Here is a 576716-nt window from a genome sequence, read left to right as displayed (position 1 = left end):
AAATTACTTATAATAAAATTCCCTAAATTAAACTAATATTGTATTTATTTGAATTATAATACAGGATATAGTATCAAAGACGTGTTCTATTTTTAAATATTAGAAATAAATTTTAATGTTTATGTAAAAGTCATATTTTATTGATAAAATTAATAAAATGTTTTACAAATATTATTCACACAATAACAACATTCTTTTATGATTTTTAATCAAATAGTAAGATTATTGACTACTGACAATAATCTTACTCATTCAACGATATAAAAAGGCGGAGCTCGAATGTAAGGAGATTATTGTGTTTTGAATTTTGAAGTGAAATAAACGTCTATTGTGAGCGTCTTTATTCTCTTTTTTTCCTTACCATCTAATACATAGGCCAGTTTTTATCCGAAGAACGGTTTACGCGGGGCTTATGATCGCGGCAACAGCGTGTAAATAAATGAAAATGTCCGATGAAAATTAAAATTACACGTTTACTCCGGAAACGCTTAACCCATATATCCAATGTACCTATTACGAAGATCATGTGTGTATCAACGTGTTGTATCATGAATAATACACGTGTTACCATTTTATTCGTGTCACTTTCAATTTGGATTGTCGTGAGAGCAGAAAACAAGATTTAAATATATTTCTAGTCACAAGACGCTTCGTCAATGTCTTGTGATAAATAAACTTTCTCTGAACAAACCATTTTTTTGAAGTTATACTTCTTGACAAATTATGAGTAAATTTTTACGATGCGCGCGCACATCGTCACAAAAAACCGACACCCTGCAGTTAGGTATAGTCAAAGTAAAAGTAAGGCCATCTACGTATGTTTGCGTGAGAACTGTTATGTATTTATTTGTGATATTTGAATACCGTTATTAAACTAGTAATGCGTTATTAAATATTTTTTCTATTGTTATTGTCGTTTTTTCTACAAATGTAGAATAAAGTGAAAGATCAAATTTTTGAAAATATTTTTATCTTGTTACGCCAAAGAAGTGTAACTTCTAACGCGTGTTGTAACGAATCTACCCTACTCGCTAAATAAACAATATTTTAAAGAACGTAACCAGTCCGATCAAACTTGGCTCAGTAATTATGTTTAGTATTATAACCTGGCATTATAAAATAAAATCATTTTAACAGTTTTGTTTTTCATATATGCATTACGCCCGCCTCACCCTGCACCTTCTAAAAGGGGCGATGCGTTCGGACGCTCAGCACTCCGAAGCCGGTGTGCTAGTGTGTCTATATGAAATGTAGTGCGGATAATATGTAAAGACATTGCGGAGGCAAACGTTTCAGGGATAAAATACGTACTACTGATAATTTGAACTTTTAAAGAAGTGGTACCATAAAGACTTTTTCCTGTACTAAGAGGAAATAGTGATACATAGTAAATCCACTATGCCGTTTAGATATGAATGCCTGGAGTAGGGAGATGAAGTCGAATATGCTATGAAGTATTGAATGATGAGGATATGGAGACATGATGTTGATAATGGGATCTAGTGGTTATCTAGATCCCATTTTTATGTCTTTTAAGGAAATATGGTATTGTGAACTCGTTATTTCTGACGCTCTAAAAGTCTTGAGTTATTATGGGACAACAAGGTTGGGGTCTTAGCCTCTGGATGATAACGTGCCAGTATTATTTGACAAATTATGATACCTTACGGAGAGATCTTTAATAGGACCCAGTTGGTTTAGTTACAGTGTACATAACTACACACACACGTTTTTTATTCATACTAACAATTGGCGGACCAAGCGGTTTGCTAACAGGTTAGTAGGAGGAAAACCATCGTCTATAAACAGAGCAACACTTCACAGGGCATGCAAGGAACACGTCCTGCAGCATGTCGCCCAGTGTCCACCATAGGCGTAAGTGTTAAGCCTCATGTGCAAAAAATTCAAAATTCAAAATTCAAAATTCAAAATTCATTTATTTCAAGCAGGCCTAATACAAGCACTTTTGAAACGTCAAGTCTGTCCGTGTGTAGTGACTACCACCGGTTCGGAAGGCAGATTCTACCGAGAAGAAGCCGGCAAGAAACTCAGCAGTTTCTCTTTTCCAATGATTTCCAATGAAGACATATTCTTGGAAGTGTTAGAAGTTATATAGGATACTTTTTATCCAGACATTAAGCTCCGTTCCTTTGGGAGAGGGGCAGAAAGTGTTTGACGATTTTACACCATAACTCCGACAAATTATAACCGATTTAAATAATTATTTTTGTACTATTGAGGTTATAATATGTATTTAATTTTGCCCAAACTTTGTGTAGATGAATGTGGTTGAAGATAGAGGACAGAACTCCTCAGCGGACAGCATCAAACCATTAAGGCTTAGCTATACTAAATACTTTAATTTGTTTTAGAACTACAACTAAATTGAAAACCACATCAAAAAACAAAATCAAACGCAGACGACGCAACACGGTATGGGTATATAACTGCCATAACTTGTAGCGGTATATTAAAAAAACTAATTAATATATTTTTTCATATTTTTACCTTCACTACCAAAAAAAAAGAACTTAGGCCGCGCTCTGGTTCCGAAAATCGTATACTTACTTACATATTATATTATGTATTTCATTTTGTATAAATTATTTCCGTCTGCAACATTGGTAATAGAAGAATATTAATCCTTGCTCTAGTTTCTATAATAACGACAATGTGTGTTTGTTTGTTTTATATGATCCAAAACTAACTTCTAGTTATGCGTCCGTAAGCACGTGCGTGCGTAACTCATATTTAAACGCATTACGCAACTGTTGCGAAGTCGGACTGTTTCCAGAATGTTGATATAGGTTTTTGTTTGTTTGTTTGAAGACTGTCACATACGGCTTTTATATCATAAAAATGATCTATTTATTTACTCTTTAATCGTACACAACAACACGGTAAGGATAATAAAAAGTAAATAGACAAAAACACAAAGACTGAACAAGAAGTCAATAGGCGGATTTCTCGCTTAGAACGGATCATAAAAACAATAAGTAGTTAAGGATATATTTTGTCCTTGCATGCATGCATGTATGCATTAATAATTCTGATATAGTATGATAGTTAATCAGAAATTTAAATATCTATCAGCCTCGTATTTGTAGATATATTATAGTTATAGGAAAAATTACGAAAAATAAACGTCATTAAAGCAGTGAAATTTAATTCTAAATACGCACATAACCTAGAAAAGTTAGAGGTGCCGGGGTTCGAATAAAGCCTCTCGAAAGTAAAGCCGAACTCCCAATCACTAGGCTAGTCATGCTGTATTTATGATTTTACCTAGTCATAAAGAATTCTTCTCCTTTGTGACGGTAATTTACGAGGATCTGATGATCGGGTTCTCATATGTCGGATCAAAATTCATTTATTTCATGTAGGCCTAAGATATGCGCATTTAAAACGTCAAAGAAGTATATATATATCTCTTAGAAGGAACTCCACCATCGGTTCGGATGGTGGAGTTCCTTATCCAGAACAGAAGTACTAATTACAAAAATTTGTACTTCAAACAATCAATCAATATACTTTTATTGCATACCACAAAAAGTACATAAAAAAATAAAAGTATAACAAATGATATATCTAATATACTTATTCTAAATAAGGTTTTAAGTTGTATACGGGAGGACGACAGTCTAGACAAACCATACGGCACGCATTCTTTTGAAATCATCAAAATTCGCTTATTGCGTGGTTTCAGAGTAATTGCCAGGTACAATAATAATTGTTACTGATTCGAAAATTAGAAGCTTAGCAGATTGTTTTCGCAGCTTAGCTCGAAAGCGCACGAGGTCGTCGCCCACCAGTTCATTAGCCTACTGCACACTAGCGACAACACCGCACCGGCGACATGTCGCAAGACAATATGTTTCAGTAATAGTAGGGCTTATTGTGGCAGAGCTCGTCCGGGGTAGTACTTACCATTCTTATTTCTTTGCATGCCCTGCGCAACACTTGTCCTGTTTTTACACGCTTTATATTAGCTTCACCTGTATGTATGTAACCGACCCCTTTGAGCTCGATTTTGTCCCACTTTGAACGGTCAGATTTCTTTCAAACTTTGTAGACATATCGAGGACCGATGACAATACACTAATCTGAGAAGATTATTCCAATTTTCACTATAAAAAATAAGATTTTTTACTAATTACTACAGCGCCATCTAGACCCAAATGTAAAAAACCTATGGCGTTCGCGTACCTAACAAATTCCACAGAAAACATTAAGCTACTAGATGGTAGAGGGCGTTAGCTGTTACTTTTTTAATTTGTAAAATAAGATTTTTGTTAATTTATATAATTTTCAGCTATAGACACTAAGGCAGGTATGATGTTTATTTTAATTTCCAAAGCTCATCTTTAACTTCTCTCTTTGATCTCTATTTATCTCTTCGATGGTGAATGGGTTACGGATTAATTTTGCTCTAATAAAAATAATAGGTCAAGAAAAACGAAAAAAAATCGCTGTAATAAATAAACTAAACTAAAAGGTAGAAATTAGTTTAGTTTTTTTATACCAAGCGTGTTTTTTAGTTTGTTTGAACTATTTAATTTATTATTAAACGACGGTTTTCGGATCACCATCAGGATAGTGATCGGCTTTTACACCAATTAGTACCATTTAAAAATACTATGTTGCTTCAAGTAGGTACCAGTTATGTTTGCCACACAAGTGTTTTAGTATTATCAAATAACGAAAATGCGTGGACTAACATTTTTGTGTAGGTATACCTAGTTGATGTGTGTTCCTTGTACAGTCACCTAATGTTTAGTCTACGTGTTGACCGATATGATTATTATTTCCGTATGCTATTATTATTATATTGTTAATTACACCGTCTGCTGGTCAAAAGATCAGCATTAGTACACATTTTTAATTAACGAATTATAGTATCATATCATTATTGGTCAAAATTTATCTTCTGATAAGTATCGGAAGTCTAATAAAGAAGTCTAATATGTTTGACAAAAAATTTTATCCTTATTTTGACACTGGAACCAACAGTTTTGGTGTAATTTATAAAATTCGATAAAATTTTTTAAAAAATTAAATTTTGACCTTGAATAACTTTTCAACTCGTGGACAAATCAAAAAATGTTATGAGACCTTTTTTGTAGAGCGTTCAATTCTCTATAAAGATTGAAATAGCGATTTATAACTCAATCAGTCGCTTGAACGGTACAAAAATCAGAAGAAGCAAAAAAAATTTATCCTACATGTTATTCATATAAAAAAATGCGATGAAGACAATCTTAATACTAATACTAAGGGCTCATCTTTTCACAGAATGTTTTTTACACCCAAATGATACTTTTGAGCCTGTTTGGAAAAAAAATTTTTTTTTTTTTCATTATTGTTCACATTAGGTAACGTATATAGAAGGGCGACAAAAAGTTGGAAAATTAAAACTCGATGGTGTGTTCTGTCATTAAGCACTATTAACGCTAGACTTTCAACTTTTTCAGCTTTTTATAGAACGATCAAAGTCGGGCTGAAACTCAGCATCTGGGTCTTAAATCCATTAGCACAATTCGTTTTACGCACGTCCGTGTGTTTACCTACACTCATATACTTTCCAATCAATGGGGTTAGGACAACTTAGTCTGTGTACACTGACGTAATGTGTACTTAAATACATATTTTATTCAGTATTTTATAAATTGCTTATACGTTCCTGTATGATTCCGCGTGGAAACCGATTAGGGGTATGATACGGGTTAGCCCGTTACCATCTTATGAAAATTAAGCTTAATTTGGCTATACTCCGCGAAAAGTAGGATAATCTGTATGGTGTAATTTCGCACCCTCAGGAGATGTTGACTTTACAATGAATTCACTTGAATTCATTGTAAAGTCAACGAGCGAAACGTGTGTAGAGGGTAAATTGCCGAACATCTGTTTGGTGATAACGAAATAAATTAAAAATTACACCATACAGATTCTCCTGCTTTTTGCGGAGTATAGCTAATAAGGCTTCATTTTCATGATACATCATGGAATTCCGCAAAGTAACGCCTGCTTCTATTCCCAACGTTACCATTACCGTTACCGTAACCAGAGGTTACATAAGGCCTCATAAGAAGGCTCAGAGTCACTCAGCGGGCGATGGAGAGAGCTGTGCTCGTAGTATCTCTACGCGATCGAATCAGAAATGTGGAGATTCGTAGAAGAACCAGAGTTACCGACATAGCTCAACGAGTCACGAAGCTGAAGTGGCAATGGTCCGGGCACATAGTTCGGAGAAAGGATGGACGTTGGGGTCCCAATGTGCTGGAATGGCAGCCCCGAACTGGTAAGTGCAGCGTTGGTCGGCCCCCAACGAGGTGGACAGACGACATTAAGCGCGTCGCAGGTAGCCGCTGGATCCAAGCGCCTCAGAACCGTGGAACTTGGAACTCCCTACAAAAGACCTATGTCCAGCAGTGGACGTCTATCGGCTGATGTGATGATGATGAACCAGAGTTGCAGGCAGGTTAACTTATAGTGAAACAAAAATTAAAAAAAAAATAATAGCTTTGTAATCAGTATGTCTCGTTACTTGCAGATGGCTGGTACGAGTGGTGGAAGACATGCGGGAGGGAGAGCTGTGCACGCGGCAGGGCTACGTGCCAGCACACGTGCTGAGGGAGAAGGTGCCGGAACGGGACCAAACGGCGCTGGCAGCCAGGAGACAGTAAGTGTTGATGCTAGGAGACACTATGTGAACTGTACCCAAATAGGACGGGTTCGCCACAAAATAGTCTATTATATAAAAATAATGGAAAATTAAAATGACAATTTAATCTCAAATTTGAAATCTGTTACTATAATTATTTTTACCTTGATTTATTTTTATTTTTTTTATTTCGAATGAGTTTGGATCTTATTCCGTACAATCAGAAAAGATTTGCACACCGTCGTTGACAGTAAATTTTTAACCGACTTCAATATATAAAATGTATGTCACCCGACTACTCAAAGACTCCTGAAACGATTTGGGCAGGGCATACTTTGACGGTGTTCTCATTTAAAATTTATCGAAATCGCTAGAGCTGTTATTAAAAAAGTATAGAGGATACATAAAAATTTGTACATGAATAAAGTACCTACTCAGTATTTTTGCTTTTTAGTTCCTGGACGTATGTCAAAGTCAAAGTCAAAGTCAAAAATATCTTTATTCAAGTAGGCTCACAGGTGGCACTTTTGATGCGTACATAAGAATTACACGGTAGTGAGATGATGGCGATAACCACATTCGTAAACTTAAAACTAAAGCTACGAGGGTTCCAAACGCGTCCTGGTCTAAGAAGAAGCCCACAACAAACTTAGCCGGGTGTTTTTTTTTTTTGTTATCACCATCTCACAATATACAATATGTTGAAGTCGAAGTTAAATTAAAAACTGTCTCTATGTAGGAGTGTATAGTTAACCATTGTAATATAACTTATAGTGACCTACAATTTTAGCAAAACTACTACCAAAAGAGCCCCTCTGAGGGGGAAACTGTAGCCTTACCCACTAAGCTATCACCCACTTTGCTATCACCGCTCTTACAAACTTCTTACTGGGGCTTAATTAAACAAAGCAATTCTCCACGATTATTTTTATTTAGTCCATCGCCCTTAATGCACTCTCGGCTGAACAGTTTACAGTGACGACATCTTGGAGTTATATAAAGGGCTCGAGTTGACGACGCGCACAAAGACGCGGGGAAATAAAATTGCAATTTACGCGCGTACGTGTCGGCGTGACAAACGATGGACGGATTGCTTCCGCGAACATGTCGACGACCGAAATTTATAAGGGCCGTATTATTTGATGCACCTAAATTTCATTACGGCCGGTTCACATTATTCTAGCTCCTTAATACAATATAATCCAACGCTTCTCTGCTACGCGGGCAAAGTGGTAGCATGCTCCGCTACGATGCACGGTGTCGTAGTGCGACATGATTATAGGAAATTGCAATTTACCCGCGTTTAAGAACAAGTGACAATCTATGGATGAAGTACTGATGCCCTCACAAAATCCCTATCCCTACTAATATTATAAATATCAATGTACGAGTAAGTTTGTTTGTTACGCTTTCACGCAAAAACTACTTAACCGATCCTCATGAAACTTTGTACACATATTCTTGGAAGTGTTAGAAGAGAGTCATTGAGAAATAAATTTAAAGATTTTAAAATAATGACAGTGTATAGTCAGTACATGTTTGAAAATTTAATGTACGTTCATAAAAACATTTCTTATTTTAAGAAAAAATGTGACTGCAATAATTTAAACATTAGAAGTAAGAATAAAATTACAGTGCAATATACTAGGTTACATAAAATTCATAATTCGTTTAAAGGAAATTGCATACAATTCTACAATAAACTGACATCTTGTCTCTTAATAAATTCAAAGTTTGTATTAAACGTAAGCTTATAGAAAAGTCATATTATAGTATGAAGGACTACGTAATCGATAAAAAAGCTGGGGTGTAAATTATAGCCCGGCTAAGTTTTTTGTTGGCTTCTTCTTAGACCAGGACGCGTTTGGAACCCTCGTAGCTTTAGTTTTAAGATTACGAATGTGGTTATCGCCATCATCTCACTACCGTGTAATTCTTATGTACGCAGCAAAAGTGCCACCTATGGGCCTACTTGAATAAAGATATTTTTGACTTTGACTTTGACTTTGTAATATAGGATACTTTTTATCCCGACATTAAGCTCGGTTCTTTTGGGAGAGGGGATAAAAGTGTTTGGCAATTTCACACCATAACTCCGACAAATTATAACCGATTTAAATAATTATTATTGTACTATGCGTTTAATTTTGCCCAAACTTTGTATAAATCTGATCAATGTGTTTGGAGATAGAGCACAGAACTCCTCAGCGGACAGCAGCAAACCCGTCATTTAAGGCTTAGCGATACTGAATACTTTAAATTTTTTTTAGAACTATAACTAAATTGAATGCCACATCAAAAAACAAAATCAAATGTAGACGAAGTCGCGGGCAACACCGCTTTATCGACTCTCAGGGCACTGGCGCACAAGTGGAAATAATATCCATATAACATATGTGTAATAATAAACGGTGGTAAACTTCTCCTATTCCATGTTCCAGTGATTTAGCAGGTGGGCACATGCCCACCTGCTAAATCACTGGATAGCTAGCCCTGCTGGACTGGAATGCTACTAGCTACCGGAGTCATGTGAACCTGACTTATGGGCCATATGATGTGATGTACCTAAAAGCCATTAATTAAAAGACGCAGTAACTTTTTTGTCTGATACATCGTTGTGAGCAGTGCCCTAATTCAAAATAAATTTTACGCCTTGTTACTTTATGATGTTTCTTAATCTCTTCGTGTAATTAAAATCAATTTTGTTTGGTATACATTACATGTTTGTGCAAACAGCACAAAGATAAAATACCTACTTGGTAATATTAATGATACCTTTCTTTTATCCGGTATCCTTTAAAGTGTAGAAGTCTTAGCGGGTAAGGTATTTCCAGTAAAGTAGACGCTGCTCCCGGTTTGATAATACTAATTGACGTAAATTGCTTTTCGCCATTCTCACTAGAAATATTCATGTTACATTTTATACACCTTTATCCGAAAAGTAAGTAAATTTTTTCTCGGACATGCTTGAAAATTTTCAAGATGAATTGAAATTGCTCGAATCGAAAGCGGCGTTTTGATGAAAACCCATATCCGTTGCGGTTTAGAGGCCAAATAAATTACATGGTAAACTCATATCTGTCTTGTAATTAAAAAACAAGTTGACATAAAAGAACCGACTTTGTTATACCGCTAAAAAGCAAGAAATAAATATTTTCTACAACATTTTTAAGTATATTTCGTATTCATTTTTTTATAGTGTAAAGGAAAGTACCAGTAATTTTCTGTATTTTAGTTGTAGTCGCATAACAAAGTCGATTCTTTTTAGTGAAAAATTTTTTTAGTAAATAAGTCTGTACGTGGCAACCAAGGAAATAACGTATCAAAGGTTTTATTTAAATTTCGAACTGGCTTGCAACTAGCAAGCTTATTAACTACTAACTACTAAGTTTATTGGAAAAAAAAACAAATGAACACTTTAATGCGTGAAATTTATTGTTGTTCGTTGTTGGTCATTGATTCTAAGTAAGGACAATGAGTGCAATGAACTTACTTTAAAACCACCTGAAATTCAAGAAGCGGCAAAAGTCGTTATAAAAACATATTCCCCGGAAGTCCACTTTAAATTTCAAAAATGGTACATTCAAAACTGTGTTTTTAAATACAAAATTCTACCTAGGTATTACTTAGTTGTAGTTTCCGCGCATCGATGGACTGAAGTATGTGTGCGTCATCTTTGCCACATTTACGCGTTCGTCCAACGATGCTTCTTTTTCTGGCCGCTTCAATAATGTATATTTTGACGACCCATTGGTGCAGTGGGCAGCGGCTTGCTTTACGAGTCCAAGGCTGTAGGTTCGCTTCCCACAACTGAAAAATGTTTGTGCCATCATGATCAGTTATCTTTAAACCAGCTGTGCTTATTTTGGGGCTAGTTCGCGATGAGTGCATTATTGTAGTATACTTTATTTATTATTTTAAATTAAGCAATTATTGGAACTAACTAAAATTGACAATAATTTTGTTATATTATAGCTTTTTTAACATTTAATTCGACAGAACTACGATCTTTACAAGCTCTGTGTATAAAGATTTTTAATTCATCGATTACATTTTCCAGAAAACTTTTCTGACTCTGAATTGCCATCTTAAACATGTCTGAAGCTTACGTTTCCGGCGTAAAAATGTCGAACGAAATTAAATTATAACACTGCAAGCGAAAATAATTTTATGCGGAGATGGCAGAAAACGCTAAAGGAAATGTTCACAAAAACAAACATGTTTCCAATTTACGCTCCAACATATTAGGTCAAAGTAATTTTTGGCAGCGAAATGTTGCCTGGATATTCCAATAATTACATAGCAAGTGATGACGGCAGAAGTACTCTTCCGCGGCTGTTTTGGTTGGTCACAAATTCAGGAGATTTCCTTATAAAAGCTGATACAGTTTGTACGTGAAATCTTTATTTCAGTTGTTATTGGGTCATTGGTGACTGCTTTTTGTGAATTTAAATATACAAATAAAGCGATTCTAACCTATTGGCTTTAGGCACTTTCACGCACCTCTCAACTTCTCTTGCTTTTATGGTGAAAAAGAGAGAGAGAGTGAGAGTTCGCAATAAAGTTCTGGGAGGAGACCCATGTCTCGTAGAGGCCGCTAATGGATTGATATGACGATGATGATGATTTGGAAATTTATCGGTCGAGAGGTACGGATTAATGGACATGATGTATCCACTGATAGTTTAATGCAATATGACTTTATTCTATTCAAATTCCAGGCTAAATAACCACTTTTCTATATATAATATAAAATGTCTTTCTTTCTTCTTATATGGAACTTTTCTATTTTCTATGCAATATTTTATGCAGTACATACAGGATACAATTTTGGGTTAAATATTTATTAATTAGCAATTAACAAAATGTGCCAAGGAAGAAACCTGTAGCCTTCAGCAAAACTTATTATGAAAATAAAGCTTAACTTGCTTTACATCGCGAAAAGCAGGAGAATCTGTATGGTGTAATTTATATACTATACTGATAATAATTGTTAATATTTTGACTTTACACTTATTCATCGTAAAGTCAACATCTCCTCAGGATGCGCCGGTGTCGTAGCGAAACGTGCGTAGGTACTCTTTACGCATGATTGCCGAAGATCTGTGTGGTGTGGAGTGTAAGGAATGAGAAAATTATAAATGACACCATACACATTCTCCTGCATTTTGCGGAGTTAAGCTTTATTCTCATAATATATCATGGAATTCCGCAAAGTAACGCCTGCTTATATCCAATATTCACCAAAACTATTTAGTAAGAAATTTGTCTTACCGGAAAACGTTCGTATTATTTTTAAAGAATTCAGACTAGCTTACTTTTAATTACATCTTCCTCGGACACTTTGGACAGTAACATTTTGTTTTTTTTTGCTTGAAATAGTAACGACAATGGTCTTATAATAATACCCATCGTGAATGTCATGAGCGTACATTTCTCAATATCCAGTACATGCCAATTAGTCAAGTTCACCACCTCAAAGTCAAATCGGTACCGCAAATGTTGCCAGCTTCGGACATTTAATATATCAAAAGTGACAAACGATACAAAACTTCATTAATATTTCCGGTGCTATTGGAAAATAACCTGATGTAAAGCTAGTCGCACATTTACAAACACCGAACGACATCGTCGTCATTCCACAAGCGTCAACGGCTGGACTGCCCTTACGAGAGCGCGACACATTACATGGCCCTCTGCCTTTCTCATCCAACCAACCTGCATGCCTGAAAGATCCATAATGTTCTCAAGGCCGTGTAAAGTCTACCTATACGCTCTTGGCCAGCGTGGTGGACTGCGGCCTTAACCCGTTTCCTTCTGAGAAGAGACGTAGGTAAGGTATTGGCTTGATAATGATGGTCTTTTTCTATTTATATCCACAGTTTTCGGCCGATCGACATACTAGTTTATCAGGAATTTCTATGCATTTGGCTTTGGCTAAAAGACTTAAGAATGATCTAAGACAAATAAACATAGCCCAGACTTCATCCATCTGTAGCCTATATCAGTACACTGCTAAATTTAGAGCCTCTACTATAAGCAGGGTTTGCCTATAATTAAAAATAATGTGCCATCTAGGGACGTCTTTGCTCCAAATGTTCCTAATCAACTTTGTCCACAAAAAAAGAACCAAATGGTTCGTGGTCTCTTTTTGTAACACTGTTGCACGAAGCATCGCACCTATACCGCGTTCATTGTTGTCATTCAACGCGCTCTTGGACAGCATTGCTCAATGGGATTTATTCCATAACGGTTGGACAGCATTGCTCCGTGAATTGTTGAGATACTCTGAGAAATTGAACCTAATGATGAAAATTAAGCCTAATTTGCTATACTCTTCGAAAAGCACGAGAATCTGCATGGTGTATGTATAATGTATAATTTTTTTATCCCTATACTCCATACCAAATGATCTTCGGCAATGTACCCTCTACGCACGTTTCTATTTTACTAGAAGCAAAGAGGACGCTGCTACCATTTCTCCGTTATATTCCCTTAGAACTTCATCCGGTTCTGACAAATATAAGTTCTCCTTTGTGTACACCTGAGGTGTGAACCATAAACATGGACTATAAATTATATCGCTTTCAGACAAGCCAAAGACTCTAAGTGCAAATAACTGTTCACGTGTCAAATAGTCATCTAAATCTGGTTTACAGCTCATTGGTTTGGCATGCGGGTGAAATGTTGGAATATGTTTTATATTTAGACCAGTATTAATACAGTGACACCTTGCCCTGTGAATGGCGCTTCTTTTATTGTAATAATATGTTGCATAATCTCTCGATTCTCTGATCTCGCCATTAAGCTAATCTTATTGCCAGCAACTATGTATTGGATTAGTTTTAAGTGGTTATATGTTATGTGCAGTTAACTCATTTGCCTGTAATTACACTGGCCACCACGCCTTTCAGTCTGAAACACAACATTACAACAATGCTTGGCTATTGAAATAATTGCATGGATTTAGTCATCATCGTTATTCACTAGCTTGCATTCTTCGTTTTTTTTTACACATTTGTTTTCCTGGGATGCGCACATAACTCTGAAATCCCTTGCGGCTGTTGAGAAAAGTCGAGGACCGTGTGCGGTGGCGTGCTCTCAGAAAGGCCTATGTGCAACTTTTGACCCTTCCAGGCTGATGACGATGATAACTCCGAAAATTTAGATTCTCCAAAAATCTCTGCTACTAATCAAATCAAATCATTAACGGATTCTTTTATTTTTTTTTTATTTATCAAATGAAACAATCACACCAAAATGCATAGTATAAAAGCACCAAAAAAACCGCAGAGGTTTGTCCTCGGTGCCAATCTGCAACGATTACTTTAGGTGTTTAATAAGAAGAATAAAAAACCAGCTGTGGAAAAAATACATACTGCATATAATAAACAGGTTCAAGAAAATCTTGATATTTGCATGTGCATGATATATTAACTTTTCTGGCAAATCTTGGCGTTGGTAATGAGGCGGACGGTGAATAATTGGGTACGAAATTGATTTATTGTCCAAAACGGTTGATTTTGTGAAGAGTTATTATGACTGAGTCCTTTAGCCTTAGTACAAGATTTGTTTGCTCGCAATCGAGTAGCTTATAAAACTTTGTATCTTCAAAGTAAAATGCACCTAATGTCACTCGTTTCAGAGTCGCAAATCCTGTATTCCGCATGTTTGTCCGACCTATAGAATTGAAGGCATATTTAATCTTTAAAACAATGCTAAAAAGATATATTTAACTCCATTCCCATACTCGAAAACGACTTCTCGATTGCGAGCGAGCAAAACCTTGTACTAAGGCTTCTATAGGTTTGTGTACATTATTTGGCTGCGGTTATGATGAAAATTGGGGCAATGTTACCCGAAGCTTAATATTTACGTATGAATTCGTAAATACATGGCTCGCAACCGTATTTTAGTAACAGAGTAAAATAGAACCTTACTACCTTGTGTTGCTGTTCAAATTCGTCCATTATTTATACAGCCCGCTAAGCAAAGCGCGCAGGTCTAGCACCTACTACTTGTATTACCTACACTTCTTCGACTTAGGGCCTAATCACTGATTTCCAATTATAGTTATCAAAAGTTTAATTATTTACCCACTTTATAAAATTCACACACAATTCCGTCACAATGCTATGTCGAGGAGAAAGAGATTCAAAATTAAAATGCCTTTCGTTTTACAGGGCAGTTGTCCGGGAGCTGATTGAGACTGAGGAGGAGTTCGGGCGAGACATCCAGCAGGTGGTGCAGCAGTACATGCGACCCATGGACAAGGCCACCACCCCGAAACCCGTGTTCGACAACCGGGAACTGCTGTTCTCCAACTTCAAACAGATCTGCGAGTTTCATAACACGTGAGTTGAATGACTCTAGCACTTGAATTTCCTATGCCCGTTCGAAATTTAAAAAAAAAGAATCTGTGCTAAAACCGCACGGCAGAAGCCGAAACAATAACTGTGTATTTTATCATCTTTAATGTTTATAATGTTTTTTTCAATTTACAACGTGTAAATGAAAACGGAAATAATACTTCAAAGGCACGGAGTTGCATTATGTACTGTCTCTGAGACTTATCTGTGTAACCGAAACCTAATAGTTTTTGATTAAACCACTGCCATATTTTATACTGATAGAAATCAGATACAGACCGAACATCACATGCAAAATTGAAATCATGTGACTCCTGTCACTTTATTAGGTACGCGTCGCATAACGTAGGTACTATGCGCGTGTCGGTCTTTTATCTTCAATGAGGTTTGTACGGAAAAATAAATATGCTTCTTTTGATTTAATTTTTTAACAGGGTGATTCCTTATGAAATATACTTATGGATCTTTCAACATTATTTCGTACTTGTAAATAATTATCTAGTAGGTATTATTACGTTTGTTGGTATTTACCTACACCTTACGTTATCATGCGCGATTATGAACCTTTACTACGTAGTAATAGGGTTGATTGTAATAATATTCTTTCTTCTACAGTGGGCTTCTAGAGGGCATCAAGTACTACGCTGAGGAGCCGCGTATGCTTGGGAGGGCACTGCTTCGTATGGAGAGAGAGTTTGACAAACACGTCGCCTACTGCCGAGACGAGCCTCGCGCCCAGAACTTACTCAAGAACGACCCTGTCGTGTCCAAATACTTCAAGGTTAGTACTCGAGTTTAATACTTAATTTAAAATCATATAAATTAAAAAAAACTTTACCTATCGCGGGACATCTTGCAAAAGTGAAATATCTTAATTATTTTGTAAATAAAATATGCATGAAAGGATGGTAAATAGTGGTAATTATTATTAAGACATTCAGATTTTTTAAGGAAAATGTTTTTTTATGAAAATGAATGGTCTGATTATAAAAATCCTATAAAAGGGAAGCTCGATTCTACGTCCACTGTGCTGCATTAGATATTTCCCACTAAAACCCAGTGCGAAATCTACACCTCGAAGAACTCTGGCAATCTGTACGCTATGCTGAATTCAAAAACACAAATTTCTTTATGTTTCAATTAGTCGAATAGTCCACATGCTGTGCTAGACCCCGTTTGTACCCTCGGTAAATAATGATAATAATTTTTTTTTATTAAAAATACATTATTTCTATATAACTGAAATTATTAAAAAAAATTAATAAACAAAAATTAATACATTATATTTCAATCTGCGAATCACTGCAGTTCCAATCTATTTGAACCTCACACACCTGCAGTCCAACCTGCCAGCAATCATCTTCAGGATACTATTGGCGCTCCCCCGCAACCTTCGCACCAGCGAGCCACACATCTTTTGCGCATTTTTATGTAATGCAAAAATAATATTGTTTTTCTGGGAAAATGAATAGGATGATAATCGAGACAGTGTTCTAGAAATAGGCACTAGATTGATATTTATTAATAGGCATCTACTATGCTACAAGTTGCCAAGGTTGTTTTTAGTTACAATTTAAACAATAAGACAAAACAATTATAAGATCTTACTAACGCCATCTTTCGCAAACCGATCGCTAGATTTCGCGTGTCAATGTTGCGCCATCTAGCGGTAACACTATTTACTAAGAGGAAGATAAACTTCTTACTGAAACTTTCAGATGCTTTCAGTGCGGCGTGTTTGTTTGGGAGTTTATTTTAGGACAGCGCTGTAATAGCATGCATCGCCGATAGGTGGCGCTGTATAACTTCACATAGCCGCACAGATTCATACCATAAAAACCGATAGTAGGTATTATTATGTTTTCAAAATAATATTATTATCAATCTTTTGGCGCCTAATCGACACAACGCTTATTGGTGCCAATAATTCCGCTGTATACAAAGTTTGGTCAATCTATTAAATCAATGGCAGAATACAGATACTATCATATTAAAATGACAAGTCTAAAAGTATTGCTTTCTTTTTCGAGAAGTTTCACAATGTAAGGGATAGTACTGTTTTAGGACTTGTCAATTTAGTTTAGTTCGAGATTTGTGCACAAGAGAATTGGCACCACATGGTACCTACTGCTACTCTGTGATTGAATAATTAAATTAAAGAAACAAAATACTTAGTATAAATGAATGCAATTTACATAAGTTATTAAATTTTTTCCTTTGTTGTAGCCCAGTTTTAGTTTTACCTTTTTTGTACTCCAGTTTTAATTTATTAACATTTATTAGTCGCAGGATAATGTTTTTATAGCAGTATAATATGACATAGCTTTTGTTTATATTAAGAAACCGCACATGTGGTTAGTCTTTACAAAAATCCAATCAGAAATATTGGGGCCACGTCAATCACCGGTTCTGCGAACTTTTCGCGGCTATGTGTACAATGGGCGAATGCCCCCTCAATGAGAGATGGACAGCGGTATCAAACCCGGTACGCACATGGTGACCAGGTTAGAAAAGTTTCTTTTGGGATGAAAATATAATAATGGGATATCATCCAGGTCGTTATATCGTGTTCCGCCAATCTTTATTAGTGACATTAATAGCACTAATAATATACGATAGAAGCGGACGTTACTTAGCAAAAGTTCGTGATATATTAATAATGAACCCCCAGTTCAACTGCTGCTGTTTTGTGACGGCAGATCATAACGTCGTTTGGCCTATTAAGCACTAAACTCATAATTGAAGAAGTAGGCTGAATATCTGAATCGATATAAAAGACCCACGATGGTGTTTTACAATAAACTCCTCGTTGAAGAAGTAACCTGAATATCTGAAGCTATATAAAAGACCCACGATTAATTTCGTGAAGAATTTCGGGATGATCCCGAGAAAGTCATAAAAGCTGGTGCCGGCTCTTAGGAACGCGAACTATTCGAGTATCTGGCGGGGTGCCGACCGTCGCGTCGCCGCCACGCTCCCGGCGCCCGCACTCTCAACATCTGAATTACATCGCAGACAACAGAAACATCGGTGATGATTGAATGACCCTTACAAGGGTTCACTACAGCAGCATCTTTCACTTAGGTATTAACATATCAAGTTTAGGTTAGGGAGGTGAGCATAAGCGTGCCGAGGATAGTATGAAATAAAGGCAAGAAAAAGAATATTTTTGTTCATGGTATCATAGGCCAGACCGAAAGTATCCAACCGCGTTTGAAATTCACTGGAAACTGTACACCTTAGGGCTCTGGACCAGAGATACTGTACCATAGCTCAAAGAGTCGCGAAGTTATGCGAGGCACATAGCTCCGAGAACCGATTGATTTTGGGGTCCCAAGGTGCTGGCCGACGCACCGGTAAACCGGTGGATAGATGACATCAAGCGAGTCGCAAGGAACCGCTGGAATAAGCGTCTCAGGACCGTGGATTCTGGAACTTCCAACAGGGGACCTATGTCCAGCAGAGGACGTCAATCGGTTGAAGTATAGGTAGATGTTTGTTAATAACGCTACTTGGATCTGGATGAAATTTAACACAGAGATAGATTATAGTCTAACAATATTAAAGAAATATGTGCGGTTCTCGTGGGATGAGTTCCTTTTTGCTTCTCATAAAGCAAGAGATCGCAATTGTTATACATCTTTCGGGGTTCAGAGAACAATTAACATTCCCATACACATACCCACGCGAACGAAGTCGCACGCAACAACTAGTATACGTAATATAACTGAATATATTTTTCTCGCCGATAAGAACAGATGTATTGTATGTCTTGTATATATTGCATTCAATTCTGTAGAATATTTATAGTTGTCGAGGCGATCACCTTTATCATCATTTCAGTCGATGATTGTCAACTGCTCTTTGGACTGGACTCTATTGTAGGGATTTTTGCAATTCATGATCTAGCGAGTAGTCTACCAACGCAGCTTTTTCTTGTTCACCACTGCAATATTTTAAGACTCTGCCGTCCAGTGTTCCTGTGTATTTGACGTAGCGACACCTGGAAAAAACTTCTAAGTCGTGAACGTTGTCGCAATGCTGTATCATGGTCAGGTGCGACTTTAGTTTTGCTGACTTGTTTTTAATACGCTACGCAAAGGTCTCAAGCTTTTCTGACTTCTTATTTCTTCTCTATCTATAAAATAAATATCTTAAATTCAAGAGATGATCTGAAAAGCCCTTCCAACTTTCATTTTCTCTGCTACCTTAAAAAAAGTATCTTTAACTCAACAGTGAATAGACATTTTCTAGCCAAGCGCGCTTTAGTTATGCTTCTTTATCATTTACCATCAGATTATAGAAAATTGTTACTCCATTTAAACAAAAGAGAATTTAGGACAATGAGTTTTTTTGTGGAGTTATGCCAATAAAAGCAGTACAAAAACTATACAACGCAATTTGTTTTACCTAATTACTAATAGGTATTAACGAATACATAAATCATGTCGTTCTTTTAGTTCTTACAAGTTTTTATAGTACATTGAGCGTGATAGACGTGGGATCTTTTGTTAAAGTGCTCCCGCAGTTTCATAAACGTGGAGTGTGATGCATGAGCCAGAAATGTAGTGTTTTTAAGGTAGATGATTGGGCATATCCATAATACGGCCTTCCGTCTTTCTGCAATCTCTACTTGGATTCGTAAAATACAACGTAAAGCGACAATCGGCGGAAATAACGCTATGATCCTATGAGAATCTAAAGTCTCTAAAACGCAGATTATAATTTAATCGCAATATCTTGCACTTTTAAATCGTCCAATTACCGACTTGGGTCAGTGCATAACTAGAATATTGATTGCAACAAGTCCACAGCAGAAATGCATGTGTTAAACTTGGTATCAAAAATAAACTTTCTTAAATCGCAGTTTGGTTCTACAGATATTTATTTTTTCCTCCCACTCATTTCATAATCATAATCTACATTTAAATCAGTCGTTAGATCCCCACAAATATTCGAAACATCCTAAGAATATTCTTGGACGTCACTCTCAATGAATATTTTGACGGTTATTCGAACATCACAAAAATAATACGGAATCCTACGCAAGCCTCGTGTCCGGTCCACCTGAGTCAATCCTAATAATAATTTAACTGATCTACGAGTATGTTCTGTTTCCTACAGATATATATCCCAAGTGAGCATTGCAACATTTCTGCCGGAAAGCAGCATTGTTATGATGCTGCGTTTCGGTATTAAATGCGTGATTGCTGGTGTACTTTAAGGCACATGAGGCTTAACACCTACGCCTTGATGGACACAGGCCGGCACGTTGCAGGACGAGTTCCTTGCATGCCTTGTTATAGGCGATGGTTTTTCACTTAGCATCATTTGGGCAATCGGCTTTGTCCGCCAATAGATACTATGTAAAAAAAAGTGAAGTGGTCTCGCCGTAATTGTTGGATCTTTTCTTCTGAATATCTCTCTTGTATGAGTTATTGTGTCCAGCTCTTTGTGTCCTTTTTCCCATCTACTAGGGCATACTTGAGCTGCAACTTCTAGATTTCAAGATTATTTTATTAGATTATATATATTATTAATTGGTACTTGTAAAACTGTTGCCCGGAGGAAAAATTTGCAGAGCATGCAAGGAACACGTCGTATAAAGTGTCACTCCATGGGTAGGAATAGGTGTCAAGTCCAATGTGCCCGTAATTACACCGAGAACCAAGTACTTCAGACCGGAGCAATGCTGTTTGGCGGCAGAAATAACCAAGGCGGTAGTACTTCCTCGGAAGAGCTCGGTCAGAAAAGCTCTACGACTGCTAATTGGTTAGTTTATCTTTGCTACAGATTTCTGATTCGACTTTCGACGATTGATTTCTCATGTTCGTCGTATTCAAGTTGAGGTTACTAGGCCACTAAGTTGTTATCTCCAAGTATTTCTTTTAAAAAATAGTACCTACTACTAGTTTTTGGTATGCATTCATCACGGTTTTTACATATCCTATGGGAATCGTTTGTTTTCTTAGGATAAAAGTAGCCAAGTGACTCCCCGCCTTTTTAAGTAATTATGTGCCAAAAATCAAGTTGATTGGTTGCCTTGTTAGGGCGTAAAGGAAGGACAAACAAACATATGCACTATCGCATTTATAACATTAGAAAGGACTAGAGGACCCTCGCGACTTTTTGCGCGTATGAGTCAATCGAGAAGCTAGAATAGATCGCATTTATAATATTAAGTAGTATGGTACGCATGCATTCGACCGTTGTCGCATATGCCTTGCTACTTGCTGTTATTTGTGAAGAGTTATTTTTTTATCTCCGACAATATTTATCAGATCATCATTATATTAGACACTAAAATTTTTTATACTATACACTTAAAAATAAAAATAAAAAACTATTAAAATCGATTCATATTTAACGAAGTAAAATTGATAAAATTTTCATCCCGATTCCCGGAGGAAATTTATTGTTTATCGGGATAAAAGGTATCCTATATGTTGACCCGGAATATTAGCTAACACTATACCAAATCTTACTTAAATCCGTTCAGTAGTTTTCGCGTGATGCCCGGACAGACAGACGGACAGACAAAAATTAAATAAAATTTTCAAAATATACAGAAATCTTCCAGTAACAGTTTTATTGTAAGTATAGATGTGACAACTGTAACTGTAATTTATAAAAGTTTGGTAAGTTCTTCAACTCTGTCATGTAAATGTGTGTTTGGATATCATGTCTGAATTTAAGATTTGACATAATACAAGCTTTCGTCTGAAATAATTTTATTAATTTTCGTGTCAGAAAGGTCGATATTTCTTGTCATGAATCGTAATCGTGGTACTTTTGTCTCGTTAACAAAACTAGATGTAATCATCTTTCTTTTTTTACTTTTCTAATTTATTTATCAAATAAAACAATCTCATCAAAATGGTTAGTTAAAAGCACCGTAAAAACCGCAGAGGTTTGTCCTCTGTGCCTATCTGCAATGATTACCTTAGGTGTTTTAATTAGAAGAATAACAAAACCATCTGTGGGTAAAACATACTGCTACATTGTAGGTAGGAACTCAGTGAGCGTGAAAATTTTAATCTTTAATAGTAGTAAATGAATATAAACTATATTAGATACAAAGAGTCAGCCAACTAACTTCGCTATAAAATCTACATCGCGCTATCCAAGTTTTCACAAATGAGGGCAATAAATTATATATGTTTTAAATATGATTGGTTTCACCCCGGTCCCATAGCACAATACCAACTCTGAGATCTTCCTGTTGGTGAGGCCGAGCACGTCACCATATCTCCGGTACACTTTCATCGCTTCATGAGCTTTTCAATCACTCTAAGACACAAAGGTTTTTTCAAGACCCTAACTTCATCACTTCGATATCATTGCGTTATCTTCGTTGCTGGCTTTTACAGATTTTATCATACGTCTTATGTTACCCTACCTTTATGTCAACAAAAGCCTATTTCAGAATATTGACAGACATAACTTAATGAATAAATTAAATCCATTCCTGACAAATCACTCCACCCATCGATGAAAACCTGTTTGGGGGTTTTGCAGTTTATCCCTTATAAACACAGACGACTCTTCCCTTAACGAGAGAAAATTGATAGTTTGTCAAATCTTATACCTTTTCCTTAACATTGTCATCTACTTCACGTATAAAAATCGTTGGTGAAAGAGTGAATGTTAATTTAAGAAATAAACGGCTGCGACCGCGACGCAAGGATACTTCAAGGTTTGTTTGGCGACCTTGCAAAGTGACCGTGGAAATGATAACAACTGTAACACGTCACCGGAGAAATTTCGTTTAGCTTTATCCTCCAAAAAACATCGTTCTATGTTTAGCGACGGTCCGAGCAGGGCATGTAGTGGACCAGTCGCTTGGAAGCCGCGGCCGCGAACACCTCGCAAGCTCCAGCGTTGCCGACCTTCGACCACTCGATCGAGTGAAGTGTGTGTCTGTGATTGTGTTCTCAAACCTCCTGTTCCGACTGCCGACTGTCTTCCCTCTCAGGTAGGAGTTCAAACTACTCACGATTCAAGGGTTTTATATATTTAGACGGGCTGTTGCGAAATCGTGATTTTTTTCCCAACATTCACGCTACGGGTGTAATGTTTCAGGCAACACGTCTGGTTTATTTTGAGGCGTAAGGCGTGGGAGGATGGTCGCTATAGCTGTCTAAAGCTCTAGTCACAGATTCGTATTCGATGGAGTACCTACTCTTAGCGATCTATTCGATGACCTTGACCCATTTTTTCGAGTTTAATGATTGAAAAGTCTATTTTAAGTTAAGGTTTGACATAAATAATAACAAAATTGATTTTGCTTGCTTAAACTGAATTTTTTATCTTCTTAAAATAATGACAGAATCTTAAAAAATCGATGGAATCGATGATACAGGATCATATTATAAAGAAAGATCGGGCGAAGTTCAGAGGATCATAACCTCTACCTTGACCGCGCAAGAAAGGATTCTTAACCTTTAAATAGTAAATACAACATTTATAGAAATGTATAAAACGGGTAATTCAAAAAAATCATCAATCAATAGCTTATAACAGTTTACTGCAGGACTAAAGGTTTGTCTCAACGAAAGGGTTAGCGATGGGAGGCGATAGCAGTAGCACAGAAAAACCTACTGCCCTTACTCTTGTTTTAATCCTGTCGCTAAAAAGATATCTTCTATAAAATAACCAAATCTTAGCGTTGAAGAAAAACAAACAAAACGGAGCTTTGGTTAGCAATGTTTTGATCAAATAAAGAACATGTTTTATGATCAATAAAAATAATGAATTGCGGTTAATGGGAGCGAAAATAAATATGAGCATCTGCTAGACAGCTTACTTATTATTCGTGGAAATGGACAAATATCAAGATCAAGTATTAAGGGACTTAAATACTGATGATTTTTTTTTGTTTGAAATAATGTTAGCTTGATCTTAATATGAAAATCTGAGATTAAGAAAACGTCTGAATGGACAGTAAATTACAAGTAGTAAATACAGTACAGTGTAATATATGTTGTAAACATACACTTTAAAGTAGTTTTTTTTAATCCACTTTTTATTACAAACATTAACAATTCGTAATAATTTGTATGAATGTAAGGCAGTTACGCAATTTAAAATTGGGTATTGGGTATTGTATTCACATTTACTTTAAAGAGTTATATATTACTGTAACTTTCAATCATGATTGACTCGGTTATCTTGAATAGAAAGATTAACCACGTAATGTTATGGACCATAATTATTTATCCATCAAAGGATACAGAAAGTTTAAGATCTAACTGCAATCAAGTAATAATCCGATAGTAAATAAAAAAAAAGTAAATATAAAAAAAGTTCATTCCAAAAAGGCCTGTTTTTTCATTTGATATGAAATTTCTTATCTCTATCTGTTTATAGTGACTCTACCATTGATTTTGAAGAAAACACTTTTAAATTGGATTCTAAAATTGTTCTTTTCAAAATCATTATAATGTGTAACCCATTTCTTATGATTGATATTTCCGTTGATTTACGTTTTTCTCATAATATTTGGCGACAGTCAACGGTCCAAAACTAATACAACGTAATATGTCAAGGTGCTCTATAAATAACTGGACTTACTCTACGGAATCTATGTTGTGTTATCCATGCCCGATGCTTCTGATTTACTCGTATAATAAATAGCTTTACTGTCACTCCGCATTTATTTAAACGAGAGAGGATTTTATTTATACTTGTCGACGACTATTCTGATTTTATCGTTTATATATTCAAAGTTAATTATGAAATGTATTAATAACTTTTCACGTGTTTTAACATATTAATATTATAATTTGTATTGTAATCATCCAAAACTTGTTAGCTTGTAGAATATTAATCAATTTCCAGAGCATGTCGAAACTTAAAAAGAAATTTATAGCTTTATTCACTTTCACCTTTTTCATATTTCTCATCGTAGCTTTTGAGTCAAAATCAAATAAGATATACAAAATTTTATCCCCCAAAGCTTGATTTGCTAGTGTCCGTTTTAGAGTTCCGTCATTCCAAAGACATTCCAGATTTACCAAATATCTTCATTAGTTCCCTTAGCTGCATAAACCTTTTCAATTGATTAGAAAAATATTATAACTACTCGTAGTTTAGGTTTGACGGATGTCTTGTCGACAAGGTGGCTTTAATTTTCTGTTCAAAGGAATTTTTCGTTTTACTTTGCAAATCAATAATTAAAACAATTGATGTTCAATAATAAATACAGGAAGACATTTAATTGTGTCATAGATGTCATTGTAATTATCTGGACATTGGCCAAGTTGTGTCGAACATAACTTTTGCTATCATTTTATTCACCATCATTATTAATTGTTCAGGAACGCCAGTCAGTTAATTGAACGCGTCTCATTAAATATTTTCCTTTTAATTACTTATTGTATTATGCCTAATACTTTTATTTTTCACTATATATGCAAGCAATTCTTGAGAGTATTGTAGGACATTGTTAGGATTTAAATTGAATTAGAATTGTAATTTCCACTTGTTTGTTATTTTTTTATAATTTAATCTCATTTTCGAACGAGACGATCGGTTGTCATTCTCCGATTGCTTAACGCCGGTAGACGCATAATGGCGAGAATCAATAAAATTAATTGGATCCTACCTGGACGGCCGTGAGTTTTGGCGGCACATTGGGGTTTTCTTCTTGGCGGGTTGGATCGTTCTCTGGAGGGTCAGGGAGTGAAATGCGAGGTTGTCAACAATAAGTTTATATTTTCATAGTTTAAAAAGTAAATTAATAAAGTTATATTTGTATGGTATGTTTATTTGCATCTTTTCGTGGCCTCATCGCTATCCTAGTTCTAATACGATACTAACCCCTTGGATTTTCACTAAATCAGAGATTAATGTTCATTCAATGCCAAAAATTTAAACACTTAATCCTAATTGGGGCACAAGATGTCGAAGATTTGAAAGCAGTAAAAAAAGATCAGATATCATTCAGAGTGTATAGCTTATATACATAATAAAGGAAATGTACGCGTTTAGTTTGTACTGCTAACTGGATTCAGCACAAATAAAATAATTCAATACTATGAAATTGTACAGATATATGTATTTTTCCAGGCTTTGGCTGAAAAACTTGGTGACGACAAAGGCCTTCCCGAGCACCTAAAGTTACCCATCCAGAGGATAAACGATTATCAACTTCTCTTAAAGGTATTATATTTAATTGTTTTGCTGACTGTCTTTCACTGAGAAGCTTCTATTTAAAGACTGTTTTTCTTGCACTGAATTATTTAGATGACTTTACATGCCTAAGTAAGAAGATTAAGTTTCTGTGTTGGGGGCCAGCGTGGTGGCCTACGGCCTAAACTATCATCATTGTGGGATGAGACCCGTGCCCTGTAGTGGACCGCTAATGGTTAATATGTTGATGACAAACAAATCAAAAGGCAATATTCAAGACCAAATAACTGAACTCGCACATAGTCTGAATGTAACGATTCGAACGAACAAATCGATGATTTTCAATGGTCTACATGATCCAGAACCAAATACCCTATCAACGGAGTTGTTTACGACCGTTACCGAACAACGCTCCCGAAATAATTCAGCTTCACTGCGTAATACCCTTCGGAGCTGCGTGCTAAGCGGTGACGCTAACAATCCAGCATATACAAACAATAAAAGCGAAATAATTGCTTTCAATTCGTGGATTGGTAATATTATTGGGTATTAGCGACCTTTCTATTCATTCAAGTCTTAACGTCAATGACTGCTTATGAATTGTACCAAGCGAAAGTTTGTATGGAAATAATAAAAAAGAAAATTTTATAAAATGTTTAAATCTGCTGAAATGAGCCTAATCATACATTCGTCACTGTCAGACCTTGTCACAAAGTACCATAGCGCAACTTTTTATTGAAAGTAGAGCGTAAATTATTTTTAATATAAGGAAATTTACAACAAAGATCATGTTGAAAAATGATTATTTTTAAACATAATGTCATTGTATTTCACACATAATTAACTCAAAATATGAATTTCCCTAACTTTCATAATAAAACTAACTTAACTCCAGTATAACTATTCATGATGTATATTTATTTATGGAGATCGGGTATAGAAGTTTTTCATTGGAGAACATTAGATTTTGAAATAAATAAAATGTATTGGTTCACTAGAGAAATCTCTCCTGGTTTTATCTTCCAGGAGTTGGTGAAATACTCAAAGCGACTCGGTGACGACTGCACCGACCTACAAAAGGCCCTTGAACTATTCCTCGGCGTCCCCAACCGTGCTACCAACAACCTCTTCATCGATAGCATCGAAGGTTACCGCGGTAACATCTACAAGCTTGGCCGGTTACTTACCCACGACTGGTTTACTGTTGACTTCGGTGACCAGGCTGAGAATAAATACCTTTTTCTTTTCAAAGCGAGAATCTTGATCTGCAAAGTTGAAAGCATTGGAGACGGTCGATCGGTTTTCGTTCTTAAACACATTGTCAAGGTAAACAGCTTTTCTACTTCCACATTTTATACACTAGTTATAAAACTTTTTTTGTTCAACCAGCAACCTTCTTTTGATTTTTCAACAGGTATCTTGATTTATTAGATTGCTTTAGATTAGATTAGAATGATGTGGCACCCATAAATTTAACTGTATGCAGCAAAACTTCACTTAAGACTTAAAAAAAAAACATGAGGATTTAAACGATTGTGCAAAATTCTGCGGTAGTTTAGACGCAAGAGTTGAATTTATGAGTACCAAAATAACAAAACGTTAAAAAAAACAAATACTTAGCTTTTTATCACAACAACAATATTTTTTTCCTATAAAGTGATCAGTTTTGGTTACCAAACACCTCTTTAAAATTTAGGTCAGATAGACTAACAAATGTAATAATTGGTTTAAAAGAAGGTATTATTATGATCTTCCAATATTATTTTTACATTTTTTTCATATTTTTCCCAGCTCCCGGAGACAGAGGTCAAGGATATTCCGGAAACAACCAAATTCGAGCTTCATAGAAAAGATCCTCCTTTGATCATCACTCTTAAAGCGACTAAGGACACCATTAAGACTGCTTGGCTAAGAGAAATTAGACAGTTTGCAAGTGATCTAGGTACTAATATTTCTAGTAGTCTATAGTTTCCGCTTGATTATTTTTTTAAGATTACCTCTTTAAAGCTCTGTAACTGTCTCTTTTTAGGGAGCATCTATTATCTCAATATCATTTGTTTTCATATTTTAGTTGCCCTAGCTGAACACGCAGCCGACGATCTTCAAGTTGTGTCACCACCACGCGCAGAATCTCCGGAACCATCAGACGAGAAAAGGAAAAGAGAACCATCAGAGGAAAACCAGACTGAAGAGAGACAAGAAAAGAAATCTCGAGTCGAAGAAGTTATTGAAAAAGTTTCTGAGGTTGTAGCAGAAGAAGAATCTTCACACGTATCTAAAACTAAACGAAAGATATCTGTTGAAGCTGAAGTTGCTACCAAAATATCTAAAACTGAAGTAACAGAGGTATCTTGTGTTAGCGAGGTGCAAGAATCTCACAGCTCTGTCAGCGCTGAGAGTGGAGTGACTACTGATTTGGAATCCAAATCAATTGTAACACAGGTCAGTGAAGTCGAGTCAGTTACTTCCCAATCACAAGTAAGTCAACAAACCGTCGTTAAAGCTTCTGAAACTGCAATATCACAGGTTGAAGTTCAACAAGAAGTAACATCAAAGTCAGTCCAAAATACATCTGTTGAACAATCCAATACAACTGAAACAGTTAAAAAGGAGAACGTATCAAAAACAGGAGTTAAATCAGAAGAGCAAAATAGCGAATCTTTGACAACTTCGTCTCAACAATCAGCAAATTTAGTTTTTCAAGCATCATCAATCGAACAGACTCAACAGGACCAAGAATCAAAGCTTGAAGAAACAACACAATTTCAGGAATCGGTTTCTTATAGTCGGCAAACATCTAAAACATCTGTTGAACAATCAGAAAGTGTTGAAAAGTCTGTAGTTCAGGCCGAGGTTTTATTAGAAAAGGAATCTGAACTTATTCAACAACAAACCAGTACAGAGAAGAAAGAAGTTAAAACCGAAACTAATACTCTAAAGACTAATGTAGACAGTTTGGATCAAAGAACTACAATCCTAGATAGTTCCTCTATCGATCGTGAAGATACAGAAAAAAAGTCGAAAAGTGAAAGCACAGTTACATCTCCAGTAAATACCAAACCTGTAGAATCTCAAAAGACTACTGAAGAAGATAAAGAGAACGTTAATCCCGCTCCTGCAACCACTGAAATCAAATTAAACGGAACTGTTAGTGAAGAATCGCTAGCTAAAAATACTGTAACAGCTGTTAAATTTAGTAAATCAGAATCTGTAGATAAAACAAGTGACGTTACCTCTTCAACTCGTAAAAGCGTAAAATCAAATAAAGTTGAAAAAAAAGAAAAAGCTATCGTCACTACCGAAGAACACTTAGAAAATTCAACAGTGTTACAAGAAGTAAAACGTAACGGCAAGAACGAAGATCGTCCTTCAGACGAAGCTTTGCAAACTGTTGTAAAAACTGACAAAACTGTAAACAGTAACAAGTTAGAAGAGAGGGTTTTAGAAGAAAGTCAAGCTGTAACCACAGAAGATAACGCAGACGGAGAGATGTCGAGATATAGCCGCAGTTCGCGGCTTTCTGGAGAGTATTCAAGTAGCAGTCGTAAGTTATCATCAGGTGGTCGTTATGAGTCGTCTTCTACATACGACAGCAGCGGTATTTCTTCTGTTGCTCGCCGAGAAAGTGGTTCTCGCATGGAAAGCTCCCGCTTCGAATCTGGAGGTGCCTTAGAAGGTTCAGCAGCATCTAAATATGAGTCTAAATACTCAGCATCGAGCAAGATTGAAGGAGGTTCAAGATACGGGATTGAATCGAGCTACGAAAGCAAAGAAGGCTCCAAATACGCTATTGAAGCATCTTTAGACGGTGATAGCAAATTGGATAGTATCGCGTCTAAATATGGCTTGGGTACCAACTCTGAAACTCAAATTTCAGGACGATCTTCTAAGTACAGCGTTGAAACCACTTATGATGGTAATTCGAACACAAGTTCAAAACGTGGTAGCATCGCTTCTAAATATGGAATAGGTTCAGATTCTGAAGTTCAAATAGAAGGTCGATCATCTAAATACAGCACTGAAGCTAGTTATGATGGCAAAGCTTTAGAAACGACTAGTAAACTTGACACTATTGCTTCCAAATATGGTCTCGGATCAAACGAAACACAAATTGAAGGACGTTCTGCTAAATATAGCGTTGATACCAGCTATGATGGCAATACCGTTGATACTACCAGCAAAATTGATAGCATTGCATCTAAATACGGCCGTAACTCTATTACTGATAGCTCGAAAACTGTCAGTCGCTCCACCCAATTAGATATTGATGCAAGTTTCGATGGTAATATTAATGGAGAATCCAAAGTGGAGTCAAAGTATAGTTCAAAGAACCATGATGCATCTGAAAGCAAATATACAAAAAAATCCTTACTTTCTAACGGATCCGTTACTGGGGAGTATGAATCTACGAAAACCATTTCTAAATCGGAGTCGGACGGTAAACCAATTTTCTCAAAAACTCTGGAAGGCCAGGATATTGAACGTAAGTTAATAACACGTGTATAGTAGAATTCTAGTAACACTTCATAATAGAAGTAGTACACTTAGAGCGCTTGTAAATAAGCTTCTAGTTAAACTAACTTACACAACACATTGTGCTAACCAATGCTTTATATGTTTTAAGATATCGTATGGACTTCCGACACATAAACAATCCAATGATACTGGAATCTCTTAAATAAATCTTTACTTATAACAAAGATTGTACTAAATAAGGTCATTTTATATAAAGAGTTGTTTGTCAAGGGTCCGTACGAATTCTTCGCGTAATATAAATTTGGATTCTCAGCGGGCGAGAACGCAGTCTTCGAGGTGGCCGTCGAGAATGGTCCTGAAGATGTTCAAGTGACGTGGTTAAAGGATAACAAACCTATAAACGATCGTCTAATGGACCGTGTGAACATGATAGTTAAGAATGGAACATATCGCCTTCAAGTAATGCATTGTAGAGAAGACGACTCTGGTACATATACGGCAATCGCTGAAAATGAAAAAGGCAACGCACACTGCACCGCACAGTTAGCCGTCCACGAGTGTGAGTGTTTTCTTCTTAGTTGCTATCTATTTTTAGGCAAATTGATTTCATTGAATATCTTACTGATATTTTGTCACTTTCGAAATTGATTATGCCTTCAGTTATTATATTTGAACAATTTTTTTTAATCAGGAGTTTTGATTATTATACTGTAATGCCTTTCTCTTTGAGTTGTGATCACTTCCAGTCAAATCTTTGAACGGGTCTTAATAAAGAAGCTGCTTTAGGTATTTCTAGAATTGGCAAATAGTAAATCAAAATTTTATTAAAGTATTCCAACGGAAACGTAACAATTTATATTTCCGTTAAAATATTTAAGCATAGCAAAAATATATGTTGACTCAGTTGCAACGAGAAGTCTTGGAGCGGTGAACTCCAAACACCTGGTAAAAACCTAAATAGCATCAAGTTAAAATTACAGTATGTCCTTATCTGAAATCAATTTGCCATTTTAAAATTTATTTTCCACCAAATGTTATTTAATTTTAGTATATAGTTGTGTATCACAATATTGCATGGCGCCGGCCGTTTATCATCGATTAAGTCATCGTAAAGCGTATAACAAGTAGGACTATCTCACTCTTCACCATGTATAATTTTCCTGTAATAGTCTCTCATCTGTTCAGAAACTATTTATTTGGCTGCATGCTATGTGACGTACTTTTGGAATAATGTAAGTTTATTAATATAACCTGAACTCTGATCATTTTCGAAATCTCCAGTGCGGTGGCTATTTAGATATCTTTTGATATTATAGCGATGGTAGTAATTCTTTAGAATGATTGAATCAAAAATATTTTAAGACTTAGCTACCCGCTTCACTTTTGCCACTACTGTGTTAGTAAAAATGATTTAAAGATTCTAAATTAATCATGGAATAAGCAGTGATAAATTCATAAAGCACGAAGAATATCATAGCGAAGAAAATCTATTGTAGTCATAAAGAATCTCAAAAATTGGGTTTGAGTCATGTACAAACATAACTTCATTCAAAATTGGAAATTTTGGCAATGATCAGAAACTTACTATGCCTATCATATGATATGCTTATTCATCTAGCTTATTGGCGTAATTATAGTGACACCAGAGGAGAGGAAACGAAGGAACGCCCTCAATGCGCCATACTTCTTGGTCGCTCTGAAGGACACTGAGATCCTTTTGAACACGTATCTACGCTTCATGGTCAAGGTCAAAGGAAATCCTAATCCTGAAGTCAAATTGTAAGTATATTTCCTTCAGCTAAATATTCTTTATCTGGTCTATGATAAAGACATTTTTGTATGTATTGCTAGTGGAAATATCAAATTATGGGTTCTTATGTAGCTAATGTTATGTGCCACTATAAGTTGACTGCAATTTCGCCTGATAGTAAGTTTTCATCCAGTCTAAGATGGTAGCGGACTAACTTGTTTGCGGTATAGCAGTTATATTAAACTCATACAGAATCAGTTTCTATGCGACATCTGGTAGCGTGGTAACCGCTAAGATCAAGATCCAAGCCTCTTTTTGGCCTGATTTTTGGCACAGTTACTTGAAAAGAGGGAGAGTAGCAAACGCTATTTTTTATCCCAGAGAAATGAACTACTACTTAAAACTATAAATTTAAAAATAAAAATCTGGTGATAGAAGTTAAAACTAAATCTACATATATTCACAGTATAAATATAGCTTATAAAAAAAGCCGCGGTGATGATGAAACGAGTTTCACGCTTTTTGTTCCCCCAGTTATATCTTAAAAATAAAATTCACGTATTCTTTCTTTAAACTCACCAGCTACCGCGACGGCAAGGAGATCACAGCAAATGACGGTGAACGCCTGTCCATAGTGCGTACGCGGGCTGAAAAGGGCTGCTACGAACTGGTCATCGCGGATGTCTGCGCTGAAGACGCTGGCCTCTACTCCTGCAACGCTATGAACATCTACGGCGACGTGGTCACTGAAGCCAAGGTTACTGTTGTTGGTAAGTTACATTTCGGTTCATCTCCTGCCTTGGATCGAGCTAATTTCTTTATCGAAGGCAGTCAGAAGCAGCTTTCTTCCGAAACCCTCGTGACCCTCTCCAATCCAAAACTTCACCAGTCGGACCCTAGGTAGCCCTCGGCCTCTACGCTCCCCAATTTCACTTGGTCTATCACTTACTGATTACATTGAAAGAGTGCAAACAAATTTTTTGCTAGCTCTGTGAATTTATTTTATCCAGCAAACAAACATATATAATACAGACTTTATAATATTAGCATTAATTAAAATAAAATACGTGGAAATACTGTTTTTGTGGCAGCGATAATTCCCTGCTTTGATTTAACAATTCCGCTTTGATTTATCTCGGAAACGGGAATTAGAAAATAAAATGACATCTGAAAAAACTATTTGGAAAGAAGTTAAAAGCTCATGGATTCTATTACACAATCTAATTATCAATCTAGGTTATTAGCTCAAGGCTTCCTTGATTATTTGATTTTGCCTAATATTCCTAGACTTGCAAAATTTACGGTCGAGCTATTTAAATGCCTTGTAACATATTCATCGCAAGGATAGTTGGACAAGATCCAAACTTTGTTTACGATATCGCGATTTACGGACTACCTAACTGCAGCTAAAATTATACTCAATTTGAATGCCAAATTGTACTTAATATTAATCAAAATGCCTCAAAATTATCATTTATCGTAACGTTAGGGGTTATTAGGTTCTTAGCGACCCATCTGTGACAAAATTTTATAACAGCGTTTATGCAAATTAACGGAAAATTTTAACCTATTACCTTGCTTCCATAAGCGATACAGAATATGTTTGTGTACGTTATAATAATCCTTTATTTCAGTCTATCCTTTATCTTATTCCATACACTCTAATTTACAATAAATCTCTTGCCTTCGTCTATATTTTACGGTTTCACGAGATCTCCCTTCGGGTATTTTTTTGCCTGGTATTTTGTAAAAGTCCAAAATTCTTAAACTTAGCTGCTTTCTAGCACCTGAAGTTAATAATTAATCAATCTAATTCAAAAAGGTCAGAAGTCATATTGAATTTAATAATACTAACCTTATCTACATCGAAAAAAAAAATAGTATCACTCAATTCAACCTGCCATTTAAATATATTTAGATGGATTATTAATTTCCGGGGTTATTGAGCTATCTACTGCACCCGATAGATTACACTGCACTTTTTTAATTCTAAACAAATTGACAGCTTTGAAATTAGTGGCATCCCTAACGAAGACATGTGAGAAATACCTGTCAAATAAGGATTTCTGTATTACCATAAATGCACTATCGGGTTAAATTCATTCATAATAGTGTAGTAGTGTACATTGCGTTTAGAAATAAACTAGTACTGTTAGGAACTAAATTTACGTTAAGGTTGCTTTTAGCTGATTTAGATCTAGATATTACATAGCTAGTCCACCAATCCACACTGGGCCGGCGTGGTGGACTACGGCCTTAACCCCTTTTTATTGTGGGAGGAGATCCGTGCTCTGTAGTGGGCCGGTAATGGGTTAATGTGATGATTACATAGTTACCAGAAATTTAACACTTAATACTTATGTATTAAGTGTTTAATTTCGATATTCGTTTTTTTTCCAAACAACCTACCCTTTTCTACAAACTCACCTAGAAGATACAGATCTTTACAAGGAAGATAATAGTGTCACTAAATTCAAGAACGGTCTAGCTTATTAACTAAGTAACAGTGCACTAGTTCATCCGATCTCAGCAAAGACAATAGTGTGCACAGACTAGACAACAATTAATAATAGAATTGCAGAGATACAATGACCTTACGTGCGTGCCAAGGGCTATCCAAACGCATATGTAACCAAGCTTGTATCGAATGAAAATTGTTCGTGATGTGATTGTGCCTAGTGATTTTTTTAATTATTTATAGAACAAAACAATTAAAATATAATTTTTAATTAAAAGAACTATCGAATTACTGTACCAAGCATATTGTATTTGTGTTATTTGGGCGTGCAATGTGTTTCTATTACGTCATCTGATTTATTTCAGCGTTTCAAAAAAAAAATAGAGTTGGCAGACGTGTCGTGGCCACATGTCTCCTCGGTGGCCCGAATTTGCGATAATAATGCTTGTGATGGAAGTATTACAGTCACTTCCCGTGTGATTGATTAGAAGTGGCGACTTGTGGCGTGGACAAATTCTTCCTTAGACCTTATTTAAAGAGTTAATCCTAACAACTTTATATATATATTTCTTGTTTGCGTGTGTATGTCACTGAACTCCTCCTAAACGGCTGGACCGATTTGTATGATTTTTTTAGTATGCGTTTGGGTGGCACCCTGGATGGTTTAGATTCACAAATCAGCCCGACAGATGGTGCTGGGGTCAGCTTGTCTTTATATATATATTTCTTGTGTGCGTGTGTATGTCACTGAACTCCTCCTAAACGGCTGGACCGATTTGAATGATTTTTTTAGTATGCGTTTGGGTGGCACCCTGGATGGTTTAGATTCACAAATCAGCCCGACAGTTGGGGTCCGCTAGTATATTATAATCCAATCCGCACTGGGCCAGCGTGGTGGACTACGGCCTTAACTCCTTCTCATTGTGGTTGAAGACCCGTGCTCTGTGGTTGGCCGGTAATGGTTTAATATGATGATGATGAATATTATAATTGTGGAAGTGTGGTTTTTTCGGACCACCGAAGAGGCGATCAACTTGTCAAATATTTTATGACATAGAGTTAGTGGAAAGGACGCAGAGACTTTTTATCCCGGGCAAACGAACGGTTCTCACGGGATTTGTTAAAACCATAATAAATCATAAAAAGGACAGCGCGTTTGTACCGCACTTAGTGGTTTGGTGTGTAGAGTGTACACGTACGTTGAGTTTGACGTACAAGGGACAGCGCCATTTCCTTTGTGTACATCTTTTCTATCGAGGAGACATTTGCCCGCGCCACGTCTCCAACACTCGCCGCTTCTTAATAAACCGCAACGATTTTTGATTTTGATTACGAAGAGAAAATATTCTGATTGTAGCAGTTTAAGTTTTTGGTGGAAATAAATATATAGCAATAAATAGTAAATGATGGCGAATGATATAGATGATAAGAACATATTCGGCGAACTGCCGCCGGGCGGTGAAGGTTTGCTGGCGAAGGGCGAGAAGGCAGCCTTCGCGTGGAAGAAGGATGGCGAGGACTTCGACCCTGAGGAACGGTTTAAGGTTCGTGATTTTATTTTACTAGCGGCCCTCGCAACTTCGTCCGCTTATAAGTCAACCTTAAAAGATAGACATATGCTGTTGCGGACATTGTTTAGAACTTCTAATGGTGAACGACTTTGTCATACATGATATTATACAACCCCTATTTTAAAACAGTATTCATTAGTTATATGCTGCTATTGGTATTAGCGTGATAATATGTACTCTATAGCCTTCGATAAATCGGCTAATCGACGCTGAAATTTTTTTTTAAATCGAATTAGTATTTTCTAAGATCATCGCGTTCAATTAAACAAACAAACAAACAGCTTTAATTTTTAATATAAGTTTAAGATTTAAGGCACATGGGCTCTGAAAGCTTTTGTGCGAACTCAATAAATTGAATGACCTTGAAGTACCGATGTATCTAATGCTAATGATTTCCATCTAAATTCCTTAAACTTGATTACTAGCTTTTAACACTTTCGTTTGCTTTTACAAGATCACTTTAATTAATAAAGCCGCTTTTGAAACATTACGCTATGTACCGGCTTTGTTTTCTTATATTGTTTATTTGTTTTCTGTTACAATAAAGTAATTTTAGCCATTCTGTCAAGTTAATTAAGTTGGTATCGGCGATGGTAGCTTAGTGGTAAGACTTCGGCATCCCTTTCGGAAGGACCGGAAGTTCGATCACCGAAATGCAACTTTAACTTTTTGGAGCTATGTGCGTTTTATACAATTTTATACCACTGCCACATGCTTTAACTTAAGCTTTCAATAAGTAATTAAAATATAACTTGCTTCAACGGTGAACGAAAACATTGTGAGGAAACCCGCATGCCTGAAATTTCTACATGTTCTCAAAGGTGTGTGGAGTCCACCAATCCGCACTTGGCCAGCGTGGTGGACCTTAACCGTTTCTCATTGTGGGAGGAGATCCGAGCCCTGTTATGCCGGCAATGGGTTGATATGATGATGAATGTCTCTCTGGGTATAAAGACATAAATAAATAAATAACGGACTGCCGAAACCTATGTTATCCGTACGTATTGTTTCCAGGTGCTACTGGGCGACGATGAGGACTCGCTGGCATTGGTGTTCCAACACGTTAAGCCAGAGGATGCCGGCCTGTACACCTGCGTCGCCAAGACCAGCACCGGAAACATATCCTGCTCCGCTGAGCTTACCGTCCAGGGTATGTGGCTTCCTATTTTCACATCTTTTCAATCTATGATTAATAATAATTACAAACAAGCATTAATATTTACAAAAAATATAAGCCGTCTAACTCTTCAGTTATGGGCATGGTACCCAAAATGCTGGCGATAACATAACGGTAAAGGAAAACATCGTAAGGAAACCTGCATGCCTGAGAGTTCTCCGTTATGTTCTCAAAGGCGTGTATACTTAGTCCACCAATCCGCACTGGGACTGCGTAGTGGACTACGGCCTTAACCCCCTCCTCAATGTGGGAGGTCGATGAATAATGTCAGCGTTGTAGTATTTCTTGGCATTTACTGCCATGGTGCTGCGGCACAGAGCTGAGTAGGTGACCCGTTGACCACAACGAAGCAATATACTCCTAAATTATTGTATTTTTTTGTTCTTTTTCTCTGTCCTCTTGTTGTGGTATGTTGTAATTTATTTATTGTGGTTAATAAATATTTATTATTATTAATGTGATACTTGGTACAATTATAATAACAATTCGATTACCTATTAACTAAAATACTATTAAAAGTCATGTGAATGTAAACAATAAAAATGGGTCTAAACACAGCATAATCTAAATAAAATAATATTTAAACTACACCGTGAAGTTTTGTCTGGTGGATTATATATGGTTCCTATCTTTATTTCGCGTCTCATTCAACAGGAGCTGTGAACTTCTTGCACCGCGAGCCCCAGAAGCCGGAGCTGGTGATCGAGCACCGGGAAGCCATCGTGTCGAGCGGCGGGTCGGCCATGTTGGAGTTGGTGTGCAAGGGCTACCCCAAGCCCAACGTCGTGTTCAAGCACGAGGGCAAGGTGGTGGAAGCCGATTCTAGACACAAGTAAGTAATTTAAACAGCTTTTCTGTGTATATCTTCTTTAACTTAGCATTGTTTACACGAGGCCAGTATTGTCTGCCAGTCTCAATGGCGTTTGCCTCGCATAAACATTCATGATAAATAAATAATAAATAAATATACTACGACGATACACACACCGCCATCTAGCCCCAAAGTAAGCGTAGCTTGTGTTATGGGTACTAAGATGACTGTATATTTTTTAGGAATACTTATAATATACAAATGAACACCCAGACACTGAAAAACATTCATGTTCATCACACAAACATTTTTCAGTTGTGAAAATCGAACCTACAGCCTTGGAATTAGAATGCAGTGCATTGCAGCCCACTGCGCCAATCGGCCGTCAAATAAAAGCTGGCACACAGAAAAGCGGCTAATACAGCTAAGCTATGCCACTGGACTTTCTCTGTCTTTGGCAACAAAAACTTCCAAAGTTGAAGTTTATACATTTTATAAGCAGCCGAAAGAGACTTGACAAGAACGTAGACGTTATGATATTAGACGTGGCACCGACATCGCGCCAGCATGTATTATATAATATTACAAATAATATATCTAATAATATGTCGTAGCAAAGGAAACACAAATTCACAGCAAAGGAAATGCCAGAATTGATTCTGTTCCATTTTTTCAACTTTGTATGTACTTTTCAGTCTTAATAATACTAAATTTGTTAGCGACGAACTTCGCCAAGGTGCAATGCTGAGTACCTGTAACTAGAAAACAAACATATATTCATATAGTATAGTCCTGTAATGCGGAGGGATATCATGGTACCAGAAGAATATTGAACGATCCAAAGAAGATAAGGATTGTTTGTGTGCTTGTAGAAGGAGTAGATAGTAAAATGAAGGCTAATAACGAAGTTGGAGGAATAAGGACACATGTAGTGCCGAACCCAGTTAGGGGACCCCACAGGCCACATGGGATAAAGGCAAGAAGAAAGGTATAGTGGAGAATGTGATGGAATTTCTTTTTCATTTTAACCGACTTCCATCGGACCGGTGAAACATCAAACGTCGAAAATCTTGCGAGTTATAGTTTGATTTTCTTTCCGTAGGTTCCTCCACGAAGACGACGAGAACATGTCGTTGGTAATAAAGAATGTGACCTCGGCGGATGCGGGCGAGTACCACATCATCGCCTCCAACGACCTGGGTGAAGACACCACCACCGTCAACTTGGTGGTCAAACAAGCGCCCAAGATCAAAAGGAAAATCGAGAACCAGACTTGTATGGTGAGTAAAATTTTTCTTCAGTTTTTTTAAGTTTTTGGGAAACGTAATTTAATATTTAAAGTTATTTATTTATATCATTCAATACTCAATTAAAAAATACTTCATTATAATATAATCGCACTCTTGTAGGCTATGGAACCTATCTCATTAGAGATAAATGTTTTTCTCGAGCTCAAGAGATTTTTGTAGATAATCTATACTAATTTATTTATTTAATTATTCCCATCTTACATTTTTGTCATTACATAAAAAAGTTATCCTAATACGACAATGCAGCATGTTATGTAAATTTTAATAATATATATAACTATAGTGTATATGATAAAATCCAAATCGCTATATTTGTGAGTTCACTCAGAGTGCAACAAAATAAATCCGTCTTCTCGGCTATCACATTGAGGCGCCTCCTTCAGTAGCTTGGTAATGTTATAAATGGTAAAGTTTGAATGGTATGGTGTTTATTTCCCAATCACGCCAGAACGGCACACCCCGTTTGGAAGACAGAAAAGAATAAGAAGGAGCAAGAATGAAACCCAGCAATGGGTCTATTGCAATATCAACATTTTACAATCATACAATCATAATTATTATATCATGTGCGTGCAGAAAGCTTCCAAACAACCTATTCATTAAAAAAAATGAATAATTATATAAACTTTGATGTCATAAATGTGTTTGTTCAATACAGGCTGAATCAACCCATGAAGTCACAATAGAGATCGAAGGCACCCCATCTCCCGACGTAACTTTCTACAAGGACGGCGTCCAGATCAAGTCATCCGAGCGTATCACCATCGTCAAGGAGAGCGAGGAAGTGTACAAGATCATCATCAAGGATGCCAAGTTGACCGATACCGGCTCTTATTCGGTTGTTGCCAAGTAAGTGGCTATTCATTACCATCATCATTACCAGCTAGCGTTGCCCTAGCGTCACAAGGCCAACGTGGCATCAGGACAATTTTAATTTGCTCCGTCACGCGGCCCTACCTAGCCTTAAGTTTCCTATAACTACTTACAGCCCAATAATTTGTTATTAATTACACTTATGTCACCTATTCTTGCTAAACCCGTAGTAAAAGACCGATATGTAGTCTGTAGACTAACAATCAAGCAAAGCAAGGAAAAAGCTTCAAAATAAATTTCTTATATACAATTGCAATAATTACAACCCATTTTTTTTTGTCTAGAAACGAGATAAACCAGTGTTCGGACTTCTGGCAATGGCAAGTGACGTCACCACCAAAGATCACCAAGAAACTTGGTGGAGACAAGGTGTGCAACGAAAAGGAGACCGTCACATTCGAAGTTCAAACTGAGGCTGATCCCGCGCCAACTGTCACATGGTAAGTAAACCCGTAACCTCAACCAGACCAACGAACTAAAAATTATAAATAAGGATAACTAAAGTGATGAGAGTAAGATGCCGCATCCACTAGCGGGTTGAGCCCCCAAAGTAAGACTTTGGGAGCTTTTTAAAACAGTGAGCTACGTTAGTATGAGTTCTGCGTCCGTACCACCTAAGTCTCGTTTTCAAACTAGTTCTCGCAGTTTTGATGCGAAACTGAGATATACTTTGCCGTATGCTAAGTTGAAGTATCGCTTTAGGTACAAGAATAAGACGGAGCTGAAGGAGTCAACGGCGGTGAAGATCACGTCATCAGGGTCGGCGCATTCTCTGGTCATTACGTCGGCCGCACGCGCAGACTCCGGCGAATATTCATGCGAGGTAAGTGTAACACCTGTACCTTTGGATCCCGCATATTGTGTAGAATATGCAAATGCACTTAGACTTATGTGGATCTGCGATATAAGCACCTACACCGCAGCCTCGCGGGCAGCTAAAATCTAGCTTTTGTCCTAGACGGTTGTTTTATTGTGTCCAGTGTGTTTATGCAATACCTACGGATATACAATTCAAGCGACAAGGACTGGATAATTGAAATTAAAGGTCCTAGGGTATACCGGTATCTCTTTAGACATTTTTTAAATTAAATTGTTACTGAAAAAAATGTCACCCGAAAGTGAATGATTTCAGGACAACCCAATCTGCGCAGGCAGTTGGACTATATAAACACTATAAATGAAGTTTATTAATCCTTCTAGGACAGTTTTGTTAAGTTTGTATAGTGAGCAGATTTTATGCTGTAGTCCACAGTTTGAATTAATATTTAAACTGTTCCCATAACCAAAACCATTATGTTCGTGTACAGATCCGCAACGTGCACGGTTCATCAAGCGACTCTTGCTTGCTGAACGTGAGATGCGCGCCGCAATTCACCAAGCGCTTGCAAGACACGACAGCGGCTGATGGTGACGTCAACGTCGAGTTCACTGTCGACGTCGACGCCTTCCCGACACCTGATGTTAAATGGTAATTTTTTCAATTAACGGAGCTTGCATCTACTGGACGACAACATCTGGTGTAAGAAACAGTTTCCCTAACTAAATCCCTTCTCTTCCAAAATTGGTCTCTAGAGATATTTTCCAACTATGCGGGAGGTTATTATATAGCACAAGTTTGTACGCAAACACAGATAAAAGACACAAGAAAAATACATACCGAAAAGAGAAACACAGATTTTAAAGGAGAAAAATATTGTCGTACACACGAATCTTTAACCGTTTACGAAGCGCACGCAGCGGAAGCTCTCAAAAAGAAAAAAAACCGGTTTTTTAAACTTTCTTCTTTGGTTAGTACGATAATGTAGCCTCTAGCCTCTAGCCTAAACCTTCCTCGATAAATGGGCTATCAAACACTGAAAGGACTACCAACTGACAATTAGTTCCTGAGATCAACAAACAAACAATCTCTTCAGCTTTATATATTCTATATATACAGGTACCTCGGCGATGTGGAGATAAGCGAGAAGAAGTCCGTGTACACCCGCGTGGATAACGGCAGCAGTCACAAACTGGTCCTGAAGGAGGTGACGTCAGAGCTGTCCGGGCAGTACACATGCAAGGTGTCCAACGAGATGGGACAGGACACGTGCCAGGCAACCTTCACTGTTAATAGTAAGTACCAGTAAGACTTCTTAGCGTACTGTCGAACTGTACTGCTTACGAAGGTCCATCATCATCAATATCCTATAACAGTCAAAAGCTGGATTAAAGGCCTTTCCTTTTCGGGAGGGTTTGCCCATAATCACCACGCTGGGCAGATTAGCTTGTGATCGTAGAAGATTTTGATAGCAGCATAGAGGGCTTCCTCTATGCTGCTAAAAAAATCTGCCTGTGCTCCGTTATATTCCCTTAATCGTAATCCCTTAACCTTACGACGTCCGTGATAAGAGGAGGGGAACCATCACTACTGTATTCTGTATCAGAATACAATTTTCCCTGCACCTATTAAGAAGGTTGTCTATAATTAATTGCTCTCCAGAAAACGTTGGTTCTATTCTAGAACCATTGGCCACGATCTTGCAAGTAAAGCAGTTGGTTGCAGACATTATATATTTCCACTTTTTTCTTTAATTTAATTTCTGCCTTCAAGCAGCATATTTTAAGAACTAGATGATAGATTTTTGTGATTTATAGGTTAGGATATTATCTAAAAATGAGTTTAGAAAAAGAATATTTTTATTTTTAAATTACATTGATTATCAATCTTTTCTTTCAGAGCTTTTAAAATAGTGCAGTATTATATATATGAATATATTACATATATTAATATATTTTGTAAAAAATCAGAATTATGGAGAATAACTATAACTTTTCATACGATTTAATTCTTATAGAGTTCATAAGATTATTAAATAGATTCCAGGGATAGGTAATTATATTATTAGGTATATTCACCAAAACTATATTCATAATTAGATTAAAAGTAGAATACTGAGTCTAAACGAGATATGTGTTCGAAGGCACGATGGAAAAATAAAGCATCATCGTCATTATTTATCGAAACTTTTATTTATTATTTTTGTCTGTCAGGAAAACCCCGCATCACGAAGAGTTTGATTGACATGTCCGTGGACGTCGGACAGACACTGAAGTTAGAGGTGGAAGTGGAGGGTTGTCCGGAACCCAAGATCAAGTGGTACAAGGATGGCAAGGAAGTCACCACCGACGCCAGGATCAAGATCGAAAGGGATACCAAGAGGTACACACATTATCTTAATAAGTTTTGGTCTTAATTTTATAAATAAATATAGTACAATATATACTACGACAATACACACTTCGCCATCTAGCCCCGTAAGAAAGCGTTGCTTGTGTTATGGGTACTAAGATGACTGATGAATATTTTTATGAATAAAATACAGAAATACTTAAAATTATTATTTATGTATTTTAATGGTCAGTGTCTGAGTGTTTATCTGTAGATAAACACCCATACACTGAAAAACATTCATGCTCATCACACAAACATTGGGAATCGAACCCACAGTCAGAGGCTCAGAAAGCAGCCCACTGCGCCAATCGGCCGTCAAATAAAATAATTTGTATTTTGTTTGGTTCGGCATTTTACTGCCCAGAGATTCTCAGTACCTGCCCGAATTTAGAAAATGACTTTGTCCTCCCTCTATTATATCTCGGAGCAAAGATTAAACCGTCGGTCCCGGTCTAACACTTCTCTATATGAGACACTACGACTATACTCAGCAATTTGCATTTACTATGACATACTGGTTCAGGTGTTGGTGGGGAGACCTAGATGAGCAGAAAGCAGGGAGTCAATCTCGTAAAACATCCATTCTTTAAACTGAGCTTTCTTAAATATATACCTTATTCTACAAAACTGTTTAAGAAAACGACCATGATATTAAAATAAATCCCACTTGAGGGTATATCAATAAACAATAACACGAAAAGGCAATTATAATTAATTAAATTGACTTATTTTTATTTGTCAATTTCATAGGCTAGAAAACTACCACTTGACGGTAACGTTGATAAAGGAAGAAGACGGTGGCGAATATGAGGTCCGCGCTGAAAACGAGATGGGCAGTGTCTCTTCCAGAAGCATCGTCACCGTGCATAGTAAGTTGTACTTCAAAATATTTTGAAAAATCTTTAATCATTTCATGGTACATATGACCTTCGGGTTGTATTAAAAGCTCAAAATAGGTAAACAGCCGCTCACATTTTCAATTATTTTGACTCAAGAAGAGACCATTATGGTATCTTCTTTTCTATTATTATAAAATTTGGAATATTTTCCGGTTTATTATGTGTAAGCGTGTCACGCAATTTCCACAGTTAAAATAGTTAAAATCTTTTCTACACTATTACGATTAATTTCATATACATAGCTTTTTATAATTTGTGTAAAAAAATATAATTAGTGGATAAATTATCTATTTCGCAATCTATGGCTCTGTGTTGGATTCAGTTGTTATCACGCACTGCAGCAAAGTTAACACATATACACATATCACGTCACATAATGGTAAAGTATCACAAAGCCGTCAAGAAATCCACGACTGTGGAGTCAAACCACAAGGAATTTGACCACAGAGGTACTGTAGTTGATAATAATTTAGATTAATATACGAGTAGATTATTACTACCTTGCACGTTTTGACTTTTTACTTTACCTACTACGATGTCTTTTGGATAGATATTTAGTAGCAGTAGTGCTAATCCATTGAAGCATTCACTGGACATGAATGCTCGTGTGCACACGTAAACATTATGCACCAAACATTCCCGCACTCTACCCTATCCTGACATTAGTGTCAATAATATTATTTGTTACCATATTACCATACATATCGTTATCATATATTCATTGTGTTTTAATAGCAAAAGAAGTTCATTCGAGGTTCCGAAAAGAAAGTTTAGTTGAAAGTGAACTTGAAGAAGAAAGCAAATCTATAAAACAACTGGATGATACATTGGATAACAAAACAAAGAAATCTGCAAAGAAGTTGGAATGTGAAGAAATCGAAGAAAAGTCCCTGATGGATGAAACAGATACGAAACCCAAATCTGTATCATTGAGCGATGTCGATAAAGCCACTCCGGCCCAATCTAAAAAGGCTGTCTCTGAACCGGAAGTTGCTGAAGAAAAGTCGTTCTGGGATGAAATAGAGCAACCAACAAAAATACAAGTAGATGAAAACACAGATGGTAAGACTAAGAAAGAAAAGGCAAAATCTGAGCAAATCAGGCAACAATCTATCGTGGAAGAAACAGTTACAAGATCGGTTTCATTTGAGGAGGAAGATAAACCGGCCCCATTAAAGTCTCAGAAATCATTCACTGAACCTGAACTGGTAGAAGAAAAGTCATTCTGGGATGATATAGCTGAAGATGAAAAGTCAAAATCGGCTACAGTCAATGAGACCGATAAACCAGCTTTAATAAAATCTCAAAAATCTTTCACTGAGCCCGAAGTAGTAGAAGAGAAGTCATTTTGGGATGATAAAGGTGAAGACGAAAAGCCAAAATCATCGAAAGTAGAAAAAGTGGAGAAACCAGCACAATTGAAATCTCAAAAATCCATCACCAAACCTGAAGTAATAGAGGAAAAGTCATCATGGAATGAAACTGATGAATTAGATTCAAAATCTAAGGAAGCGTTAGTAGAAGTGGTCGATAAATCAATCAAATCTGAGAAATCTTTTTCTGAACCAGAAAACGTGGAACAAAAGTCTTTCTGGGACGACACGAATGAAACTAGTAAGCCAAAATTAGCAAAAGCAGATAATGTTGAATCATCTCCCAGAAAAGCTAGGAAGTCGATTACAGAGCCCGAAGTAAGTGAAACTAAGTCAATATGGGACGAAAATCGTAATGAGCAGAACAAAAAGCCTATAGTGGAAGAATTAAACACAGAAAAACTAGAAGGTACAAAAGAAGTAACTGAGCCCGAAGTAATAAAAAAAGTTCCATTAGATGAGACACTTAAATCATCAAAACGAAAGTCTGTTAAAAAACAGTCGGTTAGCGAAGAACCGATGAGTGCGGAAACTGAAGGTAAAAAACGCGCTTTAAGCTTCATAATCAGCAAACAGCTTCTAGACCTGCATACTCACATATCCATAGAGTCGCATGCTCTTGTGTTTTTTTAACAAACCAAGTGTGATTTGTTATGTTTAGGCCGAGTTTTCGAAACAGTAACAACGTTCAAGTCTGGCGATGATGGTTCAATAATTGTGTCCAAAGTAAGCAGCAGTCTCTCGCACGGTGCTATTATTACAGGTCAGTGTTAAGCTTTGCACCTTCTCTTCCCGGTTTCTAACTTCATTATAAAGAAAATTCTAACTTTCATCCGAAATTGCTACTTGAATTAAAGAAAATTATAAATATTAACGCGATTCCCATTGCATGCATTAATACTGTCGTGTGTTGTAAATCTACTTCAAACTCCGATATAATAATATTTTAACTGGTAGGTCCAGCCGAAACGCGCACTATACACAAAATGACCTCAAGTGCAGTGTACTATGATGAGACTGACGAATACGATAAAAAAATTGTAAAACCAAATAAACCTCACACAACTTCACTTGAAGTTGAAGAAATAGCTAGTCATAGTTACTATCTGTCAGAACTGGGTAGTTATATAATACCGGATCATATCAGAAGGGGAACTTATGGCATAATAGAGGAACCTCAAACTGATTCTGACGCTGAAAATAACTCAAGACACGGAAGACAGGTCGGCAGTAGAACAATTTCAATCAAATCTGTTTCGGAGGATGAGATGAGTTGGCAAAACGATTCACTTTCACGTGAAATTTCAATCGAGGACCTTACAAAATCTCTTTTCGATATTGATGATACAAAAAAGATTTATAGTAAAGATTCTTATGTACGGCAGTCCTCTTTCATAGAAGATTATTTCACGGATGAAGGTGATGAAGAATCAGTTATTTTAAAAGAAAAAAGTCAAAAGGTTTTCGAGAATGATATCACAGAAAAACTCATACATATATCGAAGGAATTTGACGAAAACGAATTTAAAGACGCCACGATTAAAAAAGATAATATAAAGAATCGCATAATAGAAGAACTAGTTTTAAGTCCAACTAAAAATTACGATAGTATAACTAAAGATATAGCAGAAACTACATTAGAGCGTAAGAAAAAACCATGCACTGGTTTGTTTAGTGTTGACGAGGAAGTGGACGGTGATATTGAAGAACTATTAAGACGAAGCAAGAGGCAAAGAAGCATTTTAGATGATATTCTTAATGAAGAAGAGGAAAAAGGTAATAATCCAGTAATCAAATCTATTATGAAATGGAATATGACGCGCGCGGCTGATGTTGATTATAATAGTAACGCTACTCTGTGTGCGTCAACAAAATTAACAAAATTTTTCGTGCTATTGATATATACTGTTGATACATTGCTGCTATAAAGATAGCCTAATGTGATCTGTTATTTTCTTCTTATATTCTGAAATTAAACGAACTATTTGTAAACGTTTCATGTACATCAGAAGAAAATATCAAATAACTAAATGTGATCTCAGCAAATCGTCACTATGATTTAACTAATGTTCTGCCGTATGTTTGTTTTAGCACGCATGCGTAATAACATTTCCTTCTGGCATACTAATACTCGGATTCCACTCCTTCGAAGATGTTAGCAAAAACAACGGCATAACTAAGGTAAATTTTGTCTTATAAGAGTTCTTGCGTGCACGCAAATATAGCTTTTGTTTGTACTTAACATAGAGTAAAGAATTCTCAGGCAGAAAAATGGTACGTATTTACATTCTATACATACACAACTCAATGCAGGTCTTACTATCTGTATACACAATCGGTAAGTTACAAGTATATTTTTTTTCAGCTAAAATAACTGCTGTAAATATTGCAAAACCTCACTGTTGCAGACATTCTGTATTTTTTTCGGCTTTTATAATTTATGTCTATTTCTACTGCGTTTGTCGTTAAGGTGATCTGCAATGCTGTAAATAGTATAATTATAATATAGATATACCAATTCTTAAATCCCCCTTTTACAAATCAAATTTTATCCTTTATTATTACCACTTTTAGTACTGAATCTTGCCAAAATCACGTGTATTATGTATTGAATCGGAACTTTTAAAACTACCAATACGTTTAGAACTAGATAAAAGAGATATTAATAATATAAATTCTATTTTTAATCCTCGCATGCTTTCGTTCGCATTTAGCCAGGGTCTCCGTTCTTGTTTCAGTTTTCATTTACATACAATTCAGTCAAGTAATCTAAAAAAACATTTACATTACAGCACCCCCCAAACTAAAAGAAAGCAGCTTGAAGGACGGTCACACCTTCGAATCCCTCCCCTTAGTATACACAGTCGAAGCTTCTGGAACCCCGAAACCCACAGTCCGTTGGTTGCACGAGGGTCAGGAGGTGAAGCCTGATGGAAGAATCCACATCACCAATGAAGGAGATCTTTACAAGCTGGAAATAGATGCTGTTGATATGAAAGACGCTGGAAAATGGCAATGCGAAGTCATCAATGATCTTGGAACACAGTCTTTACAGGCTGAACTTGCTGTTTCTCGTAAGTATTTTAGTCATTTCTTAAATATAGATCAACTGGTACATACTACGATAATATTTTTGGTCATGACGGGACTCTGCCTGGGTCCCGTCGTGACCACAATCCATGCAATTGGGTTGAAATATCGACAAATACAAAAATATTAATGTGGTATGTACCCGTTGAACTATATTTAAGAAATGTTGATTAACCACGAAAATCTTAGTTTAAAATCTTTATTTTAGTAAGATCTAGAAATATCATAGGGACAACTTATACTAACCATTTACCTCGTCTCCAACGTTCTCCTTTTAAGACCGTTGCAATAACAGTAGCATCTTAAATTCTTTGCAGCCGAATCTGAGCTCCGAAAGCCTAAGTTTACGGTTCCTCTGGAAGCAACAAGTGTTATGCAACGCGAGCCTGTCACCTTGAAAGCGGTATGCACGGCAGATCCTTTACCTCACGTGGCTTGGCTGCTTAACGGAAAGGAACTTACTCCAGACGCCACTATCATCACCAACGCTGACACCAAAGAACTCGAGCATGGCCTGAAGGATTGCATTTTCACTTTACATATCCCTACTGGTAAGTTTAATTTTAAATTCGTAAATTCTTAACTATAAAGTCATTCGTATTTTACTTTCAAATTCAAAGCTCTTCTTTCCTTATCAATACCTCATCAGGGTTGGTATATATCTTTGCCAACTTTCCTTTAAAGGTTCACCAGAATATTTGATGTTATACCTTCGCTCTTATTTTAAAATGCTACGTTATTTGAAGAAGGCGATATGAATATGTAAATAATATTAGGCTATGAAGTTAGAGGAAAATTAATTGCTCTCGCTTTTTTGATCTTTTAAGTAATCCTTAACATAATAATAGATTATTTGTGTAAGCTTAATTTTTATATAAACTTTGATCTTATTGAGAGATATTTCAAAGATTTCATTCGGTAATTTGTTATAAAATAATATAAAATTTCCCTTGAATGAATTAGCAATTTTACGTAGCCTAGTAAACTGCACAACGAGTTTATTTTTCTTTCTGCGAAAATGGACTGTAACAATATGGATATATCTTATTGTTACAGTCCATTTTCTTAAATTTAATTTTGTTACATTTTTATGGACCTAAATTGAATTTTCAAATATGAGCATGCACCTTCATTATTTAAATTTCTTTAAACTTATCCCTTAATGACTCTCTTAGGCCCATTTAGGTGCATACAATTATTGATTCATTCAGTGTATGGTGAATTACCAAGTTTGTTTGCCCCCTCCAAGGTCGTCACGTAGACACCGGCGAGTATACGATCCAAGCGAAGAACAAGTACGGCGTTGGGGAGAGTTCCGCTCGTCTGGACATCTTGCTAAGACCTGAAGTCGAGCCAATAAAAGACGTAACCACGGTTCCCTTTGAAGAAACAACATTTGTTACGAATATCAGGGCCAACCCAGTCGCTGAGGTCAAATGGTAAGTTCTTCTATGCGTCTGAACTGATATCATATCTAAATGGAAGTTGCCATAATGCCGCTTTCCGAAAGCATAGATTTTAATAAAGTTACATCATCCATAACAAAGCGGTGATAGCGCATTGCGTAGGAGCTCGATTTCACTTTCGGGGGCCAAGTTCGAATCCCATTTTTAAATCTATAGACTAGACCTTGACCGCAATCACACCTGGAGATGCCTACATACTCTTCATTTGAAGGAACCTAAATTATACGTAAACGTAAGCTTATAGAAAAGTCCTGTTATAGTATAAAGGACTACGTAATCGATAAAAAAGCTTGGGTGTAAATTATTGCTCTAACCAGGTTGCTCTCCTAATCATTTAAAATGACATTGTGAGATGGTGATAACAAAAAAAAACACCCGGCTAAGTTTGTTGTGGGCTTCTTCTTAGACGACCAGGACGCGTTTGGAACCCTCGTAGCTTTAGTTTTAAGTTTACGAATGTGGTTATCGCCATCATCTCACTACCGTGTAATTCTTATGTACGCATCAAAAGTGCCACCTATGGGCCTACTTGAATAAAGATATTTTTGACTTTGACTTTGACTTATATGTGGGAAGACGGAAGACGGAAGCCGGAAGGGCATTCCAGATATTTGCGGTGCGAATGATTTACGAGGAAGCAAAACGCTTTATGCTAGTGTAAGGGGCATTAACTACGTAATGGATCTGCACGATCATTACAGTTCTTGCAGTTCAATGGTACAAAGGTGAAGAAGGATCCAAATTAAGCAGTTCCTCAGCACACTCTCCTAAGTATATCTTGTAGAACACCGAAAGATAGGCAACTTTGCGACGGTTTTCCAAACTCTGGAGTCTATTGACTATTGCCTTGTCATCGATGGGCCTCCTAGCGATATTAACGATTTAAGTAATTCCTTCCCAGGAGCAAAGACGGCTACGTTATTCAGCCATCACCAAAACACGAGATCATCGAGGACCGGGAGACGGAGACCTTCAAACTGGTAGTGAAGACAGTGGGCATCGAAGATGCCGGCCTCTATACTGTCAGCGCTACGAATGTGCACGGGGAAACTACGCAGCAAGCCAGACTAAATGTGCATAGTGAGTAACGATGAGGTCTTATTTATTTATTTAAACTCTTTATTTATACACCACTACATAATAAGGCAAATAAAGGACGGATAGTGAGAAACATAAAGACTGGAGTGCAGTGGCGTGCACTTCATACATGCGCAAAAGCACTGCATACCCTAAAATTTTTGTGTAACTCATAGAGTGGCATGATTTTATGCCATTTTCCTTCTTTATGAATACCCTGGTCAAAAACCCTGTGTACGCCACTGCCGGAGTGGTATACAAGAGGCGGCCTTATCGCCTAGAAGCGAATATATGGTGTTAAATCAATATAAACTTACATTTAAATAATTACATGCGAATACATAAACAAAAATGACACAAATAAAAAATATATTAATAATTGGGTCTTATCCAACTTTACAGTATCCTAGCAGACCCGGCGACGCGTTGCTGTAGTTTTCTTATAATAATAATACTTTTTAATGCCGAATAAATTTCCATATTTTGTTAGCAACAATATAAGTTATTGTTTTTTCAGTGTCTGGGTGTTTTTATGTATATTCTAAATATATATGTATATTATTCATAAAAATATTTATCAGACAACTTGGATGGCGATGTATGTATTGTCGTAGTATATTTATTTATTAACTTAGACCTGTGATAGTTCTTATAACTAATCCTTAAAACGCTGCTAAAAAGCTACTTGCTCCCCCTAGCGCTAACATGAGTACTATCGTTTCAAGTTTTCCAGAGAGGACTGTCTGGTCTACCAGCAAATTTAATAATGTATGTTAAAAATGTCGGATTAAGTCATACCGACTGGAAACTATTAATGATACATAAAAATACTGACTGCCGACAAAATGTCCACGAGGCTACATGTCTAATTACTATAGTTAAGTCACAATAACCATTTTTAGTCAAAAATTTTCAATGAGCATACGAGTACAATCGAAATATGATAATATTTCTATCATTATATATAATTCCTTATCCAAATAATTACTTTTATAATTAAGATTGCTTACGTATGTGTAACTTGCTCTTTAAATTATTGAAATTGGACCTATCGCTTAGAAGTTACGACGGGTATAAAAACACTAAATGGTGGGAAAACTGACGGTTCCCACGGAAGTATGGAAGTCAAACCCCAATTGGTTTCCACGCGACATCTCACCGGAACACTAAATCGCTTAGCGGCACGTCTTTGTCAGTAGGGTGGTAACTAGCCCCGACCAGACAAGGGACAATTCAGAAATTATAAATTCCCAAATTTCCCCGGCTGGTAATCGAATCCGGGACTTCTTACTTAACTTCATAGCGCTCACCGTTGCGCCAGGCAGGTAGTTAAACGCTTTTGCAATATTAAAACTAATTGAACGTTCCATAGCCGACAAGCCTTCATTCATAAGGCCGCTGCAGAAGCAGATAGTCAAAGACTACGAAGATTGTACACTGCGCGTGCGATGCGACGGCGTGCCTAAACCTAACGTCAAATGGTTCCTCAACGGCAAAGAGATCACCAACGATGACCGCCACTCTATCGCCACTGAGATCGGCGGGCAAGTGGATAGCGAACTTGAGATCAAGCACTTCAATGCAAGTGATACAGGAAAGGTAACTATCCGCAACTTATGTATGTAACCCCGTTTGCCTTATTTATAAATCATGACAATAAATCGTGGCATAACGTCGGAATATTTTTGCAATGTTATTTCGAGCTCTTACATTTTAAATATGCTTGATTTGTGCTCTCAGTGGAAATGTGACATAACACTCCATAACTTTTCCAACGTTTTCAATCCACGTTTCTGATACGAATCGCTAAGATGTGGAACGCCGATGTAACGAACGATGTGGAGTGTAATGTTGTTTATTTTTTATTTATTTTTATTATTTAAACTAATCAATAACTTAGTGGTTAAGCAAAAATTGTTACTAATATACTAACAATCTATGGATGGAAACGTCTGAATTAAATGATTATTATTATTATTACCATTTCTGGCACACTACAAGGCGCGGCTCTCCTGTCAGTATGAGGCTGGTGTAGTCCGTAGTCCACGCTACCCAAGTGTGATTGGTTAAATCACACAGCTTTGTTAACATTATGGGTTATGAGAGTTTTCCATAGCAGTGCAGGAAGGTAGGCATATGAACATGAAGAACCATCAGGGCGTTGCAATATAGTTAAGTTTTTTTTAAACAGGACTTGTTTTCTTCTTTCCAAAATGAAACAGGTTTCCTCGCGATGTTTTCCTTCGCCGTTAAAGCAGGTGATTTTTAATAGTTGGTATGATATAAACCACGCAGGCTAGTGTTAGCCTGCGTGGTTTATATCATACCAACTAGGGCTAGTCGGAATGGTAACCACACTCCGTTTAGAACATTATAGAAAAATCTTAGACATGCAGGTTTCCTAACGATGTTTTCCTTCGCCGTTAAAGAAGGTGATGTTTAGTAGCTGGTATGATATAATTAACCAGCACGTCTGAGAGTTTCTCCGGAACGTTCCCAAAGGCGTGTAAAGTCGGCCTAAATCCTCTTGATTCTGAAAGGAGATCCGTACACTGTAGTAAACCGATAAATAATTAGTTGATAATGGTAACAATGAATGCTATAATTATTCGCATTTCACAGTACAAGGTAGTGGCCTTCAGCGTGTCCGGCGAAGCGGAGAGCCAGGCTGATATATCTCTGGCGCAAATCCCGCCCGGCTTCGCGCACAAACTCGACCGCCAGAAGGACGTTGATGAGGGAGAGCCCCTGGAGCTGCGGACCAAGGTTGATGGCAGCCCGATACCTACCGCTAAATGGCAAGTCTACTAAACTATTCATTAGTCTACAATTCATACATTGTTTTAGGGCTCTTTGTGACGGAGCTCGTACGGCTAATAAATAATTAAATATACTACGACAATACACACATCGCTATCTAGCCCCAAAGTAAGCGTAGCTTGTGTTTTAGGCACTAAGATGACTGATGAATATTTTTATGTAAATAAATACTTGCAATATACAGATAAACACCCAGACACTGAAAAACATTTATGCTAATCACACAAACTTTTTTCAGTCGTGTGAATTGACGGCCTTGGACTCAGAAAGCAAGTTCGCTGCAATCTGCGCCAAACGGCCGTCCAAAAAGTATTACTATGCTTACTTCTGCCACCAAGATCACTGTTGCAATTATGTGTTCCGGTCTGAAAGGCGTGGGATAGATTCTAGTAGCAGTAGAGCTGTTTGTGATAGAGCTCATCCGGGGTGCTACCGCCATTCTTATTTCTGCCGCCAACCAGTTTCGCTGTCACCCAGCCTTAAGTTTGTCGGTGTAATTACTGGCACATGAGACTTTACACCTACGCTTCGGGATGATAAAGAGCGGCACGTTTCAGGTTCTGTGCATGCTCTGCGTAGTGTTTCTTACGATGTTACTTAAAGGGGAACTGGATTTCTGTAAGATTTGGACAAACTGTAATTTTTATTTTCATGTGAAAAAGTGTACAAGTCTTCGTAGTTTTCTAGGTAAGGTTACCTACCTAGGAAACAAACTTTAATTTGGAGTAACGTAAATGGACATTGTCAAATTTGTATAGTACATGCAATAAGCTTACAAATAATAACATATTAAATCAATGGGTAGAGATGATTGGTGTCAGAATAACATCACATTGGTCGTGCTTAGCATAAAATTGAATCTGTACATCTGCTATTTAACCACAGCGAGTGTTCATAATGAGTTAGACGAACTTAAAGAGCAAACATGTCATAAATGAAATCGGAATTTACTTAATCCATTCTTTAGGTTCAAGGATGGTGTAGAGCTATCGCCCAATGATGAGCACGTCAAACAAACTTGCCTACCCGATGGCACTGTCAAGTTAAGCATCGACCACGTGACCCCTAATGATTGCGGCGCGTACAAGCTACTCATCACCAACCCCAGCGGTGAACATATGGCACTCTGCGCTGTAGCTGTTAACCGTGAGTACCTAGAAAGAATGCCTTGTAATAGTTCCCCAATTTGGGACTTTTATTTATCTGCTTGGTAGACCAGAATACTTTATAAAACAGTTGTTACAAAAGGTATGAAAGGATATCGATTAAATGGGCTATGTGGTGACGGCAAATCCGAATACTGTTACCGGAAAGAGGAGGGGGTCCTCTTTCCGCAGGTGTTGTACGAGGCAACTAAGGGAATGTAACAGAGAAAGGGCAGCAGCGTCCTCTGTGCTACTACAATTTATTATCAACCCGTCTGCCCAACGTGGTGATTATGGGCAATCTGTCCCGCTGAATGAAGCCTTTAGTCCAGCAGTGGACTGTAACAGGCTTATTTTTAATGTCACTCAAGAGACGGATTTTTAATGTCACTTGAACCAGAAATAAAGGTTTAGAAAGTTAGACCACAATGCAATGTTAGCAACTTTCTGTCGCTTTGTCCTTCAGAGCTTCCTGAATTTTCGTCGTTGCTACTTTGTGGTACACTAAACGACTCTACGAGTGATACATTTTTTTTTAAATATCCACTTTCAGTCTTGCCACTATATTTCAAAGTCTTATTCAAACTTTTTGTTTATAAAATTCTTTGAATAAGAGTAAATGTTAATTTGCATTGCAGCGACTCCTCGGAAGCCGTCGTTCAGCGAGGAGCTGGAGAACGTTAAGGTGGTTGTCGGTCAGCCCGTCAAACTACAGGCCAGGGTCATGGCATTCCCGGCGCCTGAGGTCAAATGGTTCAAGGATGGTGAGTAATTTTTTTCTTTTTTTTTTCCACTGCAAGTAAACCCTTGCTTAAAATCTTACCTGATTGTAAGTGATGACAGAGTTTAAGATGGTAGCGTGCTAACCTTTTAGGGATAATTTTGGAAAACTTTTCCCATGTTTGTTTGTTTTTATTGTTTGTTCCCATGTATCATATTATATGGAGATTACAGGTAGGATACCTGTAACTTGCTTGCCAACCTGTTTGCTACCTTTTTTTGACTCAACTCCATCACTGACCTTGGAGAAATTTGCATAGATATAGCTAGTATCCTAAAATAAAAAATAGGATTCTTGTTACTCCAGGAAAGTTACGGTTCCTGTATGATTTTTAAAATACAGATAAAACAAAGACTAACTTGTCTTTTTTTTTAAATAATTGATTGCAAATGTTTAAGGAGCGAGTAAAATAATGTTTTCCTTTCCAAGGTGTGCCCATCCGTCCCAGTCAAGCGGTAAACTTCATCAACCAGCCCGGTGGTATCGTGGGCCTGAGTATAGACAGCTGTCGACCTGAAGATGCTGGCTCATACTCTCTTACCGTCACAAACAAACTTGGGGACGTCGCCTCTAAAGCTACTGTTGAGGTAATCTCTCATACATTATAACTGCTGAAGCATTGAATAGTGTAATGTTTACTAATAATAAAACTGTAGAGTTTTTATTTATTTATTTATTTATTTATTTATTAGCTTTTCAAGGGAAACAAACAGTATAATTATACATAAAAGTAATGCCGTATTTTTGTATCACATAGACCAATAAAGTTTCCACAACTTGGTTATACATATAACACGATAACATTAACCACAATTGCTTAGGAGTAAGTACCTAGCAAGCAATTATTGTACAAAAAAAAGAAAAAATAATAATAATGTAAGTAAAACAAAAATGAAAAACAAAAACTTTAAAGCTATAGTACTTATTTTGTCAAAATAAATTTTCTAAACGTGCCAATTTTGACATGAAAAATGTCCGTCTCACAATATTTGTTGTTAAAAGCATTGCACGCACGAGATAAAAAGTTATTTGCCGAATACCTTGTCTTCCATCTAGCCCACGCAAAGGGAGGTTTACGCCTTGCATTTAACCTACGACATGCAAAATCGATATTACTTAGAAGAAGAGGGGAGTCAACTAAATTATGTATTATTTTAAATAACAACATTTGATCTCTTAAATCGCGTCTTTTTTCTAAAGTAATTTCAGTTGCAGATATACTGTGATCACATAGTAAATTACGACGTTTAATATAACGCAGAAATTTACTATAAATCCTTTCAATGGCATCAATGTACACGTTATACTGCGGATTCCAGCATGCTGAACAGTATTCAAGAATAGAACGTATCAAGGCATTAAATAAAAGAACCAGAGTTGACGTCTTCTTAAAATCCTTAGTAACACGCATGATAAAACCAAGCATTCCAAATGCCCTATTAGTAATTATATTTATGTGCGACCTGAACAAGAGCTTGCTATCAAGTTGTACACCCAGGTCACGCAGCTCATCCACTCTAACAAGCAAGCTATTGCTTAGGTAATAATCACTAATTATATGATTTTTCTTTCTGGTAAAAGTAATAACATTACACTTCTTGACATTAATATCAAGAAGGTTGACTTTACAATACGTATTCAATCTAAAAAGATCTTCTTGTAGGAGTTTACAATCATGAAGTGTATTGATAGACCTATAAATTTTCATGTCATCTGCAAAAAGCAAAACCTTTGAATTTTTAAAACAAGAAATAACGTCATTGATAAAGATGTTGAATAGCAACGGACCAAGATGTGAGCCTTGAGGGACACCAGAGGAGACTGGCAGGAATGAGGAACAGTATCCTTTTATAGCTACAGCCTGGGTACGATCCCTAAGGTAAGATGCAAGCCATCGTAACAGGTCACCATGTATACCAATTTTATCGAGCTTCTGTATGAGAATTTCATGCGATATTTTATCAAATGCTTTAGAATAGTCAGTATACACAGCATCAACCTGAACCCCGGCATCCATGGCTCTGTAGACATAGTCGAGGAATTCACAGAGATTGCTTTCTGTAGACTTCCGTGTAACGAACCCATGTTGTTCCTGTATAATAATTGGTCGAATAATACGAAAAAGGGTATCATATATAATTTTCTCGAATAATTTGGGAATAGTACTCAACTTTGAAATAGGACGATAGTTACTAATATTGTGCTTGTCACCACATTTGAAGATAGGAGTAATAAATGACTTTTTCCATACCATAGGCATTTTGCCCTGCCCTAAGGACTGTCTAAATAATAATACTAAGGGATACGCCAGCTGATAGCAACAACTTTTCAAAAATATAGGAGGAATACAATCGGGTCCTGCTCCCTTACTAATATCTAATTTTTTTAAATACGAAGCTACTAGGGGCACACTGAAGGAAACAGAATTAACAAATATTGAAGTGAACGAAGTTAAAGACTGAGTATCCTTAGGGGAGTCCTTATTTTTGTCAAAAACCGAATTAAAATGACTATTAAACAATTCACAAATTGTCTCACCATCAGAGGCTCTAACATCACCAATGTACATCGAGTCCGGTAGGTCATTAGATTTACGTTTAGATTTAACGTATGACCAAAAGTATTTGCTATTTATGCCCATCTTATACTCTGCACTCTCAATAAACTTGTTATAACACTCAGTTTCCATAATCTTCTGCCTGTCCCTTAGTATTGAAAAAGATTGATAATCACAATACTGGTTGTAGATTTTCCACTTACGGTGAAATTTTTGTTTTTCACGGATTATCTTAACCAATGCCCGGTTATACCATATTGGATATTTAGCGTTACAATTAAAAGACTTACAAGGGACAAATTTCTCAATAACTTCATTTAACTTAATATAAAATCTCTCAACCGAAACTTCAATATCATCAGAAAGTAAATAACTTTCCCAATCAAACACCGACAAAGCTTTATTTATTTCGTCATAATCTGCAGTCTTAAATATTCTTATCTTATTTTGCCGGGGTCCAAGTGACTTTCCGCTTGTACTAGCCAGGATAACCTCGAAAGCCGGATGATGTGCATCCTCAGGCACCAGTTTTCTTAATTTCTTTGAACTTGCTAATCTGAGGAAATTACATATTTATTTCAAAAACCTGTATCTGCATATCTGCATAGGATAGCCGAATTCTTGAGCAAGGTTATAGGAAATTTAAGACCTTTAGAAGCCTAGTAAACAGAGTAATAGCTCGAGCGGGTGATGCAACGCGCTAAGTATATTCTAGGTAAATTTTGGTCAGGTTTATCATAGTTTCACTTGTTTGTTTTTTCTGGTAAACCTATTAGTGCCACCCATAAATCTCGCCAAGCTGTACTTAGTAGCAAAAATTATATGCATTACTAAGGTTTAAATTAACATCTGAAGGTTGGACAAAAGGAGCGCAAACCAGCGTTCATCGCAGAGCTACACCCCACCAAAGTCATAGAAGGGTTCCCTGTCAAGCTTGAAGTCAAAGTTATTGGACATCCGCAACCGACTATCAAATGGTGAGAATATCTATATATATTATAATAGTTGTACCCTGCCACACTTCGCCGTGGCACATTTTTATGGAATGGTTGAGAAATGAGAAACAAAATAAACACTTGATGCGGATAATATATCGTGCTAAAATTTCAGCTCGATCGGTGCAGAACTTTTTGAGTTTTTGAAGCGTATACAAACCAACATAACATTTTTATATATATAGATTAATGCGGAACAAGTTAAAGTTGTACAAATGCTATACAAAATATCAATGTTTCAAATAATGAAAAAAAAGGTTTTTTTTATGTTAAAATGGAACTTTTTGCAACATGAATCTATTGCCAGATATTTAGATTGTTATTTAAACAGTGCTAGACTATAATTTTGAACTACAAAAAAATCTTTTCCAAATATTAAGTATAATTTTTTTATATTAAGATGTTATATTAGTATGTGACAACCCGAAATTAATTTGCCCAATAATAATTCAACTGTTAAACCTTCAGGCAAACCGAGCTAAAAGTTAAAAATGATGTGTGTGGTGTGGTGGATTTTGCTTGGTCTAGAAATAATTTTAAAAAATTTTTAGAGAAAGGACTAAAAGCCATTGAATTAACTTGTGGATTAAAACAGTATCAGTGACTGTCAGAGCGAAATGTGCGTAGAGGAGAGGAAACATTGCCAGAAATCTGATCGGCGTGTAGTATAGATATTAAAGAAATTATAAATTATACTATACAGATTCTCCTGCTTTTTGCGGAATACAGCAAATAAAGCTTTATTTTCATAATATGTTTGTAATTGGCAATTATATATTTATATTTCAGGACACACAACGGAAAAGAGATCGTACCAGACGGCAAACGGATTCGCGTGGTGTCCCAGCCAGATGGCACTCACTCTTTGCTAATCAATGAAGCAACACCCGCTGACGCAGGCACTTATGCAGTCATCGCTGTCAATGATAAGGGCGAAACAACTACCAAAGCCGACCTGACTGTGGCCAGTGAGTATTGCATTCTACATATTTTCCACTTTTTGTGTTTAGAACGTATTCAAAAGTTAACAATTCTCCTTATCTGTTATTGGAAGCCTATTACCGACTCACTGCTGGGCACAGCTCTGAGATGCTCAGTCCCACGATTCTCCTCCAATGCGGGTTGGTGGGCTTTAAAGACTATTGTCACAAGTTAGTGATAATAACCAGGACCAAGGGCTTAGCTTGCTATTCGAGGCACGGTTGGTCTAACCACGTTTTCGTCCGTAGTTAGACATGCTATCCTTTAACTGTATTCGATGATAATTCTTAATATTATATAAAAGTAAATGATCCAGGAATGCCAACGCTTTAAGTCAAATGCCAGAAATAATTTTGGGAATTCCGATTTCGGTAGTACCAGATTTTTTGATTACGTACTCGTAATCGCCCTCGATTTAATTTAAGAGTTTCCATGAATGTCTTGTTAACATCGTTAGTAATATAATTTTTGATTTGATTGTTTGTTTTTCCTTTCTACACGCTCTAAGTAAGCAACCAATCCACTTGATTTGAATTAGTTGTAAAGACGGAGAGTAATATAGGCTACCCTAGGAAAGCAACGGTTCTAACGGGATTTGTAAAAAGCTGTAATAAACGCGGAAGAAGAAAGCGGACCAAATCAACATTTCTAATAAAGCATCGAGAGCTAATTCCTCTCTACATCTATCTTAAATGTTTGTTATTTGGATGTCTTGAAATTTTCTTTTCCTCCAATTTTTTGATCATAGCTTGACTTTAAAAGTATTTCCTAGGCCGAGAAGATTCTTCATCACCTCAAGAGCGTCCTCAATTCATCCACGGACTACGCGAAGTGTCGGGCGAAGAAGGACAACCACTTACCGTGACCGCGCCATTCACTGCCAATCCTGTGCCTCAAGTGACGTGGACCAAGGACGGACAGCCCCTTTCTCCCAACGAAAGAATCCTGCTTACTTGCGATGGCAAGAGGGTAGGTTGACAAAAGTCTTTAAAATTTAGGGTTTACGCAAGCTGAAGTTGAAGTCAAGGTCAATCCAAGTCCAAGTCAAGTCTTCCATAGTCACCAGGTGGCGTTCGATTACCAGCTTTAGTTTTAAGGTAACGAATGTAGTTATCTCCCACACCTTACAGTAATGGTATCATATGTGTACGATCGCTTCATACGGCTTCTCAATAGACTTGCATGTTTAAAGAATTTTTGAATTTTCTAGTTCTTAGACCTAGAACGGTCTATCTAAGGCTCAAGTCCCAACTGCAGTCCTTTGAGGCAAAAGTAAGAAGTATGCCACAGTCAAATGAAAATTTACCTACTCGAAGAGCCGTAAAAAACAATTGCAGCTGTCTATGTCATAGTTCTTGTGTTTCTGCTTTGCAATGTCTTATATAAAAAATTGTCTTATCGTACTATTACTTAAATAATAACCTTTATATTTCCTTTATATATATTCATACTATGTTGTGTTTTAGGTGGGACTCGAAATCAACCCGTTGGAATTACCAGACGCTGGGGTATACGCCGTAAAGTTGGTCAACCCTCTCGGTGAAGATTCAACGGAAGGCAAACTCAACGTACGCAAAGTATTCCAGCCACCGCGATTCACACAGAAATTCACTGACTTGCAGCAGGTAAGAAAAAAAACGTCTGAGATTTTATAAGAGAAGTTACGATCATCTAGCTCCTTATTAAAGGCCGATTTAACTGATCTAATGTCTTGCCATTTATCCCTACTGGTCAATCAACCTCAAACTAATTTATTTGGTTTTTGGTTTGCAATCTCTTGTTTTGGGACTCATCTACTTCATGTTAGTGTTCAAATAACAACTGTCTTAACATTATAAGATGACTTATTTCATAATTTTTCATAGTTACCAACATTCGACGCGAAATTCCCTGCCCGCGTCACTGGTATACCTTCACCTGAAATCACGTGGTACAAGGACAACGTGCCTCTCAAACCTTCAGACAAATACTCGATCAAGAGAGATGGGGACGCGTGTTGCCTGTATGTTAGAGATCTCGTGCAAGAAGATGCCGGGCAGTATAAGTGTGTCGCGAAGAATAAGGAAGGAGAAGACAGCTGTGAGGCTGCGTTGGAAGTGGTTGATAAAATGTGAGTATCACCTCCGTTTGTAGTAGAAAACTAAAGGTGTTCTAAATACTTGCACCCCACATATGTACACATATTTATGTTATTTAAAACATTCATAAGTTTGCAACACAATTTACACAATACATTACAATTGTACAAGCTTAAGGTCCAATAAGATACATTTTGAGAGATAAGAGCATATCATAATAATAAAAAACAGAACAGAGCATAATGCAGTGCACAGATTTATATGATCATATTGCGCCCAGTGCCTACACGTTCTACAGAGGCAACAATTAAATAATCCATTCAATAATGTCTTATAGTAAACATTCAATCATATATCATTTTGATTTACATTAGCGGCCGCAAGCAAAAGGTGGAACCACCCACTTTCCTCAAGAAGATAGGTGACGCTGAAGTGTTCCGAGGTCTAAGCGCCAAGTTCACCGCCTGCGCTACCGGCACTCCCGAACCAGATGTTGAATGGTAAGTTACAATTATAGGTAAAATAATAAAATTTCTGAACCGGAAGCCTCCTGGATTATATTGTGATTTGTGAGTTGAAGATTGAAAAGAGATCGCAAAGCTTTAAGATATGAAAATAAATGTGTGCTAATAAAGCAAAAGCTAGATTTGAAATCACAATCATACGGAATTCAATCATTCATTTCGAAAAGACGCTGTAATTCTTTTAATGTATCCTTAATTTTGGAAGCGTCCTTTCTGTGAAGAAAATGTCGAGGTTTGGAGAATCTTCCTAACCTTGCTTTTTACCTATTATAGTTGTAATAATATGTGCTACGTAGATTTGTAAGTTGCTGTATCATCTTAAAATAAAGACTAGTAGCATATTTTAAGTAAAGGTTTTAGGGTGCAGCCTAACATTTTTTGCGTAGGTTTTGCAGGCTACACAGCTTACAAAAGTTGATCAAATGTAAGAAAGAGCTTTTTTCTCATTTAGGTTCCGCAACGATGAGAAGATATTCCCAAGCGATCGCATCCGTATCGAACAGGAGACAACGGGACTATTGCGGCTTACGATTGGTGGAGTAACACCTGAAGACGTAGGAACTTACCGCTGCAGGATTTACAATCCTCATGGAGAGGAATCCTGCACCGCACAACTTGTATATGACAGTGAGTATTTGGAGCCTAATAGGTAGTAACTAATATGATAAATCTGTCTTTTACGCCCTAGCTTACCAACCAATTTGATAAAAGAGTAGCCGATATTCTCACTTGAATATACCAACTGAAATAGAGATGGACTGGTCACATTATACGGGACAAACAAAACAAATGAAGTACAACCGACTCCTACTGGTGCCATATACATGGTAAGCGCAGTAGAGGACGTCAACAAGTGAGATGGGCAGAAGATGTGGCACTCACGGCTGGACTTCACTTAAAAGGGGATCAGAACTCAATGGAAAATGCTGGAGAAGGCCTATGCCAAGACGCACACTGAATTACGAGAAATTTGTTATTGTTGTTGTAAATTTAACTACTCAGGGATTTTTTAAAAAGTGGACCAAGGACAGCTAGTTTTAATGTACTTTTAGAAACTTTTCTGATAAGTAATTTGGTTGTTCTATTTTTCTCAGCCCTGGAGCCTCAGAAAGACAAAAAGCCAATCTCGGAGCAGTATTCAGACTTCGACAAGATGAAACGTACCGGCGTGCCCATGCCTCTGTCAGACAAGCCAATCATCTCCCGCATGGCCGATCGACACCTCACATTGTCCTGGAGACCTTCTATACCCCACCAGCCGAGGTTCCCGGTCACCTATCAGGTATCCAAAAGTTTCATATCTTGTTATAAAATGTTCCACTTATTAGCTTACGCTTATATCATTGGCATCTTGTCCTTATCATCATCGACATTCTGTTAACCGACGTAGAATTTTTTTCATTTTGTATAAAAAAGGTCGTCTTTCCACTAAGTTGAACGGTCTGCCAACGCTGCTTTTTAAAGTACATGCCATTCCAGCATTTTGTGACCAACGTCCACCGGTTCGCCGCTCTATGCTCTCATCGCCACTTTAGTTTAATAACTCCTTGAGTTATGTCGGCTATTCTGATTCTTGTATGGTTATTCTAATTGTCTTATATGATCTTGACTAGTCTGCCAAGACTGCTCATATTTTTTATATTGCAGCATGCGTGGCAACAAAACTTTTGGACCTTAAATATACTATCAATCCTTTGGCCATTCTACCGATGCCTTGTTGGAAAATTTTAATGATTAAATATTCGTACATAAATCATCATCTTCCTCATCATCATATCAACCCATTACAGGGCACGGGTCTCCTCCCACAATGAGAACGGGTTAATAATTCGTAAATAAATACGTAGAGTTAAAATGATTATCGGTCATTGTTTTCATTCGGACCATTGTGTGGAACGGTCTTCAACACGATAGACCCACGACATAAGGAGAGTGCGTGGTTGAGGAACGCTTTTTGGGAAGGGCTATGATCAGCAGTGAACATCTGCAGGCTGAAATTATGATGATAATGCTGAGAAATACTTTTTTCTGACCCTATTTTTGTGTTTCACCAGGTGGAAATGTGCGAAGTACCAGACGGCGATTGGTTCACGGCGCGAACTGGTCTGAGATCCTGTGTCTGCGACATCCGCAACTTGGAGCCTTTCCGCGACTACAAGTTCAGAGTTCGCGTTGAGAACAAATATGGCGTCAGCGACCCTTCGCCGTTCGCAATAACTCATCGTGCAAAATTAGAACCTGATCCGCCAAAATTCATCCCCTACTTGGAACCGGGAATTGATTTTAGACCCGAAACATCCCCATACTTCCCGAAGGCAAGTTGCAATATTGTGAATTATTTTGCAGGCTTGTTCTCCTTAAAATCAATTATTTGCAACTCAATAGATTATGTCGTACTAACTGATAAATTTACATTTATCACAAATGTCATATTGGAATAGACAAATTTTGACAATTATTCTCTTTTAAGTAATAGATAATTTAATTAAAAAGTCTTTATTTTTAACTACATGCTAAAGTTATGGGGATATTAAACGCTCCCTTGCCGTAATTCTAGCAATAAACGCAGTCCATAAACATTCTAATAAAGCACGTTTCGCATGAATATTTATCGGAAATATTCCACTCTGACTCGTGACAAGAGCCTGCCGATATTTACCTCTTTGGGTTTCCAACCTTAATCGTTGGTCTAGTTAAGTGTAAAACAGATAACCAGACGTTTGGTTTGAAGACATTTATTCTCAAAAAAACAGTTTAAAAAAAAATAACAATGCTTTTTAGCTTATTTATAAATTATTTAAAAGATTTCCCTGAAAAATCTCTTTAGGTAGACTATTGTTTGGTATTGCTCTCTCAACTTTGTGTATTTAGACGTTAAATTTTACATATAGTTATAAATTTTAATATCAGTTTTATTTTTATTATAAAGGACTTTGACATCGAACGCCCACCGCACGACGGCTACTCCCAGGCTCCCAAGTTCCTCCGCCAGGAGTACGACTCCCAGTACGGCATCAAGGGCCACAATGTCAACCTCTTCTGGTTCGTCTACGGTTATCCCAAGCCCAAGATGACGTACTACTTCAACGATGAACCCATTGATATAGGCGGCAGATACGATTGGAGCTATACTAGGAATGGGCAGGCTGCGTTGTTTATTAACAAGTGAGTATGACGTTAGCATTATTTGTTGCTATTATTTATCGAAGTTTATTTTATAAAATTATTGTACCTCGATAAATGTGTGTGAATATGTGTATCAACAAAATTTGGTTAGGAATATATTCCTAAAGCTGACAATATAGCTGTCAGTCATTAAAACAAGCGCTTACGCTTTTATAATATGATTCCTAAGGTAATTTTGGACCTACCAATCCATAAGTTTAAAGAATGTGTTAAAACACATTTATTACAGCGAGGTTATTATACAATTGATGAGTTTCTTAATGACAAGGTTGCTTGGAAGCACCCGGCTCCGCTTTCATCTCTCACAAGATAGAAAAATGAATGTTAAAATATAAAATGTAAATTTTTGATGTTGGAAAAGAGCAACTGCTGAGTTTCTTGCCGGCTTCTTCTCGGTAGAATCTGCCTTCCGAACCGGTGGTAGAGTCACTACACACGGACAGACTTGACGTTTCAAAAGTGCTTGTATTAGGCCTACTTGAAATAAATGAATTTTGAATTTTGAATTTTTTGAAAGCTTGGCGCAAGACCACAAGTTCGCTGAGCTGACGGCCAGCCTCCAGTAGTGGACAGGGCTCAAAACGAATATGATGTCGGTCATAAAAAAACAATTTAGTTTCTTTTTTAAATACTTGCTGTTTGAGTAATGAACATGAATATTTTTCAGTCTCTGGGTATATATTAAGTATATATGTATATATATATATATATATTAAGTATTTATGAATATTATGCATAAATATATGCATCAGTCATCTTAGTAACCCTAACAAAAGCCTCACACTTACAATGGGGCTAGATGACGATGTTTGTATTGTCGTTATATATACTTTTTACCAGTTGTTGCCCGCGACTTCGTGCGTGGTTGTTTGGTTTTTTATGAAAATAAAGCATGTTAATCCAGGATATAATCTATTTCCAATCCAAAATTCAGTCAAATTGGTTCAGTACTTAGCGTGAAAGAGTCACAAACACCCATTCATCCATTCATACAAACTTCCGTATTTATAATATTAGTAGGATTTATTATTAAACCCTATAAACATCAGCGACAAATTTAAGCATTTTTAATAGTTAGTCAGATAGTGCTTAGTGACGATCACGACCCTTCTGACAAGAACGAACCGACTGAGAAGAAGAAGAAGAGATAGTGTAATGATTCGTTGTTTTAACAGAATAGCATGAAAATTAAGCTTAATTTGCAAACCAAGAGAATCTGTATGGTGCCATTTATAATTTTATCAATCGTTATTTGTTCAATCCTTATACTCCACACCAAACAGATCTTCGACAATGGACTTTCTACTCACGTTTCTTAACAATTATAAATAGTAAAGTCAACATCTCCTGATTATGCTCTGGTTTTGGAACGAAATGTGCGTAGAGGGTACATTGCCGAAGATCTGTTTGTTGTGGAGTATAAGGATTGAAGAAATTATAAATTACACCGTACAGATTCTCCTGCTTTTCGTTAAGTAGGTATAGCAAGCTTAAGCTTTATTTTCATAATAAATCTTGGAATTCCGCAAAGTAAAGTCTGCTTCTATCCAATGTTTCAACAGAATGCTTGAACGCGATGTAGGCTGGTACGAAGCAGTCGCTACAAATGAACACGGTCAAGCTCGCCAACGTGTCAGATTAGAACTGGCCGAATATCCAACCTTTATCAGACGTCCTGAGGAAACTGTTGTACTGCAACGCCGTACTGCGAGGATTGAGGCTCGCGTCACTGGTGTACCTTATCCCGACATCAAGTGGTACAAAGACTGGCAACCGATAGCTCCTAGCTCCAGGATTAAGGTACGAAATTCTTATCCAAAGGTGGTGTGTTATTCTGGCACACTACATAAGTTTTACAACATAAGTAATAAAACAGTAGTAGTGTGTGTACAAGTACAAGTACTATGTATTTAGTAGTAGTAGAGAGAGCTTTTTGTGCGAAAACTCCTCGAGGGAAATTACGGTGGTAGCACCATGCTTATTTCTGCCGCAAAGCAGCATTGTTGTAAATCTGTGTTCCGGTCTGAAGTGTGTTGTTGGCAGTGGAATGAGGCTTAACGAAGCGTTGAGAGCCCATTAGGTAGGATCTCGACTTCACTTTCGTGGGGCCGAGTTCGAATCCCAGTACGCACCTCTAACTTATGCTCGAGAATCGAGCGCAGGACCTCCTATTTAAATTCACCCGATAGTCCATCAACTTTATTTGCGTTTTTTATTAAAATAGCCATTATTTTCTTCATACAGATGCAGTTTATAGAACCTGACACAGTGATACTGGTAATAACTGACGCGATCCTGAAAGACGAGGGTCTCTACTCAGTGTCGGCACGCAATGTGGCCGGCTCCGTCAGTTCTTCTGCTATGTTACACGTGGAGGAGAGTGAACACGAATATTCTGCCAGGTACACGGCATGACATATTGACACTGGAACTATATTATAACATAATCACAATTTAAAAAATTAATGTAAAAACCAAACAAATTTCTACCTTTTACTTAAGTTTATTTATAAAGCGTGATTTTTAGGTTTTCTCAAACTACTATTTTAATTATAGCAAAATTAATCGGTTAACCATTCTCCATCAAATTTGTTAATATTAAAGAAATCAGCTAAAATCGGTTTTATATTAAAATTAACATGAAAATTATATAAATTAACAAAAATCTTATTTTGCCAATTGAAAAATGGAATAATCTGATCAAATTAGTATATGGTCATTGGTTCTTGATATATCTACAAAGTTTGTACGACATCAGACCGTTTGGAGAGGGTCAATTTCAAATCCAGAGGAGTAGGTTACAAACATACTCGTACATACATGTGAAGCTAATATACAGCGTGTAAAAATATATTTAGTATTTTAGAATTAGCTCGCACAAACTATAAGATCACATCAGTAGTGAAGTTTTGAGTTCTCATTAAAAATGTTAATGTCTAGTTAGTCTGGCATTACCTAAGTTAATTATTGTGTATTATCTGAAATGTCATTCCTATTTAGCATGTATTTTGTGGTATAGTGTTATTTTTCTTAATAAAAAATCACACAGGCTTTCTCTTATTCTTTCGTTTTAAATTTCAAAGAATGTATCTAACTTCCTTCTTCAAACTTTCATTACGGCTCTTTCTCACTTAATCTTGTCACGTATTTTAGTATTTGCTGCTATTTTATCTCGCTTTTTCGATTTACATGAGTACATAGGTATTATTTTCCTCCTAAGTGCCTTGTATTTTAAGCCATGCCTAGAAATTTCTAACTCTTGATCCATCTAAAAGCCTATCTTACGAGATTATGGTGAAACAGACCGATTTAGTAGCGAAAGTGGAGATCAAGCGTAGTGATGCAATGAAATTCTTCTTTGGATCCGTTTGATCATCTCGGATGCTGCTGATGCCATCATTATCATCAGGTGCCCAGACCTTCCTTTGACACTTTCAAGCTTATGGCTTCTGTTTAAAAAAATTAAGTCGGTGACACTGATTCGAAGAATACATGACGGTCGTTGGAATCAAACGCTTTCTTTAAATCTAGAGCTAAAATGATATGCCTATTTATTGCTTTTGCATTGTCTATCTATTTTTATTATTTTTTTTTTTAATGATATACTAATAATATGCTTAAATGTTGTAAATTGTATCTATCTAATTTGATGATTTTACAAAACATGACTACAAATTTACATCTCACAAAGTGAATTATTTAGAAATAAAATTTGGGTTATCTGCTACATGCTTTAAGATTATTTTCCTTTATGAAACAAGTAGTGGCCATAGTTACCTTATAGTTAACTATAGGGTTTTATGAGTTCATGATAATTACTCTGTAAAAAACGTCAAAATAGACATGGTGCTATCTTATAATATTTTGGTACAGGATCCGCGAGTACCCACCACGCATCAAGCCCAGTAGTAAGCCGTTTGGAGATTATTACGATTTGGGAGACGAACTCGGCCGAGGAGTCCAAGGTGTCGTCTATCACGCTGCAGAAAGACAGAGTGGTAAGTTTTTAATACCAGAAGGTACACAATAAATTTATGATGGCGTTCTTTGGTCGTTAGATTCAATCTATTATATATATTATATATAATATAGATACTTATAGATTTAATTCTTTATATTTGTATTCTTCATTTAACAAATATACCACAAACAAAAATATCTTCTGATATGTGTCAATGACTAAATTTACACCCAAATATCGAAAAAAATTGTTTCAGTTTCAATTATATAAGCAAGGTGAATTATAATGTTAAACTATCTTCAGTTTCTAGAATGAAAATGGACTATGTAAAAGATACTGCAAATTTAATTTTAGTAATTTTATCAAACAATATATAGATAATACTCTTAGCAGAAGAGTATTGATACAATAGCAGTTATGTTCAAAAATTAAACGACCTTGGTTCTTGGTTCAAATATGTAGGTACACATAATGTATGTAATGAACGCATCAAAATAACCATCTATGTGCCTATTTGAATAAATAAATATTTGACTTTGACTTTGAATAGTAGATCTAAAGAAAGATGTTTTTAAATTCTGTCAGTCTAGAACAATGTAACTCCTCAGGTCGCAACTACGCTGCGAAGATCATGCACGGCCATTCAGAGCTCAAGCCGTTCATGAAGAACGAACTGGATATTATGAATTTGCTCAACGACAGACATCTCATCCGCCTGTACGACGCGTACGAGCACGACCACACCCTTGCGCTGGTCACTGAGCTAGCGGCGGGAGGAGAGCTTGTCAGGTGTGTACCTATAACCTGGCTAAGTTTGTCGTGGGCTCTTCTTAGACTAGACGCATTTGGTACCCTCCTAGCTTTAGTTTTAAGTTAACGAATGCAGTTATTACCATAACTAACATTATGTACATGTAAAATGTATAAACACTTCATAAGTACCTGTGATAAGAACCATGAATAAAACTTTTTTGAATATGTGCACCTTGTATAGTCAAAATCCTTATATCTATATATCTAAGCCTAACCTTCCTTTCCGGGATCATATTATACTGGCCCTTGTCTTTTGTCTCAAAAAAAAGACATGGCCGACGAGACGTAAAAGTAGTCTAGAATTTCATACAAGAACTGAAGTTCAACGATACAACATTGAAATAACAGTATTATGGATTGCACCTATTTTGCAAAAATCAAGGCGAGTCCCCTAAAATTACTGAAAATATGCAAGAAAGTTTGCGACGTTTCTAAGAAAAATGGGCATTGTATTATTATTTTTACCTAGGTAAATTCATATGCAACTAGTTTTGAAAAATACATTGAAATTTTTTAATAGAGATGGACTCGAAAAGTTCCCTTTGTTGGGTCGATTTCTAAATTGAGGAATTTGAATCTTATTTTAGACCAAACAATATTATATCAAGCTCTTTATCTATTAAAAATGAAGTTTCAAAAAGAAAACAGAACAATTAAACTCAAACTCAAACAATTAAACTCTTTTTTTATGTGCAGAGACCGGCTTCTGAGGAGTCAGGGATACACGGAGCGCGAGGTTGCAGGTTATATACGCCAGCTTCTGCGCGGTCTCAAACACATGCATGACAACAGCGTTGCGCATCTTGGGCTTACTGTAAGTACGATGAGGACCTTTATAATAGGTACTTTTTAAACTGTTCAAAAATAATGAATGCGGGATTTATTCTAGAATACCTAGTCGCTCGTATAAACACAATCTCGATACATTAATAAAATATGAGTCAAGTTCAACAAATAGTTTTCTCAAGTTGTTTTTTGTCAAGGACTTTGTGTTACGGATTTCAAAATATTTGCAATTTTTCCTTGAAATGTATTCCAAACATCACATTTTAGTAGTAGTCTTTATGAGACTTTCGGAACACGTCCGGGGAAGTACTATCGTTATGCTTATTTCTGCCGCCAAACAACTGTGTTCCTCTCTGAAGGGCGTGGTTGTCTGTGTAATTAACATGAGGCTCAACATGTACGCCTCAAATCAGTCAGACTCAGTGCGGCAATTTGTAGGACATGTCCCTTGTATGCAAAATGTTGTCCTGTTTAAAGCTCTCCTCTTACTAAGTCGGGTAATCTGCTTGATTCATAACTATGTAAAAAAATAAGCAATGAACCTTCAAAATCTCCAACAGATCGGCGAACTACTCTTGTCTCACGTGGGCAGTGATGAATTGAAAATCTGCGACTTCGGCCTATCGCGCAGAATCCAGCTTAACAAACACGCGGCCCTCGACTACGGCATGCCCGAATACGTTGCCCCAGAAGTTGCCAATGGTGAAGGAGTTGCCTTCGGAGCTGATATGTGGAGCGTTGGAATCATTACCTATGTTCTACTGAGCGGTTATTCGCCTTTCCGTGGAATAAACGATCGAGAAACCTTAACGAAGATCCGAGAAGGAAGATGGGAATGGCACGACGAGGAATGGTGGTCGAGGTTTAGTAAGGAGTCAAGGGATTTCATATCAAAATTGCTGGTGTTGAACTGGCACGATAGAATGGATGTGGACACGGCGCTGTCGCACCCTTGGTTGACCTTCGCGGATAAGATTTATAAAGATGAATACACTATTACTACGGATAGACTGAGGAATTATTATAGTTTGTACAGGTTAGTTGCATCTTTCTGTTGCATTGTATTATACTCGTTTTCTTAATAAATAGGGACTCGAAATGGCAATAAAAATGCCTTTTTTACTTTGTGCTAGTATAAGACAGTTTCTATGTTTGCTTTACGAAATTCCGTTGGTGGAAATATATGTGCGTGCTTCGAAAATGCCAGAACCTTTCGCTATACCCCTTGCCAATCAACGGTGATAAGAATTTTGTAGAGAAACGAATTAAATGGTTCTATTTAAGAGTTTGGGCTTCATCTGTGGCTAGTTACTGCCTAGCAACAAAAACTTGCCGCCAAACGATTAAGCGTTAAGGTACGATGTCGCGTAGTAAACGATTAGGGGTTTAATAACCCTACCGTACCCATAAAGGATTAGCTCGTAACCATCTAAAACTACATAGTCAGTTGCCTCAAGGTGAGATTTAAGTCGAAGGCTAACCTGGAAAAAAAAGTTATACTGACTAAAGAACAAGATGTGATTGCCGAATAAACTGAAACGCTGTAGAGCTGTAAAAATAATCAGAACTTAGTAATGCTTTTTGTGAACTTTGGGTCTTCATCATTGCAATTGAATCCTAATGAGATTTAACTGTTTATCAGGGAATGGATGAGTAATGCACAGTGCCGCACTTGGTTCCGTCGCAGACCGCTCAGCGGCGCATTCGACCACCCCTCCAAAATGGTCTACCCACCAGGAACCATATATACTCCTGAAGGTAAGATTTGGATCATAAGCATATGAACATATCGATATTATTTTTAAATTTTAACATAATTCTCATCATTAAAAACCTACTCCCGGCCGATTACAAGGCACGGGTTCAGTGTGAGAAGTGTTTAGGTCATGTTCCGCTGGCCAAGTGTATATTATTTGCCTTCAAACGCCTTTGTATAAATTGTAGAGAACTCTCAGGCATGCAGATTACCTCATGATGTTTTCCTCCATCGTTTCTCATCGTTCGCAAGGCTTGATATTTCATTGCTTTAATTGCAAACGCACATAACTCCAAAATATTAGAGGTGCATTTGAAAGGGAGGCCGTAATGTTTACCACTTTGCTTTCAGCGCTCTAACTTACTGCAATACAATAATTTATCATAAATATATATCATAGTATATGTGCCACAAAACCCATAGAAAATATAGTTGAGGTTGTACTTGAATCTGTAAAATTATATGATTGGTATTGTTAACTAGGTTCACCTGAACGTGATAGGCCTTCACACGAGCGCCAGCCAAACGCATGGGACCTGAAATTCAAGCAGTGGGAACACCCCGACTGGGAAGTAAATGCTACGTCAGAAAGCCAGTAAGTCTTTTAAAGTTTTGACAAGATTCTTGTGCGATTTAGTTGGAAGAGTGTTGTGATACAATAATATTTACAAAGAAGCTTTTCTTTATGGATCGCAGTGCGGCGCAATCAAGAATCTTGATTCGTGCTGTGCGTGCTTCAATTTATGACTCTATTTCTGTTTGTGTCGACTTCTTCTACAATATGGACTTTTTTTTTGTTCTCATTCTTTACATCTGATTTGCCAGTTTAACGTGGCTATCATCAAGATCAGATTGTTTTGAGTTAGATAGCCCAAATCCAGTGTTTTAGGAGGCCATAAAAATTATTTTTGTTAACATATAACGTCTACTTAAAACTAAAGATATGAGGTTTCCAAACTCACCACCCATCACCAGAAAGCCTTCTCTATTTTTAGCTACCAGAACGGCCCAGACACATACCTGCTGCAGTTGCGTGACACTCAGTTCCCAGTGCGGCTTCGTGAGTACATGAAGGTCGCCTGCATTCGATCACCGGGCTACAGTCTAAGCATCCAGGATACCTACGATCCACGGGTATGTATAATTATTTGTTACTGAAAACTGACTACATCAGAATCTCTGTCACAAAAAAATCTTAGCCTGCGATACTTCGAAGACTTAACGCCTTAATACTCATCTGGGTCTCTACAATCGAGTGTCAGTGTGGCCTTTCCTTTTATGAAATTGTTAAACTTTGTTGGTTCTTTTTTGCTTTATCTTTAGCTTTTTCGTGAAATATTTATTTCTCGTAGTCTAATTATGGATTGCAAAATAAACTTGCTTGTTTTCTTTAACAGACGCCAATCATTCGCGAACGTCGTCGCTTCACCGACATCATGGACGAAGAGATCGACGACGAGAGACGCGAGCGTATCTACAACTACGGTAGCGAGAGTTACACCATTAGGCGCTTGAGACACGAACTAGGCACCAGACTTGACAGCTACGCGGAAGCACAGGCCTTCATGGAGTCCAAGAATGACGGCCAACTGCCCTTCTTTAGAGAGATCCCTCAAATACTCCCGATACAAGATGGAGATCAGGCTCAACTCTCCTGCTTCGCCGTTGGGGACCCTAAACCGTCCGTCCAGTGGTTCAAAAACGACATGGTTATTGCTGAAGGTCAACGCATTAAAATAATAGAAGATGAAGAAGGAAGGTCCACGCTTAGATTCGATCCAGCAATGCATCACGACATAGGCTTTTATAAAGTAGTAGCAAGAAATAAAGTCGGCCAAACCGTTGCTAGAACAAGAATAGTCGAAGCGACAACACCGGATGCGCCCGACAGTCCAACAGCGTCAGAAACTTCTGATACAGAAATTCTATTAAGATGGAAGCAACCCAAATATGACGGAAACTCCCCCGTCGTGTGCTATAGCTTACAATACAGAGAAGGCGATAACGTAGAATGGAAAACGGTTGCCGAAAACATAGACCACGAATTTTTCGTCGTCAGAAACCTTCAACCAGATACAAGCTACCACTTTAGATTGTCCTCTAGAAACAGAATCGGATGGAGTGAAAAGGGTATCCCAACTGAATTGATCAAAACGAAACAATCCGGCGCACCCAAAATAGAAGTAACAAAAGCGATGCATCATTTGCAACAATTAACAGAATCTGGTCAAGAAATAGTTTTAGACGAGGACAAACCGAAGTTGGACTACTCGATAGAGGAAAATCCGATTGAATGGGACACCACCCAGAACCTAACAGACCGTTACAGTTTCATATCTGAACTTTGGAGAGGAAAGTTCTCAACCGTCGTCAAGGGGCTCGATAAAACGACCGACAGTATAGTGGTAGCAAAGATTCTAGAAATACGTCCAGAGACTGAAGTGCAAGTGCAAAGAGAGTTCAACTGTATAAGAAAATTGAGACACGAGAGGATATCGAATTTAATCGCGGCGTACCAACCCCCGGGGGCTTCTGTTGCCACATTGATTTTGGAGAAACTACAGGGCGCTGATGTTTTGACTTATCTATCAAGCTGCCACGATTACACGGAACAAATGGTAGCGACTATTATAACCCAGGTCTTAGATGGTCTTCAGTACTTGCACTGGAGAGGATACTGTCACCTGGACCTGCAGCCCGATAACGTGGTGATGTCTACAGTGCGTTCGATTCAAGTGAAACTGATCGACTTTGGCTCAGCACATAGAGTCACTAAGTTAGGAACTAGCGTACCGCAGGTCGGCGACTTGGAGTACAAATGTGAGTTAACCGTTTTACATAAAGACTAAATAATAGATTCATAATTAATCTCAATAATAAGTGATAATTATATAATTTACCTTACTTTTTAGCACCGGAAATAGTAAACGACGAAGCCGCCTACCCTCAGACAGACATTTGGTCAGTGGGTGTGCTAACCTACATTCTTCTCTCTGGAGTGTCCCCATTCAAAGGGGCCAATGATTCAGAGACTAAGCAGAACATCTCCTTCGTCAGATACCGTTTCGAGCACCTTTATAAGGAGATCACTCAGGTATGTCAGGAAAAAAGATGATATAAGATTTTCTTGAATTTTTTTACTAGGATTTTCTCCCAAAGAAGTTGCTTTGAGTATTTTCGATGCAATTATTCCACAACAAAGGTAAATAATATGATTCAGTTATTTATTATAATACCACTATATAAAAAAGATTAAAAAAAAAATTACAAAATAACAATAATATTTACATCTTAAATTACATCAGTCTAAATGATCACTTACGGGCAGTGTTCCCAAATTGCTGGCGCTAATGTTGGGCTAAATTTGCTCCAGCTCTTGGGTCACCAGACGTCAAGACAATTTTTTGGGACACGATGTTATGATATAATATACAATTTCCCGTTTATGTTTATAAAAACCTATTTGCAAATATTCTCTATACTTAAATTATGTATTACCTTATTTATTTTATATATTTAGGTACTGTTTTTGTAATTATGAATATTATGTACATTCTAAGAGCTTGGCGCACCGCTATAGGGATTCATATGTGGGTCAATTCGTCATAATGGTTGCCTGGAAGAAATCACTATAAGTGTAAGGTCGCCTTTTTTACACAAATTTAAATGACTTGTACCTTTGTTCTCTTTTATTTATTTCTGTTTTGTTCTTGTGTGCAATAAAGTATTTTTGATTGATTGATTAAATCGCACTGCAGGAAGCGACTCGTTTCCTGATGTGGGTGTTCAAGAAGGTGCCTCTGAAGCGGCCCACGGCGGAGGAGTGCCACGAGCACCGCTGGCTCGCGCACTCCGACTTCATCCAGAAGAAGAGGGAGCGAGCCGTTTTCTTGGGCAACAGACTAAAGGTAGGACTTTTCTGCATAGGAATATTTCTGTTATGGATTCGTAAAAAAAATTGCAAGCGTGCGTATAGTATCGCAATATTAAAGAAATGTATTGGTTTTGTTCCGCGCTATTAATACTAACTATAAAACTGTAAATTATCGTTTGTACGCTGATAATCTACACTTTTATAGTTAGTATTAATAGAGGAAAGATTTTTTGTTTTTTTGTACCGAAACTTCGGCTTTGAAACTACTGGACCGATTTTAACCATTTCTTTCTCAATAGAAAATTAAATTATGATAAAGTAGCATTGGCTATGAGTGTCAAAATTTTGCCTATAAAATTCATTATTCGGCGTCCGCTGAGAAAACTATTAATTATCATCAATTCATCATTAAAAATGAATTATGACATGATCAAAACAAGGACAAGGCTTAAGGGTGCGAAGAACCTATAAAATTAGTTTCAATAAAGTTAAAAAAAAAAATACCCACCTACAAAAATTCGTTTGGAAATATAACTATTGCTAAGCCACAATAACAACTTTAGTTCACGCGTGTAAAACCGCAAGATACAGCTAGTTATATATAAAGTGCCAACTGCAATGTGACCATGTTTCAAGTTTTTTTTTGTGACAATGATTTGAATTGTCTTTTGATACTTGATTTTTAATACGAAGGAGTCTTAAAGGGACATTGTTTATTGGCAGGAATTCGCCGACGAATACCACGAGAGCAAGGCAAAGGAGGCTTCTCAGACGGACCCTATAGCCAACTTCGGGCCCCGAGGCCTCGTGCGCTCCAACAGCATCACAGACGAACTGCTCACCAACTTTTCCAGCCGCTGACAACATTAGCCCGCCATTATCATGGACGTGGAGTTGCATATAACTTTTGATCGCAATAAGTACCTTTTGGCTCTCTCGATAGTCTTAATCAGATAGAAGAAGAATTTTATACTTATAAATTTTACTTAATTCAGCTTAATGCATTTTCATTACAATTGTTATTAAAGATCGCCCATTTATGATCAATTTAAATTTTTTTTTATGATCTACGCTGTTTTTTGGTATTATATTATCTGATTTGAAGACTCTATGGCAGAGCATCTTCAAAAAAAATACTAGGCAAGCAAACCTACGTCCATGATAAAATCCCTGGCCAGTGACCATCCTTGCGCAGGGCTTAGGACCAATAATTTACTATGAAATTAAGTAAATTGATAAAGAATACCTACCTACCTGAATTTAAAAATTTGATAATCATATTTTAGGTCATGGTAACATTGATTAGTTGCCAACTTTTGTACTTTTAAATTTACCCCTTTTGGGATAGGCAAAGATAATTTTATTAAAATTTTATGCCATATTAAAATAATGACATCTATTAATTGATTTTTTTTTATCATTGAATACATGTATAAATAGAAAAAATATTAAATGTCGTATCACATATTATAGGCCTAACAAGACTTTGAATTTAGATTTTAGATATCGACTATATTTTATTATCAACTATGGACTTCATTACAACACTATATTAAGCTATAATGTAAGACGTTTTAATCGATACATCACTTTCATTTTGTTTATAACCATTTAAAAAACTAATTATTATGAATGAATACTTGATTCTCTCGATTTTAATTTAATAGCGATTTCAATGAAAGAAAAACCTTCGTACATGTCCTTTACGCTGCCACACTAAATTATTCTAGTCATTTAAATTTTTTTACGAACCTTATCTATTGTTAAGTCTTTTATTTATTAAACCTTTTTACCTATTTATTAATTTAATTTATTTATACGATTCATGCTTCAGTATTATTGAAGTTAAATAAAGAAAGCTATTTGCTAAATATGCATTTTTATTTATCTATTTGGAATAATATGTTAGTAGGCTTTATTTTTTATTTCTGGAAAGATAGACCTTATATACTGTGGTAAATAAATCACTTACGTTTAATAATATAAAAAAATAAACATGTCAACTTGACATGTCTTAGAATTTTCGAAAGGATAAAGAGTATACAAATAAAAGAAATTCTACCTTAGCTTACAAATCGAAGCAGCAAAATTAATCTATGCCAAAAGAGTTTGAAATAAATAGTATGTCATTCATTCAGTTTATTAATTTACATGGTGTTTTATTTTTTGAATTTAAGTTAGTTACTAATTGTGTTCGCTTTATTAGTACTTTTTTACAATTTATTTCATGTTTTTATTAAAATTTCTAACTCTTAGGTATAATATATTATCAACATTAAGCTTAATTTGCTATACTCCGCGAAAAGCAGGAGAATCTGTGTGGTGCAATTTATAATTTCTTCAATTCTTATACTCCACACCAAACAGATCGTCGGCTATGTTAAGTTTAACAATTATTCATTGTAAAGTCAACATCTCCTGAGGATGCTCCGGTTGCGGAGCGAAACGTGCGTAGAGGGTGTATTGCCGAAGATCTGTTTGGTGTGGAGTATAAGGATTGAAGAAATTATAAATTGCACCACACAGATTCTCCTGCTTTTCGCGGAGTATAGCAAATTAAGCTTAATTTTGATAATATATCATGGATTTCCGCAAAGTAACGCCTACTTCTATCCAATACTTAGTTATAATAATAACGCAATTAGCGACGCGGTTATTTGCTTAGATTGATACTGGAGCAGACTGAAAATCAGCGCTGAGCATTGTTGCCAATGCATAGCATAAATTTGCAGTCGTTTGCCATATTGTTTAAATAATAAAGTGGTAATCATTTAGTTCAAGATCTTGTATTAACAATAGCGTATGGCAATAAATCTCCGTCGTTCGGAATTTGGAACTCCCTACAAAAGATCTATGTCCAGCTGAGGACGCCTATCGGTTGATATGATGATGATGATGGCAATAAAGGATTATTTTAATAAAAAAGAGCACAACTAAAATTAAGTTACATTGAGCTTTGAGTAGGTACAATAGAATCTGTAGGTACAATAGTACGTAATAATTTAATTAAGTAGTGCTGTCATTTTCACTATGTTCTGTTTCAAATAGTCGGTTAAGCTAATACTGCTTAACCGACTATTAAGGCCTTAGTTGGTCGTAATATTAGAGCGTTTTGTGACAGTTTGTCTGGAGAAGTACTACAGCCATGCTTGTTTCTGCCGCCAGAATTACAGACTGAACACCGCCTCAAGTTGATCCATCTTCTTGGTCCGACAATTTTTTAATGACAATGTGAGATGGTGATAACAAAAAGAACACCCGGCTAAGTTTGTTGTGGGCCTCTTCTTAGACCAGGGCGCGATTGGAACCCTCGTAGCTTTAGTTAAGTTATCGCCATCACTACTCACTGCAGTGTACACATTTTGTATATAATAACGCATCAAAAGTGCCATCTATGTGCCTATTTGAAATAAAAAAAATAAAAAAAAAGTACTTATTACTATAAAAATCCGCCAATAAAATAAACTCTGTGAAAACTATAAAAATATAAGGTTATACTAAATCCTATAGGATTAGGATAGATTACTTAGATTAAGGTACCAACAAAACACTTATTTTTGTAAAATAGTTTACTTTATATTACAGAAATTCAGCACTAACCGATGATGGTGATTCGACCACTAAAATAATTATTTCTATCCCACAGAGACCGTGGACCTTAACCCCTTCCCATTGTGGGAGGAGACCCGTGCTCTGTAGTGGGCCGGTAATGGTTTGATGATCATGATGAATACCAAATTTGATATGCGAAAGAGAGCATCTTGCACTAACTAGTGCTACTAACCCAAGATGTAAAACCGTTCTTGCAGAACTGAAAGGGCAAGAAAAGCGTAAATAGTTTTAGAAACTTAGCATTAATAAACCGACATTGAGCTTAGAACATGGAGCCAAGTTCGATCTTAACCAATTCCAATTAAAAAGAAAATCTATTTCGGTACATCAAAGTTTTGTTCTCCGATTCCGAATAGACAAATCTTACTCTTGAGTGCAAAGTGTGACATTTTCTAGTAGCGCCATCTTGTCTTGTTTATGACGCTCGTATATATATGAATCTCACTTTAAGCTAAACTGTAATATTTTTGAAAGGCCTCAAAGGACTTGAATCCATGGCCGTAAAATAAATTTAAAAAATATATATATGAATCTCACACTTTGCACTCGGAGGTTATTGACGCTGGTGGCCTACGTTTTGACAGCACATTCAAGTTGTCTAATCGCCAACTATTATTAAAATTAATATATAATTATGTATCTTAAATTTAATACAATTATTGCTTTCTTTCATAGTATTAGTCCTATAGGATACCTATAGTAACAATTAAGTAAGTTCTATAAATTTTATGGTATCAATTTGTTATAATTTATATAAAACTTTTTATACAAAATCCATACATTTAATACATAAAATATATGTTCATGATAAACTTATGTATTCGAACTCCAATTAGTAATGTACCTAATTGGAGCTCGAATACATAAGTTAGTTACATTATTTTGTTAGGTACATTTTCTAGCAATTTTTTTAATGATTTTAGTCGCTCAGACACGGCTTATGTTTTGTATTACAACTCTGTAAATGCGATAAAAACCACACACACAGTTTGTAATATTTTGATTTAAAAAAATGTACTCGCTATAAAAGACGTTAACACACATTTAAAATCAAGAGTGGAAGCCACTCATAAGAAACATTTACATGGCGTTACGGCCATTTTACACAACGCGTGTTAAGTAATAAAATATCACTTGCTTCAACGGTGAAGGAAACCTGCTTGCCTGAGAGTTCTCCATAATGTTCACAAATATGTGTGGAGTCCACCAATCCGCACTGGGCCAGCGTGGTGGACCACGGCCTTAATCCCTTCTCATTGTGGGAGGAGACCCGTGCCCTTTAATGGGCCCGTAATTGGTTGATATGATAAAAAACATGTTTTTTGGTAGATCTTAATAATTTTAATACCAACGGATCATATTACACCTTGGTACGGAAGCATTCTTATGTAAGTACAATTTACAATAACCTGGTTTTTTAATTTTTGTACGCAATACTTTCCAACCTCCACGCACGTTTCGCTACGACACAGGAACATTCTTAGGATCAAATAAAGCTTCTATTTTTATTGTAAACGCGATAACATTTTATTAATTCGAGCAGGTTTTGTTGACTGAAAACACATAATTAAATTTTACTTTAGTCATCAATCTGATTTGTTTTGATTTCATAAAATATCATTTGCATGTTTAAACAAGGCTACTCAAAAAAAGAGCGCGCAAGCCATAATATTGAATGTTTGGCTTACGCACTCTTTTTTTTGATTGTGACTGTCAAATACGTTTCGCATAGTTACGATTACAATGACAAAATAAAGGGTCGACTGGAAATAAATTTACTGCGATATTGTGACGATCGCAATTATTGCTGACTGGCTTACAGTAATCCATCTTTACATCACATTTTAGACATCATTGGTGCAGATTTTTTTGTACAGAAATCTGTAAACGAAACGAAATTGGTATTTCTAACTATACTATTTACAATGGTTCATGAAGAAAAAGAGAGCGCTACTTTTAGAGCCATCAAATTACGTTTACAGTAGTTTACAGATTTGTGTAACTAGAATAGAATTGGCTTTAACATTTAATAGTAGCGTAGTGGATTTATAAACGAGCGAATATGAATGTACCTATATTAAAGGTAAGTATACTAATTACTGAATATGGCTTGCTAAGATACTAAGTGAGCGAATATGTTGTGTGGTATGACTATAAATCTCGAAAACATCAGATATAAATAACCCAAATAAATATTTTTGTTCTGACCTAACCTTGCTGTAGATTTAGCACGGTCACGAGACTACATTTATCGCTTCGGATCGCTTATAATCGCTCAATTGGTATAAAATTCGCCCGCTTTATTAAATCTACGCTAACATAATTACATGGTCCTTAGAAATATAACAGTATCACATTATCGGTCGCCATATTTTTTTTTTTCACTTGATGCATATTATAATTTTTTATATTATAATATAACTAGGTACCTAAATTAATTAAATGTAAGACTTTGACAATAACTAGCATTTTTTTTTAATTTAGCATGAAATAACATGTAGTTTTAAAATGATTTATATAGTTATATAACCTATATAAATAATATTAATCAGTTTATATATCAAAGCATCGTCTAAATAGCTCTGACCAAAATCAGGTTGTAGTTGTGTCCATCACGAATCTAGTCCGTTGCAAATGAAAAAAATGTTTAAAGCTATCATTCATTAACAATCTTATAAATTACATTTCACCTTATTCCACTTAGTACTACCAAAATATTTATTTTATTTATTTATCATAGGTAGGTACTACACAGTGGCGTGCATTTCATACAAGCTCAAAAGCACGACATACCCTTAAATTTTTATATAACTCTAAGGGGAAAGATTTTTCAATTTTATGCCATCTTCCTTCTTTATGCATACCCTGGTCAAAAACCCTGTGCACGCCACTGGTACTACCTATAAACCAAAGTAAATTCAAATTTCAAAAATTTTATACTGGTGAGCAGGTACTAATTATGTAATAAATGTATGTAATGGTGCAATTTAAACTCTACTGTCCCTGTACTGTTTAGGTAAAAATCTCTCTCTTAGATTGCATCAATTTTTGTCTCGATGATTGATTTCACATACAAAGCCGTGATAGCTTTAGGGTGACGACTTCGGCGCACCTCTTACTTCCCAACATTATTTGCAATTTAATACGATACCCAAAGATTTAATATCAGATAATAAATTGATACTTACGTACTCGAAATTAATATGAAATTGTGTAAACGAGCAAGCAAATAAAAAAATAAAAAAAATTTAATAGTTGTCTGGAAGAGATCGCTTTAGTGATAAGACGCTTTATTTTACCACGCCTTTGCACGCTCTATTTTATTTTTATTAGTTTAAGTTTCTTCTGTATTTGTGTTTAATTTATATAAAATGTGTGTGTGCAATAAAGACTTAAAACAAACAAACAAACAATTTAGGGTAGGGTTTTTAGGGTTTTTTTTTAAAATCTCTTGGCAACCGTATTGTTAATTCTGGGGTAAAAACTAGCCATCCTATACGCCGTGCTCTCAACTAACTCTATGCCAAAAACAAGTTGATTCGTTGCTTAGTTTCGTAAAGAAAAGACAAACAAACAAACAAAAACGCTCATCCAATTTATAATAATTAATTCAATTAAAGTAAGGATTTATTTGGAATTGTTATCATTTCACCCATAAAACTTTTGATGACGACTGACACCGGGAGGGATCTTTGCATCTTTCGAGTCCATACAGTATCTACTGAAGTGTATCGATAATGCAGTCGTATTTTAATCAAAATACTCACAACCTCAATGCCAATATAGTTAATTTTAATTGTTTATTTACAACTTATTATTAATTAAATAATAGCTATTAGCGTATTTGTAGAAAAACGTAATCAATTTCATAAATTATTTGGCCAATATGAATTTATATTTATCACACTTTATAACAAACATTATTTTTAAAACTTCACCTTTATATGCGTGATGATAGGAAAGTTTAATATCAAATTTTCAACATTGTTTTGACTCATATATAAAAGAAAGTATTTAAAGAGGTATATCGACCCATTACAGGCCCACTACAGGGCATGGGTCTCCTCTGACAGTGAGAAGGGGGTTAAGACCGTAGTCCACCACGCTGGGCCAGTGCGGATTGGTGCACGTCACACGCCTTTGCATTATGGATTATGGAGATCTCTCAGGTATACAGGTTTCCTCACGATGTTTCCTTAAAACGCACATAACTTAGAAAAGTTAAGAGGTGCTGGGATTCGAATTTCCCCCCCGAAAGAAAGTGAAGTCGATGTCAAACCCACTGAGCTATCGCCGCTACAAAGACGCAATATTAACTGTCTTACAAAATTGTGCATTCACTTTAGTTTATCGCATACCCAATAATATAATATGGACTATTTTTACAAGGTTTTTTTTAAATCTAGAATTAACTGTTAATCCACCCTGTAAACCTGTCCAAATTAGTTTTATTTAGCTCTACTGCTGGGCTCAGGCTTCGCCTCTCATAGTAGAAACGGTATTAGAGAATAATAAATAAATAAATAAATATACTACGACAATACACACATCGCCATCTAGCCCCAAAGTAAGCGTAGCTTGTGTTATGGGTAGGTGACTGATGAATATTTTTATGAATAATATACATAAATACTTGTAATATACAGATAAACACCCAGACACTGTAAAACATTCATGTTCATCACACAAACATGTGCCAGTTGTGGGAATCGAACCCACGGCCATGAACTCAGAAAGCAGGTTCGCTGCCCACTGCGACAGTTGGCCGTCTAGGTAATAGACCGACTAAGCCGCTCTGATGCGAATTGGATGGCTTAGGGGCTATTTTATTGTTGTTCACCGAACAAATCGATTTACGACTAAGACGGCGGCCATTCAATAGAATCACTTTTGAGAGGCTGTTGTCTTCAGAACACTGCGTGCTGCTTAATATATTTCAATAATCAATAGTCTATTCTATTTTTATTACATTACCTTCATTAGAAATTTATCAATTTATTTTATGATGTGCACATTGTACACATATTATTTAAGTATTCAATATTTTATTCTATTTTTAAATTTAATTATATTTTCACATTAAATTCTTTTAATGTATCAAGTGCTTACAAACTAGTACAGAATATATTACAGATGAAACAAAACTGTTAAATATTTATGTTTAGGAAAAGAGCAACTTCCGACATTCTTGCCGGCTTCTTCTCAGTAGAATCTGCCTTCCGAAGCGATGGTAGATTATAAAGAAGCCTACTTGCATACAAAAGAGTAATTTAACTAACATAAGTATGGTCGCTCGCTTTATGTAAACATCATAAGAGCGTTAACTGTTGCCTAGAGCAATCGGACGCGCTTGCTCCCCGGGTTTATTTTGAAAGCGTTTTTTGTTCTAAAGGCCGATTTACAGCATTCGAGCGAATTCTCATTCAAGCCCCACTCCATTAAATTATTTTAGTGTAAACAGACTTAGAGCTTTCTGTCGTTGTTGTATCTGTGTTAGCAAGATTCTATAGAATGGTCTAAGAATGCTCGCTTGCTTGATCTAACCGGCATTAGAGCGTGCGAACAAATACCCAGAGCAATCGGACGCGCTTGCTCCCCGGGTGTATTTTAAAAGCGTTTTTTGTTCTAAAGGCTGATTTACAACATACGAGCGAATTCTCATTCCATCCCCACTCCATTTTATTTTAGTGACGCAGAGCATTCTTCGTTGTTATATCTGCGTCTGCAAGATTCTATATTTGCTATTATTATTGATATTATTGATACTTAGAATAAACATATAAACACCCAGACACTGACAAACATTCATGCTCCTCACACAAACATTTTCCAGTATTGGGAATCGAACCCACGGCACTGGGCTCAGAAAGCAGGGTTGCTGCAAACTGCGCCAATCGGCTGTCTGTACGGAAGATAAAGTAAGAATGCTCTTTTCCAGCTCTGGCTTTTTGTTCGTTTGGTGTAAATGCACCTTAAAAATGAGCGAAGACAAGAACTGCTTATTCTTGGATCGTGATATTTTGGTATAAGCTACGAGATTTAGTTCTAACTAAAATATCAAGAAAGAATGCTCTTTTCAAGGTCTGGCTATTCGTTTAGTTTTAATGCACCTTTAGAAGTGCCCATCAGTAGTAGTACTAATAACATGGTCAAGTCGAGACCTTAAAAGCCGATTTAATATAAAACCACCACACACTTCACACTTTGCAAGACTTTTTGCGCTTTTATAACATTCCAAAGGCACTTTTATAACTGCCGTTACTTAAGTTCAAATATGTTAAAAACATTTATTAAGTCGCAATTATAAAATGGATATATTCCTTAATGGCAAAGGGCAAAGATACATCGAAGCAAACGGGTCGATCTGCACGATAGAATAAAAATATTTACCCATGTAAAGAGCAACTGCTGAGTTTCTTGCTGGATTTTAATAGAATCCTGGCATAGTCACAACAAACGGACATGACGTTCAAAAAAGAGGTAGGCCTAAATGCCATTATAGTTATTTATGCAACTCTTGTATAAGTGGTATTAAAAAACGAATGTGGGTGAATAATAATATCACATGGTGTTTTAATACCAAATTATCAACATCTGCATACAAGACTTTATCTACACCAATAAAATGAATCCTCTTTATACGATTCTGAAACAACAGCTTAACATTAAAACAGCCAGTCCCAGTCACCTTATATCATCTTAATTTTACTTTCGCATGCGATGGCTGTATCTGTTTTCTTTCAGTAAAAATTTGGCTATTAGTGTTTCGGTTTCACAGATAAATCTCAGATACAGTAAATACCTTTGAAGCCTCTTATTATTTTGGTCTTCATTTACTTGTTGAATACCAAAAAGTTATATATGAATTACACTTCACATGTAACTTCCAAAAGCTGTTACTTACTGTTTGTAAATATCAACTGATATAGAACACATATTATAGTACTCGTGAAAATTTAACAGGGTTGTTTGTAATTAAGCACCAATATAGGCCAAGATAGGCAGTGCTATATTAGTAAGGAGTGCAAACCATTACAGTAATGCTTACTTTAGAAGAAGAAGAAGTCTTTATTGCACATACAAATAGAAAGCTAGGTAAAAAAATAAACAATAATAAAAAACATATTGATCTCTTCCAGCCAACCTTTGGTTTAAGAAACATATTACATAAAAAAGGATAGTGCAATATCCAAATTTGCTTATTAAATACATTACTTATACAATACATACTGAATTGAACACTGAACATATATATATTTATATATATGTGTATAAATATCCAATAATATATATATATATATCAATATAGTGATTCCAGTGGATATGGTTTCCATAAAACTTCTTAATTTAGGAGGATTGGCAGTTGACCTAACTTACAAAATAGAAACGAGTGAGGGAGCAAAAGCTGTACTCGACAGGCTGAGCAGTAAATTGTTTATAATAAAAAGCAGTCCACAGGCAAATCAGAACATCACTTAAATTTAATTCGATTTTATGTACAATGTGTTAAAAGCTTCACCCATTTATTTGGTTTAGTTTTATTTCACCCAAACAAGGGCCACTGTGAAATATAGTCCTCTATGTTAACTACAGATTGTTATTAAAACACTTGGGGAGGAACCTTCCTCATCTCTTCCCCTTGGAGGCTGCAATGTACTCCTGCACTTTGGACTGGAACTCCACTTTATTCTGTTTATACATCTCCGCTGCTTCTATGTTTAATGGATCCTCAAAATTTAGTAGATCCTGAAAAATAAATGTCCCCCATAAAGTTTGATTGCTATTGCAACTACTTCTGATTTTTTTTTGGTTTAAATACAACACAACACATAGCTTCTTAGCCAGTCTGTTAAAAAGCTACTGTCAGTCCTAGGAATTAAATTTAAAAATATGTTGAATCAATTAAGACAGGTAGTTCTTTTTATTTTTCAGTAATAGTTGTAAGTATTGTTTTTTAATTATTATTCCCAGGCATACCTGGGAAGTGTGTGTAGAATCTCGTCTTTTTAAGTCCTCCACAGGAGGATAAACAGCAGCTTTTCTCTAAAGGTATAAGGTAAGTGTAGTATGACATGTAAGTGGAATACATACTGTAAATAAAGAATTGAGTCCCCACACTACATCCTTCAGTCTCCTGGTGGGAGCCCAGCCATGTTCATCTATAGAGGTTTGGCGTAGTAGTGACAGACATATATCCCCATCTAAATTAATGTTTGGATGCCATAGTCTTGTCAGGCACTTAACTTTTGGTGGCTGTAAAACAAAGGCATTGTTTAGTAAATTAAAAAATTCTTCAAAGTCAAAAGTCAAAGTCAAAAATATCTTTATTCAAGTAGGCCCACGAGTGGCACTTTTGATGCGTACATAAGAACCACACGGTAGTGAGATGATGGCGATAACCACATTCGTAAACTTAAAACTTCATTCATCAATTGATCATCAGACTCAGTTATTAAAGTCAACGCACTGGATTTAATTTTACTAAGAACCTCTTGATAATATATATTGAAATTATGTAGTGTTTTGATTTAAATATATCTATGTGAATAATATTGGTTATGGTGCTGTGAACTGGATATTCAAGTTGTAGCAAACTTTAGTCATTTCAACATTCCACAACTTTAAAAACTACTGCAGATTTTAACTAATCAGCTATTAAATGGGCCTTCAATGTGATAAAGATAGTGCTACTAAAAAGACAACTGCTGTATAGCAATTTATGGTATACATGGGTATTTTATATAGACAGCCCAAGACTATTTATGTAAGCGAAATTTTTAGTGTGGTGCGAATTTGAACACTACTTCTCAGAGCTAAGCTTCGGTGTCCCCTCTGCTTTTATAAGGTCTGTAATTGCACCACTGATCTTAAGAACGCCACTTTTGCCCTTACCTCCATATTATAGTCTTCCGTCACAAATACGCTAAATTTGAATTTGCCTCCCGACCAGTAACCTTCGTCCGGCGCAACCGTCAACACGAATTCGCTCAATAGGTTATGATCTTCGAAGTCCACGGAACACGTCACTGGAAGGTTCTCGTTCATCTCTTGCACTTCTTTTACTAACAATTTGTCTCTTATTGATATCCTTTTCACTGGTTCCACTGTTATTCCGTTCGGTGGCTCCGTATGTTCCTTCTTTAACTTCCTATTAAGCGTTATCATTGTTTATTTACTAAATAATCTTATAAATAGAGAGATCTTTGTGGTTTTATGGAAACATTCATAACTTTTTGAACTAGATTCTAGGGTCTCTCTCCAAAATTACTGAAAATTGCACCCAATTCCCAATGCACCGAAAAAATTAAAAAATGACAGATTTTCAAATGTCAAAACAAATCAATTCGAACACAGAGCTCAATTCATCCTGATCAGTGATCAACAAAGACGAATAACATGGGAAAACATATAAAGTCCATACGACTTTATTTACTCAGGAAACGAGGATACTTTAATGACGAAAGAGTACGCTCAGGCTTTAATGACAATAATTATCTTGGTTAGGTACTTAATATTCCATCATAGCACAGGTCCTTAATCTGAGATTGCACTGTCTGTCATTTTTTATCATTTTGTGTAGACTGTGAACTTGACTGCTGTGGTATCATTTAATAATTAGTGTGTACTCAATCGAGAAATCAAATTATAATTCCAAGGTGTACCTTTCGAATAACACTTACTTTTAGACGGCAAAATATTTATATTAATCACTAAGAATAATGGCAGAAGTAGTGTGGCCCTGGCAATATAATTTTCCACCTTTTTTTACGTAAGTAGAACTGTTTATTGTTTTCAATACTATACTCGAAACATCTTGAAACATTTTGGCAAAAACTATGACTCTAATCGGGAAAAAATATAAATATATCAACGAAGGGAATGCACACATCGTTCTTCATATAACCGACACCGACTATGTGATACGAATAATAAAAGAAAATGGAAGAACCACTGATATCAATACAGTTTCAAACTGTGTCAATTTCGTGAATATTATCATGGTTCCATTGATTTTCGGTTACAATAAGTACAACCATGAAATAGTGAAGCTGTCCTCTCAAGAAATAGCTAATTTAACCTTAAATTTAAAGGAAATTCGACCGAAACACAGACAAATAAAATCAGTTTTCAGCAAATTTGCTATAAAAGCACCAAATCTGGCTATGATCACTCCAAATAGTATAAACTACTGCTTGGAGTTAAAACCCAAAGAAGGTTTTTTATCACATAGTTTCAAGAATATCTCTAAATGCTATTACTGCCTCAAACAGTTCCTGAAAGTTAAAGAAAAACAAATTGAACACAGAAGCAGTTATTGCCCTTTAGACTTATTCTCTGGTGATAAACAAAGAATGAAAAGAGGTCTTTTAAACCTATTGAGGAATCCGCAGAATAATTTAAAACTGTTTATAAATGAGAATGTTGTTTATAATGAGAGTTCAAACATAAAAAAATTTGAAGATTTTATTAAAAGTAATTTTTTTAATTCAGTAAATATATTTCTGGATTTTATTATCAATATATTACTTGGCAAAGGAAACTCAAATCTCATATTAGAAGAATCTCCTGAATTAACATCTGAAACTCCTGTGAACTGTACTGAAAGTAAAGAACTAGATACAGAGAGTTTTCTTTACAAATTACTCCTAATGCAGAAAATAGCAGAAATATTCAAAATTGAGACTGCTAATGTTGCTACGGATAAAAATGATCATCTGGAATATGTACCAGTATTACTTAATTTAGTAAAGGAGCAAAATCTTGATTTAACTAATGAAAATGATAGAATAAAGTTTTTGGACACTGTGGAAGAAAAACATCTAGCTTTAATATCTGCTGTAGCTAAAGATTGTTCTATAATGATAGCTTATTCACTCACTCCTAAGGATAACTCACCTTCAATTAAATTCGGTGATATGAATATTTTCTATACAGTATCTGTAACTGACCTAGAACCGAAAGGGGCTAAGACTTTAGCAAAAAGAAAGAAAACAGAAAAAATGCTTTTAGAAATTAATGAAAACATACTCAAATCATAAACAAGATTGTGTAAGTATAACACACTAGTGGCACAATTGTTCTAGGTTTCTATAGCTTTAATAATATGCATAATATGGTAATAATAGACATCTTAGAGACTCGTTGAACTCTAGCAAATGAATTGTCATCTGTTTTTATAAGGTTTAGGACAACTGGTAGAGCATGCATACCACAAGATAATTATCTCTACCCATTAGTCATATTTTTAGTGGAACATAACCCTGTTGTGGTGTATGCTAGCCCTACAGATGGTTTAAACTATGAATATTTGTAAAAATAAATTGCTAATTGTACAACTAACTGTTGCTTAAAGTCTAGCCTACGAAAGCTTAGCTATTCTGTAAATAAGCATTTATAGAATCAGTGTAGAACATCTTAGTAAAATATATTATTTAATAAAATGATACATTGTTTCAAAGCTCTAATTTGTCTACATTTATTCTGGCAGTACTGTTGGAAGATTGTATAATTGAATTAACAACTTTAAAATGAGTGGCTAAGGTCTATTTCATATAATGTTTGTATTTACATGTTTGTGAGCATACAAATCCTATACTAAGAGTAATCATCTGGTAATAATAGAACCACCAACAAACCAGTCTTAGATAAAAAGCTCCTTACTTATAAAATAAAAGGAAAGACCAAACATTTTGTTACTATACAAATCATCATCCCCTGAACCCCTACTGTCCCCACGGATACAATTAAGGGAATATAACTGAGAAGGGCATCAGCATGCTCTGTACTACTACTACCATCTACTGTTATCACTAACCCGTCTGCCCAGTGTGGTGATTATGAGGAAACCCTTCCATTGGCAGAGGACTTTAGTCCAGGAGTGTACTGTTATAGGCTATTGATTTTATATAATATGTGTAAATGAAAACTGAAATAATACCTAAGAAGCTCTGAGACTTATTTGTAAAACTGAAACGCTAATAGTTCTTGAGTAAACCATTGCCATAGTTTTTGCTGAAATCATATTATACAGCCCTAAAATGCAAAAGTAAAATCAATTTGCCCCTGTCACTTTATTAGGTATGCGTCGCGTAGCGTAGGTACTAAGCACGTGTCGGTCTTTTATGTTCAATAGGGTTGTCATAAATGAACACTGAATGTTATGAATTAGTTTGTATGGAAAAATGAATATGCTTCTTTTGATTTAATATTTTAACAGGGTGATTCCTTATGGAATATACTTATGCACCCTTTAACTGTATTTCGTACTTCCGTTACACGTTGTATATAATGTAATGTAATTTCTTTTGTTCCAGAATCCAACCGCACGCCGAAACCAGAGCAAAACAACTAGAAGCATGGCAACAATTAATAGCAATATATTTAAAATCAAATAAACAATCCACCATAGATATTAGAGAAGCATCAAACAGTCCACTATTTAATAATACATCTATAAACAGAAAATTGTCACCCGAATCTATATTAACTATTTTAGAGGATATGGCCAAGAGTGGTAAAGCTGCACCCGTAGATAAAAGTAAAAATGTATGGGAGATTTATTGGCACTCTCTCGACGAATGGGGTAACATGATATATAATTGGGCGAACATAAATGGTATGAATAATACTGTGTGCACACTATTTGAATTGCGGGAAGGTGAAAATTCTGTTCGTGAAGGTATGTACGAATACAATGGCATGCAATACCCTTTTTTTTTTACTAAAATTGTGTGGCTGTGGCAGTTGTGTGCACTAACCGTTGGATCATCAGCTTGGTCCGCCAATTTTTACTGTATAATAAAAGTGGTGACCAATAAACATTACTTTCATCAGATCAGCAGGGCTAGCAAAGGCAGGAGAAAAAATACTACTACAATACACACATCGCCCATTGCGCCAATCGGCCAATTGTGGATTCATTTCATTTCATTACAAAACCGTGGAATGTGGAGCTCCCTACAAAAGACCTATGTCCAGCTTTGGCCGTCTATCGGTTGATATGATGATGATGATACGGTCTTAACAGCTCCTCATTGTTGGTGGACCCGTGCCCTGTAGTTGGCCGGTAATAAGTTGATATGATGATAAATTCCCAAATTGCCCCAGAAGGGCTAGCACGGGCGGGAGGTAAAAATTATATCCCCCTATTATATCCATGATTACAAGGGATATAGTTAATGTCTCCACATGCTCGTACGCGAACATGGAATAGGGGAAGTTTACCCTCGTCTATGGGTACACATATATTATTTGGATACTTGTGCACCAGTGCTCTCTCAGTGATAAAGCTGTGGGAGAAGATATTTTTTTATCATTTCCCCGGGGATATAATTGTCTCCTGCCCATGCTAGCCGTGCAGCTGGGACTCGAACCCGCGAACTCATTAAATTCCAAATTAACATTGTTTTTATTTTACAATTTCCAGAATTCCACGGCCTCGACATGAACGTACTGATAAAGGCACTAAAATCATTAGAGATGAAAGGAAAATGTGAATTAATGGAATTTGATTATAACCAGGGAGTGAAGTTCTTCTGAGCGTCTGTGATGTTGTTAAATAGTATGGCATTTCTATTGAAGTGTTGATGCATTTTTGTTAAGTTGTAATATTTGTGAATGTTGAAATATATTGCTTGATATTTTAAGGATCTATTTGTTTTTATCACCCGTTACAGTAAATAACTAAATATATATATACTACACAATCCACACATCGCCATCTAGCCCCAAAGTAAGCGTATTTTAATGATAATATACATAAATAGAAATGAAACGAAAAACATTCATGTTCATCTCACAAACATTTTCCAGTTGTAGGAATCGCCCACTGCGCCAATCGGCCGTCATTTTATTAAGTGGGTAAATAATTAAAATTTTGATAACTATATTGGATAATGTTTTCAAAAACGCTAATAATTATTATTTAATTAATAAATAGTTTTCTCAAGAAACGATTAAAATTATATTTGATTAACAACCAATGTTCATGATATTGAGTTGGTGGGTAGTTCGACTGTATTATCGATACAATTCAGTCCTACATGGACTCTAACGATGCAAAGGTGGTGTCTTAGCATCCCGGGAGGTAGGAAAATATGAATTTTAATAAATTATCTACCCACTTTATAAAATTACTGTAATACAAACCTCTTACAGCAACCATTTCGTCACGTGCGTGGAAAAGTGGTAGCAATAGCAAAACTCGTGCGGGGAAATACTACTACAATGTTACTGTCACCCGTGTGAACTAAATAAAAGTCCTTACAAACATCAAAACAAAAAACCTTTTTCTGTATAATACTTAATACTTAAAAATCTGTTGATATGTAGGTAAACACTTTGTAAATAACCTTTTGAACGGCAGGTATGTATGTATTTTATTTCATTAGACAACGAAGGAAGATGGTATTAAATGTTTATAAAGTAAACAAGAAATAAGTATATTTAATATGTTTTATTAATTTTCATTAATACCGATCGAGTCAATAGTATAGTATATTGTGTAAAATTGTACAACTTCAAAACTGATCTTACGTACTATTAATTGTATCTACAGATATTATATTACAAATATGTATTTTGTAAAAATCCCTTACGTCTTAAACTATTAAAAATCCAAAATTGAGTCACATTATTTTTGCTTGAACATGGTACATAAACAGATATCAAGCGTAATTCATGCCAAGATTGGCGTGCAAAATCATTATCATTATTTAAAACTATGTCGTCATTAAACACAACTCTTAAGTAGGTACCTACCTAGAAAGCGTAAAATGTCGTCGGTCTGAAATTTATCAGCTGTCGTCAGTCGTGTGGTGACGCTAGAACAGAATAGGTGCAGATCACCAGCCCACGAGGCACTCGCCAGGGGTATAACTTTTTTAAGCTACTAATATTGAAGCATCAAAAATCACTAAAATCTAAAATACTTTAGAAATGACAGTAATTATTTTACCTCTAATGTTCTAAACAGTTACCATGATGATGACATCATCACTTTAACTAATTTTCGTCCACTGCTGGACATAGGGCTTTTGTAGGGTCCACAATCCACGGTCCTGGGCCGCTTGCCTCCAGCGGCTCCCAGCGACTCGATGCATCTGTCCACCTCGTTAGGAGCCACCTACGCTGCGTTTACCGGTCCGTGGTCGCCTTTCCAGCACCATAAGACCCCAACGTCCATCGGTTGTCCGATGTACAACGTTTACCATAAAATGAGGATAATGGAAAAAGTTCGTGAGCTACAAACATTCCGCGGGTGTGAAGTGAGACGTGCGCGTGGTGTTTTCTTTGCAAAGGCTGAATGAGGGCTCTGAGTGTTCTTACTTCTGTGACTGATACATTAAAAGTATCGCTTAGTAATGACGATTAAGAGACACCTTTTCAAATATTTTTTGATAAAAAATGAGTGGTTTTGGCATGTATGTAATATGTCTATTGATGACAAACATTCTTCGAAGATCGCCCATATATGTATGACAGGCCTTTAAGTCAGCGTACGAGTACAATTATATCAGGCTAAATTATTGTTAATAAGAACTTAATATTTGCAGTAAATATGGAAAAAAGCCATCCTGTATGATTTCTAAATTCCATTACTCCGTTAATACAATATAGCGTGGATTCTCTCTTAAATATAAATGTTAAAGATTATTCTTTATACACAAAACATCGTAGTCATACCTAATACCACAATTTACAAATACTTATAATGCTATAAAAAAAAATAACAAACACATTACTCTAGTTATGACTAAGTGAACAATCAGTCTTTAAATAAAATACGTTTAAAGCCACATTAAAATTCACTAGTATACATTTGTCAGTAGAGTGAACATCGCGTAAATGTTTCCGAAACAAAGTATCACAGGACTTTTCGTCCACATTAATAATTATTGTTCGAAGCGAACATGTGAATTTCGAGAACTTTATATAGCTATACTTAAGTTTGTTAAAAACTTGTTTAAACTTATAAAATATTAAATTACCAAACTTATTAAAAGCATAAATTGTCAACTTTTAACTGTTCAAATAAAAACTGCCTCGATTATATGTAGTATATTATAAGTACCTATTTATGTGTATTATATTCATTAAAATATTCAACAGCTATCTTAGTACCCATAATACATGCTACTCTTACTTTGGGGCTGGAAGGCGATATGTGTATTGTCGTACAATAAAAAAAAAATACACCAAGGCAATAAGGATGTGGTCCCAAAGTCCCCGTTAACCGCGCCCCCGTCAACGGGGACGCTGAGATTTAAATATAAATTTTTTCATTGTAGTTCTAACGTCCCCGCTATTCAGCCCTGCCTTGCTAACGGGGACAGTAAGGATCAAGACGAAGAAAAGTGAGCTAGCTATTTTGCTATTAACGCGGAGTCGCCAATTGTACCTTGTAATCATTTCCAATCGTCGTGCAGTGCAATCCTATGTTGCAGAGACCATTTATTTCGTACATTTTGCTTTACAAATGTTAGCTTATCTGCCTTTGTATACAACATTTGGTTAAAAATAAAAAGGTATCTTCGTTCAGACTGGTCAAAATTATGCATAATCTGTGGTCGATACAAGTTGGAGTAGAAATTCAAAAGGACAGGGACCCAGATCAAAAAGGAAGGTCATATAAAATGGCGGGAAAAATAGAGCTACGAGGAGTACAGACAGAAGTGTCAAGTGAAGATTGAAGAAGTTATGTCTTTGTAGTTAATTTACAGTTGGATATAAGTTCAGATAGATTTGAGTTTATAATGTGCCATGTTGTAATTAGATACTTAAACGATTAAACGTTGTAAGATATGAATATCGGGGTTTCTTTTACATATGCTTAAATTATGTTGCAAAGGATTCTTAGTAGGTACACCTTTCCAAGCTAAAATATCTTGTGTATTATAATAACCAAGGACCAAGGAAAACAGAGTAACTTTTCAAATGAATGTTTCGGAAACAAATACGATTGTAACATACTTTTATGTTATACAAAATGTATAGTATTGAATTCGCGGCTTAACATTTTACCTACACGTTTAAAAACAACTCAACAAATTATAGAAAAATTGGTACATGAGTGTACTTATTATTTTACAACAAACATTTTTTTTATATGTGCTCTTATGCATATCTATATTACTTTATGACATAACTTTGTAGACCAGGGTCGAAATTTTTAAAATGCTAAAAGTGAATAAAAATTATAGTAGGATGAAACCAGTTAGAAAAGGACGAGAATTAACAAAAATGAAAGGAATAATAATTTACGGGCGATCTGAGATCGGCTGGTTGATTACGTATCTCGCGGCATTTTGTTTATTAATTGTATGGAAAAGTGACGTTTGACAGCAGTGATTGAAAGATTTACGCCTGTCGCAAGCCTGTCGCGAGATACGTAATCACCCTGCGGGAAGTGGGGGGATTTCCGGCAAAACTGCAAGAAAGATATTTTTAATAAAAAAATATAGAAATAAAAAATATAGAAATAAAAAATATAGAAATATAGGCCCTATAGAAATAATATTTTTTATTGGTTTCAAAAATTATCGACTCTGGTCTAGCTAGGCATTGGTGTTCCTTTTCTTTATTCTACTACAAGTTAGTCCTTGACTGCAATCTTGACCTGGACCTTCTAAGATATGGCAGTTAAAATCGTACCCATAGTCTGTTTCAGCGCGGCACCATATCGGAACGCAACATCGTTTAGCCGCACTTATTCGTCGGTTAGGTTGTAATTAGCCACGGCGGAAGGCTCCCGCCACTAGACCACACCAGTGAACGTTCAGAAATTATTAATTCCCATATACCCAGGATCGAATATGGGACACCTCCCACTTTTAGATCAAAGATATCGACAAATGGTTTCGTATCCGTTACTGTTATTATTTGACAATTACCTCTACGATAATATACTATAACAACAGTTTAATATTTAATTTATTCTCTCCTCTAATTTATTTTGAGGATATTTATAAAAATCCTTCATTCTTAATTTCTTAATTTTGCTAACGTAACTTTTTAATGAAATATATATTACAAATATAACAGAAGCAAATTAACTGCAATAAATTACAATTATGAGTTAGGCGTAACAGCAGAACTTCATTTCGGCCTTAAGGCTCTAAGAAACATACCCATTGATTATATTTCTGCTACTTCAGCGCAATATCTGATTTGTATTGACTGTTCTCCAAAACTGTTATTTCCTTTGTTGAATATTGACGTCTATCAAAAGAAAGAACGAACGAATCTTGGCACCGTTCGAGTCCATACAGGACTAGAACGATGCCCAGCTTCGAGCAATGTACGCAAAGATACCTCCCGGTGTATTAACCATTATCACTTGTTAATATTTATACAATAGCCCTGAACTCATATTATTCGCAGTTGACTTTTCCTGAGCCGTTGGTTTCATTTAGTGTGTGGCTGGCGTTATTGTTACCAAAAAAGCTACACGAAGTACTATATTCAAGTAAATGAAAAGGTCATTCACAAATCTTCGCCACACGCTTGGTCACAATATTCAATACTCGTTGGCTCTCCCTAATGCCCCGTCGGGCATGGGATAGAGGGGAACATTCTAAAGCCTTAAACATTGGAAAAATTCATTCACAAGTGTTCACTACACTCTAGGGCTTGGTTACAATATCCGTTGGCAGTCGTCCCGTTGGTCCGCTCCAGCGCGCCGTTGGTGATGGTGTTGGGCGCGCCGTTGGTTTTCTCGTGAGCCAAGTCGATCGCCGGTGCGACCGCGTTGTTGTTATTACCGCCCGGCGGTCGATAGAACCACCATGCGAGACTGAAGAACAATACGGAGCACAGTTTACCTACCAGTGCTAACGCGAGCATGTACCTGGAATTAAAAGTTGGACGTTCGTTAAAGTTGAACACGAATTTTGAAGTTACCGTCGATCATATACAGAAGCGGTGATAGCTCATTGAGAAGGAGTTCGAATCCTAGCACGCACCTACCTAACTTTTCAAAGTTATGTGCGTTTTAAGTAATTAAAATTTCATTTGCTTCAACGGTGAAGGAAAACATCGTCGTGAGGAAACCTGTATGCCTGAGAGTTCTACAAAATGTTCTCCAGTGTGGTGGACTACGGCCTTAACCACTTCTCATTGTGGGATATACATGCTAGTCTAGCATGGCAGCAGACATTTGCTCCACGGCGAAAAAAACAAAATGTACCTATCCCCTCCCACAGTTCCATCCACTCTCCAAGCACGAGTGGAAATAATAATCCAAATAAAGGAAATAATAATCTAAATAATAAAGGGTTGATAACGATAATGATATATGTCGAACAGGGTTTATCTTCTCCTTTCCATGTGGCCATGCCTTTGCAGGTCAATAAATAAATTGTATCCCTCGTGACTTGGTATAATCGGGGTATAAAGAAACCTGCCTATGCTAGCAATGTAGGAGCTTGATCGGGCGCCAGTGTATACGGTATGCCACAATAGTTACAGATAAAGTTACCTGCTCATGTGTAAATTGTCATAAAGTTGGCATGCGCCGTTTGCCCAAAGACGGCAGGAGAGGTCTATGAGGAAGCCAAATATGAGTGGCGCGGGAATGGTTCCCAGCAGCCGCACCAGGATCCATTGGATGCCCAGCGCGAACGAGCGCTGGTCTTCGCGTACACATCTATTACAAGAAGACAAATCTTTTAAAAATAAACATTACATTCGTTTTTCAAGATCTGATAATATGATATAATAATCCTTTGTCGTTTCAGCTGCGGTCACTGTACACTTGTTGCATTGTTAAAAGGTCTTCGCTCGTGTGTCCTAGATAGCTAGCACTGCCTCCCCTAAAATTCATATATAACTCGTCTAGGAGGAGGATTTTTGCCATTTTCCCGCTTTATGCATATCCTGGTAAGAAACCGCCACTGCTGATGTACCCTATATTTGCACTGAAAGATCGAGCACAGTGAGGAAAAGTTAAAATACCTTCAATATATTTTAAAAATTAAGTTGGAGTGTGGTTTTATTTTAAGATGGTCGCGTTTAAAATCGAGTTCACTCCTCTGATTCTCAAATTAATTAGTGCAGCGTTGCACAAAGCTAAAGAAATAATGGAAACGTCCATTCTGTTCTTCTCTGAGCTAAGTTTTTTCCAACTTGAGGGAGCGATTATCATATTAAATGAGACTGATGTAAACAAAATAAGTCATAAACCGAAGGCTACGATAAAAACCGAATAGAATCTATAACTATTTATTTTTATTGAATTCTACGATCAAGAGAGCTGAGAAGAGCTTTAAAAAATTTCCTTTCAAATTTAAAATTCATTTGTTTCAAGTAGACTAACCCTACAAAAAAAGTCGGTCCGTTTGTAGTAGTGACTGTACCACTACATTTCAAATCGAAATCACACAAGATAGAATAAAGGCGTTAAACGTTTCACCATTTAATAATTTTAGATAAAATGTATAATATATTAAAGTGATTACTTATATGTGAAGTGCCAATATATTTTATCCTAATTATTGCAGTGAAATAGATCTAAAAAACGAACTCAAAAGTAGTAACTAGGCAATATTGGTGGATACTTTTGAGTCCTAATTTAACTCAGACACAGTCATAAGCTCAACAATTTTGATAATACTAAGTAAGTCTTTCTCTTCTTTAGTTAATACCTTCTAAATTTTTTTCTCTTCTCTTTGTTTCCTTTTAACACCATGTGGTGCATAGGGCCGAGACTTTTTCCAACCAGATCTATCGCAAGCTACCTAGACCTAGTTAACTTCTTCGTTTTCTTAAGCCCTAGTACTTATGAGTTAACTAAAGGTACAATTATTAATTTGACGGCCGATTAGCGCAGTGGGCAGCGACCCGGCTTTCTGAGTCCAAGGCCCACAACTGAACAATGTATGTGTGATGAATAAATGAATGAATGAATGAATACACTCTTATTGTACACCACATAAAAATACAGGAAAAATTATTTAAAAAAAAAAACTAGTTTACACGATGTATACAATTAGGCGACTTATAGGTTTATATATTATAAGTATATTATTCATAAAATTCTTCATCAGTTATCCTAGTACCCATAACACAAGCTACGCTTACTTTGGGACTAGATGGCGATGTGTGTATTGTCGTAGTATATTTATGTATTTATAACTATCTTGGTCTAGTGGTTAAGTAGGTACCTTAAAGTGGCCGAGAGAGCGGGCATCGTCGCGAGGAACGTGAACAGCATCACACAGAAGGAGAGGAACACGAAGAGCCAGAGGTAGGGGCACTCCGAGCTGCATGTGCTGTTGATGGCCTCGTACATTATCGATGTGTTATTATCTACAAGGACATAGAAGTGTTGGTTAAATTATAGTAGATTGTCCAACAAGGGAGTAACGCTTGCGTTACGGGCGCCGGGATACATTTCAAGCGAACGAGGGATCCTGAGTGTATCGAGGGGTTTAGGGGCGCCCGAAAAAAGGCAGCAAGAATATTCTACTTTTCACATCTCGCAAAAAAGTAGCATCACCCCTGAGTTGAATAATCTTCTTTTTACACCTCGCAAGATAAAAACTTGCAGTGTAAGTATAATCTTTACATGGTATAAAACAAGTCGCCTCTGTCCCTGGTACACTTAGATTCTTCTTCTAACGACACAACGGATTTTACTGCAGTTTTCAGCCATAGAGAAGAGAAGAGCCAAGAAATTCAATGTGATGTCGTAACAAACCTATTTTTGTGCTTTTACAGTGCAATGTACTACGGAATTGTATATCTTAAAAAAAAAAAAACTATAAAAAAGTCTGCGACGGTATAAGTTTATCTCCATAAGTAGTAACCGTTTTTAACTTCTATATTTTACAAAAAAAAAATAAGGATTATATACCCAGCTTTTATAATCAATATAGTATTACTTCTTTTCCAATTGAAAACATTAGATACATCGTGCATTTCATGAAGATCAAAATTCTCCTTTACAGCGTATCTCTAAATCTTAATATTAATATCTTAGAGGATTTCGGAGATTTTATAAAACGACGCTGAGCCCAGCTTAGCAGCACGGTTGTCGGCAGGCGCGGGGTGTGCCTTTCAAAAGCACGCGTTTAATCATGAACATAATAATATTATTAATCATTCCAAACGGCACCACATTAGTATTGAACCCGTGCGCAGCCGGGGCGGGTCGCTAGTTATCTAATATAATATTTTTACCACACCTTCACACCTGTCGGCAGTCCTAATGAATACCTGTTTTTTTCTTTATATGTTTGGACGCCACTAATACTAACCTTCGTCGTAGTATACGGGCATGGTGTCGCCGCGGATGCAGGCGCACTGCTGGTACAGCGTGTGCGGGCCGCGGCGCAGTGCGCGCGCGCAGCCGGCGTGGCACGGCGACGCGTACACGCGCGCGTCGGCGCCGCAAACCGCACTGAGGCGCGACGCACTGCAGCCGCACCCCACATTGCATTCCGCTACCAACCTGTCCGCACTGACAGTAACAATGATTTAGCGATGACGTCACTTCGGGCCTTCTATAATATTAGTATAACGTACTAATAATATTATTAATTTGTTTCCAGTCTGGGAGGCTTTGGCCATGGCTGGTTACCACCCTACAGACAAAGACGTGCCGCTAAGCGACTTAGTGTTACGGTGCGATGTCGCGTAGAAACCTATTAGGCGTATGATTACCATACTCCCTGACAGGTTGGCACGCTACCATCTTAGGCTGCATCATCACTTACCACCAGATGAGATTGCTGTCAAGGGCTAACATGTAGTGGAATAAAAGCAATATTTTATATCTCATAGTGTGTTTCTTTGTCCTTCTTTCACGTCCTAACTAAGCAACCGATAAACTTAATTTTTGACATAGAGTTATTACAAAGTACGGGGAGTAAGATAGGCTACTTTTATCCCATTTGTTTGTTTTACTTATTGGAATTTGTTAAAACCCGTAATAAACGAAAATATCTATGATATTTCACACTGATATTAATCAATCAATCAAATGGCGGATTGGATTTGTTCGAAAAAAAAACAACGGGTGCTTTTACGCCAACCAAATGCGAAAACGGAAAATGCGAGAACAGATGAAGAAGAAGAGAAAACGACACTAAATAATTTTACGTCTAACTCTTACTTTGGCACAGAAGGGCTGTTATACGGTGTAGTAACGCCCGCGTATGGATAGTCGTCGCAGCTGAGCACGAATGAGAGACTAAACAGCGCAGCTACCAGCGTGGCCGCCACGCACAGCTTGATGATACCAGCACACGCCAGCCGCCAGCGCTTAACGAGCCAGCCGCCTAGGAAGGTGCCTCCTCCACCAGCTGGCACTGTTATTACACCTGGAACACGTTTTTTAAATCATGATCATACCAAAACTTTAACGGTCACGACCACCACGCTAGCCTAGTGCGGATTGGTGGTTATTTGCACACAAAAAAATACAGAAGAAGAATAAAAAAAGCAGCATACAAAAGGCGGCCTTATCGCTTCGTAGCGATCTCTTCCAGGCAACCTTAGAAGAAGAAAAAGTCTTTATTGCACATACAAATATAAAACGAGGTTAACAAAAAAAACGATAATATACATATGCACAAAGGCGGCCTTATCGCTTGAAGCGAACCTTTGGTTGAAGAAACATATTAGAGAAAACGGGAAAGTGCAATACCTAAATTGCCTAAATTGCTTAACCTTAGGATAAGGAAAACAAAACTTATCACTTACAGGTATACACAACATTGAAGTAAGTCCGGTTAAAAAGAATTAAATTAAGTCAAAAGCAAAAATAGTAAATATAAAAGAATTAATATTAAAAAAAATCCTGTGCAATTTAAGATTAAGATTTATTCCAGAAGTAACTTCTGGAAAGTAGCCTACGAGAGATTGAGGTGGATGTAGAGTATCAGAACTATTAGGATAAATGTAAGGTTTATTATTTAGTTTCCATGGTAACTAGAATGGGTAAAAAAAATGTATGATGTTTTCTCACTCAGGCCTACACTTATGTGTTTGTTTCTTTATCTAGATATTATTCGGTTTCCTTGGTAACTTAAATAGGAAAAAAACAGATAAAATATTTCTGTCTCATACTTTGCCTTTTTCGTCCTACACATTTTTGTATTTGTGTCTCTTACCTGTCGTTTTTTCCGTTGCATCCGGTTTGAAATCTCAACGATTCTAAAGAAGTTTCACCTCAAAAACAACGGTTTAAAAAATATTACTCTCAGTTTAATTTCGCCTTAAAGCTAAATAAAGTGTCATGATAAAAGTCAATGTCAGGGTTTTTTAAGTTGTTAAAAACATTCTTATTTTTACCTAGCAACATAGCGGCCTGCGACGCGTTCACAGCAAACTGGTTCTCAATGAGCTTGGGCAGGAATGCCGCAAAACCCGAGATGAGCATCCCCTCACTGGCACCAGCCAGGTTGAGGAACATGAACGTGGGGTTCCGGAACAGCGCCGCAGCGGCCCGCGGCAGCTCGTGTAAAGCGCTGAAAGCGGTAGATTTGGTTGCCGCACTCTCGTGAGCTTCCGATACTTTCGACGCTCGTATTTCCGCTGCTCCTGAAAGTAGAAGTTTATTCTTGTGGTATTTTTTTGTATATTCCATTTTAAAGGTAGTCCCATTTCTCCGTTGATCCCCGTAAGCGGTTACAGCGGGATAACTTTTTAATACTTCAAAATCCCCACACTGTCCCCTTTAATATAATTCTAACCATATTGAAATTTCAGGTTTTATGCCTATCTACTCAAAAATATAAATATACTACAACAATACACACATCGCCATCGAGGCCCAAAGTAAGCGTAACTTGTGTTATGCGTACTAAGATAGCTGATGAATATTTTCATATCTGTATAAGTATTTACGTGTATATATTATGAATATTGTGCACAGAAGTATTTATGTGTATAATATTCATAACAAACAGACACCCACCCACCTAGACACTAAAAACATTCATGTTCATCACACAAACATTTCAGTTATGGGAATCGAACCCACGGCCTTGGACACAGAAAGCAAGTTTGTTAGCATACATCAAGCGTTCACCAATAAGTAGTTATCTAAGAGTTGGTGAAACATTTTTTTCTATAGACATCGCCTTTATAATTAGGTATTTGATTAAAGCGATGCTAAGCTTTAGTGAAAACGGGTATATATCTCATAATCATCTCTAGGGCCGATTTTATCAACCGATGTCTGTTACTTTAGCGACCCGTTAGTATATAAATAAAGCGGCCAAGAATTAAGTAGGTACGTAACTGACACAATTTGTAACGTAACGGAGTCGGTTATCAATCAGGTTGTGAAGCTCACCTGGCAGTTCGTATGGGAAAGCCAGCATTGGGATCGCCACCAGCAGACACAACACCACGGACAGGATGAACCCCACCCACCAAGCGCCGATCCACGCAGAGCTCGCTGGGGTGATGCCCAGGCTAGAACATAAAAAAAAACTTACTATTCATGTTCCACAGGCACGAAACATTGCCAAAATATATTATATAATATAATATAAATAATATATATATATATTATATAAAATAATATATACATTATATATTATATAAATATTATAAGCGTGAAATTACTCCAGTCCAAATAAAAAACCAATTTCAGAATCATATACAAACATATAATATACCAAGGTATATTAAGATATGTATTAGTATATTTATTTTTTATATTTATCAATAGTATTTTTGTATTTGTGTAGTCTAGTTTATGTATTAGTATGTAGATATTCGTATGTATTAAATAGTGTACCCCACCTATTCGTTTTCTTTTTAGTTTTCCTAATCCTAAGGTTGCCTGGCAGAGATCGCTACTTAGCGATAAAGCCGCCTTTTGTATCGTGTTTCATTCTTCATGTATTTGTTTTTTTTTTTTTGTCTCGTTTTTCTGAGTGGTGTGGTGTACAAATAAAGAGTATAAATAAATATAATTTTGTCGATTACGCTAACAATATACCTATTTCCACTTTAAACTCATAAAATAATTACTCTTTTACTATTATAATCCTTTCCCTTTTTTCCTTTTAAAATCTCGCCAAATAATCTCAAACGCGCGATGTCTCTTGCCGCGCCATCTTTTTTCTCCTCTCTTCTTTCTTAGTTTTTCCCCGCGTCGCTTTATTCGTCATTCCTTCCAACTTTCGTGGCAGCACCGTCTTATCAAATATCCAAACTCCAAATCCATGACAGTTTTTATCAAAAGAATTGATGACTTATAATTTCTAGATTCATTTTATTGATTTGCATATCATCTCGTTTTGATAATCTAGCTTAGAATGACATTTTTCTTTAACGAAAATTCAAGTTCATATGCCCCTCAAGTATCTTTATTAGTTCATTAAATAAATGGAACTGTGATAGCCTAGTGAGTGAAGCTTCGGCTTCCCTTTCGGGAGACCGAGTTCAATTTCCGGCACGCACCTCTAACTATTTGTTATGTGTGTTTTAAACAATTAAATATCACTTGCAGAAGGAAAACATCATACATAGTAATCTCATAATAACTATCGTCATACCAACCTATTACTACAGGACACGGGACCCGTGCTTACCCACAATGCGAAGGGGTTAAGGCCATAGTCCATCACACTGGCCCAGTGCGGATTGGTGGACTCCACACACCTTTGAGAACATTATCTAGAACTGTCAAGCATGCAGGTTTCCTTACGATATTTTCCTTCACCGTGGAAGCAAGTGATATTTTACCTTACGTACTGAGATGTGCCGTAAGGTTAGAACGGTCTTCCGGCGTTTGTGTTTCCTATCGGTTGGCCACATAAAAAGTGCATTCAAGGCAAGGATTAATAGGCATTTCTACACCCTCATCATTGCTTTCCATAGCAACATCAAAAAAAGCTATCAGATATAAATAAAAATAACAATTTTATTACACTCAATAAATACTTTTTGAAATTCTTATGATAAGGTAATCAACAGATTATATTAGAATTTTTTCCCGGCTAAGTTTGTTGTGGGCTTCTTCTTAGACCAGGACGCGTTTGAAACCCTCGTAGCTTTAGTTTTAAGTCTACGAAAATCGTTATCGCCATCATCTTACTACCGTTGACGGCCGACTGTCGCAGTGGGCAATGACCCTGCGTTCTGAGTCCTAGGCCGTGGGTTCGAATCTCACAACTGTAAAATGTTTGTGTGATGAACATGATTGTTTTTCAGGGTCTAGGTGTTCATCTGCATATTATAAGTAATTATGTGTATATATTCATAAAAATATTCCACAGCTACGAGTATCTTAGTACCCATAACACAAGCTACGCTTACTTTGGGGCTAGATGGCGTTGTGTGTATTGTCGTAGTATATTTATTATTTATTATTACCGTGTACTTCTCTTATAATGTACGCATCAAACCTATGGCCCATAGGGCCATATATGGACTATGGACCTACTTGAATAAAGATTTTTTTGACTTGACTTAAGAAGACTTAAACTAAAATTAATTAGAATGTATAGCTGGCATTTCCGGAGGTTAAAGCACTCAGGAGTTTATCCGCGTCTTAAATGTGGCGATCAAAGGCATCACTTGCTACTTTTTAATAAAACTCTTTCATATTTGCCACACACATTCTTAGCACTGTTTGCGGACTGCCCAACAAAACGAGACCAAAGAGCGGCCGCGTAAAGTTAAGCTACGCAGTTATAAGTTTTACTTTATTTTTATTTCTTTCAAGCAGCCGCATTTCTACAGAAATGTTTCAGTCAAAGCTGCGTCTATTTTTCTTGGAGTTCGCTTCGAATATTTTTTTAAAATTCTTTCGTTGCCTTTTGTTGTGTTTATGAACCAGTGTCAAAATATGCCTTTTGTTAAAGAATCTGTTGAAGTATTTTAATATTTTCTCCGAATTCTGAACAAAACTAGGTGTATTCCTACGTCCTTTTTTTATTCCACTGCAAGTTAGCCCTTTACTGCAATTTTAACTGGATGTAAGTGTTGCTGCAGTCTAGGACGGAAGCGGGCTAACCTGTTACTATATATATACTATATACTAGCCGTTTCCAGCCCGCTTCGCTGGGCGAATTGAAAAAGGAAATAAATTACATTTTATGTTTCATTTTTATTTTATTTTTTCATATTTTTATTATTCTCCTTTTTTTTATTTTTGTATGAACATAAATAGGCCCCGCGGATAGAACTGTAAGCATCGATATTGTTTAGACTTACTCAAATTCCAAATTCCATCGATTTAGCCTGTATCTTTCATCCAGGTGATTTTTCTCACTAATATTCATTGTAACTTTCAATGTGCAATCATTATAACATTTCCGTGCCTTTCTTCCAAAAATTAATAATAATTGACATGAAGAAAAAAATTTGAAATGAGCATTGAAAGTTTAAGTTAAAGTCATTGCAAGTCTCATATGTGAAGTTGAAATCTGTCTAGGTTCAAGTGCGACGAATTTTCTGTTAACTAAAATTTTCTCCGTGACATCAATTTTTTATAGAAAATTAATTGTGCATGTTTTTTATGAATTCTATTGGAATAAGTAACTAAATTTCTTTTCCACATCTCATGTGCTTGGAAAATGCATTCATTTTAATCTGTTACATTTCCGCGATCCCGCAATAAAATAATTCGTCGGTTATGTAGTCTGCAAAAGTAAAATGAATGTAAAATTCTTAGTCCGTTGATTGGATAGCTATATGTAAAGTTAAGTTTTTGAAACCTCTCAATGACTTTTTATCCGCTGCCAAAAAGACGATTGTTGTAAGGAAATACACGAATATCCCTACATACACGAAGATCCCCACCAAATTTGGAGTCTGTAGAAGTTACAGGTTAGAAATAAAAATTTTAGATTTTAACACCCACCCCCGCAATTCCTGTCGGAAGTAGACTTTATTGAAATCCATTTTGAGATGTTCTTTATGTGAATAATAAAAGATTCCTACCATATTTAGAATTTTTAGAAGCTATATTTCGAAATTGAAATTTTTTATTGTTAACACCCACCCCCGCGAACCTTATTGGAGGTGATTCATTGTAAAAATCCGCTCGAAGATCATTTTTATATTACATATAGAACACTCTCACTAAATTTGGAGTCTATAGGAGCTATCGCTTGGAAATTGAAAATTTTCATTGTTTACGCCCCCGCAATCTTCTTTGGGGTGGATATCGTAAAATTTGTTCATAAATCATTTTTACATCACTTATAGAAAATTCCTACAAAATTTGGAGCTTGTAGGAGCTTTAGATGGAAAATTAAAAATATTAATTGTTAATACCCACCCCCGCAACCCCCTGTGGGGTGAGCTATCGTAAAATTCGTTCATAGCCTATTTCTACACCTCTTACAGAAGATTCCTACCAAATTTGAAGTCTATAGGAGCTATAGTTTAAAAACGGGAATTGTTCATTGTTAACGGCCCCGCAATCCCCTTTGGGGAATGAATTTCTTAAAATCTATTCATCGCTGACCTCTACATAGCAAAAGTAATATTCCTACCAAGTTACACGTTTCTAAGTCTTATGGTTCCCGAGATTTCGTGGTGAGTGACTATATAGATGGGAATTCTTCGATTATCATCGAAATTTTTAACTTTTTATCGGGCTTTTTTAAAATTTTCTTTCATACAAAACTTTCTCCTGACAATTCTGAAGATAAAAAAAAGCCCAATTGGTCCAGCCGTTCTCCACTACCGTGAGTAGATTCTTAGCTGAATGTAAAAAACCATAATCCGTTTAATACACTCTGTTGAAATCCATGAAAACAAAAGAATCAAGAGAAAATGCTTATCTTTTTTTTTTATTAGCGGTTTTTTATTAGATAGCCATAAACCATCTAGGAAAAATTTCGCATCGAATGGTGGTAGTTTCATGTCGATACGATCAGTGGTTTAGGCGTGATTGAGCCTCAAACGAAGACCATTTTCATTATATATATATAGATATATACTCCCTGTATGGCAGTTATATTATACGCTTGGCGACACGTCTTTTTCGGTAGGTTGGTAACTAGCCACGACGCAGCTACCCACCAGAAAAATTCAGTTTCTTTACCGAAACTGACTTTTTCAAAACGGTTTAGGTACAAACTGATTTTTCATTCGGTAGACGACTGACGGTCTGACGAGTAACGACGAAGATTTTGGTTAAGTCTGACCGGCCGAAGGTTAGTCGGTCATGCTTGATGGAAAGAAAGGATAAGGTCTAGTTCTATTGCGTAATAAATGCCTATTCATTCCTTGGAAGTACGGTAGGTAAGTAGTGCAAACTCTGAGTATTCTTACTTAAGGCTCAAACAACATATACCTACTATTATTAAACCAATTATGTTCGCATACACTGCGCGAAAATACGAGAATCTATACGGTGTAGTTTATAATTTCAACATTCTGTAAACACCAAACAGATCATCCGCAATGTTATACGCACTTTTCGCTCCGACATCGGAGCATCCTTAGGACAGTTTGAAATGGCGATGAACAATTGTACAATTGAACTTCGCGATTCATTGTATAACATGGAATTTCGCAAAGTAGCGCCTGCTTCTATCATATATTCAAAAAATACTATACTTATTCAAAAAAAAAAAAAAATTAAACCCTCTTATCCTCCATGCCAGCACGGCTTGCATGGGCAGGAGACAATTATTTCCCCGGGAAGAGGATAAAAATGTATCTTCTCCCACAGCTCTATCATCTCTCAGAGCACTGGCAGATGATAAAGCTGTGGGATGGCGATGGAATTAATATCCAAATAATATAAGTGTAATAATAAACGGGGGTAAACTTCTCCTATTCCATGTTCCCGTACATTAGCAGGTGGACACGGAATTATATCCCTTGTCAGGTGATATAATCGGGGGATATAATTTTTGTCCCCCGCCCGTGCTAGCCCTAGAGGAGCACTATAGTTCGTATTCAATATTAATAAGCGTTATCACCCTGTATCATCCTGGAGATGTCTCTTAAAAAGTTCAAAGTTTGTATTAAACGTAAGCTTATAGAAAAGTCCTATTATAGTATAAAGGACTACGTAAACGATAAAAAAGCTTGGGTGTAAATTATTGCTCTAACCAGGTTGCTTAAATTTAAAACGACATTGTGAGATGGTGATAACAAAAAAAACACACTTGGCTAAGTTTGTTGTGGGCTTCTTCTTAGACCAGGACGCGTTTGGAACCCTCGTAGCTTTAGTTTTCAGTTTACGAATGTGGTTATCGCCATCATCTCACTACCGTGTAATTCTTATGTACGCATCAAAAGTGCCACCTATGGGCCTACTTGAATAAAGATATTTTTGACTTTGACTTTGACTTTGACTTTATCAAATATCGAAAAGCGAATCCCTAAAAGGCCCCCCAAAAAATTGACAATCTCATACACAATCAAAAGCACGTAAAATTTTTATTCACTCGCAGTTAATTTAAAAGTGAAACCGTATCAAAGGGGCCGTTCAAAAACTCGTTTCGCGGAAAATGATATTTCGTTACGGAAGCCATGGGAGTACGAAATGGCGGAAACTGGAATTAATTTGGCTGAAAAGTTGCTTGAGAGGTACAACGAGATGAAAGCGAGAGGAGAGGCCAAGTTGCACAGTTGAAATATTAAAAAATGGAAACAAGACGCTCCCGCGGATAATTAAAAGAAACAGCAGTTCTTACTAATAAAAAAGCACTTCTTATTTTATTATTATTACTTATGTTATATGTTTATTTAGTTAAATAATAAAATTTTACTTATATATGTGTTGTACCACCTACCAATTACCTATAACATTTCCTCGTATCCCTTTGGTGGAAGAGATCGCTATATAGCGATAAGGCCGCCAAATTGGACCCTCACCTTATTGTTCTATTGTATATGTATCTCTATGAATTGTCTCTGTGGTGTACAATAAAAGTGTATTCTTTCATTCATTTATTTATCCATTCATTCTTGAAGTTTATGTTAATGCTCGATGTAAACGGATTATAATTGCTATTTATGCTCTTGTGCAGGTAATTATTTACATTTAAGTGAGAAGCAGCGTTAATCCCTTGTTCTTGAGCTCGGAAGTTCCCCAAGAAAAAAAAGGTACTTTAATCTATATATATAAACGAGAAAGTGTGTGGGTATGTTCCGTATAGGCTCCAAAACGGATGGACCGATTTCAATGAAACTTTCAGGGAATCTCCGGATTGACCTGGCGAGTAATCCTGTAAAGTTTGGTGACGATCGGAGCACTCCTATTTTTGAACTGTCAAACTGTCATATTTACTATGATGATATTCTATTGTTGGGTGTACATGGGTGTACATAATGATCTTCACCCGCTCGAGAAGAAAATAGAAGAGAATGAATACGGAGAGAAATAAATGATTTGATATATTATGAGACTTAAATTAAAAATTTAATGATGTAAGTTTATTGTTTAAATAAAATAAAGCAAAATCCAGCCCGGCGAAGCGGGCTGTGTACGCTAGTAAAATATATTTTTCAAACGAAAAACCCTCAAAAACATTACATTCCAATTTTGAAAAATACTTGCAAACCCGATGGTTTCAGCATGTTCTAAAACTATAAGCAAAGTAGGCTCTTGAATTGATTACTCACGTGTCTGAACTAACGGTGACAAAATCGGTGTAAATCTTGAGCATTTGTCCGCCCACTACGTAGCCCAGCGCTGGACCCACCACCGCCATCGTGTAGTAAACACCTGCAAAATAAAATAAAAGTTCTTTAAACCGATTGCGAATACAGACGGGAGTCCCGAGTTTTTTTTTTAATTTAACTACAAGTTAGCCGTTGCGCACTTGTAGCGGGCTAGCCTGTTAAGGAGTATAATAGTCACCATACTCCCTACACCGGCACCCACTTGTTCACTTGTTGTACACTTTGCACCGGATCACTAAATCGCTTAGCGGAACGTCTATGTCGGTCGGGTGGTAACTAGGCACGGCCAAAGCCTCCCACCAAACCAGAGAAAATTCAAAAATTATAAATACGTTCGACGGTATCATTTACGATATTCACAACAGCATGAATCAGTGGGAGTGGGTGTGTGTGTATGCGAGTGTGTGTGTGTGTCTTCATCATCATCGTCATCAACCCATCACCGGCCCACTACAGGGCACTCAGGATAATAAATAATAATAATATCTTTATTTTCATTTTTTATTATCAAAAAAACGTATACATTACATTAGTGTGAAGCCCTGTCTCCTGCGGTAGTTTAAACTGTGTTACAGGAGGACGAGTCCTCTTTATGTCTTATTAATTACTCCCAAGGTCTTATTAACAAACGTTTGACTGGCAAAATTTTATAAAGGAAAAAAAGAAATAAATAAATGAAAAAAAAAGAATGATATAAATTTCTGAGGCGGGTGCTTAGGTACATTTCATTTGTTTGTGGGTGTGTGCGTGTTTGTATTCGTGTGTGTGCGTGTGTGTTTGTGTGTAATTTGAAAAGGGTTTAGGCTATAGTCTACCATGCTGGCCTAAAGCGGACTGGTAGACTTCACACGCCGTTGCCATTATGGAGAACTCTCAGGCATGCAGATTTCCTCACGATGTTTTACTTAACCGTTTAAAGCAAGTGATATTATAATTCCAAGCCTTTAACCACCGCTATTACCGCTACTAGCTCAGTTCAATCTTTAAAATGTTCGAAATGTTACAGAGAATGTGACCATGTAAGTTCTACATATAAGGCGCGAAACCGCCATTACCCCGGCAGCGCCACTTCCGGCCGTGAGAGGCCTGAGAGTTCTCGCAAGGATAGCAGAGGACTAGAGGCGCGATGGAGCCCTCTTCAGATATCGAGATACGGGCATAGGTTCGTCTCCACGGACGGGCGAAACTATGCGATAATATACAATATTATTAAAAAAAAACTCCATCTACACTAGTTTATTGTGAAGTACCTACTTCTACAATACAGGCAGAGATCAAAATTCTATCCCCCGATTATATCACTTGGCAAGGGATAAACTTTACGTTTCCACCTGACAAACCACGGCAACAGCCAATAGGAGAAATTTACCCCCATTTATTATTGTTGTGTGAGAAGATAACATTTCGCCCTTTTCTCAGGGAAGAAAAATGTCTCCTGTCCATGCTAGCGGTAGATATCTTTTTGGTTGTTTGTCTTCGGCGCACGTCCGTCGCAAAATTGAACCTGGAAAGTTTTCCTGGCAGCATGGGTCCAAACAGGCTTTGAGAGACATGTTGTTAGTGTGATAGATACGAAAAGGATTCTATCCTTCAGTATATCGGCAAGTTGCAATGAACACTAATATAATGTAATAATAATTAATTCTTGGAATGAGTACTGTTCAAGGAATGGACACTAAAATTTTTACTGGATTACTTTTGGGAAAGTGGGGAGCTGTATTTGGGATTGGGTATTTGGGTTATGCGATGAGGTGGCAGACTTTCATTATATCCTATAACTTAACTAACTTAACGCTGGCTGTGCCAAGCAGGTGTAAGTAGATATTAATAATAAATATACTACGACAATACACACATATATATACATACACCTATATAGTTACCTAAGTACCCATTACACAAGCTACGCTTACTTTGGGGCTAGATGGCGTTGTGTGTATTGTCGTAATATATTTATTTACTTATTTTTTTATTCGTATACACGTGACACTAGTAAACTAATTATGTCAGTTTTCACTAAAGCTAGGAAACGCTCAAACGGGATGCCTTATGATTTGGATGATGCGTAGAGAAAATCAACAATTCATCTACTCTTGGATGATGGCTACCATCGCCATCTAAAGTTACTATATTCGGCGGTGCGTAATGTTTAGAGAACTCGTATACTGACACTTACTTAAATACTGACTACTTAAATACTTTGGGGCTCTGGCCCCTAAGTAAGCGTACCTTACCGATGGCGATGATAATAGCGTACCAATACCGATGGCACACACACATACACACACTCAAACGCTAAAACCAAAAAATACATACACTCTAACACACACATTCGAAATTAAGATTAGCCTGTTGCATGTATCCCTCTTGATCATTGTTTTTTTTTATCTTATTTTATTTTGATTCATATTTTTTGAATGTATTTAGATTTCTTGATAAATATCCATTGGACAGTGCTAAATTTTAAGTTTCGGAGGTGGTCGTGGTCACTGTTACGCAGTTTCATACTTTTACAGTGATCATCGTTTAATTCATTACCGTTTAAGTTATGTTATTGTTCACAAATAAATAAAATAAATAAATATTTATGACTATAAAAGAAATAGTCTCGCATCTAGTGTGCAGCAAGGTTTAAAGCTAACTGCGGTGGCTTTTAACTGTGAAAACACGGGCTTGTGAGTTGTGAAGGGGCTTCAAGAAATGGGATACGGTGGCCCCCGGCGGCGCAGGGCTCAACCTCCTCGGAGTGTGCGCATAGTGGAGGCACTTGAATATTTAGCGCACTCTATTGCTTGTTTGAAACATTGGGGCGCGTAGGACTACACTTGGGCTAAGTAAGTGTAAAAGAACTACATAAGCGATTTTGTTTGTCAGGGTTCTAAACCTTTTTATAGGAACAGGCCAAGTATGACTACGATTCCAAAAATGAATCATTGAATACTCTTATTGTACAACACACAGAAAATTCGAGGTAGGAAGTACAATTTGGCGGCCTTATCGCTATATCCACTAGTGAATAATAATGAATAAGTAAATAACAAATTATTACTTTTCACACCTTTTAGTACTTTTATATAATTTTTCCTTTATGCACACTAAAGACACTCACTATACATTTGATTTTAGATTTTAGTTTTTCATGTTTATTAGTTTCATAATGTTCATTATGTCTTTGATGATAATGTATTTCATGATGTCCTTCGGGGGTTAATAAGCTTGGGTTAATGTAAAAAATATCTTTCGTTTGTTTATATATTATATTCTGTGTTATTGTCCTTTTTTTATGATTATTTTGTTATTGTTTAGTCGCGAGGATTCAGTGACGACGAAGATAATGGGGCTGGATGAAAACCAGTGCTGCGCGTTTTAGTATGCAGCTATACCGAGCCAGCCTTTGTCACACATTTTTTTTTTTTTTTTAACCAATTTATGTAACATTTTACACAAATGTGTGACAATAAAGACGATTTTTCTTTCTTTTTTTTTTCTTTCCATATATCGATCTCTTCCAGGCAACCGAAGGTGTATAAGAAAATACTATAGATGCTTTGTTGATGGGACAACATACGTATATATTACTAGCTGTTGCCCGCGACTTCGTCTGCGTTTGATTTTGTTTTTAAAGTATTCAGTATCGCTAAGCCTTAAATGATTATAGTAGTATATATAAATATATAACATGTGACTGTCAATTAATTATTGATAATTTGCAATAAAATAAAAATGCGACTATAATTAAAGATCTTAGCTATCCTATCTCTTAAGTTAGACCAGACTGCTCACGGTGTGCCAATTTAATTTTAAATCGGTTAAATAGTTTAGGAGTCCATCGCGGACAAACATCGTGACAGGAGATTTATATATATTAAGATATTTATCAAATGAAAAACTGGAGGCAACTAGACACTAACTTACCGATAAAAATGTGCTACAAAGGTTTTTAACGTTTCGCTACGTAGCGAAATTGATTATAGGTAATAATTTTCATACTCCTACTGTTTCGCCTTTTATCATCCTAAACTGCATCAGTTACTTTAGTAGCATAAAAGAAAAGACGGCCGATTGACGCAGTCGGAAGTGACCCTGCTTTCTGAGTCCGAGGCTGTGGGTTCGATTCCCATAACTGGAAATATTTTATCTAATAATTATAATATACTACAATTATTTATGCATACTACTCATAAATATTCATCAGTCATCTTAGTACCCATAACACAAGCTACGGTTACTTTGGGGCTAGATAGCCCCTATAGATAGATATATAGATTTGGGGCTAGGCTGTAATATATTAATTATTATTTACTAGCTGTTGCCCGCGACTTCGTTTGCGTTTGATTTTGTTTTTTGATGTGAGATTAAATTTAGTTGTAGTTCTAAAAAAAATTAAAGTATTCATTATCGCTAAGCCTTAAATGAGGGGTTTGCTGCTGTCCGCTGAGGAGTTCTGTCGCAATCTCCAACCACAGTTTGGGCAAAATTAAACACATATTATAACCTCTAAAGCACAAAAAGAATTATTTCAATCGGTTATAATTTGTCGGAGTTATGGTGTAAAATCGTCAAACACTTTCATCCCCTCTCCCAAAAGAACCGAGCTAAATGTCGGTATAAAAAGTATCCCATATTACTTCTAACACTTCAAAGAATATGTGTACAAAGTTTCATGAGGATCGGTTAAGTAGTTTTTGCGTGAAAACGTAACAAACAAACTTACATTGACCTTTATAATATTAGTAGGGATAGGGATAGGGATAAGGATAGGGATTTACTTAAAGTTAACTAACCATTGAGGAGGGTATGCTAAAACGCGACCAAAACTTACGCATGGCGCCATTGTCGTGTCTAAAATGCGAAGCGGGCCAGTCTAGTATCGGATAAACTGCAGTTTATATCAAAGCAGCCGATTAGAATCCGTAATCTACAGACTGTATGCGACATTTGGCAAATTGCACTGATCTTAACCTTAGATTAAGATAACATTTTACATTCTTTGTATGAAATACAGTTTGTTCTTGACATTGCAACTTCGGCCTTACCTATTTCTGGTAATTCCGGTCTATGAAGCTAGAGCAATTCACACCCAAGCTTTTTTATCGTTTAATAGGATTTTTCCGCAAGCATACGTTTTATATAAACTTTGAACTTATTGAGAGACATGTCAAAGATTTCATTTGGTAATTTGTTATAAAATGATATACAATTGCCCTATTTAGTGAAATAAAAATAAAAATGATCAATAGTTTATCATCACACGCCAAGTAACGACGGCAAAATGTTGCTGCTTCAGGTTACATTATTGCAAATCTTATTTGAATTCTGTTGGTATAAAAATGGTTATAATCAGCCCAGTAGTTTCCCACCTGGTGGTGATGGTAGTCTAAGATGGTATCGCGCTAACTGGTAAATGGTAGAACCATACCACTAGTCTGCGATATCGTACCGGAACGCTAAAGCGCTTGGCGGCAGGTCTTTGTCTTTAGGGTTGTAACAAGCCACAGCCGAAGCCAAGGAAAACAAGGTAATCGCGCAAAAACATTGAACAATAAAAAAAACTTGTTTAGTTTTAGTAATCGCATATATTATGCAAATGCCCAGGTATAATGCAGTAATAACACGATTCCTATGGTAATATTCGCGCGGGCGGAACCTCCGGCGTACTTTGTGTGACGCTACATTATAGCCACTAAGCCTTCCGTGAGAAAACAATGCTCAACCGTTAGGTTTACCACCATAATACCACGTACTTACGTTAAGAGTTCTTTGCTAACTTGATAATGTATGCTTTTTAAAATTAAAAAAAAAAAATGTTTTTGTAAGTTTTCATTGCATTGATAGCCTAGTGGCTAGGACTCGAGGGGACAGATTTCGATCTCCAGCACGCTCTTTTAACGAAGCTATGTACGTTTTCAGCAGTTAAATATCTCTTGCTTTAACTGCGAAGATCGTGAGGAAGCCTGCATGCCTGAGCTGTCTATAATGTTCTTAGAGGGGAAATCCACCAATCCCCACTTGGCAAGCGTGGTGGATACGGCGTAAACCCTTCTCATTCTGGGCGGAGACCTTTGCCTTGTAGATCAGTAATCGGTTGATGACGATGATGTTAGATTTCTCCGCTCACTTGATATCACTGTTTGTTTGTACGGTTTTATTTATTCTTTGTTTTGTGTTTAAGTTATAAGTTAGCCTTTGTCTGCAATCTTGTGTTGTGGTAGATAATAAAGAAATAATACATAAACGCGATGAGGCCTTTACCACTCATGAGGATAACGCCCGCTTAATCAGCAGGGGTATTACATATCTCGCGACAGGCTTGCGACCGACGTAAATCTTGCAATCACTGCTGTCAAACGTCACTTTTGTTTATTTATTAAATGGAAAAGTGACGTTTGACAGCAGTAATTGCAAGATTTACGCCTGTCGCAAGATACGTAATAACCCTGCCGGTCGTAATTAGTCGGGTCACTTCGTATGCAATTGAACGTATACGATACACGAGAGCCAGTTGCGTGTTGCGCAGAACTACTTGTACCTATAATAATAATACTACGGCCACCAAATTTTACTTTCTTGCTCTATATTTTTTCTTTGGTGTAGGAATAATAAAAGTGTATTCATTTATTCATTACGACGGTAGCATGTGTTATGGGTACAAAGATGACTGATGAATGAATAAAATACATAAATAGCGTAGCGTAGCGTAGTGGGTGTTAATATATATAATATAAATATATAACACTGAAGAACGTTCATCACGCAAACATTTTCCACATTTTTCATATTTATTTTGATTTGTACACCACTTTAATTTCCTCTGACTTGTGTGTGTGAGTGGTTTGCAAATATGAGTAAAATACTTACTATATACTACCTATAAATAAATAAAAGCCAAATAGTTTTTGATATAGGTTTCTATACAATTTTTAGGAGCCCAACATTTCAATTTCTTTTAAATTCAATTCATTGCAACGCTCAAAGGATTTTAGCTGGACTATTCACTCTTAATGTCTGTAGGTTTCAAATAAAATCCCACCTAACGAATACCGAATATGAAGATATTATGTAATACATTATTATTTATTTCAATTTATTTAACTCTTTATTTGTAAACCACTACGAAGTTAGGAAAATAAAAGAACAATAGATTTCTATTGTTCTGTCCAAAGACAGAAGTAGAATACAAAAGGCGGCCTTATCGCTTAGTAGCGATCTCTGCCAGGCAACCTTTCGATTAGGACAAGATGAGCGAGAGCGGACAGGTTTAAAATTATTATAAACCTACATTCAAATAGCTAAATATAAATACATAAGCATAATTGCACAAATAAATAAATATAAAATAATAAACTAATATAATATACTCAATCATACATAAATTATTAATGTGATTCAGTTTAATTCTACATAATATTGTAGTTCTATTTTCAAAATGGAAGGTTGTAACGCGAGGTCATATCTAATACTTTAATAAACATTCGTGATTCACTAACGCCCGAATCGATATAATTATGTTTGGAAAGTAGAACTATCTACCTAAACCTTTTATTCGAATGATTTGTAGTTCATATAATATATAAGTATTCAATTATTTTAGCAACAGTTCTGTGTAAGTACGACTACGTGGCGCGTGGAGTGTGATTTTGCAAATCAAAATTTTGAAATTTTATATGTTACTAGCTGTTGCCCGCGACTTCGTCTACGTTTGATTTTGTTATTTGACATTATGTGGCATTAAATTTGGTTGTAGTTCTAAAAAAATTTAAAGTATTTGGTATCGCTAAGCCTTAAATGAGGGGTTTGCTGCTGTCTGCTGAGGAGTATGTCCTCTATCTCCAACCACATTCATCAGATCTACACAAAGTTTGGGCAAAATTGAATACATATTATAACCTCTATAGTACAAGAATAATTATTTAAATCAGTTATAATTTGTCGGAGTTGTGGTGTAAAATCGTCAAACACTTTCATCCCCTCTCCAAAAGAAACCGAACTTAATGTCGGGATAAAAAGTATCCTATATTACTTCTAACACTTCCAAGAATATGTGTACAAAGTTTCATGAGGATCGGTTGATAAGTTTTTGTGTAAAAGCGTAACAAACAAACTTACATTCACATTTATAATATTATAGTTAGTAGGGGACGGGGTATATTTATTTGAGCATGCGGGCTGTGTAAGTATAGGTCGGAAAGGACGGCCGATTGGCGCAGTGAAGAGCGAATCTGCTTTCTGAGTCCTAGGCCGTGAGTTCGATTCCCATAACTGGTAAATGTTTGTGTGATGAAAAGGAATGTTTTTCAGTGTCTCAGTGTTTATACGTATATTGAAAGTATTTATGCAATTATTCATAAAAAAATCTTCATCAGTCATCTTAGCACCCGTAACACACGCTACGCTTACTTTGGGGCTAGATGGCGATGTGTATGCTTTCGTAGTATATTGATTTTTTATTATTATAGGTAAAAGTGCGCATTACGTAACTGGCTCTCATGTATCGCATACGTTCAATTGCATACGAAATGACTACTTACGACCCGATTTAGCGGGCGTAATCCTTTACTACCCCGTGAGTGGTAAAGGCCTCATCGCGTAAACGCTAATATCGCAGGCGAGTGGTTTCTTATGTTAGCGCAGAAACACTCTCCTCGCGACCTAATAGTGTTATTAAAGGCTAATGCGTTCATATAATAACGCTCGTTAAACATTATGTTTTACGTTGTACTTAAGTGCGGGAAGTTTAAGTTAGAATAAACATAAAATGGAAACTCTACAACTCCTGCGTCCTTCCTAGATTACGGCTGCCAGACATTTTATTTATTAAGCAAAAACACACCACGAGAAGAAATTAAAGTTGCCCAATTCATTTCTCCCCGGGGCTACAAAAAGAATTCAACAAGAACAATAAAAAATAACAAAACTAATAAAACATAAATAGCTGTATAGAATTAAAAATAAAAAAAAAACAATAAAAGTAACCAAAAATTCAAAAATAGTAAAAAACAAAACATTCCAACATATAATTATTATCGAAGATCACCCAATCTCTAATAACATTGTAATTTGTATTGGGAGCTGAAGCGGCGGGGTGTAAAATATGTCCAACTCTGTCGAATTACCATAAGTTCAGTAGTTTGTAGGTCATTGCGCAAGCGCAGCGCACGAGTCAGTGGGGGGTGCGTGGTCCATTTAGTTCTGAAGCATGGTAAAGCAAACAAATGACGACGACGCGCACTGGCATAGCCATCCGGTACATGAAAACCTATCGACCCTAACATAAAGGAGTCACTTGTTTTGCCCTTTGCCCATATCCTACACAAGCGCTCACTCAAAAACTGGAGGTATGCCAAACATCCCACATATTGGGTCGTATAATAAACCTACTGGGTCGTAATAAAATTAATGAAAGCTCGTGTGGGAAAAATGTACACAACACTAAATGTGCGTCGATGAATTCGCGGTAAACAGCTAGTTTTGTAATAAAAATAGTAACTCAGCTCTTTGACACGTTAAAAGTTTAATACTTATGTCCGCTTTCGCTAACGACGAATAAGCAAATACATAAGTAAGTAACGCCTAATCAAAGAAGATCCCTAGGCATACATTTAACTTACAGGAATCGATTTTCATAAGTCAACTTTTATAACCTAATTTGCCTATGATTTTGTGTTTGTAATATCATATTTTTTCATTTTTCAATTGTCATTTTACGTGACCCCTAATCATTACGCAACGGTGTCATAGCTTTAGATGGCCCTAACGTCGTTTGTCATCATTTAAGAGTTGGTGAAACGTTTATTTTTTCTACGCATCACCCAAATCATGAAAAGAAATATTCTATTCCTTGCTTCCTATTTAAGCGTTTCCTAGGTTTAGCGAAAAGATGCGTTATTGTGTTATATTCACATACCTTGTGCCTAATTAACGCTGATGCGAATAATAAGTGTATGATAAAAATACACTGCCGATTGTTTCTTGAATAATTGAACAGATAAATTACTAGATAAAACGTGTGTTACTTCTATTGAAACGTGTTTGCATAATTTTCTTATGTTTTATTATTTTATAAATGGCGGTACAAGCTAGCTCTTGACTGGTCATGCTAACCTGTTTTGGTTATGACAGTTGTATTGAACAGATACCCCTAATCGTTTTCTACACGGCATCGTACCGGAACGCAAAATTTTGTGGCACGTCTTAGTTGGTAGGATGGTAACTAGCTACATCTGAAGTCTACCAGAGAAGACTCGGTGAAAATTCAGAACACATGTGTTTTGTTTGTAGGAAACAATCGACGTTCTAAACCTATGGTAAGTGAAAAATCATGCTGAAATGGTGGACTTCTCCGGACGAACTCTGTCCCAAAAAGCCTACTACCAATATTTCCTTATAACTCCTTACGGGGACTGAGCCCGTGGACAACCCTCGATTCGGTATCCAGCTATTTTAAACTCACCCAAGTAAACAGAGGACATCTTCTTGGACACGTTCTCGTCTATGAATGTGACGCCCAGAGTGAATAGGGGCGTGGCTCCTGCGCCATGTAGAAGCTGCGCCAACACGAAGATGCCCACCGCCCACGCGCCGCCCTCGGAAGCCGTGCCGCCGAGCATGCTGGACTAGGGCAGAAATATGAACAATCAATAACATCATCATCATTGTGAAACGAAATAGCTAGGCTTGTTTATTTTGCGTACTTTTATAGTGTTATGTCCTACGGAATCTTGTTATGTAAAGCTGCTGATATCGAAACTATACTTAATACTTATATTGCAGAAAAGAGCTGTACGATCAAAAGAAGAATTAAACAATTAAAAAAAAACTAAATTCAATAATCAATTATTTCAAGTAGGATTAGTCTAAAAGCAACCTTGGAACGTCAAGTAAATCTGTTTGTCCAACAAGAATCCGGCCAGAAATACAGCAGTTGCTCTTTTCCAACATTAAAAATTTGAGTGTTTGTGTTTGAGTGTGCGTGAGTGTGTCTGTTCGTGTAGACACACACACACACACAGACAGACGTCTGTGGCATCGTATGTGTCGGTCGATTTGATATGTCTATCAAATGTGAGGGCTTGACTAGTAGAATACAATACACTATGAGACTAAAATATAATTTTTATTAATACATAACTATAACCTAAAATAAACTATTTAAAAACTAAATAAAATCTAAAACGTCCTCGAAACCACCGCAGCGAGGCACAGTTCCTAAGATGCTGGCAGCATTGCCCCTCTGGATGGCCAAACTAATTCGTTGGCCAAGGTAACTGCCCGCTCTAGGATCACCGGTAGACTCGATAACCCTTTTCGATAATTCTTTGAAAAGGGCTCTTGCCAAAGTCTCTACTCCAAAAGGCACAAAAATGAAGCTGCTATCCAGGTTTTCATATTTACGCCTCTTGGCCTGCTCGGCACTGGAAGCAGCCGCACCTACCATTGACGAAGTGGCCTGGATGTGTGATGCAGCTAGGGTATCAACACAAGTTGCATCCCACAGAAGTGACCTTCCAAGCCTCCAAGGTATGAGCGTCATACCAACAGGTCTCTTGCCATCGCTCCGCGCCAAACCAATAGGTTCTAATACAGCTGGTACGTGAGCGGTAGCTAGAGAACGTCGGATGATGTCGTTGATGGTGCTATGGCGAGAGAAGCGACCAGCGCTTCTTGAACAGGAGAAATACACAATGACAAATTTCAAATTCAAGATGGCCGCCACCGCAAAATTGTGATTTAAACATTTTTTACACCTCCCTCAATATAGACTCTATATTAAATTAAAGTTCTTGACTAGCAGAATACTATGACAATTTTTAAATCAAAGATGGCCGATACTACGAAATGGTGAAGTGCATTTTATTTAAATTTCCCAACTACAATATGGGTATCAATTATCAGTGTCGGGTGTTTTTTAATTCATAATTAAGTTATTTGTTAAATGTTTATAGGTTAGTCAAGCAGGTAGCTTAGTCAAGTGACTGTGTGAATCGTTCAGGTTGATCAGTCTAAAATAGGGCTCGCAAGGACAGGTTATGTCTGGCTATTGTCGACCCCGTCAATGCAATGATCTCATTCAAGGCTCGCTGCAAACCTTTTGTGTGCGAATTGAATCGTTCCATTGCGCTTGCGTCGATTGTCAAGCTCTTTGTGCCTGCATAAAAAGTGGGCAGATCGTCTGGGAATTTGTCAGTTATTTTTTTAACCTCTTTTTTAATTGAGGAAATTCAATGAAAATACCCACGTACACAGACTTAAGAACATGCAGAACCCTCATTTAGCCATTATTGCATGCAGTGCGTTGTGTCCAATGGAAACGGAAAAACAGTGGAAACGCCCCAGGCAAGTCTCACTTCAGACCCGCGGAATTTTAATATTTGTTAATTTTATTGAAACTTCTGAAACACTACGTAAGTTGTATAAAGTAAACGTACTGATTGTTAAAAATTAAGTTTAAAATTATAAATTTTGTTCAAACTTCCGTAAAAATATGTTTAATTTAACTTGTAACTTTCAAAGAGATGTTTAACGATTTTCATATTTTTAAATCCTCAGTAGCTCAATTTTGACTTCCGGTAATTATGATAAAATATTGTGATTAATCAAAGTAAATACTCTTTTAAAATTTCATTTTGGTTTCTTAAAAGAGAGGGAATCAGTCTTCATTGGGCTGCTAAGCTAGTTGGTAGTGCTGTGGTGTAAGAAGAAATTAATAAATATATCTGCAGCCGAATAAGTGTTATTAATAAGTAGAAGTGTTTCATAAATATAGAGGCAAGGTAGTTTATATAATGATATACATTTTTAATATAAAAATATATATTCGTTTCCAAGGTCCAATTTCGAGAAAGAGGAACCGCCGAATAAAACTCGGATGGGCAGCGTTCGGGAAATTTCGTGACATCTTCTCGTCCAAAATCCCCCAGTGCCTGAAGACTAAAGTCTTCGAGCAGTGCGTGTTGCCAGTGATGACTTACAGATCAGAGACATGGTCGCTAACTATGGGCCTCATAAGAAGGCTCAGAGTCACTCAGCGGGCGATGGAGAGAGCTATGTTAGAAGTATCTCTACGTGATCAAATCAGAAATGAGGAGATCCGTAGAAGAATTAGAGTTACAGACATAGCTCAGTGAGTCGCGAAGCTAAAGTGGCAATGGGCGGGGCACATAGCTCGGAGAACCGATGGACGTTGGGGTCTTAAGGTGTTGGAATGGCAACCCCGCACCGGTAAACGCAGCGTAGGTCGGCCCCCAACGAAGTGGACAGATGACATCAGGCGAGTAGCTGGGAGCCATTGGAGGCAAGCTGCCCAGGACCGTGCATTGTGGAACTCCCTACAAAAGACCTATGTCCAGCAGTGGACGTCAATTGGTTGAGATGATGATAATGATGATATTTTTTCGTAAAGCAAGCCATTCATAGGACAAGTTATACATACCACTGTACCATTCCCAATGCAAAGGTCGTCGGGCTCCTCCCCAGCTATTTTGTAAGGGGGCACCAGGAAGTGGGGTAGTGCGAAGAGCAGGGAGCCGGTGCCCATGACCAGCACCCCCCAACCCAACCAGCGGGGCTTGGACGAGTTGGTTCTACCCCCGAGGTAGGTCACTGGAGCCAGGCATAAGAATGAGGCCATGTCGTATCTGTTAAAATAAAAAGGTTAGGATGGAATAAATGGATAAAAAAACTGGTCAAAAGCGAGCTCAACTCAGTATATAATATATATATATTTATATGTGTATGGTATTTATTTATATATTATTTCCAATTATTTGGGTTCCATAGAAGTGTCATACTTGGCAGAGGCAAGAAATAGTTGGTCTGCTATTAGTCCCAGTATTTTGCCGATTTCTTTTTCTTCAGAGACAGTGGGACGACATTATTTGCAACAAAACTTTTGACACACTTTTAGACCAAATGCCATTTAAAAGAGACCGTGCTCGTCTTCTCGCTCTCTCTGCTAAGGAGTCCGGCTACTGTTTGTATTTATTTCTATATTATTTGTATTTGTATTAGCTATTTATGTATTATTGTTATATATAGTAGATGTAGTTTATGTTATGACATATTTTTAAAATTTCACTATCCCTTTTCCATAATCATTTTCTTCTTTCATTAAGGGTTGTCTGAAGGAGATCGCTTAAAGCGATAAGACCGCCTTTCCGTATTTATATTCTTCTTGTATTTATGTTTTTAATTTATATTATCTTTATCTTAACTGAGTGCAATAAAGAAGTCGTGTCTACGACAACCGTGGTGTAAGAGCAAGAAAAAGATTTTCTGTCATAATAATTAGCTAAGACTGTCAGGACCTGTTTTACGAACTCACCCTCCTGCGATGACCCCTGTTTGCATCGAGCGAAGGCCGAACCTCTTCTCTATTGTGGTGATCACCACATTCACGAACCCGTTCACCACCATACCTGAGGGCAAAAGAGAGTAGCATTTTAATACACAAGTTTCAGCATGCGAAATACTCCGCGTCTGTTTTTTAAAATTTAAAATTCCGCAGAAACTGTACGTCTTCGTTGGATTTCCAGGTCGAAAAAAGGGTATTTTTGTAAACAACCGAATGTATACTAGGTGTTTTTCTGGGATAAGAATTTATATCCATTCCTGATGCAATGGTTTAAGATCTTTATTTTCTCAAAAGAATTACAAGAATTCGGTAAATAGAGGAAACATTAAACTTAAAACTATAACATGTGAGCGTACAATATAGATGTGACATATAAATCTATAAACTATATCTATATTCTATATATTTACTAGAAATGCAGCTAAAAAGAAAATGTTCGTATAAGCGGGTAGTTACACAAATATTACCGAGCATAAACATAAGACTAAAACAAAGATCATCGTTTACTGGAAACGACTTAGTGACATAGTATTTATCAAGTAGATTTTTTTTCTTAAAGCAGATTTGGCTTCTTTTATATCATAAGGTAGTTTATTATGCGATGCAAGCTACTCAAAACTAGGTATACTATATTTGCCAGAAATAAAAAGCTTTGCATTAGGACGTTATATCATTATTTGCATAACCTAACAAACAGACACACTTTAGTATTTAAATATGGTATGGATGAATTACGTAATTCTTTGAAAATAATATAGAATAAATTATTATAAGAAAACTTTTTGTTATAAGCTAAAGTTTTGTTTTACTTTTTAAAGTGTTCTGAAGCCAAACATTTTACATTTTTACTTTTAATCACCTGTGTCTTTTCTCTCATAAGTACTTTATTTATTTATCTATGTATATTCAATACTTTATAGGTACATTATTATTTTTCAGCTACAACAATAAATAGTGGAAATATATCGGAACTTTGCAGACTGTTTAGTTTTTAAAAATTCCTATTACCTACTCTTTTGTGAGTACATTTTTACTGGAAATAAATGATTCCTGAATTTCCTGCCCTGATTGACATATTCGTACCATGAAACAGCTCTCCAACCGAGCGATTGTTGGAGGTTGTTAAACAAATCAATTCCGATGACGAATCGGAGGCTTCGACGCGAACAAAAATATCCGGAGCTATTAATATTTCACGTGCACGGACAGACCGACAGAATGCTCGGAAATAGACTGGCATCACGTCAGTTTTTATTATTTTACACTCCTGTTTCGAAACGATTATTTTTTTATGAATTTTTCCCGAGTTTCATTACATTTAATTTTGAATAAACTTTGGGGATACACAAAACTGATCAATTCGAATATTTTTTTTATATCTCACAGGTACCTCCCTATTTTTTATTATTGTGGGGTGATGACTTTCATAACATTATTTTTAAGTTAACGAATGTATCATTAATTCATTAACGTAAAAATAAAGCATGGCTGATCTTAAAATAAGCCCCCAGCAAAAGTCGTGATACTCTTGTAAGATATCATAATTATTATGTAAATATATAATGATTTATAGGTATACATTAATTTAAACAAATATATTAATGTATACTTATGAGGAAAGTGATTGTATGCTCATTACCTACAAAGTGTACCTATTCCAAATTTGCTAGATTGTCTGTGTTTTGTAAGTAGGTCTAGGATTTAAGTGGGAGTGAAATGTTGATCTTTGTTCACGGTAGTACCTACATTCGACCACTTTGGTATTTCTTTTACTTTCATACCAAATTCTCGATAGTTTAACGCTCTTTTTTTGTTTTTTTTTCTGTATGTCAATACAAACAAACGCAACCTTTCATGAACACACTTTAAGGATCGCAAAGTAAAAGTGTCTTAATGAAAGGTTTTGTTTGTATTGACATATAACAACAAACAAAAAGAGTGTCACAACTTTTGCTATGGGCTTCTTTTATGTAACAAGTTCATCATGATTTAGGGCTTGATAGAGCTTAGACCTGAATATCCTTTGCTGTGACGCGCAGCGATTGTTGTCGGGAAAACTTTTCATCGACCTTTTCGCTGCCATTTCCACTATTTCTTTGCTAGTGAGGACGAGCTTAGGAACTCGCGATGTAGTCGATTTCTAGCGGTCTGGTATGTAGTTGTAGAGTTCTACACCATGGATGTTAACATTCGGTCAGTTTAAAAAAAAAATTCTAAATTCATTTATTTCAAGTAGGCCTACTATAAGCACTTTTGAAACGTCAAGTCTGTTTGTGTGAAGTGACTCTACCACCGGTTCGGAAGGCAGATTCTACCGAGAAGAAGCCGGCAAGAAACTCAGCAGTTGCTCTTTTCCATTATCAACAATTTACATTTTACATTTTAAAATTCATTTTTCTATCTTGTGAGAGATGAAAGCGGAACCGGATGCTTCCAAGCAACCTTGTTATTATGTTGTAGCTACTGTTTTTACATCTTGTAGAATAAAGACGCTGGCAGACCTTCTAGTTGCCTTAGACACATATACATATAATTTGAGAGCTTATGATAGGTATTGTGATTTCCTTTATAGAGAAACCTAACGATTTAACCCTAAAATTAGAAACTTTCCTTTTTTCACAAACGAAGGACGTCGAGATGTATATATATAACAACTAAAACCACGAGACAGCGGTGGATTATCTCGTGGTTTTAGTGGACTCTAACCTAACCTTAAAATGAAGACCAATAATTAGAGACCTTACCCGGAAGATGAATCTGGGAAGTCCTTGATAGCACCCGAACATGTTAATCACGAAGCCCACTAAACAGTTGTTGACTTAAAGTCCGAACATATTATAATGATACCTCTACTTTGTGCTTTGTGGAAGTAATTATGAGAGGGCGTCAGAAACAGTCACCTGAAATTACTGATACGAAATCTTGACGTCAGTTAGTTGAAAAGTGTTCACATTGGTTTTCACCATTTTCTTAAACACAGCACGCAATGAACTCATTAAAAGGTTATCAAGTTCAAGGATCAAGGATCATTGTATTGCCGATTATTATTAACGAATAATTACATAAATACACATTATATAACTTAAAAATAATAGGTATTATCTACAAGGAAATACTTTATATCTATAATTACTTATATAAATTAAACTACCTAAACTTTTTGAAGAAGAAACGGAAGAAGTGGTTTTTCAACGTAAATTGAAAAAATGGTTAACACTAAATGGCCTCCAACTTAAAGATTATTACCACAAGTGGTAATAACAGAGACCGATGGTTTAACTTACTATCTGAGGTACAGGGGTTGATAATACACTAACTACCTAAGTTCTTATCCCGGATAAGAACCCAGGACCTCGTGACCCGTTGTTGAACTTGCTGCTAGACCAAGGAGGTCTGGTGGATAGTAAGAATGAGTAGGCATTACCTAGTACCGAGGCTATCTAGGGGAAGTACTTACGCCTAGCACCATTGCCAGTGGCGTGCACAGGATTTTTGACCTGGGTATGCATAAGGAAGGAATGTTAAGAGGTATGTTAAGAGTTATACAAAAAATTTAGGATAGGCAGTGCTTTTGTGCTTATATAAAGTGCACGCCACTGACCATAGCTGTGTTCCGATCTGAAAGCTATGGTTGCCAGTGTAATTACAGGCACATGAAGTTCAACATCGATGCTTCACGTTGTTTGATGTGTTCCTTGCATGTCCTGCGAAGTTTTGGTCTGACTATAAGCGATGGTTTTTCAGTTACCATCATAGCTATAAGGCCAACTATTTCCTTGTTCCGGCAATTAAAAAAATAAATATATATAAATATACTACGACAATACAAACATCGCCATCTAGCCCCAAAGTAAGCGTAGCTTGTGTTATGGGTACTAAGATGACTGATGAATACTTTATGAATAATATACATAAATACTTATAATATACAAATAAACACCAATAAAAAAATTCATGTTCATCACAAAAACATTTCCATTCGTGGGAATCGAACCCACGGCCTTGGCCTCAGAAAGCAGGGTCGCTGCCAACTGCGCCAATCGGCCGTCTAAACGGAACGTCTAATTACTATGAAATAAAAACGACTGATAATCTGTATGAGTAGATATAAATAAATACACATTTCCGCATAAATACATACGAAGGTAAGAAACAATCCGGCAATAGTGACACTCGCACAGATTCTTCCGGGGTGGACGTGCCGATGCATAATTCTAATAAAAATACGTGCCAGTAAGTATAAACAAAACCTATTTGGGTTAAGAGAGGCTTCGACTATGAGATACAGATTGTATGTGCTTGCATTAATTTTTTTGTTTTATTATTCTAACTTAGCTAAGACAGATAATTCTGTTTACATTATATATAATAATAAACATTCTATGACAATGCACACACAATATACTCATCGCCATCTCGCCCGAAAGTAAGCGTAGCTTGTGTTATTGGATGACGAATGAATATTTTCATGAAAAATATACATAAATACTTATAATATAACACCCAGACACTAAATAACATTCATGCTTATCACTCAAACATTTTCCAGTCGTGGGAATCTAACCCGCGGCCTTGGACTCAGACAACAGGGTCGCTGCCCACTGCGCCAATCTGCCGTCAATTTTTACAAATTTTAATTTTAAACGAATTACATCGTACATACAACATAAAACGTTTTTTGGACAGGTGAGACTTTCTTAATGCGGATAAAGATGTCATCCGAGGTCATAAGACCTTCATCAAATCTTCATTTATACATAAGACTAGCGACTTTGTCCGCGTTTTTTTTTTTGAAAGCATCCCGTAGTAACAGTCTATTTGGGAGATTTGTGGCATTCAATTGATGTAAAAATGTAAGAAATTCGTGACATCCATATATTGATAAAGTTGTGAAAGAATTTTTTTTGGTGGCGGCCATCTTGGATTTGAAGGGTGCCATAGTGTATAGTATTGTACTAGCAAAGCCCTATAGTATTGTGATACCCATATTAAGGTAGTTTTGTAAAAATATGTAATCCGCCATTTTGTGGCAGCGGCCATCTTGGACCAATTTTCATCAAGCATAGAACACTACCGACTAATTCACCTTTCAAACAAAAAAGAAACCAAATCAAAATCGGCTCATTCGGCCACAGATAGTCACACCCCACAAACAGACACGTCAAACCTAACGTTTGAAATGCATATGCAAGATTCGATATTGTAAATACCATGACAAATTAAATAAAAGAAAGCAAGTTGCATACTTGTGCACATTTATTTTATCGACAAAACCGGCTTGCAATTTCTCGCGAGCACTCGTAATGTTCAAACAATGGTGGATGGTACCCTCGCAGATCTGCTGCTGAGCCGCGCTGAACGCCGTAGTCAACTTATGCCCAGTCACGTACCGCCGAAAACGCTTACGTGTGGAGCACACCGAGATCAAAGTTTTATTATTTTCCTTAGACAATACTTACTTACTGACTAGTAAGTAAGTATTTTTCAGCACCTTTCGATAAGGCATTTAGTTTGTAATATAGTGTAAAATTAGTTTTAATGTCATTAGTTTTCATCAGTTTACTTAAGTGTGGAAGCTAAATAAAGTTTACTATTATTATTTATTATAATCAACGTATTACCGGTCCACTACACGGCACGGGTTTCCTCTCAGAATAAGAAAAGGCTAGTCAAACTCTTCAGAGATTTTTTAACTATCTGGAAGATATTACACAAGTGTGTGCGCAAACTCAGACCGTTTAACGTGCGCTTCAATTCAAGAGGTGAATTACCGCCACTATCCAAACTCCGGGCTGGTACTAAGAATTTCTTATGGAACTGGCCCGATCCGAGAATCAAATCACGGACCTCGTGGTCTGCAGGACATGCTAACCACTAGACCAACGAGGCAGTATTTCATTCAACTAGGTACAATTTGCGGGTTCGATTCCCACTACTGGAAAATGTTTGTGTGATGAGCGTGAATATTTTTAAGTGTCTGGGTGTTTATATGTATATTCTAAGTATATATGTATATTACTTATAAAAATATTCATCAGTCATCTTAGTTCCTATAACACAAGCTAAGCTTACATTGGGGCTAGTTGGCGATGTGTTTATTGTCGTAGTATATTTATTTTTTATTTATTTATTTAATTTGTTCGTTGAAAAATATTTTTGACAGGTTTATCAACTGTCGTCAATTTTATTCCTTTTCAGGGGAAAAAGTCGGGGGATATAACTTTTGTGCCTATGCCATGCAGCAGACAAAAGCTTTTAAGTGGGGATAACCAATCTCTCGGTGTACCGTCAACTTTGGGATCAATTTCCAAAGATTTGCAAAATGACCGAGGCGTTTTACTAAACGTGCGAAAAGCGGTATGGTAAATTGGCTATTTATATTGTACAATACAAACTTTACGCTAGTCATCGTTATTTTGGTTTTGTGTTGTTGTATCGAGCTAATGGCGCGAGGCAATTGTTCTCAACTAATTAATCAAATCCATTGTCTGAGAAAATTATATAATTATATTTTTAATTTTTTTTATCTCCACGATACCATTTTGACGAAAATATAAAGCGTACCTTTATTAGCATTATTTTTTAACGACAAGGCTGCTTGGAAGCAGGCTCCGTTCTCATCTCAACAAAGAAAATTTTAAAGATTAAAATGTAAACTGTAAAATGATGTTGAAATAGGGCAAACTACTGAGAATCTTGCCGGTTCTTCTCGGTGGAATATGCCTTCCGAACCGGTGCTAGAGTCACTACAAACAGACTGACTTGACGTTTCGAAAGTGCTTATAAACTGGGCCTACTTGAAATAAATGAATTTTTTATGTTTTAAAATTGGATTCGACAAAGACCATAACATAATTTCAGGCGGACACGAAAATTCATCTGCCGTGGAAAAAGGTACTCAACAGCATCACGTGATGGGATCACGTTTCGCCGAAAACTAACAAGAACGAAACACTTGCACTGTGTGATGAACAGTGCATGCATTTTAGATTAAACTTAGCTTCATGCATATCATATTGTGCGAAACTATCCCAAAACTCTCGTTCTCTCAGCTTGCGTGGAGTAAACAAAACGTCAAATAATGAATTTAACAGGCAAAATTTAGCAAATTTTTGTTATATAATTGCAATTTTCTTATGGATCTCTAATTAAAAAGAAAAAGAATATATAGCCTATTTTATTTCGTTATATTACTTTACCAGTAAAAGGCTAAAACCTTCTACTGGTAAAAGTGGTTGAAATAGGTGCAGTAGTTTCACAAAGTCTTATGTTTGCTTATTATATATATTTTTTTATATATTTTATTGATTCTTATATATGTATGTTATATTATATAGTAAAGTTTTTTATATTTATTTATTATTAACATATAATGTCTATTTACTTCGATTTCTAGTTTGCACTGTCACATTTTCAATTATTTTCACCAAGGGTTGTCTGGAAGAGATTGCTTATGCAATAATACCGCCTTTGGACACAGCTGAATCTATATTTTAACCAGGCTATTCAGTTTTAATATACTAAGTAGGTATTTCGATGCACTGACATGATATTATCGGCTTACTGAGGGACTGCACAATAATACAGCACAGGACAATGGGATGAACATCGTCCATTTTGATATTGAGTTTTAAGCCGCGTATCGGACGGGCATATCAATATCTAACTACGTAATTCAATATCGCTGAAAGGATTTCAGTTTTGCGCGTAGATATTCATACTTCCATACTTATATAATAAATGCGAAAGTGCGTTTGTTTGTCCGTCAATAACGCAGCAACGTAGTAACGGATTGAGGTGGATTTTTGCATAGAGATAGTTAGTTTATGGGCCGGTTTACTTTTAATCCCGGAAAATTGCACAGTTTCTGTGGGAAGATACGCTTACGCTTCCGTTTTGTCCCGACAAACAAACAGTTGAGTAGTTAAGGGGAAGGAGAGTTACAAAAGCTACTTTTGGTCCTGGAAAAATGCACAGTTTCTGTGGAAAGATACGCTTATGCTACCGTTTTGTCCTGATAAACAAACAGTTGAGTAGTTAAGAGGACGGAGAGTAACATTAGCTACTTTTGGTCCTGGAAAAACATCTAATTCCCATAAGAGACATTTAAAAATCATGAAAAATCGTCCTTCATTCACGCTCTAACAACGTAACCAAACGACTTTATTTTGGCGTAGAAATAGTTGAAAGGACGCAGAATGCAGGAGTCACAAGCGTCCTGAAATAATGCACTGTTCTGAATTCATGATCAGTGTCCTATTCCTCCTGGCAAAGTTTTTCAAATTACCACGCGAGCCAAGTCGCGAGTAAAAGCTAGTACCTCCATAAATGGAGCCACTTTAGTATACTATTAAATCCCACTAATGGACACTTAAAAAGAAGCTGTAATAGCGTATTGGTCTGAGCTTCGACCTTTCTTTGGGTGTAGCCGAGTTCCGAGTTCGATACCTCTATCTCTAACTTTGCGAAAATGTTTTAATTATATAATTTAAGAAATTATACAATTAGTTCGATATATCCTCCTCTAACTTTGCGGAGTTACGTGCGTTTTTAATTTTTCACTTGCTTTAACGGTGAAGGAAAACATCGTGAGGGGACCTGCATGTCTGAGAGTTCCGCGGTTGGTCAGTTTTATAGACTACGGCGTACACCCTCCTCTTTCTCGGAGGACTAGCGGTTCCGGTAATGGATTGGTCATGATGATGATGACGACACGGCCTTCTCTCTCGAAGCGTTTTAGTACATAATGCCGCTCCAATGCGGGTTGGTAGGCTTGAAATATTAATAAATCAACGTGATAATAAACAGGGCCGATGTATTAGCGTGCTCTCTGAGTCATGGAGGTGAAAATCGTTAATATCTTTACTCTGGAGTCGTACTCCAATAAATGCCCTACCTGGCGTAGCAGTGAGGGCTGTGGTTATAAGTGGGAGGACACGGGTTCGATCACCGGCAGTGGCAGTTTTGAAATTTATAATTACTGAATTTTCTGGTGAGAGCCTTTGGCCGTGGCCGGTTACCACCCGACACCAGCTGGTGCCGCTAAGCGATTTAGTGTTCCGTCGCGATGTCACGTATAGAAATCGATTAGGGGTATGAGTGCAATACGTACTCCCGAACAGACCGCATCATCTCTTACCTCAGGTGAGATTGCAGTCAAGGGCTAATCTGTAGCGGAATAAAAAACCTGAATATTCACTTAGCTCACAACGTAGAAACTTGAACAAGACAAAAATTATGTATGAGCAGTCTGTTTTCCTAAAAAACAAACAAATAAAGTCATAAATTCTTTTCACTGAAACGCAATACGTAGTAGCCAGCACCCGTCCAGAATCGGGCATTATTAAAACGTATGGCCGTAAATCCGCCGGCCCTTCCGGAAAAACCTTCGATAGTTTTCCACGATATCCGTATATCGGAAACTAACACCGTACATTAATTCGGGTGCCGGAGTGGACTTTGTTTCCTAACTCTTATTAATGGACCCATCGTGGATAATAATTGTGGGATTTTTCCACTGCGAAGTTGATTGTGAAAATGGAGTGTGTTGCGTGAGAGAAAAAAAATAAATTATGAGAATGTACTAACATTCTCCACTTGACCACGATCTCTCTTGAAAATAACTTCTACTTAGCAAGGTACCAAAGATAATTTTGTTTTTTTTTTAGATTAATTTTGACGGACAATGCATGAACACAATGGCCTTTGAACATAGAAACACTTCGCAGCATATGCAACGGACGTTAGGACGCCCCTAAGTAATTAGGACAACAACTTTTAAAGTTATTGTCGCTCATCTTTAGCAAGATCGCGTTCGATCCAGCACGTACCTCTAACTTTCCTATGTTATGTGCGTTTAAGCAATCAAAATATCACTTGCTTCAACGGTAAAGGAAACCTGCATGCCTGAGAGTTCTCCGTAAAGTTCTCAAAAGCGTGTGAAGTCCCACGCTTCGCACTGGGCTGGCGTGGTGGACTCCGGCCCAAACTCTTCTCCCGAGTAGAGTCCCGTTCTTACTAGTGAGCTGGTAATGAGATAATAATGCTGCACTAACCAGGTTACTCTTCTAATAATTTTAAATGAAAATGAGAGATGGTGATAGTAAAAAAGAACACCCAATTGGTTGTGGGCTTCTTCTTAGAACAGGGCGCGTTTGGAACCCTCGTAGCTTTAGTTTTAAGTTTACGAATATGGTTATCGTCATCATCAACAAAATATTATGATGATGCCAAAGAAAACGCAGCACGCAGGGCCGCATGCGAAAAAAACACTTCTCAAGTAACTAAGAAATCAGAAAGTCTACGAAGACAAAGACGCCATTGGTTACCAACCTAAACAAAACCTCCATATAATTTCTAATATTGAATTAACTTCATAATATGGTGGTACTTGAAAAATGCAATATACCGGCCCGTGTTCTCAGTATGGAGTACTGCCGGTTGGTTGGGTTAACATACTCCGTTATTGGATTTGATACCGACTTGTTACCTGTAGACTCTGTAGTGTTACCAAGTTCTCTTTGGTATGAAGGACAAACAAAGGCGTGCGGAAAAACAGGTTTTTTAATAAGCATTTTTATGGACAAGCTTGTATCATGGGTGCCTTTTTAAGTTTATCATTATTTGTTAAGACTTCAGTTCCCCCTTTCCTGGCTAAGTTTGTTGTAGTCTCTTCTTAGTCCAGGGCGCCCTCGTTTGGAACACTCGTAGCTTTAGGTTTAAGTTCGTAAAAAGTACTTGTCACATTACAATTACGTAAACATATATGTACGACCATTCATAAATGCCTGTAATAGGCTTATTTCGTAAAATATATATTTATTTTTGAAGTTATACTTCTTTTGGCCCGTTAGGGAAAAATAATGAGAGTGATTTTTTACGATGCGAGCGCACACCGTCATAACAAACCGACACCATGAAGTTAGCTATAGTCAACATTTAAGTTTTTCTAAAGAAGGTTTGACAGTTGACTTTAATAAATCACACAATACCTTTTTTCTATTGTCAGTGTCATTTTTTCTACAAACGTAGAATAAGGCGAAAGATAAATTTTTTAAAAAGCTTATTAAATTGTTACGCTAATGAAGTATAACTTCAAACGCGTGTACATAAGTACTCACACCTTTTTTTTTTAAATTACGTACTTGTTTGAAATACTGACGAGATGGTCTCCCTACCCGCGAGTAATGTCATGCAGCAAATGCTTTTAAGTCTTTGGTTAAACCGTGCGTGAACTCGAGTGAGCGGACTAGTTTACCATCGCAGAGTCGCTATATCGACAGAGTGCTTGAGGTAAGAAAGCAGTACAAAGTATTTTAGACAGAAGATAAAGACGCCCTGGGTTCATAAATGAAAATTACGAGATATTATGTAATACATGTTTCAGTTTAATTCCACATTTTGTTGCAACTCCCGACTTAAATAGGACGACGTGTGTGTAAGTGTGTGTGCGTGTGTGTATTATATCTATATTTCACGAAAGAATGATATAGATTTTGTGTTTTTATTTTAAAGATGAATGAGTCGAAAGTTTTCATAGCCATGTTTCATGAAAATCAGCGCAAAATGGCGGATTACATTTCTTTTTCATGACTGCATCACTATAGAATGAGGGAATGAAGGTCTTAACTAGCAGAATGCTATACGCTCAGCCAAATTCAATTCAAAACAAAGATGGCCGCCAATACAATATAAATAAATAATGGCTTCACAATTAATTTAAATGCAAGTGTGGGGTTTATTAAACTTTAGTAATCTAAATTTAAAAAAAAAAAACCTGACACAATATAATAAAGATGGTTTGCACGTAAAAAGGATAGGAAGGAAATTGACCCTCAATATAAATTGAGGGAGTTGTGAAAACTATTAAATTCGTTATTTTGCTGTGGCCACCATGTATATTATAAAACTAAATAAATATAGGTTTTGTTTTTCTCTATTTTTCCTTTTTCCATTGTGTACAAATAAAGAGATGGATGAAAAAAAGTTATCTAAGATAATAAAGGATCTGGGATTATAAAGCGTACCTATATATGTATGAATAAGTATTTGCATGCTATATACTATTCCGAGCCCTTTCATTTAGTTATTTCGTCTTGGGTTAAAACTTAAAAGTGGCGTGATGTAACGTAGGGTCAAATTCAACACGCTTATTTTTGGATAAAATATTTTTTTTTTTAATCCAGATATTAGTATTAACATCGCACATCCTTAGGATAAATCCTCAACCAAAAGAAATGTATTTATAGTTAATATAGACTAAAAAACAGTCTTGATATATAATAAGTTTAGTTTATTTTGTTTGCGTGTTTAGTTTTTCTTAAACTATTATTTTTATTAAAACCATAAAGTTAATATTAGAGAAATCGGGTAAATATAATGGTTGCAATTAAAATAACCATAATTCCTTCCTCTCGGTTAGAAACATAAAAACATACGAGCAATCATACAGGTAAAGCTGATAAAAAGCGTGTAAAAAGTGAGCAAGAAAACTCCGTTAAAACGCGGTGTATTTAAGTTTGGGAAAAAAATACTTTTTAGTAGTTGTACTGCAAGTGCGTCGCGGGGGAACCGCTACTATAACATACACCAGTGCCCTCCCCCCCCCCCCCCCCGCATGCGAGTCGAGGGGGTGAGCACAAATTAGCAGCTACATTTAATCAAGTTAGCGATACTTGAGACGGCTCGGCTATCGAGGCTCCGGAAACCTCGCGTAACCATCGCTTTTTCATGCAATATTCCTTATTACTTTGTTATATCCCGCGACTAGGTCCGCGTTGGTTTGGATACTATTACTATTATTTATTATCCATAATACCTACTAGTTTATTTTTGTTTGTATATATTTTATATTTCCGTAATAAGCAAGGAAATAAAAAAAAGACGTCAATATTTGCCAACGTTTTTTAAATTCATTTCATTGAAGAAAAATTATTTCAAAAACATCATCTAAAATGTTATATTTTTAATATAGACTTCCGAAGTTATATTTTTTTTTTTTAAGCTGTAATAATTTTTCGTTCTTGTAATCCCATAAATAAAGATAACTCTGCACATATTATGGCATTTCGTTAAATATTATTATGTTACGAGACAACCAAGGAAAGTGGAGTACCCTAGTAACTCATTGGTATCCACGAGATGGACAAAGAAAAAAGGGTCGGCAACAAAGACGTTGGGAAGACGACCTGAAACTTACAGCTGGTCCACTATGGAGAAGGGTGGCACAGGATCGTAAGCACTGGCGAGAGCTGGAGGAGGCCTTTGCCGTGAGGCACACAGAGCTAAGGGACTTTATTTAATAATAAAATGAAATGTAAAAAGTTAATGTAACTCTTCTCTGAAATAAAAGGCTATTTTATTTTATTTATTTATTTATATTATTGAATATGCTTGCCTTCTTAGTAAGCGAAAACATTAAAACTTTGGAAGCTTACATCTTCGAAATGTCTCGTTTTACGCCAAACTCCTCATTGCCCTTTCCGAAATAAAAAATAATTGCCACTGTATTATCCCTAAGCTACCTATTTAAGTTCCTTTAAAAACGATTGCAAAGATTTCTGCTGAACCACTCCTACTAAAGAATTGCAGGTGTACGAAAATTAGCTACTTCGAGGCAGTTTGCGTTTACCCTTACAGTAGTGTAGATTACTACTATTTATTAATTTTAATAGCCTTCTTAAAACACAGCTGGGCGAAGTTTTGTCCTCCAGAAGTTTTTGCTGCGTCACAGTTATTTTATTTTTTTGCTTTAATTGTAACGTAATTGCTGCAGTTCGGAGTTTGGATTGCGTACATTTTTTTTCTCCTTTCCTTTATAATGGCAATTCCGCAATCTGTCTTGTGACTTTGGACCGTTTGTCTGTGGGCTAAGGTATTTGATTATTTTCAACATGATAGCGTTTATCCTAGTAGCTCTAAAATCTACTTATTAAATTTGGAATAGGTACCTACTGTTTCCTCTCAGTCTAAAGAATAAAACACTTCGTCTCTATAAGACCGTTTGTCTGTGGGCTAAGGTATTTGATTATTTGTCACAGGATATCATCAATTGGTGCATTTATCCTGGGAGCTCTAAAATCTACTTATTAAATTTGGAATACTGTTTCTTTTTAGTCTAGAGAATAGAAGACTGCCGTCGCCTCCCAGTTGGTTTGCTAGGGCGTTGTCATGTGTCGCTAGTCACTTACAATAGTACAATACTTTGTACTGTAGGTATGTCCTTATTTCCTCTTTGACTGTTTTGATATTTAAATCTTTGTGGACATCGTTGTTAGTCACATACTAATGTTGGGATGTTGAACATGCTTGTTTCACACATATCCTCATAGGCTTATTTTGGAAAATTTTCAGGATCTACACGCTACTACAGTTGTATTCCGTACGACCAGATCGGTTTTGTAAGGCCAGTTAAAATTAGTTCAGCCGTTCCCAAGATAGCTTTTGATAAAGAGACAAAAAATCCTAGACATATTTATCTATATATCACATATAATTGAACGTGCAATTCTTGTACCTATATATGTATTTGACAAGCTTCCTTTGCGCTGTTGTTTAAAGTTGGAAGGCCCGGATACGATTTCCAGTAGAGGCAGGTTGGGAATTTATTATTTCAGAATATTCTCTGGACTGGGCAGGAGGTTCCGGCATTGGCTAGCTACCACCCTACCGATGAAGGCCTGACTACCATCCTAGGCTGCATTATCATTTACCACCTGGTGAGATTGCAGCTATGTTTCGTTCTTTGAAAACGTCGTTATATCCGTGTTTTTAGGCAATGAAAAATTGTTGACATATAATAAGAATAGGAAGGTAAATACAGTCTTCAAAGTTACAATAGCTTAGGTGAGAAATCGAGCGGTCTCAGAGACAAACCGCAGTTTGAGTCGAGATGATTATTTTTTCCCATTTTTACTCTAGTCCGGTCGCTCAGTGATCCGATACTGTTAATAAATGAAATAAACAAATTACAGTTTTGATATTTGCAGCAGATACTAAACTTGTATAAATATTATGTAAACTCGCAGAATTAAGAACATACAGAAACCACGACTAATATTGTAGTAACAAAAACCGCTCCATTTTAGATTGGTTTCTCGAACAAACGGTTAGTCATACCATTTTACAGTTACCAGTAATTATTTTACCTCTCATGTTCATAGCGGTGACAGCGCAGTGTGTAGGAGCTCGACTTCACTTTCGGGAGGCCGAGCTCGAACCCCAGCTCGCACCTCTAACTTTTCTTTCTAATATGTTCTCAAAGGTGTGTGGAGTCCACCAATCCGAACTGGGCCGGCATGGTGGACTACGGCCTTAACCCCTTCTCATTGTAGGAGGAGACCCGTGCTCTCTAGTGGGCCGGTAATGGGTTGATGTGACGATGATGATGATGTTCTAAGCTTTCACCATAAAATGGTGAAAGCTTAGAACTTCACCATTGCAAATGTTGCAAGACGTGCGCGAAGCGTTTTCACTGTTTTTGGACACAATGCACTGCATACAATAATGGCTGAATGAGGATTCTGTATGTTCTTAATTCTGTGTGTAAACTCAAATTTTAAACTGGATATGAAGTAGAGCGAGTAAGTAACATTTTCCTCCCCCTACTTTGCTAACAGCGGGGGTGGCTATAAAAATGTCCAAAGTTTAATGGAGTAGGAATCGCACCTGTTGTTTCTACGAGATACAGGCACCTGGGGTTAACTGGGCCTATTACTTCCAAAGAGTGGGAAATGGGGGGGGATAAATCGCTGCAGATGGTTTTTATAAATACTAAACTTATATTTCTTGTCTTAGGTTTTGCTTGCGTGAGAAAGTTTTGAACTAACCATATAAAATAATTCAGAAAAATTTATGGAATATTGTTTCGAATGTATATTTATTCCCTTAAGTCTGTTTTTTTTTATTTTTTCCTTTTCTTTGTTGGGTTGCATGGCAGAGATCGCTTTTTAGCGATAAGGCCGCCCATTGTACCTGTGTTTTATTGTGTTGTTTTTGTATACAATTTAATTTCTGTTAGGTGTACAATAAAGTGTATTTTCATTTCATTTCATTTCATTTATTCCTCTTTTAAAAATAATATTTTTTATTAACTGTCTATTTCTTAACAGAGGTTAAAATGTGATTATTTGTTTAATTAAACCTTAAGGGTTTGTAAGGTAGTATTGTCGACCCACAAGAGTTACATAGTCACTTTAGTGACTCAGCTCTTTAAAAGAGATTTAAAAAAAAATTGGGTATAAACTAACATGATTTAATTCCCTGTAAATTTTATCTGTAATCGGTCTTCATTTAATGTTTTTCATGTCAAGTCAGTTTCATGACCCGTGGAAATTGTTATCTATTATCTAGCTTAGTGCACAAGACATACAGCATTAAGCTAGTGCAAATAAAACCGGCGAGATGGCCTTAATTACTGACTATTAATATGTAATTATGTACATAATTTACATAAGTACACAATTTAGCTGATAATATGTGATACCATATGGTGTAAATATAGGTGGGTTTACTAATTCATCTGTTACAGAAATACTTAATGTTCGATAAGTGATCACAAGGATTTGCGTACAAATTTTCTTTAGACATGACTTTCCTACACTAGGAAAGTGTCGCTGTACTTCCCTATTCTGCGTCGGAGAGCACGTGAAGCTTTTTAAGTCAAATCAGTCATATCACGAAGGCATGATAAATCACACCATCATGCTCGTAAATCCCAATAACCCGCTCTAAAGATGCTGAGCATTCCAACATGGGGTTCCAACAACAAAAACGATGGTTTCAACAACAGTAAAAAATATATATTATTCCTGTCTTATTTCTGAGCGAAAAATGATCCATTTAACTCGACTGAAATATATCAGAGTTACCTCTAACGCGCCGAAAAATTTTGTAAGTTAGGTATTCAATAAGATTTGGGTGGTGGAAAGATGAAATAAAAATACAAGCGTTTACAAATACAGTATGTATTCAGACACAAAAACTGTTTTGTATAACTGTATTTTTGAAGTTATACTTCTTTAGCGGCGTTCATCAGAGTGGAATTATACGATATAACGAAATGCACATGGTTATACGATTTTAACAGCTTGAAGGTACTCGCGATAACTAGATAATGCGTTATAATAACAATTTCAATGTATTACACACTTTTTTTCTATTGTTACTGTTCTTTTTTTCTACCTTAATACTTTTACAGAAAAAAACTTACGTTAACGTACTTTTGGGAAAATGGAGTATACGTTGTGAACGTCCATAGAACGAGATTATTGATGATTATTTTTTTTTACCTTAACGACCTTAAAATAAGGATTATAATTGTTAACCAAAACGTCAAGAATTTTAAAATAATACTGCTTTATGCGACGGTAGTCGAGGTGTAATCCATCTTAGTGTCGTCGTACTCATAGTACGAAGTCGGTCAGTCGGTCGGTCGGGATGTGTAAAACGCCCGTAAATGTGAACGTAATCTAAGTCAAACCGGAGCTTTAATATTTCACAGCTAATCAAAACTTGTACCTACGTGTCAATTTGCACATGTTAATTCTGCATGTTAATTAATTTGGCACCTCGGACGACTAAATCCTAATTAAAAAAGTTCCCCTTAAACAAGGGGTAGATCCCGCTCTGTTACGACAGTTCCAAATTAATTTTTGATTAGACACAAAAAATCTTCTGTTGGTGAAAAAGTTGTGTTTTTCGCCCGTCGACGTAGACGATCATACTGAACCGATGGAGTTAATTAAAACTCTTGCTATAGAACGGACTCGCTGGAAAACCCTCTTTTCGACAAACCACCAAAAGGTTTTCAAAAGAGGGGAAACGGTTAAAGGATACGGTTCCACAGTGAATATCCAATATCGTAAGTAGAGTATAAAACCGTTATAACAGGTAATCAAGGAAATGTAACAAAAATTTATACATTTAATAAGATCCAGAGCCTGGTTTGTTGGGCCGTTATAGTTTAGGATATAAGTTGTCTAACATAGGATAGTGTTTTTTTTTTTTTTTTTTTTCTAACATTATATTTATTTATTTTAATATTTGTTTCGTGTTTAATTATTAGTATTTTAATTTTAATTATTATTATTATTATTATTGTTAATTTAAATTGTGCTTCTTTTTATGTTATTTTTAAAAACTGTTAAGTGCACAGTATATGGGCTATGCCTGAAATAAAATTTTATTATTATATTATTATTAATAAATAATTAAATTTAATTAAGTTTGATTTTGACAGCCGATTTGCGCAGTTTGCGCAGCGACACTGCTTTCTGAGCCCAAGGCCGTGGGTTCGATAGCCACTACTGAAAAATGTTTGTGTGATGAGCATGAATGTTTTTCAGTGTCTGGGTGTTTATCTGTATATTATAAGTGTTTATGTATATTATTCATTTAAATATTTCGTTTGTCATCTTAGTACCCATAACACAAGCTACGCTTACTTGGGGCTAGATGGCGACGTGTGTTATGTCTATATTATTTATTTATTTAAATTAAATTTCCATTGAAATTAAAGCAAAAAATATATAGTGATAATTAAATATTATAGTGTAAATTGATTCGTTTTTTTTTTCGTCACAATTGCCAGGTTTATTTAACTAGATCTGCAGTTAAAGTACTACTTAACTACACCATCTAGTAAACGTTTTTGATGAAGTCTGCGACGGGACAGCGTCCTACAGAGTCCAGTAGTATCATAATATAATGTGTCTAACTTAATATAAGGCTGACAGTCGAATCAGAGCTCGTTAATGCCGTTGCTAGTCAAGGTTTAATTGCAATCAAAGGGCCCGCTGCGCGCCGGCGACAACTCAATTAACGGATAAGCAACTGAATGCGCCGGAAGTGCCCACCTAGCGACCAATATGGCGGCGCTTCCGGCTTAGAATAACTGCAATAAATACCGGCTCTATTCCATTCCTGTTCTTATTTATTTATTTACTACTTAGCTCTTGGCCGTAAGTACGTTCGCGTGAATTAAAAACACGGGATAAAATCCTATGCCTCTCTTCAGGGTTAGATCGGGCAGGAGATAAAAATCATATCCCCCGATTATGTCCCCTATCAAGGGGTATACTTAAAATACCTTCTAAAGCCCGGGAACATAGAATAGGACAAGTTTATCCCTGTTCATTATTATACATATATTAGTTGGATATTATTTCGACTTGTACGCCAGTGCTCTGATATCTTGATAAAGCTGTGGGAGAAGATACATTTTTATCCTTTCCCCGGGGATATAAATGTCTCCTGCCCATCCTAGCCGTGCTGAGGGTGTATGGAATAATGATACTCCATACACCCTCAGCACGGCAAAAATTACAATAACTGATAACTGTTACAATTAACAGATTGCGTGTCTTAAGCGACTTAGCACGGTTATGTTTTTTATTTCGACTCTTAAGGATCGTCCTCAACATCACATCGACCCATTACCGGCCCAGTACAAGGCACGGGTCTCCTCCCACAATGAGAAGGGTTAAAGGCCTCCTCGGACGACTAAATCCTAATTAAAAAAGTTCCCCTTAAACAAGGGGTAGATCCCGCTCTGTTACGACAGTTCCAAATTAATTTTTGATTAGACACAAAAAATCTTCTGTTGGTGAAAAAGTTGTGTTTTTCGCCCGTCGACGTAGACGATCATACTGAACCGATGGAGTTAATTAAAACTCTTGCTATAGAACGGACTCGCTGGAAAACCCTCTTTTCGACAAACCACCAAAAGGTTTTCAAAAGAGGGGAAACGGTTAAAGGATACGGTTCCACAGTGAATATCCAATATCGTAAGTAGAGTATAAAACCGTTATAACAGGTAATCAAGGAAATGTAACAAAAATTTATACATTTAATAAGATCCAGAGCCTGGTTTGTTGGGCCGTTATAGTTTAGGATATAAGTTGTCTAACATAGGATAGTGTTTTTTTTTTTTTTTTGTTACTAACATTATATTTATTTATTTTAATATTTGTTTCGTGTTTAATTATTAGTATTTTAATTTTAATTATTATTATTATTATTATTGTTAATTTAAATTGTGCTTCTTTTTATGTTATTTTTAAAAACTGTTAAGTGCACAGTATATGGGCTATGCCTGAAATAAAATTTTATTATTATATTATTATTAATAAATAATTAAATTTAATTAAGTTTGATTTTGACAGCCGATTTGCGCAGTTTGCGCAGCGACACTGCTTTCTGAGCCCAAGGCCGTGGGTTCGATAGCCACTACTGAAAAATGTTTGTGTGATGAGCATGAATGTTTTTCAGTGTCTGGGTGTTTATCTGTATATTATAAGTGTTTATGTATATTATTCATTTAAATATTTCGTTTGTCATCTTAGTACCCATAACACAAGCTACGCTTACTTGGGGCTAGATGGCGACGTGTGTTATGTCTATATTATTTATTTATTTAAATTAAATTTCCATTGAAATTAAAGCAAAAAATATATAGTGATAATTAAATATTATAGTGTAAATTGATTCGTTTTTTTTTTCGTCACAATTGCCAGGTTTATTTAACTAGATCTGCAGTTAAAGTACTACTTAACTACACCATCTAGTAAACGTTTTTGATGAAGTCTGCGACGGGACAGCGTCCTACAGAGTCCAGTAGTATCATAATATAATGTGTCTAACTTAATATAAGGCTGACAGTCGAATCAGAGCTCGTTAATGCCGTTGCTAGTCAAGGTTTAATTGCAATCAAAGGGCCCGCTGCGCGCCGGCGACAACTCAATTAACGGATAAGCAACTGAATGCGCCGGAAGTGCCCACCTAGCGACCAATATGGCGGCGCTTCCGGCTTAGAATAACTGCAATAAATACCGGCTCTATTCCATTCCTGTTCTTATTTATTTATTTACTACTTAGCTCTTGGCCGTAAGTACGTTCGCGTGAATTAAAAACACGGGATAAAATCCTATGCCTCTCTTCAGGGTTAGATCGGGCAGGAGATAAAAATCATATCCCCCGATTATGTCCCCTATCAAGGGGTATACTTAAAATACCTTCTAAAGCCCGGGAACATAGAATAGGACAAGTTTATCCCTGTTCATTATTATACATATATTAGTTGGATATTATTTCGACTTGTACGCCAGTGCTCTGATATCTTGATAAAGCTGTGGGAGAAGATACATTTTTATCCTTTCCCCGGGGATATAAATGTCTCCTGCCCATCCTAGCCGTGCTGAGGGTGTATGGAATAATGATACTCCATACACCCTCAGCACGGCAAAAATTACAATAACTGATAACTGTTACAATTAACAGATTGCGTGTCTTAAGCGACTTAGCACGGTTATGTTTTTTATTTCGACTCTTAAGGATCGTCCTCAACATCACATCGACCCATTACCGGCCCAGTACAAGGCACGGGTCTCCTCCCACAATGAGAAGGGTTAAAGGCCGTAGTCCACCACGCTGGCGCATTGCAACGTCAACGTCGGGATCCATCGTGTATGTATGATTTCGCACAGTGTAGAGTAGGACAGGCGCGGTGCATCGGGTTAACTAAATTCAAAATTCAAATTCAAATTCATTTATTTAAAGTAGGCCTACTTTATAAGCACTTTTGAAACGTCAAGTATGCATGTTTGTGTGACTCTACCACCGGTTCGGTGTACTGTAGTTAGATCAAAGTATCCGATAAAAATCCGTAGTCTCCCAGTCTGTGTGAGACATTTGGCAAATTGCACTGATCCTAACAAAAGATTAAGATAGCAAATTTACAAATTCCCCATGTTCATGTCATAAATACAGTTTCCTTTCCGTTTAAATAGGAAAATTGGCGAAGTCGACTCCCGTGCCTCGAAGAGCACTTTAACACACGGTTATTTAACGACATGTGATAATAATCGTTAAAATTCCGCCCAAATTGGAGCAGCATGTTGAATTTAAGCTCGACATCTTCTCCTGACTGAGAGCTGGGTGAGGACACCCAGTATAAGGATCTCAATAGGCAGTACATGATGATGTTGACATATTATGAGGGTAAAGCTTAATTTGCTATACTCCGCGAAAAGCAGGAGATTCTGTATGTTGCAATATCTAAATTCTTCAATACTTGTACTCCACACCAAACCGATCTTCGGCAATGTACCCTCTACGCACGGTTCTCTCCAACATCAGAGATGTTGACTTTACAATGAACAATTATTCATTGTAAAGTCATATCTACTCCTAAGCTGCTTCGGTTCGTAGGTTTAAGTAAATTAAGCTTTATTCTGCTTTATGACTTTAAGTAGGAGGTCCCAGGTTCGATTCCCGACAGGGGCAATTTGGTAATTTATAACGAACATGTATTGGAAAAAAAAAAAGAAGCAAGGCACTTTGTTCCTCGTGATTCGAGAGTAAAAGTAATTTTAAATTCAAGTCCAAATAAATTCAGTACTATTAAATTTCACGAATGCGGGTGAATTGTTAATAAAAATTCGTCACATAATACACTACCTCATTATAAGCTCGCGGCAATGAATGTAAATTCACCAACCCCTCGTAATAAACAATGCTGAAGTCGGTTGTCCGGAGCAAGGCGACAAATATATCCCACAAATAACATACTCGTAAATGTGAAATGAAATTAATGAAAAACATTTTTTTTTTGTTTTTAACAAGTTTTTCTTATTGTTTTCAGCATACGCTTTTATTTATCCCCGTATGATATCAGATGGGTTCGTAAAAAGTTTATAGTTATGAAGAAGTATGACCATGAATTTAAGTTTTAAAATTGACCTCCTGAACATCAACACGAGTTGATAAAAGCAGGCGTTATGCTTAAATGTATGAGTTCTTTTGCCTTAACAGTGCGAGGTTTTGTTCGGGTAGAACTAAACACTCAATTTTGCTAAATCCTAGTTAGGTATCTGATACTTTCGCGCATGTACCATATACAATAGTAAATTCGTAACAACTATCTGCGCTAACTGTTACTTATTCCACGCCAAGTAACCTAATTTTTACACGCTTACGGTCGGAATACTGTCAATACTCAGTAATATCAACGGAAAATAAAATTGAAACTCCTTTTAAAGGTCAAATTCGTCCACTGTTCTACAGCAAGCACTCTTGTTAAAATACAAACGAGTATTAAAGAGTTTGCGACTCTAAACTAATTTCTTTAGGTTAAATTTGCTTTGATGTTACAGTCTGTTAATACTCGAAAATGATTCCACGATTACGAACGTCTGGGTCACGAAGGACGTCTGTAAGTCGTTAGTCAAAGAGAGAAGCGCTAAGGTGCAAGCGAAGCGGGTGCACAAGAAGCCACAACTATAAGTTGGTTAGGATATCGGAGGGAGATGGAAAGGAACATGGAAGGAGGAACCGGCCAACTCAGATCATCATGAATCCACTGCTGGACATAGGCCTCTTTTAAGCAGCCTCTTTCTTCTCTCAGCACTGTCACATTCTGAAGGTTGCCGCTCCACCCTACACTCGACTTACCGAGTCCTGGTCTCCACTTGAGAACCTTTCCAGCTCCAGCGACCATCGGTCCTCCGACAAACGTGATGAGCCCATTCCCACTTTAGTGTGGCCTTAAGAGCTACGTAAATTACTTTAGTTCTTTAGCGAGAACTTCCAAGAATAGCTCTGTTCACAGCACGAGTAAAAAGATTAGCCTCGCTGTCTATGGCCAACTTTCAGCACCAACAACTTAGATCGCTGATAGTTTCCTTCCTCTCTTCTCTCTCTGTGCTGTTTTTCACACGCAAGTACTTCTCTTGTAGTACATCGAACTTCCCCGTTGTTGTTGCTGGCTTCTCCATCGCTCGTGCTATAATATAGCACTGATGCCGGTAGGGTGGAGCCCTTGTAAAGGCTATCATAGGCGCGTGCAGCCGCGCTGGCGTTTAATTTTATAAGCTCATGATTTGTGTCGTCGACGGGCGACGGGACGGGTGCTGGAATTTCATTTTTGCACCATTATAATACACACTGCGTTTTTTCGTCTTTACTTTTTCCTCCGCCATTGTCACTTCCGGTGAATTATTCAATGTTTATTACTTGTTCTTCTCCTGATCTATGTACTCGCTTCGTGTAGCTTTAAACTAAACTTTTTGGAAAACGTTTTATTTTTTAGAACGCATTTTAAAAAAGTGACACAAAATAGCCAGTCAGTAATTGATAGAAGTAAGTCATAGAATTCAGAGAGGCGACACAGTACAATATAATGTTTCACATTTGCAGTATGAACATAAACAACGATGGATTAATTCAATTTTTAAAAACTCAGTAGTCGTCAAACTTTTGAGCCGAAGTAAAGTGAACTTGCGCGTTTTTTAAAGCGTTTAAAGAAAGATCAATTTCAATCATAAAAGCAATCCATGCATAAAAAATATATACAACGTGTAAATGAAAACCAAAATAAAACTTCACAGACTTTAGAAGTACATTTTATTACCATCTCTGAAAATTATCTGTGAAACTGAAAACTTAAGAGTTTTTGAGTAAACCACTGCCATAGTTTCTACTGAAAGAAATCATATACAGCCCTAACATCACATGCAAAATTAAAATCATGTGACTCCTGTTACTTTATTAGGTACGCTTCGCGTAGCGTGTCGTTCTTTTATCTTCAATAGGGTTGTCACAAGTAAACACTTAAAATGTTTTGTATTCGTTTGTATGGAAAAACAAATATGCTTCTTTTGATTTCATATTTTCACAGGTATATTTTATTTCATATAAGGATACGCATCCTTCAATATTATTTCGTAATTCTGCAACACGTTGTATACATATTATACCTAATTAATACCAGATCAAGACCGAATCAGCTATGATCCTAGTGTAATCGTTGAACTTGAAAGACTAATGAATTACGGTCGAATTTCGCCACTAGTAAAAGATTAATGTATCTCATCGTAGGTCCTTCTAATACACTCGCAGTTTAAACATGATCAAACAAATAGCACACAATATAGCAGCGGTAGAACAATAGGAACAAGTCGGCTACACCTGTTGGCGGCCATAACTCTGAGCCGACCTAAGCCAGATTTATGGCGCCGAGTTTACCACGCCGCCATACAGCGCCTGGGTGTGACACTCCAATATTATTATATTATGCATAGTTAATTGTACAAATATTTTATATTCAACCGTAGAATTGGGAACCCCCTACAAAAGACCTATTTCAAGGAGTGGACGTCTATCGGTTGATATGATGATAATGATGATTTTTATATACATGACCAAATCCACTTGTTTCCTCAATGGCGTATGTTATTGCATTTTGTTTTAAGTTAAAAGCTTTTTAGCCGTAAATAAATAAATTCGACTCGTTTATTCTGTGAAAGAACGTACCTAAACATGAAAATTATCATATTATTGGACCTCATAACAAAACAGTCAAGATATAGTGTCCCTTTCATATTATAAACGCGAGAGTGTTTCTTGTTGGTCGCCTTAACGCACCAACTAAGCAACCATTAAGCTTGATTTTTGGCATAGAGTTAGTTGAAATAACGAAGATAAATAGGTAAATTTTATCTCAGGAAAACAGACGGTACCTACGAGATTTGTAAAAACAAAGAACGTGGCCAACTGCAGCGAGTCTTCTATATATATATCGAAGCGCCTCCAAAAGAAAGATACATAAAAGTACGAGGATAACGATATAGCTCAAGAGCCTCGATAGAGCCTTGGTAGAGCTCCGACTTTAAACGATTCGCAGGACCCCGCTGAACGCAAGCGGTACAACACACTGGAGTTCCAAACTCCGTACCCCGACGTTATGCAATTTTCATTAATAATGCCCATATCGTATTTGAAACTACAGTCAAGAGGATAATGAACGAAATATCTAAATCTTCTCTATTGAGACGCCGTTTAAGAACAGCTTACAATTTTACAGCTTAGCTGAAAACTTTTTCTGTTCACAATTAAAAACTGGTTTTTTTTAAGCCCGGTCCAAAAATCGAAGCTGAAGTCATGGAGTGCCCAACACGGTAATGACAAGACCTTCGAGGCATATACCACCGCTTCATAAATCCTAAATTACAAGGCAACATTGTTCACAGTAACTAAACATACTCAATCTTTCATAAGTAGTTAAAAGAAATTAAAATAATGACGGTGCATAGTCAGTACATACAATATAATAAAATTCAAAAAGAAAATGGACTGTAAAAATATAAATATTAAAAGCAAAAATAAACTCGCTGTGCAGTTTATATGCTACACAAAATTGCTAATTCGTTCAAGGGCCGAATGTTACCGAATGAAATCTTTGTGATGTCTCTCAATAAGTTCAAAAGTTTATATAAAGCGTTAGCTTACATAAAAATCGTATTATAATTTTAAGGATAACTTAATCGATAAAAAAACTTGGGTGTGAATTGTTCTAACTGCGTAGAGTAATATTAATTTACTGTGAGATGGTGATAACAAAAAAAATACCCGGCCAAGTTTTTTGTGGGTTCTTCTTAGACCAGGGCGCGTTTGGAACCCTCGTAGCTTTGGGTTTAAGTTGGCGAACGAAGTTATCATCATCCCTCTACAATTATGTAAACATAGATCTCTTCATAAGAGCCTGCGATAGGCCTACATGAATAAAGGAATTTTGAATTCGAATTTAGTTACTTTGACTTTACTATGAGGAAAAGACAGACTGGAAAACTATTAAGGTGAGACGTTTTGTCATCACTAAAACAATAAAGCTGCAAGATATCGTGCATAGATAAGATAAGATTTGAATATAATAGAACAATATAAGTACCTACGTTGCACGAATCTATACTATTTAGTTATTTACTGACGGAAAATTTACTGCACATACCCAATACACGTATCGCTAATAGGTGTGTGCAACGTAAGTGAAGGTTAAATACTTTTTATTACATTTTCATTGTATACCAAGACATTCTATCAAGTGACATTAAACAACATACCAACCCATTTGTACTGGAGTTTTTGTGCACGAGTATTTTATTTAATGGTTATAAAAATATTATTTAAATTCTCATCAATCCATAGCACATGTTATTAATATAAAATGTATAAATTTAAAATTTAAAAACCCCCGAAGCCATTTCATTTCGATATTGAAGCATCAAAAACCATTCCACTTTAGAACGGTTTCATTCATGTCATTTAGTGGTGGCGGCCATATTGGATTTGAATTGGTCGTAGCGTTTTTGTAAATGTTGTTGTTTATCATTGTGTTTATACGAGTAAAGCCCGACATATATTTATATTATATATATATATACACAGTATAAATATATATGTATATATATATATATATATATATACACAGTAGAAATATATATATATATATATATATATATATATATATATATATATGTATATATTTCTACTGTCGGAGTTGTCAAACAATATGTAGGATTCTGAGGCGGCGAAACTTGGTCAGATATTCATCAAACATCTCCTCATTAATTTATTTTTAAACGCTCCTGATTAATTTATCTTTCAAATAAATGAATTAAAATCAAATTAAAATTTCCTGGCCTACTAATTTAATTATTTTATTATTATTATAATAAAATGTTAGGATAGAATTCCACTGTAATTAATTCCGTCGTGTTTTAATTGTATAATCAATTAATTTTGTTGGCTAAATAATAAAATTATAATATAGTGTTACAATAGAAATCCAGCGTTATTATTTCTGCTGTGATAGAATGAAAATTGACGGCTGATTGGCGCAGTGGGCAGTGACCCTGCTTTCTGAGTCCAAGGCCGTGGGTTCGATTCCCACAACTGGAAAATGTTTCTGCGATAAACATGAATGTTTTTCAGTGTCTGGATGTTTATCTGTCTTTTATAAGTATTTATGTATATTATTCTTAAAATCATTCATCAGTCATCTTAGTACCCATAACACAAGCTACGCTTTCTTTGGGGCTAACGATATATGACGGCCGAGTGGCGCAGTGGGCAGCGACCCTGCTTTCTGAGTCCAAGGCCGTGGGTTCGATTCCCACAACTGGAGAGTGTTTGTGTGATGAACATGAATGTTTTTCAGTATCTGGGTGTTTATCTGTATATTATAAGTATTTATGTGTATTATATTCATAAAAAAATAATTATCAGCTATCTCAGTACCCATAACACAAGCTACGCTTACTTTGGGGCTAGATGGCGATGTGTGTATTGTCGTAGTATATTTATTTATATATATATATATATATATATATATATATATATATATATATATATATTTTAATATATATAAATCTCCTGTCACGATGTTTGTCCGCGATGGACTCCTAAACTACTGAACCGATTTTAAATTAAATTGGCACACCGTGAGCAGTCTGGTCCAACTTAAGAGATAGGATAGCTTAGATCTTTAAGTAAAGTCGCAATTTTATTTTATTGCAAATTTTTTGTCTATAATTAATTGACAGTCACATGTTATATATATACTACTATACTCATTTAAGGCTTAGCGATAGTGAATACTTTAAAAACAAAATCAAACGCAGACGAAGTCGCGGGCAACAGCTAGTACGTATTGTCGTAGAATATTTATTTATTTATAATGATATAATTAAATGAATTCCTTGCCTACATAATAAATAGTTCTAAACCAAAAATAATATGAAAAAACCGCCGTTTTGGACGGCTTCTAAGAACATTCACGACTTATTTAACTTTCAAACAAAAAAACAAAATCAAAATCGGTTATTCTGTTCGGGACAGACAGACACACACACATAAACACGTCACGTCACGTCTACGTATATAGCGATAAGGCCGCCTACTTGTATACATCGTGTAAACTAGTGTTTTTATAATTTTTCCTGTATTTTTATGTGATATTGCATCTTAAAGACAAGCGTATAAATCTTTATATCGTAGGAAAATTATTAATTAAGTATTAATAGAAAAGTTATTATAGAACAAAAATAAAATTGTTAAAGAAACATTTCATACATTTCTCTATTCATTTTGCTCTTTCCTTATGGATTGTCCTGTTTCTCTAAAAACTTTTCTTTTCCTCTATTCCAGTAACTCTACATCCGGGGTTCATATTCACAATGGTTGAACACAACTAATGGGTTTCGAATGGCGGTTATAAAGTGTATGGTTAATATAAAACATTGACTTTTACCCACTTGTGGCTTCGTTATTTTTTCACACGGCAGACGGAGTTAACTAAAGCTTCCATAATTCAACATTTTATAATATAACGAAAAAAAAAACGTCTGTGTACTTATGTACACGCGTTAGAAGTTATACTTTTTTGGCGTAACGAGATAGAAATCCATTCAAAAGTTTTATCTTACACCTTACTCTACGTTTGTGGGGAAAACTACAATAGAAAAAAGGTATGTAATACATTGAAAGTTTTATTATAACACTTTATCTCATTATAGGAGCACCAAGTTTCACTGACCATTAAAATTTGATATCTTTGAACGACGTCATCAATTGAATCACCGGAATGAGCTCGCAGACTTCGACAATTGACGTGTACACTGTCAAACCTTTTGTTGAAAAACTAATATGTCTACCATAGCTAACTTAAGGGTGTTGGTTTTTTGTGATAGTGTGCGCGCTTATCGTGAAAAGGACGAGGGTTAAAGTGTTTTCGGACTATGTATCACTCACTCGGTTTCGCAACTACCTTCATCCTGTTAAAATCGGGTAGCCATGTGCGAGCGCACCTCCAGATTAAGCTATCCAGCTTACATGCGAACAGTGGCGTGCAAATAGGGTATGCACAGGATATGCAGATGGTATACCTAAAATGAAGAAAATCTGTAGTACGAGTTATAAATACTTAAGGTAGGCTTTTTATAACTCTTATAATGCCTATTCTAAAGTATTTTATTACACGTACTAGAGATTTTCAAAGTCAAATTCAAAGTCAAAAATATCTTTATTCAAGTAGGCCCATAGGTGGCACTTTTGATGTGTACATAAGAATTACAAGGTAGTGATATGATGGCGATAACCACATTCGTAAACTTAAAACTAAAGCTACGAGGGTTCCCAACGCGTCCTGGTCTAAGAAGAAGCCCACAACAAATCAAGCCAGGTGTTTTTTTTTTTATTATCACCAACACACAATGACAATTTAAATTATTAGAAGAGCAACCTGTTTATTGTAGAATTGTATGCAATTTCCTTTAAACGAATTATTAATTTTATGTAACCTAGTATATTGCACTGTAAGTTTATTCTTTCTTCATTTTATATCATCTGCATACCCCGTGCATACCCTCTATGCACGCCACTGCATGCGAATGCACTGAGGAGAGTGTTTTGAGGCAGGTTTTTTAATTTGTAATGAATTTTGATCCAACTGTATCCACTGCTAGTAAATATCACTTGCACAACGGTGAAGGAAAACATCGTGGCGAAACATGAATGCCTGAAAGTTCTCTATAATATTCTTCAGAGCGTGGGAAGTCTACCGATCCACTTTTGGCCAGCGTGGTGGATTTTGACAGGAGACCCGTACTCTGTAGTAGGACGGAAATGGGCTAAAAATGTTTTTTTATTTAGTCGTATGGCAATTTCTAAAAATAAGCGGTTTAATTATCTACAAGTCAATATCCGGTTCAAAAGGATTACGAAGACGGTTCCGCTGATTGCAAAATTCTCGCTTGCTTGTGCGGGGAATATAACTACTGAGCCTTAATTTTAATAAAAACTTTCGTGGCTAATGTCCCTACTGACAGAGATGCTGCAAATCTCAAACATCAACAAGAATAAATGCGTTTCTTTTCTTCCTTCTATTATAATATTTTTGTTAAATTTTTAATTAACTTATGTCCAAGTAGACGCTGACTGACATTTCATAGCAATGTCATTTTACTTGACACGTCTTTGTATAACTTCAACTAAAGAACCTGCCAAATATTAATTTGACAGGAATAAATTAAAATTCATCTCGTTGACTGTTTTGGTACGAGGACCTTGTTAATTAGCCACTTATTATACCTAGACAACGCACTACAAAATTCCGTACACACACACATACACATATAGTGTATATATATATATATCTATGTACGGAATTTCGTTATGTGTAAATATATATGTACGCATAAATATAAGTAATTATACGTATTACCTTTTAACTTTATAAATGTTGCACCACGTTTCTTACTATTAACGTATATAACATGTAGAATTTTTTTTCGGACGCTATACCACGTTTATTATTGACAAAGCAAAAGTATCTATGCGTATTTATGTTCACCAGTGGCGTGCACAGAGAGTATGCAGATGATATACAAAGAAGACAATCTCCAGTACGAGCTATAAATACCTAAAGGTAGGCTTTTTATAACTCTTACAAAACCTATCCTCAAGATTTTAATAGCTCGTACTGCGTATTTTTATCACTTCATATTATCATTTATCTAGCCGCTTAGTGCATACCCTTTATGCACGCCACTGATGTTCACTAAACCTTATCATTTGTCCGATAAGTTCTGTTTTACATCTCGGAAATCTTCGAAACTAAATTAAAATGGGGCTAGACTTTTTAAACGCGTCATTTATTAAATGAAAATAAATTCATAGTTATTGGTTCTGATTAAATGGAAATACGGAATTACATTTTATAATAATAATATTTATTTGTTTGCCAAATTTTTTATTTATTTATATTCTTATTCTCACACTTTCATTACAGAATACTTAAACCTAATGCGATAATGTAGCTTTTTTTTTAAAAATAATCTTAACATTATTTTCCTGCAACAAATAACCCACATTGCGATCCTTGTGTATTCACTCAGAACGCAACAATACAAATCACATTGCTCTGATATGACATTGAGGATGCGGAGGGCGCGCGTCATTGGTGCCTCTTTTAATAAATTTGTCCGCCCAATCGGTACTTCCAGCACATACCTCTCGGTGCACACGCAACCTTACTTGTGTTAGCACGTCCGGATTGTGTGTCCTACCTCGCATTACCTCTACAATATAAGCCACGAGTGTAAATTCCCTCCGTGCTCTCAGCTCGTTGTAACCCACCATGCCCAGTACAAATAATGTCGGGTACATAAGGGGATAGAAGATACGCCATACATTCTTAAATATAAGTACCTAATAAATTTATTTTGCACCCGCTCCAACATGAGGCTATATTCAGATTAATTTGGGGCCCAAATGACTGCATTGGCATGTTCGTGCTCTCCCAGGCATGAAGGCTAAGACAGCGATAAAATCTTTCCTTATCTGGATAAATCTGTTGTCAAATCTTAGTTGTTTCTCATAAACCTGCTTAAAACTTGACGACCTCCCTGGCGCAATGGTGAGCGCTGCGGTCCTATTAGTGGGAGGTCCCGAGTTCGATCCCCGACAGCAGCTGTTATGGGAATTATTATTTTAGAATTTTCTATGCTCTGGTCTGGTGGGAGGTTCTTAGGCCGCGGCTAGTTACCACGTTTCAAGCGATTAAACGATCCCTGTAGAAACCGTTTAGGGGTATGGCTTTTAAATGACATACCCCTAACAAGTTAGCCCTATGCAGTCTGGTATAATGCATCATCACTTAGCATCAGGATAATTGTGTTCGAATTGCAGTGTAAAAAAATACTTTCTTACTGAACGTAAAATCTAAAATTTAAAAAACCCCTGTCATTCAATGTAGTGTACATTATTTGACTAGACCCTTTTATTTGATATCCATATTGAGGGAGTTGTGAAAAAATATGTAATCCGCCATTTTGCGGCGGCGGCCATCTTGGACCGATTTTCATCAAACAGCTAAAGAACAGTTCCGACAGATTTATCTTCAAAATCAAAATCAGTTCGTCCGTTCGGGACATACGATGCGTCAGACACAGATAGTTACGTCAAACTTATAACACTTCGTCGTTATTGCGTCGGGAATTATTGTAAGACAAAACAAACAAACTATTGGTATAATTGTTATCGTGTATGCAAAATATGCCTTTATCGTGGTCTATTGTAAGGTGAAAGGAATTAATTAGAACACACAGCTCCGTGACTATGATTAAACTATTTACGCGTGAAGCAAATAGCAAGAGCAGATCAATTAGTATTTGCAAGTGTTTTACTTGAAATAGAAATAAATAGATTTACTTAGGCTTTGGAGTTTCAATTGGAAAATAATAAGGTATTTAATTTAAAATTTTATTATATCAAAATTAAGCTTAATTTGCTATACTCCGTGAAAAGCAGGAGAATCTTTGTGGTGTTATTTATAATTTCTTCAATACTCCTCCTAATACTCCACACCAAACAGATCTTCGGCAATATACCCTCTACGCACGTTTCGCTTCGAAACCGGAGCATCCTCAGGAGATGTTGACTTTACAATGAATAATTGTTAAGAATGAATAATTGTTTGTTGTTGTTGTTGTACTCATAACAGTACCTAAGTAGCATATTTTATGACAAGGTTATTAAACGTTTCAGTTTTATAAAAAAAATATAAGCTGTAACAAAATGATGTATCAGTAATTTAGTAATAGATTTAGTATTTAGTAGAAGCTTCAGTATTTCAGTAGTACTAATTTTTAGTATTTTTTTATAGAAATCAGAACCGTTAAGAGTTCTATACCTGACTCTCAGTCTATCACGCATAGAACTATTCTAATCTCCATTTTTCAACTGCGAAGTCAAATTGAGTGAGAAAAAAGCAAGATTAGTCAAATTTTTTTTTTTTTTTTTTTAAGTATATAGACAAGTGCTTGACTGCAATCACACCTGATGGTAAATGATGATGCAGCCTAAGATGAAGCGCGCTTGCCTAGAAGATGCCTATTCACTCTTGATTTGAAGGTACCCAGATTATAGGTATCAGGGAAGACGGAAGATGGGAGGGCATTCCAGGCCTTTGCGGTGCGGATCAGAAAGGAAGAAGCAAAACGCTTCGTACGTGTTGATGGTATTTCAACCACGTTATTGATGGTATTTTTAATAGTCAGAAACGCATAACTCCGAAACATCAGTGCTGCGAACCTGGAACATAACTCCAGCCTCCCGAATCAGAAACTACGAAGACGGCTCCGTGCATATTCTGGCGCATTTTTAACCGACTTAAAAAACGGAGGAGGTTTCTCAATACGACCGTATATAAGCTTTTTTATGTTTGTTCGCGGATAACTTAGTAGCGAAGTGGGCAACGACCCTGCTTTCTGAGTCCAAGGTCGTGGGTTCGATTCCCGCAACTGGAAAATGTTTGTGTGATGAACATGAATGTTTCTCAGTGCCTGGGTTTTTATCTGTATATTATAATTATTTATGTGTATTATATTAATAATATAATATTTATCAGTTATCTTAGTACTCATAACACAAGCTACGCTTACTTTGGGGCTAGATGGCGTTGTGTGTATTGTCGTAGTATATTTATTTATTTTATAATTCTCCACTTTTGGTTGGTAGCCTTGCGGAAGCATTTTATCTGGGTGAAAGATTTCACCATATCTGTCCATCGCGATGTTGACGAAAGGTAAGGTAAGGAATTCGAAAACTCACCCTGGATAGCTCCGGCCCAGCAAAGCCAGAAGAGTGCCCACTTGGCTGTGCGGAACCTCTGCAGCCACGCCGGTCGTAAGATGCCCCACCCGCAACGCAGCTCCCGTTCCTCGCCCCATTCTCTCCTGTCCACCTGAGCAGAAAACGATATTGAATTAGCTTTTTTTTTTATTATTCCACTACAAGTTCGCCCTTGACTGCAATCTCACCTGGTGGTAAGTGATGATGCAGTCTAAGATGGCAGCGGGCTAAACTGTTAGGGAGTATGGTAGTCATATCACTAATCGGTTTTTACGCGACATCGCACCGGAACACTAAATCGCTTAGCGGCACGTCTTTGTCGGTACGATGGTATCTAGCGACGGCCGAAGCCTGCCTCCAGACAAAAATTTAAAAATTCCCAATTAGCCCATGCCGGGAATCGAACGTGGGACCTCCTGCTTAAATTTACAGCGCTCACCGCTGCGCCAGGAAGGTCGCTGATAATTTGAATTATTGTTAAGAGACATCAGTAATGAATGTAACAACATTAATAACAATTATCTACCAATTATTATAGGTGCATACAGCATTACCTAATAGTTATTTATGCAACTGTTATATGTCAGGATATCAAAATATCTGGGGATAAAGGTAAGCAGAAGATATAAAACCTGAATATTATCCCACCAATTCCACGGGTGCAAAGTAAAAAAAGTTAACCGAAATTCTATTATTTTTTGATTATTGCAGTAGAATATAATTAAATTATTTTTTGTACTTTTGTCGTGAAAAATTACATGTAATTCAAAGACAACTACGCCTGTTTTTTTTTTAATTAACTGAAAAGTATTGCACCCGTTATCTTATAAGTCTATGGTGCATGGTTTATTCTATGGAATGTACGAAAGGCAACTTTGAAAAGAGATATTTGGTGCACATTTGTTATGAATGTGTGACCTTATTGCCACTTGGTTCTTATCAAGCGAGATGGGTTTATCTTTGTATCGTTAAACGGGTCGACCGATTTAAAGTGGATTAACCAACAAAGCACCGGAACTAATAATGTTGTCACATTCCGTTTAGATCATGAATTAATGCGGTGAATAATAGCCCCCGCCGACCGACGGTGTCTGCCCACTGTGAGTCAACTCATAAGATGAGATTATAAGAAAAACTGGCTAAGAGTGAGTAGACTCGCATACGAGGGGTGCCGTACCGAGTTACAGTCATCATCATCGTTATGTAAACCCATTAATAAAACTAGATATGCCCTGCGGCTTCGCCCGCGTAAATTTCGAATGCAGCGTTCTGCTACATCGTCTACACCTATAGTCATACATGAGATTTTTTATCTTTCGTAATAAATATATAAAAGTATCACAATTAAAAAAAAAAACAGTATTACTATTCGCCAATAGATGTCAGGAAGTCATATTTTTCAGTATAAATTGGGACTACCCAAACGCCACCTTTTTGTTATTTTTCTTCCAATGAAATTTCAATGAAAATGACAAAATGTCATTTGTCATTTTCTAAAAATGAATCCTAGCTAGATCGATTTATCACCCCCGAAACCTATATTTAATATATGTATATTAAATTTCATGAAAATCGTTGGAGCCGATTCCGAGATTCCAATTATATATATATATATATATACAAGAATTGCTCGTTTAAAGATATAAGATAAAAATAAAAATAGTTTATTTCGGTAAGTAACAAAGTGGTATCAATATATCGCTGATGCCTTTTAAGATTAGTATTACTAACCCTGTGTAAGAAGACTCCGCACTTCCATTACAATTAAAATAAACTTAACAAAATACATTGAAATGAAGGTAGGTACACAAACAAAACAAGAGATACAATGATATACAAAAGGACAGACATGTTATAAAGAAATTTAGATGAAATTAAAAAAAAATTAAATTACAACCTATAATATACAAAATAAGTATGAGTGTTTTTGTGCATGTTTGCGTGTGTGTGTGTGTGTGTGTGTTTGTGTTATTAATCCATTATCGTCCTACGGGTGTTCTCCCACAATGAGAAGACTCTAGGCCGTAGTCCACCACGCTGTACCAGTGCGGATTGGTGGACACACGCCTTTGAGAAACTCACGATGATGTTTTCTCATAATGTTTTCCTTCACCATTGAAATAAGTGGTGTTTTAATTGGTTAAAACGCACATAACCTAGAAAAGTTAGAGGTAACTGGGATTCGAACTAGGCACCCCGAAGCGAAGCCGAAGTCCTAACCACAAGGCTATTACTGTTTCTATCCTCTCTCCGAGGTACAGTATGAAATATTAAATAGTATTTACATTAAAATCGAGGAATAAACTAATACAGAAACGACACGTACCTTTAATATTATTTTTTATTGGTATTTTGAGGGCTCTTTTGTTTTAATGTTTATTATTATATTTATACATGTTAATTTAACTGTTTATGTTTCTAGACACTTCATGAAAAACAGCCCACTGACAGACAAGTAGACGTACGGACAGACGAACAGCCGATACTATTGTTTACGTCTAATTCTATTCGGCTATACTTTTTTTATACAACTACAAGTTAGCCCTTTCCTGCAATCTCACCTGGTGGTAAGTGGTGATGCAGTCTAAGATATATTATTTTTTTTGAAACGCGTTTTAAAAGTAGCAGGCAGTAGGTAAACGAAAAATTGTTAAAAAATTTACAATTATTCAAGTCAACATCTCTTGAGGATGCTCCGGTTTCGGAGCGAAACGTGCGGAGAGGGTAGGTACCCTGCCGAAGATCTGTTTGGTGTGGAGTTTAAAGATAGGAGAAATTATAAATTACAGCCCACGGATTCTCTTGCTTTTCGCGGAGTATAGCAATTTAAGCTTAATTTTCATAATATAAATAAATAAATAATAAATAAATAAATATACTACGACAATACACACACCGCCATCTAGTCCCAAAGTAAGCGTAGCTTGTGTTATGGGTACTAAAATACCTGATGAATATTTTTATGAATAGTATACATAAATTCTTATAATATACAAATAAACACCCAGACACTGAAAAACATTCATGTTCATCACACAAACATTTTCCAGTTGTGAAATTCGAACGCACGGCCTTGGACTCAGAAAGCAGGGTCGCTGCCCACTGCGCCAATCGGCCGTCAAATATCATGGAATTCCGTAAAGTAACGCCTACTTCTATCTAATATTTAAAAATGACTAAATAAACAGGTATGACAGTGGTGGAGCGCAAGTCTATTAAACAATAAAAACTACGACAGTAAGTAAACGTCGGGATGTAGTGGGTGGGCCAGATTGCTGGATACAGTTGCATTGAATCATACTGCAATTTTTAACTGCCACTCATATTATTTATGGCTCTAGACTTACGTCCAGTTCACATAAGACATATTTATAAACGTATCAAAGTAATAATAATAAATTTATTTTACTCATGAAATAATTTACACAGACATTCTTGATAACTTCTTTGACTTTTACTATGAATTTTGGTTACCTGCTTGCTATGTAACTTAAAATAAATAAATAATTAATTAAATAATTATACACACATCGCCATCTAGCCCCAAAGTAAGCATAGCTTGTGTTATGGGTACTAAGGTGACTGATGAATATTTTTAAGAATAATATACATAAATACTTTTGTATAAATAGTATAGTAATATAGCTCATCACACAAACATTTTCCAGTTGTGGGAACCGAACCCACGGCCTACGATTCAGAAAGCAGGGTCGCTGCCCACTGCGCCAGTCGGCCGTTAACCTTCGGAAATATTTTTTTTGTTAACTACAGTTTAGATTTTGGCGGTTTTCCAACTCCAGTGATCCAGTCAGTTCATTCCATTGCTGGTATCGGCCCTTATTGGACTGGCCTGTACCTTGGATTGCTTTGTAAACGCTGTTCACATTGTACCAGTACATTGCTACTGGAATACTGTTTAAATTAGATTGGATTTTCTAATATGATTAAGGATGGAATCGATCGCTATTCAAATTTAAAAAATAATCTATATTATTGTACAAGCGGTGATAGCGCATTGGGTATTAGTTCGACTTCACTTTCGGGGGCCGAGTTCGAATCCCAGCACGCACTTTTAACTTTTTTAAGTTATGTGTGTTTTAAGCAATTCTTTTAAGAAATCTTTTGTGGGGATGGGTATATGCTTTTATAACATACCGAAGCTAATATTAGATCTAACTTTACCTAAGTTTAAACAATATATTAAAACACATCTAACAAATCGTGGTTACTACACGATTGTTGAATTTCTTAACGACAAGGCTGCTTGGAAGCAGGCCACTCCGCTCTCATCTCTCACAAAACAGAAAAATTCTAAAGATTGTTAAACTTTAAAATTATTTTGGAAAAGAACAATCTGCTGAGTTTCTTGCCGGCTCTTCTCAGTGGAATCTGCCTTCCGAACCGGTGGTAGAGTCACTACAAACAGACTGACTTGAAGTTTCAAAAGTGCTTATTAATTAGGCCCTACTTTGGAATTGGAATTGGAACAATTGGAACCTCCCGGTTTGTTCAGGGATGATGGCAAGAGACCAGACGGTATGACTATAGTACCGTGGTCGATGGGGCGTGCGCTGGTGTGGGATGCGACCTGCGTTGATACGTTGGCAGCTTCTCACTTGCCGAATCTGCTCAAATGCTTAAGCACCGTAAATACTCCGTTATTTGTAATGACTACGTTTTTGCGGCGCTTGCGTTTGAGACTCTAGGGCCATGGTCAGGGACACGAAAATTTTTATTAACATAGTGTCACAAAAATTGGTCCTTACGTCTGGTGACCCAAGAGCTGGCGCTTATTTAGCCCAACTAGGCTAAGTCTAGCTATACAAAGGGACAATAGCGCCAGCATTTTGGGTACCATGCCCATAAGTGAACAGTTAGACGGCTTATATTTATTATAAATATTAATTTTATTTTGTAATTTTTATTTCTATCTATATGTATTATTACTCATTAAATGTTTTCCAAATGTAAAAAAAAAAAAATTAGGCCTACTTAAAATAAATGAATTTTGAATTTGAATTAAAATATCACTTGCTTCAACGGTGAAAACATAACGAGGAAACCTGCATGCCTGAGAGTTCTACATAATTTACAAAGGTGTGTGGAGTACACCGCACTGGGCCAGCTTGGTGGACTATGGCCTTAATCGATCTTCTGAATCGTAAATACAATTAAGATAATAATGGAAGGCTTTATGATTATGGATGGAGTATATTTTCAGTTATTGTGAGTTGATTGTAATGATACCTAAACTCGTTATCGTAATAGCCTTCTGTGTGTTAAGCCACAAATCTGATAGTTTTCACTAAAAAATATGAAAAAGTTCCACTTTTTTTGCTTTGCTTGTATAATTTTTAAATTGAAACGTTTATTTATAAAACTTGGAAATTTACTCTAGTTTTGAATTTGGAATTTTATTACTTTGCATTTATTTAGGTGAGGATGGCGAGTTCTGATGGCGAGAAGTTTTAATAACTTGCTTTAAATGTTAACATTAAGACATTCTTTATCAAACAGTGGTAGTCTTTGAACTGATGGCTAAAAATGTCTGAAAGTGAATAATCGGTGTGCAAAATTAACTTGCTTGTAAATTTAAGATAATTCCAGACATATTTATTATCTTCATGTTGTAATCATATAAACTAGGCATAACAGTCTTTTGATTCACTGCGATCAAAATTACTAAAGAGCGCTACGGTCGGGTGGACGAATATAATTGAAGCAAATTAGAAGCCTCTATAGGTCATCGGTATAGGCAGACTGCAATGCAAATGGCTGGAATCATCCTATAGAATATTCTCGCACATTTCCTTTGTTGCAGATTAAAATAGAAATATGAATTCGAAAATGCAACTTTATTCATTAATTCATAATTCATTTATTTCAAGTAGGCCCAGTTTATAAGCACTTTTGAAACGTCAAGTCAGTCTGTTTGTAGTGACTCTAGCACCGGTTCGGAAGGCAGATTCCACCGAGAAGAGCCGGTAAGAAACTCAGCAGATTGCATTAATATCAGTAAATTATAATCAGTAGGAAAGTAGGCTCACAGTGCACGCCACTAGTGCACGCAGAGCTAGTTTTTGTTTAAAACCAGCCTGTTTCCGCGACTTCGTCCGAACAGTACAACAATATTATATTGTACAACAAGTGCATAATACAAGCAATTTTAACAGAGTCGAGGATAATATTAAAGGCGAAGATAAAATTGTTTTTATGACGTTAATACCACATACGCAACGGAATAGGCACTCTAATCCAAGATCGAGGAATTGAAATAGTGATATATATATATCTTTAGTTTAATTTTAAATAGAATTCTGTACGTACGAATTTATGACGTCATGCTCATATGATAGCTCAGATCTACATTCGTTGCTAACAATGTATAAAAATTTTTATTGTTAGTACATTCTGGTTTAGATTTTAAACTTAGATTTTCGTTAATCAATATTTCTTAAATATCAGTATCAACGGACACGAAAGTGGGTAGTCAAATTCTGCCAGTGGCATCTAACATGACATCTCGTACCGCCACAGTCCCGCCGTGACCACGATCCATGCAACTGGCTCGAAATATCGACAAATCCCAAATTATTATAGTGGTACCCGTTGAACTATATTAACGAAATTCCGGTTCGTAAACTCTAGAGCACAATAAGCAATTTTAGTCCACGCTCCCCAAGAGCTTTGGGGAAAAACAACTTCAATAGCAAGAAAACTGCTATATTTTTTTTACTTTGAACATCAAGGCCTCATTTGGGCAGCGGTGTATCGTGATTCAGCCTTTATCTATTATAAAAGTTATACATACGCTGACGCGGATTTTGTAGGCATTATTTAAATCTACAACTTTTCTAAAGAACTCAATCATATATCTCTCATCGTTAAGGCGTAAGGAACGTTGGTAAGGAAACGTTTTCTTTCGAACGTTTTTTCTCCGACTTACTGTGCAGATCTGATTACTAAACTGGGTTCTTTTGAGTTTTCAGTTTAATAAAGCCTTTAAAAATTTCAGTTTAAAAACCTGTGACACTCCACAATAACGTAGCTTTCTAATGGTGAAATAATTTAGAAAATCGGTTCAGCAGATCCAGAGATTACCCCTTACAACGTCACAAACTCACAACCGTTAGCTCTTTATAATATTGGTATAGATTTTAAGAAAACTCAATTACAGTACACACCATTTCGCATGTATTCGCATAAATCATAGAAGCCATTGTTATTTTTCCCGTTAGTTAAGAGTAACTGTTGTCGTTTATTTACTTAATTTGTGAGGTCACGGAAGTTGGACTTTGCGCAAAAAAGTCAAGGTATTCTCATAATGTCTACCGTACTGCTTTATTTATACTTTTCGCCTCTTTGACTCCTTAAGTATGCGCTTTCATCTTTAACTTGCGTCTCGTATTCAAAACTGTATTGTGATTGGATTGCAGCAAGCACTATTTAGATGCGAGTATAAGCACATTTATTTATATTATTATATGATTATAAAATATAAGATTTTTTTATTTTTTTAAGTTTTTTATCCTTGAGCATGTATTTTAATCCCTGATGCAAAACGACGGGGTGTTATAAGTTTGATGTGTCTGTGTGTGTGTGGATGTGTATGTCTGTCTATGGCATCGTTGCTCAAGAACGGAGGAACCGATTTCTAAATTGTTTTTTTATTTTGTTTGAAATTAAATAAGTCGAGATTGTCTTTGCTATGTTTGATAAAAATCGGTCTAAGGTTACCGCCGCTACAGAATGGCGGATTATATATTTATTAACAACTCCCTCAATATGGGTATCAAATGACTATGGCTGAATATGAATTGACTTGACTAGTAGAATACTACAAACTATGATAAATTATGAATCCATGATTGCCGCCACCAAATAATGGGGAATTACATTTTTTCACAAAGTCTTGCGGCGCGGCGGTCGGATATAATAACTAAATAAATAATAAAAACTTTTCTGATTTGAAACCCTCATGCCGACCCACACTTGGCCAGTTTTCGTTTAAATGAAGTTCCTTAATGCTTTAGGAATTAACTGGTAGAAATCATCACGTAAGGAAAAAGCGTTATGCTCTCTCTCTGCGAGACGTTTTGTTCCGTTCGGCGGCGTATTTTTGATGTGGCTGCCACATTAGTTAAATACTATTTTTTTCCTATGTTCATAGTAGATAGAGTTCAGAACTTCGCACTTGACGAGGGCCCCGACCGCACATGGATTCAATGAAATTGAAATAAATTATGAAACAAAATAATCATTATAAGCAAAATGAGGTGTGCGTTTTTTAGAGTTCCGGGAACGGGACCCTATTACTAGGACTCTACTGCCTTTTCGTGTATGTCTGTCTGTCTGTCAGTCACCAGACTGTGTCACATGGACCGTGTTAGTTCGAAGTTATAATTTTCACAGATGATGTATTTCTGTTGCCGCTAAAACAACCAATACTAAAAAAAAGAATAAAATCAATATTTAAGCAGGCTCCCATAGAGCAGACATGATTTTTTGACGTTTTTCTATACTCGCACTTGGCCAGTTTTATTATACGCTAACATGTTGCCAGAGGTATATAACATTTTTTTAAGTAGATTTATAATGACATGTTTTTTTTTATTATTTGAATTTATTTATCGTCTCATAGGTCTCTCATTACTTTTTTGGACTCACAACTTAAATCTCTGTGTCGAACCATGTCACGTACGTTAAACTCACTCAATGGAATCTGCTCTACAATAGGCTTACAATAACCAATAGCCGGAATATGCCACTATGATATTGCATTATATAATTTAAGAGTCATGCAATAAAGGTGATATAGTTATCACTCTCGGTTCAATAGCGCTTAAAAGCTATGATCTTGAAAAGGCATCCTGTGCTTTATTCTAACCTACGTCATGAATCATGAGTATCAGACCACTCTACGAACTGGTTGACGTCTAGAACATACGTATATTAATGTCATAGCTAAAGAGTTTGTATGCACTTTTTTATGTTTAAATGCGCGTCCATAACAAGTAGGTAGAAGCATTAGTCTTATATCAGTTTTGTTACAACACTACTAATATTTGCATTGATATCTTGGAGATGTCTCTTAAAAAGTTCAAAGTTTGTATTAAACGTAAGCTTATGAAAAGTCTATATTATTATATTATGGTATAAAAGACTAAGTAATCGATAAAAAAGCTTGGGTGTGAATTATTGCTCTAACAAGGTTGCTCTTCTAATAATTTTAAATGACAATGTGAGATGGTGATAACAAAAAAAAAACACCTGGCTAAGTTGTTGCGGGCTTCTTCTTAGACCAGCAGGGCTAGCACGGGCGGGAGATAAAAATTATATCCCCCGATTATATCCTCTGACAAAGGATATAATTAACGTGCCCACCTGCTAAATCATGTAACATGGAATTGGACGAGTTTACCTCAGTTTATTAATACACATATATTATTTTGATATTATTTCTACTTGTGCGCCAGTGCTCTGAGAGTTGATAAGGCTGTGGGAGAAGATAAATCTATATCCTTTCCCCGGGGATAATTGTCTCCTGCCCATGATAGCCGTGCAGCACTCGATTGGAACTCTCGTAGCTTTAGTTTTAAGTTTATATGGTTATTGCCATCATCTCACTACTGTGTAATTCTCATGTACGCATCAAAAGTGCCACCTACTCCTACTCGAATGAAGATATTTTCGACTTTGACTTTTGACATTACATTAAAAGTACTGTTTTAGTCCCATAAGGATGAATATGTTTTTATTCCACTACAAGTTAGCCCTTGACTGTAACCTGGTAAGTAATGGTACTTGGTTAACCTGTTACGGAACATGGCAGTTATATTAAAAACATACACCTAATCGGTTTCTACGCAACATCGTACCCAGTTGCACCTATTCACACTGTAAAAATTTTATATCTCGGAGTCCGTCAGCCAAAAGACAAACAAATCCTGTTAATTACCGGTTTTGTAATTTTTCAGGAGGATCTTCAGTTTAAATTTTGTATGTTTAAAAACGCTCAACAAATTCTTGTGCAATTTGGAAAATGATTTTGTGCAGTAAATTGGCGGACTTTCATACCGATGTCGTTATATTATTCCAAAAACTCGCACAAATAATATCTGCGTTTTCATTTCTCATACGCATGGTTAGAGCTTGGAAAACTCTCCCTAGTTATCTTCTCGGAGAGTTTAAAATAAGAATCAATTATAGATAAGTAACATCTTTAAGGAAAGCGCATTTAATCTTAGTTATCTATAATTTTCTATATAAGATTGTGGTCAAGCGCGAGTCTATATTCAATAACTAATCAATAGACAATTGCAAATCGATCTCGCTGTCAAAATTATGCATTTTTGACTTAGAAAAATAGAACTGTTTTATACTGTTCTTCTATGAGCCTGAGTTCACGGCTTATCAATATGGAGAATCCTTGAACTGTGTGGGTAGGGGTGCCGATGGCATTAAGGTGTACCTACCTAGGTCAAAGACTTAAATGGTACTATTTTCTTGATTTTAAACGGTATGGTAACGGATGTGCATAAGGGTGACGTGCCGTTAAGCGATTTAGTGTTTCGGTGTTATGTCGCGTAAAACCGATTAGGGGTATAACTACCATACTCCTTAACAAGTTAGCCCGCTACCATCTTAGACTACATCATCACTTACCACCACGTGATATTGCAGTCAAGGGCTAACTTACTCGTATAGTAAAATGAAAAAATAAAAAATAAATTGAATAAACCAGGGTTTAGGGACAATATTTTGTGAAAACGAGGTAAAATTTTGTTTACATAACTTTGCCAAGATATAAATTAAACTAAAACTAGACCTAGGTATAACTTAAACAGCGTAAAAACTTCATACGATCTTATTTTAGACTTAAATGCAGCACACAATATTATTACTGTGGTATTAAAAAAAATGGCTAACCTGTTAGAGGTATGTCAGTGATATAAAATATGTTATCATATGTTTCTACGCGACATCGTACAGGAACGCTGAATCGCTTAACCGCTTAACTTAACGTTTTTGTCGGCAGGGTGGTTACTAGGCACGGCCGAAACCTCCCACCATACAAAAAGAAAAATTAAAGAACACAAAATTTTTCATATACCGTTTATTTTTATTAAAGCTTTCCATGGATTTTTCAAGTTATCAATCCATGAACTCTTGCTACAAGCTACAAGGTCCGAACCAAAGGACCTTGTAGCTTTTTAATTCTTGTCGGAGTTTTTTATTTTCGTTTTTTATATTTTACAAAACGGCTGTATTTTACTTACTTCTGCTTAAGATTTAGTGCATTTTATGACTGACTTATAAAGCGGAGGTTCACAATGCACTGGGTTTTGCTTTATATTTTATTTATTGAAGGTTGTTGCACCGATTTTTGAAAAATCACACAAAATTAATATTGGTTAAGAAACGAAAGTGTGATATTTTTTATTCGTTACAAGATGGTCGCGAAAGAACCCATTAAATCCTTCAATAACTTTTGTAGACTGGGTTTTTAAGGTAAAACTAGTGCATGTGCCATCAGTAAAAGAAGTGCATTACCGAGGTAAAAAAATAAGTTACAAAAACGAAATTGATATATTTAAAAAGAGAACTCACGACCAGTTTGTGAGAATTTTTATTTAATGAGTTATAAAAATTAATAAGGGTTAAAAAATATCCGTTATTCAGTTTAAAAAAAAAATTATAAAATAAGAAATAATATTACGTAATAACCTACCATTTCAGTATATCAAACGACTCGTCCAACCAAAGAAATTTTCCGAATTCAAAACATACTTGCAGAGTCACAAAAACCTTTCAACGAATTTTCGATCGTGAAAAGTTTGCCGTGTAATCGGGAGCGGAGTAACAGTGCCTCCCGGTACACCCCACGCGGGAAACTGAGGGTTCAGCTAACCCGCAACTGTATATAAACAACAGGAGGATAGAACATGCTACGCTTTTAGATGCTGTTTACATATTCGATTTCTCATGATGCGAAATTTGTTCTCTGGTTCTCACATCTTATTATTAAAAGTTCACTTAATTTTTTCTTCAAAATCATTGCGAATCATCATCTCAAATGCATTTGAATTCAAATACAAATAATCAATAATACAAAAATAATATATTATCTCAGGCTCACACTATCCAATTACTTAAACTAAAAAGAACAATTTTTGATATTTAGATTGAAATATATATGTGCATTCGAGTAATCTTGTAAGTTATTAAGTTGATTACAAATATAAATATTCCGAATAGCACGATATTCAAAGTTATTCTTCTTCTCTGTCGGTTCGCTCGTTTCAAAGCGGGCATCATTTAAGTGTTGCAGATTAAAAAAAAATATTTATATACTTAATTAATGTAAAATATATTTTATATAAAATAGATTTAAAATTAGCAATAGTATGTGAACGGGCTATCCTAGCCGTAAGGAGAGATATAAATCACTCGATGCACTTTAAGGCCATTTTAACCACCTGTGACTCCTCATACTCATACTCGTACTCAGATTTTTTTCTTAAATTCATACATTTTCTATCTGGAGTAACTAAAAAGGCAGCTGAGAAAAAAAACATGTTGACTTCTTAAATATTAGTCAACCTCTTTTTATAAACATAATTTATACTCGTATGTGCAAAGAAAAGAAAATATTTAATGTTAGATTAAATAGCTGCTTTCTGTTAGCGGTGTCAAGGAATTTTAAGGAAAATTGTAGAATTACAATTGAGGTTAATTAAAAATGTATCTACTTCTCTTGCATATACTACCGCCCGTACTACTGCGCACGTGCCACGAACTTGATGCGAGTTTAATTTGATTTCCGAACGAAATTTAAACCGCGCCATATTTATGGCTTTTGGAGGGAAAACTGAAAATTGCTTCTTCTTAGAACATAATTAATTTTTAGTTGTTTTTCGTAGTTATTTTCGTCATGAAGTTAAATAACATACATAATTTAACAATTTTTTCCCATTGTTGTATTTGTCACTAAATCAAGAGTACAAAAGTAAAAAGAGTAAAAATTCGATGTTTTTTATCATTTTTAAAAAAGAAAGGCTACGGTCGATACCTATACAGTCACCGCCTCATGACTCATATAAAAATTTTGATAACAATTAATTGAATACCATAAAATGGGCATTGTAAATAGAGTAAATTTAAATGTATTTATTGCTCACTTTATTGGCTATTATGGCTTCCACATAAAAGATAGGTAGATATATGCTGTCGCTGAGTTTTTCAGAACCTTTTTAAGAATAACAATACGTTATTTTTATCTTATCCTACCACATGTTGACGCTCTTTTCAAGGATTCAAATACTTATTATATAAGGAAGCTTTTTTTATAAATAACTCGTTTACTACAAACACTATTGCGCACTTATTGTGAAATCAATTTATATTTCTATTAAATATGCTTTGAATATACATTAGTCAAAGAACATTAATATTACTATAACAACTACCTACCTGTGTTTCACTTCACTGGGTATGTGTACCTAAATAACAATAAATTTCTTTAATAGCCTCGACTGTAAAGGTCCCCATTCACAGGCAATCTGTCGCAGCAATCGATTGCACGCAGATTGCGTTGATCTATCGCTACTAAACTTCTGACTAAACTCTATTTTTAGCAGGGTTGGAAAAAATCCGATTTTTATAATATAAATCTAAAAATAAAAATCAAGTCGACTGGTTACATAGTGATGACGTAAAGTGAAGCCAAACAAACAAACACACTTTCGCACTTATAATATTTTGTTGACGGCCGATTGGCGCAGTGGGCAGCGACCGTGCTTTCTGAGTCCAAGGCCGTGGGTTCGATTCCCACAACTGGACAATGTTTTTGTGATGAACATGAACGTTTCTCAGTGTCTGGGTGTTTATCTATATATTATAAGTATTTATATATATTATTCATAAAAAATATTCATCAGTTATCTTATTACCCATAACACAAGCTACTATTACTTTGGGACTAGATGGCGATGTGTGTATTGTCGTAGTATATTCATTTATAATATAAGTAATAATTACCGATCTCAGAGTGCCGTCCTCTCTCCGCGCGCGGAGGTCGATGGTCTGGAAGCCGTCGTCCAGACCCTCGAAGGCCTTATTGACCACTCCTCCCGCGTCCTCGGGCAACATTGTCAACTGGAAAGACAAAGAAATTCGCAATTAAAAAAAAACCATACAAATTTGTTGACTGGGTTTTTTGCGATTATAGAGAGAGTAAATTATCATCATCGGACCAACAGCTTGGAATAGTACCTACACATGGGCTCCTGTAAAACGGGTTCAAACTATAGAACCAAATTGGTGCGGATGAAGATTATGAACGGCAAGCTTTACTTAAAGACATTAAAAGAGGCATAAAAATTAGGGCATTAAAAGAGTCTCTGAATACTATCGTCGGAAACACTTGCTCGCAAGATTTTTTTATTACTTTAAAAAGGCTTTATTAAAATACACACAAACTAACACAATAAATTAAAGAAAAAAAATAATAACTAAATCAATACATAAAGAAAGTTTGGATAAGGATCTATCCAAACTTTCTTTATATATTGATTTACTTTATGTGTTTAGGGTTAGTTTTTTTTTTTAAGTCTTTATTGCACACACACATTTTATATAAATTAAAAACAAATATAGAATCTCTTACAGGCAACCTCTGGCAGAAGGAAAAGCTGCAAGAGAGCGGGATAGTGCAATTATATATACATATATATTCGAAAATAAATAGACATACATATAAAATATATGTATATATACTTTATTATATAAACTGACTTTTTTCCAAACAAACTATAATGACACTGAGGCTGATAATAAAAGGATTCTCACGATACCTCTTATTTTGAAACCTGCATTTAAAAGTTATGGTGAAATTAAGAAACCGATATACTTTACAAAATCAACATTATTTCCAGGATCAAGCAATCATTTCTGAAATAGTTATTAGCGTAACTAAGAGACACTCTTATTTTTGACTCTATCACCGGGAAATCGGATGGGGAAGGCAGATTCTACCGAGAAGATGCCGCAAAGAAACTTAGCAGGTGCTCTTTTCAGAGATCACCGTTCTTAAAATTATTATTTATTTATTATTTATTTAACTCTTTATTTGTATACCACAACAATAACATATTTAAAATATAACAAAAACAGAAACATATCGAAAGAAGTAGTAATACAAAAGGCGGCCTTATCGCTTAATAGCGATCTCTGCCAGGCAACCTTAGAATTAGAAAAAAAAAAAGAAGAGGAGAATAGACTGCTGGTGGTACAAATATTAAAATACATACATGCGAATAACTACATGCTAATACATAAACTAGTGTACACAAAAAGATAAAAATTAAATAATATAATTAATAAATAAAAATAAACTAATATATATAATAACAACACTTACATATTTAAATACTATAACATACAATAAATGTAAATTATGTGTGTACTCGTATAGTCATATTATGACCACCGAAGCGGTGGTAACCGAGGGTAGGACTTCGATTTCACTTTCGAGGGGAGAGTTCGAATCCCAGCAACTCGCACCTCTAACTTTTCAAAGTTCTATGCGTTTTTAAGCAATTAAAATAGCACTTGCTTCAACGAACATCGTAAGGAAACGTGCATGCCTGAGAGTTCCCCATAATGTTCTCAAAGGCGTGTGGAGTTCACCAATCCGCACTGGACCAGCTTGGTGGACTACGGCCTTAACCGATACGAAGAAGAAGATGTCACATTATGATGAGCTTCTAAGCAGCCTGATATTCATCATTTTTAGTTATAGTAACCTCGCTGTAATATATTTTAACTGTTTTTTCCAACTTAACTGGTACTTATTGGTATTACTTTTTACCAAAATTACCTTCGGCATCATGTTATAGTAAGATACTCAACCCCACGGCCACAAATGACTTTTATTTTATACCAGCTCTTGACAGCGACTGCGTCTGCGTTTGTTTTTGTTTCAAAGGATATTTTTAAGTTGTGTATAATTCTTGTAAAAAATTACCCTCTTTTGTTTCTACCGACGGTCTAATAAAATTTTAAAACACAAAAGCTGGTATTGCGACTTAACTATGATAAGAAGGTATATTCCCTCGCGTACTTTTTTGTTGGTAATAATGAGTACTTTAACCAAGTAGCACATAATTTTTATGTATCATCAATAGTTTTCTCATCACGCGACATGTTATGAATTTTATAAGCAAAATGTTGCTACTTTGGGTTACATTATTGCAATTTTCTTAAGGATCTTCATTTTTTTAAAGACAAATTATAGACAAATTACTTTGTCATAGTTAAGCTTTCTTATGGTTATAGAATGGTTATAATCGGTCAAGTACTTTCGGAGCCTATTGGGTACAAAAATAACCAAATAAAAAAATCTTTCCTATTCATAGTATTAATTTAGTTTAGATTACATATTAACTTTCATGAACCTCCCATAAATCTGCGATACACTTTCCTACACACGTAACACAGCATTAAAGCTCATGGGAACCGCATTCATTGCACTGTGCACTGCGTCCGCGCCTTTCTATTTAATTAGTATTTGTGACGTCACACACGATCACTTGTTCCGCACGGTTGCAAGGCTCGGTTGTATCCAATGACCATTGACTGCTTTCGGTATATGTATTGATTTTACCTTATTACGTCTGAATGGTTTTTTTTTTAGTTAAAATAAATAACGGACCAAGCAGATGTTATTATGAGCGAAACTTTGCAGGGCATACTAGAAAACATCCTGCTATGTGCCGCCCTGTGTCCGCAACCAAAGGCGTTGGTGCTAAGACTCATGTGACATAGCACAAGCAACCACACCCTTCAGATCAGAACACAGCTTTTTTTTTTTTAATAAGCACGGTGGTACCCTACCTCTTATTAGGTACGTTCCAGGAAAAGCTATGTTACAAAAAGCTCAACTACTACTAAATGTAATAGAAAAAAAAGGCTGCACAGACTTCTGTATTTTGGACGAAAACATATTTTATAAATAAGTAAATTTGGAAAATCCAAAAGTGCAGGACTCATAATGCTCATTTAATTATCAAACATTGAAAAAAAAAAAAAAACAGAAGTCGTTCAAAATTAGTTGCCGAAAAAACAGCTGTACTAGGAAGGTACTGCACAAGCGCCCCTGGTGGCCCCTGGTGGAATAAATGTACATAATATCTATAGATATAGATATATCACCATCCATGTTAATTTTACATGGATATATATAGATATTACAGTCTTGCAGTTTTCGTTTTTTATTAATTGCAATTAAACTACACTGAATTAATTAATCATTCGCATTCAGTGACCTACAATAGTCGATTAGAATTTTTTTTTTTTAAATTTAACTCAAATAATGGATTTTTTCACAAGTTAGAGTGTTTTCGGGTTTCACACATGACGGACAGGAAAATTTTTTGACCTATTTTATTGTTTTTTTCCAATTCTATTGCAGTGAATCAAATTTAAAAGTATGGAATTAATCTCCATTAAATTATCTCGACAATAGTATGCAAAATATCTTGATTCCATGAACTAACAAGGCTATAATAATAAAAATAGCCGCCGAAATGAGGCGAAAAAATTTTTTTCTCTCTCTCTCTCTCTCTCTCAAACTCTCTGATGCTTCGCATCATGAGTCGTGCAATATGATTATAGCATATCCTGTATTTTGCGTCGCTAGCGTTTGAAATCTTGTATAACCCTCTAAAATTATTAAAGAAAATCAAGCATATTTATTTTTCCATACACACGAATTGAAAGTGTTTGCTTATGACAACACTATTGAAGATAAAAGACCAACACGAGTAACACCTAAGTTACGCGACGCGTACCTTATGCAGTGACCAGTGGCGTGCATAGAGGGTATGCAGATGATATAAAATGAAAAAAAAACCTCCAGTACGAGTTTTAAAAAACTTAAGGATAGGCGTTGTAAGAGTTATAAAAAGCCTACCCTTAAGTATTTATAGTTTCAACTCGAGATTTTCTTCATTTTATAACTTAAATAATTTTGCATCTGATATTCTGATTTCTATCAGTGGTTTACTCTAAAACTATTAGGTTTTCGGTTTCACAGATAAGTCTCAGAGACAGTACATCTAAAACTTGTGAAGTATTATTTCGGTTTTAATTTACTAGTTATATATATTATATATATATATATATATATATATATTTGGGTTTAATGTTTAGAACGCTGTGTTTCATAGTAAATTGACAGGTTAGTATTTTTGTATTTCATCATCATCATCACATCAACCGATAGACGTCCACTGCTGGACATAGGTCTTTTGTAGGGAGTTTCAAGTTCCACGATTCTGAGCCGCTTGGATCCAACGGCTACCTGCGACGCGCTTAATGTCGTCTGTCCACCTCGTTGGGGGTCGACCAACGCTGCGCTTACCAGTACGGGGCTGCCATTCCAGCACCTTGGGACCCCAAAGTCCATCCTTTCTCCGAACTATGTGCCCGGCCCATTGCCACTTAAGCTTCGCGACTCGTTGAGCTATGTCGGTAACTTTGGTTCTTCTACGAATCTCCACATTTCTGATTCGATCGCGTAGAGATACTCCGAGCATAGCTCTCTCCATCGCATCATTTTTGTATTTGCTCATAATAAAATGATGTGAAGTCACGCCGAGTTTACACAGGTGGCTTACAGAGTTACAGCAGAGGCAAATTGGCTGTGCCGTTCGCGCCTCAACCGGCGGGCATGAATAAATTCATGACATTCAACCTCTATGCATACATTACCCTGTAATCTTAATTTCGTACATTTTTTTTTTGTTGCAACCTTTTTGCAAAACTGGTTTACTTAATTACGACGTACCTTTTCGTATGATATAAAAAAATATGTTTAAAAAGTGTTACCAAAAAGAAATTACCTTTTTAAAACGAGGAGAATTAACGCACGTATAGTACTTAGATACTTCTGAATATAATTGAGATATAGACAATGTCTGTTTTTTTATATCCCACCCTCGACTGAAGGTCACCTGGTGATTTATGATAATGCTTAGTTTGACGGCCGATTGGCGCAGTTTGCAGCGACCCTGCTTTCTGTCCAAGGCCGTGGGTTCGATTCCCACTACTGGAAAATGTTTGTGTGATGAGCATGAATGTTTTTCAGTGTCTGGGTGTTTATATGTATTATTCTAAGTATTTATGAATTCATCATCACATCAACCGATAGACGTCCACGGCTGGACATAGGTCTTTTGTAGGGAGTTCCAAGTTCCACGATTCTGAGCCGCTTGGATCCAACGGCTTCCTGCGACGCGCTTAATGTCGTCTGTCCACCTCGTTGGGGGTCGACCAACGCTGCGCTTACCAGTACGGGGCTGCCATTCCAGCACCTTGGGACCCCAACGTCCATCCTTTCTCCGAACTATGTGCCCGGCCCATTGCCACTTAAGCTTCGCGACTCGTTGAGCTATGTCGGTAACTTTGGTTCTTCTACGAATCTCCACATTTCTGATTCGATCGCGTAGAGATACTCCGAGCATAGCTCTCTCCATCGCCCGCTGAGTGACTCTAAGCCTTCTTATGAGGCCCATAGTTAACGACCATGTTTCAGAGCCATAGGTCATCACTGGCAACACGCACTGTTCGAAGACTTTCGTCTTCAGGCACTGAGGGATTTCTGACGAAAAGATGGCACGGAGTTTCCCGAACGCTGCCCATCCGAGTTGGATTCGGCGGTTCACCTCCTTCTCGAAATTGGACCTACCTAACTGGATCGTGTGTCCTAGGTATACGTATTCGTCAACAATTTCGAGTGCAGTGTTCTCAACGATTACTGGTTGAAGCGGAACATGAGCATTAGACATAATCTTCGTCTTGCTCATGTTCATTCGTAGGCCAACCTGTTGAGAAGCTCTGCTGAGGCCATCGAGCATCGTATTTAGGTCTCCCAGAGTCTCTGCCATTATGACTACATCGTCGGCAAACCGAAGTTGAGTGATGTACTCGCCGTTAATGTTGATGCCAAGTCCTTTTTTGAAGAACAGAACCACCACACTCCTGTGCCATGCCTCTGGCGTTGTGCCTTGGTGAATAACGGAATCAAACAATCGCTGAAGGACTTTCAGTATCGGTTTTCCACCTGCCTTCATTTTATGAATTATATACATATAATTCATAAAAATATTCATCAGGCATCTTAGTACCCATAACACAAGCTACGCTTACTTTGGGGCTAGGTGGCGATGTGTGTATTGTCGTAGTAAATATTTATTTATTTATAAAAAAAAAAATAAAAAAAAAAAATGCTTATTTCGGGGTATGGCAGTTGTATTGAACTTATCTGTATCTACGCGGCTTTGTACCAAAAAGCTAAATCTCTTTAACCGGAGCAGAGATAGCCTTAAATTATCCACTCAAATCGGAAACCGAACCAGGAACCACGTCCGCCACAGCACATCTATATTTAAGGGAGACTAGGGAACCGCTACTGTACTTATAAAAAAAAATATTAATTTATTAACAAAGTTTCTTATTATTAAAACACTGGGCATTGATATAATATGTTACTATATTGTAATACAGTAACATATTAAGTCAGCCGTGTGGTGACGGTAGATCAGCATACAGTTGTTAAGGTTTACCCCCTTTCCGCGGTTGTCGTACGAGGCGACTAAGAGAATATAACGGAGAACGGGTGTCCTCTGTTTTACTACTACCAACTACTGTGATTACGAACCCGTCTGCCTCTGTCTGGATTATGAGCAAACCTGGGGGGTTTAGTCCATGAGGAGAGGCCTTTAGTCCAGCAGTGGACTGTTATAGGTTATTGGGCACGGGCCCACTATACGGCACGGGTCTACTTCCACAATAAGAAGTAGTTAAGACCGTAGTCCACCACACAGGCCCAGTGTGGATTGGTGGACTCAACACATGTTTGAGAACATTATGTAGAACTCTCAGGTATGCAGGTTTCTTCACGATGTTTTCCTTCACCGTTGAAGCAAGTAATATTTTAATTACTTAAAACGCACATAACTTAAAAAAGTTAAAGGTTAGACTAAGGTTAGGTTAGCTGGGATTCGAACTCGGCCCCCGAAAGTAAAGTCGAGCTCCTACCCGCCCATCACCGCTTGTATAGGTAATCCAACATCTAAAAAAATCTGCTAAAATAGGTATGTTTGTCACCGAAACATAATCATGGTGAAACGAGTAAAAATTGTACACGAAAAGATATAACAACGATGCGCATTAAGTGTGGTTGAACTTAAAACATCTTCAAATACCGTTACGTTAATATTGAGATAGCAACATTTTGAGCAGAAGTATGATATTAATAATTCATAAGGCCTAACATAAACGTGCGCGGGATTCCGCTAACTGTAAACATTATGTCTGGTTAGATACTATTTGATGGAAGTGGAAACTGAAAGCGGTGATAGACTTCGGTTTCAGTTGCCGAGTTTGAATACTAGTACGCACCTCCAGTGCCGTGCACTTCATACATGCGCAAAAGCAATGCCTACCCTAAAATTGATATATAACTCGTATAGGGGGAGAATTTTTGCCGCTTTATGCACTTTTCCTGCTTAACCTGGAAATAAATCCAGTGCACGCCACTGCCTTTCCTTAAGTATTTGTAACTCGTACTGGAGATTTTCTTCATTGGTTATCATCTGCATACCCTGTGCATACCTTCTATGCACGCCATTGCGCACCTCTAACTTTTCTGGTTATGTGCGTTTTAAGTAATTAAAATATCACTAGATTCAACGGTGAAGGAAACCATCGTGAGGAAACCTGCATGCCTGAGAGTACTCCGAGGCGTATAAATTCTACTAATGTGGTTATCTACGGCCTCGACTCTTATCATTGTGGTAGGAGACCCGTGCCCACAACTGAAAAATGTTTGTGTGATGAACATGAAGGTTTTTCAGTGTCTGGTTGTTTATCTGTATATTATAAGTCTTTATGTGTATTATTCATAGAATTATTTATCAGTCATCTTAGTTCCCATAACACAAGCTACGTTTACTTTGGGGCTAGATGGCGATGTGTGTATTGTCGTAGTATATTTATTATTTATTTATTTGTTTATGTACACCTTTGCTACGCTCGTGCGTACAAACAACTCGTCCTTTTAACAATCTTTATAAAAATAGAAACAAAACTGATATAAGAAATAGAAAATGCACATACAAATTAATCAAAAGAGATTTTCTTTTTGAATGTATGTTTTTATGATTTCAAAATAATTCATTACTTTCAAATATATTCATAACTTTTTAGTTTACCCTCGCATTCTACGCTTCGCTCGTTACACTTTTTGTGAATAGAGTTCCCGTTAGTTCTTAACATAACGTATTTTTTTTATAAGTAGTAATAATTGACGGACCAAGGCCCCAAGTCAGTAGGCCCCTCTTTGTAATTTATTTTTGTTTTTTTATAATTTTAATTTACTAATGTGTTTAGAAAGAACGTCCCAAAGAACTCTATTTATCAAATTGCTGAAGCAATGTTGTTCTGTCCCAAAAAACGTTTTGAAATTTAAAAAAAAATCGACTTTAATATACGCCCAGGAACTTAAAAGCAAAATTTGCTTCTTTAGGTTACATAATTGTTGATTTTTTAATAACAGCTCGACCGATTTCGATAAAATTTAAATGGGACCACTTGGAAATTTTTCAAATCGGTCAGGCGTCTTCGAATAATCGGGTAACATACATAAAAAAAAGATCACGACGAATTGAGAAGCTCCTCTTTTTTGAAGTCGTAAATCGAATAATAAAAGCAATATGTGAGAAAACAAAATTAATAAAAAAAAACCTCAGCCTCATCATTACCTATCGAAAAAAAAACGTACACTTTAAATTTCAACTTTTTTTTCTTTTTTATTACAGCGGCCATATAAATATACCTTCTGTGAAAAATTCAAATCTATACCTAATGCGGTTCATGAGATAGAATGTTATATTGCTAGCCTGCCTGCTACCTACAAACGGACGGACAGACGGACAGCAAGCACCTAAAAACCGTTATAACTTACACCGGCAGCTGCACTCGCGTTGAAATCGATTATGTGCAGGACTAATCGGCGCGGGGCGTACCTACAATCTATTGCGGTTTTACTTTTGCACACTTGCACAAGAATCAAAATTACTAGCATTCCCAAAATCTTCAACCCATTACCGGCCCACTACACAGCGCGGATCCATGTCACTATATACTATATATGTAGCGGCGTGCAATTCATACACGCATAAAAGCACTGGCTTCCCTAAGAGTAGGAAGATAAAACTTTTCTATTACTATTAATAGAAAAATTTTCTATTGCACGCCGTTGTATATATACGCTACCGTTTCATTTATGATTGTTACTGTAGTTTGAAGCTGAAGTGGAAATGAGTGGGGCATATAGCTCGGGGAACCAAGGGACGATGGGGTTCCAAAATGCTGGAATGGCGACCCCGCACAGGTAAACGCAACGTTGGTCGTCTCCCAACGAGGTGGACAGACGACATCAAACGAGTCGCTGGGAGCCGCTGGAACAAGCGGCCCAAGACCGTGTATTTTGGAACTCTCTACAAAAGACCTATGTCCAGCCGTGGACTTTAATTGGTTGAAGTTATAATGATGATGATTATTTGTATTTAGTTCACTAAACGAATTAAAAATTAAATAAATACAGTATATATAGTTTAAATATAATATGTATGTACACTACCGTTTCATTTAAGATTCGATATTAAAGACACTAACTCTTAATACCACCTTGATATACTTGATATGGAAATATAAACATAAAAATATAACAGAATTTAAAAAGAAAGTGGACTGTAACAATATTAATATTAGAAGTAAAAATAAAATTGTAGTGCAGTCTACTCGGCTGCATAAAGTTAGTATCATTTTATAACAAATTACCAGATGAAATACTTGAGATGTCTCTCAAAAAGTTTATGTAAAACGTAAGCTTACAGAAAAATCCTTTTATAATATTAAGGATTACATATATGATAAAAAAGCTTGGGTATGAAGTGCTTCATAGCTCAACTAACTCGACTATGACGTGGTGATAACAAAAAAAAAAGACTACACACATGGCCATCTAGCCTCAAAGTTAGCGTAGCTTATGACTGATAAATATTTTATGAATTATACTAGAGATGGGCCGAATATAGGTCCAAAATATACCGAACCGAATTAGGTATTCGGCTGATTCTTAGTTTCCTCAAAAATGTATTTTTCTTTTCATTTTTGAACTAGTATTTGTTACGGGAGATATATATATATGTTCATTGATAATTTCATTGAATTCTATTTGACTAACATTGACATTGACTTAAAAGAAAAATAAATTAAATTAAAACTACAAACAGTTATGATAACTCTTAGTTTATATTATAATACACATAAATACTTGTAATAGGCAGATTAACACCCAGAGACTAACTAAGAAAGATTCATGTTCGTCTCACAAACATTTTCCAGTCTTGGGAATCGAACCCAGAGTGGACTCAGAGCGCAGGGTCTGTCCACTTCTGCTACTTCGCCAATCGGCCGTCTATATCAATGAGAAGGGTTTAACCCATAGTTGACGTGCAGACTGTTAAATTTCACACTCCTCTGTGAAAATTGTATTTTGAGGCTTTGATCGTGGCTAGTTACCACCCTAGCGAGAAAGACGTGAACGCTAAGCGATTTAGCGTAACTGCCATACCATTACCATCAGGTGAGATTGTAGTCATGAATTCGTAAAGACAAGTTTATACCACTACAAGTTGGCCCTTGACTGCAATCTAAGATGGTAACGGGCTAACCTGTAGGAAGCATGTCATATTCAAACCATAATCGGTTTCTACGCGACATCGTCGTACCAGAACGCTAATGCGGTTAGCGGCACGTCGGTAGAGTGTAAAGTGTTAAGCAAAGGAAGAAAATAAAACTATTAAATTCATTTCAACTAAGTTAACTTATATGTAATATTTACTCACATTTTTTAATCACTTATTTCATCGCGTACAATCCTCAAAATTGAAAGAGATACAAAAACAAATAAAAATTCACAATAAAAACACAAACGTAACACAGCACAGAATAAATCGTGACACACTTATTATGTAATAAAAAGTAAAAGTAAAACTGCGCGTGCGTCGATCGTGATTCGAATTTTAAAATTGCGCTCGGATTTATGTTTACGCGAAACGGAACGTGCGACGTTTCACCTGTCGCGCGGTGAACTGTGGAGCGCGAGCGCCGGTAGTGCTGCGACAGTGACATAATAAATTGTATCGATAATGAGTTTACCTCTGCGCATAATTAGCCCGTCAATGTTGTTGTTATGGCGTGGAGTTGGCGGAATTAAAGAATAATAACTATTTTTTTTTTAATACTCAATCCGATGGCAAATAGTGGCTTAGTTATTTATCTACTATTTACTGACTAATGTTACAACTTTAAAATATTTTTTAATAATTCAAGAATTCATGAAACCCTCTAATTTAGTTGTTCCTATTATTTTCCAATTCCTTAAACTTTTGACGTAACAAATATTTCTTTTTGTTTCTGTTTTGTTTCTTTTTGTTTTGCATTTGTATGCTGATGCACTTAGTTTCGTTATTTTGCGAACGATAAGTAGCTTATAAAGTATTGCTCCCACCTGTTGCCTTTATAAATTAAAATAACATAGTATGACAGTAACATTTCTTAGAACAAATATCGATAAAACTATACCATAATCCCCTTACTTATTAAGGTTAGGTGATACCTCCTTGATAAGTTATATAGTGGGCTCAAAGCACGGTTTAATTATCATATTTGATATGTATCGATATTTTTTCAGGACAATTATTATCGATAAAAACTACACAATCACTTCACTGGTGAAGGACCGCGGCAACCTGTTTGACCGGATGTGTAGGGTGGCTCAACGCGCGGGAAAATTATGGATTTTTACGCTCGGCTGCACTAACAGCGTTCTATTGCCTATACAAAGTGGCGATGAACTTTAATATGTTATTATAGTTGTTTACTCAAATTAATATAAATTATAGTATTTTTTTTGTAATCAACGTACGTTATGCCGTGTGGTGACGGCAGATCAACCTACAAGTACGAGATTTGCTCGCTCGAAATCGAGAATTCGTTTTCACATAAGAAACCATAATATACCGTCAAAGTAAAATGTACCTTATTTAACTACTATTACAGTCGCAAGTCCCGTATATTTTTTTTTCTAACCTTAAGTCCTAGTTGAAAAATTGTAGGCAAATTTGAGCTTTATCAACGTGTAAATGAAAAATGTACCCAACTGAAACCAAAACCTATTTTTTTTTTAGTAAACCTAAGCCAAATCACACACAGAAATCTGATACAGCCCATCACATGCAAAGTTAAAATCATGTGACTCCTGTAGCGTAGGTACTATGCACGTGTCAGTCTTTAATCTTGAATAGGGTTGTCATAAGTGAACACTTAGAATGTTTGTAATGTATGGAAAGATAAATATTCTTCTTTTGATTTAATATTTTTACAGGGTGATTCCTTATGAAATATAATTATTATTCCTTCAATATAATTTCTATTACATTTTGGATAAGATCCATTTTACTCTAATGTTCAAGTATATTATTACGCTATGCTTACTTTGCTTAAATGCATATCTATGCATTTATTTATCTTTTATGCATAGTTATGTACCTTTGTGGACGTTGGTTAGTCTACTATATGCATTCAAAACTACTACATTCTTATTATTAAACGTAAATAACGCCGGAATAACTATCCTGGTTTGCATGCGTTAACATTTGAAAGGTACTTACTGCGAGTGAAGTGTGCTAAAACACTGCGTAAGTATTCCGACATTGTGTCACGTTTATGAATGAGCATAAGCAATAAAAAAAGACAGACCACAGTACAGAACAGAACGCACCTCTTTTTTAAGTTATGTGCGTTTTTCACTTGCTTCAACGGTGAAGGAAAACATCTTGAGGAAACCTAAAATCCTTCAAAAACTTCAACATAATGTTCTCAAACGCGTGTGGACTCCACCAATCCGCAACGTACCAACGTGGCGGATTATGTCCTACACCCTTTTCACTGTGGGAGAAATTATAAGTTGCTCTACCTAATACAGATGAATTTATTATCATTATCAATCTATAACCGACACGAGTCTCCTCTTAGAAAGAGAAGGGTATAGGCCGTAGCCCACGCCGTAATCAAGTGCAGATTGGTAGACTTCACACTCCTTCGAGAACGTTATAGAGAACTCTCAGTCATGCAGGTTTTCTCACAATGTTCTTCGATAAAGCAAGCGATACATCGCTTCAATTAATTAATTAATAGATCCAATAATACTAAAACAGTAAACAACGCTCCTAAAAACCTTGACAGCAAATATTGCGACCCTATCGGAACCAAGCCAACATATTTGATGAGTGACTCGCTAATTCCAGACCTTAATCTAAAGTACAAGTTATTATAAGAAGCTCTATTGTTACGTTAGCAATTAATCCTACTTAGGTACCACTTAGGTCTTCGGAATGAAGACTTATGTTTACACTTAATGAAACCTAATATACACTACTCTTTGGTCGAGTGATTTGCATGTTCGACTAGTGCTCACGAGGTTTTGGAGTCGATTCATCAAGTCTTGGCTAATTATAACGATCTTGACGAAATTCATAGATAGACTAGCTGTTGCCCGCGACTTCGTCTGCGTTTGATTTTGTTTTTTGATGTGGCATTCAATTTAGATGTAGTTTTAAAAAAGTTTAAGGTATTCAGTATCGCTAGGCCTTAAATGAGGGGTTTTCTATCTCCAACCACATTCATCAGATCAACACAAAGATTGAGCAAAATTAAACACATATTACAACCTCTATAATACAAAAATAATTATTTAAATCGGTTATAATTTGTCGGAGTCATGGTGTAAAATCGTCAAACACTTTCATCCCCTCCCCCAAAGTAACCGAGCTTAATGTTGGGATAAAAAGTATCCTATATTACTTCTAATACTTCCAAGAATATGTGTACAAAGTTTCATGAGGATCGGTTAAGTAGTTTTTGCGTGAAGGTTAACAAACAAACTTACATTGACATTTATAATATTGGTAGGGATAGCTTGTATCCTAGTGCTCAACATTACATATAAATTAGCCTTTTGCCTGTGTATAGCTGGTCCACAGGAATCCCGGGTAAAACCCGGGTTTGACGGCCGACTGGCGCAGTGGGCAGCGACCCTGCTTTCTGAGTCCAAGGCCGTGGGTTCGATTCCCACAACTGGAAAATGTATGTGTGATGAGCATAAGTGTTTTTCAGTGTCTGGGTGTTTATATGTATTTTCTAAGTATTTATGTATATATAATTCATAAAAATATTCATCTTAGTACCCATAACACAAGCTACGCTTACTTTGGGGCTAGGTGGCAACGTGTGTATTGTCGTAGTATATTTATTTATTATTTATTAAAAGCCTTTTGTCAAACCTTTTACACCGGTTCCCTGTGGACCAGCTATACACAAGCATCGCTAAACGCCCTTCGAGTTGAGCCGAATTTTGGTTTCAGAATGCTGTTGGGCTTACCACGTTATTGTCGTGCATCTGAACTCAGTGGCGTGCATAGAGGGTATGCACAAGGTATGCAGGTGATATAAAATGAAGAAAATCTCCAGTACGAGTTATAAATACTAAAGGGTAGACTTTTTATAACTCTTACAATGCCTATCCTTAGGTTTTTTAAAACTCATACTGGAGATATTCTTCAATTTATATCATCTGCATCTGCACGCCACTGTCTGAACTGTACGCGCGGGCTCATACTGGTGACTTTTTTGCCATCAGAAGAAAACGAATAGCATCCTTGATGAAAAGAACGTGGATAAGCAGTAACGGCATTCTGAAGGCATTAATAAATAGATACAAATCTCCAATGTACAAGCTGTATATTAAACCCCATTTAGTGTAGGGCAGCCTGGAGACTGGGTTTAATACAGACACAATTGCGACAGAATTTCTAATTTGTAATTATTTTGTAAATTTAATAATTAATATCTCATCTCATTTTTTGATTTAGTTTTCGATTATAACTGTACTTTAATTATCCTGTTACATAATACTGTACATAGGTCAAACTTACCAAATTAAGAATTATTATAAAAAGAAAAAAAAAAAAACTGAATCTGACGCTGGCGAAATAGCGCGAAACAGCTAGTGTTTTTTTTTTGTATTGTTATAGTAGGCGTGGTGCCTCATTTTGGAAAACTGCCCTATGTTCGGAAGTATCTAATATCGTATTTTAGCAGAAGTATTGTAAATTGCTTTTTGATTATATATTTTTTTAAATATTTCCCGCGAAAACGCTCGTGACGTCATAGTAAAATTAGAGCTTTAGTAAGTCTATTATCAGTCTTGGTATCTGTCTATCTACGGTATTGATTAAAAAAAAACTAAGCACCTGATAGTTCAAAATCACAAAATACTTGATATAACTACGCAGAGATTTTCGAAGTTCAACCAGTTATAAAATATGTTTTTAAACTCGTGACGTTATAATTTTGAATTCGGCGTTTTACTGTCATGGCGGATTGCTAGATTTTGCAGTTTTATTTATTGAAAATAAATACCAATCTCACTTCGAATATAAATATACCTAAATACGATTTCATAGTTCATGAATCATAAGATAATATAATTAGATAAATAAAAGATTGTTTGTGGGAATTGATTATTTCTGAATTTTCTCTGGTCTGGACGAGGCTTTGGCCGTGGCTAGTTACCATCCTAGCGACAAAGACGTGCCGCTAAGTGATTTAGTGTTCCGGCGCGATGTCATGCTAAAACCGATTAGGGTATATTACTACCATATTTCCAAACAGGCTAGCCGGCTACCATCTTAGACTGCATCCATCATCAATAAACACCAAAAAAAAAAAATTGTACGGTCATCATGTCTATTGGCAGACCAAGCATAGATGGCCCTCCTTATCGTGAATGGAAAAAAAATCGCCTATAAACAGAGCAACCTAGTATTGCCCCGGACGAGCTCTGACACAAAAAGCTCTGTGACCACTAAAATTCAAACATATAAAAAAGTTATGATTTGAACACAGTTTTTTGGTAGTCGATTAAAAAAATTGCCGTTTTCATTAAGGTGCATGGCAAGATAAGGAATCTCGACACACCGCCCCAGGGTCCGCGGTACTCACTATTTCTATGCCAGTAGTCGCTAGATTGTGAGCGAGGACAAAGGAGGTGGCCCACTTTTGATCGCCGCACAAAATAGGCCGCAATAAGGCTTTTCAGCCAATGCTTAGGGTCTTTTATGTTGTCTTGTCTTTGATGCCAGGTATTTCACCTTTTTTTAGGTTGTTTCAGTTTATTTTTTATGCCGGGAAGCTTTTATTATTTTTGTTGTTATTTTATTCAACTTTTACAAACCCTTTTATTCAGTGCGGAATAGAGAAAGCACTGTGGTTATGTCAGATTCCTACCAACCAAAACCCCACGGTGTTCCAACCCATCGCCTGGTGGCTTGGCTAACCATGACGTAAAAGGGATGACGGGAGAACTACCAGGGTAAAAGTACAGCCCAATGTTCAAAATAAGATAGTAAATAAAGGTATAGATACCTTATATAAATATAACATACAATAAACACACAGAGAGACACACGCATGCACACACAACCACAGTCATACACACTCATCAAAACAATCATACACACGCACACACATTACACACATTAAAGAACAATTTTTTGTCATTATTCCTCCAACAGAATTTGTATGCTAAGCTGTTTATTTTTTTTTATGTTTTTGATTTTTTTGTTTTATTACTAAGTACTGTATTATTATTGTATTCAGCCTGGAAGGAAGTGATTTCCACGACACAGGGAATCCTAGTGTGGAAATCACAGACTTTATCTGTATAATTTGGATTACTTTTTATGTGTTTGTTTGAAATAAAAAAATAAATATATAGGTACTTTGTATGTAATCGTATATATCTTTGTATTATTTATAGTTGATGTAGTTTACGTTATGACATACACATAGTGACATTTTGCATTATCCCGTTTCAATAATCTTTTATTTGATATAGCGATACGACCGCCTTTGCGCATTTTTATTTTTGTTCTTTTATTATTTCCAATATTTATTATTTATATCTCTTAATATATACTCTAAAGATAAATTCTTTATTGCACACAATGTAATGCAATTTATCTATCTATCTACCTTTATTGTATGTAAAGTTATGATAAAATTGTGAGTATCTTGCGGTTCCAATGATCACTACTGTTACCCCGCTATAGAGGTTAAGAAAGGTTATAAATAAATATAAATATACTACGACAATACACACATCGCCATCTAGCCCCAAAGTAAGCGTAGCTTGTGTTATGGGTACTAAGATATCTGATGAATATTTTTTTATGAATATAATACACATAAATAATTATAATATATAGATAAACACCCAGACACTGAAAACCATTCATGTTCATCACACAAACATTTTCCAGTTGTGGGAATCGAACCCACGACTTTGGACTCAGAAAGCAGGGTCGCTGCCCACTGCGCCACTCGGCCGTCAAGTGCAAGACAAATAACGCCATGTTATTTCGTGTACCTACAGTCCATGCATTATAACTTATCCCCTGCATAGTAAAGGGGACTATATCAGACACGGGACAAGTGATATTCAATTAATGAATACACTGTTATTATTGACCACAGAGAAAGTTCACAAAAATAGTATAAATACATAGAGCGTTAAAGTAGGAAGTACAATTTGTTGGCCTTATTGCTTTATAGCAATTTTTTAAAAGAACTAGAAAAAGAACATTTCCTAATATTAATTATCTATAGAACAGTCACGTATAGAACCTTATGAACCTCCATGAAAGCCTACATCGCCATGGCAACAGCTTTATTGACAAAATGTGACGCAGTAATTTTGTAATAATTTACAAAACTGAAAAGTTGTAAAAGGATAAATATTCTAAAATGACCTTAACTTTAATATAAATTAAGTGCTGAAAGAATAAAATAACAATGAAGTTACTTAAGTTTCATTTGAGGTATCATCCCCCTGGAATCGTTTTGGAGTATTTACAAAAAGGCGTCGTGAAAAACAAGGACATTGACCTCTTGGATTTGAATTGCAAGTAAGATTGTAATATTAGTAATCACGCCTTAAACAATATTCTAAAAAAAGTCACAACTCCAAGTCAGACTGCAGGCTGAAAAGCAAAACAAGTTAGTTGTTTTTTAGTTACTTTCTTTCAGGAAGTTATGTACCTACTTTATTTAAGTAAATCACTTAAATAAGATGAAGCTGGTTTCATTCCATTACCAGACAAAACTTATTAAATAAATATCAAATTAGATTTCTTTCGCCAGGCTTTAATTTTAAACAAACTGTATTCTGATCAGCCGTAGCTGAATTGCACGTGAATGAGCTATACTACACTACAGCTTTACATTACAAACTTCCTCGTAATTATAATTTTACTACCTGCGCCATGGGGTCACTCGCGCTTTTTCACGTAATTGCAATACTTTTGACAATGTGAGATGGGGATAACAAAAAAAAACCGGCTTTATTGCGGGCTTCTTTTTAGACCAGAGCTAGTTTGGAACCCTCGTAGCATTAGTTTTTAAGTTGAGTATTTAGTTATCGCCATCAATTCACGTTTATGTTATATTTTTACATGTAATGTACGCATCAAAAGTGCCATATATGTGCCTGTTTGAATAAAGAAAGATTTGACTTTTACTTTAAATAAATAAAACACTTACCAACTTATACACCGCGGCCAAAAACGCAGAGCACATGACTTGATTTACAGAAATGATGAAAATTAAAAATAACCACAGCCCTGAAAGAGAAACCCGCCCGGTTCAGCTATCTTAAATAATATGCAGACATTTCGCTCTCCAATTATAATATGAAGGAATACATGAATGATAAAAAAGCTTTGGTATGAATTGCTCTTACATCATAGCTAAATATTAACTCGACTTTGAGATGGTGATAACAAAAAACCTGACTAAGTTTGTTGTGGGCTCTTCTTAGACCAGGGCGCGTTTGGAACCTAGTTTTAAGTTAACGAATGCAGTTATTCCCATCACCTAACATAAGTTAACATGTTAAATGTATGAACGCTTCATAAGTGCCTGTGATAAGGTCTACATTAATAAAACATTTTTGAATTGGAATTTAATTTGAATGAATGAATGAATGAATACACTTTTATTGTACACCACATTAAATTACAGAAAAAATTATAGAATAACTGGTTTACTCGATGGACAATTAGGCGGAGTTTTGAATATGTGAGACGTAAGGTTATTTTAGTTATTGAAAAACTTCTGTTTTCATAAGCAACCTAAAAAAGTTTACACCTGTCTGTTGTCCCTACTCGGTAAGGTTTAACATTATACAGTTCCGACATAAAGGAGATAGCGAATCGCCTCTACCAGAAGGAACTGCTCATCACGGAGGAGGTACGCGAGCAGTTGGAGCAGTGCCTGGAGACGTTGAAGAAGAGGACCGAGCACGAGGGTCCGACGGGCAAGCGGTTCTACATATACAAGACCTTGCAGACTCATGTTCTGCCTTTGACCAACGTGTGCTTCAATAAGATTGGGAACAAGTAACTGTTCATACTTATCCAAATAAACTTAACTAAACTTAACAACTTCAACTTCGGATTTATGACGACCTCCTTGGCGCAGAGGTGAGCGCTGTGGATTTAATTTAGAGGTCCCGGCTTCGATTCCCAGCGTGGGTAATTTGGGAATTTATAATTTCTAAATTTTCTCTTGTCTGGTCTGGTGGAAGACTGCCGCCGTCCCTAGTTACCACCCTGTTGACACAGACGTGCCGCTAAGCGAATTAGCGTTCCGAAACGATGTCGCGTGGAAACCGATTAGGGGTATAGGTTTAATGCTAAATTTAAAGATTTTAAAATAATGACAGTGTATACAGTGCAGTCAGTACTATTTGAAAATTTAATGTACGTTCATAAGAACATTTCTAAATTTAAGAAAAAATGTTACTGCAATAATTTAAACATTAGAAGTAAGAATAAACTTACAGTGCAATATACTAGGTTACATAAAATTCATAATTCGTTTAAAGAAAATTGCATACAATTCTACCATGAACTACCTATTGACATCTTGGAGATGTCTCTTAAAAAGTTCAAAGTTGGTATTAAACGTAAGCTTATAGGAAAGTCCTATTATAGTATAAAGGACTACGTAATCGATAAAAAAAGCTTGGGTGTAAATTATTGCTCTAACCAGGTTGCTCTTCTAATAATTTTAAATGACATTGTGAGATGGTGATAACATAAAAAAAAACACCCGGCTAAGTTTGTTGTGGGCTTCTTCTTAGACCAGGACGCGTTTGGAACCCTCGTAGCTTTAGTTTTAAGTTTACGAATGTGGTTATCGCCATCATCTCACTACCGTGTAATTCTTACGTACGCATCAAAAGTGCCACCTATGGGCCTACTTGAATAAAGACATTTTTGACTTTGACTTTGTCTTTGCTGCTGCCATGCCCCTAACAGGTTGGCTAACCTGTTAGGGACCTTTACCATCTTAGACTCTTAGACTGCATTATCACTTATCAGCAGGTGATATTCCAGGCAAGGGCTGACCTGTAATGGGGAAAAAAAAGCCCTGGATATTGTAAAAAGGCAAGTAATATATAAGGGACGTAGATCCAGGAATTTATGGACTTTTCTTCGTTTGGCATTAATTTACTTGAAATTAGGCACGATTTAGAATATGCGAAATTTAATTTTATTCGCGTTTGTCCCCCAGCTATGTGCCCCGCAACTTTACGACTAGTTGAGCTATTATTATTATTTATCAATTCTTTGTTGCACGAACAAAAACCAAATACAAATAGAAACGCAATAGATAAAATAAAAAATAAAATAAAATACTAGTTAAGGTGGTCTTATCGCTAAATCGATCTCTCCCAGACAATCTTTGAAGAAAGTAGTTGTTATGTTGGAATCTCTAGTTTTTACTACTCTCTCTCTACTCCTTCTCATATCTCTATACTCATGAAAACAATAATTAAAAAGCTTATTCATAATTGCAGATGTCTTTCTGGCAGCTACGATAGGACGTGTAAAATATGGGACGTCGAATCGGGCAAAGAGCTGAAAACTCTCGCAGGACATCAAAATGTGGTGTACTCTGTGGGCTTTAATTTTCCAGCTTGGTAAGAGTATACTTTCTATTGGATGGAAGCAGGCGTTACTATGCGGAAATCCATGATATAATATGAAAATTACGTTTAACTTGCTGTACTCCGCAAAAGCAGGAGAATCTGTATAGTGTAATTTATAATTTGTTCAATCCTTATACTCCACAACACACAAATCTTCGGCAATGTACCGTACGTTTTACTCCGAAACCAGAGCATCCTCAGGAGATGTTGACTTCAGAATTAATAATTGTTACGTATTTATATTTTACACCCCACAGATTCTCCTGCTTTTCGCGGAGTATAGCAAATTAAGCTTAATTTTCATAATATTCAAATTTCTGAAAGAAATTGTTCCCGAACAAACACCTCTTTAGTATTTCGTCTGTTACAAATATAAATGAAATAAAAAGTCTGAACAACAATCTGAAAAAAAATGTTTAAGTATGTCTGCTCATAGTAATTTTACCAACGGGATACAAATTCTACCGGCCAAAGAAGCCGGCAAGAAACTCAGAAGTAGTTCTTTTGCAATGTCAACATTTAACAATTTACAATCATTATTCTAAGTTGCAAGAGATAAAGTCGATGCGATGTACTTCCAGTCAACGAAATCAACTAATGTTATAGCGACCGCAAAGTAATGTTTCTTTAATACATTGTCTTATGTTATCGACTCATAGGTTGGTTAAAACAAATCTGAAGAGATTATAAAAACATAATAATATAATCAAACCGGCAAGTGACCAAGATATTTTCTTCTTACCCCTTTTCCTTTTTACTGTTTCTTTTAATCTTTCTAGAAGTTTCTTAGAATTCATCGTATTAAGACGGCCAACTGGCGCAGTGGGCAGCGACCCTGCTTTCTGAGTCCAACAACTGGAAAATGTTTTTTTAATGAACATGCATTAATTTTTAGTGGGTGGAAAAAAGTATATTATTCATAAAAATATTAATCAGTCATCTTAGTACCCATAACACAAGCTATGCTTACTTTGGGGCTAGATGGCGATGTGTGTATTGCCGTAGTATATTTATTTATTCAATATTGCTATTCATAGCACCAGAATTATAACGGGTTCATTTGACAAAACGGCCAAGATCTGGGATCCAGACACGGGCTCGTGCCTGGCTACTCTCTACGGCCATACGGGGGAGGTGGTAGCAGCACAATTCAATAGCAAGGGTGACTTCGCGGCGACTGGCTCCATGGACCATCTCGCTAAACTGTTCGACGCTGAGACTGGTGAGTAACAGATGAATGAATATTGAATGAAGGAAGGCGTTACTTTGCGGATTTCCACGGTATATTATGAAAATTAAGCTTCATTTGCTATACTTTGCGAGAAGCAGGAGAATCTGAATATGGTGTAATTTATAATTCCTTCAATCCTTATAATCAACACAAAACAAATCTTCGGCAATGTACCTTCTACGCACGTTTTGCTCCGAAACCGAAGCATCCTCAGCAGGGCTACACGGGCAGAATAATTGTTATATTAAATATTGTTAAGTGTCACTTAACAATTATTCATTGTAAAGTGTGTTGGTGTGGAGTATAAGGATTGAAGAAATTGTAAATGACACCATACTCTCTCCTGCTATTCGCGAAGTATAGAAAATTAAGCTTAATTTTCATGACTAATGCATAAATAATTAAATGAATAAACTTTTGTCCTACATAACATAAAAAAACCATAAAAGTGATGCTAAGTACCGCCTCCATAAAGAGGTTGAATTTGACAATAATCTAATCTTCAGAGCGAAAATATATGTTCCACTTGACCATATTTCTGTCTAAAATATGGTTTTCACTGTACACAATTAAGTATAATTTATTTGATAAAGTTATTTCTTTAAATGCACTTAGATATTACTACGTATTTAAAAATGTTTTAATTACTATAAGAATTCGAACCCTGCTAGAAATAAGCTAAAATTGCAAATTGCAACATTGACTGGAATAGACACACGGACATCTATTAACCTATTCTCTTCCGACTCTACCCGGTATACAGAAATACTAAATTCAATCTGCCATCGCAAAATAAAAATTTAATTAATTAATAATTTAGTTTTTAATTAATTAATTATGATTTGGGATTAAAGATTCAATATTGACTTTGGACGTTAATCAACAAAGCAATTAAAGAAATAATAATTACGAATCTATAAGAAACATTAATTTAACAATGAAATACGTGAAAAGTCTATTTACTTCTAAAGTACAAACTCTCATCAAACTTGTAATTTTGATTATTTCAAACTACTGAATTAACTTTTGCTATTATCTTTCATCAGGCACTGAGATACAAACGTACGCGGGACATACGGCTGAAGTTATCGCCTTGCAATTTGATCCAAACGAGGGTCAGAGACTCATCACAGGATCTTTTGATGGAACCATTTCGATGTGGGATACCAGGGTTAATAAGTATGCACAATTTAATATACAAGTAAAACTCGACAATTTGGAAAACCCAACAGATTCCTTTAAGTCAAAGTCAAAGTCATCATCATCATCATCACATATCATATATCTTTATTCAAATAGGCACATAGATGGCACTTTTGATGCGATATACAAAATGTGTACATAGCAGTGAGTAGTGATGGCGATAACTACAATCGTAAACTTAAAACTAAAGCTACGAGGGTTCCAATCGCGCCCTGGTCTTAGAAGAAGCCCACAACAAACTTAGCCGGGTGTTCTTTTTGTTATCACCATCTCACATTGTTATTAGAAAATATTTAAGAAGCAACCTGGTTGTAGCAATTTAAGGAACTCTGACTGCCGTGCAAATTTTTATCAAGTAGTTGAGTCGTCCACGGAATTTCCTGGTAGCAGACTTTTTATTTTGATTAATTAAAATTCTATTAATTAAAAAAAAATTGGACCTTCGACTGTTCCCTTAGTACAAGATTTGTGAGTTCGCACTCGAGGAGTCGCTTTCGTACATCCGAATCTATACCGTTAAAATAATATCAATTATTGAGAGTCGCAAATCTTGAACATCTGATATTTGTTTTTAAATTTATGCTATGTATTAACATTAGGTATAGGATTATTTTTACTCTGATGTTCAAGTATATCGATACTCGAAAACGACTTCTTTATTGCGAGCGAGAAAATTTTGTACTAACTCGGTAGGGTGGTAACTAGCTACGGCCAAAGCCTCCTACCAGACCAGAGCAGAGGAAATTCAGAAATTATAATTTCCAAATGGCCCCTGCCGAGAATCGAATCCGGGACCTCCTGCCTTAAATTAACAGCGCTCACCGTTGCGCCAGGGAGGTCGTAAAAACTTAAGAATTTTTGTCTAAGCGCTGCTGTTTTCAGCCGCGTATCGGTACTTCGTGGCCATGAAGGTGAGATCTCCAACGTGCAGTTCAACTGGGACAGCTCCTTGGTGGGCTCAGCGTCGCTGGACGGCAGCGCCAAGCTATGGGACGCTCGCAGCACCGCCTGCCTGGCTACCGTCGCGTCTCACACTGATGAGGTACGGAATGTCTTGATTTGCCCGCAGAGTCGACCGCGCTGTCGACGAGTATTATACATTTTTAATAGTAGTATAGCTTTTTGTAAAAGCTCATCCGGGGCAATACTACCACCATGTTTATTACTTATTTCTGCCGTTAAGCAGCATTATTGCAATTTACTGCGATGTGTATTGGTTTTTCTTTCCGCTGCAAGTTAGCCTTTGACTGCAATCTCACCTCGTGGTAAATGATGATGCAGTCTTAGATGGTATCGGGTTAACCTGTTAGGGGGTATGGTAGTAACCTAATCTGCTTCTACGAGACATCACACCGGAACATTAGTTATTAGTATGTATTTTATTTTAATATGCACAACCTGCAGTAGGTATGTTATCCTTTTGTTTTCCTTATTTTTAGGTTCCTGGAAGAGATCGCTCCGAAGCGATAAGGCCGCTTCCTTCTGTCTGTGTTTTTTTTTATTCTTCTTATTTTTATTTGTGTGCAAATAAAGAGTAGATATAAATAAATAAATAAATCGGTTAGCGGCACGGCCGGCACGTCTTTGTCTGTAAGGTCTGTGTTTTCTACTCACCATCACCTGATGGGTTATCCGATTAGTCCTTAATCATAATCCTTACTAATATTATATACTGAGACGGTGTTAGCCTTTGAGTTCGAATCCCAGCACGCACCTCTAACTTTTCTAAATGATACCTATGCGTTTTAACCAACTAAAATATTACTTACTTGATTCAACGCTGAAGGAAAATATCGTGAGAGAACCTACACGCTTGAGAGTTCTCCATCATGTTCTCTACGGCGTGTGAAGTTTACCAATCCGCAGTAGGCCAGCGTGGTGGACTACGGATTTAGCTCCTTCTCATTGAGCCGCAGGGTGATTACGTATCTCGCGACAGCAATGCGACAGGCGTAAATCTTGCAATCACTGCTGTCAAACGTCACTTTTCCATACAATAAATAAACAAAAGTGACGCAAGCAGTGATTGCAAGATTAACGCCTGTCGCATTGCTGTCGCGAGATACGTAATCACCCTGCCGGCCTTTATTGGGCCGGTAATGTTACGTAGAGCAAGTTATAACTTCTTCCACAATGAGAAGGGTTTAGGTCGTATTCCACCACGCTGGTCCGTTGTTTGTGGACTCAACACGCCTTTGAGAACATTATGCATAACTTGCAGTGCAAAATACTAGACTCCATAAAATAAGTAATTCATTTGAAGGAAATTGTATACAATTTTACAATAAATTACCAGTTGATATATTGGAGATGTCTCTGAAAGAGTTCAAAGTTTGTATTAAACGTAAGCTTATAGAAAAGTCATATTATAGTATTAAAGACTACGTCAACGTTGCTCTAACCAGTTTGCTTCTTTAATTAGTTTTTAAAGGACAATGTGAGAAGGTAATAACAAAAAAAAAATAACAACCGGCTAAGTTTGTTGTGGGCTTCTTCTTAGACCAGGGCGCGTTTGGAACCCTCGTAGCTTTAGTTTTAAGTAGACGAATTTATTTATCGCCATCAACTCACTCCTATGTCATATTTTACATGTAATGTACGCATCAAAAGTGCCATCTATGTGCCTATTTGAATAAAGAAATATTTGACTATGGAGAACTATCAGGCATGCCGGTTTCCCCGCGGTGTTTTCCTTCACCGTTTAAAGCAAGTGATATTTAAATACATACTCGTAGCTCCGAAAAGTTATTGGTGCGTGCCGGGGCTCGAACTCGGTCTCCCCGAAAGGAAAACCGAAGCCTTACCCACGAGTCTATCACCGCTTCATCAGAGATACCTATATAAGATTATATTCTTTTGCTTCCACAGGTGCTGGACATCTGCTTCGACTGGGCCGGCCAGCGCGTGGCGACGTCGTCCAGCGATAATTCCGCGCGCGTGTACGACGTTCGCGCTGACTTCAGGGAGCTGGCTGTCATGAAGGGGCATAGAGAGGAGGTGTCCAAGGTCTGATTAGAAACTGCGAGACTGGTATATTTTAGTTACTTTCACAGCATTATGTCATATGGAATTTTACTTTGGGGTAATGCTGCTGATATTAGCACTATTTTCGTGCTGCAGAAGAGGGCTGTTCGTTCTATCTACAAAATGGGTCCGAGAGAGTCATTGAGAGATAAATTTAAAGATTTTAAAATAATGACAGTGTATAGTCAGTACATATTTGAAAATTTATAAAAACATTTCTAAATTTAAGAAAAAATGTGACTGCAATAATTTAAACATTAGAAGTAAGAATAAACTTACAGTGCAATATACTAGGTTACATAAAATTCATAATTCGTTTAAAGGAAATTGCATACAATTCTACAATAAACTACCAATTGTCATCTTGGAGATGTCTCTTAAAAAGTTCAAAGTTTGTATTAAACGTAAGCTTATAGAAAAGTCCTATTATAGTATAAAGGACTACGTAAACGATAAAAAAGCTTGGGTGTAAATTATTGCTCTAACCAGGTTGCTCTTCTAATAATTTAAAATGACATTGTGAGATGGTGATAACAAAAAAAAAAAAAAAAAAACACCCGGCTAAGTTTGTTGTGGGCTTCTTCTTAGACCAGGACGCGTTTGGAACCCTCGTAGCTTTAGTTTTAAGTTTACGAATGTGGTTATCGCCATCATCTCACTACCGTGTGGTTCTTATGTACGCATCAAAAGTGCCACCTATGGGCCTACTTGAATAAAGATATTTTTGACTTTGACTTTGACTTTGACTTTGATTACTTTATTGCTGCTATGACCTCATATGTACTTACAGCCAGACGTAGAACGCTACGCCAAGCCGCCGTTTCCCCTATTATCTCCGAAGTTTGCAAAGCCAAGTTAAATCTTACCAATTGTTCATTGTAAAGACAACATTTCCTGAGTATAAATAAATAAATAATAAAAAAAAATATATACTACGACAATACACACATCGCTATCTAGCCCCAAAGTAAGCGTAGCTTGTGTTATGGGTACTAAGATGACCGATGAATATTTTTATGACTAATATACATAAATACTTAGAATATACATATAAACACCCAGACACTGAAAAACATTTAAGTTCATCACACAACATTTCCAGTTGTGGGAATCGAACCCACGGCCTTGGACTCAGAAAGCAGGGTCGCTGCCCACTGCGCCAGTCGGCCGTTATGGATTACGAATGTAGTTATCGCCCTCACTACTCACTACTATTTACAAATATGAAGGTAATTAATGCATCAAAATTGCCATCTGTGTGCCTGATTGAATAAAGAAATATTTACCTTTGACTATATTTGTAAATGTAGCTAAGCATTCTTATATCTAAATATATAAAAATTAACACCTATAATCTATATATATATAAATTAACACCTATAATCTATTTTTATAAAAAATAATTGCTGTTCGTGAGTCTCACTAAAACTCGAGAACGTCTGGACCGATTTGGCTCATTCAGGTCTTGAAATATTCGTGGAGTTCTAGGAAAGGTTTAAACGGTGAAAAAATAGTAATATTACTATTTTTTCACGTACAAAAATTATTCTGTACGTGTGTTTGTAGCCTATCTCTTCCCAAGCTGTTAGAGATATTTTTATGAAATTTTGTTTGTGTGTTCCAATGTGTTACATGTTGGTTTAAAAACACAAATGGCGTTAAAAAAAAGAACGACTACATCTGCCGGATCCACTAGTATTGAATGTTTTTCTCGTTCTTTCTGATTGATTATTTACTATGTTCTGCGCCAGGTGTGCTTCAGCCCGGCGGGCGGCTGCCTGCTCACGGCTTCGGCGGACCGCAGCGCGCGGGTGTGGAACACCACCACCGGCAACTGCGTACAGGTACGACCCCTCCCGCACCACTTTACACCATCGAACCATCGCAGATAGTCAGACCCACTGTTGTTAAACTTTAAAATTATGTTGGAAGAGAGCAATCTGCTGAGTTTCTTGCCGGCTCTTCTCAGTGGAATCTGCCTTCCGAACCGGTGGTAGAGTAATTACAAACAGACTGACTTGACGTTTCAAAAGTGCTTAATAATTAGGCCTACTTGAAATAAATGTTTTTTTTTAATTTCGACGTGGCAACGCACAATAGGCAGGACTTTTTAGAATGACAATTTATTGTAAGGTATTTTTTTTATTTAATAAGGTAGTATTTGTATCATACATAGTACGTACACATATACTATACAACGTGTAACGGAATTCTGTTGAAATACTGTTGAAGGGTGAATAAGTATATTTTCCTATAAAAATATTTAATCAAATGAAACACATTTATTATGAAAATTAAGCTTCATTTGCTGTAGTCCCCGAAAAGCGGGAGAATCTGTATGGTGTAATTTATAATTTCTTCAATCCTTATACTCCACACCAAACAGATCTTCGGCAACGTACCCTCCTGTTGTGTGAAGATCTGTTTGGCAAATTAAGCTTAATTTGCATAATATATCATGGATTTCCGCAAAGTAACGCGTGCTTCTATCCAATATTTGAAACACATTTATTTTTCCATACAAACTCATTCAAAATATTCTAAGTGTTCTTTGATTAGGCGTTACTTACTTAGACATTTCATTGTCCATCGTTAGTGAAAACGGGCATAAAACTTTGTGCAATTTTAAAGTCGGTTCTGTAATCACGTCTCATGATTTGTCATAAGGTGCTGTCGGGCCACCAGGGCGAGATCTTCTCGTGCGCGTACTCGTACGCCGGTGACGCTATCGTCACAGCGTCCAAAGACAACACCTGCAGGATCTGGAGGTGACTTGACTGGTGGCTCAGCTGAACATGACCACTGCGTACAGACAGACAGTTATATTACATAAAAACGGAATGTTACAAAAGTCAAATGTCATAGAATATGTCAGAGCCTGTACACACGACGCCTTCAAACGCAATGACGACGCGCGTTTTTGGCTAGATGAATCAATGAAAAGATACGTTTTTAGCTAACGCCACCGAGAAATATTATAACAAAGATATTTAAATAAATAACTTTCATATATAAAAAGTTGCGTAGAAATGGTAAAAGTTCGATTTGACCCCTCATCGGTAGCAGGGTGCTACCGATGAGGATAGATCGAACTAATTATTTCCAGCATACGTAATAATTGAAACTTATTATTCCGGGGGACTGCCCCCTGAGCGGGGAGAAAGATAGGACTAATCCGTAAAAACTATCCTTGTTTCTCTCTTACCGAAGGCACTTTATTTATTTATTGCTACTCGGTAGGTGCAACAAAGACTACAAAATAAAATTGTCATTAACTTGAGCAATATTAAGCGCGAGTATCTTACGAGAAGTAAAACGCGCGTCGTGTCACAGAAAAAAAAGGTCGTCGTGTGCACGGGCTCTTTTCAATTACGAACTTATAGTATTTTACACAATATAATAATAACAATAATTTAAGATTTTTTATCAACGATTATACCTAAAATGTAGCTTATATATTTCTCTGTGTAATTTTTATACAATATGTAAGTAACTTATAAATAAAACTGGAAAAATATTCGCTCAAGAAGTTAAATAAAATTAATATCCAGAAAAAGGCATTTTAATCATCCTGTTCTTTGTTATTCTTAGTAAAATTCAGACATGTGCTGACTCTACGAACGTAGAAAACTCAAAAAAAAATTGTCGTCCTATTCATAGACATGCTAATGCGCATGTCACATTACTTTAGTGACTTCGTGATCCAAGAATAGTGAAAATATAGACTTAGAAATTACTGCGGTATGGACAACGTCATTGTACGCAAATAATAGCACCAATTTATAAAACCGGAATATTACTTCTTAGGCTTTAGAGGTACTTTATTTACCGTCTTTGAGATTTATCCGAAACCGAAACGCTTTTAGCAGGCGTTACTTTGCGGAATTTCATGATATATTATGAAAGTTAAGAAGAAGAAGAAGAAATACTTTATTGCACACAAACATCAGAATATACATAAAATATAGAATAAACAACAACAAGAATTGTAGACATGCAAAGGCGGCCTTATTGCTGCAAGCAATCTCTTACAGGCAACCTCTGGCAGAAGGAAAAGCTGCAAGAGAGCGGGATAGTGCAATTATACTACATATAATATACATATATATTCGGCAATAAATAGACATACATATAAAATAAATAAATATATAAATACAAGCTCAATCAAGCAATTAAGCTCAATTTGCTGTACTGCTCGAAAAGCAGGAGAATCGTATGGTGTACTTTGCTTTTTGCTTTTTCGGAAGGACACTTGCCGATAACCACCTGAGGGGTTGCTACGGCGTCACCGGGTGAGTGGGGCGAGCGCGAAAGCTCGCCATGAGAAGAGCCCCAGGGCTCGACGACATCGGGGGGGAAATGATGTACTTTATAATTTCTTCAATCTTTATACTCCACATTAAACAGATCTTCAGCAATGTACCCCCCTCTACGTACGTTTCGGAGATGTTGACTTTACTAATAATTGTTCAGTTAACAATTATTCATTGTAAAGGCAACAGCTCCTGAGGATGCTCCGGTTTCGGAGCGAAATGTGGATATAGATAAAGCATACGAAGCTTAATTTTCATAATATAAAACGCTTATAGTTTTTGGGTAAACCACTGCCATAGTTTTTACTGAAATAAATCAGATGCAGCCCGAGCATCACATGCAAAATTAAAATCAAAACACTCCTGTCTCTTTAGGTACTTGTCGGTGTTTTATCTTCAACAGGTTTGCAAAAAGTAAACATCAGAATGTTTTGAAGCAGTTTGGGTGGAAAAATAAATATGCTTCTTTTGGTTTTAGGAGTCACATGATTTATCTGCTGTATATGCTGTATCTGATTTCTTTCAGTAAAAACTATGGCAATGGTTTACTCAAAAACTTTTAGGTTATTACTTATTTGGTATCACAGATAATTCTCAAAGACAGTAGTAGTAGAAGTTATTTTGGTTTTCATTAACACGTAGTATATAGATGCTAAAAATATGAAGAACACCATGCTGGCTGACTTGTCAGTACGATTTAACTGTATTATTACGGAGGGAAGAAGTTCAATCAATCAATAGCCTATAAAAGTCCAATGCTGTGGCACAGAGGAAGCTGCTTTTCTTCGTTATATTTTCACTTAGTCACCTCGTACGACACCCGCAACCAAACAGGACGGAGCAACTGTATTCTGACATGCCGTCACCACACTGCATAAAATATTTCAGGTCCATTACATCTTGTAATTAATACCACCTCGTTGATGACCTCCCTGGCGCAACAGTGCGCGCTGTGGATTTAATAAGACGGTCCCGGGTTCGAATCCCCGTTGGATATTTGAGAATTTATAATTTTCTCTGGTCTAGTATGGTAAGAGGCTTTCTCCGAGGCTAGTTACCCCTACCTACAAAGACATGCCGCTAAACGATTTAGTGTTCCGGTGCGATGTTGCGTAGTTACCTATTAGGGGTATGACTAACGTGACGGCCGACTGGCGCAGTCGGCAGCGACCCTGCTTTCTGAGTCCAAGGCCGTGGGTTCGATTCCCACAACTGGAAGATGTTTGTGTGATGAACATGAATGTTTTTCAGTGTCTGGGGTGTTCATCTGTATATTATAAGTATTTATGTATATTATTCATAAAAATATGCACAGTCATATTAGTACCCATAACACAAGCTACGCTTACTTTGGGGCTAGATGGCGATGTGTGTATTGTCGTAGTATATAGTAGGTATATTTATTTATTACACTCCCTAAAAGATTACATCTTAGACTGCATCATCACTTACCACCAGTGAGATTGCTGATTTTTTTTAAATTTAATTTTTAATTTAATTCTTAATTTAATATGAATTTTAATTTTAATTCTATTTATATTTTTAACATTATTAATTAGTAAAATATTTTTAGACATTTATTTTGTAATGCAGTTATATATAAAATGTAATTAATTTTTAAATTATTTGTAAACGTTGTGAAAACCTGTAATAAGATGAACATTCACTTAGCTCGCAACGTAAAACTTGGACAAGAAAAAATGTATTAGCGGTTGGTTTTCCTAAATAAATAAATAAATAAATAAATTGCAGTCAAGGGCTAACTTGTAGTGGGTTGTAGTGTAGAACTAAAGTAAAAAGAATGTGTACATATGTATTTTAAACATAATAATAATGCGATATAAAGCTACGTTCGAGCGCCTGCAGAGCAAAGGTCACATGTGCTGATAACACAATCAGGTACAATCGACCACCATTATCTGGAATCTTCCAAGAAATTGTATCGTTGGTGCATACTTGATGAGGTTGACGAACCCGCAGACGGATAAAAACTAACTGGGAACCGGTATCATCAACATCACATTACAAGGCTATGGATAGCTTGCATGTTATATTTTGAAAATTAAGCTTAATTTGCTATACTCCGCGAACAGCAGGAGAATCTGTACGGTGTAATTTATAATGTCTTCAATCCGTATACTCCACACCAAACAGATCCTCGGCAATGTACCCTCTACGCACGTTTCGCTCCGAAACCTGAGCATCCTCAGATGTTGATTTTAAAATGAATAATTGTTAAGTCATCATCAGTCATCTTAACAATTATTATAATTTATAAGAATAATTGTTATAAATTACACCATACGGATTCTCCTGCTGTTCGCGGAGTATAGCAAATTAAGCTTAATTTTCATAATATACCTAGTATGGATTGGAGTGAGTTTATGGCGATAAATAAATTCGTCAACTTAAAACTAAAGCTACGAGGGTTCCAAACGCGCCCTGGTCTAAGAAGAAGCCCACAACATACTTAGCCGGTTGTTATTTTTTTTTCGTTATCACCATCTCACATTGTCATTTAAAAACTATTAAAGATGCAACCTGGTTAGAGCAATAATATATATATAATAGAGGACAGAACTCCTCAGCGGACAGAAGCAAACCCCTCATTTAAGGCTTAGCCATACTGAATACTTTAATATTTTTTTTAGAACTACAACTAAATTGAATGCCACAAAAAACAAAATCAACCGCAGACGAAGTCGCGGGCAACAGCTAGTTTATAATAAAATAAAGACTAACCGATGATAATAATTGGTGCAAGCAAATGTTATGATGAAATGCCATCGCCTATGAGCATAGAAACACTTAGCAGGGCATGCAAGTTGCCGCCCTTTGTCCCATAACACCTTAGGCGTATATTTCATGGTCCAGTTGCTTGTAACTACACCAACAAACACACCCTTCAGTAGGGCTAGCAACGGCAGGAGACAAAAATAAAATCCCCCGATCATATGCCCTGATAAGGGATGTAATAAACGTGTCAGTCTGCTAAATCACTGGAACATGGAATAGAAGAAGTTTACCCCCGTTTATTAATACACATATATTATTTGGGTATTATATCCACTTGTTCGCAGATGCTCTGAGAGTTGATAAAGCTGTGGGAGAAGATACATTTTTATCCTTTCACCGGGGAGTTGACTTTCTCATGCCCATGCTAGCCGTGATGGCCGGATATAACTTTTAACTGCTATTTATCCCTCTAACAGGTTAGCCCGCTACCATCATCATTTTTATCGAGGTAAAATAGCAATTTAGCTTACTTACTGTGAAAAAAAAAAGAATGACCAACCATAGATACGGTAAGAATAACTTCTTAAATTACACCTAGATCAATTAACTATAAACAAACTAAACCGCAGGCTTAAGCATTGTCCTTAGAAGGCTTTGGATAACAACACCAAAACCACAAAGCGGAAGGTATCTACATCTCAGGTATCAGGTAGTCATCATTATGATTATAAACCCTTTACGAGCCCGAAAAAGGGCCCGGGTCTCCACAGAAACAGAAGGGTCTAGGCCGTTGGTAACTCTGAGCGAATGCGTATTGGTAAACTTCACATGGATACAAAAGAGGGCTATTCGACTTGTTGGCAACCCCAAATTGACTTGCAACTAAGCCCTGGAGTATCGAAGGTGTTAGCTCCTTTTGTGTGTTCTATCGACTATATCTCTATATAATGGAGAGTGTTCTGAGTTGTTTGCATTGATACCGCCTTCCCTGTTGTCTGACTGCACCGTCGTTGAAAAAAATTCCATCCTCACCATCTGAATGCCTAGTGTTCTTTTACTATTCGCAATACCAGATCATTTCCACAACGCACTTCCAAATTGTACAATCTCTCGTCTGATGTGTTAAAAATTATATCCGTCCGAAATACAATCTGGGGTTATTCAAGGGGCCGATAAACAAATTCCGTAAAAACTGGTAACGCATCGGTGGCTCCTCTGGTGCTGCAAATGTTCATTTTTTTTTTTTTATTGTAATTTAGCTTTAAATATTTATACTTTTATACTATTAAAGGTTTATATTAACTAATAATTAATTGTAAATAATTTATAAGAATGACTTTTTTACATTTTAATGCATGCTGTGATAACCTGTAAATAGTTGAACATTTACTATGTGACTCATTCCAAAAAAAAGCATGTTTTAATGTATCTACTGTTGGTTGTGCTTTATAAATAAATAAATAAATAAAATAAATAAATAAGCGGCTTGATTTAAAAAAAAGAATATTAAGGAGAACTCCCAGCCATTTTCTCACGATGTTTTCCTTTACCTTTAAAGCAAGAACATATAACTCCAAGAAGTTATAGGTGCGTGCCGAAGTCCTAACCACTAGGTTATCAGCTTTGGGATATCTATTGATCTTAGGCGAACCTCTGTGACGCAATAGTTCAAGCTCTTCTAGTGGGAGATTCAATTCGACTCTCTATAAAACATTTCTAGTTTGTATTGATTCATCATCATCATAACTTCAACCAATTGACGTCCTCTGCTGGACTTTTCTTTTGTAAGGAGTTGGAATTCCAAGATCCTCGCCTGTTTGTTTCCAGCGGCGTCCAGCGAGTCGTTTGATGTCGTCTGTCAAACTCGTCGAGGGCCGACCATCGCCGCGTTTACCGATGCGGGGTCGCCATTCCTACATCCTGGAACCCCAACGTCCACCAGTTGACCGAGCTATGTGCTTTCCCATTGCTAATTAATTTAATTTAGTCCAAATTCCTGATTTGATCACTTTGAGATACTCCATCAGACTCTGAAGGATGAATGACTTTTAATACGCCTTGAATAAGTGACCACGTTTCAGATCTATAAGGTTTAAGGTATGACTGGTAACACTCACTGTTTGGAGTATTTGTTACATCTATTGATTCATAATTTTTTTTTAAGTGGCCACTATATAAAAAAAAACCAATGAGTGCGAATTAGATTGGGCACAAAAAGGGTTCAGTACTAAGGTGCAATATGAACACTACGTAGTATTAATCTTAAGATCCAGCTAAAACAATACAGATTTCTTGAAAAAGAGTTAATTGAACGCGAAATTACAGAATTAGCTACTTAAAAGCTACATGCAGACCTTGATATCATTGTATTGTAAATGAATCGGTCAATTTGCTATCGGATGACACTTTAACTTACCACTGTCCATTACGTCACCTACGACCCGTACCCTTAACACGAGATTGCAGTTTGCACGCCTCGGCAACGTTGCTAGTTTTCGTAAGACTTGATACTAATTCGTGAGTATTCGTACTATATAGTTTTCTGTTAAACTTTCTGCCATCGCAACACTGTCTGCAAATAGAGTGGAAACCCTATCTTCAGATGCAGAAAGAAATATAAGTGTGCTATAATAAGAAGGCCTTAGTTTCGAAGACACCGTGGGCGCTTTCTTTGTCGCTTGAACCTTGACGGGAGAGGTTGGTTATATCTAGATAATTCTATTGGCCTCAGAGAGACATAATAAACATAGAACGTCTAAACAAAGACAATGTGCAGAGATTGTTTTGTTTGAGCACTAGCCCTACTAGTTTATAACCTACAAATAAGCGACATTTAAATCTGGTCTTTTATCATGAACCGCGAAGTATTAGCAACATAAAAAGGTCATTTTTTTTATTTAACACACATTTTTTATTAAACACATTCGCTCTTAGATCCTTTCATTACTTACCATCGCGTATTAACCTGTAAGAGGTATGGCAGTTATGCACAGTGGCGTACATAGAGGGTATGCACAGGGTATGCAAATGATAAAATAAAGAAAATCTCCAGAACGAGTTACACGAAACTTAAGGATAGGCATTGTGAGAGTTATATAAAGCCTACCCTTAAGTATTTATAACTCGTACTGGAGATTTTCTTTATTTTATATCATCTGTATATCCTGTGCATACCCTCTATGCACGCCACTGATTATGCATAAGCCAAAGTCAATTATTTCTTTATTGGCACTTTTGATGCGTACATTACATTACACACAAAAATAACATACTAAATCCGTGACGATTTACGGCATCGTACCTGAAAGCTAAATTACTTGGTGGCACGACTGCCAATAGGGTGGTAACTAGCCACAACTAAAGCCTCCCGCCAGACACCTAGCCAAGGTAAAAGTCTTCCAACAAAAAAAAACGCGTTATCGACACATACAAACTCCCACTAAGGGTACTGATTACCGACTACCGGGTACTCAGCCATTGTTTATTATTACATCGCCTCCAGAGCGGGGCACACGGCGAAATAGCATTCACAAACATGACAAAGATAACCATGCTGCTAATCGTGCTAATACTTTCAATATTCAATTTAGTGAACTGTGAATACCAGTATGAGACTAAATTGTTTAAAGTCCCCTTGGATCATTTCGGGTACCAGAGGAACGAGTCGTTCAACATACGGTATCTGGTGAACGACAGTTTCTGGGACATTGGAAGTGGACCCATCTTTTTTTATACCGGCAATGAGGTGAGTTTTTATTATGTACTAGCTGTTACCCGTGTTCCGGTCCACGTTTATTCCGTTTTGTTTTTATTCCGTGAAAAACCTTTTTTTTCCCATTTCGAACCATTCAACTAAGTCTATGCTAAAAATGAAGTCGATTGGTTTCTTGGTCAGGGCGTAAGGTGAGGACAAACAAACCCACTTTCGCATTTATATTATTAGTAAGGATAAAGTCAAAGTCAAAGTCAAATATTTCTTTATTTAAATAGGCACATAGATGGCACTTTTGATGCATTCATTACCTACAATATGTGTACATAGTAGTGAGCAGTGATGGCCAACATTTACAGATAGCTAAAAATAACTATATTCGTAAACTTAAAACTAAAGCTACGAGGATTCCAAACACCCTCTGGTCTAAGAAGAAGCCCACAACAAACATAGCCGGTTGTTCTTTTTGTTATCACCGTTGTCGTTTGAAAATATTTAAGAAGCAACCTGCTTAGAACAATAGTTGACACCCAAAGCTTTTTTATTACTACTACTATTATAGGACTTTTCTGTAAACTTTCGCTAAAAACAATTTTACAATAGTAAAATTAACTTTTTTATAGACATCAACCGGTAATTTATTGTAAAATTGTATACAATTTCCTTTAAATTAATGTGAAATTAATTGCTTATTTTGTGTAGTTCTGGTGGCACGACTATTGCATTGCAAGTTTATATTTGCTTCTAACGTTCAAATTATTGCTGTCACATTTTCGCTTAAATTTAGATATAATTTTGTGAACATACATTAAATTTTCAAATATGTATTGGCTATTGGCTATATTGGGCATACATAAACATACGTTGCAATGTAACTATGTCACGATTGATCGGCCAGTAACAATGCGCCGCCGTTGTTTACTTATGTACCTACCTAAACAAAAACGATAACGCATTAAACATAAAAGTTGAAAGTACAGTGGCCTATTTATTCACATCGATTGTTATGCTATTACATTAATTTATTCAATTTGATCTATATCTGTGGAATGGATCTATAAGCTATAATAATAATACTCACTTATTTCAAAATACACGTCAATAGGGTACAATGTTTTGCCAGTAATTTGGCATGTAATGGCAATACGTTACATACGCCAAATTAATTGAAGTCAAAAAAAAAATAAATTAATCAGATGAATGAATTGTCTATGCTATGCTATGGTATAACCGGTAGCTGGTATATTCGATAGCCCAGTGGCTAGGACCGAGTTCGAATCCTCTTGCTTCCTCAGTCCAAGGCCGTGGGTTCGATTCCCACTACTGGAAAATGTTTGTGTGATGAGCACGAATTATTTCAGTGTCTGGGTGTTTATATGTGTATTCTTAGTTTTTATGTACAATATTATTCATGCAAATATTCATCAGTCATCTTAGTACCTATAACACAAGCTACACTTACTTTGGGGCTAGATGGCGTTGTGTGTATTGTCGTGGTATAAAAAACACCTCTTTTCTATGAGAGAAAAGGACTGTCGTCATAAGTGGGACGTTAATAGGCTATATTTTTTTTAACCAGGGTCAAATCGAGACGTTCGCTCAACACACCGGTTTCATGTGGGACATCGCCTCCAGCTATAGGGCCAAGTTAGTCTTCGCGGAACACAGGTAAGACTTTTTTTTTTATTCCACGACAAGTTAGCCCTTGACTGCAATCTGATCGGGTTGTAAGTGACGATGCAGTCTAAGATGGTAGCGAGCGAACTTGAGTATGGTAGTCATACGCCTAATCGGTTTCTACGCGACATCGCACCGCAATTTAAAACCTCGTTCGTCGATTGGTTAGCAAATCGACTACAGATCACGAGTACTCGGTTGCAACGAGAATTTAATAATGACATAAGCCAGTAACAGATGCTCCGATTTCGGTACGAAACGTGCGTAGAGGGTACATTGCCAAAAATCTATTTGGTGTGGAGTATAAAGATTGAAGAGATTATAAATTATACCATAATTTTTAAAATATATATTGGAATACGGCAAAGTAACGCCTGCTTCTATCCAATAATAGAATATTACCTTATTTAAGCTAAAATATTTGAAAAATTAGCTGGTCAGATACGCATAGAGGTGGCACTAAAAAGGTAATTATTTCTTTATTTATTTAGCAACGCAGCCCGTGAAGACATTACTGTTGCCCAATTCGTCTCCCCGGGGCTATTAAAAGAATGTATGAACGAGTAATAATGACAACAAATTAAATTAAATTAAAACATAAAAATAAGCTATATAACATTATGAATTAAAAAAAAAACAATAATAACAATAATCAAAAATTCAAATTCAAAATAATAATAAAAACAAAACATTTAAACATATAATTAATATCTTAGATTACCTACTCTCTAATAATATTTTAATTTGCTTTTGGAGCTGAAGCGGCGGGGTGTGAAATATGTCCAGTTCCGAATTACTATTAGTTAGGTCATTGAGCAAGCGTAGCGCACGAGTCAGTGGGGCGTGCGTGGTCAGTTTATTTCTGCAGCATGGTAAAGCAAACAAATGACGACGACGCGCACTGGCATAGCCATCCGGTACAAGAAAACCTATCGACCCTAACATAAAGGAATTCTACTCGCATCTCGATATTATTGAGTATATTATCAAAATTAAGCTTAATTTACACCACACAGATTCTCCTGCTTTTCGCGGAGTATAGCAAATTAAGCTTAATTTTGATAATATATCATGGATTTCCGCAAAGTAACGCTGCTTCTATCCAATATTATTGAGTATTATTGCTACTCACATCTCGATAATGTTGATGTTTCAGGTACTATGGACATTCGATGCCCTTCGGCAACAAGTCTCTAGACAACGAGCACGTAGGATACCTGACGGCCGCGCAAGCACTGGCAGACTACGCGGATCTCATCAACTACCTGCAGGGAGATAGGTTGAAGCCAAAATATCCTGTCATTGCCTTTGGAGGTGAATATACACCAATAGTGATGAATTGAGATTTGAGCCCCATAACTATCCCTATCCCTATCCCTACTAATACTATAAATGTGAATGTAAGTTTGTTTGTTACGCTTTCACGAAAAAACTACTTAACCGATCCTCATGAAACTTTGTACACATATTCTTGGAAGTGTTAGAAGTAATATAGGACACTTTTTACCCGTACAAGATCGGTTCCTTTGGCAGAGGGGATGAGTGTTTGACGATTTTACACCATAACTCCGACACATGATAACCGATTTAAATATCTATTTTAGTACTATAGAGGTTATTATATGTGTTTAATTGCCCAAACTGTGGTTGGAGATAGAGGACAGAACTCCTCAGCAGACAGCAGCAAACCCCTCATTTAAGGCTTAGCGATACTGAATATTTTAAATTATTTTAGATCTACTAATTATTATAGAACTATATTTAATGCCACATCAAAAAACAAAATCAAACGCAGACAAATTCGCGGGCAACAGTTAGTAAATAATAGGCAAGATGCCCTATGATGTTCGGAAGTATCAACTATATCCAAATAGGTTTGCTTCGGAGATCCTAAGAAGAACTCGAGTAATCTGGGAGAGTTTGTGGGATCTCGAGGTGCTGAAATAGCGACACCCGTACCGGAAAACGAAGCGTTGGTTTTGATTAAGAGAAGACATTTAAGACACTAGTAATTTTTTGGGGGAAATCTCCTGCTTATATACCCGAAAACATGGGGTTCTTTCAAATCGGGTTGATGTCTTCGTCACCAAAACTTCCTGGGTAACCAGAGCCACCCTTTGCACATACTAGAGGGTTCCTACAGGCCTCCAATTGTCTATGACCACTCTGTATCTTCCAATAAGGTTTTGCGTTGGGCTTCTCTAGAAGTCATTATGAAAATGGCCTTTTGTTGCAAATTTCAGATCAGAGTCTTCCTTTTATACCAGAAGAACTATGCTATGCTCAGCAATAATCAAGGTTATTTTCAGGCTCCTACGGCGGAATGCTATCGGCGTACTTCCGCATGAAGTACCCTCACCTAGTCACCGGAGCAATCGCAGCATCAGCACCAGTGCACATGTACCCCAACATGGTGCCCTGCGAAGTCTTCCACAGGATCGTCACATCCAGCTTTAAGATTGTCAACCAGAAATGCGTTGACAACATAAGGAGCTCGTGGAGTGAGTTGAGGTATACTCTTAGTTTATTTATTACATCTTTAACAGTTTGTTTAAACTAGAAATTGTTTATTCCATAAAATGGTCCTTCGAACATTTAAGTTTGCCAAACTTTAGTCTGAGGAAAGTTTTTCTAGCATATTTTGTTACTTGGAAAGATCTCAAAATGGATTTTACCTTGCCTCTTTAAGATTTGACTTAAAACAAAACAACAAGCCAACTGACCAATGAAATTTTCCAAAACTCAATTTGGTATAGCCATTCAAAATATTTTTTTTTTCTAAATCTATACACACAGAACATTCCTCGGATCTCAGAACAACAGCGATTGGTTAAAAAACAACTGGAACCTCTGCGCCCCTACCAAAAACTCCACAGACGTGCAAAGTCTAGTCGACTACCTGCAGTCCATGTTTGAAACCCTGGCGATGGTGAACTATCCGTTTCAATCAGACTTCCTGATGCCCTTACCAGCACAGCCTGTCAGAGTTGCCTGCCAGTATTTGAGTGAAAAGTTGAATGGCACACAACTTTTTGCGGTAAGTTTAATAATACTTATACAAGGTTGCGCACTGCGACTACAATGCAGGCATTGAAAAGCAATGATACCTAGGGCTAGCATGCGCGCCACTAAGGAGTTATGTCTAACCATTATCTCGTCTATCTCTAAACAAAAAATAAGAGATAGCAGCCATTGATTCCCGACCCACCCGTGAATTCACCATGGGTCATGCCTAAAAGTCAGCGCTGCATTCAGTTGAAGCAGCGCCCTGTTCAGCCTACTTAAAATAAGTAAAATATAAATGTTAGTAATGTGTTTCTGATCTCCGTGAGTCAGAAAAATAAGTATTTTTTTGGGCCTCTTAATTCCCCGGCGCCTTATTTGTTTTACAATGTCATGTGTTAAATACACATTTGGGCCGTATTAATGTTAAAGCTGTGGGAGAAGATAAATTTTTATTCTTTCCCTTTCGTGCAGCAGTGGACTATCATAGGCGTTTGATGATATCTGTGATGTAGGTATCTCTATACTCTTACTGTACCTATATTTCAGGCTATAGGAAAAGTGGTTCAAGTATACGCAAACTACACTGGAAAAACTGATTGTGTGAATTATAAAAACACTGATTACGGAAACCTTGACGCAAGTGGCTGGGACTATCAGGTATGTTTGAGTGTACACATCGCAAACTATGTTATTAGTTGAAGTTGTAATGCTTTTGCAAAAACTGCGAATCTATACTTACCTACTTAAATTTTTTTTGTCTTATTTTATAATATATATAAATAAATATACTATGACAATACACACATCGCCATCTAGCCCCAAAGTAAGCGTGTTTGTGTTATGGGTACTGCTGAATATTTTTATGAATGATATATCATTACTTATAATAAACAGATAAATACCCAGACCCTGAAAAACATTCATGTTCATCACATACAAATTTTCCAGTAGTGGGAAACGAATCCACAGCCTTGGACTCAGAAAGCGGGGTCGCTGCCCACTGCGCCAATCAGCCGAAAAATATTCCAAATTTTAGAACTTTTTTTTCTATTTTGTTTGTACCTAATAGGCTACGAAAAGACTAGACCTATTCTTTTACCAAAAAAGGCTATATTTTCTTTAAACTATTTTTTGTATACGTTGTTTTATTACACTTACTTTTATTTTTTATGTAGGTACTTTTTGTGGTGTGCAATAAACGTATATACATTAATTCATACAAACAATTAAATGAGATCGCTTTAAAATACTTAACTTACTTAATAAAACATACAATAAAAAGATTTCTAAGATAACGGAATTACATTGGCAAAATCGAGTATAAAGTCTTAGAAAGACAGACATACAAAAGCTAAAGCTAACGGGTTTATCTTAGTCTCATAGATAAGTTTTTGACGGCCTATCCTGGGTTCCATCCCCAGTAGGGCAGTTTAAAATTTATAATTTCTGAATAATATCGGGTCTCGTTTAGTGGGAGGCTTCGGTCGTGGCTGGTTACCATCCTACCGAAAAAAACGAGCCGCCATATGAGTTACCGTTTCGGTACGATGTCACGGTTTAATATAACTTACCACTAGGTGAGATTGCAGTCTAGGGCTCAATTGTAGTGGAATAAAAAAGGACAGATAAACTTTCCAGTAGTGGCACCTTTCTGTGACGGAGCTTGTCCGAGGAATGAGGATGCTTATTCTTTCTCCCGCTTAGCATCATTACTGCTAAGCGGCCATTTATAGGACGTATAACTTGTATGCGAAGTGTAGCTCTGTCACCATCACATGGCATATCTGGTTTTTTTTTTTTAACGATAGGCCAACGTTAGACGACAATCATGCCCGTTAGAAAGCAATGATGAGGTCTAGGTTGGAGCACGCTTGCCTAGAAAAAGCCTATTCACTCTTGCCTTGAAGGTACTCAAATTATACGTGGCAGGAAACAGTTGCCGGGAGGGCGTTCCACATCTTAGCGGCACGTATCAGAAACGTGGATAAGAAACATATCGTGCGTATAGAAGGCATATCAACCACATAAGGATGCCACCGCTCACGGTGTCTCGCTGTTCTGTGGTGTATGGTGGTTGGTCCTTTATTACTATACAAAAAACTATATGAATGAGTCTCACACCAAAATGTTTTTCAGGCTTGCACGGAAATGATAATGCCGATGTGTACAACTGGCGTAGACGACATGTTCGAAGCTTCACCGTGGAACTTCACCAAATACGCGGAGGACTGTCACAAGAAGTACAACGTGTACCCTCGCCCCGAGGCAGCAAGAATAGAGTACGGGGGGGACAGGATCAAGGCGGCCTCGAATATAGTCTTCAGTAATGGACTATTGGACCCTTGGGCTGGAGGTGATTTTTTTTTAGATAATAAAAACAAAAACTAGGTAAAATATTTCTACCATGTCACAATGTAGCGAGATTAGAGAGAAATTAAACTTAGTTTTATGTAGATTGTAGGGCCAACTTTAGATAATCGGCGCCGGAGTCGGATAGTCCAGACACACACACAGCACATAACAAAAAACCCCTAATAAGAAATAAATTTAACATGTACACTTGCAAAATGGTATAAACAGTGAAGGAAATGTACGTTTTTAATTACACGTTATTATTTGGATATCATTACCACACGTGCCAATGCTCAAAAGTTGCCCTTGCTTTGAAGGGAAAAAGTTTTTTTTTCATATTCTACGACAATACACACATCGCCATCTAGCCCCAAAGTAAGCGAAGCTTGTGTTATGGGAACTTAGGTAGCTGAATAATATTTTTATGAATATAATACACATAAATACTTATAATATACAGATAAACAGAATAAAGGAAAAATTTGAATTCATTGGTCTTAAAGGTGCCTTCACATAATTCATCTTTCTTCCACCGATCTTTCACTATTCAGAATGCCTTGCCTCTTGAAATCCGAGAGGCACAGTCTATTACCAAAAATAAAGATCATAAAAACTTAATAAAGATCATATTTTGTCTGAATCTTCGGAATTTAAACATGCCTAATCCCTTCTGTTTTGTTTGGGGTTTGACAATATTGTATATATTTATGTATTATAATGTATACCTAGAGGTATAAATTAACTATCAGTATCTATATTATATTATATTGTAAGTTTATTATATGTATATATTAAATATGCAAAAATATATATATTAATCTATATACACCACCTACCTCTCTTCTTGAGCTGTGTTTTACCCCTTTGGCGGTCTTATCGCTATCTTAAGGCCGCCAAATTGTATACTTTTTGTAAAAAAATTCATTTATAATTTTTCGATATGTTTATGTGGTTTACAATAAAAGTGTTTATGAAAGAATGAATGATCATTCTTTCATAAACACCCAGACACTGAAAATCTTCCATGTTCATCACACAAACACTTTCCAGTGGTGGGAATCGAACCCACGGCCTTGCACTCAGAAAGTAGGGTCGCTGCCCACTACGCCAACCGGCTATCAAATTTTGTAAGAATATTGTATGAGATTTTGTGCGAATTATTATAACTGGTTTTTTTCCTATCACCGCTTAACTACCCACCTGTTCCGAATTTAACTAAATAATAGTTCCTGTTTAAATAAATAAATAATAACATAGGTACTATATTCCAGGTGGTATCCTCAACAGCATCAGCAGCACAGTGACAGCAGTGGTGATCATCGACGCGGCGCACCACCTCGACCTGATGGCCGCCAACGCCCAGGACCCGGAATCTGTCAAAATGGCCAGGAATATACACAGGCAAAACATTGATAAGTGGCTCAGAGAGTTCAGAGACGAGCAATCGAAGAGACATTGAAATGTAGTCACCCAGTACCAAGAACCAGTGTAATTGTTGTTAATATATTTTTAAACCAATTTGCACTTTTCATTTATGTGACTTATTAAGTGTTGATTCGCTAGTAAATCGTTGCTATCTTGACATAGTCCTACCTACCTACCTAAATTATAAACTCAACAAAGAATGACCCATCACAGGACGAACAGCGCGGCGGCGTATTTATTTAAGTTCAAATATTTACCTATTTAGGCCTCGGCACTCCAATGCACTATGTAATTAAATAACAACGACTTCAAAGTTTTGTTCTTCTTTAAAATAAGTATATTTAGAATAAAAAAATTATACCTAACTCCCATTCTGGGAATCAGATGTGCTTGACCTTGCCTTACATAGGTAAAAGTTTATTATATAAAATATCAGCGAAAGTGCATAAAGTGTCAACAAATCCATTATTGTGGATTTGTGAATATATTAATATAGTACATATTATATATAAATAAACAAACTATGCTGCCCGATCTCCGTTATATTATTATTTCCTTAATCGCCTCGCTTAACCATACACGCGGGGAGAGGAGGGGTAGTGACAACTGTATTCTGACGTGATTCTGACCATATGTAATAATTATATTATTGACCAATAGACCATTATAGCTAAAATACTCAAATACGCTACGCCAAATAACTAAAAGGGTTTTATAACAAGTCTGTTTTCTATTAATTTGTAACCAAAAGTGTTTACATTCTCTTTGACTAAAACATCAAAGGCTTAAAAAAGCTAAAGCCCAGAGCCGTCAGTGACTTAACGTGAAAAGTCAAATTAAATTGTTTTTGGTTTCTGTGAAATGTTTTTGTTTGGATGAAAACATTAAAAACACAATTTTGTTATTTAATTGAAATTGAAAAATGACTACCACTTGCAAATATTGTAACGAACCGGAGAATAAACAGGACAGACCTGGATTAATATGCGAGATCTGTATATGTTTCGTTCATTTAGACTGTCTGCGACGAGAGGGCACCCCCGGCGACTTTGCCTGCGATGTATTCTTTGATTACATTTGTGCAGACTGTTCTCCGTCCAAGGAGGAGGTGTTTAGACGTAATAAGTTCCCGTGGTAAGCTATAAACATGAATGCTGTACTAACTTCGCCACAAAACTAGTCGGCTTTTCGACTTATTGTTGTTTGATGCTCAAAAGACGTATCATCTTTTTATTACCAACTTTATTGTAATCATCATCAGCCTATTAACGTCCCACTTATGGGACAGGCCCCCAATCACATAGGAAAGGGTATTGAGAGCACTGACCCACCACTCTTCTTAGGAATGAAACTCAGTATGCTGTGAATCCCAATGAGACAGTAATTGACTGTTGTTAGGGTTGTATGGTAAAACTCAAATGAGTGATAAACAATTAAAACACCGGGAGGCATCTTTGCATTGTTAGAGTCCATGTAGGAATGAAGTGTATCAATAATTGTTGTATTGTCGTATTTATATCAAAATACTTACCAACTCTGTCATGAACATTGGTTGTTCATTAAATATAATTTTAATTGTTTCTTGAAAACTAAATAATAATTATTAGTGTATTTGTAAAAAATCCTAATCAATTTAATATCTGGCAAATGTGAAATTATGGCTATCAAAAGTTTTGATTTACAAAGTTCATTTTTACGTCATTTAAATCCATCTTTTTTTGTTCATTTTTTCAATGAATGTCATAATGGCAAAATGTGCAATGAGAGTACATTTTGGAATAAATCTGTCTGGTGTGATCTGGGATAGAAGAAATTATAAATTACAACATTCAGTTATATGCCTGGATATTGAGAATTATAGCAAATAAAGCTTAATAATCACTGTTTATCATTGAATTCCACACGGTATGCCTCATCATCATCATCATCTAAATAAACTCATTACTGGCCAACTACGGGGCACAGATCTCTTCTTACAGAGAGAAGATTTTAAGCTGTAGTCTACCACTCAGGTCCAGTGTAGATTTATAGACTTAAATTAAGAACATTATAGAAACTCAGGCATGCAGATGTCTACCTTTACTGTTAAAACAAGTGCTGTTTAATTAATTAAAAAATTATATGCACTAATTGTGGAAACTTAGAAATAGCCCTACAAGAGCAGGGCTAGCACAGGCAGAAGACAAAAAATATATCCCCTCATTATATCCCCGGACAGGGGATACAATTAACATGTCCATCTGCTAAAGCACGGGAACAGAGAATAGGAGAATTTATTATTTTTTGTATCTCTGCTCTGATTTCTCGCTTGCGCCTGCCTTAACTCCCTGCAGTAGGGCTAGTTTGCACCACGAGACAGTTATCTCTACTCCTTAGGTACTCGTTTTACATACACATACATAACTATCGTGGCACACATACTAATCTACTACTACTAGTCGGAAATCAGTGTCAGTTTAAACCAGTGAACTCCTGTCCAGGCTACAAGGAGTACATATGCGACGTGCTGGAGGCCCGCTCAAGCCACCCGAGGGCGTCGCCAAGAAACGCCCCGTTTATTATATACACACACACATATATTATTTGGATATTATTTCCACTTGTGCTCTGAGAGTTGATAAAGCTGTGGGAGAAGATACATTTTTATCGTTTCCCCGGGGATATCATTGTCTCCTGCCCATGCTAGCCGTGCTGGAGGCAATAGCCACTAGGCTATAGCCGCTGTTATGTATTTTATTCCAAATATTTTAGGGTTAATGTGTTATTACTGACGCTGAATCACCTCAGTATCCACATGCAGGGCATCAGCAACAACGGCTACTTCCACTACAAGACACACATCTGCTTCTTCATTGACAGATACTGGTCAATGCTGTTTGCACCCAACTGGTAAGATTCTTATGTTATCATCCTCTGCCTTTTAACGCTTGACTAATTGGGATAGGCTTTCTCTCTCACAACACAGAGGCTTTTAAACGTAGACCCACTATGCAAATACTTGAGTTTTCTCTGGAAGTGAATATGTAAAATTATTCTTTACTAGCTGTTGCCCGCAACTTCGTCTGCATTATTATGTTTTTGATGTGGCATTCAATTTAGTTGTATTTAAAAAAAAAAAAAGTATTCAGTATGGCTGAGTCCTCTATCTCCAACCACATTCAAATCTACACAAAGTTGGGGGAAAATTAAACACATATTATAACCTCTATAGTACAAAAATAATTATTTAAATCGGTTATAATTTGTCGGAGTTATGGTGTAAAATCGTCAAACACTTTCCTTAATGTCGGGATAAAAAGTATCCTATATTACTTCTAACACTTCCAAGAATATGTGTACAAAGTTTCATGAGGATCGGTTAAGTAGTTTTTGCGTGAAAGCGTAACAAACAAACTTACATTGACATTTATAATATAATGTAGGGAAGAGAAATAAATAATTCTTTATCCTGATATACCCAATATATAGTATTTATTAATTCATGTGACAATAACAATTCTTAAGATAGGGGCTTCAGAATAAGGGAAATATATAAAAGGTTCAACCAATTTTGTAAAATATTTTGCTAAGAATAGTCAAGGCTAGGCTATTTTTGATAATATCCTGAATAGGTACTTTACGAGATAGTCACATTTTAAGGAGCAATTTGTATTTGTAACAAGATCTCTGTAGCAACGTTAACTGAAACTTTTTATTTATATATACTCTTTATTTGTACACCACATAATTCAGAAAAACAAAACAAAAAGAACAAACACAACAACAAATTTGTTTTGTTATACTTTTCTTTTTTTATATACTATTTGTGGTGTGCAATAAAAGTATATTCATTCATTCATTCAAACACTTAAATAATGTAGTAGGATACAAAAGGCCGCGCTATGTAGCGACCTCTGCCAGGCAACCTTAGGATTACGAAAACTAAAAATAAAAACGAAAAGGTGGGGTACACTGTTTAAAACATATACATACGAATAACTACATACTAAAACATATACCAGACATATACACAAATACAACAATGCTATTGATAAATATAAAAATAAATATACTAATACATACTTTAACATACCATAAATACTTAGATACGAGTTGATGTTGAGTAGTAAATAATAGTCGTCTTTATTGAGCGTGAAAATGAGCCTTAACAGCATTTTTAAATATGCCCAGTGACCTTGACTGTGGTATGTTCAATGTCTGGTGTACGATCAAAAACCTTTATTCTTTGTTGTTTCAGCAAACAGAAGAAGAACTGGATAGGCACCATAGCTGGAGCCCTATCTGTGTACAGTAACCTATTCTTCCGCTCCGGCTCTATAGCCCTCGGAGAGACAGGCTGGTGGAAGCTTTTGCATTCTTTCTCACCAGCCGTGGCTGCACACATAAGTACATATTATTATTTATAATAGACTCTTAAGCAGCTTTCGCTGATACTCCCATATATTTTTTTGTTTTTTGTCATTTTTTGTCATTGGCGCGGCCCTCGGCGAATCTTAGGTTGAAAGCAAAATCTGATATAAGCAAGACGCCACCTCCAAGCTACTGCATAAATTCACACAGATCACTCAAACTATAGAAGGCTTTAAGTAATGTTGACTTTTACTTTTCGGCCCAGTCTATTTTTGAATAGATGCAGACACTATATCGATAATGGTGTATAACTATGTTGCTTGGAAGGATAAGATGTTACCGGCTGAAATTCCAGTTTGAGACCATAACCTCTTAGTCTCTCTTAGTCAGGGGCTACTCTTGTTGGCTAATATTTCCATAAAATTTGGAATGTTGCGATACCTGGTCACTATTTTATTGTTTTTATAAGATATAGCCTCTTTTTCATTTTTATCAATCTAAAAAGAGGCGGTTCTCAGTTCTACTCATCCACTTTATAATTTTGTCCTTTCATTTCACCATAATTTCGCACATAACTTGGCACAAACCTAGTGTCTCTTAGGATAAAGAGATTCAAAGTTAATACAAGATTTTTTAGTTCCTCAGCAAACTCACCAAAGCATCATGTATAAACAGATATACAGGCAATATTGCGTCTGAAATGTCAACTTAGTTTGGCCTACAACATTACAATTGGCTACAAATTAAAAAAAGTACCGTTTTAGGCGATGTTAGTACGCCTTCAGTACTCAGTGTCCAGGTCTGTCTTGAGCCTGGTACAGTGTGAAGAGTTGTCATGTCATGAACTGTTCTCGCAGATCAGGAGATGGCGCGGGATCGTCCCAAGGGACGCGCGCGGAACCAGATGTCTCTGGACAAAGCGTTATTCGTCTCCAAAGTTACCTTGTTGGGTGAGTTACGATCACATTAATGGGTTATTTTAGCTTTATTTGCTTTTTCGTTCGGTCGTCCCCGAACTCCTTTCGTTATCTCAATTAATGGACCTTCAATTTCAAATTAACTTCATTTAAGTTTATAACTATTTGTGGAATAGAAGGAAACAAAGAATGGGTTCTTTCCCATAGTAAACTTAAGGATAGGCATTGTGAGAGTTATAAAAAGCCTATTCTTAAGTTTTTGTAACTCGTCCTGTAGATTTTCTTAATTCTATATCCTCTGCATACCCTGTGCATGCCCTCTGTGCACATCACTGAGTATGATGTCTATCTTCACATTCGTTTCCGAACTTACATTCGGGACTCTCGGATAAGGTCATCTAGTGTTGCCCAAATGCAAGAACAAGACGAGACTTAGCCAGTCTTGGTCTTGGTCTTGCGCCAATACACCTGGTCTTGGTCTTGGTCTTGGTCTTGCGCTCCCAGTCTTGGTCTTGGTCTTGGTCTTGCAGCAAGAGTCTTGCAAGTCTTGCAATTACCTATTAGTCTATTACTATTTATTAAAGTTTACTTTAAATCTTAGAAAAACGTATTAGAATTGGAACATTGTGAGCTTGAATTAACATAGCCATAGTAAAGATCAAGCAGATTAATAAATAACTGAAGATTTGATAAGAAATTCGAAAAATCAACTGACCTATATGTCGTTTTCCATGGAAGTAACTGTTTCTTAATAAACATTTATGATTTATAAGCTTACATTTGCTAAAACATGTAAAAAAACAAATTAATTACAATAACTTGACTGTATTTTAAAGAACAATACTTATCTGTCTAGAAAGAGATTGAACCCTCAACTTATAAGAAATTTAATAAAAGAGTTTTACGATTTATCATTTATTTGAATAAAAAATAAAATACAACACAAATCAACAGCTTTATCATTAGGTTATGATACTTTATATCAATTCTTTTGACCAAGAATTAATACAAAGTAACCATCTGGCTGACTCATCACTTAACCTATTTCTATGTTTTCTAATTACTAATGATGCTTTAGAAAATAACCTCTCAGCAGGTACTGAAGTTGCAGGTATTGAGAGAAAATCCCCGGCCATTTTCGATAAAATCGGATACTCTGTCTCATGCGTCCTCCACCAATCTAAAATCACCAATCTGAAACTTATTTATTCTTTGGAACACCTGTAGGTACTCTTAAAATTCGAAATTATTTTGCATGAATAGTGTCAAATGTTATGATTTCGGCGCGGCGGCAACGATTGTTTTAGATTTCAAAAGAAGCCGCCGGCGCGTGTATCATAACCATGTACTTCCGAAAAGCGGCAAATTTCTTTGAGAAGTAAGTACAAAACCTTTGATGCCGCATTATCAAAGTGCCGATGGTTAAAACATAACTATGCATGCACTCAGTTTGATTTTAATAGATATTTTTTTATTCGCTATGTTTATGGTATTAGTCGTAATGCGCATAGGTCCAGTTTTTCATATTCTTTGATATAGTTTTTTGCGTCTCATAGAATTCCTAAGCGTACCTACCTACCTATACACCGAACTGTTACACCTAACTACTCCGTGAAATAGCGCTAAGTCCTAGCTGCAAGACGCAAGAGTCTTGCAGGCTATGTCTTGTTCTTGCTCAAGTCTTGCACGGTCAGTCTTGGTCTTGGTCTTGCTAAAAATACGCGGTCTTGTTCTTGGTCTTGGTCTTGCAAAAACGCAAGAACAAGACCAAGACTGCAAGACCAAGACTGAATTTGGGCAACACTAAGGTCATCCCATACAGGCGTGACCCGGAAACAAAAATTTCCTATAAAGATCTCGAAGTCCGGCCCAACCACGACGTCCTGAGTCTACCACACACGTCTGGGAAGGAGAACTCGTCGCCCCAAATTTCCGCAGACCATTGGTCCTGTCATTTTTTCCATACACTATACTACATAACTATCGTGGCACGCATACTAGGCACGGACTGGCGAGCCTCGTCGGAAATCAGTGTCAGTTTAAACCAGTGAACTCCTGTCCAGGCTACAAGGAGTACATAAGCGACGTGCTGGAGGCCCCGCTCAAGCCACCCGAGGGTGTCGCCAAGAAGCGACGCCGCCTCGACACCGACGAGCAGGGCGGAAGTTCCGCGGACGCTCCCGAGCTGTTCGACCCGGACAAACTGTAACTAAATTATCATTTGGCTCATCCCCACTTATATATTAGTATGTAGTAGTAGTAGAGCTTTTTATGACAACATAATCAGTGGGCTTAACCTGTCAATTATGACTATAAAAGCGAAAACGACAAGTTGTTATAAGTTTGACATGTGTGTGTGCGTGGGTGTGAGTCGGTCCAAGATGTCGTACTACACATTTCTTAACAACACCCTCAATATGGGTATCAGATATGAAATGGCTTCACTAGTACAACACTAAACGATATGACAAAATTCAAATCCAAGATGGCCGCCACCACACAATGACTTTTATATTTTTTTCCTTTCTCCCTAAGTAAAGGTATGAAAGGGCTTGACTATTACAATAATGTGCAGTACACATTGAAAAAGGAATGAGCAATATATGTGTTAGCAGGTTTAAATTTTTAATTTAATCTTCAGTTATTTTGTGTATAGCAGGTATAGATAGTTTATAGCAGGGCTCCCCTACTTGGCCGCCATAGAAAAAAGATTATGGTTAGAGCTGGTTAGAGCAATAATTCACACCAACGCTTATTTATCGGCATATTTATTTTTCCGAACTAACTAATTCAAAACATTCGAAGTGTTTACTTATGCCAACCCTATTGAAAATAAAAGACCGACACAGTCATAGTACCTACGCTATGCGACGCGTACCTCATAAAGTGACAGGTGTCACTTTATTCTATTTTGCATGTGATATTAGGGCTGTATCTGATTTCATTCAATAAAAACCATTAGCTCTTCAGTTTTCACAGAAAAGTCACAGAGACAGTAAATAATGTACCCCTAAAGCCTCTGATGTATTATTTCCTATTTCATTCACACATTATTATTATAAAGATTATAAGAAATTCAAGAAGAGGGAACCCCTGGTTTATAGAATAAATATCGTTCGTAGGCACGCAAGCCGCTCGCAGTTGCGCAAGGGGTGGGAGGAGCCGCTAGAACAAACTCTCTCTCTGCAGCACAGCTTCAACGACGTGGAGAGCATCTTCCGTGGGTTTTCCTTCACACCCGCCTCCGCCATGGTGCAACCCGTGAGTGCCAAAGGCGGCCTTATCTCTTACAGTGATTTCTTCCAGGCAGCCATTTTGAGAAATGCATCAAACGTCCCACTCAGTGGCGTTCCAAGGGTCTTGAATTTCAGCAAGCCCAGTTACCCAAAAGACTAATATCACTCGTCATGACCTTTAAAAGTTACCGTTCCTGTTGTAATTGACAAACAATGTTAAGTAATCTTTTTATTACCTCCCACGGAATATACAACGTGTAACCGAATTACAAAATAATGTTGAAGGATGGATTAGTATAATTCATAAGGAATCACCCTGTAAAAATATTAAATCGAAAGAAGCATATTTATTTTTCTATACAAACTAATTCAAAACATTCTTAGTGGTTACTTATGGCAACCCTAATGAAGATGAAAGACCGATACGTGTATAGTACGCGACGCGTACCTAATAAAGTGACAAGAGTCACTTGATTTTACTTTTGAATGTGATGTTAGAGCTTCATATTATTTCTTTGAGTAAAAATATATGGCAATGGTTAACTCGAGCACTATTAGCGTTTCGGTTTCCCAGATAAGTCTCAGAGACAAGAAATAATGTACCTCTAAAGCTTCTGAAGTATTATATCGGTTTTCATTTAAAAGTATTTAAATATGTAAGTGTTGTTATTCTATATATTAGTTTATTTTTATATTTATTTATTAATTATATTATTTACTTTTGACCTATTTGTGTACACTAGTTTATGTATTAGCATGTAGTTATTCGCATGTATGTATTTTAATATTTGTACCACCAGCAGTCTATTCTCCTCTTCTTTTTTTTCCTAATTTAAAGGTTTCCTGGCAGACATCGCTATTAAGCGATAAGGTCGCCTTTTGTATTACTACTTCTTTCGATATGTTTCTATTTTTGTTATATTTTATATATGTTAATGTTGTGGTATACAAATAAAGAGTTTAATAAGAATAATAAAGTATAACCCATTGTAATTTAATAATTACAAACACAATCAGCAGCTCAACATTATTTTCAGAGCGATACATCTAGTAATTTATCCAACTCCGAGTCATACGGATCGCACACGCCCGCCGAACCGCAGTCCGACGAAGAAAAACCCCCGGAACTGAAGAAGCTCGACCAAAAGACCAAAAAACCCGACGATAAACCCGCCTTCCCCACAGAATCACTGTTCTCATCGCTGCCGAATTCCGTAGACATGCCGTGGATCGAAAAGGAAGAACAAGAAGAGACTGACAAATCCAATTTAGTTGAAATAACGCCGTACGAAGAAATACAGCTTTTGAAGACTGTGGAGAATTTGATACCTAAAGTGAAGGATCCAAATAAGAAAGCGTATCTGTGTCGGTTGAAAGCGAAACTCGCTTTGAGGAGATTGAAGAGGCATCAACATTTGCCAGTCTTCGATTTAGACAAGTTAGTTGACAACTTATCACACACTATGTTATCACTTATCTTAAGTATCATCATCATCATCATCATATCGACCCATTACCAGCCCACTACTGCAGAGCTCAGGTCTCCCCCCACAATGAGAAGATGGATAAACGCTGGCCAAGTGCAGATTGTTAGACTTTACACGCGTTTGAGAACGTCATGGACAACTCACAGGCAGGATATGTTCCTCACTATATGTTCTCGATATTTTCTTGCACCGTTAAGGCAATTGATAATATTTTAAATTCTTTAAATTAAAAACGTACGTAACTCCTAAAAGTTAGAGGTGCGTGCCGGTTTCGAAGTCGGTCACCCTAATAGGGAGACACCAAAGTTTTAACAACTAGACTGTCACCGCTATCACACCAATTCCAGCGTAAAATACTGGTATTACTGAGCCGGAAGAAAAAACGTTTGCGGATATCTTATCCTCGTGCGTCATAAAGAAATACGACGTGTACAAAAGTACTGGTGTTTTTAAGGTTTAAAACTTGTTTTAGAACAGTAAAGATACTGGGCGGCTATGTGACAGAAGATCCGAGGGTCGTCATGAACGCGGAACGAGTGTTAGACAGGTTCCAGAGATCAGTAAGTTATCTCACTCTTCTCGAGTTTGAAAAGGGTATGTTGCGCCGACATGAATTACATGTTGGCACCACATGCCTGATTGTTTTAGTTAATTTTTTTTTCCACCGACGCGAATAGCCTTTTTGAATATTTTTTGGGAAGGGATAGGAGTTGTAATCCTCTTAATTTCAAGACCGCAGTCAGTCTCCCTAAGAATCCGCTGGATATAATCCGGTCCTTGGGTAACTAAATGTGCCTAAAATTGACGCGTCCTTAGAATTTCACTCCCAATTCCTCATCCAATAAATATCATCAAACCGCTTCCAAAGAAGTATGCTGATGACATTTAGCCTCTCGATACATGGTCTTCGAAAGTGAGTATCGATTTATGGAAACTGTAAAAATACAACAGGCGCAAATAAGAAATAATGATCCTTCGCGTTGGTCTGAAGTGAAGTGGATCATCTTTCCATTGTTTCATCTTATGAAAGATACAAGAAATAAATAGCGATGCTTGCGCTATGTCTGCGTGTACTGATAACCTTTTCGGGCTCATAGTTAGCGACCTCAGATACGTAATTCATCACTGGCAACACGCACTGTTCGTTGGGCTTCAGGCCCTGAGGGATTTTGGATGGTAAGATGTCACGAAGATTACCGAACACTGCCCATTCGAGTTTGATTCGCCGATTCATCTCTTCCTCGATTTTGGACCCTTCATGTGCGTCTTGTCAATCACTCTCTCCCTGTCCCACCGCCCACATACCTCAGGCGGTTGCGTAAACACTATACAAGAAAGATATGAGTTTACTATGTATTTTATTTGGCCGTTAAACCACGACAGATATTATGGATTTTCATACAACTTTTGCTGGCCGCTGCTCGCATGCATTTTGACATTACAGCCATTTCGAAGCATGTTTAAGAAAATATTATTTCCAGTACCTAATAGACAACCTATGCGGCACGATAGCAAGCACCAATTACGGCACCTTGCTGCTGTCGCACATCGAACCCACTGCCTTCCGGTCGGGTTACTCCGGCACGTTGCTCAAACCATACATCCGGAGGGACTCCACCAACACACCCATCTGGCTGGATGTTATGGATGAACTACTCAGAAAAACGAATAGGTACATTGCATTTTATCTAACTAGTCTTACAATGTACACAATCTTTTCATAACTTTTTTGTGCAAAGTATGTTTTGAAAATAAAATAAAACAAATGCATTAAAAAAGTAAGGGGCCAAAAGTAGCTCTAAATGGTACATCATGGTCATGTAATATGAAACACGTTAGCTGCATCGCTAGTTCCTTACTCTTGGCTGGAACATGACTGCCACGTGTCTTAATAAAAAAAAATACAATAACATGAGATTTTCTTTATGTAGTTGTGCTTTTATTATTTTCTTAGCAACATGGAAATAAACTTTAATTACTGTAATTTTTATATCATATTATATTCATATTGGTAGTTTCTTATTTATAATTGTTTTATATATATTTATTTAAGTAATGAATTATTTTGTTATGGGTATGTGTATATATGCACCACGACTGTTATACTAGGAAATGTTATTTTTCTAGTGTTCTATTTTATTTCTCTGGTTGCTTGGAAGATGAAGCGATAAGGCCGCCAAATTGTATACGTTGTTTTGTTATAATCTTCTTTTTTTTTTTACTTTATGTGGTGTGCATTAAAGTATATTCATTCATTCATTCATTCATAGTTGTACTTTGAGTATCTCCCACATATTGATAGCGGTTCATCACACAGGCACATAAAAGACTACCAGCCTCCTCCTCGAGCGACGATCGACTTCTCGTACGTGAGGCCTCAACACATCGCCGCCGTCAACAACTTGTGTGCGCAGTTCTTTTGGCCGGGGATCGATTGTAAGGGCGTTTACACACTTTCCATCACGATCACTTAGTTCTCGGTAGATCCCACTTCTGATACTCGTTACACATAACGTGTAACTGAAAGTGAGAAACGCATTTCATGTGAGATACTTCTTTTATAAGTCAAAGTCAACAATACCTTTAGTCATGCCTATGGGTGGCACTTTTGAATGATTAAATGAGAAGTACATGGTAGTGAGATGATGGCAATAAACATACTGTAACGTAAAGTTAACACTAAAGCTACGAGGGTTCCAAACGCTTGCTGGTCTCAGAAGAAGCCCACAACAAACTTAGCTTAGGGTGTTTTTTTTTGTTATCACCATCTCGCATTGTCATTTCAAATTATTAGAAGAGCAACTTGGTTAGAGCTGAGCTGATTCATACCCAAGCTTACGTAGATTTTGCTATAAGCTTACGTTTAATATAAACTTTGAACTTTTTAAGAGACATCTCCAAAATGTCAATGTGTAGTTTATTGTAGAATTGTATGCAATTTCCTTTAAACGAATTATGAATTTTATGTAACCTAGTATATTGCACTGCAAGTTTATTCTTACTTCTAATGTCCAAATGATTGCAGTAACATATTTTCTTAAACTTAGAAATGTTTTGTCACCATGTACAGGTGGTTTTGAAAATTTAATGTATGTTCATACATACATTAAATTTTCTAAAATGTACCTGCTGACTATACTCTGTCATTATTTTAAAATCTTTATATCTAAATATTCAATGATAAGTCAAATTGCGAAGAATTATTCGCTACAAGAAAGAGAATATATATAAAAACGAATAATTTATCGCAATTTGACTTATCAATGACTATTTATAAAGATTATATATATATATTTAGGTGATTCTTAGCTTTAGTGAAAACGGGCATTAATGTCTTTGTTTCTCTTACACATCGCAAAATGATTTTGGCGATATCTATAGATAAAAAAGATTTCACCAACTCTTAGGTGATAACTATTGGTGAACGGTTGATGTACGCCTAGGAATCTCCTTAAATGAGGCGTTACTTAATGTCTAAGTAATTAGCGCCGAATTAAAAAATATGGCCGTTTAAAGTGGGTCAAAATCGCGCCCTAAGAAGTCGGTTACAAACATACAAACATACAAGTGAAGCAAATATAAAGCGTGTAAAAAGATTCCTAGGCATAAATTTAGCTTTCTTCAAAAGATTTTTACACTAGGCGACTCATATAAACTAACATGTCCATGATTTCACATGCCACTAATATTTGCCTATCTGCCAGTGACAGAGGCCCTTGAGTACCCAGAGTTCAGTTGCGTGGTGACATACAAGCGCGTGGTGGTGGCGTGCGCGTTCCTCGTGCCGGACAGTGGTCACAGCGAGGCGTACATCTCCTTCATACTCACCAGGCCCGAGTGGCGGAGGGCCAAGATAGCGTCCTTCATGCTCTATCATTTGCTACAGGTTAGTTTACAAACAAATTCTCCAGTGTGCTCTGTCTCTGGCTATTCTGCGCCATCCTTTTGGCAGGTCATCTTCCCACCTTTTTTCCTCTTGCCATCTCTAGGGTACCAAGATATAATTTCTTTAGTCCATGAATGTTTTTCAGTGTCTGGGTGTTTATCTGTATATTATAAGTATTTATGTATATTATACAAATAAAATATTCATCAGTTATCTTAGTTCCCATAACACAAGCTACGTTTACTTTGGGGCTAGATGGCAATGTGTGTATTGTCCTATTATATTTATTTATTTATTTATTTTTCTATTTATTTATTTTTCTTTTGAGGCTCTAACCACATGGCCAGTCTACAGCGCCATTTTAGCCTCTTGATCTTATTTATTTTATTTTAGTTTACAAACAAATAATAATAAGTATACTACGACAATACAATCTTTTAAACTAGTATTGTGTAAGTTTACATAGATAAATAATTTCGCAGTGCGTTTATTCGTACACAGAATATAAATCGCGAAACAATAAAATTGCGCGGCCATTTTACGTCATGCGAGCTAGCTCTAAAAGCCCTGGGATCTGTTTTATTTATTTGTTTAATATTTTGTTTTAGCTGGTATTATCACAAATAAATAAATAAATATATTAAGACAATACACACATCGCCATCCAGCCCGAAAGTAAGCGTAGCTTGTATTATGGGTACTGAGATAGCTGGTGAATATTTTTTTATGAATATAATACACATAAATACTTATAATATACAGATAAACACCCAGACACTGAAAAACATTCATGTTCATCACACAAACACTCTCCAGTTGTGGGAATCGAACCCACGGCCTTGGACTCAGAAATCAGGGTCGCTGCCCACTGCGCTACTCGGCCGTCATAATACTACCATAAAACGCTAGATAAATAATGAGTGCTCACTAAATGTATAAAACTGGCTGATATTAAAATGTTGATTAAATATCTACTTTTACTTACTGTCTTATACCATATACTGTGGAAATAATTATTATGAAAACCTTCTCATCTAACTCTACAATTTTTTACAAAGAAATTAAATAATTAAACAATGTTTGGTGATCATTTATTCATCTTGGTAATGTAATATTTATTTATGTATTTAACTTTTGTTACAGACATGTTCAGACAAAGATGTGATACTGCATTGTTCGCCTACAAACCCTGCTATATTCCTCTATCAAAAGTTTGGCTTCAAAGTAAGTATGACAACACAACTGTATTTTGATAATAATCAAGCCAACTTTGATTAATAAATGTTGCGGTGAAGAGATTTGTGCATCATCAGTAAACATATGTATATTATATTACAAAAATATATCCCTACTAATATCATAAATGTGAATGTAGGTTTGTTTGTTACGCTTCCACGCAAAAACTACTAAACCGATCATCACGAAACTTTGTACACATATTCCTGAAGGTATTAGAAGGAATATAGGATGCTTTTTATCCCGAAATTAAACTCAGTTTTCTTGGGAGAGGGGACGAAATTGCTTGACGATTTTACACCAGGCTTAGATATCCTATAGCCACATTTATGAGGCACATGTCTTTCGAAAAACAAAACTAAGCATATATAATTTAGAACGGGCAACAACATTATCTGTGCTACTACTGCAATTTAATCACCAACCTGTCCGCACAGCATTGTGAATATGGGCGCCCATTGGGACAGGTCTGTAGTCAAACAGTGGAATGTTGTAAGCTGTTGATGAAGTGGTGCTGTACCTTACATATGCCAGATTCATTTATACAATTTTACAATGATCATCAACATTATCAACCCATCCTGGCCCACTACTGGGCATGTATCTCCTCTTGGAATGAGAAGGTTTTACCGTGTAATCCACAATGCTGGCTTATTGTCGATTGATAGCCTTCCTCACTGTTTCCCTTAACGGTTAAAGCAAGTGATATTTAATTGCTAACCACTTGGCTATCAATACTTCATATCATGTGATCTTTGGGGTTTACGAATATTGAGTTCTGAAATTTAATTAAAATAAAAGAACAGTATTTTAACTAGTGTTTATTCTACGGTTTTGAAATAAAACCTTCCGAAAGAAGATAATCATAAATCTTCCTTGTTTTGTTCACATCAATTTTAATTATTCGTCTTGCATCGAGCAGACGTAAGAAACCAATTTTATTATTCTCAGCCGTAAGTAACCTTTTAATTTCAACATAATTTTGAGGCATCAATCTTATCATCGAACATAGGGACTTTTCACTCTCCGATAGGAGGTGGAAACCTGGCAAATCCATTATATCTAATGGTATAGATGTTTTCCTATTTCGCTTTAGTACATTTCCGAACCAGAATTTTGATTTCACTGGTGACTGGCTCTCAAACTTTTTTATCATAACAGCAGTCGCATATTTCTGCTCTTTAAATGCCAATTCGTTTTGTTGTTTTAATTGCATGAACAATTTTGCTGAGTACAATGTTTTGATACCATTTTTACGATACTCGCATAACCTTATTATCTTGCTGAACAATTCCTCTTCTAAATTTAAAGATTCCATGAATGTGTCAAATTGCATTCCTGTCATAAATTGCATAAAGGATAACAACTTTTCAGATTTCACCCTCAATAATGTTGTGTCAAACATTTTAAGCCACGATAACAGCTTATTTGGCATTATTAGACCATGGTTTTGTATTATTTTGTAGCGACGCTGCCTCTCTCTTAACCTTGTGTTTAGAGCACTAACCAAACTTACTTTTAAGGCCTCCATACATTCATCTTCTTCATCAGAATAACTATCCTCAAAATTAAACATGTTTTCTGCATTGTGGTCATAACTCAGTTCAAATTCTGATCTGTAGGCATTATAACCAGCTAAAAGTTGATCAGTTTGGTTATTTCTTGGTGGATTAGTACTTAACACTGTATTATATAAATAAGGTGTCAGAGGCTTAGAAAATAGTGATTGGTCAGTTTCCGGCAATAATTTAAGCTCTTCATATTGCACTTTTTCTACATAATACTTCTTATAATGTTCCTGACATTCAAGTTTTGTTCTTGTGTGAACGCTTTTGGAAATTTCCTCCCAATTGCCGTAACCATATGTAGAGAGGGAAGACAGCAGCTTGCATTCTTCTTTTGCTGACCAATTACAATTATCGAAGAGTGGGAAATCGTTTCTTCTTATCGCGTAGTTGTGATCGTTTTTATGCAAATCTTTCTCTTTGCCTGACGAAAAACACGTACAACACAAATTCATGTCGCATTCACAGCACTCTATGTAAGGTTCGTGTGCAACATCATTGCATATATCACAGTTGACCTGCAGTAAATCACTGGCCATGTTCACAGGTGGAAGAGCTGATACAAGACTTCTACGAGAAGTACTTCGACATCGGCTACAAGGGGTGTCGGCACGCCCTGTTGTTGCGGTTAATACGATGATTAAATTATGTGGTTGCAACTGCCCTGTTTTATTTAATAGTAACACTTTCTTTCCTTTCAAAGCTATATTAATTAGCAGTAAATAATAAATTAAATAGATACTGGAGTCTGAACTAAAGGAACTTTACGTACCTACCTATCTGTACCTATAGGTACCTACAAATTATTGCAAACAACAATATTTTCGTTCAATAATTCCCGTCAGTGCCCAACTGTCATGTCAATTGTGTCAAACCGACTCCCACAGACTATACTGCTGTCAATTAGCGGTGCCGATCGATAGTTGAGAAAGCAAAACAAGAAGAAAATAGTTGAGACTACCAACAGTAACTATGCTCCATGGCCTTTATCAGTACATAATATCGCACATGCCAAGTATCATATTAATCTGCACACTGCTATTTATATGTTTTAAAGTGCAATTATCATTGAACCAACTTATATTTTTTTATAAAATATTGACACTCAAACAATATGATAAATTAACAAACACGGATGATTTATTGCAATAGATATTATGGAATAATATTTGAACTAACTCTAGTAACGATTGTTTACTAAAAGAGAGCACTATCGGTAGAATATTCATTCATGGGAATAATAAGTTTAAAGGGATGATGGTCATTTACTGACAGTAATGTTTCCCAGTATTGTAACTAGATGGCGCTCCTTCGATACCAAATAAATCGTAGTTATGTTTCACGCGATTGAATGATAAGTAATCGTAGGTTGATCTATTAAGCTCTCAAACTTATGCGTAATGTTTAGGGAACTCTTAAACTGACACTTGACAGAGAAAAAAATATAAATTCTCTTTTTTTAATACCCTTATAAATCCATACGAAAAATTAAAAATCCCTACTAATATTATAAATGTCAATGTAAGTTTGTTTGTTACGCTTTCACGCAAAAACTACTTAACCGACCCTCATGAAACCTTGTACACATATTCTTGGAAGTATTAGAATTAATAGAGGATACTTTTCATCCCGACATTAATCTCGGTTCCTTTGGGAGAGGGGATGAAAGTGTTTGACGATTTTACACCATAACTCCGACAAATTATAACCGATTTAAATAATTATTTTTGTACTACAGAGGTTGTAATATGTGTTTAATTTTGCCCTATCTTTGTGTAGATCTGATGAATGTGGTTGGAGATAGAGAACTGAACTCCTCAGCGGTTAGATTGGTGCAAAGTAAATGTATGCCCAGGAATCTCCTTTGATTATTCGTTCAACTTCTGACTTAGGCCTTGTATTTAATAAAAAAAAACAATTTCGTCGAATCGGTGTTGTAACTTAAGACGGCGCCTAACGTCGTCTTAAGTTAGACTCAGACTCAGACTCGTCTTTTCTCTAGGAATCCCCTAAATTACTAGGCATCCGATTAAGGCGATTCCTAGGTTTAGTGAAAACGGGCATAAAAATCTTAAAAACAGCATACTCTACTGTCTGCTGTCTACATTTGCTAGCAGCATTTGTAGGACGCACACTTGTTGGAACAACTTAAATCGATACTAGCATGCTATTGCTCTAGAGTATATTAAACCTGTTCAAGACAACCTCCCCCACCCTTCTTCCCTTGCACCCGCAATGCATCAATAATCAAGCGAGCGTTCATTTTAACTTCTGTCATAATGCTATTGAACAGCATGCTACTATTACACATTTGAATCACGGTTATGGATGTTACATGTAGTCACAATCTGTTAATCGGCTAACCTAACGATTCTAGTGTAGTTAAAATAATGTGGCCCTGTGCATTCCGCACGACTTCCCGTGAGATTTAAAACTAAAATATATTTTGTAATAAATAATTGGGCAACACACAGACCAAAAAAATAAATCATTGCGAATATTTTTTTTACTAGTAAGTACTTAATTATTGTTTAAATATGTTCACCTTGTGGTTAATCAACGTACCGCATACCGTATAAACTGTCGAACTGATCGTAAAGAAAATTTGCGGGTAGCTTTCTTTCACCGCGGACCAAGTTGCGGGCAACTGCTAGTATGCATACGATTATCAAATAGCACTCCAAGTTCTACTCATATCACCCCAATCCAGGCTCCGGCCTGACAACTACCTACCTAGCTATTCTTTTGATAAAAGTAGTAGATACGTACCTAGGTAGGTACCTACATAATCATTTTGATAAAACTGCAAGCACTCTCTTTTATGTAATATTCTAGAGTCGGTAAGTAATAGTTCTAGTGTGTTCCGTTATTCCACATTATGATTCTAGAAAAAACTATTATTTCGGTAGGTACCTATATTGGATAGTGTGAATGACCCCATTTGTGAAAATTCGAACACTATCTCGTTATTCTAGTGTAAGAAGGTAGCTAATAGGTATTTATCGTTGATTATGCTATGTTCCGTAGGGTTCTAGAAAAATTCAAGATTTTAAGGTGAAAGATTAATCAATGAAATACCAAACTAGAGAAGGTATACCTACCTAGTTTGGTATTACTTCCGCTGACTCTGGATTCTTTGATCCTTAACTTGTTTTATAGGTCGTTCGTACCTACTACTGTACTGTTATAGTTCCAGAAAAGGCGATTCTCTACAACAACGTTGCGTCGCGTCGTTATATATGATAAGCTAGTAAATACCTACTAATTTATCTAATACGTTAGGCACATAATAGAGAATACCTATCTTTACTTTTTTTTTAAATATATAACTTGTCTAGAACGTTCCTATAGGTAGGTAGTAACCTATACACGTGAGCTCGCGACATTTCTTGACCCACATCCCGTTTTATCACGCTCACGTTTGGAACTTGAACATTGTTGAATGTAGGTACATGTTGGTACCTACCTGTGGTACCTACTTAGTGTCTGTCTACATGAAGACCTAGGTTACTATTTATTTTCCCTTATTTATGTAGGTAATAGTAAAATCAAAAATTTAATTTAAGCATTATTTTATCTTCGAATTCGATAAATAGACGCATGTGCTAACAATAAAAATATTTCTAATTATAAACCGTAATGGATGAACATATAGATCAAATTAGATTGGCGTATGCTGCGGGATTGAACCGATCATTATTATTTTCAACACCTCTCTTTCTTTTTGTAAAAAAACGTAAATCAGTCGGTTTTCCTTGCGTATACTTCAATGTAAAATATGTTTCACCCAAATGTTTCTAGATTTTTTTTTTAATAACGGTGCCGTGGTTGGTCAGTATTATTAAACTTGCCTTTCATTTGTCGAGCGATGCTCTAACGACATTAGAAAGAAAACAGGGCATCGAAAACACACTGTTTGCTTAAGCGACGTCAAGTCTACGTTCAATGCACAGTTGGAGATGAACAGCTCAAATTATATTTATCTCTTTCTACCGCATGCTTTCCCGTAGCATTATTTATGTTTCATCTCCCTTGCGCATCGAGTGAAGGCCCTGGAATGTTCTAGACGTTTTAATGTATATATTTTGCCGCGACAGCAGCGCTGCGTTTCATTCATTTTTGAAGTAGATAGTGTGAACTTGTGAATTGTGTGTGGAAATTGTGGATATTTTTGACCTATCATTTGTTCTAGTGCATTTTCATTAAAAAAACTGTTCTTGTAAGTATTTGTAGAGATTTCATTATTTAGTGTAATTGTGTCATAAATTTCTCTTAAAAACCCATTTGCGAACGTGAAGACGTGTAGGATTGCGTGAACGATTCCACAATCTGCATCTCCAAAAAAGGTGTCAACGGAGACTAAAGGACTATTCCTCTTTTTTTCAGGTAAATATATCAAAATGGGAAAGGATTACTATAAAATATTGGGACTGTCTAAAGGCGCGACAGACGACGAAATTAAAAAGGCGTATAGGAAGTTAGCATTGAAATACCACCCCGATAAGAACAAAGCTGCTGGCGCCGAGGAGCGCTTTAAAGAAGTAGCGGAAGCTTACGAAGTTCTTTCAGACAAGAAGAAGCGAGAAATCTACGACACCCATGGGGAGGAAGGCCTTAAGGGAGGCATGGGAGGTCACAACGGGCCAGGTGGAGGCCAGTCCTTCTCGTACACGTACCACGGTGACCCTCGAGCGACGTTCGCCCAGTTCTTCGGCTCTGCGAGCCCGTTCCAAGCGTTCTTCGACCTGAACGGTGGGGGTGGTGGTGGTACCACAATGTTCTTCGACCGCGACATGGACATGGATTTGGATCCGTTCGCCAACATAAACATGGGACATTCGCGGCCGGGCGGACCAAGCGGTGCGTTCCGGAGTCACAGCTTCAACTTCCACGGTTCGCCCAATAGGAAAGAAAAAACTCAAGACCCACCCATAGAACACGATTTATATGTCTCTATAGAGGATATTGCTCGTGGATGCGTCAAAAAAATGAAAATTTCACGCCGCGTCATCCAACCAGATGGCACGTCAAAGAAAGAAGACAAAGTCCTTACTATTCATGTTAAACCTGGCTGGAAGGCAGGCACTAAGATCACGTTCCAGAAGGAAGGCGACCAGGGTAGGAACAAGATCCCAGCAGACATAGTCTTCATCATCAGGGATAAGCCTAACCCGCTGTTCAAGAGGGAGGGTTCTGACATCAGATACACAGCCAAAGTGTCCCTTAAGCAGGTATGTAATATTATTTTTTTGTCTATGCTCTGTATGTATAGATGTTTATTAACACTTCCCTCCTATTACATACAAATACCATACTACACTAATTGTAATTCTGAATTTCATCAAAGTAGCTTAGTATTTCAATATCTATTAAATTCACCTTTCTTGACAAATTAAATTTTAAAACCAAATTGGTTCAATGAACTCTTATTTAGCAGGGTTGCCAAAACATGCACTTATAATGCTTACTGTAAGCTTATGCCATCCCTTGACTATAAGTAAATTTTGCGGTCTCTAAATTATAGCAAAAATGTTGGGGTTGTCATGGAAAAATGAAATTTTATTTTAAAAATAAGTCTGCCTTCTGCTTTTTCACTGATATTTAATGTTTCTAATTTATCTTTTGTCGGGACATTTGTAGATGCTAATTGGTAGATGCAATCCTTTGATAAACATTTACATAGGTCCTTTGTTGCATTCCCATCTTTATTTTGGACTTTATCATATAGTTTGTGTCTCGTGTATTGGACTATGCATCCCTAGTACAATTAATGCTTACTTGGAACAGATGAGACTATTAGTTTTATTTTATATAAATATTTAAATCCATATGTGTTAATAATATGCATGGGAATTACCTACTGGTAAATGGAGTTGATTCATAATTATCGCTTCTTGAATATGATGACTCAATCATATCAGGCATGCATGTTAATAACATCAGCATGTGGTAGTTCAAAACAGTCTAGAACCATCTGACTACTGTTAATTGTCTAATAATATATTTCATAGCAAAGATGTTGCTTCAAAGTGTTTTATAGGTTTAATCAGTGTTTTTGAACTGTTTTGTTTGTTTCTATTTTGCCACAATTTGCAGTTTAGGATAGTAGTGAAATAAGCATAAGCCTTAATTACTATGAGGTAATAAAACCAGTTTTTAGCTAGGTTCCAAGCATGTTGTGGTCTAATTAAAAGCTTAAATCAGCTGGCTATAATTTTTGTTAAAACTCAAACAGCATTACTTCAGGTAAACTATGTTTGTGTGGAATTGCTTTCTTTGTCTGTATGTTCATAATACAATCAATCAATTAATGTCTATAATTATTACAATTTCACATTTACATAGTCATTGATATGATTATAATGTCATGAAATTTGTAAAAAAAACTTTTAAACAATTCACGAGTTTAATTATATCGCAGAATATCTAACTGCCTTGAAACTATTAAGTTTAAATTGACTTGTTACTAATTTCTTTTTTCTTTTGTTACAGGCACTCTGTGGCACCATAATTGAAGTACCAACCATGTCTAACGAAAAGTTAACAGTCAACCTTCAGGGCGAGGTAGTGAAGCCCTATACAGTAAAGAGATTCCCTGGCTATGGTCTGCCATTCCCAAAGGAACCTACGCGGAAGGGTGACCTGCTTGTTGCATTTGACATTAAGTTTCCTGACCGTCTAAGTACAGCTGTTAAAGAGATACTTATGGACACTTTACCTAATTAGTTAACTAGAAGTCTATTGGATACCTCATTAGCAAATTGAAGCTCTTATTCAATTACTGTTGAATACTGAAAGACGGCTTCCTTTATGGGCACCACCATATTAGAGAAGGCCACTTAAGCTTTAAAAATTTTGAGTGTCCTTTATATTTCAGTATTCAAAGTATACATACAAGCCACTTGTGAAACATACTTTCAAGTTATCTTTGCATTTCCATTTTACATTGCATTATTTATTTACCATTACAGGTGACTTGCTCTTGTCCTTGAATAGGAAAAACGTAATTTAAAGTATGCTTCATGTGTCTTGGTTTTGCTCGTCATAATGGAATAACCCTCTAGGGCAATGTTAAATGCTCAAATGTTAATGGGACATTCCTATAGGATTTTAATTCAGTCGCTGACTCAGTTTGTGAGTTTAGTTTGTTGAGTAGACTTGTTTTGTCTGTCAAGTGTAAAAGTTGATTCAGTGGATTGATTGGTCTTTTATAATATAATATGGTAGGAATTGTAATGGTCGCCCTAAACAATTGAGCGTGCTTGGCAAGCTCTCAATTGCTTCTCAGGTTGATTGGCATTGCAAGCTAATTTATTCAAATTTACAAGCACATATTATGTTTGAATGCTTGCTTGTCAAGCAGACAGATCAAAAGACTGCAAGCTAGTTAAATGCAAGAGAAAATCTCACAAATTTTAAGTAAATTTCTTTTCTTTTTTTCTTCAAGCATTTACAGATGTGCCAACACTTTCTTATAAGTTGGGATAACTAATAATTGATCAATGAGAAAGTTTGTGTCTTTTAGTGGATAATTGACCAATATCAATTCAATTTATTATTCCCAGATGTGTCAACAAGTTAACTGCTGGACCTTTTAGATTAGTTGACTGAACTACCGAAGTTTGAGGTAAAGGTTGGCACATCTATAGAGAGCTATGATGAAATAATATTTAGTTTAGTGAAAGTATGTGTGAGCGTTTTCTATCCGTTTTAGTATAGGAAGCAGTGAGTTTGTAACTTTCTGACTGTAACCGTATTATTTAATTTTGTAAGTTGTAAATATTTTGTAACTGTAAATACTTCATTGAATGTGCAGTGATTGTAAGTTTTAGGTTTTGTAATGATTGTTTTGACTGATTATAAAATGGTAAATTATATAATATAATAGTGACATTTTCTTAAGACTTTCTTTTCAGTGCTGATATTGGACACAAAACTCAAATCTACCATCCAATTTGCATTGCATGTAAACTTGTTGATGGGATGATAGGGCTTTATTATAGATTCATAGTAACATAATAGCAATATTTATAGTTAATAGATTCCCTTGACTGCTTTTTGCATAGATTTTAATATATACCAATATATCAGTGGGCTTACTACCATCACTAAAGTAGTACTACTTTAAAATTACTTTTCTAGAGCAAAATAGCGTCAACAATATTAAAATAATGCTTTATTCGATTGTAGTAAGCTAGCTGAATATTATATGAAATACATGATGTTGTTTGTGCAGATGTCATTTTGGCAAAAGAAAACTTATTACTTATAATTACTGAGTAAATAAACATACTGGAAATATTAATTTGAAGCTGTTTTTTTTATTCTCCATACTAATTATTTATTTATTAATTAATTTGGCTAACTCCTTCTTGAGCAGTTTACCTCCGCCCACGCTTACTTGGATAGTTTTTACCACAATGCCTGCATTTTCGTTTTTCCAATAATTGAATTTGTGACTTATTGAGCCACAGTAATCTTTATTATATGTATTGAGCAGCAACTGTTGCAGTACTTTATAGGTGTGGCAGCTGCTTTGACAATAACTGAAAAGAGTGAGTGGTCCGTGTATGGCCGGCCTTACACCAGTTCCTTTATTATAGAGAAGTTTGTATGTTGATTTATGTGTTTTTAACTACCTACAGTAAGTAGGTATATTCAAGCAGTTAGGAAACTACGAACACACGTTCGAAACAGCACACTAACACAGATGCACGCACCGAAGAGGTTCCAAAAGCTAGTATGTACCCCCGATTAAATCCTGCGATAATAGCTTTGGGGCTTCGTCGATGCGTGCGTGATATATTTACTGTGTCTAGTGCTCACACGACATACAACTATACTAGGGCTTCATGGCTGCCCGCACACAGTCAATATTATTGACAATATATTTTATCAATAGGCTGCCAGCACACGTTAATTGTGGCCAAGTTTGTTGTGGGCTCTTCTTAGACCAAAGGCGCGTTTGGAACCCTCGTAGCTTTAGATTTAAGTCGGCGAACGAAGTTATCACCATCCCCTTACAATTATGTAAACAAATATGTATGAACGCTTCATAAGTGCCTGTGATAGGCCTACATGAATAAAGAAATGTTGAATTTGAATTTAAAGTACTTCACGTCATAAAAAATCTTTTGTCTCAATTTCTGAGTTTAGAAATTTTTAAGCAGCTGATCAAATTGAGTACCTATTCGAATATTTCTTTCTGCTTGAAAAATATTAAATTGACAACACAAAACTTAGCCTATGTGCTAAATGTAGTAGTGTACCTACTGTATTTAGTAGTAGAAGCAGTAGTAGTAGTAGAGCTTTTTGTGCTCGACCGGGGAATTATTACCGCCATACTTATCTCTGCCGTGAAGCTGCATCGCTGTGTTCTGGTGTGAAGGGCGTGACATAATGCCTTACGCCTACGCCTATACATAGGCGATAGTTTTCACTTAACATCATTGGTCTGTTGATTATAGAATAAACTTGTGTGTACTTAATTGCACGCGTTAGAAGTTATACTTGGCGTAACAATATAAAAAGTCCTTACGGCGAATACTTGCATCAAGTAATCTTTGGCCTTATCGATTTTGAGATGCCTTACTATAGGTACGACCCGGCGTCAGTTATTGTAAATAGCAGTGCATTGCTCTACTGGGATCGAACGATTATCACTGACAGGTATATTACAGCTATGAAACCTGATACAGTGCTAGTCGATCGATCAGTGCGCCGTGCAATAATTGATGACATTACTATTCCACATGACGATAATCTGGTGAAAGCTGAAAAGGAAAAGTATTTAAATACTTGGACCTTGCTCACGAGATTAAAGCCATGTGGAATGTTGAGTCGACCGTTATTGTTCTGATCGTCGTTTCAGTCAATGACCTTCTCGCGAAAAGCTTCGGCCAACATCATAAGAAGCTTTCGCTTGGTTGTTGGATCAAGGGTCGGATATAGAAGGCAGTTTAAAAAAAAAAATGAAAATCCATAAATGATAAAATAATAATAATCGCCTTATTCTACGTTTGTAGAAAAAACGTCACTAACAACAGAAAAAAAAGGTATTTTATACATTGAAAGTTTTATTATAATGCATTACCTAAATATCGCCCAATCAGACAACCAAATTTTACTCAACATTAAAATTTGAGATTTTTTGTAGACTTGAATCAATTAAATCACCGAAAAAACTTTTTTTAAAACTTAAATGTTGACTATAGCTAACTTCAGGATGTTGGTTTTTTTGACGGTGTGCGCATAAAAATTTACTCATAATATTTCCCTAACGCGCCAAAAGAAGAAAAACTTCCAAAACGGTTCGCTGTTTACGTCTTTGTACCAGTCGTTGGATTTCCGTATTGTTATTTTCGTTCGCAGGTTTCAGTCCAAGTGCAAAGCACTTAAGCGGTTGTTAATACGAGTGCCGGGGACACGTAATGGCGCTCTCGTAGCTGTGTAAACAGCTGAGAGGAATGAGTGGCGTCATCCGCGCTGGCACGGGAGCGGACCTTGGCGCGGCCTGGAGCAGCGGGGCCGCACTGCTTTAGCCACGAAAGTAGCGTGGCGCCACTCTTTTAAAAAAGGCTTAAAAAATTTACACGTGCTGGCATAGTTATCCCCATATGACCTTAAAGGTACACACTTCAAACAGCTGATGTTATGGTTGTAATTTCGTAATTTTTTAATGACAATTTCGCATTTCTCTGAAAATTTAGATCTCAGGTAAACATTGCACTGCCTAGCCTGGTAGGTATGCTCATAGTAAAATAAACTAAAGTTTGTTTTTAATTTTAACTTTTAAATAAATTATAATTCGCTATTTTTGAAGAAGTATGCCCGTAGCATTAAAGCCTAAATTAGGTTTTATGACCAGTGGCGTGCACTTCAGACATGCAGAAAAGTTCGGGCTACCCTACAATTTTTTAAATTATTTCTCTTAGAGCAGGATATTTTCACTCTATGTCTATATTCTGTGGTGAAAATTTTCTGTGCTGTGCTTATATCTTATATCTTGCATCGCAATGGATCGCCTTTCCCGTGGCCACTCTATGGTGTGGGACATTGAAGCGCGCAAGACGTCACGAGCGAAAATATCTGCGGCGCCTCCCCGCGCCCCGCATCCGCCTCCACGCGCCCGCCGATTATAATTATTGATTTCCTGATTATTAGAACTTTGACATTTTTATTTTATCTGTAATTTATGTATTAAAGCTTTCTTAGATGACTTTATAACAGACTTCGCCGGTTTGATTTTGATTTCAAAGCATATTTTAAGTTGTGTATGCAGGTCGTGGTAAAAATTAATGGAAGTAGTTTTTAGAAAATAACTTTGTCAATTAAATGTATGAATATGATGTATCTCTAAAAATAACTTTAAAAGAATTCGTGATAACTTCTACAATAATTATTGTCCGATTGGAATAAATTAATAAGTATTTCCTACTATACATATTACACTTATGATAAAACTATTTATTTCAATAAGAACCCACTTTTGTTTCTACAGGTGATCTAATAAAATTTTAGAACACGAAATAAATATACTACTACAATACACACGTCGCCATCTAGCCCCATTTACATAAATAGTTATAAAATACATTTATCACACAAACATTTTCCAGTTGTGGGAATCGAACCCACGGCCTTTGACTCAGAAAGCAGGGTCGCTGCCCACTGCGTCAATCGGCCCTCAAAACTGTCATTATGAAAGCTGCTATTTTATGTAGTTAGATATTATATTCCCTCGCGGACTTATATAGGTAATAATCAGTACCTAGGTACTTTAATCATGTAATTAAAACATAATTTTTATTTATCATCAATAATTTCCTCAGCGCATGCCAAGTAATAATAAGTAATTAATTTTATACCTAGGTAAAATTTTGTTACTTTGCGCTACATTATTGTAATCTCTAATTACTTTGAAAATAAATTATTCATATTAGTTCTTGATATTATTTGCATACCCTGTGCATACCCTCTATGCACGCCACTGTTACCACGTCTACTCTGCCCAAGGTTGTCGTACGAGGCGACCAGTGGCGTGCACTTCATACATGTACAAAAGCGCTGCCTACCTTAACATTTTCGTATAACTGACAACGTAAAAGCATTTTGCCATTTTATGTCAATTTACTTGTTTATGCTTACCCTGGTTCAAATTCCTGTGCACACCACTGGAGGCGATTGAGAGAATATTACGGAGAGCGGGCAGTAGCGTCCTCTGTACTACTACTACCATCTCCTGCGATCACCAACCTGTCTGCCCAGCGTTGGGATTATGGGCCAATCCTCCTGTTGGGTGAGGCATTTAGTCCGGCAGTGGACTGTTACAGGCTATTAGACGTCCGATTGGCGCAGTGTGCAGCAACCCTGCTTTCTTAGTCAAAGGCCGTGGGTTCGATTCCCACAGCTGAAAAATGTTTGCGTGATGAGCATGAATGTTTTTCAGTGTCTGGGTGTTTATATGTACCTATGTTATAAGTATTTATGTATGTTATTCATAAAAAAATTCATCAGACATCTCAGTACCCATAACACAAGCTACACTTACTTTGGGGCTAGATGGCGATGTGTGCGTTGTCTTAGTATATAAATTATTTATTTATTTATTGAAGATGAAGGAACTTAAGCATATTCAGCACTGGGGTGTAAACGTTAGACGTCAGGGACATCCTTATGGATATATGAGGATTTCTCCCTAAATCAATGTAGCTGCCATAAAGACTTTCAATTAAGTAGGTACAGAGATTGTGAAGTCCTGCAAAAAGTTTCCAAATTGGCAGGAAGTTACTAGAACAAATAGGTAAGTAAACAGAAGAAATTTATCTACGTACTAAACGCTAATCCGCTCCCAGTAGGTATCTAATCTAGACCAGGGCAGTAACCTCAGCGTTAGTCAGATTGTAACCCAATTGGAAAAAGAACTGGTTGTACAGTCTTCCTGAAACTTTAGTTTTTGGAGTCCCGCAGTCAAACTGGGACCCGGTAAGTTTTTAAATGTAGTGTTACAGTAATTTTATAAAGTGGATAAATAATTACATTTTTGATAAGTATAATTTGATATGTGCCAGATATCTTATAGCATTTTAACAAATGTGCCAATGTTTCCTGTTTAATTATTAAATAGTTTCAAGAAATAATTAAAAATATATTTGATTAATAACCAATGTTCATGACATTGAGTTGGTGGGTATTTTGATATAAATACCACTGCATTATACGGACTTTAACGATGCAAAGAAACCTCCCGGTGTCTTAGTCGCTTATCACATTGTAAAGTGTGGCGCAATGTACAAAACTTTTCTTACTCTCTTTCTTTATTTAAGAAGTCTCGTCATAGCTATCGATATCGCTCAGATCTGCGTGCAATGGATCGTTGCAAAGGATTACCTGTGAATGGGGCCCTTTATGTGCATTGTGTCGCAAAATAAGCACAGCTAGCATGGGCAGGAGACAATATTCTCCCGGGGACAGGATAAAAATGTAACTTCTCCCAAAGCTTTATCAACTCTCAGAGCACTGGCACACAAGTGGTAATAATATAATAATAAAGTTTTTTATTAGAGGCATATAAACCCATATATCAGCTTTTACATACATATAAATCTATAGTTAAATGTGTACATTAAAACTTACATCTAACTGAAATGGTTAATAAACTTATTTCAGATGTCATAGGTTCTTAGTTTATTTTTTGTTTCAGTCTCGATGAACAGATAGCCAATAGACCGACGACCGACGACCGACGACTCTAAGTATTCTGTTGTTAGACTTCCTAATCCTTTCCCAAAATGATGTTACAACTTACAAGAGGTCTAATAATATCCAAATAGCATATGTGTAATAATAAACAGGGGTAAACTTCCCTTGTTCCATGTTCTCGGGCTTTAGGAAGTGGACATTTTAATTATATCCCCTTTCCGTATATAACCGGGGATATAATTTTTGTCTCCTGTCTGTGCTAGCCCTGCTAGGTTTGTCATGTTACGTAAGTCTGTACCCTGCACCTTTTATTGCGTTGAAGTATATTTAAATCTTCATCAGTAGAGGCCATTATGTTTAGCAGAATAATATTAACTTAGAAAAAGGGCGGTTTCACATATACGGACATCCCTACTAATATTATAAATCTGAATGTAAGTTTGTTTGTTACGCTTTCACGCGAAAACTACTGAACTGATCTACATGAAACTTTTTATACATATTCTTTTATGTATTAGAAATGATATAGTATACTTTCATTGAAAAAAAATTACGTAAGATAAAAAAATGTTTGTGAAAAAACTAAAAATGTCATATATGACTATAGGTGTAGATTATGTAGCCATCGCCGCCTCCCAAAATTACGCGAGCGAAGCCGCAGGGCACATCTAGTATGGATATATACACTACGAGAATAAATATACTACGACAGTAAACAAATCGCTGTCTAGCCCCAAAGTAAGCGTAGTTTATGTTAAAGGTATTAGGTACTAAGATGACTGATGAATATTTTTTTGAATAATATACATAAATACTTATAATATACATATAAACATACAGCCACTGAAAAACATTCATGTTCTGTACACACAAAGGTGCCCTGGAAGAGATCGCTTTACTGAAAAGACCGCATTTGCACGCCCTATTTTCTTTTCTAAGTTTCTTCTGTATATGTGTTTACCGTGTATTTAATGTGTATGTGCAATAAAGCTAAACAAACACACATTTTCCAGTTGTGGGAATCGAATCCACAGCCTTGAGCTCAGAAGCGGGGTCGCTGCCCACTGCGCCAATCGGCCGTTATAGTAGGATTCTGTGCGAAGTGAACTCATCTCTTTCCGGTAATCGGGACGTAGGCGCTGACATTTTACATTCTAGAGTACGTAGGTACCTACCGTGTCATACTGACTTACTTTCACTTCCCATGAAATTTATCTCTGACGCTGATATTTAACGTTACCGGCTTTTACTCTTTAAAAATTGTTACAGTAAATTTATAAAGTGGGTAAATAATTAAACTTTTGATAACAATAAATTCATATTGGCAATATATTAGTATTTTTACAAATGTGCCAATAATTATTATTTATTTAATAAATAGTTCTCGAGAAACAATTTAAATTATATTTGATTAACAACGAATTTTCATGACGTGGTGCTAGTGGGTATTTTGATATAAATACGACTGAATTATCGATACACATGTACTCGAACGATGCAAAGATACCTCCGGGAGGTGTCTTAGTCTTTTAACAGTCAGAAGTGGTGCGATACAAAAGTCTAGCCCACGTGGTGAACTCGCTCGATTTAAGTGTCAGCTGAAATGACGATTTTTCTTAGTGACTATTGTTTTTCAGACTGTGGCCAGTGGCGTGCACTGGGTTTCTTACCAGGGTATGCAAACAACAGGAAAATTGCATACAATGGAAAAATCCTCCTCTTATAAGGGCTATATTTAAATTTTAGGGTATGCAGTGCTTTTGTGCATGTATGAAGTGCACGCCACTGACTGTGGCCATCTTTAACGATTGTTCACCAAGCTTTTGGCAAAAGTGGTGATCCTGCTATTAATATACCGTGTCAGCTATGTGTCTGTGTGACCCATGTACGAGAAAGTCTACGTGACCATCTACATTGTTAGCCGTGTAATATTCACTAACCTGTTAAAATATGTACGTTTGTTATCTAAAAAGAGCAAGTAGGTACTGAGTTTCTTGCCGGTTCTTCTCAGTACAATCAGCATTCCGAATCGGTGGTAGACTCACAGCTTTAGCTCCTTGATTAGGCCTAGGTACATTTGCGGGGTCGCAATCTTTAGTCAGGATGAAATGTTACAGTAATTTTATAAAGTGGGTAAATAACCAAACTTTTGATAACTATAAATTCATATTTGCCAGATATTTTATTAAATTGATTAGGATTTTACAACTATCCTAATAATTATTAATTAGTTAATAGATAGATATCAAGAAACAATTAAAATTATATTTCATTAATAACCAATGTTCACCTTTCAAATAAAAAGACAAAATTAAAATCGGTAAGCCGCAGAAGACAGACACAGACACGTCAAACTTATAACACTCCGTCGTTTTTGCGTCGGGGACCAAACATGAATCCAAAGTGTCATAAAAACGGAAAAAAAAAATCCTTTTGGTTTCCGAGGCGTGCGATGCTTAAACGCCAAAATATTATATCATGAAATTGTTTCTGTTTATAATTTCGTCTCTTTCTTTTAAATCTAAAAAAAATCGGATATTATATCTATCTATTTAGATGAGAGGATCAAGTCGCGGGGGACCGCTAGGTTGCTTATTTATATTATTATAATATATTTCTATTCTTTTGTGAAGAGCGGTATCAAAGATATAACACATAGGACGGACGGATACACAGCGAAGTTTCTCGAACGAGCGCTAAGCAAGCAGTACATCGACGTTGAACATTTAGTCCGGAGTTCCTTCGAGAAATTCTGCGGTAAACCGTGCTTCGCCGACTGCGAACTGGTATTTGACCGACAAACCCGTTGTGAACGGCTGCGCTGTGTTGCCAGGAGACATTTTAAATTACCCTTTGCCCGTAAAAGACTACTCTTTTGAAGATTCTCATTATTGAAAATTCAAAATTCTGTTTTTTCGCAGATGCTGGCAAAAAACACAGCAGTTGCTCTTTTTCATCATCAACAATTTACATTTTACATTTTAACATTAATTTTTCTATCTTGTGAGGGATGCAAGCGGAGCCGGATGCTTCCAAGCATATTAAAAAGGATAAGTTCCTTATAATTATTTGAATAAGCTTACATATGCACACCTGTGCTTTCCTGAGATCGTATATCCGTTTTGATGCTGTACCGTGAATTGGAACGCAATTTACAAGGGAAATGGTAACCTACTTTATTGATAACTAACTATAAATGTAATATTTTTTTTTACTAATAAGTAATTTTCCCGTAAAATTACCTTCTTTGATTCTAATTCTATTAGGAGCTATTCGAGAATCAGTTATAAGGGATGAATGAATGAATGAATACACTTTTATTGTACACCAAAGAAACAAAAAGTAGTTACAAAGATATAAATACAATCAAGAGAGTACAATTTGGTGGCCTTATCGCTACATAGCGATTTCTTCCAGGCAACCAATGGCGTAAAAGGAAAAAACGTAGAAAAGAGGTAGGTGGTGCAATAAATAAGATTTAAAAATTATACAAATATATAAATATAAATAAAATATATATATATATATATATATATATATATTTTATTTATATTTATATAGGGATATGAGTTTATAACTGCCATATCCTCTTCAGTCATTCCCTCATACACTGCATCACTTTTAACGATATGATCGCTTTCAAAAGGTGCATCCGAATTAAATATACGACTATATTTTATTCTTTTTTTATTCGGAATTGCATTCTCAGAAAATTTCCCATTAAAACGGGAACTTAATGACAGCTGGCAACACGGGATGACACTGACAAAAAACCAATACACGTGAGCTTCCAAGACACGTGTATTACGACGCTGATGTGCGAACGAATTAGTGTGTTATCTACGACCCTGACTTATTGAGAACACCTCTACAGTTGGTTGGTAAAACATATTTCAACCGACCTCCAAAAATACTTGGTTATCAATTCGGCGTAGGTATGTATTTTTCTATCTAGTCATATCTAGCGATATTGATTAATATCTACATCAAGTGAGATACAAAAACATGGAAAACCATCGACTATAAACAAAGCAAAACTTCCCAGACCTTGGCAGAAGCACGTCCTGCATCGCGCCGCCCTGTGTCCATCAACTAAAGTCAAAGTCTACAGTGATAAACGGCTAAGACACCGGGAGGTATCTTTGCATCGTTCGAGTCCATGTAGGACTGAGGTGCAGCGATATAGCAGTCGTATTTACTTCCACTTTAATTTATAATTCACTTTGTAATATTACTGTAACAAAAGTCAAAAATATCTTTATTCAAGTAGGCACATAGGTGGCAGTTTTGATGCGTACATTACATGATAACTACAAGGTTGTGAGATGACTGCGATAACCATATTCGTAAACTTACAACTAAAGCTACGAGGGTTCCAAACGCGTCCTGTAATAGGGCGTAGGCTAACCTGAGGCGTAGGTGTTAAGCCTCATATGTCTGTAATAACACTGGCAAATGGCAATCATACTCTTCGGACCGCAACACAGCATTGAAACAATGCTACTTAGCGGCAGAAATATATATGGCGATAGTACTTCCCCGGACGTGCTCTGTCACAAAAAGCTCTAATGGTGTTTAAGAAGCACCCTGTAACGGGTGTAAGCGGCGCGTTGCGATGGCGGCATTACAATCAATTGCCTTTGTTTTATTAGCTAGGACTTCCAGGCGATGGATGGGGACAATCCCTCACGAGTACCTACCTATGTTAAAAAAATATATAGATCAATAAATTATAATAATAATAAAGATCTTAGGTATATTACAGCTAATAAACCTCACATAGTGCTAGTAGATCAGTGCGCCGTGCAATAATTGTTGACATTACTATTCCACATGACGATAATCTGGTGAAAGCTGAAATGGAAAAAGTAACTAAATACTTGGACCTTGCTCACGAGATTACCGCCATGTGGAATGTTGAGTCGACCGTTATTTTTCTGATCGTCGTTTCAGTCAATGGTCTTCTCGCGAAAAGCTTCGACCAACATCTTAAGAAGCTTTCGCTTGGTTGTTGGATCAAGGGTCGGATGCAGAGGGCAGTAGTCCTTGAAACGGCGCGTATTGTGAGGATTTTCCTCACTATGGAGCCCTGACCGCCGGTTGCTTGGGCATTCAAAAGCCCCACAAGCGAAGGGTGGATGTTTTTCTTATAAATTTTTAATAGTGTTTTTTATCTTATTTTTAAGCATTGTTAAGAATTTATAAAAAAAAATAATGAAAAAGAATAAATGATAGAAATATAAAAATCTTTATAATCAATTACAAACTCCTTATAAATTGATGATGACGATGGCTACACTGGCCCCGTTACCGTTTAGTATGTAACGGCAAAAGTACGGATCTTGCTGTAATAGCGTGCCTGTGAAGCAATCAATCACAGAGCATGTTTGTGTTATCATAATATTATTATTATCAACGTAATTACAAGGTTATTTGTTAACTTTGTAATCATGTTTGGGATTTTTACTGGATTTTAGTTGGAATTTCCGTTATTAGCTTTTGTCAATCTGTTAGTGAAAAGCCTAGCCTACTAGACTACTTATACATTTTATAAGTAATTAAAGCTGAAGAGTTTGGTTGTTTCTGTTTTATCTGTATATTATAAGTATTTATGTATGTTATTCATAAAAATATGCAACAGTCATCGTAGTACCCATAACACAAGCTACGCTTACTTTGGGACTAGATGGCGATGTGTGCATTGCCGTAGTATATTTATTCATTTATTTAAATACCTATGTCCAGCATTGGACGTCAATCGGTTGTAATGATGAAGATGAATATTATATATAGTTATTTATTGAAGTTTAATTTTATTCATTAGTAAGTATATCACGTATAGATGTTTCTGGAAGTAACCTCTTATCACATCACGTGTAACTCGCACGTGCTCGCAAGTGATAAGGCGCTCCGTTGCGTACCTACAACCACAAGCGCGTTAACAATGGAGCTATACCTAAACAGACTAATGCCCGGTTTCACTAAACTTAGGAATCGCCTTAATCGGCAGCTAGTGATTTAAGTGATTCCTAGAGAAACCCAACTTTTCACGAACTCTTATGTGATGTCTAACGAAGTTAGGCGGATCGTTAAGTTTTACTCGTAAACTGGCACTTGACAGATGCTAAAAATATAAATTTCGTTTTTTCAAATATTATTTCTAAAACAAAAAAACCTAATAACAGTTAATTTCGAATTTATTATTTTTAATGATATTATTATTGTTATTATTTTTCGTTAATTTGTACTATAATCTTTTTGTTAATATTAATCTGTTTACTTAATCTACCCATTTAATGAATTTATTTAAAAAATAAATAATGACATTAACTTATAAATCTATTGAATTTGAATACATATTTAAGTACTTTTTAAATTAATCTCAATACTGTAACATTTATGATCTGAAATATTCTTACACCGGCTGGAAGAATGTACTGAATTTTTTTAAATATTATAAAATCTCAATGTACCTATATTCAAAAATAAATAATTATAATTATTATTAAAACCAAAGACAAGTTAGGTTATATGAGTTGCCTGGCGAAAATCGATTTCAGAAAAGTAAATGTATGCTTATAAATTGCCTTGATCGTCATTAGTGAACACTGGTATAAGTTATGACGGGTATTATACTAGAATTATTGATGTTATGCCATAATAATTTTATCATTGTTTGTCTTGATGGAATACTAACTTATAAACAATTATTTGTTTATAGTTGAACATCAATCATTCAATCTATCTGTTTTCCAGTAATTTATGAAATATTTAAAATAATTGAAGTTTACTAGTACAATAGTGATAAATATTAATTTCTACATGAAATTTGAAAGCAGAAATACTTATTCGAATATTTTATTATTCTGCATGAAACCACTACATTAATTAAATTGATACAGTCGCTCCGCGCTGTTTACCCTCGATGTAGGACGCTTCTTAAACACCAAACTATTAATTCGATTTTCTCATTTTTTCATTTTATTTTATTAATAGGTAGATATTTTGAATATATGCTATATAAGACGTGTTTGTGTGGTTAAACACACTAATTTAGGAACTATTGATTACCTATTCGAATTTTGTAAAATGAAACTTATCATCATAAAATGTCACTTGCTTTAACGGTGAGGAAACCTGCATGCCTAAGAGTTCTTAAAGGCGTGTGAAATCCACCCATCCGCACTGGGCCAGCGTGGTGGACTACGGCCTAACGATTAATAAATCCTGTCTGATTTAGAGCTGATTTAGATCTTTTAGGTATGACTCTTACATAACTGATAATATTGCACTTGTGTCGTCAGACATGAGTGTATTGTTTATACACTCGTGAGTGATATAATATCAACCTAACCTCTTTGTGGGAGGAGACCCGTGTCCGGTAGTGGGCCGGTAATGGGTTGATATTGTACCTTTTCTTTCTTTATTTCAATTGTGTTTGTTTATTGCTTTGTATTTGGTGTACAATATAGTATACTTATTTGTTGGATAGAAACACTTTGCGGAATTAAGCTTAATTTGCCTCCTGCTTTTCGAGGAGTAGGTATACATACTCCTAAAAAAGCAAATGAATCTGTATGGTGTGATTTATAATTTCTTCAATCCTTATACTCCACACCAAACAGATTGTTTAGTTATGTTAAGAAACTAACAATATTAACAATTATTCATTGTAAATTAAACCTCTCCCTCTCTCCTCATCTCCTGCGTGCGTAGCATCTCGAATCGAAGATCTGTTTGACCATAAAGATTCTCCTGCTTTCCGCGGAGTTTAGCAAATTAAGCTTAATTTTCATAAAGTATATTTGATTTGATTTGATTTAATATGATGATGATAAAAAACAAGATCGTTAGCAGAGCGGTAAGATTTAAAATAAGTTATTTTAATATATTCCTGCATAGCTCGAATGACGCGGTGCATACGCAAAATCATTACGTGTTTCGCGGAACATTGTACTCGTCGGATTTACATGTAAATCGCATTTCACATTGCACGCTCAATTATACAGTGTGGACCTAACAAGCATAGTGACGTGGAAGATTACCTTATCAATTGCGATTGAAATCTTTCCTCTTACGACCATTTTGAATAATCAATTTATGCGCAATCTTAGTAGTGCTCTCCAGCATGGCTAGAGCAGGAGAGTAATACTAACTCCATGGCCAGGAGACAATTATATCCCCGGAGAAAGGATAAAAATGTATCTTCTCCCACAGCTTTATCAACACTCAGAGCACTGGCGCACAAGATTAAAAAAATACAAAAATTCATAATTCAAAATTCATTTACTTCAAGTAGGCCTAATATAAGCACTTTTGAAACGTCAAGTCTGTTGTGTGTAGTGACTCTATCACCGCTTCTGAAGGCAGATTCTACCGAGAAGAAGCCGACAATAAACTCAGCAGTTGCTCTTTTCCAATAACAACAATTTACTAACAACAAATTATTAATTTCTTGTCATTAAGAAATTCATCGATTGTATAATAACCTCGCTGTAATAAATGTGTTTTAACACATTCTTTAAACTTATTTCCCGAGTTTAATAGTATCTTAATCATTCTTTATTTTTTATAATTAATCTCTTTAGTATGTAGAGTAGTTAATTTAGTTCTAATTTTAATTTTAATCATAACTTCTTTTTTATAATAATTTTGTTTTTTCCTTTTGTAACTGTTTCGCCTTTTGTTGTTGTTTTTATTGATTCTCTTTGAAAATTGTTAGTTCATAAGCGAAATTAGCATGTAGTGTTTACCTTTAAATGGTTTTGCATACTCTGTGTTACGTATATATGATAAATAATATTATTTTCATTTATGTAAAATCGCTGGTAGACGCAATAAATAAATAAAAACTTATGCATTGGTAGGTCCAAAATAACCTTAGGAATTCATATTATAAAAGCGTATACTCAGTCCCACAAATGACTTCTGCACCTTTCGCAGAGTGCAGACGATATGCAGATGTCACTAATTTATGGAAGAAGAAATTTAAGTGGAAATATATCTAAATAATATATATGTTTATTAATAAACGGGGTTAAACTTCTACTATTCCATGTTCTCGTGCTTTAGCAGGTGGACCCATTATTATGTCAACGTGGAAATAATTCTCGTATAATTTACTGCATGCCTTAGAGTTCTACGTAATTTTCTCTGGTGGATTACGGCCTCAACCCCTTCTCATTGTGTGCGTTAGTCTATTTATACTACAGAGCACGGCTCTACTACCCGTTCACTAACATCTCTGACCATGCTCCGGTTTCGTGCGTAGAGAGTACATTGCGGAAGATCTGTTTGGTGTGGAGTGTATTTGAAATATTTGAAATGAAATTTATATTTGCCCACAAAATCTCTTACAATTGTATTCAAAAATATATCTAACAGAAAGCATGTGGACAAATAGGGTTCCTTCCGCCTCAGCACGAAGCCGCAGCGAGCTGCAGCGCTGGTTTTCAGGGGGACCCTGTGTGCTCACAGACGTGTTTGCGACTGCTTCATCCATGCCAAAACCTAAAGTCTATACATAATAAAAATAAAATTAAAAAACACGTTACGGAATGAATGAATGAATGAGGGAATACACTTTTATTGTTCACCACAGAGAAAATTCACAGAGATACAAATACAACAGCACAATAAGGTAGAACGTACAATTTGGCGGCCTTATCGCTAAATAGCGATCTCTTCCAGGCAACCAAAGTCAAACAAGAAAATGCTATACGAAATTAATAGGTGGTACAAAAAACATTAGTGATATATTAGGATTTTAAACTAAATTAACATAAAATAAACATAAAACATAGTACATATTAAACATAACATATTAAAGAACGAAGTAAAATTCCTATTGGTAGACTGTCTGTAGATCTGTGTCTCTTGGACACTTCTGTGATGACGATTGTAATCATAAAGCAATAACTATGAAACACATGGGAATCGAATGTGGAACCTCCTTTTAGAGGTCATCGGCAGCCGCATTCAAACTTATTTTAATCAGCCCGGCAGCTAAATATAGCGCCACACCCAAACACCACCATTCTTACAACGCGCGTTGGTGGAATGACATAACGTAGCTAGCTGGAGAGACAGTGGCAATAGAAGTAGAAATAGTATTTATTTGCTTGAATTTGTGTATGCAAAGTAATTCACAATAACTTTTCTAGTTTCAACATATTCTACCAAATCGGCATGCAAATATATAAATAAATAATTATGTGTAATTATGAAAATTATTCAGTGAGTTAAAGTTTGAATTTACTATAAATGTCACAGAAATAATAATAATAATAAGAAATTTAATAATAAAATAAATTAAAATAAATGATATATTTATTACAATTTGTCATTTGAAAACTCATTGATACAATAATATCCTTTCCTCAACAAAAATTAAAACATGTACCTTCGAAATGATAATAAATTCATTTCGTAACATTGTGGTGGCAAATGATTTTAAATGCGTACATAATACTGTATAAAGCCAAACATTCATATCGTCGCAAATCTTAGTTTTATTTCTGAGTTCATAATTTTATCTGCCATATCAACGTTTGGCTTTATACAGTATAAATGTTTGTATAGCAATACGCATTTATAATCGTCTGACACCACAATGTGCGTGCTGGGATTGGAACTCAACCCCGGAAGTGAAGTCGAGCTCTTACCCACTGGGCTGCACAATTGTGAATATGCTGCAGATAAATTAATAGATGAATTAAATATCACCTGCTTGAACGGTGAAGGAAACATATAAGCCTGAGAGTTCTCCATACTGTTGTCAGAGGCGTGTGAACGTAAACCAATCCGCAATTGGCCAGCGTGTTGTGGACTACGGCCTTAAACTCTTCAATTTCAATTACAATTTATTTGCATTTCACATTACATTACTCATACATTGTTTTTAATAATATCACAATAATCGAAAGCTATTTCATAGTAAAATTATAATATTAATAAATCTTTTACAGTGTAATAAGTTTTATATATAAGGTTATGTATATATGGTTAATAAGTTTTATATATAAGGTTAACAAACAAACAATTAACTGCGGTACGGGCAACCGAAAATCTAGAATGGACATGTAATGCATGCACCAATTCCCCATTCAGGAAAAGCTCATTTATAGTACCATCCGATGATGAAGATGAAGAAGATACAGACGAGGCTAGCGAAGAACTTACGCTGGACTCCAAGCGATTCATGACCCGCATTACGAAAGAAATCGAAAAAATACTGAAGAAGGAATTAGAAGATACCATGCAATTTTTCGGTGATAAACTACTGTGAATGTCTAGAAACTCTGACTGAAGAATGTCTAGAAATCATCGAGGTTTTCAAAGTAAGAATAAAAGAAATGAAAAATAAGGATTATGATCTAACCAACAAAAATAAATTCCTAGAAAACAAAGTGAATGCAGTGGAGCAACGACTTATGAACTTTGAACAGAGCCAGCTAAGCAAGAAAATTGAAATAGCAGGGATACCAGAAGTTGAAGGAGAAACTTTGCAAGAAATAATTAGTAAAACAGCTGCCAAACTAAGCTTTACCACAAACGACATTGAATTGGTGGACTGGTCTCGAACAGGGAAGTCCAATGTGATCTGTCTCGATATGAAAAATTATGACGCCAAAAAAAATGTGGCTTGGGGCAGCTAAAAGTACTCCAATCGTTGCTGGCTATATAATTAGCAGCAAAGATCCCAAATTTTCAATGAATAAAGTTTACATTCGTGAAGCTCTGACTCCGTTCATCAAAAACTTACTTTGGAGAGCTAAGCAAGAACTTAAGGATACCTATAAATATATTTGGTGTTCAATCACCGAAAAAAATATAAAAAAATGTTAAAAAGTATTTCCAGAAATTGGAAGAATATTGAAATCGTGTTCTGGGAGCAACCTGTATATGCCTATGTGCCGCTTGTCAGCTGGCGGTGGGATTGCATTATATGATGTGGTATTTCGACCTGCTGGCGGCGTATTTGTTCACCTATCCGCTTAAATTTTAAAATTTTGTATAATATTAGAGGATTGTGCAATGTCCATACAAACTCAATCAAAACAAAAAACAATAACAAATCAAAACTCAAAGTTTCAGGACATCAAGTCACCTATGTATACCTATCTACTTATGATTGTAAGAAAATAAATAAAAATAAAAATAAAAATGTATAAGGTTTCTCACTCTGAGAGGAGAAACTGCCCTGTAGTTTGCCAGTCATTACTTGACAATGATGATGATGATCAAAAAAATAGTGCTACAGTGCCTAACTAACCACGAGCTCTTCGGCTAGCTTAGCTGCAATGTAGCGCCAATGAATACCAATGCGTCGGCAATGCCAAATTAGTTTTATTTACACGGGCCAATGCCAATGCCAACTTCAAGCGCCTAATGGATAGCTCGTTTAGATATACCAAAATTCAAATTCAAAATTCGTTTATTTCAAGTAATATAAGTCTAATATAGGCACTTTTGAAACGTCAAGTATGTCTGTTTGTAGTGACTCTACCACCGGTTCGGAAGGCAGATTCTACCGAAACGAAACCGGTAAGTAACTCAGCAGTTGCTCTTTTCCAAAATCATTTTACAATTTAACAATCATTGTTCTATCTTGTGTAAGAAGAAAGCGGAGCGGAGAGTTGTTAAAAATTTGTAAAGTCTCTCATATATAATGAGAAAAAGAGCGAATACATGGTCTTTAGGGCCAAAGGTATACCGACGAAATAATGTAAACTTAACTGTAGTATCATACTGAATTGTCGCCCGCTTAAATATGTTAAGCATTTTAAATGTCTATCTAGGACATTTTGTTACCGATGACCTTAAGGATGATGCAGACATAGAACGAGAGCGTAGGGCTTTGGCGGTGCGCTATAATAATAATAATAATCATTTATTTGCGAGAACGTTTTTACAATATCAAGATGTTGGTAAACAATATAGTCAGTTTAGAGAGCAAAACATTCTACTAAATTAATAGTATGCAAATTTGGTTCATGGATATTAAAAATTAAAAAGATCAACCTTAATTAAATGTCAAATTAAATTAAAATAAACACTACATACAGATGATAAAATTAAAAATGACAGTAAATAAATAAATGAATAACCAAATCGAAATAAATGTTCCATAATTTATATTTAAAATTATTTAGTTTATAATAAATATTCTTTTACGTCATAATAACATTTTTCGAGAAGCATTTTACTTAATTTATTCTTAAACATATAAAGATTCATGTTTTCGAAATCGGTTGGTAGTTTATTATATATTTTTACAGCCATACCGCAAGCACATTTCATATACGAGTATGTACTATTGCATCGTTTTGCAGTACAGAGCTTGTTGGGTTATCTGACGACTATATACGTATTATATTCACAATTTCTTTTGAAATAATTTGGATATCTTTTAACAAATATACACATATATCTTATATGCTGTAATATGTTGGTGCACAGGTTTGCCTGTTGTAGCCAAGAAGCAAAAGTTAAAGTTTTAGCATGCTCTCAGAGGCACGTTTTCCTGGAAAAAGTAAAAATAAATTAAATGCTCATTTTTCAAAATTAGCACTCCACAAGCAAAGTCAAGGTTTCTTTTACCTCATACCACCACCTAACTCATATTATGGTATATCAAGAGCAAAGGCCAACAAATGTTAAGTCTGATGATGATGATTTTATTTTATGATGTGTCTTTTTGACGTTTCAAAAGTGCTTATATCAGGCCTACTTGAAATAAATGAATTTTGAATTTGAATTTGAATTTGATGATGATGTTTACAGGAGCAGCGGTTTACTATACAAACGGCATGTCGTTTCTATTTACACGCATTTTACACGCCATTAGATATTACACCGCCGCCTACGCCATTTTATTTATAATCCACTTCAAATATTTATAAATTGCAATGTAACGTCTCTCCGGGCTTTTATCATTTGAGAGACTGGACGTAGTTTAATGGCGTATTCATTATAGCAATTTTTATTGCGAATTTATTTTGAGATTATGAAAATTGGACGTCAAATTTTCCATAGTAATGTACAGTGTACAGAGCTGATAGCAGCTTATAGTTTCTAAGTTATTAGAGTATAGTTCGTAGAACCAATAGATGTTGGGACCCGCATCATAACGCAGCGTCGTTGGTAGACTCGCACTAGGTAAAACTCGTGATAGGAAATTGCTGCAAACTGAGTGCCAAGATTGAGATGTGTCGTAATCCTTTGTAAGCAAGCAATATTGTCAGCCATATTGGCCTGAATTCTAACTTTGCCCGATATCTTTATTGATTTTTCTATTATATAATTATATGCAAACCATGCTATTGATACGACTGAGACAAAAACACTGTTCGTGAAAAACCACTACTGATATAGAACACGATACCTTTCTTGTAAACGAGTAGTAAAAACTCTGCTTTTGTTTAGAATTCAGATCCTAGCAACGAGCGTGTTCATTAATCCGTTTAACATTTTTATTTGGCTATCCGTAGGAAGGAGATGGCCTTGCGCACACAGACTAAGTAAAATAAAAATGGTAGACAGTAGATATGTATGCACTTATTGAGAAGTGATTTGGTCATCAAGTGGCTGATTTGGAATGTATAACCATGATCGTTCCCAGTTCCCAGATTTCCGCGTCAAAGACATCTATGAGACTCTTCGAATATACAAAGGATTTATGAATTATAAAGAATATTAGGTTCAAAACGTTTTAAATAACAACCTTCAAGAGAATAGGGATAAGTACAACTTTGTATACGAGAATGTAACTTATTATGAGTTTTGCGCGCATAAGGAATGGACTATAAGAATCAAGAGATAGATATTATTAAAATTCGTTGGCTTGCAATCTCGGATATGGTGTGAAAAGAAAACAGTACATGCTGTTTTGTTAAACTGATGAGTTTTTCTTCTGCGACTAAACAAAAATCAAACACATTTTCTGTTAGAATTTGTCCCACTAGTAGTTTAGTAATCGAAGCTTTCAAGTTAAAATAATTTATGTATACCTATATAGAATAGAATATAATAGAATCGTTTTATTTGCTGGAATCTGGGAACAAAATAGGTCTTAATAAAACAGAGCTTTAACATATTCTGCCATTTTTGTGAGCAACTATATAAATCAAACAGGATTATTATAGTAAATTAACGAATATTTATAATTATAATAATAATATTTATTTATTTACCAAATTCAAATTAAAAAAACCCTTACCTCATTCCCATGTAATAAACCTAGTCCGTTGGAAGTTCCATGCTTTACTGAAAAGAAAACATTTTTTTCACGAATACTCCGTCCATCTTTTTGTTTTACTCTTGCCTTGCTTTAGAAAAACCAATATAATTTTATGTATCCTTAACCAAAATATATAGTGAATTCACCTTTATTGCGTTCGAGTATAGCCTACAAATGTTGAAGCGAATTATTAAGTTAATTTTGTATTTTCACAAGTACTGACGTCATATGGGTTGGCGGATCGGTATCCTGAACCTTGGAAAGCGCATGACATAATATGGCAACTCAGTTACAATAGAAGGTCACATTCTATTAGTATGTGAAAAAACAATATTGTTCCTTGTATACACATGGGCCTTACTGCGATATCTTAAAGCAGTATTATTAGGTACGAGCGCAGCTAGCGCTCCTTCACGACTTTGTCCTCATATAAGTCAACCTTTAAAGATAGACAAATGCTGCGGCGTACTTTTTTCTAGGACTTTTAAAGGGGAACAACTATGTTATACATATATTATAAACTTCAACCGTTTACCCAGCGCACACAGCGGAAGCTACAAAAATGAAAAAAAACCCCCAATTTTTAAACATTCTTCTGATCAAATCAAATAATCTTCATTTGCTAAACGGTACCAAATTTAGTTATGGTGTTCGTTCGTATTAAAATGCTCACATTTTGCTCCAGGAATATGACGCGCAAATATTTTTTAATAATATTTATTACAATTTATAATGATTCATTTAAAAAACTTCATATTATTTATAACTAACTATATAATTTAAATTTTGTACGATTTTATATATAACAAATAAAACAAAATAATAGATTTGGAAGTCAGATCTATAATTTTTCTAAAAATTCATTTATGTTCATTTAGCTTCATTGGTGCTATGCTCCTTTTGGTCTTAGCGTAATATATAAAGCCTATAGCCTGCCTTGATAAACGGGCTATCCCGCACCAAAAGAATATTTCAAATCAGACCAGTAGTTCCTGAAATCAGCGTGTTCAAGTAAATAAAACACTCTTCACCTAATACCTATTAGTATAAAATTAATACCTATAAGATAATATTGTTGACTTTCTGTGACAGAATTATAACCCTTATTTTTAAGACGTCAATCTATAGGTATCTTTTATTTTATAGGTATTAATTTTTTACAACTATATACAGCTGAAGAGTGTTTTATTTACTGTCCCTATATGAGTCTCCCTACTGTCTGAGAGGGGGTCAAGCTGTCCTGATGCCCTCCTCCTTAGCGTAGTAGCCCTGGCAATCAGTTGGGGTTGTTGGTAGACGTCTGGGAAGTATACAACGGGTTCCCCGGACGTCCAATAAAGCCAACGAGAAGGACATGCCGTGGTGGTTTTTAGTTCGGGTAAACGAGTCCCACATAACCTCTGTCCTGCCCAAAAAAACAGAGGTAGCCATAAAGCTTGTCCACCACGACAAAAAAAAAAAAAAAGGAACTACTGGTCTGATTAAAAATATTCTTTCAGTGTTGGATAGCCCGTTTATCGAAATTATTAAGTTTTGACAAAGAAAGTGTCAATTTGAGACACAGTCGGAATACAGTTGTCACCTACCCTCTTCTTCCCGCTGCACGATTGTATCGTACTAGGCGACTAAAGGGAATGTAGCGGAGAAGAGGCAGAAGCGTACTCTGTGCTACTATTACTGTTTCCTGCGTTAACCAAACAGTCCGTCAGTTTGGCAGAGGACTGTTATAGGCTATTGATGACTGTTATAGTAAGTCTAAAGCAATGGAACCAAGTACACAAACGTTGTCTTAAAGTTGACCACACACTGCCCTAAGTTGTTTTCGAGACACATTATTAGCAAGACTACAAAGGGCGCCTTTTTAGGTGTTGAACAAAGTGGTCAACGCGAGGTTACGGGGAGTCGAAAGGAAAGCGTACTCAAGGGCAAATATGGAACTCAAATTATGGTATTTGACATTGAATTGAGCCTGAAAGAACTATTATACATTGCCGAGGTCCAAATGAAAGGTCCGAAGACCGATGGTACGCCGAGTGGTTTTAAATGGATCACTGATTTGGATCGTTCAGTTCAATAACTGGAACATATTTTAACTGATGATCTGAGAGGCGACAGAAATATGGAGAGGAAGCGCTATGTATGACCTCGCAGCACTTGTGACTTTATCAACACATCAACCGATAGACGTCCACTGCTGGTCCAAATTCCATGGTTTTGTGCAGCTTGGATCCAGCAATCCTGCGACGCGCTTAAAGTCGTCTGTCCACCTCGTTGGAGGTCGAACAGCGCTGCGCTTACCAGTACGGGGCTTACCAGTGCGGGGCTCTTTCCAGTGCGGGGCAGTAAGACTTAACAAGTAGCAAACGATAATTCGTACGTTGCTAGATGACGTAAAACATCATTGTTGTCATGTTGGTGCGGTTTTCTTTAGGTATTAATCTACAAGTAAGCCAGTTAGTTCTTGATTGCAATCTTAGCTGGTAATGGTGCAGTCTAAAATGGCAGCGGTTTAACGTGTTTGGGGTATGGTAGTTATACAATACCTAATCGGTTTCTATACTCACAAACGCTTAATCACATAGAGGAATGTTTAACCACTGTTTTATTATAACTATTTAAGAAAAACATTAATCATCTTACACAGATATCTAATTATGACCTCCCACCAGAACAGACCTGAGAAAATCCAGTAGACTCATAAGACCACAGTGGTCATTACTGCGTCAGCAAGGGCGTCATACGATCACAAGAGCTTACGAAGTGGCTCCTTTGGTTTTCCAGTGATATCATAAATGAATAAATAAATATACTGCGACAATACACACATCGCCATCTAGCCCCAAAGTAAGTGTAGCTTGTGTTATGAGTACTAAGATAGCTGTTGAATATTTGTATGAATACACCTAAATACTTATAATATACAGATAAACAAGCAAGCACCGAAAAACATTCATGTTCATCAAACATTTTCCAGTTGTGGGAATCGAACCCACGGCCTAGGACTCAGAAAGCAGGGTCGCTGCCCACTGCGCCAGTCGGCCGTCAAATCATGTGGTACCATCAAGGGTGGCAGTGTGCTATATACTTTAGTTTTCTTAAAGTACGCTATAAGGTGTCGCCAGATGTCTGCAATTTCTTGAGATTAAAAGATACTTATTCCATTGCAGGCGTGTCATGGTCTAACATGATATTTACTAGTACACGTTCAAATTTTCGAACCTCATATGTCACCTGGGAATTCGTGACCTCTATGGCCCAGTGGTGAGCCAATTAGGCTTATTAGAGAGAGGCCCTTAGTTGTTTCTAGGTGGGGGTCTCAAATTTTTTGGCAAACCACATTTAACAGTCATTACATAGAAGTAACTTAATAGGTATATAAAATAACAATCTTATAACATAGAGTAGACATTGCCGAAAAAGTACAGTTAATTTACAATAGTAGAAATTTTAAAAGCATTCAGCAGAGCAGTTAGTTAATAAGTCGGTCGGAAAAAATAATAGGTACACAATTATTTAGAAACAGCAAGCAAGAAAAAAAATATATTGTTAAAGATCACAAGAGCTCGCGAGAGAGAGATACATCAAAAATAATATAAAGTACCTGAATCAAAAAGTACTGATTTTTGATTCAGATTTTATTATTACTGTTTTTAATTATTCTGTTATGTAATAGTGTAAATGGGTCATAGTTAATAAAAGAATTATTATTAACATTTACTATCATTTATTGATTTTCATCTTAATATATATAAATCTCCTGTCACGATGTTTGTCCGCGATGGACTCCTAAACTACTTAACCGATTTAAAATTAAATTGGCACACCGTGAGCAGTCTGCTCCAACTTAAGAGATAGGATAGCTTAGATCTTTAATTATAGTCGCAATTTTATTTTATTGCAAATTATTTGTCTTTAATTAATTGACAGTCACATGTTATACATATATATACTACTATACTCATTTAAGGCTTAACGATACTGAATACTTTAAAAACAAAATCAAACGCAGACGAAGTCGCGGGCAACAGCTAGTTTTTTTATAAATTTTTAACAATGCTTAAAAAAAACACTATTAAAAAATTATAAGAAAAACATCCACCCTCCGCTTGCGGGGCTTTTGAATGCCCAAGCAACCGGCTGTCAGGGCTCCAGAGTAAGGATCCTCCTCACAATACGCGCCGTTTCGAGGACTTCTGCCTTCTTATTATTATCATTATTATTATTATTAAAAGTATTTTTAAAAGATGCAGTTTAAATTTCCTTTAAGGAGCTAAAAAACATATTTCTAATGAAGCTCTGGTGAGGTTAGAAGGAACTCATCTGCTTATACCTTATATCTAGGCATAACTTTACCATATACCTGCCACCAGGCTTTTCAGCTTACTGCTTTCTATCCAGCACCGTACCAAGTAGCGTTACTGCTTTAGTGACATCGCAGTCTAGCGTTAACTTGTGGTGGAGAAAACTCATAAAATAATAAAACATCTTTAAATTTAAATAGAATCGTAAAACAACGCTACGCAATTAGAGGGGTGTTAATTGTTATAAGTTAAATTTGTATATCTATCTCTCAATAAGTAAAGATGCCACAGACATACGTTATATACGTATGTCTGTGGCATCTTTACTCCATTAGGAGGATTGTTAGTAAAGGTTTAATATCTGTATATACGATTGTCTGTAGCATCATAACTCCCAAACGAATGGACCAATTTAAATACGGATTACTCAGATCGAAATATTGAAGAGAGTGACTGTTCCAAAAGATGCTGTGTTTATATTATTTATGAAAGTCACTATTATGTTAGGCCGTCAACAGTGGCGTGCGCAGGAATTTGGACCAGGGTAAGCACAAAAAAGTAAAATGACATAAAATGGCAAAATCCTCCTCCGTTGCCAGTTATATGAAAATGTTAGGGTAGGCAGCGCTTTTGCGCATGTATGAAGTGCACGCCACTGGCCGTCAATCCACGTTGGAACAGCGTTGTGGGTCAATGCCCAAAAGTGGGATATTAATAGGCTGAGGACGACGATTATGGTCGTCATAGTAATTGTTATATAACAATTCAAGGATACGCGATAGATTATTCGTTGTTGAAATAAAACCAGGAATGTAAGAAAATCAAAAAACACTTTATTAGAATACATAATCATATCATTAAACTTCATAAATTACATTAGCATAAGGCTGGTAAGGTACGACTAAAGCCATGTATTCATTTGGCTACAAAAATGTCTCAGGTACAACTTCAAAATGTTTCGAACACGTACAGTAAGCACGTAGTTTTATGTCCAACCCAAAGTAAGACGATTGGCTGTGCATATACAAGTTTAAGGAATTTACTAGTAGTCAGAAGTGACTTATTTTCACGGTGCCTCAGCCTGGCTAAATAAGATTGTGCATATTTCTGATTTCCACCCTTTGACTTGTCGACAACAGGAATCTTGTCACAGCAAACGTATCATCTGAAACGTGCATTCTATAGTAAATAAATATTTGAAGCCAGAAAAGTATTGTAAATAACGCTTTAGTCTTTTAAACTACCATTCTCATTTGCTCAATTATTATTGCCTCATTTTTAGCAAGATTATAACTTATATCTAGGTATAATTTAATAGACCTTACACACTCGGCTCATTCCCTGGTGTTTTGTAACTGTATTCACCATAGTTTACAGTTAGTTACACATAGTGCAAAAATCATGTTTGAAATATGATTGCTAAGATATATTTATATACACGTAGAGTTTGAGTAACCACGTATGTTTATTATAAAAAATGCTAAGTAATGAATACGCGCTTTATAAACTACAACGTCTACAAATTATAACAAACAATTAGGTATTTCTTAGGAACTGAGCTTAATTTTCACTACAAAATGAATGACACAAAAAAATATACAAAAGAAAGTGAATTGACTAAGTACCAAATAATTGTATTATATAACAATGACAAACTATATACTTAAGGTTTATTCTTTTAATTTGAAGGTCTGTGTTCACTGTACAGTGCTATCAATTATCTGTGGACCGAATCCTCTAACTGTCGTAGTTTCAGTGGTTTAATTTCAAAAGAGTCTCATTACCAGCTTTTGTGTTCGAAAATTTATTACATCGCTGGTAGAAACAAAAGTGGGTTAGTATCGCAGTATTAATTCTTATTTAAAAAATGTTATATAAAAATCTTCTTGTTGGGACTTCGGCTGCACTTTCGGATAATATTTATTTCTTTAACGGTGAACGAAAACGTTGTGAGGAAACCTGCATGCCTGAGAGTTCTCCATAATGTTTAAAATGCAGTGTAAAGACAACAAACAAGTCCGTAGTGGATTGGTAATAATGAAGATGATAACGTATTAAAATATTTTACTATTTATTTATATTACATTTTTTTTTTTTTTGTTTTTTTTGTAACTTACTTTATGCACCATCCATTTTCCACTCTTTTATCGGCTTCGTACGCTCAGGTTGCCTTTAAAAGATCACTTTTAGTGATAAGGCCGCCTTTGCACCCTAGCACTAAGTACTATTACTGTTTTCCTTGTATTTTCCTTTTTTTTTGTTGAGTTGCAATAAAGTTTTTCTATTCTATTCTATTCTATATGTTTTGTTAAAAAAAGACATTTGTTAACATAGAGGTTACATTATACATAACAGTTCTTCTCTTCGGTACTACACAGACAAGTTGTTGGCACAGCAAAGCGGAATACCTAGGTCATTTATACAAAATTTGTGATTTTGGCACAGTAGCGATTCACAGATATTTTTATTGTTTTAAAATACCTAACCGAAATTAAAAATATTAACTATTCTAAGATTATATAACTATATTTCAGAATCTAAACACATCATAATTCTACATATTTTGGAAAAAGTGAGTTGTCCAATTCACTTCGGCTTCCCCTTTCCATACCGCGTAAGTGTCTAGTCGATAAAAGGTAAAAACACCTTATTTAAAAAAATGTGTGAGACGTCACGTGGCTGATGTGAAACATTAAAACTGTTTAATAAAAGTATTATGCATAAAAGAACAGATTACGACAGTAATCAGATATAGCGGACAAATGTTTAATCCACAAAATATTGATATAATCCTTAAAATCTATACCTATAATAAAACTGTAACTGAAAGATATCTGTACATTTTATATATTTTGAAAAGTTTGACCGGGGGATGCTTTATAATCGATACCGAGTCCAAAACAGATTTTTATTTAATTTTTGTCTGTCCGGGCATCACGCGAAAACTACTGAACAGATTTAAATAAAATTTGGTATAGTGGTAGCTGATATTCCGGGTTAACATATAGGATACCTTTTATCCCGGTAAACAATAAGTTTCCTACGGGAAACGGGATGAACATTTTTATCAATTTTACTTCATAGCTCCGTTGTATTTGTATTTGTTATACCTTATTTTTAGGTATGTTTCTCAATCAGCAGATAAGCCGTCTGTACGGCTGGCAATGGGAGGGGAAATGTTTCTCTACGTGGAATTACAAAATGTTAATCTTATCCCATGGTTTTATACACGCTCCGAGCATCGGCGCACGGGTGGAAATAATATATAATGTACTGTAATGTATGTTAAACACGCGCAAACTTCCCCTTTTTTGCCGTGTTTTGGCAGGTTTAAAAACACCTTTTCTTTCGGTGGATATAATCTGGGGATAAAAAGCCTAAACGTTTATAATTTGCATCTAATAGAAACTATTAAAACGATAGTAACATGTTAAATCAATGTAATGCATTTATTTAATACATCCATTTAATAGCATTCATCAGTGGCGTGCACTCCATACATGCACAAAAGCACTGCATACCCTAACATTTATATATAACTGGAATAGGAGGAGAATTCGTGCCGTTTTATACAATTTTCCTGGTGTCTGCATACCCTGGTAAGAAACCCAATGCACGCCACTGGCATTCATGTACCTATGATGATCTTTTTAAGTTATAAGCGAACATTAGTTAGATACTAAGGTAGCTCGTAGGCACTTTAGAAATGACTATCAGTGCCTATATTTCTATTTGACGACCTTCCTGGCGCAACTTTGAGCGCTGTGAATTCAAGAAGGAGGTCCCGGATTCGATTCCAGGCAGGGACATTTGGGAATTTATAATTTCTGAATTTTCTCTTGTCTGGTCTGGTGGGAGGCTTTGGCCGTGGCTAGTTACCACCCAACCGATAAAGACGTGCCGCTAAGTGATTTAGTGTTCCGGTGCGATGTCGCGTAGAAACCTTGGGTATGACTACCATACTCCCTAACAGGTTAGCCGGCGGCCATCTTAGACTGCATCATCACTTACCACCAGTTAAGATTGCAGTCAAGAGCTAACTTGTAGAGGAATTAAAAAAAAAAATATTGGGACCCAACTAATTTTTTTTCATCATCTATGATCTAAGGTAAAAGATACATAAAATATACGTAATAGATAGATATATCTACTTTGGGTGAGGTATCAATACATAGTAACTAGGTTCTTTACTGTAAATATAAACATACCATTCTTTACTTTATAATCCAGTAACCTAATTAATCTCGAACTTAAATATTTCTATAAACTTTCAAACTGCATTCCTAATTATTATGTACAAAAATAATGAACGTAATAAAATATAAGAGAGAAGTAACTTTGTAAACGAATAATTATTAAAAGCCCGTCTATTCAGAAGTCAAAATCTCTAATTATTGGAATTACAACGAATATTCGGCTCTAATTCCTTCCTTTACACAGATTAGCCAATGTCAGGTGTATATATATGTAATAAAAGTTAGGGAAGCTTAAAATATAAAATATCAGGAGAAATTGACTGACGAAAAGGGCGGGAAACTTCGCACATGGCGGACGCGGCACCCAAAACACTTCCACAGTTCTACCGCAAACCCGTCCCGAAAAGGACTGGTGCTGTGTATACTGCACATACCGCAGTACCAGCGCCACTCCCACAGCAGCTAGCCGCCTATATATGCAAGTTCTTCAAAATATTATATTGTAAATTTTAAACTTTTATAATATTTTAAAAGAACTCAGCCATACAAACAGCCATCCACTATAACGAGTTTACAAAAAATCTAAAGAAAAATCTGAAAAAACCGCGTCCGCCATGCACGAAGCCACCCGCCTTTTTTTGGCTTTTGGCCTTTTTCCTTACCCTTTGAAGTGAAACTTCTTTAGAATCGTTGTGATTTCATACCGGATGCAACGGAAAAAACGACAGGTAAGAGACACAAATACAAAAATGTGTAGGATGAAGCCGGCAAAGAATGAGACAGAAATATACATACTATTTTATGTGTTTTTTTCCTATTTAAGTTACCAAGGAAACTGAATAATATCTAGATAAAGAAACAAACACATAAACGTATAGGACAGAGTGAGATAGAAAATATTATACATTTTTTTACCTATTCTAGTTACCATGGAAACTAAATAATAAACCTCACATTTATCCTAATAGTTCTGATACTCTACATCCACCTCAATCTCTCGTAGGCTACTTTTCAGAAGTTACACTTCCGCCGTGTGTGAATAAATTGCACAGGATTTTTTTTTTGCCTTGTGTGAAGCCAGATCAGAAATCTCTCTCTGCGAGTGACTAAGGGGGTATGACGGAAAACGGGCAGCAGCGTCCTCAGTGCTACTACTACCACCTACTACGGTCAGCGTGATGACTATGGGAAAATCAACTTACCAGAAACGGACATAAATTAGTAATATCTGCATATCGTCTGCGAAAGGTGCAGAACTCCTTTGTGGGGTTAAGTATACGCTTTTACAACATGATTCCTAAGAAAATACTTGACCTACCAATGCATACATTTAAAAAATGTGTAAAAACGTGAAATTCCTCAATGACAAGGTAGATTGGAAGCAGCGAGCCTCGCTCTCATCTCCCGCAAGATAGTAAAATGATTGTAAATGTTGATGTTGGAAAAGAGCAACTACTGAGTTTCTTGCCGGCTCTTCTCGGTAGAGTCTGCTTTCCGAACCGGTGGTAGAGTCACTACAAACATACATACTTGACGTTTCTAAAGTGCTTATAAAGTAGGCCTACTTGAAATAAATGAATTTGAATTTGAATTTAAAAAACCACAATCATCTGAGGCATTTAGTCCAACAGTGGACTGTTAAAGGCTATTGATGATATTATTTTTACAAATAACACAAAACAATATGAAGTATTGTTTTGTGTTATTTGCAAAAATCATTTAGATTGGTTTTTATAATCAAACCAGCCGCCTAAGTTCGATTTAAATTATATAAGTTTGAATATTGCAAACAGGCAGGCGTTATAAACCTATTACCGATTATTCAATCAATCAATATACTTTTATTGAACACCATAAAAAGTACATAAATAAAAGAAAATAATAACAAAACAACCTATACAATTTGGCGGCCTTAACGCTTCATAGCGATTTCTTCCAGGCAACCAATGGCGAAGAAAACAATTACAGAAAATAGTTTGGTGGTGCACTTTTGGTTATATACATTTGTTATATGTGTATATACCCATAAAACAAATATATCAATTCTTAAATAAATATATATATAATAAATATATAAATCAATATTTGTAACTAAGACGAATAAATAAATAAGTTACTACCAATACTAATAATAAATTATATTACTTAAAAATAATATAATAAATTAAATATGAAATAATCAAAAAAAAATATCCTCAAACGAAGGGAGCAGTGAACTATCACGGGTTATCAGATGATTGACCAAGAAATGATCTTTCACAAGTTTTTTAAAGACTTGAATTGATTTTGCCTCTCTTATAGCTAAAGGCATGATTATTGTAATGGCACTAGACAATTTGTAATTCCAACACATAATTGAATTTTTTTATGAATGTGGAAACAATTAATTGCTGGTGTGTCTTATATATAGATAAATAAAATAAAGGCCTTGCAGTTCGATGGTAGAGAGGTGAGGATAAAACCAAATTGAATAATTCCTTAGCACACTCTCCGAAATATATCTTTTAGAATAGCGAGAGACAGGCAACTTTGCGACTGTCTTCCAAACTTAGGAGTCTATTTGCTTCGTCACCGGTGACGTTGCCGAATATTCGAGATTCCGCTGTAATGGGAACATACTATTCGTTGTAACTTCATTAAATATCAAATAATGAGGCAAACGTCAAGTAAAAAAATAATAATTAGTTACAATAGATTATATGAAGGTATACTTATTCTTTCAATCTGACTGATATATCAGTAGTAGTCAGAATTATCATATATTCTGTTAAGCATATTTTTTTGTTATTTCTCAATATCCAGTTATAGGCTTCTTGGACGAGGGTTTCTTGGGCGCGGGTTTCTTAGGCGCGGGTTTCATGGGCGAGGGTTTCCTGGGTTCCGGCGCCATAGTTGCGGGTCCAGGCATCTTCCAGGGTTTGAAATCTGGCTGGGGCAGTTCCTTGCAGTCTACCAGGGGGTTGGTAGCACTTAGAGCTTCCATGACCCTGGGTTGAGCCTGGTCTAGTAGCTCTTCGTTGGCGCAGATTACGCCAGCTAAGGTTGTTTTGCGGATTTCCGTCAATTGCTCTGTAATAATGAGGTTTATTTGAATAATAACGTATATTGAGAGTGACGCAGTACCAATCAGAATACGGTGGGCAATGTTGAGTTATGCCTGAAAAAGGATGGGAGACAAACATGTGTAATTAATTAATCTTTCTTCCGCTAGTTTCTTACCTATAGAAAATCCAATGATTTCATCAGATGTTTCGTACCAGAACCTGTCTCCGACTTTTAACCTGAGGAACTGGTCTGCGATGAGGCAGGTTAGCGTGGGGCCCAGAAGACGTCCCCGGGGCTCCTCGGCCAAAGCGCCGCTGTAGAGATCGATGTCATCTACATTCCTGTAAGGAAATTAAATTAGGCTTAACAAATTGTCTGGGAATTGTTGGATAGAAGCAGGCGTTACTTTAGCAGTGGCGTGCACTTCATACATGCACGAAAGCGCTGCCTAACCTAACAGTTTCATATAACTGGCAACGGAGGCGGATTTTGACATCATATGACATTTCTGTTTGGATCTGTTTGGTGTGGAGGATTATCATTATAATTATTATTGAACTCTTTATTTGTACACCACAACATTAACATACACCTACATGAAATTAAAATAGAAACAAGAAGAAATAAGTAAGACAAGTCGCTTAGTAGCGATCTCTCCTAGGAAAACTTCGAAATTAGGAAAAAAGAAGAGGAGAATAAGCTGCTGGTGTTATTTTGTTTTAAATACATACATGCATACTAATACATAAACTAGTTTACACAAATACATCAAACAAAATATAATTAGAAAATATAAAAATAAACTAATTTATATATATATATATATATATAATAACAACACATAAATATTTAAATACTTTAACATACAATTGATATTTACGTGAGAGTGAATACAATATACTGACATATTAATAGTCAACGAAAATATAATGGGCCTTAACTGCTTTTTAAATATCGCCAGTGATTTGGATCGTCGTATGCTCATTGGAAGCGCATTCCACAATTCTGCAGCTCGTACGCTAAACGAACGCTTGTAAAATGTAGTCTTATGAGAAGGTGTACTCAGCGTCAGCGCACGGCACGCTCGAAAATCAGATTGATCACTAAGAATAGTGAACTTCTCTTTCAAATAAGAGGTTATTTTAGATGAAATAACACATAGTATAAAAGTGAAAGTACATGCATATCCGGGCGACGACGAATAGGAAGCCACTTGAGTTTTGTCGAAATTCGGAAACATGGTCATATTTGCGAATGCCAAATATGAAGCGAATGGAAAGATTTTGAAGACGCTCAAGTATATTAAGCTGATCCTCTGTCAGATTTAGAAAGCTTGCATAGTCGAGAATAGATAGAAGGAGAGTATGAATGAATGCATGAAGGAATGAATATACTTTTATGGCACACCACAAAAATTATATAGACCAAAAGAAAAGTGTAACAACACAACGTATACAATTTGGCGGAGAATGTGTAATGTGTGTGTTGTACAAAGGTTAAAGAAATTATAAAGGACATGGTTCAGATTCTCCTGCTCTCACGTACTTGTAGATCTTGCGGATCCTGCTGTAAGACAGTGGGTCGAAGAGCTGCTGCAGGGCGGGGAAGTCCCGCGGGCGCGGCAGGCCGCAGTGCGCGCGCCAGGCCGGGTAGGCGGGCAGGCCGTGGTCGCGGCCGCGCTGGATGTTGAGCGACACCAGGTCCAGGCCGCACGGCGCCGCGGGGTGCGGCGCGGGGGCGGACGACGCGTTGGCCACTGGCCTTTCGAAAAGATGCTCGCTCAGCTGAAAGACAATTTTTAATAAGTTTCATTGTTGATATGATGATGGTGATACTGCGTTGCTTTGCATAGAGAATAGGTTAAGCCAGGCCCAGTGCGGTTTGGTGGACTCCACACACCTTTCACTTTTTACTTAATCCTTCCATAAAGGGTTGTCAGCAGTGGCGTGCATAAAGTGTACACTTATGTTTTTGTTATTTCTTGTTTTCTCTTTTAATTTTTGCAATGAAGACTTTAGCTATCTATATTTCTATGAGAACATTATGTAGAACTCTCAGGCATGCAGGGTAAACATAATATTGTTTCGTCCTAAGGTTTGTACATTTGGAATAAGAATACCTGATAGCACTCGCAAGCGCGATTATGAACTTTACGTTACAAGTAAAGATAAATAATGCACAACGCATTCTTATAGACACAGAGATTGGGACAACATTAGAGAGTGTAAGGCTGTCCAAACACGCGTCAGTACAATCGACAATATTCTACCTATTAACCATTATATTGGCGTATTAAATAGTAGATGAGAAAGCCGCACGGGATAGATTCTCCAAATCAGCAAGGTTAGTATGGGCTGGATTTTTTACCCGGGGAAACAGACAAAACTTGATCTTCTCCAACAGATATTTTATAATTTAAGACTAATTTTCATAACATATCATGCAATTCCGCAAAGTAACGCCTGCTTCTATCCAATACTTCTCTAACAGTTTTATCAGCACACCAAACATTGGACACGTTATTTTTGCGGTTGGACACGTTAATTTTATTCCTTGCCAGGTAATATAAGTTTTGTCTCCAGTCATGTCAGCTGTGTAAATGCGGAAGGCCTAAGAACAGCCGAAGAACTCACCTCTGAAGTAACATGCGGGTCTACGCTGTGCACGGGGGTGTTCAGGGCCGACTTCACGGCGTACTTGGAGCCCTTCTCTTTGTACAGCTCGTAGGGGTTGAACAGCATCTCGTGTAAATGAGTGTAGCTCACCGTGCCCGTTATCGAGTCAATGTTGTGGATGAGGCCCTGCAACAGATGAATGAATGAAAGAAACTTTATATACACCACAGAAATAAACATTAAAGAAAATGCCCCATAAAAGGTCTCTCCCAACGGAAGCGTTTGTTCATAACCACCACGCTGGGCAGACGGGTTGGTGATCGCAAAAGATGCTTGTAGTACCACAGAGGAATCGTCGAATAGTAGCGTGCCATATTAGGCAACATCTAAACTTAAAAAAAAAAAAAAAAGATGCTGCTGCCTTGAGTCCAGCAATCGGCTGTTAAAGGCTATTGACGTAGCCATAGAATTAAGAACGTACCGAATCCGCATTCAGCCATCAATGTATGCAGTACATTGTGTCTAAAAACAGTGAAAACGCCACGCTCACGTCACACTTTAAATCAATGAACGAATGTTGCTAGCTCAAAAACTTTTTCCCGTTTTCCCATTTTATAGTAAACGCTTAGAACATTACAGGTAAAATAACTCATGCCAACTTCTAAATGGTATAAACTGACGTTTGTTCGAGAAACACTACTAACTTCGAGTAATTTTGGATGCTTCAATATCATAAAAACGTAAATTAAGCGTAGCTTGTGTTATGGGTAGTAAAAAGAAGAAGAAACACTTTATTGCACGTAAACCCACAGGAAAAGAAACATTAAGGAGTATACAGCAAAACTAAGTAGACATGCAAAGGCGGCCTTATTGCTGTAAGCAATCTCTTTACGGGATAGTGCCAAGAGTGTTGTCATATATACATAAATACCAAAAATGTTTATTATCACAAATACATAGATAATTTAAATAAATAAACGTAAATATAAAATATACATCTTATATATATAAAAGAAAGTTGTGTTAGTTACACCATTTATAACTGTAGAACGACTGGACCAATTTTTACGATATTTGATTTTTTGGATCCCTTTTAGACCGGAATAGGATAATAGGTACAAAAATATAAAAATGATCCGCGGTACGAGGTTCGCCGGGACAGCTAGTAGTAGTAATATACATATATAAATATGTAACGTACATAATATAAGAAGACATATTTTATGAATAATATACATAAATACTCGTACTTATAATATACAGATAGATATGGGAATCGAACCCACGGCCTTGGTCTCATTAAGCAGGGTCGCTGCCCACTGAGCCAGTCGGCCGTCATGAGTCGTGTACACGGTTTCGGTATGTTCTTAATTCTGTGGACGTAGCTTATTTACCGGCAGTAGTGTATGAGCGAATCTGAAGGCGGCCGCTGCGAAGTGGTTGGCGATGGACGGGTCCACCGTGGGGTCGTACACGTCGGCGTGGCCGGAATCCACGAGGGTGATGTTCAACGCCCACATCACGTCCTGACCTGGTGGTATCAATTCAAAATTAAGTACAACAAAATACTGTATAACATAGTGTGACTAATACCATGCTTATTTCTGCCTCCAAGAAGCATTGTTGCAATTAAATAAATATACTACGACAATACACACAACGCCATCTAGCCCCAAAGTAAGCGTAGCTTGTGTTATGGGTACTAAGATAACTGATGAAAATTTTTTTTTGTGAATAATATACATAAATACTTAGATTATACATATAAACACCCAGACACTGAAAAACATTCATGCTCATCACACAAACATTTTCCAGTAGTGGGAATCGAACCCACGGCCTTGGGCTCAGAAAGCAGGGTCGCTGCCCACTGCGCCTGTCGCTTGGTGTAAATACAGGTACATGAGGCTTGACACCTACGCTTCAGGTAAACACTGTGGAACAGAGCGGAATATTGCATGACGAATGCGCTCTTAAGTTTTGCTCCGTTTAGAGGCTATAGTTTTCCACTAACCATCCTGGCCATCTGTTTATAGTATAAGTCTTATTATAGTACTCGTATAAAGGACTACGTAATCGATAAAAAAGCTTGGGTGTGAATGATTGCTCTAACCAGGTTGCTCTTATAATAATTTTAAATCGAATCTAGAACTCGAAAGTTAAATTTTATATTTAAACAACTGAGACGTGTATTAGACTTTCATACTCTTAAAACGGTGTACTATGCTTTGGTACAACCTATTTTTTCCTACTGTACAATGGCTTGGAGTGGAGTAGGTTCTTCCATTATACTACGACTGGAACGTGCGCAAAGGTCAATTCTGAAAATTATGTCAGGAAAACCATATTGGTTTAGCACGGAACTATTGTACAGGGATAGTTTGGTACTGACAGTAAGGCAAATTTTTATTCTAAAGATAATTTTACGGAAGCATAAATCATTACCATTCAAAATTCCTAATGCTGAAGAGACACGAAGGAAGAAAAAAGTCTGCTCATTTGAATCATATAGAACAACTCTTGCTGGTAATCAGTACTATATTCTTGGGTCTAAGTTATACAATAAAATAAACAATGGACTCAATATTTATCCACTAAAATTAAGCGTATGTAAAAAAACGGTTAAAGATTACCTTCTTAAAATGTCGTATGTCCAAACTGAGGAACTTCTTAAAACAATTTATCTATAAGGTTTCGCACATAATCACTCACTTTTTTGCATACTTTTACTACACAACCTTCATGCATACATATACATAACACCACTATACACATACTTGCATGTTATAATTATAAGTTTTACTTTTAATGTCAAACATGCACACCTACCATACTACACACATTACTTTGCATACTTTCACTACACATATCTACATATACACAGCACCACTATGAACATACCTGCATGCCATAATTATAAATTTTATTTTAAATGTCCTTTGTTAAAATTTCTCACTATTTGCTCTTTGTGTAATTTTTCCTGTATTATTGAGGAAGGCTGACTACTGAAACACAGTTTATACTAGTTCAGTAGTCAATGAACAATTGGATTGTTTTTACAATTGCACATAGGTATTTTGCGATGTAAAAAAAAAAAAATGACATTGTGAGATGGTGATAACAAAAAAAAACACCCGGTTTGTTGTGGGCTTCTTCTTAGACCAGGATGCGTTTGGAGCCCTCGTAGCTTTAGTGTTAAGTTTATGAATGTGGTTATCGCCATCATAACACTACCGTGTAATTCTTACGTACGCATCAAAAGTGCCACCTATGGGCCTACTTGAATAAAGATATTTTTGACTTTGACTTTGACTTTGTTTGGTCAATCAATTAATACTATAAAGAAATCTTAGCAGCAGATACTCATTAGAAGACCGTACATAACTTTATGCTATATGCATGATCATATCATCGGCAGTGGCAAGATTTCTTATGGAGGGTTGACGTACGGATGTCTTCGACCTAAAAGATTTTTTTTTTATCTGGGAGCAGCCATAAGAAACTCCAATAAGCAGATGTATTGGATAGAAGCAGGCGTTACTTTGCGGAAATCCATGATATGTTATGAAAATTAAGCTTAATTTGCTATACTCCGCGAAAAGCAAGATAATCATTTATAATTTCTTCAATCCCTATACTCCACACCAAACAGATCTTCGGCAATGTACCCTTCGTACAACGTACGTTTCGCTCCGAAACCGGAGCATCCTCAGGAGACGTTGACTTTACAATGAATAATTGTCAACAAGTATTTATTAACAAATATTAATTATTGACGGCCGAGTGGCGCAGTGGGCAGCGACCCTGCTTTCTGAGTCCAAGGCCGTGGGTTCGATTCCCACAACTGGAGAGTGTTTATGTGATGAACATGAATGTTTTTCAGTGTCTGGGTGTTTATCTGTATATTATAAGTATTTATGTGTATTATATTCATAAAAAAAAAAAAAAAAAATAATTATGAGCTATCTCAGAACCCATAACACAAGCTACGCTTACTTTGGGGCTAAGATGGCGATGTGTGTATTGTCGTAGTATATTTATTTATTTATTTTATTTATTTATTTGTTAATAACTCATTCATTTGTTAAGTTGTCTTAACAATTATTACTTGTAAGCAGATGTGTTAAGTGAGGTTTCAGCAGATGTGTGCCCTCCATTGAGAACATCTCCTCTTTAAATACTACTCGTAAGTTAATCAATAACGTTTTCCTTTTCAGTCTATTTTCATAGCTTTGTTATGATATATTACAAGCAAGGTGAGTTATAAGATGAATGAATGGGTGAATGAATCAATGAATAAATAAACCTTCATGGTACACAACCCAGAAAACAAAAAAAAAACAACGTTTATACCTTTCTTTGAGTGGGATAAAGGCAAGAAGACGAATTGGCATGACTTACGCAATACATACTTACCAAGTATGGCGGGCAGGAATTCCGCGTAAGTTATGTGCTGCATCTGAGCACCGACTATCCTACGGGCCTCCTGGAACACCGTCTCGTCATCCCACGTGGGGTTGTGCTTGTTCAAAATGGCCGCCAGCCTGTTGTGCTGCCGCGCCCAGATCAGGTGCATTGTTGTCAGGTGGAGATTCTCGTTAGCTCTGTCGTCACCTACAAAAAATAATAAAAGAAACAACGTGAATAAAAATTTTAATCTATATAGAACGGGAGCGAAGGCCGCTGGCCATTCGGTGTAAGATGCTCGATTCGCTCGGTGCTCTGAGGATGTTAAAAAAACACTGTTTAAAGCTTATTGTTTAAGTTTTAATACTTCGCAGTTATGGATCAGCTGCACCAAAAGATCCTTTAACAGCGTCAGAGTCCGATACAACGACGCGCTCCGCATGTTGTTAAAAAAGGCGAGGTATTGCAGTGCGTCGGGCATGTTTGCCGACGCCGGAGTCCCCTGCTCTGTGCTTCGTAAAATAATTGCGAGTTTCTGGGAAATCGTCGAAAATTCTAATAATAAACTCCTTAGAATCGTCGCTCAGGCATCCCCTGACAACGTATTTTTTAAACATTGGCAATAAGTGCACCAGATTCCAACTATTAAATAATATAAAACTGTTGAATTTTAATTGTAGTTTAATTTATTCTAATTTTAATTTGAGATTTTTATTAATTATTGTTTTTTTTTCATTTTTTTTTAAATCTGAGTGTCTTTTATATTTATTTTATGTTAATCTCTCAATTTTGTATATGGGTCCGCCACCCTTAAATAAAATGTGTTTTTTTAAACTTAAAATGAAACAAACACAAGGCCCGGAAAAACCTGACTTTAAGAGGTATGCTTAATGCAAATTGCGGAGCTTCAGTTTCAATTAAAATGTCATCCTCTGTACTCCAAAGAGACTGACTGACAGAAAGGACTCAATTTTTTTTGGGATTTAGACAATATCCAACTTGTTAAAAAAAATCCGGGAGACAGTACAAAATGCTTTCACACAGTTTGTCCAATCTAGATCCCCAGAGTCCTATATAAATAAGAGAGTCCTGTATAAATATCCAAATTTTCAAGTTTCAAGTACATCCCACGCAGTGGCGTGCATAGAGGGTATGCACAGGGTATGCAGATGATATAAAATGAAGAATATCTTCTGTCCGAGTCATAAAAAACATATGGATAGACATTGTAAGAGTTATTAAAAGCCTACCTTTAAGTATTTATGACTCGTACTGTAGATTTTCTTCATTTTATATCATCTGCATACCCTGTGCATACCCTGTGCATACCCTCTATGCACGCCACTGATCCCACGAAACCACAGCCGCTAGGGAGTTCGTCAAAAATGAGGATGATGATGGGGAAAAAATCCTTCTTTATTGATATAGCTCATAAACCTACCTGATTCAAAGCAGTATCGACCCTTAGCGCTCATCTCGACGGTGTTGCAGCCGTCGTTGGGGTCAGTGGAGGGCGGCAGGAGCTCCCACGGCCCGAGCTTCAGCATTCGAAGCTGTCCGTCCGTGCCCTCGCGCAGCTGGAACGACTTCGTCTCTGAGAAGCTGTACACTGCGGACGCGTCGAGGAAGGCTGTCGCTTGGTTCAGCTGTTCCCGTGGCCCTGATGAAAAAGTAAATTAACCAATTACCGGCCCACTACAGGGCACGGGACTTTTTATTTTTTTTCTACTACTGCTAAGCTCAACTACTACAAATCTTTACTTTTACTACTAAGCTATCATCATCTCAACCAATTGACGTCCACTGCTGGACATAGGTCTTTTGTAGGGAGTTCCACAATGCACGGTCCTGGGCCGCTTGCCTCCAACGGCTCCCAGCTACTCTCCTGATGTCATCTGTCCACCTCGTTTGGGGCCGACCTACGCTGCGTTTACCGGTGCGGGGTCGCCATTCCAGCACCTTAAGACCCCAACGTCCATCGGTTCTCCGAGCTATGTGCCCCGCCCATTGCCACTTCATCTTCGCAACTCGCTGAGCTATGTCGGTAACTCTAGTTCTTCTACGGATCTCCTCATTTCTGATTTGATCACGTAGAGACCTACCTGACCTACCTACTAAGCTATACTACTACTAAACTCTACTAATACTACTAAGCTCTACTACTAAACTGTACTTCTACTGCTAAGCTCTACTACTACAAATCTTTACTTCTACTACTAAGCTTTACTACTACTAAGCTCTACTTATACTACTAAGCTCTACTACTAAACTGTACTTCTACTGCTAAGCTCTACTACTACTACAAAATCCCTACTTCATTACTAAGCTCTAATACTTAGTTTTAAAACAACTATTAAGCTCTATTACTACTTCTAAGCTCTTATTTTACTACTAAGCTCTACTACTACTACTCAGCTCTAATACTACTACTACTAAGCTCTCATACTACTACTACTTAGCTCTGCAACTACTACTAAGCTTTAATTTTACTACTAAGCTCTACTACTACTTAGATACTACATACCGAAATGGCAAGTAGGTGCGGGTGCGGAGCGCACGAACTCCATGCAGGTGAGGTTGTAAGCCTGGTAGTACGGGTCCTCCACGTCCAGCCGCACCGCGAAGCACTCCGGGTGCCGCTCGCTGGCGCTGCAGCACGATATTGAACTGCTGTTCTGGCCTGCGGGCGGACTGCTGTGTTCTTCAAATGGCTCAAAAATGCCTTTTATAATGGTAATCTTCACCAATGGTCCAACCATTGTCGTTATGCAACGTGTAACAGAATTGCGAAATAATATTGAAGGACGCAAAAGTATATTTCGTAAGGATCACCCTGTAAAAATATTAAATCAAAGGAAGCATATTTATTTTAAAACATTCTAAGTGTTAATGACAACCCTATTGAAGTTGAAAGACTGACACGCGCATAGTACGTAATAAAGGGACAGGAGTCACATGATTTTAATTTGGCATGGGATGTTCGAGCTGTATTTGATTTCTTTCAGGTTTTCAGTTTCACAGATAAATCTCAGAGACAGTACCGTACCTCTAAAGTAATGTACCTCTAAAGCCTGTGAAGTTTTATTTCGGGGTTCATTTACACGTTATATATCTCAGACTGCATCATCACTTCTAAAAAAATCATGGCGGTAGTACTTCCCCGGATGAGCTCTGTCACAAAAAGCTCCCCTGCTGACCTTTGCTCAGGGCTGTGGCCGTGATGTCGTGGTCAATGAACTGCCCCCACACCGCCAGCATGACGGTGAACTGCGTGTCGTGAGCGTAGCTCGGTCGGTGGACCGTGACGCTGACGTCACGGGCACTTGGCAAGCTGGCACCATCCACTCCCTCACGAGGCGAGCTGATCCCTGCAATCGGATCACGAGAAGTAAGCAATGACCAAGCATTTCTTCCAAGGTATCAACAACGTGAATTTTAGGTCAAGCTTTTTTTTATACTTTTTATTTGTACACCACATTTGAAAAAAAAAAGAACAGATACTTAATGTACGTAGTAGGATACAAAAGGCGGCCTTATCACTAAGTAGCCACTCTGCCAGGCAACCTTAGAAATAGGTAGGCTAGGTACTAAACTACTAACTTTTTGTGCATTTAATGTGTGAAACTTAACATTTCCTCTTTTTTCCACAAATCCTTTACGGTTCAGGCCGTTACACTTTGGAACGCCCTGCCGTTAGAGATTCGTGAGGCGCAAACGATCGGCATTTTTAAGAAACAAGTGAAGGATCACTACTTGTCTGTATCGGCCGGGCATTGATGGGAATGATCACTGTATTCTTTTTTGTTTATTTCGTTTTCTACATATTTTTGAGGGTTCTTTTATTTTATGATTTTTTTTTTTTTTTTTTAATTTTTTTTTTTTTTTTATTAAGTATTTATAGTAGCGTATTTGTATGTTTATATTTTTGTATATATCTTTAATATGTTATGTTTAGTATATACTATGTTTTATGTTTTTTTTTTATGTTAATTTAGTTTTAAATCCTAATATTTAATTTTGTTTGTTGTACCACCTACTTATTTCTTATAACATTTTCTTGTATGCCTTTGCTTATTGTGCTGTTGTATTTGTATCTCTGTAAATTTTCTCTGTGGTGTACAATAAAAGTGTTTCATTTTACATTCATTCATTCATTTGCTATGCGATTCTTACAAGGAGTCATTTCTTTAGTGTTACAGAACACAAACAATTATTGGACAATGAACATAGAATAAATATGTATAACTCCTACTGAGTCACGGCCATATGGTTTCTGCAGCATATATTTCCCTTTTAAATTGCTAGTGTATTATTTTTTGTAGTAGGTACCTAATAATTGGCAAACCAAACAGATCTGTTTGGTTTGTTAAATGATATAATTTGATACAAAAAGAGTCTAGGTATAACCACAAAAATAGTAGAGCTAATGAATCAACATATTTTGATCTGACTAGCGATAGCTTTGTCATTTTCGGATATTAAGAATTTACCTGCCGGGATAGGCCGTGTTTTTGTATGTCCCTTCTGGCTTTTTCTGTTTTCCTTACTGATAGTGAAAAGTGCGTTTTTTGAGCATTTAATGTGTGACGCTTAACATTTGCTATGCGACTCTTACAAGGACTCAATTGATACTTTCTGTCGCTATAATCTTCCATTTTTCCAGAACCTTACTGGTTCTGGGAACCACAAATAATTAGAGAATGAACGAATAATAAATATGTTTAAATCCTACTGAGTTACGACTATATGGTTTTTGCGGCATAGAGTGCAATGTTAAGTTTTGTTGTAAAATAGTAAAATAACTTTTATGTTTTTGTTGTAGGTAATAATCGACAGACAAAACCGATAACCCCTCTGATGGTTACTATAAAGCCATCCTCTATATACAGAAGCATGTAAGGAACACGTCCGATAAATTACTGCCCTGTGTCCGTCAACCGGAGGCGTAGGTGTAGGGGTGGTATCTAATAACACCGGTAACCACGTCCGGAACTATAAAATGCTGTTTGATGGTAGACCCAAGCACATCATAGTACTTCTCCGGGCGAGCTCTGTCACAGAAAGCTCTACTATAAACTGGTTTTGGGTGAAGATGTAGCCTAAGATGTTAGCTGGCTACCATTATATTATATTACTAGCTGTTGCCCGCGACATCGTCTGAGTTTGATTTTGTTTTTTTATGTGGCATTAAATTTAGTTGTAGTTCTAAAAAAAATTAACTGTCGTATAGTAACATAGTATTCAGTATCGCTAAGCCTAAAATGAAAGGTTTGCTGCTGCTTGCTGAGGAGTTACGTCCTCTATTTCCCAAATTGGTTATAATTTGTCGGAGTTATGGTGTAAAATATTCAAACACTTTCATCCTCTCTCCCAAAGGAACCGAGCTTAATGTCGGAATAAAAAGTATCCTATATCACTTCTAACACTTCCAAGAATATGTGTACAAAGTTTCATGAGGATCGGTTTTGTAGTTTTTGCGTTAAAGCGTAACAAACAAACTTACATTGACATTTATAATATTATTATATAATGTTGCAAAGCAAATAAATGTGTTTTATTTCTCAAAATAAGGAATAAGAAATACCGTCTCCATACGCGGCTGGCAAAACCCTTCTGAAGGGCGTGTTAGAAACGCCCCAGCTGAGAGAGTGGTTCAGATTGTTGCAGGAACCGTCCTGGCTTCTGTACTTGGAGAGCACGCAGGGAGTGGTGGGCGGGCGGCAGTAGGCGGGCTCAGCGAACGAACTGTTGGTTGGTGGGCCGAGGCCTAGTCCACCGCTGGGTTTGGTGAGATCGGTTCTGTAACATATTAGAACAGCATCTCAGAAATTCGGTTAAAAAACGGGAGGTGATTTTTTTTATATTTATTTATTTCCAACTTACGACTAGTTTACAGGATATAAATATATATATTTATTATATATATATATATTTACTATATTCCATCACAGCACGGCTAACTTGGGCAGGAGACAATTATCTTCCCGGGGAAAGGATAAAAAATTATCTCCCACAGCTTTATCAACTCTCAGCACTGGCTCTGAGTGGAAAAATATCCAAATAATATTTATGTATGATTAACAGGGGTAAACTTCTCCTATTCCATGTTCCCGTGCTTTAGCAGTAGGACACTTTAATTACGAGTATATCCACTGTAATTACGTTGGTAATCACCCATGAGACCGGAAGTCCAGTGGCGTGCATAGAGGTTATGCACAGGGTATGCAGATGATATAAAATGAAAAAAATCTCCAGTACGAGTTATAAAAAACTTAAGAAGCATTGTAAGAGATATAAAAAGCCTGTCCGTATTTATAAGTCGTACTGGAGATTATCTTCATTGCAGAACACAGAGATCCTGCTTAACCGCAGAAATTTGTAGTGCGGTCGGTCTAAACCCTGGACGAGGTCTGCCGCAGAAAGATTTACTACTAGTCGTGCCGGGATTGGTATCTAGGGCCTCCCATTTACAAAGCAAGGACAGCAATCTCCGCTGCGCAAGACGTATTTGCGTAATAATAGATCAATGACATTTAATATACGTGATGTTGTTTTGGTATTACTAGTTAAGGCTATTACTGGTGTCAAGTGTCACCGGCGGGCGGCTCTGAAGCCAAACTGGGGCGGATTCGGTTTCGCGGTTAAGTGCTTGTCACACGGAAAACGCGGTCGCCGCGGTTTTTGTGATACAGCGGTATTTGTCATCTGTGCCTTCGTAGAGGGCGTGACCTAGTATTTACGAACGCAGCTAATATGTTAGATATACATTTTAAATGTTCAAAATAAATGTAAAGGCGTGTAATTGTGCAGTTTATCTGTAAAAGAAAAATCGAAAAAGACTAGGTCCTCATTTTTTATTCTACTACAATTCCACTTGACTGCAATCCCACATGGTGGAAAGTAAGGGTGCAGTCTTCGAAAGTAGCGGGCTTACCTGGCAGGGATATGGCAGTTATATTAAATCTATACGGTTAAACTATCGGTAACTTGTAACTGCAGAAGGCGCCCGCCAGTTAAATCATAGAAAAAGGAAAAAATATTACGTTATCTCGTTTGTTTATCTGGTATATCAGACTTTGGACTATAATAGGTACGATACGAGACCATTTTTTTTAAGCTTATAGAAATTATATAATTTACTTTTAACTTTACTCATATTATACAACAAATATAATACATACAGCTACAGTACAATTCAAGACTAATATCATAAAACTGATGAATTTTAAATGTATTTTTGTTGAATGCGCGTTTCCGTATGAAACACGTGCCTATTGCGTTCATTAAGAAGGCTACATAGAATCATGCCACCTGCAGGGCACAGCTATATGTATAGCATTAACCTACCCTAGCGCGCGCGTTTTCCGTCGTTCTCTTGAGAATTTCCGGGGGGTCATAATAGTTTTTGGCTGGGATCGACAATTTCATCATAAGTACTGTTTTAAGTAAGTGACTATAAAATGAACGTAAATTACTTGAATAGTCGTACTTATTATAAAAACATGCCGCAGCGTTTACTAATCAGTCGTAAAGAGCTTTTACTAGAAGGTATAAATTACAGTGGCTATGCTTAACGATCTACTTTAATAACGATATTCCGATTTCATTGTTGTCCAGAGAATATTATGTTGTTTATGTCATCATCATCATATCAACCGAAAGACGTCCACTGCTGGACATAGGTCTTTTGTAGGGAGTTCCAAATTCTGTGCCGCTAGGATCCAGTGGCTACCTGCGACGCGCTTAATGTCATCTTTTTTTTTTTTTTTTTTACGCCATCTGGCCCCAAAGTAAGCGTAGCTTGTGTTATGGGTACTAAGATAGCTGATGAATATTTTTTTTTTTATGAATGAAATACACATAAATACTTATAATACACAGATAAACACCCAGACACTGAAAAACATTCATGTTCATCACACAAACATTTTCCAGTTGTGGGAATCGAACCCACGACCTTGGACTCAGAAAGCAGGGTCGCTGTGCACTGCGCCACTAGGCCGTCAAACCTCTGTCATCTGTCCACCTCGTTGGGGGCGCAACGCTGCGCTTACTAGTGCGGGGCTGACATTCCAGCACCTGGGAACCCCAACGTCCATCCTTTCTCCGAACTATGTGCCCCGCCCATTGCCACATCAGCTTCGCGACTCGTTGAGCTATGTCGGATACTCTGGTTTGATGGTGGTGGTTGGCTGGGATTGTTTAGGTACTACCCGTCTATCATTAAGACTTAACAGTACAGTTGTGTAATGCCACAGTAAATATGCGTAATGCCAAAGTAACTATATAACAGCACTTGCGAATCTACGAAGAAACGTTCGAAACGGCCGGCACACTCACACAGATGCACGCACCGACGAGGCCCTAAAGCTATTGTCGCAGGATTTAAGTCGGGGGTACTAACTTTGGGGCCTCGTCGCGTCGGCACGTGCTTAAAGATAGTAAAGGCTTCGGACAGATCTTGATGGGTTCCGAACATGCGTCCTTAATATCGCAATCTGGTCTAATCATTTAAAATGACAATGTGAGATGGTGATAACAAAAAAAACACCCGGCTAAGTTTGTTGTGGGTTTCTTCTTAGACCAGGGCGCGTTGTGAACCCTCTTAGCTTTAGTTTTAAGTTTACGAATATGGGTATGTGTAAATGTTATCGCCATCATCTCACTACCGTGTAATTCTCATGTTATTTACGCATCTAAAGTGCCACCTATGGGCCTACTTGAATAGATATATTTTTGACTTTGATTTTTGGTTGTATAGTTCAGCATAATATGCAATACATTTTAGGCACATACATAGGTAAAACTGAGACTCGAGTGCCGTCACAGCTAAGACACTAAAGTTATAGAAGCAGTTCAAATATTATATAAAAACTGTAAATTACTTCATACAAATCATATTATCTTGCACTCGATATCAAATGTAAGACGGTATCAAATGTTCCACAGCTCAACGAGTAGTGAAGGTAATGTGGCAAGGAGCCGTGATCGCAGCAGATGGTTCTGAGAATTTATGGACGTTGAGGTTGTAAGTGCTGGAATAGCAACACAGACAACCCTCGTAAGGTTGATAGATGCCAACAAGCGAGTAGGACGCACGGAGTTGGACACAGGCACGAAAAACAGCGGTTTGGAAACCCCTATGAAAGACATGTCCAGCAGTGAACGTCCATTAGAAGAAGAAGAAGAAGAAGAAGAAACACTTTTTTGCACGTAAAAACACAGGAAAAGAAACATTAAGGAGTACACAGTAAACAATGTAGACATGTGAAGGCAGCCTTATTGCTGTAAGCAATCTCTTACAGGCAACCTTTATAGAAAAGACTTAAAGTTGACAGACATTAGTTGACATGATGACGATGATGAATGTCTAAAGAGCGTTATACAATACATAAAAAGCATTCAGTTAATTAATAATAGATACGACTCTCCAATTTCCAAGCTATATATTAAACTCTAATAACAATTTCTGCCTCCAGGCGGGCTGCCTGAAACTGTTATTTGTAACTTTTTGTATATTTAATATTTATATCTCTTGTAAGTATTTTTTTTTGTTTCGTTTTTAATTATTCTTATATAACAGTGTAGATGGGTCATAGTTCCTTAATAAAAAAATATTACTATTATATTATTAATATTACTATTATTATACAGCTGAAGCAATCTCTAACTGTGTTTCCTGCCACGTATAATTTAAGTACCTTCAAGGCTAGAGTGAATAGGCTTTTTCTAGGCAAGCGTGCTCCAACCTAGACCTCATCATTGCTTTCTAACGGGCATGATTGCCGTCAAACGCTATTAAAAAAAAAAAAAAAACAGCTTTATATATATATTTTTATGGTTTTGTTATTTCTTGTTTTTGCTAATTTGTGCAATAAAGACTTTATCGATCTATCTCTTAGCCATTATTGCATAAAGTGCAGTGTGTCGAAAAACTGACAACCCGTCGCTCACGTCTGACTTAACAACCACGGAATGTTGCTAGCTCACAGACTGTTCCTATTTAGTCAAAGTCAAAGTCAAAGTCAAAAATATCTTTATTCAAGTAGGCCCATAGGTGGCACTTTTGATGCGTACATAAGAATTACACGGTGGTGAGATGATGGCGATAACCACATTCGTAAACTTAAAACTAAAGCTACGAGGGTTCCAAACGCGTCATGGTCTAAGAAGAAGCCCACAAAAAACTTAGCCGGGTGTTTTTTTTTGTTATCACCATCACACAATAAATTTAATAATTACTGTTTAAGTTGATTGAAGCGATTAATCGCCAGTTCGAGAAGCACTACTATATACCATTTGGCAGTAATCATTTTAATTCTAATTTTCTAAACGTTTTCCATCAAATGGGGAAAATAAGTCTACTAATCCTATAAACGTTTACAATAAAATAATAAAATGGGGAAAAGTCTGAGAGCTAGCAACATTCAGCGGGTGTGAAGTGAGACGTACGCAGGGCGCTTACAATAAATGGCTGAATGAGGGTTCTGGTTTTTCTTAATTCTAGGCTACCAACACACACTATGTACCGTGTACCTGAATGAAAACCGAAATAATACTACACAGGCTTTAGAGGTTAGTCATTTACTGTGTCTGAGACTTATCTGTCAAACCGAAAACTAATAGTTTTTAGTAAACCTCTGCCATAGCAATCAGATACAGCCCCAACATCACATGCAAAATTAAAATCATGTGTTTCCTGTCACTTTATTAGGTAAGCGTAGGTAGGTACTATGCGCGTGTCGGTCATTTATCTACAATAGGGTTGTCATAAGTAAACACACAGAATATTTTCAATTCCTTAGGAAAAATAAATATGTTTCTTTTGATTCAATATTTTTATAGGGTGATTCCTTATGGAATTTACATATGCGTACTTCAATATTATTTCGTAATTCTGTTACATGTTGTATAGAGTAGATATACTCAACTCTTGAGCCCCCCTACCTTCGAAGGGGGAGTCCACAGAAACCGTATTGCCTTGTTTTTGTTGTTGCGTTTGCCTGTAATGGAGGCCACTATTGGGATTAAGATTTCATTTGTGTGTGTGTCGTAGGTGAGTCATAATAGAAAACTGTATGGTTAACCTTTAAAAATACATAACAACCGTGTTATTGAATACATTTATGCCGATAAAGGTAGTCAATAACACAGTTGTTTTGTAGTTTGAGATATGTAAACTTTATGCCGACCTCGATAGGTAATCCCAAAATATCTTTTGAGTCAAAAATAGCCCGTAAGTGGCTGGGCCGGGCCATAACCGGTGCTAAAAGTAAAACCTCTTAATAACAAGTTATGCAATTGAAGTGTGCGTACGTTTTTCGGACTCTTAAATTAACTTTAGGACCCTGATTCTGCACGAACTTATCTTTGGCAAAAATTAAAAAGATATAAATGGAACACCTATTTGAAAAACTGTATGATAATATAGTAACTTCATCATTTTACCGGCCAACATTCATTAAACTAATTATCGGTCAGTCCACGGCAGGGTGATTACGTACGTGTACGTATATCTTGGAATCTTTTCTGTCAAACGTCACTTTTGTATTTTTTTTTGTATTAGATATGTAATCACCCTGATTTAAAAGGGTGGGTAGTCCACGGTGGCCAAGTGTGGATTGGTAGACTTCACACCCCTCACTACCGTTAAATTAACTGATATACAGTTACCTAAAATATGAACTCCCCCCCCCCCCCCAAAGGGCTAAAATCTTAACCAAGGCACGACTTTTTATCAGCTAGTATGGGTTAATTCTCGGGACTGCTGCGCTTTCTTTAGCCGAGAAATAGGCTCACAAGTAGGTGGACTTCACTAGAAATTTCTGAGTCTACTTTTTACCGCTAGGGTCGATAGCGATGGAACTTTTTTATAATGGTGGAAAGAGGACTTTGCAAGAAGTTTTAGCTATTTTTCTAGTTTTAATTATATCTATTTTTAAAAATAAAAACTCAGTATTGGCAACTTAAGGGGTGGAGGTAAATTACCTAACCCTTACCACTGTGGGAGGACCCCATGCCCTGTAGTGGGCGGTAATGAGTTTATATGATGATGAATGTAAGTGCAACCCAGACTTTGGTCATCACGTGGTCTAAGCTTCCGATGGGTGAGACATTTAAAACCAATGATAATGATGTGAAATCCCTCTACCGATCATAGCATTCTAGAATTTTCCATTTAAATAAATCTTTAGAAGCGGTGATAGCCCAGTGGGAAAAACTCCAACTTCACTTTCGGGAGGCCGAGTTCAAATCCCAGCACGCACCTCTAACTTGTCTAAGTTATGTGCGTTTTAGGTAATTAAAATATCACTTGCTTCAACGGTGAAGGAAAACATCATGAGGAAACTTGTATACCTGAGAGCTCTCCATAATGCTCAAAGGTGTGTGGAGTCCACCAATCCGCACTGGGCAAGCGTGGTGGACGGCCTTAACCCTTACTCAATGTGAGAGGAGACCCGTGTAGTGTAGTGAGCCGGTCATGGGATGATATGATAATGTTGATAAGATAGCATTTTTACAAATTCTATTGTAGTGTGATTATGCATAATAATACATTCGTATATTCTGTTTTTTCATCGCGCGATAAAAACTAAAATTCAACTTACTTACCCATTTAATAATGCCCTAGTAGCTTCTTCTGCAGCAAAAGCCGTTTCAGCCAATGGCTTCACGTTTGAAGACGTTGCTGCCGCTCTCTGCGCCCGGGACGCTGGGGAATCAGCGTCCAACGGTGTCAGATCCCTTTCTCTAAGCCGTCTCTTCTTGAGCGCATCTTTGCCTTTGACCACAGCTGCTGCTATGGCTTGTGATGTCAGATTTGAAACTGCCCATGATGGCGAGGATTGAGCTGGAATAAAAACGAATACGATAAATTAATAATTATTGTGAATAATTGTTTATTGTTCAATAAAACATAGGTACGGGTTACATTACATCTGCACAATAGGTATAACTCATATTATTCTTATAATTGACTTGGATATACAGAAATCAACTGTCCCTTAGCTAGATATAAACCTGTCTTTCAGAAGGGGTATAAAGCAAACTCGATACTTTTAGATTTGATTTTTACAGTTGTCCATTAAGTTTGATTTACCCAAAAAAAAAACATATAAAAACTACATCATATTTCTAAGGGCCCTGATTAAGCGAAAACAAAAAATAGGAAATTTCATCTTACTACATTCCTATTACGCGCAATTTAATATTGTCTTGTGTCACCACACTCGAGGTTTCGAACATGGCGACAGTTCTCTCCTTATAATATGGCTCGTTTAAACCAAAAATATAAAATTTTGAATTTTGTAAGGCTGGAAAGTGTAATTGAAGTTATATCACATATTTATATGTAGGTCCTATATTTATAGAAGATAACGATTTGTGTCAGTGCGTGTGTGTATGAGTACGCGCGTCTGTAGGCGTCTGCGTATGTGTATGTGTGTTTCCTATTTTAGAATTTAAATTATCGGGACTAAAGATATCTGTTTGAATAAAATCTTTGGCAATTGACTCTCTACTTGTCTTACTTTTCGCGCCGATAATTCTTAATAATTATTCATTGTAAAGTTAATATCTCTTGAGGAAGCGGTGACGGTGCGAAACGTGCGTGGAGGGTACATTGCCGAAGATGTGTTTAGTGTGTGGAGTATAAAGATTGAAGAAATTATAAATCCCACCACAGATTCTACTTTTCTACGCGTAGTACCTAAATTAAGTACAACTTTTATAGTATTTTTCATGGAATTCCGCAAAATAACGCCTGCTTCTATCCAATATCCAAACTTAAAATATAACCTAAGCTATGAATTAAACATTTCCATAGAAAGGGAAAATAGTATATAATATATACTTTCCATAAGACATTGTTGTCACGTGTAATGCTTATGTAGAATAAAGAGATTAGTTGGTGACACTAATGAATATACGTTGTGGTGATCTCCAATGTCCTTATCAATGTTCTGTCCATTCTACTAGAACAACAAGCCAGTGCAAAAAGAATTGATGTGTTAAAGCATATTGTTATATGTTTCTAGAATAATTATGTAGATATAGGCGATAGGCTTTTCAGTAATATCCAATGAAACAGATTATTGTGCACAGAACAAAGAAACAGCTGAAGTTTTGCACACAAGAACAAAACAGAAATAAATAAAAGAAAAGAAAGGTACAAGTCATTTGACGGCCGATTGGCGCAGTTTGCAGCGTTGCCCTGCTTTCTGAGCCCAAGGCCGTGGGTTCGATTCCCTCTACTGGAAAATTTTTGTGTGATGAGCATGAATGTTTTTTAGTTTCTGGGTGTTTATATGTATATGTATTCTAAGTATTTATGTACAGAATTCATAAAAAAAATATTCATCAGTCATCTTAGTACCCATAACACAAGCTAGCTACTTTGGGGCTAGTTAGCGATGTGTGTATTTCCGTAGTTTATTTATTTACTTATTCATATTCGTGTAACAAAGGCGGCCTTATCACTTATAGTGATTTGTTTAAGGCAACCATTATGAGGATTCACATTTGAATCCTTATAGCGGTGCACAAAGCTCTAAGAATATACATGCATATTCATAATTAGAAAAACAGTACATATATAAAATAAAGAAATATAAACTAATACATGTTTCCCTACGGTATAATAAATAATATTAAAACTATATAAAATAATGTTAACGGTACACAAAGTAACAGTTTTTAATTTTTTATTCAATAATTCAATAAGATTTTGTTTAGATGAAGGTGCTGGAATACCACACCGGTAAACGCAGCGTAGGTAGCTTACTTTGCTTTCCCCAAGGCATCACTCACGAAAAAAGACAATCGTGGGATTGATAAAAGTATTCGGAAGGCAAAAATAGTAAAAGAATAAAACATTACTGTGTTAAACCACTGTTAAGACGCTTAAGACTCACCGTCTAAAGGCCAAGTTTTGTTAAACAGTGGAAGCAGGTCATCATTAAGGCCCAGCCTGAGGAGTGTGAGGTTCCCTGGAACGGTTGCGTCGGCGTCGTCGGCGTCGTCGGCATTGTGGCTTAGGTTGTACGACACCATGATTAGCAGCGATATGGAGAGCACCACGCTGCTAGACCAAAGTTTACAGAGTTGGATTTGAAGAACATAACTATGTTATTAGTTTGTTTATTTACATATATACTTATTGGGAACAAATACGAAAATTAATAAAAATGATTTGTCAAGTGCATAACTAACTATTCAATTTAAGGATTATGATAGAAAGTAGCTAGTTTCGATTCAGTGGGAATATCGGGATAAAAAGTTTCATAATCGGTATAATATGATGAGAATGTAATCAACTTTTACTACCGGATTTTAATAAATTTTGGAACACAAAAGCTGTATATAAATATATATATATTACATAACTGTATTAATATATTCGACTAACCAAATTGGTATATTGGTCGGTTGCCATTGCCTCGTTGTTATGTCGGCAGGGTGCACTACGGGCAAGTGAGGTTAGCAATTTGTGAGGCTGACTAAGTCCAAGCCTCCCCCTTACAGGCCTTAGTCTCATAGTTATACTCCCTAGCTTCCCCTTATATCCCGAGAATCCCCCCTTACAGCTCCTAGCCTCGACCTTACACCCCCTAACTTTTCCTTACATCCCGAGCCTTCTTCTTTCATTCCGTGCCTCCCCCTTAGATTCCTAGCCTCCCCCTAACACCTTCTGGCTTTCTCCCTAGAGCCTCTAGCCTTCCATTTATACCTTTTGGTACTACCATTCACAATAACTAAAAATACTTCGATACTCACAGTAAAATAACACAAATGGCGCACTGAAAGTGCCGTAGACGCTTCTGGTAGCTCCTAGCCAGGCTGGATTCGAAGGCGTAGGTGGGCGGAACGAGCGGCGTGCGCTCCGAGCTCGTGGTGGGCCTCTGCATGTTGCGGCCCTGGACAAATAACACTTTAACAAATTTTAATATGCCATGATTATGTGGTGGTTTTCAATTTAGCCGACTAGATGGCGTCACAAATTTCTATATCGCGCTATCGAAGTTTTGACATTAAATGTGTTTTTCCTTTAAAAAATGAACGGTTGGACTACGATATCCGAGCACGAACGTCGTCGTCATATTAGCTCATTTGCATGATTTTTCATTCATCCAAGAAGCTGGCGTTATTATTTCTCCTCTACATTAAAATATTATATTTTTTATTCTCCTACAAGTTAGCCCTTGAATGCAATCTCATCGTGAGTGATAATGCAGTATAAGATGGTAGTTCGCCAACCTGTGAGTGATATGGCAGTTATACTGAACCCACATACCAGATCGGTAAATACGCAACATCGTACCGGACCGTTAAATCGCATGGCAGCCCGTGTTTGCCGGTAGGGTGCTAACTTTGGCCTTTGGCCCCTCACCAGACCCGGCCAGAGAAATTCATCATCGTATCACACATTATCGGCACACTACAGGGCACGGGTCTCCTCCCACAATGGGAACTAGTTAAGGCCCACCACGATGGCCAAGTGTGGATTGGTGGCCTCCACACACCTTTCAGAATATTATGGAGAACTCTCAGGCATGCAGGTTTGCCCACGTTGAAGCAAGTGATATTTTAGTTACCTTAAACGCATATAACTTAGTAAAGTAGGAGGTGCACGCTGGGCTGCATTCGAACCCGGCCTCCCGAAAGTGGAGTCGCGGTCCTACTGAGGTTCAGAAATTAGAATCAGAAATTATAAATTCCCTTATAGCCCCTGCCGAGGATCGAACACGGCTGTATTAGTTAAACGTGCTGACCACTGCACCAACGAGGCGGTTATCATGATCGATAAAGATTTACGTAGTTGCTTTATCGATATCATCACAAAACAATTACACGTAATCGTTAACACACTTGAGTGGTTAAATTTAATTGCTTTAATCGCACATAACTTAAGAAAGCAAATGATGAGGTGATTTAAAAAAAAATGGCTCCACACAAACTGGATGTACATACGTTACATTATATGATTAAAAAAATAAATAAATAAAAAAACTATTTTTAAATATATCATATATAAAAACGTTATGTTGATTTGTGTACGCTTCAAAAACTCAAAAAGTTCTGCACCGATCCAGCTGGAATTTTAGCATGATATATAATACGCATCAAGGATTGTTTTTATCCATTTTTCTCAACCATTCAATCACAATGTGCCACAGCGAAGCGTGGCAGGGTACAGCTAGTTGTATTATAAATGTAACATTATGTATTGTGCTGAATAATTTGAAACTGAAATTGATATTTGTTTGTGCCGGGACTCGGTCACCACGAAAGTGAAGCCGAGAGTGAGAAGTGAAGCCGAGAGTGAGACCCACTAATCACCGCTTTTTCTACGTGCTATCTCAGACTTTGCATAATATACTAAGAGTAACGTTAAATTTATATTTAGTATTCATCTAGTTATGATATTATTACAGCAATACCATTTTTTATACTAAGTTTTTAAAAATAGCACATTGTAACCGCAAACAGGCGACATATTATATCAGCGAACCCTGAAATGTAGCTACTAGCATTCGATATGGGTTGAATAGAGTACGAACGCATTAATTGGTTCAAGGAACTGATATTTAGGTCTATCCGCTGCTTGGCTTAATTGGAAGAAACCTTATAATCTCGTTACGCCCTCTTTCGTTTAGGTAGAGTTTAGTGTTCTGAACGTCGTTTTTTAATAACTAAAATTCTGCCTGTATAACCACCAACGCTGTACATCTTGTTAAACTTTGAAACCTCCCACTGCGTCATCTCAAAAGAACCTCAAAAATCACAAACGTACCTACCTACGTTAATTATTTATACGTGTAAATGATAATGTACATAATGTACCTCACATTATGTATAGTGTAGATAGTTTGTATCTGACAGTTATGTGTGAAACCGAAAACTTAATAATTATGGATTAAACCACTGCCACACTGTTTTTATCAAAATAAATCAGATACCTATCATCACATATAAAATTAAAATGATGGGACTCATGTAAGTTTATTAGGTCGCGTAGCGTTGGTTTTATATAAAGTTATAGGTTTTTCAAAGATTCACATATCTTTAAACTATTCCGTTAACTTATTACATTATTCCGTCATATTTCCGTTAAACATAAGTTAATAGAATATAATAGTAATATTAACGGAACAGTTTAACAAAAACTTTACCTACTTCGAAATAGTAAAAATACAAAAAGATATCAGTATAAAGTGTGTGCTCACTACTGGAGTGTTGTAATTTTTTTGATTTTAAGTTCTTTTTAATAAACGCATGTAATTCAGAAAGTCAACCATATTATAAGTCAGTTATCATACGTTTAATTGCAAATATTTACAGCTTTAGAGTTGTCTAACAGCGAGGAGGTTGATCAATCTTCTTAGACGATCTCTGGAGAATGTGTACCAATCATATCGTATACTGAAAAGTTCTTATATTTATAAATCTAACGCTTCACTTCATTCAAACCTACACGACCCCTTTCTCCTGGGGGAAAGGACAAAATGTTTATCTTCTCCTACAGTTATAACCACTTTCTGAGCGCACGGGTGAAAATAATATCAAAATAATATCAAGTAGGTACGTGTTATACTTAACAGGGGTAAACGTCGTCTTGACTCTGTTGTCTTGCTTTGGCAAATGGACAAGAACATTTTATACCTTATCAGTGGATATAATCGGGAGATTCAATTTGTAGCCCAAGGTGGAGCGTGCTCTAACCTATTCACTCTTGATTTGAAGGTAGGTACTCATAATGAAAGTTATAGGAATACGGAAGCCGGAAGCTCATTCCAGTGCGTATAACTAACAAGGAAGCAATATCTCTGATCTTTACGTTATGTTTGAAAAGTGGGGAGAGAACTACGGGTAGATCAAATAGTTCTTGCAGAGCACTCTTCGTAATATCTATTCTTTAGTAGGTATACCGATAAACAGACAACACTGTGACGATGCTCCAAACTTTAAAGTTTTTATTGGCTAGGTCACCGATAAGTATTACCAGAGTCGAGGAAGAGCCATAAATCGGAGCAGTATCTACTACATGTGCAGCCTTATGCCCAGAAGCGTAAAGATATGAGGCTATTCTTGGGGCCGTATGTAACAGGAGGCAGCTGAAGGTCCGGCCGGCCGTCCCGGCGATATGTTATACATATGTATGTTAATACTAGTTTATTATATATGTAAGTAATACTAGTTGAAATAAATAGTTTTATCATCACGGGTATTAATATAGCAGTAAAACGCTTTTTAATTCATTCCCAATGGACATATACTAAGTAAATTGAATGCCACACATAATAAACTGTTTCTACGGGATGCTACCCAAAGGCGGACGAAGTCGTGGGCAAGAGCTAGTTAGTGATAGCCTAGTGGTTAGGGCTTCGGACTCCCTTTCGGGGGTAATGAGTTCCTTCCAACGTTTCGAAGTTATGTGCGTTTTTCATTTAATATCACGTACCTACTCACACGGTGAAGTTAAACATACTGAAGAGGCCTGAGCGTTTGCCACTACGATCTCAAAAGAGTGAGAAGTATAACAAGCTGCCAGTGTGGAATCCTCCTCTCAGAATGAGGAGGTTTTAAAGGAGAGAGGTTTCTGAGAGGAGACCCGTGCCGTTGTCGGCGGATAGGTTATGGCTTGATTTTGATGACGATGAATCGAAAGAGAACGCAGCTGAACTGCAAAGGACAAAAACATGAAATTTGTAGCAGTATGGACACCCGGGATCGCCAGATTCTGAAATGGCGATCCCGGAAAACGCAACCTTGACAGCCCCAGCAAGGTTGTCTCTAAAACTCTAGTTGTGGTAGAGCTTTTTGTCACACAGCTCGGTCGCGGAATACTACCACCATGCTTATTTCTACCGCTAAGCAGAATTGTTATAATACTTTGTTCCGGTCTGAAGGGCGTGGTTGCCGGTGTTTTTACGGGCGCTTGAGGCAGGTTTATGGACACAGCACGGCTAGCATGGGCAGAAGACAATTTTCTCCCTCTCCCTCCCTCCCTCCCAGGATAAAAAATAATCTACTCCCACAGCTTTATCAACTCTCCGAGCAATATCGGACAAGTGAAAATAATACTCAAATAATATATGTGTAATAATAAACGGGGGTAAAAAGCAAAGTAAATAAACACAAAATAATAAATTATAAAGCCGGTTGCTTGGGCATTCAAAAGCCCCGCAAGCGGAGGGTGTTTTTTTTTTTATAAATTTTTAATAGTGTTTTTTGTTTTTGTAAGCATTGTTAAAAAAAAACAATAAATGATAGAAAAATAAAACGGGTGTAAACTTTACCGTGCTCTAGCAATGGGTAACGTTAATTATATCCCATGACAAGGGATATAATCGGGGATATAATTTTCGCTTGCTCGGTCCTTTATTATAACTATAAAAAACCTTGTGGAATTTTACACCCACTAAAGCTTAATGTATCATGAATTTCACAGAGTAACGCCTGATTCTCAATATCCCATAGTCGTAGCTGGTAGCACAAAGCTCAGAAATGCTACAGAACAAAATACCGCATTTATATCGGTCCACCTATTAGATTACTACGATAACAAAAATGTCCACAAACAGATACACGGACACACAAAACTGTTAAAGTGCACTTAATAAAGCCTTTTTCCGTCGTGTGTAAAAAAGTATGCAGAATTGTTGTCGTAAATTACCAAATAAGGACCCCGTATATACCATACGCTACCACAGGCCTTCTTCTAAAAAGCATAAGAGATTTAAAATAAAAGTTTTTCTTAATTAAAAAAAACAGACACTCACCTATTCGAAATTCAAATTTTATTATTTTCCCGCCGTACGTTATATTCGTTCAGAAATTTTTTCGTTCCCTATATTGAATCAACGTTACAATTAAAAAAACAGTTTTTTTCAACTTCAAATTTATTAATTAGCGCACCACACACATCACTCGCATTGGCTAGTCGAAATGCCCGCAGCCGGCTACCGGTGCGTCTCACGAACAACTGAAGTGCTAATCTTTAGTATTTTCTCGGCTTTACTTGAAAGTGAATTGATCCTCGTGAACTCGATACAATTATTGGTTTCAAATATCCTTTTTTGGAAGCCCTATGATTAAAAAGGCCTACTTAGTCGGCTTACCAGTAGATATTTGTTACGCTTCACTGAAGAAGTGTGATAGATATTTTTTCATTCCGCTATAAGTTTAATAGCAAGTATGTTTTTCTTTTTTTTTATTCTATATTAATTATTAAATATATATTGGTTCATATTATATTTATTAATCTTATTATGTATGATACATTTCTGAAAATTAGTTTCTAATAACTCGCATGTATGTTTTAATATTTTTGTACCACCTGCAGTCAGTTCTCATCTTTCTTTTTCCTTCATTCTAAGGTTCCCTGGCAGAGATTGCTAAGGCCTTTGTATTCTATTTTTTCCTTCATGTTTCTTTTTTTGTTTCTTTTATATAGGTACACTTCGTTGGTGTACAAATAAATATGTTATAATAATAATAAGTTACGTAGTAATGTAGTAGTAATCTGTGAAGTTTGCCTTTGATGCAATCATAGATGCCTGTTAGGGTTTAACATTTATCGCCTAATCGCACGCGACATCATACCGGAATGTCTATGTCGGTATAAACTATAACTACCCACCGTCGAAGCTTCCATAAAACCAGACCAGAGAAAAATTAAAAAATCAGTTAGTGGTTACAGTGCAGATCCGAATCCCGAATAAGCTAAATTAAATATTTACTATTGGTATAGTTAGTGATGGTAACTATGATCGAGGAATGCTAAATTATCGATAGAGTTGACCCACTGCGTTGCTGTAATGCTAGTTCGTGGGCCGTAAACGGTTAACCTGCAAAGTTATGATAGAGCTGAAAACATAGTCTCTCATGACTGGATTTTAACTTTTTGGACATGTGAATTTATTTCAAGATACGGCCTTATTTAATTTAGTAAGTATTTCGTTCTTTTAGCAAATAATAAAATTATCATCGCCTTAGTGTTAGTTTTATTTTAATTTACTATAAACTCTAACCATAGTCCATAGACTGGTTAACGACTGTAATCCCATGTTACTTATAATAATGGGCCGTTATCTTCGTGATCTCCAACGCAAGGGGTTGGACGACGCCAATCTTCTAGCTCTTGACTATTTCTGAAAACATCTTTATAGAAAACTCAATCATCATCATCATCTCTCTGGGTACAGGCCGCGTATAGGAGAGACGGTTTTAGAGCATAGACCCTCCACGCTGCTCCAATGCGGGTTGGTGGTTTTGACGACTATTGTCACAAGTTAGTGATAATAACCGGGACCGGGTAATAATAACGGGCGTCTGCAGTGCCAATATCCTGGTACTGAAAATTCTATAGCAGAAAAAAACACAAGGTACTATTTTTCACCTGCCCCGGGATTCGAACCTAAGACCTATAGTTGAACACGACAAACGCTACGTTTACAATAATTATTATTAATGGCATGACCGCGACCCGGGGATCGAACCTTGGACCTCGTAATCGTACAACTATAGTCAAGACGAACTAGGCAGTTTCTTATTTTAGGGTCTGACAAATAAACGTGGTACCAATATCAAAATAATTAAGCAGTGTTTTGTTCAACTTCAATTCAGAGCACCTTTCAAATGTCAGAGCGTGACAAACCACTGAATAAAAATTCTGAGCTTATTCCACGTTTATTTGAAATGCGTTAACGCCCTTCGAGTCGCAAAACAACTGATTTTGTCTTCTTTAGGCGCGTTATGTGAGTCAGTAAGTTCATGTTACATAATAACAATATATTACTTTGTCCAAATTATTTGTTATGTTTTTTTGTCTGCCTTCCACTACAAATCCTTTACCATATTTGCGTATCTACATGAATTGGATTTTTCATAAACCTAAAATATTTCAATCTCTACTATATATATATATAAGTCATTTCCGTAGGTATATCTTCATAGTCAAGTCATAGTAGTTGACTCGAACGAGTACGAAGTCACGAGGGACCGCTAGTTTAATATAAATATGCAGATAAATTGCTTCTTTTTAATTTTAGTCGTCAGTTACATATAAAAAATACTTTAGAATAATAATAATTATGATAAATAGTTTTTACTTTTTTTTTAGTTTTAAACTGAGGTCTGTAAAATGAATGCATTTTTCATCCGTGGCAGCTGTCATTTTGACGCAACTAGTTGTCAGTTGCTCTGACGTGTGTGGTGTGTTGACGTTTCTGATAGTGATTTTAGAAGATCCGTGATCAAGTTTTCCAGCATTTTGTGTAAAATTCTCACTTATTGTATTAAAAATGGCTACTGCGGCTGAATTACAGAAAAAAGTGCGTGAACTGGAAGCTAAACTAGCAGCCGCACTAGGAAATGCCGGTCCAGTTCGACAGAAAATCGACGTTATGTCGTCCGAAGTTGTGGACTCAAATCCGTACAGGTATACTAAAGACGATATCGCAACATATGTTACTTCAATTTCTGCGAATTGTATGACATTATGCGTTTTACTCAAACCTTTTCAGTCATGTAGGGAGAGAATATTTGTTGTCCAGACTTGAAATTTCGGGAAACTTTAAAAAAACATAAGTTAAGAATGGATAAAATTGTGGATGACTGCTACTGTAAAAATTTGGGAAATACCCTGAGCTCTATCAGGATCCCTTAATTGTAAACTACTAAATTTAACATTATAGGAAAGCTTCTGTAAGCTTGGCCGTCCTTGAATGGCTCCATGCCAGCATTAGATATTCTGGCCCTGCATATGCTAGCTATGCTGATGGTCGGCAGGGCAGGATAACTAAGACTTGTCATATAGTATAAATGTAACATGATATTCCTGTGACTGCTGCACACATAATTATTAATGTAGCACTAAGTAATCTTGATGCAAAAGGATGGCGTAGATTAGCAAGGGACAGAGCACACTGGAGAATTCAAGAGGATGTTTGATATGTTATGCAAAAACTTAGTGCCCTGGTGTTACAAATTATATGAGATTTTCTTTAGAAATAAGTATCTTTTTAATTAAATAATAGTTTAAGTAACTCTGTAGTGCATAAGCAACAAAAATTTTTGTCAGCGAATAAAGGCTTTTTTATTTTATATCATTTCTTGAAGCAGAAACTTGATACTTCAACTGTTTAATAAATTATAGCAAATTTTGAAACCAAGTACAAAAATGATTATCCTTACTTTATGGTTTGATGCTAATAATGTTATCTCTCTGTTTTAGCCGTCTGATGGCACTAAAAAGAATGGGCATAGTGGAGAATTATGAGAAGATCAGAGAACTGTCAGTAGCTGTGGTGGGAGTGGGAGGTGTGGGCAGCGTCACAGCTGAAATGCTAACTAGGTGTGGCATTGGGAAGGTAAAATATTCAGTAAAAATGTTACCAAATAAGCTGTTACAAATTAAAAAAAAATATATGTGATTTGTTTATTTATTTTGAGGTTGTGACAGCAAAAGAGTTTTGGTAACAATAATTTAGAAGAGTTTAATTTTTTTGTTCTTTATCATAATAGCATTGCTAATGAAGGTTTTACTTTCTAGATGCTTGGTAAAAATAAACAACATTAATTTTGTAACTTTTATTTGTAGTTTAAGTAATTTTAATATTTAGTAAATGTAAATGGATTACTTGGCCCAGGTTTGGTTTCCATATCAATCCAACAACTGCAAACCCTACCAGTGTGCTTCGGATGGACGTCAATGTTGAAATTCCCTCACTCCTTTGGTAGAGGGGGCCTGTGTCCAGCATGTCCAGCACGTAGCACTTTAATAGACTGAGGATTGCGATCATGTTAAATTTTATAGTTATACCATATAATTTTTATCAGAGTATTTTACCTACAGTGGCTATTAGACTTATTTCGGCATTGGCAGTATGAGGGCCATAGCTTACTGGTAAAGCGCTCAGGCCAGAAAGTTGCAAGTTCAAATACTGTTTGTTCCAAAATTTTTATACCCATTTTAAATTGTAACTTTTATATGCATTTAATGGTGTTAGTAATGTAATAAAAATAAATATTTTGTTCCAGCTTATCCTATTTGACTATGACAAGGTGGAGCTAGCCAATATGAACAGGCTATTCTTCCAGCCTCACCAGGCAGGTCTCAGTAAAGTGGATGCGGCAGCCTCCACTCTGCAAGCCATCAACCCAGATGTAGCCATAGACGCATATAACTATAACATCACCACCGTGGACAACTTCCAAAAATTTTGTGACACTATAAGGTTAGTTTACATAACTAGTTGTTCATTGTAAGATTGTATCTGCTAAAAATATTTTCTTTTTCCATATTTCTACATACACTCGTACTAGCTGATGCTGTTCTTCGTCCGCGTTTATTACGATTTATTACGGGTTACAAATTCCGGACATTTTTCATGTCACAATGAAAACCGAAATAATACTTCCCCGAAACCGAAAACTACTTAGTTTTTGAGTGAATCACTGCCATAGTTTTACCGAAAGAAATAAAATACAGCCCTAACATCACATGCTAAATAAAAATCATGTGGCTCCAGTTACTTTATTAGGTACGTGTCGCGTAGCGTTGGTACTATGCGCGTGTCGGTCTTTTATCTTCAATAGGGTTGTCATAAGTAAACACTTAGAATGTTTTGCAATTCGTTTGTATGGAAGAATTAATATGCTTTTTTTTTATTTAATATTATTACAGGGTGATTCCTTATGCATCCTTCAATATTATTCCGCAATTCTGTTACACGTACTAAATTTATGAAGTATTTAATAAATTATATACTCACATGAAACTGTCGACTGAGGGTATGGAGAAGAGTGTTTACATCGCAGGGATGTCACTGACACTTTTTTTGAAGATGATCCTTTTTATTTCTTTTAAACGAGGGTCTAGAAAAAGCTCGCTTGATTAGTTCTGACAACTTATTCCATAGCCGAAGTTTGGTTGGCACTTATCCATAAGATATCTTACTTTTTAGCACAGGCAGCTTGACTAGCAGCCCGGTGGACTTGGTCCTTAGCTGCGTGGACAACTTTGAAGCTCGCATGGCGATCAACACAGCCTGTAATGAGCTCAACCAACGCTGGTTTGAGTCGGGGGTCAGCGAGAATGCTGTGTCGGGACATATACAGTTCATAATACCCGGGGAGACAGCTTGTTTCGCGGTAAGTTGAGGTCTCTGAGTATTGCGCCATTGGTTGTCTTGAGAATTTTTAGTGTTCAAGGTGCGGTTTCGATTCCCACAACTGGAAAATGTTTGTGTGATGAACATAAATGTTTTTTTCAATGTCTGGGTGTTTATCTGTATATTCTAAGAATTTATGTACATTATTCATAAAACATATTCATCCGTCTTAGTACGAATAACACAAGCTACGCTTACTTTGGGGCTAGATGGCGATGTGTGTATTGTCGTAGTGTATTTATTATTATTTAATGTTATTAAATATTGTTTGTTGCAGTGTGCACCCCCATTAGTCGTCGCCTCCAAAATCGATGAGAAGACGTTGAAGCGGGAAGGCGTTTGCGCAGCCAGCTTGCCTACCACCATGGGGATCGTGGCTGGGTTTTTAGGTATGCAGACTTTTTTATCATTATCAACACATCTGTGGCACTCGGTTTCTTAGCAGGGTATGCATACAGCAGGAAAATTGGATAAGACGGCAAAAATCCTCCTTCTATACGATCTTAAATATAAATTTTAGGGTAGGTAGTGCTTTTGTGCATGTATGAAGTGCACGCCACTGCAACCCATTACCCAATACAGGGCACAGTTATTCTGTCACACTGAGAAAGAGAAGAGAAGTGCGGATTGGTAGATTAGACACTCCCTTGGGAACATTATGCAGAATTGTCAGGCATGCACGTTTCCTTACGATGTTTTCTCATATGTGACTTTTCAGAGTTGAAATGCCGGCCAGATATTGAACACGGTCCCTTCGAAAGAAAAGCCGAAGTCTTATCCATTAGGTAGACTTATCTTTTGTCTTATATGGTACTACCGACTTCGCATTACACGAAAACCTTAACTTTTTTTTTTTCAAATTTCTTTTATTTCAATTAGGACTTTTTATAACCACTTTTGAAACGTCAAGTATGTATGTTGGTAGTGACTCTACCACCGGTTCGAAAAGCAGATTCAACCGAGAAGAGCCGGCAAGTTACTCAGTAGTTTATCTTTTCCAACATCAACATTTACAATCATTTTTCTATAAAGAAACAAACTCTTTAACTTTATATATTAGTCTTAGATAAATTTTCTATATAACAAGTTTTCAAATAAAGGTAATTTTTAACCAGATTTTTGATGATAAATATCAATAATGGATGCATTTACACCAACTACTACTGAATAATAAATACAAAATATGTTTTTCATCTCAATATTTGCTCTAGTACAAGAAATAAATTATAAATTCGATCTTGCTATGCAGTGTTTTACATTGTAGCTCGGTACGGAACCCTTCGTTTGCAGGTCCAACTCTTATTTAGCCTGTTTTGTTTGTTTCAGTTCAAAACACATTGAAGCATTTGTTGAATTTCGGTAACGTCAGCCACTACCTGGGGTACAGCGCACTAACAGACTTCTTCCCTGCAATGACGTTGAGGGTGAGAGAACGTAACTATAACTTTCTATGACGGCCGATTAGTGCCGTGGGCAGCGACCCTGCTTTCTAAGTCCAAGGCCAGTGGTTCGATTGCCACAACTGGAAAATGTCTGTGTGATGAACATGAATGTTTTTCAGTGTCTGGGTGTTTATATGTATATTATAAATATGAATGAATGAATTATTACACTTTTATTGTACACCACAGAGAAAAATTACAGAGATACAAATACAACAGCACAATAAGGTAGAACGTACAAGTATTTGTATATCCTATTCATAAATATTTATCAGCTATCTTAGTACCCATAACACAGGCTACGCTTACTTTGGGGCTAGATGGCGATGTGTGTATTGTCGTAGTATATTTCCAATATATATCTAATTGATTTTCATTTTTTTTTAATTCTCAACAATGCTTGAAGAAAAAAAAACACTATTAAAAATTTATAAGAAAAAACATCCACCCTCCGCTTGCGGGGCTTTTAAATGCCCCAGCAACTGGTGGTCAGGGCTCCAGAGTGAGGAACCTCCTCACAATCGGACCGTTTCAAGGACTACTGCCTTCCTTAAGGCCTTCTGTATCCGACCCTTGATCCAACAACCAAGCGAAAGCTTCTTAAGATGTTGGTCGAAGCTTTTAGCGAGAAGACCATTGACTGAAACGTCGATTGGAACAATATCGGTCAACTCAACCTTCCACATGGCGGTAATCTCGTGAGCAAGGTCCAAGTATTTAGATGCTTTTTCCTTTTCAGCTTTCACCATATTATCGTCATGTAAATAAATAAATAAATAAATATACTACGACAATACACACATCGCCTTCTAGCCCCAAAGTAAGCGTAGCTTGTGTTATGGGTACCAAGACGACTGATGAATAGTTTTATGAATAATATACATAAATACTTAGAATATACGTATAAACACCCAGACACTGTAAAACATTCATGCTCATCACACAAACATTTTTCAGTAGTGGGAATCGAACCCACGGCCTTGGGCTCAAAAAGCAGGGTCGCTGCAAACTGCGCCAATCGGCCGTCAAATGTGGAATAGTAATGTCAACAATTATTGCACGGCGCACTAATCGATCGACTATGTAGTATATTTATTTTAATAGTATAGTATAGTATAGTATAGTATAGTAAAGTATAGTATAGTATAGTATAGTATTTCGTAGTAGTATAGTAATTTCGGAACCGACAGGATTTAAACCTGTGACACTCCGACAAACGCGGTCTTAGAGCTTTAACCAGTTCAGCTACGGCTCTCCTACCGTCGATCCCGATATTATTATATTATACGTTTTATGTCTTATAGCGACTGCAGCTGTAAAATTGATAATTCCTCCAAATGTAGGTAAAAACACTAATAAAAATTATAATATTAACCAACCTTTGAAAAATTATGAAGGTCAACACGCGAATTATAATTGGAAATTTGGATTGATAATTGGTTGGATTATCAACGGTCCAAATCTAAGTGAACCTAATCTACCACCGGTGGCGGAAGGAGTACTCTATGTCTAATATTATTGCAGCCAAATCCCCAATGCGACGATTCGTATTGCCGCCAGCGACAAGCGGAGTTCAGAGCGAAGCCCGTTGTGGAACTGGCCACGGAGGTCACCGAGGACTCGAGCCCCGTGCACGCAGACAACGAATACGGTCTGTTTTATCATATTTCTTCTGTGAATTTTATAAATTAAAAATGCATATAGAAATTTCGGAACCGACGGTAATTTGAAACTGCGACTCTCTGGCAATCGCGGCCTGAGCGCTTTAACCAATTAAGCTAGTCGCAGATAGCCGCTGGACCAAAACACAATACAATGGTATTTGGAACTCGCTATGAAAGACCAATGTCCACTACTGACGTCCATTAGTTGACACGATGATGATGAATATTGGATTAAAAAAAACTCCAAAAGAGTAAAAATGAAATAACCGTCGCATATTGTTAATATTATAACTTTTGTGAACTAGGAAAGTAAGGCAGGAATCCAAAAATGTGCATTTTGACGTACCTAAATTTTGCCTCATATAGTTGATGCGGCGGGAGTAGGCAAAGTTTAATAAGAATAAATTTATTTTTGATTTAAACTTTAATCGTGTTGAACTTTATTATAGTAATATTGTTTCTTTAAAATATAAATATAACCTAAAATAAACTATTTAAAACTAAATAAAATCTAAAACGTCCTTGAAACCACCGCAGCGAGGCACAGTTCCTAAGATGCTGGCAGCATTGCCACTATTGCCCGCTCTAGGATAACCGGTAGACTCGATAACCCTTTTCGATAAATCTTTGAAAAGGGCTCTTGCCTCCGGACCCCACGGTCCCAAAGTCTCTACTCCAAAAGGCACAAAAATGAAGCTGCTTGTTGCTTTTTGATTTATGTACGATTTTTGATTTATGTCCAAGTGTATTATGATTTATTATGACTATTTTAATTGTAATGTCATTTGACAGGTATAAGTTTAGTGGATGAAAACTCGCCAGAGGAAGAAACTCCTGACTTGAAACTCGTGGACGGTGTACAGGTATGTTGATTAAACTAAATTTAGTTTTTGGTAATATACAATGAAAATATATTTATATATATATTGTCGGTCACTTTTTTACACCTAATTTACTTAAATACGATTACGGATTTGGATAACAAATATAGTAATCAAATAAAATAATTATTTCGACCGACTATAAAACCTAGCATATAAAATTGTTAGTAAAATACAAAGTTCGACAATAGTAGACTCTACCTTGGTAATAACATAGCATCCTGTTCACGGGATTAAAAAAAAGAAAAAACAAACGCGGACGAAGTAGCTAGTAGATTGTACAAAAAATAATATTATTTGAGGTTATTTTTTGTTTGATCAGGTGGCATACAGCATTCCAGTTGACAACAGTACTCCGGAATCCAGCACGGGCGGTGCGGTCGCCGCGTCGGAACTGTCCCTCGAAGAACTGATGCAGCAGATGAAGTCCATGTGAACCATGGCGCTGTACGGTAAACGGTGCTCAAGCGGGGAACCATACAATTCTTAATAACTGGATACTAGAAATGTTGTGAACACGTCGCCTTGTCGCCGCAAACGAGACTCTTAGCACTCGACCGCAAAACATTTGTAACAGTTTACGACTCTATTGTAACTTTTAAACTACCTTGCTCTATTATGAAAATTTAGCTTAATTTGCTATACAGCAGACCAACCGGAGCATCCTCAGAAATGTTGTCAGCATCCTGAGGATGCTCCGGTTTTGAGCGAAACGCACCAAAATTATCTTCGGCAATGTAGGGTACATTGCTGTAATTTTGGTGTGTTCTGTATAGTAAAGGACTGAAGAAATTGTAAGTTACACCATACTGATTCACCTGCTTTTCGCGGATTATAGCAAATTAAGCTTAATTTTCATAATATATCAGGGAATTCTGCAAAGTAACGCCAGCTTCTATCCAATACCTTACTCTCTAAAACGACTAGTGTACGTCGTTGTGAAAAACAATAAAGAATGACTCCTATTATTTCCACTCCGAACTTTTAGTGGCACGGCCGCTGGGAGCCGTCCTTAGGCGACAAGTGTTTTCTACACTTAAAGTACTAAAGGGCATTTCTAGTGTTTTGGTTATTATGATTCCTATGGAACTCGCGTCACTAAAGTTGGAAGGGCGCAGTAGGTATTTAAATGCTTCTAAATTCTATGGTTGGTCCGTTGATAATGGTTTTATTAAAGATTATACAGGTTTAAATTCACCCACTTATAGTTTTCAAAGAGTTTCGTCAGATTCGGTAACATAATCAAATGAAATACAAAAAAGAAGCATGTTTATTTCTCCATACAAATTCAAAACATTCTAAGGGTTAACTTATGGCAACCCTATTGAAGACAAAAGTCCGACACGTGCATAGTACCTACGCTACGCGACGAGTACCTAATAAAGTCACATGATTTTAATTTTGTATGTGATGTTAGGGCTGTATTAAAGGTTATATAAGCGGTGTTGCGAAGTGTATTTAATTAATAGCTAAATTGCAAAACTATTTAACGACATAAATTTCTTAAGGCGGCATTTATCTATATATTTCATCGAATGGTAGTCAGTTTTCATTTTTACCTGAATTGATTTAAAAATAGAATGCCCGTTTTCACTAACGTGCACTTCAAACATGCACAAAAGCACTACCCTAAAATTGATATAATAACTCTTGTAGGAGGAGGATTTTTACCATTTTATGTAATTATCCTGCTGTATGCATACCCTAAGAAGTGCACGCCACTGCTTATTAAGTAATGCCCAATCAAAGAAGATTCCTAGGCATACAGTAACCTTTCACCAATCGATTTTCACTAGACAACTTATATAACTTACTTGTCTATGGTTCTTGCCACAAGGTGTTTTATTTTGTGTTTTTATTATCATATTTTTCCTATAGACTTCAGTTACTCCTAAAACAATCCAAATTTATATTTTTTCATCTGTCAAGTGTCCCCTTACGAGTCCCCTTAATTATACGATCCGCCGATTCAGTGTTGTAACTTTAAACGGCGCCTAACGTCTTTAGAAGTTAGAAGAGTTCGTGAAACGACTTTTGTCTCTAAGAGTGACGTAAATCACTAGGCATCCGATTAAGGCGTTTCCTAGATTTAGTGAAAACGGGCATAAGATGTGTTATATATTGCGGTAGATGGAGCAGTCAAAAAGACCCGTCCAGTAGATTTTAAGTTTATTAACGAAAAAGACAAAAATACTGAACATTCTAATTACTTTCTTTTTTCTTGGGGATTATTGCAAATTATGTTTGCCATAAAATTCTTTAATTTCCATAGATAAACATAATATGGACACCTTTAAATTTAAACTAACTAGCTCTTAGTCCTATTTAAGTTTTGTGAGGTCTCGAGAACTCTCCAGAGATTAAGGATGGATGTCCGACTAACTACGACATATCATTTGCAATTTGGATAGTAGTAGATTATGCATCTAGTTTGGTTACGTTGCATTTTACAGTCAAGGCTGTATTAGGCTAAGTTAAGACAGCAGATAGTAACAAGTAATGAACCATACGAGTTTCATAGAACGATTTTCATCACACTTGCGAGGTAAGATAGGATAAACTTTTGAACATGTTCTAAGAACCCTTTTTTGCTGTAGTTATGTAGGTTGCTCTCTACATTTTGGTTGAAACTGATTATTCACTCGCGTTTCCCGGACTGGTTATTAATTCCCGACGGAGTAAAATCTACTATTGCTCTCTTTCCAATTTAAACTGGACGTTTAAAATTATTAACAATAGATTAAAAAGCGCGACGGTTTTTATTTCGGGCGCCAAAGTAAATCGATATACAGCAAGCTTCGTTCGCTGAATATTTTCGCATTTGAAACATAACTAGTTATGAATTATGAATAATTTGTTGATTTAATCGTTCATTTATGATTATAATTGAGAAGGTAAAAATATTTGTTGGGGATATTGATAGAAGCATAATTAAAGCCTACTACTTTTAGCCGGATAAAACCTATTTGTTGGTTAAAAAAAAACTGTATTACCCGGCTAAATTAAAAATGGTCCATCTTCCTATATTTAACTTGAAGTGAGGTATAAAATAAACTTTAAATTGCAATTTTAAATAAAACACACGTGTCTATCTTGGATTATGAGCCTTATATCCATGCAATAAGGTTCACGTTACGAGCTAGTGTGATGAAAAAACTTTTATAATACATATATACTTTTATCATATCGACTTGACATATAGTTGTCGTTTTATTTTTTGTTGTTTATAGGCTTAGTACATTTTAGATTAAGATTGGATAACGCATAATGTTTGCAGGAAAAATATAAAAAATTGTAGTACCATTATAAATAAAATGTGCTTTTATATCGTTTAATTTTGGCTGTTCACATATCCTGAATTAGATTGACAGTTCACAAAGTAGTGTCATAATTTACAACAGGAAACCTTAGCTGATACCTGTGTTCACACATTTTGTATGTGTGCGTAGCATGCAGAACTTGCTTTTAGACATCTGGTTCAATGGTTCAGGATGTGTGTGTGACAGAATCAGCACTATTAAGTGATAATAAATGCGTTCTTGTGTTGTGACATTCTTATAAGCTTTCGTATGAGTGAAAAGTATATAAGTTTAATTAGAATTTTAGATTTTAAACAGTAGTGAGTGATATTCACCATAATTATATAAATAAACTTTGTTTGGTGCAACGTCACACGAACACGTTCATGTAAGCGAACTCTGATCTGATGTTATCGGTAGTCGACTTACGATATATTTTGACGAAAGTCCGTTCAATGAAAGATCACCTTTTTGAATATTTATGTAATTATGTGGAAAATATTTTTATTTAAATTGCGCATCGCATTCCTTGAGGTTCTCGTGAAGCATTTTTTTTATTGTCTTAATTTAATAAAACTTGGCATTGCATATTGCGTAGTTTTAATTTTGATTATGTACCTGAAAGGGTTGCTAATATTGCAGTATGTATAAATATAATTATTTTGTGATAATACTGGGTTCACTTATGTAGATATTAAAAACCTAAATATATATATTTTTTAAATTAAGTTTATTTATAGCTGTTATTTGATTAATGCTTATCATAATATTCTACCAATAAAGATACTGAACCTAGAATGTCATAAAAATTTGAGTATAGTTCTTTAGGTCACAAAACTCTACAAAGTATATCACATTTTAAGTAAGCCAATCTTTCAGTTGTCAAATAACATTTCACTGAAGAATAAATTGGATGTAATACGTAAGAATAGAACATCTATGTAACGGTGAAATTATTTCCTCATTGAAAAATTTACCCTAATTATAAAACGTTAATATTTGCATTGTATTCAGTTAAATCAAAAATAACACACAGCCTGACTTGAAAAAAGTGCGGGTTTAAAAAAAAAGGATTTTTGCAATTATTTATTTAAATATTTTGTTACTTTTATATAATAATTAAATATATCAAACGAGTCATTATATAATGCTAGTTCGTAAGTTGAAGGTAGTTAATTTTTCTTTACAAATTAAAAATGAAATTTTATATTATTATATATAATATATTGTTGCTAGTGCTAAGCAAATTGAATATCAATGTGTTTTTAATATTAAACGAATTTTATATAATTAAATATCTTCCGCGAGAAGCGTGTTTTTGATTATTTCGGTGACATTTTTGAGTTTCGATGTTATTTTCTTGTCGGGTGGCGGTAGAGTGTTATTCTGAAATTATATAATTATCATCCTCAGCAGTCCATAACAGTCCACGGTTGGACAAAAGGCTACTCCGATCGAGAGGGTTTGGGGGGCTACTCCCTTATTCACCAGGCTGGGACAGGTTGGCGATCGCAGTAGATGGTTGTAGTGGCACGAAGGGCCGATTCTCCGTCTCCTCCCACACTGAGAAAGGGTTAAGGTCGTAGTCCAACACGCAGTGCGGATTGGTGGACTGCACACACCTTTGAGAACATTTTCTCAGGCATGTTTCCTCACGATGTTTTCCTTCACCGTTGAAGCAAGTGATATTTTAATTTCTTAAAACGCACATAACTTAGAAAATTCAGAGGTGCGTGCTGGGATTCGAACTCTGCCCCCGGAAAGTGAAGTCAAGCTCCTACCCAATGCGCTATCACCGCTTACACTGAGTATAACACTGAGTATTCGACACGATGAGACGCTTCTGTAGCTTTATCTATATGTTCATGTATGTACCATATATACATAAATTATTTTACACTCTTGCTCCTACAGTGTGATACACAAAATTGGTCTACAAAGTGTCTGAGAATTACGTAACTGGCTATGAGAGAAAGAGAGGAAGAAAATGTGTGTTCGTACCTCACTATTTTGCCCCAACAGTAACATACGAAAACTCCCCATGTAACTCGAAACGAAACGTAACTTTCGATCTTCACTAACTTATATCTCCCTCTGAACTGCTCTGGCCCCCTAAGATATGGGATTTCCTTGATAAGGGGTCAGGATTCCAAAGACTTATCGTACTGAGTTTTTCTAATAAATATTTTTTATTTTCTATTCTATTTTCTAACTTCCGTTCGTTTCGCCCGATCACACTTTTCGTAACGCGCACGTAGCACGCGCTATTCACTCAGTCACCGGTGTGCGTAGAGAAGTTTTACTTCAAAAAATCTTGTATCTAAGCTGCTGAGAACTGACGAACATATAAAGACTCGAGAGGCTGATGAATGGGATACTAAGACAATCCCAGCCTAAAGTAAAAAAACCTGCCTTCTTTTGCAATACTCAGTGTAATACCGGGAAGAAAGTCGTGAGGAAAATTGAGGTCCGCATGTCACCAAATACCTTTCCTTTGTAAACTTCTAGCATCATATGTTCACAATCACAATTTATGGTACACTAGCGTACCCAGCCCGCTTCGCCGGACTAGATTTTGCTTTATTTTATTTAAACAATAAACTTACATCACTAAATTTCTAATTTAAGTCTCATAATATATTAAAACATTTATTTCTCTCCGAATTCATTCTCTTCTATTCTCTTCTCGAGCGGGTGAAGATCATTAACTTCACCCATGTGCACCCAACAATAGAATATCATCATAAAAGCTGTATTTGACAGTTCAAAAATAGGAGTGCTCCGATAATCACCAAACTTTACAGGATTACTCGCCAGGTCAATACGGAGATTCCCTGAAAGTTTCATTGAAATCGGTCCAGCCGTTTCGGAGCCTATACGGAACATACCCACACACTTTCTCTTTTATATATATAGATAGAAGATAAATAATAAATAAATACCATCTGATGTGAATTCAGGAATGCCAGCCGATGGCCATCCATGAAAGTTTACCTGTAAATTTGAAAAAAAAATGGTTATACATGAATTTACCTTCATAGCGTCGTAGACCTCCTTAGCCCGGCCCACCACGCGTGGGTCGATGCCGCTGGCTTCCGCCACCGCGTGGGCAAAGCTGCGCTCCGCCGCGCCCTGCGCTACACGAAACAGGAACACGGGCTCGCCGCCTTGCAGTACGTGCTCGAACCGCTGCGGTAAGTAGCTATACAATATAGGCGCAGTAACAGGTTATATCTGATACTGCGATTACATCCGTAAGTTTTATTCACGTTGACTACAAATTTACTGAGGATAGCGTTAAAAAAACCCATTTCAATAAGATTTATTTGGACAATAATTATTTAATATAGATTATTTAAATAGTTACAACAATAATTAAGTAATTTATATTAGCTTGAATATAAATTGTATGTTTGTTTCCTCTTTGGTACATATGCCGTGAAAAAAAAGAAGAAAAAGATGGCGCCAATTATGGATTGAGACGCGAACGCTCAACGTAACGAAATAAAATTTGTGGAAATATTAAGAAAACTGTTTTGAACTATCAGTCATTAGCCAACAGCGTGGTGGTACGCAGTGGCGTGCATAGAAGGTATGCACATAGTAGGCAGATGATATAAAATGAAAAAATGAAATGAAATAAATGAAATGAAATTTATTAAATAAATGAAATGAAATTTTTAAAATCTCTAGTATGAGTTATAAAAAATTTAAGGTTAGAAGATATTTTAAAGTTAGTTAGTTTGTTTTCAAGGTTAAATTATAACGCATTATCTAGTTATCTCATTATCGGAAAACAAAGTCTCATCATTAAAATTTGAGATTTTTATTTGTACAATTGAATCAATTAAATCGCCGGAATGAGCCCGCAGACTTTGACAATTCAAAGTGTACAGTGTCAGACCTGTTATTGAAAAACAAAATTGTTGACTATAGCTAACTTCAGGGTGTCGGTTTTTCGTGACGGTGTGCGCGCGCGCATCGTAACAAGCCTACCCTTTAGATTTAATAACTCGTACTGGAGATTGTCTTCACTTTATATCATCTGCATACCCAGTGCGTACCCTATATGCACGCCACTGGTGTGAAGGGAATCTCACTAAGAAGCGGACGAATGGCGTGTCCACGATGTAGTCGCCGAGGTCGAGGAAGTGCGTGGACAGTAGCAAGTGTGGGCAGTGCGCACCGCGGCAGAGCAGCGTGTTGAGGCACGCGGCCAGTAGCGCCAGGCCGTCCGCTTGCGCCGTGCCCTTGCCGAACTCGTCCGCCAGCACCAGCGAGTGGCTGGACGCCTCGCGCACTGCCAGCGACATCTTGGACAAGGGGCAAGCGACGTCTATGGCACATTATGAAACTTGAGCCTAATGTGCTGTACTCCGCGAAAAGCAGGAGAATCTGCATGGTGTTATTTATAATTTCTCCAATTCTTATACTCGACACTAAACAGATGTTGACTTTACAATGAATAATTGTAAAGTCTACATCTCCTGAGGACGCGCTCCGGTTTCGAGCGAGACATGCGTAGTACATTGCCGAAGATCTGTTTGGTGCGGAATATAAGAATTAGAGAAATTATAAATTTTTCCGTACACATTCTCCTGCTTTTCGCGGAGTATAGCAAATTAAGCTTAAATTTCACAATATTTATCATGGTTTTTCACAAAGTAACGCCTGCTTCTATCCAATGTCGTCTATAGTGGCAATTGCTTCGTTGTTTTTCGACGCCACCTATCTCATTACGGCTAAATGATAAGGTTGCACGTTCCTGCCAGTCGTACGATGGCGTATGGTAACTCATTTACTGTAAAAGTAGTAAATCTGTGGAATGAATTGCCGAGAGATATAAGACAGTCGCAGACAGTAAACATATTTAAAAATCGACTAAAAGAATTTTATTTATCTAATATGATATAGTGTATGTTTGTTCTTTTGTATGTTTATATATATATATTCATATGTATATATATAATATATATATATTATATATATTCATATGAATGTTTATATTATAATTATATGTATTTAACTTAATTGTATCACTGGTTGCACTATCCCGTTTTCCCTAACCTAATTCTCTACCATAAAGGGTTGTCTGGAGGAGATCGCTTAAAGCGATAAGACCGCCTTTGCGCATCTTATATATATATTTTTTTATTGTTTTATTATTTCTTGTTTCCGCTTTTAATTTGTGCAATAAAGACTTTATCTATCTATCTCATTTATAGTTTTGGACAGCCGGTTGGCGCAGTGCGCAGCGACCCTGTTTTCTGAGTCCAAGGCCGTGGGTTCGATATCCACAACTGGAAAATGTTTGTGTGATGAACATCAGGTTTTCAGTGCCTTCTTAAAAATATTCTTGTCATCTTAGTACCCATAACACAAGCTACGCTTACTTTGGAGCTAGGTGTGTATATTGTCGTAGTACCAATATATTTTTTGAAATAATGTTACGTAACGTCTCCTGCGTGTAATCTGTTTCTGCACCGCTCAGATACATGATCTAATAATAAACATTATGGGGAAATATATAACAGAACGGGTAAAGGTGGTGAAGTTATTTGGGCCCTCACCTGTCTCAAGTCAATGAGGAAGGCGGACATGTGAGCGGCGACGCACTCCGTGGACTGTATCCGCGAGTAGATGTGGCTCACTATGCCAATGGTCGCCGATTCAGCTGGCACGAAGCTGCCTATGTGTGCCAGGTATACTATCAGACCTGGAAATCGCCTTTTTTATATTCAAACCATTGACTGCGGCCGGAGCAATTTCTGAATTTTCTCTGGCCTGGTAAAAGGCTTTGGTCGTAGCTTATTTTAAGTAGGCCAATATAAGCACTTTTGAAACGTCAAGTCTGTCAAGTGACTTTTTGTCTGTTTTTAGTACCACAGTTTCGGAAGGCAGATTCTGCCGAGAAGAAGCCGGCAAGAAACTCAGCAGTTGCTCTTTTCCAACATCAACAATTTACATTTTAACATTCATTTTTCTATCTTGTGAGAGATGAAAGCGGAGCCGGATGCTTCCAAGCAACCTGGTCATTAAGAAATTCATCAATTGTAAGTATAGTAACCCCGCTGTAATAAATGTCTTTAAACTTATGCATTGGTTGGTCCAAAATTACCTTAGGAAAGTTAGAAAAAAGAAAAGTTAAAGCAAAAAGATAGAAGAAGAAGAAGATACAAAACTATTTTAATAAATAAAGTTAAAAATAATGCTTTGTAGTTAATATTTATTTTATATAACTAGGCATGTTTACTGTCCTTACTTACCAATTTGTTTCATATAAACCGATTTCCCACTGGAGTTGGGTCCGGTCAAGATCTTCACATAGCCCGCCTCCAGGCTGCACTCGACGTCATTGGGCACGAAGTTGTCGATAGTAGTGATGTACAGCGGGTGTTTGCCTTGCTCTATGCTTATTACCTTGTCTGTGGTAAGCGTCGGTTTTACGAAACTGTACTCCTTGCACACTTTCGATATGCTTATTAGGCTGTGGATAAATATCATAGTTTCATCAGATTTCTTCCTTTTTATTCTATTACTAGCGGACCCTCGCGACTTCGCCCGCGTATGAGTCAATCGAGAAGCTAGAATAGATCTGATGCTAACATCATAATCATCGTGGCTAGCTTTGTACCTACTATTATTTTACTTGGTATAGTGAGTTAGTAAGTTGTCATTATTTTAGTTGATACATACATACATACATCCACCCTCACAAACTTTCGCATTTATGATATTAAGTAGTATGGTACGCATCTATTCGTGTTCCATATGCCTTGCTACTTGCTGTTATTTGTGAAGAGTTATGTCCTTTATCTCCGACAATATTTATGAGATCTTCATTCAAATTAGATACCTACTACTGCCACATGTTTTATACACTTTAAAATAAAAAAATATATTATTAAATCGGTTCGGAGATATGAAGTAAAATGGATAAAAATTTTGATCCCGTTTCGCTGAGGAAACTTATTGTTTATCGGGATAAAAAATATCCTATATGTTGACCCGGAATATCAGCTACCACTATACCAATTTTTGTTTAAATCCTTTTTATTTCATTATATTATTGTATTTTCCCTTCGATTTTTTTAAATATATAATTTATCAATAACTGGCGACTCGCCCTGGCTTCGCACGGGTGCAATGTATGTAAGTGTGTATGTAATTTGAATTTGTTTGTGTGTTCGAATGTCGCTCCCGCTCTGTCCTCGCGTTTTAAGATATTCATTTTAATCATTTGCTATTACAGGGGAAAGTATGGACAGGAATGGTAAATTTCCTGTCTGGTTCTGTTCTGCGGGAGACACTGAAATAACATTAAGTATTAAAGTATAGATTCTAGAAACATTACGGGAGACATCAGATTATTGAAGTGTTTTGACTCACCAGTCCAATTCAGCGCATTTGTCAATGGCAGCCGCGAGGGTATGCAAATTCTCCAGAATAGTGGAAGTTAGTTTCATCATGATGCGGGTCTCGTGGGCCACTATTTCAGGGTACATGTCTCCTATCATCACGTCTAATTCTGGAAGGATGCTTAAATAATTTAGTTTCTACACTCAGGAATCTAGATGTAACATACCCCGTTACGCTTGGGATTTTTCCAGGCGCCCGTGAAATAATACATGCATTACCGGTGTATAATTTTAGGGGCACCTAAAATTAAAACAATTTTCGTGAGTTGAATATATATTTAATATTTTTCACATAAGTTACTGAAGGCATCTATATCTATTAATTGTGCTATACGGGTTCCATTGAATGCATTTATCGCAGCGAGATAGCAACATGCAAATTTGTAAGAAAACATCCTGATTCTTTTTTTAAACTCCAAGACATTGCGGCGCATGCGCCAACACAACTTGGTCCTACCGCCATCTAAATTAAAAATCCACAGCACCGGCCCAAACCCCATGTGCACAAAAAATCACAATAAAATCCCGGAACACATAAAAGGGAAAGAAAGTAAAAACTTATTTACAAAATTCTTAAAACATTACTTGCTGGAGAAAGTTTATTATAAAATAAACGACTTCCTAAATGAGATTATTTAATAATGAAAATAATCAGTCCACTTCTCAAGCTCTCACAGGGTTCCATTTCAAATGTAAACATTAGATGGACATTCTTTTTTTGAAAATATAATAAATATGTAATCTATATGACATTGTTATTGAATAAATAAATAAACATTCAAATTACGCGACTAAGGAGGAGATAGCAATATTAGAACAGTTTATACATTTGAATATATGTAAATACGTACCTTCACAGCCTCTGCTTTTGTAGTGTATGTAATCATTGTTTTGAAACTGAAAAAGCAAAAACAAAACTTATTACCAAAAAGATGATTAAAAAATAATTCGAAATAGTTAAATTTGAAATTTAAAAAAACCCTGTATTTTAATATAGTGCATATTCTACTAGTCTTAGGTCTTTCATTTGATAACAATATTGAGGTGGTTGTAAAAAAATAACTTTATTTTGTTTTGGCTACGTATTTTTTTAACATTTGCTTTGTATGAAAATGTTTAAAAAATACGTTTTCAGGGGATGCCCGAGCGATGATTCTAATGAGCTTATTATTGGAATTTTGGACGGTTTCCCAGAAATTCGCAATTCTTTTACGAAGCTCAGCGTAGAAGTCCGGGACTCCGGCGTCGGCAAACATGCCCGACGCACTGCAATACCTCGCCTTTTTTAACAAAATGCGGAGCGCGTCGTTGGACATCTAAGAACACTCCCGACTAACATTAGAATTACATCTTTCAAACAAATAAAACAAAATCAAAATTTGTCCATCCGGGAAATACGACGTCACAGACAGACAGACAGAATATAATTAATAATAAATAATAAATATACTACGACAATACGCACATCGCCATCTAGCCCCAAAGTAAGCGTAGCTTGTGTTATGGGTACTAAGATGATTGATGAATATTTTCATGAATTATATATACATAAATACTTACATAATACATATAAACACCCAGACACTGAAAAATACTTATGCTCATCACACAAACGTTTTCCAGTTGTGGGAAACGAACCCACGGCCTTGGACTCAGAAAGCAGGGTCGCTGCCCACTGCGCCAGTCGGCCGTCAAATGAATAATTTCATACCATAAACCTCATATCCGGCAGTTCCTTTTGCTCCATAGTGAGGGCGTCGTCCCAGGCCTTGACGCCCAGCAAGTAGCCCAGGTGAGGCATGTACAGCATCGTGCACTCCTGCACGCACGCGGGCAAGCGCTCCAACTCCACCCGCGCCGTCTCCGACATCAGCCCGCGGAGACTGCCCATGGTTTGCTTTTCTACGAGCACCATGTCAGACCTTAGCGACCCACTATAGGGCACGGGTCGCCTCGCAGAGGAGAAATAAAGGTCCTATGCAATCATGCGAGCCGCTCTTTAAATCTCTCAAATTACTAACGCTGCCAGGTATCTACATCTTAGAATCAGCATGCTTCGTAAATAGATACAGAAGGTATTTTTTTTAAATTTGCGGAAATATGCCTTTCAATGAATGAATGAATACACTTTTATTGTACACCAAAGAAAAAAAGTAGTAACAGAGATATAAATACATATTAAGAGAGTACAATTTGTTGGCCTTATCGCTACATAGCGATTTCTTCCAGGCAACCAATGGCGTAAAAGGAAAAAACATAGAAAAGAGGTAGGTGGTGCAATAAATAAGATTTAAAATTATACAAATATATAAATGAAATATATATACATATATATATTTCATAACAATAATATAGATAACATTTAACATACTCAATTTATATGAAACACATTAATAATTAAAATTACACACTTAAAATGATCCGCTTCAGCGATGTTCGGCTGATAGAGACAAATAATGATCCTTCACTAGTTTCTTGAAGGTCCCAATCGATTCCAATACCCGTCCCTTTCAATACCATGTTAATCAGCACTCAGTTCTAAAAGTTGTCATCATAATATGATTTTGATTTACAACAAATTGTCTATAGCTATTAAAGATTTGCCATTTTTGAAATTCAGGCCAAAATTACGTGACTGGTTGGTTGATAAATGCTATTATTCGGCAAGAGAGTTCTTGGATAGTAAAATATAATTTATTTAGGTACTAATTTAATTTATATGGTTTTTTTTAATTGAAATCCATGATTACGAATTTATTATTCCATACAGTAAAATTAATGACATTTTTATTATATTCAGCCGACATATTCTGATTTTGTTTATTTTGATGTTCTTTTGGTTACTACATAAATGAATTTGTTTAAATTAAGATTTGCATGTCATATATTATGACTAGACATGTATGCCTACAATGTTTTATGCAAATAAAAGAATTAAAATTAAAATTTGACAAATATCGCCATCTAGCCCCAAAATAAGCATAGCTTGTGTTATGGGTATTAAGATGACTGATGAATGTGATTATGATGAAATGCAGGAAACCTTTGTGGTTCTGAGTATATGCGTTTATAACATGATACCGAAGATAATATTAGATTTACTATAACATAAGTTTAAAGAATGTATAAACACATTTAGTTCATCGAGGTTACTAAACTATTGATGAATTTCCTAATGACAAGGTTGCCTGGAAGCAAGCCGCTCCGCTTTCATCTCACACAAAATAGAACAAAGATTGTTAAATTGTAAAATTATGTTGGAAAAGAGCAACTGCTGTGTTTCTTGCCGGCTTCTTCTCTGAAGAATCTGCCTTCCGAACCGGCGGTAGAGTCACATTCTGACAATAACACTAAAAAATTATTCAAAAATAATAATAAAAAGTCGCAAGAAAATCCTATGATCGAAATTCAAATTGAAATTACGCAAATCTAAGCTTTATCTGTAGTGATTTAAGGTTTTTCTTGAGGATAAAGGTTTGTGACGCGATTGTTCTCGCATTCATTCTGTTTTTTAATGATTTATGTAGACTTCAGCTTCTGTAAATTACACTTCCATAAAAATAAATTATTTAGAAATCCAGTGCCGCTTACAGAAAGAACCATTATAGGTAGTCTGGAATTTTTTTATACGCATTTCCCTGAATAGTGACGTAAAAGATAAAAAAAAATTAATTTTCAACCTTATGAAAGCAGCAAAAATAATAATAATAATAATAACTAAAAAAAAATATCTAAATAACTATAAAATCGGTAATTAAATGTCTATAAAATGTAACATAAATAGGGCATAATATCGCTTTTTTTAATTTAGTAACACCTTCATGTGTTTTACCTAACTTATAACGCATTTTTTCAACATCTGCATTTATAAATAAGAATTTTATTAAGACTCACTTAAATCTAGATCAGCGTCTACGCCAGCCTTCACTGTGAATTTTCCTTCTGACTTAGATAGATCAAAGTCGATAATTCTATTCATGTATAGCGCCATCTGTAGCATCATTTTGACGTTATTAATTATGTTTTTAAAGTGTTTGTTTGTTTTTTGAGAATTTTATTGTACACACATTTTATACGAAGTAAACACATATAAAGAAGACACTAAAAATAGAAAATAGGGCGTGCAAAGGCGGTCTTATCCAGTACCGGATTAACCACGTAGCAAAAGTAATGATTGCAATTAAACATATTAAAACAAGCCATATCTGCCTGAGCGTAATTTTTGGGTGAAACTTATTAAAATGTGGTATGTTGAATTTTTTTGATGTCACAAAAACGTGAAACGTTACAACTTTTTCAAATTTTCAGGAAATCTAAGTTTGGTGAAACTCTTCGGAAACCCCGGTCAAGCCTTTCAATAGTTATAAGAGGGTACACACACACACACACACACACACACACACACACACACACACACACACACACACACACACATGCATACATACACACACACACATGCAAACATGTGAAACTTGAACGAAAAAGCAGATGTCAAGTTTCGTGGATAGAGGGTATGCACAGGGTATGCAGATGATAAAAAATGAAGACAATCTCCAGTACGAGTTATAGATACTTGAGGGTAGGCTTATAAATAAATTCGTCAACTTAAAATTAAAGCTACGACGGTTCCAAACGCGCCTTGGTCTAAGAAGAAGCCCACAACAAACTTAGCCCGTTGTTATTTTTTTTTTCGTCATCACCATCTCACATTGTCATTTAAAAACTATTAAAGAAGCAACCTGGTTAGAGCAATAATTTACACCCAAGCATTTGTCTGACGTTGACGTTGTCCTTAATACTATAATAGGACTTTTCTATAAGCTTACGTTTAGTACAAACTTTGAACTTTTTCAGAGACATTTCCAAGATATCAACTGGTAATTTATTGTTAAATTGAATACAATTTCCTTTAAATGACTTACTTATTCTATGTAGTCTAGTATACCCTGTGCATACCCTCTATGCACGCCAATGCAGATGTCCCATGGTTTTTAACCATCGCATATAAACAGAGCTATGCATTGGACTGCATGCTCAACACGTCCGGAAGAGTGCCCTGTGACAGTCAACCTCAGGCGTAGGTGTTAAGCTTTATCTGCCCGTACCTGAGTACACCGGCAACCAAACCTCTAGCCCTAGTACTTCCCCGAGCGAGATCCGTCTCAAAAGCCAGTGGCGTCCATACAGGACATAGAGTCTTTAAGAGATAAATTTAGAGAAGCCAAAATTATGACGTTTCCGAATCAGTGCATATTTGAAAATTTAAAACCAAAGTTGACTGTAACAATATTAATATTAGAAGTAAAAATATACGTGTAGTGCAGTTTACTAGGCTGCATTAAATAAGTAATTCATTTAAGGGTAAATTTATATCATTTTATAACAAATTACCAGATGAAATCCTTAAGATGTCTCTCAATGTGTTCAAAAGTAATATAAAACGCAAGCTTATAGAAAAATCCTATTTTATTATATTAAGGATTACATGTATGATAAAAAAGCTTGGGTATGAATTGCTCTAACGTCATAGCTAAATATGAACTCGACTGTGAGATGGTGATAACAAAAAAAAAAACGCTTGGAACCTTCGTAGCTTTAGTTTTAAGTTAACCGATGCAGTTATCACCACCACTAACATGAGTGTAACATGTTAAATGTATGAACGCTTCATAAGTGCCTGTGATAAGGTCTTCATGAATAAAGCATTTTTGAATTTTGAATTTTGAATTTTTTTGCAGATATAAAAAGCTGAAAATCTGCAGCCCAGATTTATTAAAAAGGTATTAAAGAGATATAAATTACTACTACGGGCCTAGTACCCTTAAGTTTTTATAACTCGTACTGTGGACTTTCTCGACTTTATATCATCCGTATACCCTTTGCGCACCGTATGCACGCCACTGCAAAAAGCTCTAGGTACCTACTTCAACTAAAATTAAAACATCAACAAACATTATTTATATAGAGGTCTACTGATAATAGTAAACTTAGAATGGCAGTGAGATACTAACATTTTGTGAAATAGATGTTATACTGACCTCATACAACTTGTTAGTATCAAAATTGGCCAATTGTTCCAGATATTGTATCTTTTGTCCAACATTATCACATATTTCACATATGAGAACCACGTTGTAGAGAGTCTGATAAAAATAAAATTTTGTATATTTATGCTAATTAAAATCTATAAAAACAACCTTCTCAATCATATATCTCTGACTGTCCCGCGCCGGTACACCAGAAGTTGCAAATCCACAAATTTTTTTCATATACCATTTACTAAACCCCAATGTTAGTGCTCTTAAATAAATAAATAAATAAAATAGAAAAATAACATCAAATTATTAAGTAGTTAGAAAAATTTAAAATATTAAAAACTCATGTTTTATTAAGTCAATAATACAATTTTATTGTATGACTCGTCGTAATCTTTTTTTTTTACCTAAAATGTATAATTTTTTTTAAATATTATATTTGACGTTACCACAAAAAACCACCGGGCCCCAGACCAGGGATTCCCAACCGTAAGCCAGAAGCGAACTTACTAGCGAAAAATAAAACATCCTCTAATAAAATCATAATAAATAATAAATTTTAACACGGAATAAAAAAAAAATAAAGCTGCCCAACAGTGGGATGCCTGAGCTTGGTGATTCGCACACAATATTTCAAAATGTGGGGACAGCCGTGACACCACTGCACAGACTATTAAAAAATTATCTTTCTTGATTTTTTTGAAGTACAGAAGTCCTAGCGCCTCGCTCCTCCGTACCTTTAACGGTGCCCAGAGCCCTGCACAAGATGATAAATAACCTAATAATATTGGTAATACTAACATTATAAAGGGATTTCCACTGGTAAGCTTTCGCAGACAAAGCTTTTATTTTAGTTAGAATTCCCTGCAACAGAAATATCACAGGGTTATAAGAGAAGTCATAGGAAAGTACTTAATTTTATACTAAGATTGAAATCGTCACAACGTCACACATTTTACGTATCTATTTAATGTTAAAGTGTTCGTTATGTATATTGTTGAAATTCGGCTCAGAGATAGCTGGTATCCTGGAGAAGTGAGCATAAAATAAACTTGGAAACTTTTTATCCCGGAAAACCAACCGTAAACCCTACGGGTACGGTTTCAAAAAACGAGCACGCTGAAGTTTTTCATAGAACTAGTTTATTCGTCGAATTTAAAGATGTACTACAGATACTTTTTATCCCGGGAAATTTAACAGGGTTTTTGAAATAACCAAAACAAACGAGGACACTTCTAGTGCTTAGAAATATTAATAATGCGATAGTGTGTGTTTGTCTTTGAATCACGCCCTAACTTAGCAACCAATAAACTTGATTTAGTTAAAAGAACGGTAAGTATCATAGGTTACTTTTTTCTCCATCAAAACAAACAGTTTACATGGGATTTGTAAAGAACCGTAATAAACGCGGGCTACAAATTTATTAAAAAGAAAAGTGACGGCCGATTGGCGCAGTTGGCAGCGACCCTGCTTTTTGAGTCTAAGGCCGTGGGTTCGATTCCCACAACTGGAAAATGTTTGTGTGATAAACATGAATGTTTTTCAGTGTTTGGGTATTTATCTGTATTTTATATGTATTTATGTACATTATTCATAAAAATATAAATCAGTCATCTTAGCACCCATAACACATACTTTGGGGCTAGATGGCGATGTGTGTATTGTCGTAGTATATTTATTTATTATTAGTGACCAGCCTCACATTAACATTCTTGATGAACCTGAGAGAAGCGCAGATGTTCCTCACGACGGAGTCGCTCTGGGGCTTCATGAAATACGCCACCACATCCTGGCGGCGCCTTAGCGTCTCTATGTCTTTCGTTGGTTGTCGCATGAGAATCCTAGCAAGTTCTTGTTATATTTAATAATTTTGTCAAAATCTTGACATTAAAAAATAAGTTAAAACACAACAACGAAACATAACTTTTTTATATTCGGTTACACGTAGTCTATATTATATATAGAATTGTGAAATAAAGATGAATGGTGCGAAAGATTACGAAAGATTAAAACTTCTACACAAATAATTAATATCACTCAATTACTATAGCTATCTTACACTTTTGTGGCTTACATGATAAACAGCAAAACCTGAAAAAGAATTTTGGTATATTCGCCAGTTTTTCCCTGGCCCCGTAATCTGGCACACACGTGGCTCCTTGAACTATTAATACTCCGAGTTTGGAGCTGTATGCTATGTTGAGGATAGCTTAGAGCCTTCAGAATTACATTTAGAACTCTCAGTGTAACAGTGTTCATTAGATTAGAAATAACACACATAGGTAAGAATGCTTTCTTAAATGCTGACTACTGGATTGCCATGTTTTGACGGCAGATCAGGATACAGTTGGTACCACCGTGTCGTACGAGGTGACTAAGATTATAAAATGGAGAACGGACAGCGTACGATGCTAGATGGTAGTAGCATCTACTACGATCGCCAACCCGTGTGCTCAGCGTGATGAATATGGGCAAACCCTTCCGTTGGCAGAAGCTTTTACTCACTTTAAGTGGACCGTTAAAGGTTATTGATGAATGCAAGACCGTTTCATACTAATCCACTTCTTTGTAACTGCTTATGGTTCTCCATGACCGAAGTCATCTTCGTTTACCGACGCGTAAATGATATAAAGAAAATGGCTCCGATAATTTCTGCGAACATGGTTTACTTACTTCATTCTCTGATGCCCAACTTTCGAGGAGCATTTACTGAAGAGCTGATAAAGACTTAACCCCTCCTTGTTACTTCCGTGCACGCCTTTCTTAAAGCCACTGGGATGCGAGAGAGAGCTGAAGATTTGTAGTCCCCGATAGGTGTCTTCATCTATTGCTACTATATCAGCTCTGGTGAAATAGAGTTTAATTAAAGATGGAATTGATCGATACGACACAGAACTTATGGTGAAATAATTGTCCATTTAATTTGCCATAAGTTCTGTGTCTATATAAGCAATTATTCTTTTTATATAATGCTAATTAGAATCCGGAGTGGAGTGATATGGACAAAATGGAAACTCAACATTTATCAGCGATTTAATGGTCGAAATAGGTCAAACATAATATGAGACTATACAAATTTTAAGTCGAAGATATGTTGCATGTTACACAAAATACATTACTTACAAAGATATCCTGGTCAAACTAAGGCACTGGGGCTTTCCATGCAAATCCATGATTAGATTGGACCAGTTAAGGTCCAGGTATCTCAGCATTGCGCCCAGGGCATGCACTGTTTGTGTCTGGGAGAAGTCTATCAAGGTCCGAAGGAATATTATGCGTTCCTCGTCTGAGCAGTTTGCCGGTTCATGGGGCAGAGCGAGAGAGTAGATGCGACGCTTGCATGCTTCGAAATCTTTTGATATAGGATAAAAATTATACTATTACTTTTCATTATTGATCATTTTCGCGTTATCGTAAACAAGTATTAAGACTTGGCTTTTTATTGTAGATGATACATAAGCGGTGATAGCTTAGAGGCTTTTACCTAAGGCTTCGGCTTCCTTATGGGGATCCAAGTTCGATCCCACCACTTACTTTTCGGAGCTATGAGCGTTTTTAATTTACGCAGTTAAATATCACATGATTTAACGGTGAAAACATCGGGAGGAAACCTGCATGCCTGAGAATTCTCCATAAAGAGGTGTGGTCTACGGCCTGAACCCTTCTCAATCTGAGAGGAAACCCTCGCCCTATCGTGGGCCGGTAATGATGATGATGAGATGATAGGGAATCAATTAAACTAGTGGAAACATAGATGAGGAACGAATTTTAGAGATATGACCAGAATTCCGACTTTCTAGATTTGTTTTGATTTAGGCTAAAAGACTAAATTTGCTCATGGACTAATTTAAGAACTAGGTTAGGGTTATATTAGGAGTTTCGGAATCTATTCATATAATGGACCGGAAAAGAAAGGAGATTTGGGCTCTTCATGTAATTCCTTCTATTTTTATTTAGAACAAGGCATTTGGTATTATAAAGTTCATATAAAGTTCATACACGATTCGAGCACTCGGAGTTTCCAGAGCTCTCCAAAACTGACCAGGCAGGATGTGAAAAAAAGGATGATAGTTTTAAGATCGGATTAAATAACTCGATTATTCCCAAACTTTTCAAAGTCAAAGTCACAATCAAATCTTTACTCAAGTAGGTCCATAGATGACACTTATGATGCGTACATTACATGAAAAATGTGTACACGGTATTGAGAAGATGGCTATAACAATATATTCGTAAATTTAAAACTAAACCTTAAACCTCATATATGTTTTCATTTTAGGATGCCCGAAAGGATTCACGAAAAACAAAAAACCGCGTACAAAGCCGCGGGCAACTGGTTTATAATAATTAGAATGGTGTCTATTATCAAGGAGAAGGAAAAAACACTTACTATATTCTTTAGCTGATATAAACGCAAGTTGGCACTTTGTATTCTGATTAGTGTCATTGGCTAAGACAACTCTTTTTACGGCGTTCACGAAAGTACTTTGTGACTTTCCGTCAAGGATCAGTTTGACTGGATCCATTTGGTTGAATAGGGATATAAAGATCTGGTGTTCCGGAGGGCGATCTACTATCTCTTCCAGGATTTGGAGCTGTTGAAAATGACGGAGAAGAATTCTTATTTTAATGGAATAATCCGTTTAAAATTCTGACGACTTTCCTGGCGCAGTAGTAAGTTGTTTAGTAACATTAGTCGGAAGTGTTCCTAGCATAGCTGAGAAGCTAAGCTCCCGACTAAAATTCACCTTTAACATCATGTTTCAATCGGATCATTTGTTAAGAAACTACGATGCCGAAAACAGACAGAGCAGAATCTGTATGGTGTAATTTATAATTACACAGATTCTCCTGCTTTTCGCGGACTATAGCAAACTAAGCTTAATGTTCATAATATATCATAGAATTCCGCAAAGTAACGCCTGCTTCTATTCAACATTCTCGCAGTATCTAATATTTTCTTTTTTCTTTAATGTAGTAATTAACGGACCAGATGGGCCACCTGATGATGAGTGGAAAACCATCGCCTACACGCAAACCAACACTTCGCAGGGCATGTAAGGAACACGTCCTGCAACGTGGCACCCTTTCCTCAACTTGATAAGGCTCATGTGACTGTAATTACCTTAAGATCGCAACATAGTAATGCTACAATCCTAATTTTATAATTTTTTGATTAGTGTTTTTACCTACACTTGGAGGAATTATCAATTTTATAAATTTTAAAACTGGCAATCTACGGCTACGGCTCTCCTACCATCTACCAATTAATATATGCCTTTAACATCAGTCTTATAGCGACTGTAGCGTCATCTAGTAGGAAACGTTAACGCCAGAGAGTCACAGGCTCCGAAAAATGTTGATATGCATTTTAAAATTTGTAAAATTGCAACAATCCTGTTTAGATTGCTGTTATGCGGCAGAAATAAGCACTGTGGTAGTAGGTACTTCCCCCGACGCCTCTTTCAGCTAGTTAGGAAGAGTTGTTTGTTTAGAAATATCAAAGCTAACCTCTCCAGTTTGCAAAGTGTAAGAAGCAGCGCCGAGCTTCCCAGATCTGCAGCATACTGTTAGAAGACGCTGGAATGCATGAATGCATACATCATCATCATACCTCATAACTTTTGTAATTGACAAAATCTGAGTGCGGTCCTGGCTACGTATGACAGTATGAAGTATTTATTTATAATTTTACCCTCAAGTTTTTTTTACATAATTTTTGATTGTTTCGTACGTGCCGTAGTTTGTAGTTTTAATATTACCTACATGAAATAAGTTGTAAATATTCTCATTGAGTGAAATTGTAATTTCTTTTGAGAAAAATAAACGTCTTTAACCACATATCGGCCCACTACAGGGCGCGGCTCTCCTCTCAGAATGAGAAGGTTTAAGGCCGTAGTTTACCACGCCGGCTAAGTGCGGATTGGCAGAATGTACGAGCAGTGGCGTGCACTTCATACATCAGTACAGTACTGCCTACCCTAAAATTTGTATATACTTAGCTATATATATGCCATTTTATACAATTTTCCTACTATATGCATACCCTGGCAAGAAACAGCGCACGCCACTGCGTACGAGGCGTATAAGGGAACTTGACTGCAGCTTCCAACATTTATTTAAAGAGTTGATTAATTGGGCCATGCTGTTGGGCTTACCACGTTATTGTAGTGCATCAGAAATGTTCGCGAGGGCCACATTGATGTCTTTCTTTGCCATTAGAAGAATAGCAGGCTGTTTATATTTGTATATTATAAGCATTTATGTATATTATTCATAAAAATGTTCATCAGTCATCTAAGCACCAATAACACAAGCTATGCTTATTTTTGGGCTAGATGGCGTTATTTGTAGTGTCGCATAAAAAAAAAGCATCCCTGATGAAAAGAACGTGGTTAAGCAATAACAGCATTCTGAAGGCATTATCAAATAGATACGACTCTTCAATTTAGAAGATTGATATTAAACTCCATGTAGGGCTGCCTGGAGGCAGAAATTCTAATTTGTAATAATTTTGTATATTTAATATTAAGATCTCATGTAAGTTTTTTGATTATTACTGTTTTGATTTTTTTTTTATTTACACTTTTATTGTACATGAAAGAAAAAAAGTAGTTACAGAGATATAAATACATATCAAGAGAGTACAATTTGGTGGCCTTATCGCTTATTATAGCGATTTCTTCCAGGCAACCAATGGCGTAAAAGGAAAAACATAGAATAGAGGTAGGTGGTGCAATAAATAAGATTTAAAATTATATAAATATATTACATATAACTACAAATAAAATATAAACATACATGAAATTACCCATAATTAATGTAAACTACTAACAATCATATACAATTATTCTGTTATATAGTAGCGTAAATTGGTCATATATTGGTTTTTTCTTTACCATTCTGATATAAAACAGGTAGCCAGTCGAAACATGTAACACGAAATAAACTTTGTTGTGTATTCGACCATATTGTGGTTGTTTCGCGTGACTTGATTACCTAAGATTAAGCAATGACTTTTTGGGGTCACTGCCACTTTACGGCTCTAGTTCTTTTGAGCCTGTTCAACCATACGAAATAGGTGTTTGTTATACTTACGAGCGCTGTAAAGCCTACGTACACGGCGCGGTTACTTAACTTGTAAATATTGTTATACGTGCACGGTAAAACCATAAATTTAATATTTTCATAGTGAGTTAACTCAGCCGCCGGCACTGAATAGCTGTGGTTTGGGGATCGCCGAGCCCACCCTCTGCCCGCATCGGCTGCTGAAGGCCGCGCTGGATCGGCATTGCTTGCGCGCCGGTACAATCCATGAGTATACAAACATGTCGGTGAACTGTAGTATACACATTACACATATAATTATGGCGGCAAATAACCAGATGAGGCAACGAAAACAAACAAAATTATTGTTTGACACTAAAGGGGAAAATTTCAGGTGCCGTCGACATACTCCCAGGTGTTAGGTTAAGCAATACTGAAGTCTTGCCTCTCAAAAATCTTCCATAGTGTTCCTTAATAACTAACAGTTATCACGCCCACCCTGAGTGAAATAACAATTTGTAGTCCCCCCTAGAAATAGCTGGAGCAATCCCTACACGTCCATCGGTTGATATAATGATACATACCTCTTCAGCATCAGACTCTTCCGTGGAATCCCTATCTGTGGTTTGTTCAGTCGATGTAGCTCTTTCATTGCTATAAAAAAGCATAAGTAGGTATAGGACTACGAATTTGGAAGTTAGTTGTGACTCTGGTAAATACTAACAACTAATTATCAACCCATTCCATATCACCGGTCAACTCCAAGGTACGAGTCTCCTCTCAGATAGAGAAGGGTTACCTACTGCGGTTTACCACGCTGGCCATGTGCGGATGGATAGTTTTAGAGAAACATTATAGAGAACTATCAAGGAGGTTTCCTCAAGATGTTTCTCTTCACCGCTGAAGCTTAAATAAGTGACGTTCTTACTTAACTAGCTTTTTAAAATTTACACTAACTTTAAAAAAGCTAGTTAAGTAAGAACGTCACTACTCCGTCGTTACTGACTTAAAAAAATAATCTTTCTCCAATATTTAGAAAGGACCTTAGGGGGGAAACTAAAGTCAATTATTAGCAAATTGGTAAAATATTATAGCTAATTCTTATTATAATATGAAATAGAAATCCTGCTTACTTGTGACGGGTACACTTAGCAATTACAACATTGCTAGATGTTCCTTCAGTCGTTAAATGACCCAGTGCAGACGTGGATCCATCATTTAAATCCATTTTTATTACCAAAATAAGGTAAGATTTTAATGGAACTAAAGAGGGAATTGAATTTCAGAATCAGGAAAAAAACTTGAAAAAATTAAACAATTTAGCGCCATTCTTTTTTTTTTATTTATGTAAAGGTGTGTGCATAATCCAAACAGCCACACGTAAAAATAAATCTTTTATAGTAACTAACATCAATTTAAGTACAAATAACTTTATTAATATATATAAATATTTTATAATAGTAAAATGTATTTAAATAATTTTAATTTAATAAATAAATTATGCATTTCTTATCTCTCTTTCTCATTTCTTTTCTAAAAGGCACTCATACGTTATCTAGATTTAAATAAGTATATTAACGTAATTTTTTATTTCCTAATTAGCTTATATAAAACACACCGAAAATATTGTTTTTTTTCCGGGGTTGATTTTTTTATCGGTAAATACATTTTGTCGTTAATTATCCACCTCTGTAAAATCACCCCTATAACTTACCTACCTGCATTACTGACTAGGTTTAGGGATCACCATGCTTTTAATTAATTAAAATTTTATTTCAAAAACAATTCAATTAATTGTTAAAAAAAAGAAGAATGCTTGAAGTACCTACTATCTAAAGTTAACAATTTAAACACCCAAAAAAAGTACTCTATATTTTATCTGGTGCGGTCTAAAAATATCACGCGTCAATTTATGGCGAACGGACTATGAAACTATACAAAAACAAATAACGTAGCTGACTCATTTCATACACGGCTGGATAGTCTGTATAATCATTGTCCTTTGCCTGGCACGCCTTCGAAACCTAGGTATAACATGGACAAACACTAAAAAAATATCATTATGTTCCTCAATGTTTACAACATTGATATAATAAGTTTCAATCGGTTTTAAATACATTCAAATAATATTAAAAACGTTTAAAGTTAAATATAAGTATTATTTTTTACTAAGAGTACAAAATTCTAGACTATCAGTAAATCGCGTTCCTCTGGGGCGTCACGCCTCACGTTGACGCGAATGTGTCGACAAACATGGCCGATTGCTTCCATAGTTGGTGCCACTGTGGCCGCCATGCATGACTGTACGATGGTCCTCAGTGACGCCCAGTAAATCTTCAGGCATCGCAAACAGGGTGTGGTGCACCAGATTTGCTATAAATCAAAAGACAATTTAAAAAAGATACTGCTTACGTTAGTAACATAATTTTATTAAGGATCCGCTTCGCCAAGCGCTCATTTTTATTGTTACTTAGGACTTTTAGTTGAAATATATTATTACGGGATTGTATTTCGTCGTGTTAGAAAGATGCGTAGGTACCTATACTATTATTATTGTCAATGTATTTTTAGATTATGTAACAATATCTGGGAATGTTGCTAGAATATTTTATGAATATTATAAATAATCAGTTCTTCCTTGGACAAAACCGTATGTACGGACTACGGATTTCAAAGAGGATACAAACACTTTGGCGAGTGCTTATTTCACGGTTTCGATAAGTACGAAAGCCCTTGTTTGAATATAGAACATTAAAATTGGGCACTTTGCAATTGGTTGCAATGGCTAAAAACAAAATCGCTTTTTTCTTATTTGGGTTGTATTTGTTAAGGATAAAGACTGTTACTTCGTGATAGTTTTCTTTGGTGAAGACACGGTTATAATCGGTCCAGTACTTTTCGAAACCTCTACGGTACAAACAAGCAAACAAACAAAAAATCTTTCCTCTTTATAATATTAGTATAGATAGGTAGGTACCTCAAAAGCTAAACAGGCGAATCCACATCCCAGCAGTAAGGCGCACGGAGGCGCCGCGACGACCGCCAGCAAGGTGTAGCTCACGTTCCTCGTGTGCTTGAAGCACAGATGGCTGAGCCGCCAGGCACACTCCGGACTCCTGGCACCTTCGGGCTCGCCCACTATGTCGTCCCACACGATCTGGAATCATGTGTTAGAGTATTTTCGTAAAGTGGGGAAATAATAAAACTTTTGATAACTCAAGCATTTTAACGAATGTGCTAATAATTTATATTTTATTAATTATTAAATTTAAAGAAATAATTAAAATTATATTTGACTAGCTGTTGGCCGCGACTTCGTTTACTTTTGGTTTGGTTTTGAAAGCACATTTTAAGATGTGTTTTCGTGTAAAAATAATCGGGCGTAATTTGTAAAACAAACTTCTTCAGAGATTCTCTAAAAATAGAAAACTTTATTGCATCACAACACAATAGGAAAAATACAAGGAAAACAGTAATAGTACTTAGTGCTAGGGTGCAAATGCGGCCTTATCACTAAAAGTGATCATTTAATGGCAACCTGAGCGTACGAAGCCGATAAAAAAGTGGAAAGTCGATGGGGCATAAAGTATGTTACAAATAAAAAATAGTAGTAAAACATATTTTACTCGAGTAAGTAGACCTTTGTGGATGAGAAACGCTAAGGAAAGAAGGGAATGGAGAGAGCTGGGGGAGGCTTACGCCAGAGAGGCGACTTCTACAACAAGTAACAACAAATAAGAATTTAAGACTAGCTATTAAATAAATGTAACGAAATAAAATATGTTATTTGTTAAAATATTTATGAATTTAATTATGTTATGTAGTTTAATTATGTAAATAAATGTAACATGTGTTTCTTTATTTATTGGTAGTAGAATAAAAGGCTTTTTATTTTTTATTTATAGTAAAAAATATTAGGTGCAGTTCTTACGTTTTTAAATCTCGTGATAACCTCTACATTATATGACCGATCGGAATTAATTAAATAGTATTTTCATCGTCATCATCAAAAGCCTATAATAGTCCTCTGGAGGACTAAAGGCCTCTCCCAACGCGAGGGTCTGCCCATAATCACCACGCTGGGCAGACGGGTTGGTGGTAGATGGTAAGTTAGTAAGTAAGGTCCCCGGAAGATCATCAAAATTAAAGTAGTATACTGCATAAATATGTATATACTTAAATATATTACCATCTGATGCCCGCGACTTCGTCTGCGTTTGTTTTTTGATGTGGCATTAAATTTAGTTGTAGTTCTAAAAAAAATTAAGTATTCAGTATTGCTAAGTCTTAAATGAGGGGTTTGCTGCTGTCCGCTGAGTAGTTCTGTCTTCTATCTCCAACCACAGTTTGGGCAAAATTAAACACATATTGTAACCTCTATAATACAAAAATAATTATTTAAATCGGTTATAATTTGTCGGAGTTTTCGTGTAAAATCGTCAAACACTTTCATCCCCTCTCCCAAAGGAACGGAGCTTAATGTCGGGATAAAAAGTTTCCTATGTTACTTCTAACACTTCCAAGAATATGTGTACAAAGTTTCATGAGGATCGGTTAAGTAGTTATTGCGCGAAAGCGTAACAAACAAACTTACATTGACATTTATAATATGTATAGATATACATTTATAATATGTATAGGCCCATATAGATTCACTAGCGGGTAAACTAAGCTCGGCTGCCCACGCAGTCAGAAAAATTAGACAGATTACTGACGTTGAAATAGCTAGGCTAGTTTATTTTGCGTACTTTCATAGTGTTATGTCCTATGGAATCTTGTTATGGGGTAAAGCAGCTGATATCGAAACTATATTTATATTGCAGAAAAGAGCCTTACGGTCAATATATAAACTTAAATCACGCGAATCCCTCCGTGAGAAGTTTAAAGAAATAGGCATACTTACTGTAGCTTCACAATATATTTATAACAATATAGTATTTGTAAGACAACATATTAGTCTTTATAAACAAAAAGTGGACATAAACAGTCGACTTACAAGAAATGGTCATAAATTAGTGTCATCTGCATATCGTCTGCGTAAGGTACAGGGATCATTTGTGGGATTGAGTATACGCTTTTATAATATGATTCCTAAGGTGATTTTGGACCCGCCAATGCACAAGTTTAAAGAATTTGTTAAAACACATTTATTAGAGCGAGGTTACTATACAATTGATGAATTTTTTAATGACAAGGTTGCTTGGAAGCATCCGGCTCCGCTTTCAGCTCTCACAAGATAGAAAAACGAATGTTAAAATACAAAATGTAAATTGTTGATGTTGGAAAAGAGCAACTGCTGAGTTTCTTGCCGGCTTCTTCTCGGTAGAATCTGCCTTCCGAACAGGTGGTAGAATCACTACAAACAGACAGACTTGACGTTTCAAAAGTGCTTATATTAGGCCTACTTGAAATAAATGAATTTTGAATTTTGAATTTTTTGAATTTATATATTTATATTAGTAGTGATGCATAATATGAATGTGTGTAGTATTAGAATTTACGAGTACTGCCCACTGCGCCACTCGGCCGTCAATATTAAATAGTCAAAGTCACTGGCGTTATTTAAAAAAGCCGTTAAATTTTATTATTTGTCCAACTGAAGGCGATGTTTAATAGTATTTATTTATTTTTATCTAAGTATTTATTATATGGTATATAGTTTATTATTAGCTTTTTTTTTAAATATTTATTAAATACTAGATGTATTTGTGTATTGCGCGAAAGCGTAATTAGTTTATTTATTCGTATGTATTTATTTTATATTTTGTACCACCTGCACTTACATCTCTTTTTTTTTTCCTAATTCTAAGTTTGCATGCCAGAGATCGCTACTAAGCGATAAGGCCGCCTTTTGTGTTCTACTTCTATTTTTATGTTTCTTTTTTTCTTGTGTAATTCTTAATGTGGTGTACAAATAAAGAGTTATAATAATAATAAATATTATAAATATGTATTTTAAGCTTTAATTGCTGCACCAACCCGTTCCTTCGTCTTTCCTAACGCCAAAGGTTGTATGAGGTCGCTTTAGTGATATTTGCACACCCTATTTTGCATTCTAAGTTACTTCTGTTTTTGGGTTAACTTTGTATTAAATGTGTTTGTGCAATAAAGTTTCAAAACAAACAAACAAAAACTACTAGTGGTAACATCGGGAAAAAGCAATGTCGGTCACATTTACTTTTTCACGCACATTCTAGCACTGACCTGCGTGTCAAATAAGATTAACACCGGGTCGTAGGTAATACTTAGGTACATTATAGATGCGCTAGAAACTTTAAAATAACCTTGGCACGCCATTCTCGTGCTGTATACCGTAAAAAGGACTGCTATAATTCTGGGACTCTTGCGGGGGTATGCGGTCTACTTGTTAATTATAAAGTACGTTACTTTGTATTAGCATAAAAAAATCAATACTACTATTTATTTAAAATTTCCGCGTCTCCATTGTATAAGCATGAGAAGAACAAACATAACATAATTTATATATTTTTATTTATTTGTGTAATTTTTGTTTATGTATTCGTATGTAGTTATTTGATAGGTTTATAATAATTTTACACCACCTATTTGTTCTCGGTCTTGTTATCCTAATCCTAAGGTTGCCCGGCAGAGATCGCTTCTAAGCGATAAGGCCGCCTTTTGTATTCTACTCCAGTCTTTGTGTTTCTCTCTCTTCTTCCTTCATTTTCCTAACTGTGGAATAGTGTACAAATAAAGAGTTGAAATAAAATAAATAAATAAATAGCCTGTACCTTAGTATCCAAGCTGCAGGTTGTGTGTTCAGTCAAGAAAGGATTCCTTGGGCAGTTATGGCTACAATGACATAGAGAACTATATAGTATTGAGTAGTAGTAGAGCTTGTGACAGAGCTCGCCCGGAGAAGTAGATAAATACATAAATAAAACAATCCTTCTTAAATATATTATCCCTATCCCTATCCCTATCCCTACTTCCCTACTAATATTATAAATGTCAATGTAAGTTTGTTTGTTACGCTTTCACGCAAAAACTACTTAACCGATCCTCTTGAAACTTTGTACACATATTCTTGGAAGTGTTAGAAGTAATATAGGATACTTTTTATCCCGACATTAAGCTCGGTTCCTTTGGGAGAGGGGATGAAAGTGTTTGACGATTTTACACCATAACTCCGACAAATTATAACCGATTTAAATAATAATTATTTGTACTATAGAGGTTATAATATGTGTTTATTTTGATGAATGTGGTTGGAGATAGAGGACAGAACTACTCAGCGGACAGCAGTAAACCCCTCATTTAAGGCGATACTGAATACTTTAATTTTTTTCAGAACTACAACTAAATTGATAGCCGTATCAAAAAACAAAATCAAACGCAGACGAAGTCGCGGGCAATAGCTAGTAAAATTATAAATGAGAAAGTGTGGATGTTTGTTATCCAATTATGCAAAAACGGGTGAACGGATTTTGATGAAATTTGGCATGCATGTAGCCTTTGAAATGAAAAGAACAAAGGCCTTCTTATCCCGATTTTTTAAGTTGTTCCTGAGGGAAAATTGAAAATAGTTTACGAGCTAAGCCGCGGTCAGACAGTTTTGAAATTTTGTATGCATGTCACCCATACTATATTCACCAAGGTTTTGGAGTTACGAGCATTTTAAATGTAAGCAATCTAATATCACTTGCTTTAACTGTGAAGGAAAACATCGTGGGGAAACCTGCATGCCTTAGAGTTCTACATAATGTTCTCAAGAGTGTGTCAAGCCTACCAATCTTCACGGCCGACGGTGTGGACTAAGGCCTGAACCCTTCTTTGTGAGGAAACCCGGGCCCTATAGTGGGCCGGTAATGGGTTGATGATGATGACAAATTCAAATTATAATTCAAATTCAAATTCAAATTCAAATTTTAAATTTTCAAATTCAAAATTCCTTTATTCATGTAGGCCTATCACAGGCACTTATGAAGCGTTCATACATATTTGTTTACATAATTGTAAGGGGATGGTGATAACTTCGTTCGCCAACTTAAATCTAAAAAGCTACGAGGGTTCCAAACGCATCCTGGCGCCCAAAATAACTAGCACAATGGAAACGTGGCATTATCGTTAGGTAAGTAGCTAGTTTCTATGCTACCAACGTATGTAATGAAATAAAACCGTTGATTTTAATAAATGAAGCCAAAAATAACCACGTCATTATGCTTTCTTACAAAGAAAGGAAAATGAAAATATATCAAACTACTCTGGCTCTACGTACACGAACATCGCGTGACCAGCCTGGCAAGTAGCTAGTCCAGCCAGGGCGTACACCGCGCGGACCTCGGCCAAATTGTTTAAAGAAACCTTATCAGATTACACTTGGCTTGTGTAAATCATAACGTGACTTGTTAATTTTGTAATGTTAATAACGTTACCAGCTTTGCTTTTATTATTAGCGTCGCTTTTGTTTGTTTCGTAAGCTTCAACTTAGGCTATTCCAAAAATTCCATAAATTCTAAATTACGTATTAATACTTTAGCGCAGGCATATTTTAAATAAATGATTTTTTGTCAGTAAAAACCCTTTTGAAATGTCAAGTCTGTCTGCCATCGCCATCTAGCCCCAAAGTCAACATATCTTGTGTTATGGGTACTTAGATAGCTGATGAATATTTGTTGAATATAAAATACATAATAGATCGCTACGAAGCGATAAGGCCGCCTTTTCCTGCTTCTGTCTGTGTAGTTTTTTATTTTTCTTCTGTATTTTTTTTGTGTGCAACGTGTTACAAAAAATAAGTAAGAATAATAAAAAGCCTACCCTCGAGTATTTACAACTCGTACGTACTTACTTTACTCGACTTTCTAAATTTTACATCATCTGCGTAGCAGACGGGCGCCAACTCTGTCTCAGAACCTAAGGCAGGGTTATTATACCTGCCTTATTCTCAATCCAAACGTCGATCCTAATAGGAGACGACCCAGACACGTCCTTGACGACCCCGACGACGACATAACGACGGACAACGCTCCCTATGCTAGGGCTTTAGGGCTACACACCGACGACACAATAACCACGACACAGCGTCTTCGCCGGCGAAGACGAGGTCCCCGGTTTCTTACGTCACCCGGACGTGGACCCAATCCACGGCCACGGGGACGTACGGACTAATCACCGTCCGATCAGTCCTCAAAATTCCGACATCCGCCTAAGCCGAGGTCCGAGTCTCGCAGGAGACGCCCCTAGGTAGACGTCACCCCGATATTCCTCGAGCCCTGGGACTCAAAACCATTCATCAGGCGACGCTTCGCGCTCGCCCCGACCCACCGGTGACGCTGTTGAAACCCGTAAGGTTCACAGCTAATAACATTTCGAATCTACACACATCTACACACCTGCCTTATTTCGCGCCACGTCACCCAGTGGGACACGTTCCCTTGGCGTTGCTTAGGCATATAACGCCGACGCGATGCAACACCTGTGGATACCCTCTGCTCTGCACGCCACTGGTCCAGAACATATCAGTTTATATTATTGAAAAGACACGTCAAATGGATGCACACCCCTATGTGAAGTGCCCAGCAGTTTGATAAGCATTCAGTAGTGACTATTATAATAATTGCCACCCTCACGTCACCACTCCACGCTGACCTTCCCACTGATGGCGTTGTTGCTGTGACGGAATGCAAATATAGTTGACGGGAAAGTGGTTAAGCTCCAGATTTTCATATATATTATCACTGAACCTTCAACGAACGAAGCAAGGCTTCGAATTAGTTGAGCCAGAGAAGCGAGCATTGGCGTGCATATAGGGTACGCAGATGATATAAAATGACGAAAATCTCCAGTAAGAGTTTTAAAAAACCTTAAATTATATGCATTGTAAGAGTTATGAAAAGCCTACCCTCAAGTATTTTTAACTCGTACTGGTGATTTTCTTTATTGTTCATCATCTGCATACACTCTGCATACATGCCACTGGAAGCGAGGTGTCAGATCTGGATTACAGGTCTGAATTGCATTGTATGTCTGTCTTCATATAACTTCCAAGTTAAGATACCTATTTCATCACATTTGTATATAAGTATTACTAGCTGACCCGTGCAACTTCGTCTGCACCAAATCGGTTATTACCGGAAAACACAAATAAAATGACATTTTCTAAAAATGAATCCTAGCTAGATCGATTTATCACCCCCGAAACCTCCTGTATACTAAATTTTAAGAAAATCATTGGAGCCGATTCCGAGATTCCAATTAAATATAAACAAGAATTTCTCGTTTAAAGATATAAGATGTAAATCTGTGACCCAATGCAGAACATGAACTTAAAGTAAACACATATATATGAGGGGTATTCAATATAACCAATATCCCATACATGACAAAAATGGAAAAAAATCGGATATGAGATTTAATTGTTGGAAATAACTGTTCAAATAATTAAAAAACTTTTTTAATGATTGACAATTTGGGTTACGCTACCCTTCAAGGTAAGAATACCTACTCGTACTTAACTGACAGTTATTCTTTTCAATACAATATATATATACCTTTACTTAAATGTGATTGTAAAGTTATTTTTAGGCTATACGAAACTTTAAAAACGAAAAATTAAGCAGCCTAAGTGTATGCTAGAAGCAGGCTTTCATTGTACCGTACGTATATCAACTTAGGTATACCGAAAAATCTGTCTGTCAAATGTTTTTCTGGTGGGAGGATTCAGCCGTGACTACTGAGAAAGACTGCCGCTATGCGATTTAGCGTTCCGGTACGATGTCGCGTGCAAACCGATTAGGGGTAAATGTGTTTAATAAAACTGCCATATCCCTTACAAGCACAGAATTAAGAATATACGGAAACCGTGTACAGGACAAATATTGATGCATCAAAAACCCCTCCACTTTAGTACGTAGTGTTCCTCGAAAAGGCGGTTAGTCACTTCATTCAATTTAGCAGTTAACAGTTATTATTTCACCCCTAATGTCCTAAGCGTTTACCATAAAGTGGGGAATATGGTTAGTTTGTCAGTTAGCAACATTCCGTGGGTGTGAAGTGAGAAGTGCGCGGGACGTTCGCTGTTTTTGATTACGATGCCCTGCATGCAATAACGCGAGTAAGGGTTCTGTGTGTTCCTTATTCTGTGCTTATAGGTTATCCCGTGACCACCTACACCATCCTTAATTACAAGCAGGTGAGATTGCAGTTAAGGGCTGGCTTGTAGTAAAATAAAGAAAAATTGTTTTTTCAATTCTCCTTATTCTTCTTAGTTAAGCAAGCAAGTCTACAGGAAAAAGATCACGTTCTCTTCCAACTGGATTAAAGCCAGGATTTACTCACCTGTAGATGCTGGTTTAGTCGATTGGGGTCTCGATCTTCTAAACTCTCCCGTATCCCACTGTCAGGTTTCGTCATGGTCCTCGGGAAGAACTGAAGCCGCCGCTTGCTTTCTTCCCTTTCAGCCGCCGGAGCAAAAGCCGGCGGCGCTGAAGACGGTTCCGGTATTTCGGGTAACAGCTTGACTTTGTTGGTGACAGGTTTTGGAGAACGCCGCCGCGGCTAAGCGGCTGGGACGTCAGATATATTTTTTTCAGGTATACATGGCTATAGTCCTTTTCCTTTTTATTTACTTCCTGTTTATATAGGACTGACTGACTGACTGACTTTTTTATTCAAAATAACAGTCTATTTTTTCTTCGTTAGATAAAATTTCGCTGGTTTTACTCATATAATACGTATCACGTACAAAACAACGCTTAAAAATTTCTTATTGCGAACAATGAAACCGCGATTCTAATAAAATTAAAAAAAAAAGACTTCTAAATAATGTTAGCACTGTATTTTACTCAAGTATATTATTAGATGTACCGTGGATTATATAATATGTAATTTTATAATATGTATTTAATATAAATCATAGAAGATATTATTCGATTAAATTGAATAAGTAGTCACAGCAGATTTACTAGCTGCTTGAGTCGAAAAAATATTGAAACTAAATATTAGGAAGTCAAACTTTTAATGATTGCACAGTAGGGCAATTTTTTTCTTTTTAAGATACTCATTAACAGATATGAATTTAAATAATTTGGTTCTTAGGTAGATACACTACCAAAAACAGTTATACTTTTATTTTTAGGTATACCAAATATTTATGTTAATTAAAATGAAATAATCATACTACCTATCTACGTATGTTTTCATTAAATTTTTTGATACTACAAAGAAGGTAATTTATTTAATCAATGAACTTCTCCTAAAGAATTTTTACTTTGTCACATCCGCAAGCTACCGCCGTACATGGTAATCCGAAACACCACTCCGAAAGCCTACAATAACACTAAACGCGTATTGTTACTTACTGAAAACCCTTTCAGCTGTGTGGACAACCCCTTCTTTGCGCATGCTCCATGTTACGGAAGTTGTCCGTTGTTTCTTATACATTGCTTGTTATATTGTTTTACTTTCAGTTGTTGCTTTTATTAATAAAGGAATATGCGGTAAAAAATGCAGTAAAAAGCAGAATAGCCAAGTGGGTCGGATTTCGACTTCACTTTCGGGAGGCGAGTTCGAATCCCAGCACGCACCTTTAACTTTTCTAAGTTATGTGTATCTCATTGTGGGAGGAGACTTTGGCGGCTTTATCGCTATGTAGCGATAAGGCCGCCAAAGTGTATAAATAAATATACTACACACATCGCCATCTAGCCCCAAAGTTAGTGTTGCCCAAATTCAGTCTTGGTCTTGCAGTCTTGGTCTTGTTCTTGCGTTTTTGCAAGACCAAGACCAAGAACAAGACCGCGTATTTTTAGCAAGACCAAGACCAAGACTGACCGTGCAAGACTTGAGCAAGAACAAGACATAGCCTGCAAGACTCTTGCGTCTTGCAGCTAGGACTTAGCGCTATTTCACGGAGTAGTTCGGTGTATAGGTAGGTAGGTACGCTTAGGAATTCTATGAGACGCAAAAAACTATATCAAAGAATATGAAAAACTGGACCTATGCGCATTACGACTAATACCATAAACATAGCGAATAAAAAAATATCTATTAAAATCAAACTGAGTGCATGCATAGTTATGTTTTAACCATCGGCACTTTGATAATGCGGCATCAAAGGTTTTGTACTTACTTCTCAAAGAAATTTGCCGCTTTTCGGAAGTACATGGTTATGATACACGCGCCGGCGGCTTCTTTTGAAATCTAAAACAATCGTTGCCGCCGCGCCGAAATCATAACATTTGACACTATTCATGCAAAATAATTTCGAATTTTAAGAGTACCTACAGGTGTTCCAAAGAATAAATAAGTTTCAGATTGGTGATTTTAGATTGGTGGAGGACGCATGAGACAGAGTATCCGATTTTATCGAAAATGGCCCGTGATTTTCTCTCAATATCTGCAACTTCAGTACCTGCTGAGAGGTTATTTTCTAAAGCATCATTAGTAATTAGAAAACATAGAAATAGGTTAAGTGATGAGTCAGCCAGATGGTTACTTTGTATTAATTCTTGGTCAAAAGAATTGATATAAAGTATCATAACCTAATGATAAAGCTGTTGATTTGTGTTGTATTTTATTTTTTATTCAAATAAACGATAAATCGTAAAACTCTTTTATTAAATTTCTTATAAGTTGAGGGTTCAATCTCTTTCTAGACAGATAAGTATTGTTCTTTAAAATACAGTCAAGTTATTGTAATTAATTTGTTTTTTTACATGTTTTAGCAAATGTAAGCTTATAAATCATAAATGTTTATTAAGAAACAGTTACTTCCATGGAAAACGACATATAGGTCAGTTGATTTTTCGAATTTCTTATCAAATCTTCAGTTATTTATTAATCTGCTTGATCTTTACTATGGCTATGTTAATTCAAGCTCACAATGTTCCAATTCTAATACGTTTTTCTAAGATTTAAAGTAAACTTTAATAAATAGTAATAGACTAATAGGTAATTGCAAGACTTGCAAGACTCTTGCTGCAAGACCAAGACCAAGACCAAGACTGGGAGCGCAAGACCAAGACCAAGACCAAGACCAGGTGTATTGGCGCAAGACCAAGACCAAGACTGGCTAAGTCTCGTCTTGTTCTTGCATTTGGGCAACACTACCCAAAGTAAGCGTAGCTTGTGTTATAGGTACTTAGATGACTGATGAATTATTTTTATGAATAACATACATAAATACCTACTTAGAATATACATATAAACACCCAGACACTGAAAAACATTCATGCTTATCCAATTTCCAGTAGTGGGAATCGAACCTGCGCCAATCGTATACATTGTATAAAAAATATAAAAAAAATATATATATTTTCACGTGATGTACAATAAAAGTGTATTCAAGCATTCATATTTCAACTCCATCTTCTACTTTCGGTGTATTTTAATCAGCTTGATTCTTCTCTTAAGGCACAATTTTTTAAATTATGATTGGGAAAAGGACAACTCAATTATCCAGAAACATAGTCACTGCGTAAAGTAGCGAGACGATATTTATTTGCAGATATTGTTATAATCAACTCGAAAATATGGTTGCACATAAAGTGAAAGCGATATCGGGATTTTTTTTTTAAAGATGAAGAAAGTGCTCAATTATATAAAAATCTTAAAGAGTGCAAAAATATACACACCTTCAAAAAATTACTAAAATACTATTTTCAGAATAAAACTAAAACTTTACTTTTAAAAAATAAAACTTATTTCCTATCTAAGAAATAAAGAAATTAATTATCAAACTAAATAACCAAGTAGAAGTTTCAGTTGTCACATCTAGTTGTGGATGAATCCATGTAGTGCAGTGACACAGCCGCGGCTCGCGTTATCAGTTGACCGTCGATATGATTTTGATGCGATGGTACTTCAAAACTACCCACTTACAATTTACAATTTATTTATTGTACGCTCGAAGATGCAATTTTATATAATTACCCTCTTTTTGTAATTAGCATGTAAGTTCCATTTAAGTGGAAATTCCTTTATGGAACAATAAATATCTTAAACCAGAAAGATCGGCATTGTAAGTCTTTTTGTCAATTTCTCAACGCATTTGATGTCGTTTCCTAGTAAGGGGAGTTTGTTGTTTTTATAATTTCACAGCGAACGTAATTTCAGAACGTTGCTCCTGCTTTCCCGCCCACACTGACCTATTTATTTGTCATTATAGTCGGAAAAATGTAATAGGCCCGTTTTGACATTTGTGCAAGACCATAGAATGTAACTTGGAACGAAACTGAAAGAAACAAAAACATAAAAATCAATTACATACAGTGTTTTAAAAAATACGTAAATTTTTTTGGGATGTTAAATAATATGAAAGAATATATCGCGAGTATTCTTTTTGCGCTTACTTCATAGTAGCATGCAATTTATAATTGTTGCGAAACGTTCCGAAAACAGTTACGTTCTCAGTCTTTTTTTTTTTTATACTAGAGCTGTAACCATTTTTTTACTGAATATCGAAATTAAATATTGTGTAGTTATCTTTACTGCAAAGAATGAGCTTGGTTCTCAAAATGGGTTCTAAATAATGAGTCTGAGATGATGTATCTGACCAAGCGGCACATGACTGAACGTCCCCGCGCGCACTGCGCAGTTTTTCGTTCCTCATCTTGTAAAGTTGACTGTGCGCTCGTTTAAGTTTGATATAATATATTGTTTACTATTACGTTAACTATGGCTCTTCTATTTTGGACATTAATTTAAACATTGTGATTTGACTCGATTTTTGTGTTTGTTGTTATATAGTACTAACTCTGTTTCAACATGTTGAAAAGTGGACGTATAATCAACAGCCAGTCACGCGTATTGGTTGTGAAATTAAAGGAATACTGTGAACGAACGAACTCTTTACAATACATAATAATATCAATCAAGTACTGATACAAACTTGAATTGATTTATCGTGAGTATCGAGTACAGAGTCTTATGGTTCCATAACTAGTAACGTCGCGATGACAAATGTCAAAACGGGCCTATTACATTTTTACGACTATAGCATTAAAAAAATATTTGTTTCCTTCCGTCAGTAAGTACCTACCTAAATTTTTCATGGAAATCGTTTTCAAGCAATGTACTACGTATTAGAGACATGCTAAATGAAGTTTTTGTACTTACCAATGATTAAGCAAGCGACAATATTATTAAAAAGTGTATACTCGATTATCTAGCGAGGCTTTGAGTACCTATACAGGAAGGCATAATGTGATTTGTTTATTCTTAGAGACGTTTCTCAAAAGGACTCCAGGTTTACTTTAGCTTTACTCTAGCTTTAGCTCTCTTTACAACAAGTAGCAGAGACTCACTGGTGGTATGTACAATTGACAATTATAGCAGTTTCTAGCTGCGCCTCGCGGTATTACTTGCGGTGATTTGACCGACCGAAGAAACGACAAAAAATTCGTTCGATTTTTTTTTTATTCCTCTACAAGTAAGCCCTTGACTGCAATCTCACGTGGTGTAAAGTGATGATGCAGTCTAAGGTGGTAGCGGGCTAACGTGTTAGGGAGTATGGTAGTCATACAACCAATCGGTTTCTACGCGACATCGCACCGGACTAAATCGCTTAGCGGCACGGCACGTCTTTGTCGGTAGAGTGGTAACTAACCACGGCCAAAGCCTTCCACCAGACAAGACGAGAGAAAATTCCGAAATTATAAATTCCCAAATTGCGAATGTTCCTGTAAACCACCCTTGGGAATTTGTTGTTATTCCAGGACCAAAAGTAGCCTATGTTACCCTCCTTCTTTTAAACTAACTCTATGCACAAATCGAGTGAGGTAAGGACAGACAAACAAACATACTTTTGCATTTATATTATTGGTATGGATAGTCCAATGGATAATAAAGCGTAGCGTGAAAATATGCTTCGCAATGACTTCTCTGTAACGTAGTAGGTACATTGTTATGTTAATTATATAAAGTTAAAAACACAACAAGTAAAAGACTTTTTTACGTTGGAAGGGTTAACTTTTAAATTTAGGTATGGATTCGAAACCAATACAATGTATGATGCATCATGAAAATATGTAAAAAGATCGATAAGTTCTACGCCATATTGGATTTTTCATGTTATATTATAGGCGCTGAAAAATATCTTTATTCAAGTATCATCTCACCACCGTGTAATTCTTATGTACGCATCAAAAGTGCCACCTATGGGCCTACTTGAATAAAGATATTCTTTACCGATTTTGATAAAGTAGTTCCATTTTTATCCGCAACATGGCGAGATTTTTTATTTTCCTGATCACGCTTCACCGCCAGAGACTCCGGTCAAAGTCAAGCTGAATACCATCATAACACTATAAGTTATGAATGTTTAAAATTATTCAATATTGGAAATTGTAAAATAAAAGAAAATTTTAAAATATAAATGTTTATTTTCACTTAATTTTATATATTAAGGTCTTTACAAATTTACACGCAAAGTTTCGCACCGACAAAACGTAATGCTTAATGAATATATCGTTCCATTAGTTTTATTTTTATAATATTTAATGTAAATACTAAGTAAACTTAATAATTGTATTAAAGGTATGCGCCATTGATTAGAATAGTATAATATTAGAACCTTAATCTCGTCACCATTACTAGTTTTATTAAAAAAGTGGACATTTCATAGCTTTATGAAGTTTTAGGCTAAAACCAACTTTGAATTTTTTGAACTGCTCCATAACAATCTACAACGTGTCACCGAATTACGAAATACTGTTGAAGGATGCTTAAGTTTATTTTATAAGGAATCACCCTGTAAAAGTATTCAATGAAACGAAGCATATTTATTTTTGTATACAAACGTATTCAAAGCATTCCAAGTGTTTACTTATGACAACCCTATTGAAGATAAAAGACCGAAACGCGCATAGTACCAACGCCACGCGACGCGTACCTAATAAAGTGATAGCAGTAGCTTGATTTTAATTTTGCATGAGATGTGAGGGCTGCACCCTTTTTAGTAAAACTATGGCAGTGGTATAATCAAAAACTATTAGCGTTTCGGTTTCAATGATAAGTCCCAGAGACAGTAGGTACATAATGTACCTCTAAAGCCTGTGCAGTATTATTTCGGTTTTCATTTACACGTTGTATAGTACGTACAATACGTAGTTGTAAAAGCAGGTATGTCATTTTCTTAAGAAACTACAGGATTATTTTACATTTGGGTTTTTTTTTAAACTCTTTGAGATTATTACTTAATTGCTGTGTTTCCGGTTTAACACTTGAGTTTATTTAGTTAAAAATGACTGGTATACACAGTTATTTTTTTCAGTTTTTTTGTCTTTTGTTTAAATTCATATTAATTTTCTAATTGCTGGAGATTTCAAATAAAAATGTCCACTAAATTGCTATGATTTTATGGCAGATGTACATGCTTTCAAATAAAATGGTAATTTTAAGCACAATATAATACTAATACAATTAATATCTTAAAATTACTGCATTATTTTGCATATTTAAACTTATATTGAGCGGTAATAATATTTCATTAACTTATAAAAAATCCTCAGAATGTATTTATATTCTTTCTAGAATATATTAAAAAAAGTAATTTCAGGAAAGGAAACTAGTTAATTTAATGGAAAATTATAAACCTTAATAGATCTATGTATACCTTGTGTCACAAAAAAAGAACGATGAGGGATTTACCGCACAGTGGGCTTATCAGAAAATTTCATGCGAATGAATGTGTAGTTTTATATGGCCTAATTTAAAAAATTTCTCGTGAATTTCATACTTTTATGCCATGCTCAGTCGTTTGATATTAATATGCTGAGGCTGATGCAAGTGGCAAAGTTATGTGTAATGAGGATACATTTCGACGACGAAGCCAAAGTTTACTGTATAAGACCGAACAAATATTCAATAGATTATAATGCCTCTTATTAGCATTCAGTTATTTTATAAATAGTCCAACTGCGCAGGCCAACCGTCGTTTACCTTTTTACGTGACAGGTCGTGTATACGAAATGTGTATGTGGAATGTATTTTGTATTGAAAATAACTATTTTAAATATTGCACCAGATAAAATTACTTACTCTTTAATTACTATTAGTATTATTACTTATACTTTATATTCTATCTATACATTTACTCATAATAATAAAAATAGTATCGACAGAAACAACATGTTATGCGAGCATTTTACAAAATCACGTTTACGTCAATATAGTTGACGTAAAATAAAATGGTATTAAAAAGTTAGTTATGGAGTGAAATAAAAGTATCTAGGTAGCAGTAAATTCGCTTTTGTTTTAAAATAAATAAATAAATATACTACGACCATACACACATCGCCCCAAAGTAAGCGCGTAGCTTGTGAGTACTAAGATAACCGATGAATAATTTTATGAATAATATACATATAAACACCCAGACACTGAAAAACATTCATGTTCATCACACAAACATTTTCCAGTTGTGGGAATCGAACCCACGGCCTTGGACTCAGAAAGCCGGGTCGCTGCCCACTGCGCCAATCCGCCGCCGTTTTAGAATGTTATTCCTTGTTTTATAGACGTTGGTATGTCTTAGTAAACTGTTATTCTAAAATACTACTACGACGATAGTACCTACGCCAATTCAATTCAGCTACATAAGACAAAATTTCCATTGCGGGACAAATATAATTCTGTTATATAGAACTGCAAAACCCTGAAAACAGCTTTTTCGTGCGACACAGTCCCGGATATCGATGAAGTAAATCCCGGAAATGACCATTGTAGCCGGCAAGCCTAGCGTTAGCCCACTTACGGCGCGCCCGTCGTTTGTACCCGCCTTACGGTTATTACGGCTATTATTGTCGGCTATAGCCTATTTTTATGAGAAGTCATGTAAAATACATCAGTCATTTGCATATTCATGCATTAACGGAACAGGTAAACTTTTTAGGTCCGGCATTTAATATATTTTCATATTTAACGACTAGATGTTGTCAGCGGCGCCGTCCGCGTTTATTTGGTTTTAAGAAAACCACTAAAGAAATATATTTTTCCTGATTTTGCGTTATTTCTTATTATGCGTAGCGTAATGTTATATAGCCTTCCCCGATAAATGGACTATCCAGCACAGAAATAAATTTCAATTCGTAGTTTCTGAGATTAGTGCGTTCAACCAAATAAACAAACTCTTCAGTTTTATAATATTATTATAGATTAGGGTCATCTTTTTCATTAAATATAAAATGATTTTCTTGTTAGTAACAAACCTAGGAAACCTAGGAATAAAAACACTAGGGAATTGAGAACCTCCTCCTTTTTGCAAGTCGTTTAAAAAGATTTTAAAACGAAGTATGCTTTTAATATGTGAAAAACAAAATGCACGTATTTACGTCGCTTGCGAAATTTGGTATAAAATATTGGTTCCACTATTTGTCCAAATACCGCATAACATGTTGTCGACACTCATAAATACTCAGTAAATAATTTATTCTTAGCACCTTTATTAAGTCTAGAAGTTAGTAAGAGTACAGTTATGTCTAGATTAAAGCTTCAATATTACTTACATTCGGAAGACGATAGCTATTGCATTGTTTACTAATAAAGTGTATATATCTAAATTAAGTACATCATACATTTACATAAAATACTTATCAAGTAAATAATTTTAGTGACCAATTTCGGAGACACATTACTATAATCTCTAAAAAGTATTATGAGATTAAATTGTAAGAGATTTTAGAATGAACGGTATAGCCGTCTACACCCTAACTACTATCTCATTTACCCCCTTACCTTAGTCAAAGAAAAATTTACCTTACGTCTCTATGCTAAAGTCGTAAACTCTGTGCTAATGGTTTTTATTTTACAAACGTAATCCTACGAGCGCTGGTTGAAGAACTGTAAATGAATTTGAACTTTAAAAATACGAGTCATAATGTCCGGTTCACAGTGTTACTTGAAAATAACAAAGATTTCGATACTGGAATACTCATAGCAAGGTTACAGAAACCTAAGCACCTTTAAATTAGGGACGTTAAAGTAAAATATTATCTTTTCTGGATTGCTTTAAAGTTCAAATTCGAGCGCATCGTGTTCTATAGCTAAAGCTCGGAACATGAAAACCTGTGTTATAGAATGTACGACTCTAAATCCAATGTAATTAGATCTCATTTCCTTTGACACTTTAATAAAATCTAGTATCTCTGCGATGATACTGTAGTAACATTACGGTTTTCGGTTAATGGCAGGACATATTGTTGGGTGAGTGGCAGGTCATCGGGTGGCGACGGCAGGCCGCGCGGGTCCGGATGGCCGCAGCGTAGGCACGATGGCGGGCTCATCCGCGTCTTCTTCTTTAGTTGGTTCACTGTTGACAAATAACACAGCGGTGTCTTACGTCTGAAGTTATCTCTAAATCGAAGAACCAGACCTCATTATTATAGTCTTAAAAAAGTCTAAGCTGGGCTAAAGGGTTCTCCCAGCATGGCTAGCAAAGGCAGGACACAAAAATTATATCCCCTGAAATATTGGGGATATTGTTGTAATTGTACGCAACCCATCTTTGGTGCTTTGTCTATGGCTACAGGAACTGTATTACTAAAGACAATCATTTCTTTCTTCCGTAATCTGCTCTCTCTTGTATGCTTGTTCATCCTACTGTCAACTTGTCTTTTTGCAACAATGTTACTTAATACTTTCCGAGTAAAATATTGACTCTCTAAATAGTGTTTTTATTGTGTTTTCTCCACCACGAGCGATTAAATTCTACAGATATAACTACCGCGTCTACCTCCTTAAGAACGGGAACATGGAATAGGATAAGTTTACCCCCGTTTATTAATACACATACATATATTATTTGGATATTATTTTCACTTGTGCGCCAATGTTCTGACGGTTTGACGATTGACGGCCGATTGGCGCAGTTTGCAGCGACCCTGCTTTCTGAGCCCAAGGCCGTGGGTTCGATTCCCACTACTGGAAAATGTTTGTGTGATGAGCATGAATGTTTTTCAGTGTCTTGGTGTTTATACGTATTTTCTAAGTATTTATGTATATAATTCACAAAAATATTCATCAGGCATCTTAGTATCCATAACACGCTTACTTTGGGGCTAGATGGCGATGTGTGTATTGTAGTATATTTATTTATTTATTTAATGTTCTGAGAGTTGATAAAGTGTGAGAGAAGATAAATTTCTATCCTTTCCCCGGGAAGATAATTGTCTCCTGTCCATTGCTAGCCGTGCAGGAAGGTTTGCCAACAATCACCACGCTGGGCAGATCGCAGTAGACTAGTAGAATAACAGAGGACGCTGTTGCCCATTCTTCTTTATATTTCCTTAGTCGCCTCGTACGACACCCACGGGGTGGGTCTTAAGAGCAGGGGTGCTACTGAATTCTGATCTACAGTCGTACAGGAGTTGGCGTAACTGGAACCTGGTCTTACAAACATTATAACCTGTTTTGTTAAGTAAGCAGGTATTAATTTTTGGTTTAAATGTCGCTGGTACCTATAAAACAATAGAACCTAATAAAGGCGCCAGAAACCAAATGTTATGTTTCGAGAAGTTTTGTTTGTTGTCACATGCGGCAGAACATAATGCAGGTAAGTATTTATTTACTTATTTTTATTTATTTATTTATTAGTAATCCAATAGCGTTACAAATTATTTTGTTAAGGGCTTATCTTATTACTAAAATAAGGCCAAATCTAGGTATGTTCAAAACATGCTTGATGAACTAATACTTGAAAGGTATTGTAATTTTCTAAAGCGATATATTATTTGAAACCTATATACAAGCTTAGTAAGCACTCACCGTCGATATGTTAGTTTTAAGTAGCAACTACTGGAATCACCACCTTGGGAAAAGAATCAACATGTTAACTATAACAATTATTATGCTAAATAATTACTATCCAATTAGTGCAAGCGGTATAAATTCGTGCAATTAGTCTAAAATTCTATAGCTAACTTACATAAAATATGTCGATATAAATATCATATTTATTAAGTACTTTTTATTCTAAACTCTCATGCATACGTCTTCACAACGAGCTCACCATGCCATTTAATATTACGGCATGGGCTTTGCCAAAATATTAAAAATTTTACCGCTGAAAAAGAACGTGGTTTAAGTTTTAATACATCAAGGTCGGCCAACGAGGAGTGCCACGGTGTCCTCCAGGCGTGAATAGAGGGTCCACAGTGCCCAATACATGAAAATTATATAAAATGAAGAATATCTCGAGTTCTAAAAAACTTAAAGATAGGCATTGTAAGAGTTATAAAAAGCCTACCCTTAAGTATTTATAACTCGTACTGCCGATTTTCTACATTTTATATCATCTGTGATCAGTTCTCAGTGATCAGTACTCCTTATAAGCGTGCATAGGGGGTACCTATGCACGCTTATAAGGAGTACTGATCACTGAGAAAGCCTCTGGGTCGTAAAAGGTCAGGGTGGTCCTCTCCTTGGTGTCCTTTTTCCATAGTTTAGCACCATATACCATGCCGCACATTTAGGCACATTCGTTCAGTAGACGCGAAGGCCAGACATCGCACGTTCTTTAGGGATTATTGGGTCTCCCGGGAGAAAATAAACGTTTAAAAGATGTGGTGCTGTTGAAAAATGCAGAGTATCCTGGAATGCATTTCCGGATTAATAAATTAATTCCCGAATTCACGCACCGTATTCTCATTATCTTTGGTCTCGTATCAAGACTTGAGGTCTCCTCACCTACCTTTTCCCTTGGGGGAGAATTGATGGCTTTGCTGGTGGAGGACTAGGTGAACAAAGTTATGGGTAAGAGCAACAATGGGGAGGTGCTAAAACATAACTAGAAGTCTTTCTATCCAGCTGTAATGAAATATTGTCTTCAACTGATCTATTACTTCTGTTAGTGTAAGGGAAAACTAACATGGCAGCCATGGTCAAAATGGGTATGTGCTGCAACAATTTCGGACTAAACCTCAGAAGAAGTCTTTGTAGTAATCTGGGAGGAGATCTTGAGGTCAGCTGATCAAGATGGGCTGTCTCAGCTACAGCTCTGAACCGTTGGTAGAGATATAGAGCTAGAATATGGAAAAGACGAAATCCTAAACGGAATCACAACTATAATTAAACCGTACAAGAAATCTTACTGTTCAGCTGGTATGAGACCTTGTCATTAACTGACCTTGGGTGCCTCAGCTTTGAATCGCTGCTGGAAGCAGCTGATGAGCTAGGAGGTGATCAGAGTGGGAATGTTCTACAAGCGTTTCCGACTAAACCTTACAGGAAGTCCTATAACAAGCAGGTATGAGATCTCGTCGTCACCTGACTTTGAGTGTTCGCACCCAGGCGGCTGTACCTGATCTTGATGGGCTGTCGCAGCGACAGCTCGGAGCCGCTGGTGGAGGAGGCGGGCGAGCGCGTGGCGGGCAGCAGGCGCGGCGCGCGGGGCGTGCGCGGCGTGCGGGGGGAGCGGCCGCGCGCGAACTCCAGCCGGTAGTTGTCGGAGCGCGGGCTGCCGCTGAACGCGGAGCCTTCCATTGCTGCAGATGATACACAGAAAACCATGAAGTCTTCATAATCATCATCCGCAACCCACTTAACGTCCCACTTCTGGGTACAGGCCTCCACTACAGATACGGTTCTGGAGCATAGCTAGAGCAAAGCAAATCAACCAGCATTAGAGTTGTGCGATGGGTACGCTGCTTTAATGCGGGTTTGTGGGTTTTAATTACGAATATCACAAGTTTGTGATAATAGCCGGGAGGGAGGGCTAAGCGTGATGGGGGGGGAGTTGTCACCGCCAATTTACTATCTCTTAAAAACATGCTTATTGTAAAAAACATACTTTATAGTCTTTAAAGTCCAAAAACCACCATTGGAACAGCGTGGTGGGTCTATGCTCTAGAACCTCTCTTGTGAGAGACGACGGCTTGGGTCTGACGAGGCAATGGGCCGTTAATAGGCTGCGGATGATGATCGAAAGCAACTAGTTTGTATTCAAGTTTTTAGAAGACTTGTCGACCTAATTTATCTGTAAAATTTTACTATGGATTATGTGTTGTCATGCTTTAAAACAAATTAAATTTTGAACTTTAACTGTAACTAATAACTATTTATTGCTAGGCTCCTAAGATTTAGGTTTTCAACTGGATCCTAAAACCTGAACCGATCTAAAAATATACATTTGTCACTGCAAGGATCTGGAGTGCCATTCGGGCTTTCTTTTTCTCTTTCAACAATAGATGGAGAATAGATATTTTAGACACGCGCTCTTTAAAATGCAATATAACATAAAATAAAAAGCATGTTACACAATTCAAATATCCATTAACCCGTTCCGCGCCATAGTGCCTCAATGCAAGTGCACTATGCACATTTCCGGTGACATAGACTGACACAGCGACATGTGAGCCAGATTTCCCTCCATATTTCGCATAGAAGTGTGTCAGGGGCGGCAAGGTCGCCGGAAGCCGCGCCGGGAGCGCCGCTAATGGACACCACTTCCGGTGACGCATCGTTTATATTCACTTATTGTAATGTAATCTGCTATAACACGTCTGAACTACCTCGTCGGTCTAGTTACCTAGTCTAGTTATATATGTTAATTTAACTACTATACAAATATCTACTAAGTCTATGATCTAGGGGCGACAAATGAGGCTACCTATCCAGGCCAGAAGTTTAAAGGGGCGCTCATGAAGATCTATATACAATATTATTTTGCTACATTTGGGAACACTTTTATAAATGTGTTTTAACTTATACTTAAATAGAAGAACAAAAACATATGTATAGTATTTTTTTATCCCAAAATTTTAATCAATAACTAAGATTAACGTACCTACATCAAATTCTCGTTACAGGTAACTCAGTAATTTTTTTCTATCAAGAGTCTAGAGTTGCAGTGTACAAAGATGACGTTGCCAGAATGATCGTCGAACTTCCTTAAAAGAGACTTCGTAACAAGAAGGCCGATCTAGTCAGAAATATGATCAAGAATAAAATATCTATTACATACTGTGTAGAAGTACTTAGATTTATTAATTGATTTGGACTTGATTTCTTTTAACCTCATTTAGCAGCACTCAGCACCGTCAGAGTAGCTATATTATCTAATACTTACCGTTGTAGTTGTTGTGCACGGACATGGGCATTCGCGCACACGCGGGCGGATGCGCGTGCGCAAGCGCAGCCTGCACGGCCCAGTCGCGGTACACGCGAGTGCCGTTCTCCGTGCGCCACTCCGACAGCTCCACGCACCGGATCTGTACGCAGATATAGAGGTTTTACTCTATGCTCGGATAATTTATTTATTTATTTATTTATTTAAGGGACAATCAACAGGTTACAACAACAACTCTTAAAAACTAAACAAAAAATGAAATAACATATAAATGTAATATTGTAGACCCACTTAAAGACTGCCACAACTTGCAAATAAAAACTATATTGTTAGTTAGAAGGAGAAAAAACGATTAAGAGAGACATAAGCTAGCTAAACTAACACAAAAAAGAGTAAAGGAAAAAAAAAAATAATAATAATAACTAAGTTTAAACAGTACCACCGTATTGCGATAGGAAGTGGTCCTTTAGTTTTTTTTTAAATATAGGAAGACTATCCCCTATTATGTCTATGTCAAGCACTTTATTAATGCTGTTATACAAAGTTAACAACCTATTAATAGGCGCTGAGACCCCCAGATTTGTTTTCGAGACGGCAGCTTTAAAAGGCATATAATTTTTTACACGACTGAACGGCCTTGGGATTCTGACAGAAACTTTGTAAAGTAGATCAGACGCATCTAGGGCATTATTAAAAAGTCTATATAAGAAACAAAGGTCCAATAGTTTTCTACGATCAGATAGAGTTAATAACTTATAGTGCCGCAGTCTGGAAAAGTAGCTAGAATTAATATTACATAACTTATCACCAAAACTTACATAATGCAGGAAGCGCTTTTGGATTCGTTCAATTCTCATAGAGTGAACATTATAATGAGGATTCCAAGCAACTGAACCATACTCAAGGAGACTCCTTGAAAGAGCGTTAAATAACAATATTTTGGTGTTCGAATTCCGAAAGTCTTTGGAGCTACGCTTAATGAACCCAGTGATTTTTGATGCTCTTTTACATATATTATCAATATGAGGAATGAAACTGAGTTTATGGTCGATGGTGATCCCTAAATCTCTAACACAATTTACATTTTGAACATCATGGCCATTTATACTGTACACGAATTGAAAAGGATAATGCAGATATAGGCATAATTGGTCTCCATCATCTGAGCAATGGATGGATTTAGGGTATGCAAGGACAAAGTCCTCAAAAGTGGCGTTCTGTGTCCATCAACCCGAGGCGGAGGTGTAAAACCTCGTGTGCCCCGGAAACCACGCCCATCAGACCGAAACATAACAATTCTGCATGGCGGTAATTCTTTCCCGGACGAGCACTGTCCTAAAAAGCTTTATTGCTACTAAACCTTATTATAGAAATATCCATCTTCCAAAAGTGGAACAGTCAACAATTCCTGATAAATTCAGCGCTGAAAAGGAATGAGAAAACTAGTCAGGCATGTATGATTTACTTCTCTAACACAGAATCGGCCAAAGATCAATTAAGCTGGAGGTTGCTGTTTGTCAAGAGAGTGCAATGATTCCTATTCGTTGTCAATGTGTATATATAATTTTGGCCGTTAAATTAATTCAGGTGTTAGGACTCACCGGCGTAGTGCTCTTGCTTCTGCCACTGGCTTCCGAGGAGGTGTTGCTGTGCCTTTGACGAGCGTCACGAGTTCTTTCCGCCGTTGGAGAATCGCGACACGATCCATCGGGCTCGTCTCTCGTCTATCAAACAGTTATAAATGACTTAATGCTCCACGCCATAGAAAATTGCTCTGCGGCAAAGCGCCAAAAATTGTCGCATCGGTAGGAACTTTGCAAGACCCCTTTTCTGCGTACGCTGCGAAGCTTCCCGTGAAGCTGCCTTTTTATCGATATTCCATAGACACGTACCTTTGTTTCCTAATTTCTTAGACGCACCATAAGGAACTGGAAATACGGAAAGCCCTACGAGCTTCCATTTTCTCAAACATAAAGCAAGCTGGAATAGGCTTCTAGGTAATGGAAGCGATGTAGAGTTATAATCTAAATGCTTCTCCAATGTATGTTGCTTAGTATGATTATGAGTTGTTTGTTATGACCAGAACCCAAAGCTTAGCGTGCTCTCTGAGGCACTAAGGAAAGTAAATGTTTTTGTCGACCTTTCTGGCGTTGTGAGTTCTATGGGTGTAGTTAACCCTTTCAAGTTAGCCCGCAACCATCTTAGACTGCATCAGCGCTAACTACCAGATTAGCTTGCTTAAGATGCAGTCTAAGACAGAAGGTAGTCTAGTGGCGTAGTCATATAGAATATATTCAAGCTAGGATAGCATCACTTACTGGAGCCCTGCGTAGATCTACCCGATGTATACCACAAAAAGTGCGCACTGTTATTTACAAATCATTCGTAAGCTTATTATTAGAATACCTCATAGAAATATGGGGAAGTGCACATGATACAAACCTCAAAATTATTCAAATTTACAATACACATTCTTGAAAACCTTGTTCCAACTAGATTGTAGTTATCCAACTAAAGAACTAAATAATAAAAACTATCATACTTTCCCTTAGCCAGCTGTATAAATACAAAACATGCATACTATTTAGAAAATACTTACCGAAGTCATAAATACGCACATTACTTTTAAAACGAAAGCACGTCTAAATACGCGAAATAGGCATAAATTAAGATTACCCAGGAAAAGAACTAAGTATGGCAGTCAACCTATACTGGTTGAGGGAGCACTACTGTACAATAGTCTACCCAAAGAGATTTTTTTCGAGAAATCTTTTAAATCATTCAAAAAAATCTAAAACAGCATTGTTAAAATTTTTATAAACGTGCCACCATTTATTTTATTTTACTACTAAAAGCTATTATTAGTTTAAGATGCTAGTTTTGTATCACACTAACTAGATAATATAATTCTTTATGTTAATTTTTCATTAAGTGAAACTGTTTCTTTTGAGAATAAATGTCTATAAACCTAAGATGCTAGCGGGTTAACCTGTTAGGGAGTATAGCGGTCATCGCATATGTACACTGGAACACTAAATCGCTTAGCGGCACGTCTGTGTCGGTAGAGTGCTACCTTATTGTGATGGGTAACCGGTGGCATGCTGTTGGCTCCGCTGCTCACGAGCCTCAGTTGTTGTCGGATGCTAGCCTTCTCTCTCGCACGCTTCCGCTGGAACTCCTCTTCAACCCTAAAGAGGACAATAGTTTATTTTATATTAGCTGTTGCCCGCCTCTTCGTCCACATTTATTACTTTTTTTAAATCCCGTGGTAACTGTTTATATAAAAAGAAGCTTTTGTTATTATCCGTCGTTTCAACTAACTGTATGCCAAAATTTAAATCAATAGGTTGCTGATGAACAACTACACTTTCGCATTCAGAATATTAACTTATGGATGCTTTTTAAAACAACACCAAGAAATAATAACATGACCCCTTTTTAATTATTGAGACCCGATATAATTTGCAGTTCCAGAATAAGTGACGATCTTCTTTCCTTTAATAGTTGATCAGAGTTATGAAGTCCAAATCCACTTCTGGCATAATTATATTCATGCTTTGAGAAGAAATAAAAATAATATATATACTTGTAGGTAAGAAATAGAAACTAGTTCTTACCTCCGCATGGCCTCCAGCTCTGTTCTTCTTTGTTGCTCCTTCAGGTCCGCCTCTCGGGACAGTTTCTCCGCAATCTTCCGCCTTTCCACCTGCCTCACTGTGGACTGGAAGGTGAAACGCTTCCCTCTACCCGCGTTTCCGTTACGCTGTAATAAAAAAGAAGCAACCTTAGTCTCGAAATGAGCTGATGTAGCAGGTTATAAATTCGACTAAGTCACTCAGCATGCCATGTAGAGATGCTTGATTGGTGCATTTTTTATTTGGTCTCTTTTCTTTGGTCGTGTCGATCAAATAAAAATGAGCCAGAACTGTGACCTTGCACCGGAAGACCCACTTTGTGGACGTAGCAAGATGTCAATGGACATACGCGACTAGTTCGTGGAACTGCAGTCAAGCAGAAGTCTGCCAGCAGTTAAGAAATCTATCCAACAGATAGATTTCATAAAACGTACCTCTCATTGAAACTTGTTTGTACATTGAACATTGTTTACTAATTTATCGCAAAATGAATTTATCATGCTCCATAAACCTGGGACGAACATCAAAATAGAAGACGTGCTCCAAATGATCATGACGAGGCCTAAATCGCATTGTAATTATGTGGTTTCGAAAGTAAAAGGCGTTTTTAGCATTTCTTTTGTCAGCGAGTATTCGGTGTGGTGACCGCACATTTAGTTTGCTTGCGAAGTTTTTGGAGCGTGCGAACCGGGATGTGGAGATGAAGGGATAATGGTTGGACCTTGACTTAGACTCAATGAAGATCAGCTCCACGATGATCTTAATACCGGAGAAGTACTCGAGATCAATTTTGATTTAGAATCAAATGATAAACTAAGCTTTTTAAGAATCTTGCAGGAACCTTTTATTTCGCCTGTTACTGTCTCGAGGATGCAATCTATTTTTACGCAAAAGTTCAAAGATAAGTTAAGCGTTCAAGACATGCATGGGTAGCCGATGTTATTTTTTTAATCCCGCTGGTACTTTACCACCAACTTTTCCGGGATAAATATTATTGTTTACAGTGTGTCAAATTTCAGTAAGATCGGTGCTCGATCGAACTGTGCGGCTGCACATAGGAAACAAAAAAACAAACAGCCAAACTTTCTCATTAATAATATAAGTATGGATGGAGTAGGTAATAAGCAATATCGTTGTTCGTAGAAATTATATCTCGCTAAACTCTGATGCCTTACCCACTAGGCTATCACCGCTTAAAACTATGTTATTTTATTAAACATCGTAAATAATATATCATCATTATTAATAGATATTTTAATTTCAGTTCTTAATTGACCATTAAAATAAATGCCATGAACGCAACTTGCAACAATTATAACGATGAGTGAGGTCAATTTACGCAAAAAGGATACGGCCCAGATTGAGATCTCTGCTACTGCTAAAAACTGTAATATTATTTATTGCAATATTCGTTTTTAAAGAGTAGCTGGGACGTTCTTCTATTAATAGGTACAATATGTTTGGCTTTACACTACTTATGTGGATTAATTTAGTCATAGTGCCGGCCAATTGAAACTGTAATAAACTCCCAACAAAACATGAGTCTAATAAATTACGATCTCTTGGGTTCCCAACATTATTGCCATTACCGGTCCACTACAGAGCACCGATCTCCTTCCACAATGAGAAGGGGTTAAGGCCGTAGTCCACCACGCTGGCCTAGTGTAGATTGGTGTACTCCACATACCTTTGAGGGCATTATGTAGAACTCTCAGGCATGCAGGTTACCTCACAACGTTTTCCTTCACCGTTGAAGCAAGTGATATTTCAATTGCTTAAAACGCACATAACGTTTAAATGTTAGAGATGGGATTCGAACTCGGCCCCTCAAAAGTGTAGCCATAGACACAGCACTAGGTTATCACCGCTTCCTTATCATACAATAATGAATATACACTCCTATATAAACATATAAATATTGATATAGGAATGCCGAATAAAGCCACAGGAAGCGGCTGGTTAGGTAAGTAAGTTGAGTTTGAAAAACCGAAATGAAATGATAATCATCAGAAGAACATGGCTACACGTCAATTATTGTCACGTGGATCAAGATACACGCGAGTACACTCGTCGCCTGCTATACAGCCTTTTATAATGGACGATACGGTGGCGACAAGTATCCGATAAGGTGAGTCCACAGACTGTGAGGTTCTTCTATCCGTATCTTGTATTATCGACGTTGCTAGTCTTGTGATAACAACTGTGACACCAAGAGGTATCCTAGCCTCCATGGGAGTAACCAGCTTCTGGTCTAGGGGGGGCAGCTGCCCTCCCCTGGCCCTCCCTGGGTACGCCCATGATAGCATCGTCTGAGGCTAAGTGAGAGTGAAGTGTATCGAAAGTTACCTGTATTTATATCGAAATGTCATGAACAATAAGAATTATTAGCACATTTGTTAAAATGCTAATAAATTTAACAAAATGTCTGGCACATATCAAACGTTTTAGTTATCAATAGCTTAATTATTCACCCACTTTACTTAATTAGTGTAACACTGGCACTTGTGATTTTAACCTTACGAATTACATATGTTATTCAAACAGCTAAGCCTGCAAATTCTATTAGATAACATGGCATTCTAAGTAAGAAATCTTGGAATTCATCCATTTAGGTAAAAATAATGCTTGAATCGAATTGTGCTAAAGATTTGGCGCCAATATCGGTGTCTTATAGGACTCGTCAATCGTAAAGGGCTCATAGCGTGACAACGGCTGCGTGCCGAAACTTGTAAGCACTTTGAACTCGACAGCTTCCACGAGAACCATCATGTCATGCGCATGCGCACGCGGGCGGCTTGTTAGCTCCAGCATTACCTTGACATCCACCTGGGCCTGCGCCACTTGTGTATTGCGTGATGATTAAATATAAAAAAAAGTTAAAATTGAGTTTGTCCTATGCCTCGACTAGCTTTGGGGGATAAACATCTAGAATGAAATGGATTGTTTTGTGCCCTTGTTATAAAAAGGAGAAGGTTATTTGGGTCCCTACAAAAATCAGCGTTGCAGTATTCAGTACTGCGTCACAGAGCAGAACTCCTTTGTGGGGTTAAGTATACTGTTTTACAACATGATTCCTAAAGTAATTCTTGACCTACCAATACATACGTTTAAAAAATGTGTAAAAACACATCTAATACAGCGAGGTTACTATACATTTGATGAATTCCTTAATGACAAGGTAGATTGGAAGCAGCCAGCCTCGCTCTCATCTCCCGCAAGATAGAAAAATGATTGTAAATGTTGATGTTGGAAAAGAGCACCTACTGAGTTTCTTGCCGGCTCTTCTCGGTAGAATCTGCTTTCCGAACCGGTGGTAGAGTCACACAAACATACATACTTCACGTTTCAAAAGTGCTTATAAAGTAGGCCTACTTTAAATAAATGAATTTGAATTTGAGCTGAGTAGGTGACCCATTGACCACATCGATGCAACATCCTTTTTAATTATTGTATTTTATTTACATATCTCCGTTTTTCTTTATTTGTATGTTGTAATTTGTTGTGGTTAATAAAACTTTTTATTATTATTATTATTTAGTTCGGTTGTGCTTTTTTTTTGTAAAATTATGAGCAGTTAACATTTGGATTATAACTTAGATAATTGCAAATCTAGCCGCCAAAAATAATGATAAAAATACTTGACAAAAAAAAACCCGATTTTTTGCTACTACTTTCTAAAAAGCAAAACATAAATATTTTGTAAAACATTTTTTAAATCGGTGCCAAGTAAATTGTATTAAATTACTGGTAATTTTCTGGCTAGTATAGTATGAAAATTAATACGAAGTACATGATCTATACTTTGTAATTTAAGATACTTTTTGTCCCGGGAAAGCGTCTGGGGACCGTTCAAGCGGGACTTTAAAAATATGCTACTGCAGATGTCGTGGCTAAAAGCTAGTCCGCAAATAATTAATGGACTGAGTTATCGGTATTCATTTTCACCGATATTCCTTCTTTTGAAAGTCGATTGAAAACTATAATACCAGGGAAAGTTTATTATAACACAGAATGTGGCAACCCTAACCTCAATCCCCCAATTCTTCATTTCCATCGCTATTCAACAATTCTCGCACGGAATGTTACACAAGTTGCGTCGCAATACGATTTAATTAAGTAGAAATATGACAGGCATTTCGATTATTAAAATGTGATGTACTATCGGGCCACCGCGACTTCGCGTTGATGCAACCTTAAACAAGACATATGCTGTTGCTGACTTTATTTAGAACTTTTATAGATGAAAAAATTCCGTAGTACATTATTTTAGCATAACTTCACGGGTCGCACGTAATGAAAGCTCCTAAAAAGAATATTTTTTACCGTTTTTGCAACATTTTTCATTGATTCTCCGTTCCTATCGGTCGTTGTGTGTTTTAGCTTAAAGCCTTCACTGATAAATGGACACAATACATCAAAAAAAGATTTCTCAACTTAAAAAAAAGAAAAAAAAAAGTTTTTTATTTCCTGCTTTTTATAAAGTAAATATAATTATTGATATATATACTCGTATATCCAACCAAATGCGTGCTTCACATCTTATATTGGTGAGTATGTATGAAATGTATGTAACGGTGCACTTTAAAACCTACTGTCCCTGATTTAGGTAAAAAAATGTATTACAGACGACAGTGTTAAAACAAACTGCTCAGCTTTATAATATGAGTATAGAAGTATAGATTTGTTAAAATCAGTATTATAGATGAGGTATTAGTTTAGAATTACTAAAAAACATACAATAGCCTTAAGGTTTTCATATTGATATTGCCAGTCGTCCATAACACTCGAGTAGGTACTTGTATGTCGCCTTGTACAGCATTATGCACTGTTTGAACGACACCATTTCAAAACCATTTAAAACAAACTGAGTACACGGAGCGACAGACAAACTTCAGCTGAACTACGTAATATTTTCAATGCACTGTTTGATTAACTTCAACTAAAGCACGCGGTAATTTGAGACGAAGCACAGTACAGTCAAGAAAACAAAATTCTTCTTTTTCTTTAGGCCTTTTTCTTTTCCTTTTCTCTTTAACTTTTCCAGTACTAGTTAGCCGAAGACTATAATCTTGCCAGATACCTAAATGACGATGCAGTTTAAGATGGTAGTTGCCTAACCTGTTAGGGGGCATGATAGTGATATAATCTCCATACACCTAATCGTTTTCCATGCGACATCATCCCAGACCGCTAAAACGATTGGCCGCATGTCTTTGTCGGTAGAGTGGTAACCAGACCAGAGAAAAAAGTCCATGCCGGGAAATGAACCCGAGAGCCTTGTAAAGTAAATTGACCACGCACGCCCCACTGACTCGTGCGCTACGCTTGCTCAATGACCTAACTCATAGTAATTCGGAACTGGACATATTTCACACCCCGCCGCTTCAGTTCCAAAAGCAAATTAAAATGTTAGTAGAGAGCCTACTCTATAATTAATATCTTAGATCACCTATGATCTAAGATATTAATTATATGTTTGAATGTTTTGTTTTTATTATTATTTTGAATTTGAATTTTTGGTTATTGTTATTATTGTTAAATATTTTTTTTTTAATTCATAATGTTATATAGCTTATTTTTATGTTTTAATTTTATTTTATTTGTTCAAAATTCATTTATTTCAAGTAGGCCTAATATAAGCAATTTTGAAACGTCAAGTCTGTCTGTGTGTAGTGACTCTACCACCGGTTCGGAAGGCAGATTCTACCGTGAAGAAGCCGGCAAGAAACTCAGCAGTTGCTCTTTTCCAACATAAACAATTTACATTTAACATTTTAAAATTCATTTTTCTATCTTGTGAGTGATAAAAGCGGAGCCGGATGCTTCCAAGCAACCTTGTCATTAAGAAATTCATCAATTGTATAATAAACCTCGCTGTAATAAATGTGTTTTAACACATTCTTTAAACTTATGCATTGGTAGGTCCAAAATTACCTTAGGAATCATATTGTAATTATTAATCGTTCATACATTCTTTTAATAGCCCGGGGGTGACGAATTGGGCAACTGTAATGACTTCACGGGGTGCGTTGCTAAATAAATAACAAAAGCTTGGAGGTAGTCAAACAGGTCAGCGATACGCGGATTTAGATAGCCGCAAGAATTGCTCTATCGAATGATGGATCTCAACAAGGATGTTAGAATTTTCAAAATCCACTGGTTACAGAGATAGTTCAAACAAACAAACAAACAAAACAATGTCTTCAGCTTAGCTTTAGTATTGAAATAGATTGAAATAATAATTAATAAATCATTGAAATCGAAATCAATTCAAAGTGCCATGTCATGTTTACTCACATTAAGCATTAATGTGATACTAACGTAATATTAGGTATAAAAATAACATATTCGTTATCCACCACGCTGGTCACTACGGAGAAATCTCAGGCATGCAAGTTTTCCTTAACTGTTAAACTATGTGTGTTTGTGTTTGAATTGAAAATGCACTCAACTCCGAAATTGAGGTGTGCATGACGGGAATCGAACTCTGTCCCCAACGACGGGAAGCCGATGCCTTACCCACTAACGAAAATTGTTAAATATAGGCTACAAATGGGAGGATATTACCTAATGGGCTATATTAATTTAATATTCAATAATAAAATAATTCAGTCTCAGCCTATTGATTTCCCACCGCCGCGCTGGGCAAAGGCCTCCGTTCTTATTGGAGAGAAAACTCTCTCCAATAAGAACGGAGCATGGAACCGCAATACTAATCCAATGTGGGTTGGCGGGATTTCTCTCGACATCGACGCCATGGCTAAAAAAGGTATAATTGAACATGACTAACATTGTTTGGGGAATAAGGTGAAGTAGTCCTTCGATTGGCATCCCCAAAACAAATACAATATCATGACTAACATTTTTTTGACTCAACATGCATAGCGCTACCTAAGGTAGGGCGGGGTTTTTCCTATACCTTACAACCATTATAGAGTAACAAATAACAATGGCTGGATGCCCGTAACCGTATGCGGTAACTTCATTGTTCGATAAAAGCATTCGGTAGCATTCAATGTCCGATACCAAATATAAATTAATTGCTCTTACTTCATAGCTATACATTAACTCGACTGTGAGATGGTGATAACAAAACACCTGGCTGACCAGGGCTCGTTTGGAACTCTCCTAGCTAACATGCTAAATGTATGAACGCTTCATAAGTGCCTGTGATAAGGTCTACATGAATAGAACATTTTTGAATTTGAATTTGATTTTGCTTCTAGAATTCTACGCGACAAAGAACCCGTTAGTTTAACACATCGGTGTGAGTTGAGCAATATTTGGAGCAACGTACCAACACTGCTTGCACAGCTGCGACATCCTACTATACACACGTTACCACAGCATAATGGTGATCGATTCTTGGAATAGCTAGTTTTAGGTTTAACTAGCTGTTACCCGTGGTTTCACCCGAGTTTACTGAAACACTTCTTTCATAATCATCAACCCACTATCGGCTCATTTTAAGGCACGGATCTCCTTCCACAATGAGTAGGGTTAAGGCCGTAGTCCACCACGCTGGTGCAGTGCGGATTGGTGGACTCCACACACCTTTGAGAACATTATGGAGAACTCTCAGGCATGCAGGTTTCCTCACGATGTTTTCCAACAAGTTGAAGCTAGTAATATTTAAATTGCTTAAAAACGCATAACTTAGGAAAGTTAGAGGGGTGCGTGCAGGGTTTTGAACTCAGCCCTCCTCAAGTGAAGTCGAGGTCCTAACCTATCTATCACTCCTTGTAACTTGTTGGGCAAACTTGTAGTGGAATAAAAAACAGACCTTGGAGTGTAGAAATCCCTATACAAATAAATAAATAAGTAAATATACTACGACAATACAGTAGTTGTTTACAGTAGTTTGTGTTATGCGTACTAAGATGACTGATGAATATTTGTATGAACAAAATAGGTACATAAATACTTATAGATACAGACAAACACTGAAAATCGTTCATGTTCATCACACAAACATTTTCCAGTTGTGCAAATCAAACCCATGGCCTTGGACTCGGAAAGCAGTTTCGCTGCCCACTGCGCCAATCGGCCGTCAAAAGGCATAAGTACCTATATCCAGAAATGCAAGTCCATTGCTTAAAATTACGATTATCGTGTGGAGGTATCCATAGAGCATCACATCTCAGATAAGGTGACTGTGGGATGGTAACAAGATCGCGAAACAAGTGTGCGACGCTAACTGTCGAGGTGGTTATCGCGTTAACCCATTAGTGCACGTACTCGTGTAATTGACTGTTCTGTTACACATTTAATTGTACACATAATTTGTTGATACCCATGCTGGTTTCATTAGCGGTTGCTGGGAGGTTATGTTTAGATGTTATAAATAAATGAAGTCAAAAATATCTTTATACAAGTAGGCCCATAGGTGGCACTTGTAATGCGTACATTACATGAGAATTACACGGTAGTGAGATGATGGCGATAACCATCTCATATTGACATTCAAAATTATTAGAAGAGTTAAAGAGAAAATTACTGGTTAGAGCAATAATTCACACCCAATCTTTTTTATCCATTACGTAGTCCTTTATACTATAGTAGGACTTTTCTATAAACTTACGTTTAATACAAACTTTGCATATTCATCATTATCATATCAATCCCACTGTCAATACCCACTACTGGGCACGGGTCTCCTCCCACAATGTGGAAGGGTTAAAGCCGCAGTCCACAATGCTGGCCCAGTGCGGATTGGTGGAGTTTACACACCATTGAGAACATAATGGAGAACTCTCAGGTATGCAGGTTTCCACGATGTTTTTATTTACAGTTGAAGCAAGTGATATTTTAATTGCTTAAAACGCACATAACTTAGAAAATTTAGAAGTGCTGGGATTCGCACTTTCGTCCTCTCTCCCAAGAGAACTGAGCTTAATTTCGTGATAAAAAACTAAGCATCCTATATTACTTCTAATACCTTCAGGACAGTGGCGTGCACTTCATACAAGCGCAAAAGCATTGCATACCCTAAAATGTTTTTATGACACATAAATGCGAAGGATTCTTCCATTTTATGGCACCTTCCTTCTTTATGCATACCCTGGTCAAAAACCCTGTGCACGCCACTGCTTCAGGAGTATGTTACATTTACAAGTTACGTTACAAAGTTTCGTGATGATCGGTTCAGTAGCTTTTGCGTAACAAACAAACTTACATTCACATTTACAATATTATAATTAGTAGGGATGTATTTATTAATATAAGTACTTATGTGTATTATATTCATAAAAATATTCATCAGCTATCTTAGTACTCATAACACAAGCTACGCTTACTTTGGGGCTAGATGGCGATGTGTGTATTGTCAAAGTTTATATATTTTTTATTAAGAGCACTAACAACATGCGTATTACACGTTTTTAAACATAGCACACACACAATAGTACGGACTGATGTGCACGTCAATTAAAAGTGCACATAACATCGACAAAGCGTCATCTTAACTTTATTAAATACACATAATTATTTATGTATATATGACAACACTCTTGGCACTATCCCGTTCTCTTGCTGTAAGTCCTTTCTACAAAGTTTGCCTGTAAGAGATTGCTTGCAGCAATAAGGCCGCCTTTGCACGTCTACATTGTTTACTGTATACTCCTTACTGTTTCTTTTCCTGTGTGTTATACGTGCAATAAAGTGTTACTTCTTCTTCTAATAATACAAATAATAGAGCAGTGGGCAGCGGTAACTAAGCTTCGGTTCACATTCCCTCAACTCCGAAATTAATATAAGCATTTTACCGATTAATAGGTTTACATTTGGCGATATGAAATAACAATACAAGAAACATCATATTGAAAAGAAAACCTGATTTTGGAGACTCTAATCATAACGATTATGTTATTCTCTATGTTTATAGTAAACAGGGTGTCTATTTAAAAACATGACATCAGATCAAGGCCGGTCAAGCAGGGTGAACCGCGAAAAATAACTACTACAGCAGCCGTGTATATTCCTAAATCTTTAAGGCAAACTGCCTCGTTGGTTTAGTGGTAAGCTTGATTGACCAGGTGGTAAAATCAGGATAAAAATTCACAGGTGTATCCTATACCTACCTATCAATAAGGTTTGAGTATCAGGCTCATGTTATATACAGGTCGCGATGGAGAGGCGATTTGTCGGACTTTTGCCCCGAAGGGGACTTAGAACAAATAGAGACCAGACCGTAGTTAGGATGTCAGCCCTGTGGCTCGGAAATCTAAAGGCGTCCTCAATAATTTATCTTTATGAAAGTGTTATTTCCAAAAAAAATCCAAAAAATGTTATACAATCAAACAATAAAAGTATTTTACACGCACCGCGCACGTCTCACGTCTGTCACTAACGTTCTGAGTGGTGATAGACCCACGTATCTAATGTTTAATTAATTAATTTAATTTTTTATTCAAGGGAAACAAAATTTATATATCACATAAACCAATGATGTTTCCACAACTTGGTTATACATAAACGATAACATTAACCACAATTGCTTAGGAATAAGTACCTACCAAGCGAAAATTATACAACAAAATTAAATTAAAACAAAAAAAAAAACAAGAACTTTAAAGTTCATAATACTTATTTTGCCGTGATAAATTTCCTAAAAGTGCCAATTTTGACGTGTAAAATGTCCCTCTCACAATATTTGCTGTTCAAAGTATTGCACGCACGAGATAAAAAGTTATTTGCCGAATGAATACCTTGTCTTCCATCTAGCCCACGCAAATGGATGTTGCCTTGCATTTAACCTACGACATGCGATTTTTTAAAAAAAAAAATTCGATTGTTTTTTTGTTACTTATATAACTATTGCTTAGTTTGTTATTAAATTAAAATATTAAAATGTGGTCAGTAGATGGCTACGCATTTCCGTGGTGTCACCTGGTACAAGGTGCCAACTGAAAATCAGCGCTGTATGCTCCCACTGGCGCATGCAGCACAATGCTTAGCTTTTCACCTTTCTAGGTTGCGCCACAGATAACATACGAGTACGTGTGTCATTGATATTGTAAATAATAAATCTATAAAACATAATAGATGTGTGTGTTTAATGGGTGCATGTATATATGAAGCACCTACCTATTTTCTGTATTAGTTTTCTTCGCCATTGGTTGCCTGGAAGAAATCGCTATGAAGCGATAAGGCCGCCAAATTGTATACGTTGTTTTGTTATACCCTCTTTATTATGTAGGTACTTTTTTGTGGTGTGCAATAAAAGTATATTCATTCACTCATTCATTCTTTCATTTTTTGCTTCAAAGTCAATACGTTGCTAATAAAATTTTAAGGAACGATTTTAAGACCAACAAGTTATGTTTGGCATTTAAACAGATTAACTAAGATGCAAGTTATTAACATGAATTAGCATTTTTGATAGAATCGACAAAAAGTTATTTAATAATGTGATTATGTAAAACTTCACACCTATTACACGAAAGCTTCTATTTTTATCCATTTCTTGTTTACCTCATACCACACTAATGGCGGTCAAGAGAGTGCCGGTATTCGGACGATTAATATTATATAAGAGACAAATACAAAATTAAAAATTATTCAAATTATTGCAAATACTCCGTTATTTGTAATGACTACGTTTTAGCAGGGTAATAGTGCCAGCATTTTGGTTACCATGCCTGTAAGTGAACAGTGAGATAGCTTATATTTGTTGTTAATATTAATGTTAGTTTGTAATTATTATTACATAATAGCTTCTGCCCACGACAACGTCTGCGAGGACTACATTATTGGGTCTAAAGCTAGGCTTGTTAACAATTTTTAAATTCTGCCACGGGAACTATTTGATAGATTGGTATAGAAAGTCCTTTTCCATAGCATTGGTGACATGCATACAAAATTTCAAAGCTGTCGGCCCGCGGCTTAGCTCGTAAACAATTTTCAATTTTCCCTCGAGAACTACTTAAAGAATTGGAATAAAAGGTAGCCTATGTTCTTTTCCATGTCAAAGGCTACATGCATGCCAAATTTCATCCAAATCCGTTGAGAAGTTTGTGCGTGATTGAGTAACAAACATCCACCCTTTTACATTTATAATATTAGTAGGATAACTTAAAGTCTGAAAGAGACAACGGGTTCCACTTTTGAAATATCCATAAATCGATCTAATAGCAACAACTGGTTATGAAGATAAAATTGAAACCGCTACATACAAGCTGAAAAATAAGAGGGAAAAAGCTACTCTCTACAGATAAGAGACGTATTAGGTATTTAAAGCATGATAATATTAAAAATGTTAATACTCTCTTAAAAACTTTTATGGCGGCAAAGATACAGACAGACAGACAAACATGATGTCAATTCACGAATTCAAATGATACAAAGTTGCTTGGAAACATCCGGTTACGCTTTCTGCTCGCTAAAAGATAAAGAAATGAATGTTTAAATGTATATAATTAATAGTGGAAAAGAGAAACTGATGTGGAGGTGATGGTGGAGTCCCCCCCTCTTAGCCCCCCTCTAGTCACAACGATGATAATAATCTGTAACTAACGTAATTATCACGGTGCTGTATAAGTGATGTCACGGTGACATCACTTTGCAGCACAAGGTCATTGACGACAGTTCATAAAAGAATAGGTGGAGCGCAGCATGACGACTACTGCGATGAAAAGCGGCACAAAAAATCCTTTTCAAGTTTGAAAAGGTGGTATCGAAGAGGAGAATATCCGATCAAATCGGCACCAGTAATTTTTTACTTACTTACTGGTATTGGATAGAAGCAGGCGTCACTTTATGGAATTCCGAAAATTACGAATCACTTGAACGGATTCTCGCCTGGTGGTGAGAGAAGATGCAGTCTAAGATGGATGGTATGGTATATAAGTTCTGCTATACCAATGTCAAAGTCAAAGTTAAAAATATCTTTATTCAAATAGGGCCATAGGTGGCACTTTTGATGCGTACATTACATGAGAATTACACGGAATTGAGATGATGGCGATAACCATATTCGTAAACTTAAACCTAAAGCTACGAGGGATCCAAACAAAGGGATCCTGGTCTAAGAAGAAGCCCACAACAAACTTAGCCGGCTGTTTTTTGTATCACCATCTCACATTGTCATTTAAAATTATTAGAAGAGCAACCTGGTTAGAGCAATCATTCACACCCAAGCTTTTTTATCGATTACGTAGTCCTTTATACTATAATAGGACTTTTCTATAAGCTTACGTTGAATACAAACTTTGAACTTTTTAAGAGACATCTCCAAGATGTCAATGGGTAGTTTATCCTCACCTGTACTGCTAATCGGTTTTTACTTGGCATCGCAGCGTAGCGCTAAATCTCGTGACGGTACTACTTTATCGGTTATCCATACTCGTAAAACACAGCATGCTGAACCAAAGACTTGACATATTTTGATGAGGTTCGTGTGATGAGGTCACCACAGAGGCCGTACACAACACTCCGAGTGTCACACCAAAGAGGATCATTAAAACAAGTGTTTGTTGAACGTGACAACAGTGCGTGTCAATCTGTTGCCGATAATAATTAACGTTGATTATGATCGCTGATTACGTGATCATACCGATTATCAGCTAATAAAATTAATAATAGTATTGTGAGGTTGGTCCACTTCAATGGCGCAGAGGTCTTTGTTTATTTATTTTCTACCGACGATACACTGTATTAAGTTAAAAGCAAAAATAGTAAGAATAAAAGAATTTATATACGATTTTTTATTAGTGTTTTTACTCTCTGACAATCGTGGCCTGAGCGCTTTCTCCAATTAAACTACGGCTCTCCTACCGTCGCGACGATGCCGAAATTAGTATATGCCTTTCACATCAGTCTTATAGCGACTGTAGCGTCATCTAGTAGGAAACGTTGCAGTATCGATCTACTTTTTCAAAGGTCTATTTTACAATGAGACACGTTTGAAACAAGCATGTCAAACAGTGTGTTTTGGCAGAAAGTCGCAGGTTCAAATCCTCTCGGTTCCGAAAATTTTTATATGCATTGTAAAATTCATAAAATTAATATTAAGCAAATGAAAATAATGATATAAATTATAAAAAAAAATCAATTTCAAAAATATTACTCTAAGTATAATTTCGCCTTAAAGCTAAATAAAGTGTCGTGAAAAATGTCAATGTCAAGGTTTTTTAAGTTGTAAAAAACATTAGTCATTCGGTTAAAATAGAATGCCCCGGTTTCAATTCCAGGCAGGGGCAAATTGGGAATTTATAAGTTTTGTTTTTTCTGGTTGGACGCTTTGGCTTGTCTGGTTACCAACCTACGGTCAAATCGTGCCGCCGAGTGTTGTGAAGGTTGCTACCATGTTAGACTGCATTATCAGTTACCAGTCATTAAAAGTGGAATAAAAAAGAAAAAAAAAAAGTATTTTTGAAATCTGGTTTTTAATGAAGTGAGATAGTGGCCTTTAGCTTTTATCCCCATCATTATAATTACAACCCATTACCGGCTATACCCGTAGTCCTCCACACTGGCCCAGTGCAGATTGTTGGCAGTGTCGTGCATGGGGAGTACGCACAGGGTATGCAGATGATATAAAATGAATAAAATCTCAAGTACGTTATAAAAAACTTAAGGATAGGTCTGGAGATTTTCTTAATTTTATATCATCTGCATACCCTGTGCATACCCTCTATGGTCACCACTGATTGTTGGACTCCACACACCTTTGAGAACATTATGATGGACTCTCAGGCATGCAGGTTTCCTCGCGATGATTACCTTCACCGTTGAAGCAAGTGATATTTGAATTACTTTAAACGCACATAACATAGATAAGTTTTAGTTGTATGCTGGGATATGAACTCTGCTCCCGAAATTGAAGTCAAACTCCTAGCCACTGGGCTATCACAGCTTCAGCTTTTAAACATATACAAAATGCTTGTAAAACGAACACAACTCATGATGTTTTTCACTGACAACGACAGCTATCGTCAGTTCCGGCTTGCTACAGCGTCACGGGCAATAAAGATTGATCCGACGGTCGTATAAAGCCTCCACAAAACACCGGCGTATCGCTAATTAGTGTTTTTAAGCGAATTAGCCCGAGTATTTACTTCACATTCCGTTGCACCATAACATGGTAGTTTAATAAAACGATTAAGTATAGACGTTTTTCACCCCCAACGCCAAAACGACGGTATGTTATAAGTTTGACGTGTATGTGTGTGTGTTTGTATGTGGCGTCATGGCGGAACGGATTAACCGATTTTAATAAAATAAAAATTAAAGGTTAATTAATTGGGGGTGCTTTTAGCTATGTTTGCTGAAAATCGGTCCAAGAAGGCAGTCACAAAATAGTGCCATTTTTTCACTACTTTATATAAAGATGTTACTTACTGACTGATAGATTCTAATACATTGCTTAGTATAATTTCACAGTCGGCTTCGCTCGGCGGCCCGCGGAAGCCGATGTTTCCTCGAGATAGTAATTATATGATTTAAGTAACCAATTTTTTACCTACTCATGAGTTATTCTGCATTATTTGGGTTCCGTACCTCAAAATATTTGCAAGTACCTACCTGTAGTTTGTATACCTAAGATTCTTACACTCCTTATTTGGGACTGAAATTCTTGTAATGTCAGAGTAAAATAGATTTGGGGCCCATTTCGTTTTTTTGGTAGACCATGCATATGACCCACCTGACTGCTGATATGCGTTTAAAGTAATTAAAATATCACTTGCTTCAATGGTAAAGGAAAACATCGTGAGGAAACCTGCATGCCTGAGAGTTCTACATAATGTTCTCAAAGGCGTGTGGAGTCCAACAATCAGTGGCGTCCATAGAGGGTATGCACAGGGTATGCACAGGGTATGCAGATGATATAAAATTAAGAAAATCTCCAGACCGAGTTATAAATACTTAAGGGTAGGTTTTTTATAACTCTTACAATGATGAGAACATTATGTAGAACTCACAACTCACTACACCTTTGAGAACATTATGTAGAACTCTCAGGCATGCAGGTTTCCTCACGATGTTTTCCTTTACCATTGAAGCAAGTGATCCGCACGGGGCCAGCGTATTGGACTACGGTCTTAACCCGTTCTCATTGTAGGTAGGGAGTAGGGAGAGCCGCGCTGTAGTGGGCCGGTGATGGGTTGATATGATGAAGATGATCATGACGATATAAAATGATTAGCCTAACTCCGAAAAGATTCCGAAGACAAGACGAGCCCTTTAGGTAAGTCGAGGCTCTGACGTTAGGCTCCGCAGCTATTATGTTTATAGCGCGTCAAAAATGCTAGAGGGAAGCTAATAGATCGGGATATATAGAAATCGCTAGTAGATAGAGAGATCTCTCCTAACCGAGAGATTCATTTGGTCGCCTTTTGCATTCTACTTCCATCTTTGTATTTCTTATCTTCATTTATTTTGCTTACCTCAATTCCTAATTTAAATAAATAGTGTTTTACAAATAAAGAGTTAAATAAATAATAATAATAATAACAATAATAATAGCAAGCTAACTTAGAAACAAACGACATATTTTTTACATTAAATTACGTATGACGTAATCTATATAACAACATCGTAATGGGATTCTAACCTACCTAACTTTAGGATCAGAAAAACATAAGGAAAACAGATTGCATGTGATCTATGGTTATTATAAACAAACACCATAATATGTATACCTACTAATAACTAGAGGAAAGATTTTTTTCTGTTTGTCGTTTTGTACCGAATAGTCTCCGAGAGTGCCTACGATTTTAGGCGTTTCTTTACCAATTTACCAAAGGATAGCCAAACTATCACGAAGTACGAGTAACAGCTATAATTTATTTTCAAAAAAGTTGAAGATAAGAAAATTGCTACGATTATTATTCAAATAAATTGCCACAACTATTATGTTAGGTATATTTATAGTAGTAAAATAAATTATAATGCATTCCAGTCGAATATTTAATTCTACTACACTGTAAAAAACAGTTTATTTTAGATATACATTTTGAAAAAGTCCTTTTCAAAAACTATATCCGATTTTCCTTGTCGAACTTGTTGAAATGCCTAACATCTTCCAAATAAACGGTTCCTACGGGATACTTTAAAAACAAAACGCGAACGAAGTCGCGAGCAACAGCTTGTGTATTTTGTGTAAAAACATCCTCGTAGTCGTCAGAGCAGCTAAGTATTTATTATAAATGCGCGATGTAAACAAACATTGAATGTCACCATCACGTAGTAATTTACATTCAGAAACAGTAGTCAGTATCTAATATAATAATTTTATAACTTTATGGCGTAATCACGCGCTTTTTCCTCGTGCATAAATAAGCATCGGTTACCAGCTGACACAAATACCTAAATATCTATTTGACATAGCAAAAATCCTTTCTATGTGATAAGCAAGGTGTAGAGTGCTAGATTAATTTTCCTTCTGATTGGAGACCAGGGTAGGATTATTGAACAACATCAAGAAGAGGAAATGAAATGTTATTGTTTACCATAGCGGATAAGGAGGACCTTATAATTTTAATGAGTTTACAAAAAGTCCGGAACGATAGCACCCGGATGACCAGATACAAAAATTTCAATAACACACATAATGTGGAAAAAAAAAAGAATTGACAGCTTTTCTTTATAATTTCAGGTAAACGCGCATAATATTAAAACATTATATGTAAAACTACTGTAACTTCGATATGTCATAATACTAGTATACCTAATACCTTATTCTTTTTACGCATAGGTTAAAAGTTGGAGTTTAAAAAAAGCGCCAGTGGTGACTTTAAAATTGCACTGACAACGTAATTCTTATGATATTTTCGTTCTCTACCGGACTTCGACTTAACTTTCTGGGGGCCGAGTTCGAATCCCGGCTCGCACCTTTAACTTTTCTAATTTATGTGTGTTTTTAAGCAATTCAAATATCACTTGCTTCAACGGTGAATGAAAACGTCGTGAGGAATTTGCATTTGCATTTATGGAGAACTCTCAGGAGTTCTCCATAATGTTCTTAAAGGTATGTGAAGTCCACTAATCCGCACAAGGCCAGCATGGTGGACAACGGACTTAACCCCTTCTCATTATGAGAAAAGACGCGTGCTACGTAGCAGGCCGGTAATGAGTTTATATGATGATGATTACTTACGGTTAAAAAAATTGGCGTTTTTTATCTAAACTTGGAAAACGTCCCATTTCTATACCACGGGTGGTAAAATATACAAAAAGAGAAGTTATAACAGCCAATAGTCTCGTCTCATACTTTACTATTTGGTTTTATAATGTTGTTTTTTCATTTGTACCATGCTCTGTTTTAGATTATTGAGCATACAGCCTATTCACTCATATTTTCTTAATTTTGTTTCGTTTCGTTTGCGAATTAAAAGTAGGCCGATAATATAGGCACATAGACAAACTTAATGGTTTAATTTATGATTTAATAAATATTATAGTTATTAACCCATTTCAAGTTTTAAGCTAAAATCAAAATAATTAATGACATTAAAATTAAAGAAAAATATCGAAATATGGATTAACATCGTCACAGCATGAGAGAAACATTCACATCTGATTGAGAAACTTTGCTTTCTGAAAATATTTAATTCGATTTCTTTTGAAATACTATTTTTACTGATTAATTGATACATGATCGTGTACTCCCCGTTTTAAACTTTTTTAATGACTAATAATGTTATAATGCGCCAGTGACGTTCGTTCAGAAAAAGGGGCCACCGTAACACAGACACGCGCCGCGCCGTAGAGGTTTCGTGCCTGAAAAGTCCGGAGACTAAACACGACCTACTGTTAAGACCGTTAAAATGAAGAAAAATAAGCAATAACAATTACGTATGTATTTTAAAGTATAGTAGTAGCAGAAGCTAAATACTACTACAATAATATATTAACTTCAACAATAAGTTGGGGTATATTTTTTTTTTGATTACGCATACCAGCTGGACACCTTATAGCATTATTATTTTAAAATAATAACAAAATTCAAACGAGATTATATTTCCTCATTCTAAACACAAAATAAAATTACAACAATTAAAAAAATACATACCTTATGCTAAAAAGCGAACGTTAATATCCCAGAAGTGATTAATATCGACGCATGCGATTTATCGGCAACAATAAAAACTAATGCGAAATACGCGTGAAGCGGACAGGTGCGCGCACGTCTCAATGGCGCAAGTTTCATACTGACACGCTGAGAACGCGGCGGCGATTTCTCGCTCTGTTTTAGACCTAAATTTGTTGTTGTTGTTTTGAACTGTGCTTGTATACCTATTTTACGATTTTTGTTTCCAAAATTTCATTATAATGTCAACAAAATGAAGCAATGTTAAACAATAGGTATTAAACAGCTCTTATTGCTAACGCGATTATTGCGTAGTCGGAAGCAGTGCTAACCTAGTGGGTAGGAATTCAACTTCACTTTGGGGGGGCCCGGCCGAGTTCGTATGTACGCACCTCTAACTTTTCTAAGTTTTGTGCGTTTAAAGCAATTAAAATATCACTTGCTTCAACGGTGAAGGAAAAAATCGTGAGGAAATCTGCGTGCCTGTGAGTTCTCCATAATGTTCTCAAGGATGTGAGGAGTCCACCAAGCCGCACTGTATAATCATAAACTATGATCAGAAACCTCCATAGTAATCCTAAATTCGTAACTATAAATGTTAAAATATGTTTGTTGTTGTAAAAATGTTAAAGTATGAAGGGTTACATAGACTGCGTTTCATCCCAGGACGAAAGTCGCGGGCAACAGTTAGTAATATTATAAATTTGTGAAGTTTAAATCAACCGCTGCTCCGATCTTGATGAAATTCGTCATAAATGTAACTAGCATCCGGAAGTGGACTTAGGATAATATTTATCCCAGAAAAGCTGCCGGTCAAAGTTACTTCCCGGATTAAAAAAAAATTGTTTTAGTTACCGCACTTATCTTGATAAAAATAAAAAGTTCCTGTGGGATTCTTAAAAACCCAAAATAAACAAAAACTAAGTTGCATACAAAAGCTAGTAGGTGAGTCGATAAAATCCAAATAATTAAGAAATATGTAACGTGCATATTAAAACAATTGAACTAAAATTAGGAATTTAAGGAGATATGCATCGCATGCTTAGTTGAAGGCATGAGGAAACTGTTCATAACACGGTTCTGACCAGAATACTAAACACAGATCACGTTTACGTGCTTTACGGTCATTTACGTAGTAATACCTATTTAGTTTATGTAGTATTAGTGTATTTTGTGTTAGAATGCCGAATTATTGTATAACTAGCTTTTCAACGAAAATAAAATTATGATCGGTTGAGTAGTTAAGGCAGCATAAGCTTTATAAAAACAAACAAACTTACATTCGCATTTATAATATTAGCTTGGAACTTAAGAAGTGCTCGAAGCGAAAGTCCTAGTATTTTTCTAATCAAAACAACCTTTATTATAAGATTAACTTTTCCTTTAGAATGTATTTTATAATATTGAAGTATCGTGGCGTCGCGACGCGCTATTCCGGGATGGGAGCTTACGGTCATAAGTAAGGTTCATAGAATGGTCATTTCGTTACGTACCGTAGTTATCGCGTATGAAACCGCAGTGAACAGCATGCATAGGCACAACAAAAAAAGATAAATAAGGTTTAATAATTGCTCTTACTAGGCACTTGTTGTAATTAATTCTTCAGATGGATATAAAAAAGAAAGTTGGCCGTCACGGGAAGCCCGTCTAATGTTAAACATCAAAGTTATAGTAGGTTTTACGCTAATTAGTAAAATAAATATTGAGTCACATCATATAATAATAATAGTTCATTAAAAAAATACGCTTCTATTACACTTTTAAAAGTTGTAAAAATAATTCAATTGACTTGTTTTAGCTACGATATAACTTATGCTTTTAAAACTTGCCACAACTGGAAAATGCTTGTGCGATGTTTTCCAGTGTCTGGGTATATATACTTATATATATACTTAAATACTTATTATATATATATATATATAATTCATATATTATACATTATTTGTTTTACTGGAAGAGATTGCTACTAAGCGATAAGGCCACCTTTTGTATCGTACTTTTTAAGTTTCCTCTTATTGTGTCCACTGTTATTTTTTTATTTTTATGGTGTACGAATAAAGTGTTTAAATAAAAATACTTTTGAACGATACATTGTGGATGATGGATAGGTACACAGCAGAAGAAAAGTGTGTTCTTTGGAAAGTTTGTAAAAATAAATAATCTGTATATTATTTAATCATTCAGCCCTCATTTATCAATTTTTTTTTCATTCATTATATGAAACTGAAAAAAGAAATACTAGTCATGTGAATCCCCCGAATCGCAACGCACCAATGTTCATATGTAGTAGGTACATAACGTGCCTAGTCTTTGAAGTAGCCGACGCTGGTTTTGGCATGAGCTAATGGTCATTTTCAAGTGTCAAGTGATTTAATTTGGAAAGCTAGAATTAGCTTGCTGGTAAATAAGAAATAAATTATGGAGCCATCTCTGTGTTTGGCCTTCAATTTCAGATTTCGTTCAGGTATTGAGGGTGGAGTAGGCCTGACGTAACGCGAGGTCAAGTCAAGACTAAATACACACTCGTGATTTGGTCTGACATGTTCGGCAGTCGAGGAGTAGTCCGGCAGAATACTAATGACCTATAGACGACTTGTTTACCATCATCATTATTCTAAACCTATCCATGTCCCACTGCTGGGCAAGCCACCTTTCTCCTAGGAAAGAGGGCCCATATCTCCGTTAAATTTGCACTGATTTTAATAATCCATCAGGCTGAAATTTGGCAGAGATACCTCAGATATAGTCTGGAATAGCTCATAGGCTTCTTTTTATGCTGGAAAAGCAAACAGCTTCTACAGGAAAGCATCGCTGTTTTTTCCGCATTCGTCTTTCAAAATCCGCGCAATGGAGTTTTAGATTGACGTGGTTTTTTGGAATGGCATAGTTGAAATATTATAAAGCTTTTAAATTTTGTTTGGATGAACGCGCTAATCTCGGAAAATGCTGTTCCGTTTTTTTTTTTTTGGATTGTTTGTAACAATTATGGCTATATAACATGACGCTACGACCAATGGCTACTATCATTAATGAGAAATGTTGCAAAAACTGCAAAAAATATCCTTTTTGAGAGATTTTGATGCATGCGATGCGTGAACGATAAACGTAAGCATATCGGAATTGTCGGAATTGTTGTTTCTTTAAAGTTCTATAAAACAGTCCGCGACAACATACGACTATTTTTTGAAGTCGACTCATTCGCCGACGAAGTCGCGCGGGTTTGCTAGTGTATAATAATGTGGTCGGATGATTTCCGGATGGACGTATTTCCGTTGCGTCACCTGAAAATCAGCGCTGTATGCTTTTATTGTATGGCGCATGCAGCCGCCTCGTACGACACCTGCGGTAAGAGGAGGGGTGATGACAACTGTATTCCCATATGCCACACGGCATTAGGTTTTTTTTATATAATAGCGGGAAAGCGAGCGAGTGGGTCACCTGATGTTAAGTGATCACCGCCGCCCATAAACACCTGCAACACCAAAGGAGCCACCGACGCGTTGCTGGCTTTTAAGGAGTTTGTTTATCCGCCCCTTGAATTTGTTGTTGATGCTAAACACATATTTTTCCAAACACTCCAACTTTGAAACGACTTCCGTGTAACTAGAATCGTCTTAATTACATCGTAACTACAAGATGACATAAATCTTAATGTTTATAACTCAAAAACTAAACAAAAACCATCCGGAAGGCGGTCTGCTAATTGTATTCAGCGTGGGAACCACCTGAGGTGAGACTTGGGGTAAAAAAATGATGGTTTTGTAACAGATATACAATTATGAGCGTTGTGTCATACACTCTTCATAATATTATGGATTGCGTTTTGAAAGTAACAACACCCATTAATACATACAACTTGTCTGTTTGTTATGCAAAGTAAAAAGGTGTTTTTATAACGCTTAATCTGTCTTAGTTCAGTGTCTGTCTTTTGTCATCCTTTTCAAAAGGGCGGGAAGGGAGATATTTTGTATTTTTTTTATTCTACTAGGTTAGGCCTTGTCTGCAATCTCACCTGGTGGTAAGTGATGATGTAGTCTAAGATGGTAACAGGCTAACCTGTTAGTAGTGGTATGGCTGTTACATTAAAACTTATACCCCTACCACACTGCTGAACACCTCTGTTCAGCAGTGTGGTAGGGGTATAAGTTTATAAGTTTATAGTATAGCGAAGAGAGATGTTTACCCCTCGGTAAACATCTCTCTTCACTACCGGGGTTTTCAAGCCGAGTTCGAACCTCTAACTTTCTAAGTTATGTACGTTTTAAGGAATTTAAAATATCACAACGGTGATAGAAAACATCACCAGGAAACTTGCATTCCTGGGAGTTCTCCATAATATTCTCGAAGGCGTGTGAAGCCCACCAATCCGCACTGGGCCAGCGTGGTGGACTACGGCCTAGACCCTTAAGATAAGTTTAGGTTATTGATTTGTACCTATTATATTGACAGAATTGTCTACTGTTCCTCGGGTGAATCAATAATAAATACCTTTTGGTTTTCAGTGGGGTTTTCTAATATAATCGCGGAAGCAAATGAATATTTCAGCACGTCGGTAGCGTGGTAACTACCCTCGGCCGAAGCCACCCACCGAAGAAAATCGCTTGATTATGGGATTTAAAAAGAGTTCTGTAGTCAGTTTCTGAATGCTCTGCATCATCTAAATCTATATGAAATGTGGAATAAAGTTTGGAAAAAAAATTATATTGCAAATATTAAAATTTTGACGGCAAATTGGCGCAGTAACCTGCATTCCGAGTCCAAGGCTTTGGGTTCGATTCCCACGTCTGAAAATGCTTGTGTAATATTTTTTTTTTTTAGTGTCTGGGTGTATATCTATGTACAAGTATTTATGTACTTATTCATCAGTCATCTTAGCACCCATAACACAAGCTACGCTTCGCTTACTTTAAGGCTAGATGGCGAAGTGTGTATGTCCGTAGTATATTTATTTTTATTTATTTTTATGATTGAGTTAAGCCCGAACATACGAGTACCTACATTAAAACAAAAGATCCGAATTGATAACCTCCGTTCCTGCTTTAAGTTGGTTATAAAACCAACTACCTTTAAACTGTTTAATAGTATTCCTTGAAGTACGAATACTTTCATGTCTTTAAGTATTTACTAGCTTCTGCCCGCGACTTTTTAGAATTGGTTCTAGGGCTTCGCTCGTTAACAATCTTACCACGGGGACTTTTTGAGAGATCAGTATAGAAAGTACATGTCCTTTTCCCTAGCATAGGTGACATGCATTCCAAATTTCAAAGCTGTCTACCCGCGGCTTAGCTCGTAAGCCATTTTCTATTTTCCCTCGGGAACCACTTAAGGAATCAGAATAAAAGGTAGCCTATGTTCTTTTCCACGTCAAAGGCTACGTGCATGCCAAGGAGAAAATTCGCGCGTCTCAGTTATGTGTGTAGGTAAGGTGATTATATATTTCAATTTCAATTTTAATTTATTTGCTCATACAGGTATATTTGTTACAGAAAAAAATATGAAGATCTTAACTGTACCACGCCAAATTGGCATGCAAATTGTTATCAGGGTATTATTTATATTTTAAGGGGAAATAGTATAAGAACTAAGAACTAAAGCGTATTGTTTAAGTTTTAATAATTAACCTTTTTTGTGCTTAGCTTCATGTCATCTACGTGTGACAAAACCGAGTGCATTGGTTGAAGATATTGATAACGTAATCGGATTACGTGGCGTAATAATGCACGAACTTAGGTAATTCTTTATAAGAGGATCACAATCTCACGCATCGTCATTCTTTGACTAGTAATAGTTACTAATGATGCTTTGAGTACATAAAAAGTGTGTCACCTCACGCATAGAACAGAAGGATACACGGTTTCCATTCACACCATCGTACGATAATGATTCACAAAGCCCACCATCCCGCATTGAAGCAGTTTGGTATATTCCTCTTCATCTTGTAGCTACGATGTATTTAAGACTATTTGAGATACAAGGAAGCAAAAGAACGTAAAAAAGCAATTTTTGGAATTTTATCTATTTGTTTATAGATCTGTTGGTTTGTGCGCGCATCACGCAAAAATTTACGTATTTGAGTGCAATTTAGTATATTTATAGCTGATTATTCGGATTAAAATAATTTTTATAAATTTTATTAGTGTTTCTATCTACACTTGGAGGAATTATCAATTTTATAAATTTAAAATGCATATAAAAATTTTCAGAAGCGACAGGATTTGAACCTGCGATCTCTGGCAATCGCAGCCTGAGCGCTTTCTCCAATTAAGTTACGACTCTCCTACTATCGATGCCGAAATTAGTATATGCCTTTCACATCGGTCTTATAGCGACTGTAGCGCCATCTAGTAGGAAACGTTGCAGTTTGGATCTACTTTTTCAAAGGTCCATATTATAAAAGTTTTTGTCGATTTTAGTCCATAGCTCAGCAATTCCTTAACCTTTTTTGATTTTAACTTTCACTGGGAAGGTTTTATTATTAGTTGGATTATGCTTTGTTAAGATCCGGTCAATATTGTTGGAGATATAGGACTGAGCCCCTCGGAGAGCAAACCCCTCACATAAGACCTAAGATTTAACGAGAGATTTTGATTGCCTAGCGCGCTTGACTAAAATTTACTTATGTATTATTTCCATTGTTATTAAAGATCCGATAAGTATTTTATGCCTTATACTAAGTAGATTATAAAGTTGTATCGTTATCTTTAACTCTAATCTGGAAATTATTTTTAAAAAACATTAATATTAGGCTTATAATTTGCGTGATATAATGATTGGTATTTTTTAATTTCGTTATATTTGTTATTTGTGTATATTATACTACCTCTTCTTGTGTACCTACAACCTAACCCTATAGTCTTAAGTTATATTTTTTTCCCTCCATTGGGTTGCCTGTCAGAGATCGCTTGTAACGATAAGGCCACCCAATGTACCTTTGTGTTATATTAAGTGTTTTTTGTTTATAACTTCAATTTCAAATGTTAATCCGAATAAAAAAATCTGCGCTTGGTACGCTATATTGAGGTAATCGTAGATAAATAATACGCAGCGATCCATAGTTGACGCGGGTGAATCCGCAGGGCTCAGCCAGTTACTACTATAAAATAAAATACTATAAACTATAAAATAGGGACAATGCCAATTGCCAAGGGCACGCTGACAACAGTTTTTGTACACTCTTCCTGCGCAGTACGTACGTTCTTCTCGCGTGTGATTTGGTACTGACGAGCTGGTACTTACCGTGGCTGGCTCCACCCGCGCCGGCACCGCCCGCGCTACGTCCGGCGACGCAGAGCGCTCTCACTCCCGCATCTCGCCCGCCAGCGCCGCCGCTCGCGCCGCCCGCGCCGCTACCTCCAGACAACCACTGGACTTGCTCCTGGACCAAGCACAAAATTCTAATTCAATTCATATTCAAATCTTTATTTGTGTGATTGCAGGTAAACAAATTTGATATATTGACTTATAACAAGTTCCGTGCTACAATCTGCCATTATATGGCGTGCAAATTGTAACAACACCTTAATTATAAATTTTTTTTTCCACTTTATACAAAATGTCAGAAAATTAGGGTGTCAAAAGTGTGAAATTAAATAACAATGGCAACTTAAAATTAAATAATATAAAGTAAACCAAAATATAAACCTAGAAACACAATAATATAAACCTTTAGTTTTAGATATTCGTCTACTGAATAAAACTGACGAAGTATAAGCCATTTAATAATTTGTATCTTAAATATAGGTATGTCAATTAAAGTATTTGGTAATTTGTTATAAATTGTTATTGCCATACAATAAACATTTCTTTTATATAAAGTGAGGTTTATTTTGGGTCATACTAATTTATTACCACGCCTACAATCCTTCGCCTGCTGTTCTTTTTTAGTGCTAAAGTAATGTCCATACTTTTTTACAAATAGGCACATTCTAAATTCTAAATTCATTTATTTCAAGTAGGCCTAATATTAGCACTTTTGAAACGACAAGTATGTATGTTTGTAGTGGCTCTACCACCAGGAAGGCAGATTGTACCGAGAAGAAGCCCGCAAGAAACTCAGCAGTTGCTCTTTTCTAACATCATCCAAAATTATAATGCAATTTAACAATTTTTGTTCTATCCTGTGTGAGATGAAACCTGAGAGGGTTCCTTCCAAGCAACCTCGTCATTAAGAAATTTATCAATAGTACAGTAACCTAGATGTATTAAATCTGTTTTTGTACATTATTTAAACTTATGTAACGGTAAAACTAATATTACCTTTGGTATCATATTATAAAAGCATAAACTCAGCACCATAAAGGTTTTCTGCACTTTTCTAAGACTAAATTAATATCACATATTTATGTTCGATTCTAATAAATCGATTACACCCAACCACTTTTTTTTATAAGGACTAATGTTTTGTTTTACAAAAGTTACGTGTCAAACATGTGTGCGTCTAATTTCCCAATCATGTGCTGGGAAATTGGTTATTGGTTATTGTGGTCTTCTGCAATGTTCTGATATGCTGATATCAGTAATTTAAGTCCGTTTCTAGTAAGTCGATTGTTTATATCCACTTTTTTATTTATATAGATTACGCGAAACTAAATAACAGTTTACGGTGACTTGATGTTAAACTGAAGCGCATAGTCATGATAATATTGGATATACACAGGCGTTACTGGGCGGAATTCTATGTTATTAATTGTAACAATTATTTATTGTAAATTCTTATTGTATAATCTCTCTCTTATTGTAAAATCTGCTGGGGATGTTCTGGTGTCGGAGCGAAATGTGCATAGAGCATTGCCGAAAGGGAACATTCTCCTGCTTTTCGCGGAGTATAGCAAATTAAGCTTAATTTTCATAATACATTATTATTTTGATTTGATGATGAAATGAAGAAAATCTTCAGTACGAGTTATGAATACTTAGGAGTAGAATTTTTATACCTCTTACAATGCTTAATTTTTTAATAAGCAGTACTGGGGACTTTTTTCATTTTATATTATACACCCGGTTAGTGCATTCTTTGTGCAAACCCTGTATGCACGCCACGGTTATCTTGTCAACCTGTGGACGTCCACTGTACTATACGTTATTTTTTATACTATTACAATGACCATGCGCTTGTCCTGGATCAAGTGTCCTCGGGGCCACGGATGGCCGGAGTGGGGTTTCTGGCCTCTATCTTGTGGTCCCGGGAAGACGGTGGCTTGATGGCTCAGGCTGCCGTGCCTCAGAGACAATAGAGCGTTGGGGGACCCTTTTCTCACGTAAGAGCCAAAAAAGGTGCGTTCTGAGGAGCTCCCGGAGCCTCGCTAATATGTGCTGAGGACGGCCACCAAGGTGGTTTTATTGGGTTGGAATCCCAAATAACCTGATTTGTCGTAGTATATTTATATATTATTCTAATATTGACTATTGTTGGAATGCGAAGGTTCACATACCTTATAGGTCGGTCCGTGGACATAACGGAGAGTGGCTGGTCGGGGGCTGGGGGTAGGTACATCACGTGTCCGCCCCAGTTCACGTACGAGCTCCGCCATCTTTTGCCTTCTTCTTTAGCCTGGGAACCACATTCATCTTTAATCATCTATATTAATTTTACCATCGGGTATTTGATATTTCTCAAATGTACTTCTTTTTCTTCTTTTTTTATCTCTTTTAAAGAGCTGAGTCACCAAAGTGACTATGCAGCTCTTGTGGGTCTACAATCTAGCAAAACTAGCTTATTCTACGTCTACCTAAATTAATCTTAAATCTATTATCTAAATATTTTGCGGCCTCAGATTAGGGGTTTGACAAACTTATGTTAACATCGGCAAACATTTTATTCTTAACCTCGCTACGGACACATTCCATCAGAATGTGATAATCCTCCCAATTGACCAGAAATCTTCCCCAACACCGCAGTCTGGACAATTGGGAGGAGTCTTTCTGAGCATAAACGAGAATCTGTTCAGTGGAATGTGTCCGGAGTGAAGACGAAAAGCTATGATAATATCTTGCCTACTCAATTCGCGGCCCTCTATCCAAGGAAAACCGCAGGGCTGTAGCTGAATCGTTCTGTACCAAACACCTTTTTCCTTCGATCTTTCGTCGAAATATTCGTTCCACGGTTCTTTAGACTGTTTTCACAAATGTAATGCGAAAAAATGTACATAGAGCGAATAAATTCATAATATACACCATACATTCAACCTAACGGTGGTACAATCACTACAAACAGACAGACTTGACGTTTCAAAAGTGCTTATATTAGGCCTACTTGAAATAAATAAATTTTGAATTTTGAATTTTTTTTTGAATTTTAACCTAAATAACATTGTTAGTATACTTTCTAAATACCGAATGTACGTACACATTATCTAATTTTATACGCAGAAAAGAAAACCCAATTCAAAGACAATAATCAGCAGAATTTTTTAAATCTGGATATTTGAGATTTCTTTGTTTGGATGGAGTAAGTAGGCATTATTTGCGAAATTAAACGAAATACAATAAACATTAAGCTTACTACACTAATATAATATTAGTATATGTAAAAGAGGAAAGATTTTTTGTTTGTTTGTTTCTTTGCACCCAACAGGGTCCGAAAGTAGGTACTGGACAGATTTTATCCCTTTCTTCACCAAAAGAAAGCTAAACTTTTACGAAGTAACATGGTAATGTAACCCAAAGTAGTAAAATGTCGAACGTTGATACATAAAAAATATGTATTACATAATTAAAGTCAGTTGTCATATGACATTGCAACGTACCGCATGTCGTCTGTTAATTAAACCTTAATTTATACTTTTAAACGTTTATAAGCTTTATATTAACATACTAATAATTAACTGTAAATAATTTATAAGAATGACTTTTTACATTTTAATGCATGCTGTGATAAACTGTAAATAGTTGAACATTTACTATGTGACTCATTACAAAAAAAGAGTAAGTTTTAATGTATCTACTGTTGGTTGTCCATTATAAATTAATAAATAAAGTCAATACACCTCGAATACACCTCCTATTAACTACAAAAAGTCCATGAGGGAATACTTATATGTTACTATTATAATAAGTCGCAAAAGCACCTCTTTTGTGCTAGTATTTTATTAGATCGCCGGTAGAAATATGTGTCGGTTATATTAGAATTGTAGTATTAATTCTTATTCAAAGACATTGTCGTATCGTACAGTTTATATAGCGGCAAAATACTTTTTAATTTATTCCAATTGATTCAATTTTCATATATCTACCTACACAGCTAAGTAATTGTGAAAGCAAATTAAGCTTGATGTTAATTTTACCTTATCTGAACATATAGCAGGTTCCGCCTTTACAACCTCATCAGAAACCTTAGTCCTCAATTGCTGATGGTACAGCAAAGGATTGCTTAATGAATTGGGAGCTGATTTTGTCAGAAACCAATTTTGTTCCGGTTCTTCCAACATCGGCTCGTGTTCTAAATCGAATCTTCTAGAACCCAACGCAGCTCCCAATGCTCCTGATACTGATTTCCGAAGCTTCTGGAGGCTGTTGAATCCTTGCTGGAGTTGTTTGCCCTGGAAGCATTCGTAGAAGCACGACATTCCTTTAAACTAAGAAGACAATGAAATGTTCTTTTTAATGGACCGATGAGGAATAAGGATAAAATGAAAACAAAATCTTTACATTGCAAAGAAGATAAGTAGAATTAGATTAGGAATATAAGAAATAATGGTATTGCAGAAAAATTAAGCAGTATGGATTTCATTGAGTGATTTGAAAATAGCATAAACAAAGTAAAAAGTTAATGCTAAGATAATACAAATTATATAAATTAAAAATAGAATTATGATTAAGCTTATATGCCAAGATCAAATATGTGGAGGTAGTAAAGGCCAATAAATTAAAACTAAATACATGTATCTTATAGAAAAAACACAGAATGGCTAAAGTATAAAAAAATACGAAAATAGCATTGAGTTCGGTTAGTAATTCACTCTGTTAGTAAGTAATTCATTGATAAGTTAGTATAATAATAAGAAGTAGAAGAAAACAGTTAGTAGATCAAGAGTACGAAGTGGTAGAAGCAGAAGTAGAAGCGTGATATTTTATCTTTACTCCTCCTCAGGAGCGTACACGGGAGGTTAGGTTAGTGTGTTAGTTACTACTAAATTAATATCGTGATGTTGGTACTCGTTATAAGAAAAACATTAAATGCTGTCTACGATGATACCTGAGATGTATATTTTTTCAAACTCTAGCTCAAAAGCATTATGAGACTTTCATACAACCCTAAGGTTGTTAGAAATTTAGAAAGTTCTTAAGACACATATATACTATCACCATCTTCATCATCAACCCATTATCGTTTCACTACAAGACATGGTCCTTCTCAGAATAAATAAAGTTTAGGCAGTAGTCCCCCACGCAGGCCAAGTGGATTTTTAGACATCTGCTGCGGTGTGGATTGCGGACATAGATGAAAAAAAAACTGTAAATGAAAACCGAAAGGAATTGGAAGGAAATTCTTGACCTGCCAATGCATACATTTAAAAAATGTGTAAAAACGCATCTAGTACAGCGAGGTTACTATACATTTGATGAATTCCTCAATGACAAGGTAGAATGGAAGCAGCCAGCCTCGCTCTCATCTCCCGCAAGATAGCAAAATGATTGTAAATGTTGATGTTGGAAAAGAGCAACTACTGAGTTTCTTGCCGGCTCTTCTCGGTAGAATCTGCTTTCCGAACCGGTGGTAGAGTCACACCAACATACATACTTGACGTTTCAAAAGTGCTTATAAAGTAGGCCTACTTGAAATAAATGAATTTGAATTTGAATTTGAAATAATACTTCACAGGCTTTAATGTACCTCACATTATGTACGGTCTCTGAGACTCATCTCCGAAACCGACAACCACTAAACACTGCCATAGGTTTAACTAAAATAAATCTAGCAGTAAATGTGGCTCCTGTCATTTTATTAGGTACGAGTCGCGTAGCGTCGGTACTATGCGCGTGTCGGTCTTTTATCTTTAATAGGGTTGTCATAAGTAAACACTTAGAATGTTTTGAATTCGTTGTTATTGAAAAATAAATATTTTAATAACAGGCTATTTCCTTATGAAATATATTTATGCATCCTTCAATATTATTTCATAATTCTGTTACACGTTGTATATTATACTAATATTATAATTGCGAAAGTTTGTCTGCTTGTTTATTTTCCTATGTTTTAAATACTGCACTGAAGAAATTTGGAACGCATGCATCCTGGAGGCCGACATAGGATTCTATTCATCCCGGAAAATCCACAAGGACCCAGGGACCTAGGGACCTTTCCTACTTACGGCATAAAAGTGCAATCGATTTTGCCAGAATTTTGCATATGCATTCTGGATAAAGCGTAGGACCCTTTTTAGACAGTGAAAAGAAGCGGTTCCTGCAAATGCGGGCGAAGCTGTTGGCGACAGCTAGAACTCTATTTACTAAGCGGGGGTATTGCGGTATATTTCGATTTTATACGTAGATTTATAATCAAACGCTTATAAATACATTAAAAGTTTAAATTTAGTAAGTTCATCTCAGGTATCAAGTCTAACATCCCGCGCACGACCAATATATCAAATGCTCACTTTATCCTGATCCCTGGGCAAGCTGAGACTGAAGGGCTGCGCCCCGGGGCTGTAGGTCACCACGTTGGGGTGAGGGTGGTCAGCCCCGGCTCCGTCTGAACTGCTGTCCCCCAAGTCCTGCTGCGGTGTCCATGTTGCTGCTTGATCTGTTACCTGGATCGACGGATTATGTAATTTAGTTATTTGTGTTCCGAAGTGCAACACATATACATGTGACACCTGCAGATGAGGTTTTTCTTTAACATGAAATGGAAGATTTAAAATAATTTTTGCATGTACATTAAAATATTTTTTTTTTCCTACAGTTTTCGTGAACCAAGCAAAGTTGCTGCGGGAGTTGAATAAAAATTACCAAACCTTTGAGTAAAACATGTGAACATGTGATCACGTGTGTCAGATTTAATCTTATGAACATTTAATCTTATGTTAAGATTATTTTTATTATATTACATAGAAATTTCATATTAATTTTAAGTAAGACACATTACAGTGTCTCAATATACAAAATATAGACACATAAATTTCATATCTTCTTCATAGACGTTTTTATCTTCTTGAATGAATGAATATACTTTTATTGCACACCACAAAAATTACATAGAACAAAAAGAAAAGTATAGGTTTCCTTTCAAAACGTATAAATCTTTCGCCTTTTAACACAACGTATACAATTTGGCGCTCTTCTTCTCAGTATTTTTGTCAGACTGGTCATGATCGTTATTAAAACAGTGTTCCTATTTTAACTTAACAAAATTTAACGGATTTTTAAATTCTTGCTTTATCCTATTAACCTTTAGCTTTACCATTAGCACTTTTTATAGACACCACAAATATTTTATAAAACTTCATAATCTTACGTGTCTAGGAGAATCTATCCTATGATCGCTGTGTCCATGGTCGGCGGAAATGCCCGAGTCGCCGGACTTGTCAGCGGACTGGTCGGACCGCGGTGACGACTCTGGCGATATGTCCGCTGATACTTTGGTCTCTACAGCTAGTGGTTGCGTTTCTTTAAAGAGAACAAACATAAAATCAGTAAAGTGTAAAAGCTCAAACAACATATGGTTAAGTCAAAGAAAACATGTTATATGTAGAAATGGAATTGGTTAGCAGTCAACATTTAAAGTTAGGGATTCCGGAAACTGTTATCCATTACATTTATTTTAGGAAGAGTTATAATTGCGTAAGTATCAAGAGGAATGGTATCGGTAATCATTAAGCTCCTATTATTTTGATTTATGTGTAAAACTTCAAAAGAAGTTTCAACTTTTTCTTTTTGTAATATATTAGCCATATTAATTTTATCTATTCTTTTTATTTTTTTTTGCCCTAAAGTTAGCAAAACTTTCAACAAGTTAGGCTTCTAGTAAGTATTTCTTTGAAAGTTTTACACTCGGCTTTTCAAGAATTTGTTAAACGGTTTTGTTCAAATAAAATATTTTCGTACCGGCAAGATGAGCATCCAAACTGGCAAGTTGTCTCCATGCGGCAGCCGGTGAGAAGCGTGGAGTATTTGGCTGTTTCTTAGGTATAGTGGGCCGCAACCGGAGGGCGATACCTAGAGAACCCTCTGAGCCTTCACCTTCTGACCCGTCTGTTGATAAAGCTGACTCAGATGACACTGAAATTGTATTTATAAGATTGAAATTTGTATATATAGATCGTGGTGTTTAAGATTTATCGTAGTAGTACGCGTCTTTAAGATGGATAATTTATTATATACACATAAACCTTTAAATGACGGGGAAAATATGCGATAACTACTTGACAAATCGACAACCTCAACATTAGATACAACTTTACCATCGCACAGCAATCCCTAGATTCTCAATATTACAAAAAACTCGAACATAGCAATTTGAATCTTCTTTTGGCTGGGATTTTGAATGCTGTTTCGAGACCTATGTTTCCTAATTCTTACAACCTTCTTCTTCAAAACAAGAGTGTAGCTATGGCTAGGCTAGCATCTTCAAGCGCGTCCCATCTTAGGCCCAATCTGCACTTTCCATCGAATAAGATTGGGGTAAAGCACTTGTCTATCACCAATAAAAAAAAAACCTAGTTCGTTATTAATTGGGAGTAATACTTACAATTTCTTTTACAATCTTCCTTAAGTTTTTCATTGAATTTCTCCATTTCATCCTCGTCATGATATCCCAGTAATTTCTGTTCTATAAGGTGAAAGTTACTCAGCTCTTCGATAATAGGGCTGCCCAGGCCTGGGAAATCTTTAAGATGATCTTGTGGCTCTGTCTTCTTAGACTCGATCATACCGAAATAGAACTGCTTTGATGGAGCTGGCCTTTGCCTGGAAGTGAAAAAAATTTAAAATTCCTGCTTACATATTACGTGTTCAATGTATATCCTATTTAAAGCAGGGGTGCCAGTTTGTAAAAAAAAATATTCTAATTTAATCATTAAAGCAACACACAATTTTATTAATTTTATACGTAATAAAAAAGGAAATGAAAGCGGCTCACTTTTCTTGTGTAGCTCGTCTTAAGGCTTCTTTTTTTCTTGTTGGTGAATGTTCAGGCGTTGATTCCTTTCCAGAAGCCTGTCCTCTATCCGGCATTGCTCTCACATTTTCTTTACTCTCCAATTTATACTTGCTTATATCATTTGATGGTAATTTACAGTGTGTTGTTGTTTTTTGCTTAGTTTCATTTATTCGACTTAATGGCCTTCTTGTTATATTACTTGTTGGTTTAGAATCTTGTTTACTATTTGTTTTAAGACTAGACTCTTTGACTTTGCTTGCTGTTGCCGATTTCGTTGGGTTTAGTTTCTGTGTACTCGTTTTATCGATTTGACTAGTTTTTTCGCTTATATTTAATTTATTTCCTAACTCTTTTCTTATTCTACTTGTCGCTTTCTTGAGTTCTTCCTGAAACTCATCTTTTTCTTCGTTGCTTTTGTTTAGTAACGAAGGAAGAGATTTTCTCAACGGTTCGTTTCTATGACCTAACGGACTAAGCTTATTATGATTTAACTCTTCGCCTACAGCTTTTTTTCTCTTTTCGTGTAAAGCTCTAGGTGAATCATTTTCTCTTTCGCTTATGATTAGGGTGTCATCAAAGGTCTTTTCTCTTCTCAGTAATCTTTGTGAGTTATCATCCTTGTTGAACCGCTCGGAATGTCTAAAGTTTCTGTTTAAGAGAGGTGTTTTCCACGCCTCACTTGGTTCATTCGTTTTCGATGTTTTGGCCCGACATCCACTGACCCTATCAGTTCTCGTTACTCTGTTGTCTTGCCTGGTCTGCAGCAGTCTTTCTTCTTTTTTTAATGATGCCATACTTTGGACCATATCTTTATTGTCAGTATATTTAAAATTCTGTTCCTTATGATCATTATCATCTTTGCACGGAGATTTGTATCGTCTTTCGAAATTATCGTTGAAGTCTAATGATTTAAAATCAGTGTATGTGTTTTTGTAAACAGGGATCTTTGAATCCATGTGACCATTTAGTTTTTTGGTCTCGTTTCTAGTTCTAAATAGTCTGAGCTTTCTTTGCGGTTCCATTTTCGCGTTCCTTTCAGTGGAACCTGGCGATGAACCTTCCAGATGCTGTGAAAACATAGATTTTTAACAATAAAAAAACATAGTTTTTTGAACAAAGTATAGCTAGCACAAATAAATCTTCGTTCATTGATTAGGTAGGTAGCAAACTAACTTACATTATGGTTTGGTGGCGGGGGAGCTCGATATTTTTTCCTAAAGTTTTTGTTATTTGCGCATCTTGTTGGCTTTTGTGGCTCCTCTTCAATCCTCAAATCAGGTTCCGAGCCGAACCTTTTTAAACCAGTAGCTGCAAATTATTAAAAAAATATTGCATGTGTAGATATTTTGTCAAAGAAATGTTTTCTAACTAAACTGATGATTTACTGCTATGTGCTGGGATGTTAGGGGCTGCATTCAGCATGGAGTTTTGGACACAAAAATGTAGATGGCGGGCCAGAAAACTTAATTATATTGAACTAGTTGTTGCCTGCGTTATTCGTCCGCATTTATAAGTTTTTTTACAAATCCCAAGGAAAGCGTTGGTTTTGCAAGGATAAAAGGTAGCCTACTCTACGTTACTCGCCGTACTTTAACCTTTTAGCTAACTCTGTAAAAGTTGATTGCTTGCTTAATTAGGACGCAAAAGAAAGACAAACAAACAGAAAACAAACAGACTTTCTACTATTTATAATGTTAGATGGGCTCAAGATAATAATCAATCGATGAAATGTTTTTGAACCATCCAAACTTTTAGAGTTTGTTCTGAACTCCACAAAAGGTAAAAGGTATTAACGTACAGTCATGCTTGAAGTCTAGGTTCGTATGTGATCGATGTAAGGGATCCCGTTCTCTGGATCTCTGCTCGTTGTCCGCAGGGACTCCAGCTGACCTCGATCTAAAGGCGTTGGAGTGCTGCAATCAGGAAAAAATGTAACTTAGTTGGTTTATAATTACTTAATATGTCCGTCCACCAACCGCACTCGGAGCGTGGTGGACCAATAGGAGTGTGGGAGTAGACCAGTGCCTGTAGTGGCCGGTGATGGGTGGACATGATGAAGTAACATGTTGCCGTGTGGTGACGGCAGAACAGAACACAATAGTCACCACTCCTGCTCTTAAGACCTGCGGGTATCGTACGAGGTTACAAATGGAATGTACCGAAAACCCGGCCAGCAGCGTCTTCTGTGCTACTACTACCGTCTACTGCGATCGCCAACCCGTCTACCCAGCGTGATATGAAAAACCCACCCGGTGGGAGAGGTCTTTAGTCCAGCAGTCAACTGTTACAGGCTATTGTGGATGAAGTTACATGTGGATGCGATGTTTAGTAGTTTACCCGGTCGTTGGTCTGGCCAAAAAAGTAATTTAAATTCCGTGCCGATCAGACCATGTTTAGAATTAAAAAACCATATTTTAAACTTAAATTGCTGCACCAACCCGTTCCTTCGTTTTTTCTAACGTCAAAGGTTGCCTGGAAGAGATCGCCTTAGTGATAAAACCGCCTTTGCACACTCTATTTTCTATTCTAAGTTTCTTCTGTATATGTGTTTACTTTGTAAGTGTGTGCAATAAAGATTTCATACAAACAAACATGTTTTTCATGATCACTGGCACACAGGCTTCCTCTCCAAAAAGAGAGATAGAGTCTTAGAGCTCGTGGGGGGTGTAAAGACCCAACCCTTCAACAAACCCATCTCTTCAGTCAAAAAGGAAGCCTCTGACCAGTTGGAAGACTGTTAGCGGATGATGACGAAGACTTAATTAAGTTCCCACAAACTTCATCTAGTAGCAGTCCTATATCTCTGCGAGGTCTATATCTCTGACGTCTGCGCGTTGACATGCCTGATTACCAAAGTATTAAACACGGAAGCCCGAGCGAAGTGCAGTTCTCAGCACAACAGGTTTGTTTGGGAAATAATTATTTAATACAGGCGTAAATAAAAGTTTTAAGAATTTTCTAAAATAGACATTTTTAGTTTTTCTTATGTAATATATCTACATGTACATGAAGTTTCAATATTTCTCATTCTGTATAATATATAAGATCCATGCTGCTGCTGATACGCAGATTGTGGCACTTTTACAATGCCACACAATCGAGAAGTAGTTGTCGCAAATCAGCAAAGTAAAATGCTGTACTTATTTTTTATTTTACAAACGTTCTGCCAAAAGCTCAAGCTACAAAATTGTAGACAAGTTTGTGCTTTAAAAAATAGACATAGGATTCATTTTACTCTGACTCTTGTGCGATGAATGTAGTCATGGATGATGTATCCATGCTAATATTTTATGATCTTTGTTTGTTTGTCCTTACTTTACGCCTCAAACGAACGACTTCATTTTTGGAACAGATTTAGTTGGAAGGCGGTAACGTAGGCTACTTTTTATCCCAGCAAACCAAACGGTTCCCACTTGATTTTTAAAAAACCGAAATCATGGCGGATCAAGAATGCGGCCAATAGCTAAATTTGAAAACTTACACATACAAAATATTTGCTAAGCACAAAGTGTCATGACGACTGAGAAAGCCTGCGAAAACTATTTGAATAAAGAACTTACATTTCCAGTTGACTGTACCCAATAGCTAATGTAGTCTGACACGGATAGACGGCGCCTCTAAAGTCTAACTAAAAGCATTTCACAAGCGGAAAGGGTTCAAATGAGCGTTGAAAGCTTTACGACGGTATTGTCTAAACTCCTTACAAACTACTTTAGTGTAGAACTCTTGTAATTATTTTAAACGATTCTTTGTTTGCCTAAAGTTTAGGTGCGACCGAGGCGTTTCAATAACGAAGTCATCAAATATTTATAGGGTCTTTTTTCCCGGCATATTTATTTATTTATTCTACATTTTGTTAGTATGGCAGGACCCCTTACACTAACAAGATATATATAAAGATTAAAGAAATTATAAATTACACTATACAGATTCTCCGGCTTTCCGCGGAGTATAGCAAATTAAACATAGGTGTCATGATGAGAAATAATGTAAAGCTAAAAGTAGAGTATATTGTGAGTATTAAATACAACTTACGACATGTCCGTGTGGCACCCTGGAGCTTTCTTGTAGCAAGGAGCCAGGCCTCCTCCCGCTTATGGTGCCTCCGGAATGCAAGATAGCGCCATTGTCCGTACTCCGCAGCCGGGGAGACTCTGTCAGTGATGGCAAGACCTGAAACATTAAGAGTTCACTTTGTTTTCTTCTTATTTACTTATGCCGTGTGACGTCGGCAGATCAGAATACAGTTGTAACCCCCCATTCTTTTCTCGTGGGTGTCGTACGAGGCGACTAAAGGAAATAAAATGGAGAGCAACATCGTCCTCTGTGCCACTACTACCATCTACTGCGATCACCAGCCCGTTTACCCAGCGTGGGGGTTATGGGCAAACCCTCCCGTTTGGAGGCTTTCAGTTCAGCAGTGGACTGTTATAGGCTATTCAAAGATTCCAATAAAAGCACTTTTTAAACGTCAAGTCTGTCCGTTTGTAGTGACTCTACCACCGGTTTGGAAAGCAGATTCTACCGAGAAGAAGCCGTCAAGAAACAGCCGTCAGCAGTTGCTCTTTTCCAACATCAACAATTTACATTTTACATTTTAACATTCATTTTTCTATCTTGTGAGAGCTGAAAGTGGAGCCGGATGCTTCCAAGCAACCTTGCATTAAGAAATTCATCAATTTTATAGTAACCTAGCTGTAATACATGTGTTTTAACAGATTCCTTAAACTTATATATTGGTAGGTCCAAAATCACCTTAGGAATCATATTATAAAAGCGTAAAAATAGATGATGAAGTAAATAAATATACGACAATTAATAAATATAATATATTGCCATCTACCCTAAGATGACTGCTGAATATTTTTATAAATAATATAGATAAATAGTTATAGTATATATATAACTACCCAGACACTGAAACAAATTCATGTGCTTTCTGTTTCAGGCCGTCGGTTCGATTCCCACAACTGGAAAAATGTTTGTGTGATGAACATGAATGTTTCTCAGTGTCTGGGTGTTTATATGTTTTATTATAAGTATTAATGTATATTATTCATTAAAATATTACATCATCTTAGTACTTATAACACAAACTACGCTTAATTTGGGGGCTAGATGGCGATGTGTGTATTGCCGTAGTATATTCATTTATTAATTTATTTTCCAGCTGTGGGAATCGAATCCACGGCCTTGGACTCAGAGAGCAGGGTCGCTGCCCACTGCGCCAATCGGCCGTCAAAAGGGATTCGATTCTAGTAGTTCACGCGGTCAAGTACTATAACGTATTGGTATTGGCGTGCTATATTGGTACCTTGGGCGCGTGTCGCAGTGGCTCGTGCGGCAAGGTGTTGGAGCGGCGCGTGCGCTGCTCTGCGCCCAACTGGCTGCCTGCCTGGCCCATGCTATGCTCGCGACTACGGCCTCATCTGAAATGAAAAGTTCAATGTTACAATTCAAACGTTCTACATCTATACTCAAAATAAAACAGTTACTGGAAGATTTCTGTACATTTAATATATTTTGAAAATTTTTACTGGGGGCTTTTTAATCGATACTGAGTCCAAAACAGATTTTTATTTATTTTTTTATGTCCGTCTGTTTGTCTGTCTGTCTGTTTCTTCGGGCATCACGTGAAAACTACGGAACAGATTTAAATGAAATTTGGTAAAGTGGTAGCTGATATTCCGGGTCAACATAAAGAATTCTTTTTATCCCGATAAACAATAAGTTTCCTCCGGGAAATGGGATGACAATTTTTATCAATTTTACTTCATAGCTCCGTTAAATCTGAACCGATTTTAATAATTCTTTTTTTATTTGAAAGTGCATACTACCAAGCATGTATATAAGTACCGTTGTCTTATATTAATAAGGACATAAACCTTCACAAATAACAACAAGTCGCAAGGCATATGGATGGATGTACGAGTATATATGTATGTATGTATGTTTGTATGTATGTATCAACTAAAATAATGACAACTTACTAACTCACTATACCAAGTAAAATAATAGTAGGTACAAAGCTAGCCACGATGATTATGATGTTAGTATCAGATCTATTCTAGCATTTCGATTAACTCATAGGCGGACGAAGTCGCGAGGGTCTGCTAGTGTTTACAATAAAATACAGATCCCCTAACCGATTTCGACCACGGTCCTTTTCGAAATTACGAAAATCCGCACAAAGCGATTAACGATCGCGGAACGTCTTTGTCGGTAGGGTGTTAAAGAGCCTCACGCCAGACCAGAACAACGGAAATTCGGAAATTATAAATTCCCAAATTGCCTACTGGGTATCGAACCCGGGCCTTCCCACTTAAAACAGCGCTCAAGCTGCGCCATGATGTCGTCAAAAGTTGTGAAACAGCACCACAACAGCAAGTCTTTAACAAAAGCAACATCAGCTAATATGATGGCCCCGGCCGCGGTAAGTAGGTGTAATTAATCTGTCAATCAGCCGCCAGCCCGACTCAAACGTATGGCCGGATGAAAGTGGCCTAATTCTACAACCAGTGGCGTGCACAGGGTTTTTGACCAGGGTATGCATAAAGCAGGTACATGGCATAAAATGGAAAAAATCCCCTCCAATACGAGTTTATACACAATAATTTGGGTATGCAGTGCTTTTGTGCATGTATGAAGTGCACGCCACTGTCTACAACAATGCCTATAAACAAGAAAACCAACGCGTGCTGCAATGATCTCCAATAACTAACTACCATCGGATGTTACTTTCTATTTAAAATACCAATAACAGATCACCAGATATTAAAAACTTATTTTATATTGGAGTTTTATTACACTACAAGTTAGCCCTTGGCTACGGTCTCTGGTGTAGCCGTCTAAGATGGTAGCAGGTTTTACCTGGAAGTGAGTATTTAAAGCATACCCTTAATCAGTTTCTACGCGATATCATACGCGACATCATGTTACGGAACGCGAAATCGTTTGTCGGTAGTGTGGTAACTAGCCACGGCCAAAGTCTCCCAAAAATATTGAATAAAAATGAAAATTCCCAAAATATTTTTAAGGAGCTGGTTAGTTTTTTTTATTGAGTCTCCATATATAATAATAATGTTATAAATACACACATTATGTGTATGTCATACACATAATGTGTGTATTGTGGAAGTATATTTATTTATTTATATAAAATTCAAATTCAAATTCAAAATTTCTTCATTAATGTAGGCCTATCACAGGCACTTATGAAGCGTTCATACATATTTGTTTACATAATTGTAACGGGATGGTGATAACTTCGTTCGCCAACTTAAATCTAAAGCTACGAGGGTTCCAAACGCGCCCTGGTCTAAGAAGAGCCCACAACAAACTTAGCCGGGTAAATTTATTTTTTTGTTATCACCATCTTCCAGTAAAATTAAATTAAGCTATGAAGCTAGAGCAATTCACACCCAAGCTTTTTTATCGTTTAAATAATCCTAAATGTTATAATAGGATTTTTCTGTAAGCTTACGTTTTATATAAACTTTGAACTTATTGAGAGACAACTCAAAGATTTCATTTGGTTGTTATAAAATAAAATAAACGAAACGTAATCGCTTACTATGGGCCTCATTAGAAGGCTTAGTCACTCAGCAGGTGATGGAGAGAGCTATGCTTGGAGTTTTTCTACAGAAATGAGGACATTCGTAGAAGAAGTATAGTTTCCGACATAGTACGTCTAGTAGTAAGCGGTCCAAGAATTTTGGAACTCCCTAACCAATACCTTTATCCTGCAGTGGCATCAATCGGTTGAAGAGTAGATGATATAAGTAAAAATCCGAAGGTATATTGCTCAAAAGCATGTAATCAGCAAAGGTGACATCCTTCATATCTAAAATTGTCATTATATTCCATCAACAAACCAACGGTATAACATCATGATAATCATATCTTTTTAATTCTGTTTACAATGACCCCGAAATTGACTTATTTTATGGTAAAATGAACAGTCTAACTTAGTAACTTAGTAGATAAACTGTTGCATGCTAGGTAAACTTAATACTTAGTTAAAGTTTGCTGCGTTTTGCTGGGTTCTATCAGGTACCCTTTTTTATATAAGACTTATCTGTGGAAACCTGTTATTAGTTTTAAGTCACCCAATTTGTTAACTATTTAGTATCTATAACTGTTGGTTTTCCAATTAAAGAAGGATAAAATAAAATAAAATATCAACCCATCACCGGCCCACTACAGAGCACGAGTCTCCTCCTTAGTAGTCTCCGCCGTAGTCCACCACACTGGCCTAGTGCGAATTGGTGGACTCCACACACCTTTGAGAACATTATGGAGAGCACTCAGGCATGCAGGTTTCTTCACGATGTTTTCTTTCACCGTAGAAGAAAGTGATATTTGTAATGTATAAAACTCACATAACTTAGAAAAGTTAGAGGTGAGTGCTGGGATTCGAACTCGGCCCCCCGAAAGTGAAATCGAAGTCCTACCCACTGAGCTATCACCACTATGTAATACAATCGTCGAAATATATTAACTTATATACCGCTTGTAGGTATGTAAGATTATAAGATGAAATATCGCCAGCCATACATTCAAATTACGTCAACTGAGTTCGTTCGTTATAAGTTTTTGAATACATTAAAAGTGTATTCCAATATCTCATTACGCTCGACATTAAAGCTACTTTCCCTACAATAAATCTTTAAGACTTTTAAGACCTCACAGAGTGATTTTATGGATAGAAACGTTAAAAATCACATAGAAATATAAGATGATAGAATGGACATTTAGGAATCTATGACATGATTGACTACTTATCACTAGATCCATCCGATATTGTAAGGTTCGATTTTTTTTAATTATGTAAGTTTTTATTACAAAAATCTCACTAGCTTCGACGTTGAAGGAATACATCTTGAGGAAACCTGCATGCCTGAGAGTTCTATAATGTTCTCTAGCTTGAGGCCAGCGTAGTGGACTACGGCTTTTACCCCTTCTCATTGTCCCAGTGTATTGGGCCGTGTTATGATGATGATGAGGTTTTCTTAAATACCAATAACTTCTTAGTATGTACTACCTCGGAGTTTGGCTATCGTGCGTCAGTGCTTCGGAGAGCACTAAAAGCCACGTTTAAAATCACTAACTTGTCATTATTATCGTGAGAACCATATGCATTGGAGCATCGTGGAGGCTCTATGGTCTGTGTCTATCATATATATTTAGTGGATTCGAGACGGGATCCCAAATATTTGGATCCAATCGTATTCCAGTCCCAAAAACTTGAGGGTTAACTTTTACCAATCAGTGTAGTTGACGTTCTAAAAATCGTTAACAATATGGCTTCAAACGACACATTTAGAAATCTGTTGTTCTTTTCCGCTATGTATTTAAATTTAGTCGTAATCTTTTATTATATAGAATAGGTGATCTTTGTTACAGAAAAGGATCTAATAAAAATGTAAAATAACATATATTTTAAGAAAATTCTTTTGCATCTCGTTGAAGTTTAACTTTTTTTATTTTTCTTCAAAAAATTTCCAGTCTAGGGTCGGTATCCTGGGAACCAGAGATTATCTGCAGGCATTACCGAACCGGGATTAGAAAAAAGAGCAGAGATCGTATTCGCGAAATCGCTAGATTTCATTTAAAACTTGATATCTTACTCAGTTAATTCGTGATCCAATTAATCATATTAACAATGTCTTCTGCACACGATCGGACAATGAGCACAGTCTGATTGTCTCACCCAAGTAAATCGGAGAAACCGTATTTTCCGAAAGCTTTTAAAATGTCAACGGCGCTGATGAGTGTTATTAGCGGCGGACAACAGAATGGGATGTGAAAATAAGCAGTATTAACGTGTAGCCGGACTTTATGCTAGGGTTGTCACTATAGACATTTTAGTAACAAGAGACTTGTGGGGTGTAGTGCTTTGTGGAGTGATGAGATAGAGATTGCTAGAGATTGATAAGTGGACTGTATTTCCTATGATAATACTTGACATTGATATGTAAATGATATAATGATATTGATAATGAGTACGCGTCCAGTGGCAGCCCGAAGTGCACTGTTCCCTGCCGCGAGATGAGAGGTGCAATGATAACAAATGATAACAATAAATTAGAATGGCAATGACAATTATTAAGAAGAATGATTAAGAAGATTTTTTTTGTACGCGTCACCTGGTTGCTCCGAACAAGTCTCTGAGCTCCAATTTGAACAAAACATTTGTAACAGTTAGCTACTTTAATTTTACTAAATGCATAAAATACAACAAATTACATTTATTTCAAGTTAGCACTACTCCACGGTTCGGAAGGCAAATGCTACTTGCTGTTTTTACGCAAATTTAATCAGTGCAGATACACATTATAAAAAAAATACAACAATGAAATAAGTACTGTTTGTTTCCCTTGAAAGCTAATAAATAAATAATAATAATTTGTTTGGTATTTATACTGTTACAGTAAAAGTTAATAAGGTACATTTCACTTGGATTTTGCAGGGACAAAACAGCTTTTGTACAAATTAATTTATAAATGTAATATATTTATAACATAATATGTTCAGCACGGTATTGCGATTACTAAACTAGTTCTATATAAATAAACTTCAAATAAATTCAAAATTCATTTATTTCAAGTAGGTCTAATATAAGCACTTTTGAAAGGTCAAGTCTGTCCGTCGTCAACGTAAATACATATATTATTTTACATATATATGTTACTATCATCATCCAAACAAATCAACCCACTACCGGCCAACTACAGGGCACGGGTCTCCTCCCACAATGGCCTCCCTCAAAGGCCTTAGGCCATAGTTCACCACGCTGGCCCAGTGCGGATTTTTAGACTCCACACGCCTTTGAGAACATTATAGGAAACTCTCAAGCATGCAGGTTTCCTCACGTTGTTTTCCTTCATCGTTGAAGTAACTAATATTTGAATTGCTTAAAATTATGTGCGTTTTAAGCAATTTAAAGCCGCCCGAAAGTGGGCTGTCAGTGCTTTAGGTTATGTTCTTATGTAATTAGGTAAATAAGTGTCATTTTACATTTATTAAACAGGTTTATTACTTAAGTAATAATCAGCCTTACGCATTCACACGCACGCAAGCACGATCGCACACATACACACACTTACACACACACATTTACACATACATGCACGTACACATAACATAATCGCACTCACACTGCATGTTTTACTCGCATGTCAGAAATAAATAAATGTATTATATAAATAAATTAAAATAAAAATATGTTTTGTAATGGAAGAGCGAGATCTTCTGGCATAGGTTTTAAACTTAACAGAAGTCCTCCGCCTTATCTGCTATTGTTTTATATGAACAAATAAATTTTCATTTCATTTCATTTTAATTTCGATTATCGACGTACCTTACATCTGACCTGTATCGTGGGTTCCACATTTGATCATTAAATTTCTAAAATTATTGTGTTTCTAAATCGTGCCAACCCTAAGCATAGAAGGCAAAAGTGCATAGCAATAGAGAATTTTCTCCGTCCGCAGTGAAATGGCGCTGCGCACGCTAACTTTCCTTATACGGCGGTGGGTACAGGCTCAGTGGCACTGCCGAACCTATTGATTGCTCAATCGACTTGCACCTTCGGGCACGCTTTGAAATTTTGTAAAACTCCCTGGCGTAATGGTGAGCTTACCTTATAAACGTTAATTTGTAATATATATCTTTTTCGGGGCTGTTCTGGTGCGAGGCTTCTGCCGAGTCTAGTTACCACCCTACCCACAAAGACGTGTCGCTAAGCGATTCAGCGTTCCAGTATATACGGAATAGTCATTACAGATTTCCTATAACTTACTATACATATATTTTACGATTAATACGTTTTTTACGATACGATGTCGATTTTTATACGATGTCGCGTACAAACCGATTACTGGTTTTTTTTATTCTAATACAAGTTAGCCTCTGACTGTTTATTCCAACAAAAAAAACTTAGAAAAACAATAAAAATATTATCTCACAGACATTCAATAATTTAACGCGGAAAAAGCCACGTTAATAGCTAGTCAAATATAACCACGAAGTAATGTTTGTGTAAAGAGCATTACACTAACAAAAGTGGACAATTGATTTGTGATTAGTGTTTTTAAGCCAATTAATCACTTTCCACATGTTCGGTTACCGATTACGGTCATATTACGATAGAGTTATGTAACTGCGTGTATTACTTGTATGCGATTAGCATTCATTAGTTAATCCAATTTTATGTAACCGGCCTAATTGATGCGAGTTTGTTATTGACAGCTGTAAGTTTTTTTTTTTTTTGTAGTTAAAGGCACAGGACATCTACGCCTCAAATGGATGGACACAGGGCCGCATCTTGCAGGACGTGCTCCTTGCTTGCCGTGTGAAGCGTTGCTCTGCTTAAAGACGATGGTTTTCCACTTACCATCAGGTGTCATTGTGAGTGTCATTCAAAAAAAAAACAACATGTTTGTACTTATGTACACGCGTTAGAAGTTATACTTCTTTAGCGTTAAAAGATAAAAAACAACATGTTGTACTTATGTACACGCGTTAGAAGTTATACTTCTTTAGCGTAATAAGATAAAAATCTTTTCAAAAGCATCACTTGGCAATTGAAAGTGTGCACTTGACACTTGGCAATTATAAGTGTGCCAAGTGCTACCTTATAGCTAACTTCAGCGTGTCGATGGTTTTTGTGACGGTGTGCGCGCGTAACTTAAAAATTTACTCCCATCTTTTTTCCTCATAAGAACGCGGGCAACGTCTAGATGCGAATAAAAATTTCACGAAACACCGAGCGGTGCGAGCGCAGTGATATGTCGAAACTAGCCCGCTATTCTGACGTCTTTATTGGTCACAAACAAAAACTCTCGCACCCCGTACCGGAGATTACACGTACTGAATGACTATGGATCCTAGAATGATGATAATCAGAAATGACTTTCAAGTTAAATTAAATGTAAATAGCCCTTTCTTGCATTCATGTTGCAAGCCCACAGCGTATGCTAATGCGTGCGTCGGGCCGCCGAAGTGGAGTAGCGAGATGCGATTACAGACAATTAACATAATACGTGGGCATTACAATGGGTGTGAAGATGGACACCCTGATTTACAATTGAAAATTAGATTAGTAGCATGGTTGACAGCTTGAAATATAACGATGTAATTTTGCTGAACACACCTTCCTCAGTTTATGTTATTTATGAATTGCGCGAGAACCGAGCTAATTATTTTTCTTTATTTGTACACCACATGAAGTAAAAATAATAATAAATTATTATTATTTGGTAATTGCGAGCTAGAAAGATTTTTTCCTTTGTGCTAACTATGAAGATCGGTTTAGCTGTCCAGCCGAAGGTCATCATCCACATGGAAAACGTATTAATCGTAAACAAAGACGTATCGTCTCCCACGTGCTTAGACTATCTATAGCCGGAACAGATTTATTATAAGAACAAGTATATATTATGATCGCTGTGGTCAGAAAAAAAAACATCAAAAAATATTCATATTCAAAATTCATTTAGGTATTTTAAATTGGCCTACGTATGTTGGTAGTGACTCTACCACCGGTTCGGTAAGCAGATTCTACAGGCAAGAAACTCAGTAGTTGCTCTTTTCCAACATCAACATTTACAATATTTTTTTAATCTTGCGGGAGATGACAGCGAAGCTATTCATCATTCTACTAAGATTAGTATCCATAACACAAGCTACGCTTACTTAACTTACTAAAAAAAAAAAAAAAAAAATGTGTAAAAACGCATCTAGTACAGCGAGGTTACTATACATTTGATGAATTCCTCAATGACAAGGTAGAATGGAAGCAGCCAGCCTCGCTCTCATCTCCCGCAAGATAGCAAAATGATTGTAAATGTTGATGTTGGAAAAGAGCAACTACTGAGTTTCTTGCCGGCTCTTCTCGGTAGAATCTGCTTTCCGAACCGGTGGTAGAGTCACACAAACATGCATACTTGACGTTTCAAAAGTGCTTATAAAGTAAGCCTACTTGAAATAAATGAATTTAAATTTGAATTTTGGATGTAGCTAGATGGCGAAGTGTGTATTGTCGCAGTATATTTATTAAAAAAAAAAAAAGCTTAGTCTCTAGCACTTGCAGAAATGCGTCCCACATTCCGCCACATCATTCCTTGCGGTCCAATAATGCGTGACGCGAACAAAAGAAGTGACCAATATGCCAATTCAACATGGCCGCTAGCACGGAAGCGCCGCCGTTGAGAGAATAATTTTCCACGTCCGTGCGCCGGCGCACTACCGTTAACATCTTAATGATCGCCGACGGCGGCGCAGGAGCGGACTCATTTGAACATCACTAGCTTTTAATACGGCCTCGCCTATTATCGGGGATTGTAGATTTACCGTGGACATTAAAGGTGCTGAGTGCTACTAAATGAGGTTGGAAGAACTTTAACAATTAAGTTCTCACTAATCTTCATCATCACCCACCCAGGTACGAGTAAGGGACCTCTTCGTGCTGTTTAAAGGACTGCCTCTGTATCCTACCCTTGATCCAACACCCAAGCGAAAGCTTCTGAAGATCAAAGTTTTTCGCGAAAACAAAATTTAAAATTTAAAAAAAAAAATCAAAAAATAGTTACACTAGCAGGTAAACTAAGCTCGGCTGCCTTGTTTACTTTACGTACTTTCATAGTGCAATGTCTTACGGGATCTTATTATGGGACAAAGCTGCTGATATTTAAACTATATTCATATTGCAGAAAAGTGCTGTACGGTCAATATATAAACATAAATCACGTGAATCCCTCCGTGAAAAATTTAAAGAAATACATATACTTACGGTAGCCTCACAATATATTTATAACAATATAGTATTTGGAAGACAACATATTAGTCTATCTAAACAAAAAGTGGATATAAACAGTCAACTTACAAGAAATGGTAATAAATCTGTGACATCTGCATATCGTCTGCGAAAGGTGTAGAAGTCATTTGTGGTATTGAGTATACGCTTTTATAATATGATTCCTAAGGTAATTTTGGACCAACCAATGCACAAGTTTAAAGAATGTGTTAAAACACATTTGTTACAGCGAGGTTACTATACAATTGATGAATTTCTTAATGACAAGGTTGCTTGGAAGCATCCGGCACCGCTTTCACCTCTCAGAGTGTCAAACACTCTATGACACTCTGTGAGTTTCAGTCACTATCTTATACTACCTATCGGAACAATAACTGTTGACTCAACATTCCTCATGGCGGTAATCTCGTTAGAAAAGTCCACGTATTTTGATACTTTTTCCTTTTAAGCTTTCCCCAGATTATCGTCATATGGAAAAGTAATGTCGACAATAATTCCATGGCGCACTGTAGTATCGTCTAGCATAATGTCAGGTCTATAAGCTGTTATTTATGTATTATGTACCTGTTAATCGGTAGATCAATGCCGAAGACTGATTTTCAAGAACTTTAATTTATAATTATTATTAAGTAAGATTAGTCCACCAATCCGAACTGGACCCGTGTGGTGGACTACGTCCTTAAACCCTTCTCATTGTGGGATGAGACCCGTGCCCTGTAGTGGATTGGTATGGATTGATATCATAACTAACTTAATAACTAAATTTTATTTAATGTTTAATTAATGTATAAATGAACAGTCAGTTTCATCATAGTAAATAAACAGTTACAAACGCACAGACGGCTATTCTCCAATGGTTTGTAGATTATAACTCAATAACATCATGTTGATGTATGAAAAGGCGTTCATCCGCAGTCATTTACATTGTTCGCGAGGCATTAACATTTGTGCGCTCCGTATTAGAGGTATTATTAGCTTTTAATGGTAGAAGCTTTTTTGATAAGCTCTCTTTATAATTCTTTTTACATATTTTTTAAATAGTGACAATCGGAGGATTAAGGAGATGGCCTGAAGTTAAAAACAATCCCCTTTTTTTGTTTTTGGCGTGTGGCAAAAGCTTTATGGCTACACTATCCTTGGAGGAGGACGAAGGTTACGTAGGACTTCCAAGTCGTACTCGTAGTCGACAAGGGCAAGAACGCGTAGACCGCGCCGGCAGCAGCAAACAGTGCGCTGCCCGAGTCACATCAGGCTCCTCACGATTCAATGGTTCACAATATTGTTGTTGTCATTTTAAATACGTACTCATCCGCACCGATCCGCGATCAAGCAATCGCCGAAATTACAGCGAGCGACGCGTATTTCAGTATCATAAACATCGATATAAATAGGTATTCCTTATGGGAAACATATATAACGAACTGTATGATATCGCTCTGTGTTCTATTAGAAATTATTTACACTGCCATTATTTATAATGCCAAGTGTGTGATTTTCCAGCTACGTTTAATTATTCGGTCGCGTGTAAGTTAACTACGATTTATATGGAAACGAAAGAGCGCCATCTATTTAAAATACTGAGAAACCTACCTAGATGGCGCTCTTAAGGTAGGAAACGGAATGTAATGTGTTTATTTTAAATAATATCCACAAAAACTACCACTATATGGCACGAGTCTCTTCCCACAATGGGAAGGGTTTAGGCCGTAGTCCACCACGCTGGCCCAGTGCGGATTGGTGGACTCCACACGCCTTTGAGAACATTATGAGGAAATCTCAGGCGTGCAGGTTTCTTTACGATGATTACCTTTACCGTTGAAGAAGGTGACATTTTAATTGCTCAAAAAGCACATAATTTAGATAAGGTCTGGGATTCGAACTCGACCTACACTTGGTTACTAGGGTAGGTAGGGTAGGGTAGGTAGGGTAGGCTAGGTAGGGTAGGGTAGGCTAGTAACCTAGTGTATTGTAGGCCGTAAAGGTGTTTGAATCCCAGGTAATCATATAATGGTAATATTTTAATCAATTAATGAATGAATGAATGTACTTTTAATGCACACCACAAGAAGTACATAGAAAAAAAAAAGTATAACATAACAACGTATACAATTTGGCGACCTTATCGCTTCATAGCTATTTCTTCCAGGCAACCAATGGCGAAGATAAAAAACAGGTACATAAACTAGTTAGGTGGTGCATAAATACATGTACCCAAAAAATAAATATTTTATTAATATAAAAATAAGGATTATTATTGTTAAAAAAATATCTCTTTGTCTCCCATAAAAATGTTTTTGAATTGTTTGTAATAAATAAAACTATATCTATATATCAGTGTCCCCCACTGACCTAAAGTGGTGTCCCCTATGTGAATATCCACTTGTTCCCCCCACTAGGTCACCGGCACAATACCCGTAATTAAAAATTATACCGCACACGATTTCGCTTTCCATAAAATTTCATTGTTTGAATTATGTCCGACGTTTATACGTATAGTTTATGCCTCTATCCTTAGTATGAAATTGCTTGCTCATAGTTGCCTCTGTCGAGTATCGAAACACTATCTAAGTAAAACGAATTGTAAATATTTTACAGAGGTTTCGGAAGTCTGTAAAATAGTGGTTTATTAATTAGCAATACTACGCTTACAAACTTTACTCGTTTTGTTTATTAATTAACATACCAAAATCATATTTAGATCACATATTTTCTGGACCAATAAGCTATAGAAGGTTATTTTATATTTATTGAATTTATTAACAACAAGGTAAGCCACCAGGTGTTTATTACACGCACAAAACACTAATTATTGTAAATTTTTACATTGTTAATATTGGAAAAGAGCACTTACTAATTCTCTCGACTGGCTCTGCTTGATAAAATCTACGCAGCAAATTGGTGGTAGTCACAAAAGTGCTTATAAAATAGGCCTAATTTTAATAAAATAATTTATTTGATTTACTTCTTGGAATGTATAAATAACAATTAAGAATTTTAATACCCTAAACACTCCTCTGTTAATGTACTTGGCGCAGTTTGGGTTGGTAGTTACTTGAGAATCCACCTCTATAGATTTCAGAGTCATAGTCTTGAGTTAGAGTTGTAACTCAAGAAAAGTATGATATAAAAAAATTGAGCTGATTCTATTTTTAATCACTCGATAATCGAAAACCATCAACGTTTGCGAGGTCTACCATTTCGTACTGAGAGCCTACAAGTTAATAGTTCGAATCGTCATAAAACGTTATGGCCTCGTGAATGAAGAGTGCTGACCCTGTGTCTAGGGGAAGACAGTACATACTGAAGTACTTTCACTTGGCGATTTAAGGCTTGTGATGATCCTACATCGATGAGGATTGTATTTTAAGGAAATATTCACCTGGAGGTAATAACATCAATAAAAAATAGCTTTTCTTTCACACGATTGTAGTCGCTGTCCGTGATGCCTATTTCGAAAGTTCACTCCACTGCACCCAAATAGGAGGAGTAGGCCAAAAAATAGACTGTGGGTGGTGTCAAGGAGGCTGGCACTTTTTTCAAAAATAATCTTATTGTATGGTTTGGTGTATATCTTTATATTATAAACTGTCTGACTGCCATAAAAATTTGCCGCTTTAGGAGAGTAATTATCAAAATGCTTAACGATAAAACTTAATAGTGTTAACAAATATTTAAATGACAATTTCTAAAATTGGACTAGAAATCTTAGACTATAATTATTATTTCCTCAATTTATTTCATTCTTAATTTTCTTTTTTAGAATGAGTTTGAATCTTATTCCGTAGAATCAGATGATCGAAGATCAGACGATCTGAAAAGATTTGCAGACTGTCGATGACAGTAGATTGTGTGTGATTGAGTGTATTTTAAATATTGTAAAACAAGTTATAGTGACCCACAGTTCTAGCAAATAAATTATTATTATTATTATTTATTTATTTGCGTGCATCAGGCAACAAGGCCCATATAAAAATACATATAATTTTATGCAAAACTAAAAGATATTTATACATAAGTGCATTTCAAACACCAGAACCAAAGAGTTTCGGGGATTACAAAGTACTGAAACAAACTTGGGTCGTCTGGTGGCACGCTACTTTCAATGCCGGCAAGCGATTTAGCGTTCCACTACGATTCAGCAAAGACGCTAAGGGAAATGGCTTAAATATAACTGCCACACCTTTAACAGGCTAGTTCACTATCGTCTAAGACTGCAACATCATCATGAAAATATCTTTATCATCATCATCATTATGGCCATCACCGGTTATATATATATTTTATTTATATATTTGTATAATTTCAAATCTTATTTATTGCACCACCTACCTCTTTTCTATGTTTTTTTCCTTTTACGCCATTGGTTGCTTGGAAGAAATCGCTATGTAGCGATAAGGCCACCAAATTGTACTCTCTTGATATGTACTCGTATTTATATCTCTGTAACTAAGTTTTTTCTTTGGTGTACAATAAAAGTGTATTCATTCACTTCAGGGCACGGGCCCCCTACAGAGAGAGACGGGATTAGCCCGTAGTCCACCACGCTGGACAAATGCGGATTGGTGGACTACACATTCCTTTTAGAACTTTATAGTGAACTCTCAGCCATGCATGTTTCCTGGCGAAGTTTTCCACCGTTAAACCCTTTTTTTTATTACACTACAAGTTAGCCCTCGACTGCAATCTAACCTGCTGGTGAGTAATGATGCAATCTGAGATGGTAACGGGCTAACCTGTTAGGGGTATGGCAGTTATATTGAACCCATATCTCTAATCGGTGTCTCCGAGACACCGAGAAGCCAACCAGAGAAAGCTAGTGTTATTTTAATTGCTTTTAATTCAAAAACTCAGAAAAGTTAGATATTTGAATGTAAGTTTATAATAATTTTTCACAACCTGTCCGCTCTTGCTTATGTTGTCCTAATCCAAAGGTTGCCTGGCAGAGATCGCTACTAAGCGATAAGGCCGCCTTTTGTATTTATTTATTTTTATTAGGTTATTTACTATATATTTGTTATTATTATATAGGTAGTATATAATAATAATAAATATATAGTTATGAATAAAGCTAGCCTTAGGGTACTAATGACACATAATTTCACTTATAGGTAGTCACAGCATGCACTGGTTAGTATGTACGATAACTCAATTTTATTAAAAGATATGTATATTTATAATAATAAAATTTAAACAGAAAGCTTCATAAGTGCCTGTGATAGGCCTACATGAATAAAGAAATTTTGAATTTGAATTTGAAATAGAAATTTTACATTACCAATGTTAATATTTAAGGAACTTAGAAAACAAAGTTGGGGTACCTAATCATCAGATTACGAGTCACCTTCTAGCGTAGTAGTATTCTACTTCTGTCTTTGTATTTCTATTGTTATTTTATTTTCCTAACTTCATAGTGGTGCACAAATAAAGAGTTAAATTATTAAATAAATAAAAGATAGAGGTTCTTTCTGGGAGACAATCTCGGTCCCTCTGAAAGGAAGGCCGTACCTCACACCACTAGGCTATCGCTATTCTACAAACTTCATAAGTAACGACCTAACGTTGCTCTAACGAAACGCGTTTTTAAGCTTTTATTGAGGTTTTAGGGCCCGGCTTACGGAAGCATGGCTAAATTCCACGTCTTTCACCCAGTTTCCACATATCGCGTGCAAGATAAGCAGGGTGGGAAACTCCCATGGGCGCGGAGTAGAGTGGAGTCGACTACATGCGCCAGATCACAACAATACCGCGTAACTGATTACCGCGCTATCGCCGCACTATCACCATGGGACTGTGGCCGTAACTGTTCCCCAGCGTTCATCACTCTGTACACAGATTAATTATTATTTCCACCTTTACACAATTTTTATAAATTTAAAACGACAGGATTTGAACCTGCGACTCTGGCAATCGCCTTATAAAACTTACACAACTTAAAAATACAATGAAATTTACAAATCCAATTGATAAAATAGCTTTCTTGTTGCTGTATGAAGAACATAAACTAACCTAGTTATTACACAAAACACTGTCCTTACCGGGATAAAAACGATCAACAAAAGAGCTCCACGCACGGTCTCGGTGGCACGCTTACACAGATTCAAACAAGCATTATTTTATATTTTTGTTCAAACAAAAGTAAACTCTATCATAAAGAAAATGTGGTTTATAATCGTCTGGGACGGCCTGCCCCCCGGCGTCCTCCTGCCCGATGAGCGAGTTTGGTACTATATATTTGTACGCGGACCCCGGCGTCCACATACTCCTTGACAGGAGGATTAATTAAATTCTAGACATTTCCTTGAAATCACTGAAAAACTTAAAAGTTCAACGATCATTCGATTTTCAAGTTGTCGTAATACGAATACTTGTATACGTCCCTAGTCTGAAAAGATGATTATGATGAGAATGCGAGTTAAAGTGACACCCGAACAAATAAGCATACTTGAGGCTCAGTTTGTTGTAGACTTTTGGTTAGGGCAGGACGCGTTTGGAACTCTAGAAGTGGTAGATTTAGTTTTGATTTTACGTAAGATTACGAGAAATTGCGAGAAATAAACGACAAAATATGTGCGCATGTTTGTCTACATGAGCTTACTCTAATCTATATATATATATATATATATATATATATATAACGTAATTGCTGTCCGTTTTACTAAAACTCGACAACTGCTAAACTGAAATGGCTTATTTAGGCAGTGAAATATTCGTGGAGGTCTAGGGAAGGTTTAAACGGTGAGTAAAATACTAAATACGGCAGTAATACAACACGTAACGGAATTACGAAATGAAGGCATAAGTATATTTCATAAAAAATATTAAAAGTAAATATATTATTTAATAGAAAGAAGCATATTTATTTCTAATAAAAACTTATTAAAACATTATAAGTGTTTACAACCCTATCTATAAACCCACTAAAGGGAAATCTCAGGAAATTTAAAGCTTAAAAACTTGAAATGTGAAGGGTAGGTTCCTTATAGGGCGTAGATGGCAGCTAGGAAACGGTTTTTAGAAATTACCCCCCTTAGGGGTTGAAATAGGTTTTTCAAGTCAGATACGTAAAAATTGGCATTTATACTATTAGTATTTTAATAAAGAAAGGTTTTACTTTGTCTTTTGGTGGATTTTGGGTAAGTATTAACTGACATTTTCCCGAGCTTTTCAGAATGACAAAATCCCTTGATATCCACCACAGGCTACCTCTGTTTTAAGATAAAAGGATTCAAAGCTCAAACCCACCACGCTGAACGCGGATAGCTATTCCATCACTGGTTAGGCTAATACTGAGTATTTCTGACCCAAATAAGAAGTACTACTCAATAAGTACATAACGATTTATTTTGGTCCAACCTGGGAATCTAATTTAAGACCTTTTGTCTGTCGCCACTACGTTTAAGCTAGCTGATAATCTATATATATCTAATCTATATAATAGCTAGTAATCTAACAAGATTATAAGAAGTTAGTAGATATTAAAATACTGCAAGTGGTACCCGTATATACTATTAAAAGCATACGGTCTATACATGTTTATACATAACCATTTATATAACTCGTATCAAATACCACCCATGTGACAGTTTCATAAATTGCAATACGTTTATTCATACGTTAAGTAACAATAGAGATGTTAAAATTTTGATGAATAGATGCCTGTGATGGGGCGCTTTGTCGTCCGATCCGAGCACGCATTCATTATCCACCAGGGCGGGTTCCGGCAGCGCGTAACTCGTACTTCGAGCGACGTCGAAGCCTCAGCCTGAATTCCCGGATAAATAGTTCAAACACGGTTAGTAGCCTTGCACAGGGTAGCTCGATGCAGAGTGCGCAACTAATTAAAGTTTTCGCTAATTTATCGACTCACAGTTTCAACACCAACTTACAATTCAACCTCAAACAGTCCTCCAATAGACGGTCAGCCCCGAGTTTACGAGTGGATAACGCGTCGTCATTGAAAATTAAGCTTAATTTGCTATACTCCGCGAAAAGCAGGAGAATCTGTATGGTGTAATTTATAATTTCTTCAATCCTGACCGGAGATGTTGATTTTACATTGAATAATTGTTTTATAAATTACACCATACAGATTCTCCTGCTTTTCGCGGATAATAGCAAATTAAGCTTAATTTTCAATATATCATGGATTTCTGCAAAGTAACGTCTTCTTTCCAACGCGTCGTCAACCAGTCTATAGCTTACCATCAACTAACATCGTAGTTGATATCCCATGGACTCTCTCATGGTAAAAATGAACATGAACATGATCATTTCCATCAGATTTGGAATGCCCATACGACTTATGTCTTTTCTGATCCCTATAATATTGGCGCGATCTAGCGATACGGCGAACCCTGTACACGACTAATATTGAAGCATCAATATACACTCCACTTCAGTAGTGTTTCTCGAACTCTCTCCATGTAGACTGCCGACAGCTCCTGCTCTGAGATTGATTAGGCATGCATAAACCGCGACCGATTGGCGCAGTGGGCAACGACCCTGCATAATGAGTCCAAGGCCGTGGTTTCGATTCCTGGACTGGACAATATTTGTGTGATGAACATGAATGTTTTTCAGTGCCTGGGTGTTTATCTATATAATATAAGTATTTATGTATATTATTCATAAAAAATATTCATCAGTTATCTTAGTACCCATAACACAAGCTACGCTTGCTTTGGGACTAGATGGCGATGTGTGTATTGTCGTTGTATATTTATTATTATTATTATTATTTAGCGGTATTTTCCGCAGTTGTGAAGTGAGACATGCGATGGGGTGTTTTCACTGCATTTGGACATATGCACTGCATGTAATAATTACTGAATGAGGGTTCTGTATGTTCCTAATTCTGTGCTTATTGAGTTGCAGATGGCAACATTCAAGTTAGTATCAACGCGAAGCGGTGAGTAATCAATAAAAAATAATAAACCATTACCGGCGACTATGTGTAAGCGGTAAAACATAAGTTTTACAGGAGAAAGTTATTTCAATATTATTACCGATATATTTTCTGTTAAATTAAAGTTTATCGGATCATGTTAAATTTGAATGAAATAATTTAACATCATATCATCACATTGCGATTGATCCACAAAGAAACTTTAAAACCGTTACCGGTTAAATCGGTGGTAATGCCTCGATAACTAATATCTTTAGCTGTAATATAATAGCTATACGTATAATCCTATCGTAAACTTTTTTGTAGGCATTATCAAGCTAAACAATTTTGCTATAGCACTCCATCATATATCGTTAAGGCAGCGTTTGTAAGAAACGATTTCAATCTACCGTTTTTTATCCGACCAAGTTTGTAAATCCGACTCAAACGAAAAGTTCTTTTCAGTTTTCAGGTTAATATATAGCCTACGTCACTCCACAATAACGTAGCTTTCTATTGGTGAAACGCTTTTAAAAATCGGTGTGTACATCCAGAGATTACCCCTTACAACGTCACAAACTCACAAACGTTACCTATTTATAATATTAGTATGGATATAGAAAATTTAAAAAGTGACCGTCTCTCAGATACAAGTTGATATACGGGACAGCATGTCTCTATTGGCTCGTTCGTCTGTGGTTGCCGATGGACCGAGAAATGTGTCTGCCGTCGCCGCACCGTCTGCTGCAACCTGTTCCAATGGCATCTGTTTTCCGTCTATTTCCTTTAATTGTAACAGTTACTGCGGGCGAATATACCCGCTAATGTATACTCGTGAGAGTGTAATGGAGAAGTTTCTCTTCGGAATTGTAACGTTTTAAAACATATGCATGACGTGTTATTATTTTACATTAACGTCGTAGCCTATATTAGTTGCCCATTTCCGACAAGATTTTCCTTTTCTTTTTTCAAACTTGGACCGAGTCGGAACGGTATCTGCGTTTGATACTATATTCTTTACTTGAGTTAGTCTCTTCATCGGTTTATCGGCGTCACGGCTATGTTGGTAGGGTGTTAACTAGCCATGGCCGAAGTCTCCCAAGAGAATCGGACCCGAGAAAATTTTAAATATCTCCCTTATAAACCACAGCGCTCAGTTTGCGCCTGGGAGGTCGTCAACAAATGATTGAAGTTCAAGAAGGATTCAAAAGGACCCCGGTCTCTCGAATAGCCAACTAGAGGGGCATTCCGTGATAGTTTTAGTTCGGATATATCTCTCCTAAGAGGTTTGGAAGTCCAACGTAACCCCTGTCCTGTCCAAAAGACGAAGCTAACCATAAAGATTTTTCTCTACGCCAAAAAAAAGGACAACATCAGTTATATTGGATAGAAGCAGGCGTTACTTTGCGGAAATCCATGATATATTATGAAAATTAAACTTAATTTGCTATACTCGACTTAACAATTATCACTTAACAATTATTCATATAAAGTCAACATCTCCTGAGGATGCTTCGGGGCGAAACGTGCAAAGAGTGTACATTGCCGAAGATCTGTTTGGTGTGGAGTATAAGGATTGCAGTTATTTTAAATTACAAAATAAAGATTCTCCTGCTTTTCGCGGAGTATAGCAAATTAAGCTTAATTTCCATAACAACGTCAGTTATAGTTAAACACCGGGACATATTTGGTAAAAGCAGTAAGTAGCGCTTTTATAAGGAAAATATCACGTAATGATTGAAGGTGACTTAAGACGACTTTCACTGCGATGTACCTACTTTAACTTTAAGGTTAAGATAACTGGTTACTTTTAATGACGTTACATCATGTGGGTAACGTGATTGCCGAAAGGTATTTTACATGCTTACCTATTTAAAGCGAAATCGCAAATAACAGCACTCACCAAGTTCGATAACATAATTCAACGTAACTTGATTCTACGAGTAGCTTGTACAACCTACATAAATTGATTTTTAAAACATAAGGCTCATAGGTTTTACAAACTCTTTAGTTGGTTGCTTAAGCCTGTTTGTTGAAACAAAGAAAGAAAGTTAATATATCATACTTTCTTTCTTAATTTATATATACGTACCAATATCACATACAACAACGATATAAAACGACATATTGTAATTAATACTTAAATAAATAAATAAATAAATAAATAAATATTGAACATAAGTTATACAATTGGCGGCCTTTTCGCTAAAAAGCGCATCTTTTCCACACAACCAAGCAATATAGTTGCTTGTTATGAATTCACTCGGTTAGTTGGCAAAGAGGGTAGGTAGTAAATATAAAAAAATAAATAAAAATACCGCGGCAATACACACGTAGCTTGTGTTATGGGTACTAAGATGACTGATGAATATTTTAATGAATAATATACATAAATACTTAGAATACATATCAACATCCAGACAGTGAAAAACATTCATGTTCACCACACAAACATTTTCCAGTAGTTGGAATCAAACCCTCTGCTTATAGATTAGCTTTTAACAATGTCACTTGTAACAAACTTTTCATTTAAGCTTTTAGGCCCAAAACTTTTATGTGCACGACGCACATAAAAGTTTTTTCTTTTTTGACCTTTTCTTGATGAATGACTAAAACTGTGACCTTTTTACAGTGAAAGTGTACACGATGATTCCAAACAAAAAAAGTGAAAAAACAATAAAGTTTATCGTATAGTTTTCCGCGTTATAAAACTAAATACATTAGCATATTTAATCTGGTCACCTGGCTAGTGGCCGGCCAATCAGAGCATGAGCTCTTGAAATCCGCTTAATTTGAACCGCGTGGCCTGAACAATGGTGAATGGCACCATTGTCGGCCATATTACCATGTCTATAATGTTATAGATAACAAAAGAAACCGTTTTATCGTAAGACAGTTACGGTTTTCGTTAATTTTACTTTATTGTTGACAGATTTAGCTCAAGTAAACGGTTCACTGCAATCTCACGTGATTATTTAGTTTAGTATCAATTAACAAAACATTCATTCATCATTCATTCGATAGAAAAATTAAATAGCTAGTATTGTTATGAGTATTAGAAATTCACCATCATCATGGACAATAGGTCGCGTTTAAAACATAAGTAACATCCGATACAGTTCTGTGACAATAAGCTAATAATAATGCCTAGTGATTTCGGTGATACCAGAGAAAAACGTTTCACGAAATCTTGCGTCTTGACACCGATTCGGCGGATCGAAAAGTTTAGGGAATACGTAAACTGACATTTGACAGATGAAGAAAACAAATTATTCGATATATCGATATTCGATTCGACATCTGTCAAATGTCAGTTCGCCCCAAAGTAAGCGTAGCTTTTGTTATGGATACTTAGATAGCTGATGCAAGTTTTATGGAGAAATAATACATAAATACTTATAATATACAGACAAACACCCGGACAGCTAAAACATTGATGAGTATCACCACACAAACATTTTCCAGTTGTGGCGCACCGGCTGTCAAAAGTTTCAACAATTCACACCCAAGCTTTTATATCGTTGCACCTCTAGAGCAAACGCAGTCGTAGCCGGTGTATCACATTAGTATTAATCTACATCAGCGCAAATAGCTGGCATCGTAGCGCTGTGAGGTCACCAGCCACTGATAATGTAATCAGAACAGTTTATTAAATTTTATTGTAATAAAATTACTCCGTGTGTACGCGCGGCTGTTTAAAGGTTTTATATTCGACCTTTAGTACCCTTTTAAAGGATTTTATTACAAAGCCTTCAATATACTGAAATAAAGATAAACCTGCAAATGGAGACTAAACATCCTCAGTATAAATAACCGGGATTTTAAAAATAAATAAAAGTTCAAGGTCCGGTAAAATAAATACTTAAATACACCGCATTTGAAGAGGACATGTGAAATATCACATGGGTGTGAGATTAAGTGGAAACATATCTACATACAAACAATATCTCATTATCTATTAGTGATTTTGTATATCGAAGGGTCTTTTATAAAAAAAGTTGATAATGTAAATGTTTGTGTATAATAGATTAGGTATTCTTTGAAAAGACCTCTATTTATAAAAAAAAAAAAAAAAACGTGTGTGTACTTATGTACATGCGTTAGAAGTTATACTTCCTTTGGCGTAACGAGATAAACATTTAAAATCTTTTCAAATATTTCATATTTCGCCTTATTCTACGTTTGTAGAAAAAGGTATTTAATACATTGAAAGTTTTATTATAACGCAATATCACTTGGTTAGATAAAGTTTATTTAAATATCACAAAAAAAAAATCTATATTATTAAAGAAATGAACATAATAAACATAATTAAATTTGATATACTATTAGACTCATTATCGGACAGCAAACATTAAAATTTGAGATTTATGTAAAATTTATTCCATTGAATCACCGGAATGGGCCCGCAAACTTTGACAATTGAAAGTATACACTGTCAAACCTTATAGCTAACTTCAGGGTGTCGGTTTTTTGTGACGGTGTGCGCGCGCATCGTCAAAATTGACTCTCATATTTTTTCCCTACCGCGCCAATAGAAGTGTAACTTCAAAAAAAAACATCTCGATTGGAAAAAAATATTTATTTTAACTGCCATACCCCTAACAGGTTAGCCCGTTACCATCTTAGACTGCATCATCACTTACCAGCTGGTGAGATTGCAGTCAAGGGCTAACTTGTAGTGGAATAAGAAAATAAAAAAAATACTATGAGACTTGCGAGAAAAATCATAAGCATTTGCTTGTGCATAAACAAATAAGTAAACAAATATTATCTTTAGCAAACGGCCTCGTCCTTGTTAAAGTTTGTTCGGTTCTCTTTATAAGGCCATAAAATGTTATACGGGTTTCGCCAAATATACACTTTAGTTTATATTTCTTGTATAGAATTGACAATTTTGTACCGTGGCATCATAATATGAGAATAGAATATGAATAAAAGAATGTACTTTGAATTGTCAAAGTAACAAACTTTGGGTCTAGATGGCGATATGTGTATTGACACATATCGCCATCTAGACCCAAAGTAAGCGTAGCTTGTGTTTTGGGTACTAAGATGACTGATGAATATTTTTATGGAAAATATACATAAATCTTATATCTTTAAACAAGCAATTCTTGTATATATATATATATATATATATATGTAAAGAAAGTATATTTCTTTAGAGTTTCAATATTGTATAATTTAAATTCTCCCGCGCTCCAAGCCGTCGGCAAAGCAGTTCAAAAGTTATGATAAAACTAACAAATATGGCAGTCAGAAAAAGACAATTTTGATGTGTCATTGTGCGTGACTTATAACGGAATAAATCAAAAAACCATTTGTGAATTTACTTAAGAAATAAACTTTAAATGTCGTTTCTTTGTTTTTACAGGTAGGAGTGATTTACATATTTGTCTCAAAATTGAATTGTAGCGTAATGTAATAAAAATAACGAAATAAATCTTTGTTTTTACAGAGCAACACATTTAAGTTGTTTCAGTTGACGGAATCATACGAAGTAAACTAAAAACCTATTATATATATAAATATAATTGGAATCTCGGAATCGGCTGCAACGATTTTCATGAAATTTAGTATACAGGAGGTTTCGGGGGCGATAAACCGATCTAGCTTCATTTATATTGGACATACGACTATTTGTTTAAGTCAACTCATTCACGGACGTAGTCGCGCGGGTCTGCTAGTAATTATAATATAAAGATAAACACCCAGACACTGAAAAACATTCATGTTCATCACACAAACATTGTCCAGTTGTGGGAATCGAACCCACGGCCTCGGACTCAGAAAACAGAGGGCCCACTGCGCCAACCGGCCGACAATTCATTAGAATAGATCTTAATTTGCATAATGCTCACGTTTCATCATTAAACCATTACCGTCTTACTACAAGGCACGGGTCTCCCCCCAGAATGAAAAAGGATAAGGTTGTAGTCTACCACGCTGAAAAAAATGCGGTTTGGTGTACAGACTTCTGATAAACGACTAAGACACCGGGAGGGATCTTTGCATCGTTCGAGTCCATGTGGGACTGAGGTGCATCGATAATGCAGTGGTATTTATATCAAAATACCCACCAACTCAATGTCATGAACATTGGTTGTTAATCAGATATAATTTCAATTGTTTCTTGAAAACTATCTATTAACTATTTAATAAGATATCTAGCAAATATGAATTCATAGCTTTCCAAAGTTCAATCATTCACCCACTTTATAAATTTACTGTAACACTTGTTTGTAAATATTTAAATACATTAGTAATCGAAGAATAAATATTTACTAATGTTAACCAAGTACTACCCGCGACCGGTCAGTTTGTGTGTCACAGGGCCGCGCGCTAATGAGACCGGTCTTTCCCTTCGTTCGCGGTGAGTTGCGCGTGCGCATGCCGGGGTTTAGAATACGTGTTAAGAGATTTATTTATTTTTCCACTTCTAGTAAGTAATACTGGTCGGAAAGGTTTACAACTAGCTATTTAATGCGACTTCTTCCGCGTTCTTATTCCTAACTCCCGTGATATTAAGAAGCTATGCTTGTTAGTCTGTATTGGTGATTTACTGATTGGCGCAGTGGGCAGCGACCCTGCTTTCTGAGTCCGAGGCCGTGGGTTCGATTCCCACAACTGGAAAATGTTTTTGTGATTAACATGAATGTTTTCTAGTGTCTGGGTGTTTATATGTATATTATAAGTATTTACCCATACCACAATCTACGCTAACTTTGGGGCTAGATTTAAATTCAAATAAATTCAAATTCGAAATTTGAATTTGAATTTGGGGCTAGGTGACGATAAGTGTATATAAAAAAAATATAAATTATAAATATGTATAATAAACAATAAACATTACTGTCAATTTACTATTATCCTCGGAAACCAGGCAAATCTGCACGATGAAATTTATAACTTCTCAAGCAACACTTAGCCATTGTGCATTGAAAAGTCAACTACTTCTGAGGATGCTCTGGTGTCGGGGGTAAACTTACGTCTAGAGTGCATTTTGGAAGATCTGTATGATTGTATAAAGATGTTGTGTATAAAGATTAAAGAAATAATAAATTGCACCGTGCATATTTGCGTGGTTTTAACGGATTGTAGTAAATAATTCTAAAGTCTCAATATATTATGGAATACCAAAGTAACGCCTGCTTCAATCAAATATTTAATAAATACATTTGTTATACCGCAATCTCACCAGGTAAATGATGATGCAGTCGAAGGTGGTAACGGGCTACCCTTGTAAGGAAGCAGTTATATTAAATCATAAAGTTTTAATCGGTGTCCACGTGACATCGTATCGTTGTATACTTTTTGTAAATTTTTTATTTATAATTTTACTATATGTTTATGTGGTGTACAATAAAAGTGTATTCATTCATTCATTACCGGTACCGGAACGGTAAATCTTGGCGACTCGTCTCTGTCGGTACTGTGGTAACCAGCCACGGCCAAAGTATCCCAGGGCAAATGCCATATTTTACCAAAATAGATAAGTAATTTATAAGTATTTGGAAAATCACGAACGCACAAAAATACACGCTATCGAATGTTATGATATCATTGTGGTTTACGTCCTACTTAAGGTTTGAAGTTTATTTAAATATTTATCGAAGACTAGTTTATTCTGCACTAAGTGACTTGGGTACCTTCGTACGTTAACATTTTTAGGAAAAAGCGTTGCGACTCTAACGTGTTTTCGCAGTTTATGCGGGTGAACCTGCAAGGTAGATCAGAAAGGCGCACTGAGTGTTCAAGGTGCGCCTTTGGCGAATGTTGGGTCATTTGATCTTTTGTCCCCGGAGGAAGGTCCGCCTCAAAGGGCGAAGTTGGATGGGTTGGCTACCAGGAAACTGGTTGGAACACTGTGGGGCTTAGTCTCTAAGAGTCCTACAGAACTACTGCACTTCCTGAATGCGGTAGTGTCTACAAGGATTTCCCACATTAAAAGAAAAGTTCACAGCCAGTAACTAGTAAAACAACGAGGCAATCCAAAAAGATAATAACATAAACAAAAAATTGAACTCCGTTCGTTTCACCTTGACCTCTAAGATATAATTGTAGTCATTAGAGTTATTTATGTTGCGCTGTAGACAATCGCAGGGTGACGCGGACGGGTCAAGACTCGGGAATTACGTGAACGTGTCACGTCAATACACGCGGCACGCCATGTCAGACGGCACGTGATGGCAAGTATTCTTTCTTGTTACGTGCTGCTAATGAGCATGTGGCATGCGAAGATCTTATTTTTTAATTTCCCCAAATTTGCTTCGGGCTTTAAATAAAAAAATAATGGTTACTGGTTAGAGACATTCCTGCTTTATAGAGTGGGTACTTTACAATTATATTTTCACGCGGTGATAGCCTAGTGGGTAGTGCTTCGGTTTTCCTTTCGTGGAGACCGAGTTCGATCCTCGCCACGCACCACTGACTTTCGGAGTTATGTGCGTTTTATATTAAGCAATTTTAATATCACTAGCTTTAACGGTGAAGGAAAACATCATAAGGCAGTCTGCATGCCCGAGAGTTCACCATAATGTTCTCATGGGCGTGTGAAGTCTACTCCACACATCTTTGAGAACATTATGTAGAACTCTCAGGCATGCAGGTTTCCACACCATGTTTTCCTTCACCGTTAAAGCGAGTGATATTTTAAATAAAACGCACATAACTTAGAAAAGTTAGAGATGCGTGCTGGGATTCGAACTCGGCCCCCGAAAGTGAAGTCGAGCACCTACCCACTGGGTTATCACCGCGCTAGGCTAATGTATCTATTTTGTGTTGTAACTAAATAGTCCGTCACACAACCAACACATTTTTCGCATTACCTTAATATGATTTCCAGTAAAGAAAATAGGATGTGAAAATACCATTCCACTCTCAATACATACCTTCCACGGAGGCATCTGTCATTACATCGACGTAGGAAACGCTTTGTGTAGCCAGCGAGGCAATTAGCGCGGAGCTAAAAATCTGTTCTTCCTATAATAGTGGTCTTAATAAGGGAAGTGATATATGAAAAAACTACAATTACCGAGTTTAACGCGTTCCATTTTGATTGCATCATTACAGAAGTATGATATCGTAATCAAACGTAAGATGTACTTTACATTGTCCTATAACGAACTGAAAGTGGGAGAAGTATAGTTAAAAGTGGGAGTGTGTGAAGTAACCGTATGTTATTCTATAATAGGGTTCTTGACCCAGTGCCCTTTTTCAAATCGTTAAGTAATCTAATTTTCTAATCCTCTTATACCTTACGTAGAGATACAATAGAACAGACGAGCGGTGGGCTTATGATAACCATATTGCAAATATAGAACAAAATATGACCTCACATTTCCCATTAGCAAACACGTCTTATTTTAACCTACTAAATCTTTAAACTCAAGGGAACAACTCCAACTTCGCACACTAAAGTATTTTGATAGTCCCATACTTGTCAGAATAAGACATATGTAACAAACATACAGAAATCAACAACGTTCTTTGTCCGCGTTTAGGTCTTTAGAAATCCCGTGGGAACCGTTTGTTTTCCTGGGATAAAAGAGTCCGTCCGTTCAACTAACTCTATTCCAAAAATCTAATTGGTTAGTTGATTGGTTAAGGCGTAACAATCCAGGTAAGGATTATGGATCTTCTTCGCTAGCGCACACGTTGACCAGTTCAAACGCTAGTAGGGAACATATTCAACATTAAGACTCGTTTCTGACGATTTCATGTTAAACATAAATATAATTACTAATAGGGCATTTGGAATGCTTGGTTTTATCATGCGTGTTACTAAAGATTTTAAGAAGACTTCCACTCTGGTTCTTCTATTTAATGCCTTAATACGTTATATTCTTGAGTAATGTTCAGCATGCTGGAATCCGCAATATAACGTGTACATTGATGCAATTGAAAGGATTTATAATAAATTTCTGCGTTTTATTAAACGTCGGAATTTAGTATTGGATCACAGTGTATCTGCAACTGAAGTTACTTTAGATAAAAGACTTAAATAACAGGTACTTAATAAACGATTTCTTCTTTTAATTAATATCGATTTTACATGTCGTAGGTTAAATGCAAGGCGTAAACCTACATTTGCGAGGTCTAGATGGAAGTCTAGAATTAGAATTTTTGTCTTTTTTTTTGTTTTGATTCAATTTTTTTCTTCTTTTTTTGTATAATTTTCACTTAGTAGGTACTTATTCCTAAGCAATTGTGGTTAAAGTTATCGTATTATATGTAAAACTAAGTCGTGGAAACTTCATTGTGATATAAAAATACGGCATTACTTTTATATGTAATAGTACGGTTTGTTTCCGTTGAAAAGCTAATAAATAAATAAACAAGACAAAAGCTTCGACCATCATCTTAAGAAGCTTTCGCTTGGTAGTTTGATCAAGGGTCGGATACAGAAGGCAGGAAGTTCCTCGCTCTGGAGCCCAGACCGCCGGTCGCTTGGGCATTCAAAAGCCGCGAAAGCGGAGGGTGGATGTTTTTTATCAATTTTTTTTTTAACTAAGCATTGTTACGACTTAAAAAAACACATTAAATGATAGAATAAGTTAAGTAAGTAAAATGTTAAGTTTTAGTAGTAATATGCGGGGCACATAAATCCGAGGACTGTGTACGTGGATGTATATAACTGGCCACAAAAACATGGTGTGAAAAAATCCCTACGAGAGATTTAAACAGCTGTGAGAGCAGAGTATCGTTGGTGGGATGAGGAAGCTTCGCATTATATACTACATGTGTTAAGAAAGTTTGTATTCGAATGGTTACCATGAACCATCCATCAGCTTTTCACTATGTTCTTCATATAAACTTAACTCAATTCACTGTTCTTAAAGTAATGAAACATAGTGCAAAGGGTGGCATTTCTTTAAGAGCAGTAAATTTAATTATGTTTACTTAGTGAAAAACGGAAGGAATGTGTAGAATCTATTTGTGTGTGTGTGTGTGTCTCTAATTTTGTATTGTTGATTATGTAAAATTCTAAAATATTCTTCTCAGTCGGTTCGCTCTTGTATGAGTGGTCGTGGTCGTCATTTAAGGGTTGTGGCACACTTAACTATTCGTCGCCACTCCTCTCTGGCAGCTGCCTTTCTAGCACACTCATGTAAGGTGACAGCCACTGCAGCCTTTATTTGGTCAGCCCATCTCATGGGCGATCTTCCGCGTGATCTGGTGCCCTCGATTCTTCCTTGGACAACCAGACGTTCAATGGAGTCGTTGTCTCTTCTGGATACGTGACCAAAGAACGTGAGAATACGAATGGAGGATAGACGTTGCGTGATGCCGAGTCCTTCAAGAATGGCCTTATTGGTCCGGAATGCATTCCAAGGTATTCTAAAATATATATTTATTTTTTGTTTTTCTTTCGCTACACATATGGGAACTGACCCCCCAAGTCACAGGATATCCTCGTTTGAGGTTCCAGGGTAATTCAAGTTAATATTGTACTCTCGATGAAATAAGAGAGAGATCTTGAATTAATATGATTATTTGAATTGGAATGCAAAAACAAACCAACACACCACATTCTGTACAAACCCAAACAGAATTTAAATGTAAAGTAGCAATAATTAAACTCACTGTAACGTTAGTAAGTTGCCGCTTATCTGATCAGCACACACCCACCTGGAACAACAATCAAAATCGATATTAGCATACAGCCTTGACTATAACGAATAACGATTGTGTTATATATGTATCTGCGGTTGTATCTACAGTTCATACATCTCTTTGTTTTATAACTATGTGAACATTACATAAAAACAAAACGGTAACATTTGTAGCGAAAATGAATGACAATACAGAAACGTTTATTGCAAATAGAACTTTTAAAACGACAGGTCGAACTTTTGTTTTCTTTTAAAGTAAAAAATTGACGGGCCAAGCAAAGCGGCCTACGGATGGTAAGTGGAAACCATCGTCTATAAAAAGAAACATCGCAGTGCAGGCAAGGAACACTTCATACAAATTGTAGCCTCTGTCTCCATCAACCTCAGGCGTAGGTGTTAAGCATAATGTGCCTCTTATTACATCGGCAATTACCTCCTTCAGAATACAACAATGCCTCTTGACGGCAGAAACAAGCATTGCACTTCCGCGGACGAGCTATGCCACGAAAAGCACTACTGCTTTTATTAAAAGCTATATATATATATCCCTATCATCGCCACGGCATCGGTTATGAAAAGAAGATTCTACTGACAAGGATCCAGCAAGAAGCAAAGTATATACGAGCGAGGTTACTATACATTTGATGGATTCCTCAATGACAAGGTAGATTGGAAGCAGCCAGCCTCGCTCTCATCTCCCGCAAAATAGAAAAATGATTGTAAATGTTGATGTTGGAAAAGAGCAACTACTGAGTTTCTTGCCGGCTCTTCTCGGTAGAATCTGCTTTCCGAACCGGTGGTAGAGTCACTACCAACATACACACTTGACGTTTCAAAAGTGCTTATAAAGTAGGCCTACTTGAAATAAATGAATTTGAATTTAAATTTATAAAAAAAACTTAATGGAAATATGACCAAAATCATTTACTAGATATTACACTGGTCTATTCTGATATCCCATCCGGACAAATAATTCTTTAAGGTGCCTTAAGGTAAGTGTGTGAGACAATAGGATAAATTTGATGAAATCCACGGACACCACAGCTGAGATATATTCATTTATATATGTATATTACACTTAAAACAAAATATAAATTATATATATATATTATCATCAACACCAGCCTATGTGAGGTTCTTTAAGCAAAAACCATTATTTGATACTACTATCTTTCGTTACAATGTGAAAACCAAATATAAATAGGGCCATAAAAAAGGTCCTTGTGGAACCCCGAAAGGCAATAAATTGTTGGCATAACTTTAATATTCATTTTGAATCGTAATAAAGGCTAGTAATTAAAATGCTCTCCAAATAATTTACAGCTAATTAAATTAATAGCCTCTCCCAAAGTTCTCATAACCCCCCGCCGAGGGTTAAAGCTTAACGCACACTCGACAGCACGGTATACAATGAAACATAGAATAGATAGTTTAATTTTATTGCAAAAAAAAAAAACCAATAAACAATTTAAAAACAAAAGTTTATATAGTGTTAGGGTGCAAAGGCGACCTTTTCACTTAAAGTGATCTTTTACAGGCAACCTAACCGTACGAAGCTATCAGTAAAACGAACAGTGGATGGTGCACTAAGCTATAGAATAAACCTACATAAACAAATATACATGATGAATTAAAATATTTTTTTTTTACCTATAAATAATAAAATACATATGTTTTATAAACATACGTTATAATAAACTATTAAACATTTACCAAATGCTATAAGACTAATATTAGGTCTTAGCAATTTTTCGTTTCTAGGCGTAGCTTGCTATCTAAGCAAGTTTCTCTTCGGTTATATAGTAACTGTTTTTAAAGAAGTCATAAATTGTCGATGACGATTTTTCTGATTTTTTTCAGAAAATTAGTAAAAGTAAATTGAAATTACTACAAATTCAGTCTATGAATCAAATGATTATTTTCCATAAGTCGCACACGGCGAGTAATTCTGTAAGCCGTCAATGTACGTTAGCAACCTCGAAAGCTCTTAATCGTTTGCCAATTAGTGGCAAAGACATATGATTTACTAAGCAAATAGAGTTTTATCACGTTGCGTAAGAAGCCGATAAGAAGTAAGTGTTAAATAAACTGACACAATTCTTCCTCTGCCTAAATCAGTTACGTTTCCAACTGAGCTTACAAATTTACAACATGCATATTTTATTAAAGAAGAAGAAGATGGCATACATCAACCTGTTAATAAAATATTACACGTCTGCTTTATTACACAGTGCTGCATACGCATTCGGTATCGCATCACCATAGAACAGATTTTTTAAGCGCATTGCTCTTGCGGCGATGCGTTCGGCGCGTGTTAATGTGCGACCAGCTTCAGACTCAAACTGGGCAAGGACGATTAGATCACGCGCACTTGTTACTTGTAGGTATTTTCCCACAATCAACAGGTAGATAAATTGTGTGTGTTTTATTACTCTGTCGCTGCAACACTGATATAGTTAAACTAGACACGTAATAAACGACCAAAATTAACTGTATGTATTGATTAATTGATATACTTAAACTAACAAGGCCTGCATACAATCACAGGGACAGAGGAGTATTAGCTAGTTTTTTAAAATGTAATTTATAGTCATAAAAAAGTCAGTCATCAAATATCACTTGCTTTAATGGTGAAGGAAAACATTGTGAGAAAACCTGCATGCCTAAGAGTTCTTAAAGGCGTGTGAAATCCACCAATCCGCACTGGGCCAGCGTGGTGGACTACGGCCAAAACCCTTCTCAATGTGGGAGGAGATTAGTGCCCTGAAGCTCAAACTCGAATTCATAGAGAAATCCCTGACGACCTCCCTGGCGCAACGGTGACCGCTGTAAATTTAGGTAGAAGGTTCCAGGTTCGATTTTCGGCAATTTTGGGAATTTATTATTTCTGAATTTTCTGACGTCTGGTCTGGTGGGAGGCTTTGGCGGTGGCTAGTTACCAGTGGCGTGCATGGAGGGTATGCACAGGGTATGCAGATGATATACAATGAAAAAATCTCCAGTACGAGTTATAAATACTTAAGGGTAGGCTTTTTATAACTCTTACAATGCCTATGCTTAAGTTTTTTATAACTCGTACTGGATATCTTCTTCATTTTATATCATTTGCATACCCTGTGCATACCCTCTATGCACGCCATTGGTAGTTACCACCCTACCGTCAACGACGTGCCGCTAAGCGATGTCGCGTAGAAACCTATTAGAGATATGACTACCAAACTCCCTAACAGAGGTTATCCCGCTACTTTCATAAGACTGCATCATCACTTATCTCCAGGTGACGTTACAGTCAAGGGCTAACTTGTAGTGGAATAAAAAAAAAGACAGAAAAAACACTAATCATCCACAGAATTCTGGGGTTTAAAACGTCGTTTATTTTAGAGTATATAACCGATCGTCGAAAATTTAATTGGAAATTCTTAACTTACTGATTCGAATAAGGTTGTAGGAAATGCTGTCATATAGGCGCTAAGACTTAATATGATGTAGGTTATTTCGAAATTTGTTACTAAAATGCCGGATGCTTAACCATAAATCTAGACCTACAACTGAAATACCATGCCACAGTAGAACCTAATTCTTTGCCTACTTAAAAGTTGTTTAGTTTAGTTTTGAAATCTAAACCAGAAAGGGCGGAGCCGCACCCAATGTAGTTAGTGAGCGCAGGGCCACGTCGTTTAGCAGAGCGTATAGAATCTACAAAAAGGTCTACACGATCATACATGATCGACAAAAAGCCAAACTCAGTAATGCTACTATCCTACTAATCCTACTATATTATTATACATATAATATTAAAGTTTGAAAGTGTGGATGTTTGTTACTCAGTCACGTAAAAACAGCTTAACGGATTTGAATGAAATTTGGCATGCATGTAGCCTTTGACATGGAAAAGAACAAAGGCTACCTTTTATCCGATTCCTTAAGTAGTAAATTGAAAATTATGTACGAGCTAAGCCGCGGGTAAATAGCTTTGAAATTTTGCATGTCACCTATGCTATGGAAAAGCACATGTACTTTCTATTCCGGTCTCTAAAATAATTCCCTAATAGGTAAGTTTAAGGTATACATAAGGGTCAAAAAAGAGGCTAAACGTAAAGTAGCTCAAAGTATGGCGGAGCAAAACAAAATATTTTATAGTAGGTCGGAAAACGCGCAAAATGATATCGATATTTTTAAAATAGCAAAACAACGAAACAGAGCCACGGTAGATATTAATATTAAAATTAATAAATACATTAAAGATGAATTTGGTCACCTGCTTACATCCAACTCTAGCATAAATAAGCGATGGTACCAATATTATAGGGAACTACGAGCGGAAGCTTTTATTGAAATCCACGTAGACGAGTAGCGGGCAGAAGCTAGTATCCAATATAGTTTTTGTGTTAAGCAATGTTTGTGTTCAACTCTGACGTTTTTACGTGAAGCATGTTGCGTGGACACAATTTCTCTGTCGTTGCTTTTTCTTTAAAATTTGTCGAATTTTAAGTTTGCAGCATAGAAGCTGCTTCAAAAAATATACCCTCAAATAAAAAGATTGAAATCTTGTAATAAATCTTAACATTGCATACTTTTAGGTAACTTTTACATACTATATGTAAATGGTCCCCATAAGAAAGCTCAGAGTCACTCAGCGGGCGGTGGGCTTACACCTTCATGGTAGGCACATGGTAGGTTATACAGTACAGAAATTCGAATTGGTTAAAAGGTTTGGTTTAGTCGGGGGTTCATAGAATCTTTATTTTTTTGGTCGCTTGTGCGCGCAAACCGTGGCCCGCAATGGCCAAATACAGTGCACAAACTGATCGACGCGGCCTGAGCCGCGGCGGGCGGGCCATGTCGCAACAAATTACGTTATGATTAAACATAAGTCTAACTTTTAAGGTTAATTTTAGTCTAAAGTAGTTGATTATGACATGATAACGACAAGATCGCTTGGGGCTTGCCAGCCTGGCCCCTACGTTGTTAATATCCCAAAAACTCGCACGAAGCGATTTGCATCTTCTTTTCTTATACGCACGGCTGGGGTTTGGAACCTTGGTTTTTCCAAGTTCTGTGTTTCCTAATTCTTACAACCTGGGTATCTTCAAAACAAGATTGTATAGGCAGGCATCTTCTAGGCAAGCGCGTCCCATCTTAGGCCACATCTACACTTTCCATCAGGTGAGATTGCGGTCAAGCGCTAGTCTGTTAAAGTAAAAAAAAAATCTTAATAGTTTATGTTAGAAAAGAGCAACTGCTGAGTATCTTGCCGGCTTCTTCTCCGTAGAATCTGCCTTCCAAACCGGTCGTAGTCACTACAAACAGACAGACTTGACGTTTCAAAATTTCTTATACCTACTTGAAATAAATTAATTATGATTTTTTTTTAATTTCAAATTTAAAACTGTCTTGTTGTCTGTCTGTCAAATTGGCTTTCACTTTTGCACACTTTTTGTATATTGCTATATTAACTTTTTTGGTTGCCTAGAAGGGATCGCTCTTGCTCTATGTTTTGTATGTTCATATCTATGTTACTATACTTTTTTTTGTGTACAATATATTCAATCATTCATTCATTGCCATCCAACGATAAGGTCACTAAATTGTACCATCTATTCAACTTGCTCTATGTACCGATTCGTATATTTGTTATACTTTTTATGTGGTGTACAATTAATACATTACAAAAATGTATTCATATATTCATTCATTTACTATTGATACGAATCTATTCCAGTTGACGGTGATGATGATTTTTACTAATTTTTCAAGTACTGGTTGGAATTCATATTGTTTACTCAAGAATTCCACAAATCAAGAGTGATTTTCTGTTATCCGTCGCGTTTCTGCGTCCATTTCCGAAGATTTTTCTGTATGTTGTTGGTTTTTATGCCAATAAATTTAAAAAACGCAATTCCAAAGATTCTTTGAATCTATCTCTTAATCCAGCTGTAATAAATACAACGTGTAACGGTATTACGAAATATGGTTGAAGGGTGCATAAGTTTATTTCATAAGGAATCACCCTGTTAAAATTTTAAATCAAAATAAGCATATTTATTTTTCCATACAAACTAATTCAAAACATTCTTAGTAGTTACTTATGGCAACCCTATTAAGGACAAAAGATCGACACGTGCATATGTTATGACACGAGTCTCTTGATTTTACTTTTGGATGTGATGTTAGGGCTGTATCTGTTTTCTTTGCATAAAAAACTGTGCAATGTTTTAATCAAAAACAGCTATTAGCGTTTCGGTTTAACAGATAAGTCTCGGAGACAGTAAATAATATAACTCTAAAGCCACTAAAGCCACGATGTATATACATACATATATATACATCATATTAAATTTGCATAACTTTTAAGGTATTATTATTTTGTGAAAACTTATATATATCTTTATATTATAGTAGTCACTGGTACTGTCGTAAAGGTACGTACTAATGACGTATATCGCAGTAAAGTACCTTTTGATCTTGCCAATATTAAATAAACATATAGGTAAATCGATGTTCCACTCTATAGGGCAGATAAGTAGTAAAGTACAGCCACCTGTGCGCGGGGCCACGACATCGTAAAGGTCGCGTCCTTCGTACGCGATCAATTAATGTCTCGGCGTCTATTTGCATCTAGAGCGTGCGTGTCCACCCGGAGCCGCTGGCGTACTACAACTACATTTACACGTCACGACAAATCGTCGTATCCGATGAATATAGGCGTAATTACAAACGACCTAATTGATGTGAAACATCTACGGTAGACAGTCATTATTAACCGACTTACAGAAAGGAGAGGTTATGAATAAATAAATAATTTATATACTACGACAACGCACACATCGCCATCTAGCCCCATATTAAGCGTAGGGTTGTGAGATGTGTTATGGGTACTGAGATGACTGATGAATATTTTTATGAATAATATACATAAATACTTATAATATTCTTATAATAAACACCCAGACACTGAAAAACATTTATGCTCATCACACAAACATTTTCCAGTTGTGTGAATCGAACCTATGGCCTTGGACTCTGAAAGCAGAGTCGCTGCAAACTGCGCCTATCGGCCGTCTATTGATTCGGCTATGAATTCGGTTGTATTTATTTAAGGAACAAATTTATAATGCTTTATCTTTTCATAATGCCTGATTCCTGTCGTATTCAAGTCAGGTCCGGTGTTCAAGTCAGGCGACCCGTGATGAAAACTGTTTTTTTTTATTTTGTTAAAATACTGGTTAATATGTACCTATCTCAAGGTTTATAGCACGAATATGTGAAATTTTGTGCTTTTTCTTCAGAACTATTGAAAACTAATTATATAGGTACTTTAACTCACAGAGTTTCTTAAGATTAGTGAGAGAAGAGTTTAGTCATTATTATTAGATATCTACTTATAGTCATTAACTTGGAACCAAAACTAGAAAAAATCTGTGCGTTTTTGATCATCATAGAGACGTGGTTTAAATTTCGCCCGGTAAAAATTTATGGTTAGTGTGAATATAAAATGTTGGAAATTGTTTGATAAAATGTTGTAGATGATATTTATTCTTGCTTTTTAGTTGTTTTACAAAGTCGGTTCTTTTATGTCAAAAAATTTATATTAATTATTAGAGTATACTAGTATCGCAATCGTGTAGCAGTCGCCTCGTGCAAACAGCACAAGTGCGTGTAATCACGGACGCGATCTCCTGGGAAGCAGCTGAATCACGCATTCCTCGCTGGGTTTTCTTCGCGCTGCGACTTGAATTTTCACAAGACTCTCACAGGTGTTTTGGCGTGCGTTCAAACCGTTTTATAGGCAATACTTTTGGAGTTAAAACTTCTTTAGGCGCGATAATCACTTTTTGGGTAAACAAAAAGCATGTAACTCGCGTCACCGTCACTCAGTGGCGTGCACATCGTACATGCACAAAAGCACTGCCTAACCTAACATTTTTGTATAACTTATAAATGCGAAGGATCTCTCCATTACTTACGCTTACTTTGGGGCTAGATGGTGATGTTTGTATTGTCATAGTATATTTATTTATATTTATTTATTTATTTTATGGCATCTTCCTTCTTTATGCATACCCTGGTCAAAAACCCTGTGCAGTCACTGAACTCTTTGCATGAGCCATATCGTATGGCCCATATGTATAGTGTGCATATAATATGTGCTATTTAGCGGCAGAAATAAGTATGGCCTATAGCGCAGTGGCGTGCATAGAGGGTACGCACAGGAGATGATATGAAATTAAGAAAATCACCAGTACGAGTTATAAAAACTTAAGAGTGGGCATTTTAGAATTCTTAAAATGCCTATCCAAATTCTTACTGGAGTTTTTTTTTACTTTATGTCATGTGCCCGCCTTTGCGGATTTTTATTTTCTTGTATTACTGTTTCAAATATTTATGCCTTAAATGTGTGCAATAAAGAATTTATCTACCTATCTATCTATCGCCTATCCTTTAGACTTAGAAAACCCTATCGGAGTTTTTTTTTATTTTATGTCATCTGCCCGCCTTTGCGGATCTTTATTTTTCTTGTATTACTGTTTCCAATATTTACTGTCTTTATCTCTTAATTGTTTGCAATAAAAAATGTATCTATCTATCTGACCGCTTAGTTTATAACCTACCTATATACCCTGTTCATACCCTGTATGCTCGCCACTACTATAGCGGTGGTACTTTCCTGTACGAGCTTTGTCACCAAAACTTATACTTTATTATAATAAAGTTTTTTTTTAGTTCGCAAAACTGACAATCAACCGCTTACTCTAATATAAACTGTAGCACTATTTAGCATGTGTGTACAGTTAATTGTGCCTTCTCGATGCGAACATAGCATTCAAATCCGCAGGGTAGGTAAATACTACTAAAAAAATAGAAATTAAAATAGTCCGTAAGTTTAATGCATGCATAATGTAGTTTTGAAAGTTTAATGCATACAAGTTTATTTTTGTATTATTCTATTACAAGTAAGTTAGTCCTTGACTGCAATCTCATCTGCTGGTGAGTGATAATGCAGTAAGATGGTAACGGGTTAAGTGATTAATGGTATGACAGTTATATATTACGTCAATACACACATCCCCATCTAGCCCCAAAATAAGCGTAGCTTTTATTGTGTGTACGAAGATGACTACTGAATATTTTAATAAATAATGTACATAAATACTTATGACATACATATAAACACCCAAACACAGAGAAATATTCATGTTCATCACACTAATATCTTACAGTTGTGGGAATCGAGCCCAAGGCCTCGGACTCAGAGAGCAGGGTCGCTGTCCACTGCGCCAATCGGCCGTCTAATATAAAAACCACGGTTTATACGCGACATGATGCCGGAACGCTAAATCGCTTAGCGGCACGTCTTTGTCGGTAGGGGAATAACTAGGCCTCCCAAGCGTCGTCCATGGCAAATTCTCAAATTGCCCCTAACAGGGTTCGAAACCGGGACATCTTACTTGAAACCACAGCGCTCACGGCTGAGCCTGGAAAGTCTCAAAAAACTTAGGTATATAATAAAGTAGAGATATAAAACCCAGTTGAAGCCGCGGGCAAATCTAGTTGAGTATAAAACCAACAAACAGACATCAATAATCATTTAGCATAAATGCAAGTGAAATAATAAACCGCGGCTTCACTTCGAAGCGCAAACGGTAATCGCTTTGAAAGACACTCCGCAAATTGCAGGACAAGATATTGCCTCGCCTTTATCGCTATTTAAATGGCCAAGCGAGTATCGCCAGGGCTAAATTGATTCTTTCCTCTTCAACCAACTTGCTAAACGAAGAAGTTCACTATTAGACGCGTTTTATATCATCTTCTTGCCTTTGCCCGATATTATGTGGAGTCGGGAAACTATTTGAACTTGAAGAGAGAAGTTTTGACACCACGTAGACACTGAAAAACATTTATGCTCATGACTCCAGTTGTAAGAATTGAACCCACGGCATTGGACTCAGAATGCAGGGTCGATGCCCACTGCGCCAATCACCCATCAATCAATGTTTTTAGTGGCTGAGTGTTTATATATTTATTCATTAAAAAAATTCATCGATCATCTTAGTACCTATAACATAACCTATACCTATAGCTACGCTTTCCTTGGGGCTAGATGGCGATGTGTGTATTGTGTATACTACACAATACAAACATCGCACACATTTATTATTTTTTTATTATTATCATTTATTTAGAATATTGGCAAGGGTAGAGAACTAGCACAATAAACTTGTGCAGTAGTATAAACTGTGTCGCAACAATTAATACCCACCTCCAACAATAAATGTATAGGTCATGATTTATTTATGTTCATAACGCAAACATTTTCCAGATGTGGGAATCGATCCCACGACCTTAGACTCAGAAAGCAGGGTAGCTGCCCACTGCGCCAATCGGCCGTCAAAAATTAATTAATATAAAGAGGCACTTATTTTTAATTCGAAATCATAGACAGACACTTCAATTTAATTTATTTGTATAAGTTTCAAAGGCGTTGAGAGATGTAGGCAGAACTTTGATGCGGTCATTTACTGGTGCGTACAGATTATGATGCCCCGAAAGGTCACTTGCTGGGCCACCCCGTTTAACTCCCGCGTGCATTTCTGTGTTTCACAGAAAATGAGAAGATTCGTATCTAAATTGTTTTCGTACACAGAACTTGTTTAAAGGCCGTCTAAATATATCTTCGTACTTTTATGGGTTTAAGAAGCGAATTAAAAAAAAGAGTTAAAATTCCCCCTCATTCCAGATTTTTTATCGTTATTTAAAGTGCGGTTTATAGAAATTCTGTTTCCTCTAAGAATGCTGTGTTGTGACGGCAGACCAGAATACAGTTGTCACCACCACTCGTTTTTCCGCGGGTGTCGGCGATTAAGAGGATATAACGGAGAACGTTCGTCAGCATCTTCTATACTACTACCATCCAATGCAATTACCAACCAGGCTGCCAATTGTGTGAGTATGGGCAAACCCTTCCGTCCTTGGGGTGCCTTTAGTCCAGCCGGGGGCTAATGATTATCATGCTAGTAATATCATGCTCGCTGGACTACTTTAAAATTTTTCTGTTTTGTGAGAGATGAGAGCGGAGTGGCCTGCTTCCGAGCAGCCTTGTCGTTAAGGAATTCATCAACCGTGTAGTAACCACGGTTTGTTAAATGTATTTTAATATATTGTTTAAACTAATTGTTATGACGGCTGATTGGCGCAGTGGGCAGCGACCCTGCTTTCTGAGTCTAAGGCCGTGGTTTCGATTCCCACAACTGGATAATATTTGTTTGATGAACATAAATGTTTTTCAGTGTCTGGGTGTTTATCTATATATTATAAGTATATTATTCATAAAAAATATTCATCAGTTATCTTAGTACCCATAACACAAGCTACGCTTACTGTGGGACTACATGGCAATGTGTGTATTGTCGTAGTATATTTATTTATATTTATTTTCTTTATATTTATTACCTTCGTTATCATGTTATAAAAGCATATACCCATCCCCACAAAGGATTTATGTACTTTTCTGAGACTCTATGCGGATATGACTAATTTATGTCCGTTTCTAGTTAGTCGACTGTTTATATCGACTCTTTGTTTATTTTTTGTTTCGAGGTCATAGGTAAGATTCTCCGGTTGTGCTTAAATCGTTAGGTGTTCGAGAAACCTGTTCTGCGCAACGGCTGCTGGGAGGCTTCGGTAACGGCTAGTTACCACCGTAATCTACAGCTCCTGCTCTGAGATTGATTAGGCATGCATAAACCGCGACCGATTGGCGCAGTGGGCAGCGCCCCTGCTTTCTGAGTCCAAGGCCGTGGGTTCGATTCCCACAACTGGAAAATATTTGTGTGATGAACACGAATGTTTTTCAGTGTCTGGGTGTGTATATGTATATTATACGAATTTATGTATATTATTTATAAGAAAAATATTCATCAGTCATATTAGTACCCATAACACAAGTGGTGTGGTAGTATATTTATATTTAAACTCTATCTAGGACGTCATCTTACAAATCGTCATCGTCAAATACTCTAAGAAATCTGTTAATAAATTACGAAGTTTTGAGGTAAAGTGGTAAGTGAATACAAAAAACAACAAAAATATACAAACGTATTGAGAAACTCCTCCTTTTTTTGAAGTCGGTAGATAAAATTGTTACTGCAACTTAATTGCAAGTATTTCACTGCGCAACAAGAACGCGTAAACAAATTAAATCCCATGAATAAAAAACAACGAAAAAGTCTCGTATAATATGCCTCATCTCATAGATAACACAAAAAGATTGTGTAGTAAACATTTGTAAGCATTCACACAATGTCCGAGGACTCAGTGCAGTTTAGAAATCATACAGCTCACAACCAATCATAAAATTATGTAATTTAAAAAAAAAATGGCTGCGCCCAAACTGCGTGTACTTACGCTACATTATATAATTACGTTTTTTTTAATGTTGTATTATTAACGTAACTAAAGTGCTGAATAAATTGAAATTGAACCAATATTAATAACCTTACAGTTCTTAAGTTTACTGACGTGAAATGCTTTTTGTCTAAAGCATTTTATTTATCAAGTTATACCTATATCTAATAAAGATAAAAAATTGGTGTGTATTTCGATTTTTAGCTTTTAAATGAATATAATTTTTAGACTAGTAATTGACTGACCAAGTAGATAGCTAAACTATTGTTAAGTGGAAAGCCATTGCCTCTAAGCAGAACAACAATTTGCAAAGCATGTAAGGAACGGCGTATATGTTGTATTAAGTCATGCTTTGTCACAAAAAGCATTAAAATATTACTTACAAATAAGTAGAAGAATAAACGACTACAAACACATCGCCATTAAGCCCCAAAATAGCGCCAAAGTTAGTGTAGCCTGTGTTGTGGTACTAATATAACTAATAAATACATTTTAGAATAATATACACGAATACTTATAATATAAATGATGTTGGAACAGAGCAATCTGCTGAGTTTATTGTTTCTTTTCTCAGTGAAATCTGCCTTCCGAACCGGTGGTAGAGTCACTACAAACAGACTTGACGTTTCATAAGTGCTTATTAATTAGGCCTACTTGAAATAAATGAATTTTGAATTTTGAATTTTTTAATATAAACACCCAGACACTGAAATCCATTCACGTTCATCACTCTAACATTGTCCAGTCCAACCCACGGCCTTCGCTGCTCTCTGCGCCAATCGGGCTCGTTGAAATCCCAAGGACCGAGTTTCTGACCTGTGAGATTGCTAAGCTGTGGTTTTGGCTTGCAAATGACGCCGGCAGTGCGCGTGACATTTGTTTGAAGCGCCGCGCCCGCGTCCGATGCGCGTCCTAACAGAGCATTACACCCGTCATTACGCGGGACGCTTTTTGTGTGTTTAGATGCTTTATCGCGAGACCATCTACATGTAATCTATCTTTAAGTATTGCCACTTTTTACGCGGCTAAGTGCGGATCATTGTTAATGTCAATATCGACGCTGTAGTGCAAGTTTGTTGCACATTTGCGCACGACTGAGATAGTTGTAAGATAAAAGATAGTAAAATGAAGTGTTTGGTATCCATGCTACAAATAAACTCGTTGTACTGGTTATATAAAATAGGCTATATAAAATTGCTAATTCATTTAAGGGAAATTATATATATTATTTTATAACAATTTACTTACCGAATGAAATCTTTGGGATGTCTCTCAATAAGTTCAAAGTTTATATAAAACGTAAGCTTACAGAAAAATCCTATTATAATGTTAAGGATTACTTAAACGATAAAAAACCTTGGGTGTGAATTGCTCTAACTTCATAGCTTAACATTAATTTACTGTGAGATGGTAATAACAAAAAAAAAATTTACCCGGCCAAGTTTGTTGTGGGCTCTTCTTAGGAGTTTAGCTATCACCATCCCCTTATAAATATGTAAAAATATATGTATGAACGCTTTATAAGTGCCTGTGATAGGCATGAATAAAGATATTTTGAACAAGCTGACCCGCACAATTTCGTCTGCATCAAATCGGTTATTATCAGATTTAATATCTTTTAGCATTTCTATACCCGTAGTAACGATAGGTCCAATTTGAATAATTTAAAGAGAAATTATTATTTATTTGGATCTGATAGGAACGTCACCATCTTAAGATTGTACCCGTGTTTTGATTGACAAATTATAACAAAAAGCGGTTATTGTGTCCTAACAATTAGGCATTTATCCTCCCAGACTTTTTTGTAGGTAATAATGATTACTTTAAACATGTCAATCCATCCATCCATACATACATACATCCATCCATCTATACATCCTTACTCACAAACTTTCGCATTTATAATATAAGTAGGATGGTACGCATGCATTCGATCGCTGTCCCATATGCTTTGCGACTCGTTGTTATCTGTGAATACCGGCACGACAGACCGCTAACTACGCAACTACGCACATTAACCTCAAAGGTCCGAATTCCAGCAGGGACAGTTTGGGAATTTATATTTTCTAAAAAAAAAATATACAATATATACAGGAAATATTATATATCGGCAATGTGAAAAGTAAAATACTAATAACCTTCTGTATGAATAACAAAAGACGTGTTTTCCCACACACACAATCTAGTTAAACTGTCTTAAAATGACATTCATTTGTAATTTCAAAGCGTGCAGTCAAAAATTAAACAACAAAAACAAACAAAGTTTTAAATTATTCAGGAAGTAGACGCTTATAATAATTGTAATTAAAAAAAATTGTATATATTTTAAAAGAAGAGTATAATTTTAATGGCATTACGTAAAATTGTGTATTCGGCGTCACACTCACTGAAATGTTAATGTGTTGCGACACACCGAGCGAAAGATCATCGAAGAATGTCGTTACGCAATAGTTGCACCAAAAACTGCGCGCTGCTGAGTAATTAACTTAAACGCGTTAAAAGTCCGGTAATTAGTACTTGTTAATAAACATCTTTTTTTATTAGCATGTAATGTGGCTACATATAAAAGAATAGCGAGCAGTATATATGTATATATATAAAAGGCAAAGGTGACTGACTGTCTGATCTATCAACGCACAGCTCTAACCACTTGACCGAATGGACTGAAATTTTGCACACAGATAGTTATTACAATGTAGGATGCCTACATTGTAATAACTATCTGTGTGCAAAATTTCTAAGAAAGGATTTTTAAAAATGCCAACCCTACGAGGGTTAAATGGGGGATGAAAGTTTGTACAAAATCCTTCATTTATCCATTTATTTTTCAAGTTACATCCATAAAACTTTGATTTTAGGTTTCAATTAAAAATAAAGAAATAAGTGTTTAGAAATTCCAACATCAAAGACATCAAATAGGACATGAAAATGTGAAAGTTTCTAATTTTGTAAGTAATTTACGTTCACATTTTTCTATTAACAGCAAAACTTTTTTTAAACGTTTGTATTAAAATTTACTAAATCAAATTTGGAAAACTTGACGTGAGTGAAGCTGCGGGAAAAAGCTTGTTGCATGATAATTCGAAACGATTGTGTCAAAAATAAAAAAAACATACAATAACAATAATTTAAACACTATTTCGTTACTGTTCGTGGTGTGAAAGTTGAAAATTAAAAGAAAAATCAAGGTTGAATCCTTGATTTTTCTTTAAATTAATGAAATAATCAGAAATTGGAAAAATAGACAGTCCCACATACAGAGGCTAATTACATAGGTTCTCCACTAATTCGCTCAAAAAAACGTGTGTGTACTTATGTAAACGCGTTAGAAGTTACAGTTCTCTGACGTAACAAGACAACAATCTTTTAAAAAAAATCGCCTTATTCTACAACGCCTTCGCCTTCGCCTTTGTAGAAAAAACGACACTAACAATTAAAAAAAAGTAATAACAATACATTGAAAGTTTTGTTATAACGCGTTATCTAGATATCTCATTATCGGACAACCAAGTTTCACTCAACATTCAAATTTGAGATTTTTGAACAATTGAATAAATTAAATTACCGAAATGAGCCCGCAGACTTTGACAATTGAAAGTGTCACTGTCAAACCTTATAGCTAACTTCAGGGTGTCGGTTTTTTGTGACGGAGTGCGCGCGCATCGTAAAAGTTTACTCTCATCATTTTTCCCGAACGCGCCATAAGAAGTATAACTTCAATAAAATTTTGCACTTATAATTTATTTTAATTATGTAATTCTAAACACGAAATAGTAGCCGCTCGTGCCAAATAAAGTTTGAATGTTCGTTCGACCGACGCGAAAGCGGACCGGAACACCACGCAGATTTTGTTTTGGGTTTAACTACTTTTGAAAATGAATGCATACTACTTATCTTAAATTTGCCGAATCTTCTTTTGCTACTGCGTACACAAGTAAGACTGCGTCTTGAAAGACATGTATATAGAATACATGTTATATATTAATATCATAATGTTTAATCAGTGGCATAGATATAAAATTGCAGATGATATAAAATTTAATAAAATCTTATAATTCTTACAATGCCTATCCTTAAGTTTTTTGTACTGAAGATTTTTTTCATTTTATATCATCTGAAAACCCTGTGAATACCCTCTTTGCACGCCACTGTGTTTAATTTAAATTTCATCTTTCTTTCATTTTTCTAATAGTTATCAATAAATTGTGTAAGTGGCCCTACCGTACTCACAAGATGTAAAATGGATAAATAAATAAATGTAAATGAGTTCTAACTATGGGCCTCATAAGAAGGCTCAGAGTTACTCAGCGGGCGATGGAGAGAGCTATGCTAAGAGTATCTCTACGTGATCTAATCAGAAATGAGGAGATCAGTGGAGAAGCTGAATGGGCAATGGGCAGAGCACGTTTATTTATTTATTTATTTTTATTTATTTACTACATGTACAAGAAAACCATTATAATAATTATACAACCAAATGCGTACCTCACATCTTATATTGGTAACTATGTAATAAATAAATAAATAAATAAATATACTACGACACACATCACCATCTAGCCCCAAAGTAAGCGTAGCTTGTGTTATGGGTACTAAGATAGCTGTTGAATATCTTTATGAATATAATACATATAAATACTTATAATATACAGATAAATACCCAGACACTGAAAAACAATCATGTTCATCACACAAACATTTTCCAGTTGTGGGAATCGAACCCACGGCCATGGACTCAGAAAGCAGGGTCGCTGCCCACTGCGCCAATCGGCCGTCAAAATGTATGTAATGGTGCAATTTAAAATCTACTGTCCCTGATTTAGGTAAAAACCTGTTTTACAGGCGACAGTGCTCTCCTTAAATGTTACATAGTTCGGAGAACCGATGGACGTTGGGGTCTTAAGGTGCTTGAATGGCGACCCCGCAAAGGTAAACGCAGCGTAGGTCGGCCCCCAACGAGGTGGACATCAGGCGAGTCGATGGGAGCCGCTGGAGGCAAGCGGCCCAGGACCGTGGATTGCAACTTCCTACAAGAGACCTATGTCCAGCAGTGGACGTCCATTGGTTGAAATGATGATGATGATGTAATGAATTCAGGAACTTTTCAAGATTCAGCCTCGCACAAAAATTTACTTGAGTATAAAAAGGTTAAAATAATAACTGTTATTTTATGTAGATATATTTACTTAATAGCGGTCCCCCGCTTCTTTGTCCGTGTACTGATAAGTTTACCATATAAACTGTATCCATTATTTTACACAATATACCCCGACCCACTGCTTTGCATCGCGCACCTGCGCTAATACTACGACTTCTTGGCTAATAAACGTAATCACATCACCTGAACCTACGTAGTATTACCTAGAAGTCTAACAAGAATTAAGCTCTCAGCATAACAACAAACAAACTATTAAACTTCATTATTACTTATTAGGTAGTTAAATTATAGAGTACAACAATCGATTGTGTACGTAGGTGCAAGTAGTTTCTGCGCATTATCCAACTGACCGCTTACAGGTATGAGACACCATTTATGAAATCGATATAATAATATAAACAGGAAATAACTTGTATTGTTTTGCAAGTCGATGACATAACCCCAATTCACACGACACCGGTTTAAGATTAATGTAGGAAAGTATTATATCTACCTACCGAAATGTTATGCGATAACTTTCTCCGCAGGTGTGCCCGCGGCTTAATGCGTCATTGAAACTAAGGTGCGTTCAAATGATGGTAATCTTGAACTCAAGTTGACCACCGAACGCAGCGTGGTTATCAATTAGGATCATTTAGTAGGATAAACAAACATCAGCTTTCTTTGTGAAACACAAGTTTCAAATTAGGAGGGCTGGACTTAATAATATATTTTTGACGAAAGAAGAACAGTTTTTTTATTTCATCATCATCATCTTATCATCCTATTATCAGCTTACTATAGGTCTCACAATGAGAAGGGATTAAGACCGTAGTCCACCACGCTGACCCGGTTGGTGGACTCTATATACCTTTGAGAACATTATAGAGAACTCTCAGGCATGCAGGTTTCCTTCACCGTTGTAGCAAGTAATACTTTAATTGCTTGAAACGCACATAACTAAGAAACGATAGAGCTGCGTGCTGGGATTCAAACTCAGCTCCCCGAGAGTGAAGTCGACGTCCTACCACTGATACACTGGGTTATCACTTCTTCACTGGGTTCGTGTATCGCTTTTTGAAGTTATAGTTCTTTTGGCGTGTAAGGGGGTAAAATGATGAGGGTTAATGATGCGCGTGCACACCGTCACAAAAAACCGACACCCTGGAGTTTACCAACACAGTAAAAGAACATCTACGTATGTTTGCGTGAGAACTGACAACTGTATTCGCGATATATATTTCTTTGTGATATTTAATAAACATTATTTAACTAGATAATGCGTTACAATAAAACTTTCCATGTATTAAATACCTTTTTCTATTAAAAATATTAAACAGCTATCTTAGTACCCATAACACAAGCTACGCTTACTTTGGGTCTAGCTGGCGATGTGTGTTGTACGGTAGTCTTACTTCATAATCGGTTTTTACACGACATCGCACCGGAACACTAAATCGCTTAGCGGCACGTCTTTGTCGGTGGAGTGGTAACTAGCCACGGCCGAACCTGTCACCAGACCACACGAGAGAAAATTCAGAAATTATAAATTCCCAAATTGCCCCTGCCAGATTTCAACTTTAAAGCACTCACCGCTGCACTAAGGAGGTCGTAACTAAATAACTAAATAAATAAAAAAATCCAAAAGTGCACGACTCATAATGCTCATTTAATCATCAAATATTGAAAAAAAACTAGGAAACAAACAGCTGTACTAGGAAAGTGATGCACAGGCGCCCCTGGTGGAATAAAATGTACATAATATCTATTGATATAGATATATCACCATCCATGTTAATTTTACATGGATAAATATAGATATACAGTCTTGCAGTTTTGGTTTTTATTAATTGCAATTAAACTACACTGAATTAATTAATCATTCGCATTCAGTGACCTACAATCGTCGAATAGAATTTAAAAAAAAAAAAACTCAAATAATGGATTTTTTCACAAGTTTTCGGGTTTCACACATGATGGACAGGAAAATTTTTTGACCTTTTTTGGGGTTTTTTTTCAATTCTATTGCAGTAAATCAATTTTTTAAAAGTATGAAATTAATCTCCATTAAATTATCTCGACAATAGTATGCAAAATATCTTGATTCCGTGAACTAACAAGGCTATAATAATAAAAATAGCCGCCGAAATGAGGCGAAAAAAATTTTTCTCTCTCTCTGATGCTTCGCATCATGAGTCGTGCAATAAATATACTACGACAATACACAACATCTAGCTAAGTAAGCGTAGCTTGTGTTATGGGTACTTAGATAGCTGATGAATATATTTTATGAATATAATACACATAAATACTTATAATACACAGATAAAAACCCAGACACTGAAAAACATTCGTGTTCATCACACAAACATTTTCCAGTTGTGGGAATCGAACCCACGACATTGGACTCAGAAAGCAGGGCCGCTGCCCACTGCGCCACTAGGCCGTTAACTATAAGCATAAATATGCCAAGCCCTTAATCACTAATATAGGCGGCGAAATAAAAAATATGAGGTTTTAAGCTCATTCTTTATTGGTGTCTGCGATAGGTGAGTGGGCAGGGCGACGCGCTAAGTGTTGGCGTGTGGCGCTCGTAAACCCTGCCAGCGGTGGAGCGGCGGGCTTTGGCCCAAGGGACGCGCGCCGGGCGACCTAGCTGATTCGGATCTTTCTGTCTATTGTCTGTCCGAGGCGTAGTTTAAAAGCTCTAAGCGTAGGTACAGTAGGAGCGACTATTTTTTATACTAAGATTGAAGTAAAGATTCTTCATTGTAAAGTCAACATCTGCTGAGGATGCTCCGATGTCGGAGCGAAACGTTCGTAGAGTACGTTGCTTTAGATCTGTCTGGTGTGGAGTATAAAGATTAAAGAAACTTTCAATTCTTAAGCTAAAATAATGTCGATAAACTTTACCAAAAAGTCCAAATTGTAACATCTTTTTTTACTTTTTTATCCACTCTTGGTTTTCCTTGACTGCAATCTTACCTGGTGGTAAGTGGAAATGCAGTCTTAGATTGAAGCGTCATAATTAAAATTTTTCGTTAAAGGCCTCGCTGGGATTCGAACTCGACCCCCCGAAAGTTAAGTCGAATTCCTACCCACTGGACCTCTTCTATTCCTATGAGTATGGTAAGTTAACTTAAACACATACCCCTTATCGGTTTTACGCGGCATCGTACCAGAACGCTAGGGTGGGTACCCACGGCCGAAGCCTCCCAGTAAACAAGACTAGACAAAGTAATTGCTATACATCATATCATTATTATTTTATTAAGCAATAGCCTCTCTCAATGCGACAGCGGCCGCGCGGTGGATGCCGGTGCGCTTTTGATCTGCTACGCGTGGGAAAGTACCACTGCGTTAAGGCGAGGGACTGTGCATGAACGTGAATGTAACCTTTTTTTTACATTAATAATTGATCAAGCAGATGACCCCCTTGTCCTGGTTTTAAAAGCTAGCCTACAAGATCGCTAGCCATTGGCGTAACAATTTATATCTGCAGTTTAACCACTAACTACAATAAATATATACATAAAACAGTCGGCTCAGGGAAGTATGGAGAAAAACTTATACATCGCAGGGCAAGATGTCACTGAGACTTTTGAGAAGAATCTTCTGTCTTCTAAACTACGATCTAGAAACAGCTCTCTTGAGAGCTAATGCTATTGATTAAGTTTTTACCTACATTTTTCGTCTTTAATCTCGTTTGATTATGACTTGTGTTGTATGTTTTTGTAAGCATAATATTAGTTTTTTGTTTAGTTACGCAGAATATTATAGTATGTTCTGCGTAACGTAGTCTTGTCAATGAGGACAAAAATTAGCCTTCTCTACACTAATGGTAAATTTCCGACTGTTATTTGGTTAGTGGGTAAATGATTGTATCTTAACATGCTATCCAAACAACAGATCTGCTGTTGTTCGACTGGAGTGCAATTTTAAGAAGATTTTTTATGGAACTCTGGGAGCGTTTTTTTTTGCATGATTCACGCAAATCGTTCCAAAAATGTCGAAGTATATACAGTCATTACTAAAACAATAATATTAAAAGTAAAATTCACCACTTCTATTCCAGTAGGTATCTTCATTTATATAATTAAATTTTCTTTAACTAACTTATAAGAAACAATTCAACATTCATTTATTTATTTACTTAATAATCACTTTAAAAACGTCAAGTCAGTCTGTTTGCCACTCTACCACCCGTTTAGAGAGATTTAGGAGCGTTATTTTGTCGGAATACTAAACGCACTATAAATAAATAAATAAATATACTACGACAATACACACATCGCCATCTAGCCCCAAAGCAAGCGTAGCTTGTGGTTTGGGTACTAAGATAGCTGTTGAATATTTAAAAGAATATAATACACATAAATACTTATAATACAGCGACAAACACCCAGACACTGAAAAACAATCATGTTTATTACACAACCTTTTTTCAGTTGTGGGAATCGAACCCACGGCCTTGAACTCAGAAAGCAGGGTCGCTGCCCACTGCGCCAGTTGGCCGTCAGAGGTGTGGAGGCTTCGCCTTAAAGCAGGCCACCGTGATCCCAGCACTCAAAAGAGTAATTTCGGCGTCCGAATAATCGTAATTACGCGTTCATTACTGTACCGTGTCGCACACGGACAGAACCAATATCGCAATCACTGTACCATTCAGCTTTAAAGTACACGTCGCTTCAAAGCGGTGACGCGGTGATAGCCCAGTGGGTAGGACTTCGACTTCACTTTCGGGGTACCGAGTTCGAATCCCGGCAAGCATCTCTAACTTTCCAAGTAATGGGCGTTTTAAGTAATATATCACTTGCTTCAACGGTAAAGGAAAACATCGTGAGGAAACCTGCATGCCCGAGAGTACTCCAACACATTATTAACTCTTTCTCTTTCTCTCTTTTTATTTGGTGATAAAGACGAAATTCTTACTCATATTTAAGTATATATCGTATGTTATAGTATATATAATAATAATACATCCCGCCAATAACTTTCTATTGGTTTTCCTAATCCTAAGGTTGCCTGGAAGAGATCGGTACTAAGCGATAAGGCCGCCTTTTGTATCCTACTTTTTAAGTTTTCTCTTGTAACTCAATTTTTTTCCTTTTTGTGGTGTACAAATAAAGTGTATAAATAAATAAAATAAAATAAAACCTAGAACCTCCTGCTTATAAGCCACACAGGACTCACCACTGGAGAAAAGCTGCCAGGAGGAGCAAGCCAGGAGAAAAATAAACTGTTTTTGGTACTGCTCAAATAATTCCCACTGTACCTTTCAGTGTAATCATTGTAAGATACGTCCCCCGTAGAGAAAATGATGCCAACCTCTGACTTCTTACAATAGAATACAATACAATAGTTGTTATTATGATGCTACCGCTGCACGAGTAAATGAAATACTACAATAAATAAAAGTTAATTCGCCGCGGTTGTTTGTATGTAACACAGAATCAAGAACATACAGAAACCGTGTACACGACTAATATTGAAGCATCAAAAACCACTCCACTGTAGTAGTGTTTCTCGAAAAGGCCGTTAGTCACTTCATTCTATTTAGCAGTTGACAGTAAATATTGTACCTACCTCTAAACGTTTACCATACAATGAGGAAAATAAAAATAGTTTATCCGCGATATTCCGCGGATGTGTGTGTGTACTGTTTTTGAACACTCCATGCAATAATGGCTGAATGAGGTTTCTGTATGTTCTTACTTCTAAGTGCGATTTTTATTCAAATGTTATTCGTAGAAAGTCATCGGGAAACCTTCAAGAATAAAAAGGGCCTTTTTTATTACACTACAAGTTAGTCTTTAACTGAAATGTACTTAACTCCAACCTGATGGTAATTTATGATGCATGATGTCTAAGATGGTATTACGAGGGTACGGCAGTTTTTTTTAAATCCACACCCCTAATAATTAATTTATACGCGGCATCGTAACATAACGCTAAATCACTTAGCGGCTCATCTTTGTTGGTAACAAGACACAACCGAAGCCCACTAAACCAGATCAGAGAAAATTCACATATAATAGATTCTCTAATTTCTCCTGTCTGGAATAGAACCCGGGACCTCCCACTTAAAACCACAACGCTCACCGCTGTGTAAAAGTAACCTAAAATAAAAAAAGGCAACCCTAACCAATTGTAACATCTCTATATCTCCTAACACGACATCTCTTTCATAAATGTAATTTTTACTTAACTATTAACTTGTATGTGAATTATTGTAAAATTATCTAACCCTGTTGTATCAATATTATTCTTTGAATTAATAATGCTTAATTTTTCATACTTTCTATGTACGAAACTTTTGCTCGGGATATATAATTACATTTAAGCTTTAAGAAACATAAATTAGTGATATCTGCATATCGTCTGCGAAAGGTGCAGAACTCCTTTGTGGGGTTGAGTATACGCTTTTACAACATGATTCCTAAGGAAATTCTGGACCTACCAATGCATACATTTAAAAAATGTGTAAAAACACATCTAGTACAGCGAGGTTACTATACATTTGATGAATTGGAAGCAGCCAGCCTCGCTCTCATCTCCCGCAAGATAGAAAAAGGATTGTAAATGTTGATGTTGGAAAAGAGCAACTACTGAGTTTCTTGCCGGCTCTTCTCGGTAGAATCTGCTTTCCGATCCGGTGGTAGAGTCACTACAAACATACATACTTGACGTTTCAAAAGTGCTTTAAAGTAGGCCTACTTGAAATAAATGAATTTGAATTTGAAGAAGAAAAGGTGAAAACCCTAACAACCCCGCACCTATCGTAGCCATTAAGTATCCTACACACTCAATACTCGTAACTCAAATATTTTTAATCGCACCTCTACTCATCAATAGTGTGATTGCGTCCCATTTGATGCGAAAATCGCCCAGCGTCAACAGATAAGCAAATAGCAGTCAAGTGCTGGTTAAAGGCTTGAAAACACTGCAAGCGATATATCACATCTTTAAAAAAAAAAAACAAACGAACCCGTTTTCATTAGTCGTAGGTTTTCTTTATAGATCATAGGGGCTAGAAATTCCCATGATTTGCAACTTTGAAATAGTAAAGTTTAGAATAGTTCACCGTGTTATCCTATGTTACCAAAAAAATGAGGTATGAACCGTGAGAGTTGTAAAAAGAACAAAACTATATTCTTGTTGAATCAAAATTTGTTTTATTCAAAAATACCTATAAGAATGACATGCAGTGAAATTATAACTAGGTAAATTCGGTTCATAAATAAAAGCAACCCTACAAAGGTTCCAACCATGCCCTGCACGGGTAGCATGGGCAGCAGGGCTAGCACAGGCAGGAGACTAAAATAACATCCCCCGATTATATCCCCTGACAGGAAATATAATCAGGGGATGTAATTTTAATGTTAATTATTTCCCCTGACAGGGGATATAATCAGGGGATGTAATTTTAATGTTAATTATTTTTTCCTGACAGGGGATATAATTAAGGTGTCCACCTCCTAAAGCACAGGAACATGGGATAAGAGAAGTTTACACCCTTTTTATATTTCTATCATTTATTCTTTTTAATTTTTTTTAAATTCTTAACAATGATCAAAAAAATAAAAAAAAACTTTTAAAAATTTATAAAAAAAAACATCCACCCTCCGCTTGTTGGGTTTTTGAATGCCCAAGCAACCGGCGGTCAGGGCTCCAGAGTGAGGAACCTCCTCACAATACGCGCCGCTTCAACGACTACTGCCTTCTGTATCCGACCCTAATGAAACAACAACTAAGCGAATGCTTCTTAAGATGTTTGTCGAAGCATTTTATTATTACACGTATATTACATTACTTTTATCCTTTCTCCGGGGAGATAATTGTCTCCTTGTGCCTTGCCTCCTCCCGTGTTTTAGCAAGTGGACACATTAATTATATTCCTTGTCGAGGGATATAATTTTTGTCTCCTACCTGTGCTAGCCCTGCTGCCCATGCTACCCGTGCAGGGCATGGTTGGAACCTTTGTAGGGTTGCTTTTATTTATGAAACGAATTTACCTAGTTATAATTTCACTGCACGTCATTCTTATAGGTATTTTTGAATAAAACAAATTTTGATTCAACAAGAATATAGTTTTGTTCTTTTTACAACTCTCACGGTTCATACCTCATTTTTTTGGTAACATAGGATAACACGGTGAACTATTCTAAACTTTACTATTTTAAAGTTGCAAATCATGGGAATTTCCACTTCCAATTTTTCAGCAGTTGCTTTGTCTTATTCCTAATTAAAACAAATGAGAAAATGTAGATAAAATCCGTATTTGATAAAAACCCCCTTCAAATTAGATTCAATTAAACCCCTGTACTGATCAAACGGAGATTTGTAATAATTTGTAATCGTTGTGAAACAAGGAATGTCTCAATCCCTACGTGATTTAAAAAAAAAATAACATTAAACCTACGTAAGTGATACCAAGAATCATCAAGAATGCAAGCTTGTCCCGTACCACGTATCTAGAATAGTGTAAACTACTAAAGATCACCCAGAATCGTTTGAATAATACCAAAAACTACTGGGAGCATAAAATATTACGTTACGTAGAGAGAACGAAATGGTAATGAATACTAGCTTATTCAATGTTTTTTTGCCCATCATGTAATAGTTCTAAGTTAACGAATGTAGTTATCACCATCACCTCACAACTTTTATAATGACATTTGAATAATTCGTTTGTACGAACGCTTACATTATGAGGCATAGATGCCTGTGAATTGAATGAAATATGAATTTTCTATGAAGCTTTACATTAGCTTACGTTTAGCTTGCACTGTACGTTCGGCTTTACGAATGGCATGCCGCATGCGTGGGTGACACCGCGACACCTGCTTTGATGCATTAATAGGGCCGGAGATACGTCATAAAGGATGCCATTCTTTATAGCGATATTGTTAAGTAATGCAACCCTTAAAAGGTCGAGTTAGTTCGCGAATCAATTTCCGTTTTACTCATTCGTTAAGTGGAAAGATTTACTTAGGAGTTATGACACGACTGTCCGAAAACGGATATTTTCAGTGTTTATTTTTCTACCTTAAACTCTAAACCCCTAATACTAGAGATCGCTTTGGTGATAAAACCGCCGGTAAGTTTCTTCTGTTTATGTGTTTGCTTTGTATAAAATGTGTGTGTGCAATAAAGCTTTCAAACAAACAAACAAATGCCTAAAGAGATCTGTAAAAGGTATCGTTAGTGGCAATGGCGATAATTTTTTTTTTGAAAAATTCAATATGGTAGCTTTATTGCGACATTTTCAAAAGAGAAAATTCGTTCAGTGTTCCACTGTTTGTTTTATAACGTATCTACCTACTCGTTTGCTCTGTATTTCAAGGCCGCCTCGCCTGAAGCAAAAAATTATGTAAACTAAGATAATAATTCTTTCACCTTTTTTCCAAAGAATTTTGAAAATATGTCCTTTCAGTAATTCTTTCACCTTTAAAGCATTTATGCTCTGGAACAATCTGCCTGCTGAAATCCGTGGAAGTAGTTCCCTTCCGATATTTAAGAGTCGTCTGAAGGACTACTACCTCTCTTTGAGTGATGAAATTTGAAGTAGATTCTTTATATATTTTTTTTTTTTTTTTTTTAACTGTGTGTTAAAATCTACTTATATATATTATGTTTGTTATATATTTATATATATTATGTATATTTTCTATTTATATATCATGTATATTTTATATTTATATATTACGTATATTTATTTAAATTATATATGTATTTGTATCTTTACATTTTGGTATTTACGTATATCTATCAACACTCTTGGCACTATCCCGTTCTCTTGCTGTAAGTCCTATCTACAAAGGTTGCCTGTAAGAGATTGCTTGCAGCAATAAGGCCGCCTTTGCATGTCTACGTTGTGTACTGTATACTCCTTACTGTTTCTTTTCCTGTATGTTATACGTGCAATAAAGTGTTTCTTCTTCTTCTTCTTCCTTTTTATAAGTAGTGGAAACTTTTATCCGTCTTTTAAATTCCGGTAAAAATAAGAAGTTTAGCCCGGACAAAAAAATTGTTAATAAGCACTTTATTATTTCTTCATAGGTTAATTACTTTATTTAAAATTGAAAAACTTGTATTTGGAGGTCTCGCTCTGTCCGAAAGTTATAACCTTTATTGATCCATTTATTATATCTATTTAATTTAGCTGCCGGTCTCTTGCAATGAAGCATATATATAAAGGTTGCCCGCAAGTGATTGTTTGCAGCAATAAGGCGGCCTTTGCATGTCTACAATGTCCTTAACTGGGAACTTCTTACCGTCTCTACCTTACCTTTTGGTTTTGCGTGCAATTTTTTCTTCTTCATCTGTTAATTTTTTTACATATTCGTACTTTTGACGCCAAGCTGAATTGCGAAGGAAGCCCATCGCTAGAACTAGTTTTATAATAAGCGCTCCGTGCTTTAAAATTAATTCAGTGTGATCATTATTTCATAATCGATTCTCTTTACGCCTTAGAAATGAAGTTCTTATTAAAACTCAACTGTAATCTAACAAACAAAAGACTCAAAATCGATTACTCATTCCGTGATCGACATTTCAATAATCCTGGATAAAACAAATCGCTTAATTCCCATAAAACTAAACTCTAACTCATGACAATAAAGTTTCAAATTGTTTAAATAGTTTAAATCGTGACTATGCAAGCGCGGGTTATTAAAAATTACTAAAGGGTTGATTCATTCTTACCAATTAAAGATGTACCAAGGCAAATACCAATTTAATAATGCGTACACCCAAGACTTTATTTCATTACTAGCGTTTGCACACGACTTGGTCCGCTTACTTTTGTTGATAATTTTATATCCTTACCTTGCCCACAGTTATATAAGGTTTGTTTTGAAAAACAGCTGTTTTACGTTCACACATTGTGCCAACCTACGTTCGGAAGACTTTAGCAGATTTAAACCCCCAAAAGAAAATAAATTATATTTTATTTTATTTATATTAATTCATAAGAGACACCAGCAATTAATTGTAACAAAATTAATAAAAAAAAAAAATGTGAATAATCAATTATAGGTGTAAAAAATAATGCTGTATATTTTTATTTATTTTTTAATTTAATTTTTATTATGGCAAAAGCCAAAATAAAAAAATTAGTTACTAGTTACATATGATAACAATCTTATAATATAGACTAAACATTGCCGAAAAAGTACAGTTACACGTTGCGTAGTTGTAAAGATCTAAACATATATAGGGACAGACAGACAGCGGGAAGCGACTTTGTCTCATACCGTGTAATGATGGTCTGCTTCCATCCAATATTAGGATTCTGAAGTTAATGCTGGCAATCCATTAGATCAATCTCACGTGTACAGATATCCTTAGTTAAAGGTTAGAAAATAAAGTCATGAGATGATTCTATACAAGATGAACATTCCAATTGATGACAGATAATAACAGCCTGCGCGAGCGCCGGGTGTGAGAATATTATAACGTAGTAGTTTATATTACGAGACTATTTTATTTCGTCCACATACTCGTAGCTCTTATGGTTTGGATGTCTAATGATTTGAGCGATGCGTAGAAAAAAAGAAAATATAGAATTTCACTAACTCTTGGATAATGTGGCACTAATTGTGGCAAAAAGCAGCACTAAATGTTATGACAGATGAAAGAAATATAAATTATTTTTGGCCCAGTGCGGATCGGTGGACTCCACACACCTTTGAAAATATTATGGAGAACTCTCAGGCACGCAGGTTTCCTCGCAATGTTTTCCTTCAACGTTGAAGCAAGTGATATTTTAATTCCTTAAAACGCACATAACTTTGAAAAGTTAGAGGTGCGTGCTGGGATTCGAACTCGGCCTAACGAAAGTGATGTCGAGCTCCTACCCACTGGGCCACCACCCTTTCCCAGATATACCTATGTAGTCATGCATAATATTATGATAGACACATGTGAAGAAATTCATAGATTAGTTATAAGGCGTCGTATTAACATATTTTTGCGCGCGTACATTGCAAACTCTGGCACCTGGTTGGGCAGGTCGCTAGGTGATAACAAAAAAAACGTGTGTGTACACGCGTTAGGCTTCTTAGGTGTAACAAGATAAAAATCTTTTAAAAATTTTTATCTTTCGCCTTATTCTACGTTTGTAGAAAAAACGACACTAACAATAGAAAAAATGGAAGTTTTATTACATCGCATTATCTAGTCATCTCATAATCGGACTACCAAGTTTCAGTCAACATTAAAATTTGAAAACGCGCCAAAAGAAGCATAACTTCAAAAATGTAATCTTTAAAGTAAAGATTTACATTACCGACACACTGTATATGATCCGGAAATCCCGATAGGTACCTACACGATATAAGAGTGCGTGGATACAAGCAGGTTTGCGCCCGCGGCGCCTCCCGCCATTGTCCGAGCGAGTTCCTCCCAGGCGCGGGCGCCCCATTGTTAATATTTTCGCCACTTCTAATGTAATGGTCCATTCATACGCGCTGTTATGCAACTATTATGTTGCGGCCGCGATATAGTACGCGCCTTGTGGGATGATAGCTATCGCGATAGCTATGTATGCAGTTCACTTATGCCTGAAGTTAATAAAATATTGGATAGAAGCAGGCGTTACTTTGCGGAATTCCATGTTGTATCATAAACATAAAGCTTTATTGAAGTTATACTTCTTTTGGCGCGTAATGGAAAAATGAGGAGAGTAAATTTTTACGATGCGCGCGCTATAGTCAACAAATTTTTTTCCAATTAAAGGTTTGACACTACACTTTGAATTGTCAAAGTCTGCGGGCTCATTTCGGTGATTTAATTGATTCAATTGTACAAACAAAAATCTCAAATTTTAATAATGAAACTTGGTTTTCCGATAATGATAATAATAGATTACTAGATAATAACTAGATAATGCGATGTAATAAATCTTTCTAAGTATTAAATACCTTTTTATTAGCTTCACTTGTATGTATGTTTGTATGTTTGTAACCGACTTCTTTGGGCTCGATGTTGACCTACTTTGAACAATCAGATTTGATTCAAATTTTGTAGACATATCGAGGACCGATGACAATACACTAATCTGAGAAGATTTTTCAATAAAAAAATTAGATTTTTTACTTTTTTCGAACTATTAATTACAATTACAATAATTACTTACAGCGCCATCTAGACCCAAATGTAAAAAACCCTAGACCCAAATGTAAAAAACCTATGGCGTTTCCAACAGATGGCGTTCGCGTACCTAGCAAATTCCACAGAAAATATTAAGCTACTAGATGGTAGAGGGCGTTAGCTGTAATTTTTAACACTATTCTTAATTTAAATTTATTAAAATTTATTTTCTATTTTTTTGTTCGGTTTCCTATAAAAAGCGTGTTTTTTAGTTTTTAATAAACTATTATTTATTCTATTGTTAGAGTAGTTTTTTCTACAAACGCAGAATAAGGCGAAAGATAAAAATTATGAAAAGATTTTTATCCTGTTACGCCAAAGAAGTAGATAGTAGAGGATCGAAACGCAATGTTTCGATCCTCTATAAAGCGGACAAAACCGCTGGGAATAGATAGCTAGGACTAGAAAACCTACACCTGTAGATTGATATTGCCGTTAGATTTATCTCTCTATCGTCTTATGATTTCTAATCGATGCATGTCGGTCACATTCACCAGCATGCATATTCATGGTGCATAAAATAGAGGTCTCTTTACTGGAAAATAAATTTAAACGTTTCGTTTTAAATAATTTAGATTGTATTAAGATATACTGTTTTAGAATTTCTAATCTGCAATGCACTTAAATTAAATTGAATTTGGATGGAAGCAGGCGCTAGGCGCAATTCCATGATATATTATCAGAATTGAGTTAAATTTTTTATACTACGCGAAAAGTAGAAGAAAAACCTCATTTTGCAAAACATCTTCTAGACAGCGGACATAACGTAGCCAGTAATCATTCGTCCACTACAGAGCACGGGTCCTCCTATAACAACGAGCTAAGGGGTCAGGCTGTCAAGTGCACAAAGTACACTTCACACGCCTTTAAGAACGTTCTGGAGAACGCTCAGGACACAGTATTTTTTTTTTTACGTTAAAGTAAGTGATATCTTAAATAAATAAATAAATATACTACGACAATACATACATCGCCATCTAGACTCAAAGTAAGCGTAGCTTATGTTATGGGTACTAAGATAGCTAATGAATATTTATTTGAATGTAATACACACAAATAAATAAAAAAAAAATATACTACGACAATACATACATCGCCATCTAGCCCCAAAGTAAGCGTAGCTTGTTTTATGGGTATTAAGGTGACTGATGAATATTTTTATGAATAACGTACATAAATACTTATAATATACATATACAAACAAACCCATACACTGAAAAACATTCATGTTCATCACACAAACATTTTCCAGTTGTGGGAATCGAACCCACGGCCTTGGACTCAGAAAGCAGGGTCGCTGCCCACTGCGCCAATCGGCCGTCAAATACTTATAACAAACAGATAAAAACCGAGACACTGAATTTTTTTTTTTTAATTATTTGTTTATTCGCGACTCTTCTTAACAATAAGTATGTCAGCCCCATCGTTCGCTTTACGAAAATGAACACTTCCTTCTTCTCTTATCTTAACTAAAATATCTTCTCTGCATTTATTGGGGGGTTATTTCCCATCAAGCATAAAAGTTAGATTACCGAAATAAAATTGCGGAAATAACGCCTGGGCCGGGTATATTGTGAACGAAGATGCTGATGGAAGTAAAGTAAAAATGTGTGTGTCAGATGTCGTACGCGGCGTAAATCGTGGGTACCCGCTAGTATGAATTATTAACATACAATAATTACGTGCATGATGTAACGACATAGAACGATTTTTGTATACATATTATACACGTTACGTGATAATTTAATTTGATAATTGCAGGAAAAAACCACCGCGGCATTGCATCTTTTACATCTTCTTCCGAGGTTTAATTAAAAGAGAATGTTCAGTGGTCAACTCATTACCACTGAGCCGAAACTGGATAAGGAAGGTACAAATAAGAATAATATTTGATTTTCATTTCAAGTAAGTATAAAAAACTTAAACATCATCATATCAACACATTACCGGCCGACTACACTACAGGGCACGGATCTTCTCCCACAATGAGAAGGGGTTAAGGCCGTAGCCCACCACGCTGGCCCAGTGCTGATTGGTGGACTCCACACGCCTTTGCCAACGCTCCCGTGAATCCATATTTTTAATATTGTGTCTTCGTTAAAAAGCATGCTAATCTGTTTCCTAATGCTCATAATGTGTAGGAAGTAAAAGAAATCCGAATAGGTTGGTCTTAATACACCATCCTACAACAGTGCTGTTTATGAAAAACGCTACTGGGATGTGCATCAATATATATAATAAAATACCAAATAACATAAATTCATTACCGTTCGCGCCATTCAAGAGAAAATTATATGAATGGCTTAACTCTAAAACATATTACAGCATAAATGACTATTTGCAATTTAAAGTATAACTTTATCACATTTTTTATTTATGAGTAGCCTGCCTATTTCCAATGTGCCTAATAGTTTAAATGTTATATTTCACAATTATATTTTAATCGCTTTTATTTAATGTGACAATTCATTAAACTGACTAAGTGTTATTACTTTTTTTTTTTTGACATCAATTAATTGGGCGTATGTAACTATTATATAACATTGCACGCCAAATTACTGGCAATGAACTGTACCCTAAAACAATATGTAAAATCTTATTGACGTCTATTTTGCAATAAATGTAGATTATTAGTATTGTATACAGCCCGACACTGCTCTGTGCCATTTGTTCAGCCTAGCCAATTCGAAGTGGTTATACCGCCACTTGTCGGTCGCCAGAGCCTCGTCGGTTAAACGGCAGGGTGCACCACGTGCAGGTGAGGTTGGCAATTTGGGAGGCTGACTGGTACTAGCCACGCCCACTTACACTTCATACATGCACAAAAGCACTGCATACCCTAAAATTTTTGTATGATTCACAAATGCGAAGGATTTTTCCATTTTATGGCACCTTCCTTCTTTATGCATACCCTGGTCAAAAACCCTGTGCACGCCACCGATCCACCGTAAGTGAAGTCGAAGTCCTACCCACTTAGGTTGATAGGCACTTATAGAACGTGCTCGTTACATGCCATTTTCCATTAACTATCAGTGAATCAACTTAGTCCATCAATCAATACCTACTATAAAAAATCTAGCTACGCCCGAAACCTCCCACCCAGACAAAAGACACGCATTGCACGTTTTTTCCGTTGTCTATCGCTCCAATAATGTCCGTAGGGACTGCATCATAGCTAATAGTAAGGTCCGGACCTCCTCACACAATTGTAGCGATGCTAGATTGCGGGCATTGTTCCACCGGTGGACCACACTCGCAGCGCGTGCCTCGCTCCCGGACACTCCGGGCCTTGGAATCTGCTACGTAAATCGGAGCGTTAAAACGGCAAAAGGGTGTTTATCCTTATTTTAAGCCCTAACTAATCAATTTGATTTATGGCACAAAGTTAGTTGAAAGCATGAATAGTAACTTTTTTATTCTAGGAAAACAATCCGGGGGGGATTTTTACAAAAACTATAATAAAGAAGGTAACAGTTACTAATATTCCCACTTGAAATAGGTATATCAGGTAAAATCGCTCTTTACATATAAAAACGCGGTATAAGCGTATTATCTTGCTCATTAGTGACGACTTCTATTACCTACTTTTTTTTTTATTATTATGTACTAGCTGTTGCCCGCGACTTCGTCCGCGTTTGATTTTGCTTTTTGATGATTAAATTTAGTTGTAGTTCTAAAAATGAAAGTATTCACTATCGCTAAGCCTTAAATGAGGTGTTTGTTTGCTGTCCGCGGAGGAGTTCTGTCCTCTATCTCCAACCACATTCATCAGATCTACACAAAGTTTGGGCAAAAATAAAACACATATTATAACCTCTATCGGTTATAATTTGTCGGAGTTATGGTATAAAATCGTCTAACACTTTCATTCCTTTCTCCCAAAGGATCCGAGCTTAATGTCGGGATAAAAAGTATCCTATTATTTCTAACACTATTAAGAATATGTGTACAAAGATTCGTGAAGAACGGTTTAGTAATTTTTGCTTGAAAGCCTAACAAACAAACTTACATTGACATTTATAATATTAGTATTGATAGGGATATGTTCTTCAGTATATAATATTTTATTGTTATTTATTATTTTATATTTATCTATATTTATCTATTAGAATGTAGGTTTATAAAAATTTGACACCACCTGTCCGTTCACGCTCATTTACTTACTTTTGTATACTACTTCCGTCTGTGTATTTCCATTATTCTTTTATTTCTCTAACTTCATAGTGGTGTAACAATAAAGAGTTAAATAAATAATAATAAAATTATGAAGTAGAACATTTAGTCTCTAATAAACTCTGATAGTGCTGGACTCATTCTGGCCACGTCAAAAAAAGCCACAAGAACGCATTTTACGTCGCGAATCACTTGAAAATTAAAGGGTGTTATTAAATCGTCATTGTGAGGCATAGAATATGCAACTGCGGGGAATAACTAGTCACAAAAATAACATGTTCTTATGAATGTAACAGAAGACACTCATAAAGTGACGCAACAAGACCCTTATCTGATCCGAAAACAAGAAAAAAAAAAACATACAAAAATTGCTCGCAGTTGCGTAAACAAAATATGTCCAATAATAATCGATTCCACGTATTCTACGCTCGAGAGTGCCATAATTGCGGTGCTCACTTGCCGCTACAGGCAATGGGTGCGCCGGTGTGGCAACGCGCATGCGTACACGCTCTCCGAATTGAGAAAAAACCGTTAATTACCTTTTGGGACGAAAAAACCTGCCCGCCTTTTACGGCGCATGGACTAGTCTGAAATACTAGCGCAGGATGTCTTTAAATAGATTCGTTAAGTGCTAGTTAGCTAGAATTATAATTCAGCTTTGAATTGAAGATTTAATTTAAAAAATATATATCTTTATTTATTAAGGACATTAACAAGTTAAACAAAATAAAAAACAAAATCAAAATCGGTTTGGGAAATTCTATGCCACACACATTACACACACACTCCGTTATATAATTTACATAAGAATTTTAAATAGACTTTACACAAAGAGAATATAGTCTTTACAAATGTTTGTTAACCCATTGTTTTTATTGTGAAATGGTACTAAAAGAAAAGTTATCAAAGATTCAACAACAAAACGTTTTGAGGCGCTGGTTAAAGACAGGAGAGGAATCTCAGCCAGATGTATGCAGGCCGGACAGGTGCGGCTAACAATTAGCGGAGTCGATGCCAGAGATACGGTGCCGCTCTGCTCGAGCGAACAGCGCATAGCGGATCGTTGCTATATACACTTAATTTTTTCTAACTTGTCTTATTATGTAAGCAATATTTTCTTTGAATTATTGCTCTAAGCAGCTTTTTCAATAATTTAGAATGAAGAAAGTGAGATGGTGATAACAAATACACCCGGCTAAGTTTGTTGGAGGCTTCTTTTTAGAACAGAGCACGTTTGGCACCCGCGTGGTTTTAATTTTAAGTTTACAAACGTGGTTATCGCCATAATTACACTACCATGTACAGATTTATATGTAATATACGCATCAAAAGTGGGCCATCTATGAATTAAAATCATTGCAAAATATATTTATGACTTTGAGTTTGACTTTGACAGTGCCCATATTATTTAATGCATAGACAGAAAGCTTAGAAGAAGCGGTGATAGCGCAGTGGGTATTAGCTCGACTTCATTTTCGGATGGCGCAGTTCGAATCCCAGCACGCACCTCTAAGTTATGTGCGTTTTAAAGTAATTAAAGATAGAAAATATCGTGAGAAATCCTGCATGCCTGGGAGTTCTACATAACGTTCTCAAAGGTTCCACATACCTCCACTGTCCACAAATCCGCACTGGGCCAGCGTGGTGGACTACGGCCTTGACCCCTTCTCATTGTGGGTGGAGACCCGTGCCCTGTAGTGGGCCGGTATAGGGTCGATACTCGCATAGACAGAGCAACCAATGAGTGCGGTGTGGGAATCTCGGCTTTGCTTGCGCGCCGATATTCTCAAAGAGTATACAAAGTAGTTGACTCATTAGGTATATACTCAATATACATCTGGTTCAAGAATCATCTACGCGCTCAATCATAGACCTCGCCATTGCTTTCCATTAGACATGATTGTGGTCAAGCGCAAGCTTATCTTGCAAAAAATACCATGACAAAAGAGGCTTAATGAATTCCACATCGTTGGATGGCTGTGACACCGTGAGCTAGGGTACATCATTTATATTCACAACTATGAGTCCACTCTTTGCTCGAGTGACTGATAGAGATAGGGCTGTCGCAGAACGAAAAAGTTTACCCCCGTTTATTATTACACATATATTATTATTTGGATATTATTTCCACTTGTGCGCCGGTGCTCTGAGAGTTGATAAAGCTGTGGGAGAAGATAAATTGTTATCCTTTCCCCGGGCATATAATTGTCTCTTACCCATGCTAGCCGTGCGGACGATACCAAAAATGAAATCCAAATCGATAGGTAAAGTACGAAACGAAAGTTATTTTTATGAATTAAATGCCCTTTAGAGGTTATAAGTAGACTAAAATCTTTACTAAACAACTACAAAAAGCTTTTAAATTTTTCTGAAATAAAAAACACTGGAACGAAGAACACTGGAAGAAGACGGGACAATTGCTATGGAAATTAAGCTTAATTTGCTATAGTAATAATAACAATAATTGTTAAGCACTTAACAATTATTCATTGTAAAGTCAACATCTCCTGAGGATGCTCCGGCCGAAGATCTGTTGTGTGGTTGTGTGGAGTATAAGGCTTGAAGAAATTATAATTTACACCATACAGATTCTCCTGCTTTTCGCGGACTATAGCCAATTAAGCTTATTTTTCATAATAGTATTTTCGCAAGTGACGCCTGCTTCTATCCAATATTTTAAATCGGGACAATTGTATTAGAAAGTCTTCTTTGTATTCTGATTTCGCTGCATTCTTGGTATAAAATTAACCAACGCTCGACATGCGTGAGATTATATGAAGTTGACAACCCTACGCAGAAAATAGAGATGGTTCTGTAGATAAAACAAGATTTGCGCTAAACATAAGCGCAAACACTGAAAAAATAAATCAAAAGTGCGCCAATTGCCTGCGCGGAGTTAAAACGCAAATGCGTTCTATATCAATTTGTGGATCTTCAATGAGTATTTAACTCGAAGCCTATCTCGCTTCAATGTCTGGCAGCTAAGGTAAAACACACACCTACGACTTGTCGCACGACAAATTATCGCTAAACTAATTTTTTTTTTCTAATCTTGGTGCTTTTCATGATACTTTTTTTACTATCACATTCTTGAAAAGTTTGACGTCAAATTTGAGAATCTGTTTTTAAGGTAGTTATGGCTGTAATGCTTTGCAATGATATTTGTAATTTTATGTGTAATGCTGTAGTATATCAGCATCTATATACCAACTTATGTTTATTATATCGATTAAACATCATTAGCCAGCGCGGTGATAAAAATGCCCGATGTTCCAATGTAAACAGTTTAGGTATCAAACGCGTAATATATTTTTATTCCACTAAAGGGTAGCCAATGTCTGCAATCTCATCTAGTGGTAACCTGTTAGCGGATACGGCGGTTATATTAATAATAATAATAAAATTTTATTTAAGGCATAGCCCATACACAGTGCACTTAACATTTAAAAAAAATAACATAAAAAGAAGCACAAATTATACCGGCCCAACAAACCAGGCTCTTGATGTGGCCCTCCTATAGCCCGTGTGTGCACCATTCCAGCACCTCCAGAAACATTCCAATTTTTTTAATTATAAATCAGCATCAGCGACCATTCATTTTTTAAGCAGACTCCTGGTGGAAATTTACAAGATAAGTTCTTACCATGCTTGACTGTGACAGCACAAAAAGTCGCTCGTGTGGTCAGGCTATCTCAAAGTGAATCTCGCCTGAATGTCTGACAGAGCCGGGCCGTCTCAAGTCGCAGCCACTGCTTTAAATCTCAATCTATATCAACTCTTTGGAATTCTTGACTTTTGTTTGGATAAAACTTGTTATAAGATTACTTATGCGTTTCAGTTGCTTTTTAACTTGTTGGTATTTTGTTTGTCAATGTCCTTCGGTTTGCTTAGCGAAATTAAGGTTAATGATTCATTTTTTTTATTTTTTTTATATCTTACTGGACGGTACGGGAGTTATAGTGATTATGGTGACGGGGAGTTGGTCAAAAGTTCGATAAATGTATGGGAGCGTAATAAGTTTCGGTTGTTCTCAAATTGTTAAATTTGTGCAAACGTCGGTGTTAACATTATAGTACAAGAGCTAGCGAACTTACGTTTCAATTATAAGGTTTTAAAGAAAAGTTTAAAATGCTCTTTTCGTGTTATGTAATTGTAACTAGTGTTTAAAAGTTAACGGATGGTTTAACTTCTGTGCTGCTGTTTCGAGTTCAGTGGCGTGCGTAGAGGATTTGCACAGGGTATGCAGATGGTATAAAATGATGAATATCTCCAGTACGAGTTATACGAGTAAATACTTAAAGTAGAATTTTAATAACTCTTACACTGGCTATTCTTATGTTTTTCTTACCACGTACTGGAGATTTTCTTCATGCACGCCACTGTTCGAGATCCAGCATTGCCTGAATTCCCATGTGTTTAGAAAGAAGATATATTCTATACTATTAAATTATATAATATAATACAAATTGCCAAGTGAATTTTATTAAAACAATTATACCTACCTAATAGTTCGATTGAGCAGAAACTAAAGTACCCTGTTATGAGATTATTCGAGTCCGGATTTAATTTAAGAGGCTAAACATACATTTCTGAAATAGTTAGGTACTCGATCATTAAATCCACTTTAAAGGTATGCGTTTTGCAGTTCACCTTGATGATTTTGTCTTGATTATTTCCTGCAAATGGTTCGGTATCCACTAATAGCGTAGTTACTTTAGGATTCTTTGATAAAAGCAGTTTTATGTGATTCGGTTACTCCTGATTTAAGATTTTGTGGACTTTTTGCACATTCAGATTAATATTGAAAATTGATTTACTTCAATGGACTAGTTTATGTTATGTTATTATGTTACTTTTGAAATGTTAAGCCAGTCTGTTTGTTGTGACTACCACCGGTTCGGGAGGCCGATTCTACCGAGAAGAGCCGGCAAGAAACTCAGCAGATTGCTCTTTTTCGACATCATGTAACACACAACTTACCATCGGAATTGAGAGCGGAGCGTCCTGCTTCCAAGCAGCCTCGTCGTTAAGAAATTCAACAATCGTATAGTAACCACAATTTATTTAATGTGTTTTAACGCATTGTTTACGCAACTTATGAGTTGGCAAAATTACCTGTTGAATTAAACAGTGATTTAATTTCAGCCCTATTCAGAAAACTTTCCCAACAGGCCAACTCGTGAACTTCATACAAAACACGATTTAACGCCGGTGATAAGCTGGGCGCATATTGGGTATGCAGTCTGCAGAGGACTGTGGGATTACTAACATAGCTTAAAGCAGTATTAATTTTAAAATGTCAGATTCTTAATACGCAGATACCCGTACGTACGTAATGATGTCCCTAAACTGGAGATTAATTTAAGAAACAAGGACGTCAATGATATCACGCTATAGCGGTTGGCATCTATCAGAAAAGTTTTTAAAATATATATTTTTTTGAATATTAATATTGACGGACCAAGTCAATTGGTGATAGCACAATGGGTAGACTTCGACTTCAGTATAGGGGGCGAGTTAGTAACTGGGGGTAATCCCAGCATGCGCCTGTAAAGTTCTGTAAAGTTGTTTTCTAAGTTATGTGCGTTTTAAGCAATTAAAATATCACTTGGTTTAACGGTGAAGGAAACCTGCATGCCTGAGAGTTCTACATAATGTTCTCAAATGTGCGTGGTGTCCACGCACTGGACCAGCGTGCGAGACCCGTGCCCTGTAGTTGGCGGTTATCGGTTGATATGATGATGCAAATGGCCGAAGTGAACAACCTTAAACAGATTAACACTTTGCAGGGCATTCAAGGTACGCGTCCTGCAACGTGCCGCCTTTTATGTACCAACCTGAGTCATAGGTGGTAATCGCCATGTCGTTGTGATAACACCGGCAACTACGCCCTTAAGACCGCGGTAGTACTTACTTCTTCGTACGAGATCTGTCGCAAAAAGCTCTACCTACCATTATAAACTTTGAGTACGTAATATGTATCAATCAATCAATGGCCTGTACGTCTTGAGAGACGGTTCAAACACTGTCTAAGCGACACTTCTTTATTTATTTGGTTTATATGGCCCATCACTACGCACTACACTATAACATACATAGAGTATATAAACCCAAAACTAAACTAATTTAAAAAAAAAAGTTACAAATTAAAATTTCTGCGTCCAGGCAGCCCTACGTGGAGTTTAATATACAACTTGTGAATTGGAGAGTCGTATCGATTTATTAGTGCTTTTATTTTTTTTCTTTGTATGGATAAATAAGCAGATGCGCGAGCGACATTTACGACCGCAAATATGGCAGTTGAACCCTTCGGCGCAATCTGGAGATCCTGTGGTATGCCTTCGTATCCTTTTCTAAGCAAGAGCACCAAGCCAAGCTTCGTCACAGATACGGCATCTCTCATTAATGCTCTTGCGCCATTTAACTCTTTCCTGCTTAAAATTACTCGTTTATACGCCAATATTTCGCCGTCAATCGCCGACATTTACGAAATATCGAGCCATTGTGAGTGGACAACACCACGCCTCCGGTGGCTTGAACCGAAATGCCAGTCGCGCCATTTGTCAGCGTTTTATAGTTGATGTTTTAATTTAAAAACCGTACGATGATAATTTTATCTCACTTCGAAATTGATTGCGCACTTATTACGAGCGTGGTGTGATTTAAAATAACTGTTAATAAAAACTTTTTTATTTATTAAAAGTTTTTTCGGGTTGGCATTTAAAGATCATGAATTTTAATTTATTTTATTTTTTTCCCCACTACAAGTTAGCCCTTGACTGCAATCTCATCTGGCAGTTAGTAATGATGCAGTCAAAGCGGGCAGCGGGCTAATCTGTTAACAATAATACATCTTTTTTTTGGAAAAAAAACCACATTTTAGGTATATATATTATAGTTTATTGCACCACCTACCTGTTTCCTATGTTTTTTTTTCCTTTTGCGTATTGCCTGGAAGAAATCGCTATGTAGCGATAAGGCCACCAAATTGTACTCTCTTGCTTTGTGTATATCTCTGTTACTACTTTTTTCTTTGGTGTACAATAAAATTATATTTATTCATTCATTCATAAATAATGACATATAAAGTACATATAACCCAATAATATACCAGTAGGCAGTAAGTACCTACATAATAGAAGATTTTAAATTAGGTATCGCAGTTTTGAAAATACATCCTCAGCTGTACTAATCTAACCTAACTAGTGGTTAGAACTTCGGAATCACTTTCCGAGGGGGCCAAGTACGAAACTTAGCACCCACCTCTTTCCTAAGTTCGTGAGGAAACCTGCAAGTCCATAAGAGTTCTCCATAGGTTTCTCAAAGGCGTGTGATGTCCAGCAATCCGCACTACACCAGCGTTGTGGACTAGGGCCTAATTCCTTCTCAATGCGTAGACGTGCTTAGCGAGTCGGAGATTATTTGATAGCCAGTAAGAGTCCCGAGGACAAGCAGTTTTACTCAGTCATCAGTGATTGGCCTAACCTTTCTGCTCCAAAGTACTACGTTGCTACAATGAGTGTGGGCAAGATAAGTTAACTAACTATTTACCACTGCCCTCAGCCTATTAAAATCACGTATGTAAGGCCTCCTCTCTCATAGAGGAGAGTAGTTTAGTTCTTATAGAATCCACGCTGCTTTCGCACTTTTATTTTTTTATACTATGACAATACAAACATCGCCATCTAGCTCCAAAATAAGTGTAGCTTGTGTTATGGGTACTGAGATGACTGATGAATAATTATATTCTCTATATTATTCATAGAATTCTATGAATAATATAGAGAAACACACGGACACTGAAAAAATGAATGAATATTGTACACCACATAAACATAACAAATTAAAAGTAAAAATTTACAATTTGGCAGCCTTATCGCTACATAGCGATCTCTTCCAGATTCTTCATTCATGTAAATTACACAAACATATTTTTCCAGTTGTGGGAATCGAACCCACGGTCTTGGATTCAGAAAGCAGGTCGCTGCCCGCTGCGCCAAACTGCCGTCAAAATGGGGGTGGGAAACGCCAGTTTCCCAATGGCGTTCAGCTTTACACTGAGTATTCCAACAATCTATGGATTCATCCGGGAACTCGTACCAGAAGGAACATGCGAAGTGTCAGTAATAAAGACAGAGTCCGATAGCTCCACGTGCTCTCTGCAGCACGTAGTTAAGGGCATTTCGGTCCTCCGAAGTTTTATTACTTTCAGTGTAACTACAAAAACACGATGTAAGTATTGTTCAGCAAAGAAAACCTGTTAAAGACAGAATCAAATCTTAATTGCAATGTTACGAAACCGATAACATATTTCCCATACGCGTTACGTACTACGCGCCACAAGAACTATGGTACAATACCATAACACAATACGTTTCCCATAGCCTAAATAGTACAAACTATCACTCAATGTAATAACACTCTTATTTCTAACGGGTGAAGAGCTATATTATAATATTAGGCGAGTAAACCTAGTAGACTCTCACGCGCCTAAGCAATAGTATTCAGATCAGTAGTTATCAAAGGAATAATTAAGTATTTACAGAGCTGCTAATTGTTTACTAACAAAATTACTATTGTTGAAATTTTCCGCATTAGTAAACAGCGCGAAGACATTGGATAGAAGCAGGCGTTACTTTGCGGAATTCCATGATATATTATGTAAATTAAGCTTAATTTGCTATAACTCCGCTAAAGCTAATAACGCTAATACGAATGTTTCCCGACCATGTTCTATAAAAACGGCAAAAAAACATGTCTGTTGTATGGGAGCCCCATGAATATTTATTTTATTATATTTTCAGTGTATTTGTTGTTATAGCGGTAACAAAAACAAATCATCTGTAAATATTTCAACTGTATAACTATCATTGTTCATAAGATGCACCCTGGTGACAGACAGACAGACGAACAAGGTAGTTTAGGTTCCTTTTGCGCCTTTGGGTAGCACGGTAGAACGCTAAACACTCATATTAGTGATCTTTGGTAGGGACTTATGTACGCATGTGTGAAGTTATGCTTCTTTATCACAAAATATTAATGGTTTAAAAAATTACAAAACACAAACTAATTTCTACCGAGTTTCTAATAACTTTTAGTTTACTTTATCTTTAAAAGCGTAATTTTTAGTTTTTCTAAAATTAATCGTTAGCTCAGTAACCATCAAATTTGTTAATATTAAAAAACAGTTAAAGGTAATGTTTGGAAATTAAAATTACTATCATATAACGTATCGACTATGGATGAAAATTACATAATTAAAAAAAAAACCTTTTTTACAAAATTGAAAAATGGAATAATCGTATTAAATTAGTGTAGTGTCAACGGTCCTCGACATATCTACAAAGTTTGTAGATATATCAAGAACAGATAACAGAGATAAGACTGTAAAGCTCAGTATATATAAATACCTCGCACGAGATGGACAGACGACATGAAATGAGTCGCAGGGAGCACAAAACCGTAGCGAGTGAAAAGCACTAGAAAATGCATATGTCCAGCAGTGGACGTCGTGATTAAGATGTAGGTGAATATTACACTTCTGTGCAGGAATATAAAGCTACGAAGGTCCCACTTCCAAATATCCTCTAGCTGTACGAGCTTACAATAAGCTACAACAGGTAGTTCTGTTCGTCTAACTATCATTTCCGGAGGTGTTATTGCAGTTAAGGAAAACTGACATCGAATATAATGTTATACATGTTGTGATTGATGTCAGGTTTCATAACCGCAGATAACGTAACATGCGTACTAGTTTACATGCCTTTCTTTTGTGGTGAGCATAACTTACATGAACTATGTAATTCTGTTTTTGATAATCGTATCACTTGTACTTTGATTACCTGCTGCTATATAACAAATTTGTGTACATACTTTGATTGGAGCTAACTATATGAAACCGAGTGAATTATTTTATTAACTAGCTACGGCTGAAGCTCGTGTCCAGACCAGAAATTTAAAATTCCTTATTGCCTCTGCCAGTGTACGAAACCGAGACCTGCCATATGAAAGACCACCGCGCCCACCACTGCGCCACAGAGGACATCGGGACAAAAACCTATATATATGTCGTATGGGATCTTGTTATTGGGCAGAGCTATATATTTTTACTACAGAAAAGAGCTTTGCGATCGTTATATAAACTTAGATCACGCGAATCCTTTCGTGTCCAATTTAAAGAAATAGGTATACTTACAGTAGCCTCGCAATATATTTATAATAATATATTTTGTTAAACAAAAGATTAGTAAATATAAACAAAAAGTCGCTACAAACAATCGACTTACATGAAACGGACATAAATTAGTGACATCTGCATATAATCTGAGAAAAGTACAGAAATCCTTCGTGGGGATGGGTATGCTATTATAACATGATACCGAAGGTGATATTAGACGTACCTTAACCTAAGTTTAAACAATATATTTAAACACATTTAATCAATCGTGGTTACTACACGATTGATGAATTCCTTAACGACAAGGCTGCTTGGAAGCAGGCCAATCCGCTCTCACCTCTCACAAAAAAGAAAAATTCTTAAGATTATTAAATTAAAATAAAATGATGTTGGAAAAGAGCAATCTGCTGAGTTTCTTGCAGGCTCTTCTCAGTGGAATCTACCTTCCGAACCACTGGTCGAGTCACTACAAACAGACTGACTTGACGTTTCAAAAGTGCTTCTAAACTAAGCCTACTTGAAATAAATGAATTTTGAATTTTTTGAAAGTCTGCGAAACTGAGACCTCCCTCATGGAAGATCACAGCACCCACTACTGCGCCACAGAGTACAAACTATTTATACTTTTTGAGGTTAAGAATTATTAGCTACCACATTCTTAAGCAATCCACGGCGACAATGTTCCTAGAAAAACATTATCAACTACAACATATAAACAAGATTCTTGCTTGCGAGGCTATTTTATTCGCACGGCTGCTCCAGAAAGGTCATAATAATAAGGTAATATCGCACGTTTCAGTCGCAATCATTGTCATCACTGGACATAAGACCGACTAAGACACTAACCATATTTCAAAATGCTGTTAATTAATGGATAGAAGCGTTACTTTGCGGAAATCTATGATATATTATGAAAATTAAGTTTAATTTGCTATAGTCCGCGAAAAGCAGGAGAATCTGTATGGTGTCATTTATAATTTCTTTAATCCCACTCAAATTATAATTCCACACCAAACAGATCTTCGGCAATGTACCCTCTACTCACGTTTCGCTCCGAAACCGGAACATCCTCAGGAGATGCTGACTTTACAATGAATAATTGTAAATAAGCTTAATTTTCATAATGCTGTTAATGCCAATTATCTCGCACAATAAAGGTGACTAAGTATTATTTATTTACTTTTACTTATATTTAAGCCTTTATGGTATGCTAAAGTATATACTAGTTTATCTATTATTTATTGTTTCGTGTGAGTAGTCTGGTTTATGTATTAGTATGTATGATTATAACAGGGTATTTAGGTAAGGTTGTCTGGTAGACAACGCTACTTAGCGATAAGGCCGCCTTTGCATCCAACTATTTGAAGTGTCTGTTTATATTTTGATTAATTTTCTTAACTTGCTGTGAAGTAAAAATCAAGAAAATAAGTAAATAAATAAGTCATCATATCAACCCATTGCCGGTCCACTACAAGGCATGGGGCTCCTCCCCCAGTGAGATAGGGTTTAGGGAGAAGTCCACCACGCTGGCCCAGTACAGATTGGTGGACTCCACAAGCCTTTGAGAACATTATGGATAATCTCAGGTATGCAGTTTTCCTTCGCCTTTGAAGCACGTGATATTTTAATTGCTAAAACCGCACGTTACTTAGAAAAGTTAGAGCTGGGATTGGAACTCTGAATATACCAAAAAACAAAAAAAAAAACCTATCTCTGACACAGTTAAACGTAATAGCCTACTCTTTTACAATAACAGCAGCCTGTTGTCAATTACCTTGGACAAATGATGTCGGAGGTCACGTAAATACTGGCAATTCCTTGTGGCGAGACAGCTTGGGACAACCTGCGAACAAGCGAAATAACAATAAAGAAATGACTGGTCAAGGGTATTTGAGAATACATAATGAGGTAGTTCCTAAGTCATCTTAACAAGCACGAGTTGTGTACAACATTTAAAGATTTTATTTACGAACTCCCGCCGTTCGGGTCAGCGTTGAGCGTGTGTCCATGTGTGTCGTGGACTCGGCTGCACGGCTATCATGGGCAGCAGACAATTATATCCCCGGGGAAAGGATAAAAATGTATCTTCTCCCACAGCTTTATCAACTCTCAGAGCACTGGCGCACAAGTGGAAAAAATATCCGGGATAAAAATAAACGGGAGTTATTACGACCGCCGACCGTTATTGTTCCGATCGTCGTTTCAGTCAATGGTATTCTCGCGAAGCTTCGACCAACATCTTAAGAAGCTTTCGCTTGGTTGTTGGATCAAGGGTCGGATACAGAAGGCAGTAGTCCTTGAAACGGCGCGTAGCCCTGACCGCCGGTTGCTTGGGCATTCAAAAGCCCCGCAAGCGGAGGGTGGATGTTTTTATTTTATAAATTTTTAATAGTGTTTTTTATTTTAATTTTAAGCATTGTCAAAAATTTAAAAAAAATAAATTAAAAAGAATAAATGATAACGGGCGTAAACTTCTGCTATTCCATGTTCCCGTGTTTTAGCATATGAAAACGTTAATTATATTCCTTGTCAGGGGATATAATATTTGTCGCCTGTCCTGTTTGTGAACTGATAATTTCTAATTTCTTTCTTTCTTCTTTTCTGGTCTAGTCCGTTTCGGCTAAGGTTAGTTACCGCGCTACCTAACGAAGAGCTGCTTAGGGATTTAGCGTTCCGCTAGCATTTTATTTATTTATTTATCAGTATATTTATTTATTAATCAGTTTATAAAAACAAAAATAAAAAGCACAGACACTTCAAGTACGTAGTAGGATACAAGGCGGCCTTATCGCTAGGCAGCGATATCTGCCAGGCAACCTTAGGATTAGGAAAACTAAAAAGAAAAGCTAAAACGAACGCCAAACGCGCCCTGGTCTAAGAGCCCACAACAAACTTAGTAGGGTTATGTTATCACCATCTCAAAGTCATTTAATATTTAGCTACGGAATTGAAGCAATTCATATCCAAGCTTTTTTATCGCTTAAGTTGTCCTCAATATTAAACTAGGAATTTCAATTAGCTTACATTTTATATAAACTTTGAACTTATTGATGGAACTTCTTTGGATCTTCATTTCTGATTTGATCACGTAGAGATCTCATAGCTCTCTCCGTCGCCCGCGGAGCTAGTAAATCTCTTTAATTGCCAAAGTGAAAATAACATAACACTAAGGTATTAATTATAAATTAATAACATAACACGTTCATTATATTTTTATTTGGAAATCATTATTAATTTTAATTATAACAAAATTCTACATAATCGTACGAAACAAAAAATAAATTAGTGGTAATTTAAACAATATTAAATGCTCGAAAAAAAAAGAAACAACTGTTTATAGCGCTGTGCTAAAACGTTTGCATCCGCCATTTAGATTAATTTAAGTAAATTCGAAGAAATCGACTGTTGATTTTTGACGACCTCCTTGGCGCAGTGAGCATTGTGTCTTATAATTGGAAGTCCCGGGTCCGGACCCGGCAGGGGCTATTTGGAGTTTTTTAATTTCCAAATTTCCTCTGGTCTGGTCTAGTAGAAGGCTACGGCTGTGGATAGTTACCACTCTACCAGCTAAAGCATGCCGCCAAAAGACTTAGCGTTGCGATGTGGCGTTAAAAGCACCGCAGTACCTATGAGTTTAATATAACTGCCTCTATCGCCAACAGGTTAGCCCGGTACCATATCAGACTGCAACATCACTTACCACCTACACTTTCTCTCTATATTCCTAACTGTGTAGTGAAAAATGTACAAATACAGAGTTTAAATAAATACATAAATAAACCACCAGGTGAGATAAAAGTCAAGGGCTAACTTGTCTTCATATCAATCCATTACAATGAGAAAGGTTTAAGGCCGTAGTCCACCACGCTGGCCCAGTGCGGATAGGTGGACTTAAGAATAAATCTACTAAATACGTAATCAAAGCTTACGTTTAAAAAATACTATGAAGGTTTAGTATTTATTGAGGGACGTTTGTAATTGCCAGACGAATGATCTGTCCTATGTCAGGCCCATTCAATCCCCCATGTGGTATAGGTTTTTGGTTTCCCGGAAGCAACCCCCCCTGATACCTACCAGTTCCTTTGGTGAACCTGACAATATCTCCCATGGATAGGTTGGTCAGGTCTTCACTTGTTCCATCCTTACCTTGTAGTTCCCATCTTACCAGTGCGTACATGGGGCACTCAGCTATGGAGTGAAAGGCGGTTTCTGGACAGAATTGATCCTCTAAAATTCCCATTATTGTTAGTTATATATTTAACAGGCAATGTCATGTGGTTATGCCTGCTACAAGTGCTTTATTAGTTCTGCCCTGTGACATTAGTTGTTTTGTCTTGTAACTGTGAAATTATTGAAATTTTTATGTGTACCAGTACCATTAAATTTGCAAATAAGGTATATTGCGTTATCAAATTTCGAACTTTCCATTAACCGCCTATTAGAAAAGCAAATATTGATCTGAGCTAATTAGCCTGCATTCCGTAGTGTAGCGAAGCGCCCGCGCCGAAAGTGAAACCTACTACTAGTAGATCGGTCAATGACCCGCGTGTGATATGCAAACTGAGGTCTGTGGTGACATTGACATTTCTTTTTTATTTTCTTTATTCTTTCCCATAGGGGAAAAGCAAAGGTATATCACCGTAAAGCCATATCTTCAGTGTTTAATTATCATTGACAGATCTATTTCTACATTATTGCGCGGAATTCCAAATTCAAAATAATTCAATCATCGTCATCCATAGCCTTTTAACGTTCTTTTGCTGGGCACGTGCCTCCAAGATCCCTCCACTAGAACTGCACGAAATTAAGATGGGACCACCTTCGAGGTATGAGGTATGTATGAATGCATACCAACCAAAAAAGGTGTATAATTGGCGGAGTAATCGCGTAACAAATATACAAAAAAGAAACATACAGTCAACTGGAGAACCTCCTTTTTTTTAAGTCGGTTGAAAATCGGAACTAGCTAATTCTATATATACGTTTTTTTTATTTCATTGTAAATACATTAAGACTTCTTTTAAGCTATTTAAAAAAAAAATTAAAAAAAGCCTTACCGATCCGACCTTCCACTCTATGACAAAGTATAAATTTTATTTCGTGTTATTACCGTTTTTAAGAAATTAAATACAAGCCTTTTGCAGCGGTAACTAGTTTCTATAACTGTGTTAAATTTCATCCTAGTGAATTTAATAGATTTCCAAGTAAAATGACTGTGTCATAAGAATGGCCGTGCATGCTAGATATAAAGTAAAGGATTCTTTAGGAAACCTGTTACGGTGGAAAATTTTAAAACGATAAAAAACAATGACTCTAAACTACATTTGCTAACTAGACTAGCGCAGATCAAAAATGATTTACCTCAGATGAACTAAATCTTAAAACCTATCTATTAAGACCAAGATTATATATATATTATGGTTTGTCACTTTCGTCTGCTCTAATAGTTTGCTGTACACTCAAAGGCTATTTTGGAAACTGCCTCGTTGATCTAGTGGATAGGTTGTTAAACTACGGATAACGAGATCCTAGGTTCGAATAATTTTTTGTTGTATTGAAAGAATGATAGTTGGAAAAACAAAAAGTGCACGCCTCATCATTTCATTCATTACAATAAAATTGAGATTATTTGTAAATAATAATTAAAATACACCTAATTATACCGTGAAAAGTAATAGGCTTCTTTTGTTCAAAATACTGAAGCCTATAAAAAAAAACAAATAGATAAGTGGAAGTATTTCGCTCGTTATCGTGACCACAAGATACGTAGGATGTATATGATACGTACATATAGACACACGGACGTCCAAGATAGAACTTTTTTAAACAATTTTTTAATTAGTTTAAATAATAAAAAGAGATTTAAAAATATCATGAGTGTTAAAAATAGTGTTTTTTCTCAACATTTGTCTATTTATATTCACTTTTTAAAGCAATAAAGAAGAAAAAAAAGTGACATTTTAAGTTGGAGAATCACTCGGTGTGCGTAAACTGACAGTAATATCCATCTCAACGCTTCGCTTATGAGGCGTGCAAAATTTCCAGGCCGGAGTTGGGAAAATGGTATTGTCAAATAATATTGTTTTTATTTCCTATGCAATAATGAATGAATAGAAAATCAAATACAACTTTAAAAATAAAGATACATCTTTATTTTTAAAGTTTCACTGTCATTTCAATGCGACCCACCCTCATACACTGCTGGTGTACAGCACGTGCCGAGTCTTTGAAGTAGCCGATGCTTGCATACGGCATGAGTCGGCTGCCGCTTTGGTCGGCTCAACAAGGCGTGTAAACGATTTGAATAATCACATATGTTTGTTTTATTCGTAATAGATTTCTCTTTGCTAGTTAAAATGTAATTATAACTTTGTTAAATATTAATCTAATAATTCATCTTAATTGATAGTTATCAGTATCGAAGTCTAGATTTAATCAAGGCCAACGTAAAACTTTCGAAGAACAATAAATAAGTACCTATTAAGTACACACAATATAGTTCTCTCACGCATTATTCAAAGCTAGGGTTACCAAAAAATTTATATCATAAAACCAACAAAAAAACAAAAAAACTGGATCCTTTTCGCAATCTTCACTGTGAAACCATTACAGTATTTCCATGAAAATCATTGCAGAGAAAACACAAAATGATTAAGACAAGACATGAGAACTTTAAATTGTACGCATTCAGTTCGATCGTGAATAGTGGAGTACTGCTCCAATTCTCGGGATGGTGTCTTAGTTTTAAACTCCACAGGCTTGTGCCACCTGGTCGGGGGTTTAGCAACGGTGTGCGAGATCGCCGAGCTAGCAACTTGAGACCTCAACATCTGTCGGTTCTACGAGCTAGGCCCCGTCCATCACAAATTCAGCTTCGCCGCTATGTAGGTAACTCTATGGATCTTGACATTCTTATTGATACCTGATGACCTTCTCGTTAACCCGTAGTTAGTCACATTTCTTGCTAGGCTAGGTAGCTTTGTTTGTTAGGTAAATTTGCTGAATGTATGTCAAGCTATTTACTGATTATCAGCTCTATCTAGTGTAATGAATAGAATTGCTCACAAAGACCTGACAATTTAGATTTCTTTGGAAATTAATATACATACGTGCCGTGTGGTGATTGCACAACAGAATACAGTTGTTACCACCCTTCCTGTTCTTTCGGTATTTGTACGAGGTGACTAAGGGAATATAACAGATAGACTTATCATATATAAGTACAATCGATACCGACCATATCACTTCCTCGACGACTGAGTGAATGGCTTTTACGTATGTACGTAACTGTTGCATAGTTCCGAGTTCTACCCTCGTTGAAATTATAAATATAGGATTAATGTCTTTAACAATTAAATGCATTTAATTTATTAAGTTCTACGTAAAACAAGTTATTAACGTCTGTTATGTGGCTCAATAAGTTGTTAAAAATGTTTAGTTTATATGCTGTAAAGTTTTAAAAAGGTGTTGTAACCTGCTAAACTGTAAGTAATATATTATTTATTTGTTCAACCTAGGCTAGTCACTAGGATATGTACTCTAATACAATTATTTAATTAATAAAGATATTTATAAAACAAACAAACAAAAACTAACTTCTAATGCAATCACCAACCCATCTGACTAGCTTGGTGAGTCTGGACAAACACTGCCGTTGGCAGAGGCCTTTAAACCAGCAGTAGCAAGTTATAGGATTTTGATGGTGCGTGGCAACCCTAATTTACCTGTCAAACTATTTACACCTTTAAGTATTATATTTTTAGATTCTAAAATAGCATAGTCTCCATTTAGCGTATATTTATTTTATATGGAGTTTATGAACGCTAATCTCCGTAACCATATTAATTAGCGTTTCGTAAAAAGCGTTACAACAATGGAAATTTTGCAAATTAATGCTTTTACTCTTCAGTGTGTGGAACCGTGTAACATTCTAGTTAATTATTCTCCAGCTATGGATTCTGTTATGATCGGTTGTTTTGTGTAGCGCGTGGATGTATGACGTCATGACCTATCCAAGTTGATAAAGATAATGATGATTAAAGTGTAGCTCATTTAACTTTATTTTATCAGTTATATTGGAGTAACATATTATTGCATCACTTTATAATAGTGTAAAAATAAATTATTTTTCCACGACACTGGGAATCCTAGTATGGAAATCACAGACTTTATCTGTATTCTTTGGATTACTTTTTATGTGTTTGTTTGAAATAAATAAATAAATAAAATAAATTTAAGATAATTAATTGCTTTTGAGAAGTCCATTCAAATAAAGATATAGTATGTCTATATTAAGTGTAAGTTCACATATATTAAAACCATAGTGACTATGGGAGATGGAGATTCACACAGAGGTTTTTTTTAATCGGTTTATTATTACTGACATATGGTAGTCATCGTTAAGAACCAGCGTGCACATACCATGTACATAACTATGAGTAGGTATGTCGTCGCTTTTAAAAACATATAAACTCCTAATCGTTAGGAACTTGTGAGGATTCTATCTATTTATGTAGAGTCATCATTTTAAACCCATTGGCGGCCACTACAGGGCACTGGGCTAATAAGGTGGGCTTTTGCTGTAGTCCAACATGCTGGCCCAATGCGGATTAGTGGACATTACAGCTTGGTGGGTCTACGTTTTAAAACATCTCTCTCCTATAAGACAAAAGATGTGCCCAGCTACGGCGGTGGTAGGCTGAGGCCCTACAGCAGAGAAGTCCCCAGTGTGCTTCACTGTACTGAATCCTTGTATTCAGTCCAATAGTGTTACTTTATAGTAAGTAAATATAAATATACTACTACAATACACACATCGCCATCTAGCCCCAAAGTAAGCGTAGCTTGTGTTATGGGTACGGAGATAGCTGATGAATACTTTTTTATCAATATAATAACCATAAATACTTATAATATACAGATAAACACCCAGACACTGATAAACATTCATGTTAATCACACAAACATTTTCCAGTTGTGGGAATCGAACCCACGACCTTGGACTCAGAAAGTAGGGTCGCTGCCCACTGGGCCACTTAGCCGTCAAAAGGTAGGTACAGTAAGGTACACACCGAAATATGTTTGGCATAATTATTTTTTGAATTTTACTTAATAGTCTCAAACTTAAGCAAAATTACATTAAAAACATTTGCGTATCAGTAACTGCATAGTTAATGATTAAACTAATTAATTGAACCTATAAAAAATCGTAAAACGCTGTGGTAGGTATCTGTAATAATAAAGGCTCTCCCCCACATGCGCGCTATTGCGCGTATCGATCGATATTCGTTAATATCGGATGCGTTATTGCGATTTCTGTTTTCAGTGCATTTGGTATTAGAACGGCCACGATGTTACACACTCAGTGCTCCGATAATACCAACGCAAATAGTAGGTCTTAGGAATTAGGACGCTTGCGGTTTCTTTCCTGCAATAATCAGATATGTGGTCTTAGTCTTAATAGTACTTATAAAAACTTACATAAAGCGGCGTTCAAAACCTTAGTACTAGTAGTACCTCAAGGAAATAATGACAGTGTATAGTCAGTACATATTTGAAAATTTAACGTACGTTCATAAAAACATTTCTAAATTTAAGAAAAAATGTGACTGCAATAATTTAAACATTAGAAGTAAGAATAAACTTACAGTGTAATATACTAGGTTACATAAAAATCATAATTCGTTTAAAGGAAATTGCATACAATTCTACAATAAACTACCCATTGACATCTTGGAGATGTCTCTTAAAAAGTTCAAAGTTTGTATTAAACGTAAGCTTATAGAAAAGTCCTATTATAGTATAAAGGCCTACGTAATCAATAAAAAAGCGTTGGTGTAAATTATTGCTCTAACCAGGTTGTTCTTCTAATAAATTTAAATGACATTGTGAGATGGTGATTACAAAATAAACACCTGGCTAAGTTTGTTGTGGGCTTCTTCTTAGACCAGGACGCGTTTGGAACCCTCGTAGCTTTAGTTTTAAGTTTACGAATGTGGTTATCGCCATCATCTCACTACCGTGTAATTCTTATGTACGCATCAAAAGTTCCACCTATGTCCCTAATTAAATAAAGATATTTTTGACTTTGACTTTGACAGCTGTAAAATAAATAAATAACAAATTTGACAGGTTTTAAAAACAGATTTTTACCTGGAAAATTTGTACAAAGGACTGCAATGCAGATTAGACTTGATTTGTGTACAACAGAATTGGCACCAGTATCAAATGAGCTTTAGTTTTAAGTTAACGAATGTATCACCTGAAAATCATTAAGATCACTATTACCTACAGTGCATGGGTTTCCCCTTGAAATCAGGAGGGTTTAGGTCATAGTCAGTGGCGTGCGCAGGGTTTTTGACCAGGGTATGCATGAAGAAGGAAAATGGCATAAAATGGAAAAATCCTTCCCCTTTATGAGTAATACAAAATGTTTAGGGTATGCAGTGCTTTTGTGCATGTATGAAGTGCACGCCACTGGCCATAGTCTGCCACGCTGGCCCAGCCATGCAGTTTTCCTCACGATTATTTCCTCCACCGTTAAAGACTTTAAAATTACTTTAACTAAAATCACCTTACCAGCAATGGAAACAAAACATCATAGGCGATTGTGATGCCCTGAATGATAGAATTTTTGAATTTGAATTTGATAATATCGCGATATGGGTGAGAGCCTTTATCTGGTAGGTAGGTAGATGATAAAACCAGAATCGCGTTACAATATTGAGCGGTTGTATTGGGCAACGCGAGATCCAAGGTTGTTTACAAAACAATTTCTCAAATCATGTCCGTTCATTTCTAAAGTTTTTAAGAAATACACATCGAAAATTGCGGAACCGAACTCGAACTCGCATTTCTGCATGATTTTCTTGTAAAAATTTGGCTTGAATACCATTCAAAACATTCAACTATTAATTAATATCTCTGAAAATCTCTGAAAAAAAAAGACTTTTTAAAAGTCGTTTGAAAAACTATTTTTTATGTATGTAGTTATAGTATGTAGTTTATTATAATTATATGTATGAACAATATATATTATATATAATAATTATATGTTTAGTATTAGAATTTATACCATGTATGTAGTTTAGTTTGCAATATTTTTATGTAGGTAGAAATTTTTATTGCCGCACCAACCCGTTCCTTACAAAAACTTTAGCGATACGACCGCCTTTGCACACGTAAACTAGTTTTTTTTATTATTTTTGTAAATGTGTTTCTTTGTATTTTGTTATTGTGTGTGCAATATAGAATTTATTATTATTATTATTATTAAAATCAATCATTTAAGTCCACTTTAACTTTCACTCAAAAATTCACTCTATATCTTCGCCTAATTTAAACCGATTTGAAATCTGTCTATTCAGCTTGAAAAGTGTAAAAATGGTGATCTTCAGACAAACTCCTCAACAGTTAATTTTTTCCCATACATACTTATTTGTCGTCTATAATCTGTGATGCTAAGTAATAATGCAGACTGCAGTTAAAGAGGGCAGCGGGCTGTTCGGGGTATGGCAGTTATATTAATTTCATGCCTCTTATTGGTTCGACGCTGCAACGGACCGAAGCGCTAAATCACTTGGCGTCACGCCTGTGGTAACTAGCCACGACCGAAGCCACTGCCGCTCCACTGCGCAAGAGATAGGTATATTAAATAAATACACGAAAATACGTTCGGTGCAAATTCTGTATATAATCTATAATTTTATGCCCATCTTGCAATAATTACATCAATGTGATTAAATTTTATTAACATTTTTAAATGAAGGTAGTTAAAAATCTCAACCAAATTTTGTTTTTTTTAAAGTAATTTGAAAGAATACCCTATTGAATGTAAAATTTGTAGAAAATTGTATAAATAAATTTAAAAAAAAAACTTTTGTAAAATTTATCATTAAAGAGATGAAAAAAAAACTATAAAAAGGTTTTCCGCCCAACGTGGGGCTCGAACCCACGACCCTGAGATTAAGAGTCTCATGCTCTACCGACTGAGCTAGCCGGGCTGGTGATAACAAAGTTAAAAAATACTAACTTACTGCTATTCATTGTCACAGTAAACTATTTTTTACATGCTAAAAATAGCTTATTGACATTAATTTCAAGTGACTTCCACGAAAGAAGATATATATCTTTTGTCACTTTATTCCAGTATTTACTCTACATCTCTACCATATCTAAATCGATTTAAACCCGTCTGTTTGGCTAAAAATGGTTATTGAGATGAGGGACCGACTCCTAAACTGTTACATTTCTCCGATACAAACTTTCATCTGCTATTCCACCAAATATAAAACTGCTTTTCACGGTGCGCTATTCTTTCGATTCCTAAGGAACATAGCGTGATGTTAAATATCTATCCCATAACTTTTCTCAAGAATTGGGTTATCAATAACGATTTTTTTTATTCAGACTCACGTTCAAACAAACGAGCTACTACGTTTTTTACATATTATTGATAAGTTATAGTAACTATTCCTTCTACTATCATCAACTTCTAAGTAGGTTTGATGATATATCATTGTTGGACAGGCACGATGTTCAAACTTTGAAGATAATATTCATGAGTTTATATAGGTTTGTTTGTACATTGTGATAAAGGGAAAGGTTCAATAAATAAATAAACTACGACGATACACACATACTAGCTCCGAATTAAGCGTAGCTTGTGTTATGGACTATGGTTACAGAGACACTTTGCAAAAAAAGCTAAATAATCCATACATATAATAAAAGTGAAGTGTCTGTTTGTAATATTGAAATAACCGTTATTTACTACATGTTTATGAATATTATATACATACACCAAAATAACATTTTTTTAAATTTTTGTCTGTCTGTCTGTCTTTCTTTGTTCGTTCAAGCTAATCTCTGAAATGGCTGAACTTTGACGTGACTTTTAATGGCAGGTAGCTGATGTAATAAGGAGTAAGACTGGTATATTTTAGTTACTTTCACAGCATTATGTCATATGGAATTTTACTTTGGGGTAATGCTGCTGATATTAGCACTATTTTCGTGCTGCAGAAGAGGGCTGTTCGTTCTATCTACAAAATGGGTCCGAGAGAGTCATTGAGAGATAAATTTAAAGATTTTAAAATAATGACAGTGTATAGTCAGTACATATTTGAAAATTTAATGTACGTCCATAAAAACATTTCTAAATTTAAGAAAAAATGTGACTGCAATAATTTAAACATTAGAAGTAAGAATAAACTTACAGTGCAATATACTAGGTTACATAAAATTCATAATTCGTTTAAAGGAAATTGCATACAATTCTACAATAAACTACCAATTGACATCTTGGAGATGTCTCTTAAAAAGTTCAAAGTTTGTATTAAACGTAAGCTTATAGAAAAGTCCTATTATAGTATAAAGGACTACGTAAACGATAAAAAAGCTTGGGTGTAAATTATTGCTCTAACCAGGTTGCTCTTCTAATAATTTAAAATTACATTGTGAGATGGCGATAACAAAAAAAAAAAAAAAAAACACCCGGCTAAGTTTGTTGTGGGCTTCTTCTTAGACCGGAACGCGTTTGGAACCCTCGTAGCTTTAGTTTAAAGTTTACGAATGTGGTTATCGCCATCATCTCACTACCGTGTAATTCTTATGTACGCATCAAAAGTGCCACCTGTGGGCCTACTTGAATAAAGATATTTTTGACTTTGACTTTGACTTGACTTTAATAAAAAATAAAAGCGGTAAATCATCAAATCAGACACTCCCGTGGAAAAAACAATTTAACACGAAATGTTATTTTAATGTTTTTTTTTACAAGATGCCCTTAAAGACTTACCCGTCTCCACTATGCTGGGGCTGGGGCATAAGTGAGAGATTTCTTTATTTATGTTTGCTTGCAAGTTTCAGCTTTTTAGTGCTTCGGACAGTAAAGCCTAAAAGATTTTATACATGAGTGAGTAGGTGGTAAATAGACGTATCTAAAGGAATATTAAAATGTGAGTTATAAAAGCCAGACATATGAAACGTAGAATATTTAAATTGAGAAATAGGGTTCTATTATTAAAACCAAAAATATGAGTGCTCGAAACTATAACGAAACTTTTATTCATAAAGCAAGGCAACGTCCTCTTTTTGGCTCGTCTTCCAATTTGAAACTATTATAACGAAGAATGTTTAAATATCTAATTTTATTACAAAAATAAAAACGTTACGTACCAATTAGATTGTACTTTTGGTTATAAATCATGAGAGTATGTAAATCAATGTAAATCCTAAGTAAACTAAGATATATTGGACAGTTATCATTTCAGTCCGAGTTGGGCGGGGCCAGGCCGAGGTCCGGGGTCCGGGGTCCGATCGTGTAGTTCTCGGACCTTCACATTTACAGCACCAGGTACACAAGTCGGTTAAGGACCAACGGAAGTATGCGATCGTATATCACTTGAAAAGGTTACTTTAATAGATCAGATAAGAAAGCGGAAACAGAAACTTTCGACCCATCTTTACATAGTATAAAACAAAGTCGCTCCTCCCGTCTGTTATCTTAGATCTTTTAAAGTAAGCAGCGGATTTTAATGCACTTTTCAGCAATAGACAGTGTGATTCCAGAGAAAATTAATACGTCGTAAACATGCATTTTATATCAGAAAAAAGTCAAGAAATTCAAAACTTTGTAATTTGATGTCGTAACCAAAATATTTCTGTGCGCTTACTTTGCAAGCGCTGGCTAAACCTTACAAGATAGATCACATAAATGTATAAACACGATTTTATTGTTCACAACATAGGATAACCATACTTATGAGTAAATATAATCGTCACGTTTGGAACTTTTGGGTAAAAGACAAAAAATTGGCCAATTGGCAAGCGAGCGATATAAAGCCACAAGATTACCATCATTATCAGATCAACCCATTATCGGCCCACTACAGAGCACGGGTAAAGGCTGTAGTCCACCACGCTGGCCCAGTGCGGATTGGTGGACTCGACGAAAACTGAGAGTTCTCCATAATATTCTGAAAGGCGTATGAAGTCCACTAATCCGCACTGAACCAGCGTTGTGGACTAAGGCCTTAACCCTTCTCATTGTTGGAGGAGACTCCTACCCTACAGGGTAGGAGGTAGTGGACCCGGTAATGTGCTGGTATGATGAACAAAAGGTAAAAAAAGAGTATTTTTTTACCCGTTGATTTTGACTCATTTAAACAACAGCAATAAAGGAGAAAAACTTTGATAAAGCTCAGAAGAACTGTAGAATTAAATGCACAAAGAAGATGATATATCTAAAGGGAAAGTTTATGAATGTTTGAATGAGCGGAATTTAATATTTGTATATTCTGGCGGAAGAGCATTAGCATACGTTCTCACTTTCTATCGAGTTACAGTTTTTAGCGGGCGCGCGTGGGATCGCCTCACGCCTGACGCTGCCTGACACTGAGTGACAGCTTGTAAGTTATATAATCATATGCGCGCTGAGGTGACAGAGAATGACATCTTGCATAATGGATGCAAAACTGACGGTGAACTTCGAAGGCGTGAGCAAAGCGACCTGGGTGGTATATAAAAAAATAAATTAATATACTAAATATTCCTACTAGGACAATACACACATCGCCGTCTAGCCCAAAAGTAAGCGTAGCTTGTTTTATGGGTATTAATTCCCACTTCCCAGTCCCTGCCCACTGCGTCAATCGGCCGTCCAAATATTTAATCAAATATGTATATCATTCTGTGCCATTTTTGTTTTGGGATTCGAACTCGGCCGCCCGAAAGTCACTAGTCTACCATCGCTTCGATGTTTTTATCGCCATCATATATTATTATTATGTGTGTTACCAAATCTGCCTTTGTACGTACATTTGGTTTAGGATAAAAAGGTATCTTCGTTCAGACTGGTCAAAATTGTGCATAATCTGTGGTCGGTATAAGTTGGAGTAGGAATTCAAAATGACAGGAATCCAAATCATAAAGGGAGGTCAAAAATGACGGGAAAATAGAGGTACAGAAGAGTATAGACAGAAGATTGAAGAAGTTATCTCTTCGCAGTTAATAAAAAGTGTGCTACAAGTTCAGATTGATTGATGTTTGAGTTTTTAATGTGCTATGTTATAATAAGAAATACTAAAACGATTAAACGTTGTAGGATATATTAATAAGTGAGGATGAAATCGCTCGCAATGACCATATTATTGGTGCGACCGCCGCCGCCGGTTGCAATGTGCCGAGCGTCGTTTTCTAGTGAAACCCGTGCTTTCAAAACGTGGTCAGGTGGTGATGCGTGCCGTTTCACATCTGCTAATAGGCGCATTAGCTGCAGTTTGCAGCGCTAACGAGGCTTCGACGCTTTATATTTATAGTCCTTTTTTTTCCACTACAAGTTAGCCCTTGACTGCAATCTCACCTGGTGGCTGGGATGATGTAGTCATATCCGACATAGCACCGGAACACTTAATAGGTGAGCGGCACGTCTTTGTCGGTAGGGTGATAGCCAGCCACGGCCAAAGCCTCCCCACCAGACAAATAAATACCTAATGCTTTAAAAATGCATCTTGTGTGAAAGAGCCAAGATTTTTTTGTTTACTACGACAATAGATACACACGACGCGCTCTAGCCCAAAAGTAAGCGTAGCTTGTGTTATGGGTACTAAGATGACTGATGAATTTTTTTATGAATATTATGCATAAATACTCATAACACTCTAAAATAAAAATACTACGTTGTTCTAGTGGTTAGAATGTTTAACTAGGGATAAGGGAGGGAGGTCCAGGTTTCGAATCCCGTATTGTGTAATTTCTATTAAATAATTTTCCGTACCTACCTACAAACTCGGAGTCAAAAAATTGGCGTGTCAAATTGTGCCTTAGAGAGCACGCAAAGCCGACGGTCCCGGTTATAATCACCTAACCATTGTGGTAAAAATCGTTACAGTCCACCAAACCGCATTGGAGCAGGGTGTATGCACTGAAACTGTTTCCCCTATGAGAGAGAGAAATTTAGCATATTCTGGATATATAACACACTTCCCCAAAAGGTTGCTACGTTTAACATCACGGTTTTTACGTTTTGCATTAACCTGCGTTGATGACAGGCAGGGACAGAGTAAATGCATCGTCCTCTCCACAGCCTTCTTGCTGAGTCTGCATACATCTGTGTCCTGCAGCTATAGGTTGAACCTGTGTCTGTTAAACCAACAGTGCCCCGGAAGCGCTCGGCACAGGTTTTTTCTGTTAAGAGTGCATCAGATGCGACCCTTCTGTTGAACGTTGATACTGTTCTGTTCCGTTGAACTATTTTATTCTATTCTAACGGTTTTATTAGGTTTAGGTTTAATGACATTTCCATGAAAAGACCTAAGTCATAGGAAACTTAATTTTCTATAATAAATTAATACACTTCGCCATTAGACTAAGCTAAACTAAATTTTACTATTATCTACTCATTCAATGTATTCGTCTTTAAATTTATTGATATTACTTAATATATAAGAAGCTTGTTTAGTTTTGAATACATTGGAATGAGTTTAAATTCTTTTACAAGTAGATATAGGTATTTTATTATAAAATTTGGCGCCTTCAAAGGTAAGGGATTTTTTACCATTATTTGTTCTAGTTCTAAGGTAAGGTAAGGTAAGGTAATGTAAGGAAACTGGCTCAACGGGTTTTATTTTTCTTTTTTGTAAAAGTGATATTAGTGTGGATTGTTTTATTTATTGGTTTTCTAATAAAAATGCACGTGCTATATATATAATTGATGAATGTTCATTATTTTAGTATCACTATAGATTATATTAGCACTGGAGAACCGGTCGCTCCTGGGAGTTGTCTCCAGCAGCCCTAATCACAGTCATTTTAATGTATCAAATTTAAAAACCGACGTTTTGGCTTTTGACTGTAACATAATAAGTGTATACTTACCTACATTTCAAATCGTTGCGAAATTATCAGAGCGTGGAAGATAGTAGGTAAGATGACTGAAGACATATAACTTTCTTTTGTTGTTTGAAGCTAATAAAATGCTAGTTTTGCTGTTATTGGGTTTATTGTTGAAATGGGAAGATATTATATTATACTAGCTTTTTGATTTCATGCATTTAATTTAGTTGTAAGTCTATTCGGTATCGCTAAAGCATAAATGAGATGTTCGCTGCTGTCCGCTGAGGAGTTCTGTCCTCTATCTGCAACCACATCCAGATCTACACAAAGTTTGGGCAAAATTAAACACATATTATAACCTCTATAGTAAAAAAATAATTATTTAAATCGGTTATAATTTGTCGGAGATGTGGTGTAAAATCGTCAAAGACTTTTATCCCCTCTCCCAAAGGAACCGACCTTAATGTCGGGATTAAAAGTATCTTACATTACTTCCAACACTTCCAAGAGTATGTGTACAAAGTTTCATGAGGATCGGTTAAGTAGTTTTTGCGTGAAAGCGCAACAAACAAACTTACATTGACACTTATAATATTAGTAAGTAATATTAGTATTATATACCTAGAGTAAATAATTCTATATGACTTATCATTATTTATCATCAATAGCTTACAACGAAGTGGTGGTAACGCATTGGGTAGGAGCTGGATTTCACTTTCGGGGGGTCGAGTTCGAATCCCAGCACGCTGACTTTTCTGAGTTATGTGCGTTTTAAGTAATTAATAAATCAGTTGCTTCAACGGTGAATATTTATTTGTATTGATGCAAGCTATTAACTCATGTTTTATACGTGGTCGCTATTTTGAAAAACAACGAAAATCACGGACTGGCTTACATACAGTAGGTAAGCCAAAATATTTTCCCTTTCAAAATATTACAGTTATATACGAGTATCTTACGTTGTTTACGAGGAAACATTAGTTTAGCCCTTGAAATCAAAAAGGTTGAATACCCCTGCACGTGATACGCGCCCGCTAACCCGAACTGATTATTGTAAGGAGTTGTGGGCCTGGCGCGCGGGGCTTTTTCATCGTAACACCCATTCGAGGAAGGTCAACTGCGTATATCAAGGATATAGAATTCGATAATGTCAGCTGCTTAGTGTTGGCTGGGTTGGCGTATTCAACAATGTCAAAGTCAAAAATATCTTTATTCAAGTAGGCCCATAGGTGGCACTTTTGATGCGTACATAAGAATTAAACGGAAGTGAGATGATGGCGATAACCACATTCGTGAACTTAAAACTAAAGCTACGAGGGTTCCAAACGCGTCCTGGTCTAAGAAGAAGCCCACAAAAAACTTGCCGGGTGTTTTTTTTTGTTAGCACTATCTCACAATGTCATTTTAAATTATTAGAAGAGCAACCTGGTTAGAGCAATAATTTACACCCAAGCTTTTTTATCGATTATTGAATGAATTAAATTATAAATGGAACAACGTCTCTGGTTTAATTCCCCTAATCGGGCCATTATTTGCTATGTATTGAGTTTTTCGTCCCAGATTTTTTCCGTAACAGCGCAAAGATTGGAAGTCGGTTTTGATAGCTTTTGCCTCAACGAGAACGTTAAGCCATCGGTCCCGATTATTATGATTAACTTCCGATACTAATTAGGAAACCCTCCCGTTGGGAGGCCTCTAGCCCACCAGTGAACGACACGCTGATGACGAATAACCCAGTAATGTCCCACTGCTGAGAAGATTCCACATTTCTTACTTCTTCTAACCCACCACGCTGCTCCAAAGCTAATTAGCAGGCTACGCCATACCCCTGCAAACCGAATATATATTATGCCCATATACAATTGTGAACGTATCCTAAGATGCCATTCCATTACGCCATAATAAGAAATAAGTAAATGCCCAAGCAGCACATAAGGCGTTGTCGGTCAAAGCTATTCATATATTCAAAAACTCGAGGTCTGAGTCTAAATTCTTCTGCTATAGACTTAGCAGATGTATGCTTATATTTAGGGTTAGTAATCGTTATTTAGAAACGTACTCTTGCAGGGCTTCGATTTCCATAACTGGAAAATGTTTGTGTGAAAAAAACTAATTGTTTTTCAGTGTTTTTCAGTTATAATAGCTTACTGAGGAACTTATTGAGGAACATCTCAAAGATTTCGTCCAACTCGAGAATGAAACTAAATACCTCGTGATCGGTATTCTAGCAAGCTTACTAGTTCATGACCACTGAGGTCAAAGTCAAAAATATCTTTATTCAAGTAGGCCCATAGGTGGCACTTTTGATGCGAAAGTACATAAGAATTACACGGTAGTGAGATGATGGCGATAACCACATTCGTAAACTTAAAACTAAAGCTACGAGGGTTCCAAACGCGTCCTGGTCTAAGAACAAGCTCACAACAAACTTAGCCGGGTGTTTTTTTTTTGTTATCACCATCTCACAATGACTGCTTAAATTATTAGAGGCATTTAACACTGTTAAGATTTTTTAATAAGCATTTCCTAAACAACCAACTCAAGTATCAATCATGCCTGCAATCCAATCCAATTATTACAAAAACAATGTAACAATTATCACATCAAACAAGTTTCAGGCACGCCCCGTCATTTTCACCAAGCGATGTTACGCCAAATATACCTCTATTGCTAACAACACAAGGTTTGTATAGGTTTAAGTAATTCTCTTTTGTGTTTGTTGATCACACTGTCATGTGGCAAACGTTAAAAGCAGATAAATATTTGTTTGTACTCGGAGACGGCAAGTCTATTTTTTAATTTTTATAGGTACTTCAAAAGCAGGTTAGAACTAGCTGGTCACCTGATTGATTACCACTGCTTATGCTTATTCTTATTCCAACTTCATAGCTCAACTTTAACTCTGTGAGATGGTGATAACAAAAAAAACCTGGCTAAATTTGTTGAGGACTCTTATTAGACCAGGGCGCGCTTGGAACCCTCCTAGCTTTAGTTCTAAGTTAACGAATGTAATTATCCATTACTAACATTAGTGTAACATGTTAACTGTATGAACGCTTTATAAGTGCCTGTGATAAGGTCTACATGAATAAAACATTTTTGAATTTCAATTTTGAAATCATCAGCTTGTGGTGCTGCACAAGAGCCAGGCAGTCTTAGTATAACCGACAGTCCTCTGTGACTGTAGGGAAGTAAAGCGTGGAAGTAAATAAAGATATTCTATTCTGTTCAGAAGGAAGTGGTAGAACAAGAAGGAGTTAGCAATGAGCTGCCAGCTTTGAAGGAAAAAGAATCAGTGGATATTTTGTGATTTACTATCACATCTGAGTGATAATAACCGAAACTGATTGTTTAGCGTGATTAAAATTGAAAAGTCAAAATGTTTTCCTTCTCGCTCCGTGTTTCACTCTGCGTGGGCGCAGTGATGAAAATAATATTTAAATCATATAAATAATATAATGTATCAAACATGGGTAAACTACTATCCTTGACCATGCTTTGGAAGTTAAACAGTAAATTTCATATACACTCAGTAATAATTGGGGGATAAAAAATATCGAGTATTTTGTCTCCTGCATATGCCGTGCTGACAAATAAGCTACAGAATTTGGCGGTAGTACAATACCTTACAAGAATATTTTTCACAGATCAAACTTTGTATCATCAAAGTAATTGGACCTAATGAGTCGTTTTATAGTCACAAATCCGGTACTTCTGATTTTTAAATTCATGTCAATAAGGTTAATTTCACTCCGATGTGCATTCATTCCCATATTTGAAAACTGCTGTATTGCAAGCGAGCCAGTTTTGTACTAAGGCTAAAGATCGGACACGCGCATTTATTCAGTAGCCAAGATTAGCTGGCTCGCATTGGAGGATTTGTTTCAGAGTATGGAAATACTTGAACATTGGATTAAAATGGATCTTACTTCCATTGCATTAAAGCCTACAATTCGTTAAGTAGGACTTTTGACAGAGCGTTTGTAAAACAACAATTGGAAGTACAGAATTTATGGTTATAAAACGAGTGACATAAGGTCCTTTCATGATACAGTTTAATATCCTAGATCATTTTCATTTGTCAATAACCACCTGAGGGGTAGCTACAGCGTCACCGGGGGAGTGGGGCGAGCGCGAGAGCTCGCCATGAGACGGCTCAAAAACATCGCGGGGGGGAGGAGGAGAAGTCGGCCCGAGGGTCCCTCCTGCGAGGACGCGGACCTCGGCTCGGTACGACGTTAATCTGAATGTTAGTGGGCTTTTGGACTAATTAACGTTTAGTCCGAACGCCCCCGTGACCGTGGTAATGAGGTCAGAAATCGGGACCCTCGTCTTCGCCGGCGAAGACGCTGTGTTGGCTTTGTGTGTGTGTGCGAAAACAACTCTTGTACTAAGGCCACAGATCGAGTACGCGCCTCCAGTAGCCAGCGCGGCTCGACGCGGCGATGCGTTGCAGATGCTGCGTCTCGCTCTATTTCCCGGCCCGTTGCAACACGCATACAATGAACAAGTAGTGCTGCGAGCGGTAACGAGGTGGGCTCCTGCTAGATGGGGACTTCAGATTGTGGATTCGGTGGATCCGGACCGTTTGTGAAGAGATCTTTGTAGATTGCTAACGCCAGAAGTTGAAAAAAACAAAATTCATTTATTTATTAGGCCCAGTTTATAAGCACTTTTGAAACGTCAAATCAGACTCTACCACCGAATAGGAAGGCAGATTCTACCGAGAAGCGCCCGCGAGAAACTTAGCAGATTGCTCTTTTTTCAACATAATTCTACAGTTCACAATCTTTAGAATTTTCTATCTTGTGAGAGATGAGAGCCTTGTCGTCAATAAATTCATCAGTCGTATAGTAACCACGATTTATTGAATGTGTTTGAACACATTATTAAAACTTATGCATTGGTCCAAGATAACCTAGGGTGTCTTATTATAAAAGTATACTCAATTCCACAAATGCCTTTTGCACTTTTCGCAGATGTCCCTAATTTATGTCCATTTCGAGTAAAGTGGTTGTTTTTACTCAATGTAATGGCTTTTAATTAAAAAAAATCATGACGTATATCAGTAGTTGGGTTGGGCTGGCGGGAATGGAGCAAAACGAAGCGCCCGCCCTGTTTTCAGTATTTCAGAACAAATCGTTCAAAGTCCATACCGAAGCATTTCAGGTTAGCTGTTCATGTTCAGTAATATTTTAAGACGAGAGTTCGCATGCGTTTTTCTTTGTTAAATAAATAAACTAATAAAGTAAAATATCCATCATCGTCATCATAACATTTGCACACTGTCTGTGACAGTCGATTGTGAAGGATCTGTTTAATTAAATGTTTACTTGTTATGTACCCACAATTTGGCAATTAAATAAATATTATTATTATTATAACCTCCGGTGAGGCAATAGCACATATATTGCATTATGTGACTCGATTCAGATTGTTTCTGAATTAAACTACGACAATACATACATCGCTATGTAGCCCCAAAGCAAGCGTAGCTTATGTTATGGGTACTGAGATGGTCGATGAATGTTTTTTATGAATAAAATACATTAATACTTATTATATATAGATACAGATAAACAACCAAACACAAAAATGCAGGTTCATTACACAAACATTCTCCAGTTGTGGGAATCGAACCCACAGCCTTGGACTCAGAAGGAAGGGTCGCTTTCCACTACCCCAATCGGCCGTCGAACCGTCATTTTTGCATGGATTTGGTATCATCTTAAAAAATGTAGATATAAAACACTTACGAAATAAAATTGTTTAGATTGTATCCTTTATACGAGACCCTACCGTTTTTTTTTATCAAATATTAATATTAAAATCTAAGCTGACATTTATATAACTTGGCTAATAAGAAGGCAAGTCATAAATCGCATTCACAAAGCATTAGCGGCGATTAGCATTGAACTGCTCATACGATAACCAGCTTATTTACCTAATCGATGTGGAAATTAGCAATCTTAACATCTTTATCGCTTGGGAACTTATTGACGTTTAGCAATATGATTTTTAATTGACAAATCAGACTTGGGATGTTTCGTAATCGTGTGATTAATAGAAACTGACGACCACCCTGGCACTGCGGTGAGCGCTGTAGTTTCATGTAGGAGGTCCCATTTCTAGGTTCGATTTCCGGCCCAAGCAATTTGGCAATTCATTATTTCTAAATTTTCTCTGTTCTAGTCTGGTCCAGTTCGGCCCTGGGTGTATAGAATCCTACCGAAAAAGAGGTGCCACTAAGCGATTTAGCGTTCCGGTACGATGTCGTGTAGGAACCGATTAGGGGTATGGGTTATGAGCCCGTTACTTTCTTAGACTGCTTCATCACTAACCAGTAGGTGCAATTGCAGTCAAGGGTTAACATGTAGTGAAAACTAAACAAAACACTATTTATCTAGCCAATCATTTCCATGCATGCGCGATTTTCTAGGCGATACGTTTCTACATTTCGCTAAACTGAAGTACTTTTTCCTTCTCAATTGTGTAATATATTCCGGGAAACGTCAATATCACATCCTTATAAGCGACTCGTAAAACTAAATAGAGCATGCTGCTGATATAATCACGGATATTACTACTTCATCTGGTTACGTAATACTATACGAGTAGTAGAAAAGTAAACGAGATCAGGTCTGTAAACTGTATGCTCGTAGATCGTAGGATCGGTAAGCTGCTAAGGTTGAACTATTGGTTTGTTTTGGTGCATACCAGTGTTGAAAGCCAGAATAATGTTTTTTTGAAAAAAAATTATATCGACTTTGTATAACAACTAAAAAGCAAGAAATAAATATATATTCCACAACTTTTTTATCACAAGACTAAGGTCACAAACCGAAAAAAAATACCACGCTGACCCAGTGCGGGTTGGTGGACTTCACACGGCTTGGAGAACATTTCGAAGAACTCTCAGCCATGCAGGTTTCCTTCAACGTTCAAGCAAGTGATATTTTAACTATATAAAACGCAGATATCTTAAAAAAGTTACAGGTTTGTGCCTGGGATTCGAACTCAGCCTTGGTTTGGAAGATGTAAAATTAACGCATAATCGCGACGTCGCGGGAGGTTCGTTTACGTCTATGAAATGAGGTATCCGCGCCGCCCGAACGACGCGATGGTGAAACGGCGTCGAACCGCTAGTACGCAATAAAGGCATGTCGATTCAAAAATGCAATAATCTTCTGTGGATAACAAATAAAAACATCTGACCAACATGATTAGTTACTTAGCTAACTCATCGCGCGTATCAAATAGAATCACGCAGATGCGTTTAGCGACGAAAATAACCAATACGCCGAGACGTGGTAACGTGGGAACGAGGCGGTATCAGGCGCGATCGAGACTGTACGTGCGACGATCCCATCCGACGCGAATTGCTATCTACTTACTGAATAAGGACGCCCTTACACTATGAAATGTATATCAATGGTTGAAGCGGTGATAGCTTAGTGGGTAAGGCTTCAGCTTCCATTTCGGGGGACCGAGTTCAATCCCTGATCCGCACCTCTTACTTTTCAAAGTTATGTGTGTTTTTAAATTAAGTTTTTTTTTTTTTTATTTGATGGTGATAACAAAAAAGCAGAGTTTGTTGTGGGCTCTTCTTAGACCAGTGCGCGTTTGTAACCCTCGTAGCTTTAGGTTTAGGTTGGCGAACGAAGTTATCACCATCCCAGTAATTACAATTTATAAGTAGACAGCCGATTGGCGCATTGGGCAGCGACCCTGATTTCTGAGTCGTTGGCCGTGGGTTCGATTCCCACAACTGAAAAACGTTCGTGTGATGAACATGATTGTTTTTCAGTGTCTGGGTGTTTATCTGTATATTATAAGTATTTATGTGTATTATATCCATTAAAATATTCAACAGCTATCTTAGTACCCATAACACAAGCTACGCTTACTTTGGGGCTAGATTGCGATGTGTGTATTGTCGTAGTATATTTTTTTTTTATTTATATATGTATGAACGCTTCATTCGTGCCTGTGATAGGCCTAATACATGATTTTGATTTGATTTTTTTTTTTTTTTTGCTGTCAAATAACAAACACCCTGAGGAAACCTGCATGCCTGAGAGTTCTCCGATTTTATTCAATTGGTCTGCGTGGTGGACTACGGGTCTAGCCGAAAAGTTAAAGAACTCGAGAGAGAAGTTTGGAATACTTGAAACAAGATCAGTACTACAGTGTTTCTCTAAACATCTTAATTCGATTAGATGTTATTCTTCGATGTTCACGCTTAGTAATTTGTGATTAGAACAATGATTGTTGAATGGTATAATGATGTTGGAAAAGAGCAACTGCTGAGTTTCTGCCTTTCGAACCGGTGGTAGAGTCACTACAAACGGACAGACTTTACGTTTCAAAAGTGCTTATATTAGGCCTACTTGAAATAAATATATTTTGAATTTGAATTTGAGTACGTAATGTACAGTGTGCCGTCACCCTAAGTCTTCTAACTTGTGGCGCTCGTAAATAAACTAAAACAGTGTTCTGATAATGAGGCGTATTTACTGGCGAAAATGATAAATCTCTCTACTATACAGCACCTACAAGCTGTTACCCGCGACTTCGATCGGGTTTGTTTTGTTTTAAATCACGCGGGAAGCATTAACATAACGTAATCAGTGAGGTCTTGAGATTAAAATACGCCACACACACACTGACACACGTACACACACGCCTTCATATGCACACGCAAATACACATGTAAACTTTATTTCAAGTCATTACTAAAAAGTTAAATAAAATGTTATGTAAAACAAAAAAAAAAATACTATTAAATCGATTTAAAAACACGCGAAACGTGCAACGATATCATAAATGCACATAAACATACGTATTAACATACATAGATAAAGTTGCAGATAAAAAGAAGCGATGCAAAAACCTAAACGAATGCGGTGATATTCGCGAGCAAAAGTTAATTTGTTATATTATAAAAGTATTAATACCTAATATATAAATTAATAAAATAAATTATAATAAATAAATAAATATACTACGCCAACCCACACATCGCCATCTAGCCCCAAAGTAAGCGTAGTTTGTGTTATGGGTACTAAGATGACTGATGAATATTTTAATCATTAATATACATAAATACTTAGAATATACATATAAACACCCAAACACTGAATAACATTTTCCAGTAGTGGGAATTGAACCCACGGCCTTGGACTCAGAAAGCAGGGTCGCTGCAAACTGCGTCAATCGGCCGTCAATTATTCGCAATATCATGCCAGTGAGCCGCGGATCTGGATCACAAACAAAAACCCTGTGTTCACATCCATAAAGACGACTCGATGATCTGTATAATCATTGACACAGATAAAACAAAGCATTATCATTTCTTTTCTTTCGTTTATCGATTACATTTTCTAGTTACATGAGAAAGTAGTTCTTATTTTTACATTGTCAATAGCCTGTAACAGTCCACTGGAATAAAAGCTTTTTTCAACGAAAAAGGAAGACAACTTTAAAGTCATTAAATTACTAAGAATATTAAAACGTCTGACCAGGGTCACATATGATAAAAAAGCTCTTTCCAATAAAACGTTTAAAACGTGATCAAAAATAGTAACGGTACGAAAAGACATCGAGTATTGGGGAATCGAGTCGTTATACCACACAGCACAACCGTTTCGCTTCGGCTATAAAAGATTTGAATGGAGTTTCGTTTTTCCGAAGTGCGAGGTGTAATGGGATCGCGTGCGCGGACGCAGGTTGCGTAATGTTGGGCCACAGCTTTGTCGCGTTGGCGATCAGTTTTGACACGCTGTGAAAATGGTTACATAAAATTGATTGGTTTATATGTTTAAAATATCTTTAAACGAGCAATTCTTGTATTTATATAATTGGAATCTCGGAATCGGCTCCAACGATTTTCATGAAATTTAGTATACAGGGGGTTCGGGGGCGATAAATCGATCTAGCATTTTTAGAAACAGTCATTTTATTTGTGTTTTCCGGTAATAACCGATTTGGTGCAACGAAGTTGCACGAGTCAGCTCACTTATCTAAATTAGGTCAGACAGTCTTTGGTATTATATTATCTTTAAAACCAGTCTGTCTAGCGGCTCCCCAGAGCTTACTTGATTGATGCCTGCCCATCTAGTTAGGGGTCAGCTGAGCCTGCATTTTTAGGTCTGTGGTCGCAGCTCTAGTACTTAGAGAGACTAATGTCTATTAGTTTACCTAGCTAACTGACGAATTACCCGCCCATTGTCACTCATATTAAATTTATGTACTGGACTAAAAGCTCCCACAACACAGGCTTTGCCCATAATCATCACGCTGGGCAGACGGGTCGGCAATCGCAGTAAATGGTAGTAGTAGCAAAGAGGGCGCCATTGCCCATTTTCTATTATACTCCCTTAGCCTACTAGTAATTCTAACACAGCAAGCCGGTCCGCTTTCATCTCTCACCAGGTAGAACAGTGAATGTTAAATTGTAAACTGATGTTAGTAAAGAACAACTAGGTTTTTAGGTTTCTATTTTTATTCATCTCACTAGATTTAATTTAAGTGTATGGTTCTCGCTCCAGAGATGGGCGATAATAACTGCGACTCAGTCTTGCACTATAGCAGTATTATCGAATTTGGGTTTTATGATACACATTACCTTATGTTTGCCTTATTTTGTACTATTTTTAATTTACTGTGTAACTGTTAATTGAAATAAACTTATTATTATTATATTATTATTAAAAAACTGCAAAGTTTCTTGCCGGCTTCTTCTCGGTAGAATCTGCCTTCCTAACCGGAAGTGGAGAAACACATGACGTTTCAAAAGTCGTTATATTAAATAAATGAATTTTGAATTTGATTTTGAAAGAATTTCGTCTATCGGTTACATCTCCTAGACAGCCGCGGAAAGAGGAGAAATGGTGATCACTGTATTCTAATCTACCATCAGCACACGACACTCTACACACGCTACAGTTAATAATAGCTCTCTTCTTTATTGACCTCGAGTAACTCTGACCTTTCAGGCCCATAGTCGACTTGGTTTCTAAGCCATAAGTCATCAGTGGCAATGCGCCAGTAACTTGTACCACACATTATTTGAAAATTCTCACGAGCATAATGGCCACGTGACCTTGGGCCGCAGTTTTACGGCCGCCTTCAATTAACTGCGTTTTCAAACTTGCACAATGGTGATTGACTTCAAGGTATTCATCCCAAACAATTTTATATCATACACCTACCTATTTACCTATCGAGTAGGTCATATAACCTTCACTGGCTGCGATAGAAGTAAGAATTCGGTGGGCTATGGGTGTGGTGTAAATATTTATGAGGCTGAGCAACATTCGGTTTTGTAGCTTGTAGCCTATAATAGCTGCGGGGTTTGATTCGTGGCATTTTTGAAGTCATACTACTCTTGGTGCATTAGGAAAAAAATATGAGAGTAAAATTTTACGATGCGCGCACACACCGTCACAAAAAAAACGACAGCCTGAAGTTAGCTCAATTCAATTCAATTCTGTTTATGGCTGAAGTTAGCTATAGTCATCATTTTAGTTTGACTTTAAAAAGGTTTGTCAGTGTACACTTTCAATTGTCAAAGTCTGCTGGCTCATGACATGGCGGTGATTTCATTGATTCAATTGTGAAAAACTATCAAATTTAAATGTTCACTGAAACTTCGTTGTCCGATAATGAGATAACTAGATCATGCGTTATATTGAAACTTTCAATGTATTAAATACCTTTTTTCTATAACATCTAAAACGTGTACATAAGTACACACCCGTTTTTTTGGTATTGGGTATTCTGACAAGAAATTCTCAGTAGGTGCTAGCTCCAAGGCTGGCTGAACCTGAGGCTGTCTTTAAGTCACAATGGGTTTTTATCATTTCTCAGCGAAAGTAACCGATAATGACCGCCAACCTTTTTTTTTTTGGCGTGGTGAAAAAGCTTAATTGCTACCTCTGACCCTTGGGCAGGACGGAGGTTATGTGGGACTCCCTCCTCTGAAGAGGGTGTACCGAAACTAAAAACCACCACGGCATTTCCCTCTTGTTGTCTTTGCTAGACGCCCGGGGAACCTTTTATACCTCCTGGACGACTACCAACCACCCAGACCGATTGTTGGGGCTCCCGAAGACCGCCAACCTGCTCTGTAGAAACCTCAAGGGTCAAAGCCCTCAAATGGTATCAAATGAAGGGGCTACTAGTAGAATACTATGAAAAACTTTAAAGTCAAGATGGCCGCTACATAATGGCGAATAAGATATTATTTCACGACTTCCACAATAATCATTGTTATAATTGCTCGACGAGTAGAAAAGTGTTACTATAAATGGGAAAATACCTTTACGGAGCACTAGGTTGGTGCACACACACACCAGGTGCTCAAGAGGGTATTTACTATTTACCTTAGTTAGGAGATTCCTATTTTTTTATTATTTATATGTTTGGCCAATTTTAGTTTATAATATAGTAAATAAGATAATTGTTATTGTTGTAGCTATGGATTTTCATCTGAATTAAACGTTATTATTATTATTATTATTATTATATATTAAAAAGGATTAAGGAATATTTGTTGTTTTTTTTATTTCTTATTTAATCTGTAGTCATTACTTTTACAAACTACACTATTGCTGAGTTTAACCCCTACCCCGAATCTTCGCTTAAAAAATGTATATATCTGCATTTCTGAATAATAAAAAGTCTCTATGATGTATAAAGTAATGCTGTGGAATTTGTTTTATGGCAGCGCCAGTTCTGAGGCAGTTAAGTCTGTGGTATGGGGAAGGGCCACCTAATGAATGTGCTGCAGCTTGCACGCCAGAGATAGCACTACATTGATCGTCTAACTGTACTTTTAGAGGCGTTTAGTACATCACTTACTCGCATTTACGCTTCGAAGTTACGAACACAGACGCGGTGTCTTTTTTTTCACCTTACAACAATCGAATTTTCAAATTCAAATTCAAATCTTTATTGGCGTGATTTCAGGTTAACAAATTTGATCTCGTAATAAAATATAACAAGTACAGTCTACAATCTGCCATTCTATGGCATGCAAATTATAATAACACCTTAATTGTAAAATTATTTTTCCATTTTATACAAAAGACCCAGTTAATCTAATAGTGATTAATATTTTGTTCTTATGTTTGCAAAGGTAAAGAGCCTGTTTCACTCTGCAGTGGCGTGCACTTCATACTTGCACAAAAGCGCTGCCTGCCCTAACTTTTTTTGTGGCAACAGAGCAGGATTTTGGCATTTTTTTGCCCTTTTACTTCTTTATGCTAACTACGATACGAAATCATAGCTACAGCGGTGTAGTCGTCGGTGCTTATTGAGTTGGGTTCGACACTTAACTAAATTGAAACTGCACGTAAAAATAAAAAAAAATAAAGTTAAGAAAAATAAATTAATAGTTTGGTGTATAAGAAGCACTGAATTACGAACATAAAGAACACTCACTTCACACCCGCGGAATCTTGCTAGCTTACAACATTTTCCCATTTTCCCCATTTCATGGCGAATGTTTTCCCATTTTCCCCATTTCATAGCAAACGTTGAGAACGTTAGATAATTACTGTCACCTGCTAAATGGAATGAAGTGACTAAGCGCCTGTTCAAAAAACACGAATAAAATGAAGTTGTTTTTGATATTTCAATATTAGTCGGGTACATGGTTTCTCATCAACATCATATCTACCCATTACCGGGTCACTACAGGGCACGGGTCTCCTCCCACAATGAGAAGGTTAAGGCCGTAGTCAACCGGGCTGGCCCAGTGCGGTTTGACTCCTTTGAGAACATTATGTAGAACTCTGTAGGCATGCAGGTTTCCTCACGATGTTTTCCTTCACCGTTGAAGCAAGTGATATTTTAATTACCTAAAACGCACATAACTTAGAAAAGTTAGAAGTGTTTGCTGGGATCCGAACTTAGCCCCCGGCTCGAGCTGCTACCTACTGGGCTATCACCGTTTCTGTATGTTTCACACGGTCTCTGTATGATCTTAATTCTGTGATATAGAGAATTGTATATTGAGTGTAAGCGACTTGGTACGGTGGCGGTATCAATTGAATCTTTTGAAATTGTTCTTGGCCAGGGTATGCATAAAGAAGGAAAATGGCTAATGGAAATGTAATTTTTTTCTTCTTTACGAGACATCCCAAAATTTTAGTGTAGGCAGTGCTTGTGTGCATATATGAAATTCACGCCACTGTCCAGGGAATCTCCGCTTATTTATGACATAAGTAGGGATAATTTCAAGCACAATATGCGCTCCTAGTTTCAAGAGAATATTAGTCATGTTTACAAAAATATGATTGATCGTCGGATTCTGGTAGGTAGATGTCATAGTAAACTAGAAGTCGTTTACCCCGGCAGCCGACGGCTTGTGAACCATCTAGATTTTATAGCATTGTTCACAGCACAAAGATAATAGTATTAAAAAGAAACACTAAACCGACTCTAGGTAATATTTTTTTTATATGACTTATGTTCTAAACGTAGACATATGTATTTATATATATATAATGATTCCTAGTAACCACCCTTCCGACAATAAATAAATAAATAAATAAATATACTGACACAATACACACATCGCTATCTAGCCCCAAAGTAAGCGTAGCTTTTGTTATGGGTACTAAGATGACTGATGAATATTTTTATGAATAATATATATAAATACTTAGAATATACATATAAACAACCAGACACTGAAAAACATTCATGCTCATCACACAAACACTTACCAGTAGTGAGAATCGAACCCACGGCCTTGGACTCAGAAAGAAGGGTCGCTGCCCACTGCGCCAGTCGGCCGTCATAGGTGTTTACATTGTAACGTTTTGCTATTGGAGCCGCTAAGCGATTTAGCATTGCGGTAAAATTTCGCGTGCAGACCAATTAGGGGTGTGGATTTAAAAAAGTTGACTGCTGAGCGAGATCGAGAGAGAGCAGATCCTGCCCGGAGACGAGAACTCCGCGGCGGCGAAAATCACCATCCCGAACCGCCCATACAGTAGTCGTGGATAAAGGGGCCTTGGGGCTATGGATAGCTGGATTTTTTGGGATTCTGGCCTCTAACACGTGGACCCGGGAAAACGGTGACTTGGATGCGTTTCAGGCAGCCGTGCCTCACATAGAGACAAAAGAGCAATTGGGGAACCTTTTCCCCCAGGTGAGCCAAAAATGGCGGCGTGAAAGAGAGACAGCGGTGTGTTCTTGCGAGATCACAGAACCTAACCATTTCCATAAGCTAATTTGAATTGAGAACATGACAACCCTATTGAAGTTAAAATACAGACACGTGCATAGTACCTACACTACGCGACGCGTACCTAATAAAGTGACCGGAGTCACATGATTTAAATTTTTTATATTTTTTCATGTGGCTGTTTCTGATTTCTTTCGCACCGGTAACTCTAGTTCTACAGTTCTACTCCTAACTTAGTTCTTTCCATCGCTCGCTGATTGACTCTGAGCCTTCTTATGAGGCCCATAGTTAAAGACTATGTGGACATAAAATATTCTTAATCCGGCAATGGCTCGAAGGTATAGTGAAAATAATACGCGCATAAAGGTATTTTCCAATAAATCAATCCTTCCGGCAATCTGTCGCGGGCAACGGCCGTCTATCTGATAAGGATCAGCTTATCGCGGACGGGCGTGGGCGGCGGGTGACGATACAACACCATGGGAATTACTTGGGCTCTTCCCTCTACTTAGTTATTTTGAAAAGCTTATGTTATCAGACGGAGTTTTCGCAATGCAATCAGTACCTGTAGAGATTTCCAAATTCTAGCTTGTGCTGCTTATAACAATGGATGAGACTTCAAGGATCGCCACATAATAAGACGCGAAGGTCCACCTTAGGTTTACACCTTCCAGCGGCAGTCATATTTGCCATTTCCACTAAATATCGATACTTCTGGGTAATCTACGATTCTCCTATTTATATACTACGAGCATAGCTCTCACCTTTGCCTCCTGAGCTTTCACGCGGCTTCAGGCGTCACGAAGGAACGTTTAAATATTGGATAGAACTTTGCGGACGTTGCTTTGCGGAATTCCATGATATATTATAAAAGTTAAGCTTAGTTTGCTATACTCCTCGAAAAACGTAACGTATTGTGTAATTTATAACTTCTGCAATCTTTATACTCCACACCAAACAGATCATCTTCAATAACCTCAACAACAAACAACAATAATTATTCATTGTAAATTAAACATCGTCGGGGCGAAACATGCGTAGAGGTTACATTACCGAAGATATGTTTTATTGTGAAGTATAAAGATTGAAGAATTGATAAATTACACCATACAAATTTCCGCTAAAATATCATAACATTTCATATTACGGGAACGTTCAATCCTGCCAAGGATCGTACCGACCGAAGCGTAAGACTATAGCTGAACTTATTTAGACAGTATTAAGTACTGGAATTGTCTTCACTGACTTCGTACTCGGTGCAGGAAATTTCGGGGATTAATAGAGAGATTAAATTCGTCGGCGACCACGTCACTTCAAAGTCTTCATTGGTTCAATGTTTGGGCACTCCTAAATAACTAACCTATTGCACACCAAACCAGGGTACAGGAAATAAGAAAACTATTATTTCCGGAGTAACGTAGAAAAGGTAAAGGTCATATCGGTCACCCATACATATACATGCTATGTACTTTTGCATTAATTATCATCATCATATCGTCCCAATGCCGGCCCTCTTCAGGGCACGGGACTCCTCCCACAATGAGAATGGGTTAAGGCCGTAGTCCATCACGCTGACCCAGTGCGGATTGGTAGACTTCTCACACCTTGAAACAATAACAGGTATGCAGGTTTCCTCACGATGTTTCCTTCACCGTTGAAGTCGTACCGGCTATCACCGCTTCTACTTTTGCATTACGAAACTTTATTTGCGGCGTAACATTACACAAATAGAAATCACAAATAAGTTGACAAAGATGCGCCAACGCACCGTTAACGCAAAGCAGCACAACGCAAACGGAAACCCGTTTAATTATCGTGTCCACTTTCACTGGGGAAAGGTCGTATCGGTATTATGTTATTGCCTTACGCAACCTGTCACCTCGGCCAGCGCCCGCTCAAAAAATGACCTCAGATACCTCGAAGATAGCGGGCAAATTTTTTATATCATTTATCATTCATCGTTTTTATCCAACAACTGGGAGTTAACAGAAAATAGTGTAGAGTTATCAATGAGTGAGAAAATAAATTATGTTTGGTAAAAAATGAGTAAAATTTTTTTTTGTTATGGATAGCCCGCTATATATATTATTATATTATTATGAAAGGTTGATATATGTTATGAATATTTATGTATATTATTATGAAAGATATATGCAACAAATTGGTAATGACATTGTGAAACTAGTGCATTACAGTTTACAACAAATTTATAATCTGCTTTACACTGTGATTGTAAGGTTTTATTCATAAATTAGGATTCGATTGGAAGGTAAGGTCTAGCTAGGTCTGTTTCTTATTTTGATTGCGAAGAAGCAAAACATTGATATTGGTAATAAAATTTATTAAGAGAAAAAATGTATGTCAAAATAACTAATGTAATTCGCGCTTAATAATAAGAACACACGGCAATTAAAACCATATTGTTAGAATTAGAACAGATTTCCTGCCAACCTTTCATCCTGTCAGACACAGATAACGTAGATTATAAACCGTGGACAATTTTTGTTAGGTTTCCATTGCCGTTAATTGATTTGGGTGTATTGATGTATAAATTAATTAATATATACTTTTATAAAATAGAGCTTAAAATTCTGCTTTATTCCACTTCCACAAGCATAAATGACATGAAAAGTGATTTTTTTTTATCTAAATATGTAATCTTTTTTGTAATATCCCATTGGTATAAAAATTCAAAATTCAAAATTCAAAATTCATTTATTTCAAGTAGGCCTAATATAAGCACTTTTGAAACGTCAAGTCTGTCTGTTTGTAGTGATTCTACCACCGGTTCGGAAGGCAGATTCTACCGAGAAGAAGCCGGCAAGAAACTCAGCAGTTGCTCTTTTCCAACATCAACAATTTACATTTTGTATTTTAACATTCATTTTTCTATCTTGTGAGAGCTGAAAGCGGAGCCGGATGCTTCCAAGCAACCTTATCATTAAAAAATTCATCAATTGTATAGTAACCTCGCTCTAATAAATGTGTTTTAACAAATTCTTTAAACTTGTGCATTGGCAGGTCCAAAATCACCTTAGGAATCATATTATAAAAGCGTATACTCAATCCCACAAATGATCCCTGTACCTTACGCAGACGATATGCAGATGACACTAATTTATGACCATTTCTTGTAAGTCGACTGTTTATGTCACTATATGTCATTGCATTAATGTTTTTTCTAGAGACTAACAGCAAAAAAATACAATGTTAAGGCAATTATATCAGCTGCAATTAAAAAGCCATAATATCACGTTTAACAATATAGAAACATGTTGATAGCACAGGAATAAACGACAAAAAACACAATTATAGTTTACACTGATCGTAGGTGAAAAACAAAACCACGTTTTTATCCCCCGAGGTTTAGTCCAAGATCCCACCGGAACTTTGGGAAAGTCTAAAAGTCTATTAGATAATATTTGTAAAAATAACCTTTTAACTTCTCTATACTTTTATATAGTATCCTTATTATAATTAAAGACTGCGCACGCAAACGTAGTCATTCAGATAATAATAGTAAATTTTATTTAACAATAGATAAAATTTAGATGTTCGGCTGCTAAAACACGGTAACGGGAAATAGGAGGTCAATCCTTATTAATTATAACTACACGCATATTATTAAGATATTATTTCTACACGTTTGCCAATAATTGGAAAGTATAAAAACCCGTGGGAGAAAATAATATTTTGTTCTTTCTCCGGGGAAAAATGTCTCCTACCCATGCTAGCCGTACAAAAAAACTAAAACATGAATTTCTGTATTTACAAATTTGAAAACATTTGATTAAATTACACACCTATCCGTAATTTTTTTCTGATGTAAGAAACTATCGCATTTTATTAAATTGATACCACGACCGTATATACTCAACGTAAAGTGCTTCTTATAAACAAAACTATTAATTGAATTTTCGGCTTAACAGATTACAGTAGTCACCACCCCGTCTCTTCCCGGGTGACGTACGAGGCTACAAAGGGAACGATGGTGACGACAGGTTTACTGGTTAGGCTCTCGGTCTATAAAGCAGTATCGACAATGTATCGCGCCTGTGGTCTGTAATAAGCCGGAATGTTGTCCCATTTCCGACTGCGGCTCGGGCTGAGAGATTATGTTTAATGGCCCGCTCAGGTAGCGATTGATCCCTAGGCCATTAGCTTGTGCCGCGACTTTGTCTAATAGGTCAAAGCTGATCAGGCTAATAATATTTGTATTGTTCTCATGTAAGACTATGTAAGTTTTTTGTGTAAATAAATGAATAAATTGGTTCTACGCTTCAATAGCTCAAAGGTTTAGGGGTTGGGCTGAAATCTGAAAAGTAAGTTAACCTAATCATAATTCATCAGACGGCCGATTTTCGCAGTTTGCAGCGACCGTCCTTTCTGAGTCAAAGGCCGTGGGTTCGATTCCCACAACTGGAAAATGTTTGTGTGATGAGCATGAATGTTTTTCAGTGCCTGGGTGTTTATATGTATAATATAAGTATTTAAGTATATTATTCATAAAAATATTCATCAGTCATATCAGTACCCATAACACAAGCTACGCTTATTTTGGGGCGACGTATGTATTGTCGTATTATATTTATTTTTATTAAAAAAAAATAAAAAAAAAAAAAAAAAAAAAAAAATTGTATAGTCTTGCAGAGGCACGTGTATGACATCATCATCATATCAACCTTTGAGGAAATTATGTACGTAATTAAGAACTCTCAAGCATGCAATTTTTTTCACAGTGTTTTCTTTCACCGTCGAAGCAAGAGATATTTTTAATAACTTGAAACGCAGATAGCTTAGAGGAGTTAGAGGTGCGTGCTAGGTTTAGGCTTTCGTGCTTTCGGCCCCCCGTGAAGTCGAGCTCCTACTACTATCCCCGCTTCGCTTTTATTTAAGTAAATGCTCTAAATTTTATTGGTATTACAACTTTCTTACTATTTCCGTTGGTAAGTACTAAGGAGTCATAAATGAAACACCGTACAGTTGCACAAGAATTGTTACTTTTTATAGCTGTATATCGTGCGGAAAGTTCGATTTATCGCACTAGTGCTTTTTAATGTTTCGTTTTTTTTTTTAATTTACTGTTGTTCAAGCCGTATATAGTAAAGTAAAGTATTTCTGCCGCTAAAAAGCACTGCTATGTTGACGGTGTTATTACAGGCATATGAAGTTTAACACCAACGCTTGGGCGTGGATGTGATCCTTGCATGCAGCAATAATAGCCAAGTCCGAATACCAGCACGCAACCTCAACTTTTTTACGATATAATAATCCCTATCCCTACTTCCCTACTAATATTATAAATGTGGATGTAAGTTTGTTTGTTACGCTTTCACGCGAAAACTACTGAACCGATCATCATTAAACTTTGGAAACATATTCTTGGAGGTAATAGAAGTAATATAGGATACTTTTTATCCCTAAATTAAGCTCAGTTACTTTGGGAGAGGTGATGAAAAAGTTTGACGATTTTACACAAGGACTATATAAAAAATGTTAAAAATGTTCTTCGTTAACCTAAACCTAGCATATAAATCAACTACCAATGCGATTTCGATTCGTCCTATAACGATTACTATTTTTTGTAAGTGTTAGGAAGAGCTGAGACTGGTCAGACAGTTCATTTCAGATATTGTTTATGCGAAAAGATTTTTTTTTTAATAAGAATACACAACTTAAAATTTCAGTACATCTACACCGAAATTTAATATCCATGTTTCTCAAAAAAAAAAAAAAAAGACGAAGTCGCGGGCAACAGCTAGTAATATATATAATATAAAATAAAATAATCATAATCATTTATGGCTTTACCCATAAACATTTACCATAATATGGTGGATCATGATACATGTCAAAAATAAATAAATTAGAAACTAAATTAAATCAAATCCAATGAAACAAATAATAATTAAAATTTAAAGAAGAAGGAGAATAATCCCTCTATACTGTCTATGCGGCATTGGTATTGAAAAGTGCCTATCACAGCAATGCCGGAGGTAATGACAGTCCAGTCTAGCCGCGATCATCGTCAGAATTAAATTAAAGTATACCTTGCTTCAACGGTAAAGGAAAACAGCAATAAAAAAATAAAAATAAAAAGACACTTCCGGTACCGGGAATCGAACCCGAGCCTCCTGGGTGAGAGCCAGGTATCCTAGCCACTAGACCATACCGGACTTACCAATGCTTGTCAAATTTTTGTAATATTCCGTATTATGCATTTAAACTTGGCGTTTTTCCAACTATATAGTTAAAGATTTATAAATGCTTCAAAAGTGAAACGTAATGTAAATACCTATGACGGCCGGCTGACGCATTAGGCAGCGGCCCTGCTTTCTGTGTCTAAGGCCGTTGGTTCGATTCCCAATACTGGAAAATGCTTGTACACTGAACATGAATTGTATATCTGTAAATTTTAAGTATTTACGTTAATTATATTCATAATTATATTCATCAGCTATCTTAGTATCCATAACACAAGCTAACGCTTACTTGTGGCCTAGATGGCGATTAGTGTATTGTCGTAGTATATTTATTATTTATATTAAAAAAAAAAGACTGTGAGGCAAAGTCGCGGCAATTTCTAATGTCCTTGGGGTCACAATCCTTTCCTCATTGTGGGAAGAGACCCATACCCTGTAAAGGGTAAAGGGTAGAGGGCCGGTAAAGGGTTGATATGATGGTGATGATAATTAATCTTATATACATAAATTTAAACGAGAAATTCTTGTATATATATAATTGGAATCTCGGAATCTCCAACGATTTTCATGAAATTTAGTATACGGGGGCGATAAATCGATCTAGCTAGGATTTGGATTAGGAGTGATTTTTAGAAAATGTCATTTTATTCGTATTTTCCGGTAATGACTGATTTGGTGCAGACGAAGTTGCACGGGTCAGCTAGTGTCAATTATATACCACGGAATCCCGCAAATTAGCGCCTGATTCTATCCGAAGCTTTATAGTGTTTGCACCTTACTCTATTTCGTGCTTGCAAAGGAGCTTATGGTTCTTGCAATAAGCTTAACTCACACCGGAAAGAAGTTCATTTTAGGTCGTGTGAATACCCGCTGATTACTATCGGGTATTGAAGTAAGAACGTACAGAAGCCTCATTCAGCCATTATTGTATGCAGCGCATTGTGTTCAAAAATAGTCATTTTGTATTAAACGTAAGCTTATAGAAAAGTCCTATTGTAGTATAAAGGACTACGTAATAGACAAAAAAGCTTAGGTGTGAATTATTGCTCTAACCAGGTTGCTCTTCTAATAATTTTAACAAAAAGGTGGTAACAAAAAATACACCCGGCTAAGTTTGTTGTGGGGCTTCTTCTTAGACTAGGACGCGTTTGGAACCCTCGTAGCTTTAGTGTGAAGTTTACGAATTTTCGCCATCATCTCACTACCGTGTAATTCTCATGTAATGTACGCATCAAAGTGCCACCTATGGGCCTACATGAATAAAGATATTTTTGACACTTTAAACACGCAGAATTTTGATAGCTCCCAAACTTTTTCCTTTATGCCGAACGCTTAGAACATTAGAGGTGAAATAATTATTGTCGTCTGCTAGATGTTATGAAGTGCCTAACCGTTTGTTCGAGAAACCATTCCAAAAAGGAGTGGTTTTTAGTGCTTCAATATTAGTCGTGTACACGGTTTCTGTAGGTTCTTAATTCTGTGATATCGGGTAGATATTGCATAGTTGCAATCCAATATAGGGTTTCGTCGAATCGCGGTACATCCGCCCGCTTACAACATTAATACCTTAGTTTTGTCGGTCCTGCGTCTTGTAATAGATAAGCCTGGACCGTTATTTAGTGACCGAAGCCCATGGGACCCCACTTAATCGCGATTTAGATGGTCCTAACACGTTCTATAACTTTAATCTCCGATTGGAGTCGTGTTAGAGTTAGTATTTAACATGGAAAGATGCGTTATCTCATTTCCGAATTTACTTAACTGTGACTTTATTGATTGTTTGATAATAATTTAAAGGCCGATTGGCGCAGGGGGCAGAGACCTTGCTTTCTGAGTCGTAGCCGTGGATTCGATTCCCACAACTGGAAAATGTTTGTGTGACCAACATGCATGTTTTTAGTCAATGTCGTAGTATATTTATTATTGTTTATTTATATATAAAAAAATAATTAAGCATTATAAATGGATGAATACACTTTAATAATACTTTGTTCAGCACAGGCAGAAAATTCACAAAAATACTAATAAGTAGAATAAAGCGTTAAGGAAGAAGTTACAATTTGGCAGCCTTAAACGCTTTATAGCGATCTCTTCCAGGCAGACAAAGTCGTAGTAGTGTCGTATGTTTTTGGCTTGGCCGCGCCCCTTTTGGTAGGTTGTACAACATATATATATATGTATCCGAATAACATCCGAATCCGTGTTCGAGAACAGTTATATTTTTGGTTGTTTAATATGTGGGTACTGTATATATAACACACATATATATATTTCTTTCTTTTTCTTCTTTCTTTTGTATAGAATCTTGTTTGATTAGGTGTTACTTACTCAGGCATTTTCCTGTTTGAAGTTAGTGAAAACGGGCATTAGTTAACTTGGGTGGAACCGTGGGGAACAACTAGTATTAACTATATAGGTTCACTTTGTTAAGTTGCGTAGCCCCGTTACAGGGCACGCTGGGATGACGCGGTAACTTAATCGCGCTTGAGATAGGTCCAACATGGTTTATGGAGCGAATGTTTATGTTGCGGCAACTACACCTAGTTAGGCAACTGCGTTATAGAACTGTTGTGTTGGAATTTTGTATGGTTTACGAATACAACATCGTTGCATGCAAGTTGGCCTACTTTACAATTTAGCACTGTTGCATCAAATTCATAAATTCTTTATTCATGTAGGCACTTATGAAGCGTTCATACATATATGCTTACCTAATTGTAAGGGGATGGTGATAACTTCGTTCGCCAACTTAAACCTAAAGCTCCGAAGGTTCCAAACGCGCCCTAGTCTAATGAGCACACAACTAACTAAGCCGCGTAGTTTTTTTGTTATCACCATCTCACTGTAAATTAATATTAAGCTATGAAGTTAGAGGAATTCACACCCAGGCTTTTTATCGTCTAAGTAATCCTTAAAATTATAATAGGATTTTTCTGTAAGCTTACGTTTTATATAAACTTTGCATTATATCGTCAAGTTTATTTTTTAAGTGACTCTACAAATTTAAATGCAGTGGAGTAGTTGTGGAGGTTTTTGTGACTGAGCTCGTCCGGGGAAGGACTACTGTCATGAGTATTTCTGCTGTCAAGAAGCATTATTGTTACTAGTTACTGTACTACTAGTACTGTTAATAGTCTGAAGGGCGTGGTTGGCTGTGCTATATATAGTTTTAATTTCCTTCATTAGAGTGAAAAGTTATCTGCAAAACTGCACGGCAAACATTTTTTGCGACGACGGACGGATTGACGGACCAGGCAGATGTCCTTTTGCCACGGGATGGTAAGTGAAAATCCATCATCCAGAGACAGAGTAACGCTTCACAGGGTTCGCAAGGAACACGTACGGGTACTAAAAGGTGCCGCCCTGCTTTCATCACCTGAGGCGAAAATGTTTATCCTCATGAGCCTGTAATTACATCGGAAACCCATAGAATTAAAAACATACAGAACCCTCATTCAGCCATTATTGTATGCAGTGCATTGAGTACAAAAACAGTGAAAACGCTCCGCGCACGGCTCACTTCACACACGCGGAATTTTGCTAACTATTCCCATTTTATGGTTAGTGTTTATGACATTAGAGGTGTTTAGGACATTTGATAGGTGCATTTGCTACTCTGGTAAAGTTTAGTGTGTAGGTGGGCATCAGTATCTACGCTAGTGCATTAGGAAATTCCTGTAAACTAGTCGTAAGTTGGAAATAAATAAATAAATACTCCCTAACAGTTTAGCCCGCTGTCTTAGACTGCATCATCACTTACCACCAGGTGAGACTGCAGTCAAGGGTTAACTTGTAGTGGAATAAAAAAAAGGTATTATTTACAAGTGATAAATGGAATGAAGTAACTGTTCGAGAAACACTACTGAAGTGGAGTTGTTTTTAATGTTCCAATATTAGTCGTGTACACGGGTTCTGTATGTTCTTAACTCTGTACGGCAACCACGCCCTTCCGACCAGAGCACAGCAATGCTGCTTGGCGGCAGGACTCAAATATAAATAATATTTATTAACGGAAAAAGAAAACCTACTAATATTAAAAATGTGAAAGTGTGGATGTTTGGATGTTTGTTACACGGCTGAACGGATTTGAATGAAATTGGGCATGCATGTAGCCTTTGACATAGAAAATAACATGGGCTACCTTTTATCCCGATTCCTTAAGTAGTTCCCGAGCGAAAATTGAAAATTGTTTACGAGCTGAGTCGCGGGCAGACAGCTTTGAAATTTGGTATGCATGTCACCTATGCTATGGAAAATGACATGTACTTTCTATACCGATTTCTCAATTAGTTGCTGTGGTAAGATTAAAAATTTTTAAGGAGCGAAGCTTTAGACCCAATCCTGTCAACAAAGGTTTCCTGTAAGAGATTGCTTGTATAAGGCCACCTTTGCATGTCTACATTGTTTACTGTATACTCCTTAGTGTTTCTTTTCCTGTGTGTTATACGTGCAATAGTTTTTCTTCTTCTTCTGAAGTCCACGCAGACGAAGTCGCGGGCAGAAGCTGGTAAGTAACATTTAGAGACATATATAAGTTAATAGTACGAGTTAGTGTCGATGTACTATAATAAGACGGAAGCGCGCTGACCTAGAAACTTTGGTTACGATGGTTTTATTATAAGGCGTATGCACACAGCGATTTCATTACGCGCAAAAGATGCGCCAGCTGATTGTTACATTAGTTACAAACGCGCGTACTAAACAGATGCACATGCAATTATTTATTGCGTTACTAATGCGTGACCACAACGCACCTTTATCATCCAGCATGGACAATTATATGCCCGGGGAAAGGATAACAATATATCTTCTCCCACAGCTTTATAAACTCTCAGAGCACTGGCGCACAAGTGAAAATAATATCCAAATAATATATACTAGCTGATCCGTGCAACATGGTTGCACCAAATCGGTTATTAACGGAAAACACAAATAAAATGACATTTTCTAAAAATGAATCCTAGCAAGATCTATTTATCGCTCCCGAAACCCCCTGTATACTGAATTTCATGAAAATCGTTAAAGCCGATTCCAAGATTTCAATTATATATATACAAGAATTGCTCGTTTAAAAATAAAAGATATGTAATATTAATCGGCGGTAAACTTCTCCTATTCCCTTTTCCCGTACTTTAGCAGGATGACACTTGAATTATATCCCTTGTCAGTGGATATAATTTTTGTCACCTGCCTTTTCTAGCCCTGCAGGTTTGTCTAAAGCTGTTTTGTGTATTCTTTGTTTCTATGTTTCTTATTGACAGACCAAGCAGGTTACAATAAGTATAAGACCATAGCCTGTGAACAGAGCAATATACGTCTCGTGTAAAGTTCGCAGGGCACGAAAGGAACACGTCCTAAAAAAAATTCACCTTGTGTCCATCAACGTGAGACGTGGGTGTTAAGCTTAATTTGGCTTAATTTGGTTGTACACCGGCAACCACGCTCTATTGACCGGAGTACATGCTTGGCGGTAGCACTAATATACATTGCTGTTTTTCACATCGGCAAACAAAATTGTTTTAGAGTGTCAGAGGCAATGTAGTTAAAAAATTAAAATTAAGTCGCAAACAAATGTTTTGTTAAAATTCAGGTGCTCAGAGTCTCGTTCGCGGCGACAATGTGACGGGCACACAACATTTCTAATGTCTTTGAAGATTTCTATAGACATGAGTGGTGGTGGTGACTGGTGAGACGCAGCGGTTCCGACGGCGATTGTGCAGCGGCGTCGGCGCGTGAGCTAATTGTTGGGACAGAGCGTGCGACGATCGGGCCCCGAGCGTGCGAACGGTGCGCTCCACGCTCGCGTGGAGACTGTTGAGTGTTCACCTAACATTACATTAGTATTCCTAACCTAACCTAACTGCCTCGTCGGTCGAGTGGTGAGCATATTTGACTGCCGACAAAGGGTCGTGGGTTTACCCCAGGTCGGGCCAAAGAATTGTACTGGGGTTTGCAGTTGTATTTCCTTTTCACAAACCTCATAGGAGATAATCAGGGAGCTTATAAAAATCGCTTAGAGCAGTGATCATCATATCAACCCGTTACCGGCCTACTACAGAACACGTTTCTCTTTCCACTAGAAAAGGATTTTGGCCATCACCACGCTGGCCGAGTGCGGATTGGTGGGCTTCACACGCCTTTCAGGCCATTATTTAGAACTGTCAAAGTCAAAAATATCTTTATTCAAGTAGGCCCGTAGGTGGCACTTTTGATGCGTACATTACATGAGAATAACACGGTAGTGAGATGACTGTGATAACACACAATGGGTTTAGGGCCATAGTCCACCACGCTGGCCCAGTGTGGATTGGTAGGCTTCACACACCTTCGAGAACATTATGTAGAATTCTCATGTTGAAAGTCAATGCTCACTTTACATAGTTACTATTACCTATGGGACCTAGGTGCCAGACCCTTGCTTTTGAAAAGTTGTCCATTAAAACTATAAACTAATGTTAATTGGGTTCACAGTGTTACGCGAGTACGTTATCTTTCGCTGTAGTAGAAAAAGAAGGTAATTATACAAAATTGCATCTTCGTATGTATAAATGTGTAAATATTTCTATGTTGTATGAATGTCGGGGCGAGTGTAGCTGACACCGTGCGAAGCGCGCATGACATACGATACGTCTTCCTCGTCGGATGCTATCAGGCGCGCGCACAATGCTCGGCGCAACCAAGTCGGAAGTCTCAGTTTCCACCATCTCCAACGGTTTCAGAACTGGTGTTAAGTTGAGGGTAATATTTCCTTTTCACAGACCTCATAGGAGATAATCAGGGAGTCTTTTAAAATCGCTTAGAGCAGTGATCCGCATATGATCTGAACCTGGCCTACTACAGAGCACGTTTCTTTTTTAACAATGAAAAGAATTTTGGCCATCACCACGCTGGCCGAGTGCAGATTGGTGGGCTTCACACGCCTTTGAGTACATTATATAGAACTCTCAGGCATGCATCGCAAACAACCAGCCAAAGCGGTGATAGCCCAGTGAGTAGAACTTAGACTTCACTTTCGGGGGTCCGAGTTCAAATCCCTCTAGGTTATTTGCGTATAAAGCAATTATAATATCACATGCTTCAACGGTGAAGGAAAACATCGTGTGTGGAGTCCACCAACTCGCACTGGGCCAGCGTGGTGGACTACCGCCTTCCCCATTGTTGGAGGAGACCCGTGCTCTGTAGTGGGCCGTTAATGTATTGATATGAGGAAACTACCAACAACAGCTAGTGTTTCGATACAGAGCCGCTCGTAAAATCGCTTACATTACGCGGCTGTGTCCGTCTATTGCGTACTCGATCGCGAGCCAATTGCAATCTTGCGTTACAACTTACAACTGTCGCACCGCTCACTCATTACTGGCCACTCGGTCCCAATCGGTATCAGAATGCTGATGCGAAGGTCTTACTGCAGCGTTAAAGCATTTTCTCGCTGCCTCACCTAGATACATTTTTAATTAATGCTACAAGTTTTGGTCAAATACAATTTATTTGCCTAAAACGTACAAACATTTTACACAAAATTCAATTTAATTGACAGCCGGTTGGCGCAGTGGGCAGCAACCCTGCGTTCTGAGTCCAAGGCCGTGGGTTCGATTCCCACGACTGAAAAATGTTTGTGTTATGAACATGGAAGTTTTACATGGAATATATATCTACTTACACAGTGATAATCAGTGATAATTTTATCGTCGAACATCGATATATTTAAAAATTAAACATTAATAAACATTAAATAAGTTTTGTTGTGGGCTATTGGATAGATCAGGCGTTATTTTGCGGAATTCCATAATATATTATGAAAATTAATTAATTTGCAAACATCAGAAGAAAAGCAGGATAAATTCTTTAATCTATATATGCCACACCAAATAGATCTTCGGCAATGTACCGTCTACGCACGTTTCGACTCGACTCCTACTTAAATCGGAGCATCCTCAGGATGAACTAATTCATTGTAAAGTCAACGTGCGTAGAGGGTACATGGCCGAAAATCTGTTTTGTGTGTTGTATAAAGATTGAAGAAATTATAAATTACACCATACAGATTCTGGGTTTCACGGAGTAAGTATAGCAAATCAAGCTTAATTTCTATAATTGGTGTGGGTTTCTTTTGGACGTTTGGAACCCGTGTAGCTTTAGTTTTAAGTTGACGAATTTAGTTATTGCCATCAACTTAATTGTGTCATATTTTACACGTAATGTAAATCAAAAGTGTCATCTATGTGCCTATTTGAATAAAGGAATATTTGACTTTCAATATTGAATATTGAAATTATCATTCCTTTTTTATCGGTGACGAAGGAATTTTACTGATCCGGTAAGATGCCGAATATAAACACAAATCAATTTAATAAATAAATAATAATTCAATTTAATAAATAAAAAATATCTAATTCAATTTAATAAATAAATAATAAGTTAATTTAATAAATAACATAATAATCACACACAGACCCACACACTCACACGCACATACACACACATACACACATACTCCACAATTTTGCATGCATGCATGATAAAAAAAAAAAAAAAATTGAATAATATACAGCTGAATTACAAAAATTAGCTCAATGTATGTACACATTTTGTTATAGAAGAGCGAGACCTCCTGGTACAAGTATATTATATGCTTAAAAGGAGATCTCAGCGTATTAATTAATTAAGAATGAAATTGTTACTGAAATAAAATTTATTATTATTATTATTATTATTATTATTATTATTATTATTATAAACCAATTAGAGGTGTGTTAAATTTAACTACCATACCCCTTACAGGTTATTCCCTTGCCTGTACTCGCACCCTTTTATGGCTGCATCACCATTTACCACCAGGTAACATTACAGTCAAGGGTTAACTTTTAGATAAATTAAAAAAAAACGGTTCAATACTGCCTCATTGACCTACAGTGAAGATGGCGGCAACCTTAATCGCGGCATTGTGGTGTAAACAATAACGGCTGTTTCTTGCGTCGCCGACTCTAATTGTTGACGAGTCGACGACCGGCGCTTATTGCTGAATGCGGACTAGTCATCAGATAATTTAAACATTGGATAGAAGCAGGCGTTTACTTACTTACATACTTTGCGGAAATCCATGATATATTATGTAAACTAAGTTGAGACAATTAATTAAGTCAACATTTCCTGAGGACTGGATGCTCTGGTTGCTTAGCGAAACGGGCGTAGAGGGTACATTGCCGAAGATCTGTTTGATGTGGAGTATAAGGATTGAAGAAATAATAAATTACACCAACAGATTCTCCTGCTTTTCGCGAAGTTCCGTACAAGTATAGCAAATAAAGCTTAATATTCATAATAAATCAGATAATTCATAATTTTTTTTATTTTACACCAAGTAAGCCAAGGTTTTTAGTCATAGAAAAAGAGAGAGGTAAAAAATACCAACAAAGAGCTTTTTTTTTTAAGTGGAAATAGACAAGCGCTTGACCAAAATCTTACCAGATGGAAAGAGTAGATGGGGCCTAAGAAGATGCCTATTCACTCTTGTTTTAAAGGATACCCAGGTTGTAAGAACTAGGAAGTGTATTCCGAACCCCAGCCATGCGTATGAAAAAAGAAGGTGCCAAACGCTTTGTGCGAGTTTTTGAGATATTGACAACATAAAGATGAACCTGCCAGATATTGTGATGAGAGCAAGTTAGACAGAGGATATAATTTGGCCGATTTCTTCCAGGCAACATAGCTTCATAGCAAGAAATTACTACTTACTTACAAATTTGACAACTGTGGTGGAATTCTTTCGACACGCTACTAACCGCCAATAGTGGAGAAGTAAAAGATCAAAGAGATTAAAGAGAGTTAGATCCAATAAAGCCACGCGCCAAGTAATTCATGAATTATTCCTATAGGTCCCCCTGCTCTGTCTCCTCTGCACGGCTAGCATAGGAAAGAGACAATTATATCCCCGGGGAAAGGTTATATATTTATCTTCTCCCACAGCTTTATCAACTCTCAGAGCACTGGCGCACAAGTGGAAATAATATCCAAATAATATATGTGTAATAAAAAACGGGGGTAAACTTCTCCTATTCCATATTATTTTTCACTTTTGACGGCCGATTGGCGCAGTGGGCAGCGATTCGATTCCCACTTAACTAGAAAATCTTTGTGTGATGAACATGAATGTTTTTCAGTGTCTGGGTGTTTGTATTTATTTATATTATTCATAAAAATATTCATCAGTCATCTCAGTAGCCATAACACATGCTACGCTTACTTTGGGGCGATGTGTGTATTGTTGTAGTATATTAAAAAAAAAACCATGCTTTAGCAGGTGGACATTTTAATTATATCCCTTTTTAGGGTATATAATCGGGGGATATAAATTATAATTTTTGTCTCTTGCCCGTGCTAGCCCTGCAGAGGGACCAATAGGGAAAAAAGTGCGATCTGTCTCTCCGCGCCCGACGAGGGGACAGATCAAACCAATTAATTCCGTTCTTCACGGCAGCCACGACCACTCTGTCAAGAGTGCGCGACTAAGAAGAAGAAGAATTCCAAGTGTTTCAATTATTTCAGCAACTCAAATAAACGAAGGTAAAGAATACAACGTTAATTGCATTTGAACATTTATTGTAACAGCAAACTAATAGTTGTTATGATCTTGCAAATAAACAAATTGAATAATAAGCACGTAATAGGTATGCAATTGTGCTGTATCGCATAATAAAGCGGCTGTAACTTTGGAAACATTGTACGGTTTAATACAAATTTATATGAAACCACATAGTCTCACGTCCAATGTTGACAGGTAATTTAAATATTTCAATAAGTTATTGCAGCGCGACGAGGCGATGTTTTGTAAATACTTAATTGTATTCCAATGGAAATACTCTTGATTATTTATTAGCACAAAAGGAACCTATATTCTATGCATCTATTATAATAAAGACCTTATATTAAAAAAAAAACCATGCCGCCAAATCGTTCCGTAATAATAAAATTTTAGTGCTGGCCGCGGGATATTAACGTCGCGCGGCGCAACCGGGGAAGCACTACGATTGAATATAGTCAAAGTCAAAAAACAAATGTATTCAAATACACCTTATATATATACAACGTGTAACCAAAATACTGTTGAAGGGTGAAATGAAATGAAATGAAAATTTATTTTTTCACATAAAACAATAGCAGATAAGGCGGAGAACTTCTGTTAATTTTAAAACCTGTGCCAGAAGCGCGCGTGTGTATGTGTGAGAACGTGCTTGCGTGCGCGGTGCATAAGTATATTTCATACGGAATCAGCCTGTAAATATTAAATCAAAAGAAACATATTTTTATTTTCCCACAAAGCATTCTAAGTGTTAACTTGTTGAAAACTCTACTGAAGATTAAATATCAATACGCACATAGTACCTGATAAAGCGACAGGGGTCACTTGATTTTAATTTTGCATGAGATGTTAGGGCTGTATCTGAATTCTTTTAGTAAATAAGGGACGTGAAGAAAGGGCAAACACACTTTCGCATTTATAATAATAGGATTATCATTAAGAACATTAGATACATATAACAAAATCTATCAAGATGTAAGTAAGAGTATATAATGATTAATGTATTATAACATTTTGTAACTGCGGTGCACTTTGCAGCACCAAATAGCAAACGACAAGAGAAAACACATTGGTAGTTAGCTACGCTATATTGACAGCGAAGTACAAAAGATTAACGATTTTTGTAGCCCATTTACGTGGCAATTTACGGGTCGTTTCTTGATGTTTGAACAGCAAAAAGACAAAACGCGCGCAAGGCCAGAAAACTGTGAGAACTCCTCAACAATGCTGAGTTCCCTTTATTTTTGCCCGCCTTTCTAACTATGTGTGACGTAACATACACATAGAATCAATACGTGAAGTGTGTGCTTGCATGATTTATTTAATTTCGGGGATATACTTATTTATATGTGGTAAAGAATTTAAGAACTCATAATCGGACTAAGGAGGTATACACCGATTGGCGCAGTGTGAAGCGACCCTGCTTTCCGAGTCAAAGGCCGTGGATTCGATTCGTACAACTGTAAAATGTTTGTGTGATGAACATGAATGTTTTTCAGTGTCTGGGTGTTTATCTATATTTAAGTTTTTCTGAATATTGTTCTTTAAAATATTCATCAGTCATCTTAGTACCCATAACACAAGCTACGCTTACTTTGGGGCTAGATGGCGATGTGTATATTGTCGTGGTATATTTCTGTTATTTATTTATTTTATAACAGAAATCGGCAGCAGCTACCTCTGTGCTACTACTACCATCTACTGCAATGAACTACCCGTCTGACCAGGTTATGGGCATACATGTTGGATGAGGCTTTTAGTCAACAGTGGACTGTTATACAGGATAATTATGAAACAACTGCGGATTTTTTATTTGTTGTTTTGTATCGGTAATATGTACACTAAATTTGTACAAAAAAGTTGGAGGTGCGTGCTGGGATCCGAGCTCGGTCCCAGGAAAGTCAAGTAGAGCTCCTACTCACTGGGCTATCACCGCTTGAATTTTATATTATTTTAATTTTGTATTTATATTATTTAGTAAGGATTTATCTAGATAATTCCCCAAATGGCTGGTGGAGGTGCTTTCCTTTTGAATTTTTTTGTCTGGCAGATTGTTCCACGGCCTGTAACTATTCTATTTAAACCAAATAAACCTGCAGTAATTTTGTATCGGATAAAAGCAGGCGTTACTTTGCGAAATTCCCTAATATATTATAAAAATTAAGCTTAATTTGCTATAGGTACCTACTCCGCGAAAAGGTAAGGATGCACCGGTTTCGGAGCGAAACGTGCGTAGCAATGTACCTACCCTAAATTGCCGAAGATCTGTTTAGCGTGGAGTATAAGGATTGAAGAAATTATAAATTACGCCATACAGATTATCCTGCTTTTTACGGAGTAGGAATAGAAAATTAATCTTAATTTTCATAATACGCAGTAATTTTGTTATGAGACGTGAGCCGCCCTTTTTAAGATTAACGACTTAAATTAGTTGGCAATTGTATTTGTAATGTAGAACAGCTGTTAACACAAGACTAAGTGGCTAAGTAGGTACCAACGGTAAATGCCGCTAATTAAATAAATCGACAGTCTTATGAAAAATCGACAGATGTTGGAAAAGAGCAACTGCCGAGTTTCTTGACGTCTCTACAAACAGGCAGACTTCAGTTTCATAAATGCCTATTTAGGAAGCCTACTTGAAATAAATACATTTTGTTATTTTTTTGTTTTAAATTGACATTACTCGTCATACTCTACATCTGATGAAAAACCAACAAATGTTGGAAAAGAATAACTGCTGAGTTTCTTGCCCATTTGTTTGTTTGTTTGTACCGAATAGGTTCTGAAAGTATTGAATCGACTTAAACTTATTTTTAACCAAAAGAAAGCTATCACGTAGTAACATGTGCTACAATTGATCTTGAAAAAAAATGGATATCCTCTAGAAAGTTGCAATAATGTACACCAAGATGAATCGGTGCGGTAGCCCAGTGGGCAGGAGCTCGACTTCACTTTCGGGGACCGAGTTCGAATCCCAGCACGCACTTCCAACTTTTCTAAGTTATGTGCGTTTTTAGTAATTAAAATATCACTTCCTTCACCGGTGAAGGAAAACATCGTGATGCAACCTGCATGCCTGAGAGTTCTACATAATGTTTATATAGGTGTGTAGAGTCTACTAATCCGCAATGGGCCAGCGTGGTGGACCACGGCCATAACCCCCTCTCACTGTGGGAGGACCCGTGCCCTGCAGTAGGCCGATAATAAGTTGCAAAATTTAGCCTTTAAAATTCATTACTTGGTATGCCATGACATAAGTATTGGCGATACATAAAAATACACTGCTGCCACACATCTCTCATATTTAATAAATTGTAAACGCGGACGAAGTCGCGAGCAACAGCTGGTCAAATACATAGCTATGTACTGCATTAAAATCCACATAAAAGTGAGAAACCGATACTTCTTAATCGCCTGTGCCACTTTCCGGCGCCGGTCATTGACCCCGAGATTGGTCCAGCGGGTAATTGTTATTAAATGGCTAATAAAAGGCTCTGTTTACTTGCCACCACTCCGTTAGTGGTTCGCTGAATAACCAACCTAACTACCACTGCTTTGCTATTTGACTATTGAGATCAATTAGAGCGCCTACACACTGAGATTTCGTTTACGTGGATATTTTGATGTGCATGTCTCACCCCTGAACTGTCGTTTTTTATATTTTAATACTAGCTATTGCCCGCGACTTCGTATGCATTTGATTTTGTTTTTGATTCGGCATTCAATTTAGTTGTAAAAATTTAAAGTATTCAGTATCGCTAAGCCTTAAATGAGGGGTTTGCTGCTGTCCGCTGAGGATTTCACTCCTCTATCTCCAACCACATTCATCAGATCTACACAAATTTTGGGCAAAATTAAACACATACTATAACCTCTATAGTACAAAAATAATTATTTAGATCGGTTATAATTTGTCGGAGTTATAGTGTAAAATCGTCAAATAATCTCCCAAAGGAACCGAGCTTAATGTCGGGATAAAAAGTATCCTATATTACTTCTAAAAATTGCAAGTATATGTGTACAAAGTTTCATGAGGATCGGTTAAGTAGTTTTTGCGTGAAAGCGTAACAAACAAACTTACATTGACATTTATAATATTAGCAGGGATTAAAATAACAAAACTTAATTACATACTCAACAACATAAGATGTGAAGTACGAATTTGGTATTATATATAAGTAAATACAAATATTTATATTTTCTTTACTTTATTTAAAAATAAATTAAAGATAACTGTAAATTGGTGTAAGTTCAGTTTGAGTTAAACGTTCAAATAAATAGACTATTATCACGTCAACAGTGAAATGTTTAATGTTCATATTCTATTTTGACATTTTTTTTACATTAGTACTGCCATAAGTTTACATGAAATAAACATAAATCACAATATGAACTACCCCTGTCAAAATAAATTAAAAGTTAAGACAATCTAAAAACACGCTTTGTATAAAGGACCTTACTAATTAGTCCATTTTAGTTTAGTTTATTTATATATAAGTATACTTGGTTTTTAGATTTTCTAAAAGTATAATTTTTATTAGAGCAAAATTAATCGGTAACCCAGTCACAATCAAATTTATAAATAATAGAGAAATCGGCTAAAGATAATGGTTGGAATTAAAAATTAACTTAATTTCTGTCTCATTGTTAAAATTTATAGAAATTAACAAATCTTATGTTTTTTGCAAATTGAAAAATGGAATAATCTAATGAAATTAGTGTATTGCCATCGGTTCTCGATTTATATCTATACCGTTTAAATGAAATTAAACCGTTTGAATAGGGTCAAAATCAAGTCCAATAGAGTCGGTTACAAACATACAGGTGAAGCTAATAAAAACCGTGTAAAGACATGTAGACATGTTGCGATTACGACCAAAGTCCCATTTCTAAATTCGATCCATCTGCAATATGTTGATAAATTCCTTAGCAAAGTTTTTATTTGTTATAATGTTTTTTGTTGCTCAGTAATTAATCTATGGATTACCGATAAATTGAATATATGAACATAAATCACCATGAGTTAGTTATCTTTGCATTCTTAGTGTCTCATACAAGACCATACAAGACCGAAGGGTATTGAAAATGCATCTATCTTTATATATAAATACCCCCGACGCAACATGAACAGTGACTGTGAATCAAATGTTATATCTTTAATTTTATGAAAACTATTCATTGTTCAAATAAGCATTCACACATTCGTCAAAGTGCTAATGAATGTTATCAAAAGTTTAATTATTTAGCTACTTTACAAAACTGATACTTGTTTAATTACAATTATTGACTCAACAATTATTCATTGTAAAGTGAACATCTAGCTGGAAAACCTACTAAGTTTTGAATAAGTAAATTGTCTGTACATAATATGTTGGTCGTAACTTCCATAAACATAATTAATAATTACCTGTTGATTAAAATTTAGTTTCTATTTAGTAGAGTTATTCTAATTACAGTTACCTAGCTGGAAAAATTCAGTTCAGTAAGTACAAAATAAGTACAAAATAAGTACAAAATAAGTACAAAATAAACTGGAGTAGGAAAAACTCCAAACTACTAAAAGTGTTATTGTTTACTCTAAGATAAGACTCTAGCAGAAGATATTGAGTAATATTGTAAATTCGGCAGTAAACAAATCTTAAAACTAAACGAAATCAAAGTTCTAATCATTTTTTCTATCGAATACTAAAAACCAGGTACAGTCGTTTAAATACGAAAAACAGATTTCTTGTTTCGCTTTAAATTTTTTGTAAAACCCATAATAAAACTTGAGGAGTGTAAGATCCCAGATCATTCGTCTGCCGTATTTATATGACAGCTTAACGTCCTTTTGGTTAAATTTGCCCGTCTAGTAGTAGATTGAAAATACAACACAAAAATAAATATTTTCTAATGACAATGTGAGATGGTGATAACAAAAAGAACACCCGGCTAAGTTTGTTGTGGGCTTCTATTTAGACCAGGGCGCGATTGGAACCCTCGTAGCTTTAGTTTTAAGTTTACGATTGTAGTTATCGCCATCACTACTCACTGCTATGTACACATTTTGTATATACCTAATAACGCATTAAAAGTGTCATCTATGTGCCTATTTGAATAAAGAAATATTTGACTTTAACTTAACTTTTGACACCTCATTCTCATCCGTGTTTGAGGGTGAGAATGGGATGTTTTTCAGAGTTGAGCATAGGTACTGCTTATCATATCGATCGTAAGGAAAAATAATGACATAGGTAAAAACAATTTAAAACATTTCTGAAGTGTTTTCACTTTTGTTTCGTCGCGGCACTTTATACCATGTATGTTTTTGTGATTTAAGTTTTGGAATTAAATAAGTTTAAGGTCTGTCTCTGAAAAGAACGATTTTTTTGCGGTATTCTTCTGTTCAAGAACTAATGTGATTGAGATTATGTTTTTAGCTATAATTAATGAAGATCCGTTGCGGCGTCTTAATATCAGGTAATTTTATTCTTGACAAAATGAAATCAGTCAGTCGACTGTTGGTGATTTCACCAAGACATGGTAATCTTAAGATGCAGCATCAAATAGGTAGTACCTAGTAGCGGGATTCTCAGGCCGTCATTTGGGCTCATTAGAATGGTAATAAATCAATGACTACGTGTTAAATGTACATTATAATCGAGGGCCCAAAGGGAAAGGAAATCTATTCCTACCTATTTTTCTAAGCACTACATTATATAATTTGGAAATGGATACTAATTTTGTTTTATTTATCGCATATCACTTTTAGGTCTCCATTGAATGGAGTGTTTAGCAACCAACCATCTTTCACACATGATTCTCGAATCCATGATAATAATAAGTAAAGATACCTATATTAAACGATTCATACAACTCAACATCGAGTACGTAATACCCCTTTGAAAGTTATATTAAAAATTGTTTACCAATAGGTACACTGAAACTGAAACAACAAAATAATTGTCTTCTCAAGTTATAAGTAATAAACTACCTACTTAAGTTACAAGAACAACGGTTTCAAATTCGTGTCGAAGAAAATTGCATTAGGTACTTAGGTATGCTGTAGAAATGTATTTATTACAACTCGCAATTTCACGTTCATTAAAATAGTCTATCGTCGCAACCAGATCAAAACCTACTTACTTAATAATATCAAACCTTCTTCAAAGTGAGTATTTAAATATAGAATTATTTTCAAAAAAAACATAGTATTCACCTGTCAGATCCTGGTGGGAAAGTATCACAACACACAACACAGTTTTCGTAAACACAACTCGGCAGCAGGCTACACTCGCAACGTCACTCGACACATGCGCTCGCGTTCGCGCACCGGCCCGTTATGTCTGCGCGGGCGCAATGTGGAAAGCGGACAAGGCTTGCCGGCAAAGATCAGCTCTCAGACGTTGCATTCGACACTTGTTTCATACTCTACGAATTACTACCACAATCATAAAATACTCTTTAGAATCATTTTATCTTTATTTACATAACTAACTTTTGCCCGCGTTCTTCGCCCGTTTGTTTGAATTTTTAGATAAAAAGTAGCTATGTTACTCGAGTCGGTTCGTGCATACAAGGATGGATATAGTAAGGATCCACAGAATATTTTAAACGACTGTAGCTGGTTATTTTACACTTTTTTTGCACTAGCCGCTCATTGTATCTGTTTCCAAATTTTTTCAAGAACGTTTTTGCCGCTATGCCGTACACAAATTATACTTATAATAATATTTGTATATAATGAATTGCACAAATCACCACCATTATGTTAAAAAGTCCTATCAAAAGCATTTATACATCATTCGTGCATATATTTTTTACTATATTATAAGGTGAGTGATACTACTTTGGTTAACATACATCTGTAGCTATGATATGATCCAAACCCAACCTGATATTATATGTAAGTCCTTAGAATACCAAAACAAATTAGCCAGGTTTATTTTGTAGTTATCACTATCTCACAGTTGCATATAAAACTAATTAAGATAACAAATAACAACAAGCTACGCTAACTTTGGAGCTAAATAGCGATGTGTGTATTGTCGTAGTTTTTTTTATTCATTTATTTATTAAGATCGTAACACCGGAACACAGGAATGATTCTTGGTTGCAAAAATAAGCTTTAGCCAGGAAAGAATATAATATTTGAGATGAAGCTCCAATCTATGCTTTTTCAAAATTAGAACATACATTAGGGCTCCATTGATTATTTTTTTTTTTTTTTGGCAAAAACAGACATTACATAGAACAAAATACGAGTACATAGTATAACAATCCTATAGCAAAACTAAACATTGCCGAAAAAGTACAGTTAATTTACAATAGTAGAAAATTTAATATATAACTGTCTTACCCTTAACAGGTCAGCCCGTTACATCTTAGACTGCACCATCGTTTACCACCAGGCGAGTTTAAGAGCTGACTTGTAGTGGAATAAAATAAAAGAACATACATATATTGTATGCCCAATGGCACCTCTGCCACTGTTATGTTGATCTTTGCGTGCAGGTTATCAATGAAGATGGTGGATGTATCGCGAGTGGTCCATCGGGGAAAGTGGCTCTCGATAGGACGTTGGTAAGGTAGGTTAGGTAGGTTATGGTCAGAGCTTTGAGTGTAACTTTTTACATGACACAGGGTTACAGAAAATCGACCTAGATTAAATATAAGTATAAATATACTACGACAATAAACAAATCGCCATCCAGCCCCATAATAAACAGATAAAAACCCAGACACCGAAAACATTCATATTCATCACACAAACATTCTCCAACGCTGCAAACTGCGCCAATGCGCGTTCATATTAGATTTATTTATAATAAAACCACCGTCTTTCAATTTCGTGTACATTATTCTACTAGTCGAGCCCTTTCATTTGGTACCTATATTGAGGGAGTTGTGGAAAATATGCAAACCTCAATTTTGTATCGGCGGCATTCTTGGTAGGTTTTCATTAAACATATCTAAGATTCAAGACATTAAAAAAAATCAAAATCGTGTCATCCGTTTAGTAAAAATATACTACGACAATACACACATCGCCGTCTAGGCCCAAAGTAACAGTACCTCTTGTTATGGGTACTTAGACGAGTGATGATTATTTTTGTGAATTATTTATATAAATACTTATAATATACAGATAAAAACCCAGACACCGAAAAACATGAATACTCATCACACAAACATTCTACAATTGTTAGAAACGAACTCTTAGCATTGCACTCAGAAAGCAGGGTCGCTGCAAACTGCGCCAATGCGCGTTAATATTAGAAAGATTTATAAAAAATCACCGTACATTATTCTACTAGTCGAGTCCTATTATTTGATACTTATATTGAAGGAGTTGTGTTAAAATATGTAAACCTCAATTTTGTAGCGGCGCGGCAGCCCTCTTGTACCGATTTTCATAAAACATATCTAAGATTTACGATTAATAAACTTTTCATTAAAATAAAGAATCGAAATCGGTTCAACTGTTTAGCCGCTATGATGCCACACACAGACACGCCCAACTCATAACACCCCATCGTTTATACGTTCGGGCTTAGTAATTAAGAACTTTATTATACAGAGATTCAGAGATCGGTAAAAACGCCAATATTAAAGAAAATGAAGAAACTTATACCCTACCGACAAAAACGTGCCGTTAAGCGTTATAGCGTTCCGGTACGACGTCTCTTAGAAACCTATTGGGGGCATGGGTTTGAAATAACTGCCATACATCTAACAGGTTAGCCAGTTACCATCATCCGCCTTCCACCGGACTCCGGAGCATCATCACTTACCGGCAGGTGAGATTGCAGTGATGGGTTAACTTATAGAGAAAAATTTAATTTCCTAAAAGAAAATCTCAATAAGCTAAACATTTTAGCCACATCCGAGAATCGAACCCAGAACCTCGCGATCTGTATAAATTTCCCAGTGCAGGGTCAAAATGGTATGGTAAAACCGCACGTCAAACCTGGGACTTTCCAAGTAGGTATATGAGCCACAGTGTAACCTACTTCACCAGTCACCGTCATTAACAGATTAACCCCATATCCCTCGTCGGTTTCTGTGCGACATCGTACCGGAACGCTGAATCGCTTAGCAGCACGTCTCTGTCTACTGACAGAGTAGAGTGGTAGAAGAAGCCACGGCCGAAGACACCCCACCAGCGCAGACCAGATAAATACAGAAAATATAAATTCCCAAATTTCCCCTGCCCGGATTTAATCGGGGCATCAAAAGTCCACATTTCTATTTTAATTCACATTTCGAACGTGTTTCAAACTATTCCCGCCATTTCAAAATGGTTGTGATTAGTCACGGTTTTTTTTTTTTTAATTTGTTTAAAGGCCCTGGTTACATAGTCCTTATAGCCTAACATAAAATTACACAATTAACAATTATTACAATTTTTTTAACTATGCCTATGATTTATGTGCACTGCCAAAACATTCCCTTCAGGAATCTTGGAAAATGGCTTGGTCGATTTCTAGCCAGTCAAAGGGTAAATCTTTCGCTAGGATTCAAAACTCTATTCCGTCAAAGCCATGGTTCTCGGGTTTAAAGTTGAGCAGGAGAGTGACATGTATCTTGACGCGTATGCGGTCCACGTTTGTTCTCCTGTGCAACTGGCGAAATTTGGAATTGTGGATAGTGATTTGTGCGAATGTGGTGAGGTGGGTGACCTGAACCACATATTCTTATCATGCTCAAAATATAATCGGGATTCATTATACCAGGGTCTTATTAAGTTAAACAACCCACTTCCTACTTCCGTTGACATCCTCTTGTCCATTAATGAACCTTGTATATATAAACTTTTTTCCTCATTTATCCTATTGTATGATATTAAGTTGTAAATAAGTAGCTAGTTTAAGTATTCCATATTATTAAATTATATTATTATTAAATCCATATTATTATACTATTTAATCCTTTCCTGATCCTATTAAATCTTTTCGAAATTCCGTTTCCTTTTTATAAAAAACTTAGTTTTTTTTTTCAATGTAAAAAGTTTCCTCGTTTAAAAAAAATGTATAAATAAGAACAACACTTGACCACAGAATAAGCAATTGACTATGGTTCAATCGCTCAGCGCGCAGAACCAATAAACCAAAAAGAAGAAGAAGAATTATTACAATTTCCCTATTGTAGAGATAACTTTATAAAGAAAGTACAAAGTTTCTTTTCAAATGTTTATAATACTAAAGTGAATTTATTTATAGGTTTGGTCAATTTTAATTTATAAAATAGTAATTAAGGTAATTGTTTTTGTTGTAGCTATGGATTTTTATCTGAATTAATAGTTATTATTATTATTAGTATTATTTTGTCACACACACTTTGTAAATCTGTTACTAAATACTGGCGTTCTATGTTAAATTTTTGACAATTCATTACCATAGATATGTTCAAGGTCAGCAATCTCTTCGACACAATGATGACATTTATTATCAGTTGACACTTGACATTTTGTCTTGTGAGATGCGCTGGTGTTTTGCAGTGACCAAATCGGAGTCTTTTTATTGTAGCAATGAAGTTCCTATTATCTGCATCTTTGTTTTTGTCATATCAAGGTCTTAGCGGCGGGGTAGTTTGTATAGTTGTGTAACACTTGCCTTTATCTTTAGTTATAAACTTCCAGTACCTACTCAAGCCACAGTGTTTTGAAGTTTCCTGTTATCAATTCGTAGTAATCTCTTAAAAAGCCAGGAATGTCTGCTGAGTATCGAACTCGTTACCGTCTTAAAGGAGAATTCATAAGTGTAAATGAGTCCCAATGAAAGGTAGGTAACATTTGCATTCATATATGCCAAGGAACTTCGTCAAAGTGACTCCTAACAATACTTTTGTATAACTTAGTCAAGATTTTTAGTCTGAACCTTGTTGTTTTATAATATAGCTTATATGATTTTCTCTTTTTTAAATAGATTTTTATGTTGTATCCAAACATATACCCAGAATTTTTTTTTCACTATAGCTTTTCTGGTAAAAAATATAGCACAACTATTGTAGTTGTTAATCTCCAATTTTAAGCTATTGTAATAAGTACAAATTTGTCTTAAACCTCAATTCAAGTTTCTAATTAATTTGTTTATGTCGTCTTTTACACTATAAGACAATATTGTCAGCAATTAAAGACATTAGACAAATGATTTGCGAGGTGTACAAATTGTATAACAATAGAAAAATGGTTGAATCCTGCATTGTTCCTTTATATATGTATACTTTATATATGCATACATTTTCCATTTTCCATATAATAACATTTTCTATGGTTATTATATTTAACATACATTATCCTGTTATATAAGAATGAAAATATCCATTTACAGACTTCCTGGTAGACGAATATCACTTAGAATCTGGATAAGGATGGAAGGATTAACATTATCAAAGGCTTCACTTATATCAAGAAAAGTGCAGTATAAGAGTGGCTATGGAAAGACATTATTATGTCTGCTAAAAGAGAAGTGAAGCTCTCAACTGCACTTTTACCTCTAAGGAAACCAAATTGTTGCTTAGGTAAAATATTATATTTTTCACTATAATACTCCAGTCTAAATTTTAATTTACATTCAGAAAGTTTACCTAAACAAGATGATAAAGATATAGGTCTGTATAAGTTACAATCATTCTCAGGCTTTTCAGGTTTAAGAATCAACACTGTGTTTTCCATAAATCTGGGATGATTTCAGATTTCCATAATAAATTATATATTTGAAGTAAAAAGATTTTTTTTACTATGGAGGTTGCGAATTAATCTATACAGTATGTTATGAAGACCCAGTGTTGTGTCTTTTCTTGATTCTAAAGCCATTTGGAATTAATTCAAAGTAAAGGGTTCAGATAAAAAGTTACTTTTAGTGTTTCCTGCTGATTCAAAAAAATATTTAACCTTGTTTTGTTTATATCTTTTTAGGTGTAGCATACTTGTCCAAAGAAGAGGGGATCCATTCATCATTTTTAGGCAGTTTTTGACATGTTACACACATAAATCTACGAATGTTGTTCCAAATCATACTAACAGGAGTGTGCCTATCTATTGAATGCTGAGCATAAATTTCTCCAGCCTAACTTCTTTTTCTCGCTTAGTGTTCTTTTAGATTGCATCCACTTTTTTGTATTTCATAAAATTGTCTATTGTAATGTATTTCTTGATGTTAAAATTATAGTCAAGATCCATATTAAATCAGACAGAAAAACATCTTTTATTTTATTTAACGTAACCAGTGTATTATCAGGTGTATTTGCTAAAGCCACCAGGGATTTAATTATGGCACTCATTATAATTTCATTGTAGCAATGCCAATAGACATTTTTTTTCTACTACTACAGGATTAGGTTTTATTTACTAAAGAGGGAGTGGGAGTACTATTTACAATTTTTTGTTTTAAAGCTGGGAAATTCATATCATCCTTTACTAGAGAGGCAGGTTTGTTTGTTAATATTAAAAGACTATCTAAAACATACACCATTTATTAATTAACACCAATATGCAGGTAAGTATAATAATGTTCTTTTAGCAGGAGTTATGCTAATACATATTTATAAAATGCAATTGATATATCTAAACATTACAATAAATAGGACGGTACAGGAATAACCGTTTGTAGGACTACAAAATCCAAACTGCTGCAGGCTCAATACGAACGGTAATCTTTTATTAAATAATCCTTAATACAATACCGAGGTTACTTATATTTTTCCAATACGCTTACAACATTTTTGCATGCGGCCAACTGAATCGAAAAATCTACCGCCTTCCCGCCATTTTTCCAGCCGTCTCAAAACCCGTTTTTCGTTTAAGCCCGCGCTGAGCGCGCCGCTAGTCCAATGCTGCCACCCACGTGCCCACAGATAACGCACAATATCCATGGACGACAACATTAATAAAGTTTCTTTTTCTTCCATTTTCTTTTTTTACAGGACAGTCCCTTGAGATTTCGAGGTGAGCATCACCACAGTTTATGCATTGTAGGATTTCTGAGTTACACTCTTTAAACAAGTGGTTTCCTGCACAAGATGAACACATTTGTTCCCTTCTACAGAATTTAGCCGAGTGGTTGAATTTGAAACAACTACAGTTGCAATAACATTCTCAATAATGGTACTCTCAATAAAGGTATTAATTTCCTTTCAGAATCTCTTTTCATGAATCTTTAGATAGAAATTACGTCTGCATGAAATGTTAGATTTCTATAAATTTCTTCATTGGACATATCGGTAGGTACATACTTAATAATCCCCACTTGTTCAACTAAGTGAGCGGGAATAAATGCTCTTATTTTATTAGTATTAAGGATAGTTTCAAGCTTCAAAAAACGAATGGCCAATGCCGCATTTTTAAAGGCGACACCTATTTTATAGGCATTAATAGGGTAAACACTAGAAATGCTTTTCACGTTGTTACTGAACATTTTCGCAAGTTTGTTTGGGTTTTGTTTCCCAATTTTTCCTTTTCTTTCGACTCTATGTCCATATTAGCGTAATTTTCGCTTATAATTAGTTTAAAAATACATTATGTACTTAGCTTCATCAACTTGCCACTCTGCTCTCTTCCTTTTTCGCATTGAGTACGTATCCTCGTCTTCGTCGATATCCGACCCCATTTTGGGGCCAAATATTAATTTGCTGTGTTTAGAGACAAAATTAAACAAAAAATATGGGGAACTTAAAAAGCGCGCGCTTAGTTGCCGAAGTGTGCCGACTTCCCGCCAAAAAGTGGAACGCATAATATGGTTTAAATGGGTATTTTGAAGTCAAAATCTTTTGAGAGCACATCGTGTGTACAGAACGTATTTCCAGGATCAAAAAATGATTATAAATACGTATTTTTTATGAATAATAATTATTAAACTAAATAATTTGGTGCCTCTAACCGCAAAACCATAAGAATTCCCACACCTATTTAATTCCTTAAGTATAAATCCTTTTTTTCTCGATGTGTACGCTTTGAAAAAACCTTTTTTTAAATTTCAGGTTTATAGACTTACGAGTAAACATTTCATTTATATCATCCCCTATAAAAAAAATAAACATGGTAAACTCTTTAAAGCTTAAACACATTTATTTATAAATTCTTATGATTTAAATTCTTATTTTTATTTATTTCCAGCTGTTGCCCGTGGCTTCCAACGCGGTTTTTTGGTTTTTCATTTTCCCGGGATAAAAAGTCTGTGTTAATCCAGAGTATAATCTTTCCACCGGAGCATCATCACTTATACACTCGCGATTTGTATACATATCCCAGTACAGGATCAACGTGGTATGATAGAACCGCATATCAAACCTGGGACTTTCCAAGTAGGTATATGAGCCACAATGTCATCCACTGCGCCAGTAAGGTCTTCATGCTATATTTTTTTTCATTAACAGATTATTTCTAAGTATTACTAGTACAAATTCCACAATTCAGTCAAATGGGTTCAGTAGTTTTTTCGTGAAAGAATAAGTAACATCCATCTATACAAAATCTCGCATTTATAATATTAGTAGGATTGTTAACCTAAATGCAAGTTTTTGTGTCTCTCACATCAAAATCAAAGGACTTTCGTAGTAACTGTCATCGTTCATTTAACCGCATTTATATCTTGTTTACATTACAAAGAAACCTTCTACGGATCCTAGGTTTAGGTTGGGCACTAATGAGTAAGCTTTTTCGATAATATATAGATCATGATTTATTATTTTTAATACTTCCAAAGTACCCAAAAGTGTATATAAATATAAAAATAGTCTCATATTGATCTCGACAATTATTAGCAAAAAATCGTAAAACTCCCTAAGGCGGGCATTATCATATTGTTCTTGCAACACTGACATGTTCCGCGATTGGTTGTGTTCGACCAATCAAACGAGACATTTTACGAATTGGTAGACAGCCGAGTGGCGCAGTGGGCAGCGACCCTGCTTTCTGAGTCCAAGGCCGTGGGTTCGATTCCCACAACTGGAAAATGCTTGTGTGATGAACATGAATGTTTTTCAGTGTCTGGGTGTTTATCTGTATATTATAAGTATTTATGTGTATTATATTCATAAAAATATTAATCAGCTATCCTAGTACCCATAACACAAGCTACGCTTACTTTGGGGCTAGATGGCGGTGTGTGTATTGTCGTAGTATATTTATTTATTTATTTATTATTTATTTAAAAAAAAAAAAAAAAATTGGTGGAAATACCAATTGGAATGTGCAATTATTGCGCATCAGAAATTCGGATACATAGAGGTCATCTGCTACACATTTGCGATCATCGTTTATTTATAGCTGAACAAAATGTAATCGACTTCAATAGGTTTATCGTGCGCCATTATTGCATCGAATTGAACATACGCCTGTAGCCTTAGTACTAGATTTCCTCGCTAGCAAACGAGGAGTCGTTTGTCGCATCAGCAAACTATGTGTTGTCAAAGTAAAATAGAACTAATGTTATTGGTTTTAGAGTCGCAAATCCTGTACTGCTTGTTTTTGTTATACAAACGTTCTATCAAATAGCGTGATTTTCGCGATGTACAGATGCTGTGAAGATCGCACTGTTCATAGCGCACTTTCTTGAACACCGCCTGCGGTTCTGGTATACGCAAAAGGCTTCAGCGCTCTGGGGGTGCAATACAATAATGCGTGCTGTTGTGGCTGCCTCGGTTCTGTAGTGCATCAGCCATGCCATGTAGTGCGTCAAAGCCATCTGGCGTAAGAAGCCCATGGCTGGTAAGACCGCCTCGCTTCTGTGCACTATCGGGGAGCGCAGCAACGACATCCTGTGCATGATGGCCGGCAAAATGGATAGTCCTCTGATTAATTAGATTTTATAAGCCCATACCCTTCTTCTTCCTATTTTAGATTATGGCGTTCCCTGTTATTTAGAATTGACTGAAGACCTTCTGGATATTCTGGAGCGACTGCTAAACTTATGCATAAAATTCATATTTGGTCTCAGGAAATATTATCACATCTCTGAGTATCCCAAAAAACTGAAGTGGCTTCCTATTAGGCAGCAGCCTTTTAATCCTGTATTCTACTCTTTTTCATCCTTGGACACCACTCTACCTTAATCAACGCTTTAATTACCTTGGCCCGTGTATGTCTCAAGAATCTCAGCGATCTGCTAGGGAGAATATTCTCAGAATGTAAATCTCAAAGTTACTCGGAATCCTTCACAATAAAAGCTGCAACGCTGTGGAATTCACTCCCTGACGATATTCGTCGCTCTAAATCCCTAGCTATTTTCAAAAGCCGTGTTAGCCATCACTATTTTTCATTATAATTATGTTGTTCGTATATGTGCATTTATATATCTATAGTATATATATATTTTAATTGTATATCTTCTCTTCTCTATTCTATATATCTATCTCTATCTAACTATATATATAGAAATCAATGCCACTTTTCGTTGTAATTTTATAACTCAAGAACGGGCTCACCTATCCAAACCAAAGGTTTAGGCATTGTTCGGACTATTAAATAGATGTTTTTTGTGAAGTTTGCACGAAATCTGTTGAGCGGTTCTTCATTTATCACATTTTTTGTAACTAATAAATTAAATAAACGGCGGATCATTTTGTTAATGGGGGCAAACTGACAAATTGAAATTTCAGATGGAGATTGTGCTGTCAAATTGGAACTTTTTTCAGTGTTGACAGTACCAGCATGGTTTTATGTCATTCATGCGGTCATTTAGTTATGGACATGCTTCGATTAAAGCAAATTGTTTCTAAATATGATTTCAATAAGAAATTCATCAAATGTAACCTTGCTGTATTAGATGTGTATTTACACATTTTTTAAATTATGCATCGGTAGGTCTAGAATTACCTTAGGAATCATGTTGAAAATTTTGACCAGGGGATGCCTTATAATAGATACTGTGTCGAGACCAAAACCGAATTGTATTGAATTTTTGTCCGTCTATCTGTCTGCCTATCTGTCTGTTCGGGCATCACGTGAAAACTACCGAACGGGTTTAAATAAAATTTGGTATAGTTGTACCTGATATTCGAGGTCAACCGGAATCCGGGTATAGGATACTTTTTATCCCGATAAACAGCAAGTTTCCTCCGGGAAATGCCATGAAATTTTTTATCATTTTTACTTTATAGCTCTGTTAAATATGGATCGATTTTAATAATTCTTTTTTTATGTGAAAGTGTGTACTATTAAGCATGTTTTTTTAATGAAGATCTGACGAATATTGTCGGAGATTAAGGACAAAACTCTTCACAGATAACAGCACGTCGCTAGGCATATGGGATAACGATCGAATGCATGTGCTAAAAAAAATATAGGTTTGGAAGACCATGGCATTCACACTTAGATCTTTGATTAATTAACAGTATTATTGAAGCTAAATACCTAGTTTCTTAGCAGTAATCATTTATTCTCATGACTATTATTCTTCCTTCCTATTAAAGTATTCATTTTATAAAAGAAATCTTCAAAGCCCACCAACCTGCTTTAGAACAGTGTTGTGGGTCTGTACTCTATAAACCTTACTTCCCAAGGAGTGAAATAAAACAACTGGACTGACTCTAATACTGTAAATTAAGCTTCTCTATAATTCATATTACTTGTTACCTTCAAATGACTCTACTACCAGTTCGTAATGCTGTCTTCGGCAGAGAAGACCACTGGCAAGAAACTCTACCGTTGCTCTTTTATTCAATCAATTAAAACAAGACTTATAAACACAATTACAACATTATCATATGTTATAACGCTAGGCCCTTTGATACAAGACATATAAGACAGGTCAAACATAACTACTATGATCACTTATAACATCAGGACTTTTGAAACAAATTTTTTGTATAGAGCAACCTCTGCTATTTATCATAAAGTGCTGTAATTCCCTATTTCCTAACACATGCGTATCCTGGAATACCTCATAGGCTTATTTTTATCCCGGATAAGCCAACAGCTCCTACAGGATAACATCGCTATTTGTCGCATTTGTCTTTCAAAATCCGATAGGCATAGTTGAAATATAATCAAGATAGTGAGATTGTTTGGTTGACCGCGCTAATCTCAGAAAATGCTGTATCGAATTAGATTTTTTTGCTTCCTTAAAGCTATTGCGGACTATAACCTCAGGGCAAGAGTGCGCATTTAGAACCGAATGCCTCGGAATACTACCAGCTAACGGGACCGGGTGTAGCGCTGCAGAACTAGTTTAAGGCGCTACAATGAATGAATGAATGATTTTTTTTCGGAAAAACACCAGATGTACCATAAGTGCAGTTCATTCGGAGCGCTAAGCGAGTCACGAAGATTCCTCACGGAGAAAGTGCAGACCACGACTTCCATTGGAGCAGCGTGTACGGCTCTACAACCCCCTACTATGAGAGAGACGGGCTGTACTTAGCAGTGGGACGTTGATATGTCAAATTCAAAAATCATATGTCAAATTCAAAAATTCAAAATTCAAAATTCATTTATTTCAAGAAGGCCTAATTAATAAGCACTTATGAAACGTCAAGTCTGTTTGTAGTGACTCTACCACCGGTTCGGAAGGCAGATTCCACTGAGAAGAGCCGGCAAGAAACTCAGCAGATTGATCTTTTCCAACATCATTTTAAAGTTTAACAATCTTTCGAATTTTTCCGTTTTGTGAGAGATGAGAGCGAAGTGGCCTGCTTCCAAGCAGCCTTGTCGTTAAGGAATTCATCAATCGTGTAGTAACCACGATTTATTAAATGTGTTTTAATATATTGTTTAACTTAGGTAAACGTAGATCTAATATTAGCTTCGGTATCATGTTTTAAAAGCATACACCCATCCCCACAAAGGATATCTTTCTCAGACGATATGCAGATATCACTAATTTATGTCCGTTTCAAGTTAGTCGACTGTTTATATCGACTTTTTGTTTATAATTACTTATGTTTTGTTTAATAAAGATGATATTATTATAAATATATTGCGAGGCTATTGTAAGTATACCTATTTCTTTAAATTTGGTACGAAGGGATTCGCGTGATCTAAGTGTAGTATAAATATAGTTTCTATATCAGCAGCTCTGCCCCATAACAAGATCCCGTACGACATTACACTATGGAAGTATGCAAAATAAACAAGCCTAGCAGTTTCAACATCTGTTAACTGTCTAATTTTTCTGACAGCATAAGCAGCTGAGCTGAGCTTACCCGCTAGTGTCTCGATATGGGTACCCCACTGTAGCTTACAATCCAAGGTAGCTCCTAGGAAAACTGTCGAATTTTCCATTTCTAATGACTCTCCATATGTATTTCTATTAGTTCATAAATACGACGTGCGTGCGTTTGTGACCCGGGGGAAAACGTAGTTATGTCAGATAATAAAACAAAAAGTAAAATGAGGGTCTCTGCATGTGTTTATTCTTTTTTATTTATATTTTTGTTACGATCACTGTAACACAAAATCTTTTATATTATTTTATTATTACTAGCGGATCCTCGCCACTTCGTCCGCATACGCATCATCCCATACATCCATCCTCACATACTTTCGCATTTATAATATTAGTAGGATGGTACGCATGCATTCGATCGTTGTCCCATATGCCTTGCGACTTGCTGTTAATTGTGAAGAGTTATTTTCTTTATCTCCGACAATATTTATCAGATCATTATTAAAAAAAAAAATACATGCTTGATATTATACTCTTTCAAATCGGAAAAGCGGAAAGCGCGTCGCATGCTATATACTATACGTTATCGGTTATATATAAGTTAGAGGGTATGAAAAGGCTACTCCATTAATATTTGTCGCTTTTATCTCGCGCTTATTAACGTACCATGGCTGGGCTAAGGCCTCCATTCTCATATTAGATGGTTAAAGAAAAAAGGACCCAACACGCTGCTCCAATGCGAATTGGTGGGCTTTAACGACTATTATATCAAAGTCAGTGATGATGACCGGGACGCGACGTGCGGCTTAACTTGCTCTTCGAAGCGCGGGAATTGACACCGCGACTTTCCGGCTAAGATAAATGCGAACGTTTAACATTAATCGTTTCACTGTTATTTATAGAAATAGTCGAGGATCTTCTCGTGATAGGCACTGCTGTTTTACTAATTTGATGCTCAGCGACTTTTCTTCGAAATTTTTAACCAATCTGCAATGAGTTCGGGAACTCAAGCAACACAACATTTACGTCTCTATCATCATTATCTTAATATATATAAATCTCTTGTCACGATGTTTGTCCGCGATGGACTCCTAAACTACTTAACCGATTTTAAATTAAATTGGCACACCGTGAGCAGTCTGTTCCAACTTAAGAGATAGGATAGTTTAGATTTTTAATTATAGTCGCAATTTTATTTTATTGCAAATAATTTTGCTATAATTAATTGACAGTCACATGTTATATATATATATACTACTATACTCATTTAAAGCTTAGAGATACTGAATACTTTAAAAACAAAATCAAACGCAGACGAAGTCGCGGGCAACAGCTAAACATGCATTATATATAAACTAGCCTACCAACAGCCCCATTTGCTAAGCCATCAGACACGTCTATATTTATTGTTATCATGTAGAAGACGTATCAATTACAGTATAGACAGTATCAATTAATGACGTTTTGTGTAGTTTTTGACGGAAGGAAGTAGTTTGCTCTGCCGAAGTACAACCAGTGAATACATCTTTCGCTATTGAGATGGTCTTCTCTTGTGCAAGATTTAAAATTTTACTATTACAGCTTCATTTGTATTAAATAATCGGATCCCATGTGGACATTTAGTTTCAGCTTCTGGGATAGTTACAAAACGTGATTCTAAGAAGTTAAACTCGAAATCGTCAAGTTGTTCACCATTTCCAATTTGCCACAAAATGAGTCACAGCGAAGCTGTCACTTCAAGACTTTTTTTTAGTATTTTTGAATAATTACTTAGGTCATAATTATACTATAATTTGGATAAATAACTATTGTAAATGAGCATTTCAATCATGTTGCACTCGATTTGTACCGAAAAACACTGAATATACCGCGATAAAATTGAATAAAAGACATCCGAACTAACGTAAACATCATAATCGCGGTGACTGGCGGTGACGCAAATTCAACTGAAATAATTTCTTTATTTTTCTTCTGGCACTCACAATGTTGGTATGAATAGAATAGTTATTATATGTCTCTATGGTCATAAGTTGTTTTTTAATATTGTTTCTCAGGTGACTGCGCCATTACTGTTGTGGTGGTCAGCGACTGTTTGTCCTGTTACGAAGCATGTGTTCTAAATATAAAACTACTACAATATACAACTTGAACTTGAACAAAGTTATCGATTTATGTCACCAGTTATGACACCAAGAACTAACTTTACGATGTAGAATTCAGGTGTCGGTGTGCACGCGCATCGTAAAAATTCACTCTCATCATTTTCTCCATCGCGCCAAAAGAAGTATAACTTCAAAAAAAAACTATTTTGGTACATTGGTCTTTTTACAATAATCTCACGTGACATTGGGGCATGGGGGAGGGACAAAAATTTTTAATAAACACGTTATTTATGAACGCCCTCTTAGACAAACAACACAGTCTACTAGTTGTTTATTGATATACGAGTATATATCGCTGTTTGCGCTTCCACAGACTATTGCGCACAATTTGAGTGCGTTCATTGCACCCTGCTCGAAACATGGCACAGCCTTCAATCTGGAAAAATGCGAGTTAAACGCAGACACCTAAAAAATAACATGGAAGAGCTGACTTATAAGTACTGGCCCACTCGGTCACAAACATATTCGACAAGGACTTTAATTTTTTAATAGTAGTTCTCGCAAGCGTGTTTTTTTTCGAGTATAGACTCTATCTAGAGCCAGAGTAAAAAACTCAAACGTGGGTCAGTTATTAAGTATACTGTATATCACTTAGAATGTTGCATGTTCCATATTCTAGCAAAACAAAAGTTGATTGACTGATTGAATGATCAGTCATATAAAATCTGAGCCAATATCTGGAAAAGGCAATTCCAAAATCTATACTTATCTACTAAAATTACAAAGCTGAAAGGTTTGTTTGTTTATTTTGCTGCCTGAACTTATATTGTCAGAAACAACCGCCGAAATTTAAAAAAAAAAGGTAGCTTTCACGGGATTCCCGGTAAACATGTAGGTACGTCAAATGTTACCTTTTATAGTAAATTAAAAAACACTTAATGAAATGCTAGTAAAATATAAAGTAAAACACAAAATTTCCAAATTAAAAATGGGTTCAATATTTTTATATATTATAAGTAATATGCATAAATAATTGCGTCGTTGGTCTAGTGGTTAAAATACATTTTAGTACGGGTAACGAGGCCCCAGGTTCGATCCCTGGGTCAGACCAAAAATGAGCCGGTGTTAGGAAGTCGCCGGTGTCAACTCCCGTGCGTTGGAGAGCACGCCAACCGATACGCTGTCTGTATCGGTTATTATCACTTACTTGTGATAATAGTCGCTAAAGCCCACAAAACCGCATTGCAGCAGCGTGGTGGGTCTATGCTCTAAAACTGTCACATCACCTATGAGATAGGAGGCTTGTGCCCAGAAGGGGGACGTTAATAGGTTGCGGATGATGATGATGATGATACATATATAATAAAATAATTGCAATAGCGTAGAAGCATAGCGTCATAAAATACCATCATGCCATTTGCCGTGACGGTATCCAGGTTTATTTCACTGTCAAGGCGCGCCGATAGATGATTCACTTTAATAAATTTTCAAGGTCAAAACCCTAACCTATGGATTTTTTCTCGTTCCAACGAACTCGTCTCTACTCCAAATAACGGAGGCGGGCGTGCGCCTTGCTTTATGACCTCATTTCACTATAATACGTATACGTAAACAGATAGACTCACTGACCTTGTCCGTCTGGACATGACCTACGCTTTTTTTTTATAAACTTAGAGAAAATGCTAGCTTGTAGTCGTGATAAAATTTGGAACTACTACAAAGTTTGACAGATGTTGCTGAACCCCGCTTTACTGTATACTGCGTAACCCTTTCAAATGTACAGACGTGATGTTCGTGACTGCGTTATCAACATGTACCTTTGCGAAAACAGCAATCGCGGTTGATTCTTTGAGTCCTAGGTTCGAAGCCTTGATAGCCTAGTGCTTAGTGCTACGGCTTCAATTTTTGGGGGACTTAGTTTGAATCCCGGCACGCACCTCTAAACTATATGTGTTTTAAATTCAAATTCAAAATTTCTTTATTCATGTAGGCCTATCACAGGTACTTGTGAAGCGTTCATACATATATGTTTACATAATTGTAAGGGGATGGTGATAACGTCGTACGCCAAATTAAACATAAAGCTACGAGGGTTCCAAACGCGCCTTGGTCTTAGCCCACAACAAAATTAGCCGGGTAAATCTTTTTTTTTGTTGTCTCTATCTCACGGTAAATCAATATTAAGCTATAAAGTTAGAGCCACCCAAGTTTTTTTATTGTTTAAGTAATCCTTAACATTATATATAACTTAGTATTAAGAATTGATTTAAAAAAAATCTTATATAAGCTCCACAGAATTAGGAACATACAGAAACCTTGTACACGACTAATATTAGAGAATCCAAGACCACTCCATTTTAGTAGTGTTTCTCGAACAAACGGTTAGTCACTGCGTATATACAAAGTAGTTAAAAGTAATTTATAATGGTCTAAACGTTTACCATTACATGGGAAAATGAAAAAAAATTTCTGAGCTAGTGTAGGCTGCGGGTAAAGTGATACGTGCGCGGGCTGTTTTCACTGTTTTTGGACACAATGCACTGTATACAATAAGGGCTAAATGAGGATTCTGAATGTTCTTAATTCTATGATAAATTCCCTTAAAAAGGTCCTTTTAAAAAAACGTTTCTAAGGATTTTTATTAAAAACTAGATGACCCTGTAACCTTCGTATCACCTGAAGGACACAGTCTATTGAAAGTAATTTGAAGTGACAATGACCAAAAATAAGTTTTTTGCTATTTTACTGGCTGAACCTTTAGAGTTTTCCATGAAAAATATAGTCCCCTAGGAGGGACGGTTTCAGAGCCAAATCCCGCGATGCTACTCCAACGCGGGACGTTGGGCTTCAACGATTATATAACATATCACTGATAATAGTGACGCGCATAACGTGCTCTCCGACGCACGGGAGTGGACATTGAATATTTCCTAACTCCAGGCTGTTACAATATTCAAGGGAAAAAACCCCGCAAACACATTCAATGGTGCATACATACGTATTATTCATAATAACAAGCGAACGACGAATATATAACCTTGCAATGTCCTTCGTTCTCGCCGATGAATTTCTTACTTTTGGTAGAAGCTTGTAGAAGTTTGTGCTATAGTGAATATATCACATTATATGACTATAAGCTGGTAACTAATCGGTGTGAAGAAGCGAAACAAAGCAATATATCTATTTCCTTCACGCCCGTTTGTCCTCCAGACTACGCAGGAACATCGCATCGTGTAATATTATTATATATGAACACCAAGTAATGCGTTGTCTGAAAATAGTCGTTCATTCCAATCGAATCTCTCCTTGTATTAAGACGTATTTGTGTCATAGAAATCATAATTCTAGTGCATTCAATAATCAATTCGTTGTAGAACAAGCATCACAGAGAACTATTTTGCTGCTTTCGGCTGCATTGAGGTAGGCATATTAATTAATTGTTCTTACGTTCTCGTGTCAAAATTTGTATTATTATATATATTTACGGGTTATATATCCACCAAATAGCAATTTATATTCGACACAAACACGACTCCGTGTTATAACGTGTCTGTATGTGTATGTGTGTGTGTCTATGGCATCGTATTTCCCGAACAGATGAACCGATTTCGATTTTGTTTATATTTGAAAGGGCAATTACTCAGAATTATTCTGGCCAAATGGCTTTATTAATAGAGTCGTATTAACTATGAAATATTTCAAATCTAAGATGGCCGCCAATACAAAATGGCGTTCTTTTTTCACAACTCCCTCAACATGGGTATGAAATTAAAGGGCTTGATTAGTAGAATAATGTACACGATACCTATTTAAAGTCGGGGTTTTTTTTAATTTATGTATTATTCCGGTTCAAAATTCAAAAAATTCAAAATTCAAAATTCATTTATTTCAAGTAGGCCTAATATAAGCACTTTTGAAACGTCAAGTCTGTCTGTATGTAGTGACTCTACCACCGGTTCGGAAGGCAGATTCTACCAAGAAGAAGCCGGCAAGAAACTTAGCAGTTGCTCTTTTCCAACATTAACAATTTACATTTTTCATTTTTCTATCTTGTGAGAGATGAAAGCGGAGCCGGATGCTTCCAAGCAACCTTGTCATTAAGAAATTCATCAATTGTATAATAACCTCGCTGTAATAAATGTGTTTTAACACATTCTTTAAACTTATGCATTGGTAGGTCCAAAATTACCTTAGGAATCATATTATTTATGGTTAACAGGTTATATTATGACCTTCAAATCTGACTGATTTTATTTTATGATTAAAGATTATAATATTATCAGCATCATCATTTTTTATTTATTTATTTATTTATTTTCAACTTACGACTATTGCCGGCCTCATCAATCTATTGCCGGCCCACTACTGCGCACGGTTTTCCTCGTGAGAAGGGTTTTTACGCCGTAGTCTACCACTGGCTAAGAGCGAATGGGTAGACTTCACATGCCTTTGAGAACATTATACCTACATAACTCAGGCATGCAGTTTTCCTCACGTTGTTTTTCTTCACCGTTTGAAGAAAGTGATATTTAAACCGCGATTTTTTTTTTATTGTTTCAATTTTGTTTTATTATTAATAATCTTATACTTATATATATTTTGTCACTGTTTTACATTGTGGTTATTTACTTAGATTGTTTTTTTTTAATTTATAATTTTATACTTATTTAATAATATAATTGTACGCCCGGCTGTGGGTATACCTACTGTTTTGAATACTTTTTTAGGCCTTGTCAACCTGCCTTTCTATGTGTAAACAGTGAGCAATAAAATTATATTCTATTCTTAAATTAAAACGCACGTAACTCCGAAAGCCAGTGTTGCGTGCTGGGACTCGAACTCGGTCTGCACGAAAGGAACGCCGAAGCCCCACCCACTAGGCTATTACCGCTTTCCACAATATTATAATACATATTATTATAAAACTTACGTTTTTATTCGTCTGACACGAAGGCCATATTATCAAATCGTTAAATCAAAGTCAGTAAATCAATGCTACAATCATTAGCAGTTTAAATGAAAAACATTATTCGACTAACTGACGATTACTCGAATACTCTAATAAACTACAGAGTGTTGCCGAATTAAATAACCTTTCTTTAAAACGTTTAATTTTTTATTGTGATTTATTTTGGAGTACTTTTTTTTTGATACAGTTTCACTTTTCGTTACCTTGATTGATAATTATTTAATATTTAAATACTTGCTTTATTTTAATACCTATGTGGTGAATTTATTTTTTATTAGTTTTATCGTATTGTGTGACCGTTAATAAAGTGCCGTTATATGAAAAACAACTTTTGATGACATACCCTGACGCAGTGGTGAGCGTAGTAGTTCTAAGTGAAAGGTCCCGGGTTCGAATCCCGCATCCGTGTTTTTTTACCACCCTGCTGATACGTGGCACCGAAACGCTAAATCTAGCGTTCCGGTACGTAACGCGAAGATAAGGGGTATGGGTATAACTACCATACCCCTAGTCGATCCACCACCTTAGACTGCATCATAATTTACTAAATTTTGAGATTGTAGTCAAAGGCTAACTTGTAGTGAAAAAAGAAAAAAAAGTTCCTACTAAATGGACCCAATCAACATATTATCTGTCTCTCTCATACCCGTGTGTCCTTCAGACATAGCGCATGTATATCGCTGTTTTATTCGATCGCGCTGCGTCACCACTCGCTTCGTTTAAAAATAACTTTTCATTGCTGTCGTATCTCTCGTTCAAGTTAGACGCATCTTCTGAATTAAGCAATTTAATTTGATGTTTTGCATTTGAAATAATCAATACTGAAAATTATTTAGTGAATCGTTTGATTGTGCGGCTGGATGGATCAAGGTAGGTTTTAAGAGTGATATAGTGTTTATACGGCTTTAAAAAAGGGATTCTTAATTTTATGGAAATATTTTCACTTTTTAAAAACAATGTTTTGATTTTTTTTCGTAATATAGTTACTTGGATTGCTTACGCGTTATCGCAGTACTTTTTTAACTAAATTATTAATTTTTTGTAATGTGATATCTGAATTAATTATAATATAATGTGGGGTCAATTTGCCATAGTTTTCGGAGAATAAGGTTGGATCTTTTTAATGGAGACTGCAAGCAATTAGTGCTACAGTTTCATGAATAACCTACATTTCATCTAATTCAGTAAAATGCTAGGTGAAGCAGGATATTTATTCCTTCTTTTGTAATGTGAGCTTAAACAATTTCAAAATGGCCGCTATAGAAATGTAGTCTTGGAGTTTTAAATATATGATAAACCTATAAGACACAGTGAGCGAAACCAAACAACAACTATCTCTCTCACACAATTCCGTTCTGCAGACTTTGTACTTGTGGCTTCGCCGCGTCGCGTCGCTACTCGGGCCGTTTATAAATAGATATGAGGTAGCCATTTCCATCGCATCTTTCGTTGAAGTAAGACGCATTTTCTGTAACCGGGAGTTTTTTGTTTGTGGTTTCACGGTAAAGGTTAATGAACTTTTGCATTTACTGGTTATTGTAAATGTTCAGCAGTATTTAAATATCTAATACAAATTTTATAGTGCTTCTGGTTGCAAGAGGTATGTGTTATTATAGCCTTATATTTTTTGGTATGCCAAGTATTATAGGATGCGGTCATCGAAGAGCCTATACCACTTAATTTAAATTGTTTAATAAACTCTTTGAATCAATACCGCGTAGGTACTATACTCAATTGGTATTGTGAAAAAAATACGGGGATTATTAACGCTATTGCATTAGTTCAAAATTCAATTAATAACTTTATTTCGTTGACAATTGGATGTTTGGGTTTTTGGTAACTTTGACTCTGGTCCACCTGTGAATTTGGCAAAAGTGAAAAGTGTGCTTCCTCATTTTTGTGATGCGGCATAGGAATATCAACCATGATATAAAAACTAAACTAAACTAAACCTGTGCAAATTCTAAATAGTGAAAGTCAAACATGTGTTCAACCTTGCGAATTTTATTTATTCGTAGATATTTTGTAAAGCCGCGTGTATTGATTATTGTGTGCGTAAGTTAATTTTCAGCGTTGGAAAACCAACGTTCGTTGGTATTGGTAATACTACATGTTGATATTGCGTCTTATTCTAAAGCGTTTTATTTTATGGTAACGATTAAAAACAAGATTATAACATATTCAAATATTATTATTGATTAATAATAAAAGAAATTAGAGAGAAATTAGATTATTTTTTGATTTAAAAGAAAGCAGTAGTAATTTTTAAATGAGTAATTTTTTTGCGTTGGTCGGTAGCTTTATTTTTCTTAGTAATAAATACTTATTATAAAATGTGTTTAAATAGTAACATGCATATTGCATATAAGATACAGCATATTATGCGTTTGTTAATTTATATTATAATTGAGATATCACTTGCGTAACTGTGAAGGAAAACATCGTGAGGAAACCTCCGAGACAGTGCTCTAAGTTCTGAAAGGCGTGTCAAGTCGATCAATCCGACTTGGCCAGCGTGGTAGACTTCGGCATAAGCCCCTTTTAATTCGGAGACGAGACTCAGGCCCTGCAGTAGGCTGCTATTGAATTAATATTTGATAATGCTGATGTTGAATGGACATTTAATGCTTGCATGTAGGTCCGGTGAAACCCAGTTGTTGGTGCTCGTTGATCTTTAAGCCACCATCCGTTTTATTTTGTTTTCATAATCATATCAGCCGATGGACGTCAACTACTGAACAGATTCTTTTGTAGATCGGTTTTTCGCGAATCCACACTCCACGGGCAGACGACACAAACGGATCAGGGAGGTTCAACAAAGCTGCGTTTACTAGTGCAGGTTCGCCACCTAACCCAATGTCCATCAGTTCTCCGAGCTATTTGGCCCGCGCATTGCCACTTCAGCTTCGAATTTTGTTTAACTTTTAATCCTTGGAATCCATTCCATAGACCGTCTTGTTGTGCAGTTCAAGGTGGAAAGCACAAGAGAGCGCGATAGGTCGCCCATGCGATGGACTGATCAAGGCAATTTAGCTGTGGGCGGTCCCTCGAATGAGTGCGTGCACCAGTCTATCTGCCAGTAAAAAAAGTGGCGAAATCTTAATAACATCAGCACGGCTAGCATGACGAGGATACAGTTAAATCCCCAAAGAAAATATGACAATAATTTATCTTCTCTCACAGCTTTATCAAATCTCAGAGCATTGGCGCACATGTGGAAATAATATCCAAATAATATATGGCTAATTATAAACGGGGGTAAACTTTTCCTATTCCATGTTACAGTGCTTTAGCAGGTGGACACGTTAATTATGTCCCCTGTCAGGAGATATAATTTTTGTCTTCTGCCTGTGTTCTACAGCTCCAAACTTCAAGCTTCACTCCATGATGACCACGACCACTCTGACAAGAATGTAGCGCCAAAGGAGATGTCGACGAATTTCTTTCCTCTACGGATCTCCTCAGTTATGATTTGATCATGTAGAGATACTCGAGCTAGCTCCATCCATCTCCCTCACATTGACTCCGAGCTATTTATCATGCCATTATTATAGTTTAGGTTCTTCATATTCTTCTTCTGTTCCTGGACCGTTACCGCACTTGGTTGGTCTGAAACCATTGTACGTGTGGATAGTTTAGGTTATGTTTGGATTTGTTTTTAAGGTTACGGATAATCATGCGTTAAGTTAATCTTTTAGGGTACTTTTAAATATGATACTTTTTTGTATTAGGTATAACGTCTTGGGAATACTGTCAAGCAACATTGCAACGCTCCGCTCCGAAAGGAATGGAGCGTAGCAATGGTGGCAAGGAATGTAATCACATGCACATGAGGATTAACACCTACGCCTCAGGTTTATTGAAACAGGGTGGCACGTTGCAGGACTTGTTCCTGGTATACCCTGCGAAGTGTTGCTCTACATTTCACTTATCATCTGGTTTGTTCAGTCAATTAACACTAGAAAAAGAAAAATGTCTTGAATTTCCCATGGAATATGAGAAGCATAGGTTTGGTAATTTTCGTGTAGGTATAAAGAATGAAATTGCAATAATACAAGCGGGCATCGAACATGAACTGAAATCAATAGTTTTTTTCCTGTTACCAAAATGAAAAAATTAACCCTTTACGCTTTATAAAATTTTGAATGGCTTTTTGATAATGTTCAACTAGATTGAAAAATAGTTAAAATAAAAAAAAAACTCACAAAAAAATGTGTGACGGTAGAATCGAATTCTTGGTTTTAAATCACCATGAGAATAGTGGAACTATCCTAGAAGTATTTTTAAGTTCGTAAAATGTCAAAAAAAAAAAATTGAAATAAATAGTTTTGGTGACGGTATTTATATTAAGGGAACAAAGTAATACCACATCTATCAACTGTCAAATGGGAACGTTATTTTAAAATGCGGCCAACAGAATATTTTGGGAATCATATTTTGTATGTTTCTATGTTATCTATACCAATATTATAAAGAAGAAACATGTTTTTGTTGGTTTGTTTATACCAAATAGGCTCCAAAATTACTGGACCGATTTTAACCATTTCAGCGCCAACTGGAGATCCTTACGAAAATTGCAATAATGTAAAGTAACAAAATTTTGCCTTTAAAATTCATAACTTTGCAAAACTATTGATGATACATAAAAATTATGTAGTTTAAAGTGCTCATTTTTACCTACAAAAAGTCCGTTAGGGAAAATATCATAGTTGCCGGTAAAAACATAAGAGGGTTACATTAGTATCGCAGTATTTATTTTAATAAGAATTATCTTATTCAAATAAATAGTTCGATCATCAAGAGTAACTACCCTATATATAAATAAATAATAAAAAAATCTGCTAAATAAATTTAAATTTTTTTAGTTATTGCGAGTTCATATTTGACACCTGAACAAAACTTAACTAAAAAAGTACTATTTAAAAACTACCCGATTATTTTACAAGAATAAGCGACTTTAAAATATGCTTGAAACAGACAAAAAAACGCAGACAATGTCGGGGGCAAAAGTTAGTGTATATTTTTTTACAGGAAAATCAAATTATTTATCTGCTTAGAATAGTTTTTTTTCAAACCTTTGTTAACAAAATTCCTAACTATTAATGCGTTTCTTTTAAAAAGGGCGGACACCACAGTCCACTAATAAAGACTCACAGTTGCCATTTATTTTATCATTATTTTTAAATAGAAAAAAACATATAATATTTTAAAATCCGTTATCCAAAATAATAATTCCCGGAAAACCCTGACATCATAATTTACGGAAGAAAAGTAATGATGATAACATAATTATTATTTTTAAAAACCACATCGCAAGCAAAAATAAGTAATAATATGTATTTCTTCAAAAACATCTGACCAAAATACGAGTAAATGCGATTTATTACATTTTTGTACTTGCTTTACGAATGTTGCTTATTTATTGGCATCACGCCATAGCTGTTTTCCTAAAATACACTATTAATAGCAGATATCGCAAATAAAAATATGCAACAATTAATGTTAACATGTTCAATAACATCGACGCGATAACCACCGTACTCACAAGAAACTGATTATAACATAAATCAAGTAGGTAGCAACTTATTTTATTCAAGCTATACAAGTAGAATCGTTCTACTGTCTAAAAACATGTGAGCTCAGAAAACACTGAATCTCGAAGGACGATGAAAATGTTAATTCCAGATCCGTACCTCGTTCATACCTTCTAAGGCTCCCCACACACACTTCAGTATTTTTGAAAGATGATGTAGGAAAAGAGTAACTGCTGAGTATCTTCTTATGCCCAATTGAAATAAACGAATATTGTTTTTTTTTTAATTTAGAATTTTAAACTGACAATATTCTGCATATTGTCAACATATTATGACTAAATAAGTATTTTTTTTTTAATATTATCACTATTTATGTGGTCAATAATATTGCCTGTGTGTGGGCAGCCTTACCGTTTTTCCATACTACCAATTCATGGTAAATTCTGTATCCTTCGTGGTTATTCGGTGTATTGTAGTGAACTCCGATTGATTATTAAAGCAAATAAACAAAAAAAATCCTTTATTATAACAATTAAAACTTAATTAATTTTATTATAATTTTAAGACAAGAGCTTGATTAAAATAATAGTAGCAAATATAGCAAGCCCTCTGATCACTTTTAAAAGCGCGAAAGTCTGATTTAATGTTAACCCCCCTCCCTACATGGGAAACAGCGCCAGAATGATGCTATTTTTATTTTATCACGGTGAGTTGACAATCAATAAATGTATTGATCGAATCTTAGACCCCATTTATGAGTAGCGTATAGTCGAAAATAAGCCAAAGAAATGTGTTGATAAGAACGGTTAGTTGACAATAATATGCATACTCCATTTAGATAGTGATTATATGATATTAAAACGTGTTCACAAATCATAACCGATGAATATTTAGTCCCATAGCTTTTTAAGATAGAAACTTTCAAGTTTTTGTAGCAGCGAAATTGCAACAAACATAATTGCAATAAATAAGTTAATTGGAAAATAAGGAAAGTTATTGTTGACCTATAACTTGTGTCGACTTTTGACACTATGGATCCTCGCCGGCAACACATTACATTAATTGTTGTTATCTCATTGTTTTTATTTTTGCAAGTGACACCGATAAGAAGTATAATCTTTTATGATTCTATTTACTTACCTACCGTAATGCGTTAGATGGTCCGTTTGGATAATTTAAACAATACTTTTTCTTTTAACTAGAAATACAGTCATAATTACAGTAATAATTAAATACTAAGTCAGTCGGTCAGTGTTATGCCTATAAAAACCAGTGATCTTTAGTCTCTCTAAGGCTGCCCGCACACAGTCTTTAATTGTATTGTCCATATTCAGATAATTCTCAATATTATTAAGCAAATCTATGCTTTAAAAATGTTTGGTGCCTTTCATGGATGGAATCTGAAGGGTGTGGTTGCCGATGTTATCAAAGGCACATGAGGCTAAACACGTACGCTTTAGGTTGATGGGCACTGGGCGACACGTTGCTCTGTTCATATGCGATGTTTTCCCGCTACATCAGGCTAGGTCCTTTAATCCTTAATAATATGATGCCACAGACAGACACACGCACTCACACACACAAATACACGTCACTTGTAACACCCCGTAGTTTTTGCGTAGGGCGTTAAAAATAAAACTGTATATGCTATTCAGTAACTCCGTCCTTTTTGTTACAGATGGGTAACAAACGAACACATCAATATTACGTGGTTGAGCTTTCGTACCCAATATACAAAGATGAGAAGTTTATTTGCGTGCCCAGGTCTTGGGTATTCGACATAGATAACCAGAAGGTAGTGGTGAGATACCCGCGATGTCCAATAGACGAGCTGTTGAGCAAAATGAAGTTAGACACGTACGAAGACAATGATCAGGATTGGATGATGCTAGCAGTTTATGTCAAACTTAAAACTAGTGAGTGATGTTTCAGCTTTTTAAGCGACTTCAATAAAGGGGGTTATCTATTCGGTTATATCTTTTTTTAATGAACTTTGTCATTTATTAACCATGTTCTAATCATGCTCCCCCTGTCGTAAGTGGTCATCAAGTCAAGACCTATTTGAGGAATCCTGGAGAAATCGAGGCAACTCTTCGAAGATCATAGGCTAGGGATATTTGAGTATTTTTAAAAGTAACTCATTTTCAACATTTTTAAATCGGTATCGTTAGCTACTTTTCTTAGATATTTACAAAATACAAATATACTCACTTAGTAATTTTTAAATTTAACTGGCACCGGCCTAATTGTGTTGCCGAATATATTTATTTATTGCTTTTTAGTTGTTTAATCAAGTCTATTTTTTGATTCTCAATTATTTTTCTTACTGGGTGGAATAATTTATAATCTTTGGTCGGCTGAAACGTCCTAAATCTTGATGAAATTTAGCACATACATACATACATAAGTTTCATTCCGTAGGTAGACATAGGGTACTTCCAGAAACAGAACCAGCGGGATACCGAACCCTTCAGCAACGAACTTACAGAAAATATGGCGAGTTTAAACTCATTAGAATAATTTAAATGAAATGGTGTTAGACATAGTATTATAATCGAGGCCTTAAAATTTAGAAATAATATTGTTAGATCTATTTTTAATTCAATTTTCATTCATTTTATTATTATTTTCTTTCCTAAATAATTTGTTTAAGAGTTGTATTTTGTTTCTATCACAGAGCCTATGTTTTCTTGAAACAGTTAAATACTTTTTTTTTTTTTACAGACAGCTACAAACATGCAATAAATTATATTAACTATATCAATCGCAACCATTTATCAAAGCAAACAAGAAGCACTGAAGAATATGTTTCAGGTAAATATTTTGCAATTTTTGAAATGCTTTATGATGCTAGTAAAGTCAAAGTCAAAGTCAAAAATATCTTTATTCAAGTAGGTGGCACTTTTGATGCGTACATAAGAATTACACGGTAGTGAGATGATGGCGATAACCACATTCGTAAAGTTAAAACTAAAGTTACGAGGGTTCCAAACGCGTCCTGGTCTATGAAGAAGCCCACAACAAACTTAGCCGGGTGTTTTTTTTTGTTATCACCATCTCACAATGCCATTTAAAATTATTAGAAGAGCAACCTGGTTAGAGCAATAATTCACACCTAAGCTTTTTATCGATTACGTAGTCCTTAATACTATTATACCTATAGGATTTTTCTATAAGCTTACGTTTAATACAAACTTTGAAATTTTTAAGAGACATCTCCAAGATGAAAATGGGTAGTTTAATGTAGAATTGTATGCAATTTCCTTTAAACGAATTACGGCACTAGCACTGTAAGTTTATTCTTACTTCTAATGTTTAAATTATTGCAGTCACATTTTTTGCTATGTACTATGCTCATCCCCTAAAATAACGCGTGCAAGCTGCTGCAGAGACGATAGGTACGGCATTAACCAACATTATAATTGATGCCTACGTGTGTTATGCGACGTTTTTCATCAAACGTGCGAGGAACAATTATCTGCAACGATGAAATATTTTTGTCACACTGAAAACAAACAGCTAATATTAAATAATATATTAAATACTCTCTTTTTTATAACGTCTTATTATTAGTAACATAATAATTGTAAATAATCAGTTAAAATTGAATGATTATGAATTTCATGATAAGGCGGTTCTATTCAAGAAAATATGTTAAACAGTTTAATGGTACCTCATTAAAAACGACATTACCCGAATTCAATAAGAATGCTACTTCTACATACTTATAACTACAGTGAGGTATATAGTTAACTTAATTTAACTTTGTCTTTCATTATTTTAGGTGATGAACCCGTGAGGTCAGAACGAAATTCTGGTTATTCTACACCGTTACATTCGGAATATCCAAATTGTGATATATTAAAAGCTCTATTGTCCGATCAAATTCCATTAGCTGATCAGCCACCGCTACCCGATGTCAATGGGAAAACAAATGAAATAATAAATAATGATAACGAAGTTGAAACAAACAATTATTTCGACCCAAATGATTCAGCAGAACCTCGTCAAAGTTCATATCAGCCGGAAACACACTCGCCATCTATGATGGAACATTCTGCAAAAAGCTCAAACGATGACTTTGAAAAAAGCGTAAACTGTAGAAAAATCAAAGAAAATAACGCGTATCATTACACACCGGAGTTAACAAATAAACCGTTAATGTTAAAAATAATTAGGAAACCAATGATGCCAAGTATAACAAAGCCACCGGCTATCGATTCCAATATTAATATACTTAAACAACAATCTTGTACTACCGAAAATGAACTCGGTAGCTTGAAAAACTCATCCAAAGAATTAAGCAAGTATTTAACTCAAACTGTGCATGATTTATCAACATTTGCCAAACATAACGATCAAAATACTTTGCAATATGTTAGGTCTAGTGATAAATCTGATTGTGGCATTGAAAAGGAAGCTAACTCTGGAGACCATGGTCAAGAAAAGGAATCGGTGGAGAACGGATCATCTGGATTTACAAGAGAACCAACATTGAATGCAATTTTATCAAGTGAATTGGTGAAACTGCACTCACGTCTTGACGAACTCTTCAGAAGGTACGATGAAAATCGATGTGATAATATTAAAATAAATTCTGGAATGGAAGTGCTGGCGAAAAAAGTGGCAGAACTTGAACAGCTCTATACTGAATCTAGTACAGCATCATCAGTAGAAATAGAAAATATGGAGGAAGAAGTAATTGAGACGATTGAAGACGAAATTGAAAAAAACAAACGAGCCAGATATAAAGAAAACATTCGTAAAAAAGTTAAAAATCAAGCCAAGCGAAGAAGAAATGGATCAGACGGTTTTGAAGATATTCCAAAAAAAAAATCCAGTTGCAGGTTTATTTTACCCCAAAATTATGACAGAGATGACTCAAGATGGACATTGAAGTATCGTGAAATGGATGATGATCTCATTGAACTTATAGAAAATACTGGCATATACGTCAATGAATCAATTTTGTGTGCTGGTAAAAGATTATCGAAGGATAGCAAAGAGTATGCGATAATGTTACTACTAGAAATCTTTTCTGTAAGTGCATTGAGTACATGTACTTTAACTGGTGCAAAAGCTTCGTCATGTAGAACCGAAGATTATGAGGTAAGACCAGGATTAGATAAAAAAGCAAGATTTGTTCTGTTGGCTTCCGTGGAAAGGCATGCACGCGAGAAAAGGTGGGCAAGACTTCACACGCGCCGCGAAATTATGAAACATAGAAAGGATATTATGACCACTCTACGTAATAAGATGACGCGTATGAGAAAACTGAATAAATTACATCTTTGCTAACGTAACTTTACGTTCTTCGTCTTCCACTGGACCTGTTTTAAACTCATCCCCAACTGAAATTGTTAGTCCAGCCACCTTCTAAAATTCTGCCGAAGATATATTATTTTAAGTTATCAAAAACACCACAGTTGATAAAATATTATTATATATCAAAATTATAAATAATTATTAATTATTTCTAAATATTGTTATACAAAAAGAGTTTGACATCGTTCAACAAGTTTTTAAACGTATTGTAACTATATTTGAAAAATAGATAAATGTCTAAAATTTCCTTTGATTTTGGGAGTAATATTATATTTCAACAACTGATTATATAGAAATAATTTAAGCAATTTTGTTTTAATTTGAATCTATTTACGCTACTTAAGCTAAGGATAATAATAATTATAATTTTTTTTTTTTTAATAAGTCAAGAATTTTTTCAATAAGTTAAGATTTTATTTTTAGTTTGGTAACATTGCATTTTACAGTCGGGGCGGTATTAGGCGAGAATGTAACAGGTCATTTGGATACCATACGCGTTTTATACGACGATTTTCAACACACTCAACTTTTAGATACGTTCTCTGAAAAGAACTGATTTTAAGCTGTTTTCTACCGCATGAAAGTTTTTTAGGTCGCTCTCTAGTTTTTGGTCGAAAATGGTAAGATAGTCGCGATAAGTGCCTCGATTTTTATTCCCGGCGGAGTAAAATCTCTACTAGTGCTCTACTTTCCAATTTAAACTGGACATTTTAAATTATTAAAAATAGACCAAAAAGCGAGAATATTACCAAAATATTAATCACAGCACAGCGGCGCAACGGCTTTTTTTTTCGCGCGCCAAGGTAAACCGTTATACAGCCAGCATCGTCAGCATTAAATCTGTGTTGGTTAAAAAAATGTATATGTATTACCCGGCTAAATTTAAAGTGGTCCACTTTCATACATATAACTTGTAGTGAAGTACAAAGTAAACTTAATCGGGTCAACATAAATAAAGCACAAGTATGGTAATTTAAAAAACAAAACACGCGTGTCTAATATCTTGGATTTTGAGGCTTATGTAGGCCATGGCCATGTAATAAGGTCATCGTTACGAGCAAGTGTGATGAAGAATACCATATCCACGTTTCTATAAGCCGATGCTAATTTTTAAAGGCTCTTCGTTGTAGTGAAAACTGCATTCTGTACCGTTGGTAGATCACACACACTGTGCTGCGTTGGCGCTACAAACATACAGACTTGACGTTAAAAAAGAGCCTGTTATGTAGACTTTTTCCAAAACCGTTTATGTTAAATAGGCCTACTTTAACTTGCGCCTCAGCGTCTACACAGTACTAAACTAAATTAAAGTTTTCGTGAAACCTCGAGCTGTATAATCTAATAAGTATACAACGTTTAACGAAAGCCTAAGAAGCCTCTGAAGTATTAATTCGGTTTTTTAGAAGTTATATAAGCCCCAAAGAAGAATTGTTGGACCTGGGTCCCCAAAGATACTAGGGGTAATCCCATTACCAGATACGATCGTCCGATGATATTTTTGTTTGTATTATATGTAAGACACACTTGTATTCGGAATCGCATCAGCTGTGTATCATTACCTGTGAGGAGATCTTCCTCACAGCTAATGGTTTCCTATTGTTACGGTCAAACCCACTATTGTTTTTGTAATATTATGTTGCTGCTTTTGATTGTAAAGTTTCTGTAAGGAATGCAGATAGGAGGTCGGGGGCCATGATAATGTTATAACAAATCGCAATATTATATCCTAATATCGCAATTTTATGGTTCGAAATTTAAATTTGCAATGTTTTTTTACGGTTTTTTTTGTATTTCCTGCCCCGAGTGACGAGCAACTCGGTTTACGTTGTGTAAAAGCACCATAGCGGAAAGATAATCCCCACCGCCTAACTTAATTTTTACTTTTAGTTACGAACACTATATCCCTTGTTTTTAGGATTATTATTAATTATTTTTAAGAGTAGAATATAATGCATTTACTTATATATTAGCTATCTTTTAGTATGTGCTTTAGTATGTGCAACACTATTGTATAATGTGTTTGAGAATAAAATAATACATTTTATTAAGTGTGTGTTAGTGTAAACGTGGTTTTATTTTTGATTAATTTTCTATGTGCCATGACAGCTTAGTGGGTAACATGGTAAGACTGAAGAAGTTCGGGTTCCCTTGCGCGGCAACCTCCTTTAAACCATTCGTAGTTATGTGCGTTTTTGATTTTAACATTTATGAAACACTTTTTTAAAGGTCAAGGAAAAGGATAGTGAATGGCGTGTGAACTACTAATTCGTGCACACTTGGCCAGCGTGGTGGACTTTTTGGGCCCTAAGCCGTGCCCTACAGTAGGCCGTTAATGGTTGATCAACCATTAACGGCCTACTGTAGGGCACGGCATGATTCTTTATAGCCGTATAGGAACCAAACTGCCTTAAATTTTTAAAAGGTTTAAATAAAGAAGTAGATAGAAACTCCAACTAGACGGCGCTACAGTCGCTATAAGACTGATATAAAGATCGGCGGCGGTAGGAGAGCCGTAGCTTAGTTGTTAAAAGCGCCACGATTGCCAGAGAGTCGCAGGTTCAAATCCTGTCGGTTCCGAAAATTTTTATATGCATTTTAAATTTATAAAATTGTGGTCATCATGTTCCAATACGGATCACTAGGTTCTGGGTTCGATTCTTG

The 576716-nt window shown here is 36.3% G+C and overlaps 15 protein-coding genes, 1 long non-coding RNA gene and 2 other non-coding genes across 32 annotated transcripts in view; 9 read left to right on the top strand and 9 right to left on the bottom strand.

The window, feature by feature from the left end:
* The window catches only part of LOC120628057 (obscurin-like), a 153485-nt gene extending 73652 nt beyond the window's left edge, over positions 1-79833 (top strand). For 5 of the 10 annotated variants that reach the window (XM_039896330.1, XM_039896321.1, XM_039896313.1 and 2 more), the window contains 56 exons: positions 6551-6679; positions 14845-15015; positions 15646-15811; positions 26101-26193; positions 27190-27489; positions 27955-28105; positions 28235-30646; positions 30953-31198; positions 32277-32418; positions 32972-33159; positions 36270-36391; positions 37433-37568; positions 38250-38427; positions 39509-39686; positions 40375-40565; positions 40874-41029; positions 41292-41412; positions 41897-42057; positions 42526-42701; positions 43620-43788; positions 44551-44669; positions 45435-46610; positions 46734-46835; positions 47030-47848; positions 48865-49146; positions 49480-49713; positions 50412-50601; positions 51530-51708; positions 53078-53304; positions 54328-54503; positions 55493-55671; positions 56309-56434; positions 56881-57038; positions 59864-59985; positions 60793-60971; positions 61757-61953; positions 62451-62609; positions 62850-63094; positions 63437-63562; positions 64038-64213; positions 64681-64868; positions 65641-65901; positions 66516-66751; positions 68335-68572; positions 69017-69174; positions 70646-70770; positions 71342-71522; positions 72243-72360; positions 72893-73368; positions 73975-74090; positions 74572-74683; positions 75084-75222; positions 75486-76908; positions 77001-77182; positions 77847-77996; positions 78686-79833. In XM_039896330.1, the coding sequence (XP_039752264.1) occupies positions 6551-6679; positions 14845-15015; positions 15646-15811; positions 26101-26193; positions 27190-27489; positions 27955-28105; positions 28235-30646; positions 30953-31198; positions 32277-32418; positions 32972-33159; positions 36270-36391; positions 37433-37568; positions 38250-38427; positions 39509-39686; positions 40375-40565; positions 40874-41029; positions 41292-41412; positions 41897-42057; positions 42526-42701; positions 43620-43788; positions 44551-44669; positions 45435-46610; positions 46734-46835; positions 47030-47848; positions 48865-49146; positions 49480-49713; positions 50412-50601; positions 51530-51708; positions 53078-53304; positions 54328-54503; positions 55493-55671; positions 56309-56434; positions 56881-57038; positions 59864-59985; positions 60793-60971; positions 61757-61953; positions 62451-62609; positions 62850-63094; positions 63437-63562; positions 64038-64213; positions 64681-64868; positions 65641-65901; positions 66516-66751; positions 68335-68572; positions 69017-69174; positions 70646-70770; positions 71342-71522; positions 72243-72360; positions 72893-73368; positions 73975-74090; positions 74572-74683; positions 75084-75222; positions 75486-76908; positions 77001-77182; positions 77847-77996; positions 78686-78823 (14998 nt within the window). In that variant the 3' untranslated portion in view covers positions 78824-79833. The remainder of the gene's footprint in view (positions 1-6550; positions 6680-14844; positions 15016-15645; positions 15812-26100; positions 26194-27189; positions 27490-27954; positions 28106-28234; positions 30647-30952; positions 31199-32276; positions 32419-32971; positions 33160-36269; positions 36392-37432; positions 37569-38249; positions 38428-39508; positions 39687-40374; positions 40566-40873; positions 41030-41291; positions 41413-41896; positions 42058-42525; positions 42702-43619; positions 43789-44550; positions 44670-45434; positions 46611-46733; positions 46836-47029; positions 47849-48864; positions 49147-49479; positions 49714-50411; positions 50602-51529; positions 51709-53077; positions 53305-54327; positions 54504-55492; positions 55672-56308; positions 56435-56880; positions 57039-59863; positions 59986-60792; positions 60972-61756; positions 61954-62450; positions 62610-62849; positions 63095-63436; positions 63563-64037; positions 64214-64680; positions 64869-65640; positions 65902-66515; positions 66752-68334; positions 68573-69016; positions 69175-70645; positions 70771-71341; positions 71523-72242; positions 72361-72892; positions 73369-73974; positions 74091-74571; positions 74684-75083; positions 75223-75485; positions 76909-77000; positions 77183-77846; positions 77997-78685) is intronic. The other 5 variants (XM_039896273.1, XM_039896298.1, XM_039896281.1 and 2 more) reach the window with 5 other exon arrangements.
* Positions 79834-89037: 9204 nt separating this feature from the next.
* Positions 89038-91030, bottom strand: LOC120632807 (NEDD8-conjugating enzyme UBE2F-like). Its single transcript, XM_039902822.1, has 3 exons — positions 90467-91030; positions 89666-89827; positions 89038-89320 (listed from the first exon to the last, which is right to left on the bottom strand). Exons 1-3 carry the CDS (start codon positions 90737-90739, stop codon positions 89201-89203), a joined length of 555 nt encoding a protein of 184 aa, XP_039758756.1. The 5' UTR covers positions 90740-91030; the 3' UTR covers positions 89038-89200.
* A 119-nt stretch (positions 91031-91149) lies between these two features.
* Positions 91150-95223, top strand: LOC120632791 (vacuolar protein-sorting-associated protein 25-like). Of its 2 annotated transcripts, XM_039902810.1 has the most exons (3): positions 91150-91343; positions 93889-94253; positions 95001-95223. In XM_039902810.1, exons 1-3 carry the CDS (start codon positions 91294-91296, stop codon positions 95111-95113), a joined length of 528 nt encoding a protein of 175 aa, XP_039758744.1. In that variant the 5' UTR covers positions 91150-91293; the 3' UTR covers positions 95114-95223. The 2 variants fall into 2 exon arrangements, with proteins under 2 accessions (XP_039758744.1, XP_039758737.1); XM_039902803.1 differs by lacking the exons at positions 91150-91343; positions 95001-95223 and adding an exon at positions 91351-92623 and having other exon boundaries at positions 93889-94023.
* A 3865-nt stretch (positions 95224-99088) lies between these two features.
* On the bottom strand, positions 99089-188043 carry LOC120635034 (solute carrier organic anion transporter family member 4A1). Its single transcript, XM_039905943.1, has 14 exons — positions 187979-188043; positions 177042-177158; positions 162981-163113; positions 128508-128601; positions 127617-127821; positions 124638-124800; positions 114128-114230; positions 106875-106996; positions 105869-106117; positions 104688-104895; positions 103831-104033; positions 102736-102880; positions 101052-101219; positions 99089-100421 (listed from the first exon to the last, which is right to left on the bottom strand). Exons 2-14 carry the CDS (start codon positions 177150-177152, stop codon positions 100178-100180), a joined length of 2148 nt encoding a protein of 715 aa, XP_039761877.1. The 5' UTR covers positions 177153-177158; positions 187979-188043; the 3' UTR covers positions 99089-100177.
* A 6961-nt stretch (positions 188044-195004) lies between these two features.
* LOC120632339 (dynein assembly factor with WDR repeat domains 1) lies at positions 195005-207150 on the top strand. Its single transcript, XM_039902196.1, has 9 exons — positions 195005-195160; positions 196442-196651; positions 198118-198240; positions 199287-199471; positions 200527-200659; positions 201566-201725; positions 203552-203689; positions 205459-205551; positions 206375-207150. The coding sequence occupies exons 1-9, from the start codon at positions 195048-195050 to the stop codon at positions 206477-206479; spliced, it is 1260 nt and encodes a 419-aa protein (XP_039758130.1). The 5' UTR covers positions 195005-195047; the 3' UTR covers positions 206480-207150.
* Positions 207151-214259: 7109 nt separating this feature from the next.
* Positions 214260-223021, top strand: LOC120634066 (lysosomal Pro-X carboxypeptidase). Its single transcript, XM_039904463.1, has 8 exons — positions 214260-214501; positions 216048-216136; positions 217302-217459; positions 218455-218656; positions 218942-219182; positions 219698-219808; positions 221288-221504; positions 222775-223021. The coding sequence occupies exons 1-8, from the start codon at positions 214292-214294 to the stop codon at positions 222960-222962; spliced, it is 1416 nt and encodes a 471-aa protein (XP_039760397.1). The 5' UTR covers positions 214260-214291; the 3' UTR covers positions 222963-223021.
* A 776-nt stretch (positions 223022-223797) lies between these two features.
* LOC120631109 (cysteine-rich protein 2-binding protein) lies at positions 223798-240264 on the top strand. Of its 2 annotated transcripts, none has more exons than XM_039900553.1 (13): positions 223798-224062; positions 225680-225817; positions 227166-227314; positions 228136-228228; positions 230259-230400; positions 231318-231456; positions 232469-232869; positions 233391-233478; positions 234400-234590; positions 235236-235354; positions 236623-236804; positions 237948-238028; positions 240153-240264. In XM_039900553.1, the coding sequence occupies exons 1-13, from the start codon at positions 223851-223853 to the stop codon at positions 240243-240245; spliced, it is 2028 nt and encodes a 675-aa protein (XP_039756487.1). In that variant the 5' UTR covers positions 223798-223850; the 3' UTR covers positions 240246-240264. The 2 variants fall into 2 exon arrangements, with proteins under 2 accessions (XP_039756487.1, XP_039756495.1); XM_039900561.1 differs by having other exon boundaries at positions 224012-224062; positions 225729-225817.
* Positions 238844-240175, bottom strand: LOC120631124 (transcriptional adapter 2A). Its single transcript, XM_039900574.1, has one exon. The coding sequence runs from the start codon at positions 240142-240144 to the stop codon at positions 238867-238869; it is 1278 nt and encodes a 425-aa protein (XP_039756508.1). The 5' UTR covers positions 240145-240175; the 3' UTR covers positions 238844-238866.
* Positions 240265-243699: 3435 nt separating the features above from the next.
* Positions 243700-247916, top strand: LOC120629750 (dnaJ protein homolog 1). The gene is made up of 3 exons (XM_039898774.1): positions 243700-243824; positions 243992-244836; positions 246098-247916. Exons 2-3 carry the CDS (start codon positions 244006-244008, stop codon positions 246329-246331), a joined length of 1065 nt encoding a protein of 354 aa, XP_039754708.1. The 5' UTR covers positions 243700-243824; positions 243992-244005; the 3' UTR covers positions 246332-247916.
* A 31657-nt stretch (positions 247917-279573) lies between these two features.
* LOC120635132 (peroxidase) lies at positions 279574-308007 on the bottom strand. Its single transcript, XM_039906067.1, has 14 exons — positions 307892-308007; positions 302886-303025; positions 302024-302190; positions 299724-299961; positions 292696-292910; positions 290309-290479; positions 289636-289791; positions 288553-288771; positions 287121-287318; positions 284099-284235; positions 282723-282890; positions 281635-281873; positions 280264-280430; positions 279574-280113 (listed from the first exon to the last, which is right to left on the bottom strand). Exons 2-14 carry the CDS (start codon positions 303014-303016, stop codon positions 279836-279838), a joined length of 2484 nt encoding a protein of 827 aa, XP_039762001.1. The 5' UTR covers positions 303017-303025; positions 307892-308007; the 3' UTR covers positions 279574-279835.
* A 2330-nt stretch (positions 308008-310337) lies between these two features.
* LOC120629482 (ubiquitin-like modifier-activating enzyme 5) lies at positions 310338-318930 on the top strand. The gene is made up of 9 exons (XM_039898426.1): positions 310338-310551; positions 311347-311482; positions 312153-312349; positions 313079-313265; positions 313563-313674; positions 314612-314709; positions 316252-316378; positions 317184-317254; positions 317595-318930. Exons 1-9 carry the CDS (start codon positions 310415-310417, stop codon positions 317706-317708), a joined length of 1179 nt encoding a protein of 392 aa, XP_039754360.1. The 5' UTR covers positions 310338-310414; the 3' UTR covers positions 317709-318930.
* Positions 318931-321861: 2931 nt separating this feature from the next.
* Positions 321862-342299, bottom strand: LOC120630037 (mutS protein homolog 5-like). The gene is made up of 18 exons (XM_039899166.1): positions 342205-342299; positions 341656-341725; positions 339536-339604; positions 338415-338619; positions 337148-337376; positions 336698-336868; positions 335727-335865; positions 334826-334888; positions 334028-334132; positions 331884-331980; positions 329701-329891; positions 328841-328886; positions 327961-328099; positions 326838-327058; positions 326142-326287; positions 324672-324884; positions 323605-323760; positions 321862-321957 (listed from the first exon to the last, which is right to left on the bottom strand). Exons 1-18 carry the CDS (start codon positions 342297-342299, stop codon positions 321862-321864), a joined length of 2451 nt encoding a protein of 816 aa, XP_039755100.1.
* Positions 342300-343255: 956 nt separating this feature from the next.
* LOC120634553 (caveolin-3-like) lies at positions 343256-352447 on the bottom strand. The gene is made up of 3 exons (XM_039905251.1): positions 352373-352447; positions 344049-344228; positions 343256-343444 (listed from the first exon to the last, which is right to left on the bottom strand). The coding sequence occupies exons 1-3, from the start codon at positions 352445-352447 to the stop codon at positions 343256-343258; spliced, it is 444 nt and encodes a 147-aa protein (XP_039761185.1).
* Positions 352448-360443: 7996 nt separating this feature from the next.
* LOC120629644 (nucleolar protein dao-5-like) lies at positions 360444-543347 on the bottom strand. The gene is given in 20 exon segments (XM_039898642.1): positions 360444-362342; positions 365331-365514; positions 367098-367239; positions 368699-368821; positions 370171-370285; positions 370715-370860; positions 396999-397137; positions 399194-399312; positions 401045-401299; positions 403358-403510; positions 404215-404366; positions 404805-404978; positions 405448-405665; positions 405838-406925; positions 407036-407166; positions 407657-407771; positions 409894-410031; positions 411173-411287; positions 488000-488068; positions 543240-543347. Coding segments are annotated over 18 exon segments (3576 nt in total). The 5' UTR covers positions 411263-411287; positions 488000-488068; positions 543240-543347; the 3' UTR covers positions 360444-362248.
* On the bottom strand, positions 498155-498227 carry Trnak-cuu. Its single transcript has one exon. It is a non-coding gene; the product is annotated as a tRNA-Lys (tRNA).
* Trnae-cuc lies at positions 525364-525435 on the bottom strand. Its single transcript has one exon. It is a non-coding gene; the product is annotated as a tRNA-Glu (tRNA).
* Positions 543348-547500: 4153 nt separating the features above from the next.
* LOC120632317 lies at positions 547501-549465 on the top strand. The gene is made up of 3 exons (XR_005659080.1): positions 547501-547803; positions 548353-548542; positions 548940-549465. It is a non-coding gene; the product is annotated as an uncharacterized LOC120632317 (long non-coding RNA).
* Positions 549466-551278: 1813 nt separating this feature from the next.
* On the top strand, positions 551279-574180 carry LOC120631495. 4 transcript variants are annotated; one of them, XM_039901111.1, is made up of 4 exons: positions 551279-551323; positions 570409-570646; positions 571455-571544; positions 572515-574180. In XM_039901111.1, the coding sequence occupies exons 1-4, from the start codon at positions 551288-551290 to the stop codon at positions 574026-574028; spliced, it is 1878 nt and encodes a 625-aa protein (XP_039757045.1). In that variant the 5' UTR covers positions 551279-551287; the 3' UTR covers positions 574029-574180. The 4 variants fall into 4 exon arrangements, with proteins under 4 accessions (XP_039757045.1, XP_039757062.1, XP_039757053.1 ...); XM_039901128.1 differs by lacking the exon at positions 551279-551323 and adding an exon at positions 561533-561647; XM_039901119.1 differs by lacking the exon at positions 551279-551323 and adding an exon at positions 563952-564066.
* The last annotated feature ends 2536 nt before the right edge of the window (positions 574181-576716 follow it).

The sequence above is a fragment of the Pararge aegeria genome, chromosome 2 (assembly GCF_905163445.1).
Source record: "Pararge aegeria chromosome 2, ilParAegt1.1, whole genome shotgun sequence".
NCBI lineage: Eukaryota > Metazoa > Arthropoda > Insecta > Lepidoptera > Nymphalidae > Pararge > Pararge aegeria.
The sequence above is the reverse complement of the archived record's forward strand: the minus strand, read 5'-3'. Positions and strand labels throughout refer to the sequence as shown.

Coding starts and splice junctions, on each gene's coding strand:
- LOC120634553 (XM_039905251.1), bottom strand. CDS start 352,447: ATGACGAAACCTGACAGTGGGATACGGGAGAGTTTAGAAGATCGAGAC. Junction 344,229..352,372: donor GACTAAACCAGCATCTACAG/GTGAGTAAATCC, acceptor ACATGATTCCAG/ATCGTGTGGGACGACATAGT. Junction 343,445..344,048: donor TCGCCTGTTTAGCTTTTGAG/GTACCTACCTAT, acceptor TTTGATTTATAG/CAAATCTGGTGCACCACACC.
- LOC120632339 (XM_039902196.1), top strand. CDS start 195,048: ATGAAGTTACTTAAGTTTCATTTGAGGTATCATCCCCCTGGAATCGTT. Junction 199,472..200,526: donor ACTGTTCGACGCTGAGACTG/GTGAGTAACAGA, acceptor ATCTTTCATCAG/GCACTGAGATACAAACGTAC. Junction 201,726..203,551: donor TCGCGTCTCACACTGATGAG/GTACGGAATGTC, acceptor TTGCTTCCACAG/GTGCTGGACATCTGCTTCGA.
- LOC120635034 (XM_039905943.1), bottom strand. CDS start 177,152: ATGTTGCCCGAGGACGCGGGAGGAGTGGTCAATAAGGCCTTCGAGGGT. Junction 163,114..177,041: donor AGGACGGCACTCTGAGATCG/GTAATTATTACT, acceptor TTTTCTGCTCAG/GTGGACAGGAGAGAATGGGG. Junction 106,997..114,127: donor GTCACCGTTAGTTCAGACAC/GTGAGTAATCAA, acceptor TTTATGTTCTAG/CCTGGGCATCACCCCAGCGA.
- LOC120631495 (XM_039901111.1), top strand. CDS start 551,288: ATGATAGAACCGCATATCAAACCTGGGACTTTCCAA. Junction 551,324..570,408: donor TCAAACCTGGGACTTTCCAA/GTAGGTATATGA, acceptor TTTTTGTTACAG/ATGGGTAACAAACGAACACA. Junction 570,647..571,454: donor TTATGTCAAACTTAAAACTA/GTGAGTGATGTT, acceptor TTTTTTTTACAG/ACAGCTACAAACATGCAATA.
- LOC120630037 (XM_039899166.1), bottom strand. CDS start 342,299: ATGGATTTAAATGATGGATCCACGTCTGCACTGGGTCATTTAACGACT. Junction 334,889..335,726: donor GGTTCATCAAGAATGTTAAT/GTGAGGCTGGTC, acceptor TTTCTGTTGCAG/GGAATTCTAACTAAAATAAA. Junction 328,887..329,700: donor TGCCGGATATGAGGTTTATG/GTATGAAATTAT, acceptor TTGCTTTTTCAG/TTTCAAAACAATGATTACAT.
- LOC120634066 (XM_039904463.1), top strand. CDS start 214,292: ATGACAAAGATAACCATGCTGCTAATCGTGCTAATACTTTCAATATTC. Junction 218,657..218,941: donor AGCTCGTGGAGTGAGTTGAG/GTATACTCTTAG, acceptor CTATACACACAG/AACATTCCTCGGATCTCAGA. Junction 221,505..222,774: donor ATTGGACCCTTGGGCTGGAG/GTGATTTTTTTT, acceptor ACTATATTCCAG/GTGGTATCCTCAACAGCATC.
- LOC120629750 (XM_039898774.1), top strand. CDS start 244,006: ATGGGAAAGGATTACTATAAAATATTGGGACTGTCTAAAGGCGCGACA. Junction 244,837..246,097: donor CCAAAGTGTCCCTTAAGCAG/GTATGTAATATT, acceptor CTTTTGTTACAG/GCACTCTGTGGCACCATAAT.
- LOC120635132 (XM_039906067.1), bottom strand. CDS start 303,016: ATGCAGAGGCCCACCACGAGCTCGGAGCGCACGCCGCTCGTTCCGCCC. Junction 287,319..288,552: donor TCGATACTGCTTTGAATCAG/GTAGGTTTATGA, acceptor TATTTTTTGTAG/GTGACGACAGAGCTAACGAG. Junction 284,236..287,120: donor ATTCCTGCCCGCCATACTTG/GTAAGTATGTAT, acceptor TGATACCACCAG/GTCAGGACGTGATGTGGGCG.
- LOC120629482 (XM_039898426.1), top strand. CDS start 310,415: ATGGCTACTGCGGCTGAATTACAGAAAAAAGTGCGTGAACTGGAAGCT. Junction 311,483..312,152: donor CTAGGTGTGGCATTGGGAAG/GTAAAATATTCA, acceptor ATTTTGTTCCAG/CTTATCCTATTTGACTATGA. Junction 313,675..314,611: donor GATCGTGGCTGGGTTTTTAG/GTATGCAGACTT, acceptor TGTTTGTTTCAG/TTCAAAACACATTGAAGCAT.
- LOC120632807 (XM_039902822.1), bottom strand. CDS start 90,739: ATGATAACGCTTAATAGGAAGTTAAAGAAGGAACATACGGAGCCACCG. Junction 89,828..90,466: donor CGGAAGACTATAATATGGAG/GTAAGGGCAAAA, acceptor TTTGTTTTACAG/CCACCAAAAGTTAAGTGCCT. Junction 89,321..89,665: donor GACTCAATTCTTTATTTACA/GTATGTATTCCA, acceptor TTTATTTTTCAG/GATCTACTAAATTTTGAGGA.
- LOC120631109 (XM_039900553.1), top strand. CDS start 223,851: ATGACTACCACTTGCAAATATTGTAACGAACCGGAGAATAAACAGGAC. Junction 224,063..225,679: donor AGACGTAATAAGTTCCCGTG/GTAAGCTATAAA, acceptor CAAATATTTTAG/GGTTAATGTGTTATTACTGA. Junction 228,229..230,258: donor CTCCAAAGTTACCTTGTTGG/GTGAGTTACGAT, acceptor ACTCCTGTCCAG/GCTACAAGGAGTACATAAGC.
- LOC120631124 (XM_039900574.1), bottom strand. CDS start 240,144: ATGGCCAGTGATTTACTGCAGGTCAACTGTGATATATGCAATGATGTT.
- LOC120632791 (XM_039902803.1), top strand. CDS start 91,411: ATGACTCTAATCGGGAAAAAATATAAATATATCAACGAAGGGAATGCA.